The 491,644-nt window shown below is 41.8% G+C and overlaps 3 protein-coding genes and 1 pseudogene across 5 annotated transcripts; 1 reads left to right on the top strand and 3 right to left on the bottom strand.

Moving 5' to 3' along the window:
- Positions 1-15,798: 15,798 nt before the first annotated feature.
- MAML3 (mastermind like transcriptional coactivator 3) lies at positions 15,799-254,466 on the top strand (the record flags this gene model as incomplete). Of its 2 annotated transcripts, none has more annotated exons than XM_083860894.1 (5): positions 15,799-16,230; positions 171,148-172,626; positions 248,439-248,678; positions 250,776-250,860; positions 253,465-254,466. In XM_083860894.1, the coding sequence occupies 5 exons, from the start codon at positions 15,799-15,801 to the stop codon at positions 254,454-254,456; spliced, it is 3,228 nt and encodes a 1,075-aa protein (XP_083717020.1). In that variant the 3' UTR covers positions 254,457-254,466. The 2 variants fall into 2 exon arrangements, with proteins under 2 accessions (XP_083717020.1, XP_083717019.1); XM_083860893.1 differs by having other exon boundaries at positions 250,773-250,860.
- Positions 254,467-264,346: 9,880 nt separating this feature from the next.
- LOC310909363 (CCA tRNA nucleotidyltransferase 1, mitochondrial-like) lies at positions 264,347-269,330 on the bottom strand (annotated as a pseudogene). Its single transcript has 6 exons — positions 269,268-269,330; positions 266,490-266,615; positions 266,147-266,301; positions 265,775-265,972; positions 265,376-265,618; positions 264,347-264,773 (listed from the first exon to the last, which is right to left on the bottom strand). The product of its transcript is annotated as a CCA tRNA nucleotidyltransferase 1, mitochondrial-like (transcript).
- Positions 269,331-272,447: 3,117 nt separating this feature from the next.
- PRKG2 (protein kinase cGMP-dependent 2) lies at positions 272,448-294,614 on the bottom strand (the record flags this gene model as incomplete). Its single annotated transcript, XM_083862508.1, has 19 exons — positions 272,448-272,708; positions 273,564-273,630; positions 274,468-274,530; positions 275,462-275,584; positions 276,207-276,370; positions 277,175-277,316; positions 277,480-277,569; positions 277,730-277,866; positions 279,130-279,280; positions 280,215-280,313; positions 281,041-281,109; positions 281,846-281,940; positions 282,928-283,005; positions 283,628-283,691; positions 284,913-285,018; positions 287,718-287,831; positions 289,444-289,610; positions 292,340-292,846; positions 294,559-294,614. The coding sequence occupies 19 exons, from the start codon at positions 294,612-294,614 to the stop codon at positions 272,613-272,615; spliced, it is 2,388 nt and encodes a 795-aa protein (XP_083718634.1). The 3' UTR covers positions 272,448-272,612.
- Positions 294,615-304,133: 9,519 nt separating this feature from the next.
- On the bottom strand, positions 304,134-330,091 carry RASGEF1B (RasGEF domain family member 1B). Its single transcript, XM_083862203.1, has 14 exons — positions 330,009-330,091; positions 318,765-318,947; positions 317,185-317,307; positions 316,271-316,408; positions 313,493-313,708; positions 313,319-313,393; positions 311,942-312,037; positions 311,266-311,368; positions 310,479-310,558; positions 309,942-310,037; positions 308,410-308,505; positions 307,049-307,172; positions 306,349-306,421; positions 304,134-305,538 (listed from the first exon to the last, which is right to left on the bottom strand). Exons 2-14 carry the CDS (start codon positions 318,939-318,941, stop codon positions 305,514-305,516), a joined length of 1,422 nt encoding a protein of 473 aa, XP_083718329.1. The 5' UTR covers positions 318,942-318,947; positions 330,009-330,091; the 3' UTR covers positions 304,134-305,513.
- Between the last annotated feature and the right edge of the window lie 161,553 nt (positions 330,092-491,644).

Here is a 491,644-nt window from a genome sequence, read left to right as displayed (position 1 = left end):
AAAAATTAACAAAGTTCTTTAACAATTCTGTCTTCAGTGTAATATTATGAACTTTTAAAAGGGCTTATGTGTGCTACATTATTAACTGAAGCTCTGCTCAAATTGAAACCAGCCCACAAAACTTGCTTTTCTTCAGATCATGCTAGGTTTTTAACACAAATATTTAAAATTACACAAGACAATTAATATGCTTTCATTTTCTTTAGAATTTTTAAAGGCAATCAGATCAGGCAGAGAAATGTTTCTAAACACCTATTCGCTCACAGTATGTGACTTCTCTACCACTGTTACAGTGCAACAAAAAAATTACCAGCTTCCTCCACTAAGTCATTACTAGAGAAAGAAAATCACCTCCAAAGTGACTGAATTACAACTTGTAATAAAACACCCAGTACTTTATACTGGCTTTGTCAGGGCTGAAAGATATGTCTTTAGTTATGAGAGAGACTGGGGGCAGACATAGATGGGAAAGGAATCACAAAGATCATGGTCTGGAAGAAAGCTCCCTTACAGGAATTAAATACTGAGCTTAAATTAATCCCATTGTTGCTTAACTATAGGTGACATTGTGGGGGTGTTCTTTTTTTCCAAAACATAAATTATATATATGATAAAAATTAAAGTCATAAACCCACTTTTTTCACTTTTAATACACTTATTTTTATCACTTAAATTTGGAGAGGACTCATGTTTTCCACACTTGTAGCCTTGATGATTCTTTAGGCAGTTCTACCAGGGATAAAAGGAATATCTCACCACAGTCGTGGAATTTGGCAGTTTCATCCCTGACAGGAGAGGCCAGTCTAACTCCATGCTGATTGCTGTCTAAATGACTTATGTAGTTTCTTCGTGCACTTTTTGACTGAAGAGTGATAACTCAGGCCATGAGTTATTTGGCATCAGTCTCCAAGACAGTCTGTTTTCTTTTTGTAAATCCTACAGCACCTTTCAGCCACCCATTTTTAAATAAGACTATGATGGATTAGGTTCTACATGGGCCTTGTGTATTTAGTCAAAGGATGGTTAAATTAGGTAATTAGGTTTGCTGCCACTTTTTTTTTTTTTTTTTTTTTTTTTTTTTTTTTTTTTTGGTAAAATTATATTTCCTGAAGTGGTATTGAGAAAATGAGAGGTGAACTGAAAGACTGTCTCTATTTTACAACATAGGAGTGTGACAGGGCATTTCCTTCCTGGTGTACTTACACTGTCTCTTCCCAGGAGAAGACCACATTGTCCAAGAATTCAGAGGGAAAAATACACTAGCCTGACTCTAAATTCTTGGACACACCCAAAATGAAGGAAAACAATAAGTAGAAGAAGGTTGTTTTACTGGAAATTTGGTAAACAACAGGTAGAATTGTGCTGTGAAACTGACAGGTTTTCATGTTTGGATTTTTTCACTTCTATCCAAGTATTTGGATGCAAACAGCAGCAGTTCCTTCCTCTAGATTTTCTGGAGTTTTATTTGGAGGATTCCCCACATAACAGGATGACTGAGGAGTGTTAAATACAATCTCAAGAGCTGCAGAGGTGATGGGTGCTTTGGACATCCCTTTCTGAGTGTCTTTTACTCTTTTCATTAAAGTAAACCAGCTAAATCATACAGAAATAGTTGCAGCTTATATTTATGTTAAGCTAATCAATCTCTTGTGTTTCTCCATCTTTTTTTCTTTGGCTCTTAATTTTTAGACAAAGCAGTGACTGAGAAATATAGGTGAGATCTGCAGTATTTACATCATGGTAATGCACAGGGCTCCAAGTTAGAATCCATATCCTTTTAAGACAGATGTTGTTTGAATAAATGTAAGGATGCAGTTCCTTCTTGAAGGTGTGTATGAAAGCCATCTGCGTCAGGCATGTCTTGGTTTGTGTCATCAGATGAAAGATTCCACCTTTTGTCAGTCCCATTTAAACCTTGAAATGACAGTGCATTGTTCTGTGGTTACTTTCAAAGAAGTCTAGCTACACAAAGTTTAGTATTTGTCAAACAAAAGAAGAATTATACCTAAGGAGAAAGGCTAGTCACAAAGAATTTGTATGTACAGTGTCAAAAGAATGCCCACTGTCCTTGCTGAGGCAGTTCAGTGAGTGTCACCTGGGTTTGTTTTGTATGGGAGGTTCCCTTTAGTCACCCAAAGCAGCGGAGAACAGGATGATAGCAGATGAGGGTTGCCATTCTTCACTTTTCTCTCACTCCTATTTTCATCCTTTTCTAATTTTTTCTCTTTTATTAGGTTTGAGGCTTTCATTTGTATTTTTTATTGTTCAGGTTGAGCTCCTTCATGAAAAAGAAGGACTTGCAGTCTTCCTCACTCTCATGGGAACAGACTGATAACTTTTGGATTCCAAGCAGCACCCTGGAATTCATGGCAACAGGAAGCGGGGCAACAGGGGCTGCTGGCCTTGGCAAACTGCAGGGCCTGTTTGAGATCCACAAGTGCCTGCTATACTCAGTAGGCAATCCTGAGAGCTCTTCTGGTGCAGAAGAAGTTCAGCAGCAGTCCACGGATGTGCAAACTTCCCACTGACAGCCATTTCCATGACTGCTCCATGGTTGCCATGGTGGCTGCTACATTGGCCTTACAGGAGATCCTGCTTTCTATTCCACTTCTCATTCTCTCCATTAAAGGGTTGCACAAAGGTCCAAGCCTTCAGATCTGAATTCACTGTTTGGTGATTCTGACATTGAGATTTATTGATGTTTGATTTTTCAGCCTAACAAAACCTCACTTTTGTTTTCTAATTCATTTTCATTCTTTCTCAACAGTGAAATCTGCCAGTCATGGGAAATGACGTGAATGATTCTGTGGAGGCTGACCCAAGATTGCCAAACTCATTTTCATGCATGGCTAAATGCAGAATTGAACCTCATGCTCCAGAAGTGAAAGATTATCGATTTTAGATAATTTTAAAATGATGCTATAGGAGTTGATGCAGCTATGTCAGTCTACTTTAATCCTGTTTTTTGTTGACTCTGCCCTTGCAAAGGCATTGCTTTCTGTCAGTGATTAAGAGGAGAGATTGGTTTTCAGTGCTGTGCTGATTCAGCACAGCAAAGAACCAGTACATTAGCAAGGACTGTGAGGGAATTTTAAATATTGGTAGAGTACCAAACTTCTACTGTTACTATGTCTTGGAGGTGAAATTCCAGTGTAATTACTGTACCAGGCAGTGTGGGAGAGGTGACAGCTCAGTGAGTCATATGAGAGAAAAATGGAGAAACCTCGTATCCAGTTTTTGCCTTGTTAGTGTCACTGCCATAAAATTATGATGTGCAAAATATAGGCCCATAGAGCTAGTGTGCATTCTGCTGGACTCTTCATTTATTAAAAAATGACATGGACAGCTGAGTAATAATTAACTCTGCCAATTCAGTCTCTTTGCACTTTATGGAATGATACTCTATAATCTTGAGATCTCTTCTTGGTTTTGTGTTTTTTTGCCTATCTGCACAAAGTTTGATGCTTTCATAGATGCAATATGCAACCTGGTTAGTTTTGGTGGGTCACAAGGTGCCCTTATGCACATAAAGCTCCCTAATCTGTACATCCCCCCAATGGTGTGACACTGACATAGAAATTGAAGGAGTATGCCATTAAGCACCAAGGAAACCCCAGCAAAGAAATAAATTTTTTTTATTATTATTTTTCAGCTGGAAATGTGCATAGCTGCACTTGGGACAAAACTGGTAAAATGGGGTTAAGGGAGTAGCTGCTGAATATCCCAGCTTGAGATGATATGTGACACAGAACTTGCCTTGATATCAAAATATTGCTAAGAAACTGGATGAGTAACATAGATTAATAGGAGAAATGGGAGTCAGGTGAGGTGACTGTACATCTCACAGGACAAGAACTAAGCAAAAAACAAATCTATACATATAAGTATATATATATGTATATATATATATACACATATAACTATATATAGATATAGTACATATACTATACCCTTGTTGTGGTTTGAAAGCAAAACGAGTGAGAGGCTCCAAGTCAGAAATATAATTTAATAAGAAGAAAGGCAAAAAGGTAAAAATAAAATAAAATAAATGCAATAACACAAAGGATCACTGACAGAGTCAGAATACAACCTGAGCAGGGTGGTGGAAGCAGTCCAGATGAGGTGCTCTTCCTGAAGCAGTGATCCTGTAGAAAGGTCTGGTAGCTCTGCTCCTCTGGGAATCCAGTCGGTCAGAGCTGCTTGCACTGTCCCAAATCCCAGATTATTCCAGGTGAGAATGCTTGGCTCCTCCCCCTGGGCAGAGCATCTCACAATGAGATGATGAGTTGTGAAGTGGGTCCTTGATGGCCCATTAAACAGAGATAACCCCTGGAGGGAGTTACCTGTGACTTATGGGCCAGGCGTGGATGGGCCATTAGCAGAAGACAGCCCAAAGGCAGGGGGCCTGGGAAAACACTGCCCCACCTGGTTTTAACAGTTCATGAAGATGGTGATAAATACTTTGTGTACATCCTACACTGCAACCCAGGACAACCCTAGAAAATTTAAAAATGCTATTATTTATTTCTTGTTTTATGAGGTATTGTTTATGGACTATGTATTTCTGGAGAGATAGTGCTTTAGTGGTTTTGGATTTTTCTAGACCATGTCCCACATGAGTCATGGGAGCATGGATGAGCTCAAAGGCCCAACAATGTGAATGTTGTGTCTGTATCACCTTATTCAATCAGAATGCCTTGATGAGCTATCAGATACTAAACATGCTTAAAAAGCAAACAAGTCACCTTGATATATCTGTTGCATGAAAATCACTCTGTCTTACATTGATACAACACAAATATTTGTTATAAACAGGTGAAAGAGGGACTGGAAATAAGGATGTAAATGCCTCATCTGGGCATGTTTACCATGTAAAATCAATTATAATTATATTAGCAATTTGAAAGCAATGCCCCTGGTAGTTTACGAAGTTTGGGATTCTAACAAATAAAGGAGATGCCAATATAGGTAGCAGAGTGAAATGAAGAATCACAGGAACTGTCTTTTGCTACTTCTCTGCTCTGTGGCTCATAAATGTTCAGCAAAGAGGAATAATGACACAGTTGTTTGTCTGTTTACCAGCCACATCTGCCCTATATATATAATTGGCATGGTTACCTATAATGAATACATACACAAGCATATATATGCATATATACATATATATCTTGCTGAACATTGAGATTGCTCTTTAAGAATGACCTAATACCCTTGGATTCCATATCTTTGGGGAGCAATAGAGGTCAACATGCCCACTACTGTTGTGTTCATTTCAACATGGGGAACTATGTGAAAACGAGAAAGTTTACCAAGAACAAAGAATCCTACACAAGGCAATTAAATCCATAAAGGCAAAATGCAGACTACAGAAGGACACCCAACAGGCAGCAGAGTGCCAATGAACACTGTTCACTGAACATGCCTGAAGTACAAATAAGCAGTCATAGCTATACAGCAAAGAAAAATAAAAAAGGTGTTTTTCCAAAAGCTAAATACATATGTGCAAATGGAGAAAAAAAAAAAAGCAAAAAAAAAAAAAAAAAAAGCCAAAGTATCATAAACACTGACAGATCTACTCTTATAACTATTATGAGTCTCAGACCTAACTACTGAGAATCAAAAATTGGTAAATATTCTTTTTTCAGTCCATCAGGAAGGAAAAAATTGTCAGTGAGTCTGAAAATGACAAGAGTATAAACCGAACTCTCAGGGAGGGCAGAGTCACTGGAGAGAAGCTGAGCAATTTATATTGTTTGTTCACTGTGGAAGATGGGTTTGATGACCCTGAGAGGATGCCAGATACCCACCAAGGCTGCTCTATCACAGCCCTCCTCATCTGGACAGGGGAGAGAAAATGTAACAAAAGGCTTGTGAGTTGAGGATAGGGAGAAATCACTCAGCCATTACCATCATGGGCAAAACCTCCTCCCTGTCCGTCTGCACTGACCTTGCTGTCTGCAGAGTTGTTTCTCTCACATATTTTTCACTCCTCTCTCTGGCTGTGGTTGTTTGTTGTTTCTCCTTAAAAACACGCCCCATAGGCATTACCACCATCACTGATGAGCTCAGCCTTGGCCAGTGGTGGCTCCATCAGACATAGGGGAAAAGCTTCTGGCAACTTGTCACATAAGCCACCCCTGTAGCCTTCCCCTTCTACCAAAATCTGGCCACACAAACCCAACATAAAGAAACTAGGGAAATTATCCTTCCAGAGCCCTTTTGGAGTGTTCAGGGAACTTGGCAGAGACTGTCTCTGAAGCTGAAATGCCTGGAAGGAGTAGTAATACAACAGGCAGTTCAATCTCCAGGATTTGAAGGATTTATCTATGAATTCTAAGAGAAGTCAGGGCTGAAATATTTACAAAAGCAGCGTGTAACTATTCCTCAGTACATAAAAATTAGGTGTCAAACATGATGTCCATTATTAAGAAAGGTTCAAGGGTATCCAGAAACTTAAAATTGACATCTGTTCCAGGTGAATGACTAGATATTGTAAGAGAGAGAATTAGTATCTATCTGAATAAATATTATCTTATTATTAAAAGTGAGAGTTAATAAAGCTGTCAGAGTTCTTCTAAAGGGGTCAGAGATATATAAATGAGGATTATCTGACTGATACAGTCAACTCAAATTTTTAGAAGACATCAGACTGAACTTTTTAATTCAGGTGTTTTAGGAAAATCAAGCAACACAAAACTGTCACTGGCATAAGAAGGAAGATGCTGAAATATGATGAGAATATGATTTAAAATATGGGAACATATGATACGCCATCATTGGATGGAAGAAAAATGGTCAGTTCTTGCACAGGAGGAGAACACAGGCAGAATTCCATACTATTCCATATATTCTTAAATGTCCTGAAAGAAGGGAGGTTATCAGCAAGGTGACAAAGTTTTGCTGGCTATAGGAGGTTATGCAAGGCAGTAAGGATGAGGGAGACTGCACAGCCTGAAGAAAGATTAACTGTAGAAAAAACAAGGTGCAATTCAGTATAGATAATTGTGGAGTGGTACATTTGGGAAAAATAATCCTATCTTCACATCTTGGATAATTTCTAAGCTGACCCAAAGGTCTTCAGGAACAAGATCTTTGCATTACAATAGACAGTTCCATGAAAATATCACATAGTAGTTGTAATTCAAGGTGGGGGGGGGAGGGGGGGGGGGAATAAAAATGTTAGGAATGATTAAGATGTTAAATAGAGAACAGAAGAAAATAAAGAACTGACCAGAAATGTTTGTTTTGTTCAAGTCTGTTCAAGTCCATATGCTACTGTAAAAATCCAGGATTCTGGTCCATTTATCTATGACAGGGTGCTCCAGAACTGAAATTATTCAGAGATGACCAAGGATGGTCAGAGAAATACTGTGATTGCTATGACAACATGCAAGGAACCCCATCCATTGAATATCCAAGAATCTTAATTGGAAAAACACATGACATAGTGGGAAGGTAATAAGGGGTTTGCAGAACTGAGGGGTCTGGAGAAAAGTGGAGTGGAATTGATTTTTTCCTGGCTCTTCTAATACAAGCATGAAAGATACTGGAAGATAGTAAGATCTTCATTCAAAACAAACCAGAGAAACTAGTTCTGCAGACAGCCTGTGTGGACCTGTGGTGGTAGGTACTCCTCAAATGACTTTCTCGATCAGGGGATTTGTAAAGAGGCAAGGAGAGACTAGAAAAAACTTTGGAGGAGATGCTGTAGAGTCCACTGACTAGATTAATCACATAACCTGACTTGAAAATATTTAAAGGTTGGGAAGCAATATGTCCTTCCACTGTTCTGTTTTTTCCTGAGTGTCCACTCCCATGGCTACTGTGGGAGATGGAGCACTGTGCTAGATGGACCTGTGGTCTTAACTGGTAAGTTCATATATAACCTTCTCATTGTACATCAAAGTCAGAATTAAATAAATGAAGTTATTAACAGTTTAAATATATTTATGGCTTTCAAGCTCCCTAAGTAAATGTAATGTTATGAGAATTTAGGACCAGAAGGAACTTTAAGAACCTAATCCACCACTTTGTTCCATGGCAAAATCAATTACATTGGTGTCCTTAGTGACAAATTTGTCTAACCAGTTCCTCAAGCTTTCAATGATGGAGGCTCAATGGCTTCATAAGTAAGCTATGCAAGTCTCACTGTTCATACTATGAGAAGGATTCTTTTCCCTGTCTAACTGGAATCTAATCAGCTGTTGTTTGCTGCAAACCCTTGGTTAGCTGCAAGCCTGAGCTAAGATTGGAGGCGTCCTAGACTTCTAAAGAATGTTGTCCACTAACCTCCGTGACTCTGGAAATAGCCTGAACACAGGCTTGGTTTTTAATGTAGCTAATAGTTATTTGGGTTTTATTTTGGTTAATATGACCATGCATGGATTATTTTTGTATCCTTTTACAGTTTTTCTTGTTATTCTAATGTCTTATCTCTTTAGCATTTTCTAGCTTCAGGTAAACTTTCCCTGAGCAGTACTTTCTAAACAGAGTATGTTTTGATTTAGCTGCAGCAAAACCTATTTGAAAGGTGTATCTACAGAAAAAAAAAAAAGTGGAACAAAAAGATTTCTTTTAAAATATTACTGAAAACCGGTATGTAAGTATTTTCTTTCCTGTAAGGTCTAATTCTGGTTTTGCCTGTAATTCACTGAACTGTATGTGTTGGAGATTAAATGTTTGAACTTTGTTACATGATGCTACTCACTTCAAGCAAACTCAGCTTCTTGCAGATGATCATTAATTGCATCCCCCATTCTCCAGGTACCTGACTGGAGAAGGCAGAAATGCTAAGCACCTACAGATTTAACTGAAGTTGATGTGGGCTGCTCTCATAAAACATAGTGTGCTCAGAGTTCTGTAAGCCTTTATAAAAAAATCAGCTCAATTGGGGTATTTTAAGCTTAATTTCCTTGTTCTCAGTCTCCACTCTCCAATGGAAGAGTATTGTCTTCTCACTTGTCATGAATTGTGAAAATCAATTTATTGGTACAAGTGAAACACTCTAGAGCAGGAGCAGTAGCCATTCTTAGGAAATTAATGTCTATGAAGAGGGTTTAAACTAGTAAATACCCATGAGGTGATATGAGGAACTAAAAAAAAAAAAAAAAAAAAAAAAAAAAAGTGTTAAATATGCTCCTCACTGGTAAACACTGACAAATTCTGTGTACAGAATGAAACAAACATCCTGTGGAAAACCAGTGTGTAACAATGTATTTGAAGACTTCATCGTGCTGTGGATTGTGCAAAGAAGCCAACAAAAGATTGCATGAGTCCTTTGATTTTGGTGGTTTTACACTCATTTCAAGGCTACAACCTCAGTGATGTCCTTTCAACACAGGTTTGTAAATGTATGTGATATAAAGGTTTATTTGTAGGTTGTAAAGTCCAGCAGTTTCAATGAAACAATGTTGTTGTCAGTCACCACATTGGCCCAGGGAGGAAAATACTGTATTGCTTTTTCTTGAAGACAGAACTTACAAAAAATTACCACTATGGAAAATTATCCTTTATTTCTAATTCCCTGTAATTTAAGAATTTATAAAAATGTTCCTATTTGAATGTCGAACTTGATTGGTTATGCCAAGGATTGCAGAACAATTTTCAGTTTCCCAAATGAAGGAGGAGGAATGGTAGTTTTCAGTAGCCTCAGTCTATCTTCTGGCTCAAAAAATTCAAAGTGATCATGTTCACATTAGATTTCTTATAAATGGCTGATATCTATACAGGAATTGCCTTGGAGGAAAAAAAAAAAATCCCCTGACTGCTTCCTCATTACCAAAGTTGGGCATTTGATTTCAGTGATAGGGGATTTTTTTGTTTGTTGCCCTGTGAATTCAGGCTATTCAGTTGAAATGGGGCAGTCATTACTGACAAGCAGTGGGCTACTCAAATTAAGAATGACTAAAGAAATTTAAATTACTTCATGTATATTTCTAGTAAAAGCTTTGAGAAATCTCCAGAATCATCTCTCTGAGATTTTTTTTTCTAGTGTCTTCTCTTCTCATTGTATCCTCTCCACTCCCCTGCCTCCCCCAGTTTTTCTCTTGAGATCAGTGTGACAGATCAAAGGCTGAGATGGGGCCTGTGCCTGAGTGATGACTTTCTTTTCCCTCTTCAGGGTCTCTGCTAGCTGTGTCCATGGGTATCTACTACAGATGTTAGCATCAAAACTAGACCTTCAAATTAACAGAAGGACATACTGTGGCATATCAGAATTAATTCTCGGTATTCTTCCTAAACTAAGATGTATGGTAATAACACTAATCTGACAGGATAGTGTGTGGACAACAATGCCCATTCATGGCATTTACTTTTCTTCTTTGTGTTCCTATTGTGGCATATCTGTAATCAGAACAGGAGAGGACAAGTCCACATTTTGCATTCCTTCCCCATATTTTTCCAGCCCTCGTTTTGCAGAGTACTTAGGTGTGTGTGCATCTCAATCCATTTGCCTGTCCTGTTATATTACTGCTGAATTGGGCCTTTCAGTATTGACACAACTGGAAATATTTTGTAAAAATTCTGATTTGGATTCCCCATGTTCTACAACTTGACATGTACAAGCTGGAAAATGTGTTTTAAGGGTGTTTTGGTTTTGTTTGTATTTACACAGAATGATCACTTCCTGCAGTGCCCTAAACCTCTGCCTTTTGCAATTTGAACTCGTTATCTGATTTTCTTTGTTTCTTCCCCTTCCTCCCTTTATAATTTTGTTATCATGTTCCTCTGAAGCTTTGATGACTTTTTCCTTAACTATTTAGAGCAACTTTTTTTGTTCCAGATTCAGTTCATCCCTTGAAGAATCCCTACAGTTCTGGATGTTCTGACAGCCATAGCTTGTGGCCACCCAAACTGCCAGAGAATTTTTGCCACACTGTAGTTGGATTTAGCAGATACCTTCATTCATGGAGGTTTTGGGGTTTTTAGTTTTCAGTGAACCCTCAATATAAGGCTTTGCCTTAACGATTCTCCAACTTACATTATTATTATTATTATTATTATTATTATTATTATTATTGACCACAGATCTAGTAGGAAGCATGCACTTCAGTAGCTTGTGGTGTAGTAATGGAAGCTCATCTGATTTGCTGTTAGGTAGCACTGTTTCAGCAGAAATCCTCTGAAACCCTTTTCAATATATAAGAAAGCTGCTCCCTGCAGACCCAAGAAGTTTGGAGTTATTCAGTGAACAACCTGTGTGGTTGCTTCTAGGTTTGCCTTCCAGCAGACACCTGTTTCACCATGTCATCCACTGACTTAAACCATTTAATTATAGTAGGAGCTTCCAGAAAGGTTTCTGCCCAGGTGGCCACTCTGAAGGTTAATTTCTTGCCCAGGATGGTTTGAAACTTGCTGTCACAATGATTGGAGTTTCCAGCCTGACTGGCAGTGCCAGGAACTGAAGTGTGGTTTCTAATAGAGTGGGATTCCCATTTGTCCTCACAGTGGTATTTTTCACGTTGCCCATTGACTGAATAACCCTCTAGCTCAGTTGGCCAAAGGAGAGTTGTATGTTGCTCTGCAAAGGCATATTTTATGGTTTTTTTATGGAGCTCCTCCCACTAATATGACTAGCTAGATTATCTGTAAGGCTGTGCTTGTTCTGAAACCACTATTGATTAAATGCTGAGATGAATTTTTTTTTAGAAGCTGTCATTGGAACATGCTTAGACTGCACTTGCTGTCAGCTTAACAGTCATGTTTCTGTGTCTTCCTCTAAATTCCTCTCCCAGCTGGGCTCTTTCATATCTTAGCATTAAAATAGTTCCTTCCTAATTAGACAGATCTCTGTCATGATAATCATCTTGAGAACGTATGCTGTATTTTCATACTGCGTATCTTTTCACAGATCAGGCTTGTACTTTATAATTTTTCAAAATCGTAACTCACTGAATAGATCTCTCCCCAAGCAATCATCTCCTGTAACTGGTAATTAGTGTCCTGTCAGCTGATATTGGTAGGCATTACTGTTCATCTGCTGCCATCAGCAAGTTCATCTTAGATCATTTAGAATTCTGATAGATTTGGTTCTTTCCAAATTCCAGTTGTGATGATAGTATTCCAAAGCTGGTGTGCAAACAGGAAAAATAAAGCTTATAGAGCAAATAAACACATTTGTGCGTGCAAAGTGAATCTCTACAGAAGTGGTGTTTGTAAGTCCATGGTCATAAAAGTAAGAGCACACATGATTGTGAGTGAGTCTGTGCTTGTGTCTGACTACTGAACAGACTTGTTTGGTCACAGTTGTGAAGAACTGCTTCAATGACAATAATCAGTTGTTAGAACAAAATATCTCTATTTCTTGCATTGCTCAGGCTATAATACAAGGGATTTGTTTCCTGTTTTTATTTTTTCTGACTCAGAGGCTTAGCAGAAGTGTTGTCCTTCTCAAAAATTGGATTTAAATAGTTCACTAAATAGCTCATTTTACTTTAGCTTTTTAGAAGCTGGTAATTGTTTATGTAAGTGTCCTTAAGAAAAGGATGCAAAAATGAACTGTGAAATCGTATCTCTATTATGCTGTTTTACAATTGCCACTCAATACTTGGATATAAAAGAAAAACCTCTCATCAGAAGAAAATTTTTATTTAGCTCTTAGGTGCTGGGTGACAGCTGTAAAATAACAGAGGACAAGTGTCATTTTTTAATGAAATGCTGATTCTGTTGACTGTCTTTAGATATAGGAGGGAGTGCCTTATCTTATAAAACATTGTACTGTAGAATAATGCAAGAATCACCACTGTGCTGTTAAAATGAGTGGGGAAATAGATATATATTTGCTCAGCTTTGCTTTAACCTCAGCCAATATAAAAATACCTTTTAATCAGAATCACATGGCTTTTTAATGTATTCAGATGGAGGGGTTTTGTTGGAGTTTTGTGTTTTGTTTCTTTCTTCCTTTCTTTGTTTGGTTGGGATTTTATTTCACAAAACTGGTGATTTGTTTGTTTGCAAAACTTCTACCACTGAGCACTGAGTTTTACTCAAAACTTGTTTTACTCAAATCATCACCTTTGGGCTGTGCAGCCTGGCAGAACCGAGGTATGTTGCTGACAGATAAAAAACTCCTACATTTTTAATAGGCTGGGATTAAATTCTATAGCAATACAGCTTACACTTAAAAATTACCACGTTGACAGCTGCTGAAGTGATATACTGGAAGTTAAGGTGTATTTGTGTGACTTCTTAGAGATTGAAAAATCCTATTAATTGTAGTCGTAGGAAAAGAATACAACTTCTGTAAAATGCACCGAAAAATCAGTCCGCAAGACGATTACTGCTTTTACGTGTATTTTTGACCCTATGGGTGTAAGAAATGCTTCTTATTTTGGAGTCGAGTGCTGCCCAGCACTGTGTGGAGCCAGGCTGCAGCACACGGGCTGCGGGCTGCAGGGGGCACTGCGGAGGAATCCAAAAAGTATGGATCTAAGTTAAATGTACTTCACAGCCCTCTCCCTCCCTGGCCTGATTATATTTTCCATTTATAAAAAATTATTATTATTATTAATAATAATAATTTAAAACCTCAAATCCCCCCCCCCTTTTTTCCCCCTCCTCTTTCTATTCTTATATCGAATCTCAACTATTCAGTTCAATAGTTACTGGAAAGATTACAACACATCCCCCGTCTCCAAATGAAGAGAGGCACGAATCTCTCTATAATTGACTCAGGATTGCAGTTTCCCCGCGTTCTGACACTGCTTCTGAGCAGAGCTGTAATTTCCCCCTGCTTGCTCTGTGATAACGGAGTAATCGATGATCATGAAGAACTTTAAGTATCTTCACTGTGGCTCTCAAACTGATACTACAAAAAAGTTGGTGTTTGTTTTTTTTTTTTTTTCTTTTTTTTTTTTTTTTTCTTCTTCTTCTGAGGGGAAGGTATTTTTCTTCTGTGTTTGTTAATCCCAACGTAGGGAAGGTATTAATTGCTATTTTTGGGTTTTTTTTTCACTATTATGTTCCATCTCAACGTAGTCGTGAATTGTGGCAACAAGCATGAAATCAACCCCAAAATTTCCTACTGCCGAGCACTTAAAAAAAAACAAAGACTGCTCTTTGCCACTGTCTCTTAGAAATAGCTAGTCTGCAATGGCAAAAATGAAGATTTAAATCAGATTACATTACTAATGCGTGAGTTCTCAATTTTCTTTATATCAGCTGCACGTTAGAGATAATTCTGTTCTATATAAATGAATTTAAAAAGTCAGGAGTGCATTTCTCATAGGGCTGGGTAGAAAATAAAGAAAATAACATTCAGTGACAATTGCGGGTGCAACAGCTCTGTGAGCACAACGGTTTAAAACCAGATTCCCGGGATGTTATCCTTGATCCATTAATCACCCGCGCTCTATATGGAGGCAGCCACCGTTCTCTCGGAAAAAAAATGCCGCTGCCCAACGTGTCATGTTTCTTGTGTTGTTTAAAATAGAAAGTTCAGCCCCGTGCCGGGGAGGAGGCGCAGGGCTGGGCGCTCCGCTCCCATTCATTATGCAACAGTTGACACAGGAGGGGAAGGCGGCACACGCCGCTCGCCTTGGGGCTCCCCCCGCTGTCCCCGGGGCGGGCAGGGCTCTGGCAGGGCCCCGGGGCGGGCAGGGCTCTGGCAGGGCCCCGGGAGGCTCCGCCCGGCCCGGCCCCGGTGCGGGGAGGCACCGGCAGGTGTCGGGCCCCGCTGGCCGCCGGCGGGGAGAGCGCCATGCCCGCTCCTGCCGGGCCGCGTCCGCGCCGGGTTTTGCACCTTGTCCCCGGGCCTGGCTGCCGGCCCCGAGCCGCCGCCGCCGCCGCCGCCGTGTTTACTGAGCGCTCCCGGGCTGGTATCACTCCGCTGGCGTGGAGGAGGAGGAGGAGGAGGTGCGGGAGCAGAGCATTTGATCATTGTGATGGTGGTGGCAGGAGGAGCAGCAGCCGGCACGGCACAGCAAAGCGCTAGGCTGTATCAGCTCGGCGTTTGGCAGAGACTTCAGAGCGCTACTTTTTTTTTTTTTTTCCCTTTTTTTTTTTTTTTTTTTTTTTTCTTCCTCTCCAGCTCGGTCCGGATTGTTCATGTGTTTACTTCCCCCAGCCCGAGGATTTGCTATTTAGGTTCCTGTTGAAATGCAACCGAGCAGCCAAAGTACTTTGCGAACACGGTGCGGCATAAACACCAAAACTTTTTTCCAGAAGGAAAATACAATAAGCAAGCGGCTTTGCCTGTCTTTTGATGCCGGGGAGTGCGAGTGAGTGTGCCCGGCGTGTGCCTGGATGTGCGTGTGCGAACGTGCGTGTGAGCGGCTCTGTGTGTGTGTGTGTGTGTGTGTGTGTGTGCCTGGGCAGGGGCGCCTCTTCCTCCTCATCCATGGGGAGACGAGGCTCTTGGCAGAACCTCCGCAAATCTCATGGAATCTCTTCTGAAATAATGGATTATAAAAAAGAAAGAGGAGGAAAGGAACTGGTCTGATACCTCCTGCTGGAGTTTGCTCACCCGAATTGCTGCTGCTGCTGCTTAGTTTGTTGTGCTTTGTGTGTGTGTGTGTGTTTGTTGGTTGTGTTCCTGGCGATAACCTTTTAGCACCTTCTCTATTTCCCTCCCCCCTTCCCTCTCTCTCTTTTTAATGTTTTGGAGCTTCTCGAGAGGGATTGGCTGGGGGAAAAGAGAAACATTTGCTTGGGATCGCTGTTTCCCTGATACATGATGGTGCCCCCTTCCCCCCCCTCCCCGGTTCTCTAAAAAGTATCCCGTCAGGACCCCAGAGGAGACTGTCCGTGTGAAGTGTAGGATAAAAAAGTTCTTCCAAAATAGTGTGCCCGGGGACGAGGATGGGGGATTTCGCAGCCCCCGCTGCCGCCGCGAACGGCAGCAGCATTTGCATCAACAATAACCTGACCAGCGGCCTGAGCGGGGCCGGGCTGGGGGTTAGCGGCTCTCCCCACGGCCCTCCCGCCGCCGCCGCCGGTAACAATGCCGCCAGCAGCGTCCCCAAGCACAGCACGGTGGTGGAGCGGCTGAGGCAGCGCATCGAGGGCTGCCGGCGGCACCATGTCAGCTGCGAGAGCAGGTACCAGCAAGCCCAGGCGGAGCAGCTGGAGCTGGAGCGCAGGGACACCGTGAGCCTCTACCAGCGGACCCTGGAGCAGAGGGCCAAGAAAACCGGCACCGGCGGCGGCGGCAGCAAGCAGCAGCACCCGAGCAAACAGCAGCAAGATGCCGAGCCCCCCACGGCGGAGCAGAGGAACCACACGCTGATCATGGTAAGGGGATGCGGGCCGGGGGGCGGAGGGGTCAGTGTCCGCTCCCTGTCCCTCGCCGGGATGAGCTGGAGCTCGGCCCCGGAGCTTGTCAAGGCGGAACGGGGCTCCGCTCAACTTTGGCGGTGGCGGGACGCTCCGCAACTTCTCACGGGCTGGGGCGGAGGGAGCGGACAATTTATTTATTTTTTTTTTCCTCCGTCCCCTTCGGAAGGGAGAATTGCTCTGGGGTAAGGGGGAAGGAGCGGTGCCAGGCGTGCCGAGAGCCGGGGGAGGGTTCTGTGTGTGTGTGCGTGTTTCCCCACGGCTTCTCTGGCCGCCTTTAAACCCCGCCGGGGAGGGAGCTGGAAGGTGGCTCCGCAGGCTGGGCTGGCGGCTGGAGGAAAACTTGGGCAGGTTTCTCCTTTGGGCTGCCCCGGCGTGCAGCCGCCCGGCTCCCCACGCGAGCTGAATCGCTTCCCAAAGTTTCCTTGGGATTTAAGGAGCTTATCGAGGAGCGGGGGGGGAAGGGGCGGGGGCTGAGCCGGCAGGAGCGTAGCGGCGAGTAGGAAGCGGAGTTTCCCACTCCCAGGCTGCACCGATGATGAATAATAAGAGGAGGCGCGGGGGGAGCGGGGCCCTGCGCTCCGGCAGAGCCGTGTTTATTTATTACAGCCGGTGGCGGCCGCCGGTGCCTCTGCTGGGGTGCCGTGCAGTGCCGTGCCGTGCCGTGCCCGGGACACGCGTGTGTGTCCTGACGTGTCCCCGCGCGGGGCGGGGGCGCTGGGGGCGGGCTCGGGGCGGCCGGGCGCTCGCCGTCTGCCGGGCGGGCGCACAATGGGCGGCGGGGAGGAGGAGGGAGGTGCGACGGCAGCGTGTGGTTTACAAGCCTCGCACGTCCCTCCCTCTGGCCTTCCCCCGCTGCGGGGCGGCGCGGCCGGGCGGGAGGGTCCGCGGGGCGGCAGCTGCCGGGGGAGGGCTCTGTGACAAAGCGGCGGGGTGGCCGTGCTTCCCCCCACCCCCGTACGTGAGAGGAGGCAGCTTTGTGTTTCTCCGCGGTGCCGGTTCTGTGCCGGGCAGCTCCTCCCCCTGCGGGACCCGCGCACCCTTCCCGCCGCCCCCAGCCCCGCTCCCCACGCCGGGGCGGCTGGAGCTGGGGATCGCTTCGCCAGCGGCAGACAAAAGCGCTGCCCCCGCCTCCCGGCCCCGGGAGCTCCCGGCTGCTCGCTGGAGCATCTCCCGGCGGGGCCGGCCCGGAGGCGGGATGGGGATGGGGATGGGGATGGGGATGGGGATGGGGATGGGGATGGGGAGGAGCGGGGCCGGGGGCGCGCGGAGCGGAGGGGAGGCGGGATGTGTGCGTGTGAGCCTCGCTAACAGGAAGTAGAACGACCTCACTGACATCTTGTTGCTTTCCTGATGTTACCAGCGAGGCATAACTATGTTTCTCTTCCTTCTGGCTCCTTCCCTCCGGACCGAGGCTTTTAAATACACCGCAGTACTTTTCCCCGGCTTGCGCCTATTCCCGGGACAGCCACAGAGTCACTCCCTAAGCCCCATGAGCAGGGACTGCCTTTTCGACAGCCCAAATGTCCTCAAATCCTTTTCCACGTCTCATGTCGTTTCCACAAGGTACAGGAAAGGGGCTGGAGACATTCTCAGGATGATTTCTCTCCATCCAGGGCAGCCTTGTGGTGCCTTGTGTCCCCATCCAGCTCCAGAGCAGCTCGGGCGCCTTTAGGCCTAAGCTGATGTTGGGTTGTCCTTTTCCCTTATTCCCAAGACTGAACATTCAAGGCAGGATTTTTAGATAAGCCGGTCATCGGTCTTCCCTTGAAGATGCGGGACAGAAAGCCAAAGCTATAATCTGAAAGTTGTAGAAACAAAATAACAAAAGGAGGAAGTGCAGTTTCAGCTCTCACTAGATTCCTTCTGGTCGGGACATTTGAAGAGCTAAGAGTAGCCTAATTAAGGGGTGGCTTGCTATGAAATTCATCATAACTCAGTCCTTGTGCCATGGTTTTCACGTTATTTAAATATACTCAATGTGCCCTATGCTTTTAATATTAAAAATATAAATTCTACTGCCTTATTACAAAAAGTGACCCATTTCCGTTTTTTTAAAGAAAATACACAAATGTTGCCAAAAAGTCCAGACACATCATCTGCTTTTTTTCACTTGTAAAGTGTCAATTATGATTTTTGACTAATGTCTAAGAACATTAGGGAACATCCATGGGAACATGAAAGCAATACTTAAACGCCAAGAAATTACTCTTCTTAAAGCAGTTGAAAAGTATTTTCTCTGAGACATTTACGCTTTTTGCAGTAAAGCCAAATGCAAACTCCCAAACTTCTTAATTTCTAGCAATTTTAACAGTGTATTAAGGTTAGCTGTTTATGTACATCATAATATTTATTCAGCAAAACAACTTATTTTTTTTTTTTTTAATGAGGGAAAAGTTAAGTACATTTAGGGGTTTTCTCCTTTTCTTTATTTTCTGGTAGACTCCTGTGGAGAGTTTTACAGTGGAACAGTCACAGATCTGGTACTGCTTTACTCTTCACAAAAAAAATCATTAATAAATGTTACCCTCACATTATTAAACCGTTATTATGGTTTGGAAAATAAACTATTGGGATTAAAAGACAACGAACACAATCAGGACAGCGATAAATTTCTTTCTAATTTTTTTTTTTTTAATCAAAGTAAATTAAAGGAAAATATAATCTGTCTGTTTGTGTGTGTGTGTGTCCAAACTGAGAGATGCTGGGAAGGGAGGGGAGATGTCCTTAATCCAGGCAGCCAGTCACCCAGCAAACACTCCCAGAAGCTGGTACTGACACATGCTGAGTGCCCTTCAACAAGCTGGGTAAAAAACCCAAAAACATCTTTAGAAGACAATTATTTAAAGACACACTCTCTGATTTTCTTCGCTGGATGGAGTACAAGCAATGCAGTTTGTACGGTGATTCTTGTTGCCACCCCCACAGTTTGCAGCCTCCCTCCCTCCCTCCCAGAGTTCATGGAAGGCACTGTGCAGTTTCCACTGTTCAGGACTCTGTGTCAACTGACAAGAGGTTATCAATGGAAGCCTTTTGTCAAAATGGGGTGTGGGAGCATAGGCTTGGCTCTATTTCATGAGTTGCTGATCTACCCTGATTTTGTGTCTTGCTGTAGAGAAAGTTTTCACTTGCTGAATTTTGAAATACCTGGATTTATAACTACTCCAACCTCTTCTGTTGAGGAGAACAGTGGGTTACAGAACTAGTTTGCTCACATACAGACATAGATTGGGGTGTGCACAGAAATTAAAACAGTTTATAAATGTCTGTGGGCACTTTCCCCCCTCACCCGGTTCAATCTGACAAAAACCAAAGTTGTTTTCTGTGATTTTGAGTTGGATTATTAAAATGCTGTACCAGCCTGGCTTTCAGAGGAAGTATTGGGAAAATTTGCAATTCATCCAAAACTCTGCTGCTCATCTTTGGATTGGTTCCAGGAAATATCAACACAATATATCAGTTCTTTTGGTTCTTTGTGAGCTAATCTGCTTTCTTGTTTCCTTCTTTCAGTGCAAGAGTCTTCTTGGCTCTGCATCCATGTTTTTGTGTGAGGTTCAGAGGTTGTAGGACTGTGTATACACATACATTATATATAGAATAAATAATGTATATTTAGTATATAATAGCCAAATACATAATAATAACTGCAGATTATATCACCTCTGTTTTTTATCCTTCTGACTGTTGTTCATACCATGCATTTTTTGTCCAGTGACATGTGTAATTATCACATTGGTCTTCTAGTGCACATTTATTTGCATCTGAACTCTCTTGTGAGCTATAAAGAGGCTGGAGCTACTTTTTCCTATTTTAAGGCTCTTCAAGACTTTTTTAATTTAGCAACTATCTTACTCTCTGTTTCTAACTCTTAAATCCAGTTCTGAGGAAATGGTGTTTTAAACACCTAAACCTAAAATGTTATTTAGATCAGAGAAATTAGCAACAGAAGTCAAATGACCTATTAGATCATCTTTTCTGTTCCCCTGCCAGAGCATACCGTGTCAATTCAGAATTAGTTTAATGTCAGAGAAAACACGGCTGGAAATACACGGTATTTTCCAGTCCTGCTCTTTAGCCATTCTGGGCTAACACACTGCCTTCCAGAAGTTAATGATCACACTGCACTTCCACCTGAGGGAAGGAAAATGAGCACACCACTCCTTTCAGCCTTCTCTATATAGGGACAGAATAATAGAAATACCCAGAATTATAGAAATCTGACTATATGTCTTGCTTCTTGGTAGATATTCCACCACAGAAAAGTAGTTCCTCCCTCCACCTGAGTCTCTTCTTTTTGTTGACAAAGGTATCCAGAGTGAAAAGTGGAACTTCATTTGTCTTAAGGGTTAATGGATAATGGCAGCAATGGAACTGAGTGCTGCAGAATGTCACTGAGGAGTTTGTCAAAGCTTACACCTGCTGTATTTATTATGTACTTGTGCATATGTTCACAAACCGGAGCACATTATTTCCTGTGTTTTCTCTTGTGTAATATTGCTATTCAGCTTACTTTACAGGTGCTTAGGAGTTCATCACTCACACTACAGGAAAAGTCTATTTCTCTTGCATTGCAAAGATGAAAAAAGAGGATAATTTTTAGCTGTTTTGTTTTATTTTCCACAAGAGGTCAAATACTTGTAGCCCTTACTCATGCCTGATGACTAAGTAGGATTAAGCATCTCTTCAGTTAATAAGCTGTGTCTGATCTTGCTCACACAGGGGTAAAGTCAGTAGTAAATACACAACAGGGATGATACCAGAATTAAATCCCAGGCCAGCAATGCTCCTTCTCTTTCGTAAGCATCATAGAAGGAGTCATTGTGTAACCCTTTTTATTTTCCTTTTCCTATTAGGGTGGATCTCTGTGTCTTTCTTACTCCACAGGCCTCTCCCATTTGTTTTCTCCTTTTCATACCAACTCGCGCTTGATGCGCCTGTGTGATTACTGTCCTTTAGGACAAGGAGTTTTTGTGCTGACCTCCTTTTGCGGCTAGTCAGCACAATAGGTTTCAGTTTAGCAAACTGAAAGGAATGAAGAGACTCTTCACTTCAAGCACTGCTAGCCTCTGATGACCTTTAATGCTCTGATGGAAAGTGTGTCCCTTTCAAAGACAGTGGCTTGGGTTATTACATGCCGGAGCTGGAGCAGGGCGAGCTGTGTTTTGACATCGGGTATCCAGTCATAGTGAAATCTCAGCTTCAGATTGACCAAACAGAATGTGTTGAAAGTCCTGCAGTGAAATTCTAGGCATTGTTAAGTTCAGGAAGAGCAGCTTTGTCTAGAACACATCAAAAACTCTTTCTGCTAACGCAGCGTCAAAAATATTAACGTGTGATTGTGTTAGGACAATTGGTTGCATTTAGATTAACCTCAATTTACAGTAACTTGACCTAAAGCTTAAGGCTTCACAAATGGCTTCAGCTGGTGTAACCCGAGCTGCCACCGCCGAGGAAGTCTCCTCTTTCCTCCTCTTGTCGGGGGCTGTGTTTGCTGCCTTTGCTTGTGTAGCCCCACGGGCAGCGGGTTCCCTGAGCAGGTACGGAGGGCAGACACGCTTCTTCCTTTGCTTCTGGGTTAGTGTTTAGCTGGATCAGATCCATCATTTGTTTGACTGTCCCTCCCGTGGGTAGCGCAGTCTTACAACATCTTAATCCTCTTGTGAAACTCAACCCTTATCCCAGGATAAACATCTGGGACCTCTGAGTTCAAACATGCTTACCTGGAAGCACACATTGAACCTCAGCTAAGTTACACCTGGTGTCAGTGCACAGCTCTGCTCCTGAGCACACACACTGAAACGGGGGCAGCTGGATGTAGCAAAGGAGTCAGGGTTCATTTTTATTTAAACATTTGCATGTAGAAGACATTTGGTTGCATATTACTCCAATATGTATAATTCATGTGAGAGATGTGCTTGGATTAGCAGAGGTTTAAGAACAGGCCTGACAGCCAGTAACTGCTGGCTGGAATCCTTCAAGTGTGTTGTTTTGTGAACTGAAATGTGAGGTACAATCTGTGACTGGAGTTACCAACCTGTGATCACTTTTGCAGTCTGGAATCTCACAGGCTCTTCAGATAAGCCTCGAATTTATTATTTATTATATTCAGTAGGAATTTGGGAGCCTGAACAATTGGAAATATATATTTTCCTAGTTTATCTAAGCTGGTGAATCACAAAATCATGTAACTTTGATTGCTCTTTTGCTTCCCTCTTACTTATTTTAGTTTCCCAATGTTTGTAACTCAAAAGTCAATACAAACTGCTCCTGTTTGCTTACTGAATACTTGAAACTGAGTTTCATAGGGCTTAAGAGAAAACATATTTTTAAACTTGCAGTAGTTAATAAGATTGCAGCTGCTGAAATTCTGTGCTTACAGGAAAAGCTGCCTTCTTTCAAGACTTCCCTCTTACAGACTGATTTTGTTTGCCTCCACACACCATTAAAATTGGTGAGGAGATAAGAATATTTCAGTCTTCAGTTGACCTGAGAGAAGTGTGTCCAGCCGTAGGAACTTTGTATTTTCTAGAAGTTTGTGAAAGTGCTAAAGCACAACAGCTGCAGTGCTGTTGGTAACACAGATGATCTATTGCTGTTTGCTTGCTATCAGTTCTTTACAACCACAGCACACAGAGTAGGAAAGAGGTTCGAATTTATGACTTTCAGAATAACTAAGAGAATAAACAGAAAGATCAACATGTTGAGGGCTTTCCCCCCCCCCCCCCCCTTTTCTCTCTCTTTTATTTTTTAATCAGTTTCTTAGGGTTTTCATATAGAGCTCTGTCCTATAAGTTCTCAGCTCTTGTCAGCTGAAGCTTGGTGAAATTGTGCTTTCACTGATGGAAGGTGGGGCTGTGCCTCTTCCCCTGCCCCTACATTACTTTTACTATGTGCCATACAGTACCACTTCAGGTTTAATAGAACAACTTCATTCTCCTCTGCTCCTCAGATTCAGAGGAACAATTGTTCAGTGCTGCAGTGAAGGTGTAGTTTTTCTGCATCATCGTTATGATGCTTGTGAAAATCTCGGGCCAGTTCAGGAAGTCCTTGGATATTGTGTACCTTGGAAAAGACCAGAGAACTGGTAACCTGTACTTACACACTGGTTTTTAAAGTGTACTCCAAGGCAAAGTGAAAAGATTTGAGATCAGTTTCAATGGTGAAAGGGGATGTAATAGTCCATAAGTTTAAGAATCACTGATACATACCCATTTCCTATATTTTCATCCTCCTCTTTCCTTTAGCTCGTATCTAATCTTCCGTGATGTTTTGGCACTAATGCATTGTGTTTCATTTAAAGGAGGAAGGGAGGTGGCAATGGCAAATGAGATTGTAGAAGAGTTCTGGAAAGTTATAGGAGTTTTTTAATCATTTAAGATAATTCCTTACATTAAGGAGGATAGATCAGTACTTTGCCAAAAAAGAAATCATTGCATTCCCTACCCCTTCTGTTTATGCAGAATATTGTATTTCAGACTCCCTAGCGCCTGCAAAAATGACTTTAAATCTGACTGCCTTACCTCACACTAGTTGCCTTTGGACTGCTAAACCGATCGTTCCATTTCAGCTGTGATCTGTGCTGCTGTTCCTATTTATCTTCAGAGCTGGTGGCTGCTGTTCTGATTTCTCTGGATTGCATTCCAGTGCATAACTGAGGCAGCAGAGGGAAAACTGCTATTGACATTAAATAACCAATTTTTAACCATGTTTTCAGCAGGCAGTGTTGCTATTCCTTATATGTATTTTCAGTTGTCATCAAGCAGGTGATGTGGCTTTGAAGGCTTTAGTGGACTCATGCAGAAGACTGTAAATTTCTGTAACTGAACTGGGGTCACATTGTTGGAAATTGGCTGAAGTGTTGTGGTATGTAATCCATGGCTGGATATGAAACAGTGGTTCAAACTAATCTGTAGGTCCTTCTATTATTGCACATTTCTGGGCTGAGCATGCAGTCTTTGCCTGCCAATAAAAGTGGAGATGTGATGCTGAGGTTGCAGTGCTGTCTCTGTTTAAATTTTTTTTTTTTCTTTTTTTCCCTAATTTGTGCCAGGTAGTTTGTACACTGAAAGCTTTAAAGGCTGTATTGCTGCAATTTTGAAAATTTACCTGAGCGAATTTAACTTCACATTTTTCCACCCCATAGGATTTTGCTGGAGCTTATATTTTCTAACCCATTTTAATATGTATTCTGCATCATGCAAAACAACAAAAAAAACCCCACTTATTTTCTCTCCTCTATTTCATTTACAACAAAACAAAACCACTTTATGGTCACAGTAAGGTTTACTGTCCTTCTCAGTAACACTTTTGCTGTGGAAAATGTCAGCGGTGGGTAGGGCGGATGAAGAATTGTGAGCGTAGAACAGAAAAACCAAAATTAATTTTGACTAGTAGCATCGAAAATTTCACCTATCACTGTGATAAAGTGTCTGTTTACTCACAGCCACACAGGGGTTCTGGGAAGTTAGGCATGGACTATATTCTTTCCCACTTAGTGGTGTCTTCACATGGTACTGCCTTGGGGTTAATTAGATGAAGCAGCTGAAACAAATTAGCATTTTGTTACCATGAAAGGGGTGGTCTCAAGGCTGTCTGCATACACCTACAGTCTGCCTGTGGAACTAATAGGAGCAGAAGCAGTAGTACTACTAGTAGGAAGAAAATTAGCTGTCTAGGAAGAAAACAGTGGGGTTTTTTTAGGTGTAAGGTGAAGGCACACAGTGCCATACTGGGGAAGACAGACTAGAGGAAAGGGGAGGCAGAAGGTCCCGTGTAGTTTGCTTTAAACCTCAGTAGCTCTTGTAATTGAGTTGATCGACAATTCAAAATATCTCCTGTAATTTTGCATCTGCTGTCCTTTACAGCTCTGCAAAGACAGCGGTTTTACTCCCAGGATTTATGCATGGATGTACAGCTATGCATTTCCATGGACAAACCAGGTCTAGGAGAGGCTTCTTTGCTGAAATGGTGGTCAGGCATTGGATCACACTGCCCAGGGAAGTGTTGGAGTCCACATCCCTTGAGATATTTAAAAAATGTAAATGTGGCACTTGAGGATGTGGTTTAGTGATGGGCTTAACCCACCAGGCTGGGTTAATAGTTTCACTGGATGACCTTAAGGGTCTTTTCCAACCTGCCAGTTGAAAGATGGTAGTTGTGGTGCTGGAGTTAATTTAGGAGTGAAATACAGATTATGGACCATCAGGAAGAACATTATTGGAAGTGTCTTCAGGAATACTGCTATAGTTACTCTTAAGGGAGAGGTGATGATCCAAAGTGTAAAGAAAGAAGACATCAGCTGGCCACAGCATGGACTTGTATCAGGTAGGTGATTACTGTCTTTCCTGTGAGGAAAGAAAAAGGGGGAAGGGAGAGCTTGTGTTCATATTTTCTTTGTTTGCCAATTTCCTTCTGAAAATTGATGAACTTGGTCTCTTGATAAAAGAAGGAAAAACATAGTTTTGCTTGATCATTGCAGTATGATGGTTGCATTTTTTTAAAGCTGCTCAATGTGTTGTGCTCATTTTAATTCTATGTAGAACAGTAACTAGGTTAAGCAATTATGAAAGGCCCACATAAAAAGTTATCACCCTTCTGATGTCTTGACTTGCATATGGAACTTGAGGTAACATTGAAGCAAAGGGTTGTGTCCAAAACAGACACTCACGTGTAGCTTTATTTTTCTTCTATCTGAATCCAAGTGTGGACGCTATAATAATTGTGTAAATTAGCAATAAACAAGTTCAGTGGGGCTTTTTGTTTGGGATTTTTTTTGTTTATTTGTTTGTCTAGCTTTCTCAGTTTTTTTATTTCAGAATTAGGTAGTTTTCTAGAATCCAACCTGTTAGCACAACAGGTAGATAAGAGTATTAGCAATATTGGTGTTTCTATTGCAGTCTGTTCCCTATGTTAAGTTTCACTAGTGGTTACTAGTGGAGAAGACATTGTTTCTGGTTTGAAATTTATTTATTTCCAAAATCTGTGACTTATCTCTTGTGGGTAGTGAATGCATGGTGAAGATATGTCATAAAGTCAAATAAAGGGTTTATGGGAGCAGGTTTGGACTGGCTAGCTTGTCCCTAAATTTAATGGCAGGAGCAAGTTGTACTGCTTGTCTCAAACAACAGTAGAATATGTAACAAATTTTGACCAAAGTCCTTCACTTCATGTTTTTTTTCCACTTTTACAACACCTTTTTATTTTCTAAGGGAAGATTTTCTAAGCTCTTCATCTATAAACTTAGACTTTTGTAAATGTAGAAAGATAACTCATAGCTGAGGCCAGTAAGTGAAATCAATGACTGAGTCATATACACCAGGCTCTGTAAGGAATGTTGCACAAACAGGCTCATAAAATATTTCATAATTTTCAGACATGCTTTTTGTTTACAAATACCCAGGTCTTACATGATTCAAGATTTAGTATTTAAGCTGAGGATGAAATGTCTTTCCTATTGTAAAGAGAAGAAACAAAATGCCTACAGTTGTATAAAACTTCTATTAATGCCATATCAGACATATTTTTTTAAATTAGACAAGATCCATTTTTTTTTTTTTTTTTTTTTTTTTTGCAAGAGTTAATTTTATAGGATTTATTTCTTGCCATTTGATTGGTTGGGGGTTTTGTGAGGTGGGGTTTTTTTCCCATTCTTGGACGGTTTTTGGTTGGCTAGTTTTGTTGTTTGGACAGAGAAACAAGAAGGTGGTGCTTCAGAAAGGCAGGAAGCAGATGGGAGGACAGAGAAAAAAGTCTGGGAGAAGCTGGATGCACCCCAGACTGGGGTAGACAGAGTGGAACTAAGCAGACATCAGCTGTAATGGAAGGACATAAATACATAGGAGGGTGTTGGACTTGTTGAACCAGGCTGAAGAGCAGAACTTTGCCCACATTCTTGGGCTTCACAAAATCAGTGAGGGCACAGGTGGTTGTAACAAGCCCAGTTTTTGCCATCTCAAGTAGCCAGTTTGGTATTGGGGCAACTTAACAGGGCCATACTCATGGTCAGCTGCAAATACCTGTTGAATTAGTTGCTTTGGTTTTTTCTTGCTTTTCCAGGTCTTATATCCATCAGAGCATTACAGTGTGTTATGCCAGCTGATTCTCTGCACTCCTGTTAACTGGGTGGTGACCTTTGTTTTGTTCATATTTCAGAAATACTAAACACTTTCCAGTGACACAGCTAATGAATACGTGTGGCAATCTTTCAGCAAATGTAAGCCTCTGGACAGCAGACTTTCTGTCCTTAGTTACCTGTTGTATATTCCCTGGAAGTCACCAGCAGTTCATGTGAAAACCATTGCCTGGGTCACTTCTTACACATTAGTAATGAACACATGTGTGTATTTTAAATCCTTTATGTCCAAATCCTGTTTGTACATTTCTAAAGTTGGTTAAGTACATAGTGTGGGATTTTTTTCCTCCTGATGGATTAACTTTGTTTTGCTAAAACAAACTGCATTTCAATGCATTTCCCCCCACCTCTGTGCACATGTCCACTGCTAATATAAATCAGTTTTTAGAAGTGATTGCTGTGACAGGTAGAAGGCAATGTGTATTTCTCGAACCAGTGGAACAAGTGGAAAGTATTTCAGGTGGTTTAGGCACGGTGTTTTAGTGGCTGACTGTGATCCTGTTTTCTCATGGATAGAGAGAACTGCTCAGTAGTGTGCTGCAGGCACACTCAACAGCTATGAGAAATTTCTTTTCCCTTGGGTGGTACTGCCTCGTGTTTTGGGAAGGGAAGGAACAAGCATCTGTTCTTGAGGTCAAAATGCAACACCAAACAGCCAGGATTTTTGGAAGATTTACCGTTTAATAAGCCACAGTTACAGGCCTGTCCTCTTGTTGTCCAAGCAATCCTATCCTTGCCTTAGTGTGTGAAGTTGGTGCTTCAGATATTTGGGGTGATTTCCATATCCTTCAACAGGTAAGCTTGAAAATGAGTGCTGCTTTTCATCAGACCTATATGGGCCGTTACTGTCTCTGGCAAAAGAGTTGGGATTTCCACAGGAATTAAGAACTCTTAATTTTGTGATGTGATCTGTGTGATGCAAAAGTCTGCCTTTTGCAGACTTAGATTGCTTGGGGAGTTGACAGAACTAAGTTTTATATGCCATATTTCATGTTTCAGTCATAATACTGAGATGTCAGCATTCCTCAATTAGTAATCAATCATAATATTGACATTTCAGTGAAGGTCTTTGTGTGACAGAGTTGCCTTCTTTGGTCTGGAGGGTGGCAGAAGGACATATGTAGCTGACTATATCTTTTCAGCACAATGTTTTAGCTGTCCAAGAAGTATCTGAGCTCAGTTTGGATAACTTGGCTTTGGCCTTGAGGTTAAGACAAAGAATGATCTGGACATATCATGATGTGGACAACGGCTTATTGTTGGGAAGGCATGGGAAAACACAACCAGTTTCACACCTTGTATGTAGGCTGTACCATGAGAGAGTCCCTTTCCTTTCCCCTGGGGCTGCAGAACTGGATGGAAGGTCTCATGCTATTTTGGTAATATTAAGTAATAGTGTGCTTATTTTCCTCTCTCGTTATTGACAGCTGTGTTTTTGTGTTGCTCCTGTTGTTCTGTAAATATCAATATGAGTCAATCTCTTATTCTTTGTTATGTTGAAAAGAGATTGTTTGTAGAATGAGATATAAAAGGTGTCCTATAACTTCAATTTAGTTTGTCTTTGAGACACAGAACATGTAAGAAAAGAGACAAATTGAAAAATGTCCATGGTGACCAAAGTGAAATCTTACTGGTAATATTTAGAACAAATTTGGGGGTATATCTTGGAAAGTTACTGCTGACAGACAGAACCAAATACTTGCATAAAGAATCATCCTAATTCTTGCAAAAAGCTGAGTTTTGGCAAACTGTGGGGAAAAAAAAAAGATATTCCAGAAATCTCCAACTTATTGCTTACATTTGAGCCATTTATATCAATGATTTTATTAATAACTTTTTCCTGTCACATGTCAGCACTTCCTGACCCTGTTTTCCAATACTTCCTATATATGTTTTATTTCTAAACCTGTAGAATTGAGAAAACCAGAGCTTTTAAGAAAACTTTTAGAAAGCTTTTAGAAAACCAGAAAACTGTCATTTCTCACAGTTAAGAAAAGCAATTTGTGTATAAGAAATTTCTGATAGTCCTCTGCATCTCTGCCAGAAAAAAAGCCCTCCCTCCCTGAAAGCTAAGAATCCACAAACTGTAAGCTATTAAAAACTAATACAGACCTTGAGAGCCACATGTCAAGTGCAAGATATTTTTGCAAGTTTAGGAGATAGCTTCAAATGATTGTTGAAGTGTGTTGGCTGGGCTCATGACTGAAAAGAAGAATATAAAAACCAGATTTTTTTTCTTTTTTTCTTTCATCTTTTTTCCTTGTTTCTTTTTTTTTTTTTTACCCTCCCTCTTTTTTTTCTCATTTTTTTTCCTTTTCCCTTTCCTTTCATTTTTCTTTCTGTGGTAGAGGCTTGTGTCAGCCCTTCAAGGGGAAGCAAAAAAATCTTTTGAATTTTTACTGTTTATGAATGTTATTTGGTATAACTGATGTAAAAGCACATAAATGTTGTATTTCTAATTCCTCACAGTAAAGCTGTACTACATTTCATAAATGTGTGGATATTTAAGTGCAGTCACTGTATGTTGGTTTTGCTCAGCAGAGGCAATGCCCACTGATGGCTCAGTTTTTATAAGAAAAGGTACTTGCACAAGTTCTCTGTCATAATAAATATGTTCTGTTGCTCTATCACTCTTTCTAGCAGAGGATGTTGCATTAGTTTTGTAAGTGTCAGAGCAGAACCACACAACAAAGCCTTTACAGTTCAGTGGCCTCATGCTGAAATTGCTCATAAGACATTATAATTAATACAGAGAGAACTTGCAGTGAGTAATGGATTTATTTATGGTAAATGTGTGTTTTGACAACTGGGAGCATACTTTTAATTTCCGTTTGTAAGGTGGAAGTTTGAAGAATTGGAGGGTTCTGACACTTCAAGAAAATTATGTGATTGGAAAAAGGCTTCATTTCCTCCCAAATCATTTTTCTGCAAAGGCCTTTCATCCTGGCACAGCTAAGTTGGTTTAATTCCTCCAAGGGAAGTGTGTGTGGGTAAAAGATCACAACAAAACTCTCTCTGTTTCTGCAATAGGGTTTTACTGGCTGCTTCAATTCAGTACCCCCCTATTACTGCATATGGATTTATCTCAATGATGGCTCAGTCACATAAAGGAGATGAAGTTTCAGAACTAGGTCATATTTAAAATTTGTTTACTGTTGGCTTTATTCTTTCTGGCTGAAGCTTCTGTCAGATGTAGACTACTGCTTTTAAAAAAACTGGATTATAATCTGGTCATCTCATTGAGCTGGATGTGTGGGAATGGAGAAGTGGCAGTATCTTTCCTAGTGGTGGTATGTGAAACTGTTTTCATTTAGTGTGATGTAAGGAGAAATATATTCTGACCTATATAGTAACAAAGGCTGCAGGTTTTCCTCAGCACAGCCAAAAAAATGCACGTATCTTTAATTTTAGTAGCAAATAGCCAATGGCTTGGAAGGGCTAATTCCACACAGCCAGGAGACCTTGATGGGCAAAAATAAAATTCATTTTCATTTCAGTGCCTATTCTCAACGTGATGCTAGCTCTGTATTCTTGAACTATTTACACCTGTCTGTGTTTGTCCAGAAAATGAGGAAACACTGGGAAAAGGGCATTAATCTGCCCCCTTATGCCATCAGCAGAACAAGGTAAAAAGGAGTAAGGCACTACTGCTGACTTCTTGTTCCCTGGTGTCCTGTTGGATCCATCCGAGCCCCTCAGTTAACTGGTCAAACTAGAGAAAAGTGTTGTAGTGAGGCAGAATCTCCTGGTCCCTGATCAGGATGTGCTGAGCTCTAGGTTGATCCTTTCGCTTGTGTGATTTCAGGGTTTTGGGGCTTTTTTTGGAGGATAAACAAGAGCATCAAAAGATTATTTCTTCCATATTCAATATTAAAAGCACTTATTAGTTTAATACATTTCTATGAGCAAGTACATTAGGTGCTTTAAAGAATTAAGCAAAACAATTATAAATGCTGAAATAAAGTCAACTCTTAAAATACAAGTTAAGAGAAGCATGTAAGTTACTTAAATCTCTCACAAAGTGAGAGGTTATTATAAGTTGGACAGTATGTAGAGCCTATTCCTACAATTAAAAAATAAAAATCCTTGGCATTACTCCTATGTGCAGAGGGAAACCCTTGGTACTAAGCTCTGAGCTCACACGCTATCCTGGATATAAAAATAGCCAGCTGTCCAGGCTGTGCAGGGCTGCAGGGAGGCTTAGGAGGCAGGAGATGGACACTCCTGTTCATTGGGTGATGTGCTGGCCAAAGCACTTGTTTCTTTCTTGGGTGAATGGTTTGGAGGTAGAGGAGCAAATACTTTTAAAAAGATACCGTAAAAAAAGTGTGTCCCTTTCATATTCCACCTGTCATGTTCTGATTTTTATTTTCTTTTTTTCATTTGATATTTTTCTGCAGTGGTTTCTTCCAATGCACTTTGTTCAGTCTCTCTCGCTCACTTTGTGCAGTGGAAAAAAGATTTGACAAGAGCTTTAAAACAAACATAATATTTCTGCCTTGGTTTTTCCTATTTTTGGCATGAACTGATGTGTGAGAAACACTTACAGATTCACTGTAGCTTTGAGCACTTTTATATGGATGCATTCCTGACTGCCCTGGTTGTTCAGCCTCTGCCCCAGAAAGTTGACAGAGGCAGCAAGGGAAGAATTCACTAAGACAGAAGAAAGAACCCCACGGTGGCTTATCCTGGTAAAAGTAGCAGTTCTTGGTGTCTTTCTCAAGAGCTGCTCCCATATTTAGTAAAAGAGATTAGTCTGGGGAAAGCAAAAATCTGCTGCCTTTTTTTTTTTTTTCCTGCAAACAGGAGTGGTGCTGCTCTTTGCAAGCTGAAGGAGGATACAGGGAGTCTAAAATTAGTGTTGATCACTACAGAGCAGTCTGAAGGGTTTCTTTCAAATTTCCCATGGCATGGTTGCTGTCACAGTGAAAAAACACTGCCAGCAGTGTCCTACCCCTCACATGCACTTCATCTGGATTTTCATGTAATTCACCTACTTCAATGGCAATAGAATAGTAAGACAAGAAATTTTGAAACAAGATATAGATATTTAGAATATCATATCCTAATGCTCCTTTTTCTCAGGTCCATAAAGAACTTTTCCTTTCCCAGGATTTGAGGTGGTTATAGAATTTTAGAATGGGTTGGAAGGGATCTTAAAGATGATTTCCTTCCAGCCCTGTTGCCACTGACATGGAGACTTTCCACCAGACCAGGTTGCTCAAAGCCCCATCCAGCTTTAATGCTATTATCCTGTAGTTACTTGCAGTCTGTGTTCCAAAAAGATAATTCAAAATTTACCAGATTAAACTGATGGATGAAGGTGATTTTTATTTTTTTTAATATGTCAACTGCAGTTATTCTTTCATGAGTCATTTGTCAGAGGTGTTTATTTCTGTTTCTCTGCTCAGGCCCTTGTTTGGAGTGTGATTTGATTTTTCTTGTCTTTTTTTTTTATTTAATACACACACATATTCTCCCCACCTGAAACACTGAATTTCACCTAGTACTTAATTCAGAATTATGAGCTCTATTAGTAAAGTTAAAATTAATTTTCAAAACACAAATCAGATATGAAAATAGGATAGTTTATGCCTAAACTTGCAGTCACTTGTTAAAATAATCCAACCATTAAAAAAAAAAAGGCAGCTAAGCACCATATGTATACTGAAATTTTGAAGGAAATTGAACCAGCAAGAGTTGACATTTAGGAAGTATTCTGGAACAATGGGGTCTTAAAATTCTAAACAAGGCAATAGAAGCTTTCTGTGCTGATACTGACATGGAGTCTTCATCAGTTTACCAGATTCAATTAGTTTGAGGCTGAAAGCTGAGTGTGAAGACAGCTGGAGGAGATTTCTGCTTCCCATAAGGTGAAAGCCAAGGTATCTACTAATCTTTAAATATTTGGAAATACAGCAAAACCCCAATTCGATAAACTTTTATTCTTACATAACAGGTGCACTGAAGGTGTTTTAAAAAATTAATTAAAACAATATTTTGCTGTATTAATGCAGAGTGGTTTGTGTGTTCACACAAAGGACATATGGACTTGTCAAGTAACACACTTTAATAGTTACCAATCAGTAGGAATGGACCCTTCCTTAGAAAAATTCGTACAAATCCAACCATGCTCCCAAACTGATTTATTCATATCAGGATTTCCTGCTTGATAATTTAAATCCTGTTTAAATTCAGCGATTTAAACCACTTTGATTTATATCAGCCATTCTGCCTTCAAATGAAGTGGGAATGTGCTGGGACTGATGCCCTTTGCCATTTAGCACTGCACTTATTCCATCCTCCAATTTGGAGTTGCTTACATGGTTTGACTGATACCTATCTGCACTTCCTTTGCTGTGCTCATCAGTTTAAACATGTTCCTGTGTGTGTGTGTGTGTGTGTTTTTGACACTTAGCTTATATCAGAATAAGAAAGCATTGAGTAGTTTAACAGTGTAATTGAGATGATAATGCAGCACAAATGTGTAATTTTTACACATGTTCATGACCAGTAAATACTTTGTATCATAATGAAACTTGTTTATATACAGTTAATTTCTCCTATATTTTTACCATTTTCAGTTCTGTTTGTTTGTTATTGGACTAAAATTCAGTGAGGTCTTGATGAGGTTTTGTTTGATTTTTTTTCTCTTTCCTAAATAAGGACATCAGACTCTGGCCCTCCCTGTCTGTTTTCCTTTAACTTGAAATCACATGAGAAAATGGTACTTTTTCCACCCCAGTCTCCAGCTCAGATGGGCTTTATCTCTGCTCAGGTGGTGAAGGTGTCTTCAGAGCAAACAGATCTCATAAATGCACTGTTCTTCTCACTAGGGGAAATGGATTACTTTTATTTTCATGAGTTAGTTATGGTTTATGATATATCATAATGGGAAGGTTGTTTTGACTCATCAGCTGGCATTCTGTAATCATTTGTCATTTTGAGTGTCTAAAACAATAAGGAAGGACAATGTGTTCAGGTAAAACACAGAAGTTTTAGAGAAACTTAGTAGTGAACTAGGGGTCCACTGATCTATGTGCAAAGTAGAAGTGCAAAGTTGCTGTGGTGGAGGGTTTTGAAGAGTTCCTGTTGGAAACTAGTGAGCAGACACTGTGACAAAGGATGTACTTGTGTTTAAATTGAAGAGTAATACACCACATTTTGCACCACGTCATTTAATTAGGAGATGGGCATGAGGGTTGTGGAATGCTGATATCATCTCCAGTATCTTGGTTTCAGTGTCTAGATTGTTAAATCAGGCTTGTTTTCTTGTTCTTCAAAGGGAAGGAATCACATGTAATCCAGAAAGTTTGAAGCAGTAGTTGTCGTCCTGATCTTTTTCCGCCTTCTGATGTTTGCATTTTTGTAGTGGAGTTTCTCATAGACTTTGAGGTAAACAAAGTAATTGTTTATCATTCCTCTCTGGAGGAGGGACAATTGATGGACTTCTAGTTTGACCAGTGTGGTGGAAGAGGTAGCAACCTTACCCTCCAATCCCTGGTCATTGTCCAGGCTCTATATAAATTGAGGTCAGAAATAAACTGCCCTTTTTTTTTTTGCTCTGACAACTGACTGTGTGCATGTCCTTTATTTCGTATCCTCTAGTGACATAGTAGTAGATGTGAGTTCAAGTGTCCAGGCTGTATTGTTCTGTTAGCCTGGCTGGTTGGAATGAGCCTTTTTATAGACTCTCCTCCTCAGCATTATTTAGTGTATAGATTGCAATAAAATCAGTGCAGACTGGGACATGTTTCCATCGCCAGTGAGTTTTAAGGCTGTGTTGGATTTACTGGAGACCTGAACCTGATAGCTCTTTGTCCTTAGAAGAGTATGCATGGGAAATATGAGGGTGCTGGATAGTAAAATTCCTTGAGGAAATGGATTTATGTGGGGATTAAAAGAGAGAACTTGTTTGGCAGACGTTTTACCTTTCTGATTGTACATCTTGCCACAGTAGAAAGCAAAGGGGAGGGTGGGAGGTTTTAACCTGTCCTGGTAATTCATTAGAACAAGAAGGCTGTGACTCTGTTTGGGAAGTACCTGGCACATCTGGGATGCGCCATTGATTAGAGGGAATAGGCAGCATGGTTCTCTGTGGTTCTGATCAGTAAGTTTCCTTCATCATGGAGATGGGCAAAGTCCAGAAACAAATTTTGAGGTTGTTGTTATTACAAGTGACTGACATGACCAGTTAGGACTCTGTGTGTGTTTGTATATGTGTATATATATATGTGTGTGTGTATATATAATGGCATGTAGTTTTGCCAAAATGCTAATGTAAGTCTATGTTTACCTATTGAAAATATAATTGATACTGTTGCCAATTCAGTAATCCATAGAATCCTAGCAAATCCAGTAAATGTTGTAGAAAATTACAGCCTTTGTATCTTGGGAATAATTTCAGTGTGGTTTGTCAACTGTTACCTGGTTGATCATATTGGGAAGTGCTTAGCTGGAGATTGCTGGAATATCATGATCTTTTCTTAATTTGTAGATATGCATGTAAGGGAGAACTCTTCTCTTTTGCTCTTTGGAGTTAGATATTGAGTGGAGGGTAATAAAATATATTTGCATACTTTTCTTCCCCCTCAGATTCTGTGGTTAGGAAAACATTGGTAAATCTTGTCTATGACCAACCTTTCCTTTCTGGACATGGTAAAAGATAAAATTCTGATAGTCCAATTTTTGGAAATCTACTTTTAGTCTGTGGAGAAAATGGGAAAGCAATTGCACTGAAAAAATTAATGTAGAAACATTTATGTGGCTTGGTCTGCTTTTCCCAGTTACATTTGTGTTAGAATGTAGACAGATACACCTATATCACTTCTTTGCAGACACACTTGGCACTAAAGTTCTGTACGTAATAAAGTCTTGAAAAATGAATTATCTGGTTATATTGTAGTAATAAAAAGGGATACCTAATGAAGTGGCACAAGAATAGAAATTATCTCTCATGCATCACAGTTCTTAATCAGTAAATACCTGTGGAATTTATTTCTGTATTTAATGATATCTGGAATCCTTGGCCCAAATTTGACTGATGTTCACATCAGGTAAAATCTTTGAACCATTCTGTGAAATTCAGACCAGGCCCTTAGTTATGCTGGAGTAAATCATCTATCCTCTAATACTAATTATGTTTCCTTAGTTAGTATACCTGAGAAACAATACTGAAGTCACTACCCTTCCCCCTCCTTTTCCTTTTGGTGAGAAATTATTGCACTATTTTTTAGAAGACACTTCTTCTGCAACTTGAAACCCCAGTTAAATGTAACATTTTTTTTTTGTAGATACTGGCAAGTTGGTAAGCTGGTCTGAGGACTGCAAGGACCTGGAGCAGACTTAGTCTGTATGGATAAATACAATGCGTTCCAGACAGAGATTAGATTCAGTGCGCACACCTGTAGGTGGGTGTAGGGTTTAATAGAATAAATGTTAATGAGAAATATGAAAACTCATTAAAAGGGCATGATGAGGAGAGAAGGTGGTGGAAATGGCAGTGATGTCAATACTGTCCAACTGCTCATTAAGTATGCTCATAATTTCATCAGTCGTGGCTCCTTAAAACCCCAGTGCGCATTTCAAGGTGAGTTTGGAGTTCCTTAAAGGGAAAGGGCTCTCTTGGTTTCTCTTTAGTTCGTTGCTTGTTGTGCAAGTCCTCACCTTCCCTGAAAGCTGTTTTTTTTTTCAGGGGAAGTGCCTGTGGCAGCCTGTAATTTAACACCTCTCATTACTCATTAGCAAAGGTATCCAGGCTCACGTTGTAGATGTTTCCCTTTAGTCAGGCTTCACTTAGGAGAAGTGGTTGATTGTGATTTGTGGCTTTCTTTGCAACTAATACTAGTTTACTTGTTGACATATGGGAATTTTCAGTCATGACATATTTTCATGTGGAAAATCTCTAAATTGTTATATCATAGAAAAGCAAATGTGCTGCACATTTTCTTTAGGATTAGTCTGTATCTGCTGTAGGGAGATAGGGGGCTGGTACTGAAGGAGGAATGCTTGGCTTGTTTGTGGCAGAGTTTGCCTTTCAGGAAAGGGAAGATCTGGTAGGGGATTTCTTGTGTTTATTCCTGAGGAAAGACTGAGCACCGATTCAAAGTTACATGGGTTGGATGCTTATCAGACTACGTACAAATACTAGTTCTACCAAACAGTAGTTAGATGAATACGCTTCTTTCCATCAGCAAAGCCATCCTTACACATTTGAGAAAGAAGTAGTGAAAGGGGATTTCACTCTTGAGTCTGTATCTATCAGTTAGCTACAAGTGGAGCTCTATTACAGCAGTTCTCATTGAAGTAGCTGAGTTTCTTGGCTCCAGCAGGAGGTCAATACTGTGAAAAGCATTTGCTTGGTTTGAAGGAAACTAGGAAGGTATTGGTGAGATGAGTTCCATTCTTCATACTGCATCCAGCTGGCAAGTCTGCACCATCCTTAGACTTCAGGTGAGATTTTGAAATTCAAAGAGCCTGCAAGACAAGTGTTTAAACATAGGGAAAAAAATGTCCTAAGTAATAGGTCTTAGACAACACAAGTTAGGCATGTCTTTGGGTGATTGCACAGCCTAGCAGACAGGTGTTGTATGAAAATTAAATGTCAATAAATTAAACCTGAGAGGATAAATAAATACCAGAGCAAAAATGCAGTTAGGTACTAACACGTGCAGTGACAATGAAGTTGGAGGTGTCTGACACGTCCAGTTGAACATGGGACTTGTTTGTGAATGTGGTGGCTCATAAATATAGAAGCAGTCACTGAATGGAAGACTCTGTCTGTCTGAAAACACCTCAGCTGACAGAGTATTACAACTCTCTTCCTCAGCATGCTGCCAGCTGCAGCACTGGCCTGCAGAAGGCACCTCTGCTTTTGAAGGAGAGGCATGATAGATGTGGAAGCATGTGATGCAGAGGTACACATCTCTCTGGTCACTGTTTGGTGTTTGATGCTTCCTCTCACCTTCAGGTGCAATTTACGTTTCTCTTTGTGGTTCTGTTTAGTTGTCTGGGTTTTTTTTTTCTGTTGCCTATTGTGCTCATTACATTTTGGCTCCCAGTAGTCTTTATTTATCTATAAATAGCTATAAATACAATGCAATATATTATATATATATATATATATATAAATTCAGATAGATGAGACTGTATCTCAGATTTTTCTGACCCATGTCTGTGGTAGGATTTTGTCCTGCTGAAGACTCTTTGGGTTGTAGTGGTTTTCATGTAGGTTCAAGGTCTTTGATGGCTCTTAGCCACAGGAGTAAGAGTATTAACAGACCAAATGCCTCAGAGCAGCAGAGTTCTGATATTGAGCATTTGGGTTTTTAACATATTTTTTCACTGGGTTTCTGCTGTCAGGCCACCAGATTCGCTTCTTCAGCTGGCCTTTTCCAGCTGGCTTGTTGCCAGGAAGCAGCAGCATAAAGTCTTCAGTGATCCTGTGTATGCACAAGATCCCAGCAAAAGCAGTGTGTCCTTCTGTCCTGCTGCCCATGACCCTGTGCCCCACATAAGGAGTGATGTCCTTGCAAGCAGCTGCAGATGTGAGGGAGGCTTGGGGAGAACAAGATGCCATCACTGAGCAGAAGCCTGGTGTTTGGATGGTGGCTATGTGGGAGACAGGGGTGCTGCTGAAGGAGCTTCCCAGCTGCTATTCCTCTGTTACCTGAACTGCACCAGGGACACAGAACACCAGAATTGGCTGGATTAGTGCATAGACCTGTGACATTTCTCTGGCCCATTTCCAGTGCAATTTTTCACTCCAGACTAGTTGTATGCAGTGCGACAAAGATCCTGTGTGGTGGTGGTGGTGGTGTGTGGCTATTCCCTGTGGCTGCTTTGTGCCTGTCCCCAGGCACAGGCCCTTGGACATGGAGAGGCACTTGCTGGCACATTTCACCTCCTGCTATCCAGAATCTGCTCGACAAGATGCCTTCTGACCACGTCAAGTTCAGTGAAGCATGGTATTGTGGCCTTTGGCTCCCTGGGGTCATTCCTGAAGTCACCCCAAGCAGGGAAAGCACTTGGGCAGTTATGGATGAAACAATTTACTGAAGAGTTAATAATTCTAGTTTTTCCTATTTTCTGACTTCGTAGAGTCTCAACACACTGACCAGAGCTTGCTTTTCATGGCAAATTTGTAATAATGAGAAAGATTCTTGCATAATAAAAAGCAGAGCATGAAGAAAAGAGGAGAACCTAATCCTCATATTTAGCTAAACTGTTATTCTGGTTTACAGGATTATGCTTTTAGTTCTGGCAGTGGCTATGGATACCTATTCATTTTCTGACTGTTTCATCAACAGTAGCAGGTGGGCTCTGTCAGACTTATTCAGCTTCTTTGTCTTCCTTCTGGACAGTGTGTGTCTCATGTATTCTGCATAGGGACATTTATCTCAGATTAGCATTGATGAATAGATCCAGCACTCTTCCATAAAGGCAAGAATTGGTTTGCAGACTCTGCCTATTGGTTATGCATCCCCTGCATGAATTAGTAGTAGTTTAGTAAGGTTAGAAACAGGAAGAGGCACCTCAACTCTAATTCCTTTCCAGAGGTTGGATGTTGCATACAGAGGAACTACAAAATATGTAGCTTGTGCAAGACTGAAAATGTTATTTGAATTGATCTTTCCCATGGAAAGGAGAGGGAAAGGAATTAAATGCATTAATGTGAGGGGGCAGGAACCAAATCTTCTCTGAAGGAGTTCTGAAGTAAGTAATGTTTGACACTCTAAGATATCTTAAAAAAAATAAGATAGAAGTTAGTGCAGTGGTTTTGATAGTACTGACATGCAGGTATAGTAGAAGAGGAAATACTCACACTGCAACAGTAAGACACCAAAGAAATGAAGGCAAGGAATCTATTTGAGACACTCTACCTCTGCATCCCTAAAATAAGACACCAGTCTGAGGATGTTGCCTATCTCTGTCATGGAAGAGCCGTCAAGCCTCCATTTCAGGGGGCTGGCCCTGATAAACTCTTCACTGGAGACGTCCAAGGCAAGCCATGGTGCCGGAGGAAGCGCTGTGCACAGTGCTGTAGGTGGCACCCTTCCCTTTGCGATGGTGCTGAACCAGTGCCAGAAGGCAGGAGGGAGTTGGGGGCACTCTGCGAGGGGGAGCCCTGCACCAGTTGCTCGACTGGTGTAAAGCCACCTAGATCTGCTGGGGTGCCTGCCTTACCCCAGCTGAAAAATCTGTCCTCTCCCTTCAAAACGCCAGGTGAAAGCAGGGCTTTGTCTCCTTGTCATCAGTAGAGATTTTCCAAGTGTGGTGTGTGGAATCTGCAGAGCCCATGGCAGGCCATGCCCGCTGCCCCTCTGAACACATCCCTGTGCCCTTGGGCAGCCCTGGCCGTCTGTGGGGTGCAGCCACAGCACCGGCTGTGTTCTGTGGGGCAGGCACTAGGTTTGGACCCGCCTTCGGGAAGGAGTGGCAGTGCCACAGAAACTTAAGGATACTATTACCTTTGTTGGCTGTAAGGTTTTATTTGGCTGACATGTTAAAAGGTGGCCATTAAATCACAGCATTGCTTTTCTTGAAAGTAATTCTGCCATGAATGCTGAAGGTTATTTCAAATGCGTGCTTGAGATACATCAGGACTGAGGGTCCTCAGCCCTGTTTGTGTTCCTGTAAGTACAGACCAAAAAAAGACTGACTTTTTATTTACCTTGTGGTTTGGGAGTTGAGAGTCAGGGCTCTGGGGCTGGAGCTACAGTGGGGTTACTGTGTCAGCTGAGCCAGGGTAACCCTGGATGGCAAATGCAAGTAATGTGCTGTGAATGAAGCTTTCATTTCCTGGTGCCAGTGCTGTGGCCAAAAGCATTCAACTAAAAATATGTCTCTAAAATGGGCAGTCATCTGACATTTTATTTACTATTGTGGTTTGGACATGGGTGGATGAAACATTTTAATAAATTACTGTATCTTTTTGTCTGTTCCTGATCTATCACATTTTACTAATTCAGGAGGTATTTATTACATGCCTAGTAAATTGGAGCTTCAACATGCTGACTGCTATTATGGATAGCACCAAATTCTGTGCCAGAAGGTGTTGTACTTGTATCTACTGCAGGATGAGAGTCCAGGTACTCACTGTCCAACCTTTGCCATACTTCAAAATAAGTGCTGCTGGTCTGTGTCATGGCTGGATTCCCTCTGTCCTCTCAGCTTTCTACAAGGCAGGGAAGTCATATCCCTGTTTTACAGGTGCAAACTGAGTATCATTTTAACCCTGATATCCATCCTAATTATGGCTGTGGCCACAGACAAAGGAATAATGTTTTGTCATTTTCTGCCAGAGATGGAAGGAATGTAGTGATCCTTTAGGGACAGTGATCAGAAAGGGTAAAATTCTGAAGCTTTGCCCTGCAGTTCTGCTTTAAAAATGAAAAATTAAAAGATAGTCTGTTACAGAGGGTGGAAAGGAGGAGCTGCTGCTCTGCTGTTTCAGGCACACATTCCCTTTCTGTAGTGACATGGTCATCTGCAGAGCCATGCTGCTTGCTGAGGCTGCTGCTGCTGCACAGTACAGCATGGTGCTTGTTCATTTTGACAGGAAGAAGTTTTCCAGGAAGAGGAGGGGAAAAGAGGGCAGCTAATATCCTCTCTTCACCTCCAGTGCAAAACCAAAGGGATCTTAAGTGACGCTCTATGAATAGAAGAGAAATTTTCACATATCCCTCTTAGTGGTTGGTACATTCCCCTGCTTCTGATTAGTCCTTCAGCATTGCAAAGAGCCAGTTTGCTCACACTGCTGCATTTTTCTGTCAGGCACAGACTTGCTTTTCACTCTTTCTCTCCCTTTCAAACACACTTCAGGTTTCTTTTGGGGTTTGTTTTCCCCCCCCCTTTTTTTTTTTTCTTTCCTTTTTTTGCAAAGCAGCCATGAGAGAGGAATAAAATAATTTTGAGGAGCATTATATGGTGAAAATTTTGACAATGAGTGGAAGATTGTAATTACTCTCTTCCATTAGACTCAGTGGCTTTGGACAGATAAGCTGTATTGAAACGTGTGACCAGGGCATGGGATCATGGATTGTCTTTCACTGTTGTCATGGCGACAGTGATGCAGGTGGCCTATAACTGCCTGGCTGTCAGATCTTATACATCAAACTGGTGCTAAGTGAAAATATGTTAGAGGCATGGGGGGAAAAATTGCCAGCAGTGTTTATAGGATCAGGTGGAAGAGAGCTAGATAGCTTTAAAGGCAGCTTTTTGTGAAAGCTGTGGATGGCTCAGGGATGCTTCTTTAGATTGTTTATGCCTTCATGTGAGCAAAATCAGTTTTAAAGGGGGAAAATATATACAAATATACGTCATTATTCTGTCTTTGCTGCTTTCTCAAAGTCAAAATGATGCTGGTGTTAAGGTGATATGGAAAAGAAATGGGAAGAATGGCAAATACTTCTAGGTGAGAGCTGGAGCGGGCTCTAGAACCCAATAATAACAGAGGAAAAAAATGGTGATTCAGTACTGTACCTCAGAGCTGCTAACAGAAAGTTGTCCAGATTTAGAGATGTTAAAAAAACTTAAATTGTGAAGTAGCACCTCAAAGTCAAGACATCTTATAGAAAACGTTTGTTAGATTTGTATAAAGTAATTTCTTTTCCAGGGCGGTTCTCTCTCTTGGGTTTGAGGCCTACACTCTGTGATGTTTCAAATAGATTCTGGCTCTCATCCCCTCCCCTTTCCAGCTGATGGTACCTTGCAAACTGCTGAGATTTACAGTAGTTCCTGGCACTAAAATAAATCTGTGTCATTTTGGCAAGTCCCCCTTGCCTTGCATTAGCTATTGAACTGCCGTCCCTCTCTAATGGAAGCAAACTCTTTGCAAAGAGAATAGTGAAAGTGATGGTGAAAAAAATTAACTTCTATTCTTGTCAAACGTGAAGTATTTGTTTCCTGCAGTACTTAATCTGCAAATTTATTTGGGTTTTATAGTTGGATCTGAAGTGGAAATGCTACTTTGTCTACTTCTAGGAGAGCCTATGGGAGACCTGCTTACCTCTTGCAAGTCTTAATTGCACTTTTGTAATTGTGAATTGCATGCAACTGGCTGATGTTTTACAAGTCAATTGAAGAACATCAGCCAAACAATGTAAATGTTTTATCAGTTGAAGGATATAATCAATCCGATGTGGCTACAATTTTAAATAGAAAAAAATTAAATTAAATTTTTTAACTTCCTGGCTTTGTTCTTTCTAACCTGGTATTCAGCTTCTCTGCACTCCAGAACCCAGCATTACATGTTTTGGATTGATGTATTTCTGGGTTTGTAGATTTTTTTTATTTTATTTTTATTGCTAGTAGGAGGAACTTTTATTTTCATCGAAGTTGCCTATGGAGCATTTAACTAGAGTCAAATACTTATGGATCTGTCAAGGGTACTATTGATGTAGGGAGTTATTGAATATTTATAATGAATTAGCAAAATCAAAACCTTTATACAATGTGTCTTGTAAAGATACATTGTATAAAGGGAAGTTTTGATCTGGTTGAGAGTGGAGGAGTTTCTGGATTAGTTCTGGTTTTCGTCTCTGCATTTTTTTGGCCGTTTTTTGACCAAGCTTTGACCAGGGTTAGGTCTTTATCCCTGTTCTAAACATTTCAGTGTTTTAGACAAAAAGTGAAGGCTGGGGTGGGAAAGGTCCTGCAGTTTAATGATTGGTCCTGGCCAAGCAATCTGTTCTTTTTTCTCTTAATTGGCTGATACGTTTGCAAGAATTTGGGGAGCTTTGCCTACTTTTTCAATATATTGATGGAAGGTGTGAGAATAATCTTAATAATCCCGATAGAAGGTGTTAGGTAAGTTAGACACTACACACAAATGCAAGATGAGAGTAAAAAAAGTTCAATGTAGTAGTGAGGGAGTAGTGTCAGATGGTTAGAACACATGAAAAGAAATTGAGCACTGAGGTTTCCATTTCAAGGCTTGCTGCTGGTGAACAGTGCAGCACAGAGAAGGAAATCAGCCTTTCCTATGCCTTAAACTGGAGAGGGAACAAAAACTGTAAAGATTAGTGTTACTAAAACTTTGAGACTCTTGCTCAGAAGTGTTGTGAAATTGCATCTTTACCTCTGACTGTTTAAGTGTGTTAAGTATGAAAGCATAAAGTGGCGTTCTATATTGGATGTTAGGTGATGGTACTCAAGTAACTCAGAAGACATCCCAGTAATCCATGAGAAGTGCCTTCGGGGGGTGTTTACTGACAGAAAATCTTAGCTGAGATTTTGGTTTCATTTGTGGTCACCTTTAAAAGTACTGTGATGTCTTTAGCTTTCATTCAGACCCCAAATGCATTAGACTAGCTTACATAAAGATTTGCATCTTTAATATAGCTTTGAGATCATCAAGAGCAAGAAAAGGCCCAGATGTGTATATATAAGGGTTTTCTAGCTTAAGATGAAAAAAACATGTTTAAGATGATGCTTTAATTCATGTGCTTGAGGTGCTTCATTGTTTTTTTAATCATAGGTTGCTGGTACCAAATTAGCATTTTGTAATAGTTTTAGCATTAGTATTCAGGACAAGTCTGGGTAGGAGGGGGCTGGGTTTTTTTTTTTTTTTTTTTTTTTCTCTTGAAGCTGGAGCATAGAGATGGTTTGATGTATATGTTTACAGTAGCCATACACAATTTTAAAGAGCAAAAATAGGTACAGAAATGTAGCTGCTCTAACCATTTCCCGACTAACAAGTCGGTCTGACTGGTGAACTAGACTTGTTTCTGCTGTTGTGAATCACATAATGCAGTTTGGATGTTAATTTGGAAGTAACCGCGGAGGCTGGAGGCTGGGAAGTGTTATTACCTCATTATCCATTGCTCAGGGTTAGCTGTGAGGTTTTGACCATCTGTACACACACAGAGGAGGAGGGAAATGGACAATACAGATTGCATATTTGAAGCCAGTATGGATCCTGATTAAGTTTGCAGCTCATCACAGCAGGACAGAGCTCTCTGGTTCTGTCTCATCTTTACAGCTCAGAATAGTTGCTCAGCTATTGCTTGCCTTTTAACAGGTATTTTTACTAGGTTGCTGACATTGTCCTTACTGCTTTTTTGGTAAGCAATGTTTTCTCATCCCGATTTTACTGAAAAATTGGGACTTCTGACTTTTGAACAGTTTATTCATATTCTAGGTGAAAAGTAACAAAATAAGAATAATATTATTCCATCTTCAGTTGTTTTTTTTTTTTTTTTTTTAAATACAATGCTATACCTAAATAATTAATAAGAAACCATTTTAATCCTGGCACAAACAGGCTGTAGTGGCATTGTGGTTGTTGCAGCTACCACAGTGCCTGTTGTTTTACATTAGTAGCAAAAATAATATGGCAGAAGCCATATGGTGGCGTATCATGAGTTTTGTACTATGCTGTTTGCTGTGCTAACGCACAGGAAATATATTTTTGTAATATCTTGTTCACTGCCAGCCCTTTGAATTAGAGCAGATTATTTGTTGGGTGAGTTGAAAGGTGCTGCAGCCCGAGATGTTTCCCTTTTCAGCTGCTGTGCAGCTCCTCTTGCTCCTGCAGAAAAGGGAGCAGCAAAAGACAAGTAGTGGTAGGTGCCTCCCGGGAATCCAGCGCTACAGAGCGGGGCGGGGGAGTTTCCTGTTGTAACAACAAAGCCAACAATCATCAGGATGCTTGTCTGCCATAGAGGAGTGTCTCTGTTAGGGTGTGAGCTGTGTTTCCTGCCTCCCTGTGAATCAAGAATCATTTATTTTGGATCTCTGAGGTTTTCTTTTCCCCTCTCTGGTAAAAGGCTCCCCCCCCTTTCCTCCCTCCCCCTCCTTCCTGTCCCCCCCCTTCCCAACATATCTCTCAGTGGGCAGGCTTTATGTAATGAAATCCTATGTCTAAGAACAATGGCATCTGCAAGAGTCACTTGCACAGCTTCAGTGCTGCTGACAAGGATGTCTCTTGCTGCACTAACAAATAAATGTGGCAATGTACTTCTTTAATTGGGGAAGCAGAAGGAAGTTTGGGCTCTGAAGCTGTGCAGAGGGAAGGACTGAAGTGGCACATCCATCTCTGAACTGCTTGGGGTGGAGATACAGCCTTTTGTCTCCCTGGAAATGTCCTTTGCATGTCAGGTAGTAGTGGAAATAAGTGCAGCTCAGGGGATGTTTGGAGGTGAGGCTATACAAAGGCCGCTCTGGGCACTCCTGAGTTGCAGACGGGGGCGAAGAGCAGAGATTTAATTCCCCAAGGTGCATTTTTAGCTCTCAGATTTCCTATGTTACAGCACTGGAGCACACACAATTTCCTGCATTAAACTCAGTGCAGAGCAGAGCGTGCCTGCCATATCCATTTGCAACTGCTTAGCATGAGCCTTAGTACTGAGACACGTGCCACTTAAACCAAGTGCTGTGTCTAGTGCCAAGAGCCTTAAATCCACTCATGGTTAGTGTACTTTCCTGTGCACTTAGCCCAGCCTAGTTTAGCTTGTTTACAAAGAGATAAGGCAGTGCAGGCATTGCTGGTGCTGTAGTGGCATAGGAAATAGCCCTCTGGATCTCTCTGTTCACCAAATCCATGCTCTCTTGTACAAAACTAAGGAAAGGCCAGGTTTATGAATAGTGAGCCCTCCACACATGGCAGACGGGAAGAGTTTCCTCCTTTAAAAATTGCTCCTGGTCCAGGTGTGTTCTTTCCTAGAGTTTGATTTTTATTTAACTTTTTTTTTTTTCTAATATTGCTGCACTTTAGGAGCTAACAAAGTCTCCCTCTCCTGTGTCAGCCTTTGTCTCCTTTGTTCTGTCAGTGATGCCAACACTGACATGCTCTCAGTTTGAGTGCAGCTGTGGCACAAAACAAAGGAGACCAGAGCTTGTGCTTTTACATGAGCATCATTTGGCTGATCAACATGTGCCCTGGACCAGACAGAAAAAAAAGAGCTGAAACTTTTCTCATGTTATCAAGAAGCTGTAGCTGTGGTGATTAATCCTGACATTAAGATGGGTAAAAATTTCAGTGAAGGTGGAGTAATTACATAATCCATTCTCAGGACTGACAGACATTCTGTGTCTCAGAGTTTCAACTCTCTCTGAAAGCACATCCCAAAGCTTGGACTGTCTCAGGCCAAGACTGTCATGCCAGCTTGATGGGCACTCCACGTGCCCTTAGATTGCCATGTGCTAGTGAGAGCAGCTCTTCCTTTCTGTCTGCCAGGAAATACCCTTGCACAGTACAGACAATAATAAATATGCTGAAGAAGAAAACATGCCTGCCCTCAGGGGCCAAGGTGAAGAACTTCAGCAGCAGAGGGGTTTCTTTGATTCCTTCTAGCAGTAAAGGAAGAATCACAGAATCAATTAGATTGGAAAAGACCTCTGAGATCGAGTCCAACCTATGACCTAACACCACCTTGTCAATCAGACCATGGCACTGGCTGCCATATCCAGTCCTTCCTTAAACACCTCCAGGAACAGTGATTCCACCAACTCCCTGGGCAGTGCATTCCAATGTTCACCCTTTCTGTGAATACATTCCTTCTAGCATCCAACCTAAACCTCCCCTGGTGCAGCTTAAGACTGTGTCCTCTCATCCAGTCACTAAAGAGAAAATTTGTAAAAAAGCCACTGCCCAAGTAGCAGAGGAGGTGATGATGATAGTGGTGATTTATAAAGCTTTTGTGCAACTACTTTTGATGGAGGTCAGCACATGTAAAAGGACTGGTATGTGCTCCTGTGGGTTAGTGTTGTGAATGGTCAAATCTACTAAACCTTTCAGCAGTTTCCCTGTTGCTGATGCTCTTTACTTTCTTGTATACCAGAGTATCAAGAGCTTAGCCAAACCCACAGCTCTCTTTTGTCAGGTGCTATACTAAAAGATAGTTGTGTTCCAGGTATAAGAACAGATCCCAAATGGACAGCAGGCAGAAAGGAAAGTGACCATGACTGGATGTCAACTAACATGATAGCACTGGTCTCTCAGTACATTCTCCATCCCAACATTGGAGGAGTTTGGGCAATGATGAGAGTTTATGGGGAGTGTGAAGAAATTTGTCTGACAGTTTAACTGATAGAGAGGGGTCAGTGTCTGCTGTGGGCTGATCAGAGGTAGAAGTCTAAATGTGATTTGGAAGAGACAAAGAGAAGCTATGAAGAACCTTGAATGTGAAGAAAAGAAGCTTCCTGGAGAAGTGAATGTAATCTATGAGGCAGTAAAATAATCAGTCCAGAACCTAAGACAACCCCTTTGCAGTGCATTAAGGATGGGTGTAGTGATAGTGCCTGTTTGTCAAGGCAGGAGAAAAGAATGCTGGACTTGGTTGCCTCTCCCCAATTCTAAAGTGGAGGATACTTTTTCTATCTGAATAACTTCTTTTAAGTGCTGAAGTACACTTCTAGGAACTTTTGGAAGCAAACCTTCAGGCATGCAGGTTTGAAAATTACTGAATGAAATATCATAGTATATCAGTCTGGAATTGTTCTTCTGTAATAAAAGCAAGATGGGATAGCATATATGGTTGATTTGTGAGTTCTTATGGACTTCTGTTTGCTAGGAAAAAGTAATTTTCCTGAGTAGCTTTTGGAAAGGGAAGTAGATGATGAGAGGCAGGAGCATTCTCTGATGAACTGTACATTTGGGAGAAACCGAAGCTTTAAAGATGTGTATTTGGTGCTATTACTACTTCACAGATTTGGTAGCAAAGTATTATATGAGCTGGCAAAAAAGTTGCCTTTTTCATCCTTTCCCATGGTTTGACTTTACATCCTTAATTTTCTTTTATTAGCATTTACAGTGTACAGTGAAGTACTTCTTTGCTTATGGGATTTGGAGTTATTAAGGCATCTCTCATTCATTTATTAGTATTCATTAACTCTTGAGATAGAAGAAATGTTTCATCTACTCTATGTAGTAAGTGCTGTTTGAATTGAACATGTTGGCAGTGAGGGACCAGAACCTGCCCAGGCTTGGTGGGGATACCTTTTTATGCAAATCAGTTACCATGTGCAGTCCATTCCTCTAGTCCTTCCTGGAAATGAGTTGGAGGGTTTTGGGATCTTGGGTGGTCTTGATCCCCCCATACACTGTCATGATCCAGTTATCAAAGTTATTAGAAATTCCTCTGCCTGAATTAAGGTGCAAATGAGACCATATGCCAGTGACAATAGTAGGGTTTTGTTTCATAGTAAATATAAGAGGGTAAGAGAGAAAAAGGAGAGTAAAAGAAAGAAATAGGAGAAAAGCAGGAGGGGCAGGGGGGACAGAAAGAGAGCGACAGGACAGAATAAGAAAAATATAACTATCCATGGATCCTGATGATGCTCTGTTGATGCTCTCCAGCTGGTCTTCTTGGTTATGAAGGTCCCTGTGAAAAGCACAGAATCCAATGGGTTAATGCACACTTGGACCAGGTAGGAAAACCCAGGCACCTCCCCGGGAGGGTGGAGTTTGCCAGTATCTCTTAAAACAGATTTTGGGTTTATTGCATCATGAACAGTGCTGTGTGCAAGGCCTCAGGGATGGACTTTGGGGGTCTTTGATGGATTATGGCAGCCCCTCAGCTGCCTCTCACATGAATGTCCTGTGGATGTGGCCTGTGGGGTTTAACAGCTGGTGGCTGTTGGTGTAAGGGAGGATGAGTGTTCACTGCCTCTGACCAGAGGTTACACCTGGAACCTCCTCCTTTCCTTATTTTGGGGGCAGTAAGCCTGGCTTCTGTGGGCTATGGTCTCCTGCACCCCAAATTTAGCAAGGGAAGAATCTCTGCTGTGTTTGGCTCTCTTGTGGGTGCATTCCTCTCCTTCAGCTTTGTTTGTTTCTCCCTAGACCTGAGATGATTAAACAATAGTGTTGTCTTTATCTTATCTAGGTCACTTAAGTCACAGTGCAAAGTTCTTCAGGGAGGCTTCTGTGGTTGTAACTTCTTTATACAATTTTTGCTATAATGGCCAAAACTTCATAATAATGTTTAAGGCATGAACCATTTCAGTCCCTGCCATACACTTAATGTCCTTTTCTCAGTCTCACTCCTGCACTTGTGCTTATGTCCAGGAACTAGAACAAGGGTGGTTATCCTGGAAAAGTGCTGCCCTACCTCTATATGCCCCCCTTCTAAAGCTACATCTTGTTCTTTTTCATGGTGTGTCATTATCAAGAATCCTTGGTCAGCTCTGCAGCCATCCAGCTGTTGGTATTTGAGGCATACACATCAGCCCCTTGTCTTCTGGGATTCTACACCACCCCGTGGCACAAACATCCACAATGGACTTGGTGAACCATTCTTTGAAAAGGGAAAAGATGAGAAAGCTTACAGAATGCATTTGCCCCTTTTTGCCTCTATCTCAACTCTTTGGGGATAATCTCTCTATAATCCTTCACAACTTGATGTACAATGCAATTATCAAAATGAAAGGCAGAAAGGTTAATATTAAAAGAACAATCACAGGATGCAACACCTTGTTAAAAACTCCTGTTGCCATTGGCAACCATCCAAATAATGTGTCCCAGCACTGTTGTTCCCCATCCTTTTTCACCCATTCTATCACCTGGATTTCTTTTACATCATGAGGAGCAGTAATCAGTCTTTTGTCCATTTTCTTGTGCTTGCTTCAGTAGCAGCTTTATCAAGCTGAGATTTATTCCAACAGGGTAAGGTGTAGGTCTTAAATCAGTGTTAAATCATAACAATTGATAAGATGTAACAGAAGCTCAATAACTAAAATCAGATCCCACACTTTCAACACAGTTACAGACACAAATGTGAGTGATTACTTGTATCTACAACAAGGTTGTCTACAAGAATAGAATCTCAAGGGGTTCTTATGCAGACACATCCATTCCATTGGGCCCTTACTCTCTGCTCCAGGGAATAGAGTACAGCTCTGTTGGGATTTAATCCTGACACAGTGATTGGGTATGTTATATGTACCAAAGCATTGCATATTGTTAAAACAAAAATTTTGGCTTTACTCTTGGTGGAGTCGTAAGTGAAATTAATTAGATACCACCAAGAGTGGAATTCCCTTTCAAATTTGCATTATCACAAGCTACCTTTTGAATTTCAGTGGGTAAATGATTTTCATCTCCTTCCTTTATAAATGCCATAGTAAATTGCCCCCACAGCTGAGAAACGTGTGGTGCGGAATGTACTATTGTTACCATAAAGAACAGAATCCCCACTCTGTGGGTTCAGCCTGTTGATGTGTGAACCAGATTTGGTTCATGCTGGCAATCATGGCTCCTGCAAGAAGGATAAGCAGTCCTTTCATGGTTAACCTGATCTTCAGTCGGGGTATGCTGACATCATTTCTGGGATGAGAAAATAATACAAGTCCTGGTGGGGTTTGTCTGGTTAGGTTGCCCCTTGTTTAACAGCTCAAGCTGATGACAAGAATTCTTTTTCTTCACAGAATATCTATCTCTTTAAATGTAGTTGAGTTGAATGGTGAAGATCTCTCCGGTCTGTCAGGGCCAGTTTGACCTTGGTGGGATCCTCAGGTGGGATCTCAACTTCTACTTCATGAAGTGCTTGCTGTACTGCTCTGCAGTTGCTGCTTCCCCCACCTTTTTGGGAGGATCTCCTGTGCTTCAAGTTGCCTCCACAAATGGGATGGTCTCTGAATTTGAGTTACCATTAGAAATGGTATTATTTGATGACAAGGACCTGCTGGAATCTGAATGTATGGGCCATCACTATGCATGGAATAGGATTCCACTTGCTGGATTTCTGTCTCATCTGGCTTGTGGCCATAATGCTCTTGGCATATCAGCCACCTGAATCAAATAAAATGAAGGGGAGGGGGGGCCTGGTAATTTTTGGGTGATTTTTCTGCTCTATCCTGGGGTTCAGTAGACTCAGGGATGCTTGAAGATAAAGAATCATCTTTCCCCTGTTCAGTGTTGTCAGCATCAGCCCATACATTTCCATACCATGCAAGTCTGGTATATTTTTTCTGAAACTCTGATGTCTCAGTTGCTGTATACACCACTGTTTGGGTAGCAGTTTGCTGACCCTGATCATTGTCTGTGGCTTCAGTTTTAATTAGGGGTCCTAATGTTGCTTCCTCATCATCGGATGACAATGCAAATGCTACGTCTCGCTTTGTCAGAAAAATAGACCTGTGTAGTGTCTTCCAATTCTTCATTGGTTACAAAAAGTCAGTGTTATGAAATCGTGTTTTTGCAAATGGTCCAAACTCTAAGTCTTGTAGTTCCTCCTATAACATTCTCTCTTCCACATCTCAAAGCTCCTCCTGAAGCCTCCTAGTATGCTTATGCTCAGTAAAAAACAACATTTTCTCCCAAAGCCTGCTTTCTCTCTTCTCATTTAATTGTTCCTGCAATCTTTTCACCAAATCCTGCAGACATCCAGTAGTTTTTTCCCCTCTACTCATTTGTTGGTACACCTTTCCTTTGGGGCAGCAGTAAAAGCTGCTCCCAAAACTGCACATAAAATTGCTTTACCTTTCCTCTTTTGTACCTTTTGTTCTTGTAACACCACGCTTATGCATTTAACCACCACCTCAGGATTATACCAATTTTCATTTGCCTATTCTGTGCCCAAGGGAATTGGGAAGGCATTATATTCTCTCAACTTCTGCAAAATCAGGGAGCAATCAAGCACTGACATTTCTAGGTCAGTCTTGGCTTGCAGCTGCTTGTGTCCCTCCCAGCTGTTTAAGAACCAGTAGATCACTTCTCAGCATTCCCTGCCCAGGACCCAGGGGTAGAGTGATGGTATCCCAAACCATCAGTTTTGGACTCTTTCAACCACAGCATCCTGCCTGTGACACCAAAAATGTAATGTCACACCCTTAAGGGGAAACGAGCACACAAGATTCATAAATGCTCATGGTTGAAAGAAAGAACAAAAGCCAGAGGGTCCACAAAACTTCACAAGGCTTATTAGTAAATTACACTCTTGGCATGGAAATTGGTGAGTTAATCCCTGTCCTACTATATAAACGTACACCAGAAATAAACACACAGCAGTGGGTTTTGGATGAAGGGGTGAGATGAAAAGGAGAGAAAGAAAGGAAGAAAGAGGGTGAAAGAGATCACTAGTCCTGATTCCAAAGCCAAGCACCAAACTTCATTTAACTTCTAAGATCAGTGAGTGCTGTCTGCCTCTGGAAATCTGGCTGATGGCTTGTTGTCAAGATATAAATTATAGCCAGGTAACTTCTGCCTGCTGTAGCAATTAACGATTGCTGTTAATTAAACTGGCTGACCATTAGGAGAGAACCTGAAATTTATACACTCTCAGCTGTTTCAGATGATAAACACACACGTGCATGCACGAGAGCTCTGCCTCTGATGCAACACTAAATCTCAGTCCCAAAAAGGAAGTTTTTTGTCCTGTGTGGGTTAAAATAATAATAATAATATATATGGCTATTTGTTGCAGTTCTGCCTATGCTTTCCTTGTTGAGAATTTTTGTATGACTGTATCCACTATTAATCTTAGAGCTGTTTTTTTCCTACTGTTTGACTGATTGTATTTGCTTGGGGATGTGGGGCAGGCAGAAAAGAAGCTGGTGTGCTGTGCATCCCATTTCAGAGTGGTCCAGGATTTCAGTTCAAGTTGTCTTGCTTTTTGTAGTTTAGCATTTCAAATAATTACTGCCACTCATCCAAAGGTCCTAGTCTATCACAACTGGGAGGACTCAATGTACAGTCTCAACCTAATCAGTCAATCTCTTGTTGTCTCTTTTTGATTCTCTCTGGTGTTCAGATAGCATAATCCTCTAAGAATTCAGTATGAAAAGGGTATTGGGCACGTGAAGATGGTGATGATGATCACTAAAACGAGTTAGAGAAGATATCTTAAGATCCTTTGTCCTGGGCTGATGTTATGATACTGTATTCCCCTATCACATGCCCAGAAATGGGTCTTGTAACTTTAAGCTAGGCCCAGGGCAGGGGGGAAAAGCTGGGGAAATACTTTCAGCAGTCTGTATTCACACACAGATCCTCCTCCGCTCTCTCTCGGCTCTTTCTCAGCAGAGAGAGGGGGAGTTTAATTCTTTGCTTTTAGCTAGCTTCTTCTCTGTTAGCTGAGGCAAGGAGTTTTTTCCCAGGTCTGTGGCTGCATCTTCTGGAACTGTTCAGCTTTGCTCTGGTCTGAACACCAGAACATCACTGGGAGGTCCATGCTGCAGGCTGGCAGGGAGGCCCTGGGATGCCACATCCTGGCTCAGGAGAAGCCAAGCAGGACTCTAAAATCTACCAGCTTTGTCCACAGTGAGAAGATTCAAATATTAACAGTGTTTTGTTTGGGTTTTTTCCCCCTGTACTCTGCATGCATTCTACTTGTTAAATAAGCAGTTTTTTCACTTTCCTCTGAGAAATTCTTTTCATACTTGTGAGGCAGTAGGGAAAGCTGCCTTCTTTAGAGGAGATGTTCATTCCAGGACATTTCCTTCTAACTTGTCTCAAACAGAGACATCCTCTGGAAAATTACATGTGGAGAGTTCTTCATACCTGCTGGTACACAAAGTGTAAATACAGTGTGTTCTTAAGGAAGCAGCATCTGTGTAGGGTGGGAGCATGTACATCCTTCAGTTTGTATGATAGGGATACTAGAATGAGGAGCAGCAGCAGGTCTTAGTCAAAGCTCTATAAAATGTGACAAAGGCTTCCACAAATATGCACTAATTCAGCCACTCTGATGGGAAGCTGAGCCCTCCATGGCCAAGATCTTTTGAATGACAGCTGGCTGGACCAGTTGCTAAAGGCAGGGCTAACAGAATAAACTTGAGGTGAGGCATTTGGGAAGTCGTCTCTCCTTAGTCCCAACGCTAAGGAGCCACTCTCAGTCTTTAGCTACTGTGTCCTTGCTGTGTCACTTGAAGAAGCAATAACAGTTTGGTGATTTCATCCCAGATGATTCCAGAAGACGGTTCTTCCCCAGCTGTCATTCAACTTGTCTGAAGAAATTCCCTCTGTGGAACCTCTTTTCCACCTAACATACTCAATGCCTGGATCGCTGTGCCACTTTTAAAAGTGCAGAAAAAATGCCTACTTTGTTAATACAGATTTTGAGTTTGGCTGAACCAGATTAGTAAACCAAGTAATAAAAGGCTGTTATATTTTGTAACAGGAAAAAAACCCAAATAATATAGAATTACAGGACAACTTGATGTCAGTCAAGCCAGTATGAGCTGAAACAGAAGGCTAGCCCTGTCTGTACCGTGGTGGTGTTCAGAGGCAGAATGCCTGACTCAGGAGTTGTGTGGACTGTAGTAGTGGGAGTTTTTGTTCTGGAGACCCTGTTTCAAACCCTTCTTTGCTATCTGGCTTAGCATTTTTGTTCCTGGTGATACATAGAAGGTTTTTTAATTACCATTGTGTTGTGACCCAGTGCAGGGAGAGGGAGAAGACTTATTTCCCATACACATTTCTTTTGGCTTGGGGACAAAAGAGAAAAGAGCTGGTTTTTTGGCTCAGGTTAGCAGATAGAGAGCCAGTGACTGACCGGCTTATTAATACAGAGGATTTCAAATATGCAGCCAAAAAGCCTGTTTAAAAACAATTTAAAAGAAACAAAAGAAAAGGCGAATTACTTTTCTGTTGGCCTTCGATTAACCATAGTCCAGCAGTCTCTGGCTACTTTTTAGAAAATGCTTTAGCTTATTTGTTTAAACATACTTTATTTTTTTTTTTCCAGTGAGTGAGGTCACGATGGCAGGGAAAATAAGTTCTGTGTGAGCTTTACATGCAGGTGCTCTTTTAAGCTTGAAGTGGCAATCTAGGTGTCACAGCAAATCCTAGTCTTCCACCACTTTTCTGGTGGCTAGTTAAGTAGAAAAGGCAAGCAGTGTGTTTTGGTCTGGTTTGCCTTGATCTGATTTTCCTTGGTTAGCATGGAGCAAAATGCTTCTCAGATATGCTAAGGATAGTTCATACCCTCTGATTGCAGCTTATCAGTGACAAACAACCTTTCCCTGGCACACTCCTAAGCAGGAGGTAACATTTGTTCCACACTTGCTGGCTGTTTGTAGCCCCCTCCATTTGGGCAATGGCTGGATAGTCTGAGTTGTCCGCAGAATTTTTAAAAATTCTTTCTTTCATGGAAAAAACCTGTGGAAATGCATCTTGTCAGTAAATAAAACTGATGGTTCTGTACCCCTGATTCCTTTTGGCTGCAGATATCAGAAGAAATACTATTTTCAGTGACAGAGGCCGTGTTGAATTAGATCTTGCTGAAGTGGTTCTTCCCTCTCGGAGGTCTCTGCTGCACCTTGTGTGGTGATGAGATGTCACAGAGCAGGCTGACAAATGCAGGCGCCACAGCCTTTTCTGTCAGTGAGGAAGAGTGATCCCTGAGCTCCAAATACTATTAAGTAAATGGATTGTTTAAAGAGCTGATACACCTCTAAAACTGGTGGTAAATTTTTGTTGTGATACTTAGCAAATAGGCAGGCTTCAGCCTTCGAGGAAGGGAATCCATTAAGTATTGATGAACTTTTATGTGTTATTGTCTTAGCTGCACTGTTTAGGAAGCAAAGCAGTAAATGTGAATAGCTGTAGGTACTGTGTTTTCATCTTCCCTCCACAGAGTAGCAGTTGTCCTCTGGAATTCCAGCTCCCCCACACTCATCCCAGGCCCTCTTGCATCCACTCCCAGCTCTGTGCAGTCAGGTAATGGCACACCACCAATATGTATCATGATCATTCCCTAGCTGAGAAGCTGAGGTTCCTTGTTTTTCCATGTTCCTCCTTGACCAATCCAGTATCTTCAATATGCTCAAGTACACAAGTTTACACATCCACCATCGTGGGCCCCAAGGTGCAGCTTCCAACTGTAGGTGCTACAAGAACAGAAATACTGGTGCCCTGCACTCACACCCTGGTGCAGCTTCACATGGAGTAGTGTCCAGTTTTTGGGTCGTTAGTACCAGAGAAATGGAGCTCCTGAAGGGCTGTGAAGGTGATTATGGGGCTGGAGCATTCCTCTCCTCGAGGAAAGGCTAAGGAAACCACTAAAGCTAAGGGCCATTTTAACCTGGAGAAGACTGGGGGAATCTTATCAATGTCTATAAATATCTGAAGAGGGTGTGTCAAGAGGATGGACCAGGCTCTTCTTGCTGGTGCTGGGCAATAGGATGAGATGTAACAGGCTGAAACTGGAACAGAAAGTTCCACCTGAACTTGAGGAAGAAGTTCTTTACTGTGCATGTGACCAAGCACTGGAACAGGCTGCTAGAGAGGTTACAGAGTCTCCTTCCCAGGAGATACTCAAAATTCATTTAGACGCAATCCAAATGAAGGAATTTTAGGGGATCCTGCTTGTGCAGGTACCTTGAACTAGACCTCCAGTGGTCCTCTCCAACCTTACCATCCTGTGTGAAGCACTAAAGAATAGTCATACTGTAGTACACTAACTCTGCTTGCTGTGCTGCTTTGAAGTGCAAATGGTTTTGGAGTAGAAAATGCAACCCGGGATGATGGGATATCAGGAGATGGATCAGAAACAAAACGTACCATTGGTGTTCCAGCGTGTGTCTTTCATGCCTGACCTCCTCTTGAAAAACTCCTCTGTGGCCTCTTGCAGGCTCTCAGCTGGGCTTGGGATGTCTTACCCATCCCTGATTCTGGCGGTTCCCTGAGTGCCCCTTGGAGCACAGCATGGTGTCGGGATGGGGGGTGGGTCCTGGACCCCAAGGACACGGCATCAGCGGGCCCGAAGGACGGCTTGACTTGGCTGTGTGTCACCATGGCCGGTGCCTGTGCCCCGGCTCCCGATGGCACAGGCTGAAATGCAAATGACGGCGGTAATTGGCGAGAGATAAACCCGGCTGGGAGGGAGCCGGGCTGCAGGGAGGGAAGTGCTTAAGTGACAATTATTGCTCTGCGTCCCCAGCAGTAGTAGCCTTTGGTTTCTGCTTTCGAGGAGATGTAACACGTTAATTGGAATGCTTCTCTGTTAACATGTCTCAGTTTCTTGTCTGATGCTGCTTTAGTGGGGAGGCGGGGGAAGGCTTCTCTTTGTTGAGGTGGCTGTTTATTGTTAAATCCTATTGAAATGTGTGTCGTTTGTCATGTCGTCTCCTAAGATTGACTAGCTGCCTTTTTTTTTTTTTTTTTTAAGGTAGAAGCTGCAAGGAGAGAGGTAATAGAAGCTAGATGTAGTATTAGCTGCGAGTTTCAAACAGGATTTAATGTTCCTGATAAGCTTACAAATTAAAAATGCACATTTCACACTGATCAGCTAAGGGGATGACATACTTCCTTCATGTCTGAAGGAAAACACTGGTAGCAATAACTTAAATGGATAGATAATATACACATTTATTATACTAAATAGTTATTTTTCAGTCCATACATAAATTATCCTTAATTTTAAAATTATTTTTTACAGCTTGAAATTGAACCCTAGCTGTAGTTTGGAAGACTCTGGCTGGGCTTCCTTATTCTGTTTCCACCCTGACTTGCAGTATTAATAAGTGAAAGTAGTTAATTCAATAGCATTTGTAAGTGGCAACCAAAACTTCCTTCTTCTAGCTTTTTAAAGACAGACTGAGAAGAAGAGAGTCCAAAGAGTCAGATGCTGATGCTATGACGGAACAGACTGGCCTGGTGTGTCTGAGGCACAGTGGGCAATGAATATTGTAGCACTGACACATAACAAACTCCAGAGAAAACACAGGTTGCTTTCACCCATGGAAAGGTAATGCATTACATAAAAGGTTCCAGGAGCTCCCTTGCAGGAGTGTTTCAGCTTGAAGGCCTATAAAGCAGAGAAATGGAAGGGATAAAAATTCCAGGATAGATCATAAAGCTGCAGCAGTAAGTAGTGTGCTGTCACTCTCTGGATCAAAGCAGTGATAGCAAGTGCAGCAGCTCAAGAAGAGTTTAAAGACCTGGGAAAATCAGCCAGAAGGGCAGTAATGGCTCCATCTGCCCACTAATGTAAACAGGTTGTAAATGATAGAGGACACAGCTTGTAGGAGTGGGTAAGGACAAACAATGTTTTGAAATGGGGTTTGTTTTAGTTTTCTAAAATATTCAAGAGGAAGGCTGCTTTTTTCCTAGGAGTAAATATGTCTGGTCCCTTCCAGCAACTAGTCTTATGTCTTCCAGTAGTTATCCTCATAAAAGAATGTGGTTACACTGTACTGTAAAATGCTCTCTCATCTCATCCTTTAAGTTACTAGACTGTGCAAGTCACTGTTTAGTGGGAGAAACTAATATGACTAATTGTAGGGGGAGAGGGAAAGGTGATAGTTTTACTGAAAAGCATGACTCCTACAAAGCATGACACTGAGGTACCTACAGCTTAAATGCCTTGATTCCATGCCCAGGTGTTGTTATCTGCATGATGAAGAATAAAGGGAGAGAAGGTAGCTTGCATGAAATGTCTGCTTTTAAGAAAGGTACAGGATGGAGCAGAATAGAACTGCTCTTGTGTGGTCCTGATCTAGGGCTGATCTGGAGCTTGAAAAAACTTCAACATTATTTACACACCCTAGTGGTCTGACACATAAGTAGTGGTGACTTACATTAGAATAACTGGCTGAGATATCACCCTGAGCTATCTGCTGACTTCCACTGTATAGGTAGCAGAGCTCTCATGGTAGCTTTTGGATCTATGGTTTGCAGCCTGATGTCTTTGGGATACTGAATCTGGTGTCTGCTGACCTAAAAATGAGATGGTAGTTAGAAGCCAGGATTGGCTATAAGACACACAGCTGTCCATGGGGCAAATAATTTGGTCCCAAGTAAGCCAAGATGTGCTCATGAGTGTGTGCCCTGGGATCCTGTGCACTGGCCACAGGACCATGGCAGGTCTGCAGTCCTGTCTGTTAGGGGGCCCACTGGGATGTATTTCTGGGGATGCTTGTTTCATGCTTCTGGCTGACATGAGCCAGGTGGCCCAGAAGGCCAGTGACATCCTGGCCTGGATCAGCAATGGTGTGGCCAGCAGGAGCAGGGCAGGGATTGTCCCACTGCACTCAGCCCTGCTGAGGACACACCTTGAGTGCTGTGTCCAGTTCTGGGCCCCTGACTGCAAGAAAGATATTGAGAGGCTGCAGCATGTCCAGAGAAGGCAAAGGAGCTGGAGAAAGGTCTGGAACACAAGTCCTGTGAAGAGGACTGAGCTGAGGGAGCTGGGAGTGTTTAGCTTGGAGAAAAGGAGGTTCAGAGAAGACCTTATTGTGCTCTACAGCCACCTGAAAGGACACTGCAGCCACCTGGGGGGTGGCTCCTACTCCCAGGTAACAAGTGAAAGGATCAGGGGAAATGGCCTCAAGTTGTACCAGGAGAGGCTTAGGTTGAATATAGGAAAAATTTCTTCACAGAAAGGGTTGTAAATCGTTGCAACAGGCTGCCCAGGGAGGTGGTGGAATCACTATCTCTGGAAGTTTTCAAAAAATGTTTATATATATATGGCACTTGAGGACATGGTTTAATGGTGAATGTGGTACTGGTTTAGTGGTTGAACTTGATTATCTAAAAGGTTTTTTTCCAACCTTCATGGTTCCATGATTCTATATTGCTGCTTGGAAACTTTTCCAAGGAAGACCATGAAGTTAGCTGTAGAACTAGCTCTCATTTTTGCCACACCATGAGAGCTTTCAAGTTGAGCTTCTGTTCTCTGCTTCTCTTTCAGTACACAAATACTGAAGCAAGAGCTGAAATTTCACCTTGTATATTTTGGATGAGATGTTTACTCAAGAATTTAAAAATAGTTATTAGTAGTTCTTCCATGACACTTTTCCTAGAAAAAAGGGTGTTAACAGTAATGTCTAACCCAATTCCAGGTGCAAGAATTATATTTTTCTCACCTAACTTCTCTCTATGTTGTCAATCTGCAACATTGATCCTGTTGTGCTCTGTGTTTCCATGTGTTGATAAACAGCTGCTGCAAATCCTCCTCCCATTCATGGATGAGTTGCTTCAGTCAATGAGACTGTGTAGGGCTTCCAAAGTTCCTTGGGATTGTTTTAGATAGCAGATGCTACCTATACTGAAGTTACTAATGTTAATGTGATACCGAGCATCAAGGAAGTGTTTTTTTAGGAAAGAGGAATGAAACAATCATCAGATAATCATTAGGGAAGAAGACTGAGGAAACTGATTAAAAAGAGCCTGAAACAAGGTGCACTCCTTTGACTCAATACAAAGAAGGCCAATTTCACTCCTAGTCTTTGGCTGCACTGAACAGCTCTATTTTACACCATTTTGAGGATCTGGTCCTGAAAAAAAATTAAGAACCTAATTGTTTACTGCATGGAACTGATGACTGCAGGGTATCTCAGAATCTATCAGCTCGGTGCTACTGAATGTGATTAGATGTTTATATGAGTAAAAGAGTCAAACAGAATAATGACACTTATTTTTATAGGGTAATGGGAGAGAAAGGAGTATAAGGAGAGAAAGAAAATGCTTAAATGAGAAGAGACAAATATTAATGCAGAGCAGCAGAGCAATAGTCAGTGAGGGGAAAATAAGCTCAATATGAGTCATGCAAGTAGGGAAGTGTATGGTTTTGCAGGAAAGCTAGAGACTAAGATGAATGAAAGAAAGTTAAAAGGACAAATACATTATTAAAAAAAAAAGAGTAATTTTCTTCCAGTATTATATTAGAAATCCACTGGAGAGCTGATGAGCCTGAATAGCTCTGAAGGCTCAAGGGACAATTAAGAAGAGAAAATTAGAATATAAAATACTTTTTATACTGGAATAACTGGTGAGCTTAACATTACCTTTTGGTAAAGAGTTGGCAGGAGTAGAGATACTTTTATACTTAATAAGCTCATTGAATCTCATGATTTAACAGGCACTGTTACAAATATGAGACTTGGTCTCTGCTTGTACCTTTGCCCTGTAATGCCCTTGTCTGTGCTTCATTTTCCTGGTCTTTAACATGGAGATAAAGAGAGTGGCTTTGTTGTTAAAGCAGTTTTAGATTGACCAACAGGTATATGCAAATATAGAGAGTATTAATATTATTTGAACTACATTAATCTATTAAGTCAGCAGTTAATTTTTTTAGTATTAGCTGAATTACCTCCTAGGAAAAAACAACCCCCCAAAAATGTGATTTAATTTATTGTTACAGCTATAATAAGAATCTGGAAGATTGCCAGTGCTCTTTTTATTGAGGTGGGAGAGATGATAAGGGTGATCCAGGGAATTATAAACTCATGACCCTCATTTAAGTGCCTAAGAAAATTGTTGAGAAAGTCATTATAGATGTCATTATAAAGTACCTGAGGTGCAAACCAGCATTACTTTCTCTAAATGTAAACTTCCTCTAATATATTAGAATTCTTTCAAAAAGTTAAGGTAGTGCACAGTGGGAGAAATGTTAGATATACTGTAACTTATTTACACTCCTAAAAGACTTTCGTTGAAGTTTTTCAGAGGAGGCTGTTAGGGAAAGCTGGCAATCAAGGTTGAGTCTTATAGTCACACTGCAGGTTTAATAACTGTCTTAAATAGGAAGGAAAGAAATTGCAAATTTGTACCGGGGAAAAAGCTGGTTTGTCATAGTTGGGAAATGTTAAGAGCAGAGCACCTCAGGGGTCATGCTGCTGTACAGAATGATTACAGTACTAATGGTCTGGGAGAGAGGCTAAGCAGCTTGATTGCCAATCCCTAGAAGAGATACAACATTGGTTTTGTCAATCATGTGTACATAGATGAACTGGGAATCCTTCCAAGAGGGGTTTTCAAAGTGCTTAGTCCAGCTGAACCCTCAGTGTGAGGAAATCTCTCCTGGAGCGTAAGGACTTCTGTGGTGCCCAAAGATAACACAAACCCAGGCATGTAATAAATATTTGACAGTACATTCAAGTGTTTGTGGCATAGTCATGTGAAAGCTTCTTCAAGAGGCCCAATGGTGAAATAGCCAACTTTGCCTTAAGAGGTCAGCAGGAGTTATGCCCAGCTCTGATCTATGTTTGGAAAAAAGTCTTGTTCTAGAAACAGAGCAAGTTGGCTAATGCAGGCCTGGCCTTACTGTTTGGGACAGAACCAGTTAAAAGCAGTGTCTTCAGTGTTAAAAGCAGTTGTATTTAACCTTCTGATTTTTGGTAGCAGGCATTAGCAGACCCCCAGAGGGCAGAGAATGATCCCCTTATATTTTGCCTTTAAACCTTCCAGTTTCTGATAATCAGTGGCTGAAGAAATTCCTCAACCAAAGACCTTCATGTTTAGAAACAATTCTAAGGACAGCAAAAGGAATCTACCAGTTATTAACCTGTTTTAATCCATGGTTGAGCTTATTCCTAGTTTTGGTCTGCACCCACAATTGCCCAGTTTTCTGCAGTTGCATGGCAAGCAGCTTTTTTTCTGTTGGTCTCAAACCTTTTCTGAATGGCTTGCTGCCAAACCTGGAAAGAGAAGAAACATTTTCCTGTGCATGACTTTTACTACCCACAATTTTCAGCTTCTGGTGTCTACTTCCTCACTATTTTGTCAATTGTTAGGTCATCTCAAGAGATTACTTTTGTTTATTTTGTTTATTAAAACTCCCTAAACCAGTGGATATACACATAGCTTTCCTGCTGCCCACCCCCTATGCTTTGTACTCTTTTAACATATTAAAATGGCTCATTGGCAGATACGACAAGGATGAGTGCAACACAGAGTAGCTGGGAGTAGTGAGAGGCAGTGGGTGGAAAGAGAATATGGAGCTCCTCTTTTTGGTACCTGTGAATTAAGGGATTTTGTGCCCTGAGCATGACTTTACATCTCCTAAATACTCATCCATACTCCTCTATGTTGTACATTCTCATGTTCAAAAGAGTTGTTCCAAAAACTAGAGGATTTTTACAGCTTTGTGAGTAGTTATCAAGAAAACATGCAAGATGCTGAAAACCTGCAGTCAGATTTTATCTGTTTGGAAGTGAACATGCATTATTTTCCCTTTTGTTGTGGGGTTCCCCTGGATACCTGCATGCCTCTGGATACACTTTTTACTTTAGTGAAGGAATGGAGAATGTGGGCTAAGGCACAGCTGAACCCATGTCTCCAGATGTGAAAAGCTAATGCATGCAGAAGCTGTTTTCATGCACACTCTTGAATTTAAAGGAGACACACTGGGGGAAACACAGCAGGAATTCTTTATGTTCTGTGGCTTCCCGGTCTGTTCCTTATGCTCATGCAGCAAACCTCATTGGACAGCTACTCTCAGCCTATTTTTTTTTTTCCTATGGGGAGCATTCACTTCAGTTGAGCCCTTTGTTGCCATGGCTTCTGCTGTAACTTTACTGCCCCCTCAGATTTTTTAGAGTGGTCCTTCAAAGCCCCACTTCCCTTTTTCCAGAAAGACACATGGCAGTAAACTAGGGGAAGGTTAGTGTGGGAAAGTGAAAGGAGTGATGGTTTAAACAAACTTCGGCCCCATTCCAGAAGGGAATGTTCACGGTAATCCCTGTTTATTAAGGTGGGAAGGGCACATGCTGCCCACCTCCGGGACTGCAGAATGGAGTTGCTGTGGTGTCGGCTTCTGTGTAGGTGAAATGGCAAACGCACGCCCTGTTTACTAGAGCAGTGATGAAATCCGATCTGCCAGAATTTGGTGGGTCCTTCTACCAAGCCAGAAGCATTCTGGTGTTAATCCCCTTCCTGCTGAGGCTTTGCCCTCCCGGGGTGGGGACGTGCAGTGAGGCAGAGCTGGCTCCTCTCTGCCCCCGCTGTCTGTCAGAGCACTGGCAGAGGTTTCTGTGGATATGTGGCTTTATCCACTTCAGCCCAAACAAGCAAACGTGGCCTCAGAGCAAGGACCCGCCTGTTTACATTGAAGCAGAGAGCAGTCATTACCCCAAGTCCTTTTCTCTCTTGTTCCCTCTGTGTCACTGCTCGCCCCCTGGGGTCTCAGTTTTCATCGTGAGCCTTACAGTGAGAATTTTCTGTGTGTGAGTTTGGATGTGTATGTGTTTCCTTTACATAGTGTAAGGGGAAAATGTTACATTGCGCTGAAAAGAAATCACTTGGGGAAAACAAGTTTTTAGAAGAGGTGTTTATTTCACCATCACTTCTTAAAACTTGATAGCTATCTTTCATATTTAAAGTTTTTTTTCATTATCTGGTTTTACATCAGGCAGAATTAAAAAAAAAAATAAAGGGCGTGGGGCACCTTTCCATTCTTAATTGAACAATTCTTTTGAAGTCTGTAAAATATTTAATGAATGGTTTGGGGATTTCGTTGTTTTGCTTTTGATTATTTTGAACCTTTTTTTTTTTTTTTTTTTTTGAACACATTCCTGTCAGTAAGTTATCTTCACACAACTGCAAAAATAGTTCTAATACTTACAGGCTTTTTAAATTTTTGCAGTCCTGGTACATTAGTAAACTCCAACTATGTAAGATGATCTTAAATATCTTTTCTGACCTAAATGATTCTATGATTATAGAAAAAGTGAAGCCAGAGCATATTAAATAAATAAGACAAAAAGAGAAGATAAAGAAGGTGAAACCCATGGTCTTTAGAGAGGACATAGTTGACATGAAAACTTGTGAGCTGTATTTTGAAAAAGAAATAGTCGTAATAAGTAGTAAAAGCTGTTTTGGAGACTGCACCTGCCCAAAGTTGCCGGCCAATTAGTGTTTTGTAGCAAGTGTCACTACATTGTGGCTGGATGTCCCTGTGCAGTGTGTCTGCAGTTACAAAAGTTGTGAACCAACAATTTTACTGTGTCAAACAGCCAGCAATTTTTCTTCTCTAATGTGTTTGCCTTACAGAGCTTATAAATGTTAATTGTAAGAACAGCAAGTGTGAAACGGAAAACAAGCATACAGCATGGGTCTTAAAAAGGAGAAAAAGCTCACTACCTTGAGGTACAACTATATGGGAATTTTTCCTGATTAAAGTCAGGAAGATGAGATGCTTTGTTTTTTAGGTTCCTCAGTTCTGCTCTGTCTTATTCTTCAGTTTCATAATATATATTCTGCTTTATCTGAGAAAGAAACCAACTTTTAGTGATTAGTGATTTTAGTGATTTTGAAGCACTAGGCTAAATTCATCCTGATCAATCTGAGTGGAATTTATACTGAGGAAGAGTTTGGTCCAGGCTTTCTGAATATACTAAGAGAGCAATTATAATCTAACCTGCAAGAAAAGCGTGGAAAAATCTGAAAAGAGTACACTTTTACCAGCAGCATTTCTAAGGCACTTTTATTTGCCTTCCCACTATTTTATGCTGATTACAGTTGTGCTAATTATATATATTCCCTTCTTCTTTCCTGTAGATTAACTATGGAAGGATAAATGTATTTGCACACAAATATGTTTACAATAGAAAACTCATCCTTTTTAAAGAAAAATCTATATACTGCTTACAACTACAGATATGTACTATTTTATCAGATCTTAAACATTTGTAAATTGAAAGAAAAAATATTCAAACTACTAGGTTTGCTTTCAGCATAGGAAGAACTAAGATAATAAAAATATACTGTATTTGCTTGTCTCTTTTATATATATCCCATATAAATAACCAGAACAATGTAGAAAGTTCAGATGATGTCTCCTCTCTCCTGTAAGAGGCTCTGTATTCCTTACCTTCTCTCCACTGGCTTTTATATGTTTTGACATGTCATTTAGATTCTGGGTGCATCAGGTCATATCATCGATGGGATCTGTAGAAGGAATATAAACGTATCTTCCTGGAGGGTGTTTTAAACATCTGGATCAAGTTGAAAGTCACTGGTACCAGTGTAAGTCCATATCTGCAGGGGCCTGTTGTACAGGGATGCTCCAAACTCTCTCTAGCATGACTGAAAGGAAAAAACATTCCATTGGGCTCCATCTAAGAACTGCTGGATTTGATTCACCTTTCACTTGCTCTGTTTTCTAACCCTTTTACCTCTGTGGAAGTTATGCCAGTATAAAGCTGGTGTTCTAGAATGACCTCTATGCCATAAAACACTGGTTATTGGCAGTGCATACGTTCATTTTGGCCTGGCCTGTAAGTGCTGACCTTTGACATCCCAGGAAAGAGTTTTGGATGGCAGCTGCTGTCCTTGCATGATGGTCCCAGCCCTGGCCACACTCAGCTGCAACTGCATCCTCTTAGCAGGTTAAGGTTAAACTGCGTTCACAAGTTCTTCAGCCAAAAAACTGCACCCCCCCCGCCCCCCCACAAAATAAACCCCCAAAACCACACCCAAAACAAAAAAATGCCCACAAACAACCCGATCCCAAAGTAAATCTGAACTGCTGTAGTAAAATGCTAGAGTAGCAAAATATTTTTTGAATATTGCTTCAAATGGAAAAAAAAAAAATCTGAGTTCATTAATGGTACATGACTGCATATGTTAATAAGAATTTAGCCAATTGATGGTTTTGGGACCACTCAGAAGTGTGACTTATGCTGTCATCCTTTTAGCTAAGCTAAACCAAATGGGATCAAGATGTTCTTGTTCCATGGGGGGATATCCACAGTTGCAGTTCTTCAGGATCAACAGTTGTGCTTTAGTTTCACATCCTACCTTAATCTGAATTATTCTTCAAGTCCAGGCACGTACCCTCCTTGGAGGAAACAGACCCTGTTAAAGCAGACAGAAAACCAACTATGCGCTCTATGTGATTAAACGTTAATTTCAACATAAATCCACCCACACAGTGATCTTGCTGTTACCCCGGGTTCATAAGACTTATCATTAGAAAGTGGAAACGTTGCTATCCCAGCCCTGCTTGTTGAGGGACACAGCTTCATGTCTCAGCCTGATCCCAGCCCTACCCAAGCTCCTTTATGACCACAGCCAAGCCTTGGCAGCAAAAACCAGCACTCCAGCACACTGATTTGAGATGCAGCAGCTACCAAAACAAATTGTGACACTCTGCTTTCTGCAGCTGTGCCCCTCCCTTTGCAAGCCCCATCATTGTCTTGCTGATGTGGAGGGTACACTGCAGCAGCCCCACAGCACCTGCTTGCCTCTGTTCCCAAAACTCTGCTTTCCTCTCCCTCTCACCTCCTGACGTGGAGTCAGAGCAAGCTGCAGCACTGCTCTGAACTTGTTCTATCCAGTTTGTGTAGCCAGCCTGTTCCTAGAGATACATTCCTGTGGCTGCCTGGAGCTTCACAGGAGGAAAAACCTACTTGAGCTCCCCCCTGCCTCCCAAGCTGTTTTACAAGCAAAGGTCAGATCATCATTTCTTGAGCTGTCTGTTCCCCAGTTTCACACTCTCTCTTGTGGCACGATTTGGGGAGGAAAGAACCCCGACACCTTTTATTTAAATATATGTTTATAAGGAAAGCTGTGGAATGAGAGAGGGCAGAATTAATCTTCCTCATTTTAAAAAATGTTTCCTTTCCCTAATTAAACATTTTTAGGTAACCAAACCAAATCATCAGAATCTGAGGTGAGCAGAAGATTTTACAACTCCACCTATAACTTTATTTAAGAGTCCAGAATTTCTTTGGAGTTCTGTGCTGTGGAAAACTTTGTTAGCTTAGGTTGCTGACAAAAACAAAAGGTGTATTTATAGCACATGATCCAGGATAAGCAGATGACAGCTCCATTAACTAGCAGCACAAATGGCCTGGGACATGACTAACCAAGAAGGGATCATGCTGCCCATTAGCCCTCCTGGAGGACAGCTGGTGCGGGCAGCAACAGTGACCAGATCAGTCAGTGTGGGTGGGGCAGGGCTGGGGAAAGATGGTTTTATCCTCAATTCCTCCTTGTTTTTAGGCAGCCAAGTCATGATGATGAAGCACCTCTCATTCCTTCATGTTAAGATTATTCTTTTGGTCTGCACTGCCGTGGAACTGCTTACACTGCACTCATGGTGGGCTGTGAAAATTTATGCCTAGAGGAAAATAAAGATAGTGACTCAGCAGGCCTTACTCAGTTCAGATTATTGGAAAGATTATGGATCGTGTTCACAGCTCCATGTGAATAAATGGCTTGAGAGGTATCTGTATCCCAGAATTAGGCTGCTGGGTGTTTCAAGGCCACCACAGACAGGTAGCTGGAAATACTTGCTCAGGGAGATTGTGGATGAAGGTCAGTCGGTGTTGATGAAGTAATACAGTTAAAGTGGTGACAGCTGTGTTCTCTGGTAAGAAAGCTGCTGAGAATTATAATTGTGGAAATGATACACAGATGCTCAACTCTAGGGCTTAGTGCTGTTCTGAAGCCTGCAAAATTCAGGTTCTGTTCTTGGGCATGCTCCTGCTGGTGGCTCATTTTCTCTGCAGAAGTAACTTATTGAGGGACCAAACCCTATTCCCCTTGCTCGCTGACCTGGGAGACTTGCGACAAGGAAAGGTGGAGGGAAGGCTCTGGGAGTCTCCACCTTGTAGGAAGGAGATTTGGAAGTCTGGGTGTCAGATGTGATGTAGCTCCAGGTGACCATTTACTTTCCTAGGCATGGAAGAGTTGGGGCTCCAGGGCATCATTATGGAGTCTGCAGAGGGCTCTGCTCTGTGGCATGGGGAGGGAAGCTGTGTTGAGCACCTGTGGGCTTCCCTTGCCCAGCTGTGCTTTGGTCTCTGGTGCCAGGTACTAGAGGGACTTGTCAAGACATGATCTTGCTTGGGAGTGTGCCACGAGTGTGCATGTTCCCAAGTACCTGGCCGCTTTCCAAATCATCTGTGGGAGCTCTGGTACCCCAAGAGGGGTTGTTAATTAACTGTAAATGCTTTCCTATTCAGGACACTCCCATGTAAGCTGAACAGCATCTGCTTCAGAAACCTTCCTCTTAGTGTCTTTAATGCTTTGGCTGCAAGAGTCTAAATCTGGGGATGTAAGAGGCCTTCTCTTTCTGGGTGATCGTTGTCTTGCTCTCTGGATGTGGATGACTCTTCCATAATAGAGAAGCCCCTCCTTGATTTGGTGGAAGAGACACCAAGAAATTGTGTTGGTCGCTAACTTGTCTCTCGGTGAGATTTTAGTCCACGTTTGGCTTAACAGCTTTTCCAAAGTGCCTGCACACCTGAGTAACAGAAAGCACGATCCTGAAAAGCAAATTGGTGTCCTGCTATTCAGAAACAGTTACTAGAAACCCAGTTCCTTGCTGCAAGGGGAGATATGTCCTGCCAGCACTTGTTCAAGATGTCAGAGGTGGTTACCCTTGGTTCCCTTTCAGTATCCATCACATACCTGCAGTCTTGGCTTTACAGAGACCCTGTGGTTGGCAGAGCAGCCCAGTGCACCCCTCAGCTGTACCTTTGCCCTTTTGCAGCATGAGCTCCATCCTTCTCAATGCAGCCACAGTGTAAAACCAGGTCAAATAGTTCTGTCCTAAGGCTGAGGCACATTAGTCCTGGATGCAACTCAAGCATGGTGAGTAAAAAGTTTCCCCAGGAAATAAATTGGCTCCTTAATAAGCAGGTGTTTATGAGCTGATAAAAATTATCTCAAAGGCCAAGAATCAGCCTCACAAGTGGAGAGAGCAGAAATGATTGGTGGCTGTTTCTCCTGCTGTTGTGAGTCAGAAATCAGTCTGAGGGTTTAGTATGAAGAGGGTTAAAACACTTGTAATTCAGTGCCTGCCAGTTGGGAAGAATCTCAAAGCCTGCACTTCTGTGTTGGTATGGGGCAAATCCTGCAGAAACAGGAATTTTATTATATAACTATGCCTCCTACATAAAGCTTTTGTGGGGGGGGGGGGGGGGGGGGGGGGAATATAGCAGGGCTTTCTCTGCATCATTAAAATGACACAAAGCATGCTGCCACAATCAGAGTCCTGTGTGTGCTCAAGACTGTGTGATATGCACATATTCCCTGTGGCCTTGCTGCATCTATGGATTTCTATTCACTTGGCTCACAGCTGGGAGGGAGGAGGCTGCCTGAGCAAAAGGTGCCATGGTTTCCACCATGGAAATGGAACACGAGAGTGTGGGAGGGGTGTTGTTGTTTGTTATTGTTTCACAGAAGATTTAATTAAATGATTGAAAGGAAAGGGAGGGAAAATGCAGCTCCTAACTCAGAAAATGCTGAGCTGAGCATGCCACCTCTTAAAAGCAGGGAGGCTCAGAAGCACTGCAGGGTCTGTGAAGCCCTTCTGGATCATGTGTGGCTGTTCTGTGGTGGCCCCTTCGCCTTTTGTAGGAGTGCTGCTCACAGACACTGATGGAAGCTGCATTCAGCTGTCATCAGGATGAGATGTTCCACCCACAGTGAGAGACCAGGAATGACACTTGGAGACCTGGGGGAAAGAAAGAGGTCCTGGTTATTTTAATATTGGAGTAAAAAGGACCCTTTATCTCAAAGCACTGGATAAGCAACAAATCATATTAATGTCTCTTAGGACGAATTGAGCAGCACTTTTCCTGTTGTACAAGTGAAAACTCTGACATTGAATGATTGTAATTCTCTCCCAGAAATGGCAGCTCCATGGATTTTCTCTGAGCACATGCCTAGTGGTCTGTCTGATGAGATTTGTGTTTTCTGTTGTCTTCTTCTTTAAGATCCAATGCACAAAGTTAAGAGGAAGTGAGAAGATATTTCTGGTTTTGTGTGTGCTGTCAGCAAGCCACCAATGCAGCCATGAAGACCATTCTTCTATCTGATTTTTCAATTCTCTGTTAGCCAAAATTAAAGCATTCTTTCTGTTCTGAAGAGCTGACAGTTAAAGGGTTTAATTCAGAAAAGTATTTAAACCATCTGTATTTAAATAGGCATTTTAGCACTTCTTTGGATTGTATCCTAACAAGAATGCTTAGTTGAATGGGGCTGAAATAGAAAAACTGAAGGCAAGGTGTATATTATATCAGTGAAACACCTGGGTATGCCTGGAAAGCATTTTGCTGCTTCCATTTCAGTTTTGCTTTGTTTGATTCCATTTTTGTGTAGTGGATTGGAGGGAGTCATGCAAACATAACCCCAGTGGCATAGGGCAGGGAGAGAAAGCAAAAGAGTGATGTAGGAGATATAGCCTGGGTTGTTCTGCAGGGGAATGGCAGAGGTGTGAATGAAAATCAATTTCCTTTTTTTTTAACATGCAAACCAAGATCTAACTATTTTAGTTCCCATATGGTTAAGAGGAAGGAAGAGCTGGGTCATTAATTTTGGGTTCCCCATGGTGTTTAGTTGGTTGTTGGTACCCTGTGGGGGATAATCGTGTGAGACTTCTACCAGCAGTGGGGAAAAAAAAAAGGCAGGTCAGAAATAAAGGGTTAAATTCTGACACTTGTTGGTCCAAGCAAAGTTAATGGGTTTGCACTACCCTAATGAGGAATGCAAAGGTCTGGATGTTGCTTAGTTACTGGGCCTGCAGAGATTTCAGATAGCATGACACAATTTATGTATCCTCCAGGTATATTTTTATCACCAGTCATGATAACATATGTCATGCTGCCTCTCTGCCACTGTAGAGGAAACACTGCAGTTGGTCTGTATGCTGTGCCATAGTGTGCTTCTGTGTAGCCTCCCATTTTTTCCAGAGGATCACGGAATGGCTTGGGTTGACAGGAACCTTTAAAGATCATCAAGCTCCTACTTCCCTGCCATGGGCAGAGACACCTCTCACTATCCCCAGTTGCTCAAAGCCTCATCCAATCTGGCCTTGAACACTTCCAGAGATGGGGCATCTGCAGCTTCTCTGGGCAACCTCTTCCAGTGTCTAACCACCATCATAGTTGTATTGAAACCCAGCTTTTGTTTTGCTATATTTATGTTTAAGGATCTCTTCCTTCTTCTGTTTGTGTGCAAGGCCCCACGATGAGCACATCAGAGCATCAGTACAACATGCAAGGTTTCCAGACAGCTGCTCCCAAGGTGAAACCATAAAACCAGTCAAGTCCCAAAACCAGTTAAATCCCTCTGTTTCAGGAGATCTTTTCATTGCACATCCAGCAAGTCATAATTATTAATTTCAATGACACAACCAAGGCCTTGCTCCTATTAGCATTGCTCTGTCAGTGGAGAAGCACTGCTGGGTCTCTTTTGCCTGAACACAACAGTCAGGTGGTTCTAGCACTGGCAAAGTCCTTGGTAGTGGCTGCAATGCAAGAAGCAGAGAAAAGCAAACTTCACAGTGGATCTGATCTGTGCTGAGCTGACAATAGCAGAGGTTGGAATCGATCGAAAATCATTGAGAGAGAACAGAAAGGCTGACTTAGTTTTAACCCCATTCTTCAAGTGCTCTCTCTGCCTGTCTTAACATGCAAAATCCCAACAGCCCCACTAAGGTCAGGGAGTGGGAGTGAATACAGCAGTTTTGTCTGCCTTATCTACAGAAAGCATTTCATGCCTGACTGGCTTGGATGCCTCATGAATGAGTTACTTGATTATAAACCCAACATATTAGAGGCAGAGGTGTTTTATAAATCTCCCTGTAAGTCTGCAGCTGACTTAAAGAAGAGGTCAGCAAAATTTTTCAGCAGCCAAACAGTTTGCACGGCCTGTCCAAGTATAAGCTGCTTTTATAAAGTCTCTGCCTACACAAGGCAGGCACAGGAGGCCTGTTCCATGTTCATAATGTTTGCTGAACCTTTCTAACGTAGTGTTAAATATTGAAATTAGCCTGCAGTACTTTAAAGTTGCTATTAAAAAACTAGCATGGCTGGTATGATATAAGTGGCTCCATAAAGCCAAGGAAATCCTGTGCAGAGGTGAAGTTCTGGTGCTGCAGAAGAAAGTGGCAGGCCTTGTGCTGACTGCAGTGAAAGGCAGTTTTGCAGTTTGCAGTGGTTAGCAAGCTGAGAGTCAGGCTTGGGCTTGTCATTGTTTCCCATTTCCTGTCACCTTCCTTGTGAGGAGACAGATGCAGCTTTATTTGTCTTGCAGTTACTGTGAGCTGAGAGGAACAAGGGAGGGCTGAGGGTACATGAAAATAGCCTTTAAATAGTCTGTGCAGTTACATGTAGGAATATAACATGCAAAGTACCCATGGCATGATTTACACATTAAAATCACAACTTGTAATGTGTTACTAGCTATTAGAAACTATATAACTATGTACAACAGACATCTCTCAAAATTACTCTTTGCTAAAGCAGAACACACGAATTCTCTCCAAAGACTCTTACAGATGGAAAGCTAGAGGAAAACAGTTGTGAAGATGTAGCTGAATAAGCCCCACACTGCAGTGTTTGCCATTAAACTTTACACAGTTCTAGTCAAGTATACCTGTACTGCAAACAGACCATGTCCTGTTCTTTGTCTCACACTGCAGTGCTTGTCCACACAACACAGTGTTCCTGGGGTCAGCCCAGTTCTCAAGCATGTGCTCTCCTTTTGGTGATTAGTGAATTTGTGTGACTAGCTTTTCAAGGGACAGACTTTCCCAATAGTGAACTTGTTCCCATCCCCTGCGTTATGAAACAAATGAAAAATGTAATCCTCAAATATTAAGAGGTGTGGGAGGCTGGGCAGTTCTGTGTTTTGTAGGGCACCCTCTGCTCTGAGGTGGTGTCCCACTATTTCCAGCAGTCATAGAGTTCAGGGATCTTCACTCAGTGTGGGGCAAGGTGACTCAGAGCTTATCTTCATGCCCAGGACTGCCTGTTTTTTTGTTGGTCTTTTGCTTGTATAAGAATGCAAAGTGTGAAGGAGCCCATTTCCATTCCGTCTGCAATTTTCTGATGGCCAGCATGCAGCCAAACTCCTGAAGGACAAGTGAGGGGATAGACCAGATAAAAATTCCTAGATGGGATTATGACACATGATTCTAAGACATCCACTGGGATGAAAAAGGGGATTCAAGTTCAGTTTTCATAGACTGGCATAGAGATGCCAGTAAAGCTGAAAAACAGATTCTGTTTTGCATTATCACCACCCACTTTTTCCAAAGATTTTCTACTTTTCTAAGCAGCCTCTCTATTGCTGTAGCTATAAATAAGTATATAACTGTATGCATGTGAGAGATTCAAGTTTAAGCTTATATTTAAGATGAAAGGTTATATATAACAGAACTGTATTAAAGATGAAAAAACCCTAATTGTTCTGGCCATGTTTTGTATCAGTGTAGCATGTATTTTCATAGGTATGTGTGCATACAGACAGATATTAACATAAATAGACATGCATATGACAAAGAACGGGTCCCTGGCAGTAGATTCTCTTGTAGTTGGTGTAATTAACTTTTGTGATGCAAAGGGAGTAAATCTGTTATAAGGCAACAGGCCAAATAGGCAAAGCCCTGTCTGCGCACAGAGAGTAAAATTTAGATAAGTATGTTATGTGGTAAAATGTGTAATTGCTAATTTTGGTCATTTAAGTTTCACTTTAAGAATCTGATTTTCTAGACCTTGCCAAAGGATTTCTGATGGTGGTTTCCTCTTCTGATGGTATTTGGAAAGTAATCATATTTTATCCTCCCAGCAAGCTTCATAGTGCTTTTTTTTATTAAATAGAAAGTTTTGTTTTAATCATTGCTTAGAATGGCTGTGCTTTTGAGGACATAGACATGTTGGTCAAGTTTATATAGAGCAAGGAAAGTTCCTGGCATGGTAGCTGGGAAATGCCTAGATAGTATGGATCACTTGCCAAAAAGAGCAGGAGTTTGGGATGCCCTTCCTTTGCTTAGAGGAGGCTCTTTGACAACATGCTAGTGATGTTCCTAAATTCCTAATTGAGAGGCAGGTTAATGGTGTAAGACTGTAGTACCTGTAGTTCATTTTGCTGGCTATAAAGATCTCAACACAGAGGTTTTGGAGTGTAGTTTCTTCCTTGCTCTTGTTCTCTGCGAGCTTTTAAGGAAACAAACTAAACCAGCTAGAAACTGGACAGTCACACCTGCAAAATTGTTGGAGAACATTGTTGTGGTTTGATACTGGCCAAATGCCAGGCACCCACAAAAGTCCTTGTTCACTCTCTTCTGCTGTAGTTGGGCAGAGGAGAGGGGGAAAAGAAATTAACAGAGGGTTCATGAGTTAAGAATTGGGAGAAAAACACTCTAAGGGCAAAGCAGCCTCAAATTTAAAGGTATAAGGTAAATTTATTATTAATTTATTATGAACAGGGTCAGTGGAGGATAATGAGAAGTAAAACAAGCCTTTAAAACACCTTTTTTCCTCCCCAGTCTCTCCCTCCTTCCCACCAACAGCACAGGGAGACAGGCATGGGGGTTTGATCAGTTCATCACTTGAGATCTTCTGTTTGCACAGAGAGAAGAGTCTTTGCTTTGCCGTGGGGTCCCTCCCATGGGCAAATAGTCTTCCCAGAATTTCCCATTCATCCATAGCATGCAGTCCTCCAAGGATAGGCAGCTCTGGTGTGGAAACAAGGCCCCTCTATCTCTGAATGCAGGGGTCCTCTATCTCAATTTGGGTCTCCCACTGGATCACAGCTTTCTCTGGCATCCACCTGCTCCAGCATCAGCACTTTTCCCACGGCTGCAAGTGGATCTGTGCATCCCCCCACAGACTCCATGCATTACAGGGGGACAGTCTGCTTCACCACAGTCCTCACTATGGATCACAGAGGAATCTTGGCTCCAACACTTGGAGCACCTCCTCCCTCTGTTTCCCAGTGACCTTGGTGCTGCCGTGTTGTTTCCCCTCTCGTGTCCTCCCTTCCTCCTCTCCTCTGACCAGAAGAGGAACTGCTGCCCTCGGTACCGGGTGCCATTGCCAAGGAGCCCCAGCATCGAGAGGCCCCTGCAGGAGGCAGAGCCCCGAGAGGCCGATGTCCCCTGCTCCGTGCGGAGAGTCCCTGGCCGTGTTCCCTGTGCCCAGGGCCGGGCGGTGCGAGGCCTCTGCTCGTGGGGCCCGGGGAGGGAGAAGCCGCCGCCGCCCCGGCCCTGCTGCCCCTGGCACGGCTGGGGAGGGGCCGGGCAGGCCAGGCTTGTGCTGGGATGGCCCCGGCTGGGGCACCTGGCCAGCCCTGGGAACTTCTGTGCTTGTGCTGCTCTGATTGTCTTCTGAAATGTGTCATCACAGAGGTGTCACCAACCTCTCTGCTGGTGGGCCAGCAGCAAGTCCATCTTCAGAGCCATCAGAGACTGGCTCTGTTGGACATGGTGGAAGCTTCCAGCAGCTTCTCACAGAAGCCACTTCTGTGGCTCTCCCCCACTAGCAAAAACCAGGCTGTGCCAAATCAACACAAACAGATCCCCTCACCCAGTCTTTGTTCAAAACTGCTCCGACCAGCCTGGCTGTCAAAGGTCCAGAGGGCAGGTCGAACGGAGGGATTCAAATGGCTGTAACAAAGTTGGTTGGCACAGAGCTGTGCAGGCAGCTTTGCTCCTCTGCTACATTGCACAGCGGTGGCCACTGAGAAGGGATTTTCCATGCGGAGGATGCTTTTTCCTGTGAACATAGGGTTAGTTATTAGTGCTCAGCTTAGGGGTCCTGTGCTCTGAGGGAAATCCATGGCTTTGAAAGCTTCCTGGCCTCAGCTGAGGAGTTAAATGACAGTGTGTGAGCCCTTAGGAAATACCAGGTAACAAGTGTTAGTTTGTAGCTCCATGGGAAAGTTGTAAGTTAATGAGCCTGTATCTCGTACTTACTGTGATCTAGCAATGCACAATTACTTACTGTGGCTCATCCCGGTCCTGCTAAATTGTTGTGCTTGTAAACTTGGTTAGTTGTCTGTGAACTCACAGGTGCTAGTGAAATCCACAGCCTGCCTTATTCTGTGTATCTTCTTCTATTTTTATTTTGGCTGATTTGACATCTGTTGCTAATCAAATGTGTATGGTTTTTAGGTTCCTGCAGGAAACTTTTAGTAAGATTTTATGATTAGGTCAGCCATTTTCAATTACAATTATTATTTTTCTTAGATACTTACTGAACCTAAAGGAGGAGTTTTTTTATTTTTGTTTTCCCTAATGTTAGAGGTAGCAAGTACTTTTTCTACTGGGCAGCTGGTTCCACTGCTGCTTTAGTGAAGGGGTCACATTTTGTGGGGAGTTTCTGGAGCCTGAAAGGCAAAGAGAGTGGTCTTAGTCCCTGTGTATTTGCACAACACTGATTTCCACGGGTGTTTCTCTTTGTTAATGCTGTTTGCTTCTTCTTTTCAAATGATCAAGAATGGAGGTATTAGTGAATGGAATCCAGCACAGAATTCCCCACCAGCCACTCAGCAATGTGAGGCAGAGGATCAGGGGAGAGAGGGTTCCTCCCAAGGATGCTGGGAACGATCAGCTGAAGGGTGACAGCCTTTAAGTATTCTGCCTGAGTGTCAAGTCTGGAAATGGGATTACAAACCAGTGACAACTCTGATGGCTGCTATTATGTGGACACCTGTTCACCCTGTGCTGGACACAGGCTGGTGTCCATATAGGATGTTGAACAGTCACCAGATGGTGATGGCTTTGGGTTGTTGCGCATTTTTTCTAGATTTGATCCAGCAATTCAGACAAGATGCTCTTAGCTAGCAGAACAGAACTAGAAAGGACATGTAGCTCTAAAAAGATTTCAAATAAAAAGGTTTGCTAATGAACCACAAAATCACTGTGTGGAATGTATTTAGATTATTGTCACTGAGGTTTAACTATGTGCCAAGGTTAAAGTAGCCACTAAATAAATGATTCCATCATGCAGTCATTAATGTCATTGTGTTACTGCTGCTTTTGTTGGTGTGTTTTACAGATTGTTTCTTTCAAGTCTGCTGGTAATTATTTTTCTTGCCATAAGCCCGTGTGTTAATTTCACTGGACAAAATTTGGATCTTGATCTTTGGACCTGCCTTGGTCTTGGGACCTAGGCAGGGTGGGTGGAGATGAGTTTGAGTGTGAAAAGAGGAGTCTGCTGACTTTCTTCTTCCAGTGCATGGCCTCCTGTTGGACAATGAGCTGTAGTGTCCAGGGAAGTCCCAGGGTCCAAAAGTGGGGAGTATGGAAGGGGAAGAAGCCCCTCAACAGGCCTAGGCTTAGTAGCTCCTTAAGAGCTCCTTCCAGGCCTTGACTGGCAGAAACTGCTCTGGCTTTATCAGCATTGTGTACTGTTATCCTCAGAGATGTAAATCAGTATAAGCTCACTCTGGCCCTGGGAATGTTTCAGGTCACTGTAATATCCACAATGCTTTTTAAGTGGTGAAAAGGTTGTTTATAAGACCTAAAACATATTCCCACTGATGTCTGCTCATAAACCTCTTCTGCTTAGGTATGATGCTCCTGTTCTATCTCTCTGTCCTTTAAATTGCTCCAGTTGATACTCAGTTCACAATAATTCTCTTAATTTTGACCATTTATTGCACTCTCAGTCCCATTTCAGATTTTCTTTTGGATTTCTTATGGTTTTATCCTAGATTTGCTACTGGAATGTCTCTGTTCCTTGTTGTCATGTAATTAGCACCTTAAAGTGAATATCTGTTGTCTTTCACTTCCAAACTGTACTAAGGATTTGCTGTGCAGGGGAACTGCTTATATTTGTGCTTTCAAACACTTTGCATGTCTTCTATCTGATGGACTTTCCCCCATAATTGTTGTATTCTTCATTTGGATTTCTTTGCATGTAGATGACATCTTAAATTTTACATTTTGCAACCAGCTGATTGCAGAAGGACATGTCAAACTTAAGAAGAAAATGTTGAGCTGTTGGAATATCACTTAGAAAATCCACACTGCAGTTATCCTTTATCTCGGTGTGTTATCCCTGTTTTACAGAAAGAGTTAACAGCTGTACTTGCATGGCTAAAGAGAATTACTAGCCTGGCTGCTAATTATCTTCTCTGATGGGTCAGACTTTCCAAGAATCAGTTTATTACAATTAGAACTGTCTCTCTGGTCTCTCTCTTCAATAGCTCTCTTCGTTTTTCCCCCCAGGAAAATATTTCAGAGGGTGTGCAAATCCTGCTTTATTGTTTGAAGAGGAATAGGTTTTGAATTTTAGGCGAAAAAATAGTTTTCAAATTTCTCCTTGGGGATTTATTAATGCAAGATTTTGCCTGAATTGCTAAAATGGGTATATGAGTGTTATCTGGATAGTTGTTCCTTTTCCTTCATTGTATTTCTGTTGGAAGGTGGAGTCCAGCCCTATTGGTACTGGGGGCAGTTTTCAGCTAGTGACATATACACGAGGTGTTTGAGCCCATCTCTAGTTCTTGCTTCCCTAGTCTATCCCTAATCCTGTGTGGATTTCTTGTTTGTGCCTTTGTGTTATCTTTGTGTTGATAGGAAATGGCAGAGAGGCAGTTTTCCTCTTCAGTGACCATGATATTGTTTGGTGGTGTGGTGATTAACGTTCAGGTCATTTTTTGTTGTGTAGAATATGGCTGTTCCTGCATGCTTTCTCATTGATCAGTTGCTTTAGATTTTCCCAGTTTCAATTACTACTCAGTAGTTTTAGACTTAGACTAGTGAAATATGTAATTGTAAATGCTGTTTGGGTGCCCTAGTCAATTCTTTCCTTTCCGAACTTAAAAGGCTGACAATTGAATTGTTGCAGTTGTCACTAGAATCACATTTTGAGCTTGCAAGAAGACATTGTGCTTGTCTCCCTGTAAGACTTGAGTCTTTTGGCTGTCATTTGGGGGTGTCCTTTTGCTCCATGGGAAGTTGATTTGAGGGGCACTCCTTTCATCTTCTGTCCTACTGCTGTGGGTGTCAGAACCCCAGGGCTGCCTGGGGTACCTGCATCTGGGGCCAGATCTCCCTGCTTGGCTTTTCAGCAGGGTGTAGGACCCTGTCAGGGGAGTCCAGCCTCAGGTAGACAGAATTGTCTGTCAGGTAGCAGACTTGTCACACTTGTCTAGCACCCTGATTTATTGTTTTGGTTCCCCTGAAGTACTTGGGCTGTTTCACATCCTGACTTTTATTATCTGAGGAATATTATCAGTGACAGATAATTTCTCTGTCATGGAGACAGCTTTCAATTCATGCTTTCTTGAGTTTGAGAATGGGTTATTTGATTCTATCTGCTTCCACCCTTTAGCTCTTGTAAGCAAAATCTAAAAGCTGCAGGAAGGCTGCTGCCAAAAATCAGCTTTTCAGAACAGGAGAAAGTCTTTAGTGCTCTGTGTTCAGTGATGTGTCAGTTGCAAACTCTTCATGCTGATTTATAAAGCTTTGCATGGCCTTCGACTGTCTGATGAAAGTGTCTTGATAACCACCCACCAGTGCCGCCTTCCTGACTGCCTGTGGGACTGGATTTCATTCTGTCACTCACAGAGCAGTTCACCATTATTCTTCTGCCTTGTGAGATTCTCTTTCCATGATAAGAGCTATCATTCCACTGAAGTTTTGTAAAAGAAGCCTGGTTTTTGGTGGACCTACCTGACACCAACAGCAAGGTTCTCAGCAGGCATTCTGTTGCCAGTGATGCAAGCAACATAAAGCAGCTGCTTTACCAAATGGGTCATGATTGTTTAGAAATGCATTTTTATTTTGTAATTTTGTAAGACTTTTTTTAAAGAGACAATTAGTGATGCAGTCAGAAACAATTTAAGGCCAGGAATTGACTGCTCGAGCCTTTTATTGTCATGCTGCTATTTCTATATTGTTGTGTGATGGAGCAGTTATGTCAGCTGCCTCAGTTTTTGTCTGTAGGAGGACAGGGAGTATGTATCCTTCTACATTCACTGCCCTAGACATGCTGTAAATATGCTGTGAGACGTGGTCAAACAGTAAAATGTTTTGGGCTGAGTAGGGTCTGGTGACTCCTGTGGGAAAGAAAGGTGTGACCCCACTGAAATGTCTTAAGTAACTCTGATAGAATGAGGCAGAGTAAGGGCCTCCCACATGAAGAAGAGAATCCATTACTAAAGCAAAGAGGCAATGGTTTAGTGCCAGGTCATGTTTACTGAGGAGTCCTCAGAGACAGTGTATAGGGTGTGCCAGTGAGCAAGATCACATCATGGTGTTCTGCTTTCTGGCTGTTTGTCTGTCAGCAAAACACCATCGTTCTGTTATTGCCTTAATTTCTGTCTCTCAACCACCATGGACATTTTAATAACAAGCTGTTGCTTAAAGAGGATCTATATAAAACATAGAGGCAGTGGGGAGCTCCTTTGGCTACTAGGAATTCCAGATTATTTACATTAAGAAAACTTATTTATGTAAACTTTTCCATTTAGGCTACAAAACCAGTTTTGGTAAAATGAGCAGCATGGTAAGGTGGGGGCTTAGAGTTTGTTTGTGTTTGTCACAGCAATTGTATTTACAACGTGATAGGGGCATGAATAGGACTAGGGATTGGGTGAAGAGTGATACCCCCACCACCACCCCCAAAAAACCCTCCCAAAACACAGCCAAAACTGAATTATGTCCAGTGAGGATGTGTTCTTTGATTATTGTTTTATTCTGTTGTCCTGAACTATTCCTCCATGACTGCTCAGGTAGCTGGGTGTTGAGAGAGAGAGCTCCAGACCATTTCCAAAATGTTTTTCTCCCTTAGGTTTTTTTCTTGTTCTTGGCAATTTTTTTCTGCTTTTCCTTCAATGTGTTGGAAGGAGCAAGCTTGTTTATGAAAATCTTGTCTATACAGAAACACTTTTCCCACAAAGTGTGCTTAGTTTTTATTAACAAAACAGAAACTAGACAAAAAGTGGTTTTTTTTTTCTTTGTTTTGTTTTGTTTTGTTTTGTTTTTTGTTTTTTCCCTTCTAAAGAATTATGTATTGTTTTCCTTAAGGTAAATTCCCTATTTTCCCTTACCAAATGAGAATCTTTAGCTCCACAGAAAAGAGTATTGATTAGTCTCCTACAGGGAAATTGCTGAAGCATATAGGAAATGTGATGTTTGCAGTGTTTAAAAAAAATTGCTTAATTATTCCCTTTCTCCCTGCTTCTTCCAGTAACTTAAGGTACAAATTAAAAGATGGGCTGTTAACAGGCATTATTCTTCCTCAGATCATGCCAATTCAGAGGTGGGCCTGCAACTCAGTCTCTCAAGTGAGAGCTTTTAAACTCTCTGTGCAATGTGGAGATTGTGGGACTTTGAGTAACCTTTGAGTGAAAAGTGGAAGGTGTCCCTGCTCATGGTAGGGAATTGGAGTGATGCCTAAAGATTTTTAGCTTTTTCATATATTTGTAGCTTTGTAGATTTATAATATATAGTTGCATAGTTTCCAGCACTTTCTTGCCCTTTCTCACGCTTTAGGACAGTGGCTAACCCTTTCTCACGCATTATGTCACACCCTTGAAACTCTATTTAGTCTTATTTTCAAGAAAAGAATTTCTAATAAGGGTATCATATTTTGCACCAGCACTTGGGAGACATAACAAGAAATAGGGCAAAGAACCTCTTGGAGAGACTCCAAGGGGCAGGCCCAAGGGTGGGTCACTAGGACAACCATTCTCCTATTGGATGTACTTGCTGGATATACTAATTAATTAAACTTACACAAATTTTGATAGTCTGATACCATGGGTGTGCATATCTATATTTTGTGCACCTGAAAGGTTTATTAAAGAGATGCTCTTTGATATCATCTCTAATATTGTTTTGAAAGTTTCTTTCAATTCTGGACAACAGGAGCAAGATGATCTTTAAGGTTCATTTCAACCCAAACTATTCCTGGATTCTGCATATTCAGTCCCATGCTTCCTGCAAGCACAGAAGAACAGGCTGCTTTGAGAGATGTTGGTCTCTCTTGGCTTCCAACTCTTCCTCAGCTCTGAGTCCAGCAATAAACAGGAGATTATGCTTTCAGAGCAGAAATAAGTCCCTGCTCTCTGCAGGGCTGTTGCTGTTGGCTGACAGCCCCCAGGACTTCAGTGCTCCACATGAGGTGGGCACTGGATCTCTGACAAAAATGTTACTTTCAACTCATTGATGCTGCAAAGAGATGAGAGAAGAGGGAAAGGGCCTCAAGAGTTTACTCACAGGTGGAGAGTGCTGGTGCCACTGAGCTCAGAGCCCTGGTATCACAAGTCTTTATTTTATTCTCCACTTAAAATGCAATCTGCAGACGCATGAAAATGGGATGTCAGAAGCCAAAATATATTATTGGGTCTCGGCTTTAATTTCAGTGTACTGTATTGATATTGCAAACAGATTTCACATTCATGAGATAATAACAATGATCATGAACTTCGTTTAAAGTTATTAATGTATCCCAGTGGGAATCCTCAAAGCTGTCTAATACCCAAGTTTACATTTTCAGTAAGTTCTTTAAACACTTGTAGAAGATGACTGTGAATTCAAATGCCTAAAATAACCTCCCTGCCAAAAGTGTGGAAAGGCACCTTCTAAAAAGTCTACTAATCCCCAGGTAGATTTTCTGCAGCCCTCAAATTGCTGCTTCCCTGGAGCTGGGTACCTCTGTCCTTAGTGCCACACACTGAGGCATTGCCAGAGCAGCTCTGCAGAGGGCAAAGCCCTGAGGAAGGCACCAGGGGCCATGGTGGATGGGGGGACAATGACAGACTGCCACCTGCATTGTAGGTCATTGTAAAACTGAGACCCTGGCAGAGTGGATGTCCCTTCTGGTGTCCCTTGAATGCAGGTCACCACATTCAACAACAGAACACGAATTTTATATGCATACACCATCATAGACTATCAAGGTGACTGATTTCTATGTGATGCCTTTCATACTACTGGTGAAAATGATCATTACTTCTTTAAATTACAAAATTGGAAGACTCTTCAGTCAGAGAGCATTGACATGCCCACTGGCTTTGGTGAGAGTTTGAGTTTGCCTGAAGCACAGGAAAGGTGACCACACAAGGGCCTTCTTCTCTTGGGCACTTTCAGTCTCTTTGGCCCTGCTCAGCCAGGTAAATATCTTAGATTTGTTTTTCCCTTTTTTAAATTTTCTTTTTCTTTACACCAGACTGTTTCTCATGGTACCGGTGACCTACTCTCGATAGTCAACTTTTTCCACCTCTGCTCAGTTCCTGTAATCTATAGATTTTTGTTGGCAAGGTGGAGTCCTTCTATGGAGGAAGTAATAGGAGAACTAGGCATGCAACCCATGCTGTGGACCTGTGCCTTCAAAAATATAGGTTCCTCTTTAACAATTACATGTATGTTTTGGATATATTGAATCTAGGGAAGTACCATTTCCTTTCCTTTATTATATATCCATTGTGTTGTTGAATATAAGGAAAATGTAATAGAATTGTCACACAAAAGAGGTGAAAAGGATAAAACAACACCCTCGGTTGCTTTTAAGCTCCTCATTCTAAGTAGAAGGAGGGTCCTGGTTGGGGGTTTTCTTTGAGCTGATCTGTTTAGAGCTGTTTGGCTGCTGCATTTCAGTGGGCCTGATTTGGAAGATTATGTGTTCAAAGCTGGAAAGACCAGCAGTGATACACTCCACATGTAGAGGGACTTACATTTAGTTTTAAAATTAAAATTTTAGATCTACAGAAATGTAAAGCAATTGGGAGAAAAAATAGAGTCAGTGACATTGGTTCTACAATTGCTTCATTTGGGGATGGGTGGAGAGCAGGAGGACACACCTTACATATAAGAAAATTATGCTTTCCCTGGTGGATGCTCAGAGCTCTTCTTTAACAGTGGCAGAAAGGAAAATATCTGATGCCAGTTGCATGGGAGGGTTGCAGGGTGTTTGTTCCCTGTTGAATGATCTGCATGAAATCTCTTATGTTGCTTTGTTGAACAGCAGCTTGAAATAATCAGTAATCTCTCAGCACAAGCCTCCTGTGTTTCATAAAGGAACTAAGATCTGCAAAATACATTTTTTTTCTGTCTTAACACTTTCCTCTGCTATTCCTTTCCCTGCTCTGTAAGAAACTGTTGTTCAGAAGTAGCTGAGATACAAGCTCATGCTTCTGGAGGTTGAATGATGGTACAGACTGTCTTACTGCATTTGGTTAAGTCTTAGGGTTTTTTGCTAAGAGGTAGCAGGAGAAAAAGTAGATGAAGGTAAACTCATTTGTCCTTTCTGCAAAATGTTATGCCTGGCTTTCTTCCTTTCCCATCTCTTTTCTTCTAACACATCACATTTTGCATCTGTATTGTTTCAGGCTCAGAACCCATGCTGTACGACTTGCACTAAATACAGGCTTTATTGAGGTTGTCTGTTGTTGTTGCTGTTTGTAGGCTCTAATTAAGCTCCTGTATTAAAAATGCAATATGCTGAGCTCTCAAGCTGCTTTCAGTGGGATGCAGGGCACCAGCACCTGTTGCTGCCATTCCTGGAGGAGCCAGCACTGGTGCAGAGCAGACCCTCTGCAAGCAGGGGCAGAGAACAACCTCTGAGCCATCCTTCCCTATCACTCTCTCCTCCTCTCTCTCACGGGTGCACACACACGTTGCCAGAGAGTTGTGCTGTCTGCTGCTTCTTTCTGTTGCTAAGTGAACAGCTCCAGCTCACACACAGAGCAGAGCCAATAGCATCCTGACCTCTGAAGGCTGCTAAAAGCTGAAGAAAGGGAATCTAATGGTGCCATCTTTTCTTTGCTCTCTTCTCACCCCCCTTTCACAGGGAAGTGGGGAGGGCAGAGGGAGAATACAGGATGGTGGAGATAATTCATAATAGCGGCTCGTGTTCTGGTGATACAGGCGGTAATACCTGGGGAAAGAAATAGAATATTATGCTCCTTTGTATTTATACACACACAGAGGCAAGCATGTTTTTCCTTGTGCTGTGAGCTCCAAGCTGTGATTAGGAAATGAATTAACACTATGAAGTTATTTTGCTGTGCTCTTCGCAGCTGTTAATCTCCTGCTAATCACTGACACTGGAATATACTGTAATGCTCATCTTTCCCTCCACCAGAGAAACACTGAGCATTGCTTCAGCCTTGCTGTCACTAGTCATGACACATTTATCACCTTACAGCTATTGTTCCCCTGCTCTCTTTCAGGAGCATTTGGGGAAAGGGAGCTGCTGAGCACACTGCAGACACTAGTGTGATGGCTGTAGTCTCAGTAAGCACAAAGCCACACGGTCAGTAGCTATAGAAATTGGCCATTTTATAGTCATATTTTGTTTAAAAGAAATTCGTTTGGGCTCCCCTCTCACAAATGCAGCACAGGATTTTTGTGATTTACGTAGTAAGATAAAGCATGTGTTTGGTATCTTAGTGTTCAGTGGGAACAGTGTAGGTTGTTTTGTATATGAAGGTTTTCCTGTTTAAAGATGTTTTCATCTTGAGCACAGGTTTTTAGACACAGCAAAGAAATGAGAGAATTTATCTGTAAACCATCAGTGCCAGTGACAAAACGTGCTTGGTTTTGCTCTGTGGCTGGATTGAGTCTGCTGCTGTTATGGAGGAATATAACACACACCTTTCCTCTAAGCAGCAGTATAAATGATTGCAGCTAGTTCTGGAACTGGAAGGAAAAGATATTACCTTCTTTCTAAGTGTAAATGATAGCAGCAGGTCCAGTATTATTGTTTGCATGTCACAACCACCAAGTAGATTTTGCAAAACTCAAGGCAAATAGTGGATAGAAAAACGGTATCTCTGGAGAGGCAGTTCTTGGTGGGGTGAAATGCCCCTCAGAACTGGTGGTTGGACCTGATGAGCAGGGTAAATCTGTGAAACTCAAATACTCCATTAAAGAAATTAGATTTTTAAGAAAAAAATTACTCATAAATGACAATTGATCCACTTAAGCCACATCATGATTGTTAACAGTTTATTTATGCCTCTGAGCAGTAGCAGTGGAGGATTTCCTGTGATAATCTAAAAGCATCAGCACAGAAGTGTGTCTTTTCCAGTTGCCACCAGGAGATGATGAGCAGTGAATTCTACAGTATATTAGGTTGTACAATGTAACCCACAGGTTGTAGGGAATGTAATAAATCACGTAGGTTGGAGTGAAGGAGAGCTGCACTTTCCCTGTGGTGCTGGAGTGGCTCTGCTGCAGCAGCTCCTCCTGCAGTGGAGAACTGAGGGCAGGGTGGTGTTTGGGGAAGATATCCATGTCCAGGCAGGGATCTGGGGGCAAAGATTGTTCTATCAGCTGGGGAAGAGCAGCATGAACTTGGAATGGATCTGAGTGATGCAATAGTTTAACATAGGGTCAGCAGTGCTTCACTGGATGTGCCTTGAAACAAAAGGTTGCTCTGCTTTTACAGTCAGGTGCCATGTAAGTCACTCATGTCATTTGCTGTGACATGTCACAGCTGCCACTATGCCACTGAGCACGGACACAATACCAGTCCTTTCCAGCCATCAGAGCCCAGCTGTATGTGGCAATCTTGTTTAGTGCTTTATAGAGCTAATCCTGTGCTTGCCTCCTTAGCCTGGCTGATGACTGTAAAAGAGTGATAAAACTTGGAAGAGCTTGCCACAGTCAATAACTTTGCATTGTACAATGAAATATAATGTTACAGTTGTCACTTTTAATTAACAGATGACACATTGTCAATCTGCAATCAATTGAATTTAATTTTCAGTTTTGAATTCCCTTTGAATTATTACCAGATTAACTGTCCTTACATTTTTAAAAAAATGCAGAAAAGCATGGAATTGTGCTTGATAAAAAAATCGTTCTGATCCATAAGTTAAAAAAAAAAAAAAAAAAAAAAGGGTTCTAGGAAACAAAACAACTCAGGGTGAGGTCTCATTTGTGTGTCTGCTCTCAGAATCACCTTTCTTCCTTGGTGCAAAGTCTCAGCAGATTGTGAAGGGTGTAACAGCTACCTGAGCCTGTAGTCAAGGTTGGGGGAGTCCTGTTCCATAAGGGGTCACTTTCCCTTTTGCAGCTTGGCAGCTGGGCTCCACTAGTCCATTTGCAGCCATGTTCCTCCTCTGTATGCTCCTGTCTGTTCCTTGCTGCCCCTGCACCTGGTACCTGTTACCTTCTACATGTTTTTTTAAATTCTTTTGTACAAAACTCACTGCATACAAATCCATTTGTCTATCTCAGCTGTTGTGTTGAGTGGTGTTCCTGGTGTGCTTATTGCCATGGTATCTAAGTACTTTTTAATGTGTTCCATCTGAAATTTGCCATGTGTTTCAGGCTTAACAAAGCTCCAGTAAGAGGAAGGCCTGGACTGAGGAAGAAATGACACTTTGGAAGAGCAGTTAGAGAAGAAAGATATGTTCAAATTATCTTAGTTGTTACGTTATTCCTTCCTTCTCCACAGAGGATTTATACAAATGAAATTTTTATATGCAAACTAAGGCTGACTTTTGTCAGTTCAATTTATCTTCTGAATCTGGAGTTTATTGATTGCTCTGTCACTTCCCATAACTGCACCATTCACTAATCTCCTCTGCCTTTCCCCTCTTTTTCTGCCCCCACACAGCTCACTCAGGCTTTGTCTGTGTTAGGCAGTCTTGCAGTGTAAATAAATTGATGTATCAGTAGCTGCAGCATTATAGACTTCTCTTACAAGCACCCTTCTGGCACAACAGGAAACTCGAATTGTTTATTTCTTTTGGCAATTAAATCTAATTAGGCTAATCCGGACTACAGCCTTGCAGTGTGCCCATTTAAAGATTTTTCACTGGTGTAGCTGAATCTATTCACATGCCAGTATAGTTTTTTTTCTCTTTGTGTTGCACAGTCCAGTAGTAGAGATGTGGGGTTTGGACCTTCTCATCAGAAGGTTTCTTTGGTCAGCTGAGGTTGCTGGCAGGTGGCAGTGCCCTGACAGTGTTTTAGGGACAGCTCATGGCTGGTGGCACATTTCTGGGTGTGGTGATCCCCAAATCCCCTCCTTGCTGGTGCCTAGCTGTGGGTACACAATTATGCTTTATGTTGTGATATGAAAGACTTTGGGGTGTGATCCCATTGAGGTCTGGCTGTACCTTGGCACATGTGCACATGTTCACACAGAAAACACACTCTGTACCAAAAATCGTATGGGGAAGAACAAATATTGACTTTCCCTTGCTCTGCACGTTACACAGGTAGTTGTTTCTGACCTGCCAGGTTGGAAGTTAAGCCACTTTCTATAGAGTCAAAAGAATATACTTGAGGTGAAAGTGGAGAACAGGCTGACTTAGTTTTGCCCTCCTGATGTTCAAAACCACACTGTACAAAGGAGAATCTTATCATTCTGTAACTGCTGTTCCTGACTGCTTGAATTTATATAATTCCTCTTGTCTGGAGAAATCCAAATGCTTTAAAAACTATCTTTGGTGTGGGAGAGTTAATTTCAAGATACAAAGTAAGCGTATGTATTAGAATGTAATGTAAAATCATCTGTGGCTCTTAAAATATTGAACAGCATAAAGTGGATCATTCCTCCCTGATTTTATACAACTGTGTAGAATTCATATAGTGTCATACACTCGCTATTAATCATACAGATAGAACTGTCATCTTTGTGGGCTTCGCTGGAATTGCTAAGGTGCCCTCTGCAGAAGATACTGTGGCTAATGTTCTCATTACCAACTAATTGGCTAAAGAGAATTCTCTCACATTGCATTTAGTCTGATGGATATTTTCTATCACCTGATGGGTGGAATGGACAGCCAAACCAATTATCACAGCTAAGAGTGCTATATACCTGAAAATTTCAGGCAGAGACAAAAGACCCTTGTAAGATGATGTCTAGTCAGTGCCAGCTGAGATTTTGTTAAACTATTCAATGGGTTTGGGTTCGGGTTCTTTGGTAAAAGCATGGTTCAGAATACCTTGAAGTTTCTGTAAACCAGGCAAGCCCCTGTGCTGATTTTGGGTTGTGGTGTTAGTGCTTCGACCTTAAGTGGGTGTGGAGGGCTAAAAACAAATGGGGACATCCTGAGGTGGTAACAGACAGTATTCTGGAGACTTTGTACCTGAATGAGCCTTGTGATTCAGAAGTGCTGGGGTATGTGCTATTTACATAGTAACCCTTAGACACAGGCATTATTCAAATTCTTTTTGTGCTTATTTTCCTTTCATGTAGCTCTAACAAATTTGTAGGAATGTTTGTGCAGTAATTGAGATGGAAAGTTGTTTGGTTCTTTTCTTTGTAGTTAACGCTTTAATTTTTGAGATCTTTGTTTGAAATGCAAAGATAATTTTCTGGAGTAAGGGAGAACGGGTGTGCAAATCTCTTGCAGGCCTAGCTTTCAGGGCTTTGGGAACATTCTCTGTTTTTCCAGCATCAGTGGCAAAGCTAAAATTCTTTCTCTCTCAACCTGGGAAGCTACCACGGGCTCTGGAGCATAGCCTGTCTGCCCTGTAGCCAGTCCATGTACCTCAGCACCCAGAGCCTGTGGTGCTGCTGCTCTTTGTCTGTGAGTCCTTCTGTTAGTGACTGGACTGATACAGGAAAGATGTGCCATGCAATTGAATTTCAGTGAAGAAGGCTGAGGAGAACATGAGAACTGATAAGAATCAGTGACCAGGACAGAAGATGGCAGGAAGGCCAGAGACCCTGTGTGGGGCTGGGAGTAGAAGCCATGTGGGGTTAGTTACCCTCTTCTCCTTATGCCATTGTCTCCAGCCCCAGCACTGTTCCCCCAACCCTTCACTCCTTGGGGTGTCACCATGCAGACCTGCCTTCCCCTTCCTCCAGCACAGCAGAAGCAAGGTGCCCCCATCAGCCCCTCTTCAGTGTTCATGTGTCTCCTGGAAGCAGAGATTTGCCCTCCTGATACTGTCCTTATCATGGATTATGGAAAAACATGCTCTTAAAGAAGGAATTCTCTGGCTGGGAGACTCACTTTTAGTAATGTATTCCTTTTTTTTTAAAGTTGGATCATTTGTAGCAGAATCATTTTAAATAAGCTTTCCTTGCTTCATTAAAACCATAATGAGAACCAGAAGAAAAGAAATTTCTCAAATAAGGGCAGGTGACACAGGAAAATGTAGATTCCTTTTCATATACAAAATGAAATGTGCGTGTGTGCTGTGTTCCTTTTTTGTTCTTTGCTATATATTCTGCCTCCTTACTAGAGATGGCTGAGTGTTTGGGCTCTCTCCCTGGGAGGCTGTAATCCAAATGGATGAAGGAGGAAGGGCAGTGGGGAGAAGGGTAGAGGAAAAGGAGAGAGTTTCCATGAGAAAACCATGTGACTGTGTGCATGCAAGTGCATGGATTGCAGCTTCTCCAAGTGTTTTGTTACTGAGAGGGCATAAGCCAATACTCTCAAAGAGCACTCCAAGAGGGATGAGTGGAGCTGAGGGAAAATGCATTGGAGCATTGAATCATCTTTAAATCTCATCATGTGCTTTAGCTCTGCATGGCTGGTCCACAGATTATATCTTTGGGCTGCTGCAGTAGTGAAGTAAGAGAAGCACTGAGCACTGGTGATCGACATCTAATTTGAAAAAGGTAACTTTTAAGTTAAGCACTTCTTTCATCCTTGCTTCTTGCTGACTGACAAGGATGATGGAAGCTGGAAGTGTTCTGGTTCTGTTTTTTGGGTAGCAATAGCTCTGTAGAGAGTCTGCACCCTCCTACACGCTGGGAAAAGCCAGAGAACATGTAACTCAACATGACACAAGGGCTTGTTTGTATTACTGAATGTGTCCTCTTACATTAGTATGTAGATTAATCGAGAGCCAGTCTAGGAAACATCATGAATGTGCATGCTAAGTGTTAATGCTTTCTTGTTTAATGAATACTCCAAATAAAGTGGACCAAAGGGGTAAGTGCAGTCAGTATCTCCAAGAACAACAAAGTACTGGTATATTGTGGTGACAAACTACTTAAAAATGCAGCAAACCTCATCTCTTAATTCCTTAAGCAGTTCACTCTCTTGCATAGACAGGCTTTGTTTTATGCTTCACAGTTCATTTCAGTTCATTCTTGAATATAATGCAGCTCCTCATAGGCTCCTCAATAATAAATACACCAGAATAAAACTTTAATGATAAAATAGACACTATTTTGATCAGAATTAGACCAAAGCATTTGCTGTCAAGCTCAAGTGGGGGAAATTTGGTGTTAAACTTTATGGTTCTATTAGCACTTTAATGAAAAGACTTCTTAGGCATTCCCTAAAGGTAAAGAAATGAGCTATCTCTTAAAAACTATATTTTATTGAGAGATGCAACTTAAGATGCAATAAATGCACTCCTGGGTAAGGAAAAGGACAGTTTGGGCCAAGGCTAAAATTACACTCAGCTAAGAAGCATACATTTGCTTCTTTCACCTGCTAATAACGTGTGATTTTCCACATGGTGGCCATAATCAGCTTGAAGTGGGGTTTTATTCAGCATGAACATCTGCTTCTCATTGTTCTGGGTGAGCCATCTCAACTTTTTTCCTAAAAAATAGAGTAGTATTTTAAAAATTTGATTGTAAGTCTCTGTCCACCCTACCTGGATTCTAGTATAGGCAGACCTTGATTGTAGATAGAATTATGGCGCATGTGAAAAATTATTCAAGATTTCTTGGCTTGACTCTTCTGGGAGATCTCCAAGTGGCAACTGCCAAGTGTCAGGATGATGTTGCTTCCTTCAGATAAAGCAACTGAGGCTGGGTTAGTTTTCACTGCACAATCTCTGCTTGCCCTGATGTGAATGTATTTTTCACTTTGTGTGTGTCTTGTAATTGTTAGCTATGTGTATTTTCTGTCAGTGTTAATTTAAAAATTGTAATTAGTGAAACAGGTAATGATGTCCTCTTTGAGACATTTGGGCTCTGATTCAATCCTATGATCTATGCCATTAATTTCGCCATATCTAGATTGCATTGGATGTAGTTTTCATTTTAAAATGAGTATGTTGATGACTTGTTCTTTTTTTTTTTTTTATATAGTCATGTCAACTGAACGTCTGTAGGACCTGCCAGTGCTGTACAGTGTGGTTCTGTGCTCTTGGCACCTGTGCCATATACTGAATGTTTCTGGAACAATGTGAATATGCCCATCCTTGGGATGCACAGCTTGCATCTCCAGTAACATGAGAATGAGAAAATATCCTTCTTGATTGTTTAGTCAAATCAAGTGGAAAAGGACCTAACAGAAGTGGGCATGCAGAGAGCTGGAACATACTAGCACTGAAAAATATTTAAATAATTACCTCTTTCAGAATATTTGTGTGATAATTAGATTACCCACCCTACACTTCTGCAGTCAGACTTGATGTCCTTTTCTCCAGCACAAATTCACAACAGCCTTCTTAACTACAAGACAAGTTCCTTGGGCTTTTGGTTTCAGTTCTCTTTCATCTAGTATGAATCTGCACAACTGTCAGTAGCGGAGATCCCACTTTTGGACACTTGTTCCTGCTGCCTTCTCATGTCAGCAGCAAATATCCTACAGTCACAAAGTAAGCAGACTTGTAGGATTCATCTAGCAGAAAATAAATTCAGACTCCTGCCCTACTTGTACCTACATGGTGTTATGATGTGTTAAAGTGGTTGTATGCTGGCACCTGAATACTGTGAAAACAGAGCTATATCTGGGTGCTAGGCTCTGTTTTGGGAAACTTAATTAAAGATTGGCATGACATTCCCAAAATAACCCCTGATGACAAGTTGTCTTCCCCAGAACGTTGGCCATCTGAATTACAAAAAGTGTGGGTGATGGGATATGTAAATAAAACCTGTGTAAACACAGGATGTTCTTGTTTTACTTTCTCCATAATTTTAATAATACCTTGTTTTGAGCTGTAGGCAAGGCCAGATTGGATGGGGCTTTCAGCAACCTGGTCTAGCGGAAGGTATCCCTTCCCGTGGCAGGGGGATTTGGATGAGATGATCCCTTCTGATCCAAACCATTTTGTGATTCTATGTATTTCCTTGTAGGTAAGAGAATGCATAGTTGCAGAAGACTCTAATAAAAAACCCCAGAATATTAGCAAGGCTTCAAATGCAGGGAAAGGGTGACAAGGTAACTGAACTTGCAAAGATTTTTCCAGTCAAAAGACACCAAGTGAAATGTGCTGTAACAAGTTAAAAAAAAAAAAGATGTTTTATTGATGTCTTGGTTTGAAAGACAGGTGTTTGCCAAGGAAGGCGGGAACCTCTCTTGGAATGGAAAATACGATCCTGTACCCTCCAAATTATTATAACTTTGAAATTACAGGGCTTTTAGGCAAAGATATGAGAAGAGGAATAACAGTTCTTTACTAGAACATATATATGTATGTATAACAAGAAAAGCAGCAGCAGTACCCCAAGCACGCCCTTCTCTGGCTGCCAGCTCCTTTCCCCTGGGGTGCAGTTCCGAGCACGGCCGGCAGGGGCGCTGTTGGCTCCGGGCCGGGCGGGGCGGGTGCGATGATTCCCCCGCGCCTGCAGGGGGCGCTGTGTCCGAGCGCGGGCCCCTCTCCACACGGTCATGGCGGCTCAGCCGGGACAGGGAGAGGAGAGAAGGGGCTTGGCTTTGCCAACCCACAAGAAGGAGCCGCCCTCAGGGCCCCTCCGGGCCGTGTCAGCAGCCTGGCACCAAAACCACCAAAACCTTCTCCCCTGGGATCCCAAAAACAGGCCGAGCTCAGCCCCGGATCCCCCAGCCAAAATCCCAAGGTGTCTCTGCACTTCCCAAGAGAAAGCCCCCAGCTAAGAGATGGTAGCAAACTGCACCCTTCCCCTTCCTCTTCTACCAGCCACATCTTTTGTCTCTTGATTTTATCATTATCATCTCTTAGGCAACAAATGGGAGAAAATTCCCAAATGAGAAAAAAGCAAAAAATCCTAACCTCCAACAAATGACCAGGCAGAAATGACCATAAGTAAATAGAAAATAGAGTTGTAGGATAGGCAGCCCTCTAACAATAGAGCTTGGTACCTCAACAGAGTCAAAGTGGCATTTATAACTTGAAGTGGATACAAAGTGGGGTATTAAAAGTGTCTCTGGTTATGGTGGAGCAAACCTTAAAATCCAGACAAGGTCCTGAAAGCCAGAGTCAAGATTTGAGCATGATCTTGGCAATAGGACAAAAAGCACAGGTAGATCTTCAAAGTAGAATGCCAACGGATGAAGGCAGAAAAAAAGACAGGGCTTGTGCTGCAACCATCAACTTTTATAATTAGTTTTAATGTATTTTTTTAGTAAAAAGTCATCAGTCATCTGATAAAAGGATTTATTGCCATTCCTTTTGTGGAGAGTGATAAAAAGCGAGTGATAACAGGGAGTATCTATGGAGGTTTCTGCCCAACCATTCCATACAACTTCTGTTGCTGTAACAATTTAATTTTTTAAAAAAGTAGAAGTTTGTCCTTAAATAGAAAATATTTTACTTTGCATGTGGCTTAAATCTTTCTCTGCACAGGCCGGGAGATTATATATGGTGAGAGAGCATATTTAGACTACCATTACCTCTCTTGCAAACTAAAATATCCAGTAGTAAATCAGCACCTCTAAAGGATCTGTGCTCAGGCCTGCTCAGTGAGGGCTGCTTGATCTTCGAAAATGTATCTCACCTCTTCAAGAATCAAAGAATTGTTAAGATAGGAAAAGACCTCTAAGATCTTTGAGTCCAACGTTGACCCAGCCGCTTCTAAACCATGTTCCAGGTGCCACATCTCTAAATCTTTTACATACATCTTGGGATGATGACTCCACCAGTTCCCTGTTCTAGTGCCTGACCCCCCTCTTTCAGTAAGAATTGTTCCCTTATATCCAATCTAAACCTCTCCTGGAATGGACTGAGACTGTTTCCTCTTGTCCTGTTTGCTCATTAATTGGGAGAAGAGATCAACCCCCAGGTGGCCACGACCTCCTTTAAGGGAGTTGTAGAGAGTGATGAGGTTTCCCTTGATCCTTCTTTTCTCCAGACTAAACACCTGCAGTTTCCTCAGCCACTCCTTACTGGACTTGTGCTCCAAACTCTTCCCCAGCTCCATTGCCCTTCTCTAGACATGCTCCAACACCTCAATGTCCTTCCTGGAGTGAAGGGCTGAAAACTGAACACAGGGCTTGGGGTGCAACTTTACTGGTGCTGAGTACAGGGGGACAGTCCCTGCCCTGCTCCTGCTGGCCCCACACCATTGCTGCTCCAGGCCAGGATATCACTGGCCTTCTGGGCCACCTGGGCACAGCTGGCTCATGTTCAGCTGCTGTTGACCAGCGCCCCCAGGTCCTTTTCCTCTGGGCAGTTTCCAGCCACTCTGCCCCAGCCTGTGTTGCTGCCTGGGGTTGTTGCGGCCAAAGGGCAGGACCTGGCACTTGGCCTTGTTGAACCTCACACAATTGGCCTCATCCCATTGATCCAGCCTGTCCAGATCCCTTTGCAGAGCCTTCCTGTCCTCCAGTAGAGCAACATTCCCACCCAACTTGGTGTTGTCTGCAAAGTGACTGAGGGTGCACTTGATCCCTTTGTCTGGAAAATTTATAAAGATATTAAACTGGCCCAAAAACTGAGCCCTAGGGAACCCCCACTAGTAACTGGCCTCCTGGATTTAGTTGCTGGATTTATCTCCATTCACCACCACTCTTTGGATCTGGCACCCAGCTGTTTTTAACCCAGTGAAGAGTGCACTGCCCTAGCTGTGAGCAGCCCATTTCTCCAGGACAATGCTCTTGGAAACAGTGTCAAAGGTTTTACTGAAGTTTACTAAACATCCACAGCCTCTCCCTTCACCTACCTCATGCCTCCATTTCCTTTGTCTAAAGACAAAGTTTGTGGTTTGTAAAGCTCCCTGCTTTTATGGAAATGGAATAGTGTTTCCAGCACTCATGAGCAAGAAAAGGAAGCCTGGAAATAAAGCTGGTTGTACTAGCAAAGGAGAGAAAAAATGGCCAGGGTAACAAACCCCTAAGCACAAGGGATGCAGAGATGGGAGAATGGAGGGGTAAAAGACCACAATATAGTGGTCCCCAGACTGTATGCTGACTTGGGGTGAGCCCCCAAATGTGCAGCAGGACCAGCTTTGGGGCTGTGAGGGCAGGGCCTGGGCAGCTCCTGCTCTCTCCAAGTGAAGGACATCCATCCCTGGGCTGCGGACATATCTCCAGTATTCCTCACAGCTAAGGAAGCAAGAGGCAAAGTGACAGAAAAGAGGAGAGTGGAGCAGATAGGAGCTGTAAGAAGGAGCTTCACAAAAGGACAAATGGAAGAAAAGGGGGGAAGAGGAGGAAGGAATAACAGTCTTGTCAAGCAAGTTAAACAAGCCTTTTTAATGCCACTTCTTCCTCTGAGCATCCATAGACTGAACAGAATAGGGCAGGAAAAAGCTCCCTAAAAGACGAGATAGAAGGGAAAAGGATGCTTTGTGTGACTTCTGCTGTTCAAAGGAAATAGAAATTCTGGGTTAAAAATCAAATCCATTGCAAAAGAGGTATTTAGATTAATTTCTCTCTAATTTACAGGAAAAAAATAAATTGGTGGTTTGCTTATTGCATTTTGTGAGGAACGTGCACAACCGTTGGGCTAATGTAAAAATGGCATTTCAGTAATAATTATGGATATCTTGCTTCAGCCTCATTTAGAAACATGTAATTGAAGTGATAGATGTAGTGCTTATAAATAGTTTAGGTTTGCTAATGTAATAATGAGCAGCTCTCTCATTCTCTTTAGTTTTTTTCCTTTCCTACATGTTTTTGCTTCTGAAGCCATTTTATTTTTTTTTTTAATAACTCATTTCCCTTTGCTGCTGCTGACCAAGAGCATTCCCAGGGGCATGCTTTGACACACTTTTATGGTCCTGGGAGTTTGTCCCTGTTGCTGGTTGGGAGTCCTGGGCAGGTGTAACAGGCTGGGGAAGGCAGGTAGGTGGAATTGTAGCTGGCTGGGGACTCCTCACTGGTAGTGAACCTGCAGGTGGGAATGAAGACTGGAGAGAGAAAGGGCTGGGGGGAGCAGTGCAATGGGTCATGGATTAGTAAAATGAATGTGGCAAATCTCGAGAGTGAGAGATAGAAGACAGTGGTGATAAATGGTGCAAGAGGTGAGAAATAAAAAGTAATGGCATCGTGTACACTTAAGTGCTAATGAACTCCAGGGAAGGAGGAGGAGCTAGGAGTGAGAAACTATGGATACAGCACTGCTGTACTCCACTGTAAAGGATCTTCTTCAGACATATGACTTCCCATGTGCAAGTCCTGCCACTCAGCTCTCCCCAGATTTTTGGAAACTCCCAAGTTCTTTGCACATGTGAAGTAAGGGTAAATGAATACTGAAGGAGTGTGAGACTGGCTGAAGGAAGAAGGCATTATACAGGCTGGGAAACTGCTAGGAAAGTCTGCTTTGAGATCTGTCCCCACCATTACCTAAAAGGGCTGTCTGGACCTGTAACATCTGAATATTTTGTTAGTGTTTTCCTCGTGGTTTAAGGGTAGCTGGTGTCTCTTTTCACATGCTTTATGATCTACTAATGAAGCTCTTCAAACATCTGTCAGGCAATGACTACGAGCTATGTATCCATAACCTGTAGTACCCATACTGCAAAACATTCTTAAAAAAAATTTGGGGACTTCTGCCCAAAAAAGAGTTTCTTTTGCTCTCAGCGAATTCTGATGGAGGAGTGTTGCCACTTAGTGGTCTTTTGTCTTACAAAATCTTCTCCCCCCTTTCATCTTTCATTTGTGTTCCTGTGCATAGGCAGGGTAGCTGTGAATTGTTATGTGCTTTTTATTTTATCTGAACAAATGTAAGCAGCATCCAGACGTTAAACTGAAGGACAGAATGGAACAGAAAAAGCTCATAATGTCTGGAAAGGAACATTTGTCTTTGTTTGTCGTGAAATGGTTTGAGGTGCAATCTTCGTGGGGCAATGGCTTCCTGCATGATCTCTGCAAGAAGGACGAAAAATCTTCAGAAGAAGGGACAAAGGACATATGCAGCATAACACCAATGCATTTCCATTTTTTGATGTTGAAATGATTTGTTAGTGTGACTTCTGCTCTTCCCTGTCATTGGTGGGGAATGTTTCCAAATATTGGCAGTGGCTTAGATTCTTTGCTTTGAACTACAAAACTGGTAATCTCTCGGAGCTGCCAACATGAAGCATTAGCTTAGAGATCTCTTAGTGAAATATTGAACATGAACCAACACAGAGAGTGAGGCAGGCTTAGGGCAATCAATAAAAGCAGTGTTCTGTGTGTAGTGGATCCTATGATCTATGAAAAACTTGTTCTAAAATATATATTCTTAATTGCAAAATTGCAAAGCAAAACTTCAATAGGAGTCAATAGGATTTGAGTTGTTTTCTGTGATGCCTTTTTTGGATTGGTTTCACCTACAGGCTTATCGCTTAGTAACTCTGTGTGGACACAGCTGGATTGGGCATCTGGTGTGTCTTTCTGCTCTCAGAGAAGAAAATGGAAATGAAAACTTCCTCTGAAAGTCTGATTGAAGCCAAATTGCCTTTAGAAGGCAGTAGCAAAAAGGAGGTTGGGGAAGAGAGGTCACTATAGGTTTTCTTAATGGATCGATGACTCATTTATGTGAGGTAGAACAAATAAACTTGGGACACAGGTCAGCATTTGAAATCCAAGTACGGATGCACTTACCTTAGTATGGTAAATGTGTAAAGTAGGACTTGGTTTTCTCAAGATGTTTCTTCTTGTTTCAGATTGAGCTGAATAGTTTTCCCAGTGCATCAATTCCCCAGACCAGGGTTTTCAAAGAGAGGTTATAGGTGGGAAAGCAGGGTAGAGTAGAGCATTTAAAATAAGAGGAAACTTAAAATGTAAACTTGAGAGGCAGATGCCTGCCCATAAGGACGTTGTGATGTTGCAGGGTGGGAAGTTGCTGGAGTGTGACTAGCCACCTTGTAGCCAAGACACCTTTGTAGCACCCTGGTGAAGGATATGTACATGCACGTGATGGGTCCATGATAATGTTGGGGGTTTTTTTTGAGTTTTTGGACTTTCTTAGTTGTTTTTAAACACACAAAAAGGAGAATACTTATGTGATGGCCACCCCTTCCCTTCTGCCTGGGTTGTGTGAGGCCCTCTGTAAAATAATGAGACACTTTTTATGTATCCTGTTATAGTTTTCCTTTCATTTGGTGAGCAGAGCTGATTATTCAATTTCAGTGTCCACTAAAGCAGTCTCCAAAAGCAGTTAAAATAAAACTCATTACCGTGTGTATGTGATACGGTATGTTTAGAATCCTGAGAATGTGCTGCAATAAAACTTCTGCTAGCTTTCCCTCTCCATGGCAGCAGATAACAAAATTTCCACTGTGTCTAAGAAACTGAAAAGATGAATCCCCACAGACTGGGGACGATTGTTTCTTTGTCTGCTGAGTAGTAGTTATTTATTTGTGAGAGAAACCCAGAAGTCACCTCCAAAGGTGAAATCTGTATTTCTTGGAGATGAAAATAAGCATTCTGTGACTGATAAATGGCTGAGTTTTCTATAAACATGGATTTATATTTTTCCCCAACCTTTATTTTACCACATGTTGTTCTTCTGAACAACATGGAAATACCTTTAACTCCTTTTGTTCCTGGGATGCACTGTCCTTCACAGAGGCTGGACTAGTGTTTGTATAAAGCTGCTTATGCTGGGATACCTTGCCCAGTGCAGTGTGGCCATGACTGTGATAGCACAGGCCTTATTAATACTTAACATTGAGTAAACAAGGCAGCTCATATCCATTTTACTACTTACATCCAAAGGTAGTGCAGTATCCTCAGCTGACAAAGTGAAAAACAAGTTTGCTCTCTTTGCAAGAGAGCAAAAGAGTGAAAGAGTGAAAAGGAGGTTTGCTGTCTTTGAGAGAGACTTTTTTCTGCCAAAGATGCAGAAACACTGTGTTTCTCAGTTCTTGAGGGTTGCCTTGCAGAGAGGCTGTATATAAATATCAGATAAAGTAAATACAAACATAAATATTGGGAACCCCCTGTGCCACAGCTCATCCCAGATGCTAGCAACCAGAGGTGTTTGGAAGGGGCAGAAGAGGTAAGGGATGGCCTGGCTTGGTTTGGTTGGAATCTTGCTTGGTTTATTTTTACACTGCAGTTGTTTCTTTGTGGGTCATTCATTTTCCCAGTGCATGATAATCTTCTTTGTTTTGTTACCTCATGGATAAGGTTGCTGCACTTTAACATCACTTGCCTCCTAGAAATGTTAGCTTTTGTTGTCACACTTGGAGAGTTTGTGACAGCTGTTTCAAAGAGAATTCTGATGAATAAATTGACAGCCACATAAAGTATCTGTAGTGAAGCACATAGGATTTGGTTTTTTTTTAATTACTTGTTTGAGCACATTGAAAGACATACCTCTCTGGTGCAATTGGTTTTCTGTTAGAAATCCAGTCTTGCTTAGTAGAATCCATTAAAAATACAAAGTAGCTGTTCTCCCTTCCTTGCCTAACTACCTTTAAAAGAAACCAAGTGCCAACCTCGCTACCAGAGACATTGTCCTGGCTACTGGGCAGACAAAAAAGAGAGAAATGTTTAAGAGAGCCCCATCTCCAAGGCCATTTTCTAGAAATCATTCCTCTGTTGTAAACCTCCATCTTCATGGAATAGAAGTTTGATGCATGCAAAAGGACAATGCTTGGGTTAGGGTGGCACTCAGACCAGCTGAGGTTGATAACTAAAACCAAAGTGTGGTAACCTGAAGTCTGCTCTTGGCACCATGGATCAGAAATATCAGAGGATCCATTTGCATGTCCTTTTTGAGCTGTAACACCTCACAGCACCTGCAGTAGCGCATGAAACATCTTGCTGAGTGTATTGCATTAATATCAAAATTCCCTGGGGGTGGATTGTATCCAGGAACTTGTATCCAAATGAAAGTTGTATCCAAATGAAAGCTGTGCAGCCACCAGACATGAGTAGCAAAGCGCTCTTGTTGCTTTTGTGTCAAAATAAGCCTCCAAAACAACTTAGCACCTTACCAGATTTTCAAGTTGTGGACTTTACTAACAAGTGATAACAAGATGAGCAGGATCCAGCTGGGCAGCTAACACAGGTGTCACCACCTCGTTCTCCCAGTGGCTTCCCTCCAGGGCAGAGTGGCTATCTGCCACTGTGCTTAGGCCAGGGCTGAAGTTTTGCCCAGTGTTGAAATGTTGCTGCGTGTTGTCAGCTGCTTAACTGTGTATCTGAAATGGGAAAAAGCTTCTTGATGGAAGTGTTCAGCACCTACTTTTACAGATACGTGGCTTCTTCCTACCTGTAGGCCTATTCAGGGGAAGGGTGACTGATGATAAGCATGCAAGATCCAGTCTCAGTCTAGCAGAACTTTAGGACCCTCTGAGATTAAGGATGCTGTATGTGATTGTTACAGACGATTTGTTTGAGTTCTGCACAAAGGCAGCTAAATCAACAGAGCCACCAGTAGGTGATCCAGGCTGGCTTGTAGGTTTTCAGAGCACTGTTTTCCCTGCTTTCCAGCATCACTTAAAAAGTATTCTCTAGCTTGTGGTTAAGAACATAATCTTCCAAATGTGAAAGGAATCTAAATTGGCACAGAGCAACTTGTCAGAATCAGCACCCAGTCTGCAGCAGGAGCTTGGGAGGGATGTGAACCGCCTTTGTTCTTTGCAGTGGGGGTGTTAACACTGAAGTTTATGATAATGTACTTGCCAGCATTGTTAATTATTCTGCTGGAAGGAAGGAGTTGGAGAGTCTGCACAATTTGCTGTCAATAAGGGGCTTGTTTTGGCATTCCAGTTTGGCATCTCAAATAGGGGGTGTCTAGGAGAGTCCTGTTTTCTTGGGGGGGTATGTGGGGCTGTGGGAGGGGCTCTTTTCACTCCCTGATTTGTGTCTTCATTCCTCCTTGATACAAATAGGATTCTTCTGGAAACTTGGATGAGCAAGCGCTCAGTGCTTATGGTCTTAAAATTTATTTTTTTTTCCAGTTGATCCTCATAACTGTGAAGCTCATTAACCTGAATGGCTCAATTAGCCAAATGCTAGCGTGCTGCCAGCACTGCTGCTACTGTCACTGATGCCACTTCAGAAATGTTGTGTTTCATGCATATGCTTTAAATGTGCCACTTCTGTTTTTCTCTGGGGGAAAAGATCAAGCATGTGCACTACAGAGATAGACATATATCCTTGCAGTAGTAATTGAGATTATACTGAGTAGTACCTGCCATAATATGAACTTGTTCAACAGCTTGAACCTCAGTCTGTTTCTGAGGTATCTGCAGTAGGAAACTGACTGCAGAGTGAGAGAGTTACTGCAACGAGCAGAATTAAATACCTGTGCTTCTCTTTGTCATGGTGTTAATGAATTTTAGCTTCATTTAAACATTTTAAAGTACATTTTGAAATAGTTGTATAGAGGTCAAACTTGTTGGTTTCAGTCACTTTTTGTCTGTTATGTTTAGACCCTCAGCTGAGATGTTACATCTTGTTTACATCACGGTGCCCATGCTCAGAGCAGAGTGGTCACGTCGGTTCAGGACAGTGATAAAGGAAAGCCTGATTTTGAGCACAGTGCATGACTGCGCTGATTGTGAGCATTACATTGATGTGGGGTCTGATCAAAACAGGCATTGCTTTTATCCAGTTTCACAACATGATTTTAATGAGGGGGGTCTTGGCAATTATTATTGTTGGGTAACTGCCTGAAGCATTAATTTCTTTAATTTATCCAGTGAAGCTGTAAAATGAGCATAATCAGACAAACTAGTTTCCAAAGACATGGTGTTTGATGTGATTTCTCCATACCTGACCAGCAAGACAGAATGCATATGGTTTGTTTGGATTAGCTTTTCCTCTCTTTTTCTTAAAAGAACAAATAAATCTACCCCCTTTTTGTACCTCAGGGCTATTCTGTGTTACCAGCCTCTTTCCTAAGTGTTCCAGGATCTCTCTCAATGGAAGCTTTTGTTTTAGAAACTAAAATAAAAACGAGAAAGAATGTTTGTGTTCCTTAGGTTATGAAAATAAGAATCCAAATGTCAGTTGGTACACTGACTGATTCTTCCGAATATTCAGTGTGAGCCTTCCCAAGTAGTAGAAGTCATATTGTATAAAACACCATCCTGTGTAAAATTAAGCTCGAGGGCAGAGGAAGATGGTTTACTACAAAAGTTGTTGTCTATTTGCGTTCATCTGTCTCTAGAAATGGGGGTGCTGGATGAGTCTCTGCTATTGCCTACCTCTGCTCTGCTGGAGCTTTGCCAACTCTTTTGAAGCCTGACTCTGCTCCCACTGTTTCCTGTGGGGAAAGACAAAACTTGAAGATATTTGATGTAGCCAACAAGCTTGCTCTCATGTTTTTTTCGGCTAAACAAAGCTAAGTGTCTGAGAGCCTTGCCCAGGAGGTGCATTGTTAGGTAGTTTAAGAAGCAATGAAGTTTGTGTGTGTTAAACCTCCTGCAGTATGTGCTGTAACAATGATCAGGAGCAGCCAGGCAGATGAGTGTTGGGTGGTACCAGTCACAAAAGGAAGCGCCCAACTCTGGGAGTTGGAGCTGAGTAGTGAGGGAAGAGCGAAGCTGTCTTTGTGTTCTGAATTTCCAAGTCTGCAATAGCAATTGCAAGAAATACTTTTGCCTTTAACTTGTCTGGCTCTCTCTTGACCTTACTCTCTTGATGTGCACTCTTGCTAACCATTTAGTTAGCAAAGGGGCTGGGGAAACAACAGCCCAGTGGAGTTAAGGCTTTCCATTCATCCCTCACTCCAGCCATGCCACTCTGCAGAACACTGCATGTGGAACAGCCTACTGGCATTTTTTACAAGGTCTGTTGCCATTTAAGTTTACCTCCATCCCACAAACTGAGTTCTGATATTTCTGCACTGCAACATTTTCCCTTAAACAAAGGGTAAAAAATACTTCTATGATGTGTCAAAGCACGACACAGGTGTCAGCCTTCCTCATCTACTTCTTTTACAGAGGATCTTGTATTTGAGCTCTTTATAACACGTGTAAGGGCAGAAGCAGTGGGCAGGACTACCATGTGCTCAGCAGTGACTCAGATCTTTGTGCAGACTGGTGCATTTGCAGGGGCAAATATGGATGGAGTGAAACTTTGTTTCTGACTTGACTTGGTCCCCTATTTTGTGTTCCAGGCTCAAGTAATCTGTTTTGTGGGGCAGGATGGAATGTAATGGTTCAGTTATGGTGGAACTATTACTACCGCACCATCTTACCTTCTTGTCAACTCTGCTGTAGCTGATAGAGGGTTTGAGTCTCATTTATTTGTTCCACATTGGTAAGTTTAAAGAAATGAGATGATGATTTCTTGTTATGTACTTATCTTGAAGTTTGCTGGTTTGGCATCCAGAGGACCTGCTGATCTCTGAAACACTCATTGTGTATTGCATGTCTCCAGAGAAGGGAGGGACAAAGATGCAGTGCTTGGGTGCAGCACTGCTCTCTGTACAGGGTGTAGCTCCCATTATCTGCTGGAACTGCTGTGAAAAGCCACCAGCTCCTAACTGGGACACAAGGAGCCACTCAGGGCAGGTAGTCCTCTCTTCCCTCGGCCAGCTCACGGCTCCATGAAGACTGGCATTAGCCAAAATCTTGAAGAAGGTTGTAATGTTTACACAGATTCCTGCTGCACACCCAGTCCCTTTTGTGATGTGCTGATTCTGAAATGATCCCATGCAGTGCCATTCCTTGTGGGGATGCCCTCAGCATCAGGCACAGCTCAGGTCTTGCAGTGGGTTTCAGTGAAGAGAGCTGGGTGCTAGTCACTCACAGATCCCAGGCTGAGTCAGTCAAACAACTAATTTCTCTGTGTTTTCCAGTGCATCTCCCCTCACTCACACCTCATTTTTCCTTGTGCTTTTTCTCACCTCACCCCAGTAGATTATTTATCTAACCAGTTTAGGGGTAGGGAGGATACAGTGCTTTGTATTTTCTGGGAAAAGACTTGTCTACTGCTGAGTTCTGAACATTGTATAGAGGTAAAATAAAGGAAGGCAAACACTCACCTCTCCCCACAAACTTGAGATTATAAACTGAGCTAAAGCAAGTGAGTTGATTCCTTGCCTGGTGGCCAGCTCTGATTTGTTGTAAGGCTGTGCACAGAAACATTGCAGCTAAGAGCATGCCAGGCTTTGTTTGCTGGTTGGTTGGATATTTATGTCAGGTTGCCAGGCAAATTCATATACTGCTATGCTGCAGGCAAGGTCTTGGGGGTGGGGGAGATGAGTAAACATCTCAGAAAGATCTAAAGGTGTAGGAAGAGGTTTGGAGGAAAAGAATGAGGAGCTGGGTTTGCAAGTTGTAAAACTTGCATCTATTTTTGTCTTCTGTTGCTGAAGCAGAGGTGTATCCAGAGCTGAGCTGTTCTGCAGCACTGCCAGCTTCACATCTGTGCTGCTTTGTACCCTTGAGCAGGCAGCATCTCATGGAAAACTTCACAAACCAGTTGGTCCCCGAGATGTGATTTGAGTTTCTGTCACTGCCTGGACAAGTGTGTGTTTATGGACTCTTGCGCGCTCCAAACCTGTAATAGTTTCAGTTAAAGTCTCTTCTGCCAGCACAAACCACAAAAAAGTAATTAAATAGACAATAAATCTCTCTGTGCTCCATGAAACAGTTCCCTTTCTCACCCTTAACTGCCTTCTTTCCCCAGCCTGTGTGTCACTCCTCAGGTTCAGACCTGCAGTTTATGATACAGGATGATTTTTTAATCACCATTTGAGTGCCTGAGAAAAGCTGGTGACTCCCTCTGTGTTTGCAAGTGCGTGCTGTGATTTAGTAGGAGACAAAGTGTGCAAGCCACAGCAGTGATGTTCTGAAAGAAAAGTTAAATCAGGAAACAGAAGTAAAGGCCCATATCAATCTTTTATATATTTAGTTACCAAACAGCATCTCGTTTGTCAGCAAGACATGTAACAACCACAAAACAGAGCTGCCCATTGCTTTTAGCTACTGTCTGTGCCAGGGCATTCTGTTCTTGTATTCACACTCAAAAATAGCTGAAATGATTATAAATATTTTTGAGCAAATAGCAGCGTTTTCTTTTTTTTTTTTTTTTTTTTTTTTTTTTTTTTTTTTTTAGCAAGTATAATTGCTAGATAAACTGGAGGGTTGCAAAATGCTGAGGTTTAGCACTTTGCTGGACAAGCTGTGTGTGTTTTTCAGGCAACCAACATATGGGAGATTGTCAGCAAACTACTATCAAAGACATTTGTGACTCAGAGCAATGGAGAGTTTTGAAATGGAAATCATGTTAGGTAATCACAGCCTTTGCACATCAGTGAAAGCATGTTTTTCAGTTATTGCTTGAATCCTTTCTCAGACTTGGTTAAAAATCAGTTTGGTTTAATTCTCTTTTGATTAAGAAATTAGAAATTTGTGTTTTCAATCTATCATTATTTCTCTTTTCGAAAAGGAAGGGAATTTATTTGAAAGGTGGGTTGCAGTAGATTCATGTTCTCTAAGTATGTGAGAAACATTCTTTACATTTTGTTTCAAGTTGTGAAATGCAAGAAAGTTGAATTCTTATAGATGCTAAACTGATCCTAGGGCAGGTACATGGAGTTAGTTTGCTTTCAGCAGAAATAAAGCAGTTTCTTGTGTGGGAAGACTAGAGGAACAGGAATTCTTATGGAAACAAATTCTGGAAATAGCCAGCCAGGAGAGAGGTAGCTCCCAGTTTATTTATGAAAGCTCATAATGAAATGGAAGATAACAAGTTAGCATGATGTACAATCTGGAGGGATGAACCTGTACTTGAGATTTGACAACACTACTCTTAAAAATATTTATTGCTGCAATTCAAGTAGAGAGTACCAAGAGAGATAATGTTTTATTTCTGTCACTTGGCCTTCACTATAACATAGAAACAAGTAATTTAAATAGTAAAGGTTCCAGTGACTATCTTGCACATTAATATTCACCTTAGTGAACACCCAGACAGTGCTTAAGTGTTCTTTCTTGGCCTTGAGTGGAAGGCTGGGTACATGTAGCCCCTGTGCTGTCACTGTGTTTTCCTTGACCTGCACCTCCAAGCAGTATCCAGTGTAGCCTTGGATATCTTGGGATGCCGTCACTGCTTATGTTCATTGACAAATCAGGCAGGTTAGAAGCAGGATGTTCTGTATCTGGACAAGGTGATTTCTGTTATCTTCAGTCTGAATATATGCAAATTTACAGATGTATTCCTCCAAAGGAGCAGGTTTGTCCTGGGGCAGTAATTGGATTGTAATTACTCAAACAACTGTTACATGCCTTTCTTCATAGAAAAGACAAGACTTATATCCATAACAGACAGTATGAACAGCATCTCCTGCTAAGACCCCAGTACTTGAAGCATTCATTGAGACATGAGTGTCCTGATGCCATTTGTACCCAGACCTAATTAGAGAGCTGCGCAATCACCAACTGGAGGAAGTTCAGCAAGGGCAAGTGCCAGGTTCTGCACCTGGGATGGGGCAGCCCTGGCTGTGTGGACAGACTGGGAATGAGAGGCTGGAGAGCAGCGCTGGGCAAAGGGCCCTGGGGGTCCTGGTCCATGGAAAGCTGAATGTGAGCCAGCAGTGCCCTGGCAGCCAGGAGGGCTAACCCTGTCCTGCGGACATCAGGCCCAGCATGGCCAGCCAGGCAAGGGAGGGGATTGTCCCCTCTGCTCTGCACTGGGGCGACCTCACCTCCAGTGCTGGGGCAGGTTTGTGCCACAATGTAAAAAAGACATGAAACCATTAGAGAGGGTCCAAAGGAGGCCATGAGGATGGCGAAGGGCCCTGAGGGGAAGCTGCATGAGGAGTGGCTGGGGTCACTTGGTTTGTTCAGCCTGGAGGAGACTGAGGGGAGACCTCAGTGTGGTTATAACTTCATCAGGAGGGGAAGCGGAGGGACAGGCACTGATCTTTTCACTCTCCTGAGCAGTGACAGGACTCGAGGAAACAGCCTGAAGCTGTGTCAGGGGAGGTTTAGGCTGGATGTCAGGAATAGGTTCTTCACCCAGAGAGGTGGTTGAGCAGGTTGAACTGGCTCCCTGGAAGGAGGTCACAGCACCAAGCTTGACATAGTTCAAGAAGTGTTTGTACAGTGCTCTCAGGCACAGGGTGTGATTCTTGGAGTTTTGCTGTGCAGGGCCAGGAATTGCACTCTGTGACCCTGATAGGTCCCTTCCAACAGCGAATTCTATGATTCTGTGATAGAAATTCATCAGTGCAGTAACAGGTCTGCATGTCAAAGGGCAAAACTTCTTTAAAGGTCCCATCCGCTCCCGTTGTAAAAATCTTCATTGGAAACAGTGTCTCCTTTATTTTAAGCTGCTGATGAAATAAAATTGTATTTATCTTCTGGGCATTGATAAAATTGTACATATTAGTTGCTTTTAATAACTTTGTACTTTCTGACTCTTTTTCTTTCCCTTTCTTTGTTCTTTCTCATTTACTAAGGACTAAACAAAATATTTTGCTTTACTGACAGAGCTTCTGATCCTGCAGTATTTCTTTTGCAAGAAGACTTGCTTTGTAGCTGTTAAGCACAGGGCTGCATTAGTCAATCGCAAACATGTTTGCTTCTCATAGTTCCATTTGAGCTCAGAACAGAAAGCAGTCAGTGTGGGTCAAGATCAAGAAGTGGAGAAATCAGAAATTGTGCCATTTCCCAGATCCAGATGAAAGCATTGCCAGAGGCCAAGGTGAGATATTATTTGATGGTACAGCCAAGTCCCAGGAAGTCCCCATGGGGAGCAGATGGGGTCAGGGACAGGTGATAGGGAGGGGACCTGGAGTGCTACTGCAGCAGGAACAGGGCAGTCCCTTCCCTCAGGCACCCAGCTGAGCTGGACACTTGGGCACAGGGCCTGCCAAGGTGCTTTGCGAATGGAAATTGCCAGCAGTGCTGTGGTTTAAGCCCAGCCTGTCCGAGGCTAAAAGGCTAAAAGTGAGCTTCTGGTGTACGACCTCCAATATGAAACAACGGCGTGTGTCAAAGCATGATGTATTCTGTAGCCTTAGATCCCATAGCTCTAAATGCAGAGCTTGAGGTTGCTTCCTACAATTAGCTGAGATTGTAATTTTTTTTATTTACTGTTGTTTTTAAATGCTTTCCAGGAAAAGACATTAGAAACCAAGAGCTGACTGGTTAAATTTTAAAATGCTAAGCTATGTCTTTCCATGTGGTTTCCCAGCAGTAGTCCAGTAACATAACATGTCTGATTTCCAAGCTTCTGCCTCAGTTTTACATGCTGGAATCAGCGGTCTCACACTCCCACTTTCCAGATAGGCAAAGGACTTATTAAAACTCCAGCTACCTCCTTGGCTGCTTCGAGTCTGTTCTTCTTATCGCAGTTCTGCTTAATATGTTAGCATTATTACAAATCTAAACAAGGTTGCTCCTTGGTGTGACTGTGGGCTCCTGCGTCTGGTTTTCAGCTTTTGCTGCCTGTCCTCTCTCACAAGTATGAGCCTCTCAATCATAAAGAACAAAATTCTCACAAGAAAGGGAAAATTCAGCAAGGAAGTGACTCTGCAACTACAAAAAACAGGACAAGGCGAACCATTCTTATTTATTTTTGGGGGAGAAGGAAAAATATTTTCTAGATACTCTTTTTTTCAGGTCAGTAAAACATTTTGTCAGACTTTTCATCCCTTTTTTGCTGCATACATAGGGAAAGAAATTCCTAGGAGTCTCCCTGAATGAAACACTGTATCATCTGAAGGCACTGGTCTTGGACAGGAATGTCTGATACTGAAAATTTGTGTTGGAGCAAATTTCATCTTAATTTAGGTGAAGGATAGATCCCTCATGTCTGTAGGAGTAGAACATTCCAAAATAAATAACACTGCAGTCACTCTTAAGTATGGGCTTTGTTTTGGATCCCTTCTCCTAGTCCCTTCTAGTACAGCCTTCCAAGAGACAGACAAGAGGCTGTTCCCACCACAGTACTGAAGGAACTCCCAGGCAGCTGGGCTGGGCAGCTGTATGAAAAAAAAACTTTAAAATCCATTGCAGAAACAAGTACATTTATAAAAAGAAAAAGCAAAAAAGCCTGTGGCTCATATAATTTTACAGCTCAGGTATCAGGAGGTGAAAGTTTATGTTTAGAGATCGGTGCAGGACAAGTGGAATCTGGAGAGTAAAGCCACTTTTTAGGCAGGTGTATCTGGAGACTTGTTTAAAAGGTCCTGGTTAAGCCTGGAATTCAAACTTTTCTTTGCAGATACTTTAAGCAATGGATGAAGGGTTAAATGTGAATTCTCAGCCCCTCCTCTCATTAAGGCAGGCAGATTTACTGCACTTTGAATTTGTGTCCATCCCAGAAGGTAAAATTTTACTGGATTTTCAATTTGTCTCCATTCCAGGGCTCATGTGATGTTTCTTCCCTTCTCATCCCTTCTGGTGTCAGACATGTTGAGGAAATATTATAGAATCAGAGTGGTTTGAGTTAGAAGGGATCATGATGATCACCCTGTTCAAACCACCCTGCCAAGGGCAAGGAGAGGAGCAGGTTGCTCCAAGCCCCATCCAGCCTGGGATTGAACACTTGCAGGGGTGAATGGGGCATGCACAGCTGCTCTGGGCCACCTGTTCCAGTGCCTCAGCACCCTCACAGTAAATAATTTCTTCCTAACAGCTAATGTAAACCTGCCCTCTGTCAGTGTGAAGCCATTCTCACTTGCCCTGTCACCGCATGCCCTTGTCAGAAGTCCCTCTCCAGCTCTTTTCTACTCAGTACTTTATAATTTATGCTGCCATGGACTAAAGCTCAAAGGGAACTTTGTGTTGGAGTAGCTTGCCATTAACAAATGCCATGTTGCTCCTTGTGGTATCTGACATAAGGTGGGAAAAATTCTTGCAAGATGGAAAATCATTTTTGAGATGAACTGTTAGGAGTCAACTCCTCAAGTAAAGCTCTGTAATAGAAAATGAACAGAAAAATTGGCTACCTTTGAGTTGCTGATTTTGTCACCTCTTTAGCTCTCAGAGAGGGAGCAGGTTATTGTTCTTTTTGGATTGACCAGCTTGGACTTTTCAGACAGCAGATGAGGTGGGTAATGTTTGGAAGTGGGGGCTGAGGAAGGAGAGCAGCAGGGAATGATCCCATGGGCATTCCTTCGCACTCAGCAGGTGCTTACTGTATGTGTGACAGCGCTGCCCATACTTAGTACCTCCATTTGAAGTTTAGGGTATGTTTAATGGGACCTCCTGCCGCCCAGAGAAAGAGAAGTGATAGACCTGTCTGATTTGCCTTGGTTATTGTAGATAATTGAATTTAGTTAGAGCAGCACTGCATCTCTTGCAAAGTTAAGCAACAGCTTCTGTTTCAATCCCATGGTGCCAGCATTCATGTCTCAGTCTTCTCTGTTCCCTTGTGAGTACAAGGTGTTTTTTGTCTGCAGTGACTTTTTTGTCTTGCAGGTCTACTATTTTAATTCACTTTCTAATTTCTTTCTCTCCCTTTCTTCTGTTGGTCTCACTCCAAATATCTGTTAGGTGATGCATATGTGCAGAAGGGGCTGTTTCTAATGAGCTTCTAGGCAGGGAGAAGGCAAAATAGATAAATTTTAAAATTGAAAGAGAAGGGCGTGGGTGGGAGTTTACACTGAGGGACACTGTATTTTTAATAGATTCTTATTTAATTAAGGGTACTTCTGGAGGGATGAGGGATGATGGTGTCTTCAGTAACACATTAGAGAACAGCAGATGTTTGGATATTTTTTTACTCCAAAAGCATTCTGTGATTTTTCTTTTTGAGAGCTGCCTTTGTGCACTTACTTTACGTGTTATGGTTAATAAAGAAAGGAACACAACCATAAACCCATTGTGAAATACCTGTGCTGTCTGAAACGCATTGAAATGAGCTCTTTTTGGCATACATGTGAAATCTGATGTCTCTCTGATTAATAATGAGGAGAAGGTTCCGGGCTTATACTGACATTGATTGGATCAGATAGACTCCCTTTAGTAAAGAAAAAGTATTTTTAATTAAAAATTCAGAAACAGAAAAGAAGTATCATCTGAAATTACGAATTGTCACTCTAATGGATGCAACCAAAATACTAGTTTCACATAGGTCTTTTAGTACAAGCCTTAATTTAAGAAAGAAAGAAACTGATCTAACCTGGGGGAAAACCCTGGGCCCACCTAAGTTAGTTGCACTGCTTATTTGATGTCCTAGTGGCAGGAGCTCATCCTCAGTGTCTAGCTGATTCTGCAGGGTGGGTGGTAAAAGGGGTGTGTGCCACCTGATCTGAGTGCAGTGGATAAGGTGAAGTGAGACTTCACTGTGCCCATCTAGAAAACGGTTCAAAAGGTGCCTGCATCTTCAGGTGCACTGCATTGGCTTAGTGGTGGAGGCAAGCTTGTCATAAAAGAGTCTTGACCCACAAGCAAAACAGCGGGATAAATGAACTCCACACAATTATCTTGTGAGAGATTTCAGGTCAGACTTACTAGTTAATAAAAATATCACAATAAATGCAATAATATACAGAAAACTGGCTTAAACCCACAGAGTACAGCCTGGCACTCTGGTGGTCAGAGTCCGATTAAAGCAGTGGTTGCAGTCCTGTTGAAGTGATGGCTGCAGTCTTGTCAAAAACAGTGCTCCTGTGGAAGTTCTGGTCCTCCTCTCGATCCATCAAATGGTGATGGTGGTGTCCCAAGTCCTCAATTATATAAGGTCATGTAGGAATGCTCAGTACCTTCCCTGGGGTGGGGAGTTTCACAATGGAGTGATTTAATTCTATGAGTCATAGAATCTTTTTGGGAGTCCTTGATGGTCTTACAGCTGGCCCTGATGCTGGAGCCATGTAGCCATTATGGCCCATTAGCAGACGTGACACCCTCAGGATGGGTGTAACTGTGCTGGTGCTTCCCCGGAGGGTGTTATTATGGTTGAGTCATTTGTAAAGACCAAATGAAGGAACACTACTCCACCTCACAGGGTTTGCCTCTTCTTTTTTTCATTTAACACCCAGTTTGTAGCCCGAGGCATGCACTGGGCAGCCACTGCAAATGACCCATCGTTAACAGTTTGTCGGAAATGGCAGTAGAGGGGAGTAGAATACACAGTTTGGTTACACCCCACATTAACACTCTCCTTCTGTAACCCAGGACACTGGAGCATCTGGAATCCCTTTGCACTGTTCCAGGCATCCATTACAAGTTCTGGCGTCTGACTGGCAAGATTGGGATGGATGGATAGATGCCCTGGCAAATTTAGTTTAAAGCCCCTTCACCAGTACAGCAAGTTCCTGACCCAGGATGGTTTTTTCCTTCTTAGTCAGATGGACTGGTAACAGAAGTGTGCTCCTGGAAGGCAGCACATTTCCGTTTAGCACAGCTCAGGCTGACAGACAAGAGCCTCTGGACCTCTTAATCACTCGCTACTATCACTCACCGCCTTTTCTTGGTTAAACTAGTTGTTAATTTCTGTATTTGTGGAGCAGGTTGGGCTGTTCTGCTTAGCTCTGGCTGTTCTTTCAGTGTGTGGGCGTTGCCTCATTAGCCTGCAGAGCTATGAAGTTGTACTGAGTGGCCATGTCCAGCTGGGCCAGAATGTCTGGCTGTGAAGGAAGTCCCTTCCTTTTATTAGTTCCTTTTCTCTTCCTTTTGTTGTTGTAGGCTTTTATTCCCCACTACTTCCCAAGGTCCAATGTTAATACCCTCCCTCCCCTCTATGTGTGGCAGGATGTGAATTTTTGGCCTGTCCTCAGCGGGCTGTGTTTTCCCCACCAGAGGGGCTTGGAACCAGCTGTCCAGTCCAATTCCCGCCCAGCCTCCACAATATCTCTGTCTTTTGACTGTCTTCTACAGCTTGACACCCCGTTTCTGGAGGTTTCTCCCCAGGGCACACCAGTTCAGTGAGCTACCTCTCCTGTACTCCCTGATACTCCTTGGCCTCCCCACTATTTCCTTCAGCTGTGCCACCAGGCTGTTCACACCTTGAACAGATGTTTCCACTGCTCTCTGGCATCAGTGACAAGCTCAGACATTCACTGCAGAGGAGACCTGGACAGCTGCATTTTGATGTGTGAGGTGTCTGGGTCATTACATTCCTTCTGATAGTAGCTTTTGACCATATTGAAACCGTGGTTGTTCCTCTTCCAGACTGCTAGGTGATGACTGACTCTCTCAGTTCTGAGCCCCACCTCTCTGACCTGACATGCCTTGTTTGCCTATTCCTGTTTGCCGCACTGCCTGGAGACGCTTTTATCTCCTTTGGATGCTCCTGGCAATGCCCCTTTCCCTGGTTGGCTCCCAGGGGCTGCCAGGTCCTGATGGAACTGACCGTGTGTGTCCCTGAGCTCAGGAACCCTCACTTCAGTTAAAAATCAACTGGCTTCAGTTAATGTAGTTAAGTGTTCTGTATTTCCTAAGGATGAGCAGTTTTAACAAAAAAAGGTTAGGGAGCTCACAAACAAGGGATGGATTGTGGATATGATGGTGCCAGGGGAGATGCCAGACAACTGGTCTGAGCCTGGTCATGCTGGGATGCAGTTTTCCAGCACTGAGTGGTGAACTTTGAGGCTGAGAGTTTCTGTGACACCAGTTTGGAAGCTAGGCACAGTGCTTAAGTCTACTTTTTATCTGCCCCATGTCCTCACTACTAATGGTGATTGTGCTATCTAGACTATCTGGTTTTCTCTTGTTAAAAAATAAGAACAAAATCTTCCTGCTCTCTGCTGCTCCTGTGTTAAATATCACTGTAAACCAAGAGAGCATTTGAGAGCAGCAGAAAGTGCCTATTTCAAAGCACTCTCTGATCCCTTCCCACCATAAAGACACAAAACAGGCTGGTCACTTGGGATGTCACCTCAGAACAGGATGGTTAAGCAGATTTAGGTCATTTAAAATATACAGGAGTTCCTTATAATCACTTTAGGAATACAGGGGTTTGTTTATTTTTGGAGCAATACTATTAGCTACAGGTCCCACTGTATCCTAGTAATTTAGCTGTGTCAAAGATGTGATTAAACCTCAGCTATGGGACTCAAGTAAAACTGGCAAACCACATTAGTAATATAATTTGTGACTGTACAGCAGCCATTTCCAGCTTTTTTTTTTTCTATTCAAGGCTTTGCTGCAGATTTGGTTTTCATTCCTCACTCCTGTTCATTGAAGGGACACATGGGATTATAAATCAGTAGTTAAAATTCATATTAGTTGAAATTTAGAAATTAAGAAGTTTGACTTCTTAATGAAGAACTTTGACTCTGCATTAGCATTTGGATTGTGGTTGATGGTAAAGCTGAGTTAGGGCCAGATGTGTTCTGATTTCCCGTGAGTCTTGGTTTCTCAGGCCTTTGGCATATATAGAATTTGCCCTCCATATAAACCCCATGCATGAAAAGCTGACCTTAAGATTTGGCCTCCACTGAATTTATATGTGATTCAAGGGAAAGTTTTTCAGAATCACGTAAGGTAAGAAGGGCTATCTTCCCTCTTTTTTCTTTTCAGTGGAAATGAGGTCCTAACCAGTGTATATTGCCAGATCTCTCAAAAGAATCCCAGTCCTGTCTGGGACCAAAATGTTCTGTCTAATATTTAAATAGCTTTTTAATTTTTACTGGTTTTGTTTAAAATATTTCTATGGATTCTAGCTGGTTTAAGTACACCAGTCCTGATCTATTAAGCATGGCAAACACTAGATGCATGGATGAAACCAGTCCATTCAGGTAATTTCTCTAGAACAAGTAATATTTTCTATTTAGCCATGTATATCCCTTTAAGAGTTCCAGTTTTATGCTTGCCATCTTATCAAGAAGCTGGGTTTGTGATTTGCATTCTTGATCATGAAGAATTGTGTGATTTTAATTTAGCAGATTGAGAGATGTCATAAAGAAAAAAGGGAGCAGGCATTGCTTAGCCCTATATTTCTTTTCCTTCAGTCCCACAAGTGCTAAATTCTGGTTTTAATTTCATTATTGAAATTACAGGACCTTCTAAAGATCTGGCTGCATCCCAAAACAGCCTATTGAAAAATGCCTCTAAAGTTGATGCCATGCCAAGTAACCTTCTGCAGACAAAGGTCTTGAGGTGTCAGTAATTGCTTGTTTGCAAGGACAGCTTAGTATCTCTCACTGACAGATCCTTTGGGAAATGCAGAGAGGATATATGTGTGCCCCACTCTCTCTTAGCTACACTGATTGCAGTGAGGTAGATGAAGCACCCAGTCCAGACGTGTGACTTGGGCAACACTCCAGAGGAACTGAGCCTAGAACTAGCTTGGATCCTGGGTGGTTGCATCTGGAAAGTGACACATGCAGATGATGCTTGATGAAATGACAGATTTGATCAGCTGCAAAGATCCGTGAAGCACAGGAATACCCCAGTGTGTGCTGTACTGCTGTGGGGCTCCTGAGTCTTGGAGCAGCTATGGACCAGCCTGAGCAAGTCCTTTGTGTTTCAGGAATGCTGGCTTGGTCTAAAACATGCTTCAAAAAGCACTCCTGGCAATGCAAGAATAGAAACAGCTTCTCAGTTTCTAGTTTTGATTGCTTTGGTGTTTATGTTTTTGGGAACGAGAGGCTGTGTATTCTGGCTGGGTGTACATCACTGCAGGTGACATGGTGCTCCATTTGAGATGAACCTCAGCAAAGGCTATACATTTTAAATGGAGGAAGTTTTCAACTTCAGTTCAAAAGTGCCACCCAGTAATGCCAAAACTGCAGGCACACTGCAAGCACCAGCTCACAGGTGTGCACACGAACACTTCTACTGCTTGTACAAGCCTAAGAGAAGCCATTTTGAATTATTTTGCTTAATTCTTTTTAGTAAGAGTTATTTAGGCAGTCTTTTATGAAAGCACACAAGCTTAATGTACTGGTGTCAGTCAGTGTGCAGTTCACAACAGTGCAGGTTTGATATGAGCATTGTATTTATCTTTGCTAGAAAGGATACCCTGGATAATTTTCAAGTGCCACAGCCACTTGATCTTCTCACTCATGAAGACAAAGTGTGGTAGCAAGGCTTAGCTATGCTGCATAGTATGTGTGTGCATGAGCCTACACACAGGGTTTGGTGGCTGGTAATGAACATTCCAGAGTCAGATTTTGATGCCAGCATAAGCAGTCTCTACAGAAGCCTCGAACCATTAAAAGATTCCAGTTAAAATTTAAATAATTAACTTCCTTTAGTTAGCTTCCTTTATGTTTCAAAAAGTTCTTAGACATGAGTGCTGGCAGAATCTGAAGAGGAAAAGCAATCTCATTTTCAGAAATATTGAAGTCATATCACTGCTACTTTCTAATTTGTTTTTCAAATTAATAATTCCCATGGCGACCATGAGAAAGAAAAAGACGGGAAGGGATTGTGTGCTGTGGTGAAGTGGACCTGTGCAAAGCTGCTGTGTATCAACTGTGTTTTCAAAACTATCAATTGTGATTTTCAGATCCCTCAGAGCATGTGTGTTATCTTTGACAGATTCTGCCAACTGCATCCTATGATGTCTGGGAGTGAGGGCAGTCTGGCAGTAGCTTTTGGAAAAACGTTTATCCTCATCAGTAAGATAAAGCTGTCAGAGGAACCCAGAGACATCCATGGAAACAAATAAGGATTCAATATGCAAAACTAGTTTTCTAGTTGCAGGGAAAGATAAGAGAGGAATGTTTTTGAGAGCTGCATTTGAGCATCCAGGTGACTGAGGAAAGAGAGAATTGCAATGACCTGGTGAACTGAATATTCTGGAGGACTTAAAATGATAGAAATTATTTCTGAAATGTTTGCTCAAAATATCAATTTATCAAAGATAGTATTTGTGGCATATCAGGCCCTGACATATGCATCTCTATACTATATACCTAATACTGTGGAGAAAACACTGATGTTTCTCATATTGTATATTAGCTGGGTATGTGGAGTAGCAAGGAGAATGAGTAGACTGAATCTGTTACAGGAAAGGATTCATTTATTGCTTTTTTTTTTTTTTTTTGAGAGGTGAATTGTTTAATGGAATGCAATAGCAGGTTAATAGTAGTTGGCTCAAAGGAGCCCTAAGATGGAGCAGGCAGAACAAGAATCATTTAATGCATGGCATTAGCAAGTTGCATTAAAATAGCTGCTTCTCTGGTGTGTTCTCAGAATTTTGTGGCCAACAGGCTCACTGGGAAATCATTCCTCATTGGTTTAATGTCTTCTCACAAGGGTAGAATTTGTTTCCCTGATTTTTGCCTTTTAATATACTTTAATTGAGCACGGAGTTGTTTATTTGGTGTTTTGTTTTTTGTTTTCCTTGAATGTGTGTGACAGCATATGTTGGAGGGAGTGCATTCTGTGTTAGTAAACACCACCTGACTAACATCCTTCAAGCTGGCAACAAGCTCACACTTGTTTAGGGAGTGCCTGTAAGCCCTAAGTACATATCAGGATCCACTGTAACAACTTAAGGTATCCACACCTGTGCAGCCCAGATACAGCAGAAAAAAAAGATACCCTTGTGCCTTCATTATTCACAACTGAAATAATTAATCAAAGTAATGAGAATGCTTGTTTCTCTGGCCTCACCTACCAGTGCTGTGCTATCCTGTTGTATTCCAGGGCTAAAAAAAGCAAGAAGAAATCCCCAGAGCTATGTAGGTTCTTCCCTTAAAACTTGTATTGTGGAATAAGGATCAAGTGGTTGCAGCTCTTGAAGGTCATCCAACCCCAGGCACTGTTTAAAGCTGTGACAGTTGCTTCAGGTTGTTGGGGGTTGTATTCAATTGTGCTTTGAGTATTCCCGAGGATGGAGACTCCACAGTTTCTCTGGGGAGCCTGCACCAGTTTTTGGCTCCACTCACACTGGAAACCTTTTTGCTGGTATGTAATTGCAATTTCCTGTGTTGAAATTAATGTCTTGCCCTTCTATCTACAACTAAGTGACTGACTACACCTTCCCATTCCTTGAGGGCAGCAAGAAAACCTCGCTTTTGCCTACGATTTTTGAGGCAAGCCCCAGTTTGCTGGCATTATTGTAGGCAGTAGTGGGGAGGGAGGGATGTGACTTGTTTAAGTTGTAGGTACCTTGTGCTGAACCTGGTGCTGCACAAGATTATTTTGTACAGACCAAGCTTGATTTTCCCCAGCAGCCTGGCTTTGTGTCTTGAACTTGTTGGCCTCAGGCAGCACTTACTGGAAGGCTGGAACATTTGGAGATAGGAGAAGTTTTTTTTCCTTCTGGAAAAAGGATACCCCTTCTGGGCTATCTTGAGCCCTACAACTGACCTTTTAAAACTGGCAGTTGTGGAGGATTCCTGTGCCAGTTTCTGCAGGAAGAAGGGAGGGAAAAAAGGGATTAACCGTCATTGCTGGCATACTTTGCTTTTTCAGTAATGCATAATTACTACCTAAGCAGGGTTCTTAGTACAAGCTTCTTTCTTAAGAGTTTAATGAATCCTCACTGTGCATTGTAGTGAGGATTCTTCTTTTCATTCCATGCACAATGAGCAAATTTGAGCTAAAAATCCCAATAGCTCCTGCATTCTGCCTGTTGAACCTTCCCCCTGCTGTTCAAGCAGGTGTGGAATACACTGCCTTATGTCCCAGGCTGCTGCTCACTGATGAGGTAGCCCCAGAATAGATGAGGAGGAATCTTGGCACCCAGTCTGCAAAAACAACTTGATGGTACAGATCTGCACTATATTAATTTGCTGGTTTATTATTATTTGAAAAGTAAGACATTTTCTGCAGTTAACTTTCTGAATTCAGAGAAAGGGTTGCTAGGAAATACAGTTACCTGCAGAACTAGCTGCTACAAATTCTCCGCAGACTGTTCTGTTTGGTAATTTCTTCAAAATTTATTTTTCTTGTGGTGGTTAAATACATTGTACTTGTAAAGACATTTTTGAGTATGTTCCATCTTGCTAACAGATCCATATGGTCAGTCAGTGTTGCTGTGGGACTGTCTGCCCTACAACAGAAGGAAGGCTGATTCCCAAGGGATGACAATTTGGTTTCAAATGCCCCGAATTCCATTTCTGAGAGCAAAAGATCATCCAGGACATGAGGCCTGGTCTAACTTGCTGCTTTTATTGCCAATTAGAGAAATGATTTCCTCTGCCTCTGGTTTAGCCTCTTAAAGGGAGGGTATAGTCCCCTAAAATTAAGGGTATAATTTTAGTTATTCCAAACATGGCATTATATCTCTGTGCAATTCATCCTTTTTCTGTATAGGAATAGGCAATAAATAACCTCTCAATTAAAGCAGCAGAACAAGGTCTTAGTTATTTAGAAATTAAAATGCAAACCTCAAACCTTCACCCTTGTCCTAATCCTTAAAAGGAGTTGTGGTTTAGGATGTCTGTAACAAACTAAGAAATGTTTTCCCCAATCTTACGCTCTCCGAAACCTGTGGCAAAATTTTTACTTTCCCTAGCTGTAAAAGTTGGTAAGAGATCAATATCTTGAGCTGATGATAATGATGAGGAGCCCAAATCACTCTGGATCATAGGTCAAGCCTGGGAAATGATGTCAGGAGACAGGTGAGCTGTTACACAGACCTCTGGAAGCCAATGTGTACAGTGGTAATACACTTAGTTTCCTGTGACAGATCATTCTTAAAAGAGTGTGGGGTCCCTCCACGTGAACTGCTGGCCCTATGGATGTAACATTTCCAAGTTTTATTGTTTCATGGGAAAGAACAAGCTTACTCCTGAGCAAATATTTATCTTTTTAAGCAGGGTGGCAAAGAAGGAACAAGCTGGTTTGCTTGTTGACTTTGAGGATTTTTCTGATTCCAGCCTCTTCTCCTCCCTTGTCTGTGGGTAGCCTGTGGTATCAGGGTGGTAGCCCTCGAGCTGCCGAGTGCTAAGTGCATTTGATCAGTATCATTAGCAGCCCCAAGTAATTGATTATCATCCATAGCTGAGTGTTCAGAGCAAGCACACAGCCAATGGCAGTCACTTAATCTGTCATGCCTGCATGTTCTTGTCCTCCTGAGATCTATCAGCTGTGTAGCCTCTGACCCCATCAGCAAAATCACTGATGGCTGCCTCGTATTTACTGTGTACCCATTATGTCACCTGTATTAACCAGTTGAACTGGCTGCAGTGAACATGGAAGAAGGATTTACAGCAGCAATGGCAATTTGTAGGTGTTATTTTATCTTCCTTTCCATGCATATCTAAGCCTGGATTTTTGTGGGAAGGGGGGGGGGGGGTGTGCCTTTAAATGTACACTGTTCAATTATTTTTCTGGTGTTAGTATTAATTGCAAGACTCAAAATAGGTTGATTAGGATAAGACCTCACAGGGATGTTTATAATTCAGATTTTGGAGATGTGACTAATGAATAACAACCACAGCTAATCAGTTCTCAAAACTGATGGTAATGAGCAGAAAAGGGGGAGGAAGCCAACCTGGATCTCTGCTAATGCACTACAGTGGAAGATGGCAAGGTCTCTTAACATGTGTTTGGTTTGGATGGAATTCTTGATTTTTCACAGGAAAAGTAATTTTTTAAAAGCAGAGTTTGAAGATAAATTTTAAATAACTAGTAGTCAATTACAGCCTTTAAAGTTAGGGCAGTATTTAATTGTATGAACTGTTCAGAGACTTGAGGATTCTTATGATATCTTTGGGCTTTTTATTTATAAGTTGAGTTTTTCTGCATTCATAACTGCTACAGAAATGACAGCACTGAACATTGGAGTCCTTTATTCACAGAATTGGCATCACAGGGGCATTGACAGTGTGTTTTTTCTCTGTGTTTCCAAGATTTTTGACCTTGATCAAGGTCATTTCTTCAAGATGAGATGATGCAGTAAGTCTCTTGCTATAATCTGGTCAAGTCCTCTGCCTTTGTGCATGTGTTTGTTTAACCATGTAGTGAATTTGCTGTCCTGAATAAGAAAGATCTTGAAATGTACCAGAGGCTCCTGAACTGGAACTTCAGTCAGGAATGATCCTGATCCCCTCAGGAATTGGTATTGTGTTAGTCTTGGAAAATGCCTTTCAAATCATAGGCGGACATCTCCATGTCAAATCTCCCCGATTCTGCTGTGCACCACATCCTTGTAAGGAGAGAATTTCCTACCAGATCTTCAGGTCATACATTTTAGTTTTTGGATTTTTTCACACTGAAGGACACATTTGTTGTCAAAGAGCATTCTTTGCAGTTGAACAAATAATTCCATTACACCGGTGAGACTGCTTGTCTCACTGGGCAAGGAAGGAGGGCAAGAGAAGAAACTGTCCTTGGCTGGTGAAGCAGTTGTGCACAGTTCAGTGCACTCAGGGAGGCTCTGCAGATGCCTGCTGCCTTTTAAGAAAAAAACAAAAAACAATGACCAAACACAATTTCAGGAACTCAGTTTTGTCATTTGACACCTAGCTGAGCTGCTGGTTTGTATCATTTATCTTTAAATGATACCATAGAACCCAACTGAGTGTGACCGTGAGGATGAGGTTCTTCTCTTGGCAGTGAGCTTTGTGGTTTCTACATGAAGCTAACAGTAGAAATTGGTTGAGTTTAATGCTTCAAGTACTGGGGCAAACAGTATGCTAAGGTCAAGTTATTCCAGTTGCTTGCCCAGCATGAGGCTTTGGGGATGTGAGACAGACACTTCTACGTGTCTCCTGTCCTTTGCCCTCTGTTCCCAGTGTTTATCATTCCCCAGATCTGACTCAGGAGCAATTCAGATGAAAACTTTCCTGCTTTGGGAGACAAGCGAGTTCAAATTGGGGAGCACTCTGGTGCAGTCCATTGTGCAGCTCCGTGAACATTACTGCTGGCGTGGGACAAGGCAGCGGAGAGCCAGGGCTCCTGAGAAACAGGCCTAGTGTGTTGATACATGGTTGCATGGGTGTTAGTGCTTGTCTCAGGGAAGGCAGGAACCTCCCTTGGAAAGGAAAATATGACCCCCTACCCTCCAAATTATTGTCACTTGGAAATTGAGGGGCTTTCAGGCAAAGATATGAGAAAAGGAGTAACAGTTCTTGCTAGAATATATAAATGTATAACAAAGCAAACAAGCAGCAGCAGAGCCAAGGGAGCAAACACAGCTGGGAGAAGCTCCCTTGGAAGGGCTTGGGGTCCATCCCAGGGTTTTCCCTGAGGCACCCAAGTGGATGGTGAGAGTCTTTTGTTTAGTAAGGACGGGTGTTAATAAGGTCCCAGTGCAATGTCCAATCTTATGAGCAAAGCTTCACTCGCAGTAGAAGACAGCAGGAGATGGAACCCCACAGTGGTGGTGAATTCTCCCCACAGAGACCACAGCCCGTGTCCCTTCTGATGCTGACATGTGAGAGGGAGAAGGAGAGAGCACTCAGCCCCTTCCCCTAGCCCAAGTCTCAAGGCATCTCTGCCCCTCCAAGAGAAAACTCCCCAGGTAAAGAGAGTAGCCATCTTCACCCTTTCCCTGAGCCTGGCAGCTTCTTTTGTCTCTCTTAAGTAACCGGTCGTTATTGTCTCTTAACATAGGAGAAGAAATTCCTTGAGAGAAAGAAACAAAAGGAAAAGTCCGAAACCCCAACAACGCTCAAGAAAGACAGAGCAGTCAGTTATGATGTTTTCTGCTTTAGAAGAATTCTAATGAATAATTTTGGTTTTTTTAGAAAATTGAGCCCTTTGCTGACTAAACAACTCTAAGAAACTTTCTATCTCTTAAACATTTCACATGCATGAGTATACATTTATTATCAGTCAATATATAATAGAGATGTAGAATATTCTCAAGTCATGAGGAGTTTTGTAGCTTTTTATGGTTCCCTGAGTTTAATAGTTACAGCTCCTTTGGATGATGGCAAATGACTGCAATGTCTCTGGTGTTGCCCAGTATTGATGACTTGATGTGACCATTGACTCCTGCAGGAGGTTCATGGCACTTGATGAAAGTTGTATCAGTTTTATAAGACTTCTGGGTAACTTTTTCACAGTTCTGTCAATCTTCTGCATTATTCCACTCCGCTAGGGTCCAGAGGCCCTAGCATCAACGCATTGGTTGGCATTGGTGCCAGTTGCAGTATAGCTTCCTTTGGGTGGGACTGCATGTTCCTAACTCTTCCATAGCTTCAGCTGGAGGGTTTGCAGCAGCAGCAGCAGCATGATGATGAAGGCAGCTGCAGCACCTCTGGGTTCCTCATTGGCTGAAGTTTTTCATGAGAAAAAAACTCATTGTTCACGAGGCTTTTGTGGATGTACTGCAGTTAAGTCCACATCAGTTCCCAGCCCAGTGCTTGCTATGAAGATGTGTGTGTTACAGTCTGGTTTTGTAAATTGTTAGAGATGCCTATGCCTGAATTAAGGTACAAACAAGACTGTATGCCAAAGTCAATAGTGTGGGGTTTATTTAATATTAAATATGAGAGAGAGAGAGAGAAGAAAGAAGAGGAAAAAGATAGAAAAGAGGTGGGGGGACAGAAAGAGTGACAGAGACAGACTAAAGAAAATATCACCACTCCATGGATCTCACTGGCTTCCCGATGACCCTCTCCAGCTGGTCTTCTTGGTGGTGAGGGTCTCTCTCAAAGCATGGAATGGATTTGTATGTGCTCAGGCCAGATGGGAATGCCCAGGTACCTCCCCGGAGTGGGGGAAGGCATTTTAACAGAGTGTCTTGCAGCAGACTCTGGATCTGTTGCATCATTTTGCATCATGTGCAGTGCTGTGGTGCAAGGCCTCAGGAATGAGTCTGGGGAGCACTTTGGGGGTCTTTGATGGATTATGGCACCTCCTCAGCTGTGGTGTGGATGTGGCCTGTGGGGTTTCACATCTGGGGAGGTTTGTGTAAGGGGGGTGCCTCTGACCAGAGGTTATGCCAGACACCTGAAGCCTCCTCCCCCCACCCTTGGTTGAAACGGGGTGGATCTGTGTAAACCTGGCTTCTGTGGACTGTGGTCTCCTCCACCCCAAACCCAGCCAGGGATGATTCTCTGCTGTGTTTGGCTTTCTTGTGGATGCATTCCTTTCCTTCAGCCTTGTTTGTTTCTCCCTGGACCTGAGATGATTGAACAATAGTGTCCCCTTTATCTTATCTAGGTGGCTTAAGTCACAGTCCAAAGTTCCAGTCAGGAATCTTCAAGGAGGAGTGGGCTTCTGTGGTTGTAACTTCTTTATACAATTTTTGCTATAATGGGCAAAACTCTTTCATAACAATGTTTAAGGCATGAAACATTTCAGTCTCTGACAGTGTACAGTCTTAATTCTGGAACATGAAGATCACATCCTAGGAACTGTAGAGACAGGAATGTATATGTTGGGAATGGGGAGAGGGGGGAGAAGAAGGAGCAGTCTTGTTTCTTTTGCTTCAGCTGCAGGCTCTGAGGAAGAGAAGGCTTTTCTTCATTGTTTCAACCCCTCCTTTAATTTATTTATGGCCATCCCTGGCAGAATAATCCTGCTGAACAGTTAAAAACCATATATTTTATATTGCAGCTGTGATCTTCACAAGAACAGAGGTGTGAGGGACAGAGCAAACTCATGCAGTAAGCACCTTTATAAAGGCACAGGGTTTTCATTTCTTACAGAGGTTTGAATGTGTGAACATTACCTAAAAGAGAGCAGTGCAGCCAGCATTACACTCTGTGCAGGAGGGAAAGGGAGGAGGGATGGAGATGCAGGTCATTAGTCATTTTTCTGCTCAGCCAGCTTCTTCCTCTACCAGGGCAGGCAACTAGTACTGGCTGAGGTGAAGTGCCAGGGCCCTGTCATTCATGGAATTGTAGAATAGTTTGGATTAGTAGGGACCTTAAAGACCATCTCCTTCCAACACTCCTGTCATGGGCAGGGACACTTCCCACTAGACCAGGTTGCTGAAAGCCTCATCTAACCTGGCCTTGAACACTTCCAGGGATGGAGAATCCACAACTTCTCTGGGCAAACTGTTCCAGTGCCGCATCACCTTCACAGCAAAGAATTTCTTCCTAACTTCTAATCTAAACCCACGTTCTTTCAATTTAAAGTATTTGTGTGGAAATTGCCTTGCAATTTAGGTGCTAAGCACATCCAAAAAAATTAAGTCATTAGTGGTTGTAGCCCCATCAGGCTCACTCTCAGCCATGAGTCTGTGATATACACTAGGAGTCTTCCAAGAACAAAACATCTTAATACAGGTAGAAAATGTATTGATTGACTTTGTCTAAAGCAGTTACACTTAAAACTGTAGGGAATTAAAGCAATGCAGAGTTGTGCACAGAGCATCTTGACATATAACTCAAATTAATATAATTAATGAATCCTTGCAGTCACCACCTTCTTTTAAACCAAGAATCGATGGAACAAGAAAGGGAAGGGCATTTTTAACATGCTTTTCACATGCCTGCAGTTAAGCACAGAAATTTGTACCTTTGCACCCACGTAAGAGACTGGATGTTTATACAATACATGTAAATGAGCAATAAATGGTGACATTAAAGACAGTATAGGTCCCTACAAATAACAGCTCAAGTCTAGTAACAAAATAGAGATTCTTTTGCCTTGGGCTCATTTAAGGCCCAACTAGTAAAGCCATGTTTGCAACGGTGTTTCAGTCTGTAACATTTACTCAGCCTGCTAGTATTTATAGAGGGGCTAAATGCTTCTATATTGGCAGTAAAGGGTGCTAATCAATTGAATTAAGGCAGTTCACTGGAAACAGCATGTTTTCCCTAGTCTGAACAGTCCCAGGAGAGTTTTTCTAAAGTTCAGTGTCTGATACCATGGTCTCGAAATGGAGGCAGCACAATCCTGTCCTTTTTTTTTTTTGTTTTTTTCATTTCTCCTTTTCTAAGCATGCAGCAAAAGCAGGTTAAATTTGGCCGTGCAGGCTGGCCGAGGGAACTGGCTGAGGATAAAGCCAGGGTGTGGAGTGGCTTCCTGATGGCCAGGCAGCACTGAAGTGGAAGATGGCAGCAGGACACCCAGCAGGGACACCGGGGGGATTGTGTCCAGCCAAAAGGGTGGCCATGGAATGACGCAGGCCACATTCCCGCTGGGATGTCACACTGGGCCCTGCTGCTAGAGCCAGAGTATACTTGTAGACCAGCCAGCCAGAGAGCCCTTTTCCGCAGTTTTCAGCGTGGTTTGAGGAAATGCTCTATAAGCTGCACTTTTAAAATAGCCCTGGGCTGGTGGCTGCACTAGCTCTGCTGGCAGATGCCTTTGTGTGAGTGCACGGATCTGGTTAGAGGGAATCTATTCCATGCTGTATTTAGGCAGTACCTTTGCTGTTTGTTTTCTTTTCCTTGCCACTAGCAATGGAGAGACTATGCTTGTTTTGTGCTTAAATCTTCTTTGTACTCTTTATTCTCTGAAGGAGCTGGATAAAAAAATAATCCTTGGAGGTAGTTAACCACTGGAGCAGAGTTTTATTTTGACTAATTCTGTTTAGGTAGCAAAATATGTACTTGGATGACAGGAGTAGAGAATCTCTAAATTGAATAGATGGGTTTTTATTTTTAAGTGAGAAAACCTGCATTTCAGATTCTATAAGGATGCAGGCCTTTGGAATCTGACTACACCTGGGTTACAGCTGATATTAATGTGCATAACTGGGAGCAGAGGAAAGTCACAGTATCTGAAGCAGTAATTTACTATGCTTCAGCTCTAAAAGAGTTTTATCTGTCTATAAATAGGAAGGCACAGAAAGCTGAAGAACCTTTCAGAAATATTTTTGTTCTACAGCATGACCAAGAAAGAATTTCAGTCATTAGGACATATTTTGCTGGAAATGACAAATTCATTTATGTAAATTGTGGGCTTGCCTTTTAAAGTTTCTTGTGAACAGTGTTGTATGGCGATCTCTGTGAATTCCAAATGCACACTGCAGATAGAGAAGTGAGAACGTGGCCTCTTGTTTTTCTTTGATAGTGGTTCCTTTTTTTTTTTTTTTTTTTTTTTTTTTTTTTTTTTTTTTTTTTTTTTTCTAGCAGAAGGGAAGATGAATTCAGGGTGTTCTCAGAAATGTTGGTGGTTTGACTGATACTGTCCCATTACATGTCTTTGGAATAAGCTTGCTCTTCCTAAATAGGAAACACCAGTAGATGAAGTGCGGCTGAGGCAAAAACTTGGACTTTCATCGGTGTGCAAAAGGGAATTCTATATGAACACAAACGACTGCATTTAAATACCTGTTAAATATTCCTGACACTGAACAGCAAAACTACTATGGAAGATAACTGCAGGAAGATTTATTTGTCAGCCTTTTAGTGGGACACATAACAAAAAATCTACTTATTTCACTTGTCCAGCAAAATATGACTTGACTTGAGTGGATGAGTAGAATTTTGCAACTCTGCATTAGGACAGGAACAGGCTGATGCTGGGGCTGCCTTGGGAATTGCATTACTTTAATGTAACTCGTACTGGGGGAGGTGTCTTGTTTATGCTTTGGTTTATTGCTTTTAGCTGGTGTGAGTAGAAATAGACACCCGCAGGAGGATGATTTACACGGTACTGCTGATGTTAATCCCATTACTTTGCCAGATATTTTTCATCTCTTCACCTCCCACCCCTTGAACTGAAACTTCCTTTGCCGTGAGTCGGAGCAGAGCCTGGTGTGATGAGCAGGTGTGGCTTGCAGTGCAGATGTGCTTCCCAGCTTCCTGCAGGCACTCAGGATAAATGGGAAGGAGGAGGGGATGCCTGCTCTGGGTGTGTAAATGTGAGGGAGGGAGGGAGGGAGGGAGGGAGGGAGAGAAAAAGAGAGGGCATGTGATTTTCTGGCATGTAAATCCCGGAGAACAGTGAGCAATATGGACTGCTCTCACTCCCAGTACAAGGGGAAGAAAAACACAGTGACTGCAGTCACACAGGACAAAGAATATTGTCGCAGTAGGAGAGTGGCTCTTGTGCTTCTTGCCAGCACTTCTGCCCAGAGTAATAGAAGCCTCTATCCCCACAACATGGTCTTGGGCTTCAAGGAGAATTTGGTATGTGCTGGTTGGCAGCATCATCTCTCCTTCCCTTCAGACAACCTGTACAAATCCTTTGGGACTCCCCTGTGGACTGTGTACATTGCTCCTGTATGCTCCTGAAATGCCCTCAGTGGGCATGGGGAGGGCTGTGTTCTGGGTAGCTTGGGCACGCCTGGTGAGGCAAATGTCTCACAAAGGGATAGGAGACAAGTTTCCCTCACTTGTACATGTTCAGGCACTGCAACCAGGGAGCCCAAGTCTGCTAACCTGCTTTCTGTCCACTGGGAGGGTAAATTGGCTTCTTTCCTTAGAGATTTGAACGTAGACTTCCATTTTTCTGGAATCCTTTATGAAATGAAGGGAATGTTTTGGTTGATTGTAAAGCCCAAGCTAGAAGGGCGGGCCTGCAAAGTGCTCAGCTTGGCAGGAGCAGCTTTGACTGATGGGGAAGGGTCACTGACTTTGCAGAATGAGAGTCTCGCACATGTGTTACTGTGGTCAGCTCAGGCCTGAAAGTGCTGAAGTGGAGCTCACAGGGGAGCTGGGCAACTCTGTCAATGAGTAATTGGGCCAAAGAGAGGATTTGTGAGGGGAAGCCATCAGTAGCATTGAAAGCAAACAAACAAGCAAGTATCAGTGTTTTGGATTTCTTTGTGTTAGGAGAAATTCCCTAGGCCAAGCAGCTCCTTTTATACATTCTTGTTGTAATTGCACAAACCATGAGACTGGTTTATGCAATTTGAAAAACAAAAACAAGACAGAAAGCCTTTGGGGGAGAGGGAGGTGAGGAGGAGGGGGTGTTGCAGGGCTGTCCTTTACTTCTCTGGAAAGAGTAGTCAATTCTAAACTTTTGTTCATTTGCAACAATACATAGGGGCTGTGCAATGACTGCCTGAATGTTAAATTATAGCACTTGTTTTACTCTTTATGTCTGTGTCTTGTATGACGCAGTTTGTACTAGCAACATCTGAATGTTTTGGCTTACTTTGAAAGACTAGGAGAGTTAAGGGTCTTTCATGAAATAAAAGAAAATCCTGAAAATAGCCTTCTGTGATTTCTGAATTGTATTAGTGGTATTAGCATATAGCTGGAGTTAATTCATTTGCATTAGTGAAAAGTTCAAGTGAGAGCAGAATTAGGCCTTTTTGAAAACTGAGTCAGAGTCATATCTGATGCAACTCCATCTTGGCTTTGAACGGGAGCCCGTCACGTTGCTTTTGAACCTGGAGACGTGGATGTGTCATGTTCATCCCAAACAGAAGCTGTGTGACATACCAAAGAGGAAGGTTGTCCTCAAAGTTGGACTGGGGTGCCTGGCTTTCCAGTCATTCCAGTAGTGGGCAGAGCCCCTGCACAGGATTTGCTGGGGTGATCCAGCCAACTTTATTCTGCACAGTGGCTTGAGTCAGGGACTTGGCCCTCCTGTCTTCCATTCACAATCCACAGAGCACATGCTGAGCTGGACTTTCAGAGCTGTCTGGTTCCCCAGGCTCTATTGCTGCTTCTCTCTGGCCCTATATAGGCAGAGATTTAGATGTTTGAGGATGTGGGTTTGTTTTTTGGGGATAATGAGGGGGTGGTCAACAGTATTGTGGGATCTCAGCACATAATTGCCGTGGGTTTCAGAAGGAACTGGGTGCTCAGCTTGCATAGGCACTTTGGAAGTGCTGAGAGATGCTATAGTGAGGCCTTCTCTTGTGGTTTGGCACTGACCTAACACCAGGCACCCATGAAAGGCGTTCAGTCACCCTCTCTTGCTCTCAGTGGGGCAGATGAGAGAGGAAAAAATTAACGAAGAGTTCATGAGGACTGGGAGAAAACACTCTAAGGGCAAAACAGGTTCAAATTTAAAGGGATAAAATAAATTTATTATTAATAGAGTCAGAAGAGGAAAATGAACTTTTAAAATACCCTTTTCCCTCCAGCCCTTCCCTCTCTCCTACTGACAGTGCGTGGAGACAGGGCATGGGGGTTTTGGTCAGTTTGTCACTTGAGATCTTCTTTTGTTCATTCAGGGCAAAGAGTCTTTTCTCTCTGATGTTGTGAGTCCCTCCCACGGGCAAACAGTCTTCCCAGAACTGCTGTGGTGTGGGTCACTTCTCCATGGAATGCAGTCTTCCAAGGACAGGCTGCTCTAGTGTGAAAGCAAGGGCCCTCTCTCTATCTCTGAATGCAGGGGCCCTCTGTCTCTATTCAGGTCTTCCACTGGATCACAGCTTTCTCTGGCATCCACCTGCTCCAGCGCGAGCATTTTCCCCATGGCTGCAACTGGATCTGTGCATCCCCCCAGGGACTTCATGCATTACAGGGGGACAGTCTGCTTCACCACAGTCCTCACTATGGATCACAGAGGAATCTTGGCTCCAACACTTGAAGCACCTTCTCCCTCTGTTTCCCAGTGACCTTGGTGCTGCCGTGTTGTTTCCCCTCTCGTGTCCTCCCTTCCTCCTCTCCTCTGACCAGAAGAGGAACTGCTGCCCTCGGTACCGGGTGCCATTGCCAAGGAGCCCCAGCATTGAGAGGCCGCTGCAGGAGGCAGAGCCCCGAGAGGCCGATGTCCCCTGCTCCGTGCGGGGAGTCCCTGGCCGTGTTCCCTGTGCCCAGGGCCGGGCGGTGCGAGGCCTCTGCTCGTGGGGCCCGGGGAGGGAGAAGCCGCCGCCGCCCCGGCCCTGCTGCCCCTGGCACGGCTGGGGAGGGGCCGGGCAGGCCAGGCTTGTGCTGGGATGGCCCCGGCTGGGGCACCTGGCCAGCCCTGGGAACTTCTGTGCTTGTGCTGCTCTGGTTTTCTTCTGAAATGTGTCATCACAGAGGTGTCACCAACCTCTCTGCTGGTGGGCCAGCAGCAAGTCCACCTTCAGAGCCATCAGAGACTGGCTGTGTTGGACACGAGGGAAGCTTCCAGCAGCTTCTCACAGAAGCCACTTCTGTGGCTCTCCCCCACTAGCAAAAACCAGGCTGTGCCAAATCAACACATCTTCAAGGAGGAATTCTTTCCTCTCCTTGGTTTTCCCAGTTATCCTGTGACTGATGCAGAAGGGTGGACAACCCATGCAAACTTGTAGCAAAATTATAAATCTCCTGATCTGTAAACATGTGATATTTTTTGAAATCTCTGAAACTATGTCTCAACAAGACACTGAACATCATTTTTAATCATAATGTGCTTTAGATGTATTTTCATTAAATGTCAGGGTCTTAATTTATTTTTGTTTAGGAAAAGAATAAGAAAAAGGGAGCTAGACCTTCCTTAAAGCATGTATTATTGGACATAGCTTTTATCATGTCAGTCCTGACCTAAATTCTCTCTAAACTGAATAGTTACAATCTCTGAAATCCTTCCTCAGATGAAAACTTCTCCATGCCTGTAATAACATGTATTCTTTTTGAAATGAGGCAGCAAGTATTTGAGTGGGGGTTGTTCATGAAAGCTTTACTTACCCTTTTACTCTTTTTTTTTTTTAATTTCCTTGTGTTAACACATTCTTCCATCCTGTTGTTTTGCTTCTTTGCTGCGTCTTTGCCACTTCTTTGTCCTTCTGTGTAGAGCAGGTGTTTTTACTCAGCTGCCTACAGCGATGATGAAGAATTTTTCAGGGCAGTTGGAGTTAAGATAACATGCATCAACAGGCATGAAGAAACCACAGCTCTTTATGTGCATTACCTTGCATTTGTCTATACTGAATTTCAGCTGATCAGAGAATATTTCCTCAACATCTGGGGAAATTATATAGTTATTGACTGAGGGGAAGAGAGAGGATAGGAATTAAATGGTCACAACATTTGCTGAATATTTGCTAGCAGAAAGGGAGAGCTCTCTTGAAATGAGACCAGTTTCTTACAATCTCATTTCTCTGTGCAGTTCTCTCTCTCCTCCATATCAAACAACAAGTTTAGGGAAGGTATGCAAGAAATTTCCTCTAGTTGTCTTCATTTTCTGAAGACAGGGCAGTGTGAAGGTGGTGTTGCAGGAGTTGTGTACTGGGATTGTTTCAGGGTTTCCATTTACTCAGGAAAGGGAAGGTGGATCCCCTGGCCTGGATGGGGTGGGGAGGGCAGGGGAAGGTGCTGGCAAACGCTCGTCCCTAAAACTGAGGGCTGTAAGGGCAGAGCTTGCAGTAGGCTTTCCAGCATGTAGTAGAGGCTTCTTTTCCCTATGCTTCCCTGACCTTCTGTTCCCTGTGGCAATTGGTGGATGCCTCACCAAGACAAGATTTTGGGAAATCTTTCCCTCCTTGAAAGAAAACCAGCTAAAAATAACACACAAGTTCTTAGTTCCAATGCAGAACAAAGTTATTGTTACCTCCTGCATATGTGTGCTTGCCTTATGTTAGGAGGGGGACTGCTCTATCACCTGAGGTAAAACTGGCCAGTGCTGGGGCACCCATCTGGGGCAAAGGCTGTGTTTGCTACCACGGAGGACTCTGAATCACATTAAATAAAGAGAAAGTCAACTGTAACGCACATTGAGTTCAGCTGCCTGCAGTTGAGAACACACAATCTGGAAAGTCTTAACCTGATTTTTACAAACAGAAAAGCACTACCCAGAAAGTTCAATTCCATTTTCAATTGCTCAAGCCAAAATTCATATCTGTTTTCTATCCCAAACATCAGGAGCTTCACTGTTGTCTCTACTGTTTCTTCCCTATACCGTGGTATATTTATTGTCCAGGAAGCTCTAGGACACATGAAAGTTCATTTTCTAAACAGATTTACACATGGTGTTGTTGAAACTTCATTGATATGGTGGAGTGATGCAAGTACATATGTATTTAGGATATGTGTCTGTAAACTTTCTAGGCAGCCTGTGGCAAAAGCAAACAGAATGTTTCCAAATGTGTTTTTATCTTTAAAGACCAAACACACCAGCTGAGCCATCCACAGTTCCTGTTGCCATCCAAGCCTCAAACCCTGCATGCCAAAAGGGCCAGGGTGAACCAATTTTGGGCACCACCTCTAGCTGAAGATTTGGCACATGAATTATAATTTATATAAATTATATATATAAAATAAATAAAATTCTGATCATTCTTTAAAGAAAATTTCTCTTATTTCATACCGTCTGTTCATGTGTTTGATGTGACACCAAAAGGTGATAAAGCACAGTTTTAAGAGCATCTTTCTTGAATGCGAGTTTTTGTTCCTCCTCATGCTTCTCCCTGAGCATCCATCTGCTCTGGGCTTGTAAATGGCACATGTCACTTTGCAGGCAAGTTCAACCATGGAAAAGTGCCCATGACTGCTGCTGAGTTCAGGGTCACATATGCAGAAAGGAAGGTTGATCTTGGCCTCTCTCCATGGAGAAGACCATCTTGTCAGACACCCATGGATTTTATCTGTGGTCTCAACTCTGACACTGAGCTTCTAAGGCTTTGGAGAAAACTAAAACATGGTTAATGTCTTTGTGTTATTTTGCCAGAGCACCTGATGCTGCATCATTTCACCGTGGTGTGTACTGGGCTGAGTGAGTTTTGGAAAGCGGGATAGTGATGAAAATGGTGCAGTGCAATGCTTTCATTGCTTACCTGGTCTGCTTTTCCTTTATCCCTACTGATTTAACATTTGTCATAGAATCACTAAGGTTTGAAAAGGTCTCTAAGTTCATTGACTCTAATTGTTAACATAGCACTGCTGTGTTCATTGCTAAACTGTGTCCCCAAGTGCATCCCCCCCTCACTGCTGTGTAGTCTTGTTATGTTTATAAAATGTTCTTTGAGAATATATGTCCTGGGACTTTTTTACATGGCATCAAAGTACTTTTCTGCTTGTAAAGTTACACCTGCCTACGGCCTGTTGAGAATGGGTGTTCAGAACACAGTGTCTCTTCACCAGGAAAAGAGGAAGCATGATCACTGCTAGATTGCTATTTAAAGAGAAATCACTCAGGTGTTGTAATTGGAATACCCAAATCGTGGGCTGAGTTTCTCCTCCTGGGGTCCTGTTGCAACTTTGATATACAGGCTTTGCTAAAGGTTTTGAAGGCAGAAAGCCTGCCAGGAAGAATTGTAGCAGAAAGCAGGGAAGATCAAGATATCAAAGGGAGTGGTACTGACAGAGGAGAGAAGTCTGCAGTGATGAGGCTCCTATGGATCTTTTCCTTTCTCTTCCCAGGGTTCAAGAGCTCTCTCTCCCAGCAGAAATTTAAATGGGAAGCAGTGGGTGTTAATACTTTGTGCTCATCAAGAATGGCCCACCAGAGCCCAGGAAAGGAGGGAAGAGAGAGAGAGAGCCGTAATCTACTTCTTTTCTTGCTGGCTTCAGTGGACTTGGCTCACCATGGGTCCCTCTCTTGCTCTTGTAGAATACATCTGAGTTCGGTGCGGCATAAATGTGATTAATTTCTGGTCTGTGTGAAGAGCACAGAGTGGTGCTGTCTTGCTCTTGGGCTTGCTCAGATATACACTTCATGTATCACTTACCTACCATGCAGGGTAGTTATGAGGATTAATTAGTTAATGTTTGTACAGCACTTTGAAAGTGTAATGCACTATTAGGCTTTAGTCTCTGCTTGATGCATGAGTAGAACACCCATTAATCTAATAGAAGTTGCATGCATTCTTCAAGCAGGGAATACATAAATGCTGAATATGATTTTAATTATTATTGTATTTTGCAATGTTCCTTGATCATGGATTTGTAATTTAGCTTAACTTTTTTTTTAATATATAGCTTGCAGAAATACAAAAATATTCTCATTTTTTAATCTTGCTTTCAAGAACTCCTTCAGCTGGAAATAAGCAATCATCCTTTGTTCCTCCTGTTTCATTGTTTTCTTCCCCTTATTCTGTCTTGTGCATAGTCTGACCAAAGGTAGGTTTCTGTGCTCTGCAGAGGGATCTTGCTAGCTAAGGAAGCAGACTCATAACACCTCACACAAATAGTATTTGATTACTGCTAATTACAGTGCTGTCACATAGACAGGGGGAAAGAACGTCGGCTGGCTTTGTCAAATAGCAGTGAAATAACCTGCTGTCTGTCTACTGACTTAATGGCTTTAATTGCCAGCGCATAATCAAGATCTGGTGAATTTGTTTGAACATATCAGCAGGCACAAAATATTTCAATTAAGATCAAGTTGTATAACTAGTGTTGCTTTAGCTAGAGCAGGATTCTGGTAAATTCAAGTTTTTGAGGCTCATGAAAGGGTACTTGGCAAGAACCAGCAAGCAAACAGACAGATGGGTTGTTTCTCTTTCTTTTTTCCAGACTTTGAGTAACCTTCCCCTCTGATGCTACTGGACCCTTGTAGGTGGTTCCCTTTAATTTTCTTTCAGTGTCTGTTTTCTTTCTCAGGATGATGTCTCCCAGAAGAGTTCTTGCACTGTAGACTTTCTGCTATGAATGAGGTCTGGGTTGTGGTGGGCCATTGAGACAACTGCTTTGCCCTGGACTAGAGTCTGTCCCAAACTCTTGAGGGAGGCTTGCTGCAGCAGCGAGAATGGTAGTTTAATGGCCCCTGAAGAAAATAATAGAATTGTATAATATCCTGAATTGGAAGGGGACCCACAAGGATCAAGTCTAATGCCTAGCCTTGGACAGGACAACCAAAAGAATCATATGCCTGAGAGCATTGTCCAAAAAATTAGAAAAAAAGGAAAAGCTGTGACCTGGCACACCAAAGGTGGTCCATTTCTTCCATGTAAAGGTTGATAGAGCTTTTATTCCCTTTTGGCACTCATCCTCTTGCCAGAACAGTCTTTTTCAAGAAATCAATCCCTTTCCTATAGCCAGTGGATGATACAATAGTTTTAAATAAATTTTTGAATTATGCTCAGCTTTCAGAGATGGTTTTGTCCCAAACTGTCAGAAGGTGCTTTATTTCCTGAAATCAAACCTCAATCAAAGATTTTTGTTCTATCTTTGAAGGATCCTTCCTTCAGGAATTCACGCCCATTCAACCAGATCATTAGCAGTTTCTTAAGCGCAGAAGAACAAGTCCTTGTGATAAAATCTGTGAAGCCATGAGCTGGACTTGTCTTTTGTCTTTCATTAAAAGGCTGAAACAGGAATCTTTCACTTCTCTGATTCGGCTTTGAGCATTGGATGCTGTAGACTACCCTTACCCATCCTGTTAGTATTTAATCACCACATTTGAAATGACCCACCTGGTCCAAGTTATGCCTGTTTACCTCATCAGTTTTCATTTTGCTACATAGTTGAACTTTCTGGTTTATTTGTGTGGTTCCTATGGCTTGCTGCCTGGTAGGTATTAGCCTGGATTGGTGGGTGGATTTTCTTGACATGGAGAACTCTCACATAAATGATCTTAGTTTTGTTGGTTAAAATTGATGCCTTGACACCAGGAGAAATGACCTTTGCTTGTCTATATGTTGTTATCTTATCTTTGATACTCTTTTGCCTTCATCCACGTACCACTCAGTGCAGCTTTGTAGCTGTGACCTGTCTTCTCCCTGTCTTCATAAGCCATGTAATTTTAGGGATCACGCTCAGCAGGCATGCACTCAAAAGCTGGCATGCAGAAAATCACAAGTTCTTTCTGTTTGTTCTGAAGGACCTTTAGAAAGTTGTGCCCACCCCCTGCTTAGTTCTGGCAAAGCTGGAGTCATTCTTGCGTGTGTTTAGTGGGAGCTGTCAGTGCTCCACAACTGTCTAGACCAGACCTGGAGCTTGAGCTCTAAAAACAACCCCAAGATGCAGAGATGAGGTATGACAGACAGATTTATATTTGCAGGAAGGCAGAAAATTAAGCCAGAGTTTCCTTCCCATTTTTTTTTTTTTTTTTTTTTTAAACATTGAAGAGAAGAAGCCTAGACCACCAAAGGCTGCTCCCAGTTTTGCTTCTTTTGGATATGAGTGTGTATGTGCTTCAGTAAGTTTACAGTATTGGAATGGGTTCTATATATGGATATTTTAAAGATGATATCATAGTAATAATAGGGTAGGGCAGAGATGCTGAGCAAGGTCAGTGGGCTTGCACACTGATGAAGACAAAGAGTAGGAGAAATGAGGAGGGCTTGTGAGAGTACATACTTCGTGCTTGCTATCCCTGAATCTAAATTTAGGTGAATTCAGGAAACTTGAATCACAAAGAAACCTGCATTAAAAAAAAAAATAAAAATCAGATAGCCTTTAAATTCCTTCCTTTTTTTTTTTTTTTCTTTCCCAGATGCTCACTTCCATTGTCCAGCTTAAATAACTTAAGTATCAGTCACACAGTTGCACTGTTCTCAATGATATTGTACAGAACTAAATTACATAATGTGATAATGGACTTTCCATCTCTACCAATGCAGGAGATACTGGGAAAGCAGCTGCCCAACCATTGCACGTAAGAGCCACCACTGTGATGGACGAGGAACAGTCACTGATCCCTATTTTGGAAGCAGAGAAATTATGAAAGAAAACAGAAGTTTCACACTTTGTTCTTTTGCTAGTGTGCTTTCCATTTTCTGTGTTTACTAATATGGTGCCATATAGGTAGCCCAAGTAAGAACTTCCATGTTATGAAGTTCATCATCATTTTCTGCTAACTAAATATCTACCCTTTGGAGGATGCTATTTCTTTTGTTTTTCTGTTGATTTTCCATTTCACTGGTTGACCAGAAGCATCAGTGTTCTTAAAAGTACAGGCCAGATGCTTGGAAAAGGTAGAGGAGCACAGTGAAACAGCTGCTTCTGCTTTTGCCCCCTGAAACCCCCTTGTTATTTTTTTTTTGTCTACCCTTTACGCATTTTGTAGCTCTGAGCAAACTTTGTTAATATTATTATTGGCAGTTATATCTTCATTAGTTTCTGTCTTGCCTATAAATGCTACCAATATTCCTGCCTTGTTTATTTCTGTTCAAGAGCTGTAAACTTTGGTAATTTTTCAAGTTGTCATCTCACACTTCCAAAATCACCAGATTTCTTTCCCTTGCAAAAGTGCAGTCTTTGAAGTGTCTTTTACGTCCTGCAAAGAGGTTACATCCAGCTTTAAAAAAAACTTAAAAGTCCTATTTCCTTCTAATTATTCTCCCCAGTAAGAATTAGTCTGCACTGGTGCAAGATGTGTGTCTTTGGGAGCTCTGCTCGATAGTGATGGAGTTAGAAGCTCTGCTCTCAGTCTGTGTCCTCTTTAATCTTAATGAGGTGTAGGGATTGTGGATAGCAGATGTGTGAAATCCTGAAGGTTTTTACATTGCCTTTTAAATTCAGTCAAAAATAGTACTGCTGAAATGCTCCTACCATGAAGAATTGTTGGTGGTGCATGTGCTTGGGTGGCGAGAGAGGTAGCAGAGAGCTTGCAACAAGTGAGGTGGAGCAGAGCAGGGATAGGCATTACCAAGGTCAGATTCTTCACTGTTCACTCCACTCTTTTGATTATTTTTGTAATTCTCATTTTATTTTTGCTGATGAAATTTCTTGTTGGATGCCCTTCCATGGAAAACTTAGTAATTTTCCTACATAGTTAATATTCAGATATAAAAAAACCTATTACAGTCTAAATGATGAATAGATGCTAATTTATACATATATACATATACTCAGAATGCCTAATTAATGATCTTCTCTGTCAGTCACGGATATGCAAATGATTATATTTTGCGAGTCTTATCATAATTGTGTTGCCCTGCTGGCTTCAGTTTGGGGGAATGTTTTTGCTGCAGTTTAGGAAGGGATGAGAAAGAGACTGAGCAACAAAACAGTAAAGAACACAACTACTGTGCTGATCAGCCAAAGGCAGGTAGATCCTGGTTGTTTTCATGGGTGCCAGAGGGATTTCTGGTGCAGGAACTAAGTTAGGGGACCTGAGTAGCTCTCTGGAGAACTCACCCATCCCTGTCCACTACAAAGGGGGCTATATTCACTATACCTTACTGGACTAATGCCTGAAGTAATGTTGGGAGGTCTTCATGAACCTAGCATTTCTCATTTTTCTTTCTCTGTGCCATTGATGCAGATGTTGCTCAAAAAGTAAAAGATTCACAGTTTATTTTAGTGGAGTTTTGCTACACAAATAATTCTACTCTCCATAATTATGGAGGACATTAATAAAAATAATTATTTGCTCCTCTGGTGCATACGTGCACAGAAGTTGCTCCAAATCTGCAAGTCCTGGGACTGGGACAAAGGAAAATGGACAATGTTAGTCATTGTTATGTCTGTCTTTTTGATATCTTGGACTGAAAACAGCTGTGAGGGTGGAAAAATCTAATCCTGAAAAATTCCTTGCAATTACTGGCCTTGGAAAAAATATATGTTTTAAAAAATGAATGAATACAAGCTTGTTTGTAACCCTCCAGAACTTGTCTCAGGGTGCTGTGTGGGCTGAGTGTGTGCTGGGGGCAGCTATTTTATCAGGTCCCAGGTCCTTTTTAAGGCCTCTCTTTGTCCCCTTAATTCCATGATGGAATTAGTTTGTATTGTTTCACCTGAAGCTGTATCACTACGCAGAAGGTGCTGGTTTATGCCACAGTCCAGGAAAAGACAGGCTGAATACTTTGAGGAGACTCAGATCTTCCCTCCAGTGAGGAGAGTTCATGGCTCTGCTCTCAGGACAGCTCTTAAATCACCACTGGGATCTGCAAAGAGTTTGCAGCAAAGTGACTATGAAATCATGGCTCTGAATTGATCCTGTGGGCTGGGATGTCAGACCCTGCCTGGGGAAGCCATGGATTCTCCACACGCAGCCTCAGAGGATGTGAGGTGGTGTGATCTACTCTGCTGTGCTCTTTCCTCCCTCATACAAGTTATGATGAACAGGGATCCGGTTCTTTTCCACGATGGCTGGGTTACCTTGGTCTTTACTGCTGCAGGATTGCAAAGTTGGAGTCTGTGCCTCCTGACATTTCTACTTCTGCTTCTCCTCTCTGCCTGCTTGCATTGGCTTTGTGGTCACTTTTAGCCGTGTCAGCGCATTGAAAATTGCTGACAGTAAACACCAAAGGCATGCATGCATGCTACTGAAAAAAAGAAACAACCACAAGGAAAACAGCCTTGGGTAAACAGTGGATTTGCTCACTGTTAAATGTTCACAGCTTCCACACACAGCCTGGAGCCTCTTACTAAATACAAGGCTTGGATTTTTGTTTTTAAAGGACATTGATACAGGCTGTGAGATTGCTCACTTTTCCATGTGACTTTTGGCATATGCAGTAGGAGAGAGGTTCATCCTGCATGGGCTGTACAGGACAGCAGAAGTGTTAAAACTTCCAAGAAGAACAGCAGCCATAGGCACGTGGGATCTTGGGTTTTGTGTCAGGAAATTTGGCCATCCATGCACAAGACAGCCTGGGATGTCCCAGGGACACACAGGTCTGATGCTCTGTGCCATCACTGTCATGCCCACCCTCATGAAGGTGAATGATGCAGTGTGCAGATCAGCACTGAATGCCATGCACTGCAGCAGGCCTGAATTTTGCACAGATTAAATGCTGGGAAAGGGAGGGCAGAACAAGGTACATCTTTGGGCTCCTCCAGGGTATCATAGACTGGGGAAACATGCTTCTCTTGTAAATACCTGAGCACATCCCAATATTTGGTAATATGTCCAGAGTATCCCCATGTTCCTGCAGCTCTCCTGTAGTTTCAGCATAGTTAGCCATCAGGGATGGAGCTGAGGAGCTGGATTCTGCTTCTGCCAAGCTTGCTTAGGTGCTGCACAGGTCCATGGAATTGGCCACAATGCCCAGAGCCCAGCTTGGAGCTGTGTGCTGCCAGCAGCTGGGCTCAGCTTACAGAGTGCAGGGAGGAGCAGGCTGGACTCAATCAAAAATGGATTTTTGCTGGGAGCACATTGCTATTTTTATAGTTTACCCAGCTGTTTTGGAGCTATTACAGCTGTCCAAAGCAGTTGTAGTGCACACCTTCTTGGGAACACTCATCCTGCCTGGTGTTGCCAAACCTCACAGCTATGTCCACCTCCTCAGAGGTTCTCACCAGTTACCCACCCACAAGAAGTTTCAGCAACATGGGCACTGCCATGGCGGGTGACCCCAGAGCTTCCTTCCTCCTTCCTTTTCACCAGAAATGGTACAGGATGCAGATGAGAAGACCTGCAGGCTGGACCAGAAACATGTAGATAAAACACAGGCTAGAGTCTCGTTTTTCTAAAGTTAAAAGACAGTTTCTTTGTGGAAATTATTAATTATTCTGCCATCAGATGATGCAGTTAGGATTTGGAGCTGATCTGTATTAATGAAAGGAATGAGAGAAAGGTGTCTTTACAAACAAACTCTGGGCCTGCTGGTAGATAAACCCAGATACTGATAGGTGAAAAGAGCAATAGAAGGAACCATAAATTCCATAGGAATTCCACTAATTGACACAGACTCAAGGCCGTGCTAAATTCCTGGACTTGGAAAAAAAGAACAGAGGCACAAAGAAAAAGAGGGGAGGAGGGGAATGCACATTAGAAAGGTATCTGTATTAGATGATGCAGGAAGTCTGTACCTCTCAAGTACCTCAGCCAGTGGGGAAAGAGAGGGAAATGTGGCTGGGAAATTAGGATAAAAAGGAGGCTGCATCCTCTAGCAATTTGAGAGACCCCAGGGTGATCCCCCATGGGCTCTCCTTTTAATAGAGTAAAGTTATGGGACTCTGCTGTCTCCTTTTTGGAAATAAACTTCTGACATCATGGATTAATTTTCCTCACGTCAAGAATATCTATTTAAGAAGATAGTTTCCAAACCCAGTTTACATTTGATGTGGTCTCATTCATGCCTGTCAGCCATGCTGTGTTTTAGTATAAGGTGGTCCAAGCTGGCTTAAATCTCTGCTTTAGACTGAATTAAAGAAAGACAATCCAAAGCTGATGAAGTCCTTGCTGCCTTCCCAGCTCAGGGTAAAAAGCCATGAGAAGCAGTTGCTGGAAGCTGGATAAAGAGATCAATATTAGGGGAAAAGTCAAGGGTTTGGGGAATTTGTCCTTGTGTTGTCCATGTGCTGCTGCCTGCTTGAGCCAAGGCCTGGCAGAGACTGCTCTTCCTGCCTGGGAGTAGGGGATGTCCTGCTCTGAGCACTGTGGAGGCAAGGAGTAAACCAACCAGCACTATTGACACCAAAGACTACATTAAATCCCTGCTGTAAAGTTCCCTGCCCTAGAACCCCAAATACTTGTTAAAGAATTCCTGGGAGGAGGCTGGCATATACTGGGTAATTTTGTAAATCTTGCATTAGGAATGGGGTTGTACTTGGGAGAGCTTTCCTCTATATTTAGAATGAAACTCCATGCTCCCGCTGTCAGGATGGGAGCTTAATTACAGTGCGCTGCAAACTCTGCTTTTGTGAAGGATATTTTTCTGCACTGCTTGCTTCAGAAAGCACAGTTTTGCTGCTATTTTTATAATGCTTTTGCAACAGCAGCAGGAGTTTAAATGGGTTAGGTGAAACGAGAAGGATTCTCTGACAAAACCAGCAATAGTATCTGTGTGGTTCCCAGCGTGGAACTTCTCACCAGCTGAAATTAATCAATGTCAGGAGGAAGTTGTCATTGGTTGCTGTTGCTTTTTTTCCTTCTTTTTTACTTTTTTCCCCCTTCCTGCAACTTGCAATTCAGTTTTTTTATTACTCTGCAAATTATCTGCTCAGATTTTTAAAATGGATCATCTATATTTGCTGCTTACGAGTGGGTAGCTGTTAGAGGATTGCAATAGAAAAATAGAACTGGTAAGTTTAGCAAGTTTTACATCCAAAAACAATGAAAAGGTGCACATGATTTGGCCTCCCTGCCTTAAAAGGTAGCTGCTATTTGCTTACAAGAATTGCCAGGCTCTGTGTCTTTTGTCCTTATGGAATTTGGATGTGTTTCAGAGGCCAGCATGCTTTGCTGCAAGGAGTAGTGTTGTGTGGTGTGGTGGTGATCAAGAGCTTTTTGTTGAGTGGTGGACATGAACAGCAAAGGATTTTAAGGCTGCAGAGAAAAATGTTTAGAAAAAGAAAACAAGGAAGGTTCAGGGAAAATGGGTCTATGAGTGGTCTATGTTTGTTTTTTCCTAAGGACTTTTTCCCTCATTCAGAGGAGTTATCTGTCTCCTTGAGCTGTGTGTGCATACAAGGTAACTTGTGGCAGGAAAGAGTTTTATTTTAAGCAGCATAAAAAACTTGACCTCTCCCCAAACAGTGCTGTGTTGGGGCATACATGTTTCTTACTGGGACAGCACAACTTGCATAATCCTGCTGAGGGTGAGGATTACAGCCTAAATTACATTGGCACCTTTCAGAAAGTTCTCAAATATGATGCAGGACTGAGTTCCCATTAGAGTTACTCCACGAAATCTGCATTCTGGTGCAGGAGAAGATTTTGGTGTTTGGCACCAATCAGATGCTGGGGAAAGTAAAGCAGGGCCAAGGTATGCTGACCTGTCTGGTCAAACAAAGGAATTTTAAAGTCCAAATTCAGTCTGCACCTAGGAAAAGATTCCCCAAAGAAACAAATTCAAAGTGAGCAGCATCTGCCCACCTTTAAAAAAAAAAAAAAATTGATTAAAGCTGTCATAAAGTGGAAAAATTCCCATTTTCTAATGGTAGCAGGGAAGTTTTCTAGAAAATATTTAATTTGTCAACATGTTACACTAAAAAGTAAATATGACATAGCCTGCTGGAAAAAAACCATTATTTTCACTTCCACAAATAGTAATGTAAATGTTAATTTTGCTTTTATTTCCCCTCCTTGGTTTTTAAAAGGAAAATAAAATAATTGGCCAGATGTCTTTGAGATTTGATGATAGATTACACAATACAGAAGCTTGACACCTGCTAGAAAGTATTCTTTCTGCAAAAGCTTTTATAATGTAACAATATAAATTCATCTATCTAGGGTAAACTGTTTTCCATTCCCATGGGACTCTCACATGGTGTAAGGATTCTACGGAGACTTCTCACCCAATGAGCAGAAAATTTATACAGGTGCCATTTGCAAAATCCCAGAAGAGAGAGACTCTAGTTGGAAATAATAATAATTGAAAACATTTTTAATTTAGCCAGAGCCAAAGACATCCTCAAAGACATTCCAGCAACTTACTAGAAAATTACTGCTACAATAATGAACAACCCCAAAGGCTGGGCATGGGTTAAATAATTCAGGATCAGGAGGTGGTATTTTGCCTGTGTGCCATATTTCTTGGCCTTAAGGGTATCATGGCTGCCCTCCTGTGAGAAGGGTGCTCTTTCCTACAGAAAGGAGGAAAAGCTTCTTCACTTCTTGAAATACTGAAGGTCCCTTAGTTTCTAGAAACTTGCCTTAGTAAAGCTGCTATCTGAAAGCTGAACAAATAAACCTCACTTGTCCCTGCTTTCCCTGTGATTTGGGACTCTTGGCTCTAGCAGTACTTGGCACTGTGAAGAAAAGAATTTGTTGAGATGAATTTATTAATTATGGGCCATATTTTGACATTCCAGTTCTTTGCTTATCTATTCTAAGACAATGTAAAAACAAAGCCAAGAACTTTATAATTCTGATTTTCTTTATTGACAGTGTGCCAGAACAAAGTGGCATCATTTGGGAAAGTAGAATGAATATTTTGCCTAGAACAAGTCTGATGTGCTTATGTTTCTTTAAACATAATCTAAGATGTTAAAATCCTTTCTGTCAGTGAGATGTAGGCATTAGTCTTTACACAATTCTTGCTGCAGTTAGGAATTACATAACAACCTGATTGTTATGGATAAAAATAATAAACTCGTAAGGATTAACAGAATATTTGTCTAGAAAAAAGGAGACTGGTTGTCCTGTCTTTCTGTGGAATGTGTAGAGCAAAGCTCTTCCACAGAGACCAAAGCTTTTGGAGAAGACCGAATTGAAGTGGTTGATTTAATGTAGCTTCATAGAATAAACGTTTTGACTAATACCTTCCCCAGGTCATTAAGTAAATGATAAAGCAGAGTTTCTTTGCTGTTGGCTGTTTTATTTCCATGAAGGCACTTCCATGAATTTGACTGCTTTTTTCTAAAAAATAACTGACTTACTGAGGGCTTCATACATAGAACATTTTTATCTCCCGTTGGTCTCTCTCAATCCCATCTCTTCTCTTTAAAGGTCCTGTAACAACTCTGCATTAGAGGTAGTTTTAAGTGAGGAGACTGTGATTTTTATTTTTTTATTAATTTCCTTACTCCTAGTCAAGGTATCAGTCTGCTCCTTTAATGCAGTTCATTTTCTCTTTAATGTATTGCTACTTCATTGCAAGGCTACTGCTGGCACCTCAGGGCTTGGCCTAGCAGCAATGGCTAAGAGGAAAATAGACACCCTGAGATCTGTTCTCCAGCCCCTCTGAGAAGTGTAGATGGGTGGAAAGGAGAAGCTGGGAAGCACTGGAGAGAATCTTGCTCTGTCTGCCTCCTTTCTCCTATAAATGATAGAGCTGGAAACTTCATTCTGGGTGTAAGTCTTTCCATCTGAGATGAAAATTATGGCAATCTGGCTTAAAACCAGCTTTCTATCATCTCTCCCCAGTCCCTAATGCAGTGACAGCAGGCTTTGGTTTCACAACACACTCATCATGGATCTCGGGAAGCAGAAAGGCCTGAAAGGTCAAGAGTCACCTGTTACTAAATAAATTTATCAAACCCAAAGTTTGATTGGGTAAATTAGGTCAGGTAAATATTTAGCTGTCCAGCCTGTAAGCATCATGGAGTGTATAATATATAATATATGATAGGGTAAGCCACCAATAGCTGGGTTGCAGCTGACACAAGGGACCTGGTTCCTAGTGGATCCAAGTCCTCAACACTGTGTGTTACTTGCAAAATCTGCCAGCTTCCTATCCTGAGGTCATTCTGCCCAGCAAGGAGCAGGAAGACAGAAGCTGCTGCAGGTATTAGCTGCCAAAATCAGGCAGCCGAAAAGGCTGCTCACTTGGCCTATCCATGATGTCTGTTGTGGTTTTGATTTGTAGCTGTTACTCAGGTAGGGGATTTATGTGAAGTGTGGATCATAATCCAGAATTATATTAATCACAGGACCATTTAAATTCTGGAAGCTGTGGTTTGGAGTGATCGCTTGTTCAAATTGCAAGAAAATAATCCCTCTACTTTTATTGGAAGAGCTTCCAGGGGAGGCTTTGGGCAGGTTTATATTGTTTCTTTCAATCTGTACAACACTGCTGCTGATAGTTTCTGTGCTTACTTCTGGAGGAGAAATGAAGGCCAAAAAATGCAAATCTTGTCACTTCCATAGACAGAACTATCAGGCTGGCCACTAATACAGAAGTGCCAAGAGAAACATTATACTTCCCTGGACTTTTTTTTTTTTTCTTTTCTCAAAGATTTCTACAGAATTTCCTTGGGTGAAACAGATGCAAGGCAGAAGTACAGTGGAACAGATGCAAACTGGATAATTAACCAAGAGCTGAAATGTGTAGTGAACTTTCTCATACATCGCCATGCATCCACATCAGCACACATCCCTGTGAGCTCAGAGAGAGGAGGGAAGCTGATATAGGAAAGGAGGTATGTGATGGTGTTTCCTACATAAGAACACTCTCACAGCATGTCTGAAGAAGCATAAGCTGGAGTTCTGTGGGACACTGTGGAGCTGGAGTGACATGGAGGGGATTGGATACCTGTTCCTTAGCTGGGTGAGGTTTCCTGTAGGCATCAGTGTTAATTGTTTATGAATAGCGTGGCTTCAGAAAAATGACTTGGAAATCTGAGTTTTGATACCTAAGTTACCCTTGCCACTTACTGGAATTGCATTATTCTGATTATTGGTTTATTTGCTTTATTGTTACCACTAATAACCATTCCTCTGATTATCTAAATATGCCATAGAAAAAAGAGAAAATATACACTACTGGATGATCTTAAATCTACATTGTAGGATCTATAAATCTGACGTCTCAGGCCAAAGAAGGCAGTTATTCCATTTAGTTGGTAGAAAAAAGCCTGGTGCCCTAATCAGCTGCAATCCTTTTTATAAGTGCCAATCCTTTCAATCTGCTGGCAGTGCTCAAGACACCAGAAGCATACTGCAAATGGTAATTGGTTTGCCCTGCTGACATGGACACTAAGAAAAACTACCTTGCAGGCCAGATCCAGTCCTTATGCCCAGTCCTCAACATCACTGCGAGTGAAACACTTGGGCTCTGTCACAGACTTTATTTGGGGAAGTACCAGAATCCACTTGGGAAATTATTTCAGTGAGTCATTTTAAGGTGAACCTGGCACTGTTTTCAGTTTGTTTTAAATGCTGTGCTATTAATTGCAGGAATTCGAGGAGGTGGTTGAGATACAACACCAAAGGTTCCAGTGTGAGACACAGCTAATGACCAAAAGTGGGGATATTTTCAGCTGTTTGAAACCCAACCAGCTTCCCTTGTCTGTCAGTAACACAAAACCCTTCAATCCCTAGTGTGCTTTCCAAATCTTGCCCCCTGGGCCACTGTCAGGGTGTTCCACAAAGTGCTTTCCAATAGCATCTAATTTGCCTCCATCCTTCAGGCTTCTTAAAGAGTCCAACCAAAATCACATGTAGTCAGCAGTTGCTGATGTAAGTTTATTAATGCTTGGGGATATCATAACATGCTCATTAGCTATCTTCAGTGAAGTACAATGATGACTTGCCATTTTTGTGCACTGTTATGGGGCTGATTTTCATGTGGTTAGTGACAGTGAATGCCAGTCTAACCTAGCTGATTTCAGGCAGTGACTGTTGATGTGAACTGGCAGGAATAAAAACATTTCCAGAAATGTCTTTCAGTTTTGTGGTACCTGTTCAAAAGTTCTTATGTGCAAAGATCTCATGTTCAGAAATCTGATATTTGGCATTTTTCAAAACCAGGCTCCTTTACGTGTGTAACTGAGACACACTTAATATTTGAACTGTTCTGGAAATGAAGATATAGGTGGTTACTTTTGGTGTTTGAGGGCTTTTTTTTCCTCTTTTGCTTCTGTAACTGACAACCTGAAATTCCACTTCCCAGGCCAGTTAAGTGTATCTTCTGTAGTGAAGCTACACTGTAGTTACCCTACTCAGGACCTAGAAACCAAGATTGGAAGTGACATTCCCCATTCTTTACTCTTCACACCTCCACTTTCTCTTGCTGCCTTTCCACTCCACAGAAGCAGAACTCACCCACTCTCTCTCGTAACCTGGTGTTTCCCTTGGAGGCCTGGGACTGCAAATGAAACATTTACTCTGCCTGTGGTGGTTTGAATTTGTGATGATGAAACCTAGCTCCAGATTCTCCCTGCAGGAACTGAAACAGGAAATGGCATCTTCTCCATTTCTCTTACCTCAGAGTCACCCTGTGCATCTTCTGATGAGATGATATTATGGTTGAGGAGCACTCAGGGGGTTTTTTCTTTTCCTTAGTTTTTTCTCCTGACAAATGTAGTCTCTGACAATCTTTCCATTTATTTCCCCTTGAAAGTGTGAATTATAAGAAGGTTCAGGTTTTTTTATCTAGACAGATTACAGACACTGGATGTACAGCAATTTATTACACTTTTCTTCCACCATATTGATTAACGGGAAACTATCTCCATTGTATAAACCTAGGTTCTAGGTTCCTGGGAAAAGCTATTTTATTCTAAGGAATGATCAACCTAAACTGTAAATGTATAACTATGCTGTCATGGTGCATTTTATTTAAAGGAGTTGGGAAGGAGGAAGTTCTTGTTCCTTTAAACCCTATTGTGTTCTTTGTGCATTTCCTGGAGTCATATCTCAAAGAGGGAAACCAGTCAGACCCTTCAGAGGTACCATTTCAGATCAAATAGTGAAAGAGTGAAATATGTTTTAAACAAGTAAAAAGTTTGTAGTGTACACCTTCAAGTAATTGAATCTTTAAAAATTGGTAGTAATTTCATTCTGAAACTAAAATCTCCCTGGTGATTCATCTTCAGTGACCCTGTCTACACATCTATTTTGTCACTTGTTCCGGTGTGTGTCAGAGAGCCTGTGTTGTGTGGTCCAGGGCCAGCTCAGTGCCCAAGGAGGTTCTAGGCTGAAGGGAACAAGCCAAAACTGGAAGTCACTGAAAAGAGATGGGAGCTAGGGGGAGGCAGACCTTGAACAAGCTGAAGGTGCCACTGGGTCCCTTCCTTGAGTCCCAAGATATTTCCTTAGTGGTTCACCAGCAACATATGGGAAGACAACGGGTGGCAGATGCTCTTGTTGCATGCTTGAGTTAAGAGAATGAAAACAACCTGCAACACACCTTGTGTTATTTAGCAGCCTAGTCTGTCTTTCATGGTATAGCTCCCTGTGCCTCTCAAAGATGAGGAATTGAAGATTATCAACTCACCAGCAGGGTGGGCTGTCAGGAGGCAGAAAGCTTGTTGAGGAGTTCAAGGATAAGCAGTATGCCAGGGTGCAAAAGGAGACAGAAAAGAGCTTCATCTCATGTTGCAGTGAGATGACACACATGCGTAGGTGATTGTGAGATTGCAAAGCCCTTCTCTAACTGGAGCAAATACTGATATTCCTTGTGGGATGCTGTGGCTAGACCTCCCTGTAGGACTACATCTGCAACTTCCTCTTGCTGCTGAATGTAAGCAAGTGAGAAATCTACCTTTCTTGTCAATCAGAGCTTCCCTAGTAACAGTAGAAGGACAAAACTGGCAGGATTCTTGGCAGTTTTGCTGCTGCCCATAGGGTACTGATTATCCTTAATGAGTCTTATTGATTTCGTGGTTCTGCTTCTTGGTAACAGCAGAAGCCTGTCTGCAGACTTAGAAACACAAGCACATCAATGATCATATTTGGGAAGTTATCTGTGCAATCACATGGGCTGGGGTTTTTGTTCTTGTTGTGTTGTTTTGTTCTAATTAAAGGCTAGGTTCTGCAACAGTTGATTTTAAGAGCCACATCCTTCCCCAGTCTCATCAGGAAATCATTCCACTTACCACTGGTGAGTAGGTGAGTGGGTTTCTCAAGCCCTCACATAAACTGTATTCTCAGCTTCAAGAGAGTGAAGGAATTATATACAATGTGACAAGAACCTCTTGGGGATCTCTGGGTGTGATGCTTTCAAGACAGCCTGGTTTTTGTTTTAGTATTGGTTAGGCTCTGACTGTTGCATTGCTCCACCCAGGACAATGGTGCTCTTTGCCCCATCTTCTTAGTAACAGTCTTTGTTCTAAGGTGTGGAAATTAAATCTCTGAATTCCCAGCCCTAACTGAAGAGCAGCGTGTGGACGGATTCCCCCTTTACCTAGACATTATGTCTCCAGCTCATCCTCCCCCCTGCCCCAGCTCTGGCAAGGAATACCAGCAAAAAAAGGTGCTGTTTGTTTGTTTGTGTTTTGCTGTAAAACTGAAAATAAGAAAGTTACTGTGCTTTTCTCTCTCTCTCTCTCTCTCTTTTTTTTTTTTTTTATAAACAAAACAAATGTTTCCCAACACTTTTACCCTCTTGGTTTAAAGCTCTTCATTTCTGTCAAAACACCCATCAGGCAGTCACTCTCTAACTAGCTGTACTCAGGTTGCCTGTGGCATCCTGTTGCTTGCCCTGAGTTTGGAGTCCACAGGGGGTTTGCAGCTCCAAGAGTAATTCCAGAGCAGGAAAGGTGAGATTTTGGGATTAACTCCATCCTCTCTCCACAAGTTGTTTTCTGAAACTGTAAGAAAATAAACTAAGAAGCAATCTCCCCTGCAGAAAGCCCTTTTCAAAACTAGGCAGTGCTTCTTCTCCCTGTCCTCCTTGCTGCAGTGTGGAGAGTGGCAGTTTCTCCTAGTGGGAGTGATGGCAATTGGATGATATTCATCCTTCAGTAATCAGCTAATTGGCACAACCCTCTTCCTCTCAGCCTGCACTTCTTAGCATCACCGCGGATTTCTGACCTGTGAGAACTTTGCTTTGAAGGGACAGCTTGATCCTTAAGCCCATTAGCCAGATGCCAGCCCTGGCTGGGGCAGTGCTCAGGAACTCTGGGTATGGGGCGGTGCCAGCTGTGTTCAGCCGGCCGTGCCCTTCTGCAGGGCAAACTTGGCCCACAATATTGGGGACTCGGCTCTGAGGAGAACAGGTTCACCCTCAAAGATTTTTCTCCTGATTCCCAGCTGTACACACAATCCTGTCTCTGCAGCATGGAAGGGAGAGGAAAGTTTTAGCCCCCCCCCACCCCCGCCCTCCCCCCCAGCTTTGGAGCTGTGGAACACAGCTAGGGGCAGGATGCCAAACTTTCTGGCTTGCTGGCCTCATCTGGTGTGGCAAATCCCCTTCTCCTAGGTTCCTGAGGGTAGCTGCAGCCACAAAAAGTGCTTGGAAAACTTTCCATATCATTTGGAAAGCCGCTCTCAGAGTGAGGCCATCTTACAGAGTCTGTTTAAAATTAAAGAAAAAAATATAAAGTATAAAATGAAAACATTCCCTTGCTACGTCCTCTCCTTATCTTTCATTTAAAAGTAAAGGAAGTAGAACACTTTAAAGCAGCTTTGTTTCTGTGGATTAAATGATCCGAAATGCATCTTCTTTCTCCCTTGACTTTCTGCCCTCAGCCAGGTAAAGAGCAGGTCCATTGAAATATTGACTATCATTAGTCCGAGATTTGGGATTTTTTCATCACTCAATGAAGCACAGATCATTTTTGGTTACCATCAGCCCTCTATCATAGCTTCTCCTGTGTAACACTTCCCCTTTGATATGACAATGACTTTGTACAGAGGGAAGGACCTTTACCAAGGGAAGAATTGTTTCAAGAATCGATGAAGGATGAAACAAAATTGGCAGCATAAAATTAAAAAAAAGAAAAAAAAAAAAAAAAAAAAAAAAAAAAAAAAAAAAAAGAAACGGTGGAGGTGGGGAGGAAAGAGAGCACAACTTGGCACGAGGATGAAGAGGCAAAGAGCTCTGTGGAGGCAGGAGAGCATTGCTACCAGGCCAGCTTGAAAACCCTCTTAACAATGTGCAGTTGCTCTCCCCAGCTCACCCATTGACTTCCTCCTGCCCTCCACAGGCCTGGCTGCAGTGAAACCTCGTGTCTTCCTAGTGATGCTGTACTGAAATCAGATTTTGCTTTTAGTTGTTCAATCAAATTTTCCTTCCTTGAGCTTAGAAGGCACACTTGGGACTTTATAGTAATTGCCTCCCCACGCTGAACTGCTGATACCTTTATTGGATTGGCATAGGGTTTCAGAGGACTGTGTTTAACATGCAGTGAGCCGCAGCAATGCAAACAGCTCCAGTGTTTAAACAAGCATCCATTAGTCCAGGAAACAAGACAGTGCCAGCCCATTTGGTGCTCTTTAGAGCTGGCAGCTTAAGGGGAAGGGTGCAGCAGGGTTTGCCGGGAGGGGGGGCAGGATGGGGGAGTCACAATTGCAGTGTCAGGAAAACAAGCAGAACATCTCTGTAGGTTTGCGAGCAATGAGCTGCGGAGGGGGGGAACACTTGCGACTGGGGACATGTGCAAAGCTCATTAATATCTCATTATGTTCGAATTGCAGTCTCCCAGAAGATTGGCATTAATGTGTGATGTGCTGGATAGGAAGGGGCTACAGGAGAGCAGCAGGGATATTTTAAGCAAGCTTTCTTTTTTGCCTTTTTTTTCCTCTTTTTTTCTTTTTTTCCTTTACATTGAAGAAGCAGAAAAAAAAGTAGTGTGTGCCAGCAAACCATGATGTTTTGTGCATCAGTGCAGTACAGTGCACTTCATCAAACAAGAACAGTGCTCAGTTGGGCTTATCATAGTACCCACTAGCATCTTTCAGTATTTACAATAAACCTCCTTTATTTTCAGCACTGCTTAAGCCAATTGTAGTTTGGCTCAGTGTGAAACTTCCAACACTCAGCCCACCATCTTCCACAGCTGGAAGGACTGGGGAGTCCAGGGAGAACTTAAACTTTTTTTCCCCCTCCCATTAGTTTATAGGTAGAATGATGTCCAAAATACTTTTTCTCATGCTCCTATACTGAAATAGCTTTTGTTTTATCCTTAACTGGAGCACTGCAGTCATTAGCTTATCAGCTGATAAGCTGCAGTCATTAGCTTATCAACTGACATCAGTGCCTGTACTTGCTCTGCAGGACCACATAACATTTTTCTGATAAGATCTTCACTGCCATGTTACTGGGAAAAGACCCATTGGTTTTAGAGCCAGTTATTCCTTGACTTTCTGTACCTGAACATATAAATCCTCTTAAAAAATAAAAGGTAGCTCCCAACAATGGCTTATCTAAAGAAGAACAGTTAAGGACTTGATGTAGTGGGACCACCCGGCTGTGCTCCCAGTTGCTGAGTTGCTAAACTTTCATTGGGAAGACTGGAGTCATGAGAGGGACAAAGAACGTGCTTCTTTTGTACTCTGCAGCACTGGACTTCCATAAATAAGTGTTTTACTAGTGTGTCCCAAGAAAACCTCTGGGTTTTGCTTTCCTGTAGACACCTACTCCTTCTGCAATTGCATACAAGACCCGTTTGAATAGGTGGTATATTGGAGGAGATATATACCTATATATATATATATATATATATATATATATATATATATATATACACAATATATATATTATAACCAAAGTGTAGGAAAATTCTTTTTCATATCCTTTTATGCAACAAGAGCAAAACAAGAGTTAAATTAGTCCTGACTCTTATGAAATGCTTCAAGCCCATAGATCTTGGTTCAAACTGCTTATTATGGTTGAACTTTATTACCCAGGCTATTTGTTATGTGTTTATTCTTCCTAGTAAACTTTCTTTTGCTTTTATGAAACAATATTGGAGCCCTCCAGTGGCCAAACTAATCATTCTGAGGAATGGAGTTCAAGTTCTGCCAACGAGGTTGATTTCTTTCTTCTTCCCTATTAAAACTTAATTTGGTGATCTTTTTATATTCAGAATTTATGTGGAGTTAATTTGAGTCACAGCATCATATGTGAAAAGTAAGAAAAGCTAGGAAAAAGAAAAAATAGTCTCTTTGTCTTTCTAGGGTCTCCATATATTTGTTCTTCTATATTTTCAAAAATTTAATGAGTTTATTGTTTAATTAAATTCTGTTAGATTTCATTTTCAGAGAGGACCCCATTACACATACAAGGCAGAGAAAATGCACTTTGAGTATCTTGACAATTCACATTTTCTTAAGTGGCTTTTATCAGTTCTGTCACTGATGTCACTGGTCTGTTCTCTAGCAAAACCTAATTTTTCGACAGGACATCATCATTTGTATCAGGGCCCTCAGCACATTGAAGATTTTGGCCTCAAGGCTCTCTCATCTGTGGCTCCTACTGATATATTTCACTTTCTGTGTGAAATAGAAACTCGTTAGATATTTAAAAAATAGCTTTTAATTACATTTTATGCAGTGGATATTAGTAAGAGAAATTCTCTTTACAAAGGATGTGGAGATCCTAACAGCTAAAATTGATTACTTATGCCTCCTCATGTTTGGTGTGGTAGTTATCACAGTTCTTCCTTCTTTCAAAATCCAAAATTAGATAGATAGGTTTTGGTTGTGTTGAAGCTGCATGTTTTGGGTGGAGGTGGGGGATGAACAGGGGAAGAGGAATAAGTATGGTCAACTGGTTGTTTTCTGATCAAATGGCCACAATCTGGCATTCAGTCCATGTTCAAAAAGTAGTAAAGCAAGGGATTGATTTAAGGTTGTTGTTTTGCACCAACTCCTCTTTATTTAGGGGCTACTGGAAATGAATTTCTAGCACATTGCATTGTATAGCTGCTGCTTTGTAAAATGGTCTATTATCATCAAAATGCTTCATAACAAGAACTTTGAAAATCTGGTAGAGGGAGGGTTCTGCTTGTTTTATTTCTGTAAAGATCTTCTAAGCTTTTTTTTTTTTTTTTCTGCAGACACTGTTGGTATAGGAACAGTTGTACTGGGTCATCTCAAAGAGGCATTTAGCCCAGTGTCCTCTCAGTGGGCAAGTAGAGTGTAAGGAACAGAGCAGGCACACAGTCAGCCTTCCCAGGCACATCTTCCAGCTATCCCAAGTCTAAGAACCTCTTCCTGAGCCCATCTGTACACAGTTTGCTTTTGCAGCCCCCTGCATATGTGAAGAAGGTTTCTTCTTGTTCCTGAAGAGTAGAGTGAAATGAGGAAAGCCAAGCAAAGAGCTGTAGCAGAAGCTTCTTGTTTGCACTGCATATAAGGGGCATGTTATGCACATTCCTCTCATAGGTGGTAGAGGGAATTCCCGGAGCAACTCTAGGCTTTGTGTCCTTTCATGTTTTTCGTGTGAGTTCGAAAATTGCTGAAGGAGACGAATGCCCTGCTCCAATTCACCTTTTGAGGAAACTGCTAATGAGGTCAGTTTTTCTCATGGTTTTATTCAAGACCGTAAACACCAGCAGGGCTGGGAAGAAAGCCATCAGAAATCTGGGGAGAGGATGTTTGCAGAATATGAGCGTGCACCAGGCAAGGCAGAGGCCCTGTAGCTGTCACAAGGAAGGCTCATGTTCTAAGGCTACCTTGCCTTCTGCAGCTGCAAAACTTGAGGCTGCAGAAGGCTCACGCTGTGGGGCTGTGAGATCTGAACTGGGACAGGAAAGGGAAAAAGATGGGACTGTGCAAGGGGGGAGCAAATGTTTCCCACCTGCCTGATGCACATTTCACACCCAGCTCCCTGCAGCCTCACATCACTGCACATTTCTGCCATGGCACCTTGCCACTCGATTGTCACAGCCTCCTCCGATCACTGCTGCCACCCTGGTAGAGCTCCATGGCTACAGCTGAGCGCTGGGAAAGCAGAGGAGGCAGGGACCAGTGGTAGCTCTTAGGCGGCAGCAGCACAAGAGCAGCTTTATCCCCAGGGAAAACTCCTGCATGTGTGCCTTTACTAGGAGAGGTTGGAGCCGAGCTTGTCAGAGCACACAGGCTGTCTGCAGCACTGCTATGCTGGGACCAGGAGAAGAATCTCTGCAGTTCTGTGGTTTAGTCTGAATCCTTGTGGTTTGAACCCCTGCTCCACAGTGGCTACCTGGGGAGATGGCACACCCTGTTGTGTTCCCCCACAGCTTCTTAGGGAGCCTTTAACCCAGGGCCCATTTAGTAGTTTTCTGTTTGGTAACATTTCCATGCTCTGTACAGAGAAAACTTCATTGGGTAGGTTATGCTGCTGTAGAGAGACATTGGGAACAGTCAATGGGAAAAATACCTGCTTTAGTTCCAGGCATTGCAGTCCTTTCTCATTAGCAGGGAGAGGAGAAGGCTGTCACTACTTTACTGATGAGTCAGGAAAATCCTCTGTGTTTGCAGTGTTGAATGTTTCTAATATGATTATTGCAGGTCTGAAATTGGAGTTTGGCAGTATCAGAAAGCTTTTGGAAGGAAAAAAAAAAAAAAGAAAACAGTAATGACTTATGTCTCCAGATACAATGAAATCACAGTCCCCTGCAAATCCTATAGCGGTCGGGACCCACAGTATTCAAGGTTGTTCTTGGCCTCATATCATCCACCTGGCATTGAAAAGAAGTCAGTCTCAGGCAGCTGTGCATTTTAAAGCCGGGCCCTCACTGTAATTCTGAAATATGCTAATTGCCAGGCTTTTATTTTCATTTGACTGTTTTGAAAAGCTTAGAAGAAAAGAGGAAAAATAAAGGAGTTTTGTAAATAGCCCTAGGAAAAACCTCAACCTGCTGCCCATGTAATTTCCTTTAAAAACAAATTTTGTACTCCGGGAAACTTTATCACACAGCAGATTTGCACTCAATCCCATATGCCCGATATCTACGTGATTTTATATAATTTCTTTAGCATGTTTGCCCATTGTTACAGTTGTTACTAAGCTTACTATATCTGTCATTACAGTAGAAGGACGTGCTCGCTTACCCCAAAGCTTGTCTATGGTTCCCTGTGTGTCTAATTAAAAAAACTTTTTTCCCCCCTCTCTACAGACTTTTCTTAGACCGTCGTGGTTGTAGCACTACTTACAGTTTATCTGGGATTTAAACTGAAGCTCCTCCTGCTAACTCTCCCCTTATCCTTTCCTCTCTTAAATAACCCAGAGGCATTGAGCATGTAAGTTAGTTACTAAGCAAGAACTTAGAGCTTCACAACCTTCTTTCCTTTGGCAAGGCAAGAAAGTAACACGTTTTCCAAGAGTAAATGTAGTATCATTATTAGAGGCCAAGCTATGAAGATTTCAAGCTTATTTTTTTAGAGTTTAGTGGAACAAAACCGAAGCCTCGGGAAATGAAACTGGAGGAAAGACCCAATCCATGCAGACAGAAATCTTTATTCAACACAGATGTCAACAGCAGTAGCATGTAATTAGTTCCCTAATTGTTGACTGGGCAAATAACAGTGGCTTGGGGAGGGTCCAGGTGGAGGCATCTGACTGTGGATGTGTCTTTTTCTTCCAGTTACTAAGGCTCCCTTTAAGGTCAGTAAAAACAAAAAGACACTTTCTGGAGCATGATTTATCTCATTCCCATCTTAGCCTGGTATAGGGGGTATGGATTGCACTCTTAAGACTGGAATGACTTGAGCTGTTTTTGCCTGCACCTTTCTTATGGTGCCTGCAACAGTTTCCAGACTCCATGTCCATAGGTCCCCATACACACCCCTTCTTTTTCCTGAATAAGAAAAAAGAAGACATAAAAACACACTGATCTGACAACATATAAGATATTTTGCATTCCCATTGGCTGGGGATGGGGTTTGGGAGATTTGAGTCCAATTCTAATCCTGCTACTGACTTAAAATACAGCTTTAGGCAGCTCCCTGCTGTTTTCTGAAGTGAAATTTAGAGGTTTAATGTATATTTGCATCTGAATGACAACATTTAAGTGATAAGTGATTGGGTAGGAGGGCTTGACACTCAATTAGGTTTGTTTGTCTTTTTAGATTTATCTCACTTATGTTTTTCTCTGAGACCAAAATTCACATAATTCTGGTAGTAGACCAAGAATACTGTGTCTTCAGACTAACAAATTAAAAGCACTTAGCACTAGGTGGCTTATCATTCCTACAACAGGAGAAAAAGGAGGGAAGGAGAAGTCCTTTAGAAAGAAAAATAAGATTGATGGAAGTCCATTGTATGAATTCACACTGGCTTATAATGCATTTCTGTGGCTTATCTAACAGCAAACTGTGATGACTAGTGCTTCAAGGAGTTTAGGGAAGAGCTGTAGTGTTCTCTGTGACTTTACCTACAACAAGTGCTTTATTGTCTTGCACTTATTTAGTGCTGTTAGGGGCACAAATTTTCAGTGGTGAATGGGACTTGAAGTCTAAATTTAATTTTAATTAGTTGCTAATATATGTTTAGCATGCATAGATTACTAAGATTAAAACCCATGTGAGTATCATGGGCAGTGACTACATGTGTATGAATGCACTTGTGTGGAAAAACCAGGGAATTTTTTTTGACAGCAAAAGGAAAGAAGTGAGAAAAAACCCCACCAAAACTCTGTCTTGTGTACACTGGGAATGTACAGACATCTATAGCATTGTGTGTTGCAATTCCTTCCCTTGGAGAGCTTTTTTCAAAATACACAAATAGGTAAAAGTGCCTGCTTGTAATGTGGTGCATGGCCACAACTAAGTGGGAATGTGACCTGTCTGGCAGAACACTGCCCACCTTTCTCCTGGTCATCTTTTTGGTTTGTGTGGAGAGATCTCAAAGCCTTACATACCTCTGGGATTTGGGAATCTTACTGTTGCTGCTGCCATGAGTTCAACACTGTGTTGAGTAGGATGGGAGTGAGGAAGAGGTTTATCCTGGGATGGAGACAGCTGCTGTGGATGAAATGAAGAAGGTATGACTGACCTGAGCAAAGCCCTTGGTCTGATGTTGTCACTCATTGCATAAACCATTCTTTGTATTTTCGGTCGCTTAATGTACTCAAGATGAACCATGTGCTAAATATTGTGCTGAATCAGGGCCTTCATTTGCTTAAAATCTATTTCTTTATACTTCATCAGTAGACTTAAATAGTACATTTGCAGTTCATGCCACACAGCAGGTCCAACCTTGGGAGTCTGTGACTCTGGTAATTGCTGGGACCTGGGAGACCAGATGTACTTTTCCATTAGTTGTGCTATGTGTCTTTGTGGGACCTGAGGTCAGCTTGAGGTGAAGGCACTGAGGCCACAAAGAGCTAAAGTTTGGATGGTTTACTTGGCCATATTTAGGGCAAATCTGCTGTTCAGTGCTGTCTGGCCTTTAGCCCATGGCAAATAGCTCCTAAACTGGGCTCAGAATAATTCAGAACATGTCTGGGACATCCTATATAGTCCTTTGATTCCTTGAGTCTTCACAGATCTTCAGTGATCCTGCCTTTTTTTTTTTTTTTTTTTTTTTTTTTTTTTTTTTTTTTTTTTTTTTTTCCTAGTACTGGCTATAACTTGTATTGAAGCAGACAGTGTTTATCTCTGAAGAAATTTGGATGCAGAAGAAATGACTTATCAATGCATCCCTAATTCCTAGTGAACTTAATGGGATTCACCCTGGGTGTGTTCAAGGGCAGGCCAGGTTGGATGGGGCCCTAAACAACCTGGTCTGGGGTGTGATCCTTGCCCATGGCAGGGATGTTGGAACAGGATACTCTTTAAGGTCCCTTCCAACCCAGACTTTTCCATGGTTTTATGAGCTGAGGGCTTCAGCACTTCTCAGGATTCAGCCATGGGTTTTGTCCAGGAGTCTTTCAAAGCTGCTGCTGCCTGTGTTCTTTAAAAGAGATATGCAAAGTCAAGACTAACAACCACTTCCTGCATTGCTCTTCTTTCCTAGAGATGGATCAAGCTGATTGTGCTGATCAGGGAATTATTTGACTAAAGGAAAAAGCTGTCTCTGACATATTTTCTACTTTCAGTTATTTGATTTTATTATTTATTTTTTAAATAGTCAGTAGCTTAGCACAAACTTATTTCCAAACTTACCTGTCCCATGTTGGATTTTTTTTCCTTTCCCCAAAAGACATGTCTCGTTACTATGCAAACAAATAAAATGTAGGAAAAAAAAAAAAAGATAATTAATTACCATGCAAAACATTCATTTTTCTCTCCTTCCCCCATGCTTGGGTCTCCTTTGCAGTGCTTACTGTATCATTAATTGTTCAATCTGTACATAGATAACCTGCACTCCTTTAAAGGTGTTTGTCCTTGCAGAGAAATCTTCAGCTGACCTCTGTCCTCAGCCAAGCTGCCCATTCAGGCACAGGGAGCAGATGAAGAAGAGGAGGCTAAACTCACCATTTTATTTGCAGCAGTATGACTGATTCACAAGATTTTTTCTTTCAATGTGTTAGTTGTTGAAATCTGTTGATTTCATATTTAAATTATTTTCAAGTGGAAGTTTCATTTATGATGTTACCCCAAGAGGGTGACTAAAATGTGTGGGCTTGAATAGGTACACTGTATAGTGGCTCTCATTTCCTTCCTTTTCCAATTGTGTGAAACACTTTGCTTGAAAAAGCATGAACTTGAACTTAGTCATGTGGAAGAATCCCTGAAATTACTTAGTCCACACTGATTTAAGGAACTGGAAGGTGCTGCTTCATGCACCTATGGAATAAGCAGCTATGTTGCCATGAGATGACGTGTTGGGAGTTAACACCAGTGATATGAATGGAAAACAACTGTGCCATTTCTGAGTTCAGCCTTCTGTCAGCTTGCTGTTTCTCTTCTAGACATCATGCACTAGACAGGCTTTGGTAGTAAAAGAGATCCAGTAGAAACCCATATTCCAAGGAAATATATGGTTTTGTAAAGTCATCAGGGGACTACGGTCATGCTTTCACCATCTCTTCTGGCTCTTTCTTTGGAGTTTCTCCGAGAATATTCTGGAGTAATATATTATGTATGTAGATTGTGTCTTGGCAGTATTTTGCAAGCAGCTGGAAGGTAATTTGCTTGCCCTAAGCATAGGAAGGGCTTTTCCCCTACATCAGTTAGACAAGGTTTTAGTCTGTCAGTTCTGAAGTCAGGAACAGAGCTCACATCCTACTGGGTGCCTTAATGACGAGGAAAGGAGAGGCTGTGTCACAGAGCTGCTCCTCCATTGCAGAGGACAGGGATGCTTTCATGTCTCACATACCCCTTTGCTAGGCAGGCAGGATGCCATCAGCATACTTCACTAGCCTGCTATGACTTGTGCTCATCCAAGGATCAACTAGGACAAGATTTTCCCCAGGAAACCATTCCTAGTGTCACATGCACAGTTTAAAGAGCTACTGAGAAGCTATGCTGCATGTGCAACAACATTGTGTGTGTTGTTTTGCTGCTTCTTAGTTTAGAAAACAAGAGGTTCCTGCATTTCTTTTCCACCCTGATTCCTGCATTTCTTTTCCACCCTGATTTGTAGTTCTTTGGGAGGCACAGCTTTAGTGTCTGCTTTCTATCATTACCCTCTCCTCTCTCCAGATACAAAGCAGATTGGAAAGGGTGAAGACTTATCAGAACAACTCCCAGATAAGTCAGTTGGAGGCTGCCTGACTAAACCCTTATAATGCACCTTGAAAATGCAGCTCATGCCATCTGCAAGGACAACTTCAGAGAGAGCAGAGCTCGACTGCTGGGTGTGAGAGGCAGGAGTAGGCACTGCCAGCTCAGTAGTTCAGCTTATAGGCTCTTAGCACCTTCCTAAGACTTTTGCACAGATGGAGCAGTGCTGGCACTCCCAAAGCAATGAAGTTACTGCTTTGCCAGTGTTTACCCCATTGGGCCAAATCAGGATTAAATTAGACCTGAAGAGGAGTAAACCATGTAGAATCATAGACTGGGGCAGGAAGGCTCTTTGACAGTGATAACAGCATTCCATTCATGAAATAATTTGCGCTCTAAAGTTCAGTTAAACTTGCTGTGCAATGTCCTTGCACTCAGTTTTTCTCAAGCTGTTTTAGCACACACCAGCATCCTTATCTGGCTGACTGAGGGCAGGGGGAGTCACAGAATCTACCTGGTTTGACTTCCCCAATGCTGTTGCTATTTTGCTCTCATGCAGTGCTTTTTTTTGTTACTCTTCTTCCCTGTTCTCTGCTTGATCTCCCAGTGTGATCCAGTTCCTGCTGGTGGCTGGGAGCCTGACAGGTGGCTGGGGCCCTGACAGCTGGCAGGCAGCTCTAGCAAGGGGCCTGTGCTGCCAGCTTTGCATCCAGGCACCATGACTCTTTATTCCTACTCTTCAGAGAACAACCCTTCCCCTCTGACTAGCTAAAATGTGAGGAAGTGGATTGTTTTCCTCTCTGCTAACTCTTGCAGGTTTACCCAGTGCCTTGATCATGTTACTATTACTGGGAGGTATTTTGTTCTTCTGGTGACTGATGGCAAAACCAAGGGTGATGACAAGAGACCCACAGCCCTTTGCAATGTAAGGGGCAGAAGGCTGACCCCTTTGCTGAGGCAGAGGTTACTCTGTGACCCTGCAGAGTTGAACAGGTTACTGGCTAGGTTGGCAGGATGAGATTTTACCAACGTCAGACAGATTTCACAACGTGAATTTCCTGTATATTTAAAACATTGCCCTGGCCAGCAAGAGCTGGGCAGCCAGGCCTAGCATGGAGAAACACAGCATGTGCTTTAAGTGAGCAATTGTGCTCCAAAATCAATTTGCTACATCAGGCTTCATCCAGCGAGTTAGCAGGCATCAGTGCTGTGCTTTCAGCAGCATGAAGGAATTAAGATAGTAGGGGAGTGGTTGGATGGATGAAATACTTTCATTTGTGGGAAGTGGTGATCTGTAACTCACCTTCGTGTTGCTTGGCTGCTTGTCTGAGTTCAGCTCCAACAGGGGTTTTTGAAAGGCTGTCCTCTGTTCCCCACCACCTCTGCAGGACACTGCAGCAAGTGGCATTGGGAGGCCACTTTGGAGCTGGGGGACTTAAAACACTGGTGACAAGATGTGGCTGTACCTCAGGCAGCGGCGCTCTGGCAACACTGACTTTTGAATGGCAGCATCAGAGGTGATACAGCAAGGAGACGTGTGCAAAAAATCCTTTCAAATGTTGAAGCTGAATTTCTGGCATGCAAATGGCCATGCTGATTATTCCTTACTGATCTTAGATACTGTCATGTCAAATCCACTTGCTTAGTGTCACTTCATAGCCACCCCTGGGACACTTCCTAAATTGTTGGTAGGATTTGAATGCAGCACAAGAAGTTAGGTAGCAAACTCGACTCAGTCTTAAGGGTGCAGGCTAGAGACTGCTGAATTGGGGTGGTGTTTGGCAGAGCTCATGGTAAGGACTCCCTGTTGAAGGTAAGAAGTATCAAGATCTTTCTGGAGAAGCTCTAGGAGAAGGAGGGAGAAGAAAGGAGGGGGGCAAACTCAGGAACAGACACCGTGGTAGAAGGGAGACTAGAAACCCTGGAGAAAGGCCCAAGACTTGAATTCATTTCATGGAAAGGAACTGAAGGTCATGATGGCTGGTGGGCCTGAATGATTCAACATGAAGAAATGAAAAGATCAATTTTTAACAGAAAGAGTGACAGAAGATCATGTGGAGAAGATAATAGCCCTCGTTTCTTGTAAACATGCATGTCCTCTGAGGAAGATGGACTTAGGGCTTTGGCTAGTGTCTCTGCTTTCCCACAGGGAGAAAAGAGCTCCAGAGCAGGGCATGTTCCAGCAGAGCTGGGGAGCCAAGTGGACCAGACCTCTCAGAATTGTTGTCCTTGTCTTGTATTGAAGTGGCTGGAGCTGCCCTAGGGAGAGGAAAGTCAGTGGCTACATGTAGCTGGTACACAAAAACATCTGTAAAAGTGACATCAGCCTCCTGTGACACAAAAACATCTGTAAAAGTGACATCTCTGTGGGGGCTCACAGAGGAGAAGTGGACTTGTGTTACCCTGTGAATCATGTCCAGCTTCTACTGGCATAGAGAGAATTTAGCCTTTCGCCTTCCCCACCTCCCTCTGGTTTTTGTGTTGTTTTTCTTACGGAGCAATGAAGGGATTTTCAGCTGCCACAGCCCCAGTCACTCCCCGTGTAGGACTGGAACAGCCGCCCCCACCAAAGGCAGCTCCACGGTGGAGGATGGGCTGCCGAGTGGTTCGGCTGTTGCTATAACAACAGTACCTCTGTCTCATTTCTTTTGAAAAATGAATTGCTGCTGGTGAGATGAAGCGGAGCAGCTTCTCCTCACAGATGAAAGCCCTGCTGACAGCCTCCACACACTCCTGTTTATCTGTTGGGTCTGTCACGGCATGTCCGAGAGCTCTGCCCGGGATTTCAGGATGGGCTGGATTAGACCCTTCGGGTCGCTGTGTGTTTGCGTGCACAGCCTCTGTCCCCCTGCCTCTTCTCCAATGGAAAGTCATTTAAAAAGTCAACCTGCCAAAATTTAACCTTTTCTCACTCTGCAGCTGGAGTTTTTCCAAAGACATATAAAGAATCGAGAGTCTTCACCCTCTTGTGCTTTGGGGTAGAAACTGCAGTGAAATGGAGAGTTATCAGCCAAATATTTTGTGTGAATAAAGCTAAAGGCTTATGAAGCTGGAAGGGAGTTGTTTTATTTCAATATTTTCCTTTGATTTTGATATTTTCCTTTTATTTTTGGTGTCAACAATGATCTGCTCTTAGACACAAATCTCTCAGCTCCTGCTAATATCTTCAGAACGCATGCTGTAAAGCATGCACAAACTGTGTACTTGTACTAAGAAGGAGAGGGAGGGTACTTGAAGAGATACTATTTTACTTCAGGGATTGGGTTTATAGAGGGAAGGGGAAGTGCTGGGGTTTTAGTTTAAGACACTGTGGGATCCTGGTGTTGGATAACCACACCATTCAAGAGTTAATATACTGATTTGGAATGAAATCAAGATATGAAAAGGAAAATTTTCATTGAAATAATTTGATAAGAATATTTCTGTGTTGTACCTCAAAAAATGAGTTACATCTATTGTTATGGCTCCCGACTCCCCCAAAATGCTGGAGTCAAGGGGCTTCCCCACCTGCAAAGGTTGTACTCAGCATGCTGCCTTCAAACGAACCTTTCATGTTAAGTTTCTGTCTACCTACAGTTTTTCAATGAGCAAACAAAGAAAATAAAAATATTAATGCCTGTTAACCCCCCCAGTCCTAAAGTCTCTGAAGGAGAACAATGTGAAGGTTAGAAAACTTAGAATAGATTTAGTTTCATTTCTTTTGGCAATAAGGAACAACTTCTGTATGTTTCATTTTTGATAGAAAACAGTTTCCATGTCAGGCTGCTTTTTCTTGAAATGCATAATAAACATGATTATGTATGTTTATATACTGGGCCTGCTTTTACTTTCACTAAAGTCACTGAATATTTGTACAGGGGGACATCCAAATTCCAGCGCATGATGAAACTTTAGGAACTGATGTATTTAGGGCTGGTTATTTGCCACTAGATAGTTTTGATTCTTTTGGTAAACATTCCTATACAAATAAGGTGATAGATTCAGGATAAAATAGTAAATGTTTTAAAACCTGAAAGTTTGAAACCATGTAAAAGCATATCACTCTTACCAATATTTTTGTAAAGTATTCATTCAAACTTGCAAAACATATGGAGTCAGTTGACTTGTATTCCTCAGGAGATAATCACTCTCACTACTCCTTCCCTCGTCATTATGACCAACTTTTTTCCCATCTTTTCCTTATAGGAACTTTACTTCATGATGAGAAGTCTGCCACCAGGTCCTGTTCTTACTTTAGCCTAGTATTTGGTCGATATGGACTTGGGGTAAAGGCCACGACACATTTTGAACATTTTGTCAAGTCCTGGTTTTGTCTGTGCATGCCCATTGAGCTTGGTCGTGAGTCACTTGCTGTTTGGGGAAAGTTTTTCTGACAAGGCAATAGTGACTTTGTAGTGAGATGGCCTAGGAGTTGAATGGGTGATTTCAGCTGTAAATTGTGTCAGCGGCCCATTAGGGGCAATATTTAAATATGCTGTTTTAACCCATTATATCAACTGACCACCTGCACTTGAGGGTAGCTGTGCTCCTTCTTTCCCTGCCCTGGAGTTGTGCTGTTGTACTTGTGAAGCGGTGCCATTACCACATCTGTAGCATCCTTTCCTGTCTCCAGGGTCCGATCTGGGGTTATATAAAGATGAATGGAGCCAACTCAGCTGTAGGATTCTGCAGCACGGCAGATACACGGCTCAAAAAACAGGAGGGAGCTGTAATACCACACACTGGTGTTCAGTTTAACACGGGTTTTTAGGGGAGGGAGGCAGCAGAGGTGAGAGCTGTACCATAAGTCCTCTTGTGAGATCTCGTTTTGATCCTTCACACTAGTCCTGGACTTCCTTTCCACATGGCTGCTAACTGGCACAGATTGAGGCAATTACCACCTCTGGGCAAGCACCTCTTGCTAGCAGAGCTCTGCAGCCGTGGCACTGAGAGATGAGAAAGTGGTGCTCTCCTGCAGGGCTCCGTGCTCTGCAGCCTGGTGGGTTCCTGCAGACTATAGCTGCCAAACCTGACTATGCCAGGCTTTAATGTAGAGAGTGGCACAATGTGCTTTCCTGCCTGCATCCGTGGAGCTCATGGGGACAAGAGCTACTGCATTTGGGAGAAGAGTGGGAATGCAGTGACAGGGACTTGATAGGGAGGCTCAAAACATGCTCATAGCCTTCTTGACCCCCATGTTGCTGCAGGCTGGTTCCCCATCAGAGCCTGCAACACAGGGAGAGCAGCTTCTTGATGCAAACCACTGGCCATGCTGTTCCCTCATCTCCAGAAACTGAGGAGGGGAGAGACTCAGGGTATGGACAGCTGCTGCAGAGCTGCATAGGCATAAATTCACAGAATGCTCCAGGTTGAAAGGGACCTTAAAAATCATCTCATTCCAACCCCCTTGCCATGGGCAGAGACACCTTCCACTAGACCAGGTTGCTCAGGGCCTCATCCAGCCTGCTCTTGAACACTTCCAGGGATGGGGCATCCACAGCTTGTCTGGGCAACCTGTGCCAGTGTCTTGCCATCCTCACAGGGAAGAATTTCTTCCTAATATCTAATCTAAACCCACCCTCTGTCAGTTGGAAGCCGTTCCCCCTTGTCCTATCGCTTGTAGAAAGTCCTTCTCCAGCCCTCTCGTATGCCCTTTGGGTAGTGGAAGGTGCTATAAAGGTCTGCCCAGAACTTTCTCATCTCCAGGATGAACATCCACAATTCTCCAAATTCAGATTTCTAAGACCAGACACCAGAGGAGGAGAGCAGCCGTGTGGCAGAGACTGTGGTTACAGAGCAGCTGGTCTATGTGGCACCACAGAAGCCACGAGGTGGAGGAATTTCTGCCTGCAGGAGGCTTGGCACGCACTGGCTTTGTGCAAGGCAGAACAGGCAGCAAAGTCTCGGTCACTTATGCCAACAGTGACCCACTGGGGACTCTCATTCACATGTTAATTATTTTCCCACATTGCTCAAGTGCAAATCAAGGAATTGATGGTCTGCTTAGACTTATAGCCTTGCCTTTCTGCTTGGTTCTCTGCCAAAGAGCAGCCCCACCAGTACCTTGGCATCCCATGCATGCTCAGCTGTGGCTGCAGCAATGCCTGTGCTGGCCACATACCTCTGCGTTGTGTGCTGAAGGAGGCCAGGCTGGCCTGAGGGGCAGGAGAAGGGCACAGCCTTCCCAGAACCACTCCCTCCAAAACCTGGGTGAAATATGGATTTGCTTGCCCGTCTTACATGTGGGATGAAAGGGGAACCAGCCCTCTGGGATGGGAGAAATAAATGGGATCTGGATTGTGAGAAGAAAGAAGGTTGAAGACCTCTAGGTTAGGGAAGGGGTGGGAGCTGCATATCTGGGACTTTCCTACCAGTAAGAATACTTTAAAAACTGATAAAATCTTTCAGTATTTTGTCTTCTATTGTTCTAGTATCAAGGATGCAAGTGTGTCCTGAAGGCGTTTGCTAGAGCTGTGACCTCTTTGCTTCCTCCCCTCCCCACTATTGTTTTTTGCCTTAGCTGAAGAGAGATGCTTTTTTTAGCCTCGTACATAAGTAAAGGACTCAGCTTGGGTGAGAGTGGGGAGGACTGTTGCTTGCTACAGTTCTTTGCTATGCTTCTATAACCTGACCCAAGGTTGATGTTAATACACTATTTTTATAAAATTCTTGTATTCCAATTTATTTGCTTTTCTGTAGACTTGTCTTGCTATTAGTTGTGTTAGCTATTTATGTTTTATCTTAGCTCCTAGCACATGGCTGATTTCTTTTTTTTCATTATTTGATTGAGTTAACATTATGCAAAGTGCCTTCTATTTTCCAGGGTGGATATATTTTTTTTCTCCCTTAAAAGGGATTCTCAATATGTTAGCCAAGAACACAGGGCTAATCAAATGAAACTATGTTAATTTTTTTCACACATTTCAATATAATTAGTCAATCAATTATATTGCAGTTATTTTTTAAGAAGCTTCTAGAAACTTCCAACAAAAAAAAAAATTCTGAGTGAGTAGTAAATTTTAGTGATTCCTTTTTTTTTTTTTTTTTTTTTTTTTTTGTTCCAGTTTAAGACTCCTCATTGTGTTAGGCACACTGTTTAAATCTCATCCCTGTATTCAGCACTAAGTGTTGAATTAGTCAACTTGCTCCCTAAATTTCTTGGAAGTTAGCACAGACTCAGTTTGGAAAGCACAGCCATATTTTACAGTCCTGCTCTCCTAATCAAGGGAAGGTTTGGTTTGGGACAGGGGAAGGTGTTTGATTGTTTGGCAGTTTTTAGACTATGTTTTCAAATTGATCAAGGCATAAGAATGAAATCAGAGAAACTTCCTAATCAGTTTTAAAACTTATTATCACTGGCTTGATGAGGAGTATCTTGTCACAGTGTTCATGAGCATTTCTTTTGCATCTGCAAATGGTTAATATTTTTCTTTCCTCTTGTTTTCTTTAAGCTTCAAGAGACGGTCAAAAGGAAATTGGAAGGCGCACGTTCACCTCTCAATGGAGAGCAGCAGAATGGAATTTGTGATGGGAACTTTTCTCCAACCAGCAAGCGGACACGAAAGGATGTGCCAGGCATTGAGGCAATCAACAACTTGCCCATTAATTTGCCTTTGCCTGCTGTTTCTCCTCTTCACCAGCTTGACATGAAAGCTCCCCTGCCCCTGCAGAACAGTGGAACTCACAGGAGTGGTCTAGAAGACTTGGGTGAAAATGGTGGGCTTTCTGAGATAAAGCTCCCTGTTAATGGCTGCAATGAGCTGGATGATAGTTTTAATATCCTGCAGAATAAGGAACTAAAGCAAGAGCCTTTGGATGACTCCAACTGCATAGACACTTCTGAAACATCTCTCTCGAATCAGAACAAGCTCTTCTCAGACATTAACCTAAATGATCAGGAGTGGCAGGAGCTCATAGATGAGCTGGCAAACACCGTCCCAGAAGATGATATACAGGATTTGTTCAATGAAGACTTTGAAGAGAAGAAAGAGCCCGAATTTCCCAGGCCTGCCACAGAGACTCAGGAGAGTGCGAGCGTGAAGAGCGATCCATCCCATTCTCCATTTGCTCATGTTCCATTAGGGTCCCCCCAGGTCAGACCATCTTCTTCCGGTCCTCCATTTTCCAACACCTCCACGGGCTCCAGCATTGCTTCTGCATCCAGTGCACCGCCGGCCCCAGTCCCCGCTGGATCACCGGCAAACTGCATTGTCCAGTCCCCGCAGACTCCCGGCCAGGCCCACACCCCCGGGCAGACGCAGGCGCGCTCCGGAAATGGCTTCCTGATGAACGCGGCCCCGGCCGTGGCGGGGTCGGGGCCGGTGAGCCTGCCGAGCGCTGACCTGTCCCCGGCTGAGCAGCTCAAGCAGATGGCAGCCCAGCAGCAGCAAAGAGCCAAGCTCATGCAGCAGAAGCAGCAACAGCATCCAAATCAGTCCTCAAGCTGGTCACCGGTGGGGCCTCCATCCAGTCCCTACGGAGGAGCCTTCAGTGCAGACAAACCAAATAGCCCAATGATGTATTCTCAAGCCTTTAACAACCAAAACCCAATAGTGCCTCCTATGGCAAACAACCCCCAGAAGACCACAGTTAATAACTACCTCCCTCAAAATCACATGAACATGATCAGTCAGCAGCCAAATAATTTGGTCACAAACTCCTTGAGCAAACAGCCCAATATGCTTTCTTATGGCAACACCAAACCTCTGACCCATTTCAATACTGAGCTGAGCCAGAGGATGACCCCACCCATGGCAAATCCTGGGAAGAACCCCATGATGCCATACATCCAGCAGCAGCAGTCCCAGCAGACACAGATGCCAGCTCAGATGGCACACCTGAGTGAGGAGCAGAAACGCATGCTCATCATGAAGCAAAAGGGAATGCTAAATCAGCCCTTGGCATATGCAACGCTCCCTGCTCTTGGTCAGGTAAGTGTGAGTGCACAACACGTGACAAGAGGCTGATACAAAGGCTTAGTACCTCTTTGTCCAGTCTCCTCCACTCACCTCTTCTTTCTCCAGGAAAGTATGGAACGTTATTGCAGATGCTTCTTGGATTTTTCGCATGGTATTGGAGCCTGATTATTTTAAGAAAAAACTGAAATTATGTTGCATTATACTTTAGACCTGTTGTTAATTCACTGCTCTTTACCTGTGCCTCTTCTGATGAATGCTTAGGGCCACTCTGAGAAATTTTGGGTCAGAAGTCACTCTTCCTTGGAGGGTTTGTTTCCTTTTTTTTTTCATAATGCAAGACTTGGTGGATGTGGATCCCAAACCACTGCATGGCTTAGTTTCCCATAGTGTAGTTAGCATTGTAACAAAAAGGTGGAGCAGTTGGTCCCTTCTTCTTGGGGTAGAGATCAAGCCAGCTTTAATAAACAGCATTTTTTGGTGTTTTGTCTCTGGGAGCAAATGAAGAACATTTTAGGTGCCGAGTGCCTTTGGTTTTGACTGGAAAAAGTAAGAACAACGGAATGCTTTTAGTGGTGCTTGGACCATGATAATGAGATGAGATGGTTTATTCTGGGACTTTCAAGCAGCCCCAAGTATTTTGTCTTTCAGCAAGAGACTACAGCCATGTTGACTTCAGAGCTTTGGCATCAGTGTCTCACATGTATTCATTCCATGCTAAGCTCTGGTGCCTGGCTTGGGGAATACTTTGTAATGAGTTAATAGCCAGTTTGAACAGTGGTTACATCAATGTCCTGTAGCCTCCTGGGTTGGCAGGGTATTCTTAGTTGTGCAGTCCCTGTAAAGATATGCCCACTGATGTCATGGAAAGGTTCAAGAAGAAATTTTCTAAGTGTTGTTTTGGGAGATTAAAAATGGATTGAAGTTAATAATCAATTTCCAAAGTATGTGATGCCTTCACAGAAGTTATGTGCCACCAAAACATGTCAAGAAGTCTGATATACACTGGTAGTGTATAATACACTAATAGAATTGTTGGTCGATCATTTTAGCATAACAGCTTTTCACCAAATTAGCTGTTTCAACACCACCTACAAGGAATACTTCATTCTGAGCATGGTTTAACTGTGACTCACACTGTAATGCATGTAGAAATACAGCAAGTTTTGTCATTCCTTCAGCTTATAGAGTTTGGGGATCAACCAATAAGGAGAAGTAGGAGCTTTACCAGGTCAGAGCACATCACATGTTATTTTAAATTAATTGCAAAACAAAAGGAAATGTTTATCTGCCTCCTGGTTTTGGTTCAGGATGTATGGTGACAGCTCAAAGGTTTGTATTTTTATATTAATTCTGCTTGCCTATTTTATTAGACATAGGTGATCTAAAGCCTCTTCTTTTTGGGAAGGCTTATCTAGAGAAATACTGATATAATGACATGGAACTCAGGCTGTAATTGTAGCTACAGATTTGTCAGTTTGTAACTGAGAGGCAGAGGATGCTTTGTCATGCTGCCTAATGCTTTCTTGTTTCTTTCCTTTGCTTTTGTTAAATCTGTTGAAGTCAAAGACCCATCAAACAGCTGAGAGGGTTAACTGCCTGTGTGAAAGAGTTAATGCCATCTCCTCCATTTCATAAATCGAGAAATTAATATTAATATCTTTCTACAATTCCACAATATGAATGGCTAGCCAAGGTTTCATATATCTAAGCTCACTCAGTTTTTCTTTTTTTTCCTGTTTTTTTTTTTTTTTTTTTTTTTTTTTTTTTTTTTTTTTTTTTTTTTTAATGTATGAAAAACTAGATATTTGGATAGAACTAGACCTTCTTCCATAAACAAGTCCAGATATTAAGCCATTTCTGTGACATACAAAGAAGAAACTTAAGGCAGAGCCATACTTTGTTATATATTATGTGCAATTCACATTTATTGATCCATCCAGGATGAGGGACTTCTTGCTTTTGTGCAGACATCAAAAGGTCTTTACTACTTGTGGAATTCACTTGCCTACACTGAAGGGATTTATTTTGGTGAGAAAGGTTGAAGTAATAAGTTTCTAACTGTAATGTATTCCTTCTTCCTCTCCTGCTTCACTGAAAAACATTTTCCTGTGGAAAATTAGAAAGCTTATTATTGTGAGATATGCTTGATGGAATTTACTGTTTTTCAAAAGTGGTAAAAATGTTGGTATTCTTGAGTTAAACACAGACTGATGCAGTCTGATTCTATGACTTACTACATGCTGATAGTCAGGGATGAAAAATAAGAATATTGCACTCTTCAGTTTGGAATACATTTCACAGTGTAAAGTGAATGTATTTTTCTGTCAGTTTATAGTTTCTACTTTCATTGTAGTTTTGGGGTTTGACAGAGATTTGTGAAAGTGTATGTTTTTGTTAAATAATCACAATGATTTAACAAATTATATTTAAGGAGAAAAAGAATCTACCTATTGCATCTAATTAGCAGTGACCGTAAACTTCTGTCAAGTTACTCTTACGAGGACGTATTTGAGAACTAAAAACTGATTTAGAGATTATCTGACATGTACATAAGTGCCTTGCCTTATTTTCTGTGTACTGCTGTAAAATTTAGGTATGGCTTAGTTCTGTGCATGTGTATGGAGGCTAATTAAAACCCATTTATGCCTGATGTACTTCTATTGTAATAAGCAGCATTCTTATATGAACTCATTGCTTCACTTGTTGAGTGTGTTTTATTTATTTAGTGAGCTATTTATTTATTTTTTTCAGTCCAGCTGAGGCCTTGCAAGTGTTCTGAGGATGTCAGCTGCCTATGACTGTCCTATTAATGTGCCAGTGCTTTGAGCTTGTGTCCTGGGCATGCTGAGCATCACTGCCTACTCCTGTAAAGAGAGGAAGCCTTTCTGCTCAGTGTGTGTGTGAGTGGTTGGACAGGCGGAGTGCTAAATTAGCAGCCTAGCCAGCAGAACTAGCATCCGACAGAAGGAGGATTTCTCTAAGGGATCTCTGCACTGTGGGTACTGAGACTCTTCCTGTCAGGTGTGATAGTCCTTTGCTCTTCTGTGGAGATTCAGGACTGATACTGGCACTGCAGTTGTAGCCCTCAACACCTGCTGCTGAACGACCCATGTGCCCTGAACCATTAAGTCCTATATCTTAGTTTATAGCTTGTTTCTCTTTGCAGGATTGTGAAGGATTGGTTGGGGTGTTTTTACACAAAGCAGATACTGGTTTGGATTTTTGAGTAAGGGATTTTTCCAGAGGTGGCCTGAAGGTAATTTTGATGCGGTTTTTTTCTGGAACTGAGTGTTAAAACCGTAGGCAGATCCTGACCCATCTGTATCCAGCAAAACTCATGGTGGATCCTGACTCCTCTGCCTTACCAAGACTCTGTCCTAGTATTACCTCATGTCTGACTGTTCTCCACTTGGTCAGACTGGTACTTAGATTTCCCCTGCTCTCTACACTGCTCCATGCACCCTGGACTGCCCTAAACCCAGTTGTTAGTTTGTGACTGTGTGGCAGGTGTGGCCCTTATTTGCTCCTGCTTTTTCTGGGTAGTTCTTCCATTCTTGCTTAGCTGGGACTCATAGGCTAACCCAACAAGTAGATTTTCACAGGGCTGATAACTGGTTTGGTATTTGAGGGAAGAGATCCTCTTCTCTTCTGGTTCTCGTGTCATAATAAAAGAAATCAGTTCCACACCAAGATGAAACTGTCGCTTTGTTTAGACTTTTCATACAATTTTAGAAAGAAAAGGAAGAAAGTCTGAACCCACCTCCTTCTCAAAAATTACACTGTTTTTTAAGCTAAAATGTTCCATTAAGTTTTTAAGATGTATGCAATGTTTTATGAGAGGCACTTTTTTCTCTTTTTCCTCAAACCAAAAAGTAATTTCAAACTGAGGAAAAGTAAAGAAGTTTTCTTTGGGAAATTTAGAAACAATTAACTGTGCTTTTTCTTCGTTCCAGCTGTTCAATACAAATGCATAATGGTAGGAGAAAAAAGCAGCCCAAAGGAATAAAAGTTGAATGGCTGAGGCAAAATTTGATGTTTGGAGTGAAGTGTGTGAGGGAAAGTAATGAGAGGTCAAAACAAAACAGAATTCTCCGTGGGTGTAAGAAAAGTAGAGAGAAGAACAAAAAAGAAAGAAAAGTAGACTGCAGCTATTTGCCTGTATGGGACTTTGAGAATGGTGCAATTATTTCCTAATGAAACCACTGGTTACATTGTTTAAAATTGTAGGGATGTGAATGAAGGAGAGAAATTATACCATCCTGCAAGCATATCTTCATATTTAATTATCTGTCCTTTGTTTTAATCTTATACATTCAAGATGCATCATCTGCTCAGTCTGGTTTTGCATGCCAAAGATAAAGGGAGACCTGTGTCCTGAGAGCATTTCCAAAACATACTCATCATTGTCCTTTAGAAGTGAAAGATGTGTTTCTCTCTGAAATTGCAAAAGAGATTTTACACTTTTTTGAAGGTTATCTTTAAGACAGTGAGAAAAAAGTGATTGTTGACATTCTGGAATTTGGCCTTTTTGAAAAGCTTACCTGAAAGTAAAGAAGAAAGATTTGTATTCACTGCATGAAAGTGTGACAGAGAAACAACTGTCTTACCAGCTTTTAGGGGAGACAAGCTGGAATGGAAATAAGGAAGGAGACAGTGAGGATCACTTGCTGAGCAGCCTATAGAGCTGTAGTGAATGCCTGTCTATGCTGTGTCTGACTTGTAGACACTGCTTTCCACAAAAGCTTTGACTTGGAGTTTAGATGCTGTGCCTGCCTTTTACAAAAGTTCAAATATGCACCATGGAAATCAGTCTCTGGTACACTTTTAAGGACAGACGGGTTAACAAAACGTGTTCAGGTGGATTCTTACCATCTTACCAGGCAACTTGTGAACATAGCCTAGTCTTCTTACCATGCCTGCTGTCATCTGCCCATTGTGTTGTAAAGAAGGCCATGGTAGCATAAATCACTAGAAACAAACATTAGATACCATTTGGCTAAGATCTCCATGGCATAATCCTAAAACCCAATTTTGTTGGTGTTTCCCATGAGTGTGTACTTATTAATGTAATACAAACTTCATTCATTTAATTTGGCAATGTTTTTTTCTTCAATATCAAGTTTTTTCCCCAGCCTAAACCTTGCAAAATCAAAGTATAAGGGCATTGCTCCCATGCCCCAGCTAAACCACTCATCCTGTTGTAAGGAAATGGGAACAGTTTGTCCAAGCAAGTGGTTGATTCACCATCCCTGGAGGTATTTAAAAGACATGCACATGTGGCCATGGTTTAGTGGTGGACTTGGCAGTGTTAGGTTAAAGGCTGAACTCAGTGATCTTAGAGATCTTTTCCAGCCTAAATAACCCTATGATTCTATGAAATTCTTTGGTGAAACCTACTCTCCTGAAACCATGCTGACCAGTATTCACTGTTAAATCCTCCAAGTCTTTGCTGGTAGAGAGCTGAAACCAGTTGTTCTATTGTTTTGCTAGAGAGTGTGTCAGAATAACTGGACTTTTCCACTTTGAAAAACACAGTTGTGGTTACTCTTTGATTCATAGAAACTTCTCCATTTGTTTAAGATTTATAAAAATACATTGTTGTGTGATTTTCTTCTTGTCAAGTTTCTTGAAGACTTATAGTGTGTATTATTCACATCTGTAAAGAAAATGTCCTACGTTATTTTTAGAGGCAGATAATTTGTATTACTGACTGCACAAAATGTATATTAAATGTCTCCTATTTTACTTCCTTTTTTTACCCTTTTCCTTCTTACATGATCTAGATTGCTACATAAAGAGCAGTTTGTCCTGTTATTTAGCAAGGTCCAATAGTTTTATGATTCAATGTGTGCCAATCAACTCCCCTCCAGTTTTATTCATTACAACTGCAGTTGTGAAGCACTGTGGTTTTGAAATGTCTATAGCCAGTAGCAGCATATTTTTGCATAGAGTGCTACCCTTTCCTGGGTTTTTTGTGCCATTTTCTCCTGAAAGTGCAAATTGGCATAATCAGTTTTAGCATTCCAGTCTCATGACCCGTTCCACCTGCTTCCAGCAATACCAGCCATAACCAACTTCTTACTGTCCCTGGGCCTTTGTAACTCTCTGTGTTTATTGCAAACCAATAAAGTGTCCTGTTTTTATGTAGAAAGCGACTTCAGGTCACAAGTTAGATTTTGATATTTTCCATTTTTATTTTGAGAGAAGACTCATTCCAAAGACAAAGAATAAGGGTCCTTTGCTTGGGAGCACTTTGTCTCTTTAGCCTTTAGTACCTCACTACTGGTTCCCAGAACTCGTGGAGCACTTGTCTGAGCATTTTGGTTTGACTTGCTCTGATTTCTTATTCTCCATTCTCTGGGATCTTGCATTACCCAGCCATGATGCAGATTGAATCATAGCTTACACTTAGATAATATTTGAGTTTTAGATTTGTCCTTGTGTAAATTTTGGAAGTCCATATGTGTTCTTAGCTTTACTTTTTCCTGGAGTATAGACATTTAGAATTCTTCTTACCCCTGTATTTATTAATTTCCCTTCTGCAATTCCTAGGTTTGCCAATTTGCTTCTCAAAAACATTAATCAGACCTTAATTTTATAGGAATATATATTCCTGTGTTTAAATTCATAAATATTAAATGTCTAAAACAAAAGTCAGCTCATGTCTCACAACGGTGCTGGTTGGAAATATTCAGAAATTCAAAAATGGCTTTAAAATCACGAGTTCATAAAAATAATACTTATTTGGAATAAGGTAGCAGTTATCTTCCTGTTTTCTGAACTCTTAGGATTCTTGACTTCCAGCTGTTCTGTTTCCATCTGGGATAGGAGTTTGCTTTTTAGAGTAAAGCTTTGATTCTTCCTTCCTTTTGCCCCTCAGGATATTAAAGTGAAGAAAAAAACACATGAAATTGTGAATCTTATAATGGTAAGATAATGTAATATTGGGGATTCTCCTCACCCTCATTCTAATCCAACCTGTTCTTTTACCCAACTGTACCATCAAGGTTCTGGTGCAACTCCAGACCTCTTTCTTGGAAGCCCCCCCTTGGTTGTGCTTGTATTTCTAAAGTGTCACATAGTCCTTTTAGAAAATACACATCACAAAACGAAATGACATTGTTTCCAAGTTACAGTCCATACTGAATACACAGGTGAAGTAATTGTTCATCCAAAATTCCTTCATCTGCCACCAGCAAGAAAGCTGTGAGTGCAGTGGATTTACTGGGCCTTGTAGTTTGCAGCAGTGATAAAAATCAGCAGCAGTTCTGGTCAGATTTAACAGTACAGATCCAGGGCCAGGAAGATCTCTCTACTTCATCTCTTTTTCAGAGGGACAGGGAAGATCTCTTCTCCCTTCTCTGCCCAATCTTCCAGGTCTGGTGCTAACCAATGAGACTGGTGGTCAGCTTTCCCTTGCTCGTAGTGGGAGTCAAGCAAGTCTTGCAACTCATTCTGGAAGAGAATAGCCTTTGCTGAGAAGGCTTTGCAGTTGTACACCCATTTTCTCTGGCACTGTTTTGGACCTGAGCACACTCAGACCTATCTTATTTTCACAGAATAACCATTTAAAGTGAGGTGGATGGGGGTGCCCTTGTAATTTCTAAAGATCTGAATATAAATGCATAAATCAATGAGTGATTAGCCTTCGTGAGACAATGAACTTTAGATTATTGAGATCTGGGCCCCTTACTGCTCTCTGTACTGATTATAAGAGATGAAACAAACTGTCTCCTTTCAGGCTGCATTTCCAGCCTCAGCAGCATTTCTAAGCCTCAGTGTCATTTTATGTATCTCTGCCGACATTAGATTTAAAATTGCTTTTTGACTATTCTGTTCTTCAAGAAACAAACTGTTAGCAAATCCCTTTACTAAGAAAGCCCTTTTCTGGGTAGTCTGGGAATTTATTTTTCAATTTAAGCACAGTGTCATTGTCTTTCCCACCCTTTGTAAAGAGAGCAAGATACTGGATTAAAAATTAACTCTTTCCATCTCCCTCCAAAGTAGGGACATACAAGCTGAGATGTAATTCCAAGCAAACTTGAAATTTGGTTTTCTCAGTAGTATTTCAATAAGACTTTAATTGTACATATAGAAATATTCTTGCAACAGGAATTATTCTTGCACAGGCAGTATCTCCCCTGTGCTCTCTTTACTGTGTGAAGGATGGAATGTCTTTGCTGCTTAACTCAGTTAAGTAGGTTTCATGCAGTTTCTGCTGCACAGTGATCACCCAGCCTGCTCTGTCAGGGACCTTCTTTTCTTTCCCTGCATTCTCTCTCTGCTCTGATTTCTCTCTTTTAAGGAGCTTACAGCAAAGAAAACATATCAAATAATCAATTGATGAGGATAAAGGTTATAGCGTATCCTCTAATTAAAAATACTACTTTGGACTAGATTGTCATTATCTTAAAAGCAACCTCCATCTTGTTAGTCTCTTTATTTTTCCTCAATTTTTTTTTTTTTTTTTTTTTTTTTTTTTTTTTTTTTTTTTTAATGTGTTGGTGACTCCTTCCCTGCTCATGGCTCTTATACTCAGGTAAACAGATATCATCAGGGGAGGAAAATAATGAGAAGTCAGCATGGGCTCCTCCTCCCCCCAGAGGACTGTTTGCTGACTCCCCATGCTGTACACATCCTCCTTTACTGTCTCCTGCATCACCTCCTTTCCTGTTTGCTGGCTTTTGTGGCAGGTGGGCCAGCAGGGCTGGTGCACATAAAGAGCCAGCCTAGGGAACAGGGCAAACTGCAGGGTTCCTCTCCCCATGGACCACCAGTTACCAGTGTAATGGGGAAACTGCCTCCTTTGTGAATGGGGGAATACCTGGAAATCCTTTCCCAACTGCTCCTTCAGCCAGTCCTGTGCACCTGATCAAGCTGTTAAAAAACCCCAGCGTTGTGAGGGAGAAAATCTAGGTATTTCTGCTGTGGTGGGGCTTTGTGGGGGGTGTCAGAGTCACATGTCAGAAGAGGCAGTGCCCACCTCAGAGGTGTTGCAGCTAATTAAAGATTACACACAGTGACAGCTTCATGTTGGGTAGCACTGTGAAGAGGTCTGAAAATCAGAAATGCCACAATCAGAGTGTCCACAATTACCTTGTGCTGCTCTGTAAGGTGCAAGAAATGACAGAAGAGGAAGAAAGACACAGAGAGAAGTCTGGGAGAGTAAGCACTGCCAGAAAGAGAAAATCCCCTGCTCTGTTGTAATCCCCGGGTTCCTTAAACCTCCTCCCCTCCATCACCACACCACTCCCACCCCTCAAGAACATTTTGATGGCACCAAAAGAGGCTGTTTGTCCCAGGAGCATGAATACATACCAGCCCTTTTGCTTGAGGAGAACATCATTAAGTACTGATTAATGTTCCAGCTAGGAACTTAGGATCAAGTAAAACTCATATTTTCAAAGGAAAATTAATAGTCCCATCTTTAGGGGCTTGTTTTTTCTCACCTTTCTTTACTGCAGGGTCATGACTGTAGCTCAGGAGTGTTCTGAACTTCACTGTGCTTTGTGGAGTTACACGTGGAACCAACAGCCCTTTTTAAACTTGTGTTTGCATACTCCTTTGTGGCTAGTATAGTTTTTTGGCTTTTTAGACACATATTACCAGGAGATTTTTTTGTCCCTTCTCTACAGCAGTATGACTTACAGCCTGGTTGTGCCTCAGCAGAGGGCTTGGCCGCCTGATCCCAGGGCAGTGATACCAGGACCAGTGTCAGCATCCATTCTGAGCTCTGAGCTCAACATCTACCTCAGCTGTGTCTGAGTGCTCTCTGATGATCAGTCTATTCTCCCTGGATGGTTAGGATGTTCCAGCTCAGCAGCAAGGCGTACCTCTCACTTCTGACTTCCTATTTTGCCTTGCATTTCATCTGGGTGGATACTATTTCTGGTGCTTTTCAAAGGATTTCTAAATATTCAAGCCTAATGCTACCTAGAAGCATTATGTTATCAGTATGTGTGTTCCCTCTAGAAAGATTTCCTGACGTTGTAACATGTCTGTTTCCATAATAGGAACACTTAATACCTCTTGAAAGACTGTCCCAGTAAGTGGTTAAGTGCAGATTTGGAGTCCTGTGCTCAGGAGGTTCTGCCAAATCCCAGATGATGCATCTAATTTGCTAAAGAATGTGGCTTCTGCTCTCTCAGCAAAGATTTCATTCCTCATGGGCAATGGGAAGTTTGCCCTCTTTATGTTTGTGTTCACCAGCTTAGTGTTGTCTGAGACAGCCAGATTTGTTAATAAGGAGAGGAACCGATCTATGAACCGTTCCCTATGTTCTTTGTTCTCTCGTTGCATTCTGGAGTCCTCCCACCTCGTCCTCAGCCCCTTTTTCATGTGTGAGAGGAACATTTTGTATGCATTAGCCTGCAAGTATCTTACACGTTGGGACAAAACCACCCATTCTGTGGCAACACATCTTCCCAACGGGTGCTTCCTCATTTACACCCGGTGGGAGCTTGTTAGCAGCTCTTCCTCTACACTAAGAGAGGAGCTGCCTAGAGAGGATCATAAGTATCTCATAAGAAAGCAAGCCCAAGTTTTAGCAGTACTGTCACAGAATCATATTTCCTGTCTCCTTTTCACTTCTGTTTCACACGTGGGCACTATTAAAGCTGATTACTCACTGCAGAAGCTTTGTCTTTGGCTGCTCATGCTTGCTGCCTTCTGTAGAATCTGTTCTGTCAGGTCTCTCACTTCTGGTTAAAGTCTCCTGGTTTGGAAAACAGGTAAGCCTATAAGGTGCCTTTTGTTTGCTTACGCTGTTTGGAGAAACTGGAGAAAAGTCAATGTCTTTTAAAAACAGAAAAAAAATAATTTGAAAGTGTCTACCTAGAGAAAGTGCAAGTCTGTCCTGAGATGACTCCTCCTTTTGTGATATGACATTCCTTGAAGGGTAAACATCCTCAAAAGAATCTGAATTTTAAATTCATTTTTGTACATGGTATTGCCTCGAGAAAGCAAGATTCCTGAGACTGTCCAATATGCACTTTCCAGGGAATTATTCTTCCGGTGTGCATTTCTTTCCCTTTGAATTCAGCAGGTTGGGGAGGATTTTTTTTTTCTGTTTTATTTTTTTTTTTTTTGTTTGTTTGTTTTAATCTCTTCTATATTATTTGTCTGCTTCTTTTCTCTCTCTCACTATTCCATGAGCCATTTTTCTTTTTCTCTGTCTAACTTCCCTGCTCAAGTTTACCTCCTCTTTCCCCTCACCCAGCTTTTATCTCTCTGCTTCCCCTCTTTACCCGTGTAATAGCACAGGACATTTTTTTGGTATTGTCGCAGTTCACAGGAAATTACTGCAGACAGCCTGGCTTTCTGTGGTCCGTGACAAGAAATATTTGTTGTCATATTAAATGGCGTTTTAACCAGTCATGGGACAGGTGAAGAACTGGGAAATCTTAGCTGTAATCTCACTAATGTAGTAGCACCATCTATGAGATAAATTTGACCTTTCTACTTGCGGTCTGACCACTAATCATCTCAACCAGAATTTCAGGGTTCCAAACTGTGGGACTGCTTCATTGGATCAAGATTATTTGTAGTGTGCCCTTATCACAGATGGCTAAAACAAAATTAAATATGCAGGAATTTTCTATTGTTAGGTGGCCAGGGATATGCACCCTTAGAGAATTTGTCTATGGCAGGAGAATGCAGTAAATTAGGGTTACAAACCCTTGCAGTCTTACAGATGGAAAGGCAGTTTTAAGTGATTTTTTTGGGGAAGGTAACTTTTAAACCCTTCAAATCATGTGAAACTGGTTCCATCACTTGAAGACAGCTGTTCACTGTTCCCACAGACACGTGCATAGAACAGAAATATTTAAAGCCTTTTAAGACATTTCTTGAATATTTACTATGTGTACCACAAACTACACAATGCACGTGGATGTTTAGTAAAATTTAGTGTATGTGGTCACTCTGAAGATGTATTCATCTTATTCATCTGACTACATGGCGGTTGCTAGTCCAAGAACAAGGAGAATAATTTTTTTCCCCAAGTACATGCTCACATCCCTCTGGTAAAAGACACCACAATGGGGGAAAGGTATGTACCAAAAATCTTGTGTGTCTGAAGCAGGTGAAGCTCTGGATGTCAGTGGGAGATGTAAGAGATTTCTCACTATGACACAAGAGAAGTCACCAGCTGTGCTGCTCTAGAAATTTCCCTTCGCACTTACTCATTCCTGCGCCTGTTTTGCAAACAGCATGGGGATTACATCCCCAGTCCTTCCCAAGCTGCAGATAGGAGTGAAAGCTGCTACCAAAAAAAATAATCCTTGACTCATGTTACCTAAGGGGTGGGCTGTTTTCCAAGTGCCCTGCTGAAAGGGACACGGATGTCACCTGCAGGCACACTTGCAGAGAGCCTGCTTTGGCTGGGGATGGACAGTGGTCAGATGCACTGAAAGCCTGGGATTTTTGTTCTAATGGAGCAGTGGAAAAGCCCCCAGCTTGGCAATGACTGGGGGTCAGGGAGGGAGAAAACCACAGGCACCAGTGCAGCCCTTCAGGAGAAAGCAGCCTGAAGAAAGAGCAGGGCCCCTAAGCCCTTCTGCCTTCCTGTAAAATCTGCAATGCTCACACCATGCACATCAATCCTGCATTGTTGTCAGCAGGATGTTTCCCACTGCATCTGGCCAGGGAAAGCTGAATAAAGACCAACAGAACCCTTATGCTTTATTATCCACTCACGTGTCTGGAGCATCCTGCTTGCCTGCTCTGCTTCCCAGCTACTTGGCAAGCATTGTGCCAGAGAGGGCTCCAGCCTCTGGGCAGCACAGGTCAGAGTAGAGTGGAAATGTCAGGGCTGGAACTTCAGGAGATGTCCCAGCTTTGTGCTCCCTATAGCAGACAGCAGCTGTGGAGTGGCCAGCACAGACTGGGAGCTCTTTCACCCAAGACAGCTGATGTGTCTGCTTCTACCCAGACTCTCTGCTTTATGTACAGTGTACTGGGTCAAAAACCCCAAAACATTAATATCAGTAAATAGGCTGGTTTATTCATGCTGGGCAGCACATTCTTCTGTAAACAGCATGGAGTTTTGGAAAATCCTCAGGGTAAGTCTGAAAGGCATATACTGGAGAGGACACTGAATGGCAGGACATTGGGTTGTTTTTTTTTAAGGTGGTCTTTTATCACCTCTTAGGTTTCTCAAAGAAAAGAACAAGGGTTATTGTGATTGATTTTCAGTTAACTGAGAATACGTGGTCTCTCTTTCTCTCTCCTCCATTTTTCTTATCTTTTCCACTACTTTTAATTTCCTATTAATAGACTGTGCTTTTCTTTTTCAAGTTAGAGATTTCACACCTACACAACCTTAGTCAATGGGAGCACTTACATAAGGACTGCACAGTCTGCCCCTGTGCATCTTAATGAAATTGGAGAAATGGTGGGGGGATTTTTTTTCACTTGTTCTTTGGGATTGCATTCTTTCTCAAAGACTTTGTTTGGCCTCACAAAATTAGATCACCACTATGCAAAAAACAACCCACTGTGATCACAGCTTCATTGCACAATGCCTGTGCTTTCTTGAATGTTGTTCCCATCTCTTCAAGATTAAGTAAGATCCAGTGGGTTGGACCTTTGATCTGCATAATAAAAGGCAAGGAGGTAGTTTGTAAAATCCTTCCTTTCCATCTTTATTCAGTTTGAGACCTGAAGGCCTGAAATATTTTTTTCTTCCTAAGAGGAAACTTTTTCATAATGTGGAGATGCTGTTATGATAATTAGTGTTGTTAGAAAAAATCAATGGGTGTAAGTCATCCAGCAGCAAGCAATGATCTTCTCACAATCAGCAACTTATCATGCATTGCCAATGCAGGAGGGCTAGGACTATTTTATTCAGATAAATTTCTCATTCATTTAGTCAGTAAATCATGGTGCACTTCATGATAGTAATTTTTAAAGTGACTGCATTTTGTTAAGTTTTAATCACACATAATGGATTTTATCTGACAATGAGGTCAACCTGTAGTCTCTTCCTCTGTCATTTGTATCTTACCATCCCATCACGAGGAAAATCACATTCATACCTGGATGCCCCAGACTGCAAGGAGATAGGGAAATGCAGGACGCACGGAGCTTTTAAAAATTAAGGCTTGGGTGAAGATTTATTCTTGGTGGGACAACAACAGATTATACTTGATGTATCTTTGTGTCTGAGTGTAGCTGAATTTGTTTGAAAACTCTTTGCATGAGCTCTCCAGTGACACTTTTGAGCCCAATGACAGTTTGAGTCAGGGCTGCAGGAGTACCTTTAATCTACTGGATGCTGAGGGAGGCATGTATCTAATGCTGCTCTTTTGTCTACATTCCATGAGTGCATGGTGAACTCTTTCACTGGAAAAACAGTAGAGGACAAGGCATAGGAGTGAGGCAGAGAACCTTTGTGGTTTTCAGCGAGAGACAGGCTGTTTTCTTCAGCTTCTTCATCTTGAGTCTGAACTCTGCTGTGACTTGCTCATTCTTAAGCTGGTAGAAAAAGCCCTGTTGTCTTCCTCTACAACAAGAATGTGCTCTGGATCTCCCATGCAGCTTCAATACAATTCTCCAGGTCTTGCTTTTGTTTCTTAGTGGCTGTGGAGTGTTTCCATTTGCTTCTTACATATGTGATTTGACTTGATGTCTTTCCCCCCGAAGCAAGCCATGGCTGTTTGGTTGTTTTTTCTCTTTCCTGCTGATTTCCCTGTGTTTTGGTCCTCTTCTCTTCCCCTACATCCCCTTGCACAAGTCTGTGTTACGTAGCTGGATCCAGGCTTATTAAGCCTCTGGGGCAGAGACCTACATTTCCTGTAGGTGTTCCTGTGCTCCTTCTATCACAGCAGTTGTCATACATCTAAACATACCCAGCATGGACATGGTTTTCTCTGCTCCCTTTCACTGGATGCAGCCTTCATGTGAGGTCAGTATGTCATTTAGAGAGGTGTTTGAGTTCCTTCAGGATGAAAGGTACAGAGAAGTAGAAAATCCTCATAAGGTCCCAGAAGGCTGACCATTGATCTCGGAAGACACGTTTCATTTCTTCTTCCAGGTCCTCTGATTTCTTTCTGTTGTTGTTCCTCTGAGGGAGTGACAATCTGGAGACTGATGACCCTTTCTCTTACTACAGTACTAGACAGGGTAGAATTAATTGTCCATTAATTTTGCAGGAGTTTTTTCAACCTGTATCAAAAGATTGGCATACCTTGTGTGTACTGAAGCTGTGACTTGCCACCCTGTAATGGCTTCCATGTGGAGCCTGACCTGCTCTTTCTAGGTCAGACTCTCTCGTTACACTTCTGCAAATCAGGAATATTCACTGGATAATGAACTTAGGCAGAAGCATTTTAGGAGAAAAAAAAAAAAAAAAAAGGAGCTCATTTGATATATGGAAATGGAATAAACCTTCTCTGATGTTTTGTTTGAGCAGTTGGGTGGGGGTTGTTAGTATTGAAGAGAAGAGCAACCTGAAAACATTTTGTCTTAGCAGGTTTTTAGTATCTCTCTCTGTGTCTTTCTCTGTCTCTCTAATGCAACTTTGCCTACAGCCTCATGCATTAGCAATGCAAAGCAGATTTTGAAAGCCAAGGGAATCCAGGCTCTTCCAGATGAACACTGATTTTAAAAAAGGCAAAAATCTAGAAAAAATAAAGGTTGTTCAAGTGACATATGGTGTGACAGTGACCCTACTGTAAGGACAGATGTACAGGACAGAGCTAATGGTAATCCTACACCAGAGCCAGATAACATTCTGAGGTTAGGAAATCAAAGCCCCATGCTTTGGCTTAGCTGAGAATTAGCATGTGGAGCCTGCCTTAGCTCTGGAAAGAGGGCAATTCAGTTCTTAGTCTTGTTGTATTTGGGGCTTTCAGCTTTGGTAGCAGCAAGATCCTACCTCATCCTGTGCAGGAAAATCAGACCCATGTCGTTTGACCAGGGAACATGACCAGGGAACACAGTGTATTTAGTAGAGCTTCAGTGTCTAGATGGATTTGTGGAGAAGGTGTATACTCCTTCTGATAATTATTAGTTCTGAGAAGTTTGTATCTATGACTGTAGAAACAGGTCATACACTGCTTCAAAGCTGTGGGGCTTTTAAATTGGGGAATAAGTGCTGAGGTTCAGAGCAGAGTATTGGAGCAGAGGCAGCAGCAATTGGTACCCAAGGGATGTTTTGGAGCCTTTTTCACACGGGGACCCCAGGAGTCACCTATAGCGAACTAAGGCTCAGGTTTCTACAAGAGCCACCTCTGCACACAGAAGTTTGATATCCATTAATGGCAGAAGTGGAGCCCAAGGCCTGCAGTGCAGCCATGGTTCCCTTGAGTCCCAACAGAGTTTGGGGGCAGCTTCAGGTGGTAAAGCACTGTGCAAAGGCTTATTCTTCTTCCAGAGAAGAGAGGGGAGTACCCATGATGCAGTTATTTTATTTGCCAGTGGCTCGGCATTTACATAAATGCTATGCCCTTGTTAAAAAAAAACCCAGTCATGATCACTAGTGAAAACTAGGGAGTGTTTTGTGTTCTCTGGCAAACTACCTCTCCCTCACTCAAGCCCACCTCCCTACCCTACTGCTTGTGACTTCCCTATCTTTCTTCAGGTTTTTAAATATATTTAGCAATGAGATCTTCCTTGTTTGTATTTTCTGAAAATACAGAAAGTAGCTAATGTCTTTCAATACATGATATCAGCAGCAATCCTTGGAAAACAGAAATTAATAGGATAGGACCATATTTTTTTGGTGCAGTTTTGAATGCCTTAGCAACATTCAGTTAGGCTTGATTTTTAAAATGGCAACATGATCCCAGAATCAACAAAAAAGATGATCATCACTGACTTTTGACCAAACTCACTCCATTTCTTTTTTATGCTTACTTTTGCTTTCCCATAAAGGAAGTATTTGGGTACAGGAGAAAATCACAAATCTAAAATGTCTAACGGCAACATTTGAAAAGCAACAATTAAAAAGAGAAAAAGTGTTTTCAGGCTTATTTTGGAAGAAAATGCCCTGGCTCCATTGTAGAAGGTAGATAAGGTTTTAAAGAATTTGTTGATGATTATTCTTCAAATCCCATGCACATGTTTTGTATAATTATTGGTTAGGGATGGGGACCTGTTGGGTTTTTTTTTTATTTACTACCAAATGTTTTCTGTCATAGTATCTGGATCCAAGTACAAAATTAAGGTTATGCCAAAGTTGTTTTTCAGTCACTCCAAAGCTGAACTGCTTTATCTATTTAAAAGACACGCGTCAGATTTTTTTAATACAATCTTTTTGAAGGATTTTTGGGTTTATTCATTACTTTAGAAGCAAGTTTGGGTGTTTCTTGTCATTTCTCTTTGCATTTTGCATTCAAATGGTGGTGTAATTTAAAAAAAAAAAATTAATTGGCCTCTGTGCGTCTCTGTCTCTGCTTTTCTGTCGCATCATCTGCTTCGTTTCCCTCCTGCAAGCAGAGTTATATCCTCTTGCTTAGAATAATGCATGATGGGGGAAAAGAGGAAACTAATTTAAATACTTAAACCAGGAAATAGTCCACTTACGAAATCCCCTCTTGTTTTTGATGGTGTCCCTGGAAGCCAGAGCACAGTTAGTCTTTCCTGCACACACAGGCAAACAGCCACCTCAAATAGTGAATATTTTAAATCCAGGCCATCAACAGAGTATCTGTGTTGGGTTTTGTTGCAAGTGATGGATCACTAATAGTTTAAAACTCAGAGACTGGGAACTTCTTTTGTAAATTGAAGGGGATTATTTCATGCTGTTGAGTGTCCCTGTCAGAATAGAAAAGTCTATTAGGAGAGGTGGAGTTGTGCATCCAGGGGTTGCTTGCAATATATAATTTCAGTAAAAAACTGAAAACATACACACATAGCAAAAATCAAACCAAGCATCCAGAATTTCAGCTCTGTGCTGCTACTCTCAGATCAAGCACCTGAAAAGGAAACACTACATAACACTTACCTGGTAAATGTGGCCTGATCAGGTTTTTGCCTTGCAAAATATGGTTTGGCTCAGCAACTAATAAAGTTGCTTGTAATACAGAGGCTTGCTCAGTAATAGTGTTGTGAAAATTCTTTTAATTATTACACATAATTGCTCTTGAACTGCATGGCAATTCTATTTTGGAGTACTGAAAATTAAGTCAGTGGAGTCATAAGGACTGAGCCAGTCTGCCTGTTCTTGTTCCATACTCTTGACAGCAGGTGCAGTATTTTGGTTCACTGTGCTCTTCACATGCAAAGGGAAGTTTCCAAAAAGGCACTGGTACTCCCGAATCCCACAGAAACTGAGTGCAGTTAGGTCCTTGAGTCTCTAATTCTCATTCCTTCTTTTAATAATTTCTCTCTGTAACTTTATTATTTTGATTTGACTAGACAAGAATACCCGAACATCTTCCACAGCTGGTAAATTTGATTAGAAACATGGACAGATAAATACAATCCCTGCTATCCTTCCCATATTCCTGATTTTACAGGCATTGACTGTTAGCCCTTAAGAACTGGGAAAAAAAATGTAATAAATCTTTCATTCCCCCTCTTTGTCACCTTATTCCTATCAGAGTTATCCTAAAGGGGCTTTTGGTCCCCATGACACTTTTCCATAGCCTGTGTCAGGATGATATAGCACCGGCATTTTGGGAAATCCCTGGAGTTCTGGGGACTTAAATATTTGGCTTAGGAATCATGACCCCTTTACTTGAGTCAGTGATCTTGCTAGAGAAACCTCCTAGAAAGAAGGTTGTAATTTTTTGGAGAAAGATGGACAGCCAGCTGCAGGACACAGTTTTTTTCCCTAGAACCAATGAGCACCTCTTTGTCATCAGAGTAGAGCACATGACTCCAGAGTGGCAATGCTGTCTTGCCAAATTCCTTTTCCATCACAGAACTGAACTGTTCGGGGTCCCTCCAAAATAGTGCTTGTCAGCAACTCAGTCTTTGACATACTCAGATCTTTCCTACTTTTGTGCATCTGCACTGCTCTTCCTTTAAACATCCCACTGTTCCTTTGAAATCTTGAAGGGCTGAAGGAATGTGCTATTAATTCCTTCTTTCTGTTGAATGATGCCTTTGAGTGGCCTCTGAGAGAAATAACACTTAGGCTTATCACATTTTTGGTATGGAAAACCCATTTCTTCCCCTCCAAGGGAGGTATGAGTGTCTTTGGGTCTCTTGCCTCGAAGTTCAGGATAAGCCTTTGCTCTCTTTCTCTGACAAAAGGTCCATGAGTGGAATGAGAGACTGGGACATTCACAGCTGGCATAGAAACCTTGTGAAATACAGAAGCTTCCTGGACTATGGAGTAACTGGGATGTCCAGAGCTCATCCATAGATGTAGAGAAGAGGCCAGGCTCCTCCTGTTGAGCAGATAGACAATCACTGAGAAGTCTGTCGTGCTGCAGTTCTCCTTGGCTTCCTCAGCCCTCACTCCCAACACAGTTGCTAAGGACTATTCTTAAACCAGAGAGAGATTTCTTCCCCTCTGCACACTAAGGTCACTTTGCCAAAGAACTAAACAAAGGTTTAGAGAGAGGGGCTGAGACATCATCCTGCAAGACAGCAAATGCTGCAGTACTCATCAAACTCCAGCAGAGAAAGAAGGTGCCTTTTTCTGCCTCATCTGTGGATGTGCAAGGCCCAATTCATACAGTCTCCTTGACCTTATGTATGATTAATGCACATCTCTGCAATTTCCAGAATTGTCTCACTTTAGGAGATTTGATCCTGGCTGGCTGGGAGTCTGGCAAACAGCACAGAGTATATAAAGGGTGCAGACACAGAACTACTTCTAGACTTTCTGATTTGTGAGGTAGAATAATGTGTAGCAATAGTTACAACTTCATATCAAAATGTACTAAAATATAGAGCTTCCTATTTGGCTTGCTTTGAGCCATACTTCTCCAAAATCCAGCTACCCACAAATGAAGCACCAACAGCTTCAGCTTGACACTTTTAAATATAGTAAAAAGCTCTTGAGAAGACTTCCAGGACAGCATACGTTTTTCAGGACATGTAGATCCATTTTTCTCTGTAAGAAGGTGAGGCTGCTCTGTACAGCATGAACAGGAGTGTGAAGCAGCAATGGGAATTAAAGTGAATTTTTCTCCATCACTCTAGAGAGTGATCACTCTAGAGTTCCACCTTGTTAAATGGCTGGCTGAAATCATGCATGATTAATGGACAAAAGGAAAATTAGATTACGTGTCTTCACTCTTCCTGTGACCTCTACTTTCTCTTGTATCAACTGAAAGCAGTTGGGGGTGAGGGGGAAGGGAAGGAAAAAAATTAAAATCCTGTATAAAAATCCAGAAGAGAAAGGGAAGAAGAAAGAGGAGAGGAAAGGTGCAGAGCCCCTCTGTAAATTGTATGCTGTCCCCAAGAATCATGGCTTCTGAGGTATGAATCCTGCAGCACTAAAGCCTGAGGAATTAAAGTGTGGAACAAATGCCAAACATTCAGGGTGCCTGTCCATAGGCACCACGTATGCCAATCACCCATGTGGAACTGCATCCTCTGGGGAATTTGGTTTCCCTGTGCAGCTGCACACAGGAGATGACCTGTGGTTCAGACATAGCCAAGCTATTGGAACAGATGCTTTCCCCTTTCTGGAAGACAGTTTTAGTGCATTGGCCATTTTTGGACTCCCGTTTGGGCTATAAATTTGAAGAAATGAGTCTTAAAGGCAGAGGGAAATCACTGCTTGCCTGCAGGCGTGGGGCTCTTTGGCAGTTCTGACATCCTTCAGTGCTGTCTTGTGATCAGAGCATGGATCTCTGCACTCACTCAGGGGCACCTGCATCTGTGGAGGCACCAGGAGCCTGTTCTCTTTTCATGCCTCTGTCTGTAATATCAGAAAGCAAAGGTTTTCCGTTCCACTTACAGCCTGCTTTGACAGAACAAAATGTGTCTTGCTGTGCCCTCTACAACTTCATTCTTTGAAGGAAAAGTGCACACATGAATCCTATATTCACTTAAAATAGCTAAAAATCAATGTGCCACATGATTTGCTACCCCAATAACCTCAACAGGTAGGTTAACACAGGGAGAGTAGAGCAGGAGTAGAGTATCAGACTCTGTGCAATTGTTTATTCCCTGCTTTTTTCCATGTGCAGCCATTGGCCTTGGGGACTCAGGCAATGGGATTTCATTTGAAGAGACCAAAACTCCCATGTGACTCTTGCCTATTCCTGTGTCTCAGAAGGGTTGATGAGTGAGAACCATGCTTTCAGAAGACAGTCCATGTTCTCCAGCTTACATTTTAAACAGAGTTTTTATTTAGTGTCTTCTTTGGAAGGTCTCAGATCCTGCAGTAGTCTTCATTTTTGTGTTTTAGAAAAGGCATCTTCTGGGAAAGGAAAGCTTGAACCTGGCACCTGCAAAAATGGGCAAAGGAGAAAAAGACAAAACACGATACTAAGAAGAAATAGCGAGATCTGATCTCTTCTCTCTGGTGACCAGTGGTAGGACTTGAGGGAATGGCATGAGGCTGAGTCAGGGAGGTTCAGTATCAGAAGAAAGTTTTTTACCCCAAGGGTGGTTGAGCTTGGAACAGACTCCCCAGAGCAGTGGTCACAGCATCAAGCCTGACAGAGCTCAAGGAGTGTTTGGACAGTGCCCTCAGGCACAGGGTGTGAGTCCTAGGGTGTCCTGTGAGGGCCAGGAGCTCGACTCTATGATCCTTGTGGGTCCTTCCAACTCAGGATATTCCATGATTTTAGGGATTTGCTTCCTGATTTTTACAAGTTCAGGGTTGGCTGCTCTGTGATGGTCTTTTAATCTCCTTTGCATAAGAGTAGCAAAAATGCTATAAGAAACTTCAGTGTTTCCTTTGGGAGTCACTAACTAGGTCATGGGTATTGCTGCTGTGGAGGTACATAGTTTCCTTTAAATTGTTCTGAAAATCAGAGGCTTAAAGAAAAAGAAGATGGTTCTGAGTAGAAGCTCTATTTCAGGATTGGCATGTTTTTCCATCCTTTAATCACCTTGTCCAGATTCCATTCCTCTTCTGTTGTCACTTGAATTATCAGAGTTGGGCAGTACAAAATGGAGGTGGGTAATGATAACTGTAACAAGGACCTCACATGACTCTTTGTGCCTAACATTGCACAGTTCTTAACAGGTTGGTTTGGCCACTTTCTACCCAAAGTCTTCTGCTGTTCACTGGCCTACAGCAGGAGATCCCATCACCCTGGCATCGTGCTGCAGGGGCATGCTGTGGAACCCAGGATGCAGTGCACCCTTGTTCTTTGTCTCATTCATGCCTTTTTTTTTTTTTTTTTTTTTTTTCCTGACTTCCATGTCAGAATTCTCCATGCCTGTCCTGTCATCTTCTAATGGTTTCTTTTGAAAAGGGGAGCCCTCTTGAGAGTGTGTCATCTCTGCTAGGGCTATTTGTTGCTACAGAGAGAGACATAACTGAAGTGGCCCACCTCTGAAAATCATAGTGGGAGACCAAGCACTGTAGCTTTTATCTGGAGTTGCTCATCAGGGTCAGTCTGGTCCCTGAGAAATTCCTCTGTCTCCTGTTTCTGCTACAGTTCTACTGTGAGCTTCTGATTCCTCATTCAGTTTGGTCCCTGTAAAAATCATCCTCTTGTGTGAAGGGAAAGGTAGAGCCTTAGAGAATTGCAGAAAACGTCTTTCAGGAGATTTTTGAAGCCCTTTTGTAAAGGCTATCATTTTCTTATGAAGTCCATTCACTCAAATGCCTGAAGCAGCAAGTTAAGGACCACTTTCTTCGTAGAGGTGTAGGTGGTCATGATACATGTCCAAGAGTTGAATACCTGTATAATTGAACATACATTTCTACTCAAGTATTTTGATCAGTCAGCTAATAGCTGTGAATAAGATGTTCTGCCCTCTTCTATCAGTTCATCTGCCACTCTCACTTGTTTAATAAGATATATGCTGCTTTTTACGCATATGACTCTTATTAATGCTAAGGATCATTATGACTGTGGTTTGAGAGGTGTCCTTGCTTCATCCTTTCAGGATATTGTCCCTGAGGAGAAAGAGTTACTGCTTTGTAGGACATGGCTGCCCAGAAATGTTTGCAAATCAAATGCTTTCATTTGCTGTTTATGCAGGGAGTGGGAAGGAGGGGGGCTGCACACCTTAAAAAATCCTCTCACCCAGTATCTCGCTTTAAAGAACAAAGTCTTTTTAGGTTTGCAGGAGCACAAAAAGGCATCCAGTCACCTCCATTTTGAATAAATTGCTATGAACCTGTATTGTTAGTTACATATCTGTCTGCAAAGTCTATTTTTAAAAAATTTGTTTTGGTTTGGTGCTATCCCTGTCTAAGTAGGGAGTGGGTGTCAGGAAACCCTCAGTTTGTTTCCAGCCTCTACCACAGCTGTCCACATAACATACAGTGAGTCACTTAACTTCTTTTTTTCTTCATCTCTGACTGGTAGAACAGTTTCCCAATGTATCTTTTCTTTCAAGTTGTCCATCTGTTCAGTTCTGTGCTTTTTTTGCCTTTTTTTTTTTTTGGCCCAGGATTTCCATTATTCCTCCAGCAAGGCGTGTAGTCAGGGCATAAGGCGTAGCAAGTGGTGATTGTCTGTTCAACATATAGCAAACGTGAGTGAAGAAAAGCAGAGCTTTATTTACACAACAGTCCCAGCCTGTGCCATGGCACCACAGTCAGTGCACAGGAGGCTTGCAGCCACGCAGCTACACATGTTCTGGAATATGGATACTCCATGTGTTGTTTTTCAACCTCCTGGGAGAGCTTGCCTGCTAAAGTTGTGCAGTCTGGATCTGCTGTGTATTCAGTGTCATTTTTGTACCAGCTGATAGCATAAAGGCTGAATAAATTTGCTTCATGTTAGACGTGGCCCTCTGCGAAGAAATGTACATGCAAAGAAAGCCCCCCATGATGTAATTAGTTATCTGTAAGCCATGGTATCATTGTGCAGGGTAATTAGTTGTGTTTATTTAAAGGAGTCCCAGAAAGCTATTAGCAGGTCTGTGTCCAGTGGACCAACAAGAGGAAAAAGAAAAGATAAAACCATGTGTGGTGGTTATTAGTCCTTTCATCATGCTAAGGGACAGCTTGTAAGAAATTGGACTTGCTATCAGTGGCCCCGAGTACCAGCAATCATGCAGGGGCATAGTTTCTCCTTGCTGGTGATAAGGGCGACTTGTGGTGGCCTGGATAGGATGCTGATTTTTATCTGCTAAGTGCCTGATGCTTGTAAAAACACAAGTGGCCTTGTTACCACTTGACATGACACCAGTTGTGGCTGTTTATGCTGACACACCACTGCAGTCTTTAAAAGCTCCAGCCTGGGCTCAGATTCATTAGAGAACTTCCAAAATGATAGTGATACAGCATCTGGGCTGATTTCTTTATGCTCCCTGCTCCAAGCAAGAGGGAGAGAGATAGTGTAGCCCAGTGGATGATCTTCACTTGCTTGTCAGATTTACCTTCTGTGGTGAAATACTGGCTTTTGGAAAAGCAAATGAGGTACTTCATTTATCTGTAGGTTGACTTACATAAGGGATAGGAAAGGGAACTCTGTCTGCAGCCCTTGAGTGATGAAAAGGAAACAGGCTCCAGCACAGGTTGCGTGCAGCTGGCTGGTGGCCCTAGCTCCCAGCAGTGATGTTTCTGATGGGAGACCTGTGGCAGTAGCTAGGCTCAAACAGATCTTGCATAGATCTAGGCCTTCTGAACTCAGAAGTCTTAAAAAGAGTGTCACCTACAGCATTTGCTTCTGAAACCTGTGGCATTTAATATATTGGAGTTTTTTCCTACAAGATTTCTAAATCATCTTATATAGGCTATTAGTGAATTATTTCCCTGTTCTGTAATTGGCTTATAAATTTTACAGAGGGGTTATTAGCTATAAAAGGTTGTGACAAATGACCTGTGTGAAGGAAGAAAACTTAGTTAAACTTTTCTTCCCTGCCTCCACCCCTAGATTTAGCAGCTGTGCTAAGTCTATGCAGACTTTCCATCTTTGTGAAAATGGGTACCTCTGAGGACATCAGTGAGTGATCCTAAGCTCCAAGGAAAGGGCATCTCCCGAGTGGGGGAGAAAATCTTCCGGAGCTCCCCATTGAGACTTCAGTAAGTATTAGTGATGAGCTGCCTGACTCAGCTGAAATAGAGACTACAGGTGATTGTAGGGGTCCTGATCTGAGCTTCTGCACTGAGAACGTTCCCATTTACTGCCCTAAATCCACACACAAGTTGGAACCATTTTGGTGAAAACGAAGCTGCATCTCCCAAATTCTGTCAGGTCAGGGAAGAGGATGTTGCTGCCTGCAAAAAAAGGACAGTCTTCACAAAGTGCTAGGAAACCTCTGGCAGTGGCATGTGACTAGAATCCATTTAATATCTGTCAAGGCTCCTTTGTCTGAGCTTCTGCAGAAACTCATTTTCAGATCTCTGCTCTCCAAGATGTCCTGAGTAATTTCTGTATATAAACCAAGCCATTAAATAAATAAGTGAACCCTATCCTCTCAGTACCCTCAAGTCACATTTTGTATCGGGGTTGTTCCTTAGATATCTTTTACTTCTAAGTGCTCTCACTTCTACATACCATGTGATATAAATAATACTGCTAGGAATCTGAAAGCTGCAGCTTTTTATGGCCAAACTGTGATATTATTCTCTGAATTCACATTACTAATTTTCCTGCTTGTGGCTGGCATCCGGCTCTCCTTTACACGCAACCATCCTGCTCTGTTCCACCATCAGCTGCCCTGGGATTGCTGCATGTGTAATGCACCTGTAATCATTCACCCTGAAAGCGTGGGGGAAGGTAGCCAACCAAACATATGAGTAAGATTTTTGCAAGCATATTTGAGTCATTTGTCAGGAGTTCCTTGTTTCCATGGGAATTAGTCAGTGAGAGAAGACTAGTGAATCTTATTCCTTGCTTTAGCCTCAAGTCTGGCTGCATCAACCTGCAGGTCCTATAATTTAGACCCATGGGGGACTGAGAGAACTCATTTTCCTTTTTAATTATTATTGCAGTGAGTAGATGGTGACCTATCATGGGAGGTGAGGAATTGTGTCTACTTGTTAGAATAGCCCAGCACTGCAGTCCAAACTTCCTTGTGTGGCTGTAAATATGCCAGGCCTGCCTTTGTGGTGTATTACAAATGCTCTCAGACTTTTGAGAAGCCCAGGGAGTCAATTCCACACCCTAAGGAAGAACAATTCATCTCTTTTCCCATCCCCCTGTACACACATACACCATCCCCTTGTCTCTTTTTAGGTCATTTATAATCAGCAGTCATGGAGCACTGGCCTCATTAGTGATATAGCCATTCCTTCAGCGCTTCAGAAATAATCATTTAGAAAAAATGCATGGTTTTCTTCCCTTGAGAGCCCGTGAGTGATGAATTTATTTCAATCTGGCTGTCTTGGGTGTCTTGCTCAGACTTATCTCCATATTTATTTCAACAAATTATGTAGTATGGGAACAACGAAACAGAGACAGGACAGTCTGGGCAGGGAAGGGTTAACCAGGGAGATGGCACTGGAAAGCTGGGGCTCAGGGGTGAGGCATTTTTATTCAGAATAATTTTTTAATGTATATACTTTCTGAGTGTTTGTGTTTGTAGAGGTTCAGAAGCCCTGAGATTTGGACATTGATTTATTCATAGGACACCATTTAGAGAACAGACATTGTCCCCTGAGTGGTCCCAGCCACCAACCTTTCTCCTGTAGGGACCATTCCTTTTGTAAGAGTGGACAGCTGATTAACTTTCCATGCCAGCTAATGACTGGGGTCTCTCACTAGCCAGCACTGCTAATTGTGACTGGCCAGGAGCTGTCCTGGGATCCGTGTCCTCAACAACCCCCTGCACTCAAGATCCAGCTACAGATTCCTCCACCTCCAGGAATCAGCACTTGCAGCTACTGTAAACCAGACTCACAGAGGGACTTAAACTTGTGATTTTTATTATGGCAGTGGCCATTCCCGTGACTGAGTGTTACACTCTGGAAGCTGAAGCTCCAAGCTCAGTGGCCAAGGACTGGGAGGCAGAGCTCTTCTTCAAACATCCTGGGCAGCCCAGCTGTGATCACTTCCCAGTGTGCACATCAGAATTTAACACAGCCTTTCCCTCCAAGCTACCACAGTCACAGTAGGTTTATTTGAATAACATTAAACACTCTGTATTCCTTGAAATTATGCTTTCTAAGGATTGGCTTTCCAAACAGGTAAGCTCTTCCTGTTAGACCACTTGGCACCCTTGCTGCTGGGCAAATAAATCTGAGTATGTGGCATCGCTTCATGTGGGGGTTGCAAGCAAAAGTCAGCTCTGTGTGACAGGTGTTTTATTTGAAGTTTGGGTTTATGTGTACTTATGAAAAGGAAAGCTGAGCCTGTCCTTTGCCAAAATATAGCCACTCTCCTTCCCTTTCCTTCTCTCCAGCAGGCTCACATGCGAAGTGGCTTTTCCACTAGTGCTTGTGCCTGCATTTCATCTGTTCCCTGGGATGGCTTTTCTGAAGCATCTGGAACTTGTGATTTTTGTGTGCAGCTGTAAAGTACACATAATTTGCCTTGCTCCACGTTTTCAGAAGCAGTTCCTGTCCAGATTTACTTACAGGTAGCATTTGTGAACAGAACACCCAGTACTTCACCGCAGAGTTCCAAGCAGTGATGCACGGAGCCGCCCAGTTGAATATTTTGTGTATGTGCACAAATATTCTTAATGCCCCTTCCAGGTTTTGTTTTCCTTAGTGAGCACGGCATGCATTTACCAAAAACCCTCCCCCTGCTGACTTGTTAATTAGTACATATTCCCAAAGTTTTCTTTTGTCTTCTATCCCTTTTATACTGACCTTTCAAAGGCCTCAGCTAACCAGCTTTCTACCAGCATAAAGAGAAGAGGTTAGCTACTAATATTTTTAAGCCAGTTCAAATGTTACTTGTGTCAGCTTTCAAACTTAGAGCCAAATATCCCCCTCCAGTCTTTTCTATTACGGCAAAATGATTGTTTAGTTATTTTCAGGTGGTTTCTTTATGCATTGCTTTCTAATCACCTTGGTAGCAGGACTGTAACCAGGTAATGGGGGAATAACTAGCAGTTGGCTTGCTGTCTTCTTCCTTAAGAAAAAAAAAACAGTGCATGCATCTGCCCTACCTTAGAGATAAGCACCAGCAGCTCAGAAGTGGGGGGATGGGGTGTGTTTATAACCAGGGAGGCTCAGAAAGGTGGCATCTCTCCGTGAACAGGCAGAGTTCTCAGGGGAGGAATTTAGCACTTTGTTCTTTCCAGCTGCTGGTTGGGAATGCTTTCAGCTTTTGCAAAGTCATACCTCCCCTGCCTTAAAAGAATTTACCCTTAGGAGGGTAAAGAGGAAGCATAGATCCATATCTTTGAAATACTGCAGCTGGTCACCTTTGTTTTACAGGTGGAGAAAATGACTTGAAAAGAATTTCACAACAGGCAACAGTTGGGGGAGAAGGGATGGATTCTGAAAGAGAGCGGATAGCTTTCACTTTGCTGTATAGGCCTCAAGGATATCTCTGCTTTCTGACAGAGAAACTCCTGAAAGTCTCAAAGACATTTTTTTCATCTTATTGAAAAGCTGGAAGTTTTGCATTTACAGAACGGATGTCCTTTGTTACAAATTTTTCATTCCTTATTGAAATAGATATGAGGAAGGATTCATACCACACAAACTCAGGGGGAAGCAGCATTTCAAATGGAATGATTAAAAACCTTGCCTTCTGATATTGCTTCATTTTTTACTTGTGACTCCTGTGATGTCACCCGTTTTCTCTTCTCCAGCTGTCATAGCTTTTGCTGGAGAAGAGAGGAGAAACTCACCTTGGGTGTCCATAACCAATGTGAAAGGTAAGGGAAAAAGAAAATAGAGGAGAGGGGATATCTCTTTTAATCTTTCCAGATCAGAATGAACTCAGGATCAATCCTGGGCCCACACCTGATACGCTTTCTTAATGCTCATTAAGTTGAGCTTGTGGTAACCTACTGTAAAACATTGAGGCTTCAGACCCAAGAGCAGGCTAAGATGCTGTGCAGGCCATCACCCCCAGATGAATGATGAGAAGTGACAGGTCAATACACCCAACAAAGCTATGGCTGAGACCAAGTTCATTGTTAAGGCAGTGTGGAATGAGGTCCCTCTGTGAAACTGAGGTTGCTGGATCCTACACCTAACGTGTGAGCCAACTAAACCTCAGTTTACACCAAAAGCTTGGGAGCTTCTGGAACTGTATGGTTGCTAGTGATATTAATTTACTACAAATCCTTCCTGTAAGCTCTTTGTAGAGTTTCATACTGTGAGCTTCTTTTTCTGTTAATCTTTTCTTTTGTGAGGCTGAGTTTAACGCTGGTGAGGAAAGGCAGCCTGATGTCCATGGAAAATTAAATCCTTTATTTATCCATAGACTAAGCACCAGCTGTTCCAGCAGTAGAACCCACTGCAAGATTGAATTCAGCTCAGTCAGCCCTCTCCTTCCTCTTGGTTTGCCTTCTCCGGTTGCCTGTTGTGTAGTGAAATTGGTAAAATGGATGTATCATCCATTCTGAATTAGATCCACACCACTCAGTTGCCTTTCAATATCTTTGCAGGTTTTGTCAAATACAGTAAGACTGAGCCACTTGCTTCAAATCTGTCAGTCAAAGCAGGTGCTTTATCTATGAGATTCACAAACTATGGTATATGCTAACCATTACCAGAGCTCAAGGGTATAGAGGTTTCTGCATCTATCTGTGGAGAAACCCTGCTAAATCCTGACCACCACCCTGCCCATTACAAAAACACTACACAGAGCTCAGGTGCTGCTGCTGCTGTTTTCGCATAGAACAGGTAGCTTGTCCTAGAGACACCACACTTCCAGCATCCTCATGTCCCCAGCTGGACCACAGGGCTCCCTAAAATGCTGAGTTGTAGGATCCCTGCTGGACCACAACCAGCTTTGAGCTTCTTCACTGCCTGTGTCTGTGACCTGTGTGCCATGAGTGAGGTGACTTTCAGTGTGCATTCTGGTCTTAAGTGTTGAAGCCTTCATCAAAAAGAATGATTGAAGGAAAATCAACAGAATGCAGAGCAAAAGTTGGAGGAAGTGGTGAATGTTTTAATGAAAAAAGCATTAATTTTTCCAGTTACTTTTGCTCCCAACACTAGGTCCTGATCCATTTTCATCCCTATTATATTGGTTTGTCAACAGCTACTGAGGTCAGTTTTAAAGCTGGAGCAAAACTACCAAGCTCTCACTATTTATCCTGATGTTTCAGCCTTAGGTGGATTTGCTTTAGGCTGTGAGCACAAGCCTACAGTACTTCCCTTTTTTTTTATCTGTTTGTGTATCGTGTAAGTGAACCTAGATTAATTGTATTTTTCTTCCCCTCTAGACCTGACTATCTTGAATAGCTGTAACACCTGCAGGATATGGTTCAGTCAGGGATTCAGATGGATTAATATCTTCCTTTAGCCCATGGCCAAATGCAAGAAATCCCATCCCAAAGCATCCTAGCTTTCTTTAGTTTGGCTTTTGCAATACTGGTTTTAGATTCCATCAGTTTTCTACAGCTTTGGCTTGTAGATGACATGAGCAATCCTCCTTTTTTGCTGATATTTTGGGAGTGAGCAGTTTGTCACACTGAGCAAATTCTGCCCAGATCCACACAGAGTGATTGCATTATTGGGAAAGTGATGCTTTTACACCAGAAATCCTGGAACAGAAGCAATACCCCCAGTTACTAAGCTAGCACTGAGCAACCTGGCTCTGCTTCTAGTCTGTGCCCCACTCTTGACCCCACAGCCATTTTTTAATTGCCTCATAACAGTTTGGCTACTTCCACCACCCCAGAGCCACCAAAACAGGGAATTTTGCAGAAGTGTGTGCAGCAGGATCGTGGCTGGATGTGGGATCAGAAGTCACCAGTTGTTGATAGCTGCTGGTGAAGCTGCTGCTGTGAGAGGTTTGCACTAGCATCAACCCAAGCCACCATTCCCTTAGCAAAACTTGCTGTCAAATCTTTGCAGCCTTTGACTGATACTTGACACAACTTTACTGAAAAGTTTGCAGGTGTCCTGACAGACTTACCAGGATCAGGATTTAACCCCTCTTAGCTGGTATGATGCTGAATGCCATACTTTGGCTTATCTGCTCTAGGTATGGAAATAAGATGTGCCTTGTCTTATGTAACTCAGGGGCTTGCAGTCATGCTTGAATGCACGTTTCTTTCTGTTACATGTAGAAAAGTTGAGGTGAGATGCATTTTCTTGCAGTTTCTGTCATTTTTCTAAAAATCTGTTGGAGATGGTGGGAGGTAAGTCCTTGGTTTTAATTCCTCTGAGCCTAAACTTATATTTATGTATAGGAGAATAGCCTGTAACAAAGCTGTGCGACCAGCAGGTAGAGATGATATAAGCAGCAATGGCAGAAACATTGTAGCAATCCTCACGTAAAGCACAGGGATGCATGCCTGGCATAATTTCTGCTGCTGGCACATCTCATTGCCCTACATATGCAAGAATGGGGGAGTGAGGAGGTTTGGGTTAGAGCAAGTTTTGCAGCCCTGCATCAAAATGGCAGTGCTTTCTTAGGGTCTTTCTTCCAGAGTTCCTTCTTTCCTGGCTGACCCCAGATGGGAATGAGAAATCCGGTGTTTTCTTGGTGCTTTGCCTTGGTGCCATTCTCCTGTTCTCCCCTCTCCATCCTCCCCCCTCCCCTACTCCCCTGCATTGCTCTTACTCCCCACTGCCCACATTGAACATGTACAGATTTTATGGTTCACTGGAGAATAAGTGGCTGTCATTTCACAGATGGGCCAGGATGTAATTAGCCACAATGCATCGAAGTAATGGAACAGATGTCTCTTTGTAAACTGAGTTTGCTGTTGCACACTCTGTGTGTGTGACCTGCCGACTGCTGCAGGCGATTCCTCCCGGCCCCGCTCACCCCCTCCCCTCGCTCTGTTGCCGAGCCAAGGGCTCAGCTCACATCAAGTGTTTGTGTGTTTGCAGGTTTGTTTGTCTCCCTTTCTCATGCGGGCTCTCCTGTTGTAAGGCCGCTGATTATGTGATGGATTGTTAGCAAGCAGAACCTGCATTTATCGATGGAGTCATTCAAAATAGAAAAGGTGATACCCCTCTTATGAGATAATTGGCAGTTTCAAGTTGCTCTTATTACCCGATGATAATACACCAGTAAAATCATAAATTACTGTTATGATGCCCAGCCTCCTCCTTTCTTTTTTCTTCTTTCTTTAACTGAAACTAAAATAGCTGTTCTCCCTGAGCCCTCAAATTAGTATTTATATTTTACATAAGAGATAGCCTGTTGGATTGGTTACAATGTGATAATGCACACAGGCTGACAACAAACACAGCCATTCTCAGAAAGGTGCCCATCTGACTCAGACAGGAACAACAGTCTGACCACCAGTACAAATTTATGAGGGGCAAAACCAGAACCTGTTCATTTTGTAGAGCATGCTTGTCTCTGTCAAGTACAGAAAAAGGAAAAAATTAATTTAATCTAGTGGAAGGTGTTCCTGTACATGGAGGGTTGGAACAAGGTGATATTTAAGGTCTCTTCCAACCCAAAACCATTCTATGTTTCTACAATTCAAAGAATTTGCTCCCTAATATTATTGATACATACTTTCAGGCTATATTGATGCAGGCTTTCCATTCCTTTAGCTCCTGTACCCTTAATGCTGGCAGCTCTCCAGCTGTACTGCTTTAGGTGCTACTGCTGAGTGTTTCTTGCTAGTGCTCCACACCAGGGCAGGGGGCATAGACCCACAGGGCCAGGCTGGCTCTTGGCTTCCAACGCAGAATTTGGCTCCACTTACAGCTCAGGCAGGCCATGGAGGAGCTAAACACCATGACCTGGCACCAGTTACTGTCAGCAGAAACCTAATGGTGCCAACAAACAGGAAGGAGATTTAGAGAAAACGCATGATTGTGCTCTTGATGCTTCTGGGTATTGCCGTTGTTTGTGTGTCAGAACGCTCATAGTCAAATCGTGTAGGCAGTCCTTCTGTCTCTGTGTGTGTGTGTGCTTGCATGCAGTTATGGTTTGTTTTCACACAAATTTCCTGAAGAGACACATTGTTTCCCCAGGGCAGTTTTGATGAGAAGTTTCCCATTAGCTCCGCTGGCTTTCACCCAGCAAGCTTAACTTCAGCTCGCACATCTTGTGAGTATTAATAGCGGTGAGATACATTCAATGATGATGGCAAAAAGCAGGTGTAGGTAGGACTAAGTTTTTACTTGAGCTGAAATGATAGAGGCAAAGTAGCACAGTGATGTGTGTAAATACACTGGATGTGTGCAAACTAGAGAACTGTATCAGAACCCAAAATAATCCTCTGCTGTTTTGTGGATAAGGCATTGGCCTACTGCCATTTTCAGCCCATGGAGTGGTTGATTAAAGACTTTAAAGGACACAAAAATTTGGGATTGGGCTGCAGCTTCATGGGTACATCTCAGAATAGCCATAGTGAAACACAAGAGAGAAATAATAACCCAGCTGGTGCCTGCCCTTGAAGTCAAATCATTATGCAGTGTGTTTCTCTACCCTACCACAAAACTCTTTTCACTTGTGTGGACACATGCACTGAGCAATCCCCATGCTGGCCTGAAAGTCAGGAAACACAGAACTTACCAGCCCTGCAAGAACCCATCGTGGATGTACCAGACCTTTTCTAGTAGTTTTTCAGGTCATCTGGGTATGTGCACAGGATTGACAGTGCTAGAAAAATCTTTCGAGTCTTATCAGATCAGCAGCAAATTTTACAAACACTGTAGTGCACATTTCTTTGAGTCAAAAACCATATTATGAGACACAAGAAGTTGCCTTTAGTGCAAGAGTATGCATTTCCACAGGAAAAAAAAATAATGCAAATTATCCTGTGGAGTTGAGAGTGTAGCTTTTAATTCCCTCTGGCAGTTTAAGCAGAAGGTATTTTATGAGACAAGAAATACAGAGTTTGGACACAGTTTTGTTGTACTGCTATTCCTAGCCAGGGCTTATTTCTGCCTAACAATTAGTGAAGAGAGCAAGACTCAAGGGTGTAGCCCAGGCTCATGGTCTCATTGAGCCCACTGACCCAAAGATCTGCCAGGGGGGTTGGGTGTGCAGGTGTCTCTCTCTGGCAGAGCCATTCACATCAGCAGTGACACTTCCATGGAGTTCTGTCAGTGCTAGTTCTCTGTAAACTTCCTGTCCTCCAAGGAAGACTTCCCTGAGCTATCTGCTTCCAGCTCCTTCCTTTGTGTTTGGTTGTTTTTTTTTCCCTTTGACACGCATCTCACCTGCATTGATGGAAAGGACCCTTAACCCACATTAATGGAGAGAAAAAAATGGTCATTGGTTGTGATTTTTCAAATTCGTTTAATAAAAATGGTCCTGTGGGTTCCTTGGATTTCAGTCAACATTATACTCTTTATGGTTGGTCTGTGATGAAGTTGATACTTGCATGGTATTTGTGGCTGGTTTTGTCTGGTCCCTGCCTTTCCAGAGGCAGAACTTGAGGTTTGTTATATATTTGCAATACAGTAAAATTGCAAAGCAGGTACAATGGATTTTCCTTTGCCTTGTCTCAGAAGAACCAAGCCTATTGCTGCAAATGCAGGATGGTCTCATGTTTGGGAGAAAGAAGGAGTTTCCATTTGGGTCTAAACGTGGGCAGTTTCTGGCAGCTTAAACTCAAAGTGGTTTGTCAGTACCTCATCAGTAGCGATTGTTCAACACTCAGGAAGAGACTGTACAGCAGTAAGTGCTTATGACAATGAACTATCCCTACTGAACTCTTTTAAAAATAGTATACAGTTTACTTGACAAGAATGACTTTTTTTTTTTTTTTTTTTTTTACTGTGTAAACAGTAGCTTTCATGCTCCCAAAGTCCTTTCTCAGGCAAAGCTCCCCGTGATCCAGCAGAAGGAAGACTGAGCTGACAACAGCTATCACAGAATCACAGAATGGTTTGCATTAGAAGGAACCTTGAAGATCATCTCATTCCAATACTCCTGCCATGGGCAGGGACACCTTCCACTAGACCAAGTTGCTCTGGGCCCCATCCAACCCGGCCTTGAACACTCCCGGGGTTGGGGCATCCACAACTTGTCTGGGCAACCTGTGCCAGTGCCTCACTGCCCTCACAGAAAAAAATTGTTCCTAATATCCAGTCTAAACCCACCTTCTCTCAGTGTGAAGCCATTCCCCCTTGTCCTGTCACTACATGCCCTTGTAAAATGTCCCTCTTCAGCTCTCTTGTAGGCTCTCCCTTAGGTACTGGAAGGTGCTATAAAGTACTGGAAGGCTGCACATAAGATTTAAGTGCTTGTTACTTGATTTAAAAAAACCAGCAGCCAAATGTCCATCTGTCTTTGCAATTACCTATGGAGTTCACATACCATCCCAAGATGGTAGTTTTTCTGTATACTCTGACAATGCACCATTTATGGCTGGGGTAAACTGAGGCAGGGAGCAATTAAGTACCCAGTTCTATCCCCAGCACATACCAGTGAGGGTCATAAAATGGGATTCTGTGATTCTGAATGGTATCACATGCATTAAATATGGAGAATCATGACTTTTCACTGATATTTAATGTTGGGTTGTGTTAGTGGATAGAGCTTGCCTGCAAATCCCTCTGCTTCCAGTGTGTGTTACTGGAACCCTCTAGTAGGGACCCTCTAGCTTGTTAGTGGTGGGTCCCTGGCACTGTGGTTTTGGGGATTGCTGCTGCAACCAGCAGAGGTACTGAGAGCAAAACCACTTATCCTTCACAAGAGCAGTGCAACCTTACTGTGATGTGAGGGTGACCCTGGAGGGAACACAATCCAGTGCTCTTAGGTTCATGCTCAAGTGCTACTGGAGTCTGGCACCACTTGTGTGTCCCTGGGTCCAAGGGCAACTTTATGTCCCTTTGAAAAACATGGCCTGACCCTTTAGGGCAGTGTAGTGGCCTGGTTAAGGTGGGGTTAATGTGAATCTGAACTCCAGAGGCTTTATGGCAAAGCAAAGGTCCTGCTTGCTGTACTGTGCTGCAGGGAAAGGCTCTGGGTGCCAGGAGGAGGCAGCCCAGGAGACAGCCAAGTGTCCAGCAGGACATGGAAAAAGCCTGTGTCACAGGGCAGGCAGAAGCTGGGCCCAGGATAATGGTCCATCAGGACAATCATTCGAGAACATGTATTCCTTTTTCTCTCTCTTTACATCTGACTGGTTATCTATTGCTCCTCTTTACTGCAGTCTGTTTGTAGGGCTTCATAGCTTTTGAAGGTATAAGAATAGGGCTTTTTTCCTTTTTTTTTTTTTTTTTTTTTTTAATTTTATTTCTCTTGCCTTGAAGTAATCATCTATATTTAGGTCAGTGACATGATGAAAGATGTTTATGTGTTTTTATCTAAAGCTGGAAATTGCCTTTCCGGATATCACTGAATGGAAAAAAGCTAATGGAGCCTTGTTGTGCTTTCACTGTTTCTGCAGTGGTCTCCTTGTTTTAGTGCTAAGGCACGCGAAGCATCCCTTCCCCACCACACTGCCCTCGGCTCTCGGCTCTCTCTGCATCCTCTGCTGGCTCCCGTGTGCAGAGGAGACTCTGAGAGAAGGGCAAGGGGAAGGTCACACCAAGTTGTTTCCATCTCCAGCTACCTGGAGCAGGCATTGCCAGCTCTGGCCTATTAAGTAGAAAATGTGGCACTGATAAATCCTGTCCGCTAAGGAACTGAGCCTTTTTAATATGCAAGTGCTCAGTCAAAGAAAGTAAACAGACATCTCCTTCTGCTGGGAATTACTAGACAAATGTCTCCCTCCCCTTACCCTCCTTCCTTCCTCCTCCCTTCCATTTAAGTGTAGGAAATTCTGCTTGCTTTATTTGATAAAGAGGAGGAGGGGAAAGGACATGTACTGAATCATGGTTAAGCTGCTGTCTTCTACCTCAAGACCTTTCAGTGTAGATGTGCTTTATTAGTTTGATAAGCAGACACCAAAAAGGGGGAGGGGTGTGGGGTTTGCATGAGGGGATCTGCCTAGGGGCTGCCCGGAGGTTTAAGAAGAAGAGCTGCTAATGATGTTGAAGCTGTACCTTTTTGGGACCTTGGCTCCTGGAGGAAAAATGGGCCCTTTCCACTAATTGTGTTGTGCTCAGTAGTGTGATGGAAAGGATCTCACAGGGGAACAAAACAGAATGAATATCAGCTGGGCTCTTCCCCTGAGCAGTCCCCTCTCCACTCCTCCCCCATGCCAACCCTCCTTCCTTCAGCGGGGTGTCTGGCATGAAGTAATCCTAAATACTGGGAGATAACATTAAGAAAAGAGATTATTCGGTCATTTATTTGGACAGTCTGGTGCAAGCCTTGTGAACTGAACGTAGCTTTTTAACAAATGTTGTCCAAATTGGCAGAGAAATATTTTGATGAATAGCTACCAGCAAGACTGTGTACCTTGGATCTGGCCCCACCTGTGTGCAAACACAGCATCTGAGAACTTTCAAATGTTGCTCTCTCTAATCCTGTGCCAGCCCCTTTTCTCTCTTGACAGATCCCTGTCTAGGGAGTGGATAACTGTATTTCCCCTGTGCAGTGGGGTGTGCAGGTTTTCACCTCAGGTGCAACTGAGTGTTTCCAGGTGTACTTGTTTTCCTTTCAGCAACTGGATGCCACTCGAGTTGAGAAGGTGAAGAGCAATTCCCAGGTGCAGTTACGGAGCACCCTGGCTCAGCAAGGCATTTCCTTTCTCCTGGAGTGATGTTAGCCCTGCTCAGCAAACTCAGGTGTTGCACTGTGTTCTCTGTGAGTTTTGGCACGGGAGGGACTGGTAGTGGAGTGACAGGCTGTGCTGGGCTATGCAAAGTGCCACCCCAGTGTTAACTGGGCTCCTCCTCCCTGGGACAAAGGAGGCAGAGGCTTTTTCTTTCTCAAATACCGGCAGGCACAACAAGTCCAAACCATGCAGACTGATGGGGCTCTAGGTTCAAAAGGGACTTTTTTAACCTAGGCATAGCATCATCTTAAAATTGTAAATCCCCGCCACAATCGATGGCTGGGTAGTCAGTGACAAACAGGTGGGAAGGTAAGGGAGACATGGGTGGAACTTTGGGAGGGAGCTGAGTACCCAGGGAACTGCCCCAAATGTGAGATTTCCCCACTGTCAAGGAAAAAGATGATATAGTGTCTCTGGAGCATTTCAGCAGCACAGGAGTGGGTAGTAGGTTTAAAGCAGAACAATGTTTTGGGTTTGTTTTGTTTTGTTTCTCTGCACAACATCAACTTAATATGCAGAATTCCCTGCTGCACGCTGCTGCAGAGATTGTATGTAAAAGGAATTGTTTAAATGCACCGAGGAGAGCTTTGCAGTTAAGAACAAGGGTGTTGTATCTATACAGTCACCAGCACAGGATGCTCTTAATCCTGATTGTGGGACACTGGGAGGGGTCCCAGGGGCCAGCTCACTATGCATCCATCCTTGTTCCTTTTACGCTTTTCCTAAGAATTTGTGACTGGCTGCTGTCAGAGATGGGACACTGGGCTAACAAAACCTCTAAGTGTAAGAACATTACATTGCACTGAGAGGACAAGAATGGAATGAATGCCTGAACTGGGACATGGTGGGATAACCCGGACAGCTCAGGCTGCAGAGCAGAGCTTTATGGCACTACTGCTGGTCATAAGTGGTTCCATACATGACTTCCTCAGCATTCCTTTGATGGGGTTGGTAAAAAGAGGAGTGCTGGCAGATGGTGCAATAAATGTTGATGTTATATGTGTTGTAAACCACTTCACAGGGAGAGGTGAACATTTCCCAGGGATTGGTGTGGCAAGGCTGAGAGACAGACTGTTTGAAGTTATGACCAGCTGCATCTCTTCCTTTCTTTTCAGAGGTGACTTTACATAGTGGATGACACAGAAAACCCCAGACAACCCCAACCAAAGCTTGTTTGGGAGTGTTTGCCCACCTTCCACCCCGCTGCCTCCTGCCTCAGCCCCATGCCTATCCTCTGACGCTCAGGGAGGGACTGACAGGCAGCCTGGTGGCTGCTCCACCCAACCTCCCATTCTGTAGTGCTACAGGTCCTCTCTCTCACTCAGCAAATGTTGTATTTGCACCACTGCCCTGACCAAAATCCCTGCTCTGTCAGCTCCCAGCAGCAGAGGTGGTATGGGGAGGAAGTTGGATCACCCCCACTCATGGGGAGGGGGGGTACAAGGCAGTTTATTCTCCTAGAGAAAATGTGCATCACACGGGGTGATGGAGAAAGGACTGTGCCTTGGTCCCTGTAATTACACCCATCTGTTACTTCCCTGTCTTTGCCGCCGCCACTGAAACACACAAAGAATCACAAGCGTGATTTAAGCCCCTGGAGGAGACAATGGCTACATTTGAACAAGCCAAGTTGGCCTCTAGAGCCCCACTTTTACTGCCCAGTGCTGCAGGCTGGGCTAGCGAGGGCTGCCCTGGTCCAAGCCATCAGCTCTCCTGCCCGGTCATTATTAACTCACCACCTTTTTGTGGCTTCTGCTGTTGTTGTCAGACTGGTGCAGGAAGGACAATGTTAGAGCACTTCCTCCTTTCCCTATCACAGTGACTGGTTTGGGAGTTCAGTGCTTTCCACATTAGTGGGACTGATAAACTGATTTGCACTGCAGTTGCTCTTGTTTTCTGTGCCCTCTTGTCATTGCTGTTGACTCATCAGGCTGAAGTGTCTGAGCTTAATTGAAGCAGTAACAATGCAATCAACATTTCTCTCTATTTTTATCTGCATCTCCCCCTCCCCTCTGGTTTTTCTGCTGCTTGACATGCTATTTCTGGGGCTGAGAGCTTGGCAGCCTTGCCAAGGGTTGCACTGGAAGGGAATGGAGCCACAAAGAGAGTAAAACCACCAAAAGTAACAGAGTTTTTTTATTTTTCTGAGTGTTGCTGGACTCCCTGCATTGCATTCATCCTTGCTGTGCCTTGTCAGCTCCCCCTGTCATCCTTTCTGCAGCTGAAGAAGGCCTGGGCAGAGGGAAGTAATTCTATAGCAGGGCTGCATTGATACACCTAATTAGCATAAAATTAGCATAACCCTCTTTGTTTAACAGAGTACTCAGCTCTCCTCCTTTATTCAAGTGATGCGACCAGAGGCAGGGAGAAGTGACTGGTCTTGTTGCAATCTTTATAAGAGATTGGGGGTGAAGATGCTGCCAGCTTGGTCTTTGAACACCGAAGCATTCTGCCCTGCCTGGAGGAGGAGAGCAGTGTGTTCCTGCCTGCTATAGTGTGTAGCAAGGAGATCCTTTTCCCTGGGGTATGGGAGCTGGAAGTTCTCAAGTGTCTGTGAGCATGCCCACTTAGAGGAAAAGTAGTGATGGGAAGCAGGAGTAAGAAAATGTGGCCATTTTGTAATAAATGAAGTAGCCTCTTTTGAATGCAGTTTCTGTGGACAGAGTAGCGAAAAACACATGTAGCTTAAAGGTTTTGTATTTAAAAGGGTGGTAGCTGGCTTTAAAATGTTTCTCCTTCTGAAATCAGTTAGCGTAACTACGGGTGATGGTAAAACCTGAAGTGCCGAGAGGAAAAAGTATGAGGCAAACCAGTGTTTTTATTTATTCCGCTATCAAATGTCTTGGTGCACTGAGCAGCACGTGTGTCATTGGTGTCCAGGCTTTTTCCATGCCCCCAAATGCGTATTTAGCTCTTATGCGAAGTGATGGCAGGCAGAGAATCATCTGAAAGTATGAAAACATCAATAGAAAAAAAAAACACCAGAAGTGAGAGCAGGCATCTGAGTAGGTAAATTTATTGAAAATACTGTAGCTTATGTCTGTGAAATGCCTGGATTTCAGGTTGACAGAGTCCTTTACCATGAGACATGCCTCTCCTTTGTGTGAACCATACCACTCTGCATCCTCTTTCTGTACCTCTTAGCGTTGTTATTGGACTGCTCATCTCTATTTTGTAATCCTATTCACTTCTTCTAATACAGAATTAACACACTCTTCTCCTCCTCCATACCACCCTGCAGTACAGAGAGACTGCTGCTTTGAATCAAACCCAGAATTGTTTTTAAGGCAATAAATATATATCTAGACCTCTCACCACTGATGCTGTAATCTCTGCTGGCATCCTCAGTAATTTTATGTCCTTGTGTTAGACTTTGCCTCCCAAATGTATATACAAAGCCCAAATCGTGTTATCTAGAGAACAAATGCTTTCAGATGTGTTCAAAGGGCGTGCAAGAACCCACCACTAAAGCAAAGGAAGGCAAGAGGCAGCTGACTTGGTTAAATACTTGTAAATACCTCTTGCTGTTGGCAGAGCCTGAAGTTGTAATCAGCTCTGTGTGTCTCTCTATGCCTTCTGCCTATGCATGTGCCTTTTTGGGCACATTTTTGGATGATTTGTGTGCAGCTGCACGCCTGCTGGCACGTCTCCCACATGTGCACTGTGCTCGGGCGGGTGCGTGTGTGCCTGCCTGCTCTGCACAGGCTGTGCTCTGGTGTGTCCCAGCATGTCTGCCCGCACGGGGTCTCGCTGAAACGTGCCACCATCCGCCCCCTGTGCTCCCGAGTGGAATACAGCGCGTCCCTGGCTGCCTGTGCACATCTCCCCCAAATACACCTCGATGTATTTGTATGCCTGGACGTGGAACGGGATGCAGGATGCTTTGTGTGTGGCAGGGCTGGCAGCATTTTTAAGATGACTGTGCTGGTGTAGAGATGAAGACTCCATCGTTTCCCTCTGTCAGCCTAACCAACACTTGCAAACAGGGAGGAAAAACTGTTGCCTTCGTGGCTTCAGTGAAGTGAAATAAAATGCAGCTTCAAGTCGGCGGGAGTGGGGATCACTTTGCAGATGTCAGCTCCTTAAAAATGGCCTCACTTAAAATATATATGGAGTGAAGTAAATGGATTTTTCTCTTAAAGGAGGGGCTTGTACTCTTGCATGGTGTTGGATTTCCTCCCCCCGCCAAAATCCAGGCAGAATGCTGTGCTCTGAAGGGAAGGTCTTTAAAAACAAAACAAAAGGCAGCTGTCAATTTAATCCAAGCTCCCTGATAAAATTCCAGCAGAGTTCCTTTTCTCAGAGATGAAATAAGAACCCTGGCAGGCCCTCTTGACTGGCCACATAAATCATTTGTGGTAATTGCTCTGAGAAAGACGAGTGCCTCTTAGGTGCAGGGAGGGGGAAAGGCACCCACAGCCACTGCACAGCACCCCAGGTACCCCAGCTTGTGGGGACCCTGCCCCGGGCGTGGGGGCCAACTACCTGCAGCAGGGGTGGGTGCAAACCCGAGAGGACAATGTGCTGCAGGGGATGAATAATAGGGTTTCCTGTTGCCTTCCCTTTGTTGTTGGTCCTGCTTTTAATTGCCCTAGAGGGATTAGAAGTCAGATGGTGGGGGAGGATTTGGGGAAGGAGGGGCTGAGAAGGAGAGGGGGAGGGAAGGATGAAGGCGCAGGGAAGGTGGAGAGAATGGGATGGAGGTGAGAGGAAGAAGGAAGAGATTGATTTAAGGGACTAACATTTAGTGCAGTGGGGCACAATTTCAATTAGCTAGTATCTCCTTGGGTGGTGCATGACTCTGCATGCTCTGTGTTGCTCCAATTAGGAGTAGAACGGCAATAAAAAACAGAGTGCCAGGCTCTGGTGTCAGCTTTTTTGGCTGCAGCAGTGCAGGGGGACAGCTGCTCCAGGAAGCCGCAAAGCTGTGATTGCACTTTCCCTGGGAACTCGTAAAGATGGGGATAATAAAATAACAGGGATCTGAAACAGTGCTACAGGAGTGGCCACCAGGCACAGACTCCAAGGAGAGGGCATTGCTCAATTCAAGCCTTCTCTTTCAAGGCAGAAGCAGCAGGGTGTGGTTGTTATCATATTTAGTATAAATCTGCAACTGCTGCTTCAAAATGAGCTTTTCTTAAGTGTTTGTCAAACCCCAGTGGCCTGAGTAGTTTTGGCCCCATAGCTGTGACTAAGAATAAAAATGTAAGTCATATATAAAATAGAGTTGGTGCATATGAACAAGGGAGCTAAAGGTGATGGGCATGAGGACCAGAGTGGGAGCCTGGAGGTCTGGTTTATATTCCTGTTCTGCCACTGGGCCACTCTCCCCTGAGCCCACCGCCCCTTGGAACCTACCTGGAGCAGCCTCTGGGTTATGGGAAGGATACGTGAGCTGGGCAGCAGAGTTGCATGGTGGCACAAGAGCCACTGCTGCAGGAGCAGCAACATGCTGGCTCTCAGCATCTCCTAAGTGTGCTGCTGGTTCTCTGTGTGAGCCCTGCCTGCTGCCTTGCAGGTGAGTATTGCTGTTCAGCAATTTAGCTTTGAAATACAACCTGCAGCAGTTGGTTCTGTGGCACCCACTTATTCTACTGATCTCCCTGAATGGCAGGGGAAGTCCACTGCCATTCCTGGTGCAGCACCGGAGCTGACATGGCCTCTTTTCCTTGCTGCAAACAAGCTGCTCTGCCAGTGTGTCAGACATCTCATTCTCTTCCTTTTTTGTGGGCATGGAGCCCAGCTGCTGAGCACATGCTGCAGTTTCCCTCTGAGCAGGGCCCTAAGAGAAAGACTGAGGAACAAAGGAGTGCAGCCAGCATGGCTGACTGGCAGCTGGAGTCAGTCTCCCAGACAAGTTGCTTGTACTGTTTCCAGCACAGTCTCTGGGCTGAGAAGAGGGGGGACAAATGTGTGCTCATTGTGCACTCTCCTGCTGCTCGCTCCCAGGTTCCACAAGTGCAGAGCTCTGGGCATGGGCCTCAGAGCCAGTAGCATCCTTCCCTTTTTGGGTTGCCACTTCATGCTCTTCAGGCACTCCTCTCTCTCTTTAAAATCACACAGGCACTTGCAACAGAGAGAAAAAAATCATTTTATGGGCTTGTCTGTGGGTGGGAATGAGTTAAAGTGTGTGGGAGAACACCTGTAAAGGGATGGCACATGGCCTTACACACGTGTGTGCCACACACATATGTGTACGTGACGTGGTCTGTATTAAGCCAGGCTGTGGTGAGTCCCTTGGTCACCCTCCCTCCTTCTGAGGGCCCTGGCCTGGAAACATGTGTGAGTTAATGTGCAGCAGTGGAGGAAGTCACTGTGCCCGGCTGTCATCCATCCCTGATCCCAAAGTAGCTGCCCTTGGAGCAAGAGCCACTTAATCATTTTTGAAACAGCTCCTGAACAGCCATAGCTCACAGCCCAGCACATTAAGGTGAACTGGCACAGACTGCAGTTTGCCTTAATGGACTGCAGCCGTGCAGGAGAGGCTTTTCCAGCAGGGAAGCTCTCCCTACCACACAGGTAGCCCACTGTGGAAGTGCAGTGGGATGGACACAGCCCCAGCCTCATCTGTCAGTGCTGGAGAGCTGACTGACAGGTGGAAGGTGAGTGAGCTTGCATGCTGCAGGAGAGTGCAGAGATTTTAGCTTGCTTCCCACACAGGCTGGGCCAAGCTCGGGGAGCCCTCCTGGCTCAGTCCCCCTCTGTAGATCTGCCAACAGCACCAGTTAGTGATGGGGTTATCCTCCTAACTATCAGAAAGGAAGCAGCTGATTTCCCTTTTAGGAAAACTGGGACACAAAGAGGTAAGGAGCCAAGAGTGAAGTAGTTTGGGATAAAGACCTCTGGGTCAGCAGTGGCATCCTACTATTTCCCTAGTATTCACTTCTTGCTTTCTTAAACTCTCTGGTTCTAATCAGTTCTGCATTAAAATTATGTACTGTCTTGCAGGTACAACATTCAGTTTCCTGTTCCATTTATTCTCCCAATTGCTTACATTTTTCTCTTCTGTTCCTAGCACTTTTGTAAAACATATTAAACTACATTTCCTGCTATTTAAAAATGAACCAGAATTAAAAAGCACCTTGCCTTTGAGGTGAAACTGTTAGAAATCATAAAATGGTGTTAAAATATCTGCACCCGCATTCTATTTCATGGTGGGTCACAGTTCTAAGGAAGCTGCTGACTGGGTGGAAAAACTGGCAGTTCCCGTGCAGTGTGATAGGGAAGGGCTGATTTCCTGCACTGGAGCCCTTATGACACTTAGTGAGGACTGTAACCTGGAGAGCCACCATCCCACCCCTGCAGACGGGCTCATTGATCCTGTGGGCTGGCATGGGACAGGGAGGTGAGCTGTCCCTGCTGCAGCCTCTGGATGGCCTCTCTGAGAGCCACATTTAGCCACTGGCATCTCTCAGCAGCTCTGATTGATGGTGAGGGAGTGGTTCCAGTTTCACTGGGGGAGAGACAGAGGGTGAGGGACTATGGGAGTTCCCAGAGGGAAAAGGAGGATGGCCTGGAGAGAGGGTTTGTCTCTCTCTCCTAGCAGTTCCAAAAAGCTATCCCAGGGCCATCTGCCAGGTGTTTAATTTGTTACACTGTATGCAGGGATGCTGCTTCATAGGATGCCTGTCCAGAAAATTGGGTTAGATTCCCCCAGGAGACCCAAGCTGCTGAAGTTGGTGTATTCCAGGTACCTCCCAGAGAGCTAAATGAGTACTCCTTTGTGAATAAAGCTCTGGGAAAACTTCACTGAAAGTGTAGAAGAGTCTGCATCTCTTTTACAGTTAAATGTGTGCTCATTCCTGTTAACTGATTGACTGTGACCCCTTGGAGTGCTTCTGAGTCATGTTAAAGTTGTTTCATTACTTACTGGGTTTTAAAATAATTGTCTTCCTATCTTCCTGTAGAGTTTACTAGGGCTCTAGTTTGCATATGGTTCTGCTGGAACTGGCTTGAGGATCACATTTCTACTTAGCCAGCTAAAATGTCTACTTCACTGCCCTCTTGTCAGGTGGAACATTCAGAGATGCTCTCTAAACCTGAGCCCTACAGGCTCATGAGGGCTGGTAGGATCCCAGGGGAACTTGGACACCTTGTGTTGATATTAAAAGCAGCTGTCAATGTGCAAGTCAATGTAGTGAAATAAAGGTAAGCAAGTGTATGCTCACAGACCAAAGCTGGAAGCTTCTCACAGAGACTAGGAGAGGATTTTTTACAGTTAAAGCTATCTCCTTTTGGATCTACAAGCTGTGCAAGTGAGTCCCTGTTGCAGTGGGAGGTCTCCCTTATTTTTCCTGGACAGCACAGAAGGTGGAACTGAGGGAAAACATTAGTACAGGCAACCTCGTACATGCTTGGGGTCAGAGAGAAACATTGTACTGGCATTAACACAAACCCCAGTCCTGTTTTTAACCTCTACTGTGTGAAATGCATAATCCAGGGTTATCTTTTACTTAAGTGTAAGCAATCACTAAGCTAAGTTTCCAGCTGTGAATACAGCTTACCCTGTGACTGCAGCACTTGGATGCTGACAGATGTGTTACCAGCTGACACTTGGAAAGCCAGATTGATTGGCTTAAGTAGAAATTCAGAGATTTATCTGAGGGTTGTATAGGATCTTCAGAGCATCTCCTCCATTCAGGCTGTCTGTTCTGCCTTCTAAGCATGTCTGAAAGGTGGCTGTACAGGTTCTACTTAGATGCAACATGGCAGAATTACAGTTTGTTGTGATATTTTTAGAGACATAGTAAAATAAGTCTAAGGTTTATTTCAGTTTATTGCATAAGGTTATCTGTAAGCTACAGATCTGGAAACTGCTTGGTTAGTTCAGGGTGATATGCTGGCATATTTAGCCCCTCTTCTGAGGCTGTGCAAAGTGTTAAAGCAGAGGACCTCAGAATCTAAATGATATTTTAGCATGATATATTTCATTCTGTTTTCACTGTAATGTCTTTTTAATGATAGCACAGAAATCTCTGCAAGGTGTACTTTCCACCTGTATCTCCATACTCAGGTCTCATACATTTGTACTCAGGAGGTGCATCCACTTTGTTCTTCCTAACTTGGATCAAGCAGATTTTATTTGAGCACATCTCTGGCTGTGTTATGCCTTATACCTGAATAATCATGAATTGAATTCCCAATTAGCTCACCTTTTGCAACTAAAATCCTGTTGATTTCAACAGTATAGCCTTGTTTGAAATACACTGTGAAACTGCTCTCCCAGTGCATCCCAAGGGAACCTTGTAATCTTATTAGATGCACCTGCTGCCATTTCATTTTAACCTCTAAGTTTTTCCCTAAAGCATAATGAATTCAATATTCCTTTGCCACAGAAAACCTTCCCAAATGCACTTTGCCATCACTTTGAGGAGGAGCATAGCTGCCTCTGAGGAGCTGTCAGCAGCACCTCCATCCTCCACTGCCCAGCCTGGAGCAGCTGGGAATCACCTCCACCTTGTGCAGGTGCCAGCAGACCCTCCCAGGTCCCACAGGTTCTCACATGACCATTCCTGGTGTGTGCCCCAGCCCCAGAGAGGTGCTGCAGGTGCTTGTGGGGAGCTGTGTGGTCCTCTCAGTCTGCAGAAACTTGACTCTAATTCTTTTCATGCGGCTGTTAAATCAGTAATAAAGCAGGATATAAAGTGTTTTTGAAGCTTCTGGGATATCAGACCTCTTCACTGCTGGCTTCACAGCTGTTACTTCTAATCAGCTGGGCAGACACCATAGAAATGTCAATTTCAATAAGCACTCTTTCATTTCAAGCTGAGTTTAGGTTTTGCTGGTGGAGAGGAGGGACCACTGACCCTGTGATCTCCCGTGTCAGAGCTGCTCACAGAACACATGTTGCTTCCTCCTTTGCTGCCCTCCTGTGTCCTGAAAATAGAGGGGGGATGGGGAGGAAGATTAAGCACCTGCCAGTGACCAGCCTGAGTCTATGGACCTGGCATTCCAACATAGCATCCCATCCTGGACAGTGGGTGGAAGCCAATGCCTCAGGAGGAATGTGAGGGCATGAGAGGGCTACGGAACTTTCCCCAAGAGACTCTCTGAGCTTTCAGTGATCTTCATCTCAGGGACTTCAAGAACCACCCACCATGTCTCTGTGTTTAATTAGAGGTGTATAATTAGCAGTGGCTCCATTTGGATCTCACGCTGCTCTGAGCCCAGACTGTGCCAAACTTGGTAAGTACTGTAGAGCAGCCACTTAAAAATCTGGGAATAAATAAATGGCAGAGTCAGCATCTTGGCTTGAATCCCTGCTGGGAGCCTGACATGATGGGCTGAGTTCAGGGCTCAGGTTCCTCTTGGTACCTCCCAATCTGTGCCAGGCCATGAGCTCACAAAGGAAAAGACCTGCCCTCGGTGCCACTCTTGCCATGAGGCTTTGGCTGCCCACCTCTCTTCCCTTGCCCCTTCTCCCTGCCACCGTTGGCAGTGTTGTTGCCCACCCTCACCATCTCTAGACAGGCCTTGTCCATCCTGTCCCCTCCCCTCTGTAAGCCAAAAATGCATGGGCATCCTGTAACATTTTTATTGCTCTTTGCTGGCCTTGCTATGTCTAGGAAAACTACCAGGTGTTATCCAAGGTTTGGGAAGAGTAGCTTCTTGCAGGTGCCATTTTTTATCAAAGCTGTGTGGGTTAAGGGAAGAAAAAGAAGAGGAAGAATACTGATTTGTACATTTTTCAGTCACTGCTGTGGAATTACAGGCCTGGGAATGAATCCATTCCCAGGAAGCCACCGGCAGAATTTGTTAAAGGGTATGAGATGAAGTATTCTCAGCAAGTGGAAGTAAATCACGCTGGAAAAGAGACAGGGAGAGGGGGGGAAGGCCCCCATGAGCCCCATTGCAGATGCTGTCTTCTCAGCCCAGCAGCATTCCAGGGCAGATACTGATGTGGCTTGGCTCACAGGACTCCCACCACCACTTTCAGACCCAGGAAAAGCATTTCCCTCCCACAGTGCTGTCAGAAGCTGTTGCACAAGAGGCTCTGCATGTCCGTGTTCTGCTTGTGCATGTGCACCTCAGCACGGGGGGAAGCAGGCAGGGTTTCATGCTGATCGTGGAGAATTTGGCTTCCTTTAAATTCAGGATCTCTGCTCAAACTCATTTTTTCCCCCAGCGATCCCTCTTTGTCAGGACCTCAATATTTTCTGGAAACATGTAATATGTCTGGCCATTTCTGTCTGTTGAGGAGAATCAACGTGTGGGTTGTAATATGTATTAATTCCCTGGAGGAACATTGAACTGTTTCCTCTGCCCAGGTGGAAAAGGATAAACACAGCCACTGACATGCTGTTTAGTCTGAAAATAGCCTACTGAATGCATAATGAAGAGCCTCCTGAGGTGTTACTCTGCATGTTAAAATGGTGTTCAGCAGCCTGTGCTGTCACACAACATAATTAGACAATAAATGTGCATCTAATCAGCCTCCCAATAGCTGACTGTCACCGTCTGGCCATTAGTATTACCTGTCTGTTCCATGGTAGCCTCATCTTCGGGAAACAAGAACTTTGTCGGTCCCAAAATATGTCTTATATGTGAGAGAGACAAATGAGGAACTCTGTGTCTTGGCTTTGTGCTCAGTGCGCTTTTCATGCCGAACAGCCCCTTGGGTTTAGCTGGTGAGGACAAAGGAAAATGAACATTTTTCTTGTATGAGAGGATTTCTGAATGATCAGGGGAAAGAGCACCCCATGTCCTTTGTAAGCCTAATGAAGGCAGAGCAGCTGAGGGTCCTTCAGTGAATGATGCTGCATGTTCTTGTGCACACAGTCCCTGCCTGCACTGAAATAAAAATCGTCAACCTTGATCCTTTAAAACGCAAGCCAGGGTTTGAGCAAAATGGCTCAGGTTGGAGTCAATTGACAAGTGGCTTCTGCTGTTTAATTCACACCCTGGTAACAACACTTGCATGAATGATATATAGGCAACCACTTTTGTCTCTGAACGTTTGACAGCAATTAGGGCTTCACTCCAGGGCAGAACATCATACTAACACTGGAGTGCTGGAGGAGGAGGTTAGGGTAAAGAAATTAGCCATCTGTCTGGTGGAGACTGTATCCTCCAGGAGGCAGTTGGATGTCAAGAACAGGAAAAATGTTTCCATTCTCATTGTCCCTCACTTCAGTTGTACACAAAGGCATGAAAGGCACATAGAAGCCCCATTCACTCCCAGTTATGCAGAGGTCTGCCACCAGCCACCCCAACAAACACTCCCTGGCAGTTGCAGCGAGTGGCAGCTGAGGGCTGCCCCCCCCATGTGCTGTTTGCAGAGCAACCAATCCATTTTGGCTGTCCCACGATGGAGAGCTGGGAGGCAGGGACATAGGTGTTCAGCAGGGGAAAGCAAAGCCTGACTGCAAATGAGGAGGCAAAGTGGTTCTTAGAGCCCCTCACTCCCGGCAGGAGGATGGATCCAGTGCAGGCTTGGGCTCGGCAGCACATTTCTGTGCCGTGAGCCCTGGATACAGCACTGCGGCTGTGCAGGAGGGGAGCAGGCAGATCTCATCAGCCCTGGGTGGCTGTTTATCAGCTCACCCAGCATGGTCATGCTCCACATCGCTTGGAGCAGCGCATCCATCACATTGATGCTTGGATCCTTGATTTAAGGAACTCCTCGTCGCCGAGGACAGTCCCTGCTAGATTAGGCTGGTTGAGGGTTTAGGGAGCATGTGTTGACATTTGGTCATGTTAGTCACACTGAGCTACAGAGCCACAGAAAACTGCCAGGTCTCTTGCTGCCTGCTCTGAGGGAATGCCTCTATAATTTCTGCTGCACAAGCATGTTATTTTTTCTTTTGTTTTCTTTTCCTTTTTTAAGAAGCCAATCAGCTACAGTGTTTTCCTGTCAGGAATCTAGTTCTGATAAACACAATGTCCTTGCACAAATCCCCTAGCTTGATGATTATAAAATTCTAATATAGGACAATTTTTCTTTCTTAATTTTTAAATGTGTCTGTGTGTCTATAAGGAAAGCACTCGTGAGAGAGCAAGGGGCAGCAGAACATGTATTTTCATTGTCTGTATTTGTCAGCTTCGAAGACTAACTTGATTCCATACTGTCAGGGCAAAAAAAATACAACTCACCAGTAAAGCTGTTCCGTCAGCCTTCCTAATTGTACATAACTGAAAGCAAACCAGTGGGAGACTCCGAGTCAGAACTACAATTTAATAAGAAAATGAAAATAAATGCAAAAACCCCACTGGTTTAACCTGACAGAGTCACCTGACACCCTGTTGGCCAGGCTGGTGGTAGGGGTCCAGTTAAATGGTGGCTGCAGTCCTCTTGAAGTGATGATGGATGTGGTTTTGTTCAAGCAGTGATCCTGTAGAAGCACTTGGTCTTCCTCTGAAGGTCCAGTGGTGGTTATGTAGCTCTTGCACTCTGGGAATCCAATAGATAAAGCTGCTTGTGGTGTTCCAAACCTCAGATTATATCCAGGTAGGAACACTTGGTTCCTCCCCCTGGGTGGAGCATCTCACAGTGGGATGGTGTAATTTTAGGAGTCATGCAGTCAGACTTTGATGGCCCATTAGCAGAAGATATCCCCTGGAGTTATCAGGGATGAGTTATGGAAGAGATAAAGAACCCTGCCCCACCTGGTTTTAACAGCTTAACACAGTTTTAACACGGAGACAGTAATAGAATACTTTTTTTTTTTTTTTTTTTTTTTTTTTTTTTGTTTTTTGTTTTTTGTTTTTTTGTTTTTTTTTTGTTTTTTGTTTTGTTTTGTTCTTTTAGTTACATCTTACATTGTAACCTAAGGCACTAATGCGCAAAGAAAGCCACACACAATGGCTGAGGTAGGGCTCTGGCCTCCTGGTGTGCCCCAGATGACAACTGGTGTCTCCCTTCCTCCAGCTCCTTCACATAATTCTGTGCATTTATTAAGTGGAAGACTGTAATGAAAGTTAACTCTCTGAAGCTTCCAAATCTCAAGTGAGACTTGCAACAGTGACAGAACAGAGGAACTCATCTGTTTCCTTCCTGGACGCTCTCAGTTCTGCCTTTCAAGGCTTGGGCATCAAGCTGTTACTTTTCCCCAGTCTCAGTCTGACAACTTCCTGCTGCTAGACTGGGCTGTAGGCTGTGAGTACTAACTTGTGCTCAGCTGGGCTGAGTTTGGACAGATCTGTTTGTCTTCCTCATAGGAGCACATGGCCAGAGGCAAACCACGTTTTCTCTATTACTAGTAGGGACAGTCCCTGTGATGAAATATATTTTTAATCAGGGGTGCCCATGCACACCTGCCTACCCAGCAGATGATACCTCCAGTAGATTTTTCAGGACATCCCAGCAGATGTCCTTCTCAGCTGTCCTTCCTCAGCAAATGCTTTTCTTTTTTCATAGAGTCCCTCTCTGAACTTCCTCAGTTTTTGTTCTTATTCCCCCCTTTGTGTGGAGTCCTTCCCAAACCATTTGTTAGCTGGATAGAGGCAGGTGGTCAGACCTGCAGTGCTACTAGGGTACATTTTGTCTCTCAGCAGACCCATGATCCCTCATGGATGGCTTGTCAGGACTACTTGTTTCATTCGTGGTAGCCTTTAATGAAACAAAATCATTGGGTTTACATAGTCAACATTGCACTAACCAGGTCAACTTATGGAACTCATAAATTGTTACTGTGGCTGTTTTAGGGAAGGAAGATCCAGAAACCAGCCTGGCACAGAGATCCCACAGGACACTTCCTGCACCTTGTATGAAAGTCATAGATTTAGTATTTCACAGATTTAGTATTTAGTATTTCAGAGCAAAGTTTAGTAGAGACACCTTCTTCTTACCCAGTTGTTACGATCTAATTACATATTCCAGGAGCTGTCAGTACCTAAAATAAGTGGAGGACTGATGTGAAATCCTCTGACCTCTTACAGTCCTTCACACCCCTGGGTAGAAAGGAGCAGGGAAAGAAAAAGATTAAGCGGACAATAGTGACAGTAGAATCCTTGGAGGGGGAGGGGGGAAGTAAAGGAGAAGGAGAGAAATTTTATTACTTGTTTCCTTTTGTAGCATGGATTTGGTTTGGATGTTTCAGCTGCTCTTGCTGTTGCTGCCACCAGAATTTATTATTTATTATTTTAGCAGAGTTAAGGAAAAATAGTAGAAATAAACTCAAGAGTATGACACTGGGTAACAAATGATTTTGAATTCTGTCCCCCAGCATAAAATTTCAGAGTCATATTTCAAAGGCTATATAGATGGAAGATCCCATTGTGGATGAAAATAAAATCCAGTTGGTGGGTATGTGGATCTGTAAATAGAGGCTGGTAGGGTTTTTTTCCTAACCAGTGGTGAAAGTGAAGACTTTCTGGTGACAGCAATAGTTGGATATTACTGGCTCATTTACCACCTTCACTCTGGTTTCAATCTCTGTGATTGTGTTAGTTTGGCACAGCCTGGTTTTGGCAGCAGAGGAGGTGAGGGGCACAGAAGTGGCTTCTGTGAGAAGTTGCTGGAAGCTTCCACCATGTCCACCATGTCCAACAGAGCCAGTCTCTGATGGCTCTGAAGATGGACTTGCTGCTGGCCCACCAGCAGAGAGGTTGGTGACACCTCTGTGATGACACATTTCAGAAGAAAAGCAGAGCAGCACAAGCACAGAAGTCCCCAGGGCTGGCCAGGTGCCCCAGCCGGGGCCATCCCAGCACAAGCCTGGCCTGCCCGGCCCCTCCCCAGCCGTGCCAGGGGCAGCAGGGCCGGGGCGGCGGCGGCTTCTCCCTCCCCGGGCCCCACGAGCAGAGGCCTCGCACCGCCCGGCCCTGGGCACAGGGAACACGGCCAGGGACTCCCCGCACGGAGCAGGGGACATCGGCCTCTCGGGGCTCTGCCTCCTGCAGGGGCCTCTCAGTGCTGGGGCTCCTTGGCAATGGCACCCGGTACCGAGGGCAGCAGTTCCTCTTCTGGTCAGAGGAGAGGAGGAAGGGAGGACACGAGAGGGGAAACAACACGGCAGCACCAAGGTCACTGGGAAACAGGGGGAGAAGGTGCTCCAAGTGTTGGAGCCAAGATTCCTCTGTGATCCATAGTGAGGACTGTGGTGAAGCAGACTGTCCCCCTGTAATGCATGAAGTCCCTGGGGGGATGCACAGATCCAGTTGCAGCCATGGGAAAAGTGCTGATGCTGGAGCAGGTGGATGCCAGAGAAAGCCGTGATCCAGTGGGAGACCTGAATAGAGACAGAGGGCCCCTGCATTCAGAGATAGAGAGAGAGGGCCCTTGCTTTCACACTAGAGCTGCCTATCCTTGGAGGACTGTACCCCATAGATGAGTTTTGAGAAGTTTGGGAAGAGTGTTTGCCCATGGGAGGGACCCCACAGCATAGCAGAAAAATGACTCTTCTCCCTGAGCAAACAGAAAAAGAACTTGAGTGACTAACTGACCAAAATGACCTCCATGCCTGTCTCCCTCCTTTGTCAGTGGGAAGGAGGGAGAAGCTGTGAGAAAAAAAGCTGTTTTAAGAACTTATTTTGCTTCTCATTATCCTCTGCTGACTCTATTAATAATAAATTTACTTTATACCTTTAAATTTAAACCTATTTTGCCCTTAGAGTGTTTTTCTCCCAGTCCTTAACTCATGAACCCTTCATTAATTCCATTTTTTCCCCCCTCTTTTCTGCCCAACTGTAGCCAGAAAGGGTAAGTGAACAACTCTTGTGAGTGCCTGGCATTTGCCAGTGTCAAACCACAACAGCAATCTAAAATTGTTGGTTTTGGGACTGGTTTGTACAATACAAGTTTCATTTGGGTCAGTAGAAAAGGTGTTGGTGTGAAGGAGAGGGCCATGTGTGTGCCTGCATGTAAAGTCCCTGGGAACACGTTTCTGTTGAATAATGGAACATGTTGAGGCTGAGAATCCTGGAGCACTTTACATACTGCTGCAGACTAATATGGAAAAGTAGAAGAGAGCAAGGATGGGCCATGCACTAAAACAGGGAGCTGCTGAGAATGGATGGAGAGCAGTCAGCATAAAGAGGCATCATATAGAAGATTTGAACGGAGGTTATTGTGGCTTTGCTGACCCAAAATGTAAGAATTTGTTCTTTCCCTGTCCCTCAGCCGTCCCTTCTCTTTCTTTGCATCAAAAGTAGACACAGCAGTAAAATTCCTCACAAGTGTTACTTTGTCATGAAGGGTTACTGCTTCCTGCCACATCTCCTATGATGTGAAGTTTGGGATATGCTTCATAAAGTAAGGTAATCATGTGAACCTCACAAGCAGAGATGTGTGTGGGCAGCAATTGAAGCTAAAGCCATGTAATGTGTACCATGGCCTGGAGGAGAGATAGATCATTTAACAATGAGAAAAATAAGAGAAATAAATAAAATCGCTTCCTTTCCAGACCTTGGTACAATCCATCCTTGCTTTCCTAAATGAATCTTCTTAAGTTTCCATGAGTGTATGTGGTTGAGGGAAACACTTGTAATTTGTTGTTTTGCATAAGGGTGGTTCCCTGTGCCTTTGCTGAAAACCAAACAACAACAAAAACTTTCCCTCCAGGAAGCCAAAACCTGGTGTTTGAAATTGTACAAGCACATCCATTGTTTTTGGCACGGTCTCTCTGCAAGCGTCCAAGAACAAATTTTGTTCTGAAAGTAATGAGACATGTGTGGAAGAAGCAGTAACACTCCGCACATGTGTCACAACACACTGAAAATATTATCCCCACTGTATAATACATTCAGGATCTCATAGTAGATTCTGGGCAAGCAAAGGGCTGCTGCATCTTGTATTTCTTTGCTTGCAGTGCTCCATATAACCACTTAAACTTTTGGGGGGAAAGTCTTAAGAAATGGATATAAAGAAAGAAGCCAAACCATTTTTCCAATTCTAAACATAACTAAATGCCATCATAACATTTTGTTACACTGGCAACTCTAGAGATAAATTTAATCAATTTCTACATGATTTTGCCTTAAGTTTCTGCCTTCCCAGACTTCTTCAGGGAAAACCGTGTCTCTTCTGTTTATCCTTTTTGGAATCTGGCCATGTATAAGCCAAGTGGTAATGTTGTTACACTGTGGGATTTTATCTGTTGTTTTTTTGTCCCAAGATTTGGGTTCCTGGAGTCAGATGATTGAATGTCTCACTACAGCTCTTGTATTTTTTAAGCAAGTTTCTGTACTCCATGGATGTAAAGTTTTACATCTGGAGCAGAACCAGCTGCAGGTGTACTTTCCCTCCTTAACTCACTGGTGGAGAAAGCAAGATGAGCTCATTATTCTGAAACATGAGAGAGCTGCAGCACTAATATTTGCAGCACTACAGAAACCAGGAGCATCTTGCCATTCTGTGAGTTTCTTGCAGAAGCAGTGATTGCCAGGGAGCTGCATCTTCCAGTGGTATTTACAGCTTGATGTTGATGGTATGGCACAAGTTGTTAGAAGCCTGACCACTTTCTTATCCCCTTCAGTACTGTGAGTAGGGCATTTCACTCCCATGCTGTGGAAGCTTGCAGATCACTTTCATATTTATCTCTCACCTTCCCATTGGGACGTGTTTGCCAAGCCTCAGCAGCACTTTGGAGCTGAGTGAAACTCAGAGGCATCTGATGTCTGAGTAGGCACCTCTGGTTAAAGTTAAGCTCCCAGATCTCCTCTCTCAGTGCCAAGTGGCAGCTTCAGGGAGTGCATCCAGGGACGGTGGTCAAGTGGCACCTTGCTGCACATGCAGGGATGTGGTTTCACTGCCAGTGGAACCTGTACCCACTGGCATGTCACCCCTCCTGGAGCCAGGACCCAGCAGGCTTGTGGCAGGTTGGTGGCTCTGACAGAAATTAGCTTGGAAAACTTCTGATGGAGCTCATAACGAGGAGGCTTGTAGGGAAGACAGCATTCTGCTTTTGTGAAATGGCAAGGCAGTTTTACTCCAGAGAGCCTCTGAGGCTCCTCTCCCAGCAGCCATGTGAATAAAAGACCACTGGTAAAGGTGACTGGGGAAAAAACACCCACCACATTTTTCTTTTGTACTGACTTTGACTTTCTTCTTTCAGATGTGAAAGCAAGCTGGCAGAGGATGCCTTTCCTTCCTGCAAATGAGATTTCAATACCTGTAGATGTTGAGTGTCCCTCTCTGTCTTATACTCTGACACAGTGGAAGGCTTCAACTTAACCCTGGTAGTTATGCCATTATTGTCTGAACTGAGCCAGGGGGAAGCAGTGGAAAAGTGACACATGTATCTCTTTTTTTTTTAAAATGTCACTCATCCAATTGGCTTTTAACAAGAGCACTCTCCAGGCCGTCTCTAGAAGGACCTGTCTGTTAACAGGCATGTATCACAAACTTCTTGATCACCTCCTGTTCCCAGGTTTTTTATTGTTTGTTAAGGAGCATTGATGTGCTGCAAGATTCTCTTATTACAGTAATTCCAGTTGGACTAAAAAGTCCTCATGGGAGCTGAGAGACGGGCTAGCTGATCTTCTCCATCACTGCCTTCTGTGATTCCGTCATTTGTACATGACACTTCCCTAAACAGTGCCCTTAGAGAGCACTGCTGGCAGTACAGGTCTAAAATGCTGGGATTATCCAAAGAGAGCCTTTCTAGCTCAAAGCAAATTGCATAATAGAAAGTGAAGACAGGTGTAGACAGCTTAACCAAAGCAGTGATTTTGCAGTTGAAGCATCTGGTGCATACTCGGGGGACTGTGGCTTGACTCCCATTGTCTGCCACTCAGGTCATGACTTGGCATTGCAACTTTTTGGGAGCATGGTGCATTGATCTACAGAGCTGTCACTCTGCTGAAGAGCCACCCCAGGAGAGCAGGCTGCTGAGCAGCCTCGTACCCTGGCACATGCTCTAGCTGGACCAGAGCCTTGGTGCAGAAGGGCTCCACACCTTCCTCAGTTCTTCCACTCATAGGAAATCTCTGGGGTTGTCCCCTGCTTGGAGGGGTCTCCTGTTCACTAAACTTTGCTTCCAGTGGACACAGCAGTGAGTGAGGCTGGTGGTGTGGCACAGCCCAAGAGAGACCACCACAGCCATCAGCACTGCCAAAAGCAGCCCAGAGCAACAACCGTGGCCAGCCTTGGCCCCCATCTCCACATCCTCCCTTTAATCTTCCAACAGTGACAGCCTTGCTCTGGCGTGGCAGAGGTGCCTGTAAGGAGGGGCTGGGATGTGCCTGGTAGTGTGCAGCACTCAAGTGACACCTGACAAAGGGGAAGCAGTTTGCTGAAGGGGGAGCACACAGCTGTCAGCTCCCTACAACCCTGATGGATTCATGGGGCTCTGCTGCCCCATCTCACCCTGGCAGAAATAAGGAGATGCTTGTCTCTGCATCCACAGAAGCTGGCACTGCCTGGGCCATAGCAAATCCCTCAGTTTTAGCCAAGAATCCTGCTGTCCTTCTCCTGCCTGCTCCTTAACCTATGTTTTTAGTGACATTGCTCAAAAGAAGTGGGAATGATATAGGACAGAGGAATTTATTTCCTTTCTTCTGTCTTCAGGAAGGGTCTTTTGTCAGTTTATTTGTTTAGGTGCGTGCAGATGAGAAATACAATTCTGGGCTTTAATTTGGAGAAAACATTTTATCTGAGAACAGAGCTAAAGCATGCTGGCACTGTAGCTCCTGTTGGATCCTATTGCCTTTCTGGGGTTGGGGCAGTTTGTTGGAATCAGAGGAACTGTTGCTGTTCTGTAGGGGTGGAGATGCTAAGGCATCAGGCACAGTAGCGATTTGTCCAAAATCTGCATTGTGAATATATCAGGCTGCCAAACACCAGTCTTACAACATCTTCTCCTGTGCAGGGTTAACAAAAACATATCCTGCACACTTCCTGAAGCTGCATACACCTACCTGCCTCCTTTCCACCAGTTAATGACCTGTCTGGAAACTAAATAAACTAAGTTTATTTGTTCTTGGGAGACCAGTCAGCTGTAGGCAAGGTGGCACCCCAGGCTTTTTGCCTGAAAGAAAACAGGTTGATATAAATAAGATTCTGAAATAAGTTCCTTTTTTTCCTGTATCAACAGCATGCAGGACCCTAAGGCCACAGTACTTCCTTACATTGCTATTGACAGAATGCTCTGGATCCCAAGGAGCTCTTCAAAGAGGGACAAGTTGTTTACATTTACTCCTTTTTGATCTTGCTTCATAAACACACTGAGCTGTCCTGTCACTGAGCAAAGAGAGGTGTCCTCTGGCTGACTGGAATTACTTGGACAGTACAGAGCATTCTCAAAGCTGAGATGAAATGCAAACAGTCAGCTAGCCATCACTTTAGAAAAAAATGATAATATAGAGTAAGAAAGCACTTACTAACAGAAAACAGGAGCTGTTTTTGCATCCTGCCTTTTCATTATCTCAGTAGGGAAAGGTTCTGTGTTGTATTCATGCCTTAACTGTGGTGAAGTGAAGGGGCCTGGTCCTTCTCCAAGACTGAGGCAGCAGGTGAGGTTGTGGCCTGTAGGAGAAGGGAATACAGGTGACCTCATCCCTGCTGAGTAACAGCTGTGTTAATTACCCAGTACAGCCTGGCTCCCGATGGGTCACAGCTGTGTCCAATAAAGGTAAGTGTGATATAAGGGAGTGGGTTTGCTGGTGAGGGGGAATCATGAAGGAGGAGGGATTTGAGTAAGAGGGAATGAGGAGACCATGAAGAAGAAGGATCCTGGGGAGAGAGAATCCCTGCTGTGAGGTCAGTCTGGGGCTGCAGTCAGAGCCTGGTGATAGAACCTGCAGTCACAGTCCAGCCAGGTAAAAGCTGCAGTCAGAGTCTGCACACTGATCCCTGCAGTCAGAGTTTAGCAGGAAATACCAACAGTCAGAGGCTGCAAGGGAAACCTCCAGCAGGAGCTGCTGCAGGCAGAGTCAGTGAATGGTTGGAGTCAGGATGGCTGAGCCGTAGAGAGGAATAAACCAGGACCCTTTTTATGCTGTGATGAACAAGAAATTTGTGCCTTGGCTCATTTTTACCCTCTAACAAGAGGGCTGCTACAACAGTGGCCAAGGTGCCCCGTGCTTACCTAGTGCTGGAGAGGTTGTTCAGGAGCCATGAGAGCATTGGGAAAAACGCCATTTAAAAACAATAAGGACAAGATTTTGACAGGGTTCTCTGTCTGCTCACTTGCCCTGGAATTGGTGCCACATCCCATGTATCAAAAATCCTTATGGAAAAGGAAGCCTATGTTAGATGTGTGCTCTCTTTTAGGATTTCTCTCTCTTGAAATGGATCTGACAACTCTTAAAATTTCTGAAAGCTTCAGAGGAGGAGATCTGTGTGCTTTTTCAGCACTGGTCCCCAGTTCCCTCTCCTCAGACTTCTCCCCCTCCCATCTACTCATGAGCATGGGATTGGGAGCAGGATGTATCAATTCAGCCTTATCCCAGCAAGAGAAGAGCCTCCTCTGTTGCTATTTTGGGTTCCATGGGTGCACCCAGCCTGCCGTGAACCCAGCACAGTGAAGTGTTTTATTCAGCCTCCTTGCTCATTTGAAAGGAGGCTGTTGAGCACTTTGACCACCACTGAAGCCCCACTTTTACAGCTGGCTGTGAATTTCTGAGTGTGCGATGATATCTTTAGCTCTGACTCCAGAGATTTCCTGTGGAACTGTGAGATGCAATCCTGCAAGCGCACTGGAGCTAAATATACTTTCCTGACCTGACATGCAGCCAGACAAACAGGGGCAGTGTCAACAGCAGCCTTTTCCAGTGCTGAACAGGTTGAGTCATTCTGGAGGAGGTGAGGCCTAGTTCAATTAATTAGGCAATTAATTTTGGTTTGATATTTAACCAAGCTTGGGACCTCTCTGTGCTAATCTGGTTTGTACATCCCTAGAAAATGCTGTATGACCATGGCAGAGGAAGGTTTTCACTGTCCAGGCAGGCTTTGGCTGCAGAAAAATGTTGTATGTTTTCACTTGTACAAGGCTATAGCCTTTAAGAAAGATGGGAAAGTAAGTTTTGAAGCAGTCCAAGTTTAGTGAGGAATAATGACAGTAAAAACCTGGAAATGAGACACACAACCATGACTACTTGTTTCACATATGATCACCAAAACTGCCAAATTGGTGCCACGCAATTTAGAGCATAAGGAAATATTTTGAGGGAATGAAAGAAAGCTAGTTAGTCCTTTATTTTGTGCACCTTGATTTTGCCATTTTAAATCTTCGGTCATTTTCTCCTGCAAACAGCTGTGTCCGTGCCCAGCACCTGCTGAAGATGCAGCAGCTTTCCTCCTCTGCATTGCATTTGGCTTTTGATCTGTGTGAGTGTGGAGCTGTTTGGTTTTCCAAAGGAAGGGTGCTTCCAGGTGACAACTATGGCTGTCACTGCACTTCCAGTCACCATGGGGAGCTACAGGACAGAGATTCACAGTTTGCTGTGAGGAGGAACAGCAGGGAGACAGGGCCACTCCATGAGCTTCCTGTACCACTTCCCCCAGCAGTTTTTGAAGGCTTGTAGCTCTGCCTTGGCTTGCATCTTTACTGATTTTAGTGGCTAGCCAAAGGAGCTGGAGTTTGCTGCAGGATTGCCTCTGAAATGTCAAGGAGAGGAAGAATTATTTATGCTTGGGTTTTTTTTCCTGAGCATTGTCACCATGCCTTTTTCTGGCAATGGTGTGTTTATATCTCTTAAGAGAAAAATCTATCATTGTAAACAGTGAAAACATACACTACTACCTCAGCCTAGAGTAACAGATTAATTTGGAAGGAAGCCAACAAAGAAAACATGCCACTTATAGTTAAATAAAAATAATACTTCTGGTTGATGAGTATAGGGCAACAATGCACATTGCTAATGTGTTTTGCTTGTTAAGGAGCTGATGTTTTTGCAGTGACAAACTGAACACTGAGGTCTGATGACTGTTACAATTTGGAGATGTCTGACAAAGTTAGACATGTGTCACCATGCTAAGAATCCCAATCCATTTTATACAGCTGAACTGCCTTACTGTGGTGCAGAGGTGTTCTGGCTGCAGGACAAGGAAGGGCGAGTGCTGCTCTTGAGTTGCCGGAGATGTCCGTGATGTGTAAAAGCAGCACAGCACTGGAGAGAGCACCACTTCTGTCAGTGGTGCAGCCTTCCTGCCTGACTGCTGCGTTTCTCACAGAGGAAATGCCCCAGATCACACCCTGAGCATTGGCCATCTCTGGCAATCCCTAGGATATCTTGGACAAGAGGCCTGGCAGCTTTGGAAAGACCTGGAGTGAGCCCACTGAGTCACCACAGTAACTCAGCGGATATAAACTTAGCATTTTTCTAAAACCTCCACTGCATTTCATTCACAGCCAAATAGATAAATACTTTGTGCCTATCTGTGGTAGCAGATCCGTAGCAGCATCTTCAGCTGCTTGTTTCCCAGGACTTGGTAGCTTTTGGTGAAGCCCAAAAAGATGCCAGCACTGGGATGGATGGTGATTCTGATGGATGCCACAGCTGCCAGTCTCTGTGCCAGAGATATCTCAGTCTTATATGTGTGTTTTCGTATGTAGTATCTAGAAAATCAGGTGTGGGGTAATTAGGTTTAAATCCAGTGAAAATTCAGCAAAATTATTTGCACCCAAAGAATACAGCTCAACATTTTCAGGGGCTACCATGGAGATGCTTGGACCCTTAAGAAGAAGATTAGAATCTTCAGAGACTCACAAAAACTGTGACACTCCTAGTAGTGCTGATGGCATCTTTTATTTGAAACATTATGAACTCGACTTACCAGCTAGAATATGGCACAGGGATCTCACCTCACATGGTGTTAGGGGGAATATTTGGTTACCAAGTCTGCTAATGAAGCAACAGTGCTGCTGAAAAGTGACCCAAACCTGTTAAACCTGTCTGAAGTAAGAATTGTGAATCATTTAGGTGTTTCCTACTAGGTACCCAATCTATTGCAGTGTTGTAGGTAGTTTTGGAGGGAAAAAAATTCATATGCTAATGACAGAGTTACAGCTACAACCTAAGGGGAGGTGGAGCTAAATAAAAGAAGGATTCATTAGTGAACAAAAGAAACACTGGAGACTTTGAACCTAGGAGTCTCCCACACATCAACTGGGTGTACTACCAATATGCTACAGATGTGTGTTACATGAACACATAAGGTAATTATATGTCTACAAAGGGCTGAACGCGTCTGTTTGATATTTTGTAGTGAATTATGTTTAAGCAGGTGGGAAGCTGCAACCTCCCTGGTCCCTCCATAGATCAGAAATAAGGTATTAAGAGATCCAAAGCTATCTTCTGCAGTTTTTGTAGACTCAAAACTGACACCAATGTTGGTAAATTGGAGCCCTGCTCTGCCATTGGGAAGTACAGCCCATGGTTTCACAGAGCCACTGTTGGCTTTGCTTTGTGAAGGGTTTGAGGTATCAGCTCTCTGGGCAAAGTCTTTTGAATACAGACAAAGGATAAAGTAGCTGGAAGGAAGGAGGCAACCCATACCAGTGGGTATTTCAGAGCCTCCCTTTTTCCATGGTTCACCAGGTGGATACTGGTGGGATGCTCAGAGAAGGACCCGTGTTTGGGACGGGCCACACACAGAGCTCCCAGCCAGCTCCTGTTTCCCCAAATACCAACTGATTCAGCCTGGGAAGAGAGCTGATCAGAACCACTGATTACCAAGAAGACTGTGCAGTCAGATCCAAAATAATTGGGCCTCCAAGTCAGGATTTAGTCACAGGGAAGTGACTGCTGTGCCAGTAACCCAAGGTGTGGCAGAAGGAAGCCCAAGCACAGGTACTTACACCAGAAAGCTGTACTACAGGAGTTTGCCCAATAACCTGCTTTGTGCTTTCCTACAGAAAATAAAGCAACATCAGTGTCCAGGACAGACCTCTTGTGATCAGGATTGGGAGTTCTTTACTTAACTGTAGTTTTTCTTATTCTTTCTGAGGAGACCACAGCTGGGAGATGTGCATAAGATGTGGCTTTTGCTAGTGACTTCTATGACAGCCAGGCTGGACCCTTAGAATGGGGCCAAGGAGATCTCAAGGGGAGCAAGAAAGGGAATGGGATTCTTGCAGCTGCAGAAAGATCAGGGTCAGAATGCAAGTGCATTACAGACACTTACTCATCCGTAGAGATGCAACCAAAACGCACCATTAGCACCAAGGTCTTTAGAATTAGATTTATTTAGCTCTAGGTTTATCTGTATAATTTTTCTCGTGCTGTTACAGTTTTTGCTATTGCACATTAGTTTCTCATTGGTCGTTTGAATAGGAAAGGTATTGAAGCTGCTTTGGAAGATCTTTAATTGTAGATCATTCTCTTTTTCACTCTGCAGTATGAAAAAAATGTAGTAAGGAAATGTGAATGCTCTGCTAGAGGAGGTCACTGACAATCTATGCACCTGCCAATGTCATTAGATCCTTTGGATTTTACACTGTAGGGGCCTAAAGGAAATGTTCCCTAAAAATAGCCATCTAGCTTACGAAAATGAGTCAGCCAAACCTTCCTTCAGCTGAACTGCAGCTGCCTGAGTATTCTGAGCAGTGGTAATAGAAAGCTGCATTATGGATGCTTTTTCCTTTTCTCAGGAGACTCAACTTTACAAAGGATAAAGAATGATGGATGGGAGATCTGCTCTGTTTTCAGTTAAATAACTTCTAATATCACCTAAGAGGGAGCAGAGAGATTGTGTCATTCCATCACCATTTTAGATTTTTGCAGAGCACAGCCTTGGTTTGGTGACTGGGATTTGAGTCACCAGTGCTCTGCCACTTACTGGGGTTTTTTTTTTCAGATGTGCATACAGCTTTGCATTGGGACCCTGAGACATGGTCAAATTCACAGTGATGGCAGGGTGTATTAATGAAGGTCGTCATTCTTTGCAAACAGTAGTGTTTTTAATTAATAACTCCAGCAGGACTTTTCTGAGATTTGCATTTTTCTATTCCATGTCCTTTTTAAGTCACTGAGATAATGAAATTACAAGGATGAAAGTGGGGGCAGGGGGAATGCAACTCAAAGTCTGGAAAATAATTGCTGCATTTTTTTCTAAAGAAAGACTGTAGTCTTCATTCCCGTTAGTGATAGCTCAAACAAGGCACCAGAGTTGAGTGGCAACTGCACCAATTAGCAATGCTGCTGTTGGTTTGTGAATTGCATGTGAAATGTAGAATTTGTCCAGAAGTGCTAATGCAAATTGCTCAACAAAAATGTGCCTTCTGTGTCAAGTCTTTTCACTTGTTCTGACACACTGATGTCTCCCCAGATTTCTCTGATCGGCAGATCCCTCTCTCAGTTGACAGCTACCAGAGCTCATAAAGTAATGAAAATATTTCTTATTGCCATTAGCTGTGTCTCTTCAAGGAGGACTCCAAGTCAGCACCAGCTACTTGCTAAACAACACAATTCTGACTTATTTATAGGGTATTGGACTTCACATTTCCAGACTTAAATGCTGAAAGCCCAGTAAATACCTAAGATTTTACCTGCACAGAAGTTCAAAGACCTGGTTATCTGCCATGACAGTAATTTGGTCACTTTGCATGTGTTCAGCATCCCCTGTTATTGTACATGGTGATAACCTTTGTACTGCACTGGAGGGGGCTGAGTTACAATTGCCATGGGAACTGTAACTTAACATTTCCTGGCTTTTTCAGCACACGACAGCTCATCCTTATATTATGTTCTCTAAGAGAAGAAGTAGTGAAGCAAGGGCACAGTGAAATAATGGTGTTTTCACACCTACAGAATATAAAATGGTGTATTTAGCTGTATGCAGATTGAAGTTGGATTTGTTACACTATTTATTGCACCTCTGAACCAGTTTAGGAGTCTCATTGTTCTGGGCTCTCTGCAGATGCAGGATGTAAATATGTTTCCTTCCCCACAAATACTTCTAACCTAAGAGTAAGATAAGAGATAATGCAGGGAGACAAACACACCAGGGAGTACAAGGAAACAGGAGACTTCTGGACATCATGGAGACAGAAACTTCTACAAATATAACTATACTGAGGGCACAGTTCAGGGTGAGATTTGTGTGATTTGGAGACTCCTCCCAAGAATGAGATCCAGCAGGGAGGAAAGCGTGAAGGCTAAAATGTAACATGTGGAAAAGAGTGGGTTGTGATGGGGTGACAGAAAGTCTCAGCAGTGAAAGAGAGATGATGTGTGAGGTGGCATATGCTGCAGCTGAATTTGAGAGCAAGGGAGGATGCAGAAATCCAGAGTAAAGGGAATCCAAGAGAGAGCAACAAGGAGAGAGATGGCACAGGCAGGATGACAGGCAAAAAAAGAATGAGCAGGACAGCAGAACTTGGGCAGTCTACAAGCAGGGTAAGATTGCAAGTGTCAGGGTGTGAGGCAGTGGGAGCCTGGCTGTGGGACTGCAGAGTGTGAGGGCACAGATAACAACCAGGCCATGGACTGAGTGACAGCCAGGCCATGGTGTTTCCCACAGGGACTGAGGGAACAGGAAGGAGAGCAGGCCTAGGGAGTAAGATGAGAGCCTACTTGGAGTTTGAGCTGACAGATATCCACAAGATAATCCCAGAGGCAGGGCATGGATTTAGTCAGAACAGACAGAAAGTGGCCAGGGACAGAGAGGCAGGTTGGTGAGTCACTGGTGCAGAGAAGGTTCCTGAATGTGTACAGAGGGAGAATTCACTCTGAGACACAAGGGAGAAGGAAAGGAGACAAGGGAGGAGGACAGAGAGCCACAGAACAGCAGCAGGTGGGAGGCTGAGAGGTGACAAACTAGTCTGAGTGACCCTGAGCAAGCAAAGGAAGGTGTTGGAGTCAAGCAGGAGCACTGGGAAAGGAGGACCGGATTTCCAGAAGGAGCTGACAGGCTATGACAGAGAGCCTGGTGTAGTGCAGAGCTGCAGCCAGACAAAGAAAATTAGAAACTCTGTGATTCTGGTTCTGTGACAGGAGAGATGTGAAAGCCTGTTTGAAAAAGAATCTGTTGGAGATGGAGCCTAAATTCAGTCTAAATCATATAAATCATCATCAGCAGACTCAATAATCTTAGAGCTGACAGTGAGAAGAGCTAGAGAGTGAGACTGGAGAGTCAGTAGGAGTCAAGGATTGTTTGGATTTTTTTTTAAGCATTAAGATAGAGCATGCTTGTGCTGCAATGGGAAAGAGCAAGAGGAGAGAGAGATATATAGAAAAGGAGAAGGCACATGGGGGCAAGAGAGATGAGAAGAGAGGACCCAGTGAGGTTGCCAAGACAAGAATAAGGGCTGGGGACCACTGATGAGGCCACCTCCTCTGTGGCCAGGAGCAGAGAGCTGGGCAGGATGGGAAGTGGGGGTCGAGGGAGATCATGATTTGCTTTAAGTGTCCCATGGGAGAGATCAACACAATCCTGTGCAAAGACCCATCCTCAGTGAAGGCAAGGCTTCAGAAGTGAGTCCAAGGCTGCAAAAAGGCAGCTGGGATTACACTGGGAGGGCTAGTTAAGCTGGCAAAGATAAGTAGGCATTAGGAAGATGGCAGCATAGGAGATGAAAAAAGCATTCATGTTGTAGAGGGAGTTAAAAAAAAGCAAGAGGAAATTTAAAGCTTAAGAGGTATCAAGACCATCTAGAAAGCCTCAGAGAACATTAATAAGGGCTTGATCAGCAAAGCAGGCTATGCCTTAGAGACCTGGAAGTCTAGGGATCAAGTCAGTTCTTCTAAAATCTGAGCTGAGTTAGGCCTTGCGAAGGAAATTAATTCAATTGTGATGTTTTCCTTAATCGTACAAATAGAGGGAGCCATACAGTGTCAGACATGTCGAGGTTAAGGACCTTAAAGACAAGCTAGGCACAGCCCAAATCAAAATGCCTAATCTCAGTTTTCAGTGGGACTAAGATGGCTCTGTCAAACAAAAGGCCAGGTAGCTAATGGTAACACAAAGACCACATGCAAGAGGGAAGAAAAAAATCAAGAGAGTTTCACAAGTTGGAACTAGGTGGTCTGGGTTGCTTGGATTCAAGGATGCTAAAAGGACTGGCTAATGAAACCCTACACCTGGTTGTTCCATCCCAACCAGCTCAGTTTATCAGCAGTTAGTTATGTGAAACCACAGCAAAGATCCTGTTGCTTTGCCAGGCAGCTGGACCACTTCCCTGGGGCCTGCCGGCTACCTTATGGAAATCCTGGGCTCTTGATTTGAGATGGAAGTCCCACCTCCAGAGGGGCTGCACGGACAAGCACGTACAAAACAAGGCAAGAGAGTTATTCTAGCTCTTTGAAGTCACTGTCAGGCAGAGGAAGATCATGGAATTTATGCATGAATAGGTACAGATGAACATTCTCCATAAGCACCAATGCTTTTATCAGTCCTGCTGATAATCTCCTGAAGGCCAGCAGCGATCTGAGTTACTGTGTATCCAAGGTACTCTCTCCCTCTGTGTCCTGTAAGGGCACAGTGCAGAAGGAAGTCCTCACTTCACCTGATCCTGCTGGTGTGATCTCCCTCCCCTGAGGGCACGGTGTGAATGAGGGAGAAGAGAGCAGTGTGAAAGGAGCAGCTGGGAGCTGCAGAGTGCTCCCAAGTTGTGCCAGGAAACACCCGGCAAGACAGGGCAGCTTTACTGTGAGCACCAGGGACCTGGTGGACACACTCCCTGACCCCTCCCCACATTCCTGCCAGGCCACAGACCAGTCAAAGGGTCAGGGACAGTGCAGGAGAGGTCCCTGCAGCCATGCAAGAAGACAGCTACTTTTCCATACATTTTTCCGTGGATATTTTCTTTGCCTCGGCAGAAGCAACACTGTGGGGGTGATTGCAGCTTCTTCCCAATTTCTGAGGTAAGGTGCCTTCTGCACAAGGGAAGGAGAGCATATGGCCCACTGTGTTTATTTCTCAGCCAGGATTCTTTCAGGCTTGGCAAATTACACTGCTTGCTGAGGAGCAACACAAGTGCCAAGTTGGAATTTCTAAAAATGAAAGATTTAATTTATCACAGCACAGAGAAAAGGATCTGAAAAACACCTTTAAGTGTGAAAAAATACCTTTTGTTTATGCTCAAACAAAACAACCAAGAGGAAGTTTAACAAAATTCCAGCTAGAGTTAAAAAAAAAAGTAAAAAAATCTCTGCAGTCATCCACAGGAGACTTCAGGCAGCTTCTGCTAGGTGTGAGCTAGAGCCAGGCTCTTCAAAATACCTCAACAACCAGTGAGCTCCATGGGGTCCAAGGTGATAATGTGGTACAGGCTCGGGCCATTAGAAGGAAAGGGGCTGCCTGATAATGGGGAGTGTTAAATTCTAGAGAGCTCCATTAGAGCATCTTTTTCTTCCACTTTTGCTTTTTCCAAGCCTCATATTTTTCCCTGTGTGCGCTTAGAAGCTTTTCTTTCTCTTACAGCATTTATTTTTATTGTGTCATTTTCCCTCTGTTCCCCCTTTTCATTGGCCCTGTGTGAGTGTTTGCTTAAACCATTTGCCTGCTTTCATCTTCCATTTTTCTTCTCTCCCTCTTTCCAGGGGCTCTCTAGCTGCGATTATCCTTACGCTTTACATTAGCTTTCCTCCCTCCTGCTCCAGGATGGGCTTGAAGGGGGCATTGATTAAAGCTAAAACCTGCAGCAGGAGAATTTCTATCAGGCACCAGCTTCAGGGTCCAGTGCCTTCCATGACCTCAGCTCTCACTTTGTTTTTCTCCAGGACCAGTTTCCAAAGTCCCAGAAAATCTACTAAGACAGAGCCAAGCTGCCAGTGAAATGGGAAGTCACAGCTGCTCTTGAGGGGCTGGTTTGTACCCTTGGAAGCCCTCAGCTGTGGGAGAAGGCAGCAGGGATGTGGCATGGAAAAGCTTTGGCGTGGGCCAGGTTTTCAATTCCCTTCTCCTGCCTTTTGCTCCCTGAAGGTTCCCTCTTGCTTCCAGAGTGCTAGGGCACCCTGTGGGATGCCATGATGGCACAGCTTCATGCAGCAGTCTTTGAGGGGAGTAATTACAGCCTTCACAATATGCCTAAAATATAAGGTTGGGCACTTCAGTGTTTCTTCAAATCCTTGCTCTCCTTCCGTCCCTGCCACCAGTCTTGTCTGGGGGCCAGTGCTTATTTCTCCTTTGAGTATTTTGATTTGAATTTGGGCTGATCCACTTTTTTTTTCCTCCTAAAAATAATAAGACCAATTAAAATTGAAATTACAAGGAAAATAGTTACTTGAGATAAGTGAATACTTCTCAGTGCACAAACTTGACCATTACATCTTTACACTCCATACTATGGTCTTATGGTATGCTGGTGAAACTGGGGATAAACAAAACTGAAAGCAGGCATGATTTCCCCTGCAAAGTTTTTTTTCTTGAGGGAAGGGAGAAATCACCAGAGCTATTATTTGTAAAAGAGGAAACGACCCTGGTTTTATTAGGCTGGTTGAAGTTCAGTGGCATTCTGTTGAAATGCTACATTCCTGAATCCTGTCATTCCTGAATTCCATCGGTTGTGCTCAGGAGTTAAACCCCTGGGCTGGAGCAGAAGTGGGTGTGCAGGGAGGTGCCAGGAAAGATCCTTCTCCTCACAGGCTTTGAGGGGAGCTTCTGCTGGCCCTTATCTCTTAAACAGCATTAGAAAAACAGTTGCCTCTTTTAGAGCCCTTTGTTACCTACTTCATCACCAGAAATGAAGACATTGGAAAATTCCTAGCAGAAAACAAAAATACACCAAAGTCTGTCAGATCCTGTTTGTTCTGTGGGCAGAATAAACTGTATGGAAAACACAGGGAGGAGAGATGCAGGCGAGGAGAGGTGAAAGGAAAACAAATTGGCTGCATGCAGAGGTCTGGTGTCAAACATCAGAGGGATCTTGTTTGCTCAGATACTGTATGAAAGACCATGGCAACCGGGGGCCTGGGGGGAGAGGAGAGGTTTGCAGCCCCTCCCTGAGGCTGGATGACAGAGGAAATAGGTGAAGCAATCAGCTCTGCTGAGCCTGCCAGGCTGCTGGAGTTGTGAACCAGCGTATTCCATCCCTTCGTCCTATAGGCTGTTTTTTTTCTGAGGCAAAAAACACCCCCAGTAGTCTGAAGTGAATGGATTTGTAATTCCTTTACTCTGTCAGATGGTACCATTCTGAGAAAGGTGGCTTTGCTGTGGGCAGTCTGATTTAGAGAGAGGATTAAGATCCCTGTGAGACACAATAAGTCACAACATTACAAGGAATTCAATAGAAATATTTCTGAGGGAGTATAGGAATGTGCTTTCAAGGCTGCTCTGAAAACACTGGGTTAGAGATGATGTTTTACTGTGACCTAGTGTATGGAAATGGAGTCATATATTTGATCCCAGTAACAGGTTGGAGATCCCCCTTCTTAACACACAGACACACACACAGACATGCAGGCAGTGCCTGTGTCCCCAGCAGCAGCTCAGGGCTGTGCACAGGTGAGGGCAGACAGTGCTGTTCTGCCTTGTACATCACACCCATTCCATTGCACTAGTGTTGTGTTTATCCAGAAAGGCATTCATCCTTGAAGACAGCAAATTGTGGAGATCTGACATTTCTGATGGGTAGTGGAATCAGAGGGCAAAAATGTGATTCTTCTTTCTGATTTGAATCTGTCTTCAGCTTCCAGTCCTTGTGTATGGTTTTGCCTTCTTTGCCGGATAAAAGAGCTCTTTATGGAATTTCTTCCCTCATTAAGGTATTTTTATCCACAATGGTCAAAGCATCTCTCCATGCTTTTTGTGGTAAGCTAAATGGATTGAGCTCTTTAAGTCACTTGCTGGCAGGCATTTTCTGCCACAAATCATTTTTTGTCTACTTTTTCTGCTTTTGACTCTAAAATGTAGATGTCTGATTGTATACATTTTTCTAGTGTCATTCCTCTGATGCAGTGTGCAGGATAAACTACTTTCTGGCTTCTATTTGCTTTTTATATTCAATATCCATTTGCTCACATGACACAGAACAGCACAGGAAATTGTCTGTTTGTCCGTTTTACGCATTCACACCCTCTTCCCAGTCTGTGTCTCTCAGCTTTTTGTTCCCAGATGTGGAATACCCATCCTCTGTCGATTTCTGCCAGTAGTTGCCTGGAACAGCCCCCTTTTCTCTGAGGTGCCACTTTGGCCCCCTGGCCTTCAGCAGGAGCAGAGCTGGCTCCTCCACATAAATCAAGCTGTGCACAGAGGGATAATGGGCAGGCTTGGGTGTCTCTGCCTCGTTCTTGGGGCTTTAGCTGGTGCTCGTTCTGCTTGTTCAGAGAGGAAATTGTATGATTGCTTTTAGCTGCAGTTGAGGGATTGAATGACATGCAGAAGGAATAAATTACTGCATGATAAGGAAGAGGCACATAAGATTTGAGACAAAGAGGAAAATCTCCTTTCCACTCCCCTTTGTTATCCTTTAACTGTACATATCACACGTTACTCTGAGCTCCTGCAGAGTATTCCATCACTCCAGTAGAGCCCTGGAAATACACTGGGAGGACACAGGATGTATCTTCCTGTTGCTTAACTAAGGACTGGATTATCCCACAGGGCACAACTCCCATGGAGGCATTAGGTAAGCAGTCAGATCCCTGCACAAGTTCATCTTACGTGGTGCCCTGCAGCTCTACAAACCTGTCCAGGTGTGTTATGCTGACCATTTGGAAACAGTGGCTGCTTTTTGGTTTTGTGAACAGGCACCTCTTTGGTTCCTTCAATATCTGCTTTTGCTCCCAGGGGCCAAGCTCTTAATTCTGTCCTGGGCTGCCTTGAAAGTGGACAGCTGAGGCTGCCGGGGCAGGACCAGTCTGTGTTTGAACTCGCTCTGTGTCACAGCTGAGGGGTCTTGGCACCATCCTCCCTTTATGTAACCTGCTCTTGGCTTCACCTGTCCCTCGGTGAGGACCCTGCAGCAGAGCTGCAGCACCAACTGGAACAGTGACACTGTGACTGTGCTCGAGCCACTGTTAGCAGGAGAGAGCTGTTTGCAGCCTGAGAGCAGCACACAGTGGCTTTGGGTGGTGTTGAAAAGAGCCAGAGTGAAAAATGAAAAATCACACTGTACCATTTTCCCAGATATCACAACCTGAGAATGCAATCCCTGTTTCCCCTTCCAGGGCATCTTGTCACTCTCTTCGGGGACTACCTGCCCACAGAGCACCCCCATACACAGGTGCCCTCATGCACCCATGAGCACAGGGCCCTGGGGGAAAGAGCTGGGCTGTTCCCTTGCTCTGCAGATCCCTGGGAGTTACAGGGTGAGCCAAGCTGGGAGCATGGGCCACTGGGGAGACCAGCATGGGTGACATGCAGCTGCAGGCTGGGTGCTGGTGGGGGTGTCTGGAGAGTGAAGCAAGAGAGCAGTGCCTGTTAGTGGAGAAAGGAAAATGCAGAGGCTGGGCAGAGGGTGTAGGAAGGAGAAAGGGGATAGTAGGGAATGAGGAGGAGGAGCAGGAAGGCTCAGTGTGTAGTAGGAGGATGAGAGAGCAGGAGCAAAGAGGGTTGTCAGTGAAGTTTGGATTAGTTTGGTTTTTAAGCTTTGCAAGTGTGGAAGTTCTGCACTTAGCCTGAGTTGCTTGACTTGGTGTTCTGTTGCTGTGGTGAGACAGCATCTGGGTCTGGAGCTGCCATGGCTTGTAAGAGGCAGCCCTGTAGAGTCCAGTGTTGCTTCCTCCATCCCCAGTTCCCTGCCACATAGGCCATTGCCAGGGGTCATCTCCACACACTCCCCTCAGAGGATAACAGCGGCAGTGCCAGCCTGCAGAGCTAAAGCTCTGGGGAAAGAGCTCTGCTCTCAGGCGCCTGGGGGCATTTTCCTGCCTGCAGAAACCTTTTGCCTGGGCTGTGCTCTTATTTTCAGGACACACGACCCAGAGCTGTTCCCAGTGATCTCAGAAGGGCTTTTCATCATCAGTGGGGAAGAGCTTTTGCCAAGAAAAAAATGGAAAGGAGAAGAAATGTTCTGGGCAGGAGGGTGGTCTAGATGAAAAAGGCCTGCCTTTAACAGAAACAGGAAGTTTTCATTATGTACCTTGAAATGACTAAACACACAACACTGGAAGTGACACCTGTGTGCTAATCTTCTTATTTCCTTTAGCTGCTCCACAGTGTACCAGGCTCGCATCAGCTGGTAGGGCACCTTTCAAAACTTTCTTCTTTTTAAACTCCAGAATTAATTTATAACATAATCCATCAGAGAATGGAGTACTTTCTGCTTGGGGTGAGCGTGTCCCTCAGCTATACCTGTGTGAGCATTAAGAGCCAGGACAGGAGTTCTGTAGGAAGATTTTTTAAATTTTTCTTTAGCAATTCAGTGAGGACTGGGGCTGCAGCCCCAAAGGCAGCTGTGCACTGAAGCTCGCAGAGGAAGCTCCATGGGATGTCACTTCACAGCATACCCTTTGGCTCCTGGGGTTTTTCCCCTCCTTTTTCTTTGCCTTGTAGTGACTGCAGCAAAGGCTCCATTATTTGGCAGCGTAGCCCTGCTTTTGTCTATAAATGGAAGCAGTTGGCCCATATCCCAGTATAACACAGGATAGTCCTGTGCATCAGTTATGCAATTGGTAGCTTGATGACTTCATCAGAAGCCGGGGGAGGGCCAGGGGGTGGTAGGAAAAAGCCTTTGCCATCAGCTGTGCTGGAGACAGGCAATAAACCTGTGTGTCCCCCCAAAGCAAAGAAAGCAGGAGCTCAGTGACAGGAGTGGGTGAAGGGTTCGGTGCAGGAGCAGCTGAGGGATCCTTAGCAATTCCCTGATCCTGGCTTGGGGGAGACCCAGTCACTGCTGCAGCCCTGGTCCTCAGGATGCTGCAGGGACTGTGCTTGACCGGCTTGCAAAGTGATGGGAGAACTGGAAAGAGGAAGACGGAGAGAACTTTCAAACCTAGACAGATGTTAAAAGGGAAAAGAACCTAAATATTGGAGAGCTGCCTTTCAGCAGAGAGCCCTTCAGGGAGTATCTGTGCAAAGCAGAGATGTGGGCAAATTGTATTTTGTTATTTCCTCAGGAGGGTCCTTGAAAACCTGACCGTCGTGAGGAAAGGCTGATCCTCATTCCCCAAGCTACACTCCAGCACTGCACTTAACCCCTTCCCTGACTGGGCTGGGGTGGGTGCTGCAAGATCACCTTTCTGTACGCCCAGATCCCGCAGTGACTGACATAACTCAAACTCACCGGTGAGGCAGGTGAATCTGAACCTCACCCCGCCAGGTTTTGCACGAAGGATGCTAAAGTGATACAGGTTCTTTCCATCAAGTCGGTGGCTTTGAATAAGTACCCGTCGCCTTTATTAATCAGTTAAAGAGGTTCTAAGGGGTTTAAAAGCCGAGACAGGGACCGGGCACGCAGTCGCTGCTTTTCAAACACGGCATCAAGGGCGGCGTGGTGCCGGGCTGGGCCCCTAGGGAAGGGCTGGCGGTGCCGGGAGTCCCGTTTGCCCCGGCCTCGGGACAGCCTCGGGCTGGCGGGGGCGGCTCGGGAGGCGCAGCCCCTCCCGGGAATGCTCCCCGGGAATGCTCCCCGGGAATGCTCCCCGGGGCCCCGGGAATTCACCAGCCCCGCTCAGGCACACCCGCGGGGCAGCAGCGCCACCTGCCGGCGGCGGGCTCTGCTGATCCCGACCCCATCCCGTTCCTCCGCCGGGACGCGGGCTGGGATTTCCCTCCCGACCTTTCGTCGGTGCTTTTCCCAGCACTAAAAGGCAGCAAATTGGATTTAGAACACGAAGAGAGAGTGGAGTGTGTGCAGGGAAGGCACTTGCCCTGATTCCTTCCAGCCACACACATTGGTCCAGTGCTACAGGATATAAATCTTGAATAAACACATAACGGAGCTCAATCCTGGGGTTCTGGTGAAGAATTAGTTCTGCCAGCTCCCACTGTCTGTTGTGTGCAACTAACACCTTGGGTCCCAATCCAGGGGGTATGTTATATTGCTGTTATGAAGAGAGGGAAATGGAAAGGAAGAGAAAATATACTTGTCTCCTTGAGAAGAGAGAAAAATTTAGAAAAACATGACTCTGAAGCATGAAAAAAACCCCGTAGCTCACAACTTCATTATTTCACTATTAATTATAAAGTGCTACTACTTTACCTGAGGGACTTTGAATTCCAGGAGAAAAGAGAAATGTATTCCCTGTGGGGAGCAGTCCGAGGCTCGGTCACAAGCCATGAGCATCCTTCCAAGGACTCACTTTCTCCAAGCTCCAGGCTTCACCCATGAACTCTGTGCCTCCTCAGCTGGCTGAGCTGTGATTTCCCTCCCCTGTGGAGCAGGCAGTAACAAGGCATTCCCTCTCTCTTTGCACAGGAGCACCAGGTGGGATTGTCGCGGCCCACGGGGCCCATGCAGCCCTCTGTCCCGGCAGGCTCCGGCAACATAGTCACAGGCTCCAGCTCTGGGGGGCCCTTCCTCGGCAGCCAGCCCCAGGCAGCCATCATGAAGCAGATGCTGATCGAGCAGAGAGCACAGCTACATGTGATGGAGCAGCAGAAGCAGCAGTTTCTCCGGGAGCAGAGGCAGCAGCAGCAGCAGATCTTGGCGGAGCAGGTACAGTATCTGTCTGTCTCCAACGCGTGCTGGGATGAGCATGAGTGCTACAGGCAGTGCAGCACCAGCCTTTCCTTCTAGATTTGGGAATTCTCTCTCTGTGGATCCTGTCAGGGTATTTCAGCAATGGTTGCCAAAGAAGAGGCAACTGTATCAGTCCTTACCTTTAGCTTGGCAAATATTACCCATGTTTCCTATAGCGGCCTTGACAGTCGTGTTGGATTTTAGGCACTGGGAAAGTTGGCTCTTAACCTGGCATCTAAAGGTGCATTTACTCCAGCAGAAGCAGACTCAGCTGCAGTTACAGTCGCAGGTCCTCTCCCCTAGCTCTGATTGTGGTCTTGCATTGGCAAAATGTGTGCACAGCTGCACAGGGATCTGGGTCAAAGAATGGACATTGGTGAAAAGAAGACTTAGCAAAGAAAAATGTTACTGTTTACCCAGACCAATTCCTTAATCTGATTTATTGAGTGTCAGTAGGAGCAATTAGGTCATACAAGGGAGAGAACCAGAGATTGAAGTGGGAAAGCAGTAAAACCACCTCTGGCAGTGGCAATGTGGAAGAGCTGCATTGGAGCTATCACCCGGCTTCCTGAGCTGCTGGGCTTTGCAATATGGATGTTAAACTACGCAGGGTGGTGTGTACTTAATTCAGCTGTAGTTTTAAAGCAGCCCAAGAAAAAGCCAGTTGGAAGTCACACTGTTGAGTTCCTACAAGATCTCATACCCAAGTTTAAAGTTGCAGTCCTCTAATGTTACTTAGATAATGCCCTGGTAGATCAGCAGCTGCTTTAAGCTTTGCTTCTCCTCTCTTGCTAAGGAAAAACAGCTTAAGACCATATGCTTAAATTTGTGTTAGAACACATGCATGCCATGTAACCACAGAAATACAGATTGTCTCCCCGCCTTTGTCTTGTTGCTCCTAAGAAACAGAAAGATTTACTCTCAGTGAACAGGAAGGATGCTCCCAGAAATATTTAGGATGAAGATGTCTGAACTGATTCAAGCATGAACAAGTGCATGAGAGTGAGGATGCAGTAATACATCCCATGGATTGGGCCAATTGCATAAACGTGCATAAAACCAGAGGCAGTCAGTGATTTGGATGCTGAAGGCAAGCCTGAAAGTGTTAAAAAGCCACCAAGTTGAGGCTGTCAAGTGTGCTGACACACTTTTTGCAGAGAATAAGTGGTAACGTCACAGTCCTCAGGCTCCTGGCTTTGGGGTAGTTTCTGCCTAACAAGAGTCCCTCTTTCTTTTTGATAGTGTGTAACACATACCTATGAATGCAGGGATCCCTTCTTTCCTATCTCTGCCATTCTTGTACCTTTGTTAAACGTCATTGGTTTTGGACACAGTATTTGTACAGCTGCAGATGATGCTCCAAGACATGACCTTTCAGTAAGTGCTTAGTTGAGTACACCTTAGCATCTGAAAAATCTGTTTTTATAATCAGCCCTTGATTCTGTTTTAAAATATTCACAAGTATTCATAGAAAACAACCACAGAGGAGCAATGTGGTCTGGATCAAGGGAGCATGTTGCAGTCACTACTCCCCAAATATCATGCACTGAAGCATAAAAGGAAATGTGCCTTAGTAATCCATTTCTCTATTGGCTCAGGAATGTTCCAAGGCTGCAGTGCTTGGTTCAGGATGCAGTAATCCTTGTAGCTGAGTGTTATAAGTGCAGGCATGGAGCAGTCTTGCACCAGGAACACAAACCTCTGGACCTTGGCAGGACTGAGGGAAGGAAAGTGTGTGTGTGGCTGCAGTTGCCCTTAGACCTAGGTGAGCAAAGTTAGTTCACATACTTCCCTCTCCTTTCTGCCTGAAGACAGTTTAGCTCATGGTGTAGAAGTCAGGATGAAATGGCTCTAAGTAAGGAGTGATGATGTTGGCCTCAGCACATGTTCCTTTTTGAGCCAAAAGGAGTCTGAGTGTTGCGTGCTCTGAGGAGGACTCTCCAGATGACTGCCTGTCTCTCCAGAACACCTCACCAGATAAGAATCACTGCAAGTTCAGCAGTTTTGCCACCAGCCCATTAATTAATAATCTATTTTCTCTTCTGCTTTCTTTCCATCTTTCATTTTCAGCAGATGCAGCAGCAGCCACATTTGCCTCGGCAGCATCTGCATCAACAGCGAAGCCCATATCCAGTGCAACAGGTCAATCAATTCCAAGGTAAAAGTCAAATTGTTTTTCCTGTTTTGGAGTCAAAGCCCTTAAGGCAGCCAATGTGTGAAAGCTTGTGCAGTTTGTGACTCTTAGGGTTTAAGCAGTGTGCCAGAAGAAAAGTACAGGCTGTTGCACACACCACATATTTTACCAAAGAGGAATGCCTGTTAGCGTATTCAGTTAAGTTCATATTTTCCTTTCTGCTCTCTTCAGTGAAAACTGTTTGCTGCTTTTTTTTTTTCTTGCTTTTTTTTTTCTTTTTTTTTTGACATTTGTTTTTCCTCTTTGACATCCAGATGTCACGGATTCATTCATGGATTTATCTTGTTGACCTCTACTCTTATGAGGTTCTTTTCCTGCCAGCATTTCTGACTGTATCTTGGTTTTGTCCCTCCTTCATTCCCCACTTTATCTAATTGGATGAGCAGAGAATTTCAGAGAGGTCATGCTTATCTGGAGGAGGGACTGATAAATGTCAGGTGTGGGAAACACAGTGAGATGTAAATAATATTTTTTTTTATGATCTCAAAAAAAGCAAGAGTATTATTTTGATGTGCTCCCAGGTAACTGAAGAATATAAGCGCACTCATTTTGGCTCAGGAAAATAAGTTAATTCTGAGCTTTTTAGGTGCAAAGCATCACCTGGATGTCTTCACTAACCATGATTTCTATATAGACATGAAATGAACACACCCTGTGCTGTATATTCATAATAATATCACGTAGATGCAACAGAAGACAAGGGAGGCAATTCTGGACATTTCACATTGCCATTCTGGTTCCCAGGATGTGAACAGGCAGCCACATCTTCTACTGGCATATATCAGGGCACTTCTTCTAATCACCTCCTCATTTTTATCTTTGGCACCACAAGTTCTGTATGAAATTACTTTTTTCCCCCAATAATTCATTTCCAAAATCAAGAAGTGTGTGCACAGCCATCCACTGAGATGCACACATACAATCTCTCTGCTTTCATATTTGAAACGCTGCCTTTGTATGTATTATTTAAAAGAAACAGGGAAGAGAGTTTAGGCTAATCTGACAGAGCAAGGAATTCATTTTCATAAATGAACTGATTTAAATAATTCACCATTTTTTCCTTTTTAGTCACATAAATGTAATCCAGTGTAGTAGGTTATGTGTAAATGAGACCAGAAGGTGGCCTAAAACCTTGAAATCTGTTGCATCTCTCTTTTAACTACTCCTTGTCTGATCTCCTGTCACTTATGCCAAGTACAGTAGTTACCAAAAGTAGTGTATGAACCACTTGCTGTTAGTGACTGCTTTGGAACTTTTCAACTGCCATTTTCAATTAAAAAATAGCTAAAGATGCATTAAGATTTTAACATTATCTGTATCTTAAGCACTTGCTGGAGTAAAAAGACTGTTTCTAATCATGGAAGGAGCCAATCTAAGTTAAGAAAAATCAAGGGAACCCCAGTGCCAATCATTAAGAAAGCAATTTGATAGCATGTATAAAGTAAAAGCTGCCACTACATATGGCCTGTTCCAGTGAGATCCAGACTGTCTCACTTCACGCTACAAAATGTTTCATTTAGCTGTGTGCTGGAGTTAAAAGCACCCACCAGAAGCTTGTGGTGCTGCAGAAAATGGAGCTGTAGCCAACCTCTGTGTTATGTAATAGAATGCCATGTATAGAAATGTTATTTCCTTTATCCAGAGCCATTTCTCATAGAATAACAAGAATCAGAGTTTTCCACTCCCACGGATGTTCAGGGATGTTGTCTGCCACTGAGGGACAACAAATGGGGTCTGATTTAAGAACATTCAGATTCTGTTGTACAACTCTGAACTCTTAAGCAATGATTTTATATTTACACCTGGCATTTAATAACATTTGAGCCTGGAGCAATTGTGTGCCTCATACACTCCAAGCTTCACCTTCCGAGTGTTGTATTTAGTCAGTGACTCAAATCTGACTGTTTGTATTTGGTAGTGGCTCAAATCCACGATAAATCCATATCATAATCTGAGCTCCAGGTAATCATCTTTATTCAAAGATAGTACATATAGAAGCATGTTGGCTTCCCAGAAATCAATAGCTCCCCCTACCCCTGAAAGTAAGACAACACAAGCACGGTTAAGTTATCTGTCACAGTGTGGAATTTAACAAGGCTAGGATTTTCTGGTTTCCCATCACTGGCCTAAGGTGAAGTAAAATGTGCTTAGAGTATTGATTCACTAATACACTCTCCCTTCTTTAATTGTCCACAAAAACCCAATTTTTCTTCTTTCCATAGAATTAATCAGTAGCAATGCTATAGAAAATCCATTCATTTATGCCTCCTGAGCTATTAAAAAAATTGATTGGCCTTCTGAGACTGACATTTCCATTTTCAAGGCTTACTTTTGAAAGACAATGGAGATATTTAAAAGAGAGTTTCAAATGGTAAACTGAAGTTTGCTGCTAATGAAGAAGACCAGTGGAAGTTTTCCCATTTGCTTGCTAGAAGCTGAATTAGGTGTAGCTGAAGAAGATAAGGGCTGCTGAGGATGCTCCTACAGATTCTCTCTTATGCAAAAGTGTGTTAATTGAGATTTACAGGCTTGTGGGCTTTTTCTTACCTTCCTCCCTTTTTGGTGCAGGTTCACCCCAGGACATAGTGGCTGTGAGAAACCAAGTAGCGCTCCAGAGCATGAGGACGTCCCGAATGATGGCCCAGAACGCGAGCATGATGGCCATGGGCCCCTCCCAGACCCCGAGCACGCTGCCCACCACTGCTAGCCAGTCGGATATGGGCATGACTCCTTACAGCAACGCCTCTTCCAGCCAGCCGGGAATGTACAGCATGAGCACAGGGATGAGCCAAATGTTGCAGCACCCAAACCAAAGCGGCATGAACATGACACACAGCGCAGGCCAGGGAACAAGACAGCCTGCCTCTGGACAAGCGGTGGGAATGGTTGGCAATTTTGGTCAGAACATGCTGGTAAACTCTGCTCTTCCTCAGCATCAGCAGCAGATGAAAGGACCCGTGGGCCAGGTCTTGCCAAGGCCACAAGCACCACGACTTCAAAACCTGATGGGGACTGTCCCTCAAGGAACACAGAACTGGCAGCAGCGAGGCTTGCAGGGCATACCCGGAAGGACTAGTGGCGAAATGGGGCCCTTCAACAACGGCACCACGTACGCCATGCCATCCGGGCAGCCACGGCTCTCCAAGCAGCACTTCCCACAGGGCCTCAATCAGACAGTTGTGGACACAAGTGGGACAGTGAGAGCCCTGAACCCAGCGCTGGGGAGACAGTTACTGCAACCACTACCTGGGCAACAGGCAGCCGGCCAGGCCAGGCCAATGGTGATGCCAGCAATAAACCAAGGAGTCCCTGCCATGTCAGGCTTCAGTCAGGCCCCAACGCAGCAAATGCCAGGTGGTACCTTTGCTCAGAGTGGCCAGGGTCAGGCCTATGAGAGGAATCCCACTCAGGACATATCTTACAACTACAGTAATGGAGGAGCAGGGGGGTCATTCTCCAGTTTAGCAGAGAGCACAGACCTTGTAGACTCCATTATTAAGAGCGGACCAGGGGATGAGTGGATTCAAGAACTTGATGAGTTGTTTGGAAACCCCCAGTGAATGGGATTGTATAGTCTGGAGCTTTGGTTACGTTTTGTTATGTTTGAACAAGCAAAGAGGGAGTCAGATGTTCTCCCCATCCCTGGATTGCTGGTTCTTGTTTGTGTTGGATTTGGGTTATTTTGTTTTCTTTTGTTTTTGATTGTGCGAACCAAACTGATCTGTAGCCAACTTTGGAAGATTCAGGGGACGATGAAAACATCAGCATCCCTAAACTGTCACCAAGCAATCTTTGTTGTGTGGCAGCACCCACTCTGTGTGTGTGTGAGGCAGAATGGGGAAACTGGAAAAGCCAGCTGATGTGTCTGGCTGGGAAAATCCATTCTCTCCCCACTTAAAACAAGGCTTCATTGCACAGTGGTGTGGGGTGGTCCTGGTATCTCCCACCTTCTATGACTGTGCACACTGCAGCTTCCAGGGAAGCAGATGGAAGAGCTGGGAGCAAAGCCTACAGATATCCAGGGGCGATTGCACAGGCTGTGGTCAGAAACAGGCTGAACCCCGGGGGTAGCAGGTCTGGGAGAGCTGTGGCCAAGCTGATGGGGCTGGCTGTGGGCTGTCCTAAGGGAATGGGCACCACTCACAGGACAAATCTAAACCATCACAGGGAGGTCACTGTTTTCACTGCAGAGTGATAAACCCCACTACAAGCATAGAAGAAAGTAAATTTGGCAGTGTTGTGGGGCAGATTGATTGTGTGACTGCTGCTGGAGACAGCCTAGTCGTGGGTTAACTTAGTGAATTGCTTAGTCCCCTTGGGACTTGAAACAGTGCTTCCCAAGTCAGAGGACCTGGCATGGCCCAGCTGCCTGGGGTGTTGAAGGGCTGAGAGGTACCAAGAGACATTAGCAGAGCTCCTCAGCTGGTCCCTCCCTCTCCTTCATCCCCAGGATGTTCTCAGTTCACTCTCTTCCCCTCCTGTTCCTTCAGTGTAAGGCAAGCTGAGCTGACTGCACTGTTTTTTTTCAAGCAAGCTACAAGGGGCCAGGCAAGGGAGGAGAAAACAGGCATGAGAAAACCTACAGTGAGGGTTTGGCACACTGGAAGACTTTCTCCTCCCCTCTTGAAAAGTGCAGGTTTGGCAGCTAGTACTACCCCAGGGTGTCTGGGCTCTCAATGTGATATGTTCAGTTTTAAATAGATGTTTGGTCTAATATCTCTGGTTTGCTGGAATAAAATTCACTGCAGTATTTGAAGAGCAGGAGTCAGTGAACGACTACTGTAAAGAATATTCATGAGTGGGTAAAATAATTGATATTACAAACATGGGATCTGCTCAAATAAGGTTTAGGTAATAGGGGTGTATCACTATCTCCACTCTTTGGACCAGTGCTGAGTAGCCCTGTGATGAAGTTGTGATAGATCTCACACAACACTGAAGTCACCAGCCATTCTGAGTATGTACAGCAGGGCTCCCAAACTGCAGTTGGAGGTTGTTTTCTGGAACCTATTACCTCTATAGTGTTTTCAGCTGAGAGCTGCTTATCAGGTTATATAGTTGTGCATATAAAAAAATGTTAACATGACCCACAGTCCAGAGCTTTAGCACCCTCTGGCCTAGCACTGGCCTCTGTGAGACATGAGTCCTGCTCTGCAGCAGTGTACTGGTGCCAGTCCCAATTCCCCAGCTCCTGATCACCTCCTTTTGTGCTGCTCTCCCTGGGCCCAGCAATGCCAAGTGCTGAGCCCCTGAATTCCATGGAGGTTGAGGGCCTTGACACTTGGCAGTTTCAAGTCCTGCCTTTGCCTGTGGAGCAGAGACATGCATCACATTAAAGAGGGAGAGCAAATGAGTCTGGAACCATCTCAGTGCCCTGCTGAGGCTCCCTTTTGAGCAATTTCCCTTGCTGGGCTTGCCTAGTGGGAGGAATTACCCGTTCTAAATGCTGCAATGCAGCAGGACAAGCTGCATTTTTTGTGTGCTCAAGGTGAGCCATCAGTCCAGCCTGCCCTGACTGCTACATTTTTAAAACTGGCTTTAATCGTGTCTCTTTTAGCTGACCCGTTTCTAAAATACAGCACAAGGGCCAATTCCAGCTCCTGCTGGGGATAAGTGTGGTTAGCATGCCTGCTGCTTCAGTAGGAGCCAGGTTGGGCCCTAATTTGGTGGAAGGGACACCGGCCAAAGTTTTTGGTTCATCCTGTGGGTCAGCATCTCTTGGTCAGAATGGAAGGGATCGGCAAACACTGGGAGAAGCAGAACCCTGAAGGGACCAGGGTGGTGTGGCTGTGTGTGTGTCAGTGTGAGTGTGGGGCACACACCTGTGTGACAGAGCTGTGACAGGGTGAGGAGACAGCCACCCTGCTGGGCAGGGGACAGCACTGGGGACAGCACAGCACCCGTGCCTTGGGTGAGAGCGGTCAGGGCTCACCTCTCAACACGGAGGGGGGAAAAGGGGAACTGAGAAGCACACACTGACCACCACAGCAGCCAATGCAAGCTGATGTGCTTCAGGGAGATACAGGCTTTGGTGATAAATGGTGGTGAAGACGAGTCTCTGTTGTCTTTGTAAAGCTTCCTCCAAATACTCCATACTGGGATCAAGTACTAGAGAATAGATTTTATTAGACTTGGGTTGATTGGGTTGTTTTTGTTTTTTTCCTTACTATGGTGCTGATGTATATGTAATGTTTAAAAAAAAAGTAATTTGTAAATATGTTTTTACAATTCTACAGATATCACTGGGTCTACTATCTGTAAAATATATACATATAAATATATATATATATACTGTTTGTTTAAAATAGAGTATTTTTATTTCATTCCTTGACTCATCCTTACTGCAGTGATATTGCACTTCAGATGACATCTAATTACTAATTTGTACTGTATCCCTGACAGCAACTTGCTCCATTTTATTCATATTTTTCTAGTTTTCTGGTTTTACTTTGTACATTAAGCATTGCTTATTTCCTTTTAAGACCTGTACAGAGTCTGAAAACATAGAAAAACACCTGATGTTAACACACTGCTTTTAAAGAAAAAAAACAAAACAAGAACAAACAAACAAAAAAAAGAAACCCAAATAAAAGATGGTTATATGAGTCATATACCTGCTGTCTATGGATCATGTCTTGCCCCATTCTTGCGCCTCAATGAGCAATCTTGTGGAGGGGAGGGAAGCTGCATGCAGGCAGGTCTGGATCAGCCCTCCTTTTGCTGTATGGCTGCATCACAGCACCTGGTGGGGTTACAGGTGTTAGATGTCAGCGGTAACAGGCTGGGTGTGGCCCATCCCAGGATGCCCCTCTTGCTCCTGCAGGTTCAGCAGCCAGTGAATCCCTGCATCCCAGGCAGCTCCAGCAGCTATCTCTGTGCAGCAGAGCCTGGACTGCTGTGATCAGCTGCTGCATGGGATGTGCTCCACCACCTGCCACGGTGCCCCTTTCTCCGACAAGGTAGGCTACCAAAGCTTCCTGTGCTCAAGCAGATGCTACAGAGAAGTTGGCCCTTAATTTGGTCTGTTGGAGCAGGCAGAGCCAATCTTTTGTGTTTATTCTGTGCTGGGGGCAAAAATAGGGAGTTAGGAGGTGCGTTTTGGGGAAGGAGGTAAGATGGAGATGAGGTAGAGAGGAAGAAGTGAAATGCATAGCTGGACATAGAAGCCGGAAAAAATGGGAAAACTGGAGAAGGGTAAAGACACATGCTTAGAGTAATTTCAGAGTGAGAATTGTGTTGTCAAAAACCTTTAGGAATGTGCACAGAGATCTGTTGGACATGTAGGGCCTGTCCATTTGTGGGGAGGGGAGGAGAGAGGAGGGGTGGGATGAGACAGAGAGAAGAAGAGAAGAGGCGAGAAGAAGAGAGAAGAGACCAAGGCACTACAACAGGTAAGCTTGGAATCATTTCAGAAGCAAAGAAAGACCTATTTGAATCAGTAAGTGACCTTTTGACCTCCTCTAGTCTGTATTTCAAGTCTATTACATAGTTTGGAGCTTTGACATGGTTTTGGTTCTGGCAGCAGTGCTTCCTGCTGCCTCTGTGTCTTGGTTTGAAAGACAGGTGTCTGCCAAAGAAAGGTGGGAACCTCCCTTGGAATGGAATATATGACCCCCTACCCTCCCAATTATTATGACTTTGAAATTACAGGGCTTTCAGGCAAAGACATGAGAAAAGGAATAACAGTTCTTTACTAGAATATATAAATGTATAACAAGACAGCAGCAGCAGCAGAGCCAAGGGAGCAACAGCAGGCTGGAATAGCTGAGATGGGCACACTCAGGGTGGCAGACAGTGTAGTGAAAGCCCCCCAGCTAAGAGATGGTAGCAAACTGCACCCTTCCCCTTCCCCTTCTACCAGCCACATCTTTTGTCTCTTTATTTCATCATTATCATCTCTTAGGCAACAAATGGGAGAAAATTTGTAAAGAAAGAAAAAAAAAAAAAAAAAAAAAAAAAAGAAAACATCCTAACCTCCAACACTGTGACTGGCTGAAGGCATCACTGTCAGGTAGGTATGTGGATTTTTCATATTTCAGCCCATGGAAGGAAAATTAGTCAAAGAATTTCCGATGACTTCTGTGGTTGTTAAATCTGGGCCTGATTTACTTTCTCCCTGAAGGCAGATGATGGAGAGCCACCCTTTCTGCAGCTGTGTCAGCTCCAGCCTGTTCACCATCATGATCCCCTTTTCCCCTCAGCAAACATTGTTGGACGCAGGTCTTGCATCTTTGTACTTGTTTCATCTTATTGTTTTCGATGCCATTTCAGCCTTAGCTATCTCCAAGCACTAGGTTGTGTCTTTTTATCATGAGCTAACTTAATTAAACCACAGGATGACTTTGTTTGGAAGGAATCTTAAAGACTATCTCATTCCAGCCCCACTGCCATGTGTCCATTCGTGTCTGCCTTTTTAATATGAAAGTTTACTATAAACCTGATGCACCTCTCAATTATCTTGTGGTCTGGTTATCAACCTCAGTACACTACAGAGAGACAATAAGCATGTTCATTATATAGATTTGACTGAATATCACTGTAAATGTGCAGCATTTTTGGCCAAATCATGTCTTCAGAGGCATGACAGACAAAGTTTCTTCCTGCTGGGTCTCTCAAGAGTAGAATAGAGTATTCAGCATTGCCTATATAATTTGAATTATCAGGAGCTGCCAAAACAGGCATGGCCTTGCACCTCTCTTTAAGTTGGTCATTGGTGTACTTTGAGCTCACAGTGGTAAGCCATGACTTTTCCCTTCTTCTGACAGAAAACTGTTTTTAAAGTCAGTTTACTTTTCACTGTGACTTTATGATTCCCAGAGCTGTCATCATTCTCTGGGAATCCGGGAATGTTTGTCTAGTCTTCCTCACACCCCAGCCATCTGTGCCTTGATGGGAGACTGTGCAGTGCATCCAACTGTAACACAAGCATCTGTGTCTTCTTTTTATCTGGGCTGGCTTTCCCCTTCACATGAGTGTCCTGTTATGGGCACAGCTTGTCTCCAGGAGCCTTCCTGTGACGACTGGGATATGCCCACAGGAGGGCCCCACTTCTACAGGAAAAATATTTGAGCACGTGTTGAAGTGTAAGCACGTTCCAAAATATAAAATCCAAAAGTCCTTTGTAGAAACTTAGGGCCAAGTGAAGCTTTAAACATTTCTCTGAAGTAAGCAGTGTTTCCATATATGCTTATACAGCAGTGGGGTGGATGTACTTGGAAAATGGGGATGTTGCAGCGGCATATTGCATGGAAGTGTTTTTACACTTGCACAAAACAGAAGGCACAGCTGGGGGAAATGAAGAGCAGTGCAGGAAGATACAGAAGCACTGGCAAAAATGAAGGATAACGGGTAAGATGGGCTGATGCTTGCAGTGCCAGTTGAAACTAAATTACTTAGTGAATTAATGGGTTTAGTTTTATGTGATTAGTTTGTGGGGTTGCAATATTATACAGGGAAAGAGAACATTTAAATGCAAATGTAGATGTGACATGACATTCTGTCTTTTCCAACTAACTTTTCCAGGAGTGTTGGAAAAGTGTAAACAGCTCAGGAAGAGCATGCATTTTACATTGCATGTCAGGAAAGAGCTCTGATGTTTTAGTCACATGTAGCTTATCATCTTTTTGGGGTTCAGGCAAAACATGTTAAAAAAATATTTTAAAAAAATTCCTTCAGAGCAACTTATGGAATTTCTTCATTATGCTGAAATCCAGGTATTCATCCAGAAAGCTGTTGACAAACCCAGCTGCAGCAGCTGCTCCCAGGCTTATCAAGCAAATCAGAATTCTCACACTCAAGTAAAACCCTGTTAACCTCAAAGTGGAATGCAGAGAGTTATAAGCTGTCCATGTTATGTTAGTGAAACTGCTGGTCCAAAACAGTTGAAGTCTATGGAATCAGAAAGGACTGTGGCTGGAACACTGCCTTGGGGTGTTTTAGTAATAAACCATTTCCATACATGACTTCTGCAAGAGACAAGAGACTCCTAATACCCTCTCTAACAGAAAACTTGGCCTCAGTGTTTCTGAATTTTCATGTGGAAGTTAAGAACTGGCTCCAGGATGAGGCTGCCTCATCCTGTGACATGAAGACCTGTAGGTAAAGCCACAGACAATCTTGAGCACCTAATTGCAGCTCCAGGTGTAGGAGTGTGGGAAAGTTGTTTATACAGTTTATTTATCAAGGCAAAACCTCTTACCAGAAGAATTAAAGATTCTTAAATAATCTTCTCGTATTCTCTCAGTTGCCTTCCTTCCCCCCAAATCTGATTTTCTTGTTTTTCAAGTCTTCATAGCCATTAAAGAAATCATAGTGTGTCCCGTCCAAACCTAGAAAAAAAAAAAATGAAAAACAGAATGTGAATTTACAAATATGTAAATTTTGCGGGCCAAGGAGAGACAGCAAAGGGGCCGTGCTGTGTGTGTGTGCTCCCGGGGATCCGCAGGAATGAGATCCCGACCTCCGGGATCCGCAGGGATGGATCCTGAACCCCGGGATGCCGCGTCCCGCCCGCCCCCCACACCCGCGGGGGAAAAGCGGCGGGAGAAGCAACACAAACCCCTCTGCACAAAGGCTGCCTGTGGCAAAGGGGGGAAACCCCGAGACCAAACACAGGAAAGGTTAAAAAGGCACAAAAGCGCTTGTGGCTCCAGAGCCCCGGGGCTGCGAGAAACCCCGGCTGAGCCCGGCGGGGAATGAGGGAATGGGGGAATGAGGGAAGGGCCCCGGAGCGCTGGGCTGTGGGAGGAGCCGTGGGCGGGGCTGGGCCGGGCCTGCAGAGCCCGGGGTTCCCTGCGGGGCCGCGGCCGAGCGGGCCGGGGGTTCCGGGGGATCAAACCCACCCGGGGAGCGGGGGCCGGCCGGACACATTTCGCGGGGGCGCCAAGCGCGGGTTCCGGCTCCGATCCTACGCGATCACGGTAACAAGTCGTTTATTTTAGTTTCCTTTTGACAAACAGGTAGAACTACTTATACACTGGCTCTGAAACATTTCAGCTACTCATTTGTTTTGTATTAATGCTCTTTTTGGATGTGCCGCAGTTCATTTATTCCCCTTTGTCACCTTTAATTGCTCTGAACTGCTCCAGGGCTAGCCCAGGGTCTGCCTTAACTCTTCCTTCTCTCTGCCTTTTGGAACAACTTTTCTGACAAATCTTGTGGCTTGCAAATATTTGTAAAGAATAAAATTCAATTTGTTTCAAAACTCACCTGTTTTTACTGATTGTTGGGCTGGGACGTTTGGGTTTATGATGTGTTTTGAACAGGTTGGCTGCAAAAAGTAAAAGTTTCACTTCCAAGTCTGTGCTGGCTGGACTGGCCCAGGACAGAGAAGGTGAGGAATAACACGGGAGAGAGGGGAGGTTGTCAGGTAATTAAACCTCATTGTGAATATCATTTAATTAGTCAAAGAATCTGCTGGAGAACTTGACCATGTGTGTATCAAACTTCTTCATCTCTTCTCTCCCCCTTTGCTGTTTAAATAGCCCCTACTCTATCAAGGAGAGTTTATTTAAACCCAGCATTTTTCCAGATCCCAAGCTGGCCCTGCTTGCCTAAAATATGTGAATATTTTTTATTCCATGCCTTTCGTTTTCCTAGGGGCTGATTTTAGTGGCAGATAAACAGAGATTCTCAATAGACCAATGGGAAACCTCAAGCACGAGCTGATCTTTGAAGAGGTGTTGGAACACAGGTGCTCCCTGCACTGAATTCCAGGCAGGACTGTTCATGAAGGTGCTTGTGGAATAATCTGGGTTTGCTGTTTTTCTTGAGCCCTGGAGATTTGTAGGAGGATCCTCTGTGTTATCAGTGAGGGATGGAGGAAATGGGGGTCCCCCTGCTTTTAGTGACCAGCTTGGCCAAATAATCTCCAATTCAACCCATCCATTTCTATTTACTAATAATTAAGCTGGCTTTGAAATTACTGATTTAACAGTGTACAGCAGCTGTAACTCTCTATACTGTGTAGTAAACAAGTCTGATTAAAATCTTTTCAGAGTAATCATTGCCAGCATCAATTTAGATCAATCATGCCTTGCTGTCTCTATGCATGATTTGGGTTGTCATCCTTCATCCTGGGGGACAGAGTTGTGCAAAGGTTCCCTGACACCTGAACAATCCTTTAGACATAAACCAGGGATTAAGGCTGGGAGCAGGAATGGATCCAGGCACACCCATCCCCTCTCAGGGCTGGCAAACAGCTGCAAATTGAAGCTCAGCACTCATGGGAAGATCTCCCTGCTAAACTTTGTCCAAGGTATCCATATGGTCCATGCCAAGATCATACATTTCAAGCTTTTGTCATTAAAAATCCTCTCTCCAAGGGGAGTTGGACCCTGACAGCAATTTTGGGTAAAAGTGTCCATATTTTACCACCTGCACAGTCATTGCCCTAAAGCTGCACTTGGGTGAAGTCTTGAAAGGACTCTCTACAGCCCTGAACTTTGTCACTCTCCCTCCCACGACTGCAGTAGTTCCAGAAATTACACAAAAGAGGCTTCCATTTAATCACCTCCTTAAATGGAGCACCATCCTGTTCTTGTGAGATTTCCCTTACTAACAAACAGCACTTTCCCTCTTCCCTTGCCGGCTCCCACAAATTCCCAGGTACCTTCAGGAGAATTTATTTAAAGGACCAGACATCCCAGGAAAATCCAAGGCAGCTGGGAAGCTGTGTGAAAGCCCAAAATGATTATTTTTTTTTCCAGCATTGCTCCAGTGTTGCCATCTAGTGCTGCAAAAGGATATGCAAGGGAAATGAAATCCAGAGGAGTTTATTCATTACCCTGGTTCTGCAGGAAAACTTTGACCTGCAACAAGATTTATACACACAAGAGCTGGTCTCAGAGTTTTTTTAACAGCACACCAAAAACCCCAGGGATAGAAAGACATCCATAAAGTCCAGGAACAGCTCTGCTCCAAATCCCCAAATTCCCAAGATCCAAGCTGGATCTCCCCCTTGTTAATGTTAATTAACCTTAATAGTTTGTCTCACACCTAAAGTTGAAAAAAAAATGTAGAACCTTCACCAACTTGCTGTAGATTTAGTTACTCAGGGATAAGTGACTGAAAAACTACTGGAAATTCATGATACTCACTCAGCCAAGTCATCCTTTTAATCTGATTCTGGAATTCTGGAAGATAGACACAGTTCTAGAAAACAGCCTGGTTTTCCATGGCAAGGCTGTTGGGAACTGCTGGAGTATTTCCATCTGTTACCCACCTTTAAATACAAAAAGAGATAAGGTAGAGCCTGTTATTTCCACACATTTGCCTAGGCATATCAAAACCTCTCCACGATTTTATCTAGAGGATGCAAACAACTTTTTGGAGGAGTTTTTTGGCTATAGAAAGTCAGAAGGAGAAAAATCTTGCTGTCACTTCTCATGCTTTAAGCCATGATAAAACAGTAAATGTTTATCACTAAAAACAGCAGAGAGGTTGAGAAGGTGGAATTTGTCAACCAATGTTTTACATTATTATAAAATGAAACCTCTCCTTGCAGAAGTTCGGAATTAGTAATGAAAACGTTAAATGTGACAAATGCTCAATTGGCTGTGAGAGGCTCAGTTTCCTGGGAGCTCAGTTCCACTCAGATCAGGGCACAAACAGTACTGTTATTATTCACTTTCCATCTTCTTCAGGCAGCTCAGCAGTTCCTCTTTATCCATGTGATATCCACTCTTTTTCCACTCATCCCTCAGCTGCTGCAGTGCTGTTCCAATTTTCTTCCCAGAGGACACCCCCATCTTCTGGAGATGGTGGCCACTGATGGGGAAGGAGGGCACAGTCCATTCCTGCATTTCTTTCAAAAGCTCTTCCTCTCCTTGCTGCTTCAGGACCTCAAAGATCTTGGCATTGGTGTTAGCTTCTCTAGACTAGGAGAAAAAAGGAAAAAAAAAGAGGGTTCAGTATGAAACAGCAAAAACAGCTCCAAGTGTGCTCAGCATTATGCTATTCCCATTACTCCTTGTTAGGCAAGATCTTGGACAAGCTGAGACTATGGAAGCAAAGAGCTCTCCTGCCTCACAGGTGTTAAAACGGAACCTTGCAGGAACCTTTTTTGTGCCCTCAGGATCAGGTGCTGCTCTAGAAATGTAGAATTCACCTGGAAGTGACCTCATGGTGCTGTGGAAGAACATCCCAGGTTCCCTAAGGAACAGTGGGCCTTGGGAAGAACACCAGGAATTGCACTGATTTTCCATGCACAATTCAGAGCTGAATTTCACAGAAAAAAGCCAAATTCTCCTTGAGGTCCAGCTCCTGTTTCATATTTCAGTAGGATAGCACGGCAAACTGCCAGTCCCAGGTGAGGTCACAAGGAACAGACTGTGACGTTTTTCAGCCTGACTGACTTTAAATCAGTCCAAAATTGCTACAGAGCACAGGGTAAAATACAGTAGGTTTGCCTTTTAGAAATGTCTTAAAATTAATTCAGTTCACTGTGAAGCCCCAAATGAAGCAACTGAACTTGACTCACATCCATCAGGAAGTCCTGGTATGGTCTAAGTGGTTCTGGCCCTGAGGCTTTGGTGAACTCCTGCCTGTGCTTCACCAAGAAAAGGCCAAGGCTTTTTTCTTTCTTGGAAATTTTCAGCCTCAGGTCCAGGTTTGTGACATCATCCTTGAACAAGGATGTCAGGACAATCGTGGGTTTTGGAGAGAGATTTTTGATTTTTAGTGACTCTGGCAAATTCCTCTAAATTCCCATCAAGTGGTAGCCCTAAAAACACACAAGAAGTGCAAAGAAGTGTTAAGAAGAAAAGTGGGTGTTAGCACAGGATAAAAATAAAATCTCATTTTTGTTGATCTCAATTTGTTACAAAATTCTGTCTGTGTAAGATATAGGAGTAGGAAATCAAAGTTCATTTCACTTTACCTATGTCCTGGGCAATATCCAGCTCATACATAAGTTGAACCAAATGACTGACATGGTTTACATAAAGAATTTTTTTTTTTAAGTTCCACGCAAATCCTTTCTCCTGATATTCCAGCCAAGCCTTTAGTGTTTTCATTAATTGCTTGCAGTGTATTAAGTTATTGATCTCCAGGTTTCTCTGCAATTCTTCCATAACATCTGCAAAATAAAACCCCTTTTCAGATAAGAAAACTATTTCACTTACAATCATAAAATCATTTCGGTTGGAAAGGAAATATGACAACTACAACCCTTTTTGCATCACTAGTATATTTTTGCATGTTTCTGAAAGTTTATACAGTTTGTTTATCAAGGAAAGGCAAAACCTCTTACCTTAAGTATCTCAGAATTCTTAAAAAATCTTCACCTATTCTCTCAGTTGCCTTCCTTCCCCCCAAATCTGATTTTCTTGTTTTTCAAGTCTTCATAGCCATTAAAGAAGTCATAGAGTGTCCCATCCAAACCTAGAAAAAAAGAAAAAACAGAATCTGAATTTACAAATGGGCCTGACACAAGGAAGCACTCTCACTTGGAAATGAGAAGCTGTGTGATTTCACCTGGTCTGTCTGATCATCTCACGTGTTTACACAGACCTTTGACACAGAGACAGAATTCACTGGCAAAACCCAAATTCACTGCTTTGTCTACATAACTGGTTTTCAAATTTACCTAAAACCATGGACAGTGAGCAGCCTCCTCTCAGCATCCTTGTGCCAGTCAGTGGTGAACTCCACCTCTGTGTGCCATCACTCAGTGACAGCATCTATTCTGAGAGTGTCATTTCAAAATTCTGTTCATGGAGCTGCAAATCCCACAGACATCTGTAGTTCAACACAACCATGCAATGCAATGCAATGAAATGTAAAAGCTGCTCATTTTTTCGGTCCTGTGACTTCAAATAACTTGAGCAGTAACATGTTGGAAAATGTCCATCAGCAGGTGCTGGAGGAAGGAGGAGCAACTCTTTCTGAGCATCCGGTTCTGGAGGTAGAGCTTCAACAAAGAGGAACTGGAATGAGCTGAAAATCTTGAGCTGGAGCTGCAAGACAGAGACAGTTTTAAGAAGCAGCAACTGAATTTAGCTGGGGCTTGCTGAGTAGCAATGTGCTGGACCCTCCGTCAGCAGGAACTGTAGGAAGCATAGGCATCTCTTATCCAGAACATCCAGTCACTGGAGTGTCCATTAGCTGTGGGCAACGAGCTGTGGTGTCCATCAGCCAGGGCTGCTTTCCAGCACTGCTGAACAGAGGAGCATCTGCTACCCATGGCCTCTATTAGCCAGGGCCAAGGGAGAAATGACAACAGGAATTCCTGTCAAGGAATTCCCAGGGAATGGGAAGATGTCAGGTGACAATTGCAGTGAGCAAGTGCAGCCCTGTATTACCTGCATCAGTCCAAAGGGGCACAGGAATCACCTCAGGGCCTCACCCCACATCCCACTGCCCCAGCCAGGGAGTAGGGCAGGCTGTGAGAAACTGGAACTGGGGGCACAAGTCAGCAGGTCATGGCTAAAACCTGATGCTCTTATCTCTCTTCAAGTCATGATGCTTATCTGATGACAAATAAACTTCACTTTGTAATGAAACAGGCAGCTCTTTTACTGAAAGAGGGGAAGGTACAACCCCAGCAGTGTGACATTTGATCCTTTAAGCATGTCTGGTTAAGGGTTTTTACTGCTTTAAACTGTCTTTTCTAAGCCTTTGGTTGAAATTCTCTCTCTCTGGCCTTTCTAATTATATTTATACTTTCACTTGACACTGGGTGGCAGCAGCTCTATTCAGTAATCCATTTCCTTCTCCTTTTTCTCCTTCTCCTTCAATATTATCACAGTTCAAGAGCAATAAATTGGAAGTGCTTATCACTTTTTGACATTTCCAGATATATTTATGCAGAATACTTAACAAGTTGTCTTTCTGTTGTCTTTCTCTCCTACTAAAAAGAGGAGAAAAGTGCATTCTCATAAAATTTTTGGCTCAAATGTTCCTTGAGATGGTGAGGGGACTGAAAAGGCTTTCTCTGGTTTCTGACTTTTGCCTTGCCTGCCTGATTGGCACACCCACAGTATTTCCCTTTCAAGCTGGTTTGTTTCCAGATCCTTTGCTCTCACTGTTGCACTTGGCTGCAAATTTCAGCCTCCCACACGCTCCCCCTTGTCCTTATGTGGCTGTTTGGTTAGTTAAATCAGTTTAATTAATCAGTTAGTTTGCTGTTACTCCTTTTGCACACTGTAACAACTATTACATGCAAGTTTCTCTTTCCAGGGTTCAGTCCTCTTAAGAGATAGGATGAGTGTTTGATCCAAAATGACCAGATTATACCTACCCCTAAGGCAATTCTTGTGGAGCTGTGTTCTCTTCCTTTTCAAAATGCCTTTTCTTTCCCTTGTTGTAGTATGAAATTGCCATGCAGACAAGGGAAAACAAGTCCTGTGTGGGGAAATCAGCCACCATCAGCCCATGAACAAAAGGACAGGCCAAATTCCAGCCTCTCTTGGCTCTAGAACATTAGGAATCTTTTGCAGTGAAAGCTTTAAGAACATTCAGGGAAGAGACAATGATAATCTGGGGTATTTTGGAGGGGGTTTTGTTTGGATGGTTTGGGTTTTCTTGTGCTGTACCTCTATACATCAAAAGCGAACGGCAGCATCGTGGTAGGTTTTAGGCAGAAGGAACTGGAAAACCATTAAGCCAATTTTTTTTTGGCCAGGGTAGGCTCAAATCTGCAAACCTTCTTTAAGGGAAATGGCCAAGAGAAAAGTCAAATCTGTGTGCAGAACAGGTGGAGTTAAAAACTGGAAGACAAAAGCTGTGCTTTTCTCTTGGCTGAGAAGACAGGCAGTTGCAGACAACAAAATCCTTTTCCCTGCTGTGTCATGGTAATGAAAAAGAGCCCACCTCTCAGGCGTGGGGCTCTGTGGACTCCTCTCTTGGCTTTAAGGACAGCCAGAAGCAGTGATGTGTGCAGGCTCACTGTACAATAGCATTCACTTTTTAATCACTCCTGGGCCTGGTGTCATTAGGACACATGGGGGATGCCACCTGCTAAGCTGGAAACAGGCTTGGGTTTTCAGTAGGCATCAGGCCCCGCAAGCAAAACCAGATGCAGTAGTTTCCAACAGTTGTCTTGTAACAGCTGCTCAAATAAATCCATAGTTTATAAAATTCAGTGTGACAATGCCTATTGTTAAGAATCTCACAAGCTCAACCAATAAACCCAACTGAATCTAATCAATTTGTAGAGAGCTCATTGCAAAATAGATTTCAGAGAGCTTGACAGAGAGCCACAGCACATCAAGAGTCACAGTGAGCTCACACTTGGGAATCCTGCCAAAGGATGCACCTGACCCCTGAGTTAAATCCTGCTGCTGTCATGCTGCTATCCCCAGGACAGACAGCAGGGCAATATTTGTGTGGCAGACAACAGATAATGGGTTTACAAGAAAATAATTACCCACCTTTTCCGTGCCTGGTGTGCAGCTCAGTTTGCTTTGAACTTGTAACTCTGTGTCTGGCACCATCTTGCACACAGAAGAACCAGGCCCTCATCTCTTGCCTTTGATTACAAGAAGAGCATCACAACCATGGGAACCATATCCCTGACCATGGACATGCAGCCACTTCAGTGGTGAGAAATACAACTGGGAAACAAATATCTGTACTGGGGGCATTCCTGTGTGCATGTTGATTTACCCCTGCTGGTTTAGCCCTACATCAGCATGTAAAGAAAGTCAATCAGAAATGTTCAGATCCATGCCAGGAAACAAAACAACTGTGCTACAATATTCAGGCACAAGGAACTTAAGAGAGAAAGAGTGCCAGTCTTGTGCTGCCTTGCAAAAAATGGGAAGGGAGGAAGAATTCAGGAGAGTGTGCTAGGTTACATTTAGGAAGGCTGGCTTTAATTTTCTCTTCTTTCCCACATTTTCTACACATTTTTGAGGAAGCTAAATTGTCAAACTGTCAAAGGTGTCAAAACCAAAAGTAACACACAGCTCTCTAGAGAGACTTCAAAACTGTCAGGGGACTTAAATCTCTCAGGACTTTGTAAAAAAAAGATAAAAATTCTTCTCGCCACTACACTGCATTCTCTCTCTCACTCTGCTGCTGTTCTCCTCTCTGAAGTTTTCACCACTCTGATGTGGTAGTTGGGGGAAGGCACTTTCATCTCCCCAGCCCAGGCTAACTTTTCCCTCACCTCTGTTCTCTGTCAGGAACCATCTTCATCCCTCCTGCCTCCTAAGGCAGGTTCTCTTGTGGCAGAAGTGCAGGGAAGAAAGCACAGCTACAGTTGAGTTTCTGAGGGAGCCACACCATAAAAGGAAAGCTGATAGGACAGAAAGGCAAAGCACAGATAAGAGCACCAAGAGCAGAGCACAGACAATTGCTAACATATCCCCAGCATGCCCAAAACCTGAACGTCAAAATCCATTATTCAATGACTTTAAATTAGAAAATACAGCAATGAGCATAATCTGATCATCATCCTAATTGTCCATTCAATTCTCCCATCATCTCCTGCACTGTGACACTACTTGAGCCTGACTCACATATTCATCTCCTTATTTTACATCAGCATAACTCCACTGGTGCTGAGCTGAAGTATGAAAGTATGAAGTACTTCTGTCTGTCAAAGACAGATGGTGTGAGATCAAGTAATATTTAGTCTCTACGGTATCAGCTTCTGCTTGTTTCTGGAAAACTTCCCCTCAGTCAACCACATACATGCCAGAACCAGAATGAATTGGATGTACATGGGAACTGTATATTAACCTCATATATTGCAGCTTCTCATACATTCATTTTCTCAACAGCCACCAGGGAAAACAAAATCTGAGTAGGGGACATGCTGCAAGAAATGACATCAGTGGCTCTCTCCCCATGGTAGCCTTTTCTGCCTCAGCCTCTTCTTAATCACATAGACAAGAAGTATAAATCCAGTCTATGAGTCTGGACTGCAGTATGGAATGTGCTTGTAAAACATTAATGTCCTTCTCATTACATTGTAATACTTTATTTGCACACAAATAAACAAGTTAAGTTAAACTTCATAAAGGAAATATATCCCACAGCTGCACAGACTTAATGCTAACTGCACTAAACTTATCATACAGATATTTTTTCACTTAAAAAACATATATATATCTCCCCTTTTATATATATATATATATAAGGAAACTACATATAAATACAATGGAAAAATACATTCAAAAGCTTTTTATAAAACTTGGCACAATATTATTTTGACTGTAATAAAAATATTTATGAGAGAAGGACAGATGTATGGAGAAAAACAAATACCTAATGTCCAGTGCTTTGCCTAAATCCTGAAAATAAAATTTAGTCTTTGGTATTACTAAACAAAATTAATTTGCAACCATCTACGGTTCCAGCTTACAGCCTCTGCTTCACCCTCTCTGATTCCACTTTGCAAAGGCTTTGCTGGCTGCAGGTTTCCAGAATAATTTGCAAACAGGCAGAGAAACAAAGTCAGCTAAATGTGTTGTGTCTCCTTTCAAGGGCTCCATCCAAGCTTCATTAAACTCAATGGAAAATATTCTATTGCCTTTTTCAGGCTGAAGGCTATACAAAATATTTAAATTGATTTGCTGCCAAAGCGATGGTCACTGACCAGTGAAAAATAATTATAACCATGTAACAAACCACGGAACTGCCCCTGTGGCACTCCCTCCCTGTTTTTCCCCTTCCCAGTGGGAGAAGTCATGACCAGCAGCTAGGGGGATGATCCAGCAGCCGTGGGCAACTAAACCCTGAGCACACAGTACAAGTTGCCCGGGAGGTTTTCCATCCAGTGTGAAATGTGGTAATGCTGCGGCAGCTTCTGTATGAAAATTTAGATTGGACTTGGTCTCAGCAAGAGCTGAAATAAATACAAGCAGTGGCTGCAGATGCATCCATCCCATAAACTCAGCATGAAACCCAGGAACATCCCTATTTCAACAGCAGTTGGGGTTCATAACACAGAACAGCAGAATTTTTCTGTATAAGCCACAAATGCACAACATCCATCTGCATTTTTTCCCTGCAAGGTAAAAACTTTTTGTTCATCTATTTTATCTTCACACTACACAAAAGCAAAACATTTTAAGAAAGGCACATGGCTCTTTGAAGCAGCAAGGGAAGTGCACACCACAGATTCTCTAGGCAACTTCTATTATGGATATACCTTTTCGTTTGACCAGTCTCACATATCCAGCCTGGTGCAAAAGACCGACAGAGAGGCAGCTTAGACAGTGATACCCTTTTAGCTGTAGCTAAATCAAATCAACCTTTCAGTAAAAGTCTTTTCTACACATTTCTTGATCAATGATCTTGATCAATACAGGACATTTTGGGGGAAAAGCAAAACACAGCAGAGAAAAAGAAAAATGCCCATAAGTTCTACCTACTGACAAATGTCACAACTGTTGTCTTCTGATACCCATCCTCTCCACCCAAAAAAGAGGATGTATGGTAATCTTGTTAATATCAAAATTTTAGCTAGTGATGTTTTTAGTGGCAAAACCATAGATCCAATCAATGGCATCTGAAGATGTTCACAGAGACACTGTGTATCAAAAAAAAAAAAAAAAAAAAAAAAATCAGGTTACAGCTGCTGACTGAATGCATGCCCTTGTTATAAAATGCACAAATTTTGGTGGATTATCCAAACAAGTTCTGGTTCTGTACTGTCTTCTGTTCTTCAAGGAGTGCTGTGTAATTTGCGTAACTTCATTTTAAGCAAGAAACAAGATAGAACTGATGCTTATGAGTCTCTATAAATGTGCCAGAAGGAAAAATTATCAGAAATCCTTGTCCCAGCCTGAAAGTTCATCTGGAGGGCTTCCCACTTCAGGCGGATAGCTGTCAAAGTAGCTGTAATCTGTCGGTCCAGACAACTAGGACATTGAAAACACAAACAAGAGGGTGTTTCAGAAAGTACAGTTTGAAAAGGTTCTCTATTGATTATGCATCATTTTTGTTGCTCCCGACATGGAAATGAAAGGCTAATATGATACAGATGACATCTTTCAATGGATGCAATTCCTCATTTTTTAAAATAAATACCTCCAGTAATTACATTGTACAACTGAACAGTGGCATTAGCCTTCTTATGCAAAAGGACTTCCCAAACACTAACAAATCCATGATTTCACCCAAAGCCTTGTTAATTCAGTAAGAAAACTGGGCCACACTGTACAATTTGGATGCTATTGAAGATCAAATCTACATTCATAGGGTAGCTACTCAAAGCAGACCTCAGAATTACTTTTTGTTTCAAATTAAGATCAAAGTGATTTTGAAATGCTTTACCTTTAGTCTTTTTTTATTTTAGGGCAAAAACAAACAAGGCATTTAAAACTGGGAGCTTACTCAAGGATGTTTTGGAACTCAATAGTAGGAGAACACAGGAATTTGTAGTCTTCACAGTAATATGAACAGTGCATCTTAATAATGTGCCCATTACCAAGGGAGATATATATTTTCAATATTAGTTTCTGACTAAACACCATTTGTTCTAGTAATGGTGATAATGTAATGCAAAGTACACAGACAGAATAATATTTCCATTACTTGGTGACTGTAAGTTATGTATTGCTTGCTCTCTCTCTTTTTTGTTCAATTTTCATAAAAAATGTTAAACTGTAATAATTCAAATGCATCTTTGGGAAATTTTGCTATCACCATCAGTTGTCCTTTGTAGCCAAGCTGTGTTAGTAAAGTATTATGATACCGAAAGCCAAAGCCCATACCTCTCTTTTTAAAGGTGATGTTAATTTCCTCACTTTTAGACCATCCCAGTTAAAACCACTCAACCACCTGATTAAAAAGAGATGAAAGACAGACAGGCAGAGACCAAAAGAGAAAGGTTATTTTCTGACATTATACCACAAAGAGCTGAAAATCACGTCGACTAGGGCTATAAGAAGATTATTCCATGCCAGCTCCCGTAACAGCACATAGAAGGAGGAATCTCGAGCACCATCACTGCCACACAAGGCAGAACAGCTTCAGGAGCACCAGGGACTTTGGCACTCTTGTAGGGAGGAAGTGCAGAGACAGGCAGGTTAATACATGCAGGAAACACAGCCATGCAGAGACTTGTGTGTCTCCTTGGAATGCCACCCTTTTTACAGCATGAAAAGAGAGAGACAACCAGAAAAATCAACTGAGTGCTTTCCCCAACCACAAAGTGTAGTGCTTAGAAACAACTCAGATAAAAAGAGAAAGCAGAAAATTTTTAATTTACAGAGGGGTTTCTTTGTTAGAAGAAAGACTTGCATTAGAAAAATTATTATAAGAAAGATTTTCTTTGTTACAAGAAAGAGGATAAAACCCTAAAATTATTGCTCTGTAGCCCTTAACTACTCATTCTTAAAAAGCAAATGTTGAAGGGTCAGGAGGTCTGAGAGGCAGATGCAGAGCTGGCATCGATTTCTCTGAGAACTGAATTAAACTCCTACATCAACAACCTGCAGCAAAACTAGTAAAAAATAAGACTTCTAGATACACATTCTGAGAATTTATGTTCATATTGTTGCTTGCTATAGTTGCAAATACACTCAAGAGCAACAGAGATGTCTATTTCTGTTCTAACATATTAAAAATATTTCAAATTAAACCCCAATTTTCTTCTTGGCAGTCTCTTTTGCTTACCTGTGCTTCTTGATGTCATTTATTCCATTCCTCAAATTGCCTAATCTTTCTGTAGGGTTTTGCCTCCAAACAAACAAACAAACAAACAAACAAAAAAAAAAGAAAAAAAAGAAAAAGAATACAGATAAGAATGTATAAAATATTCCTATTTTTAAAAGAGAATTTATAGGTCCTAACTGCTTGCATTTAACAATTGCATAGGGATGCAGCTTGCATAAAACATGTGGCCTTGTGAGGCGATATAATGAGGTGTTGCTCACTGCTCCTTTTTTCTGAGGATGGAGAAACCTTCTAGAAAGCCAAAACAGTGTCACTCAGCTGTGAGAAGCAGCACAGGGAAATCAGCTGGCTGAATTTTAGTTGCACATCCTTTTTTATTTCCCTGGCCAGCAGGTCTAAGCTACAAAAGGAGTCAGATCAAAATTTACAGCTAGAAACCGTGGTACACAAGAATGTTGAATATTGTTCCCAGTGCCATGGATGAAAGAAATCCCACAAGGAGCTGAGAATCCAAAGTCAGTGTCACCAGCCAGAGGTTGTGCAGGCCACTAAGTTAGGCTGGCCCTTTGGAAATACCACCTTCTGCACATTTCCTAAAGGACTTAAGCCAGTCTTTAAGTGCCCTATGTTTTCTGTAGAATCTATATGCCTGAGTCATTTTGGAAGCTTTTTTTTTCTTTTTTTAAACAATGTGCTTGATTTGAAAATCAAATTCTTTAGCTCTTTACTCAGCCCTCACTTAATAAATTTTCCCAAAGATGTGGTTTAGAAAAAATTCCCAGCTACAGAGAAAGCCCAGAGCCTCTGCTGCCTCTGCAGACTCAGAGGTGTGACACATACAGGGGCATGCAATGCATACTGAATATAATCAGAATGGATCATGCCATGCATAACAATTCCAAATGAAGTTGTCAGGAATTCAGTGCTTGAGTCTGAGTCCTAAAAGAGCTCGATCTGTTTACACTCAGGCTTTGCCCCAGACTGCCCCTCCTACCTGCAGAGTCTGCGGATCAAATCCTCAGGTCGCCTGGTTATTATTTTAGGAAAATCCAGCTTTTCAATGCCTTTGAGAATCAAATTATATGTCATCATTTGATCAGCCCCAGAGAATGGTGGGCTAGAAAAAGAAAGCAACACTGATAAATGGAACATCTGGCAAGAGCAGATGTGGCCAGTACTTATTTAAGCAAATATTTAACAATATAGGAAAAAATAAGGGTAAAAAAGCCCACCTTCCTACATTTACAACCCTCACCCTTTCAGCTTGTTTAAGATAATGGAAAGTTCTTGAAGCTGAGAAGTTTTCTGTAGGTACCAGGTAAAATGCCTGTGCCCCTCTAAGCTTAACTCAGAGAAGCTTCCATGTTGTATTGCACTGAGAATTCCCAAAGAGTTATCATGGAAATGTGCAGGGAGCTAAAGAGAGAGCCCTGCTTACAGTTCACCCACCCCCTGCACCCCATCACCCACTAACAGGACAAGGAGCAGTCTGTTGTCACTTGTTCCTCACAGGAAACAGCAGCAGTAGCTACAGGAGCCCTACACCTGCCAATTATAGCTTGTGTCTGGATAAGCCAGAACTGAGAATATATAACCACTTGGTCTGTGGCATTTCTGAGATGATGGAAGGTAAGACATGCATAAAGAAGTATCATTTTGCAAGGCTGTCTAAAAATAACCTTGGAAATATTTCTAAAAACAAACAAACTAGGTAAGAACTTTGAGTAGGAGGCACTTACCTGCCAGTGAGGAGTTCATACACAAGAATCCCAAGGGACCAAAAATCCACGCTGAAGTCATGGCCTTTACTCAGAATGACTTCAGGGGCAACATACTCAGGGGTTCCACAAAACGTCCAGGTTTTCTGCCCTGATCCAATTTTCTTTGCAAATCCAAAATCAACCTGATCAAAATCAACACATGCTGTGTAATGCAGAGGAGTTTTGCACTGGGAAGCCTTAAGGTTTTAATTGCTTCCTCACCTCCTGCAAAGATCCTGGAGTTGCTATTTTACAGCTAGAACAGCCACACAGTGTAGTTGTGAAGGAGAGAGGGGTACTTCCATTGGATTACTGAATGTTATAAAACAGATCCTTTTTTATCACAAGTAATTTTCTGAATAGTTTTCCTTTTGGGAAGAATAACCCATGATTTCCTTGAGGACATGAGATTTACTGTACGCACTGAAAGCAGTGGGTTGCTCATTGTTTTCAGAATGGATATTTCAAGCTCCCTGAAGAGTATTCTTGTTGCACTTCTCATGGTCACAGTAAAGCATGTCAGGAGTTCTTTACTCTGTTCCCTATCTACAAAGAGAGGAAACCTATGGCTGTAAATTGAATCAGTGAATGTTGAACCAATGATTTTTTGAAGCTGGACAGGGAGGTATTTCTACACCTGAGAAATGTGGTTTCTGTTCTTACAATAAAGCTGACTGCTGGGACAGTTTTTTCTTTTGCTGTTTATACTATGGCAAGAGATCTCAGAGGCTGCAATTCCCCAGTTTGTCCATGGCTTGCAGTGGCTTTGCAATACCTTGGTTCCTCACTGTGCAATGAGAAGCCTGCCCTCTTTACTGTTGAAGCACAAGAGTTACTACACTCCAGGATCCTGGTGCTATAATTATGTGCTGCCTCTTTATAATCCCCCCTGCAAAGAAACAGGATACAGGCACAAAAGGATAACATTACAATGGATTACATCTTACCAATTTTATATATCCTTCAGCATCCAAAATTAAATTTTCTGGCTTCAAGTCTCTGTAGATAATTCCTATTTGATGCAGATAGTCAAAAGCCTCTGTCACACACCCAACACAAAACTTTGTGGTGAATTCATCAAAGCTGCCTCTGGAACAAAAATAATCACAATTAAGTTCTGAAAACACCTCAGTTATTAACCAGGTAACATGTAACAACCAGAATATTAACCAAACTGAACCAAACATCTTTTAACTGAATGGAGAACCTACTCAGTATTTAAAGTGCAAGGTTATGCTGTGTTTGTGGTTACCTGTCTCTCAGCAAGCTCCACAGTTCCCCTCCAAGGCAAGCCTCCAGGAGCATGTACACGTATTTGTTATCCTTGAATGTGCGATACAGCCTGTGGACACAAACAGCAGCAATTTAGGAAAAACAAAATAAAAAGCGAGACTTGCAGGGTCTTTCCTCCAGAGCTCATGTGTGCCAAAGCTCATTCCTACTAGTGCTGTCCTGGGGGTCAGCTGGGGGACAAAATCAAGGAAACCTTATGCTCAACTTACTTTACAACGAATGGAGAACAGATCTGCTCAAGGATTTTCTTCTCAGAATAGATATGCTCCTGCTGTTTGGTGTCCACTACATGTTTCTTCTTTATACATTTCATAGCAAAAGCCATGTTCTCATTTTTAACTTTAACCTGTGAATAAAAATGATGAAAGCACATGAGGCAAAGAAAGGATGTTTTACTAAATCATTCTCAGTAGATACACTGATATCCATCTTTTTCAACACAGCATAGGACTGAAATTGATGGCTGTAACAAGGGACAAATTCCAGATTTTCTGCAGAACTGTTATGTATGATTTTAAGCCAAGCATCAGATATTTTAGTTTCCCAGTTCCCACTTGTAAAGTGAAATGTTCCCTCTGCTTCTTTTATACCAAATAGCAGCAGCTTGGATAGGGACTACATATTACAATAAGTTTATATCACAGTGGGTCCCAATTTCAATTTAAGATTTCTAATCACCAGCATAATACAAAAGAACAAAAAGGAGAGGCAGTTTAGGAAGAATGTTTAAAAATGATTCTGCATTACACCGAAATATTATCCAATATGCAATAAAAAGATGGAAGGGCCTCTTGGAAATGAAGGAAGCAGATATCTGTGTTGTACAGCTGGATGAGAATTCAATTTTTAGCTTAGTATTCAGATGCTGCAGTAGAATTCCAGTGTGGAATTCTTTTTTTTGTGAACCATGAATCAGAATGAAACAGTTGATGGCCTAACTACTGTAAAGGATTATTGACTTCACTAAAAGCACAAAGTCTCCTTTAATTTACCATTACCTTCAGCAGCCTGCACAAAAAGCATTCAGGTTTTTGTCAGATGTTTGCAGCTCAGCCAGAGGCGAGTGGAATTTAAGGCTTTGAGCTAATGAAGCTCTTGGTATCCCTGAAGCACAGCTGTTCACACTATTGAATATGACTCAAAAGAGCCATTGCAAATTGTTGTAAATTTCCCAGTGAGCACAGCTCAGAGATAGCTCAGGCTGGCTGGAGTTGCCGTGGGCGTGCAGACGCAGTTCTAACTGCACAGACTATGTGGTGCCCTTCAGATTGCTGCAGGTCCAGGCAGATTCCTGGAAAAAGGGCTGCCATTCAGGGGGCATAATGCAGGCAGGCACATCTGTAAACTCCACATGCACAAACTGATGGCTATGTCTAGTGACCAGGAAGGGACTTTTAACAGCAGGAGATGAAGGCACACAAGAATGGATTTGCTTCTTTAAACACCCAAGTCCTGAATTATATTTTTTAACTATGCATTGCTTTATGGAGAATTGTTTCTGCCTGAGGGCAAAAGCACATAGAATACAAAAATCCTGCACATAATTCAGTGGCTAAATCAATCATCCAAGACAGAGAGCTACATTAATAATTTTAAAACATTCTCTTACAAGCTCAACCCTTCCGAACCCACCAACACCCAGAGTTGTGACAACTTCTAAATTCTGGAATGGGGAAGGAGGGAACTGGGCTACTTTCTCCTTCAGCTCTATCATCTCCAAAGACACCTCTTTGGTCAACTGTCCACAGAAGGATCTTCCTCTGCAGTAAGAAAATTAACATAAGTTAGTGCTTTTCCGTGCCATTACTTTTAATGATCCTATATAAAGGAAAGGGAAGGGAAGGAAATGGAGAAGGAGGAAAGGGGAAGTGGGAAAGGAGAAGGAGGAAAGAAACCCCTCCTTATTTCCTAACAGAATCTTAATGGAATCCTATGGAAGTAAATTAGAAGAAAAGTGCTACTGAAATTCACAGAGTAGAATCGACAGTAATTTTAGCAAGAGCTGATCCCTGGTGAGATTCCTATTGATGTGGGCAGCTGTAAAAGTCTGAGCACTCCAAGCTGGAGAAGCAATGCTTGAAGGACTGTGGACTCTGTACCAGTTCCAGTAGAATGATCAGAAATAAGAATGCAGCTATATTTCTAAACAGAGGAAAAACAAACTCTGCTAACCTTCCAGCAGTGCTCAGAGTTGAAATCAGATGCACATGAACTGAAAGTGTGGCCCACAGCTAAAAGCAGACTTCAGTGCCGTCAGTGCTACACTGAAGCATTAAAAATAAACTGTTTCTTTTATGTCTGCTTCTTTCTTTTTGAAATTACACAATCTTTTGCACAGTAATACCATTTCCTTAACTGGAGTTAAAGTTGGCCTTCAGGGGGTTTTAGCAGTCAAGAACTTACCATCAAAATGCAAAATCTATTTCAGCACAACAATTTTTTTTCTGTGCTCAATTTTCCAGGAATAGAGTCAATTCTTGCTTGGAAATCAATACCCTGAGATTCCATGTAATTTTTGTATCAGAAAAAGTTTGTTGGGCTCTGTAAGCACAGCCAGACTGTTTTATTACAGTGACTGCTGTCATTCCTAGGGGTCCATCTCCTTCAACTACCATCCATGATTTTGCTTACGTATCTATCACTCTGTTTTATGATTACCTGCTATAGGTGTAACAAACAAATGATCTGACTTACTTTGCATGTCGCTTTTCGTCAGCCTCGGCCAGATTAGCCACATAACCTTCCAGGTAAGTTTGCAGCTCCTCATAAGTTCCAACCGTTTGATTAAATGTCCTGAAAACACATATGAAACATCATAAACTGCTGAACATTTAAATCATGACCCAGTTGAAGTTGGTTGATGCTTAAGGATCACTTTCTCCAGGCTCAAGAAATGATCAAGAAATCTGGCAAAGGGAGCAAGAGGCCTATGTGGAGAAATAAAGAACTCTTGTAATTACTCGGGCTTAAGTGGGAAACTCACAGGAGACGGAAGCTGGCTCAGGCTACTTGGAATAATATTGTCAGGATAAATATAGATGAGACAAGGAAGGCTGAGGCCCATCTGGAATTAATCTGGCCAAGGATGTCAAGGAGAAGAAGAAAGACATCTTCAAATACATCCATAACAGAAGGAAAACACAGGATAATGTGGACCCATTAGTAACTGTAGCAGGGACTCTGGTGACACAGAAGGCAGAGTTACTGAATGTTCTCTTTGCATTTGTCCTCACTGACAAGAACAGGCCTTAGGAACCTCTGACCCAGGAGATCAGGATAAACATCACCACTACAAGGAGAGAAAGAAAAGAATAACACTGAACTACTCTTCAGCTTCTGTGCTGAGGCACCTGCTGTCAGCCTCTCTTCATTAGTATTCCTACAGCACAACCACTCATTCAGGATTCATTTAAGGAAACATTGTGGTTTTGCCTACAGTGAAGCCACATTAACCCACTGCAAGTCACGCTAACCTACTGAAAGAGGCTGCAAGTCTTTTATTAAAGTGTAATGCACTTACTCTCTGTCTATAACGAGGCACTCCACGTTGTACTCATCTGCAATAACGTTTGCTGATCTGACGTCGTCACTGAGGGTTGAAACACATTAGGAGAATTCAGAAGCATATCAACATCTTCAAAGTACCTCACACTGTAATCACAGCTGCTCTAGGTGAAACTCAAAGGCCTCTGCACCCTGTCTGGATTAGTGCTGCTGAACCAAATACAAAATTTAGCTTTTTACTAGTCATTATTATGGCCTAGTATTTTTTCCAGTTTCCATAGGGTTTGGATCATGATGTCCTTTAGCAACCTTCCAAGAAATTAGGGTAAGATGTAATTATCACTGCATCAGGATTTATTACTTATTTCTAAAATGATCCTTGGATATAAAACATTCCCTAAGCAATTCCCTACTCAATCACACATGCAAATATGTACTTATGTGACTCCTCCTCTGTTTCTTACTGCCATGAGCAATGGAAACAAGAGCTCATTCCAGTCATGATGGACCTTATCCATTCTGAAATCACCTGGCACAAGTTCTCACCAAAGTTTGTTCTGAAGTATTAACAATAAACCACAATGCAGAGGGCCAGAATTTGACTTCTACAGGTTAAACCAAAGGTAGATGCCAGTGCAAACTTTCAGGCTCTCTCTGCAACCCTTCAAAACATTAACACAAATTTGGTCACTACCTTCATCTACTGACTTGACAATCAAAAGAAAGATTATATTCAAAACAGCCACGAGTTGTAGAATCTGACACACAGTGATGGGACAATTGAAATCCTACACATCATGAATCAGACAGTGTGAACTAACCTTATGAGAGCCTTTTCTCCAAAGTAATCTCCTTTGTGTAGATTTTTAATCACCTGAGGCTGTGAGTGGTCTGTTGTACTCTGGGTAACTATCACCTGCAAAGTACAGGAACAAAAATTATGTGAGGGGAAGTTTCAAAGTATTGCATGGTTTTCTTTCTTTTCTGTGTATTTCAGAAATGTTTTCGACTCAGTAACACTGCAGAAAAGAGTTACAGATATTACCCCCTCCTCTGAAAAATTACACTCAAACATTCCCTGACTGCTCTGATTTTTGCTGAGAAGAAGGAATATATTTATTATTGGCAACCCCTCAACATTTTCTCCTCATTCATTTTGAAACAGAGCAGAACAAGTCACATTTTAATGAAAGACTGAAAAATACTTCAGTTCCCACAGTGGGCAGATGTCTCTTCTCAGCTAAATAGGCAGCCCTCCAGAAGCATTAACTAACATTTCCCCTCATGTAGCCTGTTCTGCTGATGCCCATGTTAGCAAAAAATAAACTAGAATATCTACAGACACAGAGATGTTTTGGAAACTGGAAGTTTATTGAGAAAAATTCTCCTGATTTAATTCTTTAGAGTCCTGTGTCAGCCTCCAAGGTATCACCTGAGCAATAAAGGCTGCTGCCTTGCTCCTCTGGGACTAACAAATGAAAGGATTCTGAGACATCTCAAAGGCCATTCTCCATTAAGCCTGGGACTCCATTACTTCTTAGACTTGTCACAAGTCTGTGTTTTGCCCATCAGATATTGCACCATCTAGGAGAATATGTAGGGTCAAATCTCATTTACAAAAAAATTAACTTTACATCTCTGCCACAGTGACAAGAGGCTTCAGGACACAATTAAATTACATTTTAATTAGAACAGTATAACATGAGTTCACTGTGAATGGAAAATTAGGCTCCCTGAATCTCTACAATGCTGCTCCAGGCTTTTATCACAGTATTGTGAACTTAAAAGCATGTGCAAAAACACTCTGCACCATTTTTACTGAAGACCACACCCCTCAAAATAGCTTTTGAGATACAACTGTTTGTACATGTTACTTTACAAAATAAGGTTTATTATACCTTACCTTTCCTTTTGCTATTATAAAGAAGGTGTTTCCTTCTTCTCCTTCCCGAATAACATAATCTCCCTTGTCATAATACTCCTGGTGGGAGGCAAGTGAGAGACAATATTGTCCAAGACATCTTTGAAAAGTTACTATGCAGAGTTGTTAACACATGTGGATGTTTCATTGATGTTTAACTTCCTATATCCTTCATGCACACATACAAAAAAATAAAGTGTTACCACTGCCCTTGGAAAAAACATCCCAGCTATGGTTATATATCAAGCCTTTACCTCCAAAGGCTGCTGGCAAATGCAGCCCTAAGGCACTTAGATATTTGGCTAGATTCATTGCTGGGGACCTAATGCCTTCTTTCCCTTACATTTTGCAGCATACATGGTCCAAGGAATATGAAACTATTACATGTCCACATCACAAAGAGGTAAATTTGATCACCAACAGAGTCCTGGAGAACAACTTTGTACTTAATCTTAATAAAGGATAGGTTACAAATCTTCTTAACTACTTGCTTGATTCCTTTGATGCCAAAAACATAACTCCTATGTCACTAAATGTTATTACTTTCTGCCAACCTGGAATTCAATTCCCATCACTCCAAAACCACTCTCATATTTAAAAAGCATGGGGTTTTTTTATGTTTGCTGATTTATCCTTCTTTGTTATTAGAAAAACTATTTAGAAAAACTTAACAATATCTTACCACTTCCAGACAGTCCATAATCTTGGTTAATTTATCTTCAGGTAAGTTTTTCAGCAGGGATACACTTCCAGAAAACAAACAAACAACAAAATAAAAAAGCCCCACAACCCAAAGTAAGTATCATTAACAATTTTTTATGATCTCTTCTCATGTATGCAATTTTTACAGTCACATTTTATAACTAGTTAAACTAGTGCTAAGTCTTAATTTGGAAGGTTCAAACATTCTCATCCTGGTTTTCAGCTAAGCAAAACTCGCACAGCTTGGAAATGTGGCAAACATCGATCAGTTTGTAAATCAAGTTTGTATTTCAGAACAGGAAGGACTTTAGTGGGTGTAAGGATTGATTTCAAGAGAATCCAGGAATTACAAACCCTATTATAGTATAATAGCAATTCAAGAATATATTTCCAAGTGCACTGCAGAGACTGCAAAATCAAAGGTTAAAGCTTCAGTACTCTTTGGACAGCTATTGAAAGATAATCCAATTACAGTAAAAACTTTGTGAACTTGCTGGTAAGGATGAAAAAAACCTCCCACTCTGATCATTCAGACTCGTAAAAGTTAGGAAATGATAGAAATTTCTATCTATTTAGGCTCAGCAAAAAAGTGTGTATAGAAATCAAAGGTAGAGAGGGATGTGAAAAGACACAAGACATTCTATGCCTGGCCAGGCTTGGCATCTTGAGTTGAAGGCAAAATCGAATGGTCATTCTGTGTTAAAAAGATAAAATATTACATCAGCTGATTATGGTTTGGAAACTCTTAACTTCCCCATCTTCCTAAGGAGAAGCATGGCACCACTCTCAGTGTTCCCTGCAGGAAGGAATTATTCTGCTCTGCAGATTTCCTAGTAATTTTGTTGAAATTAGTTCATAAGTTGAGAGACATGCAGATCTCATATTCAAATCTCCAGAGGATAAGGAATATTCCTTAATCTACTCCAGCAGCAAACTAACTACTCATTGAAGGATTTATTTAACTTTATTTATTACATTGTTTTAAATTCTAGACCTCTAAGTTTCCTAAACATTTATACTACTTAAAGGCATTCAAGCAAGTGTTGGCATTTTCTAGTGTGATGTGGGAGAAAAACTATTTAAATGGAAAAACACTCTTATGAATCTTAAAAGAATAATAAAAAAAAGACAAATATTCAGGCTTTTGAGGCCATCTTTGCATGAAGAGCACCTTTTCTCTCTGTTTACAAGACAGGCACAGTATTGTTGTGCACCTTAGTACGTAGCACAAAACAGTATCAGAAATAGAAATTAATTGTATTTACCTTCTAAGGAAGTTTCTGTATTGCTCTTGTCTGGTTTGTGCTGTCACTCTCATGATATTTTGAAACACTTCTCTGTCCAGTGCCCATGTTTTAACATTAGTGATTGCTTTGAAAAAACAAAAAGGAACAAAATCAGCAACGTTTCCAAATTATTTGACGGATGATATTACAGCATCAGCTCATGGTAGAAGACAGACTAGCTATTTCACAAGGCCCAAGGCTGAATTTTAAAATATCCAGCACTTATTGTAATCAGAGTTTTAAAAGAATTCAATTCCCACTTAAGCAATGCTCACTAAAGTAAGGAATAGATTTCCAAATGGTTCCTCTACAGAATACTTTCCATGCAATTCCATAGGCTGAGCAACCTTGAAAATGACAGGGCTGAACACTTGGGAAAATCTACCGTAATCACGGGCAGTCACTGTGCTCAAAAGCTGTAAAATGCAAAGAAGCTGATTTGAAAGAAACAAGAACGTGGTTGGTTTTCCAAAATCTCTGATGTTAAATGCTGTGGCTTGGACCTAACTCTAATTCACATTATTTGCAAATGTTTGCGGGATCTTCAGTAAGATAGAAATTACAGAGGTCAATAAACACATTTAACTTCATTTAATCCTGTGATCCTCACACACTTTTCCTCCAAATTATCCATTATATAAGGGAATAAAAGGTTATCAAAACGTTAATGATTCCTTTTCAAAAGATAATCAAAATATTAATACAGTGAGCAGGCACAGGGTTCAGCATCAAACATGCAAACCACTAAGCAGCCCCTCAGTGCAATCATCAACACAGCAGAACATTTCTTTTATTTAAAGCAAAAGGTAATTCTATTAAAATTAATCTCTTCTTTTGAAAGATGCTACACCATGTTCAGCAGTTTTCTTTCTTCCCTGAGAGAGAACAAAACTGTGTTTTCTGTGAGACAAAATTTACAAAAAAATTTATTTACAAGAAAATTTATTTCCTCCATTTATCATTAACATAAAATCTTTTTTTCAGGGAACAAAAACGCCACATTTAAAATGATGCACAGTCATTTCTCATTGTACACAGTGTACACATATGCTTTGCTATCTATCAAAACAGATCAAAAAATATTTTTGGATGCTGGATGGGAGAGCAAAGGTGTTACTCTGGTTTTATTTCTCTCCCAGATAACATCTTTCAGTTTACTTTGCATGAAGAAAACATGGCAAGTAGCCATCAAACTGCAAATGTATTTCCTGTATCTTACACCTTAACTAAATGAAGCAGTTATAGAGTTAGAAAAACGCCTACAATCTCAAAGATGAGATTAAAAGAAAAAAAGAGAGAAATTCAGAAACATAGGGGTAAATCACATTGCCAATTTCAAATGCAGCTACTGCCTGTGAAGATGCTGCTGAGCTGCATCAGGCACTGAAATGCTGTTAGGATGAAATCCTTCACTTGTGAGTTTTCAAGGACTGCAGGAAAAGGGCATCAGGAAATCCAGCACAGAAAAGGGTTTTCACATGTGTGTTTACAATTCATGCTCAGTTATGACATTGTATACTGCTCTTCCTCCACAAGGATCACAGGAAAGCTTTTGGGGAGGGGTGAATTTCTGCAGTAATTGCAAGTATTCATATACCTTTTCTTGTCCATAATTGGACAATTCATGTCTTACCTCAAAACCAATTAATGCTAACAAAGGCCTAAAGCAGCTTGACATCTTATTATGCAGAAACACTACTTTATAATGCTAATACTATACAGCAGGCAAAAAAGAAAAATAGGGAACATATTCAATTAGAGCAGCATGTTAGTAAGAAAAATAATCATATTACTGATGCTGTTCTGTTTATCAGGCAGCAACAAAAACAGATTACATGTAATAACTTCCATCTGCATAGCCAGCAATGGTTAAATGCCTAAACTGGGTGCAGGAAGAAAGATCATAAGCTTTTACAGAAAAGAACTTCTTGCTTTATTCCATTTGCTCCTGTTTAAGTCAACATGAACTCTTCATACTTACTGGTGGCACAAAGTCCCTGCAGATTTAGACAAGAACAGAAATTAGTCTTCAAAGAAAAGTATTATTTATGGAATGGTGGAGTGGAAAAATGATGAACTTAACCGTATTTAGTCACTTACTTGTTTGTCACAGAGCAATTATAGCATGTTGGAAGGGGAATTTAATGAACATACAACCAATCTTATGCAGGAAGAGGAATATTTGTATCAGAGCAACACTTAACTCCATCCTGGTCAGTCCTCAAACTGCCAGCTGCAAATGGATCTAGGCAAGACTCGGCAACATAACGATGATACAGAACTAAAAGAAGCACAAAAGCAACTAATTCCTGCATATTTTATGTCCTCTTGAATTAGGCTATACCCACTCTACTAAAAACACCATGGTTCTAATATGCTTTCAAACTCAAATATGGAATTCCATCCTTGGCACTTTGACACAAGAACATAAGAGCCAGAGACCACCACCTCTGCTAAAGCATCCAAAATTAAAGCACAATCCTGCCCTAGTTGTTAGCATGCTACACATCAGGCTAAGCAATTTGGAGGCATCAGGCAATTTGGAGGTGCCTAATTGTTTATCAAGGATTGTGCCAGAGATGGAATTACATTCATGGCATAGTATTATTCAAGTTCCCAAGCAGAAAGAACTCAAGAAAGAAATATGTGAGGATACTGTAGATAACCAAGACATGCAAACATCTATTAAATGAAAACTTCAAAGAAAACCTGGATGTAAGAGGGATCTCACAAAAAAACCCAGTTTTAAATTTCAATAATGTTGTTGTATTTAACCTCAGGTACCTTTCACAGAAGCTGTCCGTGTGCAGTTGTATAAAATGGCCAGTTCACCAAATGCTGTCCACACAGGTATTGAGGAGAGTAGTTTATTCTGCTGAAAGACTTGCAGACTGCCCTCTGCCAAAAATCATCAGGATAATAGGTATTAAACCTGTGCTCAGCTGCATGGAGTGAATGGAAAACAAATCAATGTATGTCTGACTTTGCCAGTCCCTGGAACACAGGAATGGGAGCAACAAGTGCTTCAAAACACACACAAATATCAGTAAAGATTTATTTTTTTAATGTACTGCTAATCTACAGATGTGCTCTGGAAGGGAGAGCCATTCTAAATCCTGATGAGATAAACCTTTGCTACAACAAACCACTCACTTGTGGTTCAGATACTCTAGTGTGGTGTAAAAAAAAAGTCTTAAAATAATGATCAAAGGAGAAATTACTCATGGTTTATCTCTTCATACAGATATATGAGTATATATATGTATATATATATATATACACACACAGAATGCAAAGGAGAGTGAAGAAAAAATAAAAGCACATTAAATCTTCATTCAAGAAGTTGCTCCTGAGCCTCACTAGCAAAAGTCAAAGAAAGTCTGAACTTCTTTACAGTTTATGGCCCCAAAAGACCTTCCCTTAAACATGTTATGAAAGTTCTGCCCTCTTCTCTCCAAGGCACACACCATCTCCTCAAGAAAGGTTCCAATGTGCAAGAAAAATTTCCAGGTGCACATCTCCTTTCTGGTATTTCAGCTGTTTTCAAAGTGTTACCATTTTGTCTTGCAAGAATATGACCACACCATCACAAATCCTGCCTCCTCTTTTTTCCTGTAACATTTCTGTTTTCTTAACACAGTTACCATCATTTTTTTTCCAACTAACTCATCCATGTGAAGCCAGAAAATGAGCTTTCCAACATATACCAGTTGTTCCTGTTTAAATATTCCCTCCTCAAGAGAACATACTCCTTATAGTGTGAGCTCTAATTCATACAAGTCTCTGGGACTTTTAGTGGTCCCCAATTGATGAAATATGCAAATTAATCACAATTTTTTTTAATGGTGAAATGATGAAAGAGCTTATTGCTGATAGGAGCAAATTTCAGGTGTTAAGCAATAGCTGATCAGCAATTTGAGGCACAGTAGCAGTCAGCACAAATGATTGCAGACTTGTTGGCCTTATTTTAGGAAAGCCTTGTTATCCTAAAGCTTTTTGTTTGCTTTGCTGTTAGCTTGCCTTTTTTTCCCCAGAAAAAAAAAAACCATTTTTTTTTTTTTTTACAAAAAGCAACCTCTCAGCTTTGAGAACAATAAATGCAGACCTCGTCTTTCAATTTCCCATACACAGAAAATTGGTATCTTTGAAAAGTAAGTTTATTTCAGGAGTGGCTTCACCATTGAACAGTTCTCTGTATTTTAAATAATACTTGTTCTTCCTCTGAAGAAGAAAGGGTTGGCTACACCTACAACAGAAAGGAATTTCTGGCTTTCTGGGCTTTCAGAAATGAAAAAGACCATAAAAAACATTAAATCAAGACTCGTGTTTCCAAGGTGCTTCTTATTGCTCTCACTCTGTTTCATAAAAGTCACAGGTAAAACTTGCATTGCTCTCCACAGGGACAAATTATTTAGGAGCACAAACACCCACACTGTGATTTCCTGCAAAACCTTCTAAACCCCTTTCCTGTTTCTTGCACTTGTGTGTTGTACAAGTAAGCAATACTCACCTTTGAGCACAAAAATGTGATTTCCCGGTTCTCCCTGTCTGATGACGTAGCTCCCTTGCTGGAAGGTCCTCTCATACATACATTCCACCATGTCTCGTGTCTGGTGAGGCTCCAGTCTCTTCAGGAACTGGTTTTTATTCAGGGCATCTGTGATAAGCTTCTTCTCACTGGTTGCAAACAAAAACCCACCAAGTTTAAGATGCCCGGCATGGCCGGGGTTTGTTATTCACCAAGCATTCATTCCTCTCAAGAGGATTCCTCTCATTTCTAACACACTGCTCTGCCTTGTGGGATGGTGGCCTGGTTAGTGGGGGAGTTGTCTGTGCTGTAATCACCTGGTGGAACAATCGCATTGAACAATCTTGTTCCCACTTCTCCCTGAGACAGTCTCTGTATCATTTCCTGTTGTAGTAAATGCATATAAAATCGGGGACTTGGAAATATAAGAACTGTCTGTATTTGAGCTGCTGCTGGCAGAGCCCAGTGGCTGGATTTTAAGAAGGAAAAAACATGGAAAAATAAACAATGGATGAATCTTTGGATAATGGCTAACCAGCCAAAACAAAGCAGGCCATACATTCATTCTGGCTATCTAGGAGTTCTAATTTATTGGAGTGTGTTCTGGCTCAAAGGCATCCTATAAAGCAGTGCCTCAAGTCTGCACCAGAAATGAACACAATTAAACAACTTCTGCACTGATGGAGTTTTTATGGTCCTGCTGGTTAGTCTTCTTTTACTGCTGAAGTGAAAGATAAATTCTGCCTTCAAGTCCCCATGCTCCTAATGTTGACAAAGGCAAAACCCTGACAGATTTCTGAGGCATTTAAGGCCTTCTCTTGTTTGTATTCATAAAGCAATGGGAGGCTGTCATCAAAACTAGGTTATGTGGGAAAAATCTCCTGAGGACAATCCAGGAATGAACAAACCTAGGGCATGTAAATACACTTACATTGTTAGTAGCCATGTAATGACTGAAAATAAGTAAAGGTGATGAGATGAGGCAGGAAAATAAAACCAAGTAGCTATGGTGAGGACTGTGTTTAGAAAGAGGGATCATAACTTACCTTTGCTGAAAGCAACAGGGTTATTGGAATATAAGCTCTAACTTAGTTTTCATCTAAAACCAGCCTTGCTAATTTGATTCATCTTGGCCTGCATCATGCATACAATACTGCAGTAAAATACAGTAATTGCATATAACCTGATACATTAAATGAGCACGAAAGCTTCCAGAACTATAAAAGAGGAGACTGTGCTTCTAAAACGTTCATTAAAATCATTCATGCTGAGATACTCCAAACATAAGCATGGCACTCAAACCCCCACCATATGAATGGCATCAAATTCTGCCCTTTGTTTTACAAATATTTCCAAAAGGGACTGGTGTCACTCTGGAATCAATGCAAATTCAAGAAGCATGGAGCTTCCCCTCCTTCTGAGAGAGCTCCTTTCCCAACTGTGCAGCAGCACTGTAGAGTTACCTTACACAGCAGTGGGGCTGCATTAAGTCCTTTCTCTGTAAAGGGGAGGCAGCTACTGATGGCAGCAACTCCAAACACCCCTATAGACACTGCCAGGCTAATGGTTCAGCATTTGCTAATTATGGCTGACAGAATCCTGTAGACAGTGAAGGTCACACTTTGTTCTTACGTGTCTGAACTGCCTGAACTTGACCTACTACAATATTTACAGACCAGGTAAGGAAACCAAATGTTTATTCCTTTCATCATTTGGCTGTCTCAGTAGCAAGGTGATGGTGTCTTACACAAGTGCAGGTGTATCACTGGCTTATCTGATTTAGAGCCATAGCAGTGCACAGCAGTACAGCTTTGTGGTGCTTTTCTTGGCATATGTTTGCTTCCAAATATTTGGAAGATCAAATAATACTTTTGATCAAATAATACTAAGACATCAAAAAATGATGTGCATTACACTTGGATTGCTTAAGCTGCAATACTTGCTTTGGTTCTGGCTGTTGCACTTTGCTAATCCACTGTCTCTTCTCCTGGCTTTACTCCTCACTGCTGCTACAATTCTGTCTCTGAAAGCACCCTAGAAAACCATGTGGTGGGCTGCAGTACAAGGATCATGCCAAGGAGAAGACAAGTTACAAACAGAACACTCTTAAAACTATGATTTAAGCTACCCAGGTACTTGAGATAAAATATTAATGCAGTTCGCTTACTCGGGAAAATCACTGCTAGCTGAAGTTCTCAGCTTTTTGTGGTGACTCAGGCAGCCTTTCTGATTCATGAGGCACCCTCTAAGGTGCAGAGCTGGACATGATGGATGAGAAAACACGCCTCATAACTCTCAGGTCTACTATGGTACAGACTTAGATATGCCATGAATAAATCTCCCCACAAATCTGAAGGCACTAAAGTCACTGGCTGAAGTCCAGGTAGAGTCTGGCTACTACCATGTTAAACAGACTCTCAGGTTATGTCTGCACTGCAGGGTAAAAGAGGGTCTAAGTTATGCTTAAGGATACCAGACTAATACCTCTGTCTGCAAGGTCAACTCTGGCCACAGAGATTTCTGGGTCTGTCAGAGTCTGGAAAGTGTAATCAGATTCAAAGAGGAACAAGTAAAATTCAGCTCCTACACCATGATTGTTAGAAGCAGGAGGGAAGGAGGAAACTGACAATGAAGATAAATCCCCCCAAAACTGTAAGATTCTCATCTGAAATACACCACTCTTCATCTGAAATCTGTGGGACATAGATGATTCTTGGTTAAAGTTACTCACAAACTCAACCAGCATCTATCACAGCTGCAAACCCTAAATGAAAAAGATGAATACTTTAATCCTGATTTATCATGAGGAGAAGATATAAATATGATAGAACTAATAACCTTGTAACACAAACATAGAAGCCCTCTGAAATGAGCTCACCTGGAATCCTTTCGGACTGTTGCTTTTTCAAGGGAAAACATAGTTTGCCTGCTCAAATCACACAATCGTGTTGTTGGCTCTGCAGATACACCTTCCTTGGCTCCTCTCCTCCTATCAGCAGAAACTTTAAATGGAGAAGGCTGAAGAGAGTGCTCTCCTTGAGTGTTAACAACATCCTGCAGCTTGTTCAACTGTATACACTTGCTCTGAAGCTCCTTGGTGAGTTCTGCTATGACCTTAGTCTGCATAGCCAGCTGTTCCTGAAGCTCAGCAACATGGTTTTCACTCTCTTGCAACTGCTGATCTTTTCTCTTCAGCTCCTTTTCCAGTTCAAGTACCTTGCTGCAGAGGACATCAGCTTGCCCATTGATCACATTGATGCCTAGGCACGGGTCCATCAGAAACTTGTGGCTGGCAGCACAGCCAATAGCGAGGTTTGCCACATGCCTGTTTGGCTGCCTCAGGTGCTTGGGCTTCGCTAATCCATTCCCCATTTTGTCCAGAGACCTAGGTGGGAAAATAAATTCATGGTTTTATTTCATTCCTGAAGGAAAAAAAAATACAATAAAGTCATGGAATGTTGAGCAGTGAGTTTAGTAATTAGCTGGCAGCTGAATTTGCCATATGCAACCGTAGTAAACACAGCTGATTGCTTTCATCCTCTCCAGTCCTGCAAGTCAGCAGAGTAAAGGGCAGGGAGAAGAGGGAGGGAGGGGTGGTAGTAACAAAGCAAAAGATCTCAGGGCTACTACTTCATTTTTGTGAGTTGAAAAGATGTATAAGCTCCTTTCACCTGACAAAGGCAAAACAAACAGCAGTAAGGAGAAAAGCTTGCACTTGACAGCTAAAGCAAGAAAATTGAAAAGCAAAAAACTGAAACTTGGGTCACTTCCCCATTGAGGAATAATATTGTGTACACAGACAAATTTAACCAGCGGGTACATACCTGCCTGGCATAAAGGATATGTGATTAGTAAGTATATATGTTAACACACAGGCAGCTGGCATCATTTCTGCAGCTCACTTACTCATCTAGAACTGCCTCATCTTTGTTAGTGTAACAGCTGCTACTGCTGTCAAGGAACAATTATCTTTTTATGGGGAATTACCCCCTTCCTTTGGCTACTTGTGAAAAGCCACCAGGAAAAAGAAAGGTCTTGGGCTCCTGTCAGGATACCTGTGCCTCAAACAAGCACTTGTTGCAACCAGCAGCCTTCAGCAGATTTGCAGTGAGCCACCTTCTTCCTTGGACACAACCTTTGGCATGTCTCATCGGATCATTTCAGGAGGAGCAAGGAATCGTACTGCTGTTGTGGTTAGGCATCAGCAGGCCCAAAGTTGCTGTTTGTCTGCCCCAAGGATGAAGAACACCTTTTTCAGGCTGAACCCTAAGTGATGTGGATTAAGATAATCTCTTTTAACATTTTATTGGAACTGGATAAGAACATGGCCCTGACAAGGTATGTTGATCAGATGACAAGCTCCAACAATTTGCTTTTACTTGTTAGTATAACCATACTTTTAACAGATGCACAGTTCTGTTCTGGTTTACAGCCTTCAATGGATCAGAACTGAAATAGCTGACAAGGTATCTCATATTCCAAATCTAGTTTTATTTAAAATAGTCTTTCTTCCCAGCTCTGTCTTCCTTATTGTGAAAATAATATTTTTCATTTGTGCCAATTTCACAGATGCATTTTAACAGCTGATGCTTCAGCCTGTTAACAGGGACACTTCAGCATGTCAGAAAATGAAGGCAAATCTGTACTGCATAGGAGAATTTAAACAAATTGCACATCAAGGTACCGAACCAAGTAACTCTGAAGAGGGACCTGTGTATCACTGCACGTGGCTTAACTGGGCTTAGCTCATCATGCAACCATGTTTCAGGGTAGCAGTATGTTTGCAAAAAATCAGGGATGCTTCGGTCAAGCTAGATTAGAACTTCATTTGATACAAGTGAGCTTGAAAATTTGGAAAGCTTGCAATTTATTTTGGTCTTAGCTCAGCATACAACCATATTTAAAATCAACTCCAAACAATCAGCATAAACTAAAAGTTACAGTATAGGGAGGAGATTATGGGAAACACATCATCACGCTGTAGCAGTCTCTGTTACTAAATGCAGTGGCAGTCACTGCATTTCAAATAAAGGATATCCCATACACTTTAAAATTATATATGGCAGAGTGACTGCCCCAGGGCACAGAAAAACCTACTGTTTGGATTGTAGCCAGAAACAGAACAGGTTCACTGTGTGATGTTTGAAGTTCATAATCTATAAATCCCACTGGAGTGACAACGTTAGCAGCTTCTGTCTTCCCATTGTATATGCACAGTTAATTGTCAGGGGACAATGGAACAAGCAGTCGGATCTGACAGATCCCTGTCTCCACATGGTGCCCTTTTCCTGGCCACTCGTGTAGGAAACTCACGTCTATGGCAGGAATCAATAAAAGGCTGACAGGTGATTTCGGTAATTCAACATCACAGTCGCCAATTCCAGCAGAAAACTTAAACCCTTGCTCCTCCGAGGTCTGACCAGCTTTCCCCGCAGCTCAGGAGACAAAAGGCACAACAGGGCATTCACTGCCACAGGGCACCTCACAGGCTCCTTCCAGCCCATTGCACAGACGGGGCCGGGGACCGGGCACACCCAAAACACACCCGGGGGACGGAGGTGTCCGCGCCCGCCGCGGGATGCTCGGGGGATGCTCGGGGGATGCTCGGGGGATGCTCGGGGGATTCTCGGGGGATTCTCGGGGGATGCTCGGGGGATGTTCCGGGGGATGCTCGGGGGATGTTCCGGAGATGCTCGGGGGATACTCGGGGGATGCTCCCGGGACCCAGCGCCAGCCCACCCCGATCATCCGCAGGCCCGCGGGTACCGGCACCCCCGCCCGTTCCCCGCACCCCGGTGCCGCCCTGGGAGGCCGCGGCTCCCCCAGGCTCCCCCGCCCGCCCGGAGCCCGGGCTGCTCTCACCTGCGTGCCCGGAGCCAGGGCTGCTGCGGCGGCGGGGACGGAGCTGCTCCCGCTGCCGGGCGGGGCGGGCGAGGGGCGGCGGTGCTCGCCCGTCCTCCCGCGCTCCTTCCTTCCCTCCCTCCGTCCCTCCCTCGGCGGTGCGGGGGCTGCGGGCGCCGGGCTGGCCCCGCCGGGGAGGGGCGGCGGTGCGGGGCGTGGGGGGCCGGGCCGGGCTGCTCAAAGCACCGCACCTGGCAGAGAGGTAAATGCAGGGCCCAGCTCAGGTCGGGCCGTGCCGACAAGTGCTTGTCCTGTTTGCTTTCCCTGTCCTTTGGCTGGGTCTTGGCGTGGCTATCGGGCACAGAGCTGCAGAGATCCTGCAGCCCTTGTTCTCTCAAACTGACCCTCGAACACCCCTGCACAGTCCTGCAAGGAGCTTGCCCACGTCCTAGGATATATCTTTGTTCAGGCTCACTCCAGAATGGAGCATTGCCTATTTTTGACATTAACTCTTGGTAGAGTACAGGTTTCACGAGGGCTGCTCTCTCCTAGCACATATCTTTATGTCGTTTCAACACCATCTGTCTCCAGGGGTTGTTTACCCAAACAGCCTGACAAACCAGGGATGGAAGGATTTTACAACAGGCAAAGAGCTGCACGCATACCTCTCCTATGGATGCTGTCAAGAAGACTAGGTCTTATGCCAGCCTGTAGCCTCTAGGACACTGGTTTTCCATTTTTCTCCTCCACAATTACCCTCTCCTTTTGGGGCTGCCTACTTACAAATCTTCCTTTGGTTCCAACATATCTCAGTGTTCCACAATCACTGCCCATGTCTAGGATGAAGCAGCTGGCATAAAGTCTAACAGGACCTGCCCTCAAAAGAAAAAAAATATAAATAAATGCTGGTCACATATTTCACTACTCAACAGCCTCGAACCAGAAATGTTATAGTGCTCAGTGAAGCGTGTGATGAGAAAACTCGTCCCAGCAACCCCTCACACTCTGCAAGTGATCCGCTCTGGGATGCAGCAACAGGCTCAGATTCCCCGAGGCAGATTGTCAGCATCCTCTTCTGTTGCAAAGTTTGTAAGGCATGCAGCCAGGAATCCAGAGACTGCTCCCTATTTGTGGCACACCAGGGCTGTGTGGGATCTTGCTCTTTGCTGGGAAAGTGAAAAAGGTAAGGAGCACACCCGGGAGTTCACCTCCAGGAACCTTTGGAGGTCAGCATTCCAGACCTGAAAGGACTGAAGTCAGCTGCAGGGCACGGTCTGGAGGCCCTCATAACCTGCGTGGGCAGGTCCAGCTGTCACACCTCTTCTAAAAATTCCTTAGATATATTACAGAGCCTTTTTATGCCTTCAGAATTTGTTTCAGGGTAGCAGTATGTTTGTGAAAAATCAGGGATACTTCGGTCAAGCCAGATTAGAACTTCATTTGATACAAGTTGGCTTGAAAATTTGGAAAGCTTGCAATTTATTTTGGTGTTACTGTGAAAGAAAAAGCTGTGCAATCATATCACACAGGGCCAATATCCTATAATAACCACTGTCCTATCTGCAAACTGCAGGGGCAGCAATTGAAACCTATGAAGCACAAGGGTGGCCTGGTATTAATCCTTTCCATTTGTACTGCTGTCTTAGAGAGAAATAGATGAGACATCTATTGCTGTGAAGTATTGAGGAGCAGAAGCTTGAAAACAGGGGGATTTAGATTGTACCTTTCTGATGCTTTCATGCTTTGTAGCAGGATAAAATTGATGGTGTTAAATGTTGCTTTGTTGGTGCACTTTTTTTTTTTTTTTTTTTTTTTTTTTTTTTTTTTTTTTTTTTAAGATAGAAATCAAACAGGGTTTACAAAATAACAGTACTTCTGCTTCTTTCATGTCTTGGGAAATAGCTCTTTATTTTAAGAATTTTGCTCTTAATTTTGTGACTAGCCTGTTGAATCAGTAATCTAGAAGATGGACTTCAACCTGGAACACAACACAATCTCACTTGCCCATGTACTTCCAGAAAGACTGTCTTGTTTGAAGTTGATCCTTTCTTCCCTTCCACATGAAATAAAAAGTTTTTTTTTATTGTGGGTGTGGGGTTGTTCTTGTGGTTTTGGCTCATCCAGTAACATAATTAACAATCAAACAATCAGAAAAACATGGTTTGAAACCTAAAGCACATCAATTATCTAAGCTCCACTGCTGGAAAAAGGAAAAAAAAAAAAAAAAAAGTGTGTTTTGTTTGCTAAAGTGTATAAATAGCAAAAGGTTTTGGTAGTTGTCATGCTGGCTTTGTGAATTTGTCACCCAGCACCCCTGTCTGCACAGAACTGTAAATAAATACCTCAGGTCTGTGAATTGGCCTCTTGCACACTGGGGGAGAGAACCATTTTTGGGACAACACCCTTGGTGAGAGGTGGTGCTGCAGTCCTGGCTTGAGGCCAGGATCACAACAGTGGTTGTTCAGAAGGCAGCAGATAAGAAGTGAGATCCTGCTTTTCTTTCTGACCCCATTTGTCAAAAAAAATCCTCATCCTCAGCCTTGTGGGAAAAACAGCTTCTCATCCCTCTAAAATGATCACTGGGCAAAGTTCACCATATTTTACTGCCTCTCTTTAAAATTGACTGACAGGTTGAATGTTGCTAGGATGTCTTCAGCAGCCTCTCCATGCAGATATGATAACAAAGATTATGACATACAAAAGAGGGACTGTATGAGGGAAATGGCATTGCTTCTTAATTCCCAAACAGACACCAGTCTTTAGATTACATGAAAGAATGGATGGTATCAGGATTCAGTTGAGACCTAGCACACTTGAAAAGACACTCATTTTTTCTAGTTCAACCATCACATATCACATTCCAAAGCATCCAGATATCGTGGTTACTTTTTGCATGCAAACCTTTTCTGGTGTTGACCCAGGTCTCATCTTTACATTGAAAAAGTTTTCCTGTGGGACTGCCCATCAAGTCATAAGTTTGAGCAGCCAGGTTAAATAGCCACAGCACTGCTGCTGAGCACTCCCTTTTCCTGACCACTCTCCAAAGAGATCCACTTCAGTTCAACATCACTGGTGGTGGGAAAATAGTCCTGGACTTTGGAATGAAAGCTCACCAGGAGGGCCCAAGGATCATCCCTGCCTCAAGGGTCTCCAGATCTGGAAACAAACCCTTACAGCTCCCTTTGCACTTTCCCTCCCTGTCACTTTCTGTCTCTTTTCATTTCTTTTTCCAGCTGCTCATCTCAGTGCTGCATTTCAGTTTTCTGCTGGGTGCAGACATCTGGTGGTCGAGCTGGTGATGGCAGCCAAACAAGGGAAGCCAAACAAGGGAGGGGTGCAGGGTCTTTTTTTCTTACACTTTGGCCCAGTGACAGGAAAAACAAATTCTGCTATGCAGGAAGGATTTATTTTCAGCTTTGTTCCCCTTCTAACTTGCCATTCATTTTCTCCCCTCATCAAGCCTCAGAGACCTGCTGCACCTGGGTGTTTAGAAGAAAGGGCAGACTCTGCCCAACAGATTTCAAGTGACTCTTGCAATGCAAGTGTGCTCAGAGCAGGAGAGGAGGCTCTTCCAGCAGTGCAAGTGACACCTCTCCAGGCAGTATCTGCTACACAGATGCTCCACAGTGCAAAGAATGCCTTTGGTCAGTGTTGCCAGCTGCACCTCACTCCTCCCTGAGACAGCCAGGAGCAGTTGGAAGCAGGAATATTTCCAGACAATGTGTGTGGTCCTTCCTGGACCACCTCCATCTGCCTGCAGTCTCGGGCCTCTCTTCAGAAAGAAGGGAAAGGAGTTACACATCACTTCTAGTACGTGCTGAAGAACTGCTTATGTAAGACACAGATCATTCACACATCTGGAAAGGTATCCAAGCTCTCCCACTGAGATGCTGTGTAGTAGGACATGCATGGAGAGTATTCTATAAATTGAAAGAAATATGTAGGGTCAGAGACAACTCCATACTCCATCTGCTAAAGGTGGGAGCAACCCCAATTTTACCTTTTCCAGGAAGCACAGTGAAGAGTGAGGTCACTTCACCTGAAAGGAGATGAACAACGTGCTGGAGGTGCCTGGTTCTTTCCAGTGTCTTAAACTGCCTGTGCAACACCCTGGCTTGTAGGTGTGACATCAGGTGAAATCAATATGCAAGAGACAGCACTTAGAACTAATATTTTTGCATTTGCACCAGTGACAAGGCTGGGAGAAAGGGGAGAGGGGGAGAATAAATTTATTCAAAACTATTTTACTATGCTTATTGGGTTAATTCCCAAAGTACCTGAGTATTTGTTTCCAAAAATTAAATATGTAGGTGATGGCAGGCTTGTTGATTTTTTCTTCACAAAAACCTAGAATTCTTTTTGGGATTTGCACCTCTCACTCTGCAGTTAAGAGGAAAAAGAAAGGAATTACAAGAGAAAATTTATGTTGAATCATATACCACACATGGCCAACCCCAAGAGAAGCATTCAATGAGTGCACTCTTGACTCAGTAGGATGTAAAATTACAGGGAGAAAACTCTGATCATGCTCTCAATGCTTTTCTTTTTTTTTTCATTCTGCATTTTGCTTTGTCCCCATCTCAACATATCTGAACACTTTTCAGCTGGGCATTAAGCAAGATAACACCTGTGCTGACTCTCATTTCCTTTACTCCAAAGAAACTAGCTTTCCAGGTGGTTAAAACCGAGATGTAGTGCCCTATCTGAATTGCTGCTTGCTTTTAGCTTTATTTCAATTACAAGGCAGCTATTCCAAGACAAAAGCTGAGAAGTGAGGCTGTGTAGGAAATATGCCCCAGTAGAACTCATTATGATGCTTAATTCTCATTGGCTTCACACCACATGTTGCCAGAAGTTGAAGAGTATGGAGGTAAAGCAGTGGCTGGCTTCTGGGTATGGTCACAGTCTAAACACATTTTTTCTTGGGAACCTTAATTCATTTTTCCTCATCCCATTCCACCTGGATCTCTGGACTTATTTCCTTTCTATCACAAGAGGGCACCCTGTGTCAGACTAAAGTTTCCCATCCACACCTTGAAAGGCAGAAGCTGAGACCAGGAAAGTTCCTGGACTGAAATGGGCTTACAGGGAGAAGAGCACTGAAGGAGCAGCCCTCAGGGAACAGCTGTTTGCACCTGCAATGTCAGTGTCCTCTCCTTGGGTGGGAGGGATAAACACTCAACTCTCCTCTGCTCCCACTAGGAAGAGGACCTCTGCAATTTTTAAAACTGAATTCAAAAGTAGCAGACTACAGATAAGGGATTTAAACAGAACAACCACATGACACTTAACTGAAAACGTTCTCTCAGTCATGCTGGAGATAACTGAAGTGAAAACCAGCTATTGATACACCAACTGACACTCTTCACAAGACATTCAGTAACTATGGCTTCCCATGGCAGTCAATAAAAAGAAAGGAGTTTTCTTCTTTGAGAAGAAAAGCAGCATTTAAATAATCCAATCAAGTATGCTAGTATTATATGAAATGAAATTTGTATAAGACAAATATATGGATTTAAATAAATTCCCACTTCACTTCTAAAGGTGGTGAATGACGGTTTCGTAAGTATAACAAGCAGGTGATAGAACATCAGCAATAGTTTTACTGTGTCCTAAAAATCTGTATTATAAAAGCAACCATCTGGGATGAATCTGAATTTGATTTTGTATGAGGAAAGGAAAATTCTGTTAAAAAGTAGCACTGTGATGCACTGTTCTCATACACTTACCTTTTTCTTGAAACCTTATCTACTAATGACATACTCTGTGAATATTGCTCCAGAATATATTTTCATTAATCTTTTGTGAAAAACAGCTCAACCTGTATTGCAGTTTTAAGTTCTCACTAAACCTGTTGAAATAGAAATTCACAGATCAGATCTCCTTAATGCTCAGCCTCCAAATTCAGGTTGGATCTTCAAATGAGACCTGTTCTCTGTGAGGTCGCTTCAGAGTATGCAATGCTGTAAGCACTTTTTTATGAGGGCCAAACAACCTCTGAATACTAATTCTGCTGGTTTTCAAACTGAGTCACACAGGGATCAAGGAGCCTGCTCCTTCCTCTAGGCCTGATCCTGAACTGCCAAACAGAAAGAAGCACCAAAAGAGCTGTATTTCTGCTCAAACAGAAATTAAGGAGAAACAGTGATGTTCTTCATCGTTAGCATCAGAATAGATTGTTACCTTAGCAACAGCAGTAGGAAGAAACACATTGTATGTAGTCAATACTTGTTTTACCTCATGTTTCACATGCTATTTTTCTAAACTTTTCTTAATAATTGCTCAAATTTTCTGTACACTTCTGCTGTCATCCTACTAGGTTACTCTTGTTGGCATTGGATGTTACCTTCTCTTAAGCCTGGTAGCAGATACAGCCCACCTCTGACTCCCTTTACAAGAGAATCACTCTGGTATTTCTGAGTGGTGCTTCTTGGGCAGCAAACCTGAAATTCAACATACCCAAGTCAAACAAACTACTGTAACTTAAACTTTTATTGCTTGCACTTCTTTCTATCCAGTACTGCTGGCTACAATTATGTGGTATACCTCAGGAAAGGGGTGCCAATTCATTACTTACCAGATTCTCTTTTCTTAATACTCCATAGATCCCTTTCTAATTTTTTTTTAATGGAAAAGTAAAATTCAACTCCTCTGAACCATCTTTCATCATCTGGAGGAGAAAAGGACGAGGGAAAACCCAATTCCTTCTGAAATAATTTTCTCCCAGCCCTAATTACTTCTGACTTCCTACATATACCTTTCTCCCAAGAAAAACTAATTTAAAAAGCAGTGAGGCATTCCATATGTAAATGCTAGTGAGTTGTCAGACAATAAGGACTCGTTAATGCCAGGAAAGTAATTTAATCTTTTGACCACTAGGCCAGACTTGGGGGCCTGCAGAAGATGCTGCTGTAACACCAACAAATATTTTACTTGGTTTATTGTTCCCTGGAATACCCTGGCTCAAGATGCTGCTTTCCCCTGCAGCTGGAAGTCCACATAAGAACAATTTCCTCTTCCAACCTCTGGACTTCACAAGGCAGGAGAAAAGCACTACAAGAAAGCAGATAATCTGGCCCCACAGAATCACTGGCACTCAGACTTCTTTTGCTACATAAATAACTGATGAAAGACAGTTGCTTTATTCACATTATCTTTTGCATTTTTCTTCCTGAAGAGTAATCTCTATGAAAGGAGGACACTGTATTTACCTGGCTTACAGTGAGATCTCCTTTTGGGTCACACTGTAGCTAAAACTTTCTACTGAAGGAGAAAGAAAAAATCATATTCCACAAGAGCTTTATGCAGCACAGTGTAATGATGATGAAGTGTCAGTGGGTATCAAATGATGTCCCTAGTGGCATCAAACCCTCATTGAACCTGATCAGTTCTTTGAGTATGAAGTGTCAGCTTAGCACATGCCTTCCCTTTAAGCAGGAAAAATCTGCTGCCAAGATTAGACAGAGGAGTTGAGAGAACAAGACATTGGTGCAGTACAAAAAGATTATTCTTCTTTTCTAGCAAAAATACTGCAGGAAGCCCACAAAGGAGCATACTACACACAACTAGTAAGGAAAGCCTCCCAAAATGACAGGGAATATTCCCTAGAGTAACAGAAGTCTTGGAAAATTAATGACCTTTTGCCTACTAGCCTATTTGCCTATTTTAGTGCTAGATCAAATACCAGTTTCAGCTCTGTCAAGAACATCTGTCTGGGAAGGCTGACAAAATACAACACAAATGCAAAATAATCACGTGGATGTAAAGGTTCCTACTTGTTCTTTTTAACATGACAGCGGTAAATAGGCTCTTGGACATTTTTGCATTCATCTGACTGTTCTTTTCATGATGACGCTTTGAGGATTTTTCCAAATACGAGAGCAGGGGAATAGCTGGATGGTAAGGACAGGTATTGTTCTTGTGGGCTTACCCAGACATCTATAGACTCTTTTGAACAAGTTGGTTCACATGGCTCTGTAAGAGGCAGAGTTTTTGTCTCTGCACTACAAGAAGAAAGTGCACCACAAAGAAATAAGTAATGTTTGAGCCATTTGTACGGGAGACATCGTTGTTGCCTCTGCCCCCATTAAGCACTGAGCATCTGTCAGCACTGAGCTGGGATTTTCAGTCCTGCCTGAACACTCAGCTTGTAGAGTTAATGAGTTCTTGTAACTCCTCATTTCTGAGAGTCTGTGATGTTTCCTTTGGGAGCTGCTGGACCGTGGAAGAATCAGTCCTTTTCTCTCCCATTTGCTATGGACAGGTGTGAATGGCTCTTTCCACATCAGTGCTTCAACAGTCTGACGTAGCCTGGGATGTTCAGAATTAAAGCCCAGCACAGTTCGGCTGCACCAAATGATGGAGCAGAGGGCACAGAGCATGGCAAGGCTCTAACATCAAACACTGAGTTAAATAATGGCTGAAGGAGCAGCTCTGGCTTGCCAGAGGTTTGGGATTTGCATTCTCCTTTCAAGCATCAGGCATAAGCCTCAACAACAGGGGAAGGATGTAGAGGAGAGGATGGGAAAGACCTCACCTGATGAAAGCTGGGAGTCTGTGCCCAGCAGAAGCAGTTTTCTCCTTTCCAACAGCTGGCCTCTCCTTTCTCCTTTACCATAACACATGGAGTAGGAAAGGAAGAGAGGACATTTTCTCTGTCAGGGCTTGAGGCCCTGGTGCTGGTCTTTGTGGAATACATAACTCAGAAACTTCCAGTATCTTGTACCAGCAAAACGGCTGTAGTTAAGGACAGTATCCCCATTAACAAAGGCTACCTCAACATGTTACTATGGAATTCAGAATTAAAATACTTGCCTGAAAAGGTGCAGACAGAACATAAAAAACCACCTTACCTGAAAACTCAAGAGATGCAGTGCAACAAATAAATATATTTATTCTTACTTTTTTCCTTTTTTTAACAACAGTAGCAGAATAATTGCAAACAGGGTGTGTTTTTTTTGTTTTTTTTTTTTTTTTTTTTTTTTGCCAAGTATGTACTTTGCTTATTGATTTTTGCAGCAAGGGTGAGCTACAGCTTGGTTTTGTGTTTTTTTTTTCAATCAGGTTCCTCCTAGGATAGATAGAGTGACTAAGTACTCAGAGCTACTAAAAACTTATTAGGTGTGTAACACGGTGAACTACTTCACAGTCATAAATATAATCCCTAAAGCAAACACACAGGAAGACTGTTTTGTTCATAGCTGGAGATGAAAAGAAGCCTCTTTTTTCCTTTTGGCATCTTGCTATTTCGGTCAAAGTGGATTTTGTTCTCCACTGTTAACCTTTCAAAAAAAAAGCAGTTATAAAAATTACTTAATAAAAACATACTCATATTTCAACACAGTTTTTATGCCAGTTTCTCAAAGACTATTCTAGAAAAGTCAGCTTGTTCAACCTAATATAAGAAGATCAAGTATGGAAAATAAAGAGTAACAAAACCTCACAGTAAAAATAAGAATGTCTGTAGCATGTAGTGGTTATTTGTAAAGAAGTGAACAAAAGAAAAAGCCTAGAAGTTGTAGAGCTACATAGCTATTATCTTTTTATAGCAGGTGTATTTTCTACCACAGCCTTGATTTTTATTACTTTATATTCTTTAAATAACTTAAAATAATAATGAGTTTGCCTGCCAGCAGCCAACTCAAAAACACATTGAAAAAAGAAAAAAATCCCCAGCCACCATTACAGTGGGAGGGAGAAATTCTCCTCAGCAGCCAATTTTTGTGTCCAGTCCTTTCCCTTCTTAGCAGTCCCAAACTTCTGAGATATATTCAGCTTATTAGGAATGAGAGCTCTTCAAAGCAGACTTGGGTTTCTCTGAAGGGAATGGTGAACATTTCCCCTCCATAACCTCCTGTGAGTCCTTGTAGCAGCTCTGCAGAGTCCTTGTAGCAGCAAGCTGCAGCGAAAGGAAAGAATCCATCCAGGTGTGAAATGATTCATAGGCAGCATCAGAGATCTTCAAAGGATTCTCAATCAATACTTCAGCCTGATTCCCAGCTGAGTGGGCTGTGATTTTATCTCATCTGTCAGATGGAAGAAGCAGCCTGTTTGTTCTTGAATTAACTCCTTTCATCTTTGCTGCCACGATACCGCAACTGACTGCACATCTTTCATTGCTCTGCGTGCCACTCAGTGCACAGGAAAACAAACCCAGCCATGCCCCTTGGCAATCCACGTAACAGCAGCAGCAGCAGCAGACACGGTGTGCTCTAGACTCTGCCCAGAAGCGCTGACCTGAAAGGCAGAGGGAGATGGAAATGGGTAAAGACAATCTTTAGAGTGATGAAAATCTTCTCAGACACAGTGACTACGATAAAGGAAGCTGTGAAACTGAGATTCGTGTTACTACAGATCCTCATCTTGTCACCCTGTGTAACGTGGAGTGTCTGTGCCCTGATGTGAGTAACTGTCTTTCTAGTCTTCTCCTCAAAATTAGTGAAATCAATCAGATGGAATTGTTACATGCCCCTGCCTTAATGGTTCACATATCCTGCCACAATTAGTAAAATCAAAGAGCTGATGAGGCTGCATTCTAATAGCAGTAGAAGAAAAGCCAAAAATATGACTTTGCTGAATATTTTCCCCCAGCCTGAACTCTAAATTGTTAACTGGTTTCATTAATGCATTTGCCCTAGAACAATCTTTTATGCAAACCTCAGCCCTGCCTGAAACGCTGGTGCAGAAAGGGATGCAGTAGCTGTGAAAACATCTGTGTGGAATCCAGAGTGCTCTTGTATAGTACTTGTGAGGAAGTGGGGATTTCTTGGGAGTACTTTCCTCCTTCACTGAGTAACACAAGAAATTAAATTACAAAGTTCCTTATTCTAATTCCTATTTCCTAAGGGAAAGAAGGACCAACAGGGTGTAAGATAAAGACTGATTGTTCTGTTTCTTCCAAGAGTCCCAGATTGGAGGAGGGGATTTACAACCATGCTGTGCCCCATCTGCTGTAACATGTAACATGCCATTTGGTTTTTACTGCTTGATGCTTGCTCTGTATCCCATTCTATTTATTTATTGATCTGGGTAACCTCTGACACAAACCTCAGTGTCTTCCATCTGTCCTTTTCAACGTGGTTCTCGGGACCTTCGCTTTCATAGGAAGCCAAGTAAAGTGCTGCAATCAGAAGCAAATATATTATGTTAGGCCTACTGGCATTTTAAAATTTGCTCTCCCCCCTGCAAAGCAGGCTGAGTTAAATGAAGCAGGCATGTATTATCCATCTCCCAGTTTCGGGCTTCAGAATCCCATTAGGCAGTATAGCATTGCTTATAATTGCACCCAGACAATGCTAACAAACTGCGCATGAGAACAAAGACTGCCCTGAGGGGGGGAAAAACCAACCAGCAGAAACTCAAAAAGAGAAGAAGGCACTCAACAGAAAACAAAATGAGCCCAGGGACATGGTGCTTTGTAAGTAGCAAGTCCCTGTTCTCCCTCCTAAGCAGCACCCTTTAGTGCAAAGTATCCTGGAAGTCCACATAAATACATTTCATGTGACATTTAGAGGGACCACATCAGTTTAGTTCATTTTATTTCAGAACCAAGGTTGATTCTCACAGACTATACACACATAAAAGAAAAATCTTATCTTTGTCATTTGTAAGGGAGAAGCATTTCTCACTTGCTAGACAGAGATGTCTCAGGACAGTTTCCTTACTATGAGTAAGCCACAAATTAACACAGAAAGAGATTAAGCAGTAGCCAGTGACACCATCCCTGCAGAAGTCCAGAGCTCCTTACCATCATCACTGAAGACTGGGACAGAGAGCAAGTACTGCAGAATCTTCCAATCCCTTTCAAAAGGACACTCCACTTGCTTCCATGTCATAAATTCACTGACTTGTTTTGCCAACTCCCAAAATTTCTGTCAGAAAACAAGGCAGAAGAGGTGCTATATACTAAACAGCATTGCTTACCCTGAACATTTTTTTAAAAAGAGGGAGAGATCTTGGTTTGGAGACCAAGGCTTCAATTGTCCTTGGCTTTTAACATAGAATTAAACATGATCTGACATGATAACTCAGCTTCTAACTTTTGTGTTCCTGTTTTAAGCTATGGTAACTTTTCACTCCATCACCTTGTTAAAATTGCTGTTGTGAATACAAAGATAGTAGAATCATGAAGTACACTTAATTTTTTTTTTTTTTTCAAGGAGGTGGTAACACCTCTTATACCCAAATTTTAACTTTGATGATCTCACACTTACTGTTTTGCAATGAAATACATAGTGATTTTCACATTAGGTGCTTAATGCTGACATTTCAAAATCCAGATGTTTCCTGTCAGTTAACACATACTAAATGCTCTATTTTCTTGCTGGAAATTTATTCCAAAAATAAACACTCCCCATGCAGTGTGCTGATGCCATTAATTGATAAACTCTTTCAATAAATTTTAACATGCCTCAAGCGCACATGGATTCCTTGAGCAAAAAGGCATTCCAGGTGACTGCACAGCCTAGTTTTAGAACCTTTGAGCTAATTCAGGCCTATGACTAAAACTGAAATGTACTGCACTTTTGTGTGAATGACCCAGACTTCTTGAAAACTGAAAGCATCAGGAAACAAATCACTGGGTAACTCACCCTGTGTCAGATAACAAGCATGAAATCAGAGGCAGAAGTACTGGAAGACAAGAGAGTCAAAACTCCCTCACTGCTGCTCTATCATATTTTTTTTCAGAGACAATCTGGGACTTGCATGCATGAAAATGCTGCCTATATATCTTGATAAAGGAGGAACTTGGTTTTATATGAGGAATTAAAAGATAAGCCCTAAAATACTAAATTGAACATTTTGTCATTAACTGTAACAAACCTGTGAATTGAAATGTTGAGATGAATTTGAGTGCTGGAAAGAAGTTCTGTCTTTTTTTTCCCACTAAAAAAAGTGGGAATATTGAAGGTTTCTATCAACACCCCATCTTCGATAAAACCACTTTTTCCTGAGACTACCTCCCAGCTCCCCTGAGAGCTAACAGATAACACTCAAATTCCAGTCTATGTTTGCTCAGAATCCAGTGGAAATTGGACAGTGATCTGCTTCAGTTTTCTGTCAAAGGGGCTGACCCTGCATTAAAGCCCCACTCAGTGCTCTACTCACCTCAAAATTGACGTGACCATTTGGAAGGCGATTGGCACAACCCTCATTGAGGAAGTAAATGTCTTTGATCAAGAGGCTGAAGAAAGGGATCACGATCTAGGGAGAGAAAACAGCATTATTAACAGTCTGGCCCTGAATCAAAACACAATGGTCTACAGAGAAAATGAAAGGAAATCAGGTGATACGACAGGTAAGCAAAATACTGAAGGACTAAGGATTCTACATCTTTATACAAAAACTGTGCATTCACTACATTCTAAAATACAATTTCCTCCACAAAGTCCTCCTCCATTTCTATGTCATGTCCTTCTTGTTTTTATTTTTTTCCTTCTTCCTTGCAGATTCCAGAAGATAGATGGTCAGAGGCACCTACTTCTTACATGTAATTCCTGCAGGGTATCTCATAGTGTAGCTTTCCCTCTTGACAGGATTTGCTTGGTAGACATGGATAGATGCACACTGGAGCACAGCAGGGAATATTGAGGTAGCAGTACAAATGGTTTTTGAGCTACAGCTCCCTGAGCTTGTGCAAGTCATGTAACCTTGGTGCTGACTGGCTTAAAATTAAGCATTTCCTGCCAACTGAACAAAGCATTTTCTTTGGAGAATGCTGGAGAATTTTACTTTCTTAAAATGGTTCTATTTTAATTTTCATCCAGTGGAAGTTTTCACAGCTACACATCCTTGTTACGACTGGAGATAAAACAAATACCACTTATTATTTCCGTGGAACACTTCACTGTATTGTATTTCAGTATCTCTAGGTTCTTTCTTTGAAGTCTTAAAACTGACTTTTCTCTGAAAAGAAGTAAGCCTCTTACATTTAAACTTCTGGTACTTTGAATGATATGTGAACAGATCCTTTGGACTCAGAAAGACATTCCATGTATAACAACAGTATAGATCAGCAGACTGCACGTGGATTTGCTTCATCTGCCTGGTAGTTTATTCCATGAACTCCAAGATCACGTTTATTAAACACAGCATGAAGTCCTAATATCATAAGGAGCTGATGAGCAATTGCTTCCAAATGGAGAGCAGCTAGGAAGCTATTTGATTCCTTTCCACAAGAACTACCACTAAGATTCTGCATCTGAAGACTACACACAGGAAGTGAATGCCACAGCTCTGTCTGGATTTGATGTTTAGAATACCTTTTATGAGTAAGTTTTAAAGTCTTTCCACCTTAAGTCACAAATTACTGAAAGTTTAGCACAAGTAGCAGCTATAAGAACAAATTACTAGCAACCTCATGTCAGTCCTTAGCCCTTCTGTTTGTGGCATGTGGGTATGTGAGATGTAAGTGTCTGTCAAACAGAAATGAGCTGAAGCAATGTACTTATTTTACTTAAATAATCGAAATTATCATTTAAGGTTTGGACTTTCAGTCAGCACTAAACTGATTGGGCAGCTTTTTATAAGCTTACCAGGAGTGGAGCTGCTGAGAATCAGAATTCCAGGATAAAGGCTTACTATGCAACTTAACAAGCACATTTGCCTTTTGCCCCCTGCCAAGTCATTTGCAAACACACCTTCTCTCTGCTGCTGTGAGCTGTCAGGGACCTCTGGGTGGCTCCACGCAGAGCAGTTCGGTAATTATAGAAATTGCTGGAAGGGTCCATCTGATGCTGGAAGGCAGGAAAAGATGCAAATAATAAGGAACACACAATCCTTTTTCAACTGAGCAATTCTTAAATAGGAAAAGGTCTTCTGAACAGACCCACAAATACAGCTTTGTAGAGGACTGTGGTATTTCTCTGTTTGATCAGAAGAGTACATTATAAAATGTTCATTATAAATTATAATAATGTTCATTATAAAATGAACATTATTTTTTTTTTTAAATGTCCATTCAGCACAAGAAGGGATACAATACATTCTCTTGGATAAATCACAAACTCATATAGTGCTGCACCTTCATGATCTTTGACAAAGGTCAGCCGGACAATATCCATTAAGAGCACAAATACACTAAATTAAATGTCATGATGAAGCCAAATTCACATTTTAGAGCAGTTAAAAGTAAAATGGTATTAACAGCCTCTTGTCCAAATATTAGCCAAACTTACCTCAAGGATATCAAATTTGGCTGTCTTCACTTTTGCCCAGGTTTTCCTTAATCGAGACACAGGACTCATGTTCATGCCAGCTTGATATAAGAGAAAGAGATTGGAGTTGGAGTATTTAAAAGAAAAGAATTTTTCAGGTAGCTCAGACTAGTAAGTATTTATAAAGCAAAGCATCTATAACCAATAACAAGTATTTTCAATGGAGCTAATCAAGAAATCAGAGTCATCGTTTTCTTTAAATTTCAAAGTAACCTTGGGAAAAAAAATCTTCATCTCTTAAAGAATAAAAGCTCTAAAAAAATGCTATGACATTATTTCATGTGGATTTGATAAAACGTATATACAGCAGAAAAGCTCAAATGAGTGTTCTGAACATAATCTCTTACACAATTCATTGAAAACTACACATAACTATGAAGTTTTCACATTTCAAATGGAAAGAAAATATTCCCTGTGTTTTCCTACCAGATATAAAGAGGTGTGCAATTTTTAAATCACTAGGATTTAATAGAAATGATGGAAGATATCAATTCTCCATATTATGGGGAAAGCTACTATACCAATTTAGCACTGAAGTTGGTTTTAAAAAGTGGGGATTTAGGTCTCTGAAGAGTTGCAAGGGAAACTTTGGTTTATATCAGCTTTATACTACACACATAGCACTACAACAGTGTTGAGCAACTTCATGCTGCTGCCAAGCTAAGCAGCAGGCTTCTGTGTGAAGCACTCTGCTTCCTTTATCCAGATTTAAGCAGGGATAAAATACTATCTCAGTGCACATACTTACAAATAATAGCCATTAAGGAATTGAAGTTGCCAATGTTAAAACATTCCCGTGCTACATCGATGAAATATTCTATCACTCTTGCTCTGTGCTTCTTCTTCACAGGCTGCAAGAGATGCATTTGTAGGGTTATGCTCAGCAGGAAATAGCACTCAGACACATCCCCACAGAAATAACACCCCTGTTAAAAGTCTTTTTCCTATATACCACAGCTTCACACTAGCCTTTATACGTAGAGGAAGGCACACTATTGTGTTTAAAAGCATTCAGGACAGCAAAGACAAAACAGATCCAGGGCAGGCAGAGAGCAAGGACAACAGGCAAAGAGGCTCTGCCAAGAAGAAGGATATGAAGAACAGCAGAGGAGAGTAGAGGGTCAGCCAGAGGAGAGAATGTGCCTCAATTCACAAGGGGCTTTAAGAAAACAGCAGGCCAGACACACTCACGTACCAAGAATGGCTAACCCAGAATAAATCACTACTGTCACATGAACAAGGCTGAAGCACCAGTATAATGCTAAAACCACTGAACTTATTTCCTCTTCAGACATGCTCTGACTACATCCAAATGTGAACAATTACAGAACCAAGCAAATGAAAAGTCCAAAAGGCACCAAACCTGAACAGGCTTCACAGTTTTAAATAAACAAAACCTTTCAGCACAAAAAGTCATTGCTCACCATACAGATTTCTGTTGCAACCAAGTAACTGAGCCTGTTAAACCACTCCACATAGGCTTCAAGATTCCGAGTCTTCTTTCGATCTCCGTAGCAGCTCTACAGACAGAAATAAAAGAGCAACTTTTAGCACAATTTTTATCTTTTCCCTGTGAGATCTTCTGGCTCCCTGCCTTGCCTTCCCAAATATTGTCAAGAAACCAGGAATAACTCAAATTACCCAAAGCGACAAAAAGCTTAGAGGGAAAGCAGCAGTGGTAGTGTTCAAGCATGTATAACTTCCTTCTGAGCTGTCAACCTAGTAAAGCCCTCCAGCAGGCATGTGGAATCCACCCTGTGCTTTAAGTCCTGCTGGGATGCTTTAAGGACCCAGGACAGACTCATGCAAACAATCAGGGCTAAATATCTGCATAAAGTTCCCTTGAATATGCCCACTGTTTCCTTCTTTACTCCTGTCCCTCTGACAGGGTAGATACAACATTAAGCTCTCTGCAAGTGCAGCAGGAAAACAGAGGTCAGGCACATTACTGATGATCAATGTGCATCCTAACTTTCGGAGATCAGGTCTACCATTTTAATGGGATTATCCCTTTCCTGAGTAGTGTTAGGCTGTATCATCTTGGAATCATTCTTACACCACATCTCAGGGCTGCCTAAAAAGGGGTAGACAGCAGTTCCAGTGATCTCCATGTGTAAAAACAATTCCAGAGACCATCTGATTGAACATCAAATTGTAAACTTGCATCATTCTATTCTGTTTGCCAGTTTTAAGTTAAGTTTTAATGGACTGACTTTGTCACAGTTTATTTACAGAGGTTAAGTCATCTTGAAAAACATAAAAAATTAAATCATTTTGAAAACAGCACTCAAAGAGATGATAACTCCATCATTTCTGGTTAAAAACACTGCATATTTGCCCTCCATCTCACACACACCTAGAGCCCTCTGTGCTCTTTTTGTAATGTCTGCTCTACCTGCAAATTCCCCCATGTGCCACTTGGCTGCAAAGAGTTCAGTTTACTAAAAAGGAAGAACAGATGTCAAAAATTAATAATGCAGAAGGCAAAGTTCAACTCAGCCTCTTCCAGCTGTAAACTGAATAGGTGGCCTGGGGAAAACATTCACAGGATTAAGTTCTCCCTTAGCTTAAGTCAGAAAACCCAAGAAATGTGTTCATTTAAGTCAATTTGTTGCCCAAGTTCTGGAGCTTCAGGAGTTGTACTCCAGAAAGAAAAAAACAACATGAACAAAATGCTTAATGAGAGTACTAAAGCTTGTTTTCTAATGGTCCTCATGTATTGCTGGACTTCACTTCCAGCTCATGGTGCACCTGATGATAAATGATACATTTCAGAGCTGCTCCAGATCTGCTCCCATTACCTTGTCATTATTCAGAGGATCCTTTTGCACAAACGCCTGGATAAATTCTTCCGGTCCGATATAATTGAGTCTCTCCTAAATAAAGCACAGAAGCAGCCAAGTCATATCCCCTGTTAACCTGCACTTCAAAAAGAGGGAAAGGATGAAGTCATCCCTGGGAGTATAACAACTCACAAGCTCTATGTGCGTCAGCTGCTGAGCTAACACGTAGGGATCATTGCAGACTGTGATTATGTCCCTCTGGATGGATTGGGGCTTGGTCTTCAGGAGCGTGAGGCGATCTGTGGACGTGGTGGCATCAATCTTTGCCAGCACTTCCTCATACTGGGAAACCGCGGCCAGCTTCCGAATCAGGTTCTGGAGCAGCTGCTGCACGTTCTTCCGGTACATCTGTGGGAACATCAAACAATCAGAAAACACTTCCAAAATGTGAGATGGCAGCATTAAAGTCTGTGTGACACTACCACAGATGGATGCTGATGCCTGTATTTGTGGTCAACTTAAGACAAGCTGTATTATGTGAATTTGTAATATTAGCATTTCATCAGACCAAAAGGAATCCAGCTGAGAGTTTAAGCAGTGATTGTCTCACAGGTTCAATATTGACCCAGTTAGCTCAAAGAAGTGTTCAATCCACTTCCTGAAAAGTAACAACCACCTCTGGAGGAAATACAAGAAATGAAAATACCCCATCAACATGAAAATATGAAAAGACCATTGGCCATTCAGTGATAAACAAAGGCCCTGCTTTTCACTGCAGCAAATCGAGACCAGTTTCATCAAAGCCAGAGCTCCAAGTCAGCTCTCTCTTCTTTTGCCTTTGCAGGCCTTTCCACGTAGTGATTTCCATCACCAGGAGTGACAATTTTAAGTAGGAGCAAAACTCAACTCTTAAGTAGATAGGTGTGTGTAACCAAGGTGGTTACTCTTCCAGATTCCACATATAATCCTAAAGCCTAATTAAAGCAAAACTTAAGTGGCTTCAAAAAGGATCATCCAAAAACTATTGTCTGCACACCATAGTATGATCAGTCCAAGGCAATATTTCCTTTATTCTGATAAATTTGTCCCTTACTCCAAAGCTTTTTCCAAATGTGTTGTTTTGAAGGAGTGATGTTAGTGTGGTGAGAGGTTTTGGTTGTACTCTGACTGCTCTTAAAAGAACCTGAGTACAAAATTCATGAAGTGGAATAAGAAGCTGTAAGTAGCACTGTAGTGAACAGGAGTAGGAAACTGCTTCTCTTGTATCCTTTAAGGTAATGACTCACAAAAATCCAAGTGATCTGGAGAAAAGCAAGGTCAAGGAAGTTGCCATTTACTGTTCCAAGCAGTTCACAATAAAACAAGTCAATTTACTCCAGTGCTGGCTTTCACTTTGTCTTTCTAAAGAAACCTCAAAGTCAAAAAAACCTCAAAGCTACAGCTAGAAAGGATTTATAGTGCTCTGCAGAGTAAGATTTCTTCCTTTGCACATTTTTTTAGCAGCTTTGTACATCTGCCTTTCCCTTCAATAGACAATTTTGTGTTTAAACTGTCTGTAGTGCCAGAAACTTTGTTGCAGACAACCCTTCTCTCTTTCTCATTTCATTCTTCCACCAACCAACTCAACTTCCTCCTGGCTAGGTAGTTCCTTTTTTTTTTTTTTTTTTTTTTTTGTGCCAGTGAATATTTTTTAAGTGGGTGTAAGTCCTCAATCATAACCACTTTGCCTGGAACTGAACTTGAGTTTCTTACCTTGCTATGAAGAGTATCTAAAGCAAAGCAACCTGGCACCCCTGGAGTGAGGGTACACCTCTTGCCAGTCCAAAGCTCCCTGGAGCTATCTTGCAGCCTTCAGCTTGCAGATCAAATTGGGTCTCTCTTCCATTTGTATTTCATATCACATTTCACTCTCCTGTCCCATCTTCTTTTGTCCCTCCCCATTTTAACAACATCAAAATATATTTCAGCTTCCAAGGTCAGCTTAGATTTGTTCTTCTCCATGCTTGTGTACAGCCTCTCAAGACCCTTCCAAGCCTTTGGCAGCACTCTCAGATCCTCTCAGTCCAGCTTACCTCCATGCCTGTTAATGTACTGTTTGCTGCCTCATCCATATCATTACCTAAAAGCTTATATAAGGAGCACTGGTCCCTGAGGAACACTGGAAACACAATGCCATTTAGCAATTGCTATTTGTGTTTATAGTTCTTCCGAGTGCCACTCCAGTGTCTTTTGCAATAGCAGTATTATGCCAGCTACACAGGATTTGCTTACTGAAATCTTGTTAATTCCCTTCCACTAAGTAAATATAACCCTTGGCTTTTGGCTGAGTTTATTTCAGTACTTAAAAGACAAGCACCAGTTAAGCATCAAAATATTTCATAATACCCACATGGAACTTTACTTCCATCTGAAAAGTGGGACTTAGAAAAAGGTCAAGTGATTTCCCTGTGTGCTCTGTCCACAAGAAGGAATATGACAGACTTCCTCCAAGCTGATACTTTAAGCTCAAGACAATTTTTCCTGGTCGAGGCCTCTTTTGGAAATCTCTCCTCAAACCTGCTATAACTTTTCCACTGATATACAGGTCAAAGACCCAATTCTAATGCACCTTACTCAAGAAATTATCAACATTGATAGGGATTTCTCAGCTATTGTCCTAGGCAGCTTTTTCCAAGTAGAATCACTAAAGTGGTAAATACTAACATCCATGAAATTGTGCTTGTCTGCACAAAATGGGATTATGTTATGGGCTTAGAGGTGGAGAGAACCTTGCCCATGCTTTGGAGAAGATCTGCTTATGCTGTGTGATTTCACCCTAGGCTTAGGAACCAGACAGAACTTTTTGCCTACCAGCACCTTTCACAATAAGTTTTCTTAAGCACCCAGAGCCACACCATGTTATTAAGGGCAGTATCAAAGCAGTAATAGGAATGCCTATTTATCCAATAACTTTTTGTGCAGACAACTTACCTCATCCCCACTGGCTATTCTTTGTGCCAACTCCTTTAAGTTCCTCATCATTCTTTCATCTCGGAAATCATAAGGAAAAGTCTCTGTCCACTCTGTCAACAACTGTAGGATTTTTGGTGCAATTTTCTGGGTCCAGTTCTATTTGGAAACAGTAATGAGAAATGTTAGATGTAACAGCAATGCAGGAAATATTTACCTCAAAGGAAATGGAATTCTGTCCTGTAGGATACTGTGGAGCATAAGGGTATGAATGTCAGGTAAATTTTAATCTTAGCTTCATTCAGCATTGGATTACAGGCTAGAGTCAATGGCCATGGAAGTCAATGAAGAGACTCTTGTTGTCTTAGCTGACCTGGAAATGATGCCTCAGGTGGGTGGAAATGACTCCCATCATTATCAGGAGTGTCTCAGTGCAAGGCATTGATTAGTGTTTCCATAACTTATGACTAACCCTCAACAAAGAAACTAGTAAATTTGTTGTGCCAAGACCTATGTATGCACTACACCTTATAGGGAGAAACTTGTGTACAGACACAGATGCTGGTGGGGAGATGTGGTGGTCAGAGGCTGCCTTAGGCACAGTGACCACAAAACGATTTTGATTCTTGGTGAAATAAGGAGGGGGGTCAACAAAACCTTGGCCTTGAACTTTCAGAGGACAGATTTTGACCTGTTCAGGACCCTGGTTCAGAGATGCTCTTGGTAAAACAAGCAGTGCAGCAGAAGCAGCAGCCCTCGTGGAGGACAGGCTAAGCAGTGTGGAAATTCCCCATGGATCTCAGTGAATAAAGGGTCAAATTCTACTTGCTCACATCAGGTTTTAAATCTGTTTAATCTCACTGAGGACTCTCTTGAATAGGAGGATTTTGGCTTGGACAGGGACCTGGGAAGTCCCTGAGAGTGCAGGATCTTACCTTGTCCAGGCCAGGCTCACTGAGTCTCTGCTGCTCGCAGCACAGGTGGCACACTTTGGCCATGAGCTCGTACGGGTGCATGAAGAGACGGGAGCTGAGAAGGAAGGTGAAGATGTATGTCCTCTGTAAATAAGAGCAAGACAGAGACAGGCATCAACTACCAGCATTTTTTAACATTATCTCAAAATGCCTTCCTGAAAAATCTGCTCCTCATACTTTACTATCTGCAAAAGAAAACTACATGTGGCTGTGCCAAAAGCAATTACTACAGAGGTAAGCATTTAATTTAACACTTATCATTGCTCCAGAACCAGTATTATATGTTTGTGCTCAAGCCAAGTTATTCAAGATTAAACCAAAACAAGGCAGGGCAAAGGTGGCTTAGCTCTCCTATTGCACACAGCCTTACTGCAAGCTCATTACCTGAAATTACTCAGAATACAATTTCAACTCATCTTCTCTTGCTCTACAGTAAACCTTTGTCTCTTGGGTGAAAGTGGAGGTAACTACATAGTTTAATTTTACAGAATAAAAATCAGTAACTGATTCTGAGGTTATAAGAAAAGGCTCCTAATTTTGCTTTGACTTCCCATGTATCATGATTTGAACTCATTGTGAGATGGATATTCAGAATATCCATTCCACTTTCTACTCTGCCAGTAGTAAAGTATCTGTGGCACAACTCTCTACAAAGACTCTAAAATGTTCTAGTGCTTGAAACTTCCAATAAATCACCATGTTTTACCAACCAGTGTCTAAATTGCTACATATCTGAAGTTACACTAAGCATTAATGGATAAGCACTAGCTTAAGTACTGTGTTGCTGTTAATGCAGACCCAAGTTTGTCTTGCAAATGTGAACAGATCTATGACAATAACAGAAACTACACATAAGCAGAGTTATGTCTTCAGCAGGAGCATGTCAACAAGTAAAGCTGCAGTTCCATCACCCACCAGTTATTCCCAATTGCCCTTTCCTGCCACCTTTTGATTCCATTCTTTTTTATCTTCTTTTTTAAGAATTACAGAAAATGTCTCAGTGCATGGATGTACCTAGACAGGTCAAAAATTCTCAGATGACAAACTTCCTGTTGTCACATCCAGCCTCTGCTGATTCTAAATAGTGTGGTACAAGCTCAACATTTTGGTTGTTTATTGCAAGATGCGCATGGACCTCAGATAAGCAATGGGAAATATGCATTAAAAAATGCTTGGTTTTGCAATAAATACTTTCATTCTGTCACAATGGTGATCGTGCCTTTCTCTTCAGCTTGCCTGGCAGCTTTTTGAGGGTCAGTGGTACACACAATCCATCAAGCAATAAGCCAGTCTAGGTGCGTGCTTTATAAATGAGTCACCAGGGTTGCTCACCTTACAACAGGAGTAATAAAGCAGTGACTTCCTAGGTTAGGTGGGTTATTGCATGCTGCACTCAGGTAAAGTACATGTTATCACTGCTGGCCAGCCACTTGAACCCCTTCCTTAGCCATGGATGTGGCACATTCTGCTCTTGCTGCACATGCTCCCCTTTAGGAGACACAGCAGGCCTGGCCATACAGTTAGCTGGGTGTGTAACTTACATCGGGATAGTAATCCACATTGGGTACTAAGTGCTGGATCAGAGCTTCCAGAGACCCTGAGAGGAGATTGTTGTCGTGGTAATAGAGCCCCCCACAGTTGTCTTCTTTTGTCTGATACAGGTTCCTGTTGTAGCTGCTGCTGTCAAACATGGCTGCAAAGGGAGGTGTCTGTGGCATCTTTCCCTGAGGAGACACACAAAAGAGATAAGGGATAATTCAGAGAAGGTACAAGGGAAGGAGTTTTCTATCTGCAGAGATAATACTGCACTAGAAAGCAAAACTCAGTGTCACACCATGGGTTACTTGCACACAGTAAAGACTGTCCTGCTCTCAAGCCTGTGCAGACTTCTCAGGAAAGGGCCAACACAGGCTTTCACCACTGCCTGTCACAATCACCAGGTGCTTCTTTTATATCTTGCTGTTTCCTTATTAAATGACAGGTAAGATGTCCAGGCTAAGAGTTAGAAGGAGGTACAAAAGTCCTGACAGGCTTTGGGAACTCAGACTTCCTATAAAGCTTTTCGGGATGTGGCATAATGGTTACTTGGGTCAAATCCTGCAAGCAGCTTTCTAAGAGCACCACTCTGATGGGGAAGTGTGTTCAGGCTGTCCCAGGCTGACACACCCCCAGCCAGTGCAGAAGGGGAGAGACTGAAAAGGTTACGTGAGAGGACAGTCTCCTTTATGCAACGTGACAGCCATGTAACTGCAATCCCAACCCTCCCACTTCCCAACTCCACCCTGGTAAATTGGTGCTTGGTTTTCCCAATAACACTGTGACAGGTGTGACCCAGGCTAAAGCCTGATGCTTCAGTGCATCTGCCTCCACCTATTCTCTGAGTGGCTGTACAGAAATTTGGAAAAACTTGCCTGGGCATTGTTGCTTACCACTGTTGTCCAAGTTCAACAATGATATAAAAGATGAAACCAGATTCACACTTTTACTAAACCTTCTCCCCAAATTCTGTGAAAAAATCCAGCCCTGTGTTTTCCAGCTTTATGAAAAATAAAGCCATTACTCATCAGTCTGCATCTTAGTGCCTGCGGAATCAAAATGTCTTTCCAAGGAAAAGATCAGTCAGTGCTGCAGGCTGTTTAGTCACTCAGAGCAGTGGGTGGGCAGCAAGGGGGCCATGACCACCCAAGAGCTCTCTTGGTAATGCAGTATCTGAAAAAGCCAAAAGATAAAATCTCTCTGATTGCTTGAGTGTTGAGTTATAAACTCCTTCCTTCTCCCTCCTTCCCTGCTTTCTGGAGTAGCAGTTCTTATCAATTTAAGGAACTTAGGTTTTACAGCCTCGATGGGAAGCTAAGTTTGTGCCCAGTTTTAACCACAAACGTGCTGGTTTTAACCTTACTGCAGCAGTTACTGGGCTGTGGCTGCTGATGGGCATTCAGAGAGAGACAGATAAACTGCAAAAGGGGATGGCACTTTGTTTCAAATCCTGCCCACAACTTCAAGGCAAGGGAGATCAAACTGAGAGGACAATATCCACAGGCTGCTGCACTCATGTGTCAACCAAGCATGTGTGTGTGCCTGAGAAAAGCATTAATGCCTCTGAGCCATCATTGTAAGTGCAGATGCTGTTTCTTTTCTCTCCATTGTATCAAATCCTATTCGGGAAAAGGCTCTTTAAAGCCACAGACCTCAGCAAACACCAGCCTGTGAAGGCACCCCGTTTTGAGAACAACTAGTGAGTGATGTGACAGCCTGGAGACAAATAGAGTGCTGCCATCTGTGTGCTCCCCAGCCCACAATAAAGCACTTTTCAGAGTGAGCTCGGTGGAGATGAGAAGCTATTAAGTTATTAGCCAGATTCCTTAGCTTGGACCTGAAGCACCACACAGACTTGCTGCTGCTGCTGGCAGTGTGTCCAGACAATGCAGACATTCAAACCAGCACAAGCCAGAGTGGCTCAGTAAATAAACAGTAAGAAAAAGCCAAAAACAAAGGCAGAGAAGGACAGTGGGGAGAGCCTCCTGCCCTACATGACCTGTGCTAATTCCACGTTGAGAAGTGCCAAAAGATATCTGCATCAAAATGGGAAAGACTGAGAAGTCTCTGTGTCTGTGAAGTGACATCAGACACTCAGTGCAGCTGTTCAACCAGCGATTCAATTCCATTCAGCCCAATGAACTGGGAGAAGAATAAAATAAATGCACATACCTCAGCATAAGAGGGTGAAGTGCAGGACTGAAGTTAACAGGGATCCTGTACAAGGGAGTTCAAATTACTGGGCAGGTGAGGTGCAACCCTACCACAGCCATGCTGTGCACTGAAAAAGCATCCTGATCCGTGAAGACTCCTGCTCTTTCAGGTTCTTTGCAAGGCTAACCCAGTTAAGGAAAAAAACTTTACTGAGGAGCTGACAGGAACCTTCTGCAGTATTTCCTAGGTGATCATACTGTGCATGTAAAGCCACAGACTTGAACCAACTCCAAAATATTCTTCAGCACACTGACACTGAAAGATGTCCTGTTTGCGCCAAAACTCAGATTTTTTTTTCAGCTACTATAGTGCAGTTTGTTCAGTCAAAATACAAGTGGTAGTGAACAGTGTGTAAACACTGCAACCCAAACATTTGTAGCACTGTGGCTCCAAGGTAATATTCCACAGGGAAGTAAGAAAGGCTAGTCTGCATCTGCAAAACAATTTGACATCAGTATTAGCACTTACACAAAATCAAGGTGAGTAGCTGTTTCAACCCAGATCTCTTATTAATCAAAACCTAATCAAGCCTAATTCGGGGTGAGATTAGAATTTGCAAGGGATTTAGCCAGACTAGCCAGCAATTAGTTTTGATTTCATGCAATCCTCACAGAACAAATCAGACAGGTTGGAGACACAGTCTCCTAGAGCCTCATCAGCAGGAAAGAAAAATTCACCAGGCCATTAACAGATGCACTGATTTGTAACCATAAAATTCTCCCAAAGGGTACATATTGTTTCACTTGTTGGCTATCTGTTTCTGGAAGCTGCTTGACAGAGAGGGCTCAGTCCTGCTTCAGTGAGACACCAAATTGTGGTGATGTCCTGTATGGTCAGAACTGTGTTTCACTTGGAAGTGAACAGCACACAGAACACATTCTCCATGCAATGAAAAGGGATGGTATCAAAGTGTGACAGAGATAAATATAGCCTAGCCAACGGGATGATTCATACAACACATGTGCTTTTCCAGCATGACTCCTTTATTATCTTGACCTTGAACCCTCTGCTGTATTTTATTTGGAGGTGGAGACACAAAGCAGCATGCTTAATTCTAATTAGAAGCTTCCTTAGCTAAAGCTTCAGCCAAACCCTGCCTTCAGAATAACCCCAGTGGAACTGAAATTTGGTTACAGAGTGGATAATGGTCCACAAATCTGTGGCATATAGAGCAGAGGTATCTTGGGACCTAAAAATATTGTTGACAAAGCACAGCAGGGCAAGTTCTGATGAGCAGGAATTGGGACAAAAGTCAAGAAATATTATTCCAGTGAAAAATGTTCTGGGAGTTAAAAACTGGAACTTTTTAAATGGGCTTTGGAAACATTTGGCTAGCAATCACATGGAAACCCATTTATCTCTTCTCTCTTTGTTTCTTTTTTTATTTTCCAAGAACGAAAAGAGAGGGTTGTTTTTTTTTTGCTTTGGGTTTTTTGTTTTTTTTTTTTTTTTCATTAAAGATCCAGCTTGAAGGAAAGAGCAATGAAATAATTTCCTGGTTTTACCAGTGATGCTCTCCTGTGACAGAGAGAAGTCAAAAACTCTGCACTGTGGAAAGAGGAATACAACATTTTTTTCTGCATTTAGTATCATCATGGACAACACAGGACTTCGGGCATTGAGGTCCGTATTCTGGCTGTGAGTAGCCTCTGACAAGAAAGAAGCCTCAAGCTTCCCAGTAACAACACTGTAAATAGGAAGTCAGAGCCAAAGATGATGTGCTCAAACTCCCACCATCTCCTGCAGGAGCCAAGTTTCAATTTGGCAAAAGTAAAGGAATCAGACGTAGCTGCCAAGTGCTTTTTCAAACCTTTATGTTCAAAAAACATCTGTTTTTTACTACAAACAGTGGAAGGTTGCATTGGTTTGTTTTAATTTATATTAAATAGGTCAGGCTGCACATCAGATTCATAAAACAAACCCAACAACATGGACAGCTGGTCTCCTTCAGAGAAGCACCCACTGAAGTTCAGTAGTAGCCTCGAAAGGTGTCTTTAAAGCCATGGCCAAACATGTTCAGCACCTCTGTTAAATACAGTTTTCTCCCACACTGTTTCCCCCAGGCAGAGGAATGGTGTGAGTCCCAAGGCACACCACTCCTTAAAACGATGCAAACTTCAGAAATGCAATTACATCCCCTCAGAGCTGTTCCCTATACAATCAGAAACCCTTAACCACATTTAGCAGGTGATTACTATCCACCATTGTTATTAAGGATGCCATCATAAAACTGAGGTATGGCAAAACAAAAGGCTGACTTCCTGCAGGAGTCAAGTTCCAGAGAGGGCCCTCATTATCCCTCCTTTTGCTTTTGTCAGGACATGCCTACAGAAGCCTTTCCTATTGTCTTTGACATCTCTGACCAGACTCAATTCTAACTAGCCCTTAGCTTTCTCAACCTCATCCCTAGCTTCTTGTACAATTTCCCCATATTCCTCCAGACTTACAGCCCCCTCCTCCCCTCCCTAGCCTGCCTTTCACGAAAAGCCAACAACCTTCCATTCCAATGCTCCAGCCACAGGAGCCACCCCAGCACTCTGTGTGATGCCAGTGATACCACACCCATGCAGGCATGTGCATGTTTCTAATTCTTCCTGTTTGCTCCCCATACTGTGTGTGTTTGTGTAGAGCTGGAATGCTTTCTCAGTGCTCGGGGCATCCACCCAGGCTGCCCAAAACAAAAGCACACCAGAGACAGAGGCCACCCATCGCATTCCATCTCTGCCTGGTGTGCGGGCTCTGCTCACAAAGATTACTGAAAGGTAAAGGGAAATTTTACAGCTCAAGCTACGGAGAAGATAAGAAACCTGAAAAACTCCCAGATGGGTGTTTCATGTGTCTTAGTTGCAGAAATTAAGATCACAGAACTATCCCAAGCTCAAGCCTTCTTGCTTCCACTCTTTGTGATGGATCTGCCATACAATTCTCAGTGTGTGACTTCACCAACTCTAAGTTATAGTTCCTTCCTAGAATTACTTATTAAGTATATCTTTTAAGAGGCAGAGTACAGAATATTTTTTTCATACTCAAACAGGAGATAAAAAGCGGAGTGATATTGTCTTTTTCTGAAATCAAGAGGAAGATTAAGAATCTCTCATAAGGAATCCATCCCAGAGGAAGAGGACCAGAACTATCCACGCTGGACAGTGGGATACAGTAGAAAATACTTGCACAGTTGCTGGCAGGGTAAGGAAAGACCTGAGGTAGAAATAAGAAACCCAATGGAGCCTTAAAATTTTCATTAAAACAGCAGAGTATGAACAATTGTGTAAAGTTTTCCAAAAATCACCCAGGCAACAATAAACTGCAAAGGAAAATGAAAAATGCTAGTAAGCAAAGAATAAAACAGGAACTGAATTTCAAGTAGAGGCATTTTCCTCCTGAATGTGCATTTTTCTTGGGTCTATAAATAGACCCAGCTGATGATTTGGGAAGGTCAGATGCAGCACTGCTAACTGATCACTCATATGTGAGAACTTTGGCACAGTAATTAAGTGAACTCTGAATTAAAGTCCTTGGATACTGAACAGCAAAGGTGTGATGGGTATGAATACATTTGTGTGTTTACTTGGGAGCATTAGGGACATTGTGGGGCATTTAAGAATGCCTTGAATTTCTCCAAATCTGCAAGCCTAGAAAAAGGGAAGGAAACAAACAAGTTCCTCTCTGTTGCTGATGTGCTGTAAATCCATGTCCCCTGCTTAAGCCCCACAACTCAGCTCCCCTTCTATCCTCTCCCATCCTCTTCTTCAGTGGGGCAGGAAGAGAGTCTGATGCTGAAGGTAGCTGTGACAGCATTGCTGCAGTGCCAGACAAGCACATGCAGGCAGACTGCATCACAGCAAAAATCCCAGCTGCAGGAAAATTACTCAGTCCAGGGCGAGGACAGGACATATGTTCCTCCCAAACAAAACACATGATACAATTTGTCCGTGTTGCTGGACACACAAAAGCAACAGCCTCCAAAGGCATGACACTAAAAGGATACCACGCCTATAATTTCTTAAAGCACTTGTCTCTTACCATGACCACAATGCTGCTGAGGTTTCTGTCTGTAGGTTAAAACCAAAGAGGCTACAATTATTTAAAAAGATACGAAGCATGGTCCATCACTGACTGATTAATCTTTCTGTTAAGTTCATCTTTAAGTTATTTTTAATTTTACGGGTAATTTCCTCATCTGGATGGTGTCCTTTTAGCATTTGAATGCAAAACAAGGCTTTCCTCATAAAAGTGTGGGGGTTTTGTACCTTGTACATCTTTTTGCTAATCCCTGTTTCAGAAGAGAAGTTTAAAATGTGAATAAACAGGATAAGTATACATTATAAGTGACATGATGGATTAGCACAGCAGTAATTAAATGCCAGAAGGCACAAGAGAATCTAGAAGAGTTCAGTCCATTGCATGCTCCATAGCAACTTTTCAAAACTTGAGAGATTTACAGAGTGAATGAAATGGAAAAAGATGCACAAGAGCCTCAGGCCAGCCAAAGGATTCAGTGAAACACCTCCCATCCTAAAAAATAAACAACATATATAGCTACTCTTTTACACCAAAATTTCTGAGCAGACAGCTGGACTGAAAGCAAGAATGCTGCTGCAGCCTTCCAGTTCTTTACATTACTGAAGCAGGATGGGGATTTTAGAACAAAGCATTCCCCTTATTGGACACAGAGAGGCACAGAAAGCTTTTGCCATTTGCTCTATTTGTTCTTAAATATTACAGCCTTAAAAGACTAAAATCCCACCTCTCTACTCAGCCAGCTGCAGGCTGGTTTGTCAGGGCTGCCATCCACCAGCAAGATGCAGTGCTCCACAGCCTGGAGGAGTTCACCACCCCAGCTCCCACACTGCTGAGCAGCAGCTGGGATGCTGCTCCTCCATCAGCTGATGGGTTGCTGCGGCTCTGAGGTCAGGAGTTTGAAGGCAAGCGAACAACAGTGATGTTTTATTCCAAAACATCACACTGTAAAATGAATGATTCAGCAGCTGATTCACGGTGGCTGAGATGTCCAGGAATGGGGTGTGGGGTGGGGTGGACAGATGGGGCCTGTGATGCCATCCATGGTGTGCTACCCCCACTAGTGAATCAGAACTCTGACATGAGTCCTATAGCTCTGTATCTACACAGTTCTGCCCTCTGCATCATTTCTGTAGCATGCTTGGTGCCCCCTGCATACTTCAAACTGACAAAACCGAAATTTGATGTCTTCAACAGAGATGGGAGCCATTTCCCCTGCACTATCACTAGAGGAGTATCATTGTGGTATCAGACATTCACTAACCTTGGGGAGTGTGATCTGCTCTATGTGACAGGGATGTAATCCTAACCCACACCAGGTGATCAAAGCCAAAAGATCCACCTTCTCTATCTGCATGGTCAGCAGATAGATGGTAGCTAAGTGTGGTTCTGGACCATTTTTGAGTGATAACTGGCTTCATCAAGAGCTGTTCACACATCCATCCACAGAAAACAGAAGTGGCTTTAGTTCAGGGCTTAGACCTGGCAGCTGGTTGTTTGGATCCGCTCCTGACTCTGCTACAAGCTCCTCACGTGGCTTCAGTCAAGTCACTCAGTTTCTCATTACTGCATTCCTCTGCTTGACAGTACAGAGAGGGATAAGTATGGGGTTATTTCCTTTCATTAAGCACCAAGATCTTTTTTCAAAAGGTGTACAGAAGGTGTAGCATATATTACTGCCAGGGGCACGGTACTAGCCTTAAGCGTGAAGCTCTTTTGATATGCTTCCTTCTTCAACCTCATCAAAGCAAGATACCTTCTGAATCCCAAAACTGTTGCTCTTTGTAGACACCCATGCTTAGCCTTTTGGTGCAATCTACTTCAAAAGAAAACACCTTTCCCTCTTGTTATCATAATAGGCAGCCAAGTTATAATTTACAACAGCAAGCTGTAGTAGTGCTAAATAACAGTACTAAATTTCATTTAACTGTTTCTACCTAAAACCTCATTGCCAAACATTTCTCCCATTTAGATGATGCAGAAAAATTGCTGGTTTTAAGGCAAACAATTCATATGATCTTTTTTTTTCCCAGTTGCTGAGTCCTTATGTTTCCATGAACAGTACAGAATTTTTTACTGACACTTCAATATACAGCAAGTTGAAAGCAGTGCATTCACTTTGTAACAGAAATACTTCAGTTAAACACCCACCATCACAACAACAACAACAAAACTACACTTTCCAATGTCTAGACTGAAGAAAAAAATGGATGGTTCCACTTTGCAGTTAAGAAAGGAAGTACAACTCCATATCTGCATCAGTTAGACCTGCCTTGCACCCATTTATAACCAGGCTGGGCATCAGCCAGTGGCTTCTCCAACAGAGCTGGGTCTGAGCTACAGAGGACCTGTAGGACAGCTGTCTGCAACCAGCTTGCCTGACTCCTCGGGAAATCAAAGAGAAGCACATTACAGCCAAAAATGACTGAAAAGATCTTTTTGCCCAGTCTAGGCAGGGCCATAGCAGAAACCCCCTCTGCTGGTTTGTGTCAGCCCTGGAGAGGCAGCAGCAGTTCCCGTGCCCGACTGCGGGTGGACCCCTGGGCTTTGCAATCGATGCTCCAATGCTCCTTGCCCTGCAACAATTACACCCATTAAGTCACCACCCGGTAGGTATGGTGTTGAGCAAATGTACACCACGCTGGGCTGTGAAAAGATCATTACAGACGTGGCCTAATAGTGTCTGAATCCCTGCAGGATGTTTAAGGGAGGATCAGCTGCAGTCCTGATGGACAAGTACTGTCAGTTCAGCACGCCACATTCACGCAGAAAGCACCTGGCCTTGTATCAATGAGAGCAATTATCTCAGAGGATACCCCACTCCCCAGTCTGACTCAAGCTTTTTTTATCCTCTGTCTTACTCCTGATGAATCCACGCGTCTCACTGATGCCGACTCACAGCTCCCAGGCTCCTCTCTGCAGGTGTGTTACCTGCCATTTCTGGGCCTATTTCCAGATGTGACAAGAAGCAAGCAGAGTGCCTGACCCCATGGGAGGGGCAGGTGACATGGGGAACATTTTATTCTGGGGAGAAGATGCATTTTGATGAATCAAGCCCCAAAAAAGTCAGAATGCATGGATCTGAGTCATTCGGTGCTATTCTGGAGCCGCCTAGGGAGAGTGAGCTGGATTGTTGTCATGATCCTGCAAAAAATTTCCATTTAAAAATACAGCCATACCAACCCATTCAGGTTCTCCCCAGTAGCGATTTAGGTTTTTTAAATACTACTTCTTAGAGCAGCTAGAACAGAGGAGAAATTAGCAACAGCTTTCAGCTGGAGTCTTTGCCTCCTGTTTGTAAATTATGTATTGTCTTGCCGTGGCTGCAAAACGCTCTCTGGAAGCTTTGTTTACAAGCTCAGTCTCTATCAAAGTGTTTATTAGATGATGTGGCTCAGTCCCTCCCACCTGTGCCAAGCAAACGGCGCTTGTCAGTGCTTGCAGAGTATACACCTGTGTGTTTACTAACATTTGGAAAAAAATGCTTAAGTATGTGCAATCACAAATTGTAAAGAATGTAAACCAACAGGGATTCAGTGCCCCATACAAAAAAAAAAAAAGGCATTTTACTCAGCGCGTGGCACAGCTGTGAGCTTAACCTCTGCTAAATCAGTAATTTTTTTCCTCTTTTACAAAGATTTAGCAAATCCTACAGTGGCCTGTTTCAGTCCTGCTGTTCAAAGGAGTGATATCCCCAGTGCTTATCCAAAATCAGGGCTTGGTCTCAGCTATCAGTTCTCTCCAGCAGAGCTCATCAGTTAGCTACTTCTCTCGAGTATATTTAGCATTGATTTCCAGCTGATTAACAGCTTCTCTCCAAGGCATCTCATCTGGACGCCGCAAGATAAGCCTGAGGAAGCCGTACCTCAAAAAGCTCCTCTCAGCTTTCAGAATAAAGAGAGAGCCTGGAAACTCAGTCCTGCCTTTGCAAGCCCCGGTTTCCCGCAGATGGCAGGACAGCCCAGCCCACCAGGGCGGCAATCCCACTGAGAGCAGCCCCTCAACATTCCTGGCTCAGACATCCTGCCCGAGGTACACAGCACCTCTTTGTTCCCGGCTCTTTGGATTGTTCAGGCCATTCCTGCCCTTAGAGAGGAGCCAGCCCTCCTCCGCTCTGTGCAGGAGAACTCCTCTGAAAGAGTTCCTCATCCCCCTGTGTGTTATATTTTATATTTGCCTTTACACACAGGCGGGCTGGGAGGCACTGCTTGTTAGGGCTGCCTTAGTTCACAGTCTGGACTGAGCACAACGTAGTGGATGTAGCTGAGGCACTGACTGGGGTCATTTAACACTGATTTTGGGTCATTTAACAGCCCTTACTCTCCTCGTCCCCCTGAACTGCTGCCACAGCGCAAGGAGCCTGAAGTTTTCCCACACTTACACCCAGCCAAAGAGACACACATACACACATCCCGCCCACGCACCATTCACTCAGCCCTGCAAACACAAGCTGGTAAATCAGTGCTTTTTTTAATCCTTCCCATCCAAGAAAACCAGCGATCAGTTGAACTGACGGGCATAAAGAAAAACAGGGAAAGCTTTTCCAGGGATTATCGCCATGGGAAAAAAAAAAAAAAAAAAAAAAAAAAAAAAAAAAAAAAAAAAAAAAAGTCACACCGTGCAGTTGTAGCACCCCGTTCTATCCTACTACAGGGAAAGGGACAAGGAGAAGGACCCAATCACTGCACCGCCACTGCCAGGCTGGAGTCTCTCCCTGCCCAATACGCTGATACCTCCTAAAAAAAGCAGCTCTGCCTGTACAGAACTGGGGAGCCAGGAAGGGGATTAAACACCAGGAGGAACGAGACCGTCCTGCCAGGGTTGGCAAAGAAGACAGGGGATGGATGGATAGGTAGATGGATAGATGGATGGATGGATGGATGGATGGATGGATAGATGGATGGATGGATGGATGGATGGATGGATAGATAGATAGATGGATAGATGGACAGATGGATAGATAGATGGATGGATGGACGGACGGACAAGACGCACCGCACACTCACAGACTGTACCTGGAAGTGGCCGCAGGCGCTCCCGGCCGCAGACGCTGCTCTGTGGCTCTCACGCACTCATCATCCACGGCACGGCACAGGACTGTACAGCACAGCACAGCACGGCTCGGCTCGGCTGGGCTGGGCTCCCCAGGGCAGTGCCGGCGGCGGGCGGGGCCCCGGGAAGGAGGCGCCGCCCCCAGACCCGCAGCGCTGCTGCGCCGGGGCGGAGCAGCCCGGGCTCCCGAAGAGCGGGGACAGCCGAGTTGCCGCGGGCTGGTCCCACCTGTGCTGCCGCCAGCCCCCGTGCCACCGGCCCGGCACCATTCCGCTGGCAGCGGTGGGAAGAGAGTCATTCCTACAGCCGGGCAGGGACGGGACGCGCACACACGCAATGCTTCTTTTGAGCCTCCCAGGCTGTATTATCACAGAGGATTTCCTCAGCCCGGCGCTGTTTCTCTTCTCTCTTCCCAGTTCTTGATGAGCTCTTCTCACCCAGTTCCCTGTGCAGCTGGTGCACAGTAATCCTCAAAGAGGTTTTGTGCAGCTCCTCACCCAGCCTTCGTTTTCTCTGCACCTCAGTTTGCTGCCTTGGGTCTGGTGCCCCATTGCTCCTGGATGGAGTGACAAACACTTCACTTCTATGTGCTCTCTCCAGGGCACTCCGAGTTTTCTCCACCCCTTGCACAGCAGTCTCAGTCAGCACTTTTCCAGGGTGAAGAGTCCAGGTTTACTCAGTCACCCTATGAACAGGGTCCAAATCTCTGACAAACCTTATTATCCTCCACCAGCGCTTTTGCAGCACCTCTAAACCTTCTCAGAGGAGGGAAGTGGAGCTGCATAGGCTTAATTCAAGGTGCAATTGAACTCAGATTTATGGAGCAATACTCCAACTTTCCCTGCTCTCCACGCCCTCCTAACATTTAGTGATCTATGCTCAATTTCCTTTTTTTGACCCCTCAGAACATCCAACCAAGGTGTCTGTGGAGTGGCAGCAGCCAGGTCAGAACCTGCACTTTACAAGTGGAGCTGACTACATGCATCAGATCTTTCACTAAATGAAGAAAAATTGTCCCTGGCAGTAGAAGCCTTGAAAGACAGGTGCCTGTAACTACTATTTCTACATTCAACATGGAAGGAGCTTGACTAAACCTCATACCCTGTGGCCAGGATGATTTTGGAGGCAGTCACACAATCCTGCCTATCTGCCTTCCCATTTCTTTAAATAGAGGATAAAAAAGAAATACTTGTAAAAACTAGTTTTATAGTAATTGTGCTGCTGTCAATGTAACTAATAGTAAAAGGAACCCCAACACAAAGGGCCTTTGTGCACATGACTCTCTGGAATTAGGACTTAAACATGTTCGTGGTCTCACTGTAGATTGTAGAAATGACTTGCAAGTCTTCAGGTTCTGGAGTCACACAAAAGCCTGCTCTGTCCCTTTGGACAGTGTCACATATAACGTAAAACATAACAAAATGATGTTGCAATACTATTTCTGAAGGAAGATGGCATGCTGCCAAGTCATGGGTCCCAGCACTCACACACATATCCTGGTACTTTTCTCATTTGGGCGAATATTTCAGAGGATGGTGCTATTTATTTTCTTCAGGCTCTGCTCTGTGGTGGTTCTACCTCCAATTCCTCTCTGTGACAGGTTTCTCAATGCAATAAACTACCTGGCTTTCTTGATTGCTGTTTACCCCTACAATTCCCTTCATCACACAACCCTTGTTTCTATACATACAAAAAATCTACTGGAAAAAAGAAAAAAGATTTGGACTTCATCAGAAGCTTTTTTTTTTTTTTTTTTTTTTTTTTTTTTTTTTTTTTTCTTCTCAGATTCAAGGGCAAGCATTGCTTTTCCCTCCCCTTGTCTCCTGTGTTCTCAGACAACATCTTTGATTAAAGCAGAAATATTTTACTGAAGCATTTGCAAGTTCAGACACATTTATTCTGGTTTGTTTTGGTGCAGGCTGAGAAGAGTGATGGCAGCCTGTGGGCTCCCTGGCAGGGAGGAATATCCCAGGGAAGTGACAGGTGATGCACTGAACAGACTCTGTGGTGCTGCTCAGGCCTCCTTTGCATAGTGCAGGTGGTTATGAATCACTTGGCCAGAGTTGAGAGGAGATCAAAACTTGGAAGGAGGTGAAGAATTAGAATTATGAGTCAACACTGCAAGTGCAGAACATGCCTGGTTTGTGCTGCTCAGATGTTTTGCTTGTTTATTGTTCCCATTTTGATACGGTAGTCCTCACAACAGCAATGCAGATTTAAGGGAATTAAGCACAAACAAAGCCCCAAAAAAATTCACAGGGGATAATTAAACCAATTAAACCAATTCTTGCCAAACAAGTTCTCCTAAAATCCAGGCCTAGTCCTCATGGATCTGCTAGCATGAAACCCAGCATCTAGGCTGGGCATAGAGACCATCCACCATGGCAGAAATATGGGCTGCAGGCTTGGACTGCAAACTAAGCCTCTATTTGTCTGTGTATTTGGGCTGTGGAAAATGTCATCCACAGCCCCATCTTATCTCTCTATTATTAGTATAAAACATCAGCATGTGAGAACAGAATGTGCAACTTCAAAACAAAATGGATTTTAGGAGAGAAGAGTATTCCTGCGTCACAGACATAGAAAATCCCATGGCAAACAAACTACAGTTCTGGCTAATTGTAACCAGGCTCCTGGGATTTTAGACCCACTCCAGAAAAGCCAAGTTTGACATCAATGCCAATATCAACTGCTGAAAGATGAAAGCTCTAAAATTTCAGTACTTTCATAGAATGAAAATGCATTTTTTCAAAATGTTTCTGTTTACTTTTCTGGTGACTAATAAGTGAGTTAATATGCTTCAAATCATCATATTCAGACTATCCCATCTCTCTCTCAGACACCAGAGCTAGAAGTTATAAAGGAATGGAGGGTGGGGGGAAAGCAAATTTAATGGCATCAGGCAACTTGTGGAAATGAAGCTTTAAAAAATCACCAAGCCTGGACATAGTGAAAATAGAGTTGTTAACTCCATGTAACTTGTGGCCTAACTTCTGTTATGTGGTTGAAAATCCGTGTACTGATAAAACAACCTACAGCTTCACCATCTCCAGGTTTATCCTGACCTCATGCAGTTCAGCTTGTGTTACGTGCCCCAGGCTAATACTGATCATTTCTAAGGGATAAATCAGAAATCATTTCTCTCAGTTTTTCTAGCAATCATTTGCTGGCCAAGCAAGCGTGGTAAAACAGTTAAGTGACAGTGAATTTTAAACATCAAGAGAGAATGTTCTCTCTTGTTTCAGCAAGTAACTGTCTGGACAGTTCTCCATGAGGCCAATGTAAAACAATTGGCCAAACTAGCTGTTTTCTGCCTCCTGTAACTCCAAAAGGTCAACAAAGAATAATCATTAAGAGAAAACAGCCAGTACCTACCTTTTTTTTTTTTTTTTTTTTTTTTTTTTGACTTGTTGCTGTGCAAATAAATCAGCCCTTACCCTGTCCCTGTGGTTTGTAGCAGTTCCCTGCATAAAGCTGAAAGACATCAGGGTTCATTTTAGCTCTATGTTTATTCAGCTTGAACTTAAACGAGGATCATATTAAAAACAGATTACAAACTATTTAAGAGCTCTTAATGCTTGCCAAAACTAGCCTGTGGTTTTAAATGAGATGCAAGGCAAAGTAAATGAAAAGTAGTATTTAAGTCACTGTGGAGAATTCGTGCTACCTAAAATGTGCACAACATATTTGGCATTTCAGAAAGTACTCAGCAGAACTCCAAACATAAAGAATACTCTTGTGGAAATGGATGGCAGGGAAGGATTTAGAATGTGAAGTCAATTGTCTGAAATTCAAAGGTAAGCAATTATCTGAAATTCAAAAGTCTGGCAATACTAGCACATGTTTAAACCTGTGCACAGAACTGCTGAAATCATTGGGACACCTGCAGAATTTGACACATCCACATCTGTTAAATTTATTGCAGAACCAGATACCAAAGCTCTTGTGACCACTCTGAATTTTCAAGAAGCTGCTTCAAATTTAATTCACGGTGTAAACATGTAGATTAGATTAATCAGTCCAGCAGATCACTTAAACTTTGCCTTGGCTTCAAGCTTGAAATGAAGTGTGTACTTCAGTGATTTGACAGAGGAATTCAGACAACAGCCTTCAGTGTTTAGATGCAGTAGTGTGGCAGTGTAGGGGTTGTGTGTGGATGTTAGAGATGTAAAAGCACTCAGGGCACTTGAATGGTAGGCATACAGTAGTTCCTGTAGCAGATATGTTGTAATAAGACTTTGATTTTAGCTGTTTACAACTTTGTCAGAATTTAAGCAATTAGAGCTCGAAGTGTTGGTGGTGGGTTCCTGCTTCAGGCTAGGACAAAATGCAGAAAATATTATTTATGCTCTTCTGAAAAGGTGGTGGACAAAAATCTATTGCTATTATTCATATTACTGTATTGATTACAGCTTTCTTATTTCTTCCTGTTACTAACTGAAGGAAAACCTTCTGTGCAAAGCCTTGGACAGGGTCTTGAAAATTGAAAGAATATGCTCCCTCTAATTTGCCTTGAATGTTTTGCCTTTAATGCAAGAACTGCCCAAATTCAGACAAGCTCTGTGCCTGCCCTGCCAGCACATGTGAGAATTTGTCAGCATGATTCTCACAGACCTTCTCATGATGGGCAAAATCAGTCACAGGCTTTAGGGGCTGAGTTGAACTTGCACTTCAGTGATCCCCTTTAGTGCAGTGGGCACCAGAGTTGAGAAGATTAAGAGACTCTTTTATATTCTCTGTGCCCTCCATGTTAGCACCAAGACAGTGTGAAAAGGAGGGGGAAAGTTGATCCTGACTCAGTATGGCTTAATCTCAGGTTTTGTGGCTAAAAGATGCTGGGTTTTTTTCATTGCAATTACTTTGCATCATCAACGGCCTCTATTTAATTGTCCCAAAGGAATAAACTGTCCAGGATGAAATAATTGTCTCCCTTTTATTTCTATAAAACTTCCTCAAAGCATCATAAGTAATGAGTCTTTGCAAGTTTGAAAAATAATCTATCTTGTCTTGCAGACAAAGAAATGCAGGAATTTTCAGAGGCAGATGATACAGCACATAAACACTCAACACCGAGAACAGAATCCTGATCCCCAGGTTCTCTGTGGCTTGGGAGGTCAGAACCTTATGGACTGGGAATTCTGCCTAAAAGCAGATTATCTAGAAGAAATAACATACTTTGCACAATCACTGTCTTTAATGATGGAAAAAACCCACTTGTTTAGGACCTTGCCTCTTTTTATACACACGATTTACAATTATAGGAGAAATGGGAGTACCAGTAAATATAATTCTATCTTCTTTCCTGATGGAGAAGTGTAAATGCCTCCAAACGTGTCAATGCCATCTGCCCGAAGCTTTAGAAGACCTAAACCGCTCCTTTAGTAGCATTATCTCAAAGCTCGATGTTGAGATTTATTTTTTTTTTTCTGTTTAAATGTTGATTTTCCATGGCTATTGCTGGAGGCTTCTCCCTCACTTCCTCAAAACAAGTAGACACTTACAGTTTCTCCTGCCTCCCCATCCTCTTCTCTTTCAGTGTGACATCCTGTCACATGCTGACAGCAATCACACTGTGAATGGCAAGTCATTTGCTTATTGACAGTCTCCCATTTACTGTGACACCTGCCAGCAGTCTCTGACCCCTGAATAAACATTAAGACATTAACAACCTGACACAGGTTCAAGGGTTTGAATAATAATGCCCTGCAGACTCACTACACTCACACAGGCAGCAAAAAAAAACCCCAAAAAAACAAACCCCTTTGCACTAAAGTTTACCATCCTGGGGGCTGAGAAAGACTTGCTGGAGGAGTGGCTGCAGCAACAGATTACCTGCACGGATGAGCAGCCACACTTTGCTATTCCAGGCAGCAGCGAGGCCTCATCTCTGGCCAGTGAAGCTTTGAACATCTTTGCCTGCGCTGCAGTATTGGGGTCTGGGCTATAAGAAACAGACTCACTGGTTTAGGAAAGCAACAGGAGAGAGCAGAGAGGAGAAAAGGACGTCTGAAAGAAAAACCCTGCAAAACAAAACAGAACCAACAACAGTATCCCCCATCCCTCAAAAACAACCTCAAATTAAAACAAATAAACCACCTCCTCCCATAGCCTAAACCAACCCTTCCTCTGAATTTCAGAATGTTCAATAAACCATCACTGAACTGCTCTGGCACTGAAGGGCCCTGAACTGCTTTTGGAGTGCAGAGTCTTGTGCTGCAAGTGTCATGAGGACTAAACAGTGTCCATTTCACTGGATTATCAAACGGAGAAAGTGATCCCACTATGTTTGTTTTAAGTTTTTACTAGCACTGGGTTTGTTTCTCTTGTGTGTCTGCCTGGCATGCAGCCAGTCTGGGACTCTGCTATAAAGGATGATCTATTAGCTTGAAAGACATTCTCTTCTGTCACTTCCAGCCACCCCAGCCATGGCACAGTAAGTCATGGAGGAAGTGAATTCTTTCAACTTGCGACAGCCATGGCTCTTAGGAGCTGTAATTGCAAACCTCAAAGCCCTGGTTAGAAGTAAGAAGCTTCTGTACCAAATGACTTGGAGGAAACCTGGTCTGCCTCCCAGATGTTTAATAAACTTAGCAGTGCCCTCTCAAAATCTCTGGCTAGAGTTCAATCATCTCTACCCACAACCAGTGCACAAAGGATTCAAAGACTTCACAAACCGCAGCTTTTGTTTTGAAGTACGGATAAAGTATGCTCACACATTTCTCTGGGCATGCTGTTTGGTGAGGGAAGCTGGGATGTTTTCCACCCTTATGTGCAACAAAATAGACTCTTGCACTTCAACAAAAAAAAGATGTTGAAGAAAAACATAGAAAATTAAGACTTTGTTACATTTAAGGTATTAATTCAGTTGCTGGTCAGTGCAGAAAAAGGAAGATTTAATCCTAATGAAAGCAATTTGACAGTCTAAGTGAAAGGAATTCAGTGGGTAACCTCTGTCAAGTGCAGGGAATGGATTCATATTTTCCAAACTCTCACCACAGCATATAGCAGCTGTGTGGGGAATGGGTTTTATATTCCCTTAGTATTTGTAAGATGCTGAAAATCCCTCCCAAATCAGAACATAAGTTTGAAATCACCCCAAAAAACTCATGTTCATGAGCCAAGAATCCTGAACATATTTTTGACTGAAATTTTTAGTTAAATAGTTTTTAAATGTGTAAATTTCAAATTAGAAATTTTATATTATTTAAGATCTTACTTAAAGATGTGAAAAAAGAAGATTGGCTTGGGAAAAAAATCCCCACTTTTTAATATTCAGAAATAGCTAAGTAGAAGAAAAGAAGCTCAAATCTTTTTCAATTCTCTCCACAAAAGAAGGTTATCAGCTTGTTTTTGCAAGAACTACCTTTTTTTTTTTTTTTAAGAGCAGTTTTCAGTTTTGCAAATTTGTCTAGTCAAGAGGGGAAAAATCTGTCAGTGGAAAATTTCCTACTCTTTCCACTTAATTGAAAGGTTGCCTGCTGTGTGTCCAGCTGTCCCCTTCCAGCTTCCAGTGAAGAGGGGGATTACAAAGCTCTGAAGAATAAAACCTTCCTGGAGCTGCCCCCTGCCCCCAACAGAGCAGCTACTACTCCCAGAGCAAGAAAAATAGCTGGCACTCAGCCTTCCACCCCCTTTATTTAGCATGGTGTGTGTCTCCCAGAAAGCTGGGAGCCGCAGTTCCTGAGCTCATAGATGGAGGGGTTACTGTCCAGCAGGCAGGACATCCAAGGCAGAAAACAAAGCTAAGCAAAACTGAACCTTCTCCAGCTACAGGCAGAAGCACTGGCTATGTATTTGTCTGAGTAGGCATCTCTCCCTGCACAAATCTGCTCAGACTTTCCTTTCCTGAAAAAATAAACCCAGCAGTGGTGGGGGAGAAGAAAGAAACTGGTATTATCAATGCTTTTTCTGCTGTTATTTCTCAGTAAATGCAAAGACTTGCATTGAGTCAATACTTTTGATGGGCAGCAAAAGTCTGGAAGGAAACAACAGAGGCTTAGCAGCTTCACTGACATTTGACTCTTCAGTTTTTTATTCTATTCAGCAAGCAACAGTAATTTGAAAACTGTTCACATGTTACTTCATGTAACAGACATGGCTTCAAAACAGCTGTTCTTGAAACAGAATAAACAGTGGTGGCTTCAGTTCTTGTCTAAATGTGATTTAGGATGCTTTTACACCCATTACAGGCTGCAGCTCTCTGCTGTCAGTTCACTACTTTTCCCTGGCAGTTTGCTTTTCCCTCTCTTCTAGAGTAATAGGAAGGAAAGGCACTCTGCCAGAAACCAAGATTCAGATCCTGCAAACTGTTCTGCACACACTCAACACTAATAAGAGCTGACCCAAGAAAGAGTCTCACTAAACATTTACACAGTGCTTCAAATGGAGCCCATCAATACAGGTATGTAGGGTACAGGCTGAAAAGAAGGACATTTATGCCAAAACCTGCCATTTCTTCCTCAGATTTACGGTAGTTGGAATATTGTTGCTTTGCTGTCATCTCTACTTAGCAGAGCTGTGCTGCTTAATAAAAGCATAACCTCAGCCAAGTAAGATGTTTTTCATCACTTCTGACTTCATTGTTGGGATGAACATGAGTGCACAACAGGCAAATTCATCAGAAGACTAATTTTAAAACAAGAGAGGCTCTGAATCTAATTACTATTATTTTTAAAAATCAATTCCTACCTCTTTCCTGTACTTAAAAATAATACAGCCCTGGTGTCAGAATTCAGAAATACAACAAAGTCAAATGCAGGAAGCATTTCTGAAAGCATCTGAAAACAAGAAATCCAGAAATCAGCAGTGCCACATTTTCCAGTTTGCTGGAGTTCTGGGATAACACTGTACTCATCTTTCATAATGCAACAAAAGCTAGAACTGTCCCTCCATTTTTCAGCAATTCAATTCAATTTCCTAGCCCCAGAGGTTTTATCAGAAAGCTTGTAGCTTGAAAATTTTTGCTTCCTTGCATTAAAAGAAATTCTATTTTTAAAAAAATAAATCCTTAATTTGTTTTTACCTAAGTTTCATGGTTATTGGAAGAAGCCTGTATATGTGACCAAAATATATATTTAAGGCTCAAAAAGGCATGTAAAAATAACCCTATTTTTACATCAAGGTATTCTGGCTCATTTTTCAATTTTTTGTGAGAATTTGCAGTCAGGGTGTTATCCATTTCACCCTCCTCACAACCTATACAGTAGGCCTTGTTATAGGCATAGGAAAGTGCAGTTGGCAAAACATATCTGCTCTGTTTTTTTTGGATGGTGTAGAAAAAAAGATTTTTTTTTAAAGCGGTTTCTATTTAATATTTTTTAAAAATTGAAATATTTTGATAAACAATTTCCATTTGATTCTAGCTAGAGAGGTTTAATACAACATTGACTTTTTAACCCATTAATCAAATAACTAATTATATATCAGCATAGCTCTCTGTTTATGAAGAATGAGCATTGCTTATTGCATTGATCTAGAGCCTGGTCTATACATTCCCTTTTCCAGCATAGGGGAGAAATAAGAAGTTAAGAAATATGTACAGATTGCTAAGGACAATCTCTGTGAGACAGTATTTATTTCCTCCTTCAAAATTACTAACCATTCTTTGAGGACAGGATTAATTTAAGAGTAGGCTTAGATGCAATTCATAATGCTAAATGAGCAGGTGGCATTCTAAGTAGTGACGCAGAAGTTTCTCCCTCTCTTGGCAAACACAAATGTTTGATGTGAACAAAGCCAAAAGGGTTTTGTTATTTGCTGAACACTTGACTCTGGCTCCCATTTCCAAGGTTTCCTTCCTTTGGGACATGTGGGCCTTCAGTTACTCACTCGTATAGATCAGAGGTTATCCTTAAAAGTGTTCTGACTAAGGCAGCACAAGGCTCTAAGGAGGTTTCCACTGCTTAAGAAATGCCCTCAAATATTATGCTTCCAAATAGGGAAGGAGGGAGGGCATTTGTATAAACAGAGGAGACTGGCTAAAAGAGAAGTCCCAACCACAAAAGTCACAACCAAACTCCAGGATGCAGAAAACAATTAAGGAGGATTGTAGTTCTTATGAGGAAATCAGAGATCGCTATGTACAATTTTCACTAAATCGTTTTATTACAGTTTAAGAGTTTAAGCTCTATATAGGCATGCTGTAATCAAACAGGAGGAGCACTAGCAAGGAACAGTGTGAAATCCATGTGCATGAAAAGCTGCTAAAACTCTTTGGGTCACCCACATGGAAAAAGACCAAGCCTGTACTGAGCAGCTTCAAAAGAAGACAGGTAGATGATAACATGCTGTTTCCCAAAAGTATATAACAGATTAGTAGATTTCTGTTTTTTCATAAGCTTTGTCCACTCTGCAGAAGATATCAAAACAGAACTGCAGAAAACCACAACCACATGGTGTGTGTCTGTCAGGAAACATGGTCAAAGAAAAGGATGTTTCAGGAAACCTTGGAGACAGCGTTGCCAATGTATCCTGATCAACCAGAGCAGGGCAGGAAGTCCTCTCCCTGATCACGATGCTTTCTATAACTATGTGCATCATTTCCCTACCATGCCCATTTCCCTTTTTCAGTTTCCCCCAGAATAAGCCTTTCAGTGCAAAACCAGCTTATTTCTATGCAGCTGGGCAATCTACAATGCCAAAGAAAGGGGCATCATCATGCACACAGTGTTGGCTTTCAAATATAGAAGCAGAAATAAAAACCACCTCCTGAGCCAGTTTTTAACAGTTAGCTGAACATTCATGAGCATCCTTTACAAATGCAGCCACCACACTTCACTGCATCAAATGAGCTGCAGAGCACCAGTACGACAAAAGCTCTTGAAATAAAAATAATCCTGGCAAAGGAGTGTGGTGGTTATATCATCAGTGAATAATCATCATGGTAGTTTTAAATAAGCTGAAGAAAGAACTTACTCTGGATTGTGGCATTCCTCAATGCCATGTAGTTTGAAGTGAAAATCACAGAATTCCTATTTCAATGAACATCATAGAGAAGAATTAAAAAAAAAAAAAAAAAACCAAACAAAAAAAACTCCCACCTACTGGCTTGATTTCCATGGCATTTCTTTTCAGAAGTGTTTACCAACAGGTCTCTCCTGCACTCTACAAAATAGATTCTGTTCTCATCTACCTGCACATGTCCTCTGCTACACATCACTGACAGTTTTCCCATCCTCAGTCTTGAAATCTTGCAGATGATGCATATAAAGGGAAACAGAGCTTGTTCTTCTAGTATAGCTGAATGACATTATATAGGCTAATTTGGACTAGAGATATCATTCAGTCACTGAAGGGTGAACCCTTGTCTCATTTTAAAGAAGCCACAAGTGTGAAAAATTCCCATATCTTATAAGCTAGAACCTGTAGTAAGATATAAAGAGGTTCAACTGGTGTTGATTCAGCTGATATAACAACTGGGTCCTGGGGGGTGAAAGAATATTCTCTCATCATCTCCCTTCCATAGTTCTTTGTACTAGCACTGCCCTGAGTGGAGGAGAAACTGCAAACTTGAAAACATCGTCAAGTAGAAGAGTTTTTTGCTGTAGGAGCTCATAGCTTTAACTGTCAGCCAGTGCTGCAACAGATCACCCATCTGCAGTGCTGATGATATAAAAATTAGTTCAGGGAGCCAACGTGTCGGCTAAAGGCATTATTTAATGTGGTTGCCAGAAATCCCTTCATGACTCCAGCAGCTGGTTCTAGTTTCCATGAGACTTCTTGTGTGTTCTTCCTCGGAAGGCAGAGAAACCAAAACCATTCTCCACATCTCAGCAAAGATCTGTGCCTGATTTTAACTAAATTGAGCAAGGAAAGGCTCCCATCACCATCCATTACAGAGATGGCTTTTCCATCACCTTACAGCTCAGGAGCATCTTTCCAGTCTGCCCAACTCTTCACCAGATCAGCCAGCAATGAGCTTTGAACATAATGATCAGACCCAGCCAAAAAAAACCCAGAAAGGTTTAGAGGTTTTGCTGTATTCACCCAAAGGGGCACTGCTACTCGTATTCGTGTCTTAACAAAGCACAAATCTTTACCAGGAAATACAAAAATCACATTCTGTATTGGTATGCAAATAGTTCCCTTCTAGTCAATGCATTATAAACATTTTTTTTTTGTACCCCTCTGAAGCTGCCAAATTGATCTGTTTTAAAGGAGAGGTATTTCAACTTGTGTGAAGCAGAGGGACATAATTTCCCAAACTGTCCTACTCAAACAATGAGAAATAGGTGATAAAGTTTATTTAGTTTAACCCATTGATCAGACCACCACTTCTCCAAACACTCTTTAGAGATTACAACTCACTGTTAACAGTCAGAAACTAATCCATGGGGGAATGAAGCCTATGACTTCCACATCCTTCTGGCTTGTCCCCATATGAGAGTTTACCCCACTGCCTGGGATAACAGGATTCTCTGCATACACTTCCCTGTCCCTCATTCCTTCACCACTGTGTGTTAGTACTGCAGAGCTCTGGAATAGCTATTGCTTAGCTACTGTTTCAGAAAAAGGAGAAATCTCATTATTCTGCAGAAAATACACAGAGATCTAATGTGATGGAGTTTCTATGGAGTTATTAATTGAAATACAATAGCTCATTCAAAATCAACTTTAAAAAAAATTGGTTTTTAAAAATTACCTGCCAGCTCAGATTTTTCAAAGGTTTCTTTAACTGTCTGCACCCATGAACACTTTGATTTGCAGTAATTTTTCTTGGTGAAAATGATATTAAGGACAATGAAATTTCAAGTTATATAGATATATCTGAGTTCAAAATCGTGCAGCACTGGAAGAAATTATGCTATTCTGATTGCTCAAGAATAACAGAAGCAACTTTGAAAACTGCAGTCCTTTCCTTTGTGATACTTTTCCGTAGCTCTAAATGGAGCTAACTGGTTTCCTGTAGCAGATGCAATGAGGCAAAAAGATGTGCAGGGGCTTGTAAAAAAAAGTATTCTTTAGGATGTATTTTTTATTAATTTAACTTAATATGGTGAAATTTGACCACTGATTCACCAAGTATCAACAAAGTGGGTTAGGTAACATTTTCTGAGAAAGCTCCACAGGGAGAGCAAAGTGTCAGCCCTTTTCTGCCTCATGCCTTGGAAGGCCATTACTGCTTTTGCAAAGCAGACAAACAAATCATTCCTTAAGCACAAAAAATCAGGGATGAGTGTTCTGAAGCTTCCTCGAAAAGTGAGATCACCTTATAAAACTATAAGGTACTCTGCCACATGACACTGAGTCCTTCACATACAACTGTACCCAATGTGCAAGGAGGGAGGTCTGGAATTCCTGCCAACAGCTGAAACATGGAGCAGAAAAGGTGATTTCTCTGCTTCTAACAGGATCATGCTCTCCAGCCATTTCCTAAGACAATGTCTAGCCCTGTAAAAGTAACCAGAGGGAAAAAAAAACAAGGAGAAGCAACCATAGGAAGTAGCTGAATCCTGACTAGAAGTGAGGCCACATTCTGTTATCAGGTATCTTTCCCCAGCTAAAGTGGCCTTTAGTCCACAGAACACACTGGGGAAGGCTTCTGGCTAAGGCTTTATGTGAAGGCTTCAGAGCACTTAAAGGGAGCTCCTAGGGAGATGGAGCTGAATTCCTGCTTTGGGGGCACGAGGATCTGTGTGAAAGACATGCTGGATCTCCCTAATGCTCTATCTGCCCACATTTAAGCAGATTTCTTTCTATTGCTCTTTGTTGTGACATGTGGATCCAATAAGTGCCCTCTTCCCTTCTGGATAGCACATACTTGCTTTGCTTGAGTTTTACCACCCCACCACACTCTTCCTTTGAAAGCCTGCCTCCCTCTCTGTCACTCACTTCCTTCAGTTTAATAGCTCCCAAACTTCACAGAATCACAGAACCATTAGGTTGGAAGAGACTTCCAAGATCATCAAGTCCAACCCAACCCTAACCTCAACTAAACCATGGCACCAAGTGCCTCATCCAGTCTTTTCTTAAACACATCCAGAGATGGTGACTCCACCACCTCCCCAGGTAGACCATTCCAATACTTTATTACCCTTCCTGTAAAAAACTTTTTCCTAATCTGTGTTCTGGGCACAAAGGTTACTCCTGCAGCCCTTGTCTGGACTGAACAGCACCCTCTCTTTGCCACAGCAAAACTGCAACTTTGATTAGCTCTGAGGATGTGAGACAGGGCGAGGCTTAATAACTCTAAGTCAATTAATGCTTTCCAGACTCTACACTTGACCTTAGTACTGCAGCTAAGGCTGGTTTGTTCCGTAGTGCCAAAGGGCCAATCTGGACAAGCAGGAAAAGGAACAACATTTGGGAGAAGAACCTGCTTTGTAGTCATGGCCAGAGCTGTGAGCACAGAGGGATTGTGTTTTGCTCAGTCTTCACCCCTTCCAGCCCTGCTTGGGGTGGACATGGCAAGCTGCTTTCTTAGTCACAGTGCACATATGTCAGCACCCAGATGAACTGTACTTTCCCCTGAGGTTCTGACTCAGTTTCTTTTCATTCTTCCATCAGGGATTGCCTCCCAATAACCCCTGTAAGTCCCATGCCAGCTGCCTTCACCACAAGTAACTGCTGCTACTGTGCACAGCAGAAAGAGGAAGCGGTGAAATGCTACACTAATAACAAAATGCATTTCTCCATAGAAAGCAATGGAAAAATTTACTAGACAGAAAAAAGGCAACTTTCAACATTTTACTGAGCAAAGAGTCTCCCCCTTCCCAACAATCTCATTTCCCCATGTGAACTGAAAGCTGCATCTGCCAACATATGGGCTGGGTGCAGATTGTCATGTGTAGGCTTAAGGTGTTTCAGCGAGTTCTCCAGCTGGGAACAGGTGCGTCTTTCTAATGCCCTTTCAAGTAACATATGGACTTCAGAGAAAATCCAGCAGGGTTTTCAGATCTCACTCTCCTAGCTCTGTCTGGTCAGACACTGTAGGGAGACCCATCTGTGCCAGCTCTCAAGTTCCCTTTGTTCTGTGCAGCCACTCCCGTGGTGACAATAAGTACCACAGTGCAGATTAGAGCTCCGATTTTGGCATTGATGCAGGCTCATCCATGGCTGAGACTCTTACTGTACAAAGAGTAAATTCAGTAGTTAACTGCTTTGCATACACCCAAAACTTTCCAGTGCTTTTAGGGACTGAAGTACAACAGCTAGTTCCCACACCCTTAACTCCTCACCTAGTTTTTCAGAGTTCAGCTCTGACAGCTAATTGGATTTAGCAAAAGCATGCATAAGCATCTAAATCTGGTGTGAACTGATGTCACTTGGATTATGTATTCTTGCCTTCCAAAGAATTTCAGACTGGGAGAGAGCAACCTGATGAATGAAACTCAGGCCTGCAGACTGTCTGCAGTCTTGTAGATCTATCTAACAGATGGATAGATGGATCCATCTAGCTTGCAGGCATGCAAATCCAGGGATAAAATCAAGAATATGGAGCCTAGAAAGATTATACTTTTGTTCTCATTCCTGCTATACACTTGCTTGTGGTTACCAGACTCTCCTTTCTAGAACATCTGCTGGGCAGGTAGGCTTTTTAATCTGTATGTTATTCCAAAAGCAGGTACCTCTTTTCCTGCCTTTGAAAGGAAGAGATGTGAGGCTTGTTTTTCTTTCCTCCAAGCAGAGACCACCACTAAATTGATTGCAAATAATGCAAAATTTATCAGAAAATTAAACTTAAACTGAGAGGCCTAAATTTTCAAATAAACTGAGTTGTATAACTTAAACAGATTACATCCTACATCCTTAACTACAGGCATATTTTGTCTTTTTCTCCTGCATTACATGCTGACATTCTTTCTATTGCTGCAGTCGTTGGAGAGCTTCTCTATGTATTCAGCCCCTCACTGTCCATATTTTCCTTCTTGAGTAGATCCAGGTCAGTCCAGTGATCAGAAAGTTCATCAGAGTGAGTTCACTCCAATAATTTCAGGGTTAAAAGTCCAGTCTATCATCTGCTGTACATTGAACAGCCACATAAAAGACAGCACTGAAAGAACTTTAACTCTGGCTCATATCGCCAATTACAGCTTGGAATGAAAATATCTTACTCATAAGTAGGAAGGAACTGCAAGTCAAGAAGAGCCTCCCAAGAAAGATAGAGTCACTGTGGGCCTGTGTTCACACATCACAGGTGACAGGAGAAGCCCCTCCTTGCCTTCCCTCACCTTCCTCGATGCCTCTGTACAACAGGAATGAGGCTCTGGATGTGGAAAGCCACTCAGTGGATGATGGTCCAGCTACCTCAGAGGTATTGTGAAGCCTGCCCTCTGTATCAAGATCACCTCCATGAGGATGGAAAAGTGGGTTATGGTTGTAGGTGACTCCCCTCTGAGGGGAACAGAGGGTCCTACATGCCAGACCGGCACTCCTTTTCAGGAACTCTGCTGCCTCTCTGGGTTTAAGGACATTGCTAGGAAACTTTTTAGCCGGGTCCAAGAGTCCTTGGAGTATTACCCATGGTTTCTCTTCCATATGGGTGGTAATAAAGCTGTGAAGAGTAGTCCAAGGACAATTAAATAATACTTAATGGCCTTGGGATGGTTGATAAGCAAATCTGGAGCAGAGATTTTTTTCTTCTTCTTCTTCTTTCTGGGCATTGGAAGAAAGAGACAGACCCAGTGTACTAATACAGGGCTCCACCCCAGAGTTTTGCCCTCAGTCTCCTCCAGGCTGAACAGACCAGGTAACCTCAGCTGCCCCTTGTAAGTCTTCCCCTCTAGAGCCTTTACCCTATTTCTAGCTCTTCTTTGGACATCCCAACAGCTTCATGTCTTTCTTGTGTTGTGGTGCCCCAAACTGCACACACTGCTTGAGGTTAGGCTGCCCCAGTGCAAAGTAGAGTGGGACAGTCACCTCCTCCAGCCAGCTGGTGATGTGTTGTGCTTGATGTACCCCAAGACACAAGCTGGCACAAGATCATTCAGTGACATTGCTTTGGAAATGTCAGACTTGCAAGTAATTTCATAGCCTAGATCTTGCAATGTATGCCCCACTTAGCTGCTGAACTGTGAGTCACAACTTGAACACAGGAGAGGAAAATGTTGCTCTTACTTTTGCTGCAAGTAGGTGCAGAGACAGAATAATGAACTCTTATCACTCAAACTCTGCTTTCAGTTCTGCCACTGAAAATCAGCAGAGATAAAATTTAGAATGGTATTAATTTAAAGCCATTTTTTGCCATTTTGATCCTTTTGCCTAAACATGGAGATCATCAATCAATCAGTCAGTCAAGGGGGTAGAGGAGACTCATAAATTCTGTTTTAAGAGTGTCCCTGAAAAAGACTGCCCCGTGGAAAAGGGTGATGTTCTTTGCTTCCAGTCAAGTCTGGTGTTCAGATTTTGTTAAGGTCTTGTAAGTCACCTCACTTCATAACCACTGAACTTGATGCTGGGGAAACCTCAGAGCAGAACATTTAAGAATCAAGGCACTGGAAATGTTTTGTCAGTTATTCACATTTCTGACACTTTTAAATGGAAAAAGAAGTCACCCACCTGGTTTAATAGTATAGCCTTTACCTTTCAGTGCACCACCATAGTTACATATTCCATGACTATTGGAATATCTAGTACTGAATTTCTTTATAAGATTTTTTTTTTAAATTATACTCTCTGAGGATAGAATTTAGCAGGCCCTTTTCAGTGGTGGAAATGAAGGAGAGTATTCTAAAGGCGTCACAGTGTTCCCACATGATTTTGCTCCCAAGCAGCTGAAACCACTGTTGCCAGCTCTTACGGAACAGGGCCATGATATGTTTTTTTGCTTCAAAGAGAGGCTGAATGTTTACCAAAAAGTTCAAATATATTTTGAATGTGATAACATCTAGAACCCTAATGCAAGAGATAAAAAAACCCTTTATCAAGCAATCTTCAGATTGCTCAGAGCAACATCCTTGGAATACAAACTCTCATGCATGCTTGAGGGAAATGTAGCACTGAGTTAAACAGCCTGCAGAGTTCTCCAGTTGTTTCACAATATTGCTTGTGGACAAAAAGTAAGCAGCTTTAAAACAGACCACATGCTTGGGAGATTTTGGAGACCAGAATTTAGGAATAAGGGTGTTTGCACAAAACCCCCCAGGTTTGGAAAAATTCTTGGAGGATCAAAAGCTAAAGTTAGCTCAATAATACTGATCATGAGTAGGTCCTGCAGCTCAAAGCCTGCATCTGAGAGGCACTCCTTTTTTTATTGCCACAACTGATATTGCAAATTCATTTCCCTAACCAGGCTTAGGGAGGTTTTTCTGATGGTTGGATTGCTGAAAAATAAATATGGGGAGGCCTGGCAGATTGACCCTGTTATACTCTTACAAACTCCCAGGGTCTTTTTTCCCTCAGGTGGGTAAGGCAGAGGAATTTCTGTATTATGAACTGAAAATATAATGGCTTACAATATGCAAAGAAATAATGATAGTCGTAAATAGGCAAAAATAATTTTCATTGAAGAAAGCTGACTTGATGCCATTCTGTTTATCCTGGTGATTGTCCAGCCCACCTCCATCTCTTTCCTTTGCCTTTATTATCACAGAGACAGGTTCTTTCAGGAGCTTTAATTCAGGCATGGAAAAAGCTCCTTTGGAAGTAATATATTACACCTTTCTTTAAAGCCATCTCAAAACTCTTCTTTGTAGTGATGAGTAAAGGAAATTCTAAAGTGAACAGGCCACTGATGTGCCCTGACGTGCCCAGACTCTCACAGCTGGCACTGACTGGTATTGGTTGCTCCAAATCCTGATACTTCCTTTTTCTGGGCATATCAGTTTACGCTTCATCAATTCAGATAATAGATTCCCTCATGATACAAGAATTTTGTTGTTGTTTTATGCTCATGTTGGTGCTCATGAACTGTGATACGCAGAAATGCAAAAAATAAGGTTCTGGTTAATAACAATAACAACAGCTTTACCTAAAGAAATCTGAAGCAATACAAGAAATTACAAGAAATGAAGGCTTCTATGTGGCTGGAAATAAAGACTTCCATGGGCTGCCCAGCAGCTAAAAATGGGTATCCCTCATGTCATAGACAATTCTGTCATGCAGCAAAGCCAAAATTTAAATGGTTTCTGACATATTGCTTCAACCATCAAACTTCTATTTTCTGATTAGTTCTGTATTTTTACCACAACAACTTTCTAAACACCAAAGCAGCATTATTTTTTCATTTTATAAGACAGTTAAGTTGATTTTGCTCTATGTTAGGCAAAATACTAATAAAAGGTTATTGAACTACTGCTGAAATAGTTGATGGATCTTGAGTGCTGTGCTCATTCCATTGAGGAGCTGCTGCCATGATATGGAGTAAATATGTGTCTTCCTAGGAGAAGAAAACCCTTCCTTGTCTTATTGATTTTGTCATCAAGTATTAAAAAAAAAATCCCTCTGGTTAGGTAACACTGATAACAACCTTTGCAATAGATTGCTCATGATCTTGAATTTCTGCAGATGCCTCCCATGTTAGCAGCAGAACATTCTTAGAGGCCTTTCCCTGCTAAACAACTGCCCTGGAAAAAGTGTGAGATAGACTGAATATATTGAGAATATTTGCTTGCAACAGTGTCACTGCCTTAAATAAGAGCAATCTCCAGGTTGCTTTACCTTCTGCTCCAAATCTGAAGCTTGAGGATTATCCCTTTTCCCCTAATCCACCAGGCTCCAATCCCACTGGGCACAGCACATGCAAGCATACAAGTCCCAGGACACTGAGGACATCTGCTATCCTAAGAAAAGTGCAATTGTAAAATGTCATGGTAGCACTTGCACTTTCAGAACTTTTAACCAAATGCCTTGAATTTCATACACAATTGGACCAGAAAGGTTTACAGGAGCATGCTGTCTATCCCAAAACATGTCCCACTCAACTATCATAATCTGAGCACTGAATTTATGTCTGGTTAACTTGAATTAAGGATTTTTGAGAACTCATAGGCAAAACAAACAAACCAACCCTCCAAACAATAAACAATAATAAGCACAAACCCCTCAAATAGCTAATGCAACAGGTGAATATTCAAGAGTTATTTGCAGCAGCTAAATAAACTCAGTTTCACTTTCCAGTCATTGAACCATGTCTTCAGCTAGTTTAAATTGATAGAAATTTGTGAAATTCAATGGAAAAGTTCCAATAACTATTCCTTGTATACTATTTACCAAAAAAGCAAAATTTATGAAGATTATTAAATCAAAACATAACTGCCTACACCCTTACCCTGCATCTCAACTTCCCAGTCACCTTCTCCTGGCCACAAAAACATGCCTGGACCTCAGAATCTCCTATCAAAGAACTCATAATCCTACGTGCCTCAAAATGTTTTTGGGAGAGAGGTCTTTCAGCTGATTTCCTAACTGTTTTGCAATCAGCTAAGACTGTTCTGACAAATCCCCAGTGAGTTAGAACAAAACTGAAAAGAAAAGCAGATTCTGGTAACTGAAAAAGCATCACGGGTTAAAACCTATGACAAACTCTTTGTGAAACAGCAATGCCATCCGCTTTAGAGAGAGACCTGAAACCAAACTAAATGGTCCTCAATACAAGAAAGTTCGAAGTAAAGCAACATTTCTACCTTTAACAAGTCAAAAATAATAATGGAGATTCCCAAGATGCAGAAGTTGGAACCCAATTGGAGAAAAAAGGTCTTATTTCTTTTACTTATTAATCTCTTTTTAAAAAAAATTATCTAGTAATCTTTGTGGTTTTGAGGCTTTCTAGCTAATAGTTTGGAGACCAAAGGTCTTTCCTGCCTCAGAAAAATGAAACCAACACGTAAAATAAATTCAAATTGAAGTCAAGAGAACCTGCATTGCCTTAACATCAAGGCTAAGAATTGAAGCCAGGAGCTGTGCACTTTGCCTTTTGAAGTGGAATCTCAGAGGATGAAAATCTGTTTCTCTCCCTTATGTCTTCAATTATTTGACAAAGAAGCTCCTAATTATTTGCCTTGGCTGCCCTGAGTGAAAGGATATATAGTTTGCTCATTTTGCTTATCTTGCAAACCCCACAGATGAACCGCCAGATACAGTCTGAGAGCTGAGATCTGTGAACAGCTCCATCTGACACAGCCCCAGGATACCCTGTCCCCATTCCTGCAGCAGCAGCAGCTCTTCTCCTCCATTCTACCAGGCTCTTTAGGAGACTCATCCCTTGACAGCTGCCCCAACCATCTCTTCAGCAGACACAGGGGACAGACATTCCCTCTGTACCCCTCCCCAGTCCTACTATTCTGGTGCTCAGATGAACACACAGGACAAATTGCCACTAATAAGAAACACCACAAAAGACTTCTTGCCTCACATCAGGTGGGCAAGGTGTTCCTACCTAATAAACCACCAGAATTTGGGCAGGAGAGTGTCAGCTAGGCAGGAGTTAACACAGAATCACACTGCTCCTTAAACTCTGTGGCCTTACTCTGAATCAGTTCAGACCCTTTTAATCTGCCAGTTTTCAGGAAGCATGCATAGATGTTGAGAAAAACTATTGAGGTTTTTCTGCTTTTTTTTTCCAGAAAAAAGAACATAAACATGTGCTTATTAATAGAGTAGGAAAAAATGCACATCTCTGCTACGTGTCATTCTTTGGCTATTTTCACCAAAAAATATTATTTTTTCTTTTGTGGCAGACATGCTATTTTTATGTTTGGAAGTTTGTCTGTATTTCAAAGGGAAGGAATTTCTTTAACAACGTAAAAGAGAAGCAAACAAACTGGCAGAGAAAGCACGTTGGGTCACTAGGACCAATGCTGACACAAGCCTTCAAATAAACTTTGTCTTAGGTTTGTTTTATCGTTTATACAAGAAATTTAGTTCTATTTTTCAAAATGTGCCTTTGGGCAACTACACAAATCCTATTCCATTAGTGTAATTGTACTAATTTTAATCACAAGCAGCTTGTAATCACTGAAATACCTTCTGACTAAAACTATTAAAGCATTTGACAGTGATGCATGCAAAACAGCATCCTGTGATTAGGTTGTATCATTAGTGGGAGATGTTTCAGCTCATATGATTAAATCTTCTTGACATTTGGTATTACATTGGCGATGGCTGTTTGATCATGCACTCGCACACATGACAACAAATCTGTGCTCATTCATTCAGACAACAAGGTCAGCACAGAAATGCTGCAAACAGTATAACAAGCAGCCTTGCACATAGAACAGAAAGAAAGGACCTGTATTGAAATTCTTGAAATAGCCAAACCCTGCTGTGCTGCTGTGGTCAGTTTCTCAGTGCAAGCACTGGCTTAAAGAAATTTTTCCCCAAACAGCTCATTCCCAGCTCATCCTTGGCCTGCAGTTGCACCAGTACAACTTGGACACAGAAAAGAACTGACAGAAAAATTTCCATGTCAGTCTCCCAATCCACTTCACCCTTTTATCTTACTAACTACTGTCACAACTGAAGATGAAAACTTAGCCTGATGTTAAAGAAAAGTTTCTGTCTGACCACCCAGGCGTGCACTGTTGGGACTGAGGCCCCTTGGCAGCAGGGGTGTTCCAGTGACCCAATGGGTGTCTCACTTGACTCCTCACACACCTCACACAGTCAGACAGGTTTCCCTCACTGGTTGGAGCCCAGATTTCCCACAGCAGAGTCCCAGTTTTCAGCATCCTTCACACTATTTGATTGTGCTGCGGTAACAGCTGAACAGAAACAGTTCCCACTGCTACCTCTGAGGAGGGACACAGAAAAAAGGAAATCCCTGGGCTTTTGTCCCCTCACAGTTTAAGTGTGCCATAGTCTGGGGTCTTCCTGCCCTTGACTTCTGTTGGACCTGATCACCTGGCTGGAGCTGCAGGTCCCTGTGTCCTTTGTGGTGGAAAGGGCTGGTGGCACCTCACAGCCCCTCAGCCTTGGGACTCCAGCCTTTCCCCCACCCAGGATCAACCTGCAGCTCCCACTGCTGCTGCTCCCTGGGCCACTGGCACTACATGCATTCCTTAATCCTGAAGCCACTTCAGCTGGCAGAGCCCCTGGGAGGTCCAGAACTACATTCCTTTTGGCAGCAGTATGTACAGCCACACTAATTTAAGTTAGCCACCTAAGTGTGGGTTTAAAATTAAAGCATTGGGTTGTACTTCAAATAATGCCATAGATGTGGGGACAAACTGTTCTGAGCATGTTCTCTTTGATACCCCAGTAAGCTGCAAACTGCTGTTTTCATCTCCCTAATGTCTGGCCAGCATCCTTGTACAGATGGCTGTTGTACATGGCTCTGCCAGGACAGCCAAACTGCCAAGGCTGTGTGGTGCTGACATCCTCACTCAGCCAGGGAGAAACCTTTATTTAGGCACAGTTACACTGGCAGAAGATGAGTTTTGGCAGCACAGACTGCACTGGCACAGGATGAAGTGGACAGAATTTGTTCAAAGCACAGATTTGCTTGCCATGAATGTACCAGTCTTGTCAAAGCCCTTTTGTTAAATTCCCACTTCATGCATGGTGCACAATTCCAACAGGACCAGGATTCTCCTCTCAAAACCGTAAGTTGTGTCATGAGGAACTGCTAAATTCATTCCCACTGGGACACAACTGAGATTTGAGAAGCCTTTCATATCATAAATTTATTTTGAGGACGTAATACGGACAAAAAGTCTCTACAGGCAACTGTGCTGCATGTGCTGGCTCAAAATTGAAGAGTTGTAATTTTGGAGGATGCAAAGCTGATATGAAGAGGTAGATCACACATATATTCTGCTTGCTTGCACATAGAGGAAACTTCCAGCAGTATGTATCATCCCAGAAACTTTTCCTTTTTCCTTTTTTTTCCCCAGAAGTAGTTCCTTACCAGAAGCATGCAACTGACAATAAACTAAAGGCACGTTTTGGTCTTCGGGCTCTGATTAGAAGTGAAAAGTAACATGATTGCTGCAAGCATTCCTGAATTAGAGGTAATCAAGATCCTGAGAAGATCAGTAGAGGCAGGTCAGTCTTGTTAAACCCTTTGTCATCTTAGAGCAATCAGTTCCAGTTTCATTTGGTTTCGGTCAAAACCCAGCCTGCAGCTAAAAGCATTCATTCAATTAGGACATTTACACTGAGTCTGTTAAATTGCAGGCTGACAATGTTTACTTACCCAGAAACTTCTACCTCGTTTTCACTCTCTGGCACTCCTCTGCCTTTTTTTTTTTTTTTTTAAAGGAAAAGCAAAGAACCCAAGCAGGGTGAATCAACTCTTTAAAGGATTAGATGAGCACCAGAGCCAAAGTCATGGAATCAGGCAGAGAAGTTGAATGGTTAAACTGAGATGGACTTTGTCACTACTCAGAGAGAGGAAATACTTGTGGAATATGATTTTGGTTTCCCCTTTCCTTCCTTTTACTCAAGGGATGATAGGAGATGGTACCACAATAGTATCTCATTTTTATTTCCAAGCAGAAATTTCTGGTTAAATGTTCAAATTAAATGCCTAGGAAGTAGACATGGCACTTAATAAAAACCCAGGTGTTTTCCACTACACACTGTAGTTCTGTTGTAACCTCAAAATTCAGTACAGATTCAATGAAATCACCTCAAAATCCAACCCCAATTGCATGCGAACTTTTACTGAGTTTCAGATAAACCTTAGATTAATGTTTTTGGCCAGAAACCGTGGGAAATATGCTAACTTCATATGATCAAACCACAAAAAGGATGAAAATAAGCAGTTTAAACTGAGCTTTGTTTTGAAAGGTTTTGTAAAATGAAGCCCAGTTACTGGGAATTCACATCATTGCAAACACAGAAATAAAACCTCCACAAAGTCCCTGAGAAATGGAGCAGGAGCATTTGCCACTGTGCTCCAACTTCCCTTTAAGTGTTCCTAAGTGGCAATTATTGCTACTCTGTTTTCTATGCTTCTTTGTCCAAGATTGTACATGAAAACTCAAATCTACCTCAAACATCAACCCTTCCACTGTGGAATTATGTTGAAGGAACACAGCTCTGAGTTTGTATATTTTTACTTGTATGTCTTGTTTGGGTATTTTAATGTGAAAAAGAAACTCCCACAGATGTCTGTTTTGCAATTGAGTGTTTGTTTTTTAAGTTTAAAATTGAAAACAGGGACTCAACAAACCAATGTTATCATAATCGATATTCCTGATCCTAAGTAAAGGCAGAAAACACTTTTGAGTTTTATTTGTGCCAGTTTGAATTGAGATCATGCAAGGTTACTGCTGACATCAAAACAGCACTCAAGGGTAAGGCTCTGAATTAAATCTGTGTGTTAGGCTGTCTGAAAACTCCTGAAATTCTGCATTTCAGAACAGTTAAGGAATATCTGGACATGGCATTGTGGCAACAGCACAGCCCTGGTGAGTAACTAGTACTGCTGGAGACACAAATAAAAATGCTTCCACAGAGGCCAGGCAACCAGGCCTTCAGAGATGTGCTGGAATCCTGAGGCCCAAAGACATTTTTTGACCATATACAATCTGCTGTATGGAGTTTGCCTGAGGAGCTAAGCATCCCCTTGGTTCCTATTCCAGCACAAGCTGAGCTGCCCCTGCCTGTTTGCAGCATTTCACATATTTCCTCAACATCATGTGATGTCCCTGTCCACAGCAGGGATTGCCTCAAAGTTTAGATGCCATGCACTCCTTGAGGCACTTACAAGTTATTACAGAGATCCAGGTTGAGACCCAGAGGTCTCCTGGGATCTGTTTCTGTAGCAGAACAAACTGGTAAATACTCAAATACTCATCTCCTCCTCCTCAAACATCACCACTGCACTTTGTGCATTTTATGTCATTTCAGTGTGCTGAGTGAAGGTGCTCTAAAATCCTGTTATAACAGGATTTGTTCAGTGAAAAAGCACATTGCAAATGCACTTCCATTAGGAGTTCTGGGCAATGCCTCCTTTTGCAATGTATTTACTTGGCTCTGTAAATATCCAGGGCAAAGAGTAACCCTTGGCTAATAATACAACCCACTGATACAGTCAGTACACTTAAGTTTACTCACAAGAGGCTGGAACAGTCTGATGCTGTGGAAAAACAGAAACCAGGCACTGGCTATGCCAGTGTTCAGAGCTGCTTGCTGCATATAGTATTTTTCACTTAGCAGGCACCAGGAACTATTACAAAAAAAAGTTTATCAGGAAGACCTCATGTTCCTTTAATCCCTGAAGGAATTATTTAGAAACACATTAGGCTTCAGCTCTTCAAGTCAAAATTTGCAGAGACTTCTCAAAGAGAATGACAGATGCTAGAAGTCAATTTAAATGGTATTACCAAAATCTGAGGAGTTAAAAGCACATCCTGACATTGAGCACCCAGGAGACTTTGCAGCTTCTTCTACCTGTGTCATTAAATACCATCATTTCTGAACAAGCAAAAGATTCAGGAAACTCCTTCAGAGTCTTGGCCAATTTGCTGTTTATTTACTGTAAGACAGCTCCTATGAGGAGGTTCCATGTCAGGTTAATAATCTCACAGTAACACCTACAAGGTTATAAAGGGCTAAATCATCCCCCTGTAGGATCTAGCCTCAAATGAGTGTGATAAAAGACTGCACTGTGCCATGGGAAGGCTGAACACAAGCTGGGTTGCCTAGGGCACTTCCAGGGCTGGAAGGATCCTGCCAGACCACCCAAGTACATCCCCAGAGGTGCTCAGAAGGGGACATTTTGTCCAGAGCAGGCTGGAGCTTTGCCACTCACTTCAATAAGCCAAACCAGGTTGTTTGGAAATTCTCTGAACACCAGAGAAATAAGCTTGTAAAAATTATGGGAGGGGGATTTTCTCAGAAGAAATGAGAATATTATTCTATCTGCAGAAAGACCTACAAGCAGAGAAAAAAAAGAAAGGAAAAAAAAATCCAAAAATGCCATTCTTCAGCAGTAGACATGCTGTAAACACACTGTACCTCACCAGCTCAATCAACTGAGTAGCTGTGCCACCCTTAACTCAGGAAACAAAATCATCCAACCAAAACTTACCCTTCTGGGCTGGGGGGGATTCACATTTCTGGTGTCAGAGGAATTTTGACATGGTCCTATCTTTACCTAAAGGCACACAGAGAGACACTAAGGACCTGTGTAATAAGTCTGAAAGCTTACCTAATTGGGTAAGAATTTTTTTTTCTTATTTTATTCCTACACTGTGGCTGTGTTTTCATATTTGGCAGTGCTCAAAAGAACAAGGGTTGCCCATTATCAATAATCACTAAAGCTAAAGACATTTTCCTTGTTGCACCATCAGAGTGCAAGATTTGCCAGCTGTGCCAGTTCCTCATGTACCTGCCAAATCCAGGCTTTGGACAATCCTGGGACAAGAAAGAGCAGCCCTTTAGGCCAGTGGGCCTGATGTGGCTTTGTCCAGGTGGCTGCTCAGGAGCTCTTGTGTCTATTTCAGAAGCAGCTCTGTTTCTGCTGGGTACCACCCCGTTCATGAAATGTGTAATGCCATCAAGGCATTGGGGAGATGCTTTGATTTGACTTTATAACTAGCATAGAACAACAAGATGATAAAGAGGACAGAGGAGTTAATACTCAAAGACAACATCACCAACAGATATTTTTGCTCTCAGGAAACATGAAGATTTGCTACTGACAATTTTTTAAAAAGTTCATCTAACTGGACCCAAATGGGTACAGTAACTTCACCAAAGCTGCTTGCTTGGAGCAAATTCAAAATAAAGAAATTGGAGGTCAAAATGAAATTAGTGCTAACATCCCTATTTGGGCTGCATCCTGAGAGCTTTGCATGGTATTTTTGACATTTTGTTTTTCAGGTAAATTTTTTATTGAGGCTGCTAATCTTGTGATATTCTGCCACTTTAGTCCCCCCTCCTACAGTGACAGAGCTTCCTGTGGGTTGAAATGAAGAGACTTCTTGAAAAGGTCTAATAATTTTGGGTTGGTATTTTTTTCCCCCTAAGGTGGATCTGAGGGGATGTTAGGAAGGATGGTCCTGCAGTCACCAATCTGCTTGTGAAATGAGAGCACCTGCCGTGAATTCTCAGCTGATTTAACCCCACTGACATAACTCCTGACCAACAAAACAGGAAGGATAAGGCACAGATTTGTCATCCTTTGCCTCATGTACCAAAAATGGTATTTTGTTGAAGCACACCATCTTCTCAGTCTTTAAAGAGCATGGTGTGGGTGCCTGCTACCAGATGCTTCACAACAAAAATTCTGAACAATGCCACCTCCCCCACCAAGCCTGAGGGACACTGAAGTGAAGAGAGAGAAAAAGCATCTCTAGAAATGTCTAAGGCTGATACTATTGGGGATAATGACACACAGGAGCCACACAAAACTGAGAAAATGAGATGGAATCTCTGAAAATTACTATCAGTTTCCTTTTGAGATTAATGAGCCATGGGAAGCAGTGGATCTTACAGGACCATGGGGCTGGACAATGCCCTAGCAAGAAGAAAGCCACCTTGTTTTTGTAAATGGGCATTTTTCTATTATTTCTTCATTTTCCAGTGGATGGAGACAAATTTATTCTCACTCTTTTTTGTTGTGTAACTGACTTTCTGCTGAATGCAGATGCCCTTTTTATGGAAAAACAAAGGATAACTCTCCATGTGCTTTTTTTTTTCTGCTGAATGGTGTTTCTATTCACCAGTTCAACTCAGCAATCATATGAGGAACATGGGAATTTTTCTGACTATTTGCTCTTTTTTAACCACACTTGGGCAAGGCTTCACTTCTATCCTGAGAACTTCCCATAATACTCTCTAAATTAGCAGTTCTTTCAGGCTGCAGCTCTCACGGGGACCAGCACATTTGCATCAGTGACAGCCAACTACTGCTCCAGGGTCACTCCAGTCACATTTCTTTTGCATCAAGTTGACACTCAAGGTCAAACGACATGTTAGCTTTGACACTGCGGTGATATTTGACTTCATCAGCCTCTCAAGGTCAGGCTGTTCTTGGCTGAGTAGCCCAGAGGAGCCTGCTTGCCTCCCTCTGCTTGGGTTGTGAAATGATGGAGCAGTTACTTCTACAGGAGGATAAATGGTCGGCAGAAGAGAAATGCTGGCTGAGACTCAAATTTACTTTTGCCTCACTATTGTTGTAGTAGAATAACAAAATAATTAACATCTTTCTTGCTAAGGTAGAAATACTGAATGCCCACCAGTCTGTCCAGTTTATCCTTAGGCTATGTTAGTATCTTCCTGAATTACAGATTCTTACCTCCTTTTGGGATATGCTATTAAATTCTCAGGACAGAGAGAAAGTTCCCTCACACCCTTAGAATCAAAAGCTGAGTTATTTTTTCTAATGGTCACATGCAAACTAGTGAATTCCATTCACTTCACTCGTTCACCTGAGCAGTTTGTGTCCCACATCAGTTCAGACAAATCCAAAGCATTAACCCTCTGACATAAAAGCTGAGTTTTAATTGCTTAATAATAAGAAACAAACAGCCTTTACAGCCCCTGACAATCTAGCAGATTCTTAAATGGGCAGTGTCGGGCAGGCAGGTCTGTGAGGTAGCTGTGCACTTCCACAGCACTACACACACATGATGGAGAATTTCTCTTTACTTTTGCTGAATGGGGGATCTGGGAAAGCATCCTGGAAAGAGACATGTATGTTAAAATCCAGGACCTAAACAGGCAAAGTAAGAATATTCACCTTATTGAAGACACTGTGATTTGGATAAGCAGCATCCTTCCTACCCTATAAAAGAGGAGTAACCAGCACTTGGATATTTATGTCTGAGAACAGTCCTAAAAATGAGTTGCACTGCGTGCAGACTGGAAAACAGACAAAGTGACACATTCAGCTTACATAACACCATAAAAAAAGAAAACTTGCTACAATTCAAAACTAAAAGAATAAAAAAATCAATCAGGACATAAATGTCTTCTGGCTACCACATAAACAGCCACCTCAGCTTCTTCTGCAGCTCTAATTGCATTTTGGTTCAAAACCTTCAGTATAACTTAGTAGATATAAATAAATAATAGCAGATGAACAGTTCTGTGCCCTTGTAAACACAGGAAAAATAATCTACAACACTTCAGCTTGCACTTCAATAAAATCTTTTGAAACACAATATGTGAAGAAATGTTATATAAGCAGCAAAGCCAAACTGTGACATTTGAAAACTGAACTCACTTCTGTTTGTCCAAAGTAATTTCTCTTTTTCTTTTTCCCATATGTGAAAAATTTGTTCTGCAATTTGAGAACGTCTCCATTGAATTTTATTCAATGCCATTCTAGTTGCTGCTTCTTTATCATTGAGTTCTCCTTTTATTTGGTCCATCATACCAAAATGAACTTATGTAAGCCAAAATTCTGTTTTGATGCCACTAGTTTGTTCCTCTTTCCCTCACTAAAACATCTCCAGATCCAGCTTATTCCTTTTCATCTGGTATTTGGAAAGTCTTTTCTCTTTCAGTATTCTAACCCAACATGCTGTTTTTAATAGGGTTTGGCACTGAGTTGTCTTGCACTAAGATAATATAAACCTCTTTTCTTCCTCTCCAAATGGTAGAACACAAAAGTGGTAAGTGACAAGACTTGATGATTAAAACCACATGAAAGTGGTACAAAATAGCTTCGCAAATTCTACTATCACATGCAATATTCCTCCTATCCCTCTTTTCCACTCAGAATCTTCTGGTATAGCTGTTGATACCTGGGCAAGGAGAGTGTGACGTGTACTTTGAAATACTTTGCAGAGAGGAAACCCTCCTTCTTCCTTACTTGTTTGGCAGTTTCTCCTCAAATACTTGTGCCTTCCTCTGCCTGCATTGCAACACTGGAATGGAGTTTCTAAAAATCCTAGTTCCTAGTCTCTATCACATTCCTTTTCTTGTTACTTCAGAAAGTAGACCTGCCTACGAGGAAGAACTTCTTTACTGTGAGGGTGACTGAGCAGTGGAACAGGCTGCCCAGAGAGGTTGTGGAGTCTCCTTTCCTGAAAATATTCAAAACCCTTCTGGACACAATCCCAAGTCTAGGGCACCCTGCTTGAGCAGGGACATTGGACTAGATGTCCTCCACTGTTTGTTTGCAATTTTACCCATCTGTGATTCTGTGACCTAAGTCATCTTCTGTGGATTTCCTACTGGTGGACGTAACCCACTAAGGAAATGCTGAATATACATTTCAAATGCATTGAGCTGACACAGAACCCTCTGATCATTGCATCCTAAAAGAGATTTCAGTAAGCAATAGAATAAGATCTGCATATTTTATATGCTGAGAGAGATCCTGGCACTGGAGAAATATGTGGTTTGCCGACCCTTCTTCCAAATCTCCAGAAATCAACTTGAATGAAATCTAACAGAAAGACATGGAAAAATGTTAAATAATTTCTCTCAGGGTAATGCGACTGAACCTGTGGCAGAGTAAACACAGATTTAGGGTAACTCTGATCCCTAGCAATTGTGTCTCCTGTTCCCTCGTGGCAGCCACATTATATGCTACCACAGAAGGGGGTAACTTCATTTACAACAACTCTTAGGATTTCAGTGACAGCATCAGATCAGTATTAAATGGGTAACCTGAGTCTGACAGTGACACTGCTCCCAGTGTGCTCTGCAAAAACAGACTTCTAACTCCATAATGCAGGAAAAGGCTTGTTCCTATCATCAACAGGAGATGAGAGTATATTTAGAATCCTCTTGTAAATAAAACCACAGATGGGGAGAATTATTTCCTTGCAGAAGAGGCTGCCCACACATTTTGTGCCCTCGGAGTGGTTCAGTTTATATCAGCTCCAGATGATCTGCTTTTCAGCACTGCTCTAAGTACTGCAAAGTGGAGGCACTCACTGCAGAGAGTGCAAAAAAGAAGGCAAAGGCAGCTTTGCCATTACACATTAAAAAGTAGCTCTTCAAGCATCAATCATACAGGTCTGGAGGAAAGCACAAGCCTTGGCAGGGTTACGAAAAGTAGAAGCTGTTCTGAGTTTGAGCCTTGCCTGGGATTTCAGCATTCTCAGAATTAATATTGAATTCCTTGGTCAGATACTTGCTCTAAGAGAGCAGTTCTGACAGTTTAAAGTAAAACAAATCAATTAATCAACCATTAATTAATCTACAAATACCCCCAGCAAAGCATTCTTCTTTGGCTCCAAATAGGTGATAAAAACGTAGTTAGACAGTTATCAGTGAGATTAAAATGGTTTTACAGCTTCAGACCCTCCAGGACTTTGAGACCCCACAGCACTGACCCAATGCTGAAAAGCTCCATCTTTCTCACAAACTACCTAAGCCTATCCCTGAATGACAATAACACCCTGAAAGATCACACTTTGGTTTGTGCCAGCTTATTTTTTTCTTATTTGTCTCCCCAAAGCAGCTTAACTTTCCTTGAATGAAGGCTTAAAAAAAACATGTGAAGGAAGTGTTTAATTCACCTTTGAAAGAAAAGGTCTCTCTTGCAGTGAAGAAGAAAGGGAGCTGTACTGGGTACTTTATTTATTTGTCTGTATTTTCCAGAGTGCTGTTTTTGCAACCAGGGTGAATACTGGAAAAGCAGAACCTTGAGGATGGCTCTGGGAGGAGGAGAAGGATAAACAAACTCCTGTGATTTTCATTGAATGACATCTTTTTATAGGATGATGCACTGCAGCATGTCTGTTTTAAACTAAATATACTTGAAGTTCTTGGGTATATTAAAACTACCTAAAGGACCCATTTAAAATGTTTATTTATTTGGTTCAAACTGTTTACATTCAGGAAAAAAAAATTCCTCTATATGTTGATTAAACAGATTCTGAGAGGGTGAAACTGGGCACATAAACAAAAATTCAAAGCTACTCCTTAAAATAGAAAAGCCTCAGCCTTGCTGAAGGCTTTCTGGGCATTTTAGCAAGCAGCAACAGGAAGTTACCATAACTAATAGTCATAAGACTGCAATGAGACTAAAAGTATTCACGTGAGGAAACAACACCACAACAATGGTACCATCGTAAGAAATCTAAAGAAAAATTCACGTCTTGAGCTGTTTCTGGAAAGATGCCACAAAGTCACTGTGGCCTGGATTAAAAATCATGAAGCATTGTCATGAAACTAATTGTTTCTGATATGAATATGTTAACTAAGAATGTAATTAAAAATGTTCTGCTTTATTTCCCCTCAATATGTTGAGCACAGCTAGCTCTCAGTAGACAATCTGGAAAACCATAAAAGCTTAGGATCACTATGAAGACAGTGTGGGGTTTTTTTTCGTGTCATTTTACTCTAGCTTTTATCATCCATGTGTAATTATTGTAACCACATGTTTAGTTTGAATTCATACTTTTACCTGCAGAGGATTATAATATTTCCATTCTGTAAGCATCTTGATGCTTGACACATGCTTTGAAATACTCTCCATGAAGAAGATGGGAAAGCAGTAACTTTAGACCCACATCACTGCTTGAGACCAGACTATATTTCCAGTTGCATTTGCAAGGGGGGGAATATAATTTTAAATCCATAGCAAGACTCCCACTGAACGAAATAATTGTCCCTTCAAATTGGAGGGTGAGAGATGATACCTAGGGAGAGCACTGTCTGCAGAAGCTAAAAGCACTGCTGAAGGTACATGTGAAACTGGGGTGATTATCTTGCAGAAAGAATTTAACACCTAAAACAAAGGTGAAATACCTAAAACAAAGAGCATCTGAAGGCAGCCGAATGTACAGGAGCCTCAGACTTAACACTCTTCACCCTCAGTGCAAAGTATGACCGATTTTGAGGTAAAGGAATTTGAGACATTCTAAGTGAGGGTGATCTGCTCAGACTGATTTCCCGCATCCCAAGCCTCAGCCTGCTTATCTCACAGCAGACATTCCTTGAAAAAAAAGCCACCAGTCCATCACTGCCTTCAACCCACAAACTGTTTCAAGCAGCCTCAGAGTGCCAGAGGGTTGCTCTGGGCCAGATACATCACGGTGTCATTGCCCTGTTTCTTGCAGCCTCCTGTAAGCATCACCACAACCACTGCCAGAAAGCACAGAAGGGCTACTCTGCACTCACACTGCAGGGACATCCACCTGCACTTGTTATTTTGAAATAATTATGCTTGTGAAGAAACAAAGTGAAGTCTAGAGGCTGTGGTGGCTAATGAAAAGCTGTGTGCCGGATGTTTTGAGGAATATGACAAGTTCTCCTGAGGGAAGAGACTTGCCAGAAGTTGGTCACCAAGCACAATACACTTTTATATGGTTAAGGTTTTAACTTGGCAAGACTGAGTGGAAATTCGTGTCAGGCTTTCAAGTTGGTAGCAGGTAAAATATTCATGAGTCAAAAGGGCTCTTTAATTCAGAGCGAAGCTTTTTTGCTGACATCCAAGCTAAGCAAAGTAAGTACAACAAAAATCATTGACTAAACAAAACTCAGATGAGTTTAAACTCCTACCCCTGAATTACAGTGAAGACCATAAGATTTACTTAAAGTTTCTACTTTGACACTGAAACAGTAAGGTTCAGTGGTCAGGGATGTTGCCTTCCCTTAGAATGATTCTGCTGTAGCATAAATAACAACTTTTACCAGAATCAAGCACAAAACAACTCTCCAACCAAATGGGGTCTCTCTTAACTGATTATTTTGGAGGTTTGGGTCTTATAGTCATTTCAAAAGCCTCTTGAGGGAACCCACACATAACTTCTCTGCATTATTGTAATGTTTGTAAAGACTGAGACACTCAAATCTCAAGCTGTTTACATATTTTAAAAACCAGAAGATCAAGTGCAAATTACCAACACTAGCTTGAGCCTGGGTTCTAAATCTACGACTTTATTTGGATTTTTTAAAAATAACTATGTGGCCTAGAATACTTGGTGAAAAACATTTTTGTGTGAATCTGATGCCTCTCAAGCTGGTAGCTTAGTTCTTTTCTTAGCATCATCTTCTGTTGTTTCACAGGGAGGAGGCATCTAAGATACAGAAACAGATTTTTTTTTTCTGTGTCAGAGAGTTGCTGAAAACACACTCGAAGTCAGTCACAGAGGGTAGGGGATCCAGGCAGGTTCTCCTTGCTGCCACAAAGCAACCTTGCCACAGGGCTGGAACAGAAAGGTAAGGTTGGCAAGGTGACTAGCAAGCTGCTATAAAATCTTCTGTGAGGGAATTTACTCACAAAAAAATGGACCCTGCATGCTGAGACCTCCTTATGCCTCTCAGGACAAGAAATGATAAAAAGAAAGGCAAAAGGGGCATTCAGTGACTATGCATGTGCCAATGTTTAGGCTGATAGGCCATGAAGAAATGGCCCCATCTTTTCCTCTGATAGAGCTAGCAACTCTACAGGGTAGATGGAAGGGAGAGGAAAAGAGGGAATCCATAGGCAAGGAAAGGCAGAGGGTAGCACAGCTCTGACTCAGCTGTCAGCAGGCATGCTATTCTTTCCAGTGTCACACGGAGCCCTCAGGAGTTTTGGACTTGAACACTTGCACTATGTAGCTGTTCACATGACCTGTCCCACCTGTGCATGCTCTAAGAACTTGTTCGTGTGATAATTCCACTCTAACCATTTCTCTGCAGGATCTGCTACCTCCTTGCTTAAAACCATCATCTTTAACAAAAGACTATTTTCATCCTGCTGTCTTAAAACCCTTAAGCTAGCATGGTAGTCCCCTATAAATACACTGCTCAAACTTCCTGTATAGGTTTTTCTGTTATTTTTTAGCTGCTTGAATGTTTCTAGTGCTGTATTTAGCAATTCCTCTGGTTTTTCATAGCCCTTGCAGAGAAAACCCCGGACAACTCCACTCCTTTACAACAACAGAGTTCAAAAGAAATTAATAATAACCCTGTGATGACAGTAGTGTTTGGGACTGTTAGAAGTAAATTCCATTCAGTCCACCCCCACAATTTCTTATGGAAATCTACTGACGTTTCCACAGCTGTTAAATACATGTTTAACACAAAAAACCCCTTTGGTCTCTTAACTTCCTTCTCTTGCTGTCATTGCTTCAACTTCCTCTTTCCTTTTTTTTTTTTTTTTTTTTTTCCTGATTCCTTTTAAACAAGACTGAGCTTTTTAATCACTGTAAAGGACTGATTTTATTTTCAGCTTGTTTTGTGGTGCAGGTGTTATTCTGTTTGGGCAGGCAGTGAGCTGACGTTGCATTGCAGCTGGGGCTCCTCTTTCCTGTCCCTGGGGCAGAACTGTCACTTGACTTTGTTCTTGAGCTTATCCTTCTAGATAGTACACGTAATTCAAACAAATGAGCAAAATTTAGCTAATTCTTCAAATTAAAATTGAAGAGGAGATCTTGATTTGCACTGTCACCATTTTGGATCTCTCAAAATTTCCCTTGAAACAGGATAAGGTAACAGATTCTACCCAGGGTTTCTACTGTACTATCACTTATGAACTTGATATTATAAGAGGAAGGTTGAGGAGTTTCAACTATTTTAATATCTCTGCCTAGCATGGCAAGCAACTTCAGCTGTGCAGAAACTGTAGAGCTGCATCTTCCAACCAACCCGTATTTCCCCTGGTTTCCCTAAGAAAAGAGTATTTCTGTTTATAAAAGAAGACCGAAGACAAACTGATCTTCAAAAATCCCTCCTGGCACTCCCCTATTGTATTTATTAAGTGCAAACAGGGCTCTGCCAGCCACATGCCATTATTAGCATAACTCCTGTCAGAAAACAGTGTGGTAAATGGCTATAACATGGTCATGGGAGCTTTCTGTGAGTCCTCTCTCCATCCTCACAACACACTGGCTGAGCGTTACCATTTTTTTCTTGCACTGCCTTTCACCACCCAGGTATCTCCACTGTGTCTCACTGTTTACTCAGTTCTGTGTCACACCACTGAACAAATTATCCCAACACGCAAATGACAGCCCAGAGTGACCCGAAAGCCACCTTGAATCCCAGAGCTGGCTAATAGCTTGCATGTGCTGAAAGAGAAGCACACGTTGCCTTCCCTTAAAATTATTAACTTCAATTAATCTGACACTTCTGTAGTTATGATGTGCTAATTTTCAAACAGCTGCATTAAAACACAGACACTTCACTACCATGGGAGAAGGCCTGCTATAAAATTTAAGGGAAAACTGATTTCTAAGGAAGGAAGAGATACATGAACACAACTTTATCCCTGGCTTTGATGAGATAGTATCTCAAGCACCAGAGGCATTGAGGCTGCCCCAAGGTCCAGAACGAGCTTGTGGCATAATCAGAAGCTAAACCCACATGTCTTACATATCTTTTCTACTGGTGTAGAAAACACAGAACCAAAATAGGAACTCGGAACTGAATGATTTTCTCAGCTACGGCTTTGCAGGAACAAACCGTTCCTTGAGAGAATTTGCCACATTTGTAAGAATGTTAAATAACTCCCTAAGCAAAGAACAAGTAATCTTCTGTGAATTCATTCTGAAAGGCTGTGTTCCCATGGGGAAACTGGGATGCCTAATAAGAGTAGATCTCATACTACAACCTCTCCTTGCAGATTGGTTCTCATCTCTTCAGCTGCCTTACTCAGGCAGAAGCTGAGTTTCCTTCAGCCTTCTGTTGAACAAATCACTGTTGTAAGTCGGCAGTGACAAGAGGGTGGGGAGAAGAATCACAAACATATAATAAACATGAAAAAAGAAGGAAAAAGTCTCATTTCCCTAGAAAAACAGACTGAAAGGAAATCACCAATCCTGCTGATACATAATGCAAGTTCAAGTTTCCATGACAGTTCCAACCCAAGCGCAGAAAGTTTTTGAAGAGTTTTTCCTTTTTTTAAATATCAGCCTGAAATCTTGAAAGTAACCTAAACAATTGGAGCACCCAGTAAACCCTAGGGAAACTTATTTAATTGAGTGATCAGGGCAAAGTCTTTCAGAAATGTTGAAGAACAGGAAGAGGAAATAATAATGTTACATATACATTTTATGCCTAGATATGAGCTAATAGAAAAAGGTAACTTCCTCTGCATTTAGTCAATATTCTTTCCCCCAAAGTGAACTACAACTACCAATGCAGATAATTTGACACCGATTTTAACTAATATAAGGAATACAACAAGAAATCTGAAAAGTGGACGTGTAAATAGGATATACACCTATATCCTCTCAGTGTAGATTTTTCTGCTACAAAATCATGTCTTCAGTATTGTAACTAACATTCATAGTCTGTGGTGCTGTCCCAGGAGCTGGGCTTAGTGTCAGAGCAGTGTATATGAAAAAGAACAAGTAAAAGGAGAACTTCTGAGGCTGTTGGACAGGTCAGCCTGCAAATTCTCAAGGGTCTCAGTACATGAAGGTGCTAAATCCCACTATAAATTCAGTTTTGTTAGGCCAAGTGCTCAGACAGGGCAATACACAACTACCACACTGACTTCAAAGAAAGCTGACAAGTTGTCATCATCTGTCCCAAGAGGCTGTGTTTTACTGTTTTGGTGCAAGGGAGCATACATGGATTCATGAACATATTGCTTTGTAGTCCCAGTACAGAACCAGAACTGACACGTAGATGAGGGCTGGGTGAAAGCAGTGACTAAATGTGTACCAGCCAAGGTAGCTCACTCTTTAATTATGCAGAAAGCATCAATCAATCAATACTTTCCCGGGGCAGTGGCTGCAGAGAAGTTCCTTTTCTCTACTGCCTAATCACTATCTTTCAACACCTACAGAGCTTCCCTGCGCTGTTTGCAGGCGTGATCTCTGAACTGTGCTGTGAGTGACCAGCGCCAAAGCTTTACAAACCCGTCAAGAGGAGAACAAAGCCCTTTAGAGCACACTAAGCCCACCTTATGTCAGTCAGTCCAGGCTCCTGCTGTTCAGTAAAGGCCAGATACTAAGACCTGCTGAGCACCTTCTGTTCAATTTAGCACAAGACTCAAATGCTTGCCAGCTTTCAGGATTTAGCCCCGAGCTAAACTCTATTTTTGTATCCTCATTAGCACAGGAACTTTCTATCTTTCATGCCAGCAATACTTTTCATAAGGATAAGCCTAAAGACACTAATGCTGGCTGATTTAGGAAGAAAGAAAGAAAAAAAGCCTTTCTTGTAATTTCTATCAAAACATTCCTCCTGTTAGAAAACGGAATGATCTATTAAAAGGATTTCATCATCTGGAAAACCCACCAAGTTTTTCAGCTGGCAAAGATCAGCCTTGGTCTCTGCACTAGAGTCAGGCACTGCAGTTTTGCCCCTGCTAAGCTCATGTTATCTCTGCAGGGCCTGTTCTCTGTGTGCAATGTGTGTACACTGTGTCCCTCAGCTGAACTCCTATGGATATTCATTGCAGACTACACTAGGATAGACTGACTGTACTAATCAACGACTTGATTGCAGGGTGAGATTCAGGACAGAATTAATATGCTCTATGCAGTTCCTGCTTTTAATAGGTTGAAAAGCAGTATGTATATAAAATAACACATTATGTCATGGTTCTGTGCATTTTTGCTCCGTGAGAGCAATTCTACATAACATAAATAGCTCTATGCAACAACTTTCACCAATAGCCAGGCTCTTGTCCCTATCCTTTGGAACACTTGTGAATGTTGTAGCTCAATAGCATGTTAAAACTGTACCAAACAAGCTTTGTCTTTGACCTGAGCTAATAAGGTGAGAATTCACCTTCAGATTGCTCATCTCTAGTCAACAGGTGGCTTTCTATTCTATGCAGTGTGATTTGAGTGACCAGAAAAAAGACATCCCATGTGAATCTGGAAAATGGTAGAAACTAGCTAAAGTCATGTAATGCAGACTTTTTCTCCTCTTACAAAATCTCTAATTTTTTACATGTCACCTACTGATGACAAATTATGTGTTTTGCTCTGTCAGCACTTAAATTGCAGGTGTTTTTCCATCCCATTTACAACTTCAGATGTGGCACTTGAGGACATGGTTTAGAGCTGTAAACAGTGGTGTCCAACAGATGTTGGACTTTGTGAGCTTAGATGTCTTTTCCAACCTTAACAATCCCGTTCTTACACAAATTCCCATCAGAGTCATCCCTCTTTTTGACTGCAGGTGTACAAAGGAAATGATCTCTCTTGAGGGCTTCTGTGAAAAGGAAAACATGATCAGGCAGCACCTTGAGAAAGCAGACCAACTACCCTTGTCTTTTATCTTATTACAAAGGAGGTTTTAACAAACCAACAGTGTTTAACAAACACTCACTGCTCAGCCTTGAATCTACAACTCACAGTGACTCATGTCACAGAGCCCAGAAATCTGGGAACTATCATTTCGTTTGTTTAAGAACCCCAGGGAAAAACGAAAAAAGCTCCAGGAGCAGCAGCCAACTGTGACAGAACAAACCCTGGCTTTCTCCAGGATGAGCCAGTCCTCCCACTCACTCTTATTTAAGCAGCAGCATATCAATTACAGCATAAATTAACTGCCCAGTTGGGTTAGAAGGTTGTTAAACACAGAGAAGCAGTCCAGCCTGTAAAGCTGAGACAGGAAAGACCAAAGAAAAGTTGCACAGGGAACTTGAGCTGAGTTGGATCTTCAACACTGCAAAAATCCCCCCATGAAAAGATCTCTTTTCCAAGCCTTACATGTCAACTTTTAGTTTAAAGTAGTATCACAAATCAGCATCAGGTTCCCACCTGCTACAACTACTGCAGGCTTGAAAATAATGCTTGAGTTATGCCTCAGAAATACATGCTTGACTGACAATGCTCTGTCAAAGGCTCTCTGAGCTGGAAAATTCCAGACTCTCACCTTAGTTTGAAGTACTCAAAGTGCACAAATCTGTCTAAAGGCTCTGTTCAGATCAAACTGAACAAAATGGTTGAATAGCCATTCAGCATCCAAAACCAAATAAAATCTTGCTTGCTGTTCAGAAGACAGAAACCTAAAATTAGATGACAAACTTCTGTTAGTGAATCCAATTGCTGAAAGTTTGGGGAAGCACAGAATTTAAAACCTAACGTGAAAAGAATTGATCATACACAAATAATTCCAAAACCTTGGCAGAAAACACAAGCATGTGCAGATCCAGAGGAAGATGGGACTAGAACTGGAAATTAAGGCAAGCACTCAGTGAGGAAAATGAAAAATTATCAGACCTTCCATCAGGCATACTTTCTTGCTTATTTCCTCTCTGTGGTCTGTTGGAAAAACAGAAAAGTCTCTAACTGTCTTTATTAATAATCTTATTCTTAGAGATGTTCAAATTAAAGTCAAGGCCTATGCAGTTGGTAAAAAGTAGCGCAAAATCATTGAACAGAAATAAAGAAATCAAGTGCAGCCTCCTGACAGCTGCAACTATCTCAGGGAACTGGGAGATGCCAGGCATGTGAAACAGCATTAAGAAATTACTCCGCTCTGAGGGGTGATATTTACACAGCCTATTAGAGAGATCAGAGCAGCAGGAAGCTTCCTTTGATGTCAGTGGCCCTTGTCAGATCACTGCACTTCTGAAAACAGCTCACTGTGATGCTCTGACCTCTGCTGATCTTCTCAAGTGGCCTGTTTGGTTAAAAGTTGTCAATACCAAAAGGGAGTTCCACAGCTGAGTAGCTTTCAGGATTCTTAGTAAAAAAACCTCACATTACAAGACTATTGGTCATGAAAGAAAAACCCACATTGATTTTTCAGGTACTACTGAGTCTAAAATAAGAGAGACAATATTGCAATTGTACTGTAGCAGATGACTTGATATTTGAGAACAGAGGTACTTCTGCCTTCTCCAAATGACCATGTATTTCATGACATATTGGTCATAATGAGAGGTTACAAGGACTTTCAAGAGGTTAATTCTCCAAATAGTTCAGACAAACTTACTGCTGGCCCAGCTCTTTTCTCCCTTCTCTTTGGTGAGTGGGAAGTTTCTGTGAATAATGTCACTCTCTGATTCATGGGACTGGGAATTGTCCCTTGGTAAAGAGGTTATGTGTGAAGTCAGGAACCATGGTTGGATCAAAAGGAAACCTGTTCATTTCAGGGAATTTAAATCAGCCTTTTTGTTATCAGCCATCGGAAAGCAGAAAGGCTGGGTCATGCTTTCCAAGTTCTGTCAAGCCAACATGAAATATAACAGATGAATTTACAATGAAATTATCAGACTAAAGAACTACAAATTTACAGAGGTATTTTCATTTAAGTGTCACATTTACATTGAAAGTTTACATTACCACATTTGGAGAGCAGAAAATAGACACGTGTTTGGATTCTTAGGAAAAAAAACCCAAGCAAACAGAAATGCTGACTACAGAGTAAAACCAGAAGCTTGAAATGAGTCCAAGAGCCAGAAGTGTATTTAAAGTCTGGTCCTACAAATCCACCCGCCTGACTGGACCTTTCCAACACTGCATGTTCCCTCTTAGTCACTGTGTTCATCCTCAGCCTTAAGAGACTGCCCATACAGGTTTTCTATGCAGGAACTTGGGAAATTATTGCAGTGTGAGACAGCAGATCTCCGAAATCACAGCTAGTTTGAGTGACAGCTCACAAACAAGAACTACTAAACTGTTGGTCAAACTACCAAGAGCCAGGTCAAATATCAACAGGAGAATGTGACACATGGAATTCACTGCAGAAGATGACAGTAGGTACTAAAAGCTGACCTAAGTTCAAAAGAAAACCAACAAACTTCATGAAAGAAAAATCCATCTCTAGGTGAGAAATAGCTCCATACCAAAATTCAAAGGCCTGAAAAACGTTGGGACAAGTGTCACCTAGGGATGTCCCAGTTTACCATACTCCCTATGGGTTTATATGTTGACTGATAAATTGGTTAATGGTGTTAAGGAAACTTTCCTGCCACAGTTCCCTGTGACCTTTGTTGTGCGAAGGGTTGGTGCAAGGTCACAGCCTCTCACCTGGGGCTGCATCCATTCTGCCCACCCAGGAACAACCTGGAGTTGCTCACTGAGCCACCTGCACAAAATGTATTCCTCATCAGTGGACAGGCTGCAGACTCCCAGCCATCTGGGTCTGACCCTGGATGTATAAGGACCATCTTGATCAGGTGTGTTTTTTTGTACTGACCCATATGCGTACCCATAAAATGTGGTCTGTTCACCACAGCTGTTCTTTCTGCACATATGATTCTTTCCTACTGTGAAAAACGAGGTTCACTTTTTAGTAAATTTTAAGGAATATGTTTAATAAAATAATTAAGACAATTAGGAGATAAGAAAAAACCAAAAACGGCCGGCCGGGTGACTTGGCACTCAGCCAAGTCCACACCTTGCTTTCTCAGAGACACTTGTTAAATACCCTTCTCGTTATATCAATATATGAAATTCCATAAACTAGTTTCCATATTCCAGGAACTGCCCTGCATGGCCCCTCCCTGGGTCCGCCTTTTTAGAGCATGCGTGTTTCGTGGCTGTGTCCTTTCTATCGCGTCCAGCTTGGGCCTTGGTCCGTGCCTTCTGCGGGTGGTAGATGCTGATAGTTGGTGTTATCAGTAGCAGAGTCTTCTTTACATGTTCACTGGATGTTATCCCAACCAAACAGACAGTTTAAGCAGCTGCTACATCAACTACTCCCTTTATATCTAGTCTTACCAATAGCAGAAATAAACTTATACCTTTATGTCTTTACTATGTTATTAATCATATAGCATACATCTTGCGAAAAGCCAATTTTATAATACACACATATAACAAACCCCACCTCTTCTTTTTATAATTCATTTGGCTTTGAGCCATATTTCTTGTTTTCTAGCTTCCATTATTTCCTCTTATAGACACTTACTTTCCAACCAGTCACCACTGGTCCTTAAGTTTTCCACAATTTAATATTTTCCCAATTATGAATACAACTATCTAATTTGGATGGGTTATAACAGTGACTGTCGATACGGGTATGTGTAATAAGAAAGGAACCTCGGTGTCTTTTCATATAGAACTTTCAGTAGTATCTGTAGCATGATTTTGCCAATATCCTATAAGGCAAAAGACAAAGAATGAGTGAAGTGACAGAAAAAGGAATAACAGAGGTCTGGTATGGCTTATACCTCCACCCTCCATGCCTATGGGGTTGCTACCCACAGCAGGAGTATATGATCTTTTTGGTGGCAAGTACAGCGGCCAACCCAGTCTTGCCCTCTGTTTCCTTGTTAATTCTTTTTGGTTGTTTGTTTGTTAGTTTTCAGACAAATTGCCTTTGACTTTTTTTTTTTTTTTTAACCGTAATTCTCTCCACTGTTCCTCAGGTATTTCCCACTCAACAGGCACTGGTAATCCCCATTTACTGGGATATATGTACACATGCATCACTAAAAGGCAGTAAAGTCTTTTAATCCAAAGGCCAGCTGCAAAGCCTTTTTAGAACTGACAATTAATTATGCTGGCCATAGCTGCACTTCGAGTAAAACTGCATCTTTAGTTCAGCTATTCCATGTACTGTGATTTTTCCGCATGATCATTTTACTGAAATTAGGGTGTCATCTTCCTCTCTGAGGAATCACTTCTGCTACCATTTAATTTTTGAAAGCTTCCACCTTTTAACTGTAACTAGGATTGAGGGACAGGTTAAAAAGAAATTTAAAGAGAGAAAAAAATTTACTCAACAAAAAATAACTTAAACTACAGAGTGAAAAGGAGAAAGAAGAGAAAAAAACAACAAAAAACAACAGAAACTTCTTTTACCCCTTCTGATGTTAGAGTTTTATCATATTGAAGGTTTCTGTTGGGCCAATCCTCTGCTCAGCCTATTCTTAGGGCAGGAAGACAAGGAATTCTTGCTATTCTAGAAGATTTTCCTTCACTATTTAGGAGAACTTAGAAAGGTACATACACTATAGGATTTATTTCTATCTAAGGCAAACACATTCACTCAATTTGACATGCATTGATTTGAAAGATTAGATACTCCTTAGAAACTTCGATAAGAACCCCCTTTGACAATCAACACCACCAGTTTTGTGAGCTAGGTCTTATCTGCAGCCAGCTGGAAAACTAAGAAAAAAAACCTTTCCAAAACAGTTTCTGCAAAATTCATAGTAACTTATCAAGCAGGGAAATAAATGAAACTACTAGAAAAATTTTGCATATACCACAATAATATTTCCAAGCAGCAAGTATCTTGTCATTCATACTATCTCTCCTTATATTCCACAAGAAAATCTGACATCTTCTTATATAAAAAAAAGAAAACCAAAACACCTTTAAAAGTTTCTTAACAAAGACACACAAAGAACTGCCCATAGAAAAAGAAAAAAACAAACAAACAACAAAAAAAACTTCTCACCCAATATCTACATCTCAACCTCTGTCTAAGAGGCAGATGACAAAGTTTTTCCACCTTATAAAGTTATATAATTAGTACCTTAAATTATTTTTGATCCACCCACTTGAAGAGCAAATCTTTATATCCCTTCTCATGACTTCTAAATAGTAGAAGAAAAATTTGCTCTTGAGAATAAACCTGACAGAACTAGATTTCTATCAGTAATTATCTGTACCTTTTTGTGGGGACAACGCTGCCAGCGTAACTGAAGAATGTCCTGTATTGGTTACAAATGTTGTGTGTGTACACAAAGGAATCACAGCTCCTGTATTAACTTTGACACAGTACCAGTTTAGTTGAAAACTCTTTCCTTAGTTCCCACTCTGCCGGGTAGTAGTTCACCCTATATTTTGTGAGCACTAACATATCCTCTTGGTATTTCACATAGGCGCTCTTCTCTGCCCTCCTTCTTTAAACAAAACAGATTAATAAGTAATAAAATGTCTTTAAGTTAGTATGAAAGAAGTACCTTAAACACACACAAAAATAGGAAAAATAAAGGAGGCAAAAACATATTGTTTGTTCTGTAAGATATAAAACCTAAAATAAATTAGCCAAAATGTTAGGGATATGGAGCCCGTCTTCTTCTTGTGATTTTCATGTACCTGCAATATTATACAGTGGAGTGACATAAACACTTTCAAAAAAAAAAAAAAAAAAACAATATTACATATTTCAATTTCAACTCCCCACACTAGAATTACTTGAAAGTCCATTTCCTTTGTAGCTGTGAAGAAACAGAGGTAGCATTTGACAGACCGGACTGATTTTTAGGTGTTATGCAGAGAAGTAAAACAGAGAAAGTCCTTTGTCCATAACTTCCAAATTTACTTGAGTCTTTTCCAGTTCATGACCACTCAGCTCTGTTTAAAATTCAACTTTGTATCACCTGGTTTAGATGCTACAGTTCATTCTTGGGTTCTCACACCGGTCTCTTGATTTTGCTGACGTTGATTTAAAACTTGCAGCTTTAGTTTTTCAGCCATACCGCAGCTTCAGTTGCCTGCAATACCTGAAAAAGCATCTTCCCACTGTGGGGTTAAAGAACTTCCTCTCCCATTTTTGCAACTGTAAAGCTATACCCTCTTAACATTAATTTCTCTTTATTTCATAATTTAAACATTATCTCATAGGGTGTTACTTTCAGGTTCCAATCTGGGTTGCATCTGGACTCCCAACATACATTTTACTCATGGCATTTGAGCATTAATTTTGTTAAAAAAAATTCCCAATAACAAAAGATCTAATTTCATCCATAATTCCTTCTTCTTCTAATTCCTTCTTATCGAACACCAGAACTCTCACAACTCTTTTGACTCCAATCTCCTGTTCCATTAAAACTATTCCTTCCTATTTCTGAGGTCACCCCCCAGCATTTGATGTCTTATAGATATCTCTTTAGGCAATTTCAATGCACTCCAAAAAAAACCAAAAAGCCAAACCAAACAAAAACAACTTCTAAGACCTCTAAGAATTTCCAAAATTCTCAAAAAACCTTTCAAGACCTCTAACATAAGACTCTCCAAGCTTCTGTCCCACCTTCAGGATTCCATCCAGTCACTGCCTGGTCTCCTCTCTGCCATCCAACAGCCCGAACACCATCCCCTCCCTTTTTCCCCCGAGGCACAGAAAACTCATCAGCTCAGCAGCACAGCACCATGTGCTGCATACTCCATCTTTCAAAACAAAAACTCCTATTTTACTTCAGCAGTCTATATTACACATACATTCACTCAAGAACAACAATAACAACAACAATAAAAACTCTTCAAAATGAATTTCCCCATTAATCTGCAAAACTGCACCAATTCTCTTTTTAGACAGCCCTCTTGAACTTGAATTCTTCATTAATTCCCTTGCAGTTCCCCCTTTTCCATTCAGACATTTTAACCGTTTCAACAATTCACTTCTTTAACACAAATAAACTCCACAACAATCACACCTCTTCAGCTGCACTTACTTCCACTTACACAAAGACAACACAAAAAGATTGGTACCCTTTTTTTAAAAAAAAATTGTTAGTTTTTACTCATAGGTATTTGACTAACCCCCAGATGTTCTTAGATTATCACACTTTTCAAGCCTTTAGTATTCCTCAACCTGGCAGCCTTTTCCAAAGCCCAGGTGTCTTGGACCTTACACCTACAAGGCTTTTTTGTGTTTCTATCCTCAATCTGGCAAAAACCCCAAAATACCTATATTTGGCCAAACCCTAAATGCTCTTGGGTCTTACGTAACCCTTTTAATTCAGCAGCAAGTCTAGGTGTCCTTTGCTCTCTTCCTTTAAGGGCTCCAGCCCCTTTTCCTGGGACCCCGTCCCAGACCAGGGGGTTCAAACGTTTCCCCCCCCCAGTATCCCGTTTTCCCAGTGGGTTGTATAGGAAAACTATCAGCTCCCTTGAGGGGTCCAAACCCCTCCCTGGGACCGTCCCAGCCACCCGGGGTTTTTTACAACCCCTCTTTCCTCTGGGATCCCGTCCCAATCACTCGGGGGTCGCATTCACACTTTTTATCTTTTGCTTCACCTCTGTGCTGGCCGTTTCCCTTGCGAGATAACGAACAGCATGAGAAGCCACACCACACTCACTTCACCAGGCTGGGGTACCCAGCCAATGTTCCATTCACACACCACGCAGACCCCCTTTAACCCGCTCCCCTGAGAATTACTCACAACCATTTTCTTCCTCAGGTTCTTCGTGCACGAGGTTTTTATGGAGCAAAAATACTGCAGTTTTAGGGAGCCTTTTCCCTTTTCCTTACTTGCTTTTTTCTTTCTCCTTGCTTGTCTCTTTGGATGTTTACCTGCAATCCCCAATTCTCACCAGGAAAAACAAAGTTTTGGGCCGCCAAAAACCCAGGCGGGGCGCCTCCCTCACTCTGCTTTTCCTGGGGTTTCAGGGTCGAGGTATATCCCGGCAACAGCCCCCAAATTGTGAAAAACGAGGTTCACTTTTTAGTAAATTTTAAGGAATATGTTTAATAAAATAATTAAGACAATTAGGAGATAAGAAAAAACCAAAAACGGCCGGCCGGGTGACTTGGCACTCAGCCAAGTCCACACCTTGCTTTCTCAGAGACACTTGTTAAATACCCTTCTCGTTATATCAATATATGAAATTCCATAAACTAGTTTCCATATTCCAGGAACTGCCCTGCATGGCCCCTCCCTGGGTCCGCCTTTTTAGAGCATGCGTGTTTCATGGCCGTGTCCTTTCTATCGCGTCCAGCTTGGGCCTTGGTCCGTGCTTTCTGCGGGTGGTAGATGCTGATAGTTGGTGTTATCAGTAGCAGAGTCTTCTTTACATGTTCACTGGATGTTATCCCAACCAAACAGACAGTTTAAGCAGCTGCTACATCAACTACTCCCTTTATATCTAGTCTTACCAATAGCAGAAATAAACTTATACCTTTATATCTTTACTATGTTATTAATCATATAGCATACATCTTGCGAAAAGCCAATTTTATAATACACACATATAACACTACGCTTCCTTAAAACCAAAGAAGACCCATGTAAAACAAAGAGTGGCTTGGACATATGTAAACACCCCAAATTACTCACAGAAGACAAGGACTGTGGCAAAGCTTCCCACATCACCACACAAGTGTGACTTGAAATAAGAGGAATGCCACATTTGCATGTTGCCAAGTAATGGATTATACAAACATAATAAATCCAAAGTGCACATTTTCCTGGTGTTCCTGAGAACACAGAGATGTGACCCTGGAAGGCCATTTTCATGGTTTGTGCATTCCCTTGTGGGCTGACAGCAGCAGCCCCATGAGCAGGACAGCTGTGATTTTTTTCTCACATGGAAAGTGTGTAGGTGTTTAACAGCTTTGCTACCAAAAACCTTTTGGAAAGTTACTAGTGAAAGGAATGATTGTATTTCTTTCCACAGCCTACACAGAGCAAGCAGAGAAATCAACAGATCTCATTGCCATAGAGTCAGCATAAAAACAATTTGGAAACAGTTTTCCTAAACTTTAATAGCAGATACATTTCATACAAGATTTAGTATAATCACCCCAAATTCTGTCTATGTGCAATAATATAGACTCAGAACATCTAGAGGGGAAAAAAGGGCTTGAGGTGCCAGACCAAGTGAAGAAGGCAATTCCAATTGTGAAATCATGAAGAACATTGAAAATATTCAGAAAAAAGAACACTCATACCTTCCCTTACAAATCAGCTGTGTTTTATATAGATATATAAAATCAATCAGATGTTACAAATAAGAATTGTAGCTTAAGTACTGCCTTAAAAGTTTATGAGCTGAATATTTAATCTTTATTCACTCCCTCTCCCCAGGCACCCAAACTACAAAGATAACATCTAAGGTAGCAGTTGGACTGTAGCTCCTGCAACTCCTGCAGATGCAGCTACAGGCCAGGAGGGATGTCCTAATCTTTTTCAGAAAGTGAAGGGTGAAAGTAGAATGATGTACTCTGCTAGTATCAATCTGAACATAAACCCACAATACTTTGCTTTCAGACTTAACAGCTGAAAATTAATCCTAGCATTAATTGATGTATCAGCTGAAATGAATGTAGCAGAGAGAAATCTCGATTATAGTAAGAGCTCTATCCATAAATTATAGTATGTGGTAAAGAGCAGCTGAAGTCAAAGTAGACAGCACTTGTCTTAAATGAGTGGACGTGGTCCCTGGGCTGCTCCCCTAAATGTTATCCCGAGGGGCATGGCGTGGCACCCTTGTTTTGGATTTTACCAGTCACCTGCTCCTCTGCAAGTCCTGGACACAGACTGTTTTTTCATGAGGACTTTGATACGGACTATTAAGCATTCACCTTTGCCTCTGCCAATGGAGAGGACTGTAGCAATACTCTCTAGATAAGAATTCAAATTTGTGTCAAGCATTTACCACATTCCAAATTATTTTATATTCATGCTCCTATATGTAGCTCCTGTACATTTCCCTTTCTGTTGTAAGTCAGCTGCCTCTATCCCTGTCTCTCAACTTTCTCCCCTGCTTCAGTCTGATAAACTTTTATCACAAACAACATTTCAGGACTCCATCAGTTTTCCCCTTTATTAACAGGCTAGATGGAAAATTGCAAAGTTTAAGATTTCTTCCTCTCTTCCCTTCACCTCAGCCATGTCCAGACTTTAGCTTGTTTGCATGTTGCTGCTCAAATCTTCAAGGAAGACTTTTAACACTAAAATCTTCACCCACTTTTTTCTTGCAACAATTTAGGGTACTGTCACAACCACTGCAGGTGGCACATTATGTTATTTCAGATGAAGAAACAGAGTTTGCCAACCACGTGTCAGATTGCTGATGCTCCCACTCTGATGACCGTGTACTCTAATCATGTGTGTCAGAGGAATAATCTGCCCAAACTGAGAAAGAACAACTGGATCCTTCTTGGGCTCAACCTCTCTGTCAGCAGAAATCTAAGAGCAGAGCTCCTTTACATATTCCTATAGTATTTACTGTGTCATAACTAGGGATTTTCTCATTAACTGTATAAATGTGCAATTCCCTAACTCCTGCTATGCAATAAGCATCTGTTTTCTTGAATCATTAAGATTAAAACCTCACTTTTCCTCCGGGAGGCTCGCAATAAAGTCAACCTCATCCGTGCTGGAATTCTTCCTTCCAGTGTCTGCTCTTTGGCACCAGCTCGAATTTAATCTCATCTGCTATGACACTTCAGATCTTTGCAGCTCTGGGAGGTCCTGCTAATGCACTGCAAACTTCCCTAGTTTTTGGTAATATATATTGCTTGCCTCTTGCAAATTCTACCTCCTTGCTGCCGGCCTCTTCTCTTTATCAGTGTATTGCTAGATAAAACAGTTTATTGTTTTGATTTCTATTCCTAACTTTGATAGCTCATACCAAAGGAAAAAAAATCCTTAGAATTTGGATTTCCCTCCCACTGCAACAGCAGAACATAAACAGGAAATCTGTGACACGTGAAAAGACAAACCAGACATGTAAAAGATGCTGCTTACAGGCAGGAAACCAATAACTAACCAGAAGTGCCTTCTCTGATTCAATAAAAGAGAAGGCAACAAAAGAATTTTACCCCAAAATATGGCAGATTAATCAAGAAAAAAAAAATAGTGTTTTATTTTCAAATAGCTTTATTACTCCTGTAGCTTTTGTAGTGTTCTTTGCTTATCTTACATTTAAAGAAAGCTCAAATCCTGTTTTTTGTCTGTGCGACACTGACCTGGTGAAACCTGAGTTAGGGATCTCAGGTAATTCCTGTAACACTCAAAACTTCATGAATGCAAACTAGAAGAGAAACTGCATTGTTTTAGTAGCAGGACTTTCCTGTCACTTTCTGAAGGTGAACAATCAGAATCATGAAGTCTGTTTTTTCCTTATCACTCACCCAACAACCATTTTCTAAAAATACATCACTTAAAAATGGCAGTTACCAAGGCTCCAGCATAAATCAGTAAGAAAACAGGTAACTTGGGATCTTCAGTTTTGTAATATCAGTGCAATACTGATTACAGTTTTGTAATATCAGTGCAGACTTCCACAAAGTCCACATAGGAAGACTGGCATAACCTCTGTCTAGAATCTAGCAGCTTTTTGTATTTTTTGTTGGCTAGGAAGACAGGAATTTAGACAGGAATGGGCATTGGAGGATATCTTAATGGTTAAAACTAGGGAAAAAGTTGGGACAAAGTAGGATCTTTATAAGAACCTGGTGTAGTGGTATTTTCAGAAATAATGTTCATAGGGAGGAACCTGCCTGAACATTCTAAAAAATAAACAAACTTCCCCCTGCTCCCCCAGTGTGACAACAGTGTCTTAGTTTGATAGGATTACCCTCATTTCTCACACACTATTGCTAAAGGATGAGCAGTGGTAGCTGTTAAGGCCTGTTAAAGCCCAAGAAACAAGAGTAAAGAAAAATTGCTTTAAAGCAGCAGAGACAGTAATCTTACATGAGCCCTCAGAAATCTCAGTGGATGCTCTGACAGCCATTTAAAGCTGGTGCTTTCAGCAGAGGAGCTGTTATCTACCGCTGAGCCATGATATCAGAGCCTTCTCTATTTTGTGCCCAAGGAAGGGACTTGAGTTGCTGTGGAAAGCAAAGACAGCCATTGCTCCTGAGGAGTGGAGAGAGCAATCACATCAAAGCAAGCTACAATAGCTTTCAAAAATAATTGGAAATACTAGGGACAACAAGCTAAGTTCAGCAGCAGTAGATCCTCTCACCACAAGGAAAACACTGACTGCCTAGTGCAGCTCTCAGCACACTTGGCTCTCTAGCACAGCCATGGAGTGGATGCACACTCCAGCCCAAACTCACCCTTGGCTCCCACTGGAAGCTGTACAAATGGGATATCTTATTAGCAATTAGCACCCATTTTAACCTGAAGACAATGGCAGCATGTTCATGATGCAGTCCACCTAGGGCACAGAAGGTGTTCAAAAAGATAGCAAGGACATCAAAACTTTTTTCACCATCGTATTATCTTGGTTTGGTCTTTCATATTGCACGCTCTCTCAAGTACTGAGTAAAAAAGCTTCAAAAGATGTAATGCTGCTTTATCCTGTGCCAAGACTGAGTTCTGTAGCAGTGTTGACCATAGTTTAGCAACAGCTCTGCCTGAACAAATAGTATTTTCTATTTTTACACCTTCAGACTTCCTTCTTTTGGAGCTTCCAGTTCTGTGCAGTGCTATTATGGAAACGGCAGTTCTGTTGCCTGGGGATGTGGGACAGGTGGCTACACTTTCATTGCAGGATATCTGCCTCCCCAGAGTCCTTCAGTTTCAGGCTCCTATGGCTCTTCCTATACCTGGTGATCACCACAATACAAAAGCTCAGCTGAAATTTGCAGCCTTCTTCGTCAGCAATGCACAAAGACAATATCAAATGAAATATCATACCTAGGACTCCAAGTCTTGAGCAAAATGGGCTATTTACCAGAAAATGAACATTTTAAAGAGAGCAGTCTGGCAGCGATCACAACTAGGCATTTGCAAAATAAATAGCTAAAATGTATCTGAAAATGTCAGGTATCATTATCCCCCCTTTGTGAATTCCTGACTCAGGTGTACGTCTTATGGTTTATTAGCCATAAAGGCTGGAGTAACTATCTCAGGGAAAAAAAAATCCCTTCCTATTCCACACACATCCTGCATGATCCTGTATGGCCCATGATTGCCACTATGATTGTTTCTTCATGCTACATTTTAATTTTCAATGCCTTGCCTATCTGCTGATGGAGCCCTTACAAAGCCTAACCTTTTGTCCTTCCTGTTGTAGAGACACACGTCTACATTTTTCCTTTGTGGTAGTTTTGGTCATCTCTGACAAAAGTTCCCCAGAACTGAAAATATGGGCTGCTGCATGGAGCTATATAGAATTCTTAGATGTCCTTGCTTCCTCTGAGACGTTCCAAACAGGACACATGCATAAACTGTAAGAATTCTGATTATGAGTTTTCAGGGGACAAATTATTGTGCTGGAGATGAATTCACAAGTTCAGACCTGTCAATATATCGTTCTTTGCTTACACTGGGTGAGGGCACGCTGGAATCAACATAGAACTAGCTTCCCAAATTTGAAAAACTAAATAAAACCCAATCCTAGTTTCTGATTGCAGTGTTTTACAGAACTTCAGCCAATTCAAAACTGAATAGCATTTCCATGTCTGTTGTAATGTGCAGTTCACAAGATTAAGGCCTTCATTTTAAGGGTCTTTACTCTCAAAGGCTTAAAATCCTTCTGACCCACAGATCTGTTATGCCATCTGTCCCTTCTGATTTTCTTCAATAAACGTGGAGTGACAAATCCTACAAGAAATAAGGCTTATAATATAAACTCGGGTAACAATAGTTTCAGTAGTACCCTCTCTTCCTTTTTTAAAATCAAGGACTCCATGAAAACTTCTGAAATCCTTTCCTTATGAGAACAGATCCGCACATACACACTCAGAATTTCAAAAACTTTCAACGAATACTCAGTTAATACTAAAAACCCCCTTTTAATAAAGTGTTTTTAAATCATCTAAATGCTTGTCCTATGGACAGACTGCTTCAGAAGTCCATTTAATGTATCACACCATAATTAGCACACTGCAGATTGGTAACAGACTGTGGAAAGCAGATGTTTCTCTGTTTTGATCTTTACAGGCAAATCACAGCCAAAAGCTTTCCAAGTGACTCACATTTCCACAGATGTCATGTTCCTTGTGTTGTGCCTGGAAATGAAGGGAAAACACTGATGACCCCTGGCAGACTTTGCTGTCCCACCCATGCCCTTGGGTGAGTTCAGGGAGATGAAGATAATGCATAAGCCATATGCAGAAGGGAAAAGTTCAGATCCAAACTGCCAATGATTTGTGTGACACAGTCACATTTCAGGCCTTGACTTCTGCTTATGGCACAAACTTTCATTTTCTTCAAGAGATGAAAATTCTCTTTTTTACCTTGTCTTCCCACCTGTGAAGTGTCAAAATCAGTCATATTTGCAGGTTTCAAGGCAAAGGGATCCAGGATGCTCTTTGTATAGGCTGCTATGTACTATTATTGGTACTATTTTGATTTGGTGGTGCTTGTAAATGGGCAGTTTATTCTGAGCCCAGGAACCCTCAAGATCCTTAGAAGTGCCCTTATATTATACTAACACTTGCAGTCTTAATATCTCTCTTCCAGTAACATTACAAAGGAAACCAGAGTAAAACGTGACCAAGCACTTGGAAGATAATTTGTCCCCAAGGAAGCAGTGAAGCCTTGGAAGTCACAGGAATCCCATCCTGCCTCAAGTTAACTGCTTTTACTTATAACCCTCATTGCACTAATACCAGGAATCTGCCTCACCCGTTACTGTCACTTCAGTTTGTGAATTCTGCAAGTGACAGATAACTTGGATATTGTCTGGGAAACAAATTTTGAACATTTTTCTACTTAGCTTGAGAAGGCAGTCTTGAACTATCCTTGCCTGGACATTTAATTAAGAAATAGTGGAACAACAGGATGAATTGAACCCTTCCATTAATTCAATATGTAGTATAATGCAATTGTAAAGCATAATTTAACTGTTATTTAACTGAGATAGCTGTTATTTAACTGCATAAGATATACAACATTTTTTTCTGAAACATTTTCCAAAGAAAAGCAAGGTTTGTAGACTTACTGTTATGTCACACTGGGCATCCACATTTACAGTGCAGGTTTAGGAAGATACGAACAAAACGTATGAAAAATAATTCAAAGATGTGCTTTCAAAGTGCAAGTGCTGATCACTTATTTCCTTTTAACAAGTTGAAATAAGGCTCAGTTTCAAAGACACTAGCAACAAAATCCCTGTTGGCATCAAGAAAGTGTGAAAAGAGCTTAATAGAAACCTCAAGTGATAATGTGATTCCTCCTGAAGTGGGAGGAAGGAAGGAATTATTCCTAAATCTTTTTTCTTTTTAATGTTGTGTCAATACATATTCTGATGCTTTTATTACTGGATTAGAGATCAGTTTAAGACAGCTGGTCCCCAGTTACTAATATAGGCTAAAAAAATAAAATCAAAATCTCCCTTCTCCCTAGCCAAGATCCAACTCAGTTTCAGAAAACTTAAGAGTTGGAGCGTCTGAGTAAAACTTCTGCCAGAAAAATGACCAAAACAATATGTGGGAACATCCCCTGCTCTGATATAGGATTTCTATTTACAGTACATTTTTGCTTTTTTTTTTTCCAAAGTGGACTTAAATTACTGAAAACATTTGAGAAATTTTACATTTCAGTTTTCACCATTACAGTTTTTTTCCCCCCTACCATGTGAGTACCTCCTCTGCTTGCTCAAATTCATCTTCATGTTAACTGCACCAAATGGAGGGATCTGAGGCACAGGATTTTAAGTGAAAGGGCTGCAGGCAGCATTTCTGCCCTAAGACACGTGTGGCTATTTGTGAGGACAGATGCTGAGCATGGGGAACCTCTGTCAGAGCATCCAGGAAAGTGAGCTGGAAAGCAGCAGTAGTTGGAAATTTTCATGTGGCATGTTGGAAATCTCAATGAAGGTTTCTGTGGTCAAACTGCAAGCTGATATCTAAGCAACTCCTAGGGTGACACATATCCTCTCTCCAGGCTTTCAGTGCTGCTGAAGTCAATTTCTGTAGCACTATCACATCAACAGCCTTTTTAGGGTTGATCAGTTCATCTTCTCACCTATCATGAAGTTTCTGGATCAGGAAGATCAGTGAGCTCTGGTTTAGGATAATTCACATGAATAGTTCTACCAAGATTAGCAAGAAAAGGTAGTATATAGACTTAAGTGCTTTGCTGAATTGGGGCCAAGCCTTCTAAAGCATTTTAACCTCAAGAGAGACAGAAATCAGAGTTTTGAGCTTTTACTCTTAAGCATTCTATTGTATTACAAAGTTCTATTTCCAGATCCCTTCCTTCTGAATTGAAGCCAAAAAGCAGATACAGGCTTGCCCAGAAAATAGCAGTGTCTATTACTTGTTCCAGGTTTTCCTCCTCTTTTGCCATTTCATATCTTTCCTTTAGTTTATACGACAATCTGACATCTGAAGACCAGTCCCATTTCCTTAATGGAAAAAAATAGGAAACCAACACCCCTGTGCCAGTGCCCACATCAACAACTCACGTACAACTAGATATACACCTCAAGCCAACTATAAATGTTTTCCAGGTGTTTTTTTTTTTTTTTTTTTTTTTTTTTTTTTTTTATTTTTTTTTTAAGAAGCATTGGCTCACTAACTTCAGTAACAGTACTCTCTTCTGGCAGCATATGTCATCAGCCCCTTACCATGTCCATTTACACCAGAGATACCTGTGTGGATCTATAGAGCATTCTAAAAAAGATCTGACAACTGAAACGGTGTTTCCAAACCTGAGGTCACTCATCCTAGCAAGCTACTCCCTCCACAAAATGTGTACAGTAATCTTTAGAACTGCATGGATTTTTAATACGTTTGCAAGGGCAGGATTACTGTCCTGTTCTCTTGCACTTCTGAACCTGCAGCATTTCCAAATAAGATTACTACTTCAGGATTATGCTGAGCAATAATCACATGAGAAGCTGGAGTTTTCAGAGCCATATTTAATAGCCAGATTTTGCAAACACCATTCAGGAGGCTGCAATTGTGTGCAGGATCTCTGCGCTTTACAGTCTTTGAAAAGCTGTTTAGATTAACTTCTTCAGGAAAAAACTCCTGCCTATTTTCAATGCCCTGATAAACAAACATAAGAGCAGGACTTTACACAAGAATGGGGCAGAGGACACCTGCCATAAATGGTCCTTCAAAAGACTATCAAATGATAACAAAAGTACTTACATCATCAAACAAGCCACTTAAAATACATGGATGTTGCCAGAACCTGGGAAAAGACCTTTGTGCTTACTCTGACCTAAATATTCAGGTACAGAGTTTTGCCATCTGCAATACTGTCTAGCTGATCCAGTCAGTGACATTGCTGTCTGCTACTTTGGAGGAAGAAGGAATGGGATGTGTGTGTGTGTGAGAGGTATCACAGATAAAAATTGTAGGGGGGAAATAAATAAACAAACACACAGGACAACCTTGGGGCAGAGGACAAAATTTCATTTAAGACAAAGGCTCAACAGATTTTGTATAAAAAAATCCAAAGCTTTCTGGGTTTCAGGTAATAAGAGAGGTTCATATAATGGATGCTCTTATCCAGAAAGGTAATGGCTCTCTAATGTGTTCATGGTGAGATAATTTAATGAGTAGCACATACTCTAAAACACATCTGTGTGAAGAGGAATGGATTTCAAACCTCTTCAATGAGTTTACCTTGAACAGGAGTTACAAAGTGGACAGCTCTAAGTGACTGGAAAGAATATGATCTCTGGGCTTTTAGAATGAATCTCTAGATTCTTCAACAACTAACATGTTTTTAATTAGTATACCAGTTTTTAAACTGCTGTCAAAGAGTTTAACCTTTGTAAACTGTTCAGATCACACAACTTGGTGAACAATTTGATCTCCCTTATTTTTATAAATCACTGTTTGTTTCACCATTACTTCTCAAAAGAAGGACCTGTAACAATTGAACTACAGCAGGTTTTCATTAAACTGGACAGAATATGACAAGAACTGACAGATGCACTAAACTATCACTCAGGCACTATACAGAAATGATACTTATAAAGTGCAATCAGTAAGAACAAAGAAACAAAGTTAAACACCCAGAGTCAGAAAATATAAATATTAAGATAATCTGGACACTGGGGCAAGTTTCAGTCTTCAAATTTGCCAGGTTCAAAAGCAACTAAACTTAGCCTCTGCTGTCATCTTATCTAAACTTAGTAGAAGTGGAGGATTAGTTTCCACCATATGTTTGGACAACATGTCTGATGTTAGCCAGGGTTAATACACGTCTGTTACAGCATCAAATTAAAAATAATAATTACAAAGCAAATAATTGTGATGCTGCTTTAGCAGCTGCAGAGGCACATCTTAACTTGGTTCCCTGACCCATCCTCTAACACCATGGGCTAGGACACAAGTCTAATATAAATACAATTCATTTTGGACATACGTATGGTGAAACAGCAGACAAAACAAAAAAGAATTTATGCAGGTGCTTTTTTCCTTACAGCTCTTCTAACTGTCTCAATCAGGAAAATAGTATATACAAAATACTCTCCATAGCACCACATTAGGGACCACCATCCACCTAAGAGACAGCAAGTAAGAACCCTCGTTACTGCTAAATTCATGACTGTCCAAAACTAGAACCTGAGCTAATTTCTGCCTCTTACCATCTCATACTTCCCTTTCAGCATATGCTATCCCTTATCTCTTTGGATAATCAAATAATGTCCATTAAAATAAATGGATGCCCTCAGGCATAACTATTTTTTTGCATAGTAGTAGACTACTTACCTCATAAGTTCTGCATAAAGTGACCATTTACTTCCCCTACTGTAAGAAAATGCTCTCATCTGAACTCCTTTGGCTCCCTCCAAAACCCAGAGAGCTGTCAGAGAAAAAGGGCAGATATCTCATTTTTAAGCCCAGAAGTTTCCACACATTCTATGATTTTCTCCTCCTAAACAATTTGTTCCCATTTGGAGAATCACATTAATTTCCCTGCAATCTCAGCTGCAGACCACAGAAAGCCATTAGCACCCTCAGCACATGATAGAGCCCCAGGCATCCACAGACCCAGGATGGAAAAGGTTGCCTTTTGAATGGACCGAGGGGTCAACTGCTGCTGGCTGAGAGCTGCTCAGCCTGGTTCCACAGAGCAAAATGCTGAGGCACTGGGATGTGGGCTGGGGGCATTTTTCCAAACAGGTTGTCCAGTCAGAACAGGGAGCTGCAGGAGCTGCTCCAGACAGTGACACCTGACAGGACAAAGCGTGGCTGTCTCCCTCACCTCAGGGAGACATCCACTGTTGTGGCTGCAACACAGTTAAGCACCAACTCTGCCTGTGCCAGGACTTAGGGCAAGCATATGAAGCATATGAAACATTCTCCTGACCTTCCCTTCAGCAAGCTGAACCAAAGCATCATAAGATTTCACCTTCCCTTTTTCCATTTCTGAGAATGACTAAAATACATGCAGGTTTCTATTAATCTGGAAAAGACTTAAGAGCATTCACTGAACACAAAGAGAGAAGATGTAAAAACCTATTTTGGTTGAAGATTGTATGACCTAAAGGATAGTTAAAAAGAGTAATCAAAATCAGTGTCATGTCAATGTACAGAGCATTGATATAAGATTTTTTTTTTTATATCTGGTTTGCTCCCCCTCATCTCTTGGTTAGCATTGCAACCAAGTAATCAGGACACTGAATCTTCCTGTCTTCATTTCAAAGTATTAAGCTTCTTAGAAGCAGCTGTTTCACTTCCTTCCTAGAAAAATATTTCTGGGTTTTATTCTAGTTATGTTTTTAGCCTGAGAATTTTTTTCAAGCTACAGCTGACTCATTACCTATAAAACTGCTATTGTACTGGCATAAAGCTGAAAATCAAGGGAGTGCCTCTTTCTGTCTACAGGAAAGGAAAATACAAAGGTAAAACCATCCAATTTTATCTCACTATAAGAACACTCAGAAAAATATTACCTAAGCACTTCTTGAACCTGACATTCTCAGCTCAAGAGACAGATGCTTGATGTGACATTGCTACAGTGAGAATGTCTGCTTAACACCCTTTGCAAACCATACAATTACAAGAAGCAAAATTTAGAACAAAGTTACAAGGAAAATTAAAACAACAAACTTGCACTGAGACCTGTTTGCTGTTATTGTCTGTAAATAATCCAGACAGGCCTCTGATCTCTCAAGTGAGAAAAAACAATCTGTGACCAGGATTTCAGTGCTGCTTTCTGAGAGACTGGCAGAGGAGGAGAGAAAGCAACAGATGGAGCCAGTGACTTGGGGAGATTTAAGCTTCTTATTTGCAAGCAGGATTACAGATTGAGAGGGGCCACGCTTCTCTCCTTCCCTCCTAGATGGTCTAGCATACAAACAGAATTTCAAAGCATTAAAAGCCCTGTGGTTTTTCTGAAAGGTACGTATACAGTCATTATGACAGGGGAATATTGCACAGCTGAAAAGTAGTTGCATTCTACACTTCATACTGAAAAACTATTAAATCTCCCCATCTGCAAACAATGTCCCAAAGGTAGGAATTCTCTATGGAATTCAGTGTTGTGAACAGGTGCACCGCTAGTACGCTTTCCCTGACCTGATGTTTGGAATTTTAAGTACCATCTAAATCAGGATAATTTCTGGATAACAGCTGCTAATGTGCACGTGTGACACATAGGATTCCCTCACGGACCCACTCTGGCCAAGGTGAAGCCCTGTTCTTTTCAGAAAAAGACAAACAACGAGAACTAAGCAAGACTACTGAACATCCTGCTACTTGACTGCAACATGGAATCAAAACCTCCTCTCCTCGTTTTGACAAAATAATTTCCTTCCATGTCTTTTAAACTACCATGCTGCCTTCAAAACCTGGAGAGTCAAGAAACCTATGAACAGTAAGTTTAAGGTGGGATGGGCAGCATGTGTCTGCTTGTTTACCCAGCAAACTGAAAAGTCAACAGACCACCAGATGTTCATTGGTAGGAGACTAAAACCTGTTTTTCCAGAGCAGAATAGAACAGTGGTGCATTATAATACAATGCTAATAACATGTTCAGGCTTTCACTTGGATCCTCAAACTTGCTGTGTAAGAAATAAGCAATGCAAACCCTGCGGATCATGAAGTGATGGATGATATGTTTTACAGCCACGAGGGTGGGAGCAGAAAAAGGCTCTGTTCAATTAGACTGACCTAATTTCATGTCTGAAAGTGCCATCCTTTTCAGATGGTCTTCCTTCATAGAATGATCCTGCATTGCCAAGGCCATACTCTCTAGTTGAATCTCTCAATTGAATTAGCAGTTTCAAAGCCAATTTCAGTACAGCCAATTCCAGAACTGTGTGTGAAATCTTCCAAATTAATTTGAAAGAGCCATCTCTCATCAGTCAAGAAACCAGTTAAACCAACTGGTTTAACAGACTGTGAGGATCCATCAAGACTTATTAAAAAAGTTAATTTTTGAGTTCTGAGAAACTGTACATCTTGTCTGTCGCTGCTTGAAAATTACAGGCTGCAACTAGAAACATCAGTCCAAGAAACTTGGTCTAAATCATCCTTGCAAAATAAACAAAGAATATCCCAGCTTTCTTTTATCCATGGGAGAGAGCAGCCACACAGTGTTGAGAGAGAATTCATTGCATAAGTAAAAGGAGGTGATGGTAATTGAATCTTCCAACTCTCACTTCCACTTTTCACCACAAAACCAACCTCAAACCACCATGTGTGATGACAAATGACCTACTGAGGTAACTCCCCTGCTTTCAGAGCTTCCTCATTACTATTACAAAAGGCTAAACAAGGGCTCCTTTCTTCAATAGCTCTTCCTACTCCAGGAAGGTGTGTGAGTTGGTATTACAAGGTGTTTGACCAAATTAGAACATAAAATATGGTCTGTAATTCAGTAAAACTGGGATTCAGGTTCCAGGCTGCCTTGGCTCCAGTTATAAGCCAGGAATAAGCTCAGTTGTCTGCTGTAGATCTCCACTCCATGGCCTATAAACAGAGCCAAGATGCTTGGCTGTAGCTTACATGCCTATACATGGACACCTAAGTTTACTTGCCTTAAAATACAACTCGAGTGTCTTAAACAATATCCAAGAGAGACTTCTTACAACACAAGTGGGAAATAATCCCATAATGCATTTAATTCCATAGCAGGGGTTTCATAGAGATCAGGTCCTGGCCTACAGTTTTCAAATATCAAAAATATCCCTAGGAAGCATAGAACTAAATAATTATAAGCTTGCGAATAAATAATATGAACTCTCACCTCTGGCAAAAGATTTGGCAATTAGATGGCTTTCTATACTAAAAATGATACTGTAAAAACAAATTAATTTCCAGATCTTCTAGGGCCCATACACCACATACACTACTAGATTGCAGTTTTTTCAACTCTAGAGTGCATGTAGAACTTATTTCACTCCTGAAGCACTTTTCATTGTATTTCCCTCTTCAAAACCCTTCTGTACAGCAACAAGTGCCTTCACCTGCTTCACCTTTTAAGAAGAGTCTCTTTCTAGCCCTATTCCCTCTTGGCATATGCCCTGCCTACTCTGGGAAAGGCTTTGCTGAACCGAATTTTCTATTAGTTCTTGCCGCAGCACAATTGTCTGCAAACTTCTCTTCTTCCTATACCCCTATTGGGAAGCTTCACAAGTTCTCTCATCTGATCTTCACAGCCACACAGCAGGTTGAAGAGAACACTTTGCACGTTGGCAAATTATCTATAAACACCCAGCCTTCTAGCATGCTTGCTTGCAGCATGACTCAAACCACAGAACTCTTACACAGCAAGAAAACAGCCTTAAGGACAGGATTTATATCTGACAGACATCAGCATTTTCTTAGGCTTTAATTTCCTCAGAACTTCTTTTTTGAACACAGCAAGTAAAACAAGTCTCAACATCAAAAAGAGTTTAGCACACAGGACTAATTTGATTTGTGTTTGTTGCAGCATTAGCAGTGATAATGACAATTAACAGCCACACCACTCTCCCAAGTCTCTTTGATAAACTAATCCTTTACCTCTTTACCTCCTTTATTTTATTAATGCTCCTTCTGTTCTTAAAACTTCTTAGGAAAGCAGGATGCTTGAATCAGGAGATGCTGGAAGAGTGTTGGGTATTTGATGACAGCAGCCATCCTAAAGAATGTTTATACTTTTCCATGTCAGACAGGGTAACCAAATTATTATTTCACCATAAACATTGAGTATGCACGTTCAAGAAATACCTTCATTCTAGGGATACACTTGTGCTACTTACAGAAATATTAAACTTAAATATTAACATTTCTGCAAGGACAAACCAAAAACCAGCCAGTGCTGAAAAGCCTTCTCTGTGTGCCTTGTCACAATCAGCCCACAGGAATTTAGATATTTATTCAGTCACCTGCAACATTAAATGCATTGCAATTACCAAAACTGACATTCGCTAAAGGGCCAACAAGAGCTAAAGAAATTAACTATTCTGACCATAAATGTCATACTCTCCAAGTGCTGACCAGAATTCCTCAGGAGCCAAGTGATGTTAAACATCCAAGACATGGACAGTGGGATTGAAGGCATTCTCAGAAGGTTTGCTGATGACACCAAGTGCAGTGGACCTGCTGGGGGGAAAGGATGCCCCTCAGAGGGGCTATAGCAACCTTCAGGGGTGGGTCTGTACAAACCTCATGGAGTTCAACAAGGCTGAGTGCAAGGTCCTGCATGTGTATCAGGGCATTCCCTCTAATTTTGTAACCTTCCTGTTCATAGATCCAGTATGTTTTCCTATACAAAATCTCCCTGTTTTCTCCCCATCTCCATTTTTGCACATGCAGGGCTATGCCCTGGTATGAGTTCAATGCTGGTTCCTCTCTTCTGTGCTAGGCTAAACACCCTGCTGAATGTGCAAAGATCATTTCATCCTTCCTCTACCTGAGCAATACAAAAGTTAATATAGTAGAAAAAAAGCAACAAACAACAAACCCAAAAAAAAAGCTGGTGATTTCTAACACTTGGATACCCATCAATTGCATGTCTGATTTGATAAAAACCTTTTCAGCAACTGCCATAGCTGAATGCAACTCTAGATCATCAATGCTTACTGCAAAAATTCTACACTACTCTCTCTCTTCAGATATTATTATCCATCTTCCTTGGGGCTAAAATTTCCATCAACAGTATCTGTAGCCTGAAAGGATTATTTTTGTTCTCTGCCTTCACTTGCCTGAAGAGAAGAAGCTAAAGTCCTGTATGCACGTAATTAGATGTATTTCTACTCTTCAAAATATTACTGGGGCACTTACTGTATGAGATTTGTTCAAAGAAAGGCAGCAACATCAGAACTGTTTAGTCTGACATGCAAAGTATGGGCCTAAATACTGATTTGGATCATCATTTCTTTCAATTACACTCTGGTAATTTACTTTAGATAGACCATTCACATTTATATCATAGAAGCTCAGCTGGATAGCCTTACTCCTCTACCCTCCTGAAAAATTACCCTGCAGTCACAACACTGGGTAACCCAGTTTACTTGCATCTATTGTAATCTTATGACTTCATGGCAGTTACAGCTATAAACATTCTAATTTTCCTTTTCAAAACTAGAACTACAAACGCCACCTTCTGAAATAGAAGAGAACAAACTATGCCAAAGAGGGAACCCTATAACCATTTGACATGTAACTGCTCCTCACTTTCAGCAGACATTTTTACAGAGGATCATGGTTTTCATTATCACTGTCTCACCTCAAGAGAAATCTAGATGCTAAAAGAAATTATAGCCTTAACCAAAACCATCAGGCATAAACCACTCGTATCTCTGATAAAATGCTTTTTTCTCTGAAGTGCATCCAGGAAGCTGCCTATAATTGGAAACATTAGAGGAACCACACAGAAGCAAATGCAGCTTGAGTGTCAGACAACCATTTTCATGCAAAATGTACTAAAAGCCTGCAGCTAAGAGCCAATACTTAGGGGCTTAGCCATTTAGGAAAAAACGCCAGCATATCTACACTTTTCATCTATCTTTACAATGCGTAAATGAATGTCTCTCATCAAAACATTTAAGCCATCTTTCAGCAGACTAACTAACATTTTAATAAAATGACCTCTTTCCCTCAAAAAAAATTTCATTTTTCTCGCAAACATGATAGCAGACCATCACATAACCAAGAATATGTTAGGCTTGGTGTTAACTGCTAAGTTCACTGGATAAGCAAGCAAAAGGAAGATTTATCTAATAGGATATTCAAATTTTTGGAAATAAAACCATTTCTCTTTGGTGTTCATAGAAAAGCTCTCCTACGGCCCATGACTGTTTCCAGAAGGTTTAAAGAAAACAAATGTTTCATCATAACTAAAGCCAATTTACCCCCAGCCACCTTTCTACAGAGATCTGCTCTTTTCTGCTACAGGAATCATTGCAGGCTCTCATCCCCATGTGGGATCAGGACCACCTGGATCTCTGCACAGCTGTCAGCAATCCAGGAGTGTATCAAGGACAGCTTTATGGTCCAGGTATTAGACAAACCAACCAGAGGAAAGCATGTTCCACAATGTTTTCTTGTCACTGATATTCAAAGGGGACATTACAAACAGACATTGTCCATGGAACAGAACTGATGTAAGCCATCCTCAGGCAATGCCTTCTTGATGTACATGAGCTCATCCAGTGTGACCATGTGTGACATGAAACCATTGGAGCAGGTGTTCTCACTCCTGGTCACTACTTAATGTAACAAACGTACTGCCATAATTTTCTGAGCTTGCTTCAGAAGTTTGGATACCACCTGCAAATCTGACTATGTCTGGGTATTTCTCTCACAAAAATAGGTGCTGAGACAGACTTTTGCTGGCTTTTCCCTCCCCCAGGCAGAACATCATCTGCACCACCAGCAGTGGGGATAGATGATTGTTCTCCCAAGGAAAAGTAGTCTCACCTACCTTCAGGAGCTCACCTCCCAAATTTGGATATCCTCTCTAGAGCTGAATACATTAGAGATTCCTCCTGTACTAAATGCGACAGGAAAGAGAGCCGGTGCTGGCTATTACCTCTCCTGGGCAGCACATATCTGCACCACCCACACTGGGTTGGGTTCTTTCCTTCCATCCTGTTACCACTGCCAGGAGCCCTCCTCCAAAATTTGGATACTGCCTCAAAATTATCTCACGAAAGAGCACGACAACTAATTTATCTTCATTTTGGAAATAGGCTCCTGAAAATTATGTCAGTCCTTTTGTTTTGTCAAGGCAAACTCCTATCCCCAGTTTCAGAGGTGAAAATGATGGGGTGCCCAGGGGAGGAAAAGGTCTGTATCAGCTTTCAATCCTGGCACATTTTGTATGGAAGCAATCCTCCAACTCAGTTTTGCAGGTGATACATTGTCATTGAGATGGCCACAACACTCAGCGCTTCATTAAAAACCTCAGAAGGCTTCAAGCATCAGCACCTTGTTATCTAGAAGTCTTTCATACCTTTTTCTCTGTAGCGTCCCATGGGCAGCTTCACACAGCTCTGGCTCTTTCTCTCCTTCTTTCTTCCTTCTGCAGTTCCAGCTTGCTCCTTCCTGTCCCTAGCAGACCGCCTAACCCTGTCTGTCCCTTGTACAACATCTTACTCTTTCTGTTCCTTGTACAACCTCCTATCCCTCCCTCCTCACAGCATATCCAGCAGTTGCCAAAGGATTCCTTATTGCCTCACTCACTCTTTTATCACACCCGGAGCTGTGAGGACAAGGCTGTTCCCACTCTTTGGTAATTAAATCAGTTGCAATATATTGGAGACAAGACTGCCTTTAGCAATATCTCTGTTTCCCCACAATCTGTCTCCCCACACTGGTATCTTAATTTGGCTCTAGTGGAGCATTCGGTGTTGGATCTTGGATCTGCAAGAGTCAAATACATTATGATATGTAGACATGAGCAGGAAAGTGCATAGAACCAGTTTTTGTGATGCAGTTCAAGGGGTGTGACTTAAACAGAGAGCCTCCAATAGCTTTCTCACCAGGCACACAAGGTGCAAATTAAGGGTTGTAAATAGAAGGTCGAAGTCAGCAAAAGCCTTTTGTCCTGGCCCATTTTATTTGTCGGTAATGTCTAGACGTTTTCAACCTTGGATCTGCACTTTGGATTGAATAGGGAGCAAATAGTACATTTAATTCTTTTACAAGTACACAGCGTCATCTGGTGGAGCTGAACGGGGACAGTGAGAAAGTTAAATGTACTAGCTTTTTTTTTTTTTTTTTTTTTTTTTTTTTTTTTTTTTTTTTTTTTTTTTTTTTTTTTTCCCTGGCCCTGGCACCTCCAGAGTGGGAGCAATTGGTTGAGGGCTTCAGTTTAGGATCTTGGCACTGCGAGAGTGAAGGGATGTGATCCTACACACACCTGGCAAGGAAAGTGGATACTCTCAGTGTTGGTGGTACAGTTCACATCCAAGAGTGAGTAGATTTTGCTAGCCTTTACCTCTCCTTGCCAGCCTGTTATCTGAACACCCTTGAACTGTTTCTTTGGGCATATGCTGTTGCTTCTTGTTACATGACTTGCCAAAAATCCCCCACTGTAGCCCTCTTTAACTGTTTCTCCACTGGTTCCAGCTACATTTATCACCCTGTGCACATACCTTTACATTCTTATACCTATTTTTCTAGTTAGCTCTAAGCTCTGTTCAGCAGCTTTGGGGGAACTGAAAATTTCTATTCTCTGTTATTCATCAGGAGATAAAGGACAGGAAATGTAAGGGAAAAAGGGTGGGAAAGGTGAAGTAACTGGGCTTTCAAACATGAAGTAATTGGCTGCTCATGCAGAAATTAATTGCAAACTTATTAACACCTTTGTGCAACAAAGGAAAGAGATTGTCCTGCATTTTGAGAAAATATCTGGCAGAATCAGTCCCAGAAAAAGAGACTTTCAGGATCTGAAAGGTCACGGTCCTGAAAGAAAGGCAACTTCAGTATTTCCAAGAATTGTCTTCTGTTTCACAAGCACATCTTTCCCCAGGGGAATTCTGTATTAAGATCACAAAAAATTCAGCTTCTGAGACAAGCAAAGAGGATCACAAAGACCTGTAGGAGAACTGTGTCTAGAAAGGCTTTCTCCACCCTCTGCAGTGAGATGATTTGATTGCAGGACTATCCCCTCACTGATGGGTGTGAATAAGTGAAATTGTAGTCCTTTAACTCCTCTTACATTTCAAATTCATGATGTTGCTCACACTATTTATAGAATTTAATTTTCTTAATTTAGCAACATGGGTGTAATTTCTGCTATTTATCTCAATACAAAAGACTGGGATCAAATGCCATCATTTTGCAGTGAGAATAAATGCGTTCCACTCTATGGGTTTTATTCCCTTCTATTCTGTTCCATTGTATTTAATTTCATTAAATTCCACACTATTCCATTGTATTCCATGCCATTCTATGCCCTTCCCTTCCCTTTCCTTCCTTCTCTGGCATTCCATTCCATTCCATTCCATTCCATTCCATTCCATTCCATTCCATTCCATTCCAATGTTCCACTCCATTCCATTCCATTTCTGGAATGATGGAGGCAGGGGCAATCTCCATCGCCGATGAAGTGGTTTGGATACCTCAGCCAGCTTATTCTGAGCCTCAGACCAATCTATTTTAATAGCAGAGGAGATGCCAGGGAGTGAGAACAGGATTTGTGTCCCTCGCCTGTCTTAAAATGCTCCTGACTGCAGTGGTGTTCAGCTGCTGAGAAAGAGAGGTGAATCTCCACAGGATGGCAGTAAAACCCAGCATGTTCCTTATCCACCTTTAAGGTAAGGGTAAAAAGGAACTTTAACACACGAGCCTGCATTCAGCTCCTGGATTATTTCTATGACCACAAATTAATTGTTTACCATCTAAGTGCTTTGGTTTTCTATCTAAAATCTGCACGTGTGTCCATGCGTAGGAATGGCATCTCCAAGATCAAGCATAGGAGAAGAGGCATCAGTAAACCTAATTCCTGTCTGCCCACCTGCTTGAGTAAAAATGCCCCAAAGAACATTCCTCAGTTCTGTCTCAACCCTGAAGCTGTGTAACTCTGTCCTTCCTTTCAGGCCTAGTTGCATGGTATGGAAGGTATGGAAGGAAAGCTGAGGTCTCCTGGCAAAAGCAGCTCCGGTTGTGATAGAGCAGAAAATCAGGCAAGAAAGAGAAACTGCAAAGTGGGAAAACAGTAAACAGGAAGGGAAATATTTTGAAGAAAGTTTATGTTAAAAAAGCAAACACTTGCAAAAGAGCCAAACACATAGAAGCTGATGTACAGATAACTACAACCCAAGGGAGGGGAGAAGTGAGAAAACAGGAGAGGAATTAGAGGCCTGGGTTGTCTCTGGATGTACAGAAATCTCACTTATTTGCTGGAGAATGGGACTTTTCCTTGAGCTGATCATCACTCACCTGCCAGCTGAAGAACAGACAGGTGAGTTCACTGACAGGTTTTGTGATTTTTCAGGGTTGTCCAGATTCCCTGCAATTCACATCACAGAGTACTGACAGAGGAAGAACCAGGTTTCAAAGTAGTCAAAATCTCCACTGAGCAGTGGTAGGTGGGCTGCACTTCCTGAACAGGAGGTGATTGTTAGCAGGTCTTTTATGTAATTTCTCTGTCCTTCCTGACATATCCAGTCTCTGGCCCATCATTTATGTCTTACTTTATCTGAGCAAATGGCAAAGTTTCTGGGTCAGGGACTATAATTTTCTATATATGTATACATAGAGTTCTGGTCCTAATTTGAGTGCACCATACTCTAAAGGTTTATGTGATAGATCTGTCAAGGGTTGAGAGGAACTGCAGGGAGACAACAGAGGGGTTTGGAGTCAGCATGTGGGTATACAGGATGCACTAAAGGTCCTGCGAGTGTTTTCATTCCTGAAACTGGGCCTCCTCTCCTGGCAAAGTTGGACCCCATGTTACCCAACTGCAAATCTCAGCTGGGTTTGGCATCCTTGTCTGCACCATTACTGCTACCTGCAGCTGATAGAGCAAAATGTTTCTGTCTTCATTCTTACCAGCATCCACACTGCACTCCTTTTATTTCCCTTTCTTACATATGCAGGCGTATGGAAAGTTTTGCCCACAACTGCCAAGTAGCCAAAGCTTTTTGTTTGCATCATAGGTAGAAAAAATTCCCAAAATATAGATTTGTTGGCTGGACTGCCTGAGTAGAATTCTTCTGGGATTTTCAGTAGCAGGAAGTAAATTTTTAATGGGCCTTTCCAGTGATTATAATCCTAACAAATGAGAAGTTTAACTGCAGCAAATGGCAGGTGTCCAAACTGTAGATGTGACAATTTAACCATTTAATCCAGCAAGATTACAGTGTCTGCTCTTGAATGTCTTAAGTTCTCCACTGATATAGACAAATGTTCTACAGTTCAGAGAGCACCCCAAAATGTTAAGAACTGGAATGGATTGCCCTCCTTGAAGAAAGATAAAAGATACATTATGTATGTGTCAGCTGAGGGAAAGGGAAAGGAAACATTCTTTCCACGTATCTGAAGGAAGAGCGTAAACTTGAACTACAAATTATTTAGGGAGCTCTGGGGAATAAGAAGAATAATGAGGTATACAAATATATATATATGTGTATAAAACTCAGCAGTGGGATAGAGATGAGGGAATAGGAGAGACAGAAAGGTTGCAAGGCAGGGAACTGCAAAGGATTTGGGTCAGCATGATTTTAAGGAACCTCAGCACGCCATCTAGGGGGAATGTGGGATGCTTTTAGGAACTTTGCTGAGTGCCAGCCTGTCTAACAGAGGATCTCATCTGGAGGCACAGACCTGCAGCCAGCCCTGTCCATACCCTGGGCTGCACGGCTATTACAGCGCCTGGATGTGGCCCTGGGGAAATGTTCCAAGGAGCTGCTCCTGAATTGCTCTGACCTAGGAGATCAAGCAGGTGATGCCCAACATCCGTGCACGTTTGGCTATGAATGTAGCTGTTCTCACAGACATCAAGAAAAGTTTGAGGCTGTGGCTCATTTTGTAACTGAGCTGGTTGTCCATTAACTGCTTGCTTTGATTATTGGTTACTTGTAAAGTGTGGTTTGCCTAACTCAATTGTTTTATGTCCTTGCTATCACTTGTTTTATCTACTGCTTGATTTGCTAATAACCTTTTTGAATAAGAAATTAACGATTAGCAGCTAATATATAATTAAAGAGTGAATGTTCTGGCAAGTATTTTATGAGAGAATCTGCAGAAAATACATTGTTCTACTGCCACACCCTTGCTTCTTGTCTCTATCAGGCATTTGAACTCTTTTTTTTTTTTTTTTTTTTTTTTTTTTTTTTTTTTTTTTTTTTTTTTTTTTTTTTTTTTTTTTCCCAGATATAACCAAGCCATGAATTTCTTGTTTTTGGTTGCAGATGGGAATGCAATGTATACTAGGAAAGACAGTGTGACAGCACTTGCTCTACACTGGGATCTGACATTGTGCTGTATTCCTAGTTTTCCTACTCGGTTTTTCTTCTGTCAGGGTAGTAGGGGAGAAATAAAATGTTGTAGGATACTGTTGAGGTTGGTCATCTTGTACCATAAGCTAATTACAGGGAATGATGTTTGACACAGCACATGTTGGTCTCTGGATTATTTATCTCCTATTGGTGTTTGATCAAGGAGTAAAATCACTCCCTGTCTCCTGTCAGAGCTTTTGGAATCTAGCCACAAATTCTTGCACAGAGAGTTTCATTAAAAATTTTTATGCATGCAAGAGCAAGATACGAAGTCAAACACAATGTCAGAAAACAAAGACCTCATTTAAGAATTTATGGGAATTTTAAAATACTATTTAATTCCTAATGGAACCAGAGGCAATAAGAGGGATTTTAGTAGTCTGTTTATTGAAGCAAATGCATTTGAGGATCAGAACATTAATGCTTTCTGTTAAAATCTATTTTTGGTAAACAGCATGGAATTAAAGGAATTTTTGTGACGCGTCCTTTTGAGGACATAGTAGAGGTAGCACTTGTAGCTGATGCTCATCAATGTGCAGGAGATGTTTGGCAATTGGTGGGTGAGAGCTGCAGTGCAATGCTGCTCTTTGCTGTCTCAAGCTCAGAGGGAGAAATTCCATATGTTGGGTCTGACTTCAGAACTATGCAGCTCTGGTTACACCCACTGATGTCGATGCACATTTCCAAACCTGAGAAGCTTTGAAAGCCCAGCTCCAGGGCAGGCAGGAGGAAATGCATGTTACTTTGAAATGCTGGAGGAAGGCATCCAACCAAATGATGGTTTCACTCTTGACATTATTGCTATTACAAAGGAGGGATTAGGGAATGAACTTCTGATGAACGTTGGAATTAATTGAATAATTAAGTGTAGCATTCATGTGATGAAAGAACAGTTCTCCCATTCCCCTGAATGAACATAATGCATGCATGGATTTTTTTGTTTTTGCATGTCTTTTATCATTCGGAGCAACTACAGTCAAAATGATGATGTGTAAACAATTTAAATTAAAAAAAAACCGCAAAACTTAAAAAATATTTTTTTTAGGAGGATACAAAATTGCAAATATTTCTTAGGAGTCACAAAGCAGATTTTGCTCTTTGGTATAGCATGAACTTAGCCAACATATCCTTCCATGGAAGAGTTAAAGACCATATTTCTTAACTGTAGCAGATAAAAATTGTAACAAGTGAGGAAAGTGTATTTGAAAATGGATTTTATTTACATAACTTACACTGCTTAAAATACTCCTTTAATATTTCTTGTCACAGGTAGTACATTGGTTCAAAGTGAAAAGATGGGAGTAAACAGCCACCCTTGTGCAGATCATCCTCTTCCCATTGTTGTTTCTGCATCTCCTGGAGGATACAGGTTCACTGTCTAGGACATGGCTTCTGAAAAGCAATAATTAAATCCTACACAAACTTTTCCACGTGACTCTGGTCATCACCTCCTTAGGATGGGAAACCAGTGCACTGCTCCCAGAGTGTGGTTGCTTGTAAACATCTTTATATAGGATTTAGAAAGTCTGAGTTTGGGAGTTTTCTTAACATAACTATCAAATAAATATGTCAGCGGTGAATTGAGATGCCCAAACTCAACTTTTCTTCTTCTATATACAAAGAATATTCCTTTAGAGTAGGACACAAAACTTGTCTTGGAGAGGAAACCTAAATTCTGAATTAGCTCTGCAAAACCTTACTGCTTTTTAATCAAAGAATCGTAGAATAATTTGGGTTGGAAGAGACCTTAAAGCTGGTCTAGTTTCAACCCCTCTGCCGTGGGCAGGGGCACCTTCCACTAGACCACATTGCTCAGAGCTCTATCCAGTCCTGCATTGAACCCTTCCAGGGATGAGGCACCAACAACTCTGTGCAGCCTGTTCCAGTGCCTCACTATCCTCACAATAAAGAATTTCTTCTTAATATCCAATCTAATTATTTTAGCTTAAAGACATTAAGAATAGAAAAATTAATAGAAAAGAACAGTGTTAGTTTTCTTTATAGAATAAACTTAAAAATAGCCAGGTGTGTACACATGTGTATCAGATTGATTCTGTGACAGAAAAATTATCATGGTAAGCAGGCACTTCAAAATCATAACTTTTAACGAAGTTTTTAGTGTTTCCTGACATTGCTTGTTTGAGAGTGGAGCTGAATAAGAAAGGAAATTTCCAACTGGTAAAAATAGTCTCCTTTAAAAGACACTCAAATCATTCAAAAAATTGAAATGCCATGCTTTGTGTTCTTTCACTATCCTCCTCCCTTTCCCAAACAGTCCTAACTGTGGTAACACAGTCTCTTGGGCTGCAGTCCTGCTGGAAATTGTTTGAGGCACCTGCTCCAGAGGAATGCAAGGGCGTTGTGTAGGCTTGTTTCCACAAATGTTCTTTAATGTCAGCACAAATTTACACTTCAGTGCTCTGTATTGGGCAGTGTTCAGAGGAAAAAAGCCCTCTGCAATCCAATATTAGAGCTTCTTCCAGACTGCAGCTCCAGGAGCTGTAGTTACATGCTGGAGAACAGATGTTCTTCCTCAGTTCTTGGATTTCTTGCATTGTGACATTAGTAATTCATGGTCTAGTGAAGTAATACGGTTTGGAGTGATGCTATTAAAAAAATCAGCAGCAAACCAGGAGTTGTGGTGGTACTTGTTTATTACTGAAAGCTAATTCCTAGTGCCTGCTCTTTGGACCTAAACTTTTTCAATAGGAATAAAAAATTTCATATGCAGTTCTAGTAAGCATGTGTTTGTATTCACATCAAAAATGCACATGTATTGCTGGCTTGTGCTACTGATTTATTATGCTTTGTTTCATGATGCCAAAACAGTCACTGTCAACTTGGATAATTCTCTCATAATTTATACTGTTTTTATAAATTATCTGGATGCAGGAATACACTGGGTAAGTTTGCTGGTGATACTAAACTAGGAGGAGCCGTGGACTCCCTTGAAGGCAGAGAGCTCTAGATAGATTGCAGAGCTGGGCAATCACCACTATAAGAAATTTAACAAGACCAAATACTGGATTCTCCCATGGGATGGGGTAATACTGGTTATATAAAGTAGGACATGAGAGGCTGGAGAGCTGCCCAGCAGAAAGAGATAGGGGGTCTGGGCTGATGGCAAGTTGACTATGAGTCAACAGTGTGTCTTGGCAGCAGATTCTATCTAGGTGCTGAGGTTTATTGAGAGGAATATGGTCTCACTTTGAGAGGAGTGTAGAAAACATGCAAGTTCTACACACAGGGCCCTTTGGCCGCATTGGTGAGAGCAAATTATTTTAAACTGTTTCTTTAAGATGTTGCTCATCTTAGATTAAATGTTGCTCAGACTTAGATTAAATGCTTAATCTCTAGACAGCTGCAGTTTGCTGAGGTGAAAGCTGCCCTTGCCTAGCATTTTTCATAAGCATAAAGTGGCAGATCAACACAACAAATTCCATTAGAACTATTTACTTAATTCCCTGCAAATTTTCTGTTGCTAAGTCAACATTTCTCCATTTTGAAGGCCCAGTTGCAATTTATGTATCGTTATTAAGTAGGTACTTGGAATGAACTAAAAGCAGCAGTAAGAGCTCAAATTGCTGCTCTGTTCCACTCTGGCTCTCTGGATTAGACTTTACAAATACCTGACTAAATTATCTACCAGGATGTGTCCTGTTCAAAGTGATTGCTTATTGTGATGATTTCTGTTCCATCAAGGCATGAAAAATGAAACTCAGGGCTCTTTTTTGTGTGGTGTTCTGTAGACAAGGTCAGCTCATTTAGTAAAGTGAAGTGGAAATATGACTCATCAAATACAAAGCAAAGCCTCAAAGTCTGTGATTTCCAGAGGCAGACTCAAAGAAACACTCATATGTAAGGGATCAAAGGTAGATAAATAGATGATAGATAGATAGATAGATAGATAGATAGATAGATAGATAGATATAGATAGATAGAATTGAGAGTTTAACCCATGGAGGTATGCAAAGATACACAATGAGTTCAGCAGCCCACCAGCTATCTTTCTCATCTACTTGTTCATTCAGATAATCGACAAATGCCATCTCTGTGGAACAGCAGACACTTGATGTTTCAGAGAACCATGTATGGACCATTTGAAAAAAAATTTAGATAGTATTTTTTGTTTGTTTGTTCTCTTTGGGAATGAGGCAGGGACAACTCTCCTGTTAGCAGCAGCTGCTATGAGCTAGGGCAATATAGAAGACATATCTTTTTTAAAATTATCCAGCCCAGATGTTTCCTCACGATCTGAAGCATCCATGTTTAGAAATCAGTGCACTATCCAAACTCATTTATTCCACCCTCCTAATCTCACTTGCATAAATGGATTATCTAGATCATATTTTTGAGGTACTAAACTGTGTTAAAAATTTTATAGGTAATTATCACTTTATCGAGTCTGTCTGTTTACTAGAATATTTTTGTAGACTCTTAATAACCCTGAAGACATTACAACATAGTAAAAAATATTTCAGTGGTTTACCTATAACGGCCTTTATTGAGACAAGCTGAATATTTTACAGGGTAAATTTGAGACCAGTATTTCAAAGACAGTGCAAACTTTATCTGTTTGCCTTTCCTGAACAAGCTGGGAATTAGTTCACTGCCTCAGACATCCTGCAGCTATTTCTCTTCTCTCATCACTGCAGAACTTTGAACAGAAATCTTCTGATCAACAGGAAGGGAGAGAATTCAGTTTAGTACTGAATTAATGGGACCAGCAAAATGTGTGTAAGATTTAACAACCAATTGAGGGCAAGCCACATTTCTATCATTGAAGAAAGTGAAATGCAACAGTCGCAGAGTTAGACTTTATTAGGTCTTTCTGGGGACAGAGTTTAATAATAGCTGGTAAAATGACAGAGTTAATACCATACTATATTGTTTGAAAGTACAGAGACAAGGTTTATTTTTCCAGTCATTTCTTTGCATGGTGACAAGTGATCTCTGGTTACATTGCTCATTAGTTCTTTCAAACACTCTTCAAACTACATTTAAAAGAGGATAAGAGACACAGAGAAATGGGCAAAAGCTAGAAAAAAAGGAGTGGCTGACTCTATCTACATGTGAAGTCCTGCACAGTGTCATGGAGGTTTCTAAATAGCATTTGATTATATATTACTTGTAATATATATTCAAATGCTATGTATTTTATAAACCGGTATAGACAGGTAAAGCAAATTAAAGCTCCATCACCATTAAAGTCACAGAATTTGGTACATTAGAATGTACTAAAAAAATACAGTCAAGAGGCCACAGGTCTTCATGCTATTTGTGGTTAGATGCTTGCCATTTGGGAAAAATGCTCTACTTGTGAGCTATTTGCCCCATCTCCCTATTTCAGGAGCGTTCCCAAACTTTGGCATCTTTTATTTTCATTTTTATTTCCTGTATCTGCACCTGTAACAGCTTGGGGTAGGACCAGTGTTTGAAGATACTCATCCAGCCCTTTCAGTCAGCCTTAGGGGTGAGCAAGAAAACCCATAAAGCCCATGGGGCAGCTGGGCACCCTGGGCATCCTGGTGGAGCTTTGTCTCTGGCTCCTTCATGCCTTGTTTGACTTGTCCCTGGATGGGCATCCAGAGCCCTGAGTGGGCCATAGCCCCCTTCCCTGCAACTTCTCAAGTGCTTGAGGAGGGTTATTGCTTTGCCCTTAAGCGAGGCCATGTTAGAGAAAATAATGGTAGCAATGGATAACAGAGCAGACAGTCCAGGTAGGGTTAAAGCATTCATTCATTGACATCACTACGGAATTTCTGTAGAACATAACTGGCTTGAAATAATATTATCTTTTAGATTTATTACACTTTTAATTATGCTGTCCTAAACATGCAGCACTGTCACAGCCTATACATTGAGCCCTGCAGCTAGGTAGGATTAACTTGAAACACAACCAGAAATCATATTTTTACACTCTGGAAATCTGTTTTAACTGGGAAAAAATGTTTTATGATGCTTCAGTTTATCTGAGGAAGTGTGTATAATTATAACTTTTACATTCCTGTCAGCAGCAGGAATAAATTTTTCCTTTTAGGTAGTTTTATTTTTATTTTTATTTTTATTTTTATTTTTTCTATTTATTTATTTATTTATTTATTTATTTATTTTCTTTTAGGCCTACACATTTCTATGGTAAATCAATGAAAGTGTTTTAAAAAAGAAAATAAAAATAGAGAGGAGAAGCCTCATTGTTTGACTCTCTGCATCCCATGGTAACCATAACAGGTTTGGAAAAAATAAAGGTTTGCCCTTAAATGTCTGTTAAGCAAGATTTCAAATATTCCAGTGTTGCCTTTTTCCCAACCTGGAAATGAAATACGAGATAATTTTAATTTTAGTAAGGGAGTAATATAAAAGGGGATCTTTATTTGAAGACCTCTAGAGGCAGTTATGGAAAGATGTCCACAAAAGCCCACCCCCCCAGTGTGAGTACCTTTTATAGGTTTTAGAAAATTAGCATAATTGATAAAAAGCACCAATTAGGAGTACAATTTCCCCTCAGGTCAAGCCCCTTCTCTGGAGCCCCCCCTCAGCACTAATTGTACTTGTCCATGAAAATGTATCTCAAAGAGTTCCCAGGAAGAACCAAGATAGCACAGCGCCTTGTATCCCCCGAGGCTTGGAGCTCTGGAATTTGTTTTGTCTTTCTGCCTAGGGAAAGGCCATGGAAAAGTACTGGGAAAACTAGCAACTAATACAGTAGGTGACAGAACTACAAATACATGTGTGAAGAATACAGAGAACATAGAAAAAAAAAAGGCAAAACCCAAATGGCATCACCAGAAGGTAATTGCATCCACTAAATAGCTTTAACTCTTTTACTAAGGACTTAAATCTTCCTAAGACCTCACAGAAGTCAGTACTTAACCCTCCTCATTCCTTCCCTGCAGTGTCCTTGGCCACATGGCTAACTCAGAAGGTGCAGCCCATAAGTCCAGCCCCTTTTGGGGCTGTACCATTTATGCGCATTTTACAGGACTTGTAAGTCTGTGAAGGCATTTTGTCCTGGCTGACCTGTGAAGCATTGAAGCTGAGGTTTAGGTTTGGGTACCTGCATACCAAGAGCCTCCTTCTGCCTTCAAGGCCCTCCTGACCTGCTTGGTCCCCCTGAGTGCAGATCCTTCCTCATGTCAGCCTGAAGGACACTCAAACACAAAGGTAGTTTGGATAGAGGAGCAGAAGGGCTTAGGACTTGGGGCTCTAGGAAGATGCAAACTCAAAACTGACTCCTCCTGCATTCAGGTTAGGGAGAATCGGCACTAAATATGACTCAATGTCATGAACCTTTGATACCTCCACCTTTATGGTAATTCCCATTAAAAAAAAAATCATTGGTTCTGTCAGTCTGTTTTTCTTCACTCAACATTTCTCTTGAGGAGGCCACTCTGCTGACCAACCTGTGCTCTATCTTCAATTATTTGGTCAAAGGAATGGGAGAAGGAAGCAGAAATGTCAGGCTTGGGATCAGGCTGAGTGCTTTTACTAGAAGTTAGTGACAGTCCGAGGTAGCTATGCACTGTTTCCATTGTCAAAGCTGCGATGTGTTTGACATATATGAGACTTATGGCTGTGCTGTTATATGGAAATATATGGTGGAGCTAATACTTTTGGCATTGTCCTTGTGTCTAAACAGAAATGAGTAGGTTCTTTGCTAAGCTGTAACCCCAGGCCACATTTTCCTGGTGGAGAAATGCGTTATGTGGCACTGATTTGCATGATGCAGGTTCCACAAATAATGCTAAACTAAAAAGACTTTTCAAATTCTCAACATTGTTCCTGTGCAAATCAATGTTCTGGAAAGGTATTTGTTGGATTTCTTTACATTCTGGAGCCCCATCCAAAAACGGACCTGTTGTTTAAGTCTTCTCTTATGGTGAATCTGGTGTTTATTTTTTAATAATGACTGGCAATATCAGTTTTTCATAACTGTGTGTGGCAAGGAAAACTTCCATAATTAGTGGGGCCCTATTTGAATTGCAGTTATATTTGCAAGGTTATGCTGGTAAAAATTAGTAAGATTATGAAGACAGCTTTAATAAGGTTGTGAGGATAACATATATTTAACATATTATCCAAAATGTACTTAGCTTATTAACAGCAAGGGGGCTACAGGGAAACAGGGAAGGGATTCTTTGTCAGGAACTGTAGTGACAGAACAAGGAGGAATGGGCACAAACTGACAGAGGGGAAATTTGGGTTAGATATCACGAAGCAATTATTTTCTTTGCTGTGAGCATGGTGAGATACTAGAACAGGTTGCAACAGGTTGCCCAGGGAGGTTGTGAATGCTTCATCTCTGGAAATGTTCTAGGCTGGGTTGGATGGGGCTTCGAGCAACCTGGGGTAGTGGCAGGTGTCCCTTCTCAGGGCAGGAGATTTGGAAATAGTTATTTCCAAAGGTCTTTTCCAACCCTTAACCTTCTATGCTTCTATAACAGAGCTCTGATTTCATTATTTTAATGGTTTTAACATTAGATATTTTTATTATTTTTGTTTGTTTCTAGAGCAAAACCATATAAAAAAGGTAAAGAAAAATGTTCTTTTTTTAATTATAAATTTTACACTGTCCTAAAATTAACAGAACCTGTTAAGGCAGGAGCATCTACCCTAGGTGTGATCAGCTCAGGATAGACAATGTGGATGTGAAGTCCCTCTCCAGGGAACATTCATCTCTCTGGGACAGAACTATTAGGAGAAGTGAGACCCTGTATTTTTTCAGGGGATTATTTGGAAAGCAGGTTTAAATTCCTGTTCCACCATTAACTTCCTTTTGTCAAAAATCACTGCACTGAAGCACATATACTAAAACATGCAAAGATGTCACGCTGTCATTATGATTTACTACATACGCTGAGATTATTTCTGACAGTACAGGAATATTCCTGTGGAAACACCGCAGTGTCCCTCTTTCCCAGCTGTTTTTTTTTATTGTGGAAGTTCTGGTGAGCAATAACACGATCTGGGAATACAATAACATGATCTGGGAAATTGAAGAAGATTGTTCTTGTGCTGAAAATAAACACAACTGTTGTTCAGGGCAGTGTATTAAATTCAGAATTTTAAAAGAAATTTTCCTTTGAATTTTGAAGTAATGAACTTGCCTTTCTTGTAACTGTTACACAATTCAAAACAGTCAAAAATATTTATTAAATTGTGTGACCTTTAAGAGAAAAAAAAAAAGTGCCTTTTTGATGTTTCTAATTTAAATGGAAAGCCAAACCCCAAAACTATTTTCAATTGAAGAGAAATTCAAACTTATGTTTAAGTGATTGCAAAAATGAAAAGACAAATATTATTTCACATTGAATGTTAAGAGACAGAGATTGTTAGGGAAAAGTTGTTAATTACTTGGATAGGATTAAGTTGAAAATTAATAATGTGTATTTTTTAAGTTTTTATTGCTTAATTACCTCTTGCTTTACCTACTAGGAGATATTATGAGACTGTAAATAAGCACTGTGTTGTTACCTTTAGAATTATAGTGTTAGATGTTGGCAGAGCTTCAATTGACTTAACTGGTTTATCTATTTCAACTGTGTTGTTTTGGGTTTTTTTAAATCTCATTTAAATATATTACTTGTCTCAGTTTTACAAGATTCTGTGACTGGCTGTTCAACAAAATACAAGTCAGATGTGCCATTAGGGCTGTGTGTAAAGTCAGGATAGTATCTACAAATCAACTGAAGTGATTTGCAATAGTCTGGAGAACAACTGCTACCAGCAGCGGAAGGACACAAATAATCCTGGATGTGACAGCTCATCGATTCCTTTGTCAAGTCCACAATGAAAGGATGAGAAGTGGAGGCATTTCATTGCTGTATGTGGAGGGAGTGAATATGTTAAAATAAAAAAGGAAAATAGATATTGATCACAATAAATAAATAACCCTGAAAAATAAAATCATGGGTTTATTTAAAAGGAAGAATAAGCCCAAGGAGGTCAAAGTTTGGGAGCGGGAATTCGTGTCACCAACAGTTTGAGACATAGGAATAAGCACAGAGAGTAAGAAGAAAAACAAACTGTGAAAAGTACACAGCTGAAACATCAGGATGTAAAAGAAGGATTGTCAAGAATCAAGATATGCTAGATTTTGATAAAAGATTGATGCTAGTACTCAAAGGTTTGTCCCTTTGAAACAAAAGAACAACAGAATGATGCTGAACACAGATAGGATATTAATTTAGGTTGGCCTGGTGTTTTGTCTCAGGCTTTTTATGATGCTCTTGAAATAAAGCAGAGATTTAAAATGGCAGTGAATGGACAGAAATGAAATGCCCATCTTGGAGAAGAGAATTTGGATTTGGGAGTTTGTTGAATGCTAACTGAAGGTGAAAGGTGAGCTGATAAACTCTGTAAGTCCCAAACATCTCATGAAATTGCCAACTCAGAAGCAAATATCTTTAAAAAATTTCCCAACCTAACATGGAGAATAACTGAAGAGATATTTAATTTTAAAAAGAAGGAGGGGGAACACCCTTGAGAGCTGTAAACACCTAAGTATGACCATAATGGCCTTTAAGGCTTTTGGAGGAACATATCACCAGAGACCTGGAAGAGCAAGTCTGATAGGATGCATCAGAACAGGCTTGTAGTGGAGCAGATGGCTCAGATTGAGCTGGTAATTTTCTTTCATGGAGTTACTAACATTTATGACATGAGAGCTGAGACGGGCCAGCATTTTGGTAAAGCATTAAACACACTGCCTTGGAAAAGGGCAGGTGGGAAAAAAGAGAAGAGCAGAAAGAGCAACACTGTTAAAATTATTCTTGTGCAAAAAATTCTGATACCCTGAAAAGCTTTGGTTCATTTCAGAACAAATTTTTTTTGTTTGTTTGTTTGTTTGTGTTTTTCTTTAAGCAGGAGACAAAGGTATATTGTGGTGGGGCAACATTCAGAACATTTTGGTTAGCTTCTGAATTGAAAATGAGCTTGGGAGCACAGAATCATAAATATCCTGTATTCCCTAAGGCTGAATAAAGAAGCCCTGGACACCCTAGGAGCCTCTTGCTAGGAAAAAAATAGGTGGACACAGCCAGGCCTATATTTAATCAGAAATTCACAAAAACTTTTTCATCAGAAAACCCTGCGGTTTTCTAATATCTTTCTTATCCAGTGACCCTGACTCTACCTCAGACTTGGAATTTGATTCAGTTGGGTTTGAGGCAGACTTTGACTTCAGCTGTGACCCTGCTGGGTCTTGGCTGTAGTTTCTACAGGGTTTTCTGTGAGTGGAATGAGCCAGTCCTCTCAGGGCAGACTGTTTCTTTCCCTTTCCATTGCTGCTGCCATATAACTGCCTCCATTCAGTTTCTTTTTTTTTGTAACAAGGAACAGAACCAACCACCTTGAGCGCGATCACAGGGCACATACGGGACAAGCAGGGATTGGGATCTGTCCTAGCCAGCAGGGGCTTGGAAAAGACAGGTCCTGCCTCACCAGCCTGACCTTTTGGGATCAAATGGGTGAAGGAAAGGCTGTGAGTGTGTCTACCCGGACTTCAGCAGAGTCTTTGATGCTGTCGGAGACCGCATCACTCTCTACAGCTCCCTGACAGGAGGTTGTAGCAGATGGGGGTCGGTGTCTTCTCCCAGGGACAGGATGAGAGAACATGGCCTCAAGCTATGCCAGGGGAGGTTCAGACTGCACATCAGGGAAAATTGCTTAAAAGAAGGGGTTATTAAACATTGAAATGGACTGCCCAGGGAGGTGGTGGAGTCATCATCTCTGGAGTGTTCAAGAAATGTGGTTTAGTTGACAAGGTGGTGATCAAAGGTGATCTCAGAGGTCTCTTCCAGCCTAAACAGTTCTGTGATTCTGCAGTTGCACTTACATTCCCTTAGAAAAATGTTTCCCTGAAAGCAATTATAGTACAATTTGATTAAAATGGAATATCAGGATAATTGAATTATCTTTAGGTTCATTTAAAAGAAAAGCAATATGAAGGGCTTGCCCAGGGCTCTATGATGTCTACTTCTTCAACATTTTCTGAAATATGCTTCCTGATTAATGAATCCTTCCTGTCACATATGGTGATAATGATTTCTCTTTTCTGTTGAAAACAATGTTTTTGTTCTCTATTTTTCATCTTCATCTGCCTTGGAATTGACTGAATGGAGCAGTAATACTTTCTCAAGATTCTTCCAACAGATTTATTTTACTTTCCTGCTTTGCTGAAATGCAGGACTTGTTTGGGAAGGGAGGTGTTCAAAACTTAAAGCAAGCAGCAACTTTTCTGCTTTGAAGCTGCTCGTTCTCAAAGCTCACTCAATAATGACTATATGAAGTAACACCTTTTGTTGTCTATATCCTGTAATCTCAAATCTTTTTCACTGCCTTTTTTTCTATTCAAGGAATATGTTTTTCCAGTGTTTGTCAAGCACTAATACATCCAACAGCTCAATTTCCCAGGTTTGTCCCTTGTGTGTGATATCCCGCAATTTTTTCCTTATCTACTCTCATTTTACCAGATTGCACCTCTTCAAAGTCAATGAAATTATAATTTCATAGACAATACAGTGGCTTGTCTATAGATCTGTTTTGTGGTAATTTCCAGGGAGGCAGGTCTTTCTAGAGACTGTCTGACAAAATTTGGTATTTTGTGTTTCCCTTCCCTTCCCTTCCCTTCCCTTCCCTTCCCTTCCCTTCCCTTCCCTTCCCTTCCCTTCCCTTCCCTTCCCTTCCCTTCCCTTTTTTACTTGCACTTGCACTGCTGGGCACATCATGGAACTTCTTTGAATAGTGCCCTGCTGTGTCCTACCCTTTCCTTTGTATTCTCCGCTTCATCCCCCCATTCTCACCTACTGCCCTGTGATGAGGAAACCAATTCAGCTTCCTCTGAAGGTTGGTATATTCTTAACCTATGACTGCTGAAATATAAAATTATTTTTCACAGGGGTAATGACAGCTCATCTCATCAGGGACTGTGAGAGTCCCAGACTGACTTCAGAGGCAAACTACCATCCCATTTGGGGAATATCAAAGACATTCAGAACCTCTTGATTATGAAAATATGCAAACTGGATGCTGGATGCAAACTGCTGCATCACAAGGAATTGCCTGGAGAGATGCTACTTCATTCTCTCAGATTTGATTAAGGAATGGTAACTTGTGCTATAAACCACTGCAAGCATGACAAGTTTTCCTGCTCAGGGAAGGAGGCAATTAATTTCTGATACTGGCTGAACTGAATGAAAACAAGATTTTGTGTCCCTATCTGTCCCAGCATCATATATATAACATATTAGAGAGTCACACTGGATCAAGCATTCAGATCCACAGTATGTCTGATCTCACAGTGCTCAGCCAGACTGCCCATCACTCATCATTTAGATCAGTCCCTTTGCAATGCTGTAAAGATGGGATTAGGTGCTGGTTAGAAAGTCTCATGCATGCAGTTTTGCATGCTCATATATTGTGTGCTGCTTCAGTCAACAAAATGAAACTCTCCTCACAGGAATAATGACTGGTTGCTGTTGATCTCCCTCCAGCAATACCATCCCTTCTCCTGTATTTTCATCACAACTGGCTTGATAAAATGGCTTGGCATAAGCCAGTTTGAGCTCTTATTTTAAGCATGCAGTTTAAAAAGAGAACCCTCAACATTAAGACTTTCTTTGGAAAGTCTTGAGAAAGATGAGACAAAAGATGCAATACCTCCCCTCATATCATGTACACTATAATAATTAATTCCTAGGAAGACTTTCAGTTTATGTGGCCTACCTTTTCCAGCCAGCTTGGGCAGCTCTCTGTAAAGAAGATGATACAGAACATTTTGCATCTACTGCACAAAAGATCAAGGTGAGCTTAGCTCAGTTAAATGCAGATAGTGTATAAGGGCAGGGAACAAAACAGTACTTTGCATGGAAATTCAATCCCAGCTTTATCAGTGGAGAAGCTAATATCACTTAAAGATTTTAATGACAGAATGTGATACTTTCTGGAATCTTTTCTTTGAACTTGCTGAATTAGCAGTTGTAAATGAATAAGATTTAAGTCACTCGATGAGAGCTGGGGGAGTGACTGTTCAGTATCTTTCACATTAATCTCAATATAATCTTTTCTACCCAGAGGTAAGGAAGGAAATGACCTTTACAAACAACTTGAAGTCACTCTGTGGAGACAGTACATCCTACTGACAGTGATACAGGACTACAGTGGTGCTAGAGAGGCTGAGGCTGGGCTACTCACTTCTCTATACCTTTTCATTCAGCTTTGAGGCTCTATCTGACATAGCTATAAAGGCTATGAGTCTCAGATGACAATGGCTTCCTTCAGTTGCACTGGCTTGAAATAGAAGAAACCCAAAGTGGTGTGATTTCCATGTGGAGAAACACACGAGTTGGCTCAAAAAACAGCAAATATAGGGAAATCCAGTCTAGTCTAGGGCAGAACTCTTGTCTGTCTCCAAACAATTCAGATGGCTTAACCCTGAGCAAGACCAACTATGGGACAATGAAAAATTTATCCCTGAGTAGCATCAGTACAGTGCTCTGCATCTTAGCCTAGCTCACTCTGGCAAATTCTCAGTTGTCTTAGGGAAGAGGGAAAATGGAGACCAAGCAATACACGGAGGAAAGGACAAAGCTGGATGCACACAGCAAATTCTTCCTGGACTGTGCAGAAATAAGCAGGAGCCCTGAAGCATAGCATAAATGCAAAATAAACATTGTGTTTACATAGACAACCCTCAGTGCTTAAAACTCTTTTCCCTGTAGCTCTTTTCCTTGAATATTGACCAACAGATGACACCTCTGCTGTTCTGCTTTTAAACAAATGGGGAACAGACAAGCTGTTGCACAAAGTCTCCAAACACAAAGTTATATCCCTCCCTGCTCTTCTGTGAATCCAACCCAAATATGTCAATTTGCTTTTCTTAATTGCTTTTTGTTTATTTCCTCAACTGACTCTCCTTGGGAAACCTACTGGCACTCTGGCTTAGATTTTTGGATGGTTTCCCTGTTTTAACCCATTCACAGCATCCCTGAATCTGCAGCCTGCTTCAGGAATAGTGACATGGGCTACCGTGGCTCTGGTCATCAAGAGGGCACAGTTCAGCATGAGGCTGCTCTTCTGACCCCTCTGAGACTAACCAGAGCCAGCCTGTGGGGAGGGGATGGCATCTGTCACAGGTGGCCTTGGGACCCCTCAGCATTCCTGTCTCTCCACAAGGCTATGACTTCTTTGTCAGGGGCTGTCATTGCTTCATTTTGGATCACCCCTCTAAAACTTTCAGAATTCTTAAGTCAGTTGTGTAGTTGATGAACCCATTTGACATCTTAAATTTATAGTTGATGGGATTTTAATTTGTTTGGAAAAATAAATTTCACTTCATTATATTATTTGTGTCAAACTCTCCTCAACAAGGAGCTCAGTGCCAGCACACGGATGCAGCCATGCTGCATGTGAAGACAATAAATGCATTGCAGCTGTTTTTCTGGCAAATACCTGGAGTGTAACCAAATAAAAACCTAAGGTTAAATTTTTGCTGCTGATCACAGGCAGTATGTCTTGTCACTGGTGAGTGCAAGGGGAATCTTTTGCTTTCAAAACATACTAATTAATTGAGTAGCCATTACATGCGTGACTTGCTCCTCTAAAGTGTGCCTGGGTGCATGGGAGCAGTAAAAATCCAAAAGCCTCTTTTTAGATTTAATCCTGATGAATTAATCAGCAGACAATATTGCAAGAAGTCCCTCCAGAGTGAGTGGTATTTACATAAGAAAGAACAACGTCCTCTTCATTAGTTATGCATGGCTTTCATATAATTGAAGTTTCATTTTGTTGTAGGTCCTAACAAAGCTTTAGATTAAAATACAAAGCCATTATTGGATGCTAGTACTAACTAGCAACACACTCCTTTAATGGCCCAATCCTGGAAACTTCGAGGCCCACAGGTAATGAGACTTTATTGAGAGTATCCTCACAATGATATTGTAAAGGGACACGTTGTTTTACAGAATTGCATCTTAGAAAATCTGAAGGCATCTTTTCATAAGAAAAAGGTTATTTTCATAAGGAAGGTTATTCAACTACCACAATTCCTTGTTCCCAAATCTTGGAGATACCTTGTTATGAAAAACAAAACACAAAATCCTCTTATTAATCAATTATAAAGAGATTTAATCCAGTAAATTTTGTTTTCAAAAATGAAAAAGTTTATAGACGGCAATTTTGAAGCAGACAGTCTTGCCAATTGCCATAATTGTCTTTCTACCCTTATAGTCTTCAGGTCAAGATGTATTTGGAGGGGATTTATCCTGTTCTGTGATGGTCTCTCAGACTACTGAGATGAACTGCTTGCACAAATTTTTTATCTGTACTACTGAGTGCAGTACCAGCCTCAAGAGACAGAGGAATCCCTCCCTTTCTTCTCCTCTGGACTCTCTGAGACCTCAGGAAGGATTTTATTAAACCGCTGACAATGACATCTTGATATATGAGACTGCACGGTGGGCTGGAGGACAGGGAACAGTCAGATAATCCCAAACGCCCTGCATGGAGATCATCCTCATGTTTTTGAAAAGACAGGTTCCTGGGGAGTGGCACAAAAACCACATGAAGAAACACTGCATACCAGGCAAAGTGAAAGCTGTGCTGTGGGAGATGTTGTGTCCTGTTTGTAACCATTGTGGTACATCATCCTCCCAGAGGGGACAGAAATCTGTTGGCCCCTGAGCCATGCATACCTCTGGAGAAAGGAGAACAGGTAGAAGTTCTGGCTCCAGTCTGATGAGGTAGCCCAAAGGAAGGTGTCCTTGCAGACCCTTGTCATGCAATGGCACAGGAGCCTTGTCTATACTGTCTTCTTATCAAGAACTTCTCTTAAAGGGAGAGTGAAGCAGAGAGCTGGACAGACACCAGGCAATATTTAGAACCTCTGTGGTAGTGATCCAGCTAAAAGGAGAGTGAGAAAATGGGAGAAAAGGCTGAGAAAACAAGTGTTTATGTACAGTGTGATAGACTGAAATGTTAATAATTGCCCATCTTCAAAAGCAGTGGGTTCTTTGCTGAGGCCAAGTTTGCACCCTCTAAAGGAAGGGGAGAGGGAGGGCTTTTGGTGTGTGGTGGTATCCTCTGATCTACATTAGATGGGGGGTGTGCAACCACTCTAGAGGATGACAAACTGATCTTTCTTTGGATAAACCAGCTGAGCCCTGCAATTGATTGTGTCCCTGATAAGCTGTGTCTGATGTATTAAACAAGATATATTCCAGCCATATAAAGGAAAAAGCTGATAAGAAGCAGATCCTGCAGAGGTGGGGTGATGTCTTCTCTCATGCCAATTCCCTCTGATAAGGCCCAGCTGGCTCAGCTACATAGGGGCCAAACACCTGTCATGTCTTAGAAGGTGTCATAAACCACCAAGGAGCCCCAAAGAGCCTCCAGACTAATTTCTGGGGCCTTCCACCAAGGGACTGTGCACGATCTACAGTGTTGCATCAGACAGTGTAAACTTCACCCCTCCAGGGGAGGTACCTGGGTGTTTCCAGCTGAACCTGAACTATATATTAACCCATTGAACTTTGTGTTTCATGTGCTTCCCCCACCCACAATAGATCAAAACTGTGATCATCACTTCAAACCATGGACATTGAGACTGCAACAATCAAGACCCATTGCAGAATCCACTGGTGGTGATGTCTCTCCAGTCCTCCATACTCTTATCCATTCTATCTCTTTCTTTCTTTTCCTTGGATATTACTGCTATCCATTTCTCTCCAAGCAGATACGGCCATGTTTAGCAACCAGTAGGCTGGGGAGAGAGGGAGTGGGGCAAGGAGAACATGTATAAACTATTTCTCTGTAAATGGTGTGGCAGAGCAGTTGTCTCAGGAAGGTTACAGAAGTGGCAGTCTGAGCTGGACTCCGCTTTTCCACAAAGCTCCATCCAAATAAATCCTTTTTTGTTCAGTACAGTACCTCTGAAACCGGCCACTGCACTAGACTGAACAGGAGGCAGTGAGCTCTGAAGACTGGATAATGATGCTACTCTAGAAATCATAACACATCCAGCCCAAGATTGCTTGGACTTATGGGAAGGAAGTCAAACCCTGTCATTTTTGGTGACCCCTTGTCATGTCTGTGGCTTTTCAGAGTCAATTTACAGGGTCCCAAGGCCCAGCACCATATCATGTAAGCAAGCTGTGTAGGCAGACAAGCCAACAGCAGCGTCTGGTAACACACAGTGCCAGCTGCCAGCCTTGCATCTAGCTGACATCTCAGATAAAATCTGCATTACTCCTCAGGGAGGCCCAAGCTTCTGCCGTCCTTGGGCTCCTCAAACACAGTTTCCTTTGAATTTGCACTGACCTAAATTGATTTGGGATCACAGGAGACAGACACCAACTGTCAGGCTTCTAGATGTGTCTTAAAATCACAATTAACAGAGCAGAATTACTCCAGTCCAAACAATCCCATGACTACGAGCCTGGGCCTGGTGGCCTTCCATCCAGATGGTTTTGCTGAAGAATTCACCAGGAGGAGTTGGTGTTGACAGGTGTTACTCTAACAATGTTCAGAGTTGTTGGGTTTCCCATCCTACTTTGGAAAGTGTGACATACTTATTCACCAGGATCACTGCTCTCTGCAGTGCTGAAGAGTTACATCACACTCCTGCCCAAGAGGCAGGGAGTGAGTGAGAGAACTGGGCTTCTGCCCTCTCCTGGCTAGCAGAAACTGTGCTATCAAATATAACAGAGTCAAAGTCTGTCTTAAATTTCAGCTTCTCATCTCCTCTGACTTTGTGGTCTTTGCATGGGTCCAAAAGTCTCAGAGAGAAGCCAAGGTTCCTAGAATGATTTATATATTGCATGTTAGGTGGCATGTAACAATTGGCAGAGCTGCTCCTCTCTGTCGATTTTCCTTTCTTGAAAACTCTTTGCCTAAAATAGCAAATATCTAGTAGTGACAGCAAGCGAGATAGAGGAGATTTAACTAACATATTTAAATTATGAAGGACATAGTTAAAACTGCTCTCTCACATTATAAGAGAATAAAGGGGTCACTGGATGAAGTTAATGGCCAGTGCACTTAGAAAAAATTACAGGAGGTACTTCTTCATGTGGTGTGAAGTCAGCCTATGGAATTCATTACCGCAGCAGGTCAGGCAGTCAAACACTGCAGACACATTGAAAAATGGGCTGGATAATTTTATGGCCAATAATAACATTTGTAGCTATAGCTGTTGGATACAGTGGGAGTAGCAGGTGGTGGTTTTCACAGTGCACACTGATAGCAGCAGGAGGAGCCAAGCCAAGTGTTTCTCTCTGGGTTCTTCCAAGAGAAAATGCTGCTCTTTCTTCTTACCCTTGTCAGCCTGAGGTGTGCAGTGCACCAAGATCAGTCTACTCCTCTATCTAGCCTGAGGAAAGCAGCTCATTGTTCCTGTTTGCTCTGGGAAAGGAAGGTCAGGCAAAAGCTCTGGCTGGGCTGGTAAAGTTTGGACCATTCTGAGAATGTGTGTTGGGCACAACTTCAGGAGGCTGGTGAAAGTTCATCTTCTGTATGTAAAGATGTCCTGGCAGGAGCTGACAGCACGACTCTGACTCAGGATCTTGGTATGGCTCTTTTGGAGACCTGAACCAGCTGCTTCTGAGGAAAACACAAGAAATCTGTGGTGGCCAGGTAAGATCCCAGTGGGGGGATTTCTTCCTAATCTTCATCAAAGGTAAATAAGCTCCAGTGCCTCATCCTGACAGACAAATTTTGCATCCTTGGGAGACATCTAGGATCATGCCACTATCTCAGTGATTATCTGCCTAACAGGTGTGTCAAGCAGAGAGCAGTCAGAGGATTTTCCTATATACTTTTATTCTTCACTGCATTCAGTTTTCTTTCAGTCCCTCCCACCGTACTGCTCTACCATCAGATCTACCCTAGGCACTTGTCCATGTGCAAATCAAATGAAATTTTCATCCCTGGGGAGATAGAATACTGAATTCCTATTGCCATGCAGACACAGAATTCAATCACAAAATGGAAAAAAACCCCAAAACCTAAGAGACTGGCTTGGTGAGAGAAATGGAATCTCCCACTTATTTTTACGGCTTCAACTCAACTCTTTGTAGTTTTTCAGAATAGACATACAGGGAATTTAGTTGTCATGTTTGCTGGTGTCCAGAGCAGTCTTGCCTCTTATTTTCTCTATCAAATAGGCCATAGGCAGACTTGCTTTAAATACAGCATAAGCTGTAGTGACAGTTACTTATCAAAGTTGATATCAGAAGCTGTGACTCTCAATTTGAGATAAAGAGCCTCATGTGGAGCCCAGCAGCTGGGAATCCATAATGTAGACAAAGAAGATAAAGAAATTGGAAGATATTTTAAATATTTAAACCATATCAAATGCAAGAGGATTGAAATGTCCTTAAGTTAAGCCAATATCTGTGATTTTCAGTGCACACAGAGGTCATGATTTAATCTCTGAAATGCTTTCTTTCACTGTTTGACAAGCTGAACTCTGCCAGACCTACAGAGTCAGGCAAGCATTTCATTTCAGTCAGATTTCTGCCTGATTAGAGAATGTTTTCGACCTCTGAAAAGGAAGCAGCCCATTTAAATGTATGTACAAACACATCTTTTATGAAATAACTCAATGGGAAAGGATGGACACTTCCTATCCTTCCTTGCTGCTGTTGGAGTTTCATTAACAAAGGACTGCTGCAAATGCCTAACAAAGTTTAGTCAGGGATGGAGGGGCAGAAGATGTCTTGGACAACCAGAGTTTAATTTGTTGTCCTGGGGCCAAGATTTATGGTTATCAGAGGAATTTTTATATATTTTTTCTGTTCACAGGACTTATTTAATCAAGCATCTCTGCTTGCAGACTTACCAGAGACTTCTAAGCACTTTCTAAGCAAATGTGTTATTGAGTATTGGAGACCCTCTGATAGGCTGAGGAGTTGCCTCTGCTTCTCAGGCAGGGAACAGAGGCACAGCAAAAAATGAATGGATTTGCTCAATTTCTGCCTTGCAACTGAATGTGAAGTGCACAGATCTGGTAAACCCTGATACCTATCAGTCATCTCAGCCACTATTAAGCCATCTTGCTCTGTCAGCTTTTTTTTTTTTGTTTGTTTTAGAAAGAGTTCTTCTCTGGTTTCTAGCCAGCCTTCTTATTTTCTTTTTTTAAAATGTTTGTGAAAATCACCATTTATAATTAATCTTTAAAATTTCCTAAGCGTAATGACTAGAAATGGCATGAATAAGTGTTCTTTAAAAAATCCGCTTGTGGTTCTTATTTGCATTATTCCCTGAGCTCACATAGTAAGATATTAAAAGCTGGTAAGATTGTCACCCTAGGTTTGCTTACCAAATATTTTTTGCACCTCAAGTTGCTTTGTTGTTTATGCTCCAGCTCAAATCTCTACCCAGTGCTGGTTAATTACCCAATCACTATGATTATATCATAACAAATTTATTAGCATTTTAAATGCTGCAGTCTCATGGTGTCAGAAAGGAATTTCAGAGATGGCTCACAGTTGATTGGTATCATTAAATGTGACATATATAAAGCTGCAAATTTAAACTTTCCACCCCATTCCCAGTGAAGACAAATAAAACTCCCTTTCAGGCACACCGATAATGCAGACAAGTAAACTTTGAGAGCACTGTAATGTTTATGAAGTACAAGTGTGTCATAAAATCAATCATTAATCAGACAAAATGAAAGACCCATGAAGTGAAATTTTTAAGTATTGTGCACCAGTTAGCTCAAGAACTGTAACATTTGCAAAACTGAAATGCTTGGGAAAAAAGATGACTTACCAATAGATGATCCATCAGCATTTTTCTGAAAATTTGTTCTTCATAGTGACCACAATGTTTTGTGACTTGCCCACAAGCCTGATGATTTAGCTGTTTAAAATAGTGTTTCAAAGAGCAAGGAAGTTATGGATCAAAAAGCGAGTTATGCTTTGTGTGCCAAGACAATCTGCACACCCAGAATGAGATATGTTGCCTAGCCAATTGTCCTTGTTCCAGCCAGGACAGGGTTAATTTTTGCAGTCTTCAGGAGGAGCACACCCAGGACCTGGAGGTTATTCTTCACCACCTCATGTCATTTTCTGGGGACAAGGGAAGGGAATATTTTTTGGGAAGGTGGACTCTCTTCTGGTTGGTGTAGCATGGTGGAGGGAGCGTTTGAGTATTGTTAATTGTTGGGGGGTTTCCCTGTGAATCGTTCACCTCTTTCTTGTACCCTCTGTCACTGGTATGGTTGCTGTTGCTGTTCATTTTCTTACCTTGTTGCTAGATGTGTCTTCTGCTCAGTCAGTCTCACTACGTGCCCAGTAAGATCATGGAACAGAGATTCCTGAAGATTTCTTAAGGCTTTTAGCTGACAGGAATCATCATTAGAGAGAGTCAAGAGGCCTCCACAAAGCTCAAGTTGTTCCTGACCAATCCAGTGGCCTTGTAGGATGGAGAGACTCTTTCAGTGGATAAGGGAAGAGTGCCTGATGGCATCTGCTTTGGCTTCTGACATGGTCCCACATAATATCCTTGCTAATTTGGAGATATATGGACTTGATGGATGGACTAGTCAATGGATGAGGAATTAGCTGGATGGTAACACTCGATGCAGCCAGAAGCTCTATGGAGTTCAGTAAAGATCTGTGTCCTTTGGGGGTCTGTACTGGGACCATTCTTATTCAGTATCTTCATCAATGACAGAGCAGGACTAAGTACACCAGTAATATGTTTGCCGTATGAGTGGGGCTCTTAATGTGCCTGAGGGAAAGGATGTTTCAGAAAAAAAGGCTGCGGCTAAAAGCGAAAACTCGGAAAAATCCTGAGGCTAAAATTATTGTCACATTTTAACAGCAGTTAAACCAGCACGAGAATTCCGGGGTGAAAGGTGATTGGCATGCCCGGAATCCATGCCATAGTAGTTTCCCACACAACTCAACCTGCAGCCTTAAGCACACAGTAAGAGTGATGAAATGGAGGGTGAGATGGAATGAAGACACCATGGCCAGGCTCTGTGGTAATTCCTGTAAGAATGGGAGCTTGATGTTACCAGGTAAGTGGTGAACAACATGCCATCTCTCAGCCAAGGGACAGAGGAGATGTTCTGCTGCTGAACAAGCAAGTGTGGTGAAATCACTCTCCTTGGATGATCTTTACTTATAATCTCCTTGTCACAACTAACTCACACTTGCACCCCATCTGCAAGGTATGACCATCCCTCACTGGGAATGTGATAATTTATTTTATTGACTTATCTCAGAGCCAAGAGAGTGAGTTTTACATCAGTCAGTAACAAAGGTATTCATGACTAGAGTCACTCATGTCCATGCTTGGACTGTTCTGGCACTGGAAATCTGTTTAGGAATTATCTTGTTGATTTTTACTGGTCCTGCATTGGGAGGACGGAGAATCCTGTGAAGGGACATGCTGCACAGGGCAGCCTGTGTCAGCAGTATTTTTACCTTTTGTTTTGCTCTGTCTTTTTTTTTCAGATACGTCAGACCAGTGTCACAAGTCCTTCAGAAGTCCATTGTAAGCTGATCTCCAGCCACTGGAAGCCACTGCCATTTGTCATCCAGCTTTTGCCAGTATCCAGAATTTAAAGGCGTAAAATCCTTCTCTGTGGTAAAAAAGAAGCCATTGTCTGTCAAGTCTGAGAACATTGTCAACAGCAATGAGGTTGTTCTCCATCTGAGCTGCCTAATATGAGCCCAAAGCAACAAATCAAGGGGGAATTTTGAGCTAAATTAATAGATAATATAAAGTGAACATTTAAGTAAGTGCACTTGCAGAATTGTGGCAAGTCAAGAATGTGGCCACAGTTAAAGAATTTTCAAGAACACTTTCAGATGAAAACTAATTATATTGATGCATTTTAAATTTAAAAGGAACACTGTTGTACTTCCTGGTAGGTAAGTATAAATTCATTATTTAAAATACCAAAATTTGAATATTACTAGTTAGGAGCTAATCCAGAAGGATATGCTATCCAGTATATAGCACTGGGAATGGATTTTAATAAAACTTTAAATAAAAGTTAGACTATAACAATCTGACACCCTCTTATTATTATTAATATTAACACACCATCTTATTTCTTTTGTGTAGCTATGGATGGGTTTATCTCTCTCTGAGCAAAGGGATCTATGGCCAAAATCTATGGAATTTGTTGGCAGGTTGAGCCATTAGCTTTCCTGGCATGAATTTGTTATCTTAGATTAGAAAGCTGATCTCAGTTAAAAGAGCTGGAACAGATGCAAAGATGTGTGATTTTGAGAAGGAGACAATTTGATGTGAAAATGGCCATAACTTTACAAAATGTGAGATCAAGAAAACCATTTCAGATAACACTGGTACAGTCTTCTCTTCCTGATGAAAAATAGTGAATATAGTAAGTGTTCGCCATTCTGCAGAGCAGTGAAAATAGTTGGTTCAGTAATCAGATTGAAAAGTCAGGTATTTCCTTACAAACACATTTCTTTTCAACCAGATGACATAATATACATGCTGATGCAGAATGTTCTACTTGATCAAAAATCTGTTTCTAAGCGCCTATTAATTTTCTAATAATAAATACCAGTTCAGGCCAATTTCTAAATGAAACCTTTCAGAGGGAAAACAAAAACACTTCCTCTTTTTTTTTTTTTCTTTTCTTTTAAGCAGAAGTTTCAGAAGTTTTCCTGTCTTGTCACACAATTTCTTGTTTAATTTTCAACGAGCAGAGGGCAGATTGCTCAACAGATGGAGACAAAAGCAGTAGGTCTACTGAATTCCTGGATATCTTTGTTTAAAGAAACTAACTGCAATAATATATGTCCTTCAGCAATAAACCATCAGAGAAACTGACTGTCTAGACATATGTGAGGAATGCAACTAAAAGTTTCAAAATTTGACTTCTTGAAACTCTTTCTTGATTTTCTGCTATCTGATAGCTCATGACGTGATATTGTGTAGGAAAAGGCTCTGCAAACCCAAGCTGTTCTCATTTGGTCATATTGTTCTTTTCAGAGCAGTGCAATCTGGGTGTTTTAAAGCAAGTAAACAAGACATAATTGTTGTAAAAGCAAGAATAGGAGTTAATTTGTAAACAGGTTCCACCAGCTCTGTTGCAAATTTTCTTTAAAAAGCAAGAAGCATCTGGACTCTGCTTAAATACCCTGCTCGAGCAGGGTGTTTAATTAAGGCATTCAGAAATTGTGAACGTTTGAATGTGAATAAAAAAAACCAGGGAAATCTGAGAAAAGCAGAGAGAAGGTGACTAAGCAGGAGACTGGTAAAATCACAGGAGGAGGAGGTTTCAAAGGAAGAGACAATAAAGAGAAAGATAAAAATCTTGTTGTGAAATACTGGAATTCCCAACTGAAAAATGAATTTCAATAAACTGGAACAGGAGAAAAAGGGGGTGGTATGGATGGGACAGAAAGGGGTGTCAAGGGGGAGATGTCACCCCAGCAAAAGATTTAGAAGCTCAATTTATAATAATATTCAACTCCACGAGGCACATTTTCATATTTGAAAATAAAATATGCCAGCTGATCTTGAAATCATATCTTTTCCTATTTAAATGTGCAGAGGAAAATTAGAAGACTCTGTCAAACGAGTTGGGTTGTGAAGAAATTCAATGGCCTATTTAAAAGTGTACATTTTTCCTAGTCCAAAAAAAAAAAAAAAAAAAAAAGAAAAAAAGAAAAAGAAAAATTCAAATGCCAAGTGTTTGAAGGACTATATTTCAGAGTCTCAATTACAGTATGCAAAGGAGAGGCTTATGGATTTATCCAGACAAGGACATCTGACGTATAAACCAGGTTGAGAACAATGGAGTCGACACAAAAGAGTGCATGGACAAGGGGCTGAATGGGGCATATCCTCTTGCCTTTTGTCAGGTGTACTGGGAACCCTCAGCATTGAAGTAGATTTCCTGCTTCTTGCTGTATTTCAGACAGTTATTTCCTGGCCAACCCTGGCTCCTGGAAGAAAATTCTCAGCTCTCTGTCTTGCTCAAACTACTCTGTAAAGCTTTTGCATTGTTATTCTTAAAGGCTGGATAGAGCTGTTGCTTCACTTCTTCTTTATATTACACCATTAGCTCTTCTGGCTCATAACTGCATTTTTTATGGCTCATACCTCTATCAGCAATTTTCTGGCTCCAACCTGTTGTCCTGCAGCCTTTTGAAAGCACAATGTCACAAACTTACATGATTATACATTAGGAGAATATTAACATCTGAAACCTCCTCTTGGGATGGATAGGATTCAGCTTGGTAGGAGTTTTGACTGGAATCAGTGTAAATGTGATGGGGAATTTAGACTAGACAGTGGTGCTATCAAGGCTGCACACCCTCATTTCACAGCTGTTTAGATTCCAGGCATGTGAGTTGGCAGCATGAACTTCATGAAATTCAGCAGAGAAAAATGCAGAGTCTCCATGTGGAACAGAACCAGGACAGGCTGGGAACTATCTGGGAAACAGCTCTGCAGAGACTGGGGGTTCCAGTGAAAATCAAGTGGAACATGAGCCAGCACTATACACTCACACTGGTAAAAGCCAACTGCATACTCCAATCAGTATACATGGGTCATGTCTTGGACAAGGAAACCACGAGAGAGTAGCTTTATTCAATCTGGCAAAGGGAATGCTGATAGAAAGTAAAGCTAACTGGATCTGCCACGTCAAAAAGGACATGACAAAGCCAGGGCAATGCTCCTCATGGGGAAGACAACTTCTGCAACATAGGAAAATCTGATAGGCCAGGAAGAAATCACTCTTCTGCAAGAGAGTGACACAGATGTGGGATGTGGCTCAGAGATCAACAACTTTGTTAATCTAATCTTCTCCTTTGATTGAGATAAATCTGCATTTCCCCCTGTCATATTTCTGACTTCCCTTTAGACACAACTTTTGCCTCTGGACAGGGAGAAGTATCTGCAAAAAGCTTTATTGTGCCATGAACTGCGAGGTCCTGCAAACTGCCCTGGGTACTGACCAGGAGTTGTTAATTTTGCTGGCCTTGGCAGTGGTGAGTGTGACAGTTTAATGACAAGGGACCTGCCCTGGCAGTAGTTAAGCACCCCTTACCCAGCTGAAGGCACTGGCTTCTGGGAGGTCACTGGACCCAGTATACTGTTACAAGAGTTCCATCAAAACTGTTTGTGCTCCCAGTGTCAGGGCATAGCTTTGCCCAGGGATTCCTGGATTAATTCCAGTTTATCATAGAGAACAAACCTCTGAGAAACATTTGGGTTTGTAGCTGCGCATTTGTGAAATGCATCTTTTGCTGCCCATAGCAGTATGTGCCCATGAAACTTTGTGCTAAAAGGAATGGTTGTCTGGAGAAATCTTCCTTCTGTGCCCACATACAGATTTCTCTACTGAGTCACAGGGATTACTAATAGCTAAAGACACTATCCTTGGTCTTTGCACCCAAAACTATGCTGTTTAATATACAAGACAAGAGACATGAAGACAAAAAGCATTTATCATGTAAAATATCAAACCTTTTGAGCTGTTTTTGGAAACCAACTTGAGCTCTCAGCCTTTGCAGATCCACTCATCATATCTGACATGTTGTTGAAAAAAGAAAATTGTGAGTGTGGTGAAACCTCTGTGTGCTCTACTGCTACTATGAAGTTGTGTATCTTCCCATTAGTTCTCATGAAGATTAAAATAGTCTTCTGCCTGAAGATAAACAACCAACCATGACATTTGGAAGGCTCTCAGTTCCAGTTGACTTTGCTATTCCCTACGGTCAATAAAATCACTATTGACTTTCATTACATGGAAGAGTGCTTGTTTTATGACAAATAATGTATTGTCTTAATACTGTAAAAGATGTACTGCCAGAAAACTTTACAGTTTTCTTTCCAAAAGGTGACATTTACACAAGGGAAATTACTCACTTCAGCAAGATTTATAAAACTCTTTAGAGCTCTATTCTCCAGCACTACTAATTACAGCACAATGCATGGCAAACAAGCAGGGCAACCAACAATCACAGGAATACAAGTCAGACTTAGACACATGCACACACTTTTAAATGCTCTCTTCAGAGTCAGAGAGGATATTATTCAGCTCTTTCTGGGCAGAGCTGCTGGAAGTGTGGAGAGTTGTCATTAGGCTGCCAACAAGCCATCTGTTCCACCGTTTAAGCCAGAGAAGAAATGGTAGAATATATCTGAAGCTTTACAATATATGTGATAGCTCTGGGATTTCTCTTAGGTCCCTTTAATAATTTAATTTACATTTTGGATCCGAGTGGTCATGCTGTTCCTTCCTCAGCTGGTTCTACTCATCCTATGACTCGGGACATTCACAGACATCTTGTTAGCCCAAAATCTATAAATATTGATTGGTCTGTCCACTGGGCCAAGCTGTAAGAGACAAAATCTTGAGTGTAGTAGAAATAATAAATAAATGGCTGCATGTTCTCTCTTCCCTCCTGGCTTCTTCTGGCTTTGTAACTCTGCTGAGTTTGATGCTGAGCTCACCTGTGGTGAGAAAAAAAAATTGAAGTGATTCCCTTAAATGAAGGCATATATTGTTTTTTGTTGTGAAAGCCCCTTAAAAACTCAGGTACAAAAGCATCCTACATTCAATACACCTGTGAAGGGAACCCAAAGCAGAAGAACCTGCATATTCACACCGCTCTGCAGACCTGTGAGTTGTGGAAGGGTCTGGGGTGGATCACTCTGGTCACAAGGAGCAAGCACACAATCCTGGGTCCTGATGATGTTCAGGAGAGCTGTGTCTAAAAGCTGCTCAGCGGATCAAAAATAAGATGCTAGGCATTAAAGGTAATGCAAGGTCTATTCTCAGGAGAGGGTAATTAGTTGCACAGGTGAACAATTTGAGGAAAAAACAGTGAGGAAGCAAGTCTCTCAAGCAAACTTTGGGAGTAAACTACATAAAGTGGTTTTTAAAGCAATCGTGCTGATAAATGAATGATGGAATTGTCAGATACTTAATTTTCAGGGAAAGTTCACTAAATTTCCAAAGAAGGAGTCTTCTGTGAAATAACCAATGTTATGCTTTAGCAAGGAATACCTATGCTGACTCACATGAAGAAAATGCATGACAAATTAAAAGGTAGGTTAGGTATGGAGACCCATGGTACTAAACTGAATAATCTTTTCCTCAGAATGTACATTCTAGAGAATTGAAGTAATATAGTGTGGCTCTGGATCATCATCATAGTGCCCAGCTCTGAGTACAAGCATAAGAGCAGATCCAATGTCATCACTCCTGTGCCTGATGGTTGTGCTGGTTTTGGCTGTTGGTTTTTCTTCACAGGAACTATTGTGGGGCTGTTTTGGATTTGTGCTGGAAACAGTGTAGATAGTGCAGCAATGTTTTCATTATTTCTGAGCAGTGTTTACAAAACATCAAGGTCTTTTCTGTCTCTCACACCACCCCACCAGGCTGAGGTGGATAATAATTTAGAAGAGGCCACAGGCAGGACACCTTACTTCAATTGACCACAGGGATATTTCATATTAATATATTCTATATAAATCTGGGGTAAGAAGAAGTAACCCCATCATTTTGTGCTGAGTTCTAAAAGTTCCGTGTCTCAGGTGACATATTGAGGGAATTAAACACAGTTACTAACTCAAATGTAGGCTCCCCTTTTGACAGTTTGAGACCAAGCCTACTGAATTTAGACATTCCCTTATATTACAGTTAATTTTCAAGTTTTCTTAGGGTTTTTAATGAGTCAGAATGTAGATTATTTCATTTTCCATTATAAGGAGCAACACAGAAACTTGAAGGTCTGATACCTGCCAAATTCATTGATTTTAAGAGCTTTAAAGGTTTCTTTCCCAGCAAAGTTTTAACTCCAGAAGTAAACAAAGAAATGTCTCTCACGTGCATATTTTTCTCTCATCCAAAATAAATAAGAATGCTTACATTTTTATTGCAATGTCTCCATTCATATGACTTTCTTAATGAATGGCAATTGAGCACCTGCCTTTGCCTTGAAACACTGTGAGATCCTTCAGTGAAATTATTGTGATGAATCACCGTTGTCGATGCTTTCTGAATGAGACAAATCTCCAACTAATCTGCTAGCTGCAATCCAAATGTAATGGGCTCATGGATCATAAATCTTCTGCAGGGAAATATGCCTCCATTCTGTATTAGCCAATAAACAAAGGTGTTATTCATATTTTCTGCCACTGGGCCTACGATGGAGGATAAAGGGGAGTGAGAAATTGGACAGAATGTAAAAAGCACTGTGCATGTTTGGATTCAAATTGATTTCAGGACTGTGACTGTTATTTACACGTGGCAGAAAAATTAGGCACAGCACATGCACCATGCATACTCTTCAAGTCAATGTTGTAACGTGTTTAGAGCACATTATGACAATTATCTCAGTTATGAATATCAGTCTCAGCAAACTGCAATACAATGGTCATAAATGCATCTTAACTGGAAATATGGAGCAAGCAGTAAATATCTTCTTGGGCCATAATAAGCTAGTGGTGTCAGTGTGAGTGAAGAATTGTAGCCAGAGACCAGACAAATTGAGCCTCATCATGCTCTAAATGTCCTTGGAGCAACAAATAAATTGCATTTAACTGCTCTTTAGTCCAAAGTCATAAACATTAGTTGGACACATTAAATGGATGAGGAACACCAGAGGCGAAGAGCTGTGGCTGTTTTCTCTGAATATTGGTTTTGCTGCATGGGGGTTTTTTTATACAAAGGTACTTTTTTTCCTAACACAATTCCAGAAAAATGTTTGGTCCATGATATATTTTGTGATGTGATTCCAAATTCCTTTTCTGAATACTGGCTAACTTCAGATTCTCTGGGGGGCTTATATTTAGCTTTCTTTCACAAATTGTGCCTGTAGGGAATCAATTAAAGTAATCAAATATCTGTGCAAGAGCTAAAGCAGTGGATAGGGTCTGTGGTGGAAGCAAAAGCCAAGAATTTAGAAAGAGTTCACAGTTTGGATATAGGGACCAGGAAGAGATGGAGCTGTGAGAGTTTCTGAACAGAGCTTGAGGATGGGCAACACAAGCTTATAGTCAAAAGCCTGACTAAGTCTCTGCAAGGAATGATGTGTAACTTCCTCTGAAACTCATGTCTAATTAAATTTAAAGCAGAAAATGGGCATTTTGCTAAGGTTGTAAAATAATTTCTAATATCTGGATGACATTTTAAGAGGTAGTCGTAGTAAAGAAGATGAGCATTTGTGGGTATGCAAGAATGACAAAATAAAATACCTCCTTTAATTCTGAACTGCTTTTGGGAGTAGATACAAGTCTACTTTCAAATTATATATATATATATATATATATATATATATATGCATAATCTTCAAGGTTAGTTCTTGTTTTCTCTCTAGTAACTCATCAACAAAGCTTCAAAATTAAAAATGTGGACCAGGAATCAAAGTAGAAACAAATATTCTTGCTTGTTTTCTATTAATTTGGAGACTAACAAAAAGCAATGCTAATGTTAAAATTTCCAGTGAAAATTACATGCAATTGGAGACCAAGCCATTTAGATTGCTGCATCCTTTTAAATTATGTGAATGCTTTCCAGACATTTTCATCACATCTTGAAAATAATGAAGCAAATAATAGATGCTTCCCCTTTTAATTGAGTACTATCATTGAACCCCTAGAAACACAATATTTCCAGAATTTCCAAATACTCTCAGACACAAGGTGTGATTTTTGGGGTTGTCATGTGCAGAGTCAGGAGATGACCTTGACAATTCTTGTAGGTCTGTTGTGACTCAGGATATCCTCTGATTCTATGAAAATTTGTGGTGCCACTAGCTGTAGACAGCTGCCACTTGTGTGATGTTCCAGATCACCCCTTGTTTGTTTTCCATTTAAAAGAGAACTGGAGTGATCTTTGATACTGCCTTAAAGGATGCCAGTGAAGAGAATTAATCAGAGTGAGATGGGAGTGAACCATACGAAATCTCTCCTCATCTGAAGAAAAAGGAAAAAGAAAATGAGAAAAGGTCAAAATCCTTCTGACTACTTTTTGCATTATGGATCTTTTCACCTTTTTACTTTTTTCTTTTCAATCTTTTCTGCTATTGTAATTAAGAGCTAAAAATATTTCTTGAGGTGCTGTTTCTACGGAAGTTGCAGTACCTTGAAATACTGCTTGGTCACAGTGAAGTAATGACAAAAGAGAGAACAAAACTTTTGTCTACATTTTACCTGGAATCTTTCCTCTTGCATAGAGGCAGAGAACCTGCATGGGACCAGGGAAGAGGGAAGAGGTGAAGCCTTTGGGCTGTTATATTTCATCCACCTCTGTCATTTTGATGGAAGGGGCTGGCCATGCAATAGCAAGGGTGATGCTGGGTAGATTGTTTTAGTTGACTCTCTTCCCACATTAGTAGAGATGTGCACAGAAAAAAGCATGTCCTGTTCCTTTCCCTTGAACAGTGCATCACCCAATAAACCCTTCTCAGACCCAAGCACAACCAGAGAGGAGTTTAGAGAAGAAAATCCTCCTTTTAGTCCACAAAGCTTGTATCCCTAATAACATTTTACTCAGTGGAGACAGCCCAGCACCAATGTTCTGATTATTAAATAGCTAGTGATTAAGGGCAGGCTGGGAGAGAGGATGCAGGAATTTATTAAAGCTTAACAAAGAATTGTGATGGCCAGTAAATATCATTTATCATCATTATAGGCTATCTTAGATCACAATTTGCTCAGCTTTACCCTTTCCAGAGCTGGGTTTCAAAAGAGGTGCATATATCAAGTGAACCCCATTAATGCATATAACAGGCACAGAAAAAGAATATATCTTGCCAAAGAAACAAAAGGCACATGATCACATGTAAGGAGAGTAAAAGTCTGAAGATTATGAAGAATGCATAACAATGTTCCTTCTGTAGTACCTGCCTGAACCTTCTGTCTAACTTAACCAATGTTCTGTTGTATATAGGAGGATAAATTCCAAGTGCAAGCTTGCTGAAATGGATTTGCATTCTGAGCTGTGGGATTAATTTAATCTGTCTTTATGGAGTATATCAGTGCTCTTAAATTGATATTAAATGGTAGGCAACCTACCAACAGATTTTTCCATGTTGATCTCTGCATGATATTTAAGGAAGAGAACATGAAATGGGAATCTTTATCTGCCATTATTACAGTTGCCTTAGTCATTATGTAGGGAGAGTGGAATTACATGCATTGAATTACAATTTAAAGGATTAAACCAAGCTGGAGGGCCTTATTCTGACACACAGTTGAGCACCCACACTCACCAGTTGAAGATAAAGGCTAAACCAGCCCAGAATCCAGCAGAGACTGCTGAGGATTAGATCCCAGGTAGATCCTCTCACAGATAACAGACTCTTATGAGCTTCCCACTCACGGTGCATCCTCACTGGCAAATCCTATGTGGGAGCAGTGCTTTTGGCTCTGTTCTTCCCACAGCAGGGGGAATTATTCTGTCATTGCAGAGAATAAAAACAAGTAGCCTGAGACAAATGCCCAGCAGACAGCACATGGTGACAGTGGTTTTCATTGCACAGTGCTGAACAACAAACCAACTTTATTAGCAGGAATTTACTTTTTGAAGCTACTTTAAAGGATTGCTTTCTCATGTTATTATATGCATTGTGTTTGTCAAAAGAACAATGAAGAAATGTTGAAGATAGCTGTCTGATTCTGGTCTCTTAATGTTGTTTAGACTTTATATGAAATGTATGAGCTTTGCTGTCCTTAATCTGACAGACATTTATAGGTGTTCTAAAAATCAGTAGATGGGTATATCATATCACAATCTGTTTACTAAAGGGAAATTGCCCAAAAGTGATGATTTAGATACAACTTACCCTAAAAACACACATGGCACTCCCTTCTCTGTAAAAATATATAGGGGAATATATGAATTGTAGCTGTTTGTCTGAATTATGCATAGCAACTTTTAATCATGGTGTTGAAAATCAAGTCTGCTCTGTTTTCTCCTAAAGTGTGTGGTGGTTTTTTTTTTTTTTTCTTCTTTTTTTTTACAAGCCTATGGAAAGGAAACAGAATCCAAACTATGAAATAAGTTATGTGTCAGTGCAGAACTAGTTCACAATCAAGGACAAGAATATATTTCAGTGAAGCTCAGACCCATAAGCAAAATCCATCAAACAGCACCTGACCAATGCATGCTCTTCTATAAGAGTGTATCAGGATGTAATTGTTGCTACATATTAGTCCCATTCTCTGTCAGTATTCCTATCAAATCTGTAATTACAAAGAGGGAAGGTAAATTCTCAAATGCCATACATGACAATCCTTTCTTTATTCCATCAGTCCTGTTAATGAGCCTTCCTGAAAGAAACATGGTATTACATTTTTTCCCTGTGGGTGAAACAACTAGTGGCAATTAATGCTTAATTTGTAGTGGATTTTCAGTTCTCATTATGCTTTCTTTGGGCATACTTGTGTTTCAGGAAAAGCTGGATTTGGAGTTTATTTTGTTGATACAGAGCAGTGAATAAAGACAACTTCTGCAGCAGTATTTCATGGAAAACTTTAGCATTGCCTGGTGAGACAGTGGTTTGAAGGAGTTGAAGAATGTTTCCACACTCTCAGAAAATTATGATTCTTAATGTTCTGGGCAATCTTGTCTCACAGAGGGTGAAATTATACCAATATTGCTTTATCTTTAGATAACCAAAATGACTCAAACATCTTGAGTCATTAACATCTCCTAGCTACTCAAGTAAGCTAGCAATGGAATGTAGATAACAGCCAGGGATTTACATTGCTCCTGGAAAATGGTTGGGATTGCAAACAGAGCCCAGAATAACTGCCTTTTTTTTTTTTTTTCCAAATCCTGATATGCTTTGTGAGATGCAGAAAGCAGTACCCAATCTTGCTTCTCAGGGAGGGCCATCTGTGTCCCTTTCCAGGCAGGGATGTTGCAGTAATGAACAGATTTGTAGTGTGTCATTACAAAGTGCTCAGCATGAACAATATCTGACTGCTTCTGCTTACAGTTATTTTTTAAAATTGACCTGGAAGATGACATTCTTGATGACGTAATCTGAAGTTGCTCCAAGCTTTGGTCACATGACGGTCAATGAAATAATCCTGCTTAGACAATGTTAAATTTATCCTGATTGTGGGTTGGGCCATGACATGACATGGCTTAAAGCTGCTCAGCACCATGGGTACACTGGTGACTGTGCTGTCCCGTGGAAGAACCTGGCCACTCACTGTCCCACAGGGTGGGAGCGTGACAGGGGACATGGAGAGTGAAAGAAGAGCTGGGTATGAGTTGTGGTATGTGAGATGAGGTGTGAAATGTGACATGTGTCATGTGAGCTTGGTGGGTGAGGTGAGGAATTAGCTGGAGAACATGGAGTTCTGCCTGGGGATGGATGAGGAGCCAACAGAGAACTTATGGGATAGGATTCAAGAGAAGATGTGTAAATGTGACATTATAGTGGATGTTGCCTCTAGGCCACCTGACAGGAAGAACAAGTGGATGAGGTTTGCTAAAGGTAGGCAAAACACAAATTCAGTGAAGGTAGGAAGAATGAAGTTTGGATACCTAGGAAAAAATAAGGAAGATGGGATGGTACTTCCATCAGAAACAAAACAGCAGCTGGCATGTGCTCACACGTCTTGGAAATAAGATTACGAATGCTGGGCTCCAAGGTGAAGAAAGTTTTTGTTAAAAAAGACATGTACGTGGCAGACACAGGCACATTGCAGCACAATAGGCTGGATGACACAGCAAGTTTGGCACCATTTGGCTACTGTGGAATGGAAGAACATTCTCATTTCTAAATTAAGATGGATAATCCAGGTACATTTCCAGTCTAGTGGGGAAAAGGGTGCTTCATCCCCCACAGCCTTCCCCTCTGCCCCTGCCTAATTACAGGCACCTACTTGAAAGCACATAGGTGTTAAACTCCTCCAAGAAAAGGGACAAACACAACCTGAATTCCATTCCTCTATGACTGGCCCAGCCCACGAGGCTGAAGTTTAAAGAAGAAATTAATTGCGATGCACATAAATTCCAGTGAAAATTTCAACCCACTCAACATCATCGAAAGCAGGATTTTCTTAAGTGTGTGCTGAAGACCAGATGCTCCTTATAATCTGTGTTTATAATTACAGAAAAATAACAAGCAGAACACAGCAGGGAGAGGGTTTAAGAGTTCCCCTAAATCAAAAGCAGGCATTTCTATCCACTACCAAATTCAGTGACACTAAAACCCCTCTGCTGATGTACAAAGGTAGCATGGAAATTATACATGAGTTCTGCCTGTAGAAAACCGACATATTTTATGGATACAGGACTTTGCAGATGAAGGGTTTTTTTTCCTGAGGGGAAAAAAGTGGACAAAGTGCATACAACTTTAACTGTGTATTGTCTGTACAATACTGAAGATATATCTCTGCAGAAAAATACGCAGAAAGTTCAGACTATATTGGATTTTTCTGTAAACCTGTTGTTATTTTTTATAGTATCCATTCATTTATAGAACTACCTGCCTTGAGATACACCGCACAATGTTATACAAGATGAAATTATTCCTGGGCTCACCATACGATGGGATAAGTCTTCTACTAACCAGAGAGTTCTGGTAAAGACTGAAACGAAGAGGCAAAAGTTGATAAAGTGTGAAGATTTATATATTAAGATGTCTTTGATTATTCCTCAAAGAGCAGGAGTGCACATTGCATTTTCCATGGAAATTGATCACAGGATCACCCTGTCACTCTAAAACCTCATCTGAAGAACTTTCCCAAACTCAGCAGATTTGCAAGCAGAGTAAATTCAATGTCCTTTTTTTAAAAAAAATTTTTCCTAATATTATCATGGCATAAATACCACTGACACTTGGAATCATTCTGCATTATTAATAACACAGTCTAGGAATCAAAATAGATCACACAAAGCTCCTACTCAGGTATATAAGTGCCTCAATAGCCTTGTTAGTTAAAATGAGTACATTTTTAATTTTATCAGGAAAATGGCTATATTTTTGCAATTAATAATTCTTGCCATGAGCAAGACATAAATATAAACAGGATGGAAACTACCTAAGTAAATATGTATATACATACACAAATGGTGTTTGATGACACAGTGCTAGACAATGTTCCTTGGTACTTAGTCAGCAAATTATTGTCAAAGTGACTTTGTTTTTTCATTGTCACTTTCCCACCTTGGTATGTGGCTCAAGGTTTGAGAATGTGTTGATCTTCGCTAAGAGAACACTTGAATTGTATAAATCAAATATTGTGTCTGACATGATTTGAAGTGTGCCTTCATCTTTAATGGCATCTCTGGTAAACTTGACATCTTGATTTTTGGGACTTTTTCAGAGAAACTTCAGCTTCCCTGGGGAAAGATGCAGAATGAAAGTTTGGTTCCAGCTGTCATGTAGCTTATTGAAAACCAGGAATTTTTTCAGTGTAAAAATAAAATAAACAGAACCAGAGTCAGGCCTCAAGGGTTTCCCTTGGCTCATGGTGGTTAGGAGGCACTAAGAGACAAGGTAACTTTATCCAGGAGAGAATCTGTAAGGGTGGGATAGTTTTGGCTGGGATGGAGTTAACATCCTTCACAGTAGCTATTGTGGGTCTCTGTGTTGATTTGTGCTGGAAACGTGTGGCTTCCCTGCCAATAGAAAGCAGCAAATGAATTCCTTGTCTTGCTTTGCTTGTGTGCATGGCTCTTGCTGTACCCATTAAACTTCCTTTATCTCAATAAAAAATTTTCTCACTTTTATTCTTCTAATTTTCTCCCCTATTCCAGTGCAAGAGGAGGTGGAAAGAGCAAACAGCTCCATGGTCCTCAGTTGCTGGCTGGGCTTAAACCATGACAGAGAGAAAAGCAAACTTTCAGCTTGTAGTAGTGGAGTTAAGGATCAGATACATTCATTAAATAACAATCCAGTCACAGGGCAGCAATTAAATACTCTGTGGCTTTAGGCTTGAGCTGTATGAAAATTTTCACATAGAAAAGCCCTCTTCAGAAATTAGGTCATTACAAAAGAATGGATGGAAAATTCAGCTTCTGAGGTTGTTCAGGAGATTTTTGGGCTTCATTTCTCTTTGAATAAATGTAAAGAATATTTTACAGACCAGGTTAGATCTTTATCTTTCATTCTTCAGACTTGTTGAAAAAAATGCCCTGGTATGAAAGTGGAAACTGTCTGACAATGGAAATTCAGAAGATGAAAAGGCAATATCCCTGTTTTTCAAACACTTGTTATGAATCCTGATTTCAGGCTGTCTGGATTATATCTTTCAACCTTTTCCATCCCTGATTTCTACAAATATATGAAAACTGTCATGAATTTATTTCCATGCTCAGAAAGATTTAGTAAAATAAACTACCCAGCTTTGAGCACTGCCTTGCAGAATTAAAGGCAAAATCAATAGGGAATTAAAGCTCTCTAGCAGTGTGAGGAAATATAGGAATTCTCTTCAGCTGAAGATAAGATACGATACATTTCACCTTGGGGAGCTTGTTAGCATTAATTTTTCTGAATTAAAAGCTTGTTAGCATTAAGAATTTTTGATAGTATTAAATGTACTTAATGTACCGAATGTTCCTTCACATGGAAAACAGCAGAAACCTTATTTTGCACTGTAACCTGCAGCTCTTTTTCCAGCAGCACATGGTGTAAAGTGATATACACAGTATAACATGACTGGATTTTAACCAATAAATTAATAGGACTTCCCAGACATGCATGGAACAAGGTGTGGCTATTACAGGGTTATACCCAGAGGCACTGCTGTTGAGGTGAAGGATGTAATTTCAAGAGGTACAAAGGACCAACTGCAATGGCTTAGCCAGCAGGCAAAATATATCAAAATACACACCTGAAGGGTTGCAGGGAACTCCTCTTTCATTGTGTGTTCAGCCCAATCTCCTCTTGTCCAACACTACTGTCTTTCACTTGCTTACCACTGGCAAGCCATAAATAACTACTTAGACCTGGGGCCCCATTTAATAATGCAATAGAAGGATGTTTTCTGTCATCTACATGGGCACCCTATGGCACTTGGTTAAATTCTGCCTTTCCTTGGGTCTGAGGAGAGCTTGGGAAGGTCTAATGTTTTGGCTGGGCATTTCAGTATTCACTTTTGTATTTCAGAAATGGTTTTTCTTCACTGTGTCTGTGCCAAATGCCACTCTCAAAATCTCACTGCTTAGTCCAGAAGGATTGATTTCACACTACAATCACAGACTGCTGATTAAATCCATCCATCTTCAGAGAGAACAGAAAAGCTCAGATGAGTTCAGGCCCTAGACAGCATGAAGTCAAGGCCTGCCTCAAGTTTGTAAATTCAAAACTCCTTCATTTCTTTTGAGGGATTCTGTGACAGGTTAACTCTGCCAGATGCTTGCACTCTGGGAGGGAAGAGCTGAAGCCACAGTCAGCAGTGAGAAGCAAATCACTTTCACATCTTTTCCCATATTAGGCCATTAAAACAAGAAACAAGGAGATTTTCTCTTGGTTTGAAGTTATTACTGCATGCAGAGGGGTCTGTAGGAGGAATGGCCAGACAGTCCTAGTACACTCCTGATCAATGGAACAAAGAGGACCCCAGCAAAAGCTGTATGGGGTTGTAACAGGGAGGACAATGTGTCACAGTCCCTATTTTCAGGGAAATCTGATTACATTTTGTCTTATTATGTTAATAGCCTGAACTAATGCACATAGACAAGGGCTTTTTCAGCAAGAATCTACCACAGACAAGGGAAACAAGGTGTTTTCTACTCTAAAGGCAGACAGATCAAATATTCTGTGTTCCTTCTTGGACACTTGTTAGCCCAACAGAAAACTTACAATTCCCCAGCACACGTGAGCAAGGTCTATACAAGGTCCCACCAGCTCACCCTATGACACATCTGAAGTAAGAAATACAAATATAAATCAAATAGCTATAAATGCCTGTGGATTGACACTTGTGTTGCTATTTCTTGAATGGAATCATTAATTTAACAGGAGCCCCAGCAGAAAATCAGCAATTTACAGGAAGTGTATATCCTCTTGCATGAAAAAAAAGACTCTTGAGGACAGCAGAAAGCCTATAATTCCAGGTAGAGACAATTAAAAATCTGAAAAACAGAGTTGTCTTTAATGTCTTTTTCTTTTCCTATAGACAAGGCAAATAACACAGGCATCTGTTTCCTAAAATCCAGGGCCAAAGATTAGAGAACTTTTTCTTACATCTTCCTTTCCAGATGAGAAGAATAATCTGTTAAACCTATAACCTTTGGGAATGAGTTATTGTTGCTGTCCATTTGATAGATTTATGCAGAAATGTTCTTTCAGAATATAACACAACTGGATCCAACTGTCCAAGGCATTTCTACACAAGAAAAAAAGAAAGCTAAGGGCTCTGGAGGAGAAAACAAGTTAATTTTCAATGCATCAGCTTTTTCTCAGTAAAAAAACGTAATAGACATTGTTTAAAATCTGGCAGTTTTAAAGATCTTACAATATCTGATCTTATAGGAGAAATCAATTACAAAAACTCAATTTAAGGAAGTAATTATTAAAATTCTACTTACCGCAAAGTAATTCATTACAAGTATATCTTCCTCCTTTGCCTGTAATTATAGCTAATGACCAGGGACAGAATGGCTGATAATGTACTTTCTGTCCTTTCTCTTTTTGGACTGTTTCCACCAGGAAAGAAATTTTATTTTGTTTTAAAAATGATTTGGTGACAATGGATTAAACATCAATTCCCATTTCCAGATATGTTTTGTTTCTTTTCTATTTAATTTTTAGGAAATTTTGTTATGGGATGTGTGAGAAAGCTGAAAGATACCATTTTAACTCCTTCATATCCCTCTGTTTAATGAGCTAACTATTAATTTCCTTTCTCTTTCAGTCTGACAGCAGTTCCACAAAGTTACTTCTTTTGTGATTTCTCCTTGAATTTGGTGACAACTTCAAAAACACCTGGAGAGTTCCAGGTTTGTCTTTGATGAGGGTTGTGATAAAACTGTGTGCACAAGAGAGTTTTCTCTAATGGCATGAAAGTGACTGTGCCCCCTCTTTGTGGCATGGGAAGAGAGAGCCTTTTCTTGTATAGAAGAGGGCTAGTTGAAGATCCACTTATATCCACAGGGAAGCTTTTGTGTTTCTTGGCTAAAAAGTTATTTTAAAAAATTATTTCTGCAATTATTTCTTGCAGTTAGGTAACCTGTCTTGTCCTACACTGGGTGGGTTCTGAAGGAGAAGTTTTTTTGTACAAGTGTTAGCATGACAAGAGAGGCTGGAGAGATATTATTATTATGCATTGCTTATCTTTGTTTTCCCAAACATAACACACTGCAAATGCAAGACCTGTGGCATATTTCAAAACAAGCAAGTTCAAAAAACACACACAAGTAAATATGAGCTCTTTTGATAAGCTTCTCTTTGTTAAGACATAATTTCAGCATTTTTATACATCTGCAAAGTAGCACAACATACATTTTTCTCTTTTTTTAATCAGACCTGAGACTCTCATGTAAACATCTGATCTCAGTAGAAACAAACAGACAAACAAACAAACCCAACCTGCTGAAAGAGACAGAGCTGACAATACCAGGTACAGTAAAGCTTGAGAACACAGAAAATTCAACTCCCTTGACCTCAATATACTCTCTCCTTGGAAACACTGTGTTTGTGAATGCACAGATGCACACAAATTTGCACAAGGAAATGTATTCAGCTACTTGAAAAACTTGCAATATTTGTCTTACGAGTATGCAGGCTGCAGTCTGAAAGCTGAGGAATGTCATCATGTTGTTTAAGCTGAAGTTTAACTGCTCTTACATATTTGGTGGGTAAGGGAGCTGAAGAAGACAGACGTTAGTTACCTCCAGACACAAAATGTGCTGCCACTTCAGACAGAGACATAAAATTGCCAAGCAAAGGAAATACATACATCAAAACAGAGCCCAAGGAGGCCTTTGTGGAAGTCAAAGCTTCCCCTGGACTATGAAGCCTTGAATTTTGATCAGCATTCATGAGGAGGAGAGGTCCAGGGGCTAAACACACAGCTGGGAGTAGGATGGGAGCAGTGGGAACAGAGAACACTTTGGGCACCAAACTGAGCCAGGAGTGTTTGTGCAGCCAGCATGTCCTGGAAAAGGGTCTTGAGAGGAGCTCTGAAAAGCCATCGCTGGATTGCAAACACTAAAGACTTAGGGAAAGGGAGATCTCAGCCCAAAACTTCAGCAGAGGAGAGGGGAAGATGACGTGAAAATGTCCCTTCAAAGGTCTGTGTGAACTCACAGCAGTTTTGCACATGCACAATTTCTTTTTCTCCACATCCAAGCACAGAGCAATTCAGCATGTATTTGAGCTTTGTAGCTTTCTTCGAGTACAACACCCAGTTCAAATTTTGGCTTCTTCTATTACCATTTTCTAAGTAAAGAACAGAGAATGATGAGATATTCTTCTTTCACCAAAGCTACATTTGTTAGCCTCAAAAGGAAAAGTATCAGAAAGGAACAAAGTGACAGATTTTTTCTTTATCAACATATTGAATATCCTAAATTAGTTTTAATTGTTGTGCAAACTTTTCTTATTCTAACTTTGCATTGCCCTTCCACATTGACAAAATATAGGCAGCCTCAGGTTGAAATGGCCAAAGAGCTCAAAGCTTGATCAGTCCATCTCCAGATACTGACAATGTCAGATTAATTATCTTCAAACTAATAGATGAAATGAGTTCAATAACATTTACTGTACCATTCAGGCATTACTCATTCTTCATCAATCTCTTTTTGCCACCTGAATTGCAATTGCTGCTTGGCTAATAAATGAAGAAGTTGCTCCTATTAAATGAATTAACTTTTCAGGCACTTATTAAAGTGACAAATTACTAGCTTGGAAGATAATGAATCTACCTGAAATATTAAAGAAGGGAAAGATTGATTTCCAGCTGTTCCTTTAATCTACATTTACTTTTAGAGTGGGCAAACCCTGTAGATCGGTCAGGAGAGCAACAGGAGGTGTTGAAAATATTTTTGGATGACATTGGCCAGAGACAGCACAATAGAAAACAAAAGGAGGTTAATATGAAGTGTTTATAAAGTGAGGTTTTGGAAAAACAAGAGAATGTGTTGCTAGGGTTACACTAAGTTCACCTAGTATCCTTCTGCAGCATATAGAGAAACAATGTGATTAGAAACCAATCCTGCATCTGCAGTCAGATGGTCTCAAGAAGCCCTTGGAGATGCCTTGAGTACTAAGGATGTTTAGATGGACTATCATTTTCCTCTAGGACCTCATTATTTATTGCATCTATTACTGTTAAATGTACTGCAAAAACATTGATGGCCCCAGGCAAGTGCTGTATTGAATTACTTTGGTTGATAATTCCTTTCTGAAAAGCCCTGCAAACTAAACAGATAACTCAGGCAGAGAAGTGCTATCATTCCCTATATTACAGTGGAGAGGAGAGCTATTCAGGATGCCAAAGATATTAACTCAAAAGAACCAAGGTTGCACCTGGAAACTTTATATCACTCATTGAAGGCCATTCCAAATATCAAAGATCATATCTCCTTTATTCATTTAATTATTTAGTTTTTCTCTGTGTCCCTTGGTTTATCAGTTACAGTTATCAGTTATTGCTGTCACCAGGATCTTTCCCTTGGACAGCAGAATTGAGGCTTCTCCTTCCAACCTGCTGTTAGTGAATTCCACTGGGAGATGCAGCAGCTGATTACAAGAGAAACCTCAGGTTTTTTGCTCTTCCTTCATGAATCTCCTGCTGCAGGTCCAGCAGAGGGTAACAAAGATGGTGAGGGGCCTGGAGCATCTCTCTTATGAGGAACAACTGCAGGAACTGAGCCTGTTCAGCCTTAGGAGAGGTGACTGAGAGGGGACCTCATCAATGTCTATAAATATCTGAAGGGAGGTGTCATGAGGATGGAGCCAGGCTCTGCTCACTGGTGCCAAGCAATAGCATGAGGGGAAATGGGCAGAAAATGGAACACAGGAAGTCCCACTTGAACATGAGGAAGAACATCTTTAACATTCATAATGCATGTTAAACATGCATGCAATATGCATGACCGAGCACTGGAACACGTTACTCAGAAAGGTTGAGGAGTTCCCCCTCACTGGAAATATTCAAAAGCTGCCTGAACACAATCCTGAGTTAAGGTGCTCTAGGGGACCCTGCTTGAACAGGAAGGCTGGATTAGATGACCTCCATCCAGTGTTCCCGTCCAACCTTACCCGTTCTGTGATTTGATGGTTATAAGCCAAAAATTGGTTGTTGTTTTAATGTTTAGTTAGAGAAGTGAGAGTCAGTTGTAAGTAACAGAGAGTGCTGTGAAGTCATTACAGGCACTCTAGAAAAATTTGAAACAGAAATGTATCTTTTAGACCATAACCATATGAAATGTGAATAGCCAGTACAGCATACAGATGTATATTTCAATGCCATTACCAAGCTGTAATACTGCATCAGTAGCCTCTTCTATAAATAATAGCATAGATAATTGCTAAAATATGGCACCCCTAATGCTTATAAGACTATCTGAGTTGGGCTTAAAAATATGCAAAGGCTACTTTCCTATACCAGGTACTGTAAAATTTTCAGAGAATTAGTTTTTATGATCTTAGTTTTTATCAGATGGAAGTATCCAGGAATTGTCTATATATAATCCTCTGCCATAATAACCCTGGAGCACATGGCAGGGAGGGAGGTTGGAGCAGATGAACCACTGTGGTCCCTCCCAACTTCACCCCTTCTGTGGTTCTGTGACTTCTACTGCAATAAACTGCAATTTTGCAAATTGATTTGACTTAGAGAAATAAGCAGCAAAATCAGATGGTCCTTTAAGAAAAAAGGATTCTGCTCTTGAAGACAGGGAATGAGGATGAACTTCAGCACTGAATGATGGTTTATTGAAAAAAGTTGGTGTGTCATGTCAACCTCCCTACCTCCCACTTCTTGATGGTGTATGTCCAGCCTGTCTCCCTAGAGCCATATGGACTTCTGACTCTTGCTTAATAAGATTGATGAGCATGTAGCCCCCACATCCTGTCAATGCAGGCATTGACATTCCACTGCAAACCTCAAATAGCTGTAAACATATGGAGAAAGCTCTTTTCTCTGTTCCACATGACAGTCTGAAAGTTGCCTTGTCTGCATCTGTACTTAAGTCACAGAAGAGTTCTGACAACCAAATATTAGAGATCCTGCAAGATGCCTAAGAGAGACATTTCAGCATTTTACTGGAGTGTATGTCTCAGTGATGAGACATGGTAGGACAGCAGACCTTGCAGTGACAAACGCCAGTCAGTGCCTGGATGCAGGCAAGCATCTTGCCTTTCCTCTCTTAGCTCTTCCCACTGGATTCAGACCACAGTCATACACCATGTGTGCAGGGGTATATAAAATGTAAAAGCTTCTAATTCACTGAGGTTATCACACGAAAAAACTTTTCTGCTCAAAGGGCATAATAAGTAACAGGGAAGTGACAAAAAACCCCATCTAGAGGCACACACAGGTTGGGTAAGTCATAACAGAGACAATGGCAAAGACCCAACTCTCAGGTCACAAATTGATCACTTGGCAACTGCTAAGAAGGGGATAATGAGATGGACTTCAGGATTTTTCTATATTTGAGGGAGGCCATGTAAGGGTTCCCTCTGTCTCTGTGTGTATCTCTGGAATACATGCTCAGCCTTGCTATTGGCTGAATTTGCAAACAGGAAAACAACAGCCATATCCATCAACCTGGGACAGAAGAAGCACTGGCTCTCCAGCCACACAAGGCTGGTGTCCGGCAGCTGGGCAAGACAAATCCCTGAGTCCTGGTTCCTACCAGAGGTAGGATACCTTATACCATAATGGAGAAAGCTGCTTCCTTGCCACAGAGTCCATCCAGCCATCCTTTCTGTAGTGAGATTGGAGAATTACCAGGCAGACAAAAACATATGGTATTTCCAGACACTATGGTCATATCCTCCTATGGAAAGTATTTTTTCCCTTTCTGACACCTCCAGTGACAGTGATGCACAAGCAACTCTGGCAAAAACCCTCACGCTCACTGCCTGTTCTGAGGTCTCTGTCCAAGAGGATTTAGTTCTGCAGGTCATCTGTTGGAAATCAAGCTCACTGGGGAAAAAGATCCTATAAGCTCTCCAGTCTGGCAAATCTCTGGGTAGAAATTGCCTTTTTGTCTAGGTTTTCACAGTATCTGATGAAATGCTGTCCCAGGCTTGGTTGCTGTGACAGAACAAATGCAGTGGATGACAACACTAACTGAGCAGTGAACAGGTACACAAAATTATCATCTCCCCAGCATATTTATTTATTCTATGATGCTTTTGTTATCTGTGAGATGTCCTTTTCTTTCCCTTCTCACTCACTGAAGTTATCAACAGCTTCAGTTTTTGGGTCATTTATTGACCTTCCAGAACAGAAAAAGATAAGCAGAGAAGCTTGAATGGCATAGAAATGAGAATAAGGACTATTTCTTTTAGTCCCTGACAAAAGCATATGTAATTGGTGGAGTTGAGAAATTAAGCTTAGGATGCAGATGAATCAACAAGAGCTAAAAATAAATTGTCCTTTGCTATTTGCATTATTGACACTGAGAACTAAATACATAACATCCAGAGAAATGCCAATAAATCTAGATGTAACTTAATAGATCCAACCCAAAAATAAATTACCTGAAGAGAAGGCATCTCTCCCCTAAACCCAACACTGGTGTGATTCACACTGTCTTTACTATGAGCAGAATCCAAATATGTAATGGTCTTCTTTGAATTTTATATTCACTAAAAAGCATTTGTTGAATTATGGCACCCTCCAGTTTCCAGAAGGACAGGCTGGATCACATCTCAGACTTGATCCTGATCATCCTTAATTTCATATTTTTCACACCTGCTTTTTTTTTCTTTTCTTGCTGAAGTTCAGGTGCTGTTGTACAGATAGTCAAGATTAGAGAGTCAAGATTTCTTTACGCATTCATTTAACATTACAGTCTATCAGCATAATTTCCCTTGCTTCATTGAGAAGTTAATCTGATTGGACATATCTTACCTTTATTATTTTTACCAGAGTTTCTTTCCTGCAATATGCTGCTGTACTCGTGGCAAAAGTGATTTTTGCATGAGATACATAATGTATGCCTTGAATACTGAGGATTAAAGGTTCCATAGGTGCCTTCTGTATAGGAAAGCTTTCATAACTTGAGCTAGAGTCACAGCATCCTGTCTGCATTTTAAATGCAGAGCTAAGTTTGTATTTTGATCAGAATATTAATTAAACACATCAAAATAAGTAAACATTAAGCCCTGTCATTTCAAAATTAATAAAAAATTAATTTCAAGTCAGCAGGGTACTTAGGTATGTTTGCTTAAGGCAAAGGACTGGAAGTGTTTAGACTGGTCCTTTTGCCATTCCTGAAGTAAGAAAGGTAGTTGGAATTAGTTCACTACCATGATCTTCTGACACAATTTGATACAATTCATTAAAGAAATGAAGCCTTTCAATTTTAGCATAGGGAGGAGGTAAAAGCTGGTCATGTAGATGTATCCTGTCTAGAGAGGCATCTCTGAATGCCATATGAAAGCTTTCCATATAGATAAAGCAATGTTTATGTAAAAGGCTGATTCCTCTTTCTTTGGGTCTGAGATAAGAAACCATGTTTGCCATCTAACATGTACAGAGGGAGACAATATCTACTTTTCTACAGAATAAGTCCAGAGAACCAGCTTAGGTACTCTCTTGACATAGAGGCAAAGTCCAATTAGATTTAGCCTTTGAGATTCTTCCAGATTAAAGTTCTGTTAAAATGTACATGACTATTGAGCTGCTTGGACAGATCTGAAGATTTTCTAGAAACACTTGATAGATTTTCCGTGGTGTTTATACATCTTGCATTTGCATCTGATAACATAAACTTCTCTCACAAACGCTCAGAAAAAAAACAGTGGTTGGGTGTCCCCACTTGACTGAAGAACAAAAATCAGTTTCAGTTACACAGATATGGATATTATAATTAAAAATAGTACTAGAAACCAAACCAGTCAAATTTTCCTTTGTAAGCAAGCCTTAGGAAGCAGTTCAGTTTACATGATGGATGCTAGATTTTAACTCACAGCAAGCAGGAGAACAGGGAATAATTACACTAAATAAAATTGTCAATAGTTTTTTTTTTCTGTTAGTGTTTGGAATAGGAAAAGAAAAAAATAAGTCACAATGTAATCTGAATGAATACTACATGAATAATACTCCATGAGACTTATTATCAGTTAAAACAACAAAAAAATAACCTTCCTGGAGAAAAACAGATGAGAATGTGCCAAAACAGAGAAGGTTAGGAGAAAGCAGAAAAACCCCGAACAGTCTTATTGGCACATGTAAATGGTGAATTTGATCATTAGCCTAGATTTTCTACCTTTTTTTTTTTTTTTTTTTTTTTTTTTTTTTTGTGAAATGGCACATTACCTTTCTACAGGAGTTTTCCCTCTAAACCTCTAAATCATCTAACTAAATGTCAGCCCCAAGGCTTGAAGGAAATCTCATTCAGAACCTGCATGTTGGATCAGATCCTAAACTGTAAGTTATTATGCCCAAGTAGACACAAGGCAGATCAGTCACATCTCCTTTTATGCTGGTTTTGAAGCTGCTGGAAGCAGACATCAAGGAGTACGATGTCGGTGTGCTCATTGTACAAGGTTTCTGGCTCCAAAAGTGTTTGCTCATGAACAGGATTTTGGTGAAGAGAATGAGTGCATAGAAGTGCTTAGGATCAGTCTCCAAGGCAGTAAAATGCATATCCCTCATGTGGAGATACTGTGTGAATAAATGCCAAGCACTCCAAGAGACTTTCTAAAACGATCACTGTTACAGCAAATAATGGGCTCTGGGGCATCTGTACCATCAGAGTAATACCTGTGAGCACTTTGGTAAAGATGGAGGGTGTTAGAAAACCCTTCCAGTCTCTGATCTGATGGCTCAGTCCCACATTTCTTTTCAAGGTTTAGTCCTTTTCCCCTGTACACCAAAGAAAGGCTTTGTGTCCTTGGGAAAGACACAATGGTTTATTCCCTGAAAGAGGACACCAGCCTGAGGGATTATTCATTTTAGTTCACATTCCCTGCTGTTGGGTTTCATACACAAAACACAGACAAGACATAGACCAGCGCTGTGGTCTATGGGTATGGCATTATATACTCTATCTGTCCTCTTCTGTAGGAGTAGGTTGTAAAACTGCCTTGCACTGTTCTGGAGACAGCTCTCCTAGGCTTTTCAAAGGATCTCACCACCTGGCTGAGGCCTTTGGCCTTTTTTCTTGAAGAATTTTTGAACTCCAGCAGATGAAAGCAATTCTCTGTTTGCAGAACTGACAAGAGTCTGCTCTATGCTGAGGGTGTTCTAAAATTAAGGATTTGCTCTGAGCTTGAAGCTGCTAGATAGGCCCCAAATTAATGTTTAAGGAAAAAAAAAACCAAACCCCACACTGCAAAACTGAAAAAAAATCCTCAGTGCTTTCACATCAGTGGTAGAAAACCCACATTTTTCTAGGTGTACCTTTTTTTCTGTTAAGTAGTACTTTACTCAGAGGGAGTGCTGCACAGGTTCCTTAAACCAACCCAAACTATCTGTTTTATTTTTGACATCTATCTTCTGTAACTATGAGATCTGCCTTCACAGGTTTTATTAGAAAATGTATTTTGTTTTAAGATGATGCACGTGAATGTGAGTTCTTCTCAAGTTCTCTGCTAGCATTTACATTTCTTACCATATGCTGACCCTATAGAAATATTTTAGCACTGCGGAATTACAATAAAAGCCCGAGAGATTGCTAAATACATTACCTACATAGCAGATGCAGAAAATATGCTATTAGGAAAAGCTCTTGAATTCTATGTTCTTCTTAACAATTAATAAAAGGAAATAAAGGTACTTATTTTTTGCTTTATTAAAAGGCTGATGCAGTTGTTTCCTGCTTTGAGGTGCTGACAGTGAGTGGAGGATGAAGCTAACACAGTAATGTAAGATGCTAACTAGCATTGACTCATTAAGCTCCATTAAGAGTCATCCTTTAATATATTTATTAACTAAAACAATAAAAATATATTAAGAATTAGAAGATAAAATAAAAGTAATATTTTTACAGGGAAATTTCTTGATTCTGTCAGACTGCATTAAGAGAAAGAGGGTAAACTGCTTGGATTTTAGCAAGAGAGAATGTTAAACCTTGATATCTGTAAACTTGCAGCTCTAGTGAGTTCTGGTTTCATTTGCATCATAGTGTAATATCTTACATTTTCTTTTGGAAGGACTCCCGTGCTAAAAAATAGCTCCTGTGATGCACCACTGTCACCCCTCAGCTGGCTCACCAAGTTTGTTGGAGTTTTGTGACCATGTGGCATCCATATGGGATCTGCAGTGTCACAGTGGGAAGAGGGGAAGAATTGGGGCATAAAGCAAAGAAGCCACAAATCACAGATGTCATGGCAGAAACAGAGGAGAAAAAACTTGGTGTGGAACTGAACTGAGGTGAAAAGTTCTGATATATAAAAGAGAAAATGCAGGTAAGACTCTCATCTGTATGATGATCCCTGCAATGTTGGCCACAATTCATGGTGAGAAAATGAATGCCAAAGTATTGGAACTTCACCAGAGAAAAAAAATAAATTGGAAAAACCTAATTGACTGAGATTAAAATCAAATCTTTCCTGTCTCAGTAGTGGCTTTACAATCAGATCTCAGTTCAGCCGAGTTGCAAATAAAGAATCTAAGAGGCACCAGCTGTCTGTAAATGTAAAACCTGTGAAGGGGTCAGGTGGCAGCAGTTTTTCTTTCTGACAATTCTGGTCACATTTACAGTAAAGCACCCAAAGGACTCAAATCAGGTGCTTTGTGTCACTGGTGCTTTGTGCCCTGAGGAAGTTGAAGCCATCAAACACCAGTGTCTGCCACGCCTGCCACGACACAGCCTCGTGTGCCCTGGGCTGATGGCTGGGGTAGGTGGAGACTCCTGGGGGAGACAAAGATATTTCACATGGATCAGACACCAAGAGTGAAGAAATTTAACTAGGGCTCCCTAAAAGAAGTCAGCTAAATTCACTTAGGATCTGCACGTATTTATGGAGTCCTTGGGGCCTCCCTGTTTGTTGTTTGTTGTGGTTTATCTAGAAGAGCAACGTCATTTTCAGTTCAGAATTACTTTTTCAGCATAGGTCATAAGACAAACCTATCACTTGGAAGCTGGTCCAGTAAAAGCAGATTTTTGGAAGGGACCTTAAAGATTATGCAGTTCCAACCCCTCTGCCATGGTCAGGGACACCTTCCACTAGACCAAACCTTCCTTGGCCTTCCTTTCCTGGATAACATACCTGTAGAGCCTTTCCTTTTATTCTTTATGTCCCTTTCCAGATACACTTCCAGCTTCACCTTGGCCTTATTCGCCCCATCCCTCCACAGCTGAACTTCATCTCTACTCTTCCCAGGTTACCTGTCCTTACTTTCAATACCTGTTGCTTCTCGCCCTTTAGTTTGACCAGCATTTCCCTACTCAGCCATGCCAGTCTCCTGCCCTTCTTGCTTGATTTCTTGCTCCTGGTGATTATCAGCTCTTGCATTCTATGGAAGACTTCCTTAAAAATCTGCCAGCTCTGTTCCACTGCCTTGACCCTGAGGGCAGTCCCTCCGGGGATCCCACTGATTGTCTCCCTTTCTTGTGCACCTCCTCACTGGGAGAGTGTGGGAAGCTAAAAACACCCTGATGTAGCACAAGCACTACTTAGCAACAACCAAAACATCACTGTGTTGTCAATAATATTCTCATACTAAAGCCAAAACAGAGCCCTGTACCAGCTGCTAAGAAAAAAATGAACACCACTCCAGATGAAAATCCGCAGTGCAAGGATCTGCTTTGGATGCTGAGTTTGAAGTGTACACTGACAGGGCATCTGCACTGGAAAGGGAGAGGGAAAGCTTCTAATTCCCTGCTCAGCATCTGGACTGCTTCCTTAACAAGCTCCCCACTCTCTGAGTGAGAAACATTAAAAGCATCTTCTTTCTCTTTCTTTCATGTAATTCCCTTCCCTCCCTTACTTTTTCTCTCTTTCCTTCCAGCTTTCTCCATTAACATGAGATCCTGACTTCTGGCTGGATTGTGCAGGAGCTGTGGCTCTATTCTCTACTATGAAAAATGGATATTTCCACAAACTTTTAAAAGCACAGCTGAGTAGATATCCATTACTGAATTCCTCCTCTAAGCACTGGTTTTCTCCTCAAAATGCCTATGAGGAGTGACTGGAGAATGGTGCACTCCGCTACAGCATCACTTCTCCTGCCATATGCTTCTCTTTTTGCTGCCAAATACAGGGCTACTGCTGTCACATGAAGCAGGCACAACATTTTTCAATTCCCAGGGAGGGTCTTCTTCTGGAAGAGATGGAAAAATTTCTCTGTGGCTGCAGAAAATTAATCTTTTAATTTTTTTTAACAAAATGCTCCTCTCCTACCCTGTGAACACAGGGAAGATATTTGTTTTACTGTTCATATAACTCTTTTAATTTCAGAAGCTTAAGAAAATCTATAAATAGAAGAGCTGATAATTTAATCACTTGAGGAAAAATTGACAGGTCATAATACAAGGAAACCAAGCACTGATGAAACATAAAAGCCTCAAATGCCGTCTCAATATGATCATACTGGTCTGCTTTGTAGCATCATTGATTGAATGCTGTGACAAAATGAAGCAAAAGGTTTATGTTTGTAGGTGGTTTCTGCCTGAAGAAAGATCATGGCAGAAATCCTTCCACTGTAGGAAGCATTAGTATCTATTGCTTTCTTTTGAGTTACATTTGAAAAAATTCTAGATCATTGATGAAAGAAGTTGGATTTCTTGTGGGGTGTTGGGGTTTTTGTTTGTTTGGGTTTTGGGGGTGGTGTTTTGTTTTGTTTTTCCACTCTGATTAAAAAAAAATAAACTTCAAGGCAAGCAAACACTTTCTGTGAGCATTATTGGTCTGTCAATAAATGATATTTTAATTTTAAAACTTTTGACTGATCTTCAGTTCACTTAAAGCAAATCACATGGAGTGCTGCAGATGCACCAGATGTGGTATAGGCACAGAAAAACAAAGACAGGGTTGAGGTTAATTATAGAGTACAAAGGTGTAAGCAAGAGTCATAGGAGCAGAAATAACTTGTTATTCTATGGCACTGGGCCTTCACTGATCCAACCCCCAAAAATCCATAAGTGATAGGAGAAAAAAAATGAGATAAAAAATCAAATTATATGAGGCAAGCTTTATAGGGAGAGGTAATAACTTCTATTCAATTGCCTGAGACATGGAAATAAAGCAGACATACATGGCCTTTTGATAAGTTCCTAGAGAAGCTGCAAATTTCCAAGTGGAACTCATGTGGACTACAACTGCCCAGTATTTCATATCAATATTTAGTCATCCCTGGATAGAGGTACTTTGTATCCAGGCAACCCAGAGGAGGGTGAGAAGAAGCTATATGATTCTTTGGTTGTTAGATCCTAAGGAACAGTGAGCAGAACATTCTTGATTGCCTGGATGATTCCTAACTTAGCTTGGGGGAAATTGAGGTTATGTTAATTCTCAGGGAGACTTTCAAGTTTCTTCAACTGACCATGATCAGGCTGATGGCAGTAGAAGGTTTGCCCAGCCCAATGTGCTTCAAAGCCAGTGGTTTCAGAGAGTCATATCACTAATGACCCTCTGGTACCACAGGTGGCCATGTGCTATCTCATTTCTAGGGGGAAACTCACTCTTCCTATAAGAAATGTTAACCAAAAACCTCAAAAGCAGATAAAAATTTTGGTCCTGAACCTGAGAAATTAAGCAAAAAGCTGCAGAGATGAGAGTGCAAGTTGGGTTGTGCATCAAAATGAATATCAAACCCTGCTGCATTATTCTATCACAAGAAAAGTAGCTTCAAAGAGGGCAACATGCTCAATTACTTTTTGTTGTGTCAGTCTTTTTATTTTCTATCACCCCTTGTAAAACACTGCTGCTTGTGACCAAGAGCATCTCCATGTTTTTCAGACTGCTTGCAGTTCCTGGAAGGCAGCTAGTAATAAATCTCCCTGGCCTGATGCCCCCTCAGAAGGTTGGTTACAGTGTACAGAAGCAAGATGTAAGCAGAGAAGCAGGTGAACATGACTGCACATCTGGGGAAGCAATGGGCACCACCAGCTTTCACTGGGATTTGTACTCTAAAATCCTGTGTGAGCTTAATAAAACAGCCTTGAGATTGCAGAAGAATCCTTTAGAGAAATGAACAACAGAAAAAATAAAGTAGGGGCAGAGCAGGATAAGGAGAGGGGATTTTGCTTAGTATAAAACCAATCTCTCTCCAATTTAAAGTAAGGCAACTTAGGTGACAAATAGTTGTTTCAACACCCTGTGGGTCAAAAGATTTCTTGCTTGAATAAACTTGTAATCAAAAGACATTTAGGTTTGTCATTAGGAAGAAATTCCTCACAGAAAGGGTGATTGGATGTTGGAATGGACTGCCCAGGGAGGTGGTGGAGTCACCACCTCTGGAGGTTTTTAAGGAAAGACTGGGTGTAGCACCCAGTGCCATGGTCCAGCTGACACGGTGGTGTTTGGTGATAGGTTGGACTCAATGATCTCAAAGGTCTTTTCCAACATAATTGATTCTGTGATTCTGTGATTGTTTCCATTCTGGGGTGTGTGTAGTTACGTAGCTAATCTGAAATGACAGTCCAAACTAGCACTATCCTTGTCAAAGGAAATGAGCTTACTGGGGTTTCCTCTCCATCTCTGCCTTGCATCTCTTTGGGCAGGAAATTCCTTTTCAGCTCTTTGAATGTTTCTAATATCCACATCTGGAAAATTATTGCCCATCACCATATCTCAAAAGCTGGAGCAGAGGTCATCTCTATTCTGACACAATGTGAGGCTGATTTAAACTCACCAGCTGCTTTTTTCCAGACATGAAAGGACAGCCTGTGGAAACAGATGTTTACCTGATTAAGATGCATAGGGAAGCCTCAGTACAAACAAGAAAGAGGTTGTTGGACATCCTTCCTGTAATAAAATCTGATCAGTAAAGTCCTCCAAGAACATGCAGAATTGGTTAAAAAGACTCAATGAGCATGCCTATGCTTTCAACCCTGTCAGCACCTGCTTGAACTTCTTATGCAAATAGCAAGGTAGCTGTGTCAAAATCAGCATTTCCAGCATTTTCCTCAGACAACAAGTGATGAGCATTTCTCACTGTAGCAAAACGATTTCTCCCTGCTCTCTGGCAACATCACCCTTGTGACAGCTGCAGATCAGTGGTGCCTTGTTCCAGGGCTTAGGTCTGTTGTTCAAATCAAGGCAAGACCTCATATTTTTGCTTTCCTCCCAGCACAGTCATCTTTCCAGATGAGCCTGGGAAATTTCTGAAGTCTTGCTTTCCAACACAGCAGACATCACTAGTCTCAGGGAATGCAGTTCCCGGTCTTTGCAGGGATGCCGAGCCATGCAGTGTGCAGTCTGAGCTGTGGGGCCCGTGGTGTGCTTCGCCCACTCCAGTATTTCAGCAGCAGAATGGTAAGATGTGAGGAAATGAGAGGGGCAAAGCTTGTGGATTCAAAGATGGGAGAACTGAGAAGGAAGGAAGGAAGGAAGGAAGGAAGGAAGGAAGGAAGGAAGGAAGGAAGGAAGGAAGGAAGGAAGGAAGGAAGGAAGGAAGAAAGGAAGGAAGGAAGGAAGGCAGGCAGGCAGGCAGTACTGGTGTCAGGAGTTATCCCGTTCAACTCCCTTCTTCTAATGGGTTACTGACAACAATAATTTATTCCATGGAAGAAAGTGCTTCTACTTTTTCTGTGTGATGGCCTGTGGCTTGATCCTTTGGAAGGCCATGTGTACAGACTGTCAGATTTCCTGTGATTTATGACTCTAAATATGCAATTTCTGCATGCCCCAGCTGACGATTTGACAAGAATAGGAAGTTCTGGAAATAATTAGTCAGTGACATAAAGAGTGTAGCAATTATAATTAATAACAATGTGTCCTTCTTTAAACGTTGCACTCATCAGACTCTTCAAGTTCTGAATAAATCCTAATTAATTGTATCTCATGTCCACTCACCTTCCCACATGAGGTGATAATTATTGTCCCATTACAAAGAATTGACCTGAGATATTGAGAAGTGAAGATTCATGTCATCAGTAGAGGTGTCTAACAGATGGTGAGAAGGTTTTGCAAAGGTGCTGAGTGCCCATTTTTTTTACCTTTAGGCCATGGGAACTGACTTAGCAGGCAAATGTCAAGCTGTGAACACACCCTGGGGCAGTGGTAACATTGTCAAGTCTTCAAGGTGTGGGATATTTTCCTTGAAGAGCCTCATGCTTGTAAACACATCACTAATTGCATAAGAGTCCCACCTCTCAGGCTGCTTACAAAATCAGAGAAGGACAGAATGACAAAAACACAGAATGCATGAGGTTGGAAGAGGCCACAGTGGGTCATCTGGTCCACCTCCCTGCTCAGGCAGGGTCATGCTAGAGCACATGGCACAGGATTGTGTCCTCGTGTTCAGGTGGAACTTCTTGTGCTCCATTTTATGCCTGTTGCCTCTCATCCTATTGCTTGGACACCAAGCAATGGCTCCTTCATCCTCTTGACACCTTCCTTCAGATGCTCATAGGCATTGAGGAGGTCCCCCCTCTCAGTCACATCTGCTCAAGGCTGAACAGGCACAGCTCTCTCAGCCTTTCCTCATGAAAGAGATGCTCCAGTCCCCTCATCACGTTTCTCACCCTCCACTGGACTTGCTCCAGGATCTCCATGTCTCTCTTTTCCTGAGGAACCAAGACTGGAACATAGAAGTCTGGGTGAGGAGAAGGATCACCTCCCTCGACTTTGCAAAAGTCTCCCTTCCAACATGCCTTCATCCTGGTCTCCTGTGTCAAACTTTCTGGAGGGCTGGTCTAGTCAGTGGGGACACATGTGAAGAAAGCATTCAGTAACTCTGCATTCCCTGCATCCATTGTCTGCAAGGAATGTGGTATCCATTCCTTGTGGGTGCAGAGCAAAGCCTGGAAAGATGCAGTGAGGGCAGAGTAAAGGTCAGAAAAGAAGTTTTCTACTGTTCATAGTAAACTAGAGACTTCAAATGTTGACAAAAAGATTTTTAGCCTATGAGGGCTGTGACATTTTAAACTCTTTAATTAGAACTGGTTTAGATACCCCACTCAATGTGAATTAGGGTCACTAATTTTCTACTGATGTGTTTCAAAGCTTTGACTATAATTCCTTTTAGCAATTGCAAACCTCAATAATTTTCATATGCCCAAGTTGCAGCAGTATCTAGGTCCTCAGTTTAGACTTACAAAATGTTGGTTAAAACAAAAGCCTTGGCCTTTTGAGGACTTCAGAAAATTTGTCATTTAAGAAGAGGCACCTTTACATTTTTCTGTGAGCCACTGCTTCAACCTGTGTTTTAAAAATTGCTACCAACACCCAAAATTTCCAGCAATACTTGCATTGTGTTTTTAAACTATTGAGGTCTATATATTGACCACTGAGAGCTTGTTAAGTGACTGTTTGTAATGCAGGGAATACAATGCTAAGTGCGAGTCATTACAGAGATGAAAATTCAAGTCTGAAAACATCCCTGGAAAAAGTGAACAGGTGACTGGATTCAGAAAGCAGGTGACCTCTTCCAGACCTGTGTTCCTGTGAAGACCCAGATTGCCGTGATGAGGACAGCTAAAAAACGCCCTCTGCTTCTTTCAACATTAGTTGCCAATGCAATTTATACCATTTTGCTATGCTTCTTTCCCTTTGCTTGGGAGCTGAGTGAATTTCATATCAAGTAATTGGGGGAGACTTTCAGACATCAAACCAAAGAATTTTGTAATTTAGGCTGCAGAAAATCTGCTTGCAATTCAGAAAGCATCTTGGAATTCAGGCCACAGAAGTTTTGTTTCCTGACACTGTTAATAATTACACTCCCTGCTGAGACCAGACACAGTCCATGACACATAAAGGTGCAGGGGAAGCCTCTTGAAAAAAGTTTTCTCTGTGACAAGAACTTGATGATTTGCTGGTAGTCGCCTGTGTGTCCCCCCCTCCTCCTCCCAGCACTGAGAAAAGCAACCTGTAATTTTTGTCCCATTAGGAGTTGTTGGTGGCAAGAAGATAGGAGAAGGAATTGAACAATCATTATATATTGCTGACAAATGTCTTCTTCAAACAAGATTCCTGTGAAATCTCACCAGGAGAGAGTGATGTGCCCTGTACTTTCTCAAATCAGACAAAGGACAGATAGATAGCTCTCCATGACACTGAAGGATATATTGAACAGGACAAAACCGATGTCCTTTGATAGATCGAGATGACATATCTGTCCTGAAAAGCTTTTGCAACAAAATTTGGTTGCAGCCGTATTAGGGTATTATTATCTTTGACAAATTTTCCCCATAACTTGAGAAAATATTACATTTTCTCTAAATTTCACTCTATTTTTCTTCTGCTTTAAATATTTTTTGTTGTCATCGTTCAGGGAAATAAAATGAGGAGGAAAAGAATACTAATTTTTTAAAAATAAATTTAACTTCCATGATGCCTATAAATCTTCCTTCCCAAGGAACAGGTCAGACTAATCGGATATTTTAAAGCCACCATGGAAGAATTTTGAAGCAAGGCAGAAGACCTGCCATAAAGAGTCAATATAATATTTCTACTGGGGTAGGTACTCATCTTGATATGTGGATTTAGGGAAATACTCATTAAGCACACTCAGTAAAAATAATCTGGATTCTTTATAATAATCTTTTTGCACCACTGGATTGTGGTAAAATCTGAAATCATTCTACACGACTAAGGAATAAGGCCCTTTGGCATTATATCTGTACTTTTAGAAGATCATTTTACAATGGAATGCTTGCTTCTGCATTTATTTGCTTTTAAAATGGGGTTCAATATGTTAATTTATACAAAAGAAGTCCTCATCAGCCAATTATATAAGATTTATTCTAAAGTTTCATTGCATTTTAAGACAAAAAATTCTCTAATCTAGTTGTAAACTTCTCTAACATGACAGCTAAATTTTGAATAAAATTACTTAGCAAATAATTTTATTCTTAATTCACAACATCACATAGGTAGTATTTTTTCACTTATTTCTCTGCTGTTTCTCTATCCAACCCATTGCTAATAGAATCATAGACTAGTTTTGGTTGGAAGAGGACTTTAAAGGTCATCTAGTCCACTTCTCTCAAGACTCTGGGATCAATCCCATCAGCTCCCATAGATTTCAGTATGATTCTGTTCCTAAAAAGGTTGTGAATGTAATCTTTTACAGTAAGAGGGATTTTGCTCCCCTAGTCCTCATCTTGTGTTCCATCCACTCCAGAGGTGTGGGGAGAGAGGCTGCCAGTGAAGGCAAAGAGGTTGTTGAGTGCCTCAGAATTCTTGTCTGTTGTGACCAGCTTGCCAGTGTTCATCAGGAGAAATATGCCTTCTTTGACCTTCCTTTTCTGTCTCACATACCTCTGGAAGACCTTCTTACTATTCTTTGTGCCCCTTGGCAAATTCAGCTCCAGCTTCACCTTTCCTTCTTAACCTCACCCACACACAACTGAAATTCATCTTTCTACTCTTCCCAGGTTACCTGTCCTTGTTTCCACTGCCTTCACATTTGCTTCCTGCCCTTTAATCTCCCTGGCAGCTCTTGACTCATTCATGCCAGTCTGTTCCCTTCCTTTGCCAGTTTCTTACACAATGACAGCTCTTGTATGGAATGTGTCCTGAAAAGTCTTCCAAATCTGTCCTGCTCCCTTGTCCTGAAGGGTAGTTACCCAGAGGATCTTATTGACTAAGTCCTTGAACAGCTGACATTTTGCTTTCCTAAAATTTGCATTAAACCCATCTCACTTAGATCTCAGTCTCATGATGGGATGAATTTCCCAAAAGGGAAAGCACAGAGACTACCTTTTTAGTTTGGACCCCTGGAGTTTGAATAAAGTGTCCTTCCTATGCCCAAAGTCAGAAAAAATGAACCTGACCCATTTCTTTCATCTTCCCTATCCATCAGATCAATTAGGACACGTTATTCCATGTTTCAGTGTCTGCAGGTAGAGCAGCCACCCCATTCCCAAGGAAATCGCTTGTTTCCAGGTCTGCATACAGATGTTTTCTGCCTACAGGAAAGAACATTGTCATTTGTACTTTGCTTCTTGTATTTCCTTTGGAATTGTTTTAATATTTGGGAAGAAGGGGGAAGAAAGAGGAAGATACAACCTAAAATAGAAGGATGACAGCAAAAAAGTAATACTGGTACAAGTAAGGGATGAAGGGAAAGTTAATAACCTTATTCCAAATGAAAAGGTTCACACACAGAGCCCTAACTCATGCTTCTATTTACAGGTAGCTCCCACAAAGGTCTACAGTTACACTTTTTTGAGAAAGTGCTGTTTACTTCTGTAGATGAGCTGAAGCAGGCTGCAGGTGAGAGTCTAGGAAATTCCAAAATTACAGTGACAGGGAAACAATGTAGCAAGAATTAAATTCTGCAAACCTAAAAGTCCTCAGTTGGTTTTTACCCTGCGTACACTCACACAGTGCAGCTGTCCAAATTGCATAAGCTACCAAAACTTAAAGCACTTGCTGGAACCCTTCTACCCCTCAGTCCCACAATATGAGGATGAATAGAAAAATCTTTTCATTTATGTATAGGGATAATCTTTTTCCAGGCTTCAAATCACTTGGTTTCTCCAGAGAAGCTAGAGACAGAATGAACATTTCTGAACATTTCCTTCAATGAACTAATTAATTCAGGCTTAAAATAAAGAGGATATGATTTCTTAAGGGCTGAAATGCAAAGATCCTCAGAATAGAAATATATGTCAAAGGGCTAAAGTATGGAAATACATCTACTAGGAACTTCATGACTCTTTCCTTCAGGACACAGACATATCCTAAAGAACAGGCAATTCTGTGCACTCTGTGAGCCATCTGACTGTAATTACCAAAAGCATATAAAACTGTAATAAAACCCAGTACTCCAGCCAGCCGCTCCACAGTTCCTCCACAGTTCCTAAAAGCTGAGGGCATGAACATGACAAATAACAATGCAGTGCACTACAGTTCTCCCTTGAGAAACAGTAATCCATAAATGCCTCTGTATGTGGGAGTTCAAAATATATCCCTACTGATGACAGGACTGCCACTGCCCTGAAGTACTGCATTTCTCCTCTTTAAAAGGGTTAGCTGCCCTTTAAAGAACAAGAGGGGAAAGAATTAAGTTGAAGCATGATTAATAGTTCAGTGCAGTAGCCTATTAATGGATGAGTAATTGACTAATAATTGCACACCTTTTTATGTCTGCCCTTAAATTAAATCTTGCCACCTCAATCCATCAAGTTTGTTTACTGGAACATCTTGCAAAGTGAGCAGTTGTCTATACATGCTCATTTTCTAGCAGGAGACGGGGAGCACCACTTTTTGGCCTTTTAAAACATTAGCAGCTCTGGAGCTTAAGTGATTGTGTGTCAATATTCAGGTCCTCTTATTTAACAGAGACTGCAAGAGGATTTGATGATCTGATTCCATATGTCTGGCATGCTATAGTCACAGCTATCCTAGGAGGCTGGCATCATTCCCCATCCTAACCATCTTCTCCTCTGAGTGTTTGTGGTGGAAGGTTTTGTAGGAATATTTTTGCATGGTGGACATTCTCTGTACAGTTATCCTCCAGTGACTATACATGGCAATGTATATATAAATGTATGTATAAATGGGAAACTTTCCCGAATTTCAGGTCTTTGCTTTCTCATACCATGATGGCACAGTGAAGGGACTGGTGGCATGGTAGAGGTGGGAAGGAATTGAGCTGGCAAGTGAGATCTGCAGTGTTTCTAGCTCGGTTAGCAAATTGCTGAGTTGCCCTGCTAAATCCATCCTTACTCCTGTCCCACTGCTGAAATTTTGGTCTCGATCAGCCAGTGCAGATATCACTCCAGGTTAGATTGTACTGGGTCTGGTTCCATGAAGTTGTAGCCCTGAGAGAAGAGACCTCCAAAATGCCTCCCTGTCCCCTAGGAAAAGGGAATAACTCAGTATGCAATTTCTGTGACTGAAAGGAGTAATGCTGGATGAAAGGGAGCCAAGTGCCTGCCCAGAAGCTGTAATGAATCGAAAAGTCAGGAGACACCTCAGGAGTGTTATTCACACCTCAGGGGTAACTGCTATTGTTTAGGAAGAGTGAGAGAGCAGGAATCATTATATTGTCAGTCCTTCCCATTATTCAATTGTGCCTGCTGGGTACAGGGCTCCTAAAGCAAGAAATGGATGTGCTACTGCTCCGTGTGCCCCTTTTGAGCTTAGACACCCATCCTAGTGCAGCCTCCAGGTTATGTGAGGCACTTCCTCCAATTAGAATTTAATTGCCTTAGAAAACAGCCGAAAATTTCAGGTGGTTTTTTTTGTTTTTTTTTTTTTTCCTTCCCTCTCCTGTAGGCCCATCAATCTTGTTTCCTGAAGAAGTTTGATTTCCCCCTCTCTCTCAGAGAATACCAAATCTTCTCAGGGGCAGGAGGAAGCATGTGAAGGGGAAGAAACTAATTTTCTGTGGAAATTTATGTGCAATGATTGCTTGATTGCTGATTGTTTGCTGTGATACTCCAGTGTACCTGCAGCTGAATTCCTGAACTAGATGCACGAGGCCTACTGACCTTGATAGGAATCAGCTAGCAGAGTGAAACAACAGTTGGAAATGTTGCAGCAATCCAAGCCAAAATTGTACTCTGATTTTGCTTCAGAGTCTTAAAAGTTCCATACTTTTGGAACTTTTAGGAGTTTTTAAGACTGTAGGCCTTGTCAGACTGTCAAAAGTAACTTCAGTTTTTCTGGATTTTTCACAGTTTTGAGGTTTGTTTGTTCAAATGAACTTCGAGAGAACGGGAAAGGGATTGACAATGGCTGCATCGTGTTTTCCTTATGAGCATCCATAGCAAAAGACAACAGCTACCAGGATGAAGGATTCTTTTTACCACATTTCCTGGGTTGTCCATCTCTGTCTGTTGGAGGCGATTTTTAAGCTTGTTTGCACATTTTTCAAGCCCATTTGTTTATCCAGTCTCTTCAGAAACAGCACACCAGATAACTTGGAAAACCATCAAACATCATCCTGAAAAGCCTCAGTCATAATACACCAGAGGAAAGGACCACACAGAACTGGGATATTGACCCTGGACAGTCACTGGACAACTGGTGTTCTCTAGGAACACTGCCTGCTTTCTGTCACAGCCACACTCAGAGGGCTTCAGATGGGCTAAAATAATTAACAATCTCTCAAGTAAACTCTCCTGTTCATAGGGAGCAAAATGTCCCTTCTTAGCTTCCACAGGTAACAAATTTCAGGCTGATACTGGTATAACATCCGGACTCCACTGTGTAGCAAAGCATTAGTTGTGGGTTTGGACACTCCACTCTGGCTGGCTCCCAAGGACTCATGTCACAAACCTGGAGCCCTGTCTATGGGTAATATGATCCTTCCACATCAATTTGGCAAAAAATCCACACTGAAACATGGGGATTTCTCAAAAGATCAAAAAACTATAATTTCACTCTTCTCTAATGAATAATTAATTGCTGATCTAATCAAGCATTAAAATCCACAATGAGCTGGAAGAGATTGACACGTGTAACTAGCATAAAATATGGTATGATTGCCTGTCATTATGAATGGCAACTGCTGTCTGCAACTCATCTAATCATAAAAGTCACATTGTCTTTTTCACCTTATTTCCTCTGACCCCTTTTACTATGTTTCTGTTTTTAGAGGCTGTTGAGATGATGTTGTTTTAATTCAAGTATTTGATAATATTACAGGTTGTAAACCTGTGAGAAAATGATAGAACACCTGGTCAAAACCTTGCTGAAATCTACTATCAGTAGTCCCTTTTAGCATTAGCAGCCTTTAAGAGAAACCCCAATTACAGCAACATGAACTCTGCCCAATTAACAATAAAGAACCAACACCATGTTCCTTTGGACAACCCTGTTAGGAGCAAATGCTTTTATTCAGAGCACAAGTAGAGACACCCTTAGCCCACCAGAAACCAACAAACACAGTTTAAAAACCTCAGCAGAGGCCAAGATAAAACAGTGGTGTTGCTAAGAGTAAAATGAAGCCTCCAGCTTCAATTCAAAGAGTAAAGAGGGTGACAGATAATTGCTGAACTTCTAAACAGAGATTTCAGCTGCCTCTCCCAGCAGTGAGCAACTGAAAATCCAGCATGTAAAAAGCCTTGTCTCTTAAAGTTGCCTGGCCAAAAGTTTTCACACAGCTTTGATAGAAAAAAGTAGGATGTTTTCAGTAAATCTGATACACAGCTCATTTCAAAAATAAATGCAGATTGTACCTTTTGTTAGGCAATTGTTGGCAGCAAGAAGGGTGGTGTTCAATGCCAGGTTTTGACAGATCTTGGCCTGAGAGCTCTAGGATATGATTTTGAGCTAAAACATACTATGTTAGTGTAGTTTTAGTAGCAATAATTCTAGATTAAATAGCACTTGGAATTAAAGACATTTGGGAGGGCTTACTGAAAAGTAGGAAATTAATTAATTGGTGATGGGAGTCTGAGCAGGATATACTGGTGGGAGAAGAATGTGGCAAGCTGTAGAAGAAGAGCTACAATCAGGAACTTGTAGTGCTGGTGCAGCCTTTGCAGAATCTGCAGTTGGAATTTAACTTATAAAGTAAATTCCACAGGACTTGGAATGTCCAAAGAATCTGAAGTAATGGGATAAGAGTCTGCAAACTCATTTGTAAAGCACAAATCACCCCAGCACTGATTTTGAGGATAGAAATTGACTGTATCTAGTAATGAAAAAAGTCTGCTGGACACAGAAAAGCCTATTCCCAAGGGAATTTCACTAAGAAGAATTTCCAAGTCAGCTTGCTAGTTGGACTCTAAATTAAAACACATGAAACATCTTTTAAGATGTTTTTTACCTTTTCTATGATTCAAATTATCATAACAGTATAAAACACTTCAATCTTCTCACACTTAAACCACAATGAAACACAATACATAGACTTCACTTGGGGGAGGAACAGGTTATGGTGAAATGAAAATAACAATTTTCATGCATTGAAGGGAAGAATTAGCTGAAGAACTAAGTCTGTTCTTAGAGTATTCCATGTTCAGAAGATGTTGCTATCTTCTAAAAAGTTGAGTAAAATATTACTCTGTGTGTGCATATGTCTGTGTGTCTGAACATGTACAGGAACATTGAGATAACTGCAGATCTCAAACAATTAAGCTGATATGATGATTGCAGCTATTTTAGGCTGCTCTTCAGTCCTGGAACAGAAATACTTAGAAGATTCTGCACTACCACACCATATTCCAAATTCCATATTCCATTAGGCAATCCCCCAACAAATAATTTCATTTGACCTTGTTGTTTGTAGTATAGGTTCAATTATTTAAGCTTCACAGGCTTAGAGATTTTAGAAAAAAATTAAATTATGTTTTTTTCTGGTGAAATATTAAGGCCAACACCTGACAGGCAAAAAATTAAGAAAATCACATGATAACAAAGCTCTGAGAGTGAGATCTTGCTCCTCCATGACTTGTTGTAGGAAGAAGGGAAGGATGAGCATGAAACAAGAGGTTTACAAGAGGAAAGTGCAGCAGGACTGAAATTGCCTTACAGAGGCACCACTTGTGAAATGTTACTGATTGTCTTCTGTTTGTAAAAGGGATATTCTGTAGACTAGAATTAGCACTAAAGAGAGATTGTTTAAACACAAGCCTGCAAAATTAAATCCTGAGCTGGCGTCTACATGGAGAGAAAGATCCAAAATCAAGCTCACATTTTGTTAAGACACTCTAATGTTATTAGTTATGAGTGAAAATCTTGTTCATTTGATTATGAGATTAGACATATTTAGACATTTAGACCCAAAGGCATCCAAGAAGACAGGAAAGATGTTTCTTCAAAGCAAGAAAACATGCACAGAGAGGAAGGCTAATAGAGACATAATTGAGTAGGATATAGATGACTGAAACTGGCAAAACACATGAAAGGCAAGGCTGTGTCTATTTGCTTTCCTCTTTGACTGAGAGAAGTTATTTGTTAAAGGATGTCATGGAAAAGATCAAATGCTGAAGCAATGTATGCAGCAGCATAATTAAATAGCTCAGTGATCTCAGCAGGAAGAACTCAAGATTTGGAGCACAATTTCTCCTACTGTGAATTCAAGCTGGGCACCATCATCACTTTGCATTCCCACTTTGAGAAGTATTTTCATTTGGAAATGGGTGAATGTCAGCTAGTTGCCACACAACTGCTGTCAAGGAGCAACAGGCATCAATTTTCACTCCCATTTGACTTGATAAGTATTTTCTGTTCAAAACCATGAGTCCTGTCCTCCTTCAAAAATATGTACCTTTTACTGAGCATACTGATTTGTACTTTCAGAAATTCACTCTTCAGTTAAGGATTGTTATCTTCAGAATCAAATACATGTCATTAAAAGTCAATAAATAATTCATCTGTTAGAAGGACAATGATTAATTGCTGCTTTGTGATTTAACGGCAAAAATCCTGATTCTTTACATAGATTAGAGAAAGGCAAACTGTAATGGAAATTGCAAGGACCTTCCAAGTCCCACCTTCTTGTGAGGCTAGGTGAAGGACTCTCAGTCCATTCTTGATGATAAAAACCAGTTTCTGAAAACACTAGAAATCTTCCTACTCCATGTTTGAGCTTGCACTCATCTCATTTCCACTATGTCTGTATAACCTTTCCCCTTTCCTTTACTGACCTTTGCTAAAAGAAACTTTATTCTGTGCTATGCTTTTCTGCTGTGACCCCTTCATATTTGAATAACTTTTCCTAACACCCTCCTAAATGCTTAATCTTAACTTTAATTATCTTGCATTTTCTCCTCTTAAATGAAATAAAATAAATCTCCAAGATTTTTTTCATCCCACCTTCTTGTTCTTTTTGGATTCACAGTAAATTCCTCCCTGCAAATTAGTATCAAACTCTAAAGCAGCCATTTAACTTGGAAATTTCTACCTACCAAAACCACATGCTCCAAGGACTCACAGTGGTCTGTGATGGCACAAGTTTCCTAGATAGTCTACAAATAACAAGCAAGTCTTTGCTTTAAAATACCAAGATTAACTCAATTTTCCTCTCAAACAAAGAACGCCCTGTCTTGTCTAAGTGCCATTTCTTAGCATTTTCATAGTCAAAAAGCCTCCCTGCAGTAAGGGTCTCCCTCTTCTTTTTTCTCCTGGCATCTGGGTATAAATGTCTCCCAATTTCCTGCAGCTGCCTCCCTGTCTTCCCTGCTTTCCCTAGAAAGGGAGAGCTGGGTCTTGTGTAATTTTTTGGCAGTTTGTTCTGTTTTCCTAAAATCAAGCAAATCCCCCATTAACTAGACTGGTTCACTCAGATGGAATCAACACATCTCTTTGATTCACAATTGGAGCTGGTTCTCAAAAGCTTTCAGCAACCTGGAAACACAAGGCAAGGCACAATAGTATTTGCTGTGTGCAATAGAGACAGGATGGTCATTGACCTCCTGGCCTTCTGACCACTTGTTCCATTGAGCAGCTTGTCCGTGGCTGACCCAGACCACTGACATCACTGCCAGTAAACATCTTGGAGGTATTTTCTACCTTAGACCAAAAGCCAGCATATTTTGGTGCCCCGACCTTTTCAAAGCCTGGGGCTCTCTTTGTAAAACTTTAATGATCCTTTACATTGTAGCATGACACATGATGGACTCCATGATTTTACATGTGTAAAACCTGAAACAATAAAGAAGCAAAAGGATTTGCCTTTTAAAAGTTGAGTATTTTTTAGGACAGCATGGGAATGCCTGATTAGATGATAATACTTCTCACATAACCTATCACAATCACAGAGGCCTACAAATCCCTTCATTTTCACACCTTACCTTTGCAGTATTGTTGCTATGTAAAGGTTTAAAGCAGGCAGGATTAATGGAGATTTTCCTGGGGCTTCTGCTTTGGCCTTTTCACTTCTGCCTCCTCTTTCATGAAGTTTCTTATCTTCTGGAGACAATTATGGCATTCATTAGCAAAGTGACAGTGAAGACCTTGTCACCATTTCTGGTCATGTGGTCTGTTAGCTCACAGACCCAGCTAACCCAGACTTGCAGCAATAGTGAGGATAAGCCACATAATTATCACAGCTTTTTGGATTTATTTGAACATAGAAAGTGAATCAGGGCAAATGGCCGAATCTTGAAGTGGAACTCAGGATCATTCCTACACACACTTGCCAAGGCAGGGGCTCTGTATTATGCTAACAGTTTTAATCAAGACAAAAAGTCCACTGTTTGCTCTTAACAGGTACAAATTCTTTTGCTAATGCAGTTATAGATTAAACAAAATGGATGATCAAAAGTGTGAATTGTAAGACAATTATATATATCCCTGCATCATCCTTCCAGTCATAAAATGGTGATTAGAACAATTTTAAGCAAGAGACTTACCAGTGCAATTCTTTCAGAGCTTCAAGCAACTAACACTGCTGAATTACTTGATTTATCTTCGGTTACATCCAACATTAAGCACCACGCGGACCTCTAAATGTTGCATGTGTAAAAAAAGGTCACATCAGTTACTACGTGCAGACTCAGAAAGAAGAAAATTCTCATAATTTTCTTGTCTTCCACATTGTGACAGAATGACATCAACATTTTTTGAGGGTCATTTATCATCATGGTTGTATGTTGTAGTTGTATGGTTTGTCTGCCTCTTTGTCCTGGCTGGGTGGTCTGTACCAGACTCCCACCACACTGCCTTGCTGGCTTTCTTCCTGACTCTTACCCATAAACACTCAAACTTTCATCACCGTCGTTGGACATCTGGACAGCCAAATTTACAGGGTTACCCCACCTCCTCTTCTTCCTTGCATATCCCTCCTGAATGGTTTATAGCCATCCCCTGGGCACTCCATTTGTGTGAGTCATCCCATGACGTTTCTGTGATTGCATAAATATCCAAGTTTTCTCACTCCACAATGAACTCCCCCTCTCTGTTGCTCATGCTGCATGCATTGGTGTAGAGGCACTCCAGATCCTGCTATCCCTTAGGGGAGAGAAGCCTGAATTCCTTTGTGGCTGTTCTCAGGTGCTTCTGTAGTTTATAACACCTTAAAAACTCTTGTATCTTTGCTGCAGCATCTATCTCCATCCCCCACCTCCACTGAGAGTGCAGACAGAGGGTCCTTAGTGGCACACCATCCCTCAAATTAAGGTTGCTCTGCATTTCCCTTCCTAAATTACTCCTTCTATCATTGCATATTGAATGGAAAGGGGTCAGCATCTTATTTGTGCCTCAGAGAATTACATGCTATTAATTTTTAACATTTTGTCACTGTGGCACTCATTTAAGGTCTCAGAAACTCAAGCCATTTATCAGAGAGAGAGAAGGTACAAGCACAATTTCAGTCCCCTTTAAAAGGTGCAAATCTCAGAGCAAAGTGCAAGTGTTAGAGATAAAACATTCCTCAGTCTATTACAGTTGAGGATAAGTCAGAACATAAATACAACTCAATCCTTTTAAGCTGCAAATTTCTCACTCTACTGCAGCTTATGGAACAAATCTCGGATCAAATCTGTGAGAGCCAGAGGTAAACTATTCCTCGATACACCGTAATTTAAAATGTCTCATAACTCACTGCTCAAAGCACAAGGTTCAGAGTGCCTTTAGCTTCAGTAGGAAAGGCAAAAAATGGCAATTTAGAATTGAGGAGTGGGGAAACTCATAAAGATTAAATACAGCCATGCCAGTTTCTATGACAGTTATGATAGTGACAGAAGGCTTTGATTTTTATCAAGTGATGTGATCCCTTCACCAGTAAATCGTTCCTGGCTGTCTTCCATGACTTGGATATATCAGAGGTCCTCTGTGATAGCAGGATGGTTGAAATGCACAGCAGATTTTGTTCCCAGCCCTGCTCATTTCTAAACCTCCCTCAATAATCATAGGCCATTGATTGTTTCCACTGATTTCTGTATAGATCTTTTCTAAAGTACTATAAGAAGCTTCCCATGAGTTTTTGTCCCAAAGGTTAGATTTTGACTCTCATGGCATCTCATAGTCAAGTCTTTCATTTCCCATCAACTCTGTATCTCTTGATGAGGTACTTCTGGCTTACAAGGACAACTGTGCATGTATGTACATATGTATAGTAACTCCCTGTGACACTCTTCAAAGTTTTCTTCTACCACTTTTTACTATAAAAATGCAGGTAATATTTATGGTCATTTGATTTCTTGAACAGAAACAAAATCCTCTGCATTTTCTACAGATTTTGTGAAATCAATTTGAACATTTTCTTTTTTAAATTGAAAATTAGTCTGCATTAGAGTTCAATCCAGAAACAAAAAAAGGCTTTGTCTGATTTTCTCACTTTTATGTGTGTAGGCTCCAGCCAGAGAACTCAGCTACCCAGGATGCTGTGTTTTCCTTCATATCAATGTGGAATTTGTGCTGGAATGGTATTTGGTCCAGATCCTAAGGAGTATTTGGGATCTTGTGCCAGAGACCTGTAACTTCTCTGAAGCTCCCCCTTATATCAATCTTCTGCACAGAAATAAAAGACAGGGCAGTACAGACCTAATATCTCAGTTTAACTCATGTCAGCACAGCATGAAGTGGATTTTCCTGGATGATTTAGAGAACTCATTTACTTTGACAATATAGCAAGGGCATGTAACAGATCCTTCATTTTCCAGTGGAGACAAGATAATCTAATATATTTAGAATAAGAAAAGATTTAGATCAGATATTTCAACTCTCAGGGGACAAAAATGCTTTCAAATTCCTTTCATCTCTCTCCCTCACTGTGACTGTGTATTTAACACCTGGAAAACAAAGATATATTTCTAACTGCTTCTCAGAGAGTTCTTGTATCAAACCTAACTGAATCAAAATCCTCAATTTTGAAACAACCAGAAAGAAAACTCTCATTCTCTGCAAGAGCAGTGCATACTGGGTAAAAGAGAACCAATCTAAGGAGAAAATGTTGTTCCTGTCACTTTGCATGTTTGAAAGCTGCACAAAAATGCTGTAATTTTCATTCTGCTGATGAGATTGTATTTTCATTATAGGACCTATGTTTTCACTGCATATCTTAGTTTCAAATCAACACCATGATGTGAAATTATGAACTAGGTAAAATATAAATAGGTTTTTTATAAGAACAACATGGCCAGTGTTGAAACTAATATCCAAAATTAGAATCTAAAGCATAGGCCAGTATATGCAGTTATTTTTTATTAAGAGATGATATCTCTCTTGCCATGGTTGTAGCAGGAGAAGCCAAATTATTACATAGATATTAAATGAAAATTTATCAGGAAACCAGGGCAGGCTGTGCTATGACAGGAGAAATAATTCCTGACAGAAGGTCTAAACCATGGTCTAGACCTGGCACCTGAAAGACCTTCCTCCACAGTTGCCGATAGTTATCAGTGTCTTACCCAGATGAAATGCAAAAAAATCAAGTGTTTCAAGGTTAATTCTCCCACAGAAAGAAACTATTACCTACAGATTACTAAAGTCAGCACCACTATATCTCAATGTTGTGCCAAGAGTCTTTCTTGGGCACCATAACCTGCTCTGCTCTATGTTATAGACACATATACAAACTTTGACCTCTAGACTGAGTTTTCTAAACACAGCATGTTTAAACATCATAGTTTCTGCCTGAAGGACTAATCACATTCCTTTGCATTAGTTACTTATTTTATCCACATATGCTGGACTGGAAGTTTTGAGAGTGTGAAGAGTTTTAACAGAAAAAAAGGAGAGAAATATAATAATAACTTTGTGTATGTCACCTTTTGAGTTCCTGCTGTTGTCCCTCAGGAAAACTGCCTTTTATTGGCAGCAATTTTCACTGCCCCTTCCGCCATACTCCTCACCTCTCAGTGTGACATTTAAGAGTGGCCTCTAAAAGCATGACAGCAGTAGCACTGATGTTACATAAAGAAGCAATTTTGACATAGGTTTGTAACTATTCTAGCTTCTTGCTCTTTTCTCTTGGCTGTCACACCTCTCTGATAAGCATTAAATTTATCAACAATATGGGGAAGAAGACAATAAAAAAAGATGTGGTATTTTTACAGCAAAAATATGCATAGGAAATTTAATGTCAGCATAAACAATGCTGGAAAGGTCTGTGTAGGGGTCTTTATCATGTTCAAAGCTGGGTTTAACATGAACTCTGGATGCTTTTTTTTGTAACAGCAATTATGCCAGAATGGTTTCAGAGTGACTTGACCCTGAGAAGCCAGACTGAGAATTGCAGTAGGTTTTTGACTGGCAAAAAACATTGATGATCCTTTCCCCACCTTCTCTACTTTCTTCCATATTGATATTTGTCATTACAAAGTCATGGAGTCATAGGATGGTCTGGGATGGAGGGGAACATTAAAGACCATCTCATTCCAACCCCCTTTCTGTGGGCAGGGACACCTTCCACTAAACCAGGTTGCTCAGATCCCCGTCCAAACTGGCCTTGAACACTTCTAGGGATGGGGCATCCACAACTTCTCTGGGCAATCTGTTGCAGTCTTTGTTTTTATTACCAGAAGTTTTTCTCATAAAGCTACAAAAGACTTTGTGCTTTCAATACAGTGAAGTATTGTGGGAAAATTTGTGAGCAATTTTATTTTATTTTTGAAAACAGATTGGCAGCTTGCCCTCTTTATTTCAATTTTCTTCTGAATGGTAATAACTTGAGGTTCATGCTCTGTGTGACTTCAAATAACACAAAGTTTTCTATGTACAGCTTCTTTAACTTTCTCTTGCAAGCAAGTGTGCTCTTTACTATATTGTTCAAGGATGTACATACCTTTCACTTCCTTATAAAAAAGAGAATATGAACAAATCTCTAACAATTTCTTCAGGCATACAAAAAGAAATTTTATTGAAACTTTTGGAGGTAGAGTAGAAGAAAAAGAAAAAAAATGGGGGAACAGTAGAAGAAATAGTCAAATTGTCTTCCTAAACTAGGCTAGGGTCGTTTAGAAGCCAGGCAACATATCTCTGTGGACCTAGGAGGATTAGGAAGAAAAGGAAATTTTCTTGCTCTTTCAGGTGGCACATGCAAGTATCATCACGTTTTCTTTGGAAGCACAGCTTACAATTTAGAGAGTGCACAATAAAAAAAAAGCCACTGTCAGAGATATTCAGAATTCAAGACACTTGGATTTTATCAGTAGCATCATTCTTGCTCCTCTCATGCATGTGCTTCAGGAATTCAGAAAAAGGCATGAAATGACCAACAGGAACAAGCTTTTAGAAGTATTTATGTACTTAATGGGATTCTTTATGCTTTCCAGGTTTTTACTAATACTGATGTATTATGGAGCTCTTCATCCTGGGAGAATGTGGCCAGTAATTGGCAAAACACTTCAAAAATCTTTGGTGAAAAAATTAATGTCTGTCATTTGAGTCTGACCCTAAATGATCCAAAACCAACATTTTCTCTCCTGACTTGAAATGTATTTTTGAATTCAAAGGAGAATAGTTCACAAATTGTTAGTCAAAAGAAGGCTTCCAAAAAATGACAGATACTAGAGATACAAAGGAATTCACATTGGGAAACCTCCAAGTAAAATGTTTGTCCCTGTGTGATGTTCAGTGTCAATAAGCAAGCGAATCTGCTGATTACACCTCAGAAACAAATCTACTTCTGGAGATCAGACTAGGACACACAAAAAAAACAAAATAAGGCTCATTTTTGTCCTTCAATGAATTATAACTATATTCTTTTATAGCAGGTCTGCATTTTGTGTTCCTCTCTGTAGTTATTTAAGGAAGAGACCTCACTTCCAGAAACCTGCACTTAATATGCAGGACAGACAATTTGAGGTCACACACCTAAAAATCCAAGAAGAGATGGATGAATAGAAAGAAATATTTTAAAGCAGGTATTTCATGCTACTGTAATTCACTGATGTTATCAAGGCCTCAGTTGACACATTTACAATTTGTTCTCTAGAAAGTGGACATCCATGTTTCATATTGGAATCGAACAAGCATGAAAATTGCATGGTATGCCTTGCATGAAATGCAGCCTTCATCAGTTGTTTTTGTTTCTCGAAGGTGAAAGAAGTGTATCAATTTTATGGAAAAGATGCTCCCTTGAGTGTGTTTTATTTAATTCTTGCTGAACTGTATCTCCAAAACATCGTATTTCAGTCTGTCACCTCAACACCAAGATGCCAAACTAGTGAGCAGCTGTGTCCTTCTGGCAGTGAAATAGACTTACTCATTTTTATTAATGAAAATTAGCCAAAACATTGCCAAAGGTGACATTGCCATTCAGAGAATTTCCATTCCAGTACAGACATTTTACATATCCACTTATGTTTCTGTGCTTCTAAATGCTTTCACGGATTGGAGGCCATAGGACAAAACTAACAAAAATTTGACTGAAAAGAGCAACAGCAGTAAACAGGGTTTGATGCATTGATTACAAACCCTGGAAGATGTTATGCCTTCTAGCCTATTCCATTTTGTTTCAAGGTCCTAAAATAGAGGAGTAGCCAGTGCTTTGCAAGTTTCATGTAAGTGCTGGGGAAAAAGAGTAGCACAGTTTTCTCCCACATGCTTTTTTCTTAGTAAAATCTACTGAGAATTGGGGAGGACTTCATGTCTTATTGCCTGCTGTTTCAGGTTAAAAACAAATCTGTGCAATATGAAGTCTGCATCCAGGTAATGGAAAAAAGTATCAGCACTCTCTGAATTAAACAGCAAAGTCATGTGTAGTATTTTGTCTATGGGAAATGCTGCTATACTGTAAAGACTCTGCTGAATTTGAGATTTCTAGTTAGTTGTCAAACATACACCAGATACCAGCAAAAAATGAATGTGGAAAAAAATTTGCAGTATCTCCTTAGAAGTGAGATACAGCCTGAGATGTATCCCTGAGTGGAAAATACCTGATCAATACCAAGGAAGTAAGTACAAAGGAAAGTAAAAGAAAAAAACCTGGAAAAATTAGAGTATGAAGAAAGGCCTTGCACGTGATGTTCCTCAAAAATGTTTTGTAGAAAGGAAAGGGGAAATAAATGTTTGAAAAGAGAGTCTAAGAAACTACAGTCCTTGGAATTTTGCTTTTTGACATTCATGAGGCACAAGGAGATGTTGTAGTCAGTCAGATTGTTGTGGAAGGAGCCAAGGTGAAAAAATAAAATTTTTAAGCCATAGACAGAAACTATAAAACTTACTCACAATGTTTTTTGGAACTGGTTGTGCCTTCCTGATGCTAAAGGCAAGAAGGTTTAAGAATTGAGACTTTTACTGTCCAAATGGTGAGATCTTGTAATAGTTGTGCAAGTTTATAGTGCAGTCATTTTTCAAGAGGTCTATGCTTCTGGAGCACATTTATGTGCAATCCATCATACATCCATATAACACAAAAATCAGCGGTTGGCTAAAATTTCCTCTAAATGTCATGATCTTTAGTTCCACCACACTTCCCTTTTGTATTGTACTTCATATAGAAAACAGGGAAGACTCACTGGAAGGTGCTTTTGTTAACAATGTCCTTCTTTCTCTTTAATCTAATTATCCTTAATTTAACAGAATCACTAACTCAAGATGAAAATTGTGATTTTTGCCTTGAGTCAAACGATTTCATTAATTTATGCTAATCCTAAATCAGTAAGATGACTTGCAGAGTAAAGATAGCAGAAGGCAGAATTATAATTTTGTCAAAATGCATCCTTCTTCTCCACCACTTTCAATGAAGGCAATATATTACACAAGTGTATAACAATTTGCTCAAGGATGAACTGGAAAAAACATATTCTTGGCTTTGATTAGGTCTTTTAGGATAATTCTGGTCATAGTTAAAGTGGTTTTCTGAGTGTAGTCCACAGTTAGCCACCATAGTAGAAACTTTATTATAAATAGAAATCAGATTCAAGATATGCACCTTGAAAGTAGGTGAACAAGATATGTAACAGAAGTTCTCTGAAGTTTTAGCAACATGGATCTATGATTATCTAGTGTGAAATGAGAACTTACGCATTTAAAACCTAAGTCTGATTTAAAAAATCACTATAAAAGAAAAGTATTTACATTTCCCATAATTCTGTGAAACAGTGGGCTCAATTGCAATCAAAGCTATTGAAGGTTGGGTGCATAACTCATAAAGCTTATACACGTGTCAAAGAAGACATGTGGCTCAGCACTCTGCACGTAAATAATTGACAGCAGAAAGGAGGCCAAGTTGGCTCCTTGGAGCCATGGAGGCATGGTTTCTGTGGCCCCAGTCTGATGCTCTGAAACCTATGGAAAGTTTCCCATTGGTATCAGTGGGCTTTGGATTGAGAAAAAGCCCCTGGCAATATAGGTACAGGAGAAGAATATTTCCCATATCAAAGTGATTCAGCAAATTCTTCTTGCTGCTGTTTGTGCCTTTACAAGCTCCCTGCATTGTTGCATCCTACTTTCACTGATGTTGATTTTCTCAGAAAAATGCCTTTCAAGATGCTCTACACCACCATCCCACTCCCTGAGCGTCAGCAGCCAGCATGAAACCAGAGAGGTAGGAATGAAAAGGCCAGTCCTGCTTAACCTCTGGATGATGGATCATGCCAGCATGCTGTGCTCTTCTTGATTTTGAACAGTTTAGCAGGGCTGTGATGCAATATTTACCCATCAGTTGTTTAATGTAGAAAAGTTAAAGTGGAAAAACTAGGGCATATCTAACTCAAGGTCTGTTAGGAGGGCCTGGGTGAGGAAGAGTGAGAGAATGGGATACAAAAAGCAACCTGTCTGATTTTGGAGAATTTTTTGGCAAAAGGAGGCAAGTGTGTTAACATTCTCTTAGACAAGGGGCAGAGGGTAAGACTGATGTTTAAGTGCATGAAGTCTCATCACTACTGTGCTCCAGAGCACTGGCACTATCCCCACTTATGCAAAGGTGGTTTCTGCCTTCATACACTGACATTTGAGAGGGTTTAAGTGAAATTCCAATATTTTTAAATTTCCTTTCTGAAAGCTGCAATATATAGCAAAACCCTTCAATATTGTTGTAAATTCTCTATGGAAATCTCAGCTGACATTCACCTCACTAATGTAAAGTCAACCACAAACCTATAAAGAATGCTGCTTCTGAGAAACAGAGTGAATTTTTTAAGAATTACCTTGAATACCAGTCATTACAAGACAAAAAGAAATCTACTAACATTGCACATGCCTTAACTAGTGTGTATTGAAAATTTCAAAGTCATTAAAAAATCATTACATGTGTTAAAAGCGGATCATGGCTTGAAAGAAATGTCTTCAGAACTCTTCCTGCTGACTTGCAATTATCCCTAAACTCACAATATACATCATTAGAGGAAATATTTTCACAGAGCAAGAAGGGCTAAAACTGAAAAAATCAAAGAACAAAAGCAAACATGGCAGAGTAGATCCACCATCACTGAAATCAATACCCAATCCCAGTGGAGCCATCAAAATCCATGGAACCAGACATGCTTATCCTGAAGCATTCTTTCAGGGACTAAATGCCCTTCTGGTAATTATATGAGCAAAGCTGATCAACCACTATCCAGCAAGGAGTTTCCCATAGCTATCTAGAAAGGAACTTTTTCTCTAACCTCCCAGTCCTCAGCCTCGAGGGACACATAGGGAAACTGAAATCCATGGCTGTGTAATGCCAAAAAGTCAACAGTGAGCCGAGGCAGGGGGTTTCTGCCTCATTATGGTTTTCCTGCTGCTCTCTAGGTAGTGCCTACTACCAAGACAACTAATTACTAGTAGTGCTTACTACTACTCTGTGGTGCAGCAAGTTCTGGAACCATTGGCCTCACTGGCCACACTGCTGTGTGCTCCTCCTGTCTCTTTTGAAAAGAATCTGGGAGATCACTATTTAGCAGCTCACAGCCACAGCATTCTTGCTTGGAGAAGAAGAGCAGTTTTGTCTGGAAGACAAACACAATGAAAGCAGAACATAAATTGCTTCACCGTGTTCATCAATATGCTGAACCATGAGCTATTATTATTTGCTTGCTGTCGTCTTTAATTAAATTTTCCTCAAAATGTACCTTGTGAATAATCTATGTGCCAATTCTTTTCATCTCTCTCTAATGAATGAAAAGCTTTTTTTCAAACTTAGACTCAAAGTGGAGGTACTGAAACAGATTTTGTGAAATGTATTTTAGTTTAATTGATGTGTTTTACAACATTCCTCTAATATCGCCTACTAATCAAAACACTGAATGGTTTCTTTGTTTTAGAATGTGAGATCATAGATGTGCTAAGGCTCTGTTGCCTTAATGAGTGAGATATGGAAAACGTGTGAATGAGGTAGTATATTATCTACTGAAATATATTTTGCTCAGCTTTTGTCTCTCAACAAAATTTGCTTCATATTAAGATCAGCTAACCAAGACTTTGGAATGAAGACTGGGAGCCTTTTTGTCTAGGAGCCTTGAAAACCAAGCTTTTAGCTTCCTTTTAAATGCCATTTGGAATAATTAGTCACATTCTGCTTTTGTGCAGTGGTAACACAAGCTGGCTCCTCTGCATTCTGAAGGAAAGAAATTTTCTTATTTTGGTAATGTTCAGCTGTATACTACTCTTCTGCTTCTTTTCAGAAATAACAAATGTTAGGGGCAAGCTTTCAGTTTGTGCAAAACATCCTAATCCTGTGAATTTCAACATCATGCAGGGAGTTCCTATTAGGTGAGAAATTATCTCTATTGGCTGTATTGGATCTGTTTCCCCAGTCCAAGAAAATTTTCTGCACTGGAGCAACTCTGTCACTTGGGAGGGAGCACCATGTTCTGTAAAGGTAGGACCTAGCAGTTCCCACTGAGTGGATTCAGAGATGTTTTTCAAAATGGTTTTGGCAATTAACACACGTAAGCATCTCGAGTGATTTTTTTTCCTTAAAGAGTTAGATATATGAAGAGCAGGAGGCAATATTTATCGTGTTGTTCAGCTCATAATTAAGATTCTACAAGTTCAGATCCACTTTGACTGCAAATTATTAATACCAGTTTTGTTTATTCATGTTAAATGAATGTTAACAGATCAGTTTCATGCATCTATTTAATTATTTAATTCTTCTTTACTTGTATTTGGTTTATGTCATAAATTATTATCTCTAAAAATAATCTTCCATTAACCTTAAATAAGTGTTAAACAAACATTTGGTTTTATGAGCAAACTAATTTTGTCTGAGGGTAAAGGCATCCAGATATACTGCTTTGTTTTGTAAGTAATGTTTTCCCAGGCTTTATCAAACTAGAGTGACTCCTCCATGGCTAAACTAAAGATCAGGAAAGAATTAAGCCAGAATTAACATGAAATTCTGTTTTAATCCAAACTCTGCCTCAAGAAGTGTCATCCCTAATGAAGGATTACTGATCTGATTGATATACTGTCAAAAATCACAACAAAATACATCTCTAAAATATGCAGGAGTGCAAGTCAGGTTTCAAGAGAAAACCAGGATCTAAGCATTTAAGATTTCCATCCATAGGTTTGAGAAAAAAAAAAAGGATATACTGTCCCACATGGTGAGCCTACAATCCATAGTCAGGACAAGATAAATAGCAAATAAATAAATAAACAATCATGCAGGAGAGGCTTAAAGAGGGATTGAGAGCCAGATCTAAACAAATAGCCTGATTCCTGGTACTCAGAATCAGATTCCTGTCCTGAGTCAGTCACTTGAGGACACAGTCAGAGCTTTGATCTCTGGAATCACAGTACACATCATGGAACCACAGGATCATGGAACCATAGAATCATAGAACCATAGAATATCCAGAGCTGAAAGGGACCCACATGGATCATGGAGTGCGACTCCTGACCCTGCACAGGACATCCCAAAAATCACTCCAGGTGCCTTAGAGTGCTGTCCAAATGCTTTTGAGTGAACTCTGTCAGGCTTGGTGCTATGACCACTTCCCTGGGGAGCCTTTTCCAGCGGCAGGATAGTGCAGAAACTAAAGTGTGTGATGCAGCAATCCCAGTCATGCTGCTGGGTAAGATGTTTTCCTATCTGAAAGTGCTTTCTCAGGATGACATGGGAACTAATTAATAAACTCATGAGGTATTTTAACCTTTCAATAGCTTGTGAGAACTCTAGAAAATTCTCTCAGTCTTCAGAAAAAAATTTTTCTCTCCAAGATCGTTCTGCAGCACCAAAAAATTAAAAAGAAGAAGAAGAAGAAGAAGAAGAAGAAGAAGAAGAAGAAGAAGAAGAAGAAGAAGAAGAAACCAAAAACCTCTTAGCTTCTAGGAGTCTGAAAGGATGTGGGAGACAGGCATATATGTTTCTGTATATGAGTAGTATGAGTAGTAGGTCTCTGCTACTGCTTTCATCTCTCAGTTTTCTTTCCTAGAGACATCACCATGTCTTCAGATGCAGGAAGCAGTCAGAGATATTTTCCATGTAGGACAGCACACCAGTGCTGCCAGTGCTGCTGGAGGTTGCCAGCCAGGAATGGTGGTGGTGTGTTCAAACCATGCCCATCCCTGTGTCACAATGTTATCTCCACATCAAAGCACTCAGACCATCTGTGACACTGACAGCTGTTATGTGGCCCTTGCAGCTGTCTCCCAGACACCAATTACTGTACTGCTGGGTGGCCAGAAGTGATTCATTCTTCCAATCAATCATGCAATTCCTCCCATACTCTCATTCATTTAGGGGAATGACAACTGTGTGGACACATGCAAAACAGCTCGACTCTGCCTAGGAAAGGGAAGAACTGCTCACAACCTTTAAAAAGCACATGGAAATCTTTTCGTCACCTGAGATGATTGAAAACTTATGTTGTGCGTATTACAGATGTAGCAAAGGTTTAGTTCACCATTCTGGATTTAGAGCTTCAGCCCTTTCCTTCCCTGCAGCCCTTCCTTTAGTCTGCCTGTGGATGGCTCCCTGCTCAGCATGCAAGCTCATGTGTATCCCAGCCAGAGCTGCCCAATTCACTGATGTATTTACAGGGAACCTGAATGGCCTCAGAGCACTCTGGGTGCCATGGTGATGGCAGAATGCTTTACTGACTATAATTCCTTATTTCTTGGATTTCCCTACAGGAATCATAAGGCATCCATCTCTGCCATTGGTAGCACATCACTTGGTGTTTGGGATGGCAGGTGTTTGTGCAGGGCTGAGCTCAGTACCCACATTTACTGGTACTAAGTGCAAAACAACATGGTTGCACAGACCTATTTTCCTTATGCATTGCTGAAGCATATCTGCTATCTTCACATTTGCTGAAGGTTAATAGCACTCAGCTCTCAGATTTGTGCTTTGGCCTATCTAACTTCCTGCTTAGAAAGCAATGTGTTTATGTTCTCTGCACTGACAAGAATAGAGTAGGTGAATGATAAATGCTGTAGCATTGTGTGCTGCTCCTGATAACGTTATCTCCAAAGATTTTAATAACCCACATCATTACAGAGAAGTTGCCCTCCCTCTAGGTAGGCACAACAACTGTTTGCACTGCTAACATTGAACTGCCGACATTTGCACATTAACTGAGAAAAGTCTTAAGGTTTTCTGGGTTATTTTGCTCAGGCTGGTAAAATGATTTTCTTCGTTTATGTTACTGTTTTCTAGTTTACTTCCATTTTTATTGTTAAGGTGACAGACTGTTGTGGTTTTGAAAGCAAAATGAATGAGAGGCTCCAAGTCAGAGATATAATTTAATAAGAAGAAAGGTAAAAAGGTAAAAGTAAAATAAAATAAATACAATAACACAAAGGATCACTGACAGAGTCAGAATACAACCTGAGCAGGATGGTGGAAGCAGTCCAGGTGAGGTGCTCTTCCTGAAGCAGTGATCCTGTAGAAAGGTCTGGGAGCTCTGCTCCTCTGGGAATCCAGTGGATAAGTGCTCCTGCACTGCCCCAAATCCCAGCTTATATCCAGGTGAGAATGCTTGGCTCCTCCCCCTGGGCAGAGCACCTCACATAGCATGAGAAGTGTGAAATGTGTCCTTGATGGCCCATTAACAGAGATAACCGCTGGAGGGAGTTACCTGTGACTCATGGGCCATTAGCAGGAGACACCCCAAAGGCGTTAATGGGCCATTAGCAGAAAAGGCAGGGGGCTTGGGAAAACACTAGCCCACCTGGTTTCAACAGTTCATGAAGATGGTGATAGAATAAATACTTTGTGTACATCCTACACTGCAACCCAGGACACAGACACACACTAAAAGAGAAATGCTGTCTTCAATTGGTAATGGATATATAGTTAGGCATCTGATTTATTTTCACAGGACAGGACAATTTTGTGCTGGTGTAGTGAACCCTGGAGAAAGTGCTCCAGAAAATCTGCTCTCACATACAGCAAAGTGAAGCAAAACAATCCACAATCATACTGCATTTTCAAACCATTTTCTCTCTGGCCTATAGGGATCAAGGAAAATACAGATTAGAGAAACCTATGTGGCTGGACAGGGAAAACCTCAACCAAACAGGAAGTCCTTATGGACTACTATATCAGTAGACAGCTTGAGAGATACATCTTCCTTTTCAAGGGGCAAGAGGGAAAGAGTTTCCTCATGCTCGATGAATAGGCTTCAACTGCAGGACAAATAATCTGGGACAGCCACTATTTCTGCTCCTCTTATATTGTACTTAATGCTCCCATCTTGCCTTAAATGGCTGTTGACATACCTTCTTCCCAGTCCCCAGTTCACTCAGGTGTTTTTTCACCCTTCATGCCCATGTCAGAATTCCCTGTCCAGCTCCAATGTCTGGCTTGTCTAATTTAATCATCTTTGCTCTTCTCAAAATAGTTCATCTCCTCCTCCTTCACCGGCTCCACTTCCAAAAGTCAACGCTCTAACATCAACTCCATGACCTATCTTATAGTAAAGACTTTTCCACCATGTGACTTCACATCCAACTTCTCTCCTATAGTCTCCCCTTGCCTTGGAAAGAGATGCTTCTATTTTTTTCAGTGAGAAGTTTTCCACTGCATTTGTCCAAGATTTATCAAAAGTGCTAGGGGGAAAGGATAGTACTGTTACATATATATAAATTATTTTGCTAAATAAGGGTTTTCTTTTCACTTTTCATTTATCTGTAGACAACATGGAAATTCTGGATAAAACCTGAAATAGCAAAATACATATCTTGATTTCCGAGTTGTTTTAATTTGCACTGCTGCAGTGTCTCCTGGGAGTTGCAGTTGAAAAGCATGCTAACATTCTTACTTGTTGTGACTGAACAATGTGATTTATTATCCTTTTCCCATGGCACAGCAACTTTATGGAAGAGAATACTTTTTTTAAACACTGTGTTGCTCACCCTTTACCTTTTACAGCATCCTGAGGAAGACCACCAGAACAAGATGACATGATAAGAACATGATATTTCACATGTCTGACATGCATTACTGCATATCTTCCTACTGTGGAGACCAAAAGATATTTAGGACCTCATTTAGTTAGGCATAATGGATTTAACTACTTAATAATCTGCCACAGTTTGGGACAAGTATTCCTCTTGACCCAAACATCATCTCTTTCTTTCTACACAGTCTCCCTTGTCCCTTCTCACAACAAATTTATGATGGAACATTCAGCAGCAAAAAAGTGTGGATTTAAATTTTAATATGCACATGAGATCAATTAATGTGTTTCACATGCAAATATGACAGCAATGACCCTGATTCCGAATGCTTGTTATTTCTGGAGTTGGCATATGGTTCTCTGTAGCAGCAGGCATAATGATTGCAATAAATTGCCTCCTAATGCTACGTAATGAACTCTGATTTGTGTTAATTTGGGCAGTACTTAGCAATTCATGTTAATTTTTTTAATCAGTTTTGTAAGACACTGTATATGAATTCAGCTTCATGTTTGGGTTTTTGGCAATGTTAAGAACACAGTCTGGCATACAAATTCAGCTTCTCTGCAAAACCACGTGTCATTAATAAAAATGCAGAAGTGCAAGAAGGATCTCAAGCAAACCTTCAGATTCAATCTCCATTAGGTAAGGGTGGTGAGAGATACTGCAGTATCAGCTAGAAATGGACTGCAAACCACTTGGGGTGGGATCATTATCTTTTGAGGTTTGTACAGCATCTTGTACACAAGTGGAGTCATGGTACAAAACCTTCTTGACAAATCGTGAATGATAATGTGACAGTAGAATAACTGCTGCTTGGGAAGAGAATGGGAGAGAATAAATCAGCAACTTTTACTGTCTTCTGTTCTTGTTTTCATTTTATTTACTACTGAATTTCTTCTCTGGATTCTTCTGGATTCTCATAAACCTGCTTTTTTAACAGTCAATGGAACTTTTCACAGGCTTCAAATTAAGCATGACTTTATGTACTCTACTAAGCAGGGATAAAATTACATGCTACAGTGCTCTCCTGGACTGGTGCATTAGTCAGAGATTTAGTGCCCAGGAGTAATCTTTCCTTGATTAAAATCTAATTCTCAGTGTTATCAACAATTTATGTAATAAAAACAGAAAACAGTGTTGGACTTACAATAGAAACTAAGATGCAGCTGTAAATTAAACAAGGCTCTTACCTCACCATGATAAAACTAACTCATTAAAACTGTATTTTGGAATCCTAATTGTTTGGTTTTCCCATTTCTGCAGCTTCTCCCTCCATGCCATCAACATTCCCAGAATTGCCATGCACGTAAACTAATGAGTAGTGGGAAAAAATCTCAGACCTTATATGAAACAGCTCAGTTATTACATCAGTTACAGTGGTTGAGTATGGATTTAGTAGCCTGATTCTAGGCTGTTCTTTGTAAGTGCTACAGGCTGGTATAATTATAAAGATGATTATCATATTATATTGCAATATGAGTACAAAGTACACTTTCTCATCCCTGTAAAATAGGAATTTAGTGCAAGATTACAAAGGCCCATCTATCAAATCTTTATCCAAATAATGTGAGAGGCTTGATTAGAAAGCCCATATAAGACTGTCAGTCATTGAATAGTTCTTTTCTTCCAATTAACTCTGGATTAGGTAAGCAAGTTGCTAATACAAATATTTGAGGACATATTTTCTTAAAGCTAGGTTGTTCTTGTTTGATAAAATAAAGTACAAGGATGTACTTTTGGCTGTTGTTCCTCTCTCTGGCATGTAAGTTCAAAGCACAACAAGTTGCAAACAATTTTTTAAATTCTTAATTTCATAATGTCTTTTTCTATGCTGTAAATAAATTCACTATCATTTCTATTGACACAAAAGGTGAAGTTTTCAGTGGAGCAGCATAAAGAGGTGTCACATAATCCCTGACACATTCATGTTATGTTGCTGAAGGGAAAGAGAGAGTATTGAATCTTCCTCTGCACTCAGTTTTCCAAAATCAGGATGTAAAGGGTGAGATTTGGATGGCCTTTGGCTCCACAGTGTAAGAGACTTATGGATCATAATTTCCTTCACACACTGTTAAGATCCCTGAAGGACTTTGCTCACTATAGCAAACTGTAGAAAGAAGGATCTGCTAAATCAACTCTTGACTTCCGAACACATCCCCCCTTCCACCCAAATACACCTTCATAAATTCCTGGAAGCTTTGGACAGTTAGATAAGCACCTGACTGGAATCAGAGATAAAGTAAAGGTGGTAGTATGGTCTGACTATCTCAAACTAGGAAGAGGTAAATAAGCTGGAAGAGCACTGATAATTGACATAAAGAATACACAAAGAAAGCAAACTCAGCAACTGTGCTGAAAATCAGCTCTCACTGGTCTGAAAGGGGGAAACCATATGAGAAACCCACCAACTCAAAGGACTAGAAAGACTGAACCTGAGTCTTAGACAAGACTTAGACTAGACATGAGTCTTAGAACAATTAGCACTGGAATTGAGAAAATCATGTAATGCATGGACATTGATTCCTTTGTTTGCTAAACTATAAAGTATGAGAAGTTTTGAGGGATTGGAGAAATCCCATTATAGAGAAGATCATGATGAAGAAGAACCAATGAGATATTGCTGTATCCACAGGCATGGTGACTATCTTTCTATTTAATCTATTTCTCTCTCACTCTCTTTATCTCCACCCCTCCCACTTTTCCATTTCTTTCACATTTTACTGTTAAATAAAATCTACTCTATTGACTTCCACATGTGGTCTCATGTGCACCTTTTTTGGGGAAGAGGCATCTTTCAATAATCAGATCTTAAAACACAGGAGAGTGACTTATCTAGGATGGTACAATATTTTCCATGCTCTCTTCCACAGCTGGCTGTAGAGCATAGTTAAAATATATTTACTTCACTCATTTTCCAGAACTCCAGCCTGAAAATCTGGATAGACCAGTCTAAACAGACTCTACTTCAGAGCTGTGCATGCCTGTGAAATCAGTCATGCCATTTAAAGACAAAAAGGCTCCTTATGATTATCCAATCTTACTTCAAGGCAGAGAATCTCATCTACATCATTCTTGCATTGAGCAATATCTTCTGTGGTGGTGTTAATCCTGCCCTCCAGAAAGGCATCTCTGCAGATAATCAAGATAAAACATCCCTCAGGAGCTTTTTCCTCAATCATCCTTATGTCATAAAATCCATTTTTATTTGTCAGCTGAATGTTGTCTGTCTCTGCTTCCTGATCTGAGTGCCTTGCTATGCCTTTCCCATGTAGATAAGCACTTCTTCAGCTTCTAATATTTTTCTGAGTTAGAGGGCACTTCAATCACCTTTTCACACCAAACTTCATTTGAAGTAGATGTTGAGGTTTTAGAGAAATGCAACATTCCTATTCTTCTGCCCTTTAGGAATGAAAGACGGACGTATATTGGCTATATAATTTTGCGTAGATGGTAACCCCATTCCTTTCCGTACAGAAATAAGTGAGTTTTGCTCTTCTACCTCTTATAACAATGGTTGGAGAGGAATCTCATTTCCTATTGATCTTTATTTGGTATCAATCCTGCACTGAAAAAGGAGGAAAAAAACCCTGTAATTATCACATTTTTCAACAGATTCAGATTTCATACTTTAATTTAGCACAATACAAGACCTGTCCTTTCAAAAATGATGATTAGAAGTTTTTAAATAGGAATTTAAAAATTTTTATTTCCCCCAAACTTGATGATCGGATTGACCAGATGCCCTTAATAACCTTTGTAGACCCAGAGGGGAAAAAGACCCCACCTAAAGATCTCCCTGCTTATACAATAATTTAACACATTTCTCATTTTCCAGTTCCTAGGAAATGTCAATTTTCAACTGAAAAAGCCTTGTGGGAAACAAGGACTCATGCAGAGGTGAGTAACTATGATCCTAGGAGAAGAATTTAATATTGCAGAAGTGCACGAAATATGATGCAACACTCAGCGGGCAGAAAGCATTTATTTTTTCTTTCAGTCTATTCTGGCTGTTGAAAAGCAACCATGCTATCATTTTGTGTTATTCACTCTGGACAAAATCAGATAATCACAGAATCACAGAATGGGTCAGGTTGGCATGGACAACAGCAGATCACCTGGTCCCGCCTCTCTGCTCAATCAGGGTCATCCTAGAGCACATGGAACAGAATTGTGTTCCGGCAGTTCTTGAATATTTCTGGTCAATCTGTTCCAGTGCTCAGTCATCAGCACAGTAAAGAAAGAAATTCTCTCATGTTCAGGCAGAACATCCTGTGCCTCAGTTTCTGCCCATTGTCTCTTGTCCTTTTGCTTGGCACTGAGAAGAGCCTCTTGATGCCTCCCTTCAGATACTGATAGACACTGATGACATCCCTTCACAATCATCTCTTCTTGAGGCTGAACCAGCCCAGCTTCCTCAGCCTTTTCTTGCAAGTGAGGTGCTCCAGTGCCTTAATCAGCTTTGTTAACTCCAGCAGATACCACATGGTAATTATTTAACCTTATTCTCTATTACACTTTCCAATTAAACCTATTTGAACAATTGTCAAAGAAATAAGGTTTTACATTATCCTATTCCTAGGGCCTCTTCTCATGGCATTCTGTTCCTGGCGACTCTTCACAGCTGCTTTGTTCCAGCACCCTGTTGTCACAGCTCCAAGACCACCTCATAACTGCTGTGAAATTTTTGTGATATTTTTAACTTCCTTTGACATCAGCTTTACCTCTCCATCCTTTTAATCCTTGGATTAATTCAGACCAGACTAAAGGCTGTTCTGTGTTATCAATACAGGTGATATCTCCTACCTTTTCTGTACCTCAGTCTTGTTTGAAAATATTACTGATATGAGTGTATGCAAACCAGCCTACAGTTGAGGATGCACACTTCCTTCAGCTCAGGTTTCTTCATCCTTAGAGAGAATTAGAAGATAGCCCCTGGATACAGTTTGGCCTTTGCTCATAAGCAAGTCACCTAGGGGAAAGATTTAAGAAATATTGGTTTCCCTTTTCTTCATCAATTTCCCATTTCTTCCTTATTCTGTGTAGCCTGCCAAAGAATTTAATACACACATGAAAAAATGATTAAACACTTGCAAAACTTGGTCCCCAAGGAAACTATTTGCAAACAGATAAACAAGCCAAGCAGGGTGGAGGGAGCCTGCATATCTAAACAATGTAATAGGCATTTGGTGCTGTGAGCTATGTTCAGTGTCTTCACAGCATGCCCTGGTACAACAATCAGCTACTGGGACTGGAAGAGAGCATCAAATACCACAAACTGGGATTGATTTTGGTTGTTCTGCCACATGTCTTTCTTCTTCCTCTCTCAGTCCAATGCAATGGCATTATCTTTTTTAAAAAAAGAAAATAAGATACCCTATAGAAAAAACATGACTTTTATATATAAGACTCTTTGAGTCCTCAATCTCTTATTTTTCCTTTTTTTCTCCATGACAAATGTGATTTTAATAACTACAATGTTCAGTACAATTATTCCATCACAGCTGGTGGAAGCAGAACATATTGATTTATGACCGTTCACCTTAGTGACCCTCATGGGCTCCGTGGGAGTTCTTTTACTCTGGTCAGTGTAGGGCCAACATCCAGAACTTGGGAGTGAATGATTACAGTGGTAGACAGAGCAAAGATTACAGTCAAGGCTGAATTACTGCCCTGACTTTACTCCCACCTTTTTCAGACTTTTTTGAATTTGGAGTCTATCCTGAATGAATTTCCATTCCATTTCCTTTGAAGAAAGTCTGCTTAACTTTGGCATGTTAGCGACAGAATAAAATAAATAACCCATAAACCTATTTTGTGTACTCATAATCCTTGTATCTCAACCATAGCTGAATGGATTCCATTAAGTCTGCATTATGCATCCAATAATGTAACGTGGTGGGTGCCTGGGGGAAAAATATTATGGCAGGTTATGTAGTAGTACTTTTCCTAGTTACACCTTCCCAGCTACCAGCAATGTGCAGCTGAGCAAGCAGTAGTATTATAATGCTAAATAATCCTGATGGTTTTTCTTCTATGAATTTCTTCTGTGAACTTGTTCTAGTGAGTGCTAGCAAGGGCCCATTGCCAGTGACTCACAGATGTGCTGAAGTCATGACTTTGTATGAAGTATAATATGCACCTATTATTTTATAATGGTAGCAATTCACCTTTCTTAAAGAAATGATTTGTGATTAATTCTAATAATTTTCAGATAAAATTTGCCACAATATTCTCCAAAAGATTTAGAATGTCTGCCTGCCCATCCCTCATAGTACACAATTTTCTTCACAGTCACAGACGCTGACTGAGTGTGCTTTAAGAACATTCAGCTACTCTGCTCTTAGTGATGTCAAAAAAATGATGCTCCTGGAAATGCTATGCATATACTTAATTTCTTTTAATAATGTCTCATTAATCCTATAAGGTTGTGCTCTTGGAATTCTGTGCTCTAATATTCCAGACACCTGTAAGACTGCTGGTATTGGCTCTTTCATGCTGTAGTCAAAAGCTTGCAATCATCAATATCTTCTCACACACGCTCACTGCATTTACCACAGTGGTTCCTGATTTCCTACACCTGCCCTTGGGAGGTGCTTGTTAGTGGAGAAAAACTTGGTGTATTGTTGATCCGTACAAAAGTCCTGTTAC

Source organism: Zosterops lateralis (genome assembly GCF_965231275.1).
Source record: "Zosterops lateralis genome assembly, chromosome: 5".
Taxonomy (NCBI): domain Eukaryota; kingdom Metazoa; phylum Chordata; class Aves; order Passeriformes; family Zosteropidae; genus Zosterops; species Zosterops lateralis.
This window is presented reverse-complemented; position numbering and strand designations above follow the sequence as displayed.

Coding starts and splice junctions, on each gene's coding strand:
- RASGEF1B (XM_083862203.1), bottom strand. CDS start 318,941: ATGCCACAGACACCTCCCTTTGCAGCCATGTTTGACAGCAGCAGCTAC. Junction 317,308..318,764: donor ATGTGGATTACTATCCCGAT/GTAAGTTACACA, acceptor TCTTATTTACAG/AGGACATACATCTTCACCTT. Junction 312,038..313,318: donor ATCCTCTGAATAATGACAAG/GTAATGGGAGCA, acceptor TTCTGTCTGTAG/AGCTGCTACGGAGATCGAAA.